This window comes from Lissotriton helveticus, chromosome 3_1, assembly GCF_964261635.1.
Source record: "Lissotriton helveticus chromosome 3_1, aLisHel1.1, whole genome shotgun sequence".
NCBI classification, from domain to species: Eukaryota; Metazoa; Chordata; class Amphibia; order Caudata; family Salamandridae; genus Lissotriton; species Lissotriton helveticus.
Genome location: NC_136061.1, coordinates 1,984,174,258 through 1,984,750,973, shown reverse-complemented (window position 1 = coordinate 1,984,750,973; position 576,716 = coordinate 1,984,174,258). Strand labels below are relative to the sequence as shown.

Sequence of the window (576,716 nt, the reverse complement as noted above, 5' to 3'; positions counted from 1 at the left end):
GACCATATATATTTTTTTTTTTTGTGGAAAACCTTTATTGTTACACCAAAAGAATACAGATATGGGCCTACAACCCTCCGGGCCGGCCGCTAGTTAGATGCAGAGCAATTCAAATCAAGTATGACGAAACCCATCCGCCCGCATTCCGGAACCATAGCAAAAGTCAGAATATGATATTATCGTTGAGCATGCCCAGTGAAAACCGGGATTCGAAAGGATTCCATTTTATGATATAGAATTAAGGATCAGACAACCAACAGTCGAACGAAGTCATACGTAAGGTTAGCCATGGAGCAGGATATCCAAAGTTCGAGCCAATTAATCAAAAGGATGACATAAAACGATATAAATCAGGATAAACAAGCGAATACTCCTGCAGCGCCACCCCACCTCCCTCCCACAGAATCGAAGAATACTATTGGCATATATAGGCGTACAATACAGAAAAAACCCCTCCTAACAGCACAGAATGTGACCCACTATATACTTCAGAGAGAGAAGAAGTTAAGAAAGCTACGAAAAGAAAGAAAGAAAGAAAAAAAGAGGCCATAGAAACAAGGAGATACAATAAGAAAATCCCCCAAACCCCCACCCCGCACACTTGAGAAGGCTATGGCCTACCCCCCCCCCAATTAGCGTGCCTGTCGCCCCATTAACAACTAAAACCCCAACAGATAGGAAAGTATCGAGGAGGACCTTCGAGACGGCCCCCGGCCCCCCCCCACCCCGTGCACGACAAACGGCCCCAGGTCCGATTCCAGTGAAACCCGGGGAACATCAGTAGCCAATGGCGCCTTTTGTGACAATATATCAGAATGCAATCGTCGCTATCACTGGCCGAGCGTCCATCCCTTGAAATCTAAACAGATTCACCCCTGACCTGCTCTATCCCACCTACCAACACATGTACGTTGAGCAAGCACCGCACTCTTCAATATAGCGCTCACTAACGATCCAAATAAACAAAGCAAAAGTCTCTCCTCGTGGGACCGGGGCAGCCAAAAGCCATACGAACACAGAGTCTGAAAATCAAATCCTCTTAGTACAGCCCAAACAGACAAATTCCAGTCAGGATACAGCCGAGCCAGCATGGGAGAGCGAGTCTCACCACCGAGCCGCAAAAGAGATGGCGGCTGGGTAGTCAAAAGCACTGTTCGGCAGCGATGTTCCGTCCGCAGGGCCGACCTGAGTCCCGACAAGTCACGTGCACAACTGATTGAGCTAAGCATAGCTATCGTAAAAGCCAGGTCTTCCAGCGTCGCCACGGTCCCTGATGTAGCCAAAACCTTCTGCTCGGATATAGAGACGGGTGCAGCAGCACATACTCGAGGGCAGTCCAAGCTCATGGGTCCCGGTGCAACCAAGATGGCGTCCAGCTTCTTTCCCAGTTCTCGGGCTCCTACCTCCAAAGCATTGCGGAGGGAGCCGAAAGCGACAAGGACAGCACGGATCGAGGGCTCTGCCCCGAGTGTCTGAGCCGCTGCGTCCCCCCATACAGCAACTTCAGTGCAGGGCAGAGGACCACAAATCAGGATGTCACTCTCCAGACCAATCGATCCGGCCCCCTCCAGCACAGCGGTGCGACGAGTCCGAGCAGCACACAAAGGAGCACCGGGGTCCATGGTGCACCCCCGAAAGGTAGTAGAGCAAGGACAAGAAGCACCAGGAGAACAGCACAGACTGGGGCCAAGGTGCACTAGCAAAGTCTTCACCACTTCACCGGGAAGCACCCACAAATATCGGGAAGACGCGTGCAATGGCCGAGCTGCGCACGTACGAGGGACTCAGATATGGTGGGGTCCCTACAAGCACACAATGCTCGGTACACACATCGAATTGTACACAGGATGGGCTAGAAAACGGCCGCCGAAAATTAGCACAGCCGGGTTTCCAATGCCGACCGGTCAGCTCCTCCCAGTCCCCAGCGTCCGATGTTGCAGCAGTAATGGCCGGCCGTCCTCTCACGCCGCTCCCCGGCCCCTAGACCACGGAGGCCGCAGACTGCAGGGGGAAGGTTCTATGGTTCAAAAACTCGCTGGGACCACGGAAGCACACCGCCAGCGACAGCATCTCGTCGCATTCACGAATACACAGCGCCGGCTCAGGATAGAGGTCAGGATGTAGGCACAGGGCGTGGAGGTTCACGGAGCCGGGAGCCTAAGCGGCCATCGCGGTCGCTGGCTTGGCTCCTCCCCAGGACCATATTTGACAGATCCACAGCACAGCATTCTTAATGACTTTGCTTTATTTTATACAGAATCAGCATATTCAGAATACCCCACAGCATTAACAATTGGAAAAGAGTGGACTCCTGAGCCATCATGCGACTGGAGATTATTGAACGTTCACTGCTTTTGGTGAGATCAACAACCTCTGACAATGGAGGAAATCTGCAACTGAGTTTCCTTTCTTTTATCTTTTTTTAAAAGCCTCTATACACAAACTGATCTCAAACGTATATGTCAATTGACGCTCCAAAATTGCACATAGCACCTAATGCGCTCAACGCTGATATAAATATGAACAGTTTAATCAGTTGTTTGTTTCTTCTTGAAAACATATAATCTCTGCATTAAAATGTTGGGTTATGCTGAGAATTTGACTCTAAGTTTTGCAATCCCTTCTATACTCATTAGAATCTCCGGATTGTCCAGATGTGGCAGCAGCTGGAGGTACATTATCAAAAACTTGCTGCCCTTCATTTCTCAAATGACTAAAGAAAATCGCAGGCTTTCTTTTAAGTTCAAAGATCTTAACCACGCATTCCACTTAATCAAAGGCTTGCTAGGAAGTTGAAGAAATAATGAAATCTGAGCGAATTTATTAAAACTTATTGAAAACAATAGTTCAAGATTATACCATCAATGAATAGTGAATAGAGGTAATGACACAGTTCTGAGAAGTCAATATGTATTTCCATGTTCACTTGAGCCAATTCAAACAAAAGCTCCCCAGTTTTAAAGAAACATTGCTGTTAACTTGAAATATACAAATCAATCTAGCACTAGCATTGAAATATTAGCCTATTGGCACAATGTTGATAATTAAAGCAGAAACAGATCAGAAATGTGCAGTTAGTGCCAGGAGGACACATGCGCGTAGGGCAGCTATTTACTTGTAGGGCAGGCATGTAAACTGAAGAAATGATTTCAAGCGCAGAGAAGAGCATGTTCCTGGGCCAGCTTCCCCGTTGCTGAGGCCAGGTAGTGCTCTGAGCTCCGCTGCACTGAACCTTGTATTTTGATGTTTCCTCCCACTCTAACACTCAATTTCTCCCCCTAATCACCCATTTTTTTTATACTACCCACTTGTTTTCTTTCCCTTCTACCCACCCGTTTTTCCTTGTAACCACTTGTTTTTTATTTCTAACAACTCAGTTTTTCCTTATAATCACCCGTTTTTCGCTCTCAGCACCCATTTTTTCCCAACTCTTTTTTCCTTCTAACCTCTCCCTTTTTCCTTCTAATCGCCCATATTTCCTTAACCATTTGTTTTTCCTTCTATCCACTCACTTTTTCCTTCGAATTATGCATTTTCCTTCTAGTCACCTGTTTTCCCACTCGTGATTTCCTTTTAACCACTCACTTTTTCCATCTAATCACCGGTGTTTCATTTAACCACATTTGTTCCCTTCTAACTCCTTCTAATCAACTGGTTTTCCTTTAGCCACTTGTTTGTCCTTCGAACTACCAGTTTTTCCATCTAATCACCCGTTTTTTTCCATCTAAACATTTGTTTTTTCTATTTATCACTTGTTTTCTCCTCGGTGTTCGCCACCTTATTACTTGTTTTCACACTGTATTGTCGGCTTCATTTGCCTGCTCATTTTTCCCACCTCAAAGTCTGCTTCTTTCTCCTGTCTCGCACTAACCAGCCCAACGGCCGCCTCGCCCCAGGACCAACTTAATGGTGCGCCTAAGGTGGCCTGTCTGTGCCAATCCATGACTGAACCATGCACAGCACCAGGAACCTTGGCTCTCCTGCCACCCACACCTAACCAACAGAGAGATGATAGCACTGAACCCCAGACCTCGAAATACCAACTGCAGCATTGCTTCTCCATGCCTAATGGAAGGATCATTCTCCTGTTGCCACAGTCTCATCTACTGTAAAACCGAAACACCCACATATGTACCCACCACACCTGCCACGACCAGCCTAGGACAACACCACTGCTTCCTTCTCAATGCCCTATCCTCCATAAACATGCCACCGAGATCTGAGACACCATCACCTCCCTCACCCCTGATGTTGTCTTCCTCACCGAGACCTGGCTCAACCAGACATCCATGCCTGATATCGCCACAGCCATGCCCAATGGCTAAAATATAGCTCACTGTGACAGCGTTTACAGACACGGAGGTGGAATAGTTATAATCCACAAAGACTCCAACCACTGCACCACCGCCACTGATGGCACCATCATGCCACATCGCAACTTCCACATCCAAACAAATGGCAAAACAACCATCAGAGGCACCCTCGCCTACAAACCTCCAGGACCACACCCCAGCTTCAGTGATGTCATCCCAACTTCATCGCCCCCCTTGCCATCAACACCGAAAACGTCCTCTTCCTCGGCTACCTCAACTTTCACTTCCTCGAGCTAACAACGCAAACCCAGCCAACTCCCTTGAAAGCATGAGCAACTTCGGACTCACCAACCCCACTCACAATGCCGGACAAACGATCAACCCCATTTTAACAGCCAGCAATAGCATCAGGTATAGCCATGCCACTGAGCTCAGCTGGAGAGACCACTCAATCACCCCCTTCACCATCACAGCAGTACCTGCCACCAAGCTGCCCAACACAACACACACAAACTGGACCAAAATATCGAAAAGCCAATGGACTGATGCCCTCAATACCTCCCATCTTGACACCACTACCGACCTCAAAGAGGCAGTCAAAGACTGCAATACTTGGATCACCAGCTGCGCTGACACAATTGCCCCATCAAGCCTACCAAATTCAGGAGACCCACCAACCATACCAGGTGATATACCGCAAACTGGGAACCACTAAACACAACTGCAAGTGACTAGTAAAGGCCTGGCACACAAGCAAGGAGACAACTGACAAGACAGCACTCAACTACTACCACCAACTCCTGAACAAGACCAAAAAGAACACTATGGCTGAATGACTTGATGCCAGCTCTGACCATACCAGAGAACTCTTCAACATTGTCAAGGAGTTCTCCAACCCCTCAGCTACCGAGAACATCATCACCCACTCACAAGACCTCTGTGACACCCTGGCGGATTTCTTCCATGACAAGATTTCCACCATCTACAAAGTCTTCTTACCCTAACCCTTCGCCAAATGCACCCTCAGCCACCTCTGCCCCCGCCCTGATGCTTACACCAACCACCGGAAAACCGCATGGAACCAGCTCCCAGCACAGAGCACCTCAGCCATCAATCACTCTGTCCACTCAGGAGCACCCACAGACCCCTGTCCTCATCAACTGTAAACCTCCAGGAATGGCCATCTGAAATGAATAAAATGTTATATCGTACATAGAGCCTACCTGATACAGGAGAAAATAAATGCCTTCTTTCCAGGAGTCAACACCTCCTGCCCCCGCTGCCATCACATAAGCTCTGAACTACAACACAAGATCTGGTCATGCCCAAATCTTGGACATTATTAGTCTGGGGTCACTAGTAAAACTCCAGACATAACTGGGAAGTTTATATAAATAGGGAGTTTGTGCCTTGGACCTTTTCACATGCCCCAAGACTCACAGGACACTCTCTTGTTTCCTTGCCCTAGAGCTTGTGCTTTTGCTACGCTCTGTGATGCACCTGTCTTGTGGGCGGAACCTGAAAGCATCCTACTCTGCCGCGAAGAGGCCATTGGGCTCTGGAAGTTCCCACTGAGCTTGGGAGAGCATTTCGTGATGCTGAATGAGCACCAGTTGATGGTATCCACGAATGCCAGTCTGAAACTAATGTAATTTTATGTTTCATAGAGCCTATCTGATCTCTGAGAAATTAGATGCCTTCTTTCCAGGAATTGACTGCTCTTGCATGCGCCCATCACATAGGCGCTGTCTACAACAGATGATCTGATCATGCTCAAATCTTGGACATTATTGGTCTGGGGCCAACTCCAAGAAGTGTCTGGACAGACTGACTTACATAAATGTAAAGTTTATGCCTTGGACCTTTTCACACACCCCAAGACTCACAGGGCCTTCTCTTGTTTCCTCGCTCTAGAGTTCATGCTTTCACTTCACTCCTCTGTGACGCGCCTCTGGAAAACTATGACACCTACTATCATTGGCGCTTGGCAATGGGGAGTTGTCTTGTGGGCAGAACCTGAAAGCGCTCTATTCTGCCACAAAGAGACCCTCGGCTCTGGAGGTTCCCACTGTCCATGAGCTAGAATGTCCTCCTTGAGACTTGCCGTGCCTAATACAATGACAAGACTCCACTGTAAACACCATTTTTCGATCTATTGCCCTCAAGGATGGTAGCTACTAACATTGCTCCACTGCTAGCTTTTGCCTCCTTGCATTGCTTACCATAAAGAGGTACAAACACCAGCAGGCATGTGGGACACTTGTAGGTGGTCCACCCATACTTTTCCTTGAACCCTGCTTCTCTCCCTGTCCCGCTGTTCCCACCGCACCCATTGCAAATTATCATGATATGCCTCCTTCGTTGCCACACCATCTTCCCTTAGTAGTCTTAGTTCTTATTTTTTATTTTTTTATTTTTTTATTTAGTCCTCATTTGTGCAACATTTAAGTAGGGAGATATCAGGGTCCCACTTTCCCCTTGGTGGAATCCGAGAGTTTCCCATCTGGGAAATTGTGGGGCCCCTTACTTCCAATTACTATTTTTGAAGGTTACTCTTCGGGGTTAGTTGAGCTAGCCATATTGGCTACTCTATTTGGCCTTCACCCAGTTGGGTTGTTGCTTGCACTAATCATCGGACTTAAGGAGAAAGAAGGAAAAAAAACAACAACAAAAAAAACACCAGGCCCCACACAACTGAATCAGAGAGGACAACCCCACTTCCCTTAGAGCTTTAGCCGCCAGAATGATGATTTTCCCATAACTCCCAAAATCTATATTTTTTAGGAAAGGGTTTCTTCTTTTTATCTAGACTATAGATTTTTAGAATTGTCGTTAGCCACTCACCCCTATTCGGTGGAAATGAGGTGATCCATTTTAAGCAAATCTCTCTCATAGCCACGAGAATCAAAATAAACACCAGATTTTCTTCCTGTTTTGTTAACTTAACTACTGGGGGGGAGCCAAATACCCCAAATAGAACTAGATCAATACTCACAGTTAGCTGCTTTCCCAGTACCTCTTCAATAGTCTTACCCACTTCCTTCCAGAAGCCATCGAGATGGGGGCACTGCCAGAACACATGCAGGTCGTTGGCCTTCATTAAACCACATTTTGGACAGGACTTCACCGTAGATCCGCTGAATTTAGATAATTTTTCCGGCGTCCAATAAGCTTTGTGAGTGGTATACAAATGGTTTCTTTTTAATGCCGCAGATGTTACTATTGACCAGCATTTGTTCATTGATACTTGCCATAGGTTGGTCGTATCCAGCGTTGGCAGAACTTTCCCCCAAATTCTCTCCGGTATCCGGAATTCCTCCTCCCCTGCAGTTATGAGAGCCCAGTACCAGAATGATATTTCCTTCTTGAAGGGTTTTTCCAACATTTTCTTTTCCAGGAGTATATTACCAGTCTTGGTTTCTTTTACGGACTTTGACCAGCTCAAAAGTTGGTAATACTTAAATTTGGATAGTGCGAAGTTCATGGTCTGATTCAGGATCTCCCACTCCATGATTTTGTTCTGATATAACAGTTGTCCCCATGTTGTTATTCCTGCTGTTTCTAAAGGAGTTGAGAGGGAGTCCTTGAGGCATTCAGGTGTAGAAGGTGAGTTCCAAATTGGGGCTTTATCACTGTGGAGTGGGATATTCACTGTAGATCTAATACAGTACGACGATTTAGCGGCTGCCCTCAGAGTCTTCAATGTAATTTTTTTGAAGAATTTCGGGTGACCGAATTTAAAAAGAAAGTGGCTGGTGTTCTTTGTTAGCTTCTGTAAATATATTGGGTAATCTTCATAAGGGCCTAGCATAATTCTTATGTTTCCATTGGGGGAAGATGGCGGCCGGGCGTTAACGCCGGTCGTGAGCTCCTTACCTTTCCCTCGGGAAAAAGAAAAGAAAATCATGGGAAGTACCCGCTACGAACATTAGGACGGAGCTAATGACTGACTGACTGACAAACAAAACTAAATCTTATCTTTTCGATGCGACTAATTAGGAATACAGTATAGTGTATATCGCAAGGGAACTTTGCGATCATCAACCGGCAGGGAAGAGAAAGAAACGGACCTCGCTGCGTCCCTCACCGCATCCCTCCGGATCGGATCGGAGCGCGCCCCTTCCACCGTTACAGCCCTCACCTGTGGCGGCCTCACAGCGGTTCCTGGACGGAGGTGGAGTCGTGCTCTCAACTCGCCGGATCTTGCTGAAGCGTGCCGGGAGGTGGGATGGTGGGCAGGAAGCTACCTGAAAACTCGGCATGGGCAGACACCGAGTCTGAAGATAACGCGGCACTCGGCGCGGTGCACCCTGTAAGAGTGGAATCGGTGAAGCAAGGTTGCCGCGGAATTGATGCCTCGCCTCACTCACCCCCTCTCAGTTGTGAACTGGTGGGAGGTGGCTTCAGAAGCTCACCGGTGCTGTCGGAGGGCTGCGAGCCGAATTGCTGTTTACCTGCGAGGAAAGGCTGGGGGATCTACAAGAGGCTACTCTGCTTCACACTTAGTGGATGGAAGTGAAGGTATTGGTTCAGATACAGGAAAGAGAGCAGGTTTGGGAAAAACAACAGTACTGCCTGACATATCACATAGGGGCTTAAATTTTGAACCAATTAAGGGCTTAAACGGGTTTACCCTAGATAACAACACAAAAGATTTGCTAATAGCCCAGTTTTCCTTACACTCATTTTTATATCAGAAAAAAGAAAGTAAAGTGATTGTTCCCTCAGCAAAAGTGGAGGGGTTAAGCCTGAATTTGGATGAGGCAGTTTTCCCTTTACCAGTAACCAGCGACTGTTTTGTGGCACCAGAAAGGGGGGCCCTAACTCAGAAGAAAGGGGTAAGGTCTGGTTTGACTCCTCCTGGGGGTGTGGAGAAAAAAGCTAAGGGGTCTCAGAAAAAGGCTATAAGTAAAAAAGACTTAGGTTTGGCCCCAATCCCAGACAATTCAGACGATAAGGGTAGGTCTGCTTATTGCCTCAGAAACAGACAATTCCTTAAGACAAGTCTCCCGTTGGCTACCAAACAACCGGTGGTTCCTAAAATCACCAGGAGAATCACTCGTAAAACCCTGAAGCTTCAAGTAAATAAATCTAACAATAAAAAAGGACAAGTGAGGGATAACAAAGAGGCAGGCATAGAGTGTATAGCTCCCAAGGTGAAAGTTACCCCATCACTGAGGTCTTACTTTAAGCTCCAAAAGAGTAGCTGGGAGGAAAACTGCGAAAGAAGCAACTACACATCTGTTGCATCTGAAGGCGAAATAGGAGAGGATATGGAAGCGGAAAATAACCTAGATACCGACTCAGTAAAGAACCTAGTGAGCCCGGAAGGGGTGACAACTGAACAGGACAATTGTTTAATCCAAGAGCCAGTCCCGGATCACTCTCCGAGTCAGGTATCTTTGCCCAGCCCAGATACTCCTAGCCCTGGGTATAATAAAGGCACTAGTTCAAAAACTAATTTGGGCTTTAGCCCAACTTCAAGTCCATCCCAAAGTCCGTCACAAAGTCCAGGTGTCAACTCTTCTAAAAACCTGCTTAAATCTGCTTCCTGGAACCAGGCAACAGATTGAGAATGTGCACAGGCATCGGCACAGGCTATTCCAAGTAACAGCACAGAGATCCTCTTAGAAAAAATGATGGAAGAGATGAGAGCAAGATTTGAGATTTCGGAAAGTAATCAAAACAAGATGCATGACAAGTTTGAGAGGCTGGATGATAAGCTCACTGCCCTGGGAGAGAGAGTAACTACAGTAGAAGCAGTAGTGGAGGGTCTGAACAAAAAGATGGAAACTACTGAGAAGGAAATTAGGTCCCTGAAAGCCAAGGACAGGAATATTGAAGAGAAGCTTGAGGCTTTAGAAAATCAATCCCGAAGATGCAACCTCAGACTTCTCAATGTTCCGGAAAGCCAAGAGGGCTCAGATGTCAAAAAATTTGTGGTTGCACTGTTGGAAGATCATTTTCCATGGAGTAAATCACTTGGGTTAGGAGACGATATCCAGCGGGTACATCGAGACCCCTTTGGCAAAACAAAAGAGAGAAAGAACCCGAGGAAAATTCTAGTGAATTTTAAGACATATACTCTTAAAGAAAGGTTCCTGAGTGAGGCACTGAAACGAGGAGATATCAGCAACGAAAATTGGTCATTTAAAATTCGATCTGACATCGCAAAAGTCACTCAGGATAGGCAGTGGGAATTAGGACAGTTGATGCCAGAACTAAAATCATTAGGTGCAACCGTCCAGATGAAATTTCCTGCCTCTCTCAGAATAATGTGGAGGAACAAAATGCATAATATCAAAGACCCCAAGGAAGTGGGAGCACTCGTGGAGCTTATGCGTGACCAGATAAAGATTCAGTCTTTAACACAAATCTGAATATAGAACAGTCAGTTACATCCGTAATCCAAAGAGTAGTGGTATACTTCAAAAAATATGAATTAAGGTAAGGAGCTCAAAAGGGGCCAGGAATAGAGCCCAAAAGAGGAAAGGGAGGCTTCCCCAGGGAGGGTGAGTGTGTCTCCCCACTTTTGTTGTTTCTTTTCTTTCACTATTACTTAAATTTTAACACTCACATGCTAAAAAAGAAGAAGGGGAGGGGGGAACAAAAGGGGGTGGAAACACACAGGGGTGGGGAGCAAGATAGGGTAAAAATTAAAAAAAATGTCCTCATAAAATCTTTAGAAAAAAAAAGAAGGAGAAATCCGGGGGGTGGCAATACAGAAAAGAAAAAAAAATGATTCAGAAGATGAAAAAAATTAAGATAACCTCCTGGAACGTAAATGGGCTACGTACAAAGAGTAGACGGAGAAAGATCTTCGAATATTTAAAATCAATAGATAGTGAGATAATAATACTTCAGGAAACACACCTTATGAAGGAAGAGTGGGAGGAGATAGCGAAAAATCTGAGGTGGGTGGACTCATATGTATGTACAAATCAAGATTGTGTCACAAAGGGAGTTGCTCTTTTATTCAAGAATTCCTTGAAAGTCAGGTTAGAATCCGTAAAAACAGACCCTAAGGGAAGGTGGGCGATAGCTAACATCAGATTGCTCAATTATTCTCTGTCGGTGGTGGGTTACTATGGTCCGAACCTAGATGACCCTGATCCATTGCAGACCCTGTTCAACCATCTAATCTCTCTACCAGGTTCGCTTATCATGGGAGGGGATTTTAATATTATCCCAGACCCAAAAGCTGATAGGTATCCAAGGGGGAAACAAGCAAACCTGTCAAAAATGAGAGAATGGCTGAAAATTTATAAAAGGGATCTAAATCTGATCGACATTTGGAAAAAAAAGGGAGATAAGATAGAGTCCTTTACTTTTAAGAACAAAAAATTAGGGATACAATCTAGAATTGATTTTTTTCTAATAGACCAAGGCCTGTTGGAAAAGACCAAACAAGTGGTCCATCTACCAGCACATCTCTCAGATCACTCTGCGGTCCAATTGACACTATCATTAAATGAGGTAAGGAAAACCCCAAGGTGGACATTGGATCGCACGACTCTCCTAAACCCTGATATTGTTGCAAAACTTGGGCAAGAAACCAAAAGCTTCTTTGAGATAAATAATGAGAGTGCCCCACCCCATATAGTTTGGGACTCATATAAAGCGATGATCAGAGGAGCGATTTTGGGTCTGGCTTCATATAAATCAAAAGAGCTTAACAAAGAGATCCAAAAGATAGAAGATAAGATTATTGCAATAGACCAACAGATCTTAAAAGACTCTGGGGGGAGAGAATTAGAATTAGAAAGAAGTAAGCTAAAAGATAAACTCTCTGAGACCCTGGAAGATAAAATCAGAGAAAGATGGGATTGCAGTAAGTTGGCCCATTATGAATACGGGGAAGGCTGCGGAAAACTACTGGCGTGGAAGACAAGAACAGAAAGGTCCAGAAATAAAATTGCCTATATAGACCCTAGCAACCCACAGCTTAATGGAGCAGAAGAAGAAATAATAAGGCACGAATTTACAGCTTTCTTCGGGGAACTCTACTCTGAGGATTGTAATCCAACAGTGGAAGAGATAAAAACATTTTTAGACTCACAAAATCTTCCTAACTTATCACAAGTAATGAAAGATGAATTAAATACTAAAATCACAACGGAAGAAGTAAAGGGAATCATAAAAAATCTAAAAAGAGGCAAGGCTGCAGGTCCAGACGCCCTTCCAAATGAGCTATATATCAAACTAAAGGACATCTTAGTGACACCTCTTACTTCATTCTTTAATAAAATCTTTCATGAAAACTGCTGCCTCCCAGAGTCATGGAAGGGCGCAAATATTACAGTCCTCCTAAAACCAGGCAAAAATCCCAAGAAATGCGAGTCATATCGCCCTATCTCGATTTTAAATTGCGATTACAAAATTTTCACCCAATTAATGGCAAAGAGATTTGGACGAGTAGTGGGCACTCTGATTAACTCTAATCAAAAAGGGTTTGTGGCAGGAAGGAGTTTACAAGAACTAACTCATGAGCTCATTGGAGCAGTGGACATAGCCACAAGTGAGAAAATACATTTGTCGATAATTGCTGTCGACGCAGCAAAAGCGTTCGACAGAGTTAATTGGATCTATCTAAGTGAGGTGTTGAAAAAATTTGATGTAGGAACTAATTTCTCAAAGATGGTAGAAAATATCTATAATGCACCTAAGGCCAGAATATTAATAAATGGGGATTTGACCGACCAAATATCGATTAAGAGAGGAACACGCCAGGGGTGTCCCTTATCCCCATTACTATTTAACCTATATATCGAGCCTGCAGCGGAATGTCTTAGGAACCATCCAGATATTGTTCCATTTTCATATCAAGATTGGCATAAAAAAGTGTCTCTTTATGCCGATGACCTCATGATATTCACTTCTGACCTTAAGGAGGCCCTCAAAGCTACTGAGGACACATTAACGAAGTTTGGGAAAATCTCGGGCTACCTAATAAACAAGTCCAAGACTGAAACCATGACTTGGAACGAGAACTATCAAAGTCCTTATAATAAGGAAAAAATAAGATACTTGGGTATCGACCTTATTAAAGATCTAGATAAGGTAGCACAGGCTAATCTCCAGAGGGTACATGTGGAAGTTAAGAGATTATTGAATGTATGGAAAGCCCTACCCTTGACGATTTTGGGGAAATCGAACATCTTAAAAATGTCAATCTTGCCTAAGTTTACTTTTATTTTTGGTGCGATTCCGTTGGAATTCAATAGGGAGCACATAAAGAAAATCCAGGGAGAGTTATCAAGCTTTATATGGTCATCTAAAAAAACCAGAATTGCTTGGACTAAAATAAGGAGAAGGAAAAACCAGGGAGGGCTAGCTACTCCAGATATCCTAGAATATTGCAGAGCATTTCAATTTAAAAACAGTCTTAGTTCTTATTGTTTACTCTTTAAATTGCAGTTGTCTCTCCCTTGGTCAAGGCATGCACCATGCTAATTTTATTACTATATGTAATTATTTATTCATTGTTTATCTATTGTACTGTGGCTTATGCCTGACTGTGCAATGTATTGTAGATCTTTTTGAAAATCTTAAACCAATTGACTAAAATATGTGGTAAGTGTGGGGCAGACAGGCAGACCAGCTTCAATTAAGTTGTTGGACAATTTGAAAATATTCTTCCTAACTAGATCTAAAAGCTTCTTCCTTTCTTCTGAAAAACTTATGCTGACAAAATACATTTTTATTCTCTCCACACTCAATTTCCACATTAGTGCTTGTGATCATGGGGACCCTAGTAATAAGAATGGCCTATAAAGGAACATCTTTGGCTGTTTAGGTTTTTATGTACAATATCTGGTGAAAAATGTGTGGATGAGGCGGTGAAAGAGTGTCCCTGTGGTGGCTCTTGGACTGCCGAATCAACCCTTTTTCTGAAAGTTCTGTGGACTTGTTGTGTGTCATCTGTGATGAAAAGATGAAGCGTTGTAGAGTTCAGAGAGGCATTGGCTGGTGCCAGCCACTTCCATCGGCGACTGCGCATGCTGTTCTCAATGTGTACGAGTTGATGCAAATTATTTTCCTCTCGCTCAAGATCAAAAGCTATTAGCTTTGTGGTTTGAATCTCACGTTTTCTACCATTCATTTTGCTGGTTTTATTTGCTTTAGGCTCGTCAGCTTGAGTTCGTACCTCCCCACACTAAAGCCATGTTTACAGTATTCTTCCACTACCTCGTTTTCTATAATAAACATAGGCCTTTAAATCTTGTTATTGTCTCTTCACATTTGCTGGCCATTCAAAGACGGAAGTCAAATGTCAAGCTTTGTTTTCGTGGGAGTCTGGTATTTGTTTTGCTTTTGGGTGACTTCAAAGTAAGAGCATTTATAGAAAAGAGGAATGCAGTGTACTTTCTCCATGGAGCTTGCTTGTGCTCTTTTTTTTATTTTAGACATAGCCATCTCCTAAGGTATTTCGTTCTTCCACTGCACAAAACATTTGCACGTTTTCTGCAAAATTCCTCTTCTTTGGTGAGTCCATTTAATTAATGAAAGTGCCTTTTTAGGAACAAAGTACAAACCTGCATGTGAAATTAAATGAAATGAATGAGAACTTATATAGCGCTACTTAGCCCGGAGGCATCAAGGCGCCTATCAAGAAAAAAAACACAAAAAAGGCAGATCCCAAAACTAAGGGTAGGCTTTGGCAAAGAGCCATGTCTTCAGAGCCCTTCTAAAGGCTTGCAATGATGGCAGGGATTTGATTTCACAGGGCAGAGTGTTCCACAATTTCGGAGCAAGGCTAGAGAAAGCCCTGCCTCCCCACTAGCTCTTCGAATGCGGGGGACTGATAACAAGAACTTTTTGGAGGAACGAAGGTTTCTGGAGGGGGCATACGGAACCAGCAGGTCTCTTATTCCTCCCGTCCCATTCCTGTTCAGGGCCCCATAGATCAAACAGAAAATCTTAAAGGAAATCCTGGCTTCAATCGGAGGCCAATGCAGGGATTTCCTAGCGGCAGTGGCTGACGAACGCCTGGGCACGTCCAGCACAAACTTAGCCGCAGCATTCTGCACAATTTGTAGTCGCTGTAACAGGCCCTTGTTTATTCCTGCATATAAGGCATTACAGTAATCAAGCTGGGAAGCTATTAATGCGACCACAATTTGCTTGCGGGTTTGCAGGGACAGATAATGTTTGATCTTCCGCAGGATCTTGATAATACCCCAACAAGTGGATATTGTCCTGTTCATTTGTTGACCCATCGCAAGGGCCGGATCGATCAAGACTCCCAGGTTCCGAGCCAGGGCCGTGGGTACAGGGCAAGCTCCCAGGGATGAAGGCCACCATTCCGCGGACCAGATGTCCTCCTTCCCACCGAACACTAGGATCTCTGTCTTCTCGCCGTTCAGCCTCAATGAATTGTCAATCATCCATTGAGCAACTGCTTCCATACAGTGTCTAAAATTGGAGGCAGAGGAGCTGACGTACTGGGCGAGAGACACCAAGATCTGAGTGTCATCAGCGTAGGAGACTACCTCCATCCCAAACGATCTAATGAGCCTGGCAAGTGGGGTCACATAGATGTTGAAAAGGGTCGGGCTTAATGCCGACCCCTGTGGGACCCCACACTGCACAGGATTGGATGGAGATAGGAACTCCCCCAACTTGACTCTCTGTTCCCTCTGGTCAAGGAAGGAGGCCAGCAAACTAAGTGCTGGCCCCTCCACCCCTATCTCCCTCAGACGAGATAGTAACACCGAGGGGGACAGGGTATCGAAAGCAGCCGTATGATCTAACAGAATGAGGAGGGAAGTCTGGCCCTTATCAGCTCTGGTGCGGATGTTATCAAGCACTATGGTAAGGGCCGACTCCGTGCTATGACCCCTCCGAAATCCATGCTGCGAATGATCCAAAAGACCAGAGGTTTCCAGAAATGTTGCAAGATGCTGGTTGAGATGGGTTTCCAGCATCTTTGCAGGAGCTGGGAGCAGCGAAATTGGGCGAAAGTTTTTAAGAACCTCCGGGTCTAGGGTAGGCTTTTTCAAAAGGGTTTTAACCGCCGCCCTCTTCCACTGAGAGGGAAAAATGCCATCCCGCATTGCCCTGTTTATAATGTCCAGTAATGGGGGCAAGAGAGTTTTCTTACACTGTTTAAGAAGTTTAAGTGGGCAGGGATCAAGGGGAGACCCAGACCTGGTCTTACTCAAGAGAACATCCAGTTCCTGAAGGGAAAGAGGTGGAAAACTGGACAAACACACCAGGGAAGAAACCCCGGCAGATACTGAGGGGGGGATGGATGGAGAAGGGGAGAAAGATATTGACGCCCTTTGTAATTCTAAGGCCAAATAAATTTCGACAATTTTTGAATGGAAATATTGGGCAATATCGTCACAGAGCTGCTGTGTGCTAGCGACTGGGTCCGGGGTCTGCAGGGTAGACAGTGAGTCCGCGATCTTAAAGAACTCTTTTGGCGATGTAAGCCAGGTAGTAAGATTTGTAAAATACTCCTGCTTTGCTCTCATAACCTCAGCCTTATATCCCCTCAAAAGGGATTTGTGGATTTCCCTGTCCTGCGTAGCCCAGCTGGCCCGCCAGAGTCGTTCCTGCTTCCTACAACCCTGTCTGAGTAGTCTTAATGACTCCGAGAACCAAGGGGCCGACGGCCTTTTTCTGGCAGAGTAGCGTAGGGAGGCTGGAGCCAATTCATCCATAGCTACTATGATGGAATTTTCTAACTTAAGTACAGCCGAACCCACATCCTCCTCTGTAGAAATAGCCATAATGGGAATCAGGGAAGCAAGTGAGTCATTAGTTATACTCTTAAGAGTTCGCCTGGATTCCATTTTACTAGGTCCATTCCGCTTGCTGTTTGCAGGAGTAGCAATCAATTCCAAGGGGACCGCAAAGTGGTCCGACCAGGTGAGCGGGATAGGGACATCGATAGTCAGCCGACTGTCATTCAAGAAGACCCCATCCAACATATGGCCCGCCTGGTGGGTAGACCCCTTGACTAGCTGCTGCAGCCCACAAGCGGATAGAGCATCTAGGAGAGAGAGGGTTTCACTGGCCTCTAGATTTTCTAGATGGAAGTTCATATCTCCCAGTATCGTTAAGTGCTCACAACCAAAATAAGGTTCTAAAATGCTGAGCAGATGCTGACCAAAATCTGCTCTAGGCCCAGGGGGGCGGTAAATGAGAATGCCCATAAATGGAGCAGCATATGCTGCATTGATAGAGAAATAGAGGGCCTGAAAGGCATCCTGAGGGACTAATAATGGGGTAATACGGCAGGAGTGAGAATCCTTATAAAGGATGCCCAACCCTCCACCTGTACGTCCCACTCTATCCTGCCTAACCATCGTATAACCCTCCGGTACCGCCTCCACCAGGTCCGGTCCCGAGGAGTCTTTAGCCCACGTTTCCGTAACGGAGACCCAAGAGGGTCTTCTATCCCAGACAAAGTCCTTAAAGGCAATATTGTTCTTTATCAAAGATCTCGCATTAATAAGGAATCCATTTTCCCTCCTCGTGCTAAGCGCAGGTTTACCACTAGTGCCTGCTTTTGTGGGTCCAGATGGTGAAACAAATCCCGTGCAGCTTGTCCGAAAACACCTGCAACAGGGGGATAGCTTTTGAATAGCCTCCGGGGGGTTCATATAGTGACACGGTAACCAAGATGGTTTACGGTTGATCAGATCATGATGAGAATACCTGATATGAACGTGTCCACCCCCGGTAGGGTCAGTGGCCCACTCGTCCAGCCCGTCCTTAGCGCGGACGGGCGCAGACGGGCTGGACTCTGGCATGACTCCGGCGTTACTGCGGCACACACGCCGCGCGCTTGCATACTGAGGTTAAATAGGGCTCTAGCCAGTCAGCCTGACTGCTAGAGCGCTGACCACAATGGCGTCCGGCCGACGTCCCCTTCAGACCCCCAAGATGGCGAGGAGACTCCCAGGCTGGAGAGCCGCTGAAGCCGCGGTGTGGGGCACAATTATAGTGCAGGTATGCGGAGTGGATTAAAAGCAAGGGAAAACGATTACATTATTTTTAAACTAAAAATAGACAGAACGGGGAGTTAAAAATGCAGACAGCGCACAGATGCCAGAACGTGACGCGCAGTAATAGGTTGCCTTATCAAGGCTGACCCACCTTTCCCTCTGCCTTAAATATGCCTCTCAATTGCCTCAAGCCAGTCAGCCTGACTGCTAGAGCACTGACCACAATGGCGTCCAGCCGACGTCCCCTTCAGACCCCCAAGATGGTGAGGAGACTCCCAGGGAGCACGCTGGAGAGCCGCTAAAGGCAGTCTCAGCATCGGCCTAACATATGGTGATCTTTGGCAAATTGCACTGCTTATGGTCCATTCACTGTCAAGCACAAGATAAGAGGTTTTCACTGGAAAAAGCCAGCAACATTTTAACACAATTTAACAATTTTATTTGCTTGGTTTTCACTTTGATGTGTAAAGCATATGCTTTATTTATGACATCTCTGCACCTAATTTTGGAGAGTTGGATAAGTTTAAAGGCTCTTTCTACCAAATCTTTTATGTTTCTGTTTAGCTACACAATAATTATGTATTCCATCTGCAACTGTGCCTTTTTCGGGACACATATATTACTAGATATAAATAATTTCCTCATGTGTGCTTCCAGGCACTAGGGTCATGATTTGAATGGTGCAGCAGGTACAGGGGCACAGGGGCCAAAAGTTTTAGGAAACTCACTGACCACTGAATATTGCGATATTTTATTACTAAACAAGCAGTCACAAATGCAATTACTTTGCAGGCACGAGGGTCATCATTTGAATGGTGCAGCAGGTGCAGTGGCACAGGGGCCAAAAGTTCTCAGAAACCCACTGAACACCGATTATTGCTATATTTTACTGCTAAAGAAGCAGTCACAAGTACAGTTACCTTGTAGGCACTAGAGCCATGATTTGAATGGTGCTGCGGGTGCAGTGGCACAAGGGCCAAAATTTCTTGGAATCCCACTGAACACTGATTATTAATATATTTGACTGCTAAACAAGCAGCCACAAGTGCAATTACCTTGCAAGTACTAGGGTCATGATTTGAATGGTGCAGCAGGGGCAGAGGCACAAGGGCCAAAAGCTCTAGGAAACCCACTGAACACCAGTTATTGCTATATTGTACTACTTAACCAGTACTCAAGAGTGCTTTTTTGGTTCTTTTGTAACCGTTACACCCAAAGTAACACATAGCCTAAAGTATCACTATAATAAAAGCTGTAACCTATTGGACTTTTCTATCTACCTACAACTTATGTTACATTCGGCACCTTTATATAGCACATCTTCACACTTTTGTATGGTCCTAAAATGCTTCTGAATCTGGACAAACGAACACCTTGGCAAGGGCATTCTCCATTCTATAACATTAGCACTTCAGCTTCCGTAAATACTATATAAATACTAATAACTTACCATACAGCATTCCATACCAAGCATTGGCAAAGTCAATCCGTCTCATCTCTGCAAGATCTATTGACTTTGTCAATTTTTTTTGCCATATTACACAGCAGCGCTACCTTCAGTGCAGATTAGTTGAAAATAAAAAGCGCTATAACGCGGACAACTCTGGCTGTGCCATACAGATGTTTTACATTACTTTCCACCATTTGCAACATTGCTAAAAAACATTAACAAAGCTAATAAATCTCACATAGCCAAGACCTATATGCTTGTTATGAAAAGGCAACTGTCCCGGGAAAGTAAATTGTGAGAGTTGAAATCCTTAAGTTGAAATGTAAGGCACGGAATCGCCTGTGCTGTGAAACTGATGAGGGACAGACAACTAAGCAAACCATCATGCCAGGGTGCCTGCTTGCCTGAATGAAATGTAAATGTGCGAAACACGTTAATCTGCTATTTCAAGGGGTGCCTGGAAGCCGTATAGGACTTAATCAGGGCCACTGGAATTATGCGGCATGAGAGAGTCAAATTATGCAGCAGGTTCGAGTAAATTATGTGTCAAGAAAAGCCATTTTATGCGGCACATTTTGTGATAGTATTACCTCATTATGTAGTGATTTTTAAACTTGTTAACACTGTCTGGCCATTAGTTGTACCTCATTAGTACCAGTTTAACACAAAAATATAGCAATGAGCTACAGAAAGGTGGCCACTCAAACTTTGCAAATGTCCTTAGACTGCGCAGCAACAAGTTTCACTGCGTTTTTACTAGTTTTTGAACCATTTGAGCTAGAAATTTTAAAAAATTATTAAATTCTGCAGATTTTGTGGCAGATGACAGGTTATGTGGCAAATGCAGAAAATCTACAATTATGCGAAACTCACCGCAGCTGCACAATCGCATAATTCCAGTGACCCTGGCTTTAACTGATGGAATCACTTGAAGCTTCCTGGTAACACAGATGCATTCTTTTTGAGTCCTATTGCAAGGGAGTTACTAGCTGAGCTGTGAAGTATGTGGTTTTAAAGAACAGTTATAAAAATAATTGCACTATCCACAGTCTGGGTATTTTTAAATCTATAATATGGAAGCCCTCTTTTATCTTAAACCTTTTTGCGCAGCTTACAACAGCCTAGCTTCTGCTGTGTGTAATACAAGTTTAAAATATGTTATAGACTGGAACCTCGTAGCACAAAACATACATTAGTCACTGTTCTCCACTGCACCAACCAGCATTCAATTCTGCGACTTCCTGGTTATAGACACAGATCTCTACAGTGCACTAATAGCGGTTGCATAATGTTTGATAGTGCATTTCCCATTGCTTAACTTAACTTGCAACTATTTTTCCGCTGTGCATTAATATATGCATAGTTACCTGAAGGTGAAAGACCGAAAAAAGTTACAGAATATTTAGTTTTTTTTAGCCATGCCTTGCCTTTAACCTCACCTTAAGCTCACTCACCCAACTCTGATTTGCGCGCAGCCTCATAGTTCGCATACTGTTGCTGCACAAATAGCCAACTATCTAACACTTGGGGGGATGCATATTGGGTCTGTTAAAGGGACAAAAACACAGAGCCACGACTCGCTGTCTCGATCTGGGGCTTGTGGTAGGCAAACGAATAAAAAAGAGGCGCTGGAAATCAAATGATCCACCACCCTTAAAGGCTTGGCTTTGCTCAAGAAGCTAACACAGTGATATGCAGGCCGCCCAAAACGGCGCCGCAGGTGACCCTCATAAGAGGGCGGGCACCGTAGTGCCACAGGAGGGCCGGCGCACCAGCCTTCAGGGGACCAGCGGCCGGAGGCCGCTGCCATGGCCATGACGTCATCGCGCTTTATTGGGGGGCGTGGGGGTCAAAGTATTTATGTCTCCCCCACGCCTCCGAGCAGTCTCTTTTGTTCTCACTGCCCTCGATGTTGCTCTTTGTGCCCAGGACTTAAGGTGAGTGACCTCCCTCTTCCCTCCCCTCCCTTTCCTTTTTTCTCGGCATGCCCGGTCCATGCCTCGGGTGGTTGTGGTTCGGCCTGCGGGGGGGATGCTGCTGCGGGGCTTGCTTCAGGATTTGGGCACGCTTGCCCTGAGGGTTCCCGGGGTGGGGGCTGGGCACGGGGCTGGGGGGATTTGTATGTCGGCCAATTTTCGCATGTTCTGGGGTATGTTGGTGGACTTTTTGTGCCTCTTTTCCAGGGGGGCTTCACAGCAATTTTCATCTTTTGTGGTTGTTTTATGTGTGGCTTATCCTCTCAGTCGCCTCATATTCGGGGGGGGGGGGGGGGCTGCAGGGCTGCAGAGAGCAACGGCGTACTTGGGCTAATTCTCCGGGAGTCTCCTCCCGTTCTGGTTTGCGGGGGTGTGGTCATACATTGCGGGGTGGCGGGTTGGAGGAGATGATAGGACATTGTTGTGCTATGTTCTGGTTTTATGTTTCTTTTCTTTTTAGGATGTGTTAGTGGCGCAGAGAGTAAAGGGGCCGGTGATATATAGCTTCCGCACTGAGAGACAAGGGTTCGATCCCTAGTGGGGCAGACAAATGTATTTGCCGAATTTCACCACAGTTTATTCTGCGAGGCGGGTTCTAAGGGGATTGCCGATTGTCGGGGGCCCTGGGGCTTTATTGAGACAACTCTCTGCTGCTGTAGTCCTTTCCAAGGCCTGGAACGGTAGGCCACCGGGGGTTTCGGCAGGGTTGGGGGGGTTTTTGCTGCTGGCTAGCAGGCAGGCCGGGCTCCCGAGGTCAAGGAACTGTCTTCTGCACAGTGGGTACTCCGGTAGTTTGCTCGCACAGCGGCAGCCCTCCCGTGTCCTGCTCAGTCCCCTCTCGGAGGGCGCTATCCAGGTAGGTTCCAGGCCTGGTCCATCAAGCAGGGCGGGTGGCCCTCTCGAGTCGGGGGGTCCCGGCTTCCTTATCTCCGTTTCCCGGGTACGGCCGTTTGTCCAGCACAGGTGTCGCCTGCCAGGCGTACATGCTAGGGGGGTCCGATGTCGGACAGTGGCCGTCTTGTTAGGGCCGCCATCGCTGGCCACGAGGGCCCCTCGAACGGGCGGCCATCTTTTAGGGTCGCGGGTCGCCTGGCATAGGGGGAGGAGAGGGGGGGGGCGGCCATCTTGGTCGCATCTGCCCCAGGCCTTCACAATAGCGAAGGGACCGGCGTGTTGGGGAAGTTTGCTTTTGTGCACCGGGATTGGCTTTTGTCTTCTTAGTTGAGTATAGTTCTAGGCTGCATTATTGACCCGGGATTGCCCGTTCTCGTGTCCCGAGGTTCTCCCTCCTGAGGTGTTGCAATTCACGTAGCGAGACACCTAACTCCCCGGCTCGGTCCCTGCTGCGCAGCCACAGGCTTAGGTTAGCAAGGACAAGCGGGATTAGACAATTTTGTCCATTTCTCCGGGGAAACCTCCCCGCGAGTGTTGCTGCTGATGCTTTCTTCACCCTCCGTTGCGTCAGCCCCGACGGGCCCTTGCGCGGGCGCCGCACTGCTCCTGCCCGAGATTCGACGACGGGCTCTGTGGTACAGTGATGAGGCGTAGGACTTCGGGACAGTGGGACGTAGGGTTCGAGGCCCGGAAATAACATTAGGTTAATCATCTATGATGGGGGCATCTTTTAAGCAGCAACTCTACCGGCGGTGCAATCAGGCGGTGGGTATTGAAGGTTGTATTTGCCCTGCCGTACTGTCTCTCGCCTGGCCCGTCAGGTCGGTGGGTCCTAGGTCATGTGGCAGCAGTTGCGGCCATCCGTCGTTGGGAGCCGCGGGTCAACTCCTGCTCTGGCCCTCGCGGATTCAGGAAAATTTCACCACCTGGTTTCTGTCATCGGGGGGAATTGGCCCTTCCATTTGGGCGTGGTCGGGTTGTCATGTACATTTATCTGTTCGGCACGTGTATTTAGCGTGGGTTTTACCCATAGGCGGCATAGCGCTTCACATTAGGAACGGTTTTAGAACGTTATGCGAAACGTTTCCAAGGACCAGTCTGAGCACACGTTGGGTCATTGGGCGATAGTGACCTGTTGAGAGCATCGAATTTCACGAGGTACTATTAGTCACTAGTAGAAGAAGTGAATAATGTGCGGTTACAAGTGCTACTGGTTTATGGCGTGGGAGAGTACTACGATAGGGGCTGTCTCTCAGGTACATTACAAACGGTACGTTAACAAAGTTGGTTGCGCGGCGGCCGAGGTGTTAGCCGTTCGTCCCGGGCCGGATTCGGAACGGAGCAAGGGTTTCCCCCGTGCTGAGCTTAACAGATCACGCACGCACGCACACAATTTTAGGATGGAACGGGCTGGGGTTTATTCAGTGAGGCTCGGTCCCATGCCCTGTCCAGCTCGACACCTCTCAATATCCTTGGGGGGGTCCAACTGTCCGGGAGGGGCCTTCCTCCGCAGCTTCGGCCCCTGTGCATCATGCACTGGGAACAAGTTTCTCCTGAGTCGCTGAGCCATGGAATAGCAATGTTGGTATAGCTTTTGAGGAATACTTGGGAACTTACAAGGGCTGATATTGAGTTCTTTTAAGGTGACACTAACATTCGTATCTTGCAGGACTGAGTTACATACGGCTATTGAAGTGGGGAAGGCCAGGAGCAGAAATACAGCGGCAGGACGCTTAAAACCAGAGGGAGCACAACAGACGAAGGAGAACAATTCAAGGAGGGGGAAGGAACGTTGTGACACTGTGCTTTATTTTTCAGATTGCAAAGTAAAATTCATCAGCGGAAGATCAACGAAGCGGGACAGGTGGATTTCTGGTGGTCCAGTGACAGGTATACTGGTAGAGCCAGTTTCTGGGGGTTGACATGGAGGGAGAACTTAGGCACGCAGTAGGGGAAATGAGAACAAGCCAGTTGTGGTCTATGGAAATTGTCCCCTACAAGTACTCCTGCTAACGTTCGCCTTTTCCCTCCGTAGCCCCTTCTCACTCTCAACCTCGGAGTCCTCCGTATCGCTCGAAACTTTTGTCCGCTTGTTGCATCACTGGGATGTAATTATGGAGGGGTGTGGGATACGCGCCTGTTGATTTTCTCGAAAGCCAGGCTCTTTTTTCGTTTGTGTACTGTGGCTGATCCCAATATTTTTATCCCCAGATTACGTGCAAGCGTTGCGAAGTCAGAATGGACAGCCAGAATTCCCCCCCCTCTTCCAGGAAAATACCCAGGTGGAGGACTCGTTGCCAGGCACCTCCCAGGACGCAGTGTGGGCTGACTTTATGGAGCTGGCCAAGCTGAAAGGCCTGGCATGGGCACAGAGTATGTTGAATACGCCAGAGCCGGAGGATTCTGGTTGCCCTGCTGAATCCCCTTCGTCTGACAACTCGACGAATATCGATGCCGCTCCTTCCAGGCCCAAGCGGAGCAGAAAGCCCACTGTGAGGGATTTCCCCATGGAAACTTTGCCGCTGACTCGTAGCAAGTCGGTGGCGACCCCCAAGGAGGTCCCGGCTGGGGAAGCAAGTGCTATGCTACCGCCTCCTCCCCCCCCCATGGACACGCAGGTGGCACAAGGTAATTTTGCTACCAAAGACGATCTGGCCAAAGTTTTGGACTCATTGAACAATTTCATGGAACGCTTTCAAAGGGGGGTTGCCTGTCTCTAGAGCCATTCCAGCTGGGGGTAGTAGCATGGCGCATGTGAGTACTGTTCCGGCAGCATCCACTGTTTGGTCTTCAGTGCAGGCTGCAAAACAGGGGGATTCAGTTATGGCTGCCTCTCTACCTAAGCAAGGGGAGGCAGCGATTATTGCCTCACCACCGGCGGCTCCCTCGAGCTCGAGTGGGGCGGCTACCGGGGCAGCGCCGGTTAAGTCTGCCGCCACCACTCCGGCGCCGACCACTATGGGGGCTAACTCTCCCGCTGTTCCCGCTAGCGCTCCCTCCGTGTTGCCCCCAGTCAGCAGCACTCTGACTGCTCCCGTCCCTACTCCTGTCCCCGCGATCACCACTGCTCCGCTCCTCTCGGGGCGATGCTCTCTGGCGTGGCAGGTACCCCAGGCCGCCAAAGAGGCAATATGGAGACGGGAGTTCATCGACACTTTCACCCTTCTCATGTTAGGGCAGGAAGGCTTGGATGCTAGGAAGTTTGGCGTTAAGGAAGAGGATAAAAAGGTCAAGTACCAGCCCTGGCCGGAGAAAAACATTGGTAACTGGCTAGAGGCTTTCTCAATATTAGCGGCTGTCACAATGGAACGATTTCCCGAACAGGGCCCGGGCCTTGTTCAATACTCCAGGATCATACACAATAAGGCATTGAAATGGGGTGGAAACGGGTGGATCAACTACGACAGGGAGTTCCGTAGAAAAATGTCTCAGTGCACAGAGATGAACTGGGATCAGAAGGAAGTGCAGCTCTGGATGGAGCACATGGGAGCTCGGGGCCAACTGCCAGTGGTGCCAGCTAGCAGCACTACTAGGGGCAGGCTTCTTCGGGGGTACTTCCTTTTTTCGGGGCAAGGGAAAGCATTCCTTTCGGGGGGGACACAGGGGAGGGGGTGCCAGAGGTGGCTTCAAGCGTGCTCCCCCCGGCACCTGCCGCTTGTTCAATAATGGGTCTTGCTCCTGGGGGAAAACATGTAAGTTTGTCCATGCATGTAACACCTACGGGGGGCCACACCCCGCAACCTCAGCATCTTGCCAATCCAAGCAGAGCTCCCAGCCAGCGACCAAAGGGGGGCAGTAGGTTAGAGTCAGGCGTCAGCTCCCCAGGTTTGGTTTCTCCCCTCACGCCCTCTGTGTCTCAGCAGTTTCATGTCAGCGAGCTTTCTGGGCACCCTGTTCCCCCAGTCGCTTCCTCTCCCTCACCAAGTCCACACCGGCAGGTGGCCCTGGGAGGGTCTCCTGTGATACTTGAAAACATTACTCCTTTACTAAGGCGTTACCCCTTAGAGACGGACAGCCGCTTGCTGTTAGCGGGTTTCCACGAAGGTTTTAGGATTCCTTACTCGGGTTCGCTGGGAAGCAGGGATGCTGATAACCTGAAATCTGCCAAGGAACAACCAGAGGTAGTAAGGACAAAGGTTCAGAAAGAGAGGGCGCTGGACAGAGTAGGGGGTCCTTTTCTGCACCCACCTTTAGAGAACTTTGTTGTATCTCCCTTGGGGGTCGTGCCCAAGAAGGAACCAGGTGCGTTTAGGCTGATTCACCACCTCTCCTACCCTAAAGGGACTTCGGTCAACGACCGGCTGGATGTGGAAGCATGCTCTGTGTCTTATGCCACGCTGGATGTAGCATTGGACCTGGTCAGGAGAGCGGGCAGAGGGGCCTGGTTAGCCAAAACTGACATCGAATCAGCATTCAGGTTACTACCAGTCCACCCGAGCAGCTATCACCTGCTAGGTTTTAAGCTCGACGGCATGTTCTACTATAACAAATGCATGCCCATGGGCTGCGCGGTGTCCTGTGCATACTTTGAAACTTTCAGTTGTTTCTTGCAATGGGCACTCCAAGACACATACGGTGTAGAAGGGGTGACTCATTACTTGGATGACTTTCTGTTCATCGGGAGTGACGGGACACAGCGGTGCTCACGGGCCCAAGAAAATTTTGTCCGGCTTACAGAACATTTGGGGATACCCCTGGCCCCCGGTAAGACAGTCGGGCCAGCTCAAATCCTGCCCTTTCTGGGCATTGAGATTGACACCATTGCAGGGGAATCCAGATTACCGGAGGAGAAGGTGCGCGACCTGTCTTGCAGGATTCGGGTGCTGGTAGGGCTTGACAAAGCTTCCCTGGGCAGTATCCAGTGCATCCTAGGCCTGCTCAACTTTGCTGCTAGAATAATTCCAGCAGGTAGGGTCTTTGCCAGAAGACTTGCTAGGGCCACTTCTAACATCTCCAACAAACACCACATGGTCAAGCTCAGTAAAGGTATTCGACATGATTTGGCAATATGGGCAGAGTTCCTGCGAGATTTCAATGGGGCAGTGATATGGAGGGCTCCTTGGGCGGGCAGCCCTGACCTTGCTCTGTTCACGGACGCTTCCGGCAGGCACGGATTTGGGGCCATTCTAGACAGGGTCTGGTGCACAGAGAAGTGGCCCAATGCGTGGATCAAGAAAAAAGTGACTGCTAAGATTACAGTCTTGGAGCTCTTCCCCATCGTGGTGGCCTTCCACCTTTGGCCCACCATCCTGTCTGCCAAAAGGGTTCTGCTGTGGTCGGATAATCTAGCTGTGGTTCAGGCCATCAACTCCCACTCTGCCTCTTGCCCCTTGGTTCTGTGTTTGTTGCGCGAGCTGGTGCGCGCTTGCTTGTATAACAATGTGGAATGCAGGGCGCGTCACATTCAGGGCATCAAGAACATCGCCGCTGACGCTCTCTCTCGTTTTCAGTGGCAACGGTTCCGAGAAGCCTGGCCGAGAGCGAGAGAGGAAGCCCCCCTTTCCCTGCGCACCTCTGGTACCTGCTGAAGTGGTGAACAGGATGAGGGCTCTGGGGGAGATGTCCCTGGCACAGACCACGATTAACAGATACAAGGCTTGTGTTAAAAGATTTTGTGCCACCGTGGGAACCTGGGAAGTGGCAGGGGATGCGGCAGAATTGAAAGTGCAGGCCTTCATCCTGTGGGCTAAAGACAACAACAAGAGTCATTCGTGGATCTCTGGACACATAGCAGCTATCAGTCACAAGGCCAAGTTGTTAGGACAGGCGGACCCCACCAGGGCATTTGTCACCAGGTCAGCATTGAAAGGATGGGCCAGGGGAGAACATAAGGTGCCTGATAGCAGATCGCCCATTGACTTTGCTACTCTACAGAGTATGATCCTGTGCTTGCCCAAGGTCACTTCGTCAGCTCATGAGTCTGCCTTGTTTGCTTCTGCTTTTAGCCTGGCCTTCTTTGGCGCATTTAGAATCTCTGAGCTGGTTGCCAAGTCCAAACATGACGTGTCAGGGGTAGCATTGTCTCTGGCGGATGTGCGGGTTTTGGGAGACACACTCAAGATTACTCTGCGCCAATCCAAGACTGATCAGAGGGGCAGGGGGATTGAACTGTGGCTACAAAGCCTTGGCGTGCCAAAATTTTGCCCCGTAAGCCTCCTGTCGGATTACCTGGCCATTCGGCCTCAAGGGTTGGGTTACCTCCTCTTACATGCAGATGGCACGCCCTTGACCAAATTCCAGGTAGAACAGGTAATGCACGCATGCTTGTTTGCAGCAGGTGTCTCAACGGTGGGCAAAAAGTACAGTTCCCATTCCTTCCGCATAGGCGCAGCCACGACTGCAGCCTCAGAAGGGGTACAGGTGGAAGGCATCAAACAGTTGGGGAGATGGTCTTCTGACTGTTACAAGAGATACATAAGACCAGACAGTAACAGATAATGCGCTGGATCACAGGCGATGTTAGATATGTTGGCATTGGGTCTTGAAACAGAATTGGTATAAGGAGGCACCCGGGGCCATGCACCTGTATTTTGTTTTGCTGTGTTGTTCAAAGTGTGGTAATTTGACCAGTGTGATTTGGTGTGTGTTTAATAAATAGTTACATACAAAACTTCTCTTTATTTACCAGGAACAACGGTCTGGGTGCTGGGACACGAGGGGGTTTCCAGGTTGGCCCAGTGGGCAGAAAAGAGAAAGTGGAAGCATGGGTTTAGCAGAACTCGGTTTCTTTGGCATGGAGTCACTGGCTTACGATGGAGCGGGGTGCTTGGTTTGCTAACACGTGAATTACAAGGGAACGCTCAGCCCCCAGACGTGCTCATCCTGCACGTGGGAGGGAACGACCTACCTTGCCTGGGGAAAAGATTTCTCTTAAGGGACATGAAAGTAAACATCATCAAAATCAGCAATCTATTGGGTCCTTGTGATATTTGGTGGTCAGAAATCACACCACGCCGGTGTTGGTTAGGTGCTCGCTCTGGGCAAGCAGTGGAAGGGGCGCGAAGAAAAGTAAATTGCGCTATGCGTAAATTCGCGGAGCTGATGGGCTTCGGTTTTATTCGGCATGGGGAACTCCATGCCAAAGCCCCTGGTTGCCTTGACGAAGAAGGCGTCCACCTGTCCAATCTAGGCATGGACTTATTTCTTCTGGACATTCAGGAGGCACTAAGCTCTTCAGGCTGCATATAGGAGGTAGATATGGTGGGGGGCCCTGCCTGTGACGGTCGCCACATACAGGGCTGTGGAGGAGTTACATGATGATCCAGAGGCGAAAGGTACTTAGGAGTACCCTATGCAGAAGCACAAAGGGTGCTGAGGCCTATTATCCCTGGGAGATCCGTGCGGTGGACCCTGGGGGTGCGACGGCGCCCCGTTATCCTACGGGCGGTTGGTTACCTGGACAACCGGGGGTTGCTTGAACGCTCCGCCCCTCGTGGGGGGGGTGAGCTAGAGGGTGGACCAATGGTTCACCGGACAGGTGAGGGGCTACCCTCTCACCACAACCGCTAAGCACCGAATGGCCAAGGCCGCGGGCTACTTGGCCTATCAGGTGGCAAGCTGCGAGGGGCGGCTTGCCTTGGATCATCTGTAAGTTAACCCACTATGTTTTAGCAATGAGATGCTAATAAACCTGCGACTACTTTTTCCCAACAACAAGTTGTCTTGTCCAATTATTTTGATGGGGTTCTTGTAGTTTGGGGGGATGGTGTGCGCGCCGATATTGGCACTATGCAGGCCGCCCGACACGGCGCCGCAGGTGACCCTCATAAGAGGGCGGGCACCGTAGTGCCACAGGAGGGCCGGCCCACCAGCCTTCAGGGGTCCAGCGGCCAGAGGCCGCTGCCATGGCCATGACGTCATCGCGCTTTATTGGGGGGCGTGGGGGACAAGGTATTTATGTCTCCCCCACGCCTCCGAGCAGTCTCTTTTGTTCTCACTGCACTCGATGTTGTCCTCCCTGCCGCTTGCCCTACATCTCGAGTGGCGCTATGACTTAATAAATTGTTATTTGTGTTGCAGGAGGAGTTACATGATGATCCAGAGGCGAAAGGTACTTAGGAGTACCCTATGCAGAAGCACAAAGGGTGCTGAGGCCTATTATCCCTGGGAGATCCATGCGGTGGACCCTGGGGGTGCGACGGCGCCCCGTTATCCTACGGGCGGTTGGTTACCTGGACAACCGGGGGTTGCTTGAACGCTCCGCCCCTCGTAGGGGGGGGACGTGAGCTAGAGGGTGGACCAATGGTTCACCGGACAGGTGAGGGGCTACCCTCTCACCACAACCGCTAAGCACCGTATGGCCAAGGCCGCGGGCTACTTGGCCTATCAGGTGGCAAGCTGCGAGGGGCGGCTTGCCTTGGATCATCTGTAAGTTAACCCACCATGTTTTAGCAATGAGATGCTAATAAACCTGCGACTACTTTTTCCCAACAACAAGTTGTCTTGTCCAATTATTTTGATGGGGTTCTTGTAGTTTGGGGGGATGGTGTGCGCGCCGATATTGGCACTATGATGCAGCACAGGCTTCAGAATGAGAGAATGTAAGATCAAGAACTGCTTGTTATCTAGTTGGTCTGACACAATCATCATATGTCTTGGGAAGGGCGGTTGGGGTAGTGAATGCCTGAAGTTTGTTGGTTTAAATGTCTGAGCATGTTGCGATCTAATGAAACTCAAATGCTATCAGCCTGATATAATGTTAGCCTGTTACATAAGGGGGGTGGGAGTGGACGTTATTTGTACCTTGGTACACATGTCTATATGCCCTTATGCTTTTATATCAAGCCAGGATATAATTTTCTTTTTTGGCATATATGCTGTAACTAAGCATGTTTATCTGTTTGTGCAAAAAACGATACGTAGATCAAACAAACAAAAATCACAGTTCGCATACTTTTTTTTAATGCACTCCGGCCACTGCCTGAAGCAGACCGCGTGTCGTGCTTGCTTCCTCTTTGACGCGGTTGAAAACGTAATCTGAATGTGTGTGCCAACCCACGCAGCACAAAGCTCATACGAGCTCTGCTAATTGTTTCTGTTTTTATTTCAAAGATGGCTTCCTGCGCCTGCCTTTGGCTTGTGAGTTGTGACCCTTAACCCCCAGCCTCTCCTAGTCGATTCTCCTTCAATCACAGAGAAAGAGGACGGAAGTGGGGGGCGGGGCACGCATACTCCCACGAAGCTAATGGGAAGGATGTTGTCCTTTTCTAGGTGCATAGATTTGATTGTAATCTGAACATCACAGAGCTAAATCTCAGTAAAGGAGTTCAATGAGTTAATTTGCGGAGGTATGCTTTATAATACAAGTCACAGGATGCAATCCGAGTAGGACAGCTCATGGGATAAATATATACCATGTAATCTAGCTCATTTATGTCATGGTTACTTAAGTGGCCGCGTGACTCACGCCTTCTAATAGCACTTGCTAGCCAGGACCCTTTCCTCACGGCAAGGCGATGCACGTAGTCACTTACGGGCGGGGACCTCCTCTTTTATTTGTATTCCCAAAAAATGGTTTCTATTAACACCCCAGGCTCTGCCTAAAAATGACACCGCCAAGGCAACACAAAGCTTATTCATGTTATTCATGGCATCATGTAATGCAGTTTAAAAGAACAGTCTGGTGCTACGCAGAAGGCAAGCTACACAGTGGATAGGATGACATTTCAGATTTTCCAATCATGAAATTGCAATACTTGTGAGACACCACTATTAGTCCTTGTGAATCCATGAGACCCTTGCTGCTCTCTGTACCCCAAAATATTACATCTAGGCTGCATCAGGGAAACGGGCACACAGGAGACTCCAGGCACTTGTCATGTAAAGATCCCAGCAAGCAAAGGTGCCAGCAGGGAGGGCCGTGCCGCTGCTCTGCCAGCTTCGATGGCGCAAGCAAGGGCCGCTTACACTTTATTTGGGCATCTGGAGTCATTGGTTGATGTCATTTATGAAAAGTGCCTGGCACATCCATCTAAAGAAATGTTCTGTTTTTCTTTTTGGCTGTCAGTGCTGGCACTGAAGACACTGGCAAACGGCGGGCCTGTTGCGATTTAACGGAGAGAAGACAACACAGTATGCGGTAAAACATCTGCTCAAGCATCTACTTTGTCAAAACCCGTAATATTTTCGTTTTCGATATTGGCAATGTCGGTTAGAATACTATAATAAAGTGAGAAAAAAATGACAAGGCCAGGTAAAATCTGCATTCTGCTGATGGTTCCCTGGCCTCCCCTGCGGAGGTCATCCAGGATAAGCAAGGTGGGTACTTATGATTGGTTTACAGATCTGGAAGTCCCGGACTAGAAATAGGAAAACAACAAGCATTGGCCATGCCAATAGCTCTCAATCAATCAATCAATCAATCAGGGGTTTATAAAGCGCACTACTCACCCGTGAGGGTCTCAAGGCGCTGGGGGGTGGCCAGCTAAGGATCAGTCGTAGCTACGGATTAGATGAAGAGCCAGATCTTTAGGTCCTTCCTGAAGGTGTGCAGTGTTGAGGAGCGTCTGATGTTCACAGGGAGCTCGTTCCAGTTCTTGGCTAAGATGTAGGAGAAGGCTCTCCCGCCTGTTCTGCTTCTGCGGATGCGGGGGACCTCTACCAGGGCAGGCCGGTGATGCGGAGGTTCCTCTTGGTTATGTGGAAGGATACTCTCTCGTTGAGGTATTTGGGTCCGATGTTGTTGAGGGATTTTTAGGCGTGGGTGAGGAGCTTGAAGGTGACCCTCTTCTCGACGGGGAGCCAGTGGAGGTCTCGCAGGTGTTGGGTTATGTGTCCGTGAGGCAGAGTCCCGAGGACGAGTCTGGCAGCGGTGTTCCGGATGGTCTGGAGTCTGTGTGGTAGAGTTCTGTTGATACCGGCGTATAGGGCGTTGCCGTAGTCCAGTTTTCTTGTTATGAGCTCGTGGTGATGGTTTTTCTGCAGTCGGGGGGGGGGATCCATTTGAAGGTCTGGCGGAGGATGCGCAGGCAGTTGAAGCTGGTGTAAGCGATGGCGTTGATCTGGCGGTTCATGGAGAGGGAGGAGTTGAGGATGATGCTGAGGTTTCAAGCGTGGTCTGTGGGAGTGGTTGGATTCCCGAGGATGGAGGGCCACCAGGTGTTGTCCCAGGCAGAGGTGCAGGGTCCGAGGATGAAGACCTCGGTTTTCTCTGAGTTGAGCTTCAAGTAGCTGTCTTTCATCCAGTCTGCCACATTCTTCATTCCTTCCTGGAAGCAGAGTCTGGTATCTTCGGGATTCCTGGTGAGTGAGAGGATGAGCTGGGTGTCGGTGTAGGATACAATGCTGAGCGCATGCTGTCTCACGATGGCGGCGAGGGGGGCCATGTAAATGTTGAAGAGCGTGGGGCTGAGCGATGATCCCTGGGGTACTCCGCAGTGGATGTCGGTGGGTTTGGAAATGAAGGCAGGGAGTCTGATCCTCTGGGTTCTACCGGCTAGAAAGTATCGGATGTGGCTCCTTGTATCAACGCGTCGTGAAGTCTGGCTGCGAGAGTGCGGTGAGACATGGTGTTGAAGGCTGCAGAGAGGTCTAGAAGGATGAGGGCCTCGGTGTGACCCTGGTCGAGTAGCATGCGGATGTCGTCAATGGCGGCGAGGAGGGCAGTCTCGGTGCTGTGGTTGCTGCGGAATCCAGACTGGGAGGCATCTAGGATGGGGAACTCTTCGATGAAGGTGGTCAGCTGGGCTTTCACGAGTCTCTCTGTGACTTTGGCCACGAAAGGGAGGAGAGAGATGGGCCAGTAGTTTTTCATGTCAGTTGGGACGGCCGTGAGTTTCTTGAGGAGGGGTTTAACTTCCGCCTGCTTCCAGTCATCTGGGAAAATGCCGGACATGAAGGAGGCGTTGATGGTCAGACCAAGTTTGGGTGCAATGGCGGCGGCGGCCCTGTGGAATATTTGCGGTGGGCAGGGGTCCGTTGGGGCTCCTGAATGGGTTTTCATCATGGTAGCGGTCATGTGTTCAACGGTGGTGGGATTCCAGGTCATGATAGTTTATCGGTGGCGTGGGGGGGGGAGGAGTCCTGCCTCTGTTCGTTGAAATTATCATAGAGTGCCTTGATCTTCAGATGGAAGTATGAGCTGAGCTTGTCGCAGAGTTCCTGGGAAGGTGTGACGTCCGTGGCTTCGCTGGGGGTTTTGTGAACTGTTGTATGACGTTGAACAGTTCCTTGACATTGGTCGCGTTGGTCTGGACTTTGTCTCTTATGAAGGTCCGTTTGGTGTCTCTTATGCGCTGTTGGTATTCCTTCAGGGCGCTCCTGTGGTTGTTCCGTGCTTCCGTGGATTTCTGGTTTCGCCAGATTTTCTCTAGGCATCTGGCTCCATGTAGTCCTGGGCGGTGGGTGCGGTCCTTTCTCTGGATCTTGTTGCCATCGGGAATGGCAGTGGCGATGTCGGGCCAGAGGTGGCGTTGGTTCAGGTTTCCGTGTAGAAGGCGATGTCGGGTGAGAGGGTGTCAATCAGGTCCCAGATCTCTACGGCGTGTCAGTGCAGGGAGCGCACGTTGTGGAAGATGCATGTCAGGGGAATGGTGGTGCATGCGTCAGGAGGGCCTCTTGTGGTAGTGGGGGTGTTGTCCATGGTGAAGGATCTGCTGCAGGTTCTGCAAGAGAACTGTCCATGTATGGTGTTCGGCGAGGATCTTACACAGTCGGTCTGTCTTCCAGGCTCTTGCCTTTGGGAGCTTATGAGTGTTTAGCCATGCAGAATATTATCCCGAGTGCTGTGCCACCAGAGATTGAATAGCTATACAAGTACTACACACTGGGTCACGCAGTCTGATTCAGGAATATATATATTTCCTCTGCTGTGCGCTTGTTCTTTTTAGGAGAGTGCATGTAACTTCTATATTTTTAAGTTTCTAAACAGACAATATAGTGCTCTGTAAACACAACATTTAGGTTGTACAATGTTAGCATCATTACTTACAACATTAATGCATAGGAACCCATAATACTGTTGTGAGGGTAGTATATTTCATATATGTCGCCACAAAAACTTACTGACATCTTCCCTTACGGTTTTTAGTGTCTGAAATGTGCTCTGTCCAACTAATAAATGCAGGCGGAGGCAGAGAAGTACAAATGCACAAAGTCTTCTTTATTCTTTTGAGAGAGGTTCCCAACCCCAACCGCAAGAGTTAGAGCTGGCAACCAAGGAGACGGAACACAGAACCTGGAGCACACTACAACTATACATAGTGCATGCATGCTTTGCTTGGAAACAGCCATCAAGAATGCAGCAGAATTAAAGGAACATACATATGCTGTCACTACATCATCTCCCCTCTTTACAAAACAGAAAATTACAAGAAGGAGTTAAGATCAAGCCACGCAATAATCTTTGAATCTAATAGGTAAAGATACCTTGTGTGTAGCTCTAGACTCATGAGTTGACACATCACATGTGTAGGTAACAGGGATGCCAGAATCATGTGACACCCCTGTGCAATTGGTTGTATCAGTCAACTCCCTTTTGAAAAGACCCACCGTGAACATTTTCTGTCACCAGTCAGTAGACACTTGACTAGTATCATTCTCCTGTGGCAGACTCTCTAGACTAGAATGAGCACCAGATAAATACTCAGACACATTGGTAAACCAAACATCATCAATACTCTGGCTAAAGCCATGCGTCTCCCAACATTTGCTTATAGTAATGGCTTGTTCCAGAGTATGTTTCACTACTGCTCTTTTACTCCACCACCCTCTTCCATCCTTTAGCAACCTTTATTATCCTGAGAGGAACAGAACATTTTGTTTCTCCCTTCTTCACTTTATGAGGGGTTTTGATCATCAAAAAATCACCCTCACAAAAATCAACACATTTAACACCATGCTTGCCATCATAGTACTTCATTTCACTATGTTGTGCCTATGAAACTTTTGAGTTGAGTATATCATTGTCCTCACACCAACAGGTTGTCTTGTCTTTCAGGAGCATGTCTCTAACCCAATCAGGACAAGTATTACTCTTAAGTGACCTTCTCCTTAAAAGGCAGAGGGGTGCCAAGCCAGTAGTGCTGTGTGGTGTAATTGAATATGCCCAAATGTTTCCCTCAAGAAATCTTCCACAGGTATTTTGTTTGCTATTGCAGTTTGAACAACCTTCTTGAAAAACCGATTCACTCTCTCAACCAAACCATTGCATGTAGTGTATAACATAATGTTTAGATAGGAATTATTTTTTGGGAATGGAAGAAAAATGGGTTGCATTGTCTGTGACTATCTCTCTGGGTGGCCCTTCTATAGCAAAAATATCTTGCAATAACTTGATGACATTAGCTGTAGAGGGAACCGTAAAGAAGTAAAAATAGACTCACTTAGAAAAATAGTCTACCAAAACAATAAGATATTTTTGGGACAAAGGTAGACTATTAAATCACCGGCAAAGTCTATAGCTACTTTAGACCAAACGTCATCTGGGAGCATTACTGAATGGAGCGGTGTCATACGAGTTGTCCAATGTTTATCAGACAACAGGCAAGAAGTACATTTTGAAACCTAATGTGCTACCTGTATGTCTAAGAATGGCCACCAAAAGAACTGCTTGATATTTTTGCATGTACTTACCACCCCAAAATGACCAGAATGTGCTGCTGCAATAATGGTTCCACTTACAGAAGTTGGGGGAACACACAAATCATTCCTTACAAGAACCTCATCTACTATTGAAAGTTCACCTTGAACTTGTACAAAAGGTTTCAAAGGTGCTGGCAAAGACCTTTCTTTGGGCCAACACTTGATCACAAAGTCTTCAACCACCGAAAGTACCTCATATTTGTCCTAAGCCCCCATCCACTGATGCTTTGAAATGGTACCTGAAGAGGATCGAAGGACAACATCAAGATTAGCCACCATGCATTAAACATCATTTTTACTGTCACCAGGCTCGATGTCCGACAACGGCATTCTTGAAAGGCAGTCAGCTCCAACATTTCTCTCCACCCCGGCACAAGTTAAAATAGTGAAATTATATTCCTGGAGTCTTGATAATAGTCTAACCAGCATGAAGGAGCTTTATCCAACCCATTTGCATTCAACATGTGGAGCAATGTGTACCCCAGAAAAAACTTTTGAATTTTTCAATTGCCCCTGAACAAGCCAATCCCTCTCTCTCAATAGTACTGTATGCCCTCTCAGATTGTAACAATAGGCGAGAAGCAAATGCAATGGTGCATTCACTATCTTGCACCATTTCAGAGAGAAGAGCACCTAGGCCCATTTGACTAGCATCAAGCATTAAGGTACACTCACATCCAGATTTATATGAGAGGAGGGCAGGAGCTTGAATGGTCATTCATTTGATGGACTCAAAAGCTTAAGTGCTGAATTGCACAACACAAATTTCTCACCCTTCTTTAAAAGCATACAGAGAGGTTGGGCTACGAAGGCAATACCCTTGGATAAAGCATGAGTAGTATTCGCTCATACCAAGAAATTATTTTAATTCTTCCTTGTCCTTGGTGGGTGGTACATCTGAAATAGCCTTCACTAGAGAACATTTTGCTTTGATGCCACCTACAGAAACATGATAACCAAAATAATTAGGTTCTTGTACAAGAAAGCGACATTTGTTTTGCTTCAAAGTGATACCGTATTTTAAAAAAACATCCAAATCCTTATATAAGGTATCATTATGCTCCTGGATAGATCTCCCAAAAATCAACTCATCTTGTTGGTATTGTTGAGTACCTAAAATGCCCTCCAATATTGTATCCATGAGCTTTTGGAAAACACTTGCTGCAGATGCTAACCCAAATGGAAGCCTAAGGAATTCGTAAGTTCCAAATAGGGTCACAAAGGTTGTTAAGTCTTGCGAATCTGCAGGGAGTGGTACCTGGTGATAAGTCAAACGTAAGTCCAGAATTGAAAAATACTTTGCCTCAGAAAGATTGGCCAATAAATCCTGAATTTTAGGGATAGGATGGCAATCAACTAGTGTGCAAATCTGGTCATAGACGGATATTGCCATCCTTTTTCCATGCTATCTTGATGGGACAGACCCATTAAGAGGAGTCAGTAGGGGTGATTATTGCTTCTGCAACTAATTTGTTTACTAAATCTTGTAACTCTGCCCTTACTGATAATGGTACAGGCCTGGGTTTATGAGAAACAGGCACCGTATATGCCTTCAATTTGATTTTTGTTCTCAAAATCAGAAATGATTCCAATTTTAGACTCAAACACATCTAGATAAGCACTTGTAATACTTTTACTCTCTTCAATCTCTTCTGATGACTTGCACACAGTAGCAACACATTCAGGAGTAACTACCATTGAAACTCTTGAACCAGGATTACGCATAAGGCCTAATTTTGCTAGATCTGGCCATCCAATAATACATTTACCTTTTAGTGCAACATAGATTTTTGTGGTAATTTTCCTACCTTAACATTCTAGTTTATGAAGAAAAAATCCAAGCATAGTGATATCCTGATTCCAATAGGCCTTAGGGTTAACGTCCTTTGGTGACAAAACCCTAGAATCAGCCCAACATTCGTAGTACAAGGTGTCAGAAATTATGGTGATGAGAGTCGCTGTGTCTGCCATGATTTGAAACACAATCCCCTCCGCCCACCATTGTTTCACACAGGGGTCCCTTGACATATGTGCTCTTACCATCAACTGTATCCAAAGTAAGAACTACTCTGAAAAGATCTTGTGAAATACAGGAAAATGTTGGTTCGACATCAGTAGCACACACTTAAGTATTACCTTGCACAAGAACAAATGCGAGTCTGTGAAAGATTTGTTGCTTTCTTTGGATTTGTTCTGAGCAAAGGAGTGAGCGCTGGCCTGCAGAAATTTAAGGACATAAAAATAGTCAGTGCATCTCATAACATTGCAAAGTGTGTACGTTTCCTGGGCATGGCCATATACTGTGGCAGATTTATCCAGAAGTGATTTCAAAGTAACTATGGATCACAAACCACTAATCCTCTTTTTCAGCAGCATCTCTGCACTTTACTGAGGATAGATAAATGAGCCCTCCAGTACTAGCAATATCTTTTTGTGATCCAGTACTTCCCAGCAGTTATTAATCCTACCATAACTTGTCCATACATATGAGACCTTTGACAACATCATAGTTTCAGCAAGCATCCAACATATACCCCTTCTCTTTCAAAACTGGCATGTTCCTCTGTCTGAAAGTAATGAGTCTCAAAGAAATATAATTGGTGCTGTAAGTGTTAAATACCTCCAGGCTGTGGTATGCGCTACCAGGAGCGACTCGTGAATGAATTTATGGAAAACCTTTTCAGAAAGGCATGGCCATAAAGACAACAAAGCACAGCTGGTGCTCTATGCATTCCGGGGAACTTTCTATGAAATAGGTGAGATTAACTGACACTGCCCTTTGAGGTAACACACTCAACTTATCCAGAATACAGATCAATCATATACCACGTGCCCAGCTAGGGTACCAAAAAAATGGGTAAGATCAAGCCCGACTGCAAAAGAACATCTTGTGTCCAGGACTTGATGAGGAAGTAAGAACCTTATTAGCAGCTGCCTACAAGACCAAGGCAATAGAAATGCAGACCACTGTACGCCAATATCTCCAGAGGAAGAATGCCCCAAACCACTGTCCAGCATCAAGGCAGGCTATTGCATAGGCTGGAAGTCAATATGTCTTAGTATTCAGGCTAGTTTACCAGCTACTCCGTCATCCAGATAAAGTAAAGTAAAGTCCACATTTGTAAAGCGCACAATCACCCGTAAGGGTCTCTAGGGGGCTTCGGGAAGATTAAGCGAGCTATTGCCCAGAGTCACATGGTGCTGGGCTAACCTGCCGCCGGAGCCGGGGATCGAACCGTGGTCCCCAGATTCCAGCGTCAGTCGCCCTGGCCGCGGCGCCACACCTCTTCCTCTTCCACAGATAGCATCTTCCACGGAATCTGAAATGGTCAAACGTAAACCAGAGAAAATTTTGTCAGTCTAACAAATACAATGAGAAGGGGACCCAGTTCCATTTATTTATTTATTTATTATGTTTTATAGAGAGCGAACTTGACCTGTGAGGGTATCAGAGCGCTTTACATGGTATACAGTGTGACAAATAATAAAAGGTTAATGCAGAAATATACAAGATCAACATGTAAGGTTACAATCACGAAGAAAGTTTGTAATTGTGCAGGACCTCTAAGTTCTCGGTGTAAGGAGTTGGTGATCTGGGAAAGGTGTTAGTCTTGGATTAGTCCGGCAAAGCAGTGGTTGCGCGTATGCCTTAGACAAGAAATTTACCCATGAGAAAGGTTGTGTCCTCGCTTTTGAAACGTGCTAGAGAAGGGATTCTTCTGATGGAAGGTGGGAGAGAGTTCCAATTTCTTGGTGCTGCTCCGGTGAACGCCCTGTTGTAGGTTCTATTTTTCTGAAAGGAGGCAGGTTGGAGTAGGAGGTTTCTAGCGGACCGGGAGTTCCTGCTTCCTCCAGATAGCACTAGTTTCTGTGCCAGATAGGCGGGGGAGTTTGTGTATAGGGCCTTGTGTGTAATGCATGCAAGTTTCAGCTGAATTCTGGCCTCTAGAGGGAGCCAGTTCAGTGCTTTCATGTGTTGCGAGATGTGGTCGAACTTCCTGGTGCCTGTAAGTAGCCTGGCGGCCACGTTGAGGCAGGCTTTTAAAGGCGCTAGGGATATCTTGGGCAGTCCAGTGAGGGTGGAACAGCCATATTCCAGTTCGGAGATGACTAGTGCTTGAACTGCAATTTTTAGGTCAGGAGCATCGATTAAAGGTTTCAGCTTCCAGAGGTAGCTCAAGTGGAATCTGGCTGCTTTAGCCATTGAGTCAATGTGGTCTCGCATGTTTAGGTTGCAGTCGAGGATTATGCCCAGGGATTTGGCCGAGTCCACAATGGTTGGTGTGCAGTTCAGGGCTGTGATGGTCTTGATCCAATTATGAATCTCCGGTTTGGTTTTTGAAGGGGAGAGTAGGAGAAATTCAGTTTTCTTTGCATTAAGTTTGAGTTGGTTGTTGGCTAGCCATTGAACGGTAATTTCCAGGGTCTCGTTCAGGCGGAGGATCTCCTTGAGCGAAGATATATTGATGTAAATTTGGGTATCGTCTGCATACATATGATAGGAGATGTTGGCAGTATGGAGAACTTCGGTGAGTGTCTCTAGGTAAAGATTGAAGAGGGTGGGGGACAGGGTTGAGCCTTGGGGGACTCCAACCGTGACCGGGATGGGAACTGATAGGTTGCCGTTAATGAGAAATCTCTGAGAACGGTTGTGGAGAAAGGACCTGAACCATTCCAGTACCACGCCATCCAAACCCATCCTGAATTTGAGGCGTTCAATTAGTTTTTCATGGTTGACCGTATCGAAGGCAGAGGATAGGTCAAGCAGGATTAGAAGGCAGGTTTGCCTTGGTCTAGGGCTTGGAGGGCATCATCCACGATGTGGAGCATAGCAGTTTCAGTGCTGTGCCCTGGTCTGAAGCCAGATTGTAAGTCGTCAAGTAGGTGGAAGTTGTTAATGTGCTGGCTTAGTTGTTGTTGTACGCACTTCTCCAAAACTTTGGCTAAAAGCGGGATATTGGAGATAGGTCTAAAATTGTCAGTGGAGGCTGGGTTCAGTGTGGGCTTTTTCAAAATGGGGAGGACTTGGCCGGCTTTCAAGGGGTCCGGGATCAGGCCTTGTTGAAGAGAGGCGTTTATAACTGTAGTCCAGCAAAGGACGATGGATTGGGAGACAGCAGCGAGGCAGTTGGAGGGTAGCGGGTCGTTGAAGTGGTTATTGAGCTTTAATGTAGAGAGGTTTTTTGAGATAGTATCTTCGGTACAGAATTCGAAGTCAGTCCAGTGGGCTTTGTTCTTTGGTGGGGCTAGGACGGTTGGTGCAGAAGAATGGGGCAGGACGGGAAGCGGTTGGGAGTAGGTGGTGGTACTGAGTTCAATTCCTAGTGCCGATATTTTTTTCAGCGAAGAAAGAGGAGAATTCATCTGAGGAAATAAGCGATTTGGGGGATACTTTTGGTGATTTTGCCAGTTTATTAGATTGGAGTTTGACCAGTTCGAAGAGCTTTTGGGGTCTATTCTTGGCGTTCCCCAGTTTTGATCCAAAATATTCTTTTTTGCAATTGAGGATGTGCTTATTATAGGCCTTTCGTTGCAGAGGGGTGTTGTCTCCAGATTCTTTCAGATTGTCGTAGGGATCTCCTCTCCATATTGAGGGAGCCAGTGAACCACGGATTTCTGTCTTTGATTTGAGTTCTTTTTAGTTTAAGGGGGGCAGGGTCGGCCAGAATGTTTGAGATGGATGATGAGTAATGCTCATTGAGGTCACTGACCATGGTTATGTGCGAAGGGGGGGGTCGGATTTGCAACGGGACTCTAGTCTCATCAGGTCAAGATTCTTAGTATCTCTGGTCCAGCGTTTGGGAATCACCGGTTGAGAAGACTGTCTTGCGGGCCCCCGGTAAAATGAAAGAGATGGAGTGATGGTCAGACCAGTCACAAGGGTCTATGGAGATGAGCTTGACAGCGGAGTCCTTAGAGATGATCCAGTCGAGGATGGCCCCTTTTGAGTGGGTTGGCCGTGAGCAGGCTTGAGTCAGGGCTAGGCCACTTAAAAGGGCTTTGATGGCGTTGACGTGGGGATCTTTAGTGTCGTTCCAGTGCAGGTTGAAATCACCCAGGAAAATCGCTGTGGAATTGGATGAAATCTTTGTTGTCATGATTTCCAAGAGGTGATCAGTGAAAGAGTCGTTGGAGCCTGGGGGTTGGTAGAAAATGTGCAGGTTACAAAGGTGTAATGAGTTGCTGCTGATGGAGAGTGCGCGGTATTCGCAGGAGTCAGTGGAGATTGTTGTTAGTTCTGTGACAAGCAGGGAGGATCGGAAGATACAGACAATGCCTCCTCCTTTCTTGTTGGAGTGTCTGTCCAGTCTGGCAATGTAGTAATTAGGCAGGATTAATAGGTCCGGACAGGGGGAAGAGTACTCGTTTAGCCAAGATTCAGTTAGTATGGCTAGGTCTAGGTTTTTGTCCAGGACAAGTTCAGCAATATCAGCGGCATGTTTGCCTGCTGACCGACAGTTGATTAATAGACCAGATAGGGGGGTGTCTGGAGGAGTGTCAGGGGTCTGGGCGGATATAGATACAGGCGCGAGGTTGCTTTTTACCACACTTCTGTTATGGAGAGTGGCTCGCCTGTTGGGGTTGATGGTAACTGTGCTGATGGGGTGTTCAGGACTCATATGTAGCAGGCGGGGGATGGTTGGGACAGAGTTGTGGTCTTGGAGAATGGCTAGAATGTCGCTTTCTGTGAGGTCTAGGGGATTGAAGGAGACGTAGGAGCGTTATAGGAGAGTGCGAGAGCGCGGGATTCCTCCTCAGAGAGGAGGCAGGGCAGTTTACGTGGGTGAAGATGTCTCAGAGATAGCGGGAGTGGGAGCTTGGGGGGCTCAGTGTTCGGTGAGGGGGAAGTAAGCGGTGGTTTGAGGTTAGCAAGTGAGATCTCAGCGAGGTGGAGGAGGTTCAAGAGGTCCAGAATGGAGCTATGAATGCTCTGGGTGAGTTTAGCCGCTCTGGAGTGCAGAGTTTCAAGGTCCTTATAAAGGGGGCAGCTAGAGGGCTGGGGTTTAAAGTTTCAGGAGCTGTCCCGGGGGCATGTAAAGGTGGGAGGGGGAAGGGATTGGCTAGAGCGGGCTCTGGGGGAGGAGTATCTAGCTCACGATGTTGATGGATGGATGGCGGGGACGAGCTAGGAGGTCTTGGGGTGGTACTGTTATGGGTCCCGGGGGACGAATTATTGTGGAAGGGGACAACGGTAATGGGAGGGTTAGCTCTCTCAGGGACAGGGGATAATGGGAGTGTATCAGTCTCCCCATCAATGGGGGGAACTAGGTGGGAGGGGATCACAGATGTAGGGGAGATTCTGTAGTCGGGGACAGGGGACATGTTGGTGTGAGTACCAGGAGAATCATTGTCCGCAGCAACAAGCACCTCAAACTCATTCTCATCCGTGGTGAGCACAAACCTAATAGCTTCATGCATAGGTTGAAAATGGATTTCAGCATTAATTGTGGAACGGGGAGAAACTGAAGGGGCAATCCGTAACTCTCTTAGTATGTAACAAATGGATACCTACCACAATCACATTTGCACTCAATAAAGGAAGGTGGCAGCTGACAAATGTCCATGTTAGATTCAATCAGAATGCCTGACTCACAGCTCGAAGTTGACGATTATGTCTTTGTTCAAGACTGTCGCTCAGGTGGGAAGGTTCCCACAGTATTCGAATGTGTACCCTGGAAAACGGTTAACAATAGAAATATGGAAAAAACCAACCATGCAAAACAAGAACGTTTCAATATTTAACTCCTGATTAACCCTGAGTTCATACTCTTAACTGCTGAAGGCAGAACATCAACACGAATAAGTTGTGGGGAATATGTCTGTGTTAATGAGGGTGCATAAGCCAGCAAGAATGTATTTAATACGTTCTTTCGGTAACAACAACTGCCTTTCACAGAAGAAATACAAATATAATATTAAATACAAATAATAAATATGAAGATGCAAACATTAGAGGGTTCCACGTCATTACTCTTACCGCATCAGTAATTGAATTCTTAGGATAGCTTGAGAGGAGTGCGAGCCTGCATATCTCACATTAGATTGGGCAGTGCTTGCTTGCTCTGATCAGGCTTTAGCGACCACAGCTGATTTGGAGGAAGGGGGTATGCTTGGCTCAGTTACAGTCAGGAGATAGCCTCGTTTGCCGCAAAGCTCACAGTGATAGATGTGGGCAGCAAAATGGTTGAGTTTTTTCCCTCTTTTTTCCCCCTTATATTTTGTTAAGTCCTGAGATGTTGCTGAGTATAAAAAAAGATGCTTTCTTCATCACTGGCCAGATGTTCATGTTCCAGTATAAATAAATAAACGGTGTAACATTGGAACCTGTTGTAAATTGAACAGTTTAACATAAAGTGGGTCAGGTCTTCGCTTGGTTTCTTATCATTAACCCCTTCACTGCGGGGCTGTTTCCCATGCTGTGCTAGGGGGCGGGGGGCACGCACAGAGCCCCGGTGCTCATGATGAGGTCAGCTCGTCATGAGCCACAGCGCTCCGGTGCTCATGACGAGCTGTGCTCGTCATGACCACGCCCGTTCCAATGGAATGCTCAGCAAAGCAGGGGAATCAGCCCAGCATGCAAGCGTTCCATGTAACGGGCGTGGTCATGACGAGCTCAGCTCGTCATGAGCACCGGAGCGCCGTGGCTCATGACGAGCTGACCTCGTCATGAGCACAGGAGGGGTTAAAGGAGCTCTCAGTAGAAGTGAAACAGGAAAAAATAAGTTTCGCAATTCTTACTCCGCAAAGACCTTCTTTCCCTGATGCTGGTTACTTTTTCCTGATAGGACAGGATCGAAGAGGTCAACTTGGTACAATTTGGGGATATTCTATATAACTTTAAGTTTCTTTTTCATTTGTATTTTCGTTTGCTGATACCAGTGATAATTGATGGCTCACCTGGCTTCATCAACACTACGCTGAGATCATAATTTGAAGGGGCAAAGTGGCAGATTGAAACACTGCTAACAAATCTAACAGGCGTCAGATTTCCCCAATAGAAATTTCTACTCAAGAGGTCAGCCCAAATCTGTATCAGTCAGCAGATCCCTAAAAAAATTAATATAGGCCAGTATGGCCTCAATCCTAACCTGCTGCCTTCACAGGGGTCCATGGACTATGACTACCATTAGCTGTTTACAGACGGAAGGGACTGTGTATTATCAGACACCATTTGATAAGACAGTTGTTACTAATGAGCTCACAATATATTTTTTTGAGGGTTTAACTGTACCATACATCAGCCACAAAGATCATGACGTTATTGAACCTATCCCTGAAGCTGGGCATAGCAGCGGCCATTAATAATTCGGAAGATAGGTGCACATGCCCAACTCGCAGCCCAGAGCCAGGGTGTGTGTACATTATAAATGGGATGAGTCAGCACACTACCAGTGCCCAGCAGACCCTGACACAGGACAACACAATGCAGTGCAAAAATTTTGATTTTAGACAGTTTTTGATACTGCTATTGTTCTTTAACTTCCACCTTGAAAATCTTATGAAAGTAAGTATTAAACAAAATACTTGTTTTAAGCTTCCACAGACATCTTACTGCTGAAGAAGAGAATTATCTTAAAACATATTGAGGTCAAACAAGGCAATCAATGTATGGAGCATTCTCTGCTTAATAACATAGTGCCTATTGTGAGGCTCATCCGGTGTTTCCGCAGGGGCGAGGTGGACAAACAGATGCTGGATCCCAACATTTCTCACCCACCACTTCAGCCCAACAGAGTCAAACCAAAGAGGTGAAGGTGGGGAAGAGGAGGAACAAAACAAGGAAAGGGAGAAGGAGTAGAACCCAATGGCACATGTGCTATGATGTTCTTATTGGTTGAATTGCATATGTTTCCTAATGGGTAAAAAAAATTACAGAAGGTAAGTAATTTCAATAACAATGATGATTTTAATATTATTAAGGACGTGTTTTTAAATGTAGGAGGAATACCTGCTGGACATCCCTCTTCTATTTGAATTGAAGATATGGACGTGTCGGACTTAATGCTAAAACTGTTGTGTCTATAAAAAGTAGAAGTATTACATATTAACATTAGGACCGCAGAATTAGGCCTTCAATCATGATAAGACTGAACAGTACTAACCTTAACAGAGACTACCATCTGGATGCACTAGACTCAAAGAAATAAATACTATCCTGAACTACTTGGAAAAAGAATCATTGCCATAATATCGAAAGTCACAAAATCGAAATGCAAATATTTCGATGCAAATATATCGACATCTAAAATATCGATATTGTATACTTATTTACAGAAATACACTAATATCGAAAAACCATTATCGTAATGAAAATATATCAACAACACAGATATCGCACACATTAATATAATACAAAATATCGACGATTGTAAATAATTATAGAACATGTTCAAAATATCAACAACTTAAATGTAGACAACAATATTATCGTTTTTGACAAAATATTGACAACTCTAATATACATTAACCGCCACCACCACATATAAATTAAAAACATAAAATAAAATCTGCTTTACCTTCATTTCATAGAGCATTTAAAAAAACAGCATTCATTGAACAAGAAAACGTCTCCATTCAACTACAACTAAATAACAGTTGGTAAGTATATAATGAAAATGCATTTGGTACTATTCATACAAAATGTATAATATTCTTTTACAAATACTTTCCTGTACATTTTTTATAGATTTTGCCACCTCATTATGACTGAAGATGCCCAATTTATAACATCTCAGAAAGGGAATTTTTTATTCTGTTATATGGAGTACGTCTACACCCAAGAGAAGCAAACAGGCCTTAAAGTTAACTGGAAATGTTTCAAATATCACTCAAACAAATGTTATGGGCGTGCTACCATCAGGGAGACAACTGTATTACATACAAGTGAGCATAACCATCCGCCGAACATCTCTGAAATTGAAGTTAGATCGACCCTTGAAAATATTAAACAATTAAGTAGCACCTCAACTTCCTACAAGTGTTATACTTAAATAACTATTACCTAAAGTACCTAGTGAAGCAAGAGGTCAATTACCAACAATAGCTTATATTAAAAGAACAATAAGATAAAAAAGAAATACCTACACCTAAAACTTTTCAGGATGTTATAATTCCCCCTGAACTTAGTATAACACATAGGGGCTGATTCCGATTTGGGTCGGAAGGGCTCCGAACCACATACGATGCATCCGGATGCTTCCAGACACGATTTGGTTGGACTTCCATTGACTTCAATGGGAGCATATGTTCCTAACCGCATCATAATTGGGTCCTGGGTCAGGAAGACACGTTCCAGATACGATTTGAAGGAGCAAATGCCATTAGGAGGCCTTCCTAACCGCATCAGAATCAGGCCCTAGGTGGGAATGCTTTCCTAACCGCATCAGAATCTGGCCCTAAATTGGAGTAGGTGCTGGACACTGAGCCTAACTAATTTACTATTCCCACTCCAGTCTAACTCTAATTGGGGTAGGTGCTGGACACTGAACTTAATTAATTTACTATTCCAACTCCACTCTAAATTAAATTGGGGTAGGTGCTGGACACTGAACCTAATTAATTTACTATTCCCAGTCCAGTTTAAATTTAATTGGGGTAGGTGCTGGACACTGACTTAAATGAAGTTACTATTCCCACTCCAGTCTCAATTTAATTGGGGTAGGTGCTGGACAGCAAGCCTAATTATTTATTATTCCAACTCCAGTATAAATTAAATTGGGGTAGGTGCTGGACACTGAGCCTAATTAATTTAATATTCCAACTCCAGTCTAAATTAAATTGGGGTAGGTGCTGGACACTGAGCCTAATTAATTTACTATTCCCACTCCAGTCTAAATTAAATTGGGGTAGGTGCTGGACACTGAACCTAATTAATTTACTATTCCAACTCCAGTCTAAATTAAATTGGGGTAGGTGCTGGACACTGAACCTAATTAATTTACTATTCCAACTCCAGTCTAAATTAAATTGTGGTAGGTGCTGGACACTGAACCTAATGAATTTACTATTCCCACTCCAGTCTAAATTTAATTGGGGTAGATGCTGGACACTGACTTAAATTAATGTACTATTCCCACTCCCGTCTAAATTTAATTGGGGTAGGTGCTGGACACTAAGCCTAATAATTTATTTTCCCACTCTAATCTAAATTTCATTGGGGTAGGTGCTGGACACTAAGGGCCCCATTAGTATGTCGGGCGTACCCCTGGGAATTGGGACCGCCCGCTAAGGGTGCGGCGGTCCCTAGCCCTCAATTAGGATGCACCCGCCAAACTGGCAGGTGCATGGCACATCTGTTACATGCGGCAGGCGGTGCTAAAAGCAAGGCAAGTTGTACCTTTCAATGCACAACGTGACAGGCACCGCGCGGTGCCTTCCACATTGTACATTGAAATGCAGGGGTACTATAGGTACCCCCATGTGCACCCCTCACTCCCCAGAGTCCCTGGGGGCCCGCAACGGGCCCCAGCATGCAAACTCCTGCAGCCACAGAAAGGCATGTTTCCGCCCCCATTGTAATATGGCTGGCGGTGCTTAACAGACACCACCACCATATTGAACCCCAAGTCGACCGGGCGGAAAAGCGGAGGACGGTCTTTCTGTCCACCGCGGACCCTCCAGCCATCATAATATGGTGAGCGTCTTTGCTGCAGGATGGCGGGCGGATCGGCCACACTGGCCCGGCGGGGGCGATTAGCGCGCTATCCTAATGGACCCCTAAGCCTAATTAATTTACTATTCCCACTCCAATCTAAATTTAATTGGGGTATGTGCTGGACACTATACCTTATTGATTAAAATAATTAATTAATTTAAAAAAAAGGTCCTTTAAAGAAAATATCTAAATATTTTTTAATACACTCCACACCCTTATCCCCTATAAACCCAAAATCCCATTCATAAAATTAAATTAGAAATTAAAAAATTCAAAAATTAATTTCATACTTAAATTTAAATATATTTTTAGATTAATTTAAATTTGTTAAAACACTCCCCACCCTTATCCCCTATAATCACAACATCCCACTCCTAACATTATATTTGAAATTCGAAATTAAAATTAATAATTTCATACTTAAATTAAAAAATGTTTTTAATTTAATTGAACTTTTTTAAAACACTCCCCACCCTTATCCCCTATGAACCCAACATCCCACTCCAGAAATGTAATTTGAAATTCGAAATCTTAAAAATGAATTTCATACTTACATTAAAACGTTTTTTTAATTTTATTAAACTTTTTTAAAACACTCCCCACTCTTACCCCTTACAAACCCAACATCCCACTCCTAAAATTTAATTTGAAATTCAAAATGTAAAAAATTAATTTCATACCTAAATTAAAAATGTTATAAATTTAATTGAACTTTTTTAAAACACTCCCCACCCTTATCCCCTATAAACCCAACATCCCGATCCTAAAACAATATTTTAAAAAAACATTATTATACACATTTTAAACACAATTTAATACTTAACACTATGAAATATTTTTCAAAACATACAAAAATGATATTTTGACATGTCGATATTTTTCCTTTCGATATTACTAACATTGATGTTTCACTAAAGACATAAAATCGATATTTTTTACATCGATATACAGAACATCGATATTTGACACTGTCGATATTATCAACCCGATATTTCTGTATATCGAAATAAAAAACTCGATATTTTGACTGTGCACCTAGGAAAAAAACATAAAAACGTATTTTCCCAGACAAGATCAAAAGTAAAGAAAAATGTTGCCCAAAAAAGTGCTGGGTCAGTATAGGATAGGTTATCCATATAATTCAGGAATAAGTAACTAATACCACTCTCTCATTTAACAGCATAAGAGAAGAAGTCAATCATGGCAGAGGCATAAGCTCTACACTACTGGAAATGTATTATTTCATAATGCTCAGGTATACATAATCCTATCGTTAAGTTGGAGGCTAGTTTTTTTTTTTTAATAAACTCTCTCTGTCTCTCCCTTGCAGGAACAGGAAAGACAGCACAAGGAGAAAGCTGACCACGAGCTGCTGAAGTGGAAAGACGCAGCCGGCGAGGGAACATCAACACTGTTACGTGCCCCGGAAGAAGAGCTGAGACCCAGAAGACAAGAACACAAGATGTCATCAAAAGAATATGCCGGAGACGTTCTTGCTACCCGACGCTTCGCTGAAGGAACTACAGATAAGGGCTGGGAGTTATGGGTAAACAAGAGGGGTAGGTGGGGATCCGTGATGGAATGCAAAGCGCGTTCCAGGCACAGACCACCCCCTTTTATATGCCCAGGCGCCGTCCTTGCCTGCTGACATTTGTCGGTGAGCGGGGCTGCGAGCGGGGCTGCCATGACACATATATTTGCATATTCAACAAAGTGATTTAAACACGTTTTTAAAATTTATTTATTTATGCATTTTTATATAGCGCGGACTTTACCCGAAGGTGTCAGAGCGCTTCACAAAAGGAACAGAAATGAAACATAATGAGAAACATTACAAAAGAGCAGATTACAAAAGCATACATTACGTTACATAAGGTAATAGAGACATTTGTGAGCAAACAAAATACATGAGGTAGTAAAAATTGTGAGCAACCAAAAATACATGAGGTAGTAAAGGTAATAGTGACAATTGTGAGCAAACAAAATACATGAGGTAGTAAAAATTGTGAGCAGCCAAAAATACATGAGGTAGTAAAAAGTGCACAGGAGGAAAAAGTGACAAGTGTGCAGTTATAAGAGAAAACAAAGTATCATTTGAGGTATAATACTGCAAAAGGTGCTAGACACTCAGGCACAAGAACAAGCGTTATGTAGGCAAAGGAGGCACTTGTGCCAGTATCAAAGGTAAAAACATGTGAGAGGTAGCAAACCGTGTGTTACAAGGGCAAAGTGGTGTGTGCATGTTACACAAGGGCACCAAACACAAGTACATGGAAAATACTCCAAAGAGGCAGACACTCCAACCCCAGGAATACCCTGGGAAGGCACTTCCATGGTCGTGGAAATTATCAGTAGTGGGAAGTCTTCCTCCAAATAACAAGAGGACGTGAATTACTTTTGGAGGTGTCTCTGGAGGAGGAGAACTTTGAGGTCCCTTTTGAAGGCCTGGGAGGAGGCGGTGGTCCGGAGCAGAGGCGGAAGGGAGTTCCAGATTCTCACTGCGTTGCCTGAAAAGGATTGGGCCATTGTTCTCTCCTTCTTGAAAGTGGGAGGTTCAAGTAGAAGATTCTCCGCATTGCGTGAGGGTCTAGAGCCTCCAGAGAGTTTCAGTTTGTTCGCCAGGTAGCGAGGAGAGGAGGAGTGCAAGGCTTTGTGGGTGATACAAGCGGTCTTGTAGATAGCTCTAGCCTCGAAGGGAAGCCAGCGGAGGGTGGATAACATCGGTGTAATGTGATCGCTTCTTTTGGCCCCATAAATGAAGCGAGCTGCTGAATGGAAAACAGACTTAAGTGGGGACAGGTGAGATTTGGGGAGGCCAGTAAGAAGAGAATTGCAGTTGTCTAGTCTGGAGAGGACCAGCGATTGCACCAGGGTTATAAGGTCCTGCTCCGGGAAGAAGCGTCGGATTCCCCAAAGAAGGCGCAGTTGGTAACGAGCAGATTTTGCAATAGAATTGATGTGGGGAGTTAGATTGAGTTTTTTGTCTAGAATGACTCCAAGGGATTTTGCGCTGTCGACAATGATGGGTTTATTGTTTAGTAGATTCATCTGATCCATCCATGATTGAACCGGGGGGGGGAGACAGTGAGGAGGAGAAGAGGAGGAATTCAGTTTAGGAGGGATTCAGAATCAGTTGATGAGTTGACATTCAGTTTTGGATGGAGTCCAGAGTAGAGCTTAGGAAGGAGAGATCATGAGTGGAGGCAACCTTGAGGTAGAGTTGAGTGTCGTCTGCATAGAGATGATAGTGAATCCCGGATTTGCTTAGGAGGTTTCACAGTGGTTCTAAGTAGAGATTGAACAATGTGGGTGCAAGTATAGAGCCTTGAGGAACACCCTGACCTACCGCCACCGGAGAAGAAAGACTGTTCGCTATTTTGATCATTTGGGATCTGTCAGAGAGGAAGGATGCAAACCATTTTTAAAAAGCACACTTGTTGGATGTATTCACACATGGGTTAGAATTGATGATTCTGAGAATTTTAGAAAGTCAATATGATTACAATACAGTGAACAAATAGACTAATCACACATTTACACAATCTAGTGAGTATAGTGAATGTGCTAAGGGTGGCTTAGTGCCTCGAATTTTCTGCTTTTGCCTGGTGTGTCCCTCTGTCTACAATGAGCTGCTGCAGTACACCACATACTCTTCTCAGGACAAGCAAAGAAGAGGATTGGCACTGCCTGGTGGGACACCTGATAGGCCTTTAATGGTAACCAACTAACCATGTCATCCCTATCAAGTGTAAAACAGGTGCAGTGTTGGCTGGGAGGGATAAGCAGGGTCTGGTATTGGTATCATTCCTCGAGTGTTTATTGCTTACATGTAGGTGGTTTATAAGTACATTAGGTCAAACAACTGTTAAATTACAAGCCACAAGACTGCAAAAGATTACAACTATCTCCAAAGCCTATACATTTACCATTGTATTGCATGTACAGTGGCAAAATGCACCTCCTACTCCAGCTAATATTAATTCGTCTTTTTAACCACACACTTCACTACAGCTTTAAGATTTGTTGCAAACGCTCTCAATCTTTCCATAGACGTGAGCTCAGGAATAAATTCAAAAAGTGACTGCCCAACAATACAGCATTTTAAGGTGTTAGGATTAAAAAATATGTCTGCTGATTCCAAAGATGCCAACTAGTCCACTAGACCACCACTAGGTTTGTAGCAATTCTGATGGCAAGGTCAAGATTCTACATTTATGAGGGAAATGTCAATGTGTTGTTGGCCCTGTCTGGATTTAAAATAAAGTGCTTAAATAAAGTGGTAAAGAGAAGAACAGATGAGGCATATGACTTAGTTACATAGATAAACTGATACAGCTCTAGTTCTGTTGTCTGCACACTATGTTAGCGCCCTGTCATATTTATTTATACCACTCATTACCCGAATAGACATTATTTTTACCTATACTTGGAAAAAGTAAATAGTGAGACATTTTCTTTGGGTCATACGATAGTGGGTGGTTACTAGGCAGCATCAGTGGTGGATACTGATATTTACAATTGGTGTGTCAGGGCTTAAGACTATTTCGTTCCATTTTGATAATAGAGTTATTCATTTTGTGAACCTGTCTCTCAAAAGTGGCAAAACAAAATTGTCAAACTTACAGAGATTTCAACCCAAATAAAGCATAACATACTAATAACGCATAATAATATAAATAGCCGGTCACGTAATATCTTCGGGCATAGCTTAGTCATTGAGATTCGGGAGGGAGTGAATCTCAAAGTTCTCCAAACAAAAAGCAGTAAGCTGCAAAGTGGAGGGCAGGGATTACCAAGGTTCTAGATGGGCTGTCTCCATGAGGAAGAGGGCAAGTACTGATTTGCATCAGATGGGCCTTTGCCTAGTGTGGCACAGTTAGCAAAACAAATGGGTTAGAATGCTGCTCTGTGCAATTTCCCCTGGTTAGGCTATTTGCAGGCATTCATCGCATCACCTTTTTGCCAGTAGTATGCCTGTAAAATTGAAAGTGGTGCAGGTTTCCAAACCTACTTTTGCCAATTTTTGTAAATTCCAAAAAGTATTACATTTGCACTCAATCAAGTAGTATTTCTATAATTGCAGATTTACTACTTTTTTGGTAAACTGGTCACTATATATATTTATATATATTTAAGATTCCAATCTAAAAAATGAACAAGTTAAAACATCGTAGTGGAACGAAAACAATGAGAAAACTGACACATACATAGCACATCCGACTCCGGGTACCCAGACTCAACTACCAAACCAAAAATGCATTCGATGGGTGTCACACCCAAACACCCTTGCTGAATCTATGCCACTGCCTGTCCCACCAGGGCCTCACATGCAACAATACGGCCTGCAGTCCCTGCCCTGGGATCACATATTTTAAATGTTGTTCACTGTATACAATCTTTACCTCTGCTTCAAGAAGCTTTGATGTTAGAGTTGTGAAATCAATGCATGTGGACAGGGCTCTATGTTTTTAGCTCTCGCCTTTTACATATCATTATATCAGGGGACTGATGACCACATGTACTGGCCTGAGTCTCAAATAGTGGAGGGATAGCAGGCCAATTAATAGGGCCGACTGAAACAGAGCCGAGCCATGGGTCTGGCTTGATTATATGAGTCTGTACATGAGCCAAGCCATGACAACTTTTGGCATGTATATTGTGCAATAAACATAATGTAGAAATGTGATACAATCTTTTCAGAATACAAGAACATGTATTTCTTTCACATACAGAAGCGTTTCACCTTAGTACATCAGATTATATCACAGAATAGACAGACATTTATTAAAAGTGACAGTTTTTAGAAACATTCATCGCAATGCCATTAGTGAACTATGAGTCAAGTCATTAGTCCTGTAACCCAAAAGTGGCCTAGATTCTGATGATAGATTTGCCAACATTTAAGTCTACTAAAACAAACATATAAGGTGCTTGTACAGCGGACCTCCTGAACCCAAGTATTTACTATAGGGCTCACATGTGATAATAAGGAATGAGGAGGATCATTGAAATAAAATGTTTGCCAACAATCACACAAGTTGAACAAGCAGAGAAGCTGGTATTGATTCCGGGTTATCTGGTTTTGCATTTTGAAATTCCACCACCAGATGGGTATTTCTATCTCTCTTGCTTTCTTTCTCCCACTTACATGAAAGGTCAATGTCGGAACCCTTTCCAGAGGGCCATGGGGCATGCAGGGGCTACTGGGCCCAACTGTGGTGATTAAGGCCTTTTACTTCAGGTGTCCCGGGACCCGACCTACTATGGGTTCTGAGCAACTGGGTCAAGTACCCCCTCTGCACTTGACTCTCAGTGGCAGCTGTGGACGGGCAGTCAAAAGCTCCCTCGCGGGGGAGGGTGGAGTGTAGTTACAGTTACAGTAGTTACAGTTAAGTGAACACAACTCATAACTCAAAGTGTAAACTGTATGAAAAAGATATCAATGTTAAGTCAGGTACTTGCTTTATCAAGAAAATGAAGTATTTTATTTCGAAATGTATACATGCAAAGGAATAACGATACAAGCAATAAAACAGTCCCCATGAGTTTGGTGTTCTAGTAGTTGTCAGGCAAATCCCTGCCCCTGCCTCTTCCTTGTAACATGTTCGGGCTATTCCCCATTCACTGGCGGCTGCATCCAGGGAATGCCTACTAAGAGACCGTACTCAAGAGTTTCCCTTTGACTCTTCAGGGATTAGTAAAATGTATCCATAGTGCCATAGAAGCTTTAGCAGTGAGTCCCCTGGGGCCCAACAGTCCTGTTCACATCTTACCCGCTCTAGCAGAAGGGAATGTTCAGCGTTACAGCGGGTGTCCTTAGTGTGGGCACCAACGAGGGTATTGGCATCTATGTTTACCTGTCTCTAGCAGCAATTGCAGCCAAAGGGCATAGAGGCAGGGGCAGGAGAAACACAGTAGGCAGTCATGAAAATCTATGCATGCTTTATGGGATAATCAAGTATTAACTTGCCTGTCTCTGTCTGCCCTTGTTTTATTACATCTGCAACTGAAAGTGGGAGGCTGAGCAGAGAAGTAAGTCTATTTATTTGTCACACTTTTGTATGATTCCTATAACCCCGTTCTGCAGCAAAAAAGGAAACATACAATGACCAAATCCACCCAAAAAGTTTATTTCATTGGTACCCAAAGTTCTCGTTTATTAAAGACAATAAGTCAATGTTTTTATGCATCAAATTATATTTGACATTTTAATTCATTAATGGACAAAAGAAAGAAAATTAATTTTCAAGGAGCATGGCTAATTTCTTTTAATGGTCAACACTGATTATATACATAACACATTTTTTTTTCTTTTTTTGCAGAGTTTTATATAGCACGAACTAAACCCGAACCGAATCTGGTATCAGAGCGCTTTACATAGCACCAGTTACGTTACATGAGGACGGACACACATTCATTTTAGGCACGGGGAGTGATTTGCCCATAATCACAGGAGGTTTTGGCGTCGTTACCGAGACTCGAACCCAGGTCCGAGGTCGAGCGCCCTAGCCGTTAGGCCAACTCCTCTCCCCTCAATTAGTATAAACAGTCTGATACAAGAAGAACCAGAATAGATACAAGTTCTGGGCAAATTTAATCAGCTGTTAGTCAAGGTTTTTCTTACCAGCAAACTAAAACTCCATTTCTAGACAGGTCGCATGTAATTGCTCTATTTCATTAATGTCGAAATTTGAAGAAGAAATCATTTCATTCGCAGACTGAGAAAAACAAAAAAAAAAAGTCTCAATGATATTTGAATCAATAGGCTACAATGCTGCCACAAACTGAATTGTCTCTTGGCGCACCCATGGCACAAACACTTGTGGGGCTATTAATTCACATTAAATTCAAAAGCCTTTTCTGACAGTTTTTTACTAGTACCATATTCAATACTGACTTCCCAGACTGACCAAATTGTGTGACCCTGGGCAATCAACATGATTTGTTTTCCAGAATAATTACACCTTGAAATAAATTCCATTCAGGTAGCCCCTGAGCAGAAAAAACGAATCTTTCTTATAACCAACTCTGCAAAATCCATTGTCTTCTTCCTGTACAACAACATGCCAATGAAAATAGCACATCAAGAATACAGCAAAAGGTACGCTGTACACACTCAAAAACATCAAGAAACTTAAACCATTTATTCCCGCTGATGATTTCAAGATTGTGGTGCAATCTTTGGTTCTCTCTGAACTAGTCTATGGTAAGGTCATTCTCACTGGGAAGACACAAACTCACCTCGCGCTCCTGAGTTCAGTTCTTAACATGGCAGCCCCGCTCATTGAATACATCACTCCTGCATGCAAGAGACTCAACAGTCTTCCCATTGAAGGAAGATGCACTTACAAGACTGCATGTATCATCCACAAAGCCGTTCACTCTCATAGACCAAACTACTTAGAAAACAAGCTGTCAAAAGCAGGAACTACTAGATCATTGAGAAGCTCAAATGCACTTCTGCTCTTACCTCCCATTCTAAAAAAGACAGCAACAAGTCACACTCGTTTTCCGGAAGTGCTCCAAGCTTATGGAACTCCCTATCATGTGACCTTCGATGCAACCCTTCCTTACCTTGCTTCAAGAGAAACCTGAAACTCCTCCTCCTCAACAAATACTTTAACTCCTACTTTATGGAACTTAGTAAATTATCGCTTGATCAGATCTAGACCCTCTGTCTGAAGCGGCTGTTTATTTGCTTATTCTGACTATTAGAGCCTCTAGAATTGTGTCTCTAGTGTTGGTTACTCTACTAGCTCCTCTGATGGGTACCCTTATCTATTGAACTCTCGTCTTATATTTTCATTGCATGACTGCTTTACTGAATTCTATCACGATCATGTGAAGCGCTCTGACACCTACGGGTCTAGCTAGCGCTGTATAAAACGTATATAAATAAAGGTGCACTGACAGGCAATAATGATGTGCCATCTATAATTTGTAGCACTTTAAAAAAAATATTGAACAAGAAACTAGACAAAAGGCTCAATCATTTGACATACCTAAATGTCAAACTACAGATCTGTTCTTATCAAGAAAATATTTTCAGTGTTATATAAGTTGTCAGTCAAAACATTTGAAAAAAACAGTACAGTACCTGTGCATGCATTAGAGGTAAACTCAACAAAGGTACCACCTAAATTTTGGACTTGAGCTATAAAAAAAATTTCCTATCGTGGATCAGTTAGGAAGTGTTTGAGAAATCTTTAGGTCTTGCCTAGGCAGCGCATGCAGTCTGTTCGAGGCATGCTTTGTCTACTCTGAGGGCTTATAGGCCACAGATCGCTTTTAATTTGTCGCTTTGCATGTTCTTCACAAAAGCTTGCTCCTCCGTGTTCAATGTTGGTTATATGTCCCTCCTTTTTGTGTGCCAACCACTCCCATGGAGTATGCCCCCATTTCATGTAGGCTTGTCCTTTTGTGCATGTAGGTTTGTTTAAAAGCACTATTTTTAGGTCTCGCCTAGGCAGCGCATGCGCTGACTTCAAGACATGTGGTGTTCAGTCTATGGGCTTTAAACACTCCCAGCACTTTCCATTGGTTCTTCTGTCTGCCTTTACAAATTCCTTTGTTTTTGTTGGTCAATTGCATCAGTGTTTCCCACCTTTGGGATGTTTTGTTCCGTCCTGGAGACTGCCCCCGCTACATGGATCATTTCACTATGGGACATATGTTTTGCTTCGGTGCACTACTTTAGCTTTAAGCTCTCTCCTTGCTGCTGCTCCCAGTTCACTTAATCTCCTGTGCAATTCCCACAACACCTCCCGCCCCTCGCAGCTTTTCTGCAGCCTGCATGGCGCTGCTCACCCCCCTCCCCTTGTTTAGAAACAAGCAAGATAGCCTGGTATATTTAGTAGAGGCTTGTTTTATCTTATTGGAAACCCCTGTCCTGAAACACTGGAAACAGTGCAGCAAAAACATAAAAAAATAATGTTCACATGTTACAACAGTTAAGTTATACATTGGCCCTTTTTTAATTTCTTATCTTACGAATAGCTTCTAGAATGTGTATATTCAGGAGCAATTACAGCTTCTAGAGCGCGAGAGGATGAATTGTTTGACAAGACATTTTAGTGTGCTTTCCTCCATTTGGATAACCCACCGATAGACGTATGCTGGAGACAGATCAGTCTTTATTTAGTTTACTATGTTGCATGTTTTGCACATTTTACTATATATATATATATATATATATATATATATATATATATATATATATATATATATATATATATATATATACATATATATACATACATACACTTAATTTTCTTTATGATATCTAAAAGCTTGAACACCTTTTTTCCAGAAATGATTAATAGTCTCTTTCTTGACTCTGATCAGAACCTTCTCATAAATAACTGGAGACAAACTCTCTTTGACTAAGGCGAAAGAAGAGTAAGGTGTTTACTCACTAAGTGGTCTTTCTGTAAGCTGCGCTCTCCAAACCTCAAAGGATAACTATTCTGAAATTTCTTGAAAACTGAGAAATTGTCAGGCGAAGGGTACTGAAGAAAGCACTACTCCCCTGAAGGATTTTTAGTCACGAAGCAAGTGCAACACGAAGACTCTGCTTCTCCTCAAAATAGAACAGTTGTAGTTCGCTTAGCGTGTAGAGCGCGACCACGATTACAGCAACACTTCACGGGAAGGCAAAACACTAGACGGGCAACAGTTAAGACTTTTAACCTGAGCCGCCATCTTGGACTTCCCACGCTGCAAATCGTGAATCAATTTAAACATCACCATCAAGAGTTTCTGCGAAATGGAAATGGAGCGATGACGCTTGCCCCACGGGTAAATAGACAATCTCTTGCTTCTAAGCCTTGCAAGAAGACTATATTGTAACGATTGTGCTAAAATTGGGCCAGTCCTGACAGTACCCCCCACTAAATCGCATCTCCTCCCTCCTTGGACTTATTTGGATGGGTCTTGTGAAACTCTCTAACCAATCTGGGGGCATTTCATCGAGGCAATGGAGTGAAGAACAAATTCCAACAGTGGCCACACAGTGGTTTCAGAAGTGAGCCACTGCTAAACGTTACGGCTATTCGCGAAGTAAGAAGCGAAAGAGTCATCCGCTCCGAAGGAAACAAAGAGCGGGACGTATGTTTGAAATCGCGATCGGCGGTGCTGGGTTGAAAATTACTAGAAGAGCAGAGTTAGGAATTTCAGTTGGAACTTCTGAAACCACTGTGTGGCCACTGTTGGAATTCGTTCTTCACTCTATCGCCTCAATGAAATATAAGATATTTTGAGAGTATGGTGCATGGATCGGCTGATCTGGCGGCATTATAAATCAAGCTTTCTGGTCCTGAAGAGAACCCTGTAGTTGGAGGGGTTCGAAACGCGTTGACATTTTGTTCGTGTCCAATTGTTTGTGCATATTATGTAAAGAATCAAAAAGTTTGGACTCGTTGTAATTTGCTTTGTCTTTGGCCCATTTTGGATTTGATATATAAAGTTTGACTGAAAAGAAAAATTTTGAAAAGTGGGCTGGGTGTGGGTTGTTGGAATGGATGAGAAGTGTGAGCTTGAGCTGAGTTTGGAAAGTGTGGTGAAAACGTAGGTGTGAATGGGTGTTGGAAGTGAAATGAATGTGAGCGAAATATTGTGATGCAAGATGAATAGTGTGTTGTTGGCGATATGAGGAGGATGAAGATATGTAAAAGGTGTATATGATATGAAATTGTGGTAGTTGAATCGAATTTTGTCTATGTTTTGAAATAAATGTTGATTAACTCAGATAGAAATTGAATTTCTGTGGTGATGTTATTGTTCAATGTTCCAGTTTGGAAAGGTAAATAATGGACCAGTACTGGCATGTGTTTATTTATTGCTGAATTAAGGCTCAGCCTTACTGATTAGAGTCCAACCCCTGTATTGTTGTATGTCTATTCTTGAAAAGCATCATTTACTGCCAACTACTTCGTGTCTGTGATTGAATAGTTGATTTCAGTGACTGTCAACTTTCGGGGTCAATACGCTACTGGCTGAAGTAGACCAGTTCTCTTATGTGTTTGCGACAGAATTCCACCAATGGCCAAGTTTGAGGCACCTGCTTCTACTTAGAAGGGCTTGTCTGGATTCGGATGTATAAGAATCAGAGCTGCGGTAAAAATGTTTTTCAATTAATTGAAAGCCCGATCGGTTTCTGTACTCCAAACAAATTTCTCTTTCTTCTTCAGTAAACGGGTGAAGGGACTGACCTTTTCTGAAAATAAAATGTATATAAAAATTGGCAAATCCAATAAAATGTTGTATTCCTTTACATTTCCTGAAGGAGGCCATACCTTGATTGCTCTCACCTTTGTGTCATCCATGGAAACTCCATTGGGTGATAGGACAATACCCAAAAACTCCACTTGATTAGTGTGTAAGACGCATTTTTCCAGTTTAACAAAAAGCTGATTATCAAGCAATTTTTTTAGAATTGCACGTACTTGCTGGATATGTTCCTCCAGATTTGCTGAGAAGATTAGAATATCATCGATGTATACAACAGCAAAATGATCCAAAAACTCTCTTACAATGTCATTAACAAAATGTTGAAATGCTGCAGGAGCATTGCAGAGGCCGAAGGGCATGACTTGATACTCGAACAATCCAAATCGAGTTCGGAACACTGTCTTCCATTCAATACCTTCCGGAAACCGCACTAGGTGACAAGCCCCTCTTATGTCCAATATCATATATATTTGGTCCTCCTTGACCTGATCTAACAACTCCGAGATTAAAGGCAGAGAATAACGATTCTTTATAGTGACTTGATTAAGGCTCGATAATCAGTACAAATTCTGAGTTTCCCATCCTTCTTGGGAATGAAAAACAACGGAGATTATACTGGAGACTGAGAATCCATTGGCCAAATATTGGTCCAGATATTCTTTTAGGTGGAGGTTCTCAGCTTCTGTGAGAGCGTAAATTCTGCTACATGGTAGAGATGCGTCTGGTTCCAAATTGATCTTACAATCATAGTCCAAATGCGGGGTAATCTTTTGGCCTCCAGTTCATCAAAGACTGGTGCTAGATCAGGATATTTCTGTAGAAGCTCTTGAAATTCCAGAGTACAAATCATAAGAGGCTGGCTAGCTAACATTTATAGTGGTGATGGCTGCTGCTTCGTAGTGCACACATTGTAACATTGTTCTCTGCAATATTCAGAATTCAATTCCACAGATCCTTTTGCCCAATAAATCTTTAGATTGTGTTCGGTGAGCCAAGGTAATCCTAAAATAAGTTGAAATTGAGGGGCATTGATAAGACTGAACCTCAGTATGCTTAGATGTTGGCCCGGACCCATCAAAGAAATTTCCTCAGTATCATAGATAATGGGTCCTGAAGAAAGGTTAGTTCCATCTAAAGCCTGAACAGGTTCTGACTTTTCCTTTTTGAGAAATTGAATTCCTTTTTTAAAAAAAATGTTTTTATTGTTTTTTAACATATAAATATATTCCCCCCCTCCTCCCCCGGACAGGTAAACATTCTACACATTAACATCATGTGCTTTACATTGTTCTTGTCATACATACATGGTCATTATAGAAAATTTACAAAATATATTCCCGGCATCACGGAAAACAACAAAAGCAATAACATACATTCATAACAACATAGATAATGATTAGTTTTGTGCAACTCGCCATTGTGTAAGAGGAGTCCAGATTTTCGTACCCCTTTGCGTCGCGATCTGCCTTTCCGCTTATATATAGCTATCTCAGTGTTATACATAACAGCATTGATAATAAAAATGATTAGTTTTGTGCGTCTCGCCATTGTGTAAGAGGAGTCCATATCTTCATACCCCTTTTGCGTCGCGATCTGCATTTCCGCTTATATATAGCTATCTCAATACTATACACAGCTAAAAGTCTGGCTAGCCACTGTTGAAAGGAGGGTGGTAGCGGGTCAAGTCGAGGCTAGGCATAGCCGCAGGACTGCCATAGCAACAAATATAAAATCGTGGCCACTCTAAAAGGTTATCTGGGTCTTCCGCCCCAAGTACCATTGCTTCATGTGACAGAGAGACATTTCTGCAGAGAACTGAGGTTAAGAACCTCTCTATATCTTGTGTCAAAGGTATTAACACTGTACAAGAGGCAAATATATGAACGGAGTTTGCTTTAAATAAATTGCATCTCGGGCAGCAAGTCCCCTTGCGGGTTCCCCATTTTGCGATCTTATCGGGTGTATAGTAGAGAAAGAAGCAGGGTTTGTAAAATTGTGCCTGGAGTTTGGTGGAAATAAGAATGGTTTGGGCTAGCTGATAGGAATATAAAAATCCTTCCTTTGAGATTTCGAGTTTACTTTGCCACTTCATTGCCGTTTTATCTAAATCGTCCGGGAACATGTCCAGCAATGAACCATAAACCCCACCTATTGAGTGTTTCTTAGAGTGTATAATTGTCTCTACTACCGTGCATTTTTCCCCGAGTATCCTTGCCCCAAGTTTATGAATTAAGAAATCCCTTATTTGGAGGTACTTAAAAAAATCCCGCCAATCTAGGTCAAATTCTTCCTTCAGAGCGTTAAAAGATTAATCCCCTGAGTAGTGTAAAAATCCCCTAATTGTGTTATTCCTAAATTATACCATTTGTTTACACAGTTATCTTTATTATTATTTGAGGAAGAATAGGATTATTCAATATCGGAGTACAATGTGAAATTGGTCCTATTCCTAATATTTTCTTTACTACCTTCCATACCTTAAAACAGCTATAGAGAGTCTTAAATTTGACCTTTTTGTGGTAGCTTTCATGTATGTGCCTCCAAAAGTAGCCATAGCTGGAATTCCCCCACCAGAAGCTGAAAGATTGAAGCGGTCTGTTCCTCTGCGTTTTCCCCCCCTTGCAGTAGTTCCTTACTGTAGAGTTACACACATGACCAATAATATCTCCTTAAGTTGGGAAGAGCTAACCAGCCTCTGTTCTTAGGAAGGGTAAGGTATTTATATGCCCGGCGGGGTTGTGCATATGACCACATAAAGCTAGAAAAGATATGTTTTATTACTGTAAACCACTGACTCGAAAATTCTAGACAGACTGCCCTGAATAAATATAGTATTTTGGGAAAATACACCATTTTAATTGCATTTGCCCTCCCAATAATGGACAAGTGGAGATTATCTAAACGTCGTAGATCCTTTTGTATTGTGTTCAACATTAGCTTAAGGTTTATATCCACGACTTCCTCCAGCTTTGAGGAAATTGTGACTTCCAAGTATGTCGCTCCCTTCACCACCCTTGGATCATCCATCGCAATTTTTGGGTTTAGAATGATTTGTGTCTTCCCTTGGTTTAGCGCGTAGCCAGAAACCAGCCCAAATTTCCTGGCCTCGGCGGTCAGCATTGCTACTATGGGGTCTGCGGTGACTATGGCAATATCATCAGCATATGCTAATGTTTTTGTAGCATACCCCTGTGATATAATGGGTGTTATGTTGTTGTTTTTCTCCAAATAGCAAATAAAGGAATCTATATATATTGCGAAGAGCAATGGCGAGCATGGGCATCCCTGGCGGGTTCCCCTGGAAATGATAGTTTCCTTGGTTAGACTTCCATTAACAGATACAACAGCCCTAGGATTAATATGCATTTTTTGTATCGCCTGAATAAACTTGATTCGAAATCCCATTGTCGCCATTGCTTTCCAGAGAAACTGCCAGGAGACCCTATCAAAGGCCTTCTCTGCATCCAACAGAACTAGGGCCATAGGGTCTCCTGTAATTTCTGTTCCGTCAAATAGCGTGATCACTCTCTGAATATGATTTATCGTTGACCTTCCGGGAACGAAACCGTGCTGACTTTTGGCAATTACCTTGTGTATTATAGGTGCAATTCGGTTTGCCAAGATTTTGGAATATATTTTGGAATCAGCATTTATAAGGGTTATGGGGCGATATGAACCTAGATCTTCTGGGGGTTTCCGTTTTTTAGCGCAAATTTACAATTTTGGCCCTGGACCAGGAGCTGGGCGGTTCCCCCCCGGAAAAAATATGGATAATTAGATCCCTTAAGATATATTTAATTTCGTCTATGAATGTAGCATAGAACTCCGAAGGGATGCTATCCAGACCTGTTGCCTTCCCTTTAGGGAGGCTCTTGACTGCGGTCAATACCTCTTCCATGTTAGGAGCTTCCTCTAGTGTCTGCTGCGTATTTACCTCGAGGCTTACACCTTCACAATTCTCTAGGTACCTTTCAATTTCGATCATGTCCCCTTTGCCATTCTCCGTATATAGTTCTTTATGAAACCTCCAAAATGCTTGCCTAATCAGTTCTGGGTCTTTTAACTGCCCTGCCACTGGATCTATAATCTCCCTAATCAAGTTTGCATTGACCTGTTGTCGCAATCGTACCGCCAGTTGATGGCCCACTTGCTCATTAACTTCATAAATTAGTTCTTTTCGTGCCGTGGCTTTCCGGATTGCCTTATCTATAAATATGTTAGTGATCGCTGCCTTGGCAATTGCTACTTTGGCTAAGGTGCTAGAGATATCCCCAGTAGTGTCCCTATTACCGGTGGCATTTACAAGTCCTACTTCTGCTAACATAAGCTCATCCTGCAACCTCCGTATCTCCTCTTTCTCCCACCTGTTTGACCTAAGTGAATATGATATCGTCTCGCCCCCGACCCCAGCTTTCAAAGTATCCCAAACAATCTCTATTGACATGCTACCAATGTTTTCAACTAGGAACTTGGGAATCCAATCTTTCATATGGCGAAGACGATACTGAGGGTCATTCAGTAATCCTTTTTCGAATGTCCAGTTAATAAGCTCTGATTTAGTTGGTCTAATAGTCAGTGTACAGAAAAGGGGATTGTGGTCAGATAATACCCTGGGCAATTTAACTGTATGGCAATTCTTACTTAGTGAATTTGAGAGTAATATATAATAAATTCTGGCATGCGTGCGGTGTGGATTTGAATAAAAGGTGTTGCCAGGGTCATCAATATTAGTATTAGAAGTCTGCCAGCTATCCACCAGTCCGTGTACAAGACACAGATCCTTGATAGAACGAAATACTTTGGGTTTAGGTCCTTTATACACCCAGTCATCGTTCAAGGACCAGTTTGTCGTGAGGTTTATATTGAAGTCCCCACCGACCATCACCGGAAGAGGCCAGTATTACAATTCGTTAGAGACCTCGTTGAAAACCCCAGGGTCGTCTGTATTGCTCCCATAAATAGCACAAATTGTCAATTTCTGTCCTGTTTGGTAGCTGCATTCGGTGATAGCCCAACGGCCAAACTTATCAGTTTTGGATTTATTAAACACCAGTCCACTCCCTTTAGCCAGAATAGCAACCCCCCGAATTTTCGCACCTTGTGAGGTAGCACACACCAATTTATACCCTAATGTATTTAACAGCTGACTCTGGGACCCTTCAATATGCGTCTCCTGCATACATATAATATTAGCTCCCCAATTTTGTAGGCCAATTGCAACTGATTGCCTTTTTTTAAGATCGTTCAGACCACAAATATTCAGAGATAGTATTTTTATCCCAGCCATGCTACTAATTGAAAAGTGCCATACATTTTATCCCAGGCTTTCTGGTTTCCTGTGATCCCTATATGTATTTCCTTATAAGTTTTGCTACCCTGTGTGTCTAACCTGTCCTGCCTTCCCCCCTCTTCCCCACCCCCCACCCACCACCACCTTTGAAGGTTACCTGGGCCTATCTGGACCAGGGGTGTGACCTCCGCGCAAGCGGGCCCTGCGGACTGGGCTAGATTGTTAATATAAGTGATATACTTATCTACTACCAGTTGAGCCAAAATCCTAAATACTCTGATAATGTCTCAGCCTTAATGTCCTTAGGCTGTCCAACCATTCCCCTTACAGTCCACATTTCCCAATGTAAGTTGAAATAGTTAATTCAACCTATCCGCTCCTTCTATCACGTTACATTAATATAATTAAGATTGTTTCCCTATGTTCCGAGAACCGGACTCGGAAATTTCACGTAGATAGTCCTCCGCCTGTATTTCGCTGTTAAAGCTTCTTGTTGTGCCTTTGAATATTATTTTCAAGCGTGCCGGATTTTGCAAAAATACTTTTGCTCCAAATTTTTCAAAAGGTCCAAATAGCTGACACATTTTCCATCTTCGCTCCACGGTAGCGTGAGTGAAGTCCGGTCTGGCAAAAAATTTGAACCCCTTGTAGTCTCTTTGGGCAGTGGGTCTTGCTAGATCATACATTGTTTCACGAAGAAGGAAATTACCAAAGCAGACCAGCATTGCCCTGGGATATTGATTTTGCTTGTTGGAATGCTTTGATAGCATTAAGGGTAAACGATGGACCCGCTGTACTTCCCTTTCCATATCCCAGGCTTCCAACTCCGGAAATGACGTTTTAAGAATGTCAATCATTGCCCCTCTAGCGTCGCTTCCCTCAAAGTTCTCCGGAATTTCAAGAAACCTCAAATTGTTCCTTCTGGATCTGTTTTCCTTGTCCTCCATTTTAAACATGAGATCCCTTATTACTCCATCTTGTTCTTTTCCTTTTTTTCTGGAGCATCACAACATCGGTTTCAAGGTTCTCGGTACGAGTTTCCACCATGACCATTCTCTCAGAAATCTCAGAACAAATACTGCCTACTTTTTTCACTGCGCCTTGTAGTTTTTCGATGGCCAAGCGATTCTTTTGGCTATCTTTCTTCACATCCGCGTGAAAGTTTTTAATTGAGCTAAGCACCTGGCTCAGTGAGGGCTCCGTTGTTTTTTGGTATCTGTCTTTGTTCTCTTGTGAGTTCAAAGTTTGACGTGGTGTTTCTCCTGGTGATTTATTCCTTGGACTCCTTCGGGGAAAATTGGGTCTGCTTTTGACATAGTCCGTATTATTACCAGGGTCTGTAGTTTCCTCATTCAGCAAGTTTTGTTCTCTTTTGTGTTTTGACTTTTTTTTCCCCCACTCCTTTTTTTTTCCTGACATTGATTTCGCTGGGTAGTCTTGAGTCATTGGAGCCAGAGATCTCCAGTGGTGCTGTGCCCATGTGTGCGCTTGGGATAGATTCGCTTGAATTGCTCAATTTGCTAGAACCACTAGAATCACTTGAGTCGCTTGAGATAGACATCCCTGTCTCGTATAGATCTGATTCGGAGTCTTCATCTGAAAGAGAGTGATTTGCTGAAAGCGGCTCTTTCCCAGCTGGAGATTCGACCTGATATGGAGAAGGGTTTAGGTCCCCCCATTCCTCGGGTGTATTTTTTTGATCAGATTGTTCAGTTTGCTCTTTCTGGTTAGATAACATTACGTCTATTTCTATGAGTGCCCTTGTCTCTTTACTCCTCATATTTGGTTCAGCATTTGGGTCAGCATTCCAAGTTCCTTCGCTGGGCCCTGTAGTTTGACTTTCCTCCGAGTTGGTTGAGGGCATGCATTTACTGCTTCCACTCCACTCTTTAGAGGTCTTGTTCTGGATTGCAATCTGTATTTTCCCATTAGTTATTGCATCATTCTGGTAATCCTTATGTAGAGGGCTGAATATATTAGAAATTCTTGGTTGGGATGACGCAAGTATGCCAGTATTCTTTGCTGATGCTTTTACATTTTTTATAGTCTGTAATCTCTGTGCTTTTTTGGCCATTAGTTCCAGTTTGGCATTTTCTTCTGTTTCACCCCCAGTCTCTTCCCTGTGTTTGACTGCTTTCTCCTTTCCTTTCTCCTTCTCTTTCTCTCTCTCTTTCTCTTTCTCCTTTCGCTTATTTTTTTCTCTTTCCTTTTCCATTGTTTTCCCAATATTTTTTATCTTTAATTTTGCCTTTTTCTTTTTCTTTTTCTTGAAGCTCAATTCGTGCCAGGTCTTTTACCAGGTCTTTCTCCTTTGCTCTGGTTCCTCTAGTTTCCGGGCCTTTATGTCTGTTAGTTATGTGTTGGACAGGTGTCGTCTCAGTTTCTGCGTTCTCCAGATATTATAGGGTTGGTATCGGTGTCTCTTCCTGTGAGAGCTCGCCTACTTCACCCCCCTTTTCATTGTTTGCTGCACCTGTTTGAATTTTCTGCCCTTTCTGTTCCTTCTGTGAGGTAGCCCCTTCCCCTTCGTCCTCTCTAGTGCTCCTTTCCATGTCTGTACTTTGGGAGGGCGTCACAATACAAATCAGATAGTTTACTGGCATCTGTAAGCACCGCTGAGTTACACCTTGAGACTTACTCTTGTGCCTATAGTAAAACTCTTTCAGAACAGCATTATGTCTCCTCTGGGCTCTCGTGTCTTTAATTTTCTTTAAGCAGGTAATTTTTTTTACACAGGTAATTAATTCGCCTTGTGAGAGGCCAATGGTGCGAGGGTGACGCTTAGCTAGCTTAGCTACTTGAAGGTTTGCTCGAGGTTTTGCTGGTATATCAGAGATAAATACAAATTGTGAAATAACAATCCCTGATCCGGATAAAGCAGATAAAGCAGATAGACCAGCCCCAGTTCTTGTTCCAATTTCGCTTCCAAAGAGCAAATGACAAGTAAGCCCTTTTTCCCCTGCTTTAAGTCTGTTTCTGAGCACCATTCGCTCTTCCAGTTTTTTCTCTCTCCCCCCACTCTTCTGTGCCGACGTCTCCCTGGCAACGGGACACGTGGTATACGCTGAGACACGCTACGCGCGTGAGGCTAAAGGCCCGTAATCCCGTGTCTGCAGATGACGTCCAGAAGCCAAAGCGAGCAGCCGAGGGAGCGGGACTCCGGTCATGTAGGGGAGAGAGGGGTGATCAACAGCGCGGCAAGAACAAGTTTGCGGCTTTCGTAGGTGAGTTTAAAGTTTAAAGTTTGAAGATCTTGTTACTGAACGATCTTCGAGGTCTGCCAGGAGAGTAGCGGGTAATGTACCGAATAGTGCCGTAGGCGCGGGCAGACAGCCAGCAAGTTTAAGAGCGCTTAGTAAGGTATTTGGACAAGGAAATTTTTAGCAAGCAATGTCAAATATTCATATGAAGCACAGAGCGCTAAGTGACTGAACGGGTGAACAAGTGTACCAGATAGTAGAGGATAATGCAGTCGATACGGGCAGCCTGCAAGCTAAAAAGCAAAGGGCAGTATGTAAAAAAAAAAAAAAAAGACAGTCAAAGGCAGATAGTACACAGCGCACGGCCAACGGACCTGACGATAGCTGCCGATTGCTGCCGATTACAGACGTTGTTTTACCCAGTGCCACGACAAAGAGATAAAGCGATGCAATTCGATGTGGTTAGCGCGTAGCAATGCCAATGTCAATGTCAAATATTTCAAATATCAAATGTAAAAAAAAATCACTTGCGGCCAAGGCTTATTCGTCAAATCCATCGGATTGAATTTCATCTGAAGTGCGATATCGTGCGTTATCGTGCATTATCATGACGTGGCGCTGCTCAGCATCTTCTTCGCCTTTCTTCCCCCAGCTGCACCCTTAGCACTCTGATATCTTGAAAGGTCGCAGATTGATACAGCAGTTAACACAGCAGTTGATAAGGCCAGGCTGATATTAATCAGACACAAAGCGGGTCCAGAGCGGGTCCAAAGGGTGGGGAATGTGGAGTCTTAATCACTCGTTTAACGTACATAAGCATTTTCTTAGTAGAATACAGCCCATCGCCACAGAGCACCGCCACTGCGACCGCTCATGCTGACGCCATCTTGCCTTCTTGAAATCGAATTCCAAGCGACTTAGCAAATTTGATGACGCAGAAATGTCCAGTCGCCCCAGAATCTATCATAACTGAAACCTCATCCAGTTCTGTAACTCTAAATTTGATCAAACTAGAAATTATTAGATGAGGAGCTGACGACTGTAACGTGTTAGCGACTTGTTGGGAATCTGGAGTTGTCTTATCAGAAGCACCCACCAGATCAACTCCTCTTACTGATGGGGCCTGTCTTTTACCAAAGGATAATTCTTGGGTTTGACAAAATGTCCAGAATTTCCACAGTACATGCACAGTTTTCCAATTCTTAGTTCCTCTCTTTCTTCCTTAGTCAAAGGGCCTCGAACTAAGCCAATCTGCAGGGGTTCTTCTCCGGAAGATGTTTCACTGAATTTTGAGGAGTCTGGCTTAATCCTGTCAAATCGAGGAGGGAAATGACTGACGTCTTTTCTACGTGCACACTTCCTCTCATTTTGTCGTTGATCAATTTGTAATGCCAAATCTATTGATTCGGAAACATCCGTGGGTTTCTTTGGAATTTGTGCCAAGCCGTCCTTTAACTCATCTTTTAGCCCTCTATAGAATATTGCTGCCCTCTTAACTCCTGGCTAATTTGTTTCGACAATCAATTTATTAAATTGAGGTAAATATGCGGTCAATTCATGATTTCCCTGCTTCAACCCAAGAAGTTCATTATCAGTGGCTTGTGATACGGTTCGCCTATCGAAAATGCATAAGAACTCCAATTTGAATCTCTCAAAATCATATAAAATGGAATCATTGCAATTAACAAAATGGAATCATTGCAATTAACCAGTGGCATCGACCAGGCTGCTGCATCTCCGCTCAAGTAAGATAATATGAAGGCCACCTTGGATTGATCCTCCTTAAATATAATAGGCCTACACAGAAAATGCAGAGAGCACTGAGTGAGAAAAATGTGTGCCTTGTGGGGTCATTAAATCTCTCTGGGGCTGCTAATGGAATAGTTGGAGAAATAGCGTGAATTACTTATGTAGTCAATTCAGCTGCTGAAGGGGACGGAGCAAATTGTTGGGTCTTTACTTCCTTGGTCAAGGGGTTGGTTCCGACTACAAACTCATCAAATCTCTGATGGACGTAATTGGCTTCCTGACTTCACTTCATAACCTCATTTCTAAGGACCTTGTTTTCTTTCATGGCTTCACTTAGCTGCTTCTGTAACCCCTTCAAAACTGTTGCTAAAGCCTTGACATCTATCCCCTATGCCCAGGTGGAATTTTGGTTAATGGCACTTCAATCTGTCAGTACCACGCGCCTGAAACTCGGCTTCCACAGGAGCAGAAGAACTTTTCCTCAAATCCCAAACTTCACTGCAAGTCAATTAGTACAAATTCACTTGCAGTAAAGAGGGGGATAGGGGATTGAGAAGACAAGAAAGACTGCCACTGGTCTGTGCCTCTTCCACTCTGGTTCCTAACAGCTGACATCGAGGGCACCTTTACATTTGAACACAATTTTACAACCTTTCTTTTTTTATAGGAAAACTAAGAAAATCATTTTAAGTCACTCCCATTACCTGTCATTTACAGTGGACTAGCTGCTCTCTGTTTAATAATAAGTTATTCGTTTAATGGTTTGACTAGAAATATAAAACTGCTGTATCAGTCTGAGGAATTATTTTCTTCTGTATAGGATTAATTTGTGGTAAGTACAAATATATATCTATATTTGTTTTTATCTACTTAGCTTTCTTTATGATATCTAAAAGCTTGAACTTTTTTTCCAAAAAGGATTAATAGTATTTTTCTTGACTCTGTTCAGAACCTTCTTATAAATAACTGGAGACAAACTCTTGATAGAAATAATAGTCTTTTGCAGAAAGCGAATTCATCTCTAGTAACAGAAAGTTTCCAATAGATGAAGCGCTAATACTGCTCACATAGTCTCTTCCTATAAATCTGGAGTCTTGACTTACTTGAAAACTCTTCTCTCTCTCTTCGACTAAGGTGGAAGAAGAGTAAGCTGTTTACTCACAAATTGGTCTTTCAGTAAGCTGCGCTCTCCAAACCTCAAAGGATAAGTATTCCGAAATGTCTTGAAGACTGAGCCGTCGAGTATTCACTAGAAATTGTTAGGCGGAGAGTAATGAAGAAAATATTACTTCCCTGAAGGATGTTTAGTCACGAGGCAAGCGCAACACAAAGATGCTGCTTCTCCAAAAATAGATCAGTTGAAGTGCTCTTATCGCGTACAGCTCGAGCATGAATACAGCAACACTTCACGAGAAGGTAAAACACTAGACCGGCATCAGTTAAAACTTGGAATTCCGGTGCTGCCAATTGTGAATCAGTTTAAACATCACCATCAAGAGCTTCTGCTAAATGGAACAATGGCGCTTGCCCCAAGGGGTTGTAGGCAAGCTCTTGCTTCTAAGCCTTGCAAGGAGCCGACATTGTGAGGATTGTGCTAAAATTGGGCCAGTCCTGACAGTAGCATTGAAAGAATAGGGTATAGATACCTTTGATAATGTGGTTGTGAAGGTGAAATTCCACACTGTGGGCCTCATTATGTGGCGGTCATACAAATATCCGACCACCATCGAATCGGGATGAAGGCCGCTCACCATAGTAGGCGGCTCCACCTGCCTTATTACAATCTGACCGCCATGAAGGCAGTCAGAAACATGGCTTTTTTAATTACGTCTTGGGCTGTGACCCGATAAGGGTGGATGTTTGGGGGGCACCACATGTGTCCCCCTGGCCCCACAGCAGAGGGGGCCAGGGCCCTGCAAGGGGCCCCCAAAGTCTCATTCCATCTACCTTTACATGGCAGTTGGATCACCATGTACCTTGAGCCTGTCGGAGACGTTGGTCGGTCCCTCCTCAAGCTGCAGTCCAACGGCTGCATCGTAACGCAGCAGTCAGACAGCTATGCTGGATGTCGGTGGGAGATCAGAGTGAGGCCATGTGTTTTGCCCCAATACCAGACCACATTTTAGGTGTCTGTTGGTGATAGTCTCTTGAGAAATTGCCAAAACGTACAATCAGCTTGGAGCCCACCCATTGCTTAGCATTGTTTAGTTCTGTTGTCACTCTAATTTTCGCGTTTCCTATTCAATGGCTTGCCTTCCTTTTCATGCATTTGTCCTTCCTTGCAGTTAAAAGGAAATTGATTTAAATGGTGCAGCAGATGCAGAAGCATCAAGGCCAAATGTTGTCATAACTCCACTCATCACCAAGTATTGCTTTATTTGACTAATAAACAGTCAGTCATAAGTGCAGTTATCTAACAGGTACTAGGGCCATGATTGCAATAGTGCAGTGGCACTGGGACCAAAACCTCTAAGTACTCCACTAAACACCGACTAAGGCTATATTTTACAGAGGGCGTGGCTAGACCGCCAACGAGAATGGACGCCTGAGCCGTGAGCTCCGGGCCGATCTCGTTTTTATCCTGCTGATCGGACTCCTCCGGTGGTGTCCCCGACCCTGTGTGGGCACCCTGTCCCAGCGCGACACCTGAGCATTCTTTCTGGGGGCCAGCGGATGGCTTGGGCGGCCACTGGACGGACGGTGGGAGAGGCTCCGCCTGGGGACCCCGGCCATCTTGATTGGGTCTACAGCCAGTGGCGAATCCCCGGCCGCGAGTGCGCCTGAGGCCGACGTGCGCAACCCGCACCCGGAGGGCACCTGGAGGTCTCGCCGCCTGGAGCGACCTGACGGAGGAGGCGCTGGCAGCTGCCGGGCGAGTTGGTGGGGCATCTTACAGTGGCCCTGACCGTCCCTGCGCCGCCTGGGGGTTAACTGTGGCTTCCCCAGCCTGGAGTGGTGGAGCGGCCTTGGGCGGGAGCGGACGCCCGGACCCCGACTTGGAGCGGAGCCGCTTGTGGCGCGAGAGCCCCCACGCATCCGGCGGACGTGTTGCAGAGAGCTGGGGAGGCGCTGCGACTGGCCTCCGCCACGGGTGGACCCCTGCGGATTCTCCTATCTAGCACAGCAGGAGACGCCAGTCTGAAAGCGGCAGACCTAGGGGCGGCAGACCCGGCGGAGGGGCGCTAGCAGAGCAGCATGGCGCTATGAGCGCTGATGTTGGTTGGAACCCTGTGGGGGACCAGGTAAGATTGGCAGTGCTTAATGGTGGAGTCCTGGTGGGCCCTGGTGGTACAGCTGCGGCGGAACCTGAGGGGTGGGTGCTTTGCTACGCAGGACGGGCGCTCCTGCAGCTTGGATCGGGCCACCTGCCGCAGAGAAGGTCCTGAATTTGTGGAGGGCGGGCATCAACTGTGGTACAATCCCGCTGCGGCCTGGAACTGGGGCCCGGTGCCCGGACTCGTGTAAGCAGGAAGAGAGGCCTGAGGGAGGTGGATAGGCCCGCCTGCGCAGCGGCGACAAGAGATTCTCACACCTGGCGGACCGGCAAGAGGGGACCGTACCCGGCCAGGGGCTGACGTGGGACCCTGCTGTGTTGGCTTCTGTGTATCAGGCGTGGACTACTCTGGAAGGGGGTAGACTTTACGGGCGTGGTTCCCCCGCTAGTAACGGTCGCAGACTCTGGAGACTCGCCACCATAGGAGGTTGCCACTTCCCGGGCCATTCTATATAGGAGGCAGGCGGGGTGGTCTTCCTGCTCGTTCGTCCTACAAACACACCGGGGGTGACGTGCGCGCAGTGTCTGCTCCAGCGTGCGGTGCCTGAAGGTGCTGGGACATTGGTGTTGGCGCTGGCAGCCAGCCCTAGAGCTGAGGAATGGGGAAGCCGTGCAAGGTGCCGGAGGCCGCGCCGATCGTCCAGGTGGAGGATTCCTAGGAGGCACGGGACCAGGGCTTACCAGGAAGCCAAACTGCAGGGCTACAACAGCAGCAGATGGACCAGATCCTCAAAGCCATAAAAGATACGCGGACTGCGCTCCATCAGGACATTGCGCAGGTGTCGACCAGCCTGGGACTGTTGAAGGCGGATCATGACAAACTATCCGAGCGGGTCAAAAGCGCCGAGCTGGTGTTGGACCGGCTGAAACCGGCGCAGAAGGTGACGGACGCTGCGATGGACGACCTACTGCGCAGAGTGCAACAGCTGGAGAGGAGGGCTGAGGACGCGGAAGGGCGCAATAGGCGCAACAACATTCGGGTGGTCGGTCTGCCAGAAAAAGTCGAGGGGAGTGACATGGTCGCCTATCTGGAAGCGTAGCTGAGGGATGTGGTCGCGCCTGAGGGCCTCACACACTTTTATACTCTGAAACGGGCGCATCGAGTACCGGCCCGGCCGCCGGTCGCCGGCCCGCCCCCCTCGCCCTGTGGTCGCGCGACTGCTGCACTTTAAAGATCGAGAGATCATCTTGCGTCTGGCCCATACAAGGTGGACAATGTGTCGGTCTCCCTCTACCCTGACTATTCCCAGGAGGTTCAGCGGAACCGATTCTCCTTCCTGACGGTCAAGAGGGCCCTCCGGGAGGAGGGAGTGCAATACTCACTACTGGTCCCGGCACGCCTGAAGGTGATGGTGGATGGGGTGGCGACTCTCTGTGACACGCCAGAGGATGCCTGGCAATGGTTGGAAAGGTGCCGTGCGGGCACGGACGGCGCTGGCAAATGGGATGAGACAACTGATCTGCGCCCGAAACCCCGCAGGAGCCGGCGCACCCGGAAATGCACGTTGACCAAACGATCCCCGCCTGCATCACAAACAGAGTTAGAGCGATTGGCAGCCCTGCAGGCGGTCTCTGCCATATCCGGAGCGGCTGAGGCGGCCTCCCTGGCGGACACTGGTTCGCAGCAGGGGTCGGAGGAGGGGGACTCCGGGGGCATGGAAGAGGCTTCTGGTGGCCTGCCTCAGGTCACACCCCGGACTGCTGATGACCTGCTAGACGAGTGACTCACTGAGATACCAAGTACTGTACAGTAAGGGGGCAAGATGGCCCTATGGCTGGGAGGCGCCTGTAGCAACTGTGGGGATGTTTATGGGATCTGGCAGGGGATTGCTCTCCTCCTTGGATGGGGGGGCTGGACGGTGAGGGGGGCCACCTGGGGGGGCGCGCATGGGGCGGGGCACTGCTGGAGTGAGGAGGTTGATGTATTTGAGATTGGCCTGTAGCATTGGGGTACACTGTTCGCTGCATAGCTAGGTTGGTGTAAGGTCACCCCCTCTACCTCGCATACTTTGCGAGTCTCTGGTCGTTGCCGGAGTACCTCTGCTAGCGGGGGTTTGGGTTTGGATGGGTAACAGCGGTTTGGCACCTGTTCTGGGGGAGGGTGGCCTGAGGGTTTGTTGGGGTTGTTCTGTGCTAGGGGGGTCTATTGCACTGCCCACTTGGTAATGTGGGGGTGGGTTGAGCTGGGAACTCAGGGTCAATGACAGTGCGCCGGGGATTTTCCCAACGGTTAGTGATGTACATGTATTTTTGAATGGGGACCCAACCTGAACTGAAATGTGTGACTTGGAATGTACGGGGACTGAATTCCATGCTGAAACGTCATAAAGTGCATGCCTATCTTGTCCGCAGGGGGATCCAAGTGGCTTTCCTACAGGAAACGCATATTGACCAACCCGAGGGGCGGGCTTTGCAGCGCAGATGGCGGGGCCAACTGTTTTATACTACTTATTCGGCCTTTGCGAGGGGAGTTTTAATATGGGTGAGGGCAGGGGTCCCATTCCAGCCTCTGGTGGCGTTAGTAGACCCGGATGGGAGGTATGCAGCTGTGCAGGGTAGGCTTGACGGGAGGGATTTAACACTGTGCAGCGTCTACGCTCCGAATGTAGAACAGGCGGCTTTCTTTGCGCGACTCTCAGGGAAATTGCCGACGGTCTTAGCAGGCGCGGTCCTTCTCGGAGGGGATTTCAATTCAGTGATGGATGTAGAGCTGGACAGGTCACACCCACCGCTTGCGCAATCGGCTGTCCATAGAATGGCGAAGGGGAGGCGAGAGTGGCAATCTATGTGGGGATTGGTTGATGCCTGCCGGACGCAACACCCCGCTGAGAGGGATTATTCCTTCTATTCCTCCCCGCACGCTCTGCACGTCCGGCTTGATAGTATCCTTTGCTCACCGGATATCCAGGGACTGGTCTGCCATAGTGAGTATCTGGCGAGGACTATCTCGGACCATAACCCTTGCCTAGTGGTGGTCCGGTGGACCCGGCTGCGCCAAGCTATCCCCACGTGGCCGTTGAACCCGCTGGCGTTGGAAGACTCGACATTTAAGGCCTCGGTGTGAGACAGCGTGGAGGGCTACTTTGCCGTGAATGAGGGTACAGCCTCCAGCAGGGCCCTTGAATGGAACGCCTTTAAGGCAGTGATCAGAGGCGTTTGTATCTCTACAACAGCCGGGGCCCGCAGGACCCTCCTGCAGGACCTCGCGCATAGTGAGGATCGATTGCGTTCTGCGGAACGGGCCACCCACGGAGATCCCTAGGCTCAAGAGGCAGTTTCGACCGCTCGGGAAGAGGTTGCGGTGCAGATGGAAAGACTCCGCTGCTTTGATCATAAAGAATATCTTGTTAGGGCGCACACTGAGCCCGATAAGGTGGGCTCCCTGCTGGATTGGTTGGCCAATCCTGCAGCCCGTGGCACCCCGATTTTGGCCTTAACTGTCGCGTGGGGGCACTTGGTCTACATCCAGAATGACATCAATTCTCAGTTCTGTGGTTACTATGCGCATCTGTACCGGAGCACGATACCTCACGCGCCTGCAGAACTGGACGACTCGAACCGGACCAAGGGGACAGACTTGGCAGTGAGATCTCTGTGGGGGAAATACGCGCGGCCATCAAGCACATGGCTCGCCGCAAGACCCCTGGCGCGGATGGCTTGCCAATTGAGTTTTAGGCGGCTTTTATTGATGTTTTGGCCCCGCAGCTGCACGCCGTCTACCAGGAGGCCTAGGACACTGGTATTCTCCCTGCCACATCCCGGGAGGCCATCATAATACCCCTCTTGAAACGGGGGGGATGCTGGCTCTTGCTCTTCCTACCGCCCCCTCTCTATGCTCACGACTGATTATAAAATCCTGAGCAGGGTCCTCGCAACGCGACTTCTTGCCCATATGCGCTCACTAGTTCATCCGGACAAGGCGGGCTTTATTCCCCAACGCACCACGGCCACCTGTGTGCGCCGTTTGCTGCGGGTCATGGGAGGCGACTTCGAAGGGCTTCCGGAGGCCACAGTGCTTTTGATTGATATTGAGAAGGCCTTCGACAGCGTGGAATGGCCATACATGTTCCGGGTCCTGGAGGCGTTTGGATTTGTAGAACGATTTGTTAAATGGGCGGCTTTGTTGTACAATGCGGCCACGGCTAGAGTGAAGACAGGAGCCACAATCTCTGTAGCGTACCCAGTTAGCCGAGGCACGCGCCAGGGCTACTCCCTGTCCCCCTTGCTGTTCGCGCTGGCCATTGAGCCGTTGGTGGCGCATGCTCGGATGGGGCAGAACTATGAGGGCCTGGCACTGAGGGGTGAACTTCACTACATCTCTCTGTATGCAGACGATCTGTTGTTGTTTCTGGCTGATACCAGTGGATCCCTGCGTGGGGCCAAACACCTTCTTCGATGCTTTGACGACTTCTCGGGACTGCGGGTCAACTGGGGGAAGTCCTGCCTTTTCCCGGTGGCCCCGAGGGGCTGTGAATCCCAGATGGAGGGTAACCTTCGCTGGGAACACCGTTGCCTCCTTTACCTGGGCACTCAGATTTATCACACCCAAATGGATTTGTTAGAAGGCAACATCCACAGGGCGCTCAGGAATCTGCAGGGATCCATGGGGTTCTGGCGAGCCTTACCACTCTCGGCAGCGGGCCGGGTGGCGTTGCTGAAAATGATTGTACTTCCTCGCCTACTATACCTGTTTCGCACCCTGCCGGTGTGGGTACCAGCGTCGTTCTTTCGTAAACTTAGATCCCTAACCACGGGGATTATATGAGGAACGGGCAGGCGTCGTGTCGCACTGGCAACTCTGATGCGCCCTAGGGCTGATGGGGGATTGGCGGTCCCAGTTTTTGAGTGGTATTACCTGGCGGCGCAACTTCAATGGCTCACCCAGGCGATGGCACGTGAGTTTCGCGGGCCGGAGGGACCACAGAGCAGGCTGATCCCCAGGCATGTCCTCTCTTTCATAATTATGGGCCAGAAGTTAGAGCTCGGCCATCTCACTCTCGAAGAACACACCCTCCGTCGGTGTTGGCTCCGGAGCCACAGGCGCAGGGCTCCCCCCGCCCCTATGCCCCGGAGATTCCCCTGGGGATGTGCACGGCCCTCCCACACGGAGGGGATTGGTCGGCGTTGGCAGCCTGGGAAGACCTTGGCCTGCACATGCTTGGAGACCTCTATCACGATGGGGCGTTGCTGACCTTTCAGGAGTTGCATGACGCTTACGGCCTCCCACGGGGGGACTATCTGTTGCACGCTGCCCTGGTGACCAGTATCCGGAAACACTGGGGCGGGGGGCTTACCGAACCGGCGACCTTCCTGGGGTGCCAATATGTGGTCATGGCGGCTGGCACTTTTAAGGCCGTTACCTGTCTCTACCGGAGGCTATCGACGGAGGCCATGGTGCCCCTAGATGGGTTGCGTGCCAAATGGGAACTAGATCTTGGGAGGCCCATCCCTGAGACGACGTGGCCTCAGCTAGTGCGGCGCGCATGGAAGGGCACGCGGAACGCTCGGTTCCAATTGGTCCAGTTTTTCACCCTTCACAGAGCGTACTTGACGCCTGTCAAGATTTCGCACTATTTTGGGGGCACCTGATCCAGCGCTCTCACCAAAATATTGCACAAAATGACACTATTTACTACCACAAAACTTACACTACAACACTAGGCCCATAACAACAATAGAGCGCTTGAATCATGAGGCGATAAGATCTAAATATAGTTGTTTAAACCATCTGCAATAATCAAGACCAGCTTGTCATTTTAGAAAGTTTATTTTAACACATCTAGAAAAACTTAGGTTTTGGTATTTTATTAAACAAGCATTAGAAAAAGTCATAAAGAAAGATTTATTCAGTATTAATAAAAAGAGCATAAATCAAGAATTATTATTCATTAGCAGGAATAAGTAAAATTAAGCATTTCCAAAATCCTAACTATATCTCTGTCTCTACCCTCATCACCTAGTAATAAAGTAATTAATAAAAACTCCTGTCCTCACGTGTAAAGTCCATCAGCATAACATCGTCCTCCAGAATTCTCGAGCGTAAGCCAACTATGTGTTCTCTGAACCTATTCTTATACCCTAAATTGAGCTGAGCTAACTATTTTTCACATTCCAGCAGACAAATTCTAGTTCTCCATTGGCTGAGCCACCTCGTACCACAGTAAACTGTGACACCTCCTTCTTACATGCCCGGGCAAATTCACTAGTCCATTGTTCATTTAGAAGTCTTGGCAGTTCTTCCTTAGTTTGCTACATTTTGTAGCGACAGCTTCCTTTTTAACCTTGAGCTAGTCAGCTCTGAACTCCCGTGGCACGTTAGCAAACGTTAGCAAATTTCTCCAAAAAGTCATCTTTTTAGCAGTTCATTCCAAAACCTTTCAAAATAAAAGCTCAGAGGCCTTTTCCATCCTTCTTGGAATTATTTTCACTTGAGCCATTTTCATCATTAGGCCATCTTTCAGAAAGCGTCAATTTTCTGCGCCACTGTCCCTGCGCCACTTTTAAAAGGGTACTAATTTTCTGCAGCCATCTCTAAGCTTCATTTGTAAAACTATTATATAAACAAACACAAAGAATAATTAATGAAAGAAATACAGTTTGTTCTGTTGCCTCCCATCATTGCTAATAATTAACCCATTAGTCTAAATTACCTAGCAGTAAAGCACAAATAAAGCAGCATTTTATATCTACCTGTCTTCATTAATCCATAAAACCTTATGTGCACCTAGAATAGTAGAAATGACATCACATAGACAAGGGAAGCAAAATAAGCACATGCCATTATTTTAAAACAGCTGCTATTAGTTATGACATGACAATAGACAAGATTAATTTATTATTTTCCACATACATAAGAATGCAACATAATGCACATTTATGAGCACACATGTTAGTTTCCCACGTGATCTGTAATGTAATGTAACTTTAAACTAGGTTGAATTAGCACACACAGCACAAATTGTTAGCATTATTAATTTATTTATGGAAGTGTGACTTCACGGGTTTAAACAGATTTCTGTTTTCTATCCCGCTCCATCAACTCCCTCATCTGGTGATTAACAAATCACCACACCACCACCCAATATTTTAGCAAAGATTTTATCTAAAATGAACATGATTCAATTTCACCTGTGTTAGTATTTCTAAAGACTTATCTCATCAGTTTATCTACAATTCTTATATTGAGTTTTAAGAAACCCCTCTAGTTCTATTTCATTCTCTTGTGTAACATACAACTAAGCTTCAATAAATGTGTTGTAAAAACTATAACTAATAAAATGTCAGTATCTTGCTTGTCATATTAACCTTAAACTTCTCCTTGTTAATTTCTAAAAGAACAATAACCTAAATTAACCAAAGCAGAATTATATTTTCATTAAGCTTGCAAAGAAAAATAAAACAAAAATGTTAAAAATTTTACCAAAATTTTCTAAAAATTTCTAACACCCCCCTTTTTCAAATTTTTTTTTTTTTTTTTTTTTTTTTTAAACCTTCTAACAGTTTTTCTTCGACCTAATGTCACAAATTAATTTTTCAGCTAACAGTATTTCTTCGACCTTGTGTCATCTAACACATTTTCTTCAGCCTTATGCCAAAAACAGAAAACCTAAAATTTAACAGGTATGTACTTCAATCATTGTCACTATTCTTTTCAATCTCTTTTTGACTGTGACTATTTACCTCCATTACAGGTATCACTTCTATTTTCTTTCCTGCCTCACTTTTCTTTACAGAATCTTTTTGACTTGATATCTCATCAATCTGCTCCTTTGATCTGTATCTCAATTTGAATTTTAGGCCTTCAATTTCTTCTTGCCAGTTATCACTTTTTCTTAGTAATTTCTTCTTTTGCTTGGTCACTTTACATTCTGTTCTCCAAGCTCCTTTTCTGAATTTTCTTATCTGAGAATCTTCATCACTCTCATCAGTTTCAGTGTCAGACATTTTCATTCTGGACTCAGGTACTTCTTTACTCGGCAGCTTCACTCCGTTAGGAACGTCATCTTTGTAGCTGGTACTTGGCAATTCATTTTCTTCTTCAATTACCTTCAACTTCCCAGTTTCAGAATTCCTGTTCCTGCTTTCAGAGCTACTTTTCTGCTTTTCAATACTCTCCTGGTCTTGAATCACAATCTGATCACATTCTTCTTTTGCTTCTTTTTCTGGCAGATTTCCATCATTTTCTGAGTCTTCAGTCACAACGTTCAAGTCTTCTTCAATCAAGGCTTGTTTTCTTTTCATGTTCTCCAGATGTCGACCAACTTGTCGATCTTCAAGATCTGGATTCTTTTCAGGCTCTTCTTCAGAATCTGAATCATCAATTGTGACACTATTCTCATCAGGATTTTCAGGTGTAGATACACAAAAAGTATGGCCAGTGTCAATCCACCTCTTCAGTCCTTTGCACTTCTCTGCATTTGCTGTGACAAGACTGACTAGCCTCCTTTTCTGCCACCTTGGCGCTAGATAATTTCTTTTTAGACGAACCTTTTTCCTGATTCTTTTTCCTGGTAACAAATCAAGTGCTTGCTCTTTTTCTCTTGTTTGCACTTCAGTTTCATCTTCATCAAACACAGAAATCATTTCATCTGATAAATTCCTGCAGTTCTCCAAATTGATGCTATCATTGATAGTCATCATTTTCTTCTCTGGTATAAATGTCTGTCTCATGACCTTGTCCATCATAATCTCACGTGGACTGAAATCTGTCTTTTTATCAGTAGTGTTTCTCAGAAACATCAAAACAAGTGGAAGAATATCTGTCCACTTTGTACCTGCAGCTAGGCACATTTTTGCATCTCTGACTTTTATAGTAACATTCTCATGCTCCTCAACATCTGAAATTTCTATTCTATCTGTACAATGGAGCAATCTGTTTTCAATATGTTTTCTGTTATCTGATAACTTTGTAATCGTAATTTCATCATCATGTCGCATCTGAAATGTTTCAATCCATTTTGTAATAAAACAGTACATCACAAAAATGTAGCACAGTTTATAATGCAGTGACATCTCACAGAAATCCATTTGTAATCTGGTCAATGAACCACTCTCCTGTAATTCCGTTCCCATTCTCACAATTATTCTCTTAATTGTGTTCACTTGCTGATAAGTCAGACACCTCTGGTAAAGAAATTCTGCAATTTTATGGTACATTCTGTCCATATCAGTAATCATGCTATTTAGCAAAACTACTCTGTCATCTTTGTATATCCAAATCTCATCCTCATCTCGCTGTCTAAAATTTGCTCTTAACCATGTGTTTCTCAACCATGTGTTTTTCTCCTCATGAGTTGCATCATCTCGTAAGTCTTTGATTACCTGCCATGTTTCAACTACAGATGTTAGTATTAGTGAACTCAAAGCATGTTCATCATTCATTTTGTATGCTGCACATATCATGACAGGAAACCTTTCTGCCAATTGAATATCATCAATCAATCTTTTAATTAAATTTGCATTTCTGAAAAGTGAACCTGTAGAAGTCAATGTTTTAATCTGTTTATCAATTGTGTCCTTTACTTTGATGTCTTCATTCAAAAGAACATTAATTTTATTCCAACATTCTGGAAGTGCATTTATTCTTTTGTGACTGTTTTCTTGTTCTTTATTTAATCCTGTATCTGTATTCTCTATCTGTTTATTAACAAAAATGTGTAATGGCAGTGAAGCCATGTCAATCTGCTGAACCATTACCTGTCGCTGTATTTGTAGCTGTTCATTCAGCTCATTTATCTCAATCTCCTTTTTCTTTGAGCATAATTCTGACTCGTCTGACTGTGTCAATTTCATTAGGTCAATGTCAGACTTCTCACTTACCAGAACTGAAGTCATCTCTGTTCCTTGCTCGGTTACAATCCCTACTAATTCAATTTCAAGTACAATAGAATAAACCTTTTCAGTTAATGGGACCTTTAAAACTGCGGAATTAATTTCATCTTTTCCCAGCACATGGACTATCTCTGTTTCCATAATTTTCATGGACTCCTTTAAATCATTTGGTGAATTCACATGATCAGGAATATTAATTCCAGAAGTACCAAGCATCTCATCATGCTTTTCTGTTGCATCATTTTTAGTAGAAGTCAGAGCTGGCACTTTATCAGTTTGATCTGACACTTTTGGCGTTACATTAATCTGCTCTGGGGGTCTTCTTGTATTCCTGTTCTGATCCATATTTACAACATCAATTGTACACTGATCTCTATTTTCTACTCTGACACCTTTATTATTTATTTTCGCTAATTTGGGAATCTTTAATTTACTCTCACATTTGGCAACAACCTTTTTCATTTTCTTGTATAAGGAAGACATTTTCTTTAATTAATTTGGTAAATGTACTCTCTAAATTTGCCTTGCAGCGTTTGTTGATCAATTAATTAATTAATTTAAAACTATCAGGTATAGAAAACCTTATAATTTGGTCAATTTAATATATCTCCTAATTTAATTATATCACTAATTTTTATAAACCTGTAAAGGAAACATGAATTTGGAAAAACAGTAGCAACGTAATATATTTATTTATAACAATAATATCAACATATAATCACATGTGTTTTAATTGTACTTAATTTTTACTTACACACCTTCTGCAACGTATACCTGTGGAAAAAGAAAAACCTAACCTGTTTGCTTTTAAATTTGGGCAGTAAAATGTAAATTAACTAAAACATTATTGGTAATAATCTAATCAATAAATCAAAATTAAGGACAAAATTTGATAAATTTTAAATAATTCTCCTTCATGCGCAATCACCTTAGACACAGGTAATCTCTCTAAAACACTCTGTCTAATTTATTAATGGATAGTTCCTACTCTATTGTAATCAAATTAGTTTGATATAATAATCACACCAGTAATACAGTAGTCGGCACCACTAAAGCACTTTTAATCTAAATTCAAAACACTGATGTTCTTTTCCTTAAAAATTTTACACTCAAATGCTTGCCTCACACTTCTTTTTATTTTTAACAGTGTTATTAACAGGAATAAAAAACAGGACATTTACAGCAAAATTTTTGTATTGTTTTAAACAATCACCGCATCATAAATGCCTCGGCCAAATCAGAACTCTGGGTGGTCGTGTTGCTCCGGACACTTTGGCCAATCAGTGCACGGCAACCACAACCCTCATTAACACACTCTGCCACTATAGTGTCCTAATAACACTCCAACCAAACTAAGAAATACTCCTATAATGCTCAACTAGCTATAACCCAGCTTTTGCTATTATCTGTACTGCTATTGCTGCAGTCTTCCTCTCTCGCGCTCAACCCCTTCTATTATTGCTCTTCACTCGTTAGTGGCTACATACAAGTCAGCTTTTCTTTTTGTAAATGAGATTTGAATACAGCGCGTAGTCACTTTAATCAAAGCAAGCCGTAGCTATTTTCATACATGGGAGAGCCTCGCCCAATTAGAACAGGGCTCACGGAGCCTCGCCCAATCGGAGCGCGGCTCTGCTTATGACGCTCTGGTCACTTTCTACTAATCAGAGCAAAGCGGCTCTAACACACCCTCTCGCTGTAGCTCCAAGCTCTCTCCCCTCGCGCTCCAATCAGTAGCCTCTCTTGTAAATTTAATTCAGCCCTCAAAGTTCGTCACACTAATCAGCTGTGACATACTTCAATTCCAACAACAGGACCACTAAACTTTTATTTAATAGCGAGGAAACAGCGCAGCTCCGCTGTAACACACACTATGGCCCTTCAACCAATCAGGGAGCGGCCCTGCTATGATGTAGCGGCACCTGGGCCAATGGGAGCGCGGCGGCTGACGTAGGGAGCCGCTGCAGACAGCTCTCTCTCGTACTCGCGTTCAATCCTTTTCTTTGGACACAGCGCGCATTTGCTTTTATTTTATTCATGCAATTTTGAATTGTGTGCATTCGCTCGTCCACATCAGCCAGTACACACCTCTTCCCCGAAAACAACTGCGGGACCGCAGTAGTTGAAACCAAAGCGAAGATTTACTTATTTATTTAAGTACTCTGCCGCTGTAGCTTCAAGTTTTCTCCTCTCGTCGTTCAAATAATCTCCTTCCAAAACACCTAGGGACTGAATTACAATATGCAGCGCTCTCCACACGCAACTCGCTTTTCCTTTAAAAACAATAACGTTATTAAGATAGAAACAAAACGAGAATTTATTTTTATATTTAAATAGGTCAACTAACAATTATTATTTATTGTCTTTTAATTTAATTTAAACTTTGGGACAAATATAATTTAACGGGCAATCGCTTTTAACAATAAAACGCTGTTAGCCAATTACAGCGCTGTTCTGTTATGACGCGACGGCATCCTAACCAATCAGGACACCGTCTTGTCTTGAAGCTACAATATTTTGACCAATAGGAGCGCGGCTTTGGTTATGACGCGACGGCGTCTTAACGAATGGGAGCGCGGCGGCTGACGCAAGCAGCCGCTGCAGCTCGCAGCTCTCCCCTTCGCCTCTCGCTCGGCAAACAGCCCCTCCCTCACAAAATGTATTTCAACAGAGTCGCAATGCTCTTCATTTCCAATAATAGCGTCTCATAGAAGTATTTTAAAACTAAAAATGGGCATTCATTTCAAGAATAATTTTCAAGACCAAAATTTCTCGGTAAATAGCAGTCAATTACGCGCAACCACTTATTCAATTAACACAGTAGCTCCGATGTTTACAGCTCGTCATACCCCTCTTTAAGAAATGGAATTTTATTACAGCGTGTACTCGTTTTATTTTATTTAGGTAATTTTATATGATGTGTACTTGCTCTCTCACATCAGCCATAGTGACATGCATTAGTTATTTTAAACACATCACCTTTTAACATAGAAACGCTGTTAGCCAATCACAGCGTTACTTTATAAAGCTTCTTAGCCAATCAGAGCACACCTTTGTTGTGACGCTCCGAATACATTAACCAATAAGAGCGCGGCAAGCTCTGACGTATGCAGAAGCTGCGGCTGCAGGCTCTCTCCTCACACGTTCCCACTCCTAAAACCAGCCCCTCCCTTACAATTTTTGATCGGGGCACAATTTAATGGTTTTAAACTACGGAGAACTATTTATTATTACAATTTAAAGTATGGAATGTTTATAAAATGAATACTGATCGCTTTTTACTTATTTTAAAAAGTTTAATAACGTGGAATATCTTAATTAAAGCCTAATTAACACAGAATATTCTAAAATGCTCCTGAATGTTTTAAATTAGCACAGTTCACCTTTTTATACTTTTCAACTATGCTGAACACTTTTGAATTGAATTTTATTAGCGTGCAGAGCCTTTATATGTATTTAAACACTGCACAATATCATAAAAGTCTTAGAATGGTACAGACTTTATCCTGAATTTTCTTAAGTACCTTAGAATTACTTTTGGTAAATTTTAGTGAATACATAAAACGAAACTCATCTGTCTGCTTCTCTAATTAGGATAGTTTACATACATTCAAGTATCCACACTTCGGAATAGTCGGCGCTATTCACACTAAGGATAATTTCCATTTGTCAGTAGAGCAACTCTTACCCTACCCTTCTAACACGTAAGAATATGAACTCATTTTCCTCTGAACGCACCGCGAAGTGACAGTATCTAAGAGTTCCACTTGAACATACCTTACAAAACAATCACGCACTTTCACACTGAAAATTCCCTAACTTCAGACACACATGAAATCCGTACAGGACTCTCACCTGTTTATAGAAATCATGCACCGTTAGCAAAATAACACCGTTATCCGTACAGGGCTCTCACCTGTTTATAGATATAAAACATGTACCCGTACAGGACTCTAACCTGTTTATAGATAATCATGCACCGACATTACCCTACCCTTCACTCAAGCTTGAATATAACTAATACTCTTATCACAGTGAGTTTTATGGAAGGCGCTTTGTCCCTATTCTCATGCTGCTCTAATTTCTTAGAAAACCCTCACTATACAAGATTCATACCTAGCCCTAAAACTGTGTTGCACGGCGACAACACTGTATTGCACGGCGACAATACTTCTGGTACACGGCGATACCAACAGTGATACTCGGCGATATCACAGAAACAGATCAGATATTCTGCATGACTACCTTCTCATCACACAGTTTTTGTACCGGTACACACATAGCACAAAATAAACAAACTCAACATGTGTTAAAACTTAATCCTATGATTTTACCAACATATATGTATCATGCATGTAACATGTATGTCAAAAACAACATATATAAACCGTCCGATGGCTACCAGAAATTGATCCAGCGCTCTCACCAAAATATTGCACAAAATGACACTATTTACTACCACAAAACTTACACTACAACACTAGGCCCATAACAACAATAGAGCGCTTGAATCATGAGGCGATAAGATCTAAATATAGTTGTTTAAACCATCTGCAATAATCAAGACCAGCTTGTCATTTTAGAAAGTTTATTTTAACACATCTAGAAAAACTTAGGTTTTGGTATTTTATTAAACAAGCATTAGAAAAAGTCATAAAGAAAGATTTATTCAGTATTAATAAAAAGAGCATAAATCAAGAATTATTATTCATTAGCAGGAATAAGTAAAATTAAGCATTTCCAAAATCCTAACTATATCTCTGTCTCTACCCTCATCACCTAGTAATAAAGTAATTAATAAAAACTCCTGTCCTCACGTGTAAAGTCCATCAGCATAACATCGTCCTCCAGAATTCTCGAGCGTAAGCCAACTATGTGTTCTCTGAACCTATTCTTATACCCTAAATTGAGCTGAGCTAACTATTTTTCACATTCCAGCAGACAAATTCTAGTTCTCCATTGGCTGAGCCACCTCGTACCACAGTAAACTGTGACACCTCCTTCTTACATGCCCGGGCAAATTCACTAGTCCATTGTTCATTTAGAAGTCTTGGCAGTTCTTCCTTAGTTTGCTACATTTTGTAGCGACAGCTTCCTTTTTAACCTTGAGCTAGTCAGCTCTGAACTCCCGTGGCACGTTAGCAAACGTTAGCAAATTTCTCCAAAAAGTCATCTTTTTAGCAGTTCATTCCAAAACCTTTCAAAATAAAAGCTCAGAGGCCTTTTCCATCCTTCTTGGAATTATTTTCACTTGAGCCATTTTCATCATTAGGCCATCTTTCAGAAAGCGTCAATTTTCTGCGCCACTGTCCCTGCGCCACTTTTAAAAGGGTACTAATTTTCTGCAGCCATCTCTAAGCTTCATTTGTAAAACTATTATATAAACAAACACAAAGAATAATTAATGAAAGAAATACAGTTTGTTCTGTTGCCTCCCATCATTGCTAATAATTAACCCATTAGTCTAAATTACCTAGCAGTAAAGCACAAATAAAGCAGCATTTTATATCTACCTGTCTTCATTAATCCATAAAACCGTATGTGCACCTAGAATAGTAGAAATGACATCACATAGACAAGGGAAGCAAAATAAGCACATGCCATTATTTTAAAACAGCTGCTATTAGTTATGACATGACAATAGACAAGATTAATTTATTATTTTCCACATACATAAGAATGCAACATAATGCACATTTATGAGCACACATGTTAGTTTCCCACGTGATCTGTAATGTAATGTAACTTTAAACTAGGTTGAATTAGCACACACAGCACAAATTGTTAGCATTATTAATTTATTTATGGAAGTGTGACTTCACGGGTTTAAACAGATTTCTGTTTTCTATCCCGCTCCATCACACCACCTCCCCCTGCCCACGTTGCGGCACGGAGGGAGCTGACTTTGCCCACATGTTTTGGTCTTGCGCAATACTGACGGCTTATTGGACTGCGGTGGTTGATTGTCTGAACGTTGTTACGAACCGGCAGATAGAAGTAGACATGGGTGTTTGCTTGTTGCTCTGGTTTCCGCACACCCCCGTACGAAAGTCACTAGTAAATTTTACGACCTGGGACTAATCCTAGCCAAATGGGAACTTACCATGCATTGGAAGTCGCGCACCGGTCCTAGCTACGTGCGGTGGAAGGCGTGCCTCCTACGCTGGGCACGGGCTAAGAGCTCTCTCCGGTTGCAGCAGGCGAGACAACAAGATAACGACAGGGCATTGGAAGTGGCTAGGGCGTGGGAGGCACTGGTGACAGATCTGCAGCGCCCGGTGGATGGCTCGAGTGACGAAGAGGAGGATGTGCTATAGGGCTGAGGAGGATGTGCTATAGGGCTGGAGGCTGGATGGGTGACCCGACCTTGCTGTGGATAGGTTCTAGCGCAAGATTGGAAAGTGCATGTAGAAGCTGTCCCCCTTGTACCGGCTGATATGTCAACACACACGACTGGAAGGAGGGTATTCCTGTTTATTGCTCTAATATAGGTTGAGCGAGGCGCACTGACAGGGGTGGGGAGGGTTGTTGGGGGAGGGTGGAAGGGGGTTCAGTTCATAAAAGGCATGAATATTACGGATTGCGTTGTATTTCGGAAATGCAGAGTGTTACTATACAATGATACGAGATGTTCCGCTTTGATAAGAATGCCAATGAAAATTATATTTACAAAAAAAAGGCTATATTTTACAACTAAAAAGGCAGTTATCTTGCAAGCAACAGGGTCATTATTTAAATAGTGCAGCAGGTGTAGTGGCACCTAGGCCACAGGTTGTCAAAACTCCTCCAAACATCTAATACTGCTATATCTTACAACGAGAAAGGGAGTCATAAGTGCAGTTCCCTTGCAGACAACAGGCATGATTTAAATGGTGCAGCAGGTCCGTGTCTGTGGCTTGATGGTCCCTTCATTCTCTCTTTCTCACACTATCTTTATAATCCTCAATCTGAAGTTCATTCGCCGCTTGGTGCACAAACAACCTAATCCTCGCTATCTTCCTTTCAATCTATTCTGTGCAGCACTCACCCCTATCAATTCACCATACCACATCATTACACAACACAAATACACTAGACAACACATAATTCTACCCCACACAATTCCACAAGTAACAATTCCAACCACATTATTCCATTCCAAACCACATACATCAACTACACTCAAAAACACAACAAATGGGTAAAAGACATTATCATTTACAAAGCATCACACAATTACACAACTAACAAGACAAATAAAACCCATCTGTACATTGCGCTTCAATAAACACTATCATCTCTCCAACACACATAATTGCCATTCTCATCTCTAACTCTTACATCTACTACCCATCTCATCTCACAATTACACTGCCCCCTCACATCCCTCTCTCACACTTGCTATAACTGCCTACTAACACATGTGTTTCTGCGTCTGTTTTTGAAATGTCAGATTTTCGTCCGGTAGGCATTCCCCCGTTGGGAGTTCAGCAACGATTGTCATAGCGCGAAGTTTCTGTTCCGTATTTTGTTTCCAAACACTAATTTTATTGGGTTTCACCATTGTTATATTTTTTACGAACATCATGTCTCTGCATTGTGTTTTTTTGTAGGCATGGGGAAAGCCGATGACGAGACTCGAACCCGGTTTCCCAATTCCAAAACCAGCTGCTCTGGATGTTATGCCACAGCCTCTCTCCAAATCAATCTGCATTTTATCGATCACCATTTCTGTGAAGCTGCCTGCAACCCTTCCCCAATCACTGTTTCATCCCCCAACCTGTCCCTGTTCCACCCACCTTTGTGTCTGTTTTTCTCCCCCCATCTGCTTGTGCCCTTTTCTTGTTATCATTTCTGTTGGAGTTTTTATATGGCGCCTATACCTCTTTCCAGCTGCACCCTAGTGCCTAGTGCTATACTTTCAATTTAGTTAATACAGTGTGGAATTAAAAATCGCATATGCGGAGGGAGGAGCTTCGCGCGCAACCAAGATGGCCGCGTGAGTTTAGGGCTCCCGAGACCCTCGTAGCCTCCCGAATATATCCTGTCATTTATCCTAACTACTTTGGAGTGCTTATTGCAAAGGAACCGAAGGAGACTAGAAAGCTGAAAACCGCGTTTCGATCGCTACCCGGAAACTGGAGTTATACGACTATGGAGTTTTGAGGCCTGTTCCCCTCGGATGACCGGTGATTTCGTTGGCACTGTGCCAGAGTGGTAATGCAACAACATCGGACTTGGGTGCCGGAAGTGACTGGCTTGGCTCCACTTCTCCTGTTGGTTTCACTTTCGATTTTACCTGGGATTCTCTTGGGTCCACACTAGAGCACCACAGACCCTTCTCGGCGACAGATCTGCCTTGTTCTGTCGTAGATGCAAGATTGAACAACGAAAGACGTGTTACTGGCCGGACTACTGGGTGTTTCGCTCACTGTCTCCCCTGAACCGGATGGTTAACGTTGATTTGTCACGCGATGGCGACCAAGCCGGAGGGAGATAAGCGGCAGGCGAGAACCGTTAGAGGGAGTAGATACACCCAATCTAATAACATGGACCGCTATGCACAGTCGAAGGGGTCGCCGAGTGGACTGAGCAAATCTCAGGAAGGACTTAAAGACGCCTCTGTCCTAGAACCAGAGCTGACATTGCAGGATGTTATGGCCGCCATTGAGGGTGTCAAATCCACTCTTGGACTAAAGATGGAGACTCTTGCGCATAAGTTGGACACAGTATCGATTGAAGTGAATTTGATTCGGGCAGACCTCACGAAAACTAGTGAGAGAGTGAAATCTCTGGACATAAAGACTGCTAGTCTCACAACAGATGTCACTGAACTGCAAACGGAAGTCCGAAATTTGATGGCCTCAAATCATCTGGCTCATAGCAAACTGGAGGATTTTGAAGGACGGGCCCGGAGAAATAATGAACGCATTATTGGCGTACCGGAAGAAGCAGAGGGACAGTCCGCGGACCTCTTTGTTGAGGAGTTGGTACTAAAACATCTTCTGCCCAGGGGTCTCGGAAACTTTTTTAATGTCGAAAGAGCGCACAGGATTCCTGGTGGCAGGCCTCGTGTTGGTGGGCCACCTCGACCTTTGATTGCGAGGATATTTAACTTCAGAGACAGAGACGCAATCCTTCAAGCCTCTAGATCTAAAGGCCCCTTGCAATACGAAAACTCATCCATCAGTTTCTTTCCGGAATTCACACAAGCAGTCCAGAAGCAGAGAATGAGCTTCATGGGGATCAAACGGAAGCTTCGCGACAAAGGACTCAAATACGCGATGATGTACCCTGCCAAGTTGAGGATCGAACATGGCGAGAAGGTCTATTTCTTTGATAAGCCGGAATTCGCGGCAGACTGGTTGGACACTCTAGTCACGCAAGAAGAACATGACAGACAGAGTGCCGCTGACGGAGGGGATGTACAGGAACAAGAATAAATACTGTTGCAGTGTGAATTCTGAACTTGGGGAACAAACTATGGTTCTACTTTTTTTTTGTTTGTTTTTTAACATCATGTTCTACCACAGTAACTTAGGGGGGTTAACGGGCTGTCTGTGGGTCACTTTTGTCCTTGTATTTAGTCTTTTTGTAGTGTAGTTTAGCTGTTGGGGCGACAGGCACACTGCGAGTTGGGGTGGCTGGATAGTCGTGAGCAGGGGTGCAGGGTGGGGGGTGGTGTAACTGTTCGTTCGGTAGGGGAGTGGGGGGGGACTGTTGTTTCTTTGTTTTGTTTATGTGTTTTTTTGTATTTTTCCAAGGCACTATATATCAGATTTGTTAGTGTGGTCGTCCAATTCCTCAAAAGGCAATCTCTGGATGTGGTTCTACTTCAGGAGACTCATCTGGTGGGAAATGCCTGTAATGCGATGCATAGAAAGGGCTACCGTCTTGGGGCACACGCTGGATTTACTTCAGGGTCGAGGGGAGTTTGGATCTTCCTTAGCAAATCCCTTCCGTTTGTGGTTGACTCAGTCGCGACAGATGATAGGGGTCGGTATGTCGCAGTATCGGGGCGGTGGGAGGGATATACTCTTTCCCTTGTGTCGGTTTATGTCACCCGGGCCTACAAAACACGACCTATACAGAGCTGGGTAAGCGCGTTCTGGATCTCCCACGAGGGTTGTTGATTCTGGGTGGAGATTTCAATGCTGTAGTCTCAGGCACCATAGACAGATCCCCGCCCGAGACACGGGACGGACACATAGATGGCTTCCTGATTTTCTAGAGGCATTGGGCTTAATAGATAGCTGGAGATTGTTCCATCCAACTCAGCGACAGTATACTTTTCACTCCGGCACGCATGGTAGTCTCTCGCGCATAGATTATAGTTTAGTGCCGGCTGCCCAGGTGTCGTATATTGTTGAGGTTAAACATCTGGCTAGAGGAATTTCGGATCACTCGTCGCTTTGGATTAGATTTGAAATGACACCGGGTACTGGTGGTAGGATCGCCCCTATAAATCCCTGGTACTTGCGTAATCCTAAGGTTCGCAAGGAACTTTTGAAAGCGTTGGAAAATTATTTTCAGGATAATGAGGGTTCGGTCTCTTCGTCGGTCTCGTTGTGGGAAGGCTTCAAAACAGTGATTCGAGGTCAAGCCCTGTCCCTGATTTCGGGGGTTAAAAAACAGACGGGGGAAGAGGTGGTTGGGATTGAATCCGACATTGCCAATATTGAATTGGAACTGGAGCAGGGAACTACCTGTGCTAGACTACATGCCTTGCAACTTAAACAGCTTGAATATAGGACGTTGGTCACTGATAGTGCGAAGGCTCTGAGTCGAGAACAACAGGGGCGCTTGTATGATGTAGGGGATAAGGCAGGTAAATTGATTGCTTGGCTGGATAGGAGAGAGGGTGCAGATCGGGTAGTTCTGGAGATTGAGAATGAGGAGGGTGATCGTATAACCGATCCGCAAGGTATAGTTGATGGTTTTGCGAATTATTTCCGTAAGGTATATACCTCTGTCTCGGATAGGCCGGAGGCAGACTCGTGCCACCTACTTAGGTACATCCAACTTCCCTGTTTGACTGAGGAGGACCGCGATTTTCTAGACAGTAAGCTTACGGAGGATGAGATTGCTTTAGCGGTGCGCTCCCTGAACTCTGGGAAGGCGATGGGTCCCAATGGTCTACCGATTGAGCTGTATAAGCTTCGACCGGACATGAATACCCCGTATCTGAGGGATGTTTCTGGAGGCTCTGGAACATGGAGTCCTACCCCACGATCAGAGAGTAGCCTCTATAGTGGTTATACCCAAGGAAGGGAAGCCTAAATCTTGTTGTGCCTCGTACAGGCCGATATCGTTGCTGAATTCGGAACCTAAGATATTAGCTAAAGTGTTGTCCAACAGGTTCATTAAGGTTATTAGTGAACTGGTGCATCCCGATCAGTCTGGATTTATTCCCCATAGCAACACGGCATTGAATCTGCGCAGATTACACGGAGTCCTTGCTAGGGCGCATACTTTAAGAGAACAGGCCATATTAGCGTCACTTGATGCTACGATGGCTTTCGACACGTTGGAGTGGCCATATTTGTGGGCTGTCTTAGCTAAGTTCGGTTTTGGTACTGGGTTCATTGGCTGGGTTCGACTCCTGTATACCGAGCCTTTGGCTCAAGTTGTTGTAAACAATCGGGCCTCGGCGCCATTTTGCTTTGGGCGTGGCACTAGACAGGGATGTCCGCTATCCCCCCTCCTGTTTTCACTGGCTTTAGAGCCCCTGGCGGCTTGGATCCGTTGGAAGCCCTCGATAAAGGGTATCCGTTGGCCCCCGCAGTTCGAAGATCGAATTTCTCTATATGCCAATGACATATTACTTTATTTGACCTCGCCCAAGAAATCCCTCAACGTAGTCTGCGACGTTTTACTCTCGTATGGTCGGAACTCGGGATTGAAGATAAACTGGACAAAATCCTATTTGTACGTATTGTGCGGCGAAGTCCCCGTCCTCCCTCGTAACTGTCCTATACAGAGAGCTAGGGACGGATTTAAATATCTTGGGATCTATGTCTCACTTGACCCCGTAGTTTGATATGATAAGAACCTTCTTTCTCCACTGGCCCGATTGAAAAGCGAGGTGGCGAGTTGGAAGAAGCTCCCGCTGTCGCTGTTGGGACGAGCGGCCCTGTTTAAAATGATGTCTTTGCCCCGGTTCTTATATGCCCTTCAAAACACTCTGGATGTAGTACCAGCTAGTTACTTTCGTGAGGTGGAGGGATTGCAGCGTACTCTGCTTTGAGAGGGTCGCTCACGTATATCACTTGCCAAGCTGACGCTCCCGTGGTACGACGGAGGAATTGCCCTCCCCGATATTAAAAGATACTAGTGGGCGTCTGAGTTGGGGGCTATAAATCATGGAACATATGGGCCCACTACGGATCCGGGCTATGCAATGGATAGATGGCTCCTCCCTGGTGGCAATTACAATAGAGCGCTGTATGCTAGATCTGTGGAGAAAAATGTAACAGGCCCTACTAGAGTGGCGGTTCGTATATGGCATGACGTTACATGTTCGTTGGGATGGAAGGACCGTTTGACGATGGCCACCCCTTTATTTGGCTCGGATAGATTGGGCAGGTTGTGGAACACGAAAGGATTCGACAGGTGGGACTTGATAGGGATTTCTACTGTGAGAGATGTTTGGGTGAAGGGGAAAATGAAGTCGTTTATGGAACTACAGACTGAATATGAGTTGAATGACACAGAATATTTTCGCTATGCACAGGTGCGGCATGCTCTGAAATCGATAACCCCCAAGGGGGAAATTATACCAAAGTCATCCCCATTGGAAGATCGAATAATGGATGGGCATTTACCAGAAAGGACCATCTCACTTATTTACAAAAAATAGATAAATGTCAGAACTGATCTATTAGGGGAACTACGAAATAAATGGACACAGGAGGGTATTGAAATAGATGATGAAGACTGGCAATCTGCGGTTTCTTCCCCTAAAGAAGTCGCAATTCCGGCGAGATTGAGACTTGTCCAGTTAAAGATTTTACATAGGATTTATGTTACCGGTCCTCGTCTCATTATGATGAGGTTCTCGGACGGCTTGTGTAAACGTGGGTGTGGCCAGGTGGGAACGCTTTTCCATATCCTGTGGGAATGTCGCCATATGGTGGATTATTGGAATGGGGTCCACGCTGTTATGCAAGAAGTGACAGGGGTACAGCTCTTGTGAACAACAGGAGGGGACTTAAAAAAGGACAATATTTATTGGGGTCCAGTGTACCTGTCCTAAGAGCATGTAACCAAAAAGTTGTACAAAGTTCCCCTGAGAGTAATACTAATTTTGCAACAGAGTCTCTCTCTCTGAATTGACATGTGAAATCGACAGTCAGGGAACCAGGCGGGTCCCTTGTTGGAACTAGGAAACCTCTCACAACTAATAAGCTGGATGACTTGTTTCATTCAGCCCTATGGTTGTCTTGTCTCATCATCGGCTTCCTGCTCCAACGTCAAGCTGGCGCTGCAATGCCTGATGGGTAACACAGAGTGTTACACTTTTGTGGAGATCTTTTGTTCCTTGCCGTAGTTGATAGCGTGTGAGGGACCTAGAAAAGTGAAGTAGTGAGCAAGGTGTATTAAAAAAGGTTGGTTAATCCACTAAGTATCCTTTATTCGCGTGGTTAACCGCCTTATTAAAAAGTGAAGTGAGGGGTACCGAGAACCAAAGTTAAATTAATATGGCCTCATTCCACCCTCATGTGTGGTCAACATGTTTCATGCCCTATAGGCAATTCTTCAGGACCGGATTGTGCTCATAAACTAGTCAGGGGCCCAGGGTGGGCTAAAGTGTATATAGTATACAACCTGGTGGGTCAATAACCAAATTGAGTCTCCCTCTCTCTCCTTCTCACGGTTGCACTTCTAGACCTTCTAGCACTTGGATGAGCACTGCTGCCCGGGTGATGTGTCTAGGTTTTGGAAGGCTATGACATGCAAGAAATGAGCGTGTACTATGTTGTATATAATACCTTCTTTATTACCCCTAGGTCTGACTTCGACGCAGGATCACCAGCCTGCTCTGGTTATTGACCCACCAGGTTGTATACTATATACACTTTAGCCCACCACACATGAGGGTTGAATGAGGCCATATTAATTTAACTTTGGTTCTCGGTACCCCTCACTTCACTTTTTAATAAGGCGGTTAACCACGCGATTAAAGGATACTTAGTGGATTAACCAACCTTTTTTAATACACCTTGCTCACTACTTCACTTTTCTAGGTCCCTCACACGCTACCAACTACGGCAAGGAACAAAAGATCTCCACAAAAGTGTAACACTCTGTGTTACCCGTCAGGCATTGCAGCGCCAGCTTGACGTTGGAGCAGGAAGCCGATGATGAGACAAGACAACCATAGGGCTGAATGAAACAAGTCATCCGGTTTATTAGCCGTGTGAGGTTTCCTAGTTCCGACAAGGGACCCGCCTGGTTCCCTGACTGTCGATTTCACATGTCAATTCAGAGAGAGAGACTCCGTTGCAAAATTAGTATTACTCTCAGGGGAACTTTGTACAACTTTTTGGTTACAGGGGTACAGCTCTTGCCAGAAGCTAGGAGAAGTTTATTAAATAATTGGGAGCCTACAGACCTAAACGCTGCGCAAATTAGATGGGTCACGCTTGGGATCATGATTGCAAAGCGAAATATTGCGCAGTTGTGGGGTTCTACGATGGACGGATGGAAAGAGAGTATGGATTGGTATATGATCCGTGAGAAAACTGTCTACCTGGCTAGGGGTCGCTGTGCCAAATGTTAAGAGCCAAGGAGTTTGTTGTGCAATATAGCTGTTGTACAACAATATGCATGTATATATCTTTCTCAGTTTTGCTGCACACTGCGTGGTGTTCTTGCAGCTATCCTTTGACACTGATGTGTGTATTTTTTTATTTATGTGTATTTTTTTATTTATCTTTTTTAAAGTATGATTCCTCTGAATCAGTTTTAAATTAGGAAAAAATTTCCCACACTGGCAGTAGCGCGCATTTTATTCTGTCTGGGTTGTTTCTGCTTCGACGCAACTTCACGCATTGCAACGTGGCCTTTCACATGCGGGCGAAAGATTAATGTGAGATTTAATGCAACAAATTGCCCCTCCCCCCCAATAAAATTGCATTATGTCTCACAATGCAGTAGCTTCTGAAAGGGTGAAATTTGAATACTAACGTTATCAGCACAGATTGATGCAGTAAGATGTGATTTGAACAGCCCGTTGGTGACTTGTCTGTGGGTGACGTCTGGGTGGAGGTATGGCTGTGAAGTATACCAGGGTGAAAGGGACACGCTTTATTTATATGCTATGAGCATTTGTATATCAATTACTATGCTTGGCGAGGCGCTAAAGCACTTTACGGATGGGCAGTATGTTACTCTATGTTGTCTGATCTTCTTCCTCATTTCCCCTCACAAACGGTGGCTTTGTTTTGTTGTTGCCAAGGGTAATACTAAGTTGTGCTGTTTCTCTGCCTTGGAACACAGAATGTTATCCCCTACCAGTTTCAGAATTAATATATTTCTTTTTTTGAGTGATGTAAGAATTCCTAGAAAACATGCTTCTATTTGTATTTCTATACATCAACGATTTCTTAAAGCTTCCGGAACATTGTATATTATATCTGGAAAAAGTGTTCGATTGTTTCCACAGTACCATGCTGTTTACAGGAAGTGCTAACTTCCCAGCAACTTTCCAAAGCTGTTGATGCTGTTAACCCCAAGCATCATCTGCAACACCATTACCTTTATAAAAATTGTTTATTGGCTATTGCTTTGCGAGTTTTTGCAGGCAACAACCAATTGTATGCGCAGAAATGGCAAACTGATATTTTAAAGTTGCCTGGTTAAATTCTGAACGTAAAAAAATCTTGCCATTTACGATTTCCATGCTGGCAGCAATGTAACAACCAAGACATTTTTTTACAAATGAAATTCACCTGGAATAACATACAAAATGGGTGTGATGATATCAAACTGTGAAACCCGATTCATTTTAAATAACCCTGTGCAGCATTCTATTTATTTGCTCTTAGACACAGAGATCTCTTAAAGTTTGCTAGTTCTGATAAAAAGTACACTTTCAAAAACTAAAACTAAAACTAGTAGTGCTGTTTATTTATTTATTATTTAGTTTAATTTTTTATATGGTGTGAACTTGGCTCCTTTGGGTATCAGTGCGATTAACAGTAAAGCCGTACATACTTAATTTCTATAGTACATTTCACTTCACAGCATTTAACAACTTATAACCCACTGATACCTCTGAACTCGAAGTCCAACAACAGGAACATTGATGGCTTGGTGTCTAATTGTGAAATGTTCCTGATTTTGGCTGTCAAATGTTGCTAAGTGTCTATATGTTTGCAATTTTTTTTATTTGTTGAATAAGTCGAGCTACAAACACATTTTTACTACTGCTCTGTAACATACAAACCTATTAGCATGTGTCTGGAGTCCAGGGAAATGAACTTAGTTTGTGCACTGCAATAAAACCACATTTCACTCTGCATGCAATTAATTGTTCACATTCTCCTCCCCTGCAATTATCATATTGAGCAGCAACTTTTCAAAGCTGTTGATGCTGTTAAACCCAACCATCTTCTGAAATTCCATTACCTTTACAAAAAATACAGTTTATTGGCTACTGCTTTGCAAGTTGTTGCCGGCAACAACCAATTGTATGCGCAGAAATGGCAAACTGATATTTTAAAGTTGCCTGGTTAAATTCCGAACGTAAAAAAATCATGCCATTTATGATTTCCATGCTGGCCACAATGTTGCAACCAAGAAATTGTTTTACAAATTAAATTCACCTGGACTAAACCCACAAAATGGGTGTGATCTCAAACTGTGAAACCAGAACTTCAGATCCTGATTCATTTGAAATAACCCTGTGCAGCATTCCATTTATTTGCTCTTGGACACAGAGAACTCTTTAAGTTTGCTTGCTCTGATAAAAAGTACATTTAAAAAAAGTAAAACTAAAACTAGAAGTGTTGTTTATTTATTTTAATGTTTTATATAGTACAAACTTGACCCCTTTGGGTATCAGTGCGATTCACAGTAAAGCCGTACATACTTAATTTCTATAGTACATTTCACTTGACAGCATGTAACAACTTATAACCCATTGATACCTCTGAACTCGAAGTCCAACAACAGGAACATTGATGGCCTGGTGTCTAATTGTGAAATGTTCCTAATTTTGGCCGTCAAATGTTGCTAAGTGTCTATATGTTTGCAATGTTTTTATTCATTGAATAAGGTGAGCTACAAATGAATGTTTACTAATGCTTTGTAACATACAAACCTAGGAACAAGTCGTTTAGACGTGTACTTGGCTGACATCTATTTTAAAATTAAGGCTCCCTTGTTTCTTTTTTTACTGATTATTACAGATAAATACAGACCGAAAAACATTTATTTTCCTGTCTGTATTTATTTTTAACTGTGGATAAAAATGGAAAGTACGTTGGTTTTTTTAAAATTCATTTTTCATTCATGATTGCCAGGCGAATAGTCTAGCCAATAAGGAGGATTGACAGGTAAAGGGGTTACAAAAATTAAATGTAGTAATGAGGCTTAAAGGGCAGTAGATATGCACAAGGTTGATGCTAAAATGAGCATATTTTCATATAAGCGTATTGATTTATCATCTGTGGGTGTTCATATCATTGAAACTTGTCAGGAATTAAAGTAATGTAAAGTAGTGTTCCTTTAGTGGTTAAACAAATGTGGATATATTCTAGTTTCAGCTTCAATTTTTCACAAAGCCTAAAATAAATATAGTAATATACAGATAACATTAGTAAAATATAAATAAGGATAAATATTCATGGAAAAGTCCAAAAACAAATACCATTAAACCAGGAGCCCTACTTATAATTACATGGCATGTCAGATGTGTCCCTAAAATTTACTTTTTTCCTGAACCATGACCCTTTCTTCTGAATTTCTATAGTCACTGCCAGTTTGCTAGCTTGCCAAGCAATCACCATACCTACATGCCAGACTTCTTGTTTCGGATTGACAGCCCTGCCAAGTATCACGCATCATGCGTTAGACTGACACATTTCAATGTGGTGGTCCGCATCACTGCTCTGAAATGGAAAGTCACGCATTTATTATAGTGCCTACTGGGCTGTCAACAAGCCGGAGCGCTACTAAATTACTATCACAGTGACAGAAACATGGCAGCATGATCGGCCCTGCTGGCAGGTGGTTTGGGGGATGGCTTAGCTAGCTCTGGGCTCAGGCAGGTTAGAGTGTTGCTAATTCACCCAAGGGCCGCCCTCCACACGAAGCGGCTGCGCAGACAGTTCCTGCTCCCACTGCGCTGCGGTGATTGTGCCCTCAATTACTGCAGTGATCTGACGACCCCATCGCCCACGACCCGCCTGCCGCCAAACTGATGGTGCCTCAACAGGCACTGAAGCTTGTAGCGCTGCAGTGAGTGCTGCAGAACTAAGGCCATGATAAAAATGCAGGGCCTGCGCCAGTCCTTGACTCGAGGACGCCTGGACTGTGCCCTCTGCTCACGGTGCAGGTGGAAGTTGTCACGGGTCAGGCTGGCTGGCACGTACTGTGCCAGCACTGCAGTGTTCGCCACAAGTAAGTGTGTCACACTGGCTACCTTTTGTGGCGTCAATTCCGATCCGTTAAAAAGCGCTCCGAATTTCCGTTCGGAGCGTTTTTCCCCGTACGAATCGTACCCGTAGGCGTCCCGGGTACGAATCTGCAAGTACGATCACAATCTAAAGCGTCACTCCGTACGGCTCGTAAAAAACGCCCTCCGAATCGAAAGTCCATACGAATTGCTGTCGGCTGACGTTCCACGCTACGTCCGGACGTAAAAAGACCGCGTCTCCCGAACCAGGAAGTACGATCCGTGTAGAACACACTCCGTACGGCTCTTTTTCAACGAGAGCTCAAAACTACCGTAAAACCACACTCCGGCACGAACCGCACCCTGGTACGCGACAAGCAGGACATGAACGCCATCGTCCGTCTCATCCCTATCCTGTACGGCCACCACCTCGTACTTAGAAACCGACGACGGCGCAGAAGGTGAGTACAACGAACTTCAACATACCTGTACGTGTTGCCACACGCGCACATCTCCATTGCACGACTGTCAAGTCTGGGTACGTTGCACCACACACTCCCGCACTTCACCAGTGGAATACGGAGACGTACCGCACCTACGTCATCGACCTCGGGGTACGGTACGTCACCGCCCAACACCAGTGGAATTCGGAGACGTACCACACCTACGTCATCGACCTCGGGGTACGGTACGTCACCGCACAACACCAGTGGAATTCGGAGACGTACCGCACCTACGTCATCGACCTCGGGGTACGGTACGTCACCGCACAACACCAGTGGAAGACGGAGACGTGCCGCACCTACGTCATCTACCTCGGGGTACGGTACGTCACCGCACAACACCAGTGGAATTCGGAGACGTACCGCACCTACGTCATCGACCTCGGGGTACGGTACGTCACCGCACAACACCAGTGGAATTCGGAGACGTACCGCACCTACGTCATCGACCTCGGGGTACGGTACGTCACCGCACAACACCAGTGGAATTCGGAGACGTGCCGCACCTACGTCATCGACCTCGGGATACGGTACGTCACCGCACAACACTAGTGGAATTCGGAGATGTGCCGCACCTACGTCATCGACCTCGGGGTACGGTACGTCACCGCACAACACCAGTGGAATTCGGAGACGTGCCGCACCTACGTCATCGACCTCGGGGTACGGTACGTCACCGCACAACACCAGTGGAATTCGGAGACGTACCGCACCTACGTCATCGACCTCGGGGTACGGTACGTCACCGCACAACACCAGTGGAATACGGAGACGTACCGCACCTACGTCATCGACCTCGGGGTACGGTACGTCACCGCACAACACCAGTGGAATTCGGAGACGTACCGCACCTACGTCATCGACCTCGGGGTACGGTACGTCACCGCACAACACCAGTGGAATTCGGAGACGTGCCGCACCTACGTCATCGACCTCGGGGTACGGTACGTCACCGCACAACACCAGTGGAATACGTGCCGCATGTACGTCATCGAAGTACGTCACCGTACTTCACCAGTGTAATAGACGTGTGGGACATACGTATGCTAAGTAATTGTAAGTGTAAGTATCAGAGTGTGTGTGTGTATAACACCGCCCCCCTGCCACCAGTGCCCAGCATCAGAGTGTGTGTATGGCTAACACCCCCCCCACTGCCCACCAATGCCCAGCATCAGAGTGTGTGTATGGCTAACACCCCCCCCCTGCCCACCAGTGCCCAGCATCAGAGTGGGTGGCTGAGACCCCCCCCCACTGCCCACCAGTGCCCAGCATCAGAGTGTGTGTATGGCTAACACCCCCCCCCCCCACTGCCCACCAGTGCCCAGCATCAGAGTGTGTGTATGGCTAACACCCCCCCCCCACTGCCCACCAGTGCCCAGCATCAGAGTGTGTGTATGGCTAACACCCCCCCCCACTGCCCACCAGTGCCCAGCATCAGAGTGGGTGGCTGAGACCCCCCCACTGCCCACCAGTGCCCAGCATCAGAGTGTGTGTATGGCTAACACCCCCCCCCCACTGCCCACCAGTGCCCAGCATCAGAGTGTGTGTATGGCTAACACCCCCCCCCCACTGCCCACCAGTGCCCAGCATCAGAGGGGGTGGCTGAGACCCCCCCTGCCCACCAGTGCCCAGCATCAGAGTGTGTGTATGGCTAACACCCCCCATGCCCACCAGTGCCCAGCATCAGAGTGTGTGTATGGCTAACACCCCCCCCTGCCCACCAGTGCCCAGCATCAGAGTGTGTGTATGGCTAACACCCCCCCCACTGCCCACCAGTGCCCAGCATCAGAGTGTGTGTATGGCTAACACCCCCCCCTGCCCACCAGTGCCCAGCATCAGAGTGGGTGGCTGAGACCCCCCCCACTGCCCACCAGTGCCCAGCATCAGAGTGTGTGTATGGCTAACACCCCCCCCCCACTACCCACCAGTGCCCAGCATAAGAGTGTGTGTATGGCTAACACCCCCCCACTGCCCACCAGTGCCCAGCATCAGAGTGGGTGGCTGAGACCCCCCCCACTGCCCACCAGTGCCCAGCATCAGAGTGGGTGGCTGAGACCCCCCCCCACTGCCCACCAGTGCCCAGCATCAGAGTGTGTGTATGGCTAACACCCCCCCACTGCCCACCAGTGCCCAGCATCAGAGTGTGTGTATGGCTAACACCCCCCCCACTGCCCACCAGTGCCCAGCATCAGAGTGGGTGGCTGAGACCCCCCCACTGCCCACCAGTGCCCAGCATCAGAGTGTGTGTATGGCTAACACCCCCCCCCCCACTGCCCACCAGTGCCCAGCATCAGAGTGGGTGGCTGAGACCCCCCCCCCACTGCCCAACAGTGGCCAACCTTTACATCAAAAACCTACCATTGCTAACCACATTACCATCAGGAGAGTGACACATGTCATCATACCTATATTCTAACATCACACCAGCTCCCAGGCACACAGCAGTCACAGACATTTTCACACAAACAAAAGTTCAGAAAAGGAAAAAAATAGCTTTATTCAGCTGGTTCTAAATAGAAAAGCAAATAAGAGTCCTCGCTCATTAAAGGCCAATGGGCAGTCCAAAGATGTCTCTGCAACAGTCTGTGCCTCCATGGGTGTGCTCACACCAAAACTTGCCTGCACATGGCGTTTAATCCGCTGTGGGAACTATGGGGGCACCATCTGTGGAATCCTCCGGCACCGCATGGACAGGAGAGGGAAGGACAGGTGGAGTGGGTGCAGGTGTAGTGGATTCATCCACACTGGCTGGGGCATCGCCGACAGTAGCTTCAAAAACCTGGCTGCACACTTCAGCCAGTGCGGAAAAACTACCACCTGAACCCGGGGACACATTGGGGGTGGAGGTACAGGGCTGTGAGTCAGTTCTACTGGGTGTGTGGATGTGTGTGTGAGGTGTCTCCCCTCTCCCTGTGGGTGTGCCTACTTCCCCTTGAGAATGGGTGCGTGGAGCTTTGAGCTTCTTATGCTGTGTGTGTGCGCTGGGTGTGTCTGACCTGTGGCGTCTGCGTGTATGCTGTGTAGGTATGTGAGAGGCAGAGGTGGATGGGTCTGAAGGATGGGGGGGGACAGATGCTGCTGGGTGTACAGAGCTGCCGTCAGTGTTGACTCCATGGCAGCCACACTCCGACATAGATCAGACATGGCTGATGACATGCTCTCCATGAACGACACCACCTGTGTAAGCAGTTGTGTATGTCCATGGAGGACAGTCAGCATGGATGTCTGACCTACTGCAATCTGCCGGAGTAGGTCCACAGTCTCAGCACTGAGGGCAGCAGGGGACACAGGGGCAGGGGCTGCGGTGCCGGGAACAAAGGAGACACGGGGTCTAGCACGGACCCTAGGGACACTAACGACTGGGAGGGTGGAGATGGTACTGGAGATGGGGAGGGCAGCCGAAGAAGATGTGACCATTGCTGCATATTCCCCCTCCTCCTGAGAGTCTGACGCGGAGTTGTCGGCATGGTAAGATGTGTCAGTCACATGTCGTCCGGCCTGCAGACTCTCCTCACCCTTCCGTGCCACTGCCTCCCTCTGACTCCTCATAGCAGGTGGCACTGTCGCTGGGTCCCTCTGCCTGGTCCGCGCCTGTGTCTCCTCCAGATTCAGATGATGATGCTGTGGGCAAGGAGAACAGCAAAAACATATCAGTCACCTGTACACATCAGACATATCAGGTACAATACATTATGCCTCATTTCTAAACATGGCATGCATCATGAGGCACATTACACAGAACTCTGCACAATGCAAAGTCTACTTGTGGCCAATTGGGAGAGACACAACGCTCAATGTACAGTAGGATACAAGCAAAAGGCAAGCAAAAAAATAGTATGAGATACACAATGATGATCCACTGCCTGACAACAGGATAGCTGATTATGCATCCCTGCTCATTTTCCCTCCCTGCCACCCAAACCCAGAACAGGACATGTTTGAATTGCTTAGACCTTGTGCCACATGGGAAAAGTCCTGCCTGTACTGTAATGTGATGCCATCCTGGGACCTGAACCAAGTGTAACATCACCTCACACTGGCATCACAGCTGTTGACACCCAAAGTCTCATTGTGTGGCTGACCATCATTATTAGTTAGAAACAACATTCTACATATTTGGCGCATATGCACACACGCACTGCCCAGTGTGAGTATGCATAAGGCCAAAATATTGCACATGTACATTGTGCCCCTGTATCCAACACATTACAATTTGAAAGAGTACCATGGTCCAAGGCCACTGAGGCAGACTCGTGCAGAAAACACATGTTTAGACTCAAGATCAGTGCAAAAATATGAAGAATGGCAGACACAGTGAACATGTGGTGCTACATGTAATGTACCAACAGGTGTCACAGACCCACCTCAAACATGATGATGTGCAAAGTAAGATGCATACTGAGACATTGCACCATAGGAGTACATGTGAAAAATAAACATCAGCCAAAGCGCAGGGCAAATGTGGAGTAGGGCAAGGCATGTAAAGAAGCAGCTGCAGAAACTGGAACATTCTAATGCCAAAGCATGGAGTGCCTGTCTGACCACACCACTCAAACTATGGGAGTGTTACCATGCCTTGGAGCACTGCAGGGAGCATGTGACACACATGACAACAAACAGACATGTACCTACCCCCTACTTGCTGCTGTCCCTCCTGCAACTGCCTATGGAGGTCTGGGAACACCACTTCCAGGACCCGGAGCATGTTGGGGGTGAGGTGGCGGGTGCCACCATGCCGGCGTGGAGCTTCCAGATGCAGCTGGACTCTGGCGATGCGGCGTGTCCAGCACCGGATGTCCTGCCACCTCTTCTTGATGTTCCTGAGTCTCCTGCGAGGCCCCCCCTCACTCCTGACAGCCCTGGCGATGTCCAGCCAGATTTCACCCTTCTCCTAGGCAGATACCTGTCACAAATGTAAAGTAAAAGAGCATCAGTACACCTGGTCCATGTTCAAAAGACACACATATGTGCACTAAATACTTGATGACAACAGGGCATCGTAGGCTCCACACATTTGCATCATTGTCCGTGAGTATGTGGCCTGTGAGCAAACACTGCTGCATTACATGCCATTGAAAGGCTACAGATGACATGACGTGGGCTAAACACTCTTAGAGCATGGCACTCACAGAGCAATGTATGCTACATCTGGGTGCACTGCAGCCCGTGACACCCTGTCGCACACCCCACTACAAGAAATAACCCTCTTTACACAAGACTGTACACCCTGGCATTCACTCCCAACAACATTGCATCTATACACCATACATACACAGTGGGCATTATGTCACCCACACAACAGGTGCACACTCCAAGGTATTGCACCAATCACTCACCTGATCCTCTGGTCTCCCATACAGCTTGCTGTAGTTGGGCAGGAGGGCATCCAGCAGGGCCTTGTTCTCAGCATCAGTGAATGCAGGTGCCCTCTCCATGCTCAGCTAATCAGGGTCCAGAGGATTCAGAGACAGCAGCTGTGGTTACCACACCAATGTTGTGCAGGCAAGTGCCCTCCCACAGCCACATGCTGCCTTATATCTGTGCTGCAGAGGGTCTGTGAGTCCAAGGAGTAGTGTGTGATAGGCCACCATAGTTAGCATCCTATGTTCCATCCAATCACATCACACATAAGCCCATTACACACATATGCATGGTTTGAAAATTGAGCCTGAGCTGAACAACAACTTTTGCAACATTGTCTACTTTTGGCAAACTGAATTTTCTAGAACACCTGTAGGAGCCTCAGAAAACTCTGTATCCATGACAACCTGTTTGCATTTTGATCAGTACACTGTTCCCCTAATTGTTCACTATTATTTTTCTAAAATGCCCACACAAAAGTACGGTGACATTGCGTTGCTAATGCAACCCAGTCAATGGTGGAACGATGCGTACACACGCATGTACCTTGGGGTACGCTTTGCTCGCGCATGGCCGAAATGCAATAGGGAAACGAGGCGTACACACACACGTACCTTGGGGTACGCTTTGCTCGCGCATGGCCGAAATGCAATAGGGAAACGAGGCGTACACACGCACGTACCATTGGGGTACAGTGTGTCAGACATGGTCAAGTGAAGGATTGTGTAGCCTGCGTCCCTGTCCACCTTCATGTCACCATTGGGAGAGTCACACCAGGAAATCACATAGCAGGGATGTAGTCTACACTCATGTCGACGATGTGGTGCATACATCAGCATGGCATACATACATCAGGATGCCCCTGGTGTGGCAGACATTGAAGAAGCACAGGGATTGTGACCTTGTGCCTCAGTTGATGTGTGAAGAGCTTGCGAGACATGTCATCAATCATATTGCACATGTGCATCACATGCAGTCAACACTTTGCACCGGAGTAACGTCAGCAACCTGTTGCAAGGAACATCAACACTGGAATGGCTCACCATTCAGTACAGGGAACTGGCACATGATGACAGCAACATGCCCACTGTCACAGAGGTGTAATAGCCGCACAGCATGACCCTGTGTGACCACGTCATGTGAGTGCCATGAGCGACATTGTGCATGCTGTTTGCATATGAAATTAACAGGTCAGTATTGTATAACTCTCCTTAGAATATCCCCACATATCATCCTGGATATGTCAATTTCCGTTCTGTAGTACACATGTGTGTCGGTAGGCATGTCCTGCGGCTCTGCATGTGTTGTTGGCGTCATGTGGGCCGTGATGACGTTGTCAGAGTACTCATACGTCACCTCTGCGTGCACACGTCAGGTCCTCTTTTTTAACAACACCAGCGCTGGTCCCGTATAAGTGTAACCGTACACACTTTTGTTGCCACATTCATAGTACATTCACTTCAGACCTTTTAGCTTGGATTCTCTGACTCAGGACGGTGCCAATAGGGATGTCATTTTCAAAGCCTGTGAGGAATACAAACTAGTCATGTTGGTGACTGACCCTCACCGTCTGTGTCTCCACTCTTATCACGTCAAGCACAACAACAAGAGCTGCTCCCACTGCCGGGACCAGCCATATGAATCCAGGTGTGATTGGTCCCACAAGCCACTCAGACTCCAGCAGTTGGCACTGCACCACAATAGCTCATGGGCTGGACGTAGGACGAGTGCATGGGCGTTGTAGTTGAGACATCACAGCCCCTTAATTTGACATCAGTGCTCCAGGGCAAAGTTGTCAGGTAAACCAAATAAGTCAGATATATCTGATAGCAAATCAAAATCACCACAATGCACGTGCAATGCTGCATGGGATTCGGGTGACACCGACCACGCGGCTCTGTCAGAATTGCAGCCGTCGTAGCCAGCACCACGACCTCCGGTCCCTGCCCTGCATGTGACGCAGGAGGAGTTAGTGCACTTCCTCATGTCCATGATGTCCCTCACCCCACCAATGGCCTACGCGTCGGCTTCTGGCACAGCGGACCCGTCTGGGGGCACTAGCGTGTCTGTTGAATAGCCCCTGACGCCATCACTCGCTTACTCCTGGACGCAGGCGGCGCATATGTCCCAAAACCGCTGGGACAGACAGGATCTGAATGTTCATCCTGGTCCCCGCTGGTTCAACTCCCAACCTCACTGGCAACTATCCCCCAGGTGTCAGCCGTGGCGCCGTTCTCGGGTGGTGATGTCCCCGATACCACACACTGTACGGCTCCGGCGTGGGAAATGTGCTGCAGAACACCGCTATTGATGCTGCATGGGGAGTTGAACTTCAATGAGCCGGACACTGCTCATTACAATGGTTGTCAATGAGTATTGGGAGGGTCATGAAGAACCACTGCCACGTGAGTGTCAGTCCCAAGACAACAGGACAGGTGGACTGGGGGATGCAAGTGGTCTGGACACCTAGCCAGACACTGGTGATGTCTCTACTCCTAACGTGTCTTAGGATGAGCGGGCAACGTACAGTGTTGTGTTAACGTGGGCGGCCGGAGCCTTGGCCCTTCATCTCCCCGTTGCTGCCATGAGGACCAACTCCTCACTGAGGTCCTTAAACTCCACTCCGGCTCCGCTGAGCCTCTGCAGGCCTATCTTGAGGAATGTACTGTATCTATATTGGGCAGCATGTACAGCCACGCATCATGTTTGGCTGTAGATCGGCACGTTGTCAGACGCCAACACCCCGCCCTAGACTGACCATGTTCCCTGTCCTCCCACCACACCCCAGAGAGCATGGGCATCCAGGCCTCCAAATCACAGTCCACATTCCCGTTAGCTCTGCTGTAGAGGGTATCCAGGAGGTATGAGCACTACGGAAAGACGTCATCATCCTCCCTGAGTCTGGGACTGAGGTCTTCCAACATTACATGCATCTTAGTCCGCTACCCACACTCTCGGTGGGACATGGCTGTGTAACTGCTGGCAGAGTGTGCGTTGTAGGTACGGGCAATACTTGGGCACGCCCTTGTAGGATGCCAATCAGCGGCACTGTCATTTTTCCGGTGTGGCCTGGATACCCCCGACTCACTGGGCAGAGCGATGGCATCCAGGGAGGCAAATAGGTCAAAAGCCTAGTATGTATTGAAAGTCGGGAATATGCTACTAACTACTGTTGCTTACTGATATTTTGTTACAAAAGGTAAGTAATCCGTCCTTACTGTTCAGTACATCTGCTGTAGGAGCATCTATGTAGTGTCCTTGCCGTGATGACAGGGTTACTAATGTACGCACACCATGCCACGTGTGTTAATGACCAGTTCATATGTGTGATGGCATCACAGACCATTTGTGAGAATAAAACATTTATGCTGTATGATGATGGATATGTAATAGTTAGGGAGCTACACACCGCAACATGACTAAGGCAGAACTGTGCAAATGATGGCACATGTGGTGTGTGTGTGTGTTTATTGCTGTCAGATGTCTGGTTGTGCAGACAACCTGCTACAGACATTCACATGACGTTTGTCACTGACATGATACATTGTCATGCTCACTAAGACCTTTCCATCAGATCGTTTGTATGCATGTCATATCCATTCCACACACCACAGGTCTTTAATTATTCACGGAGGAGTGGCTGGGAGCTGGCACGCGTTACATCAGTGTGTATGCCACGCCACACTCCAAATTGTCTAGATCATTTGAAGCAGTCTTGCTTGTGCCATGTACATTGTTACAGTCTTAGTCAGACAGTTGAAGACATTTCCAATAAATTGTGTATTGCAGGGCACCCCCTCTGGAAAGGCCGTTGCCTGACTTGGAAGCCATGAGGGAGCGCAATTGTATTCGTCGGTATCGCTTCAACAGACAGTTGATCAAGGACCTGACGAACAGGCTTGAGGCTCACCTACAACCACGCCACAGGTATCCAACTGCACTGACACCCAAGGTAAAGGTGATGGCAGCCCTCCATTTCTTTGCCACAGGTACGTTCCAATTTACCATAGCTGATGTGGGAGGGATGTCTCAGACAATGATAAGCCGGGTGTTGAGTGATGTTTTGGCAGCTATGTTGCTCCACCTAGATGAATTCATTAGATTCCCTACTCCAGAAGAGTTGACAGATGTCAAGGGGGAATTCTATGCCCTGGGCCGCATGCCACATGTAATTGGTGCAATTGATGGTACACATGTTACTCTGGTGCCACCACAGGCTCAGGAGCAAGCGTATCGCAACAGGAAACACTACCACTCGATAAATGCCCTGGTGGTGTGTCTTGCCAACATGATTATCTCACATGTTTGTGCACGTTTTCCAGGATCGTGCCACGATGCTTTCATCATGAGGCGTAGCAGGGTACCACAGATGATGCTGCAGCTGCACAACCACCGGGCATGTCTAGTTGGTGAGTATACACTGTCAGCTCTGTATGTCAGTATGTCACAACTTCATGATCTGCATCATATTAATCACTCTTGTACATGATGTCAATTTGCAGGAGACGCTGGATATCCTAACATGCCGTGGTTAATGACTCCACTACGCAACCCCAGGACAGCTGCAGACCAGCGGTACAACAATGCCCATGGGAAGACCAGGCGGGTGATTGAGCGAACATTTGGACTCCTGAAGAGCCGGTTCAGGTGCCTGGACAAGACAGGCGGAGCCCTCCAATACAGCCCACGCAAGGTGTGTGACATCTTCACCGTGTGCTGCATGCTACACAACATGGCAGTGGAGAAGGCCGTGCCACTCTACCTTGATCCTGATGAGCTGGAACATCCGCCCGTTGAGGATGAAGGCCTTGCCCAGGATGCCAGTGACGAGGAGGATGAAGATGATATCCGGAGTCACCTCATCCGCAACTTCTTTTCATAATGGTGAGTCATAGCAGCTTTTCTGTAACAGATGGACTCTAGAGTAGCATGGGTAGCATGCTGTGTATGCAACAGACTGTATGCAAAGTCACTTGGATGTGTGTTGTGCAGTGTCACACATGTGCATTTCTAATGCAACACACATATGTGCTATGTGTGCACTTGGAATGTACAGGTGTTCTACAACATCTGGCTATTCAACAGGACATTGTGATAATGACATTATACAGAACTTGACCCCTTGTGTGCCACTCTCATCCATAGCTCGCCCTGCCTGTTGTCCGTTGGGGTCATCGTGGTCATCCTGCTATTGCTCATTATGATTGCAACGTCAGCCAAATCAACGGAGCATGCATGGACATGTGTAGAAGTCAATTTGGGTAAGGACGCATATGAGGCTGTTTAGCGTTGGTATGTTTTGAAACGTGTGGTGCATGTTCATGTGCATGTAGTGAGACCATGCATACATGCAACTCCATTATGTTACTTATTACATGTATGCCCACTCCCATGACAGGACATTCACCCCATCTGACTGTCATCTGTTGTAGTTTGAGAGTCTGGTGAATGCATCAATGTGTGTAGACATTGCCACTGCAACATTGCAAATACCTTGGGTTGACATTGTGTCAGAGGTCACAACCACGGACTCTGTGGGGGATTACAGCCTCACTGTGTGCATTAGATTGTGACTGGATCCTCACCTCCAGCTTGTGGCCCAGTCCAGTTTGATTACCATGAAACTATGTGGTGTGGGTGTGGGCCAGTGTATGTTCCACATGTTAAGACAACTGTCCTGTGAATCAGTTTACATAGATGCATTGCCCCTTGTAGCAGTATATCATGTCACTGTCATGTCGTTACCTCAGTGCAGGTTGAGAATACTGCGACGCCAGCCTTCACAGTGAGTAGCAGTGCTGTATAGATTCACATGATGCCAAGTATGTTTTGCATGTAAAGTGAAAATGTTGGGATGATGCATATGTGATTTATTGTGTTGCACCAGTGGAGTGCAGTCATTCACATGAATCTCTGGTCCCGTGCTGCATTCCTGTGTAATGGTAGGGTCTTATTATGTGGCTCGGATCAACATCACTAGCACTTTATAGTTCTTCTACCTGCATGTAATGTTTTGCATAGTAATGCAAACTTGACAGATCAAAAGACTGGCTACAGAGTGCCTCCATTGCATGTTGGTCATTAGCTTCCTCAACATATGTGATGGTTACAGCTGTTGTGGCTGAAGTCAAGTTTGCCTACATGGCCCTTATGGGTAACCAATATCAGATACAGACATTACAGTTAGCGTAAGTAGCATTTCCATATGTTTCCATTTGTTTGTAAGGTCCACCTCATCTGAGCCAGTGAATGAGTTTTTTACAACATAGATCTAATTGCATGGTAGCTCAGTTGTGAGCGGTACACATGACTCTAATGGATGACAGACTGTCCTAGGTTTTATGTGTCCGTGTCATAGCATCGGATCTCATGTGATGGCATGATTAATCATCTAAACTTGTCTCCAGTTAGTACACTTCACAGGTGTGAGTGGTACAGTGTATCAAATGAGGTATTTGAAATGTCAGTGACATGAGAATGTAATCCTAATGGTTATTTGCCTCTGTTTCAGGTCTCCCTCCCAGCAGTTCCCATCCTCTCCTTCCCTCGCCTGATCACCCTTTTGTGTCTGTCGTTTGTACTCAGACCAAGGGGCTATTTGGAGGTGGAACCCTTTGAGCATTACACCACTCTGAAGAAGAAAGGTATGGCCAGTCCTTGACAGGCTTGTAGGTAATAGTACTGCTGCATTACAGGTGACATCAATAATAGTGTAATTTGGACTTCTTGCCAATGCACATGTATGTTTCATGTTGCTCCATGGGCTCACAATGTAAATAATCATGTTGTGCATGACGTCTGACTTCTACAGAATATTGTGCCGCCTTGATGCCAATGCACATGTCCTTCTAATGTGCATCTATACTATTTGTCATTAACTTAGCTTATGGTTGTTATGTGTTTACCTGTAAAGTGACCATACGCATGGGGTTGGGGAAGGCTAGTATACTATGTTGTGTGTGAGGTAGATGGCTTTGTAGCTGCTGTTTAGCTTTGAAAACACTAGCTGTAGTCTACACCTGATGATGCGGTGTGTCCTGTGCACCACTTGTCCATAATGGCCCTGATCCAGTGACTGTGATCTTGGTGATTACTGTGCCATTTAATTGTCAGTGACCCTGAGTGAGGCTGACACTCCTGCCTTCACATACACATGTCACTTTGTGGCTTGCCAATGGCGTTGTGGTATGTGCTTGTTTTGCAAGTTGTCACACCCCTCCTGCCGTCATGTCTTCACTCATTGCTGCTGCTGCATACACAGCCACCATGCAGCGCACACCATCCAGGAACACTGACACCTACAGGATGACCCTCCTTCCATCCATTTATGGAGCATGCTCCTGCCACCCTACACACAGACAAAACCAGACAATCAGCATCCTGGTATCACAATGCTTCGGACTCAGCTATTGCTGCTGCTATGCCTGTGTGTGCGACACATACTGGCACGACTATGCAGATTCACATGACATCGGGTCTACGTACCACCAGGTCATGTGCCGTGTCCAGCACACACCCCCTTCCACGGCACAATATTGTACACTGTTACCTTGTCAACACCACTATAGCACTAAACTGCTTGCTTACAGTCACGTGGCTGTACACAACCTGCTCACACCACTGCAACATAGCCGTCACAGTCAGTCAAGTTGCCACATGGAACACACACCATGACCATGTCTCTTGGGTGTGGTGTGATTTCCCCGTTGTGGTGTAGGTATTTGTCAGACGTGTGTAGTTGTTCTGTATGCGTAGCTACCATTACAGTAGTATAGTACTTGTAGCTACATAGAGGTAGGTCACCTATTCAGGTGTGCTTGTGTAGAGTGCTACAGCCCATTGCCCACAGTCTGTCCTGCCAGCCTTGTCCTGTGCGCCACACATCACATCCACAGTACTGCATCATGCTGATGATAGCTCACATACCTGAGGACACAGTTGTAGGTACTCCCTACGTGGACCACAACTTTTGTGCCACTGATATGTACACCTCAAAGTGACTCTCCTGGGCCAGCCTGTGATAGAATTTTTGGGATCCATACCCCCCTCCAGCATTTACTGTCCCATGCAGGTGTGTCTTTCCATCCATGTAAGTAGTTGATAGGAATTTCTGACCAATGTGTGTACTCACTCAGATTCTGATCGAAGTGTGAGGCTCACTGCAGTTTGTTGTATACCCTTGCATTTTATACATTTGCACACACATATCATTTTATGCTGTTTCAAAGATAACTCACCAAATGCGTATGAGGTTTAGAATATTTATTGGGTGATATTGTGCAGGAAACGTGAAAAGATGCTGTACAGAAAGGGGTGGAATCCAAAGTTCACTGCTGGAGATCAGATGCCTTACAGTTTGAGCCACCAGAGTCCAGGCCACAGTGCTTGGCATCATTGGGCAGACTGTGACCAGCAGGTCCATGTGGGAGAGTCTCATAGGGGATGCTGTTGCACCCAGGGGCAATATGCCAGGTCCAGTGTCCTGGGAGATGTCCATGGCCCACTGCCCCTCAACGTCTTCGCCGTGGACGACCCACCTTCCTTGGGGGACCCTCATGTGCAGGCATGGACGGTGCACGGGACGCTACGTCAGAGAGTTCCTCCTCCTCCTCCTCCCTCCCTGTGGCTGGTGTTGCACTTTGCCGTGATGTTGCTGGCCTTGTGACACAGGGAGGGGACCGCATGTTAGCAGCCATCTGACGTAGCATATGGCAAATGTCCCGATGCACCATCAAGAGCTGAGCCTGGTGTGCCTCCACCCGTCCATAATGCTGGTCTTGCCTGGCTATTTGCTCTGCCTGCTGTTGTCTTACCTGGTTGAGGGCCTCCGCAAGCTGGCTTACCTCCCTGGTGTCCCGCCGGTATGCCTCCAGGATGTTAGCGAGTTCAGGCATACCGGGTGCTGCAGCTGACTGTCCAGATTCTCGCCTCCGCCTTCCGCCACTCCCACCACCCTGACCCACATGAGCACGGCCTGCGCTAGTGGGCACATCCGCTCGACGGGCCCCCCCGATTGCTGGCAGGGTGGAGGTCGTCACCAATCTCAGGGGCGCCCGACAGAGGGTGTCCCTCATTTTCAGACTGGCTCTCTTGTGGATCATGGGCAGGGCTCTGACCTGTCTGCTGGGATGTGGTGGGAATGGGTCCGGTGGTTGGCTGAGATGTAGCTGGTTCAGTTGCTGCAGGGGTTTGGGATCCAGAGGAGCCAGGTTGGTTGGGGTCATCACAGTGCGTTGAGGGACGGCGCTGTTGGTGGGGTCTAGGTCCTGCTGAGCCTGGGATCCTTCTCTCCCCTGGTTGGGGGGGAGCTCCGCACGTTCCCCTGTGTGTGGGAGAGACAGACACTGTTAGGGCACTATCAAGTGACATCTTGTTTACTTATCCATTATCAGCATCACAGTTCCACAAGCTTTACATAGTTGACATTGTTAAGTTGTGTATGTAGTGGTACAAAAATAAAATGTACTCTGGGGTATTTACATTCTTCCTTTGTCTTGACAATGACTGACACAGCCATTGCTGTGTCTTGTGTTACCGGCACCACACGTGTTAAGCATTGCTCAGTTTCACGCAACATCCAGGATACGGTGTAAATCTTTATGTCTGCGTCATGCATGCACAGAGTTCATATGCAGCGTGTTGATGTAAGAGACAGAGCATCATTATTTGGCATGTCATCTACTACTTTGGATGTCTTTTGCTGTCCCGTGCTGGCCAAACAATGCCAACACCCCTGGACCTGTAGACACACAGTTATAGATCATGGCTTTTGAACTTGGCACTTCTCAAACACGCATCACCTTGTCGATACCCATGTCCATGTCAGTTCTTACGTGCATACACAAAGTTCATGAGATGGGACACGTGCATTGTTTTAGAGGCACAATGGACTAGAGCATCTGCTATGTGCATGTATGAGTTGTACGCATATTCATATGAGTGAGTGTTTTGTTGTGGTACATGACAATTGGGACAGTGTTGCACTCCATTGCCTGTCCCTAGGGGATGACTTTCTGTATGGGGGTGTATGACAAGGCATGCTATTACTTTGCTTGGGAATTGGAAGCGTCCATCGTTCATGATTTGGCTGTCCCCTGATGTAGCATGCTGGCATGATCGTGTTTTTGTGTTGGTGCACAGGATGTGTGACCTTGTCCTGGTGTTTGTGTTTGCAGTGATCACAGGAGGGACTTGTGCTGCCTACACCTGTGCCCATTGTGTACTACAGAGCATTCCGAGATGTGTGTCCTGACACAGTACAGTGTGGACTGCAAATGGTGGGTGTGTTGCAGGCACATAGCAGATGACTGCTGGTACTTGTGAGACATCCCTTAACATTCTGCTCTATGGTGTTTGTAAGGCCTGTGCAGTGCTTAGGTGCAACTGTGTGTGTGCCCAGGGCGCTGCGGTGAGGTGACAGAGGGAGGAACACTGAGGGATGGATACAGAGGGAGGGAGGGCAACAGAGGGAGAGGGCAACGGTGGGAGAGGGCGACAGGGCGACAGAGGGAGAGGGCAACAGAGGGAGAGGGCAACAGAGGGAGAGGGCGACAGTGGGAGAGGGCGACAGTGGGAGAGGGCAACAGAGGGAGAGGGCAACAGAGGGAGAGGGCGACAGTGGGAGAGGGCGACAGTGGGGGAGGGCAACAGAGGGAGAGGGCAACAGAGGGAGAGGGCGACAGTGGGAGAGGGCGACAGTGTGAGAGGGCGACAGAGGGAGAGGGAGACAGGGATGGAGACAGGTTGTTTGTGCTTGCTTGCTTGCTACACTGCCTTACTGTGTCACAAAATATTGCATCTCTGGAAGGTGTGTCCGCAACATGAAATTGATTAGGAGCTGTGGTCTACTATCTTGTGTGATATTTCCCTATCCCTGTACATTGGGGATGGTGCTTGAGTGAGGCCCTGGGACATATGGGATGAGAGCAGCCTCCTACCCTCCACCTTCCACCCTTTGTGGCTCCCACTTGCAACAAATCACTTTTAGTTGTGTCCTGCTAGGACTCATGGCCACCCACCCCATGCTGCTGGGCACTGTTGTAAGTCCACCCATGTGACATGTATTTTTTTGTACACTCACCAGACTCAACGGCTCCTTCTATTCCATGTACTCCCACCGGTGGCAGCAGGGCCATGACTCTCTCCTCCCAGGGATGGTATACAGGAGGTCTGCGGGGACCGCCGCCTCCTGTGTGGTGTGCAGAGGTGTAGTCCTGGTCCATTTTCTTCTGGACCATCCTCCGCAGCTCATACCACCTGGACTGGCATTCCGCCCTGGTGCGCCGGATGGGTGCAACAGCATTGACCCGGTCTACAATCCTCTCCCACAGGCGTGTTTTTTCTGCCAGGCTGGTCTGTCTAACCAATGCGCCAAACAGCTGTGGCTCGACTCTGATGACTTCATCTGTAAGTATCTCATTCTCCGGGTTAGTGAACTTTGGATTCTTGGGTGTGGTCATGGTGTGGGGTGTATGTGATTGAGGGTGTGATGGTGTGTATGGATGAGGGTGTGTGGTTGTGATTGTGAAGGGGGTGGTGTGGGTGTAGATGTGATGGTGTATGTGTGAAGGTATGTGGCTGCAATTGTTGGTGTGCTCTCAGTTTCCTCGCAAGAATGGGTATGTTGCAAAGGATGATGGGTTGTATGTGTGGACCCTTTTATTGGTCAAATAGTGGGTGTGGCTTAATTTGAATTGGGTGTGTGTGTGTTATTTGGGGTGGGTGTTGGTGTTGACCTCTGTTTGGCTGTGACCAGGACAGTGATTCTCAATGGAGTGTACACAGGAGACATGTTCAGTGTTGTTGTGCGACCTGTTTGGTAAGTCCTTGTGCTGCTTTGGGTGTTGGCGTTATGTGTGCGTGTCGTACTTGTGCGTGCGATCGACTTGTACGGGCCGTTGGCGGGTGGGGGTGTTCGCGTAGGGGGGTGTGCATGTCGTACTTGTGCGTGCGATCGACTTGTACGGGCCGTTGCCGGGTGGGGGTGTTCGCGTATGGGGGTGTGCGTGTCATACTTGTGCGTGCGATCGACTTGTACGGGCCGTTGGCGGTTGGGGCTGTTCACGTGGGCTGGTTGGGGGTGTGTGCGTGTCGTACTTGTGCATGCGATCGACTTGTACGGACCGTTGGCGGGTGGGGGTGTTCACGTATGGGGGTGTGCGTGTCGTACTTGTGCGTGCGATCGACTTGTACGGGCCGTTGGCGGGTGGGGGTGTTCGCGTATGGGGGTGTGCGTGTCGTACTTGTGCGTGCGATCGACTTGTACGGGCCGTTGGCGGGTGGGGCTGTTCGCGTAGGGGGGTGTGCGTGTCTAACTTGTGCGTGCGATCGACTTGTACGGGCCGTTGGCGGTTGGGGCTGTTCGCGTGGACTGGTTGGGGGGGTGTGCGTGCCGTACTTGTGCGTGCGATCGACTTGTACGGGCCGTTGGCGGTTGGGGCTGTTCGCGTGGACTGGTTGGGGGGGTGTGCGTGTCGTACTTGTGCGTGCGATCGACTTGTACGGGCCGTTGGCGGGTGGGGGTGTTCGCGTATGGGGGTGTGCGTGTCGTACTTGTGCGTGCGATCGACTTGTACGGGCCGTTGGCGGTGTTCGCGTGGACTGGTTGGGGGGGTGTGCGTGTCGTACTTGTGCATGCGATCGACTTGTACGGGCCGTTGGCGGGTGGGGGTGTTCGCGTATGGGGGTGTGCGTGTCGTACTTGTGCGTGCGTGCGATCGACTTGTACGGGCCGTTGGCGGGTGGGGCTGTTCGCGTAGGGGGGTGTGCGTGTCTAACTTGTGCGTGCGATCGACTTGTACGGGCCGTTGGCGGGTGGGGCTGTTCGCGTGGGCTGGTTGGGGGGTATGCGTGTCGTACTTGTACATGCGATCGACTTGTACGGGCCGTTGGCGGTTGGGGCTGTTCGCGTGGACTGGTTGGGGGGGTGTGCGTGCCGTACTTGTGCGTGCGATCGACTTGTACGGGCCGTTGGCGGTTGGGGCTGTTCGCGTGGACTGGTTGGGGGGTGTGCGTGTCGTACTTGTGCGTGCGATCGACTTGTACGGGCCGTTGGCGGGTGGGGGTGTTCGCGTATGGGGGTGTGCGTGTCGTACTTGTGCGTGCGATCGACTTGTACGGGCCGTTGGCGGTGTTCGCGTGGGCTGGTTGGGGGGTGTGCGTGTCGTACTTGTGCGTGCGGTTTACTGGTATGAGCCGTTGGCGGGTGGGGCTGTTCGTGTAGGGGGGTGTGCGTGTCGTACTTGTGCGTGCGATCGACTTGTATGGGTTGTTGGCGTTTGGGGCTCTTCGCGTGGGCTGGTTGGGGGGTGTGCGTGGCGTACTTGTGCTTGTGCGAGGGGTACACGTGTGGTATGGTTTGACGCTGCTTGATGCGACCCGATATTTGCCGTACGATTCATTGTTTATGTCCGAATACTTTGTTCTGTCCGAATCGCTGTCAGGCTTCTCGTACAGGATCGTACTTGTGTGTTTGTACGGGCTGGTTACGAATCATACGGTAGGATTCCCGATGCATGGTCGTTAGGATCATCGACTGTGATTCGGACGGTTCGATGATATTCGTACGGAAATAGACGGGAACGGTTCGGAATTCGCAGGTCGGACGTAAAGTTCCCATTCGTACGGATTCGGATACGAATGCGATTCGTACGGCGGATTATTTTACCGGATCGGAATCGGCCCCCGTGTAGGAGTCCGTTGTTGCTTGTATTACAGTCTTACTCACCACTTGGCATTGAAAGATCCCAGCCCCTCTTCATCAGGTGCGTGCCCCTCACAAATATCAGTAGCTCACTGTTGTACTAAGCGATTGTTTCACTAATGTTTTTTTTCTAGCATTCTAACTGTTTATAACCATCCTAAAAATGACATAAATGGGCGCGCTATATAAAAATACACATAAATACATAAAACATGTATTCCCTCCTTCTTCCCCCACCCCCGTACCTAGGCCTCCGTTTCAGTGACGTCAGCCCATCTCCAGTATTAGATGCGCTATCTCTCCTGGAGGGCGGCTACAGTAACGCAGGGGAAGCCTGAAGCCTTTCACCATCTCAGTCGTGTTCTGTCTGCAGAGCAGAGGGGGATTTTCGGACATTTACACCTGAGTCATGGCACAGGCAGCCAGGGCCTCTAGGAACTGCTGGAGCTAAGTAAGGGCACAGGCAGCGAGGGCTTCCAGGCAGGCACAATGTTAGAACCGAGTTTGGGAACAAGAATGATAGGAAATAAACAGAAAAAGCTAAGGCTGGCAGGGCTGTATCTGCAGCCTGTCTAATTCTCGCCTGTAGAGTGGCTGACATTCCTTAAGGTATAAGAGCACTTTAACTTTTTTCATTTGTTTAAACGTGCATTGACACTTGACATCAGGGGTTTTTCCTGGGATGAAAAAAGTGGTGGGGTCTCTAAAATGGGCATGCCTGACCTATGGAATTAAGTGTATGGCTTAAATACAAACTACATTTCTTTACTGGCAGCACTTTGCTGGAAGAATTACGTTTAAAACTATTTTATTGCCAGCTTATATCACACTTCAGAACCGGGGCAGAAATGTACATAGTGCAATCCCGTGGTAAAATATTCCCCCTTAACTACTAGGGCCTGACACTCTTCCTATGAAAATGAGAAAATGATTTAATATGTCATGTTCACTGGGCTTTAAAGACACTCCTATTTATCATTTAACTCAGCTTGGACATGTAGAGATGCCACTAGCTGGAAACGACAGTGCTCTAACAAATCCCCTTTGACATAAAAGAACAATTTACAGGCAAGACCAAAAAACAGGGGAGGCCAATAACATGAAAAAAACTTACTTAAAAAAAAAATTTCTAAAACCTAATAGGGCTCAGCCAATTAAAGTACTAGCCAACAACAAGCATTTGCAATGCAATAGGTCTCACATTACGGAAGTTTGAGCTATTGGTATTGTAAATGACAATTTTTGTATTTATGTCTTGGTTTTGAAAATAGCGAAATTAATAGCTTTGTCATTTACAATGCCAATAGTTTTAACTTTCGCAAATGTGACACCTATAGCATTTGTACTGCAATATGTGTTGTATTTACGTGACTTAGATGTATTGATATTACAAATGACAATGGCTTTTATTTTTTTTTAAATAACTAATACTTAAATGAAAGTTATTGTAATTTATAATGGCAATAGCTTAAACTTTTGTAAATGACTTTTGTGAAGATTATGTTCAGTGTATTTTATTGTGACGAAAATCCAAGATCAGAAGTGAAATATTAACATCTTTTTGTGACATTTGTAATAAAGCTTGAAACATTGAGAGAACATATTTGAACCAGTTGTTGTTGAATGGTTGCACAGATTGATGCTGTGGTGGTGCTGAGTGATGCTGTGGTGATGCGATAGAGGGAGGGCGATAGATAGATAGAGGGAGGCCGATAGATAGATAGAGTGAGGGCGATAGATAGAGTGAGGGCGATAGATAGATAGAGTGAGGGCGATAGATAGATAGAGTGAGGGCGATAGATAGATAGATTGAGGGTGATAGATAGATAGAGTGAGGGCGATAGATAGATAGAGTGAGGGCGTTAGATATATAGATAGAGTGAGGGAGATAGATATATAGATAGAGTGAGGGCGATAGATAGACATAGGCAGAGACAGATATACAGACAGACAGATAAGACAGATAAGATAGATAGATAGAGTGAGGGCGATAGATAGAGAGAGGGCGATAGATAAATAGAGTGAGGGCGATAAATAGTGAGGGCGATAGATAGATAGAGTGAGGGCGATAGATATATAGAGTGAGGGCGATAGATAGATAGAGTGAGGGCGATAGATAGAGTGAGGGCGATAGATAGATAGAGTGAGGGCGATATATAGATAGAGTGAGGGCGATAGATAGATAGAGTGAGGGCGATAGATAGAGTGAGGGCAATAGATAGACATGGGCAGAGACAGATATACAGACAGACAGATAAAACAGATAAGACAGATAAGATAGATAGAGTGAGGGCGATAGAGTGAGGGCGATAGATAGAGTGAGGGCGATAGATAAATAGAGTGAAGGCGATAGATAAATAGTGAGGGCGATAAATAGATAGAGTGAGGGCGATAGATAGATAGAGTGAGGGCGATAGATAGATAGAGTGAGGGCGACAGATAGAGTGAGGGCGATAGATAGAGTGAGGGCGATAGATAGAGTGAGGGCGATAGATAGATGGTTGTGTGTGGAGGGTGTTGTGTTTGTGGGGGGCTGTGTGTGTGGGGGGTTGCGTGTGTGGGGGGTTGCATGTGTGGGGATTGCGTGTGTGTGTGGGGGGTAGTTGTGTTTGTGGGGGGGGTAGTTGTGTGTGGGGGGCTGTTGTGTGTGGGGGGTTGTGTGTCGGGCTGTGTGTGTGGGGGCTGTGTGTGTGGGGGTATGTGTGTGGGGGGATTGTGTGTCAAGGAGGGTGTGGGGTTGTGTGTGTGTGGGGGGAGTTGTGTGTGTGGGTGTGTGTGTGGGGGGTGGGGGGGTGTGTGCATGTGGGGTTGTGTGTGCGTGTGGGGGGTTGTATGTATGTGTGTGAGGTTGTGTGTGTGGGGGTGTAGGGTTGTGTGGGGGGAGGGGTGTGTGTGTGTGTGAGGGGTCTGGGTGTGTGTGGTGTTGTGTGGTTGTGTGTGTGTTGGGGGTTGTGTGTGGGGTTGTGAGTGGGATGGGATTGGTCAACCAATTCCTGCTAACAAACATCTATTTTATTTATTGCTTTGCAGTATTATGTAGGGCTTCATGTATTGTTTTGCACTTTTATGTAGCACTTTGAAATCTGCAGGTGTTTTACAGAGGTCGGTTTCTAGCTACATGCAGGAAGTTTACACTCGATCACGGACACTGACTTTTGGCAGCAGCTGCTACTGGTATCTCGCACTTCTACCAACACACTCTACAGTGGGCTGGAACCTACAGATTGTTATTGTGTGCCATATTGTAATAGTTGTCACTCGAACGACACTGTCTTTCTAATAGGTTGAGCAACATTTTAAAAACTTTAATAGAAAGAGTTTAATAAATAAAAAAACGAACACCACACCACCAGGCTACAGTATCCAAAAAGTGCACAATCTCCAAACAACGTGTGGCTGAAACGATAAGGTTGAGACAGAGGCAGAGTGAAGTGAAGTTAAGTGGAAAGAGATACAAACAGAGAGGTGGGCCAAAGAGAGATGAGTTTGAGAGTGAGGTGAGGCAGATGGGGCGAGATACGGCAAGCTGTAATGGAAACTGCAGATGCTGAATTACAGAGAACTGTTACAGGGGTAGAGAGAAGCCTAGAAAGTGGTAAAGAGACAGGTGGAAGACTGATAAAGATTCAAAAGGCAAGTAGACAGAGGTGGCATTGATAAGTGTATTGTGAGTGTTGAGGTAGACAGAGGTGAGTTAAAGCAGGGCTGGTTTTGTAGGTGAGGTGCATAGATGTAGAAAGAGGGTAAACGGGAGGTAAAGAGGAGTGAGGTAGAAGAGATGAGATGAAATAAGGAGAGATGGAATAGAAAGATATGTGAGTGAGACCGAGAGAGACAGGCAGGATGTAGTAGAGAGGTGAGACAGAGATAGAGAGAAAGGGAAACGGAGAAGCGAGGTAAAGAGATGAGCATGAATGTTGTGATTGGTGAGGTAGAGAGAAAAGATAAATGAAGACAGATTGGGAGGTACGGGCGTGAATAAAGATTGTGGGAATGACTGCAGGGGGTGCACTAATGGGGCATAAGCACTCACACATCCGCTCACCCACCAATGTAGCCATTCACACCTACACTTACTCTCCAGTACAGCCACTGGTTCCAACAGTAGTTGAGTGCAAGTCCGGTGAATCCTGAGTGCCAGTCCGGCAGAGGCTTAAGGCGAGCCCCACAGATCATTAGTGCGTGTGCCCCAGATCAAGAGTGCCAGCACCACAGAAGATAAGTGATATCCCGCATGGGGGAAGTCCTACAGGGGCCGAGTGCGAGCTCCACAAACCCTTTTCTGCAAGGCGCAAAAAGTGACTGTTGTATTTGGAATCAGAACTGCCAGTCACTGCCATCTTCCGACCTGCAACCCCCGCGTGCTCTTCAAGGGGACATTTAAAAACGCCAGCCCTTGGCAGCCTGAGCCGACAGGCTTTGCCTCAAAGGCCGTGTGAATGGCTTCCCGCAGCAGGTTTGACATCGCATCGCACGTTGCGGAACCTTCTGACAGAAGCGAACTTTACAAGAAAGGGTTTGAAGGAATGTATTAGAAGCTGCACTGCTTCTAGTTTCAATCAGGAAAAGGTTCTATTGAGAGACTCGCAAATAGATGAAATAGTTATCTTTATTTTAGATAAAGAACGAGAAATCTAGTGTTGTATACAGCTCCCCATATCGCTTCATAGCGGTGTAAATAGCAGCCGCTAGTGTACTTATCTTTCTGGTTTATTCGGTATTTCTTCTAAATTGAATGACAGAAACGATGATAAAATGCTAACGCGCGGATGGTATGCATGGGTGAAGGTGGGTTGATAAATGGATGAGGAGAGATGGAGGAAACGTGATTCTGTAGTCTGGATTGTGCAGAGTAGGGCATTTAAAGGGAGGAGAGGGGAGGGGAACCATGCCAACTCTCCGTCCAACAGTATTCCACAGCGAATGAACTACAGGTGGATGGAGAGTCGAAATGCACCAGTACAATAAGGGGAGAGGAGGTGGTCCGTCGGCTTAAACTGCCGACTCTGGTGCTGGAAACCAGGGGTTGAGCCTCGAGGTCGCGTCCGCATCCTGTGATTCTGGGCAAATCACTTAATCTCCCCGTGCCTGAATGTGTAATGTAAATACGGTGCTCAGCTCATGTAAAGCGCTCCAATACCTTCGGGTCGAGTTCGCGCTATATAAAATATGCAAAAAAATAAATTAAAACTCTCTGAATACAGGTGACCCTGTTGCATTGTTCTTTCTCTTATCGATATATTTACCTATTTTTTGTGTGCAGCTGCTAAAATGGCTCCGAGGCCACACGATAAGGAACAGACCACGTTGTGCTCTCACTTCATTTACGTTAAATGTGGTTCACGTCAGTGGAGATGAAGCTGGTAAGAGAAGCAGGTGCGGAGATATTAACAAGGCGCCGGAAGGAGGCTTGTGTGCGATGTGTTAAAACATTGGCCGTGAACCCTCTGAGCAGGCTGTGAAGTCGTCGTTCACGAATACAATCACACAGCGCTCCGCCGAGGTCCCGCTCTGTGGTGTAAAGCCCTGGTGAGCAAGGTTTGAAGTGCAGCGAGGCACAGTGAACATTCTGTGGTGCGCAAGCCTGGTGGACAAGGCTTAAAGTGCAGGGAACACTCTCTGTGGTGCACAACCCTGGTGAGCAAAGCTTGAAGTGCAGGGCTGTGCCGGGATCCCGATCTATGGTGCACCACCCTTGTGAGCAACGCTTAAAGTGCAGCGCTGCACAGTGAATACACTGTGGTGCACAACCCTGGTGAGCAAGGCTTAATGTGCCGCGCTGCGCCTTTCACTCTCCACAGCGTTAAAGTGCAGCAACCGTGGCACTGTGCTGGGGAAGGTGTGTGTGTGTGGGGGGGTGCATTTCCAAGATGATAAGGAGCCCGTAAACATTGAACATGATGTTCATATTCGTTTCTCCTCTTCTTAACTACAGGATGGATGAATGAAACTAAAGTGAAATTAAAAAAAATGGGGAAAGACAGGCATTTTACAGCAAAGGATTTTAGTTCCAAGCTTGCTTGTTGCTGTATTTTTTCCCATCGATATGATGGGTTTTAACTGTGTACAACTTCATGATATGACTATGTACACAGCGAGGGGGTTGCGTGTCATAATTCTGGTATCAAATTAAGCAGACTGCTGTCTGAAGTATCACAACTTAAGGGGTTTCTTTTTTCAGAAAACAAATCCCAACTGTTTAAATTACAAATTGCAAAAGTTTAATACAGTAAACGGGATAAACAAGAAACTTTAGCTACATCAAGAAAAAAAATAAAAGTACACTGGGAGGCCGTGGGCAGCAACAGCAGGGGTGAATACTTAGGGGGGGGGGAGAAATGCGAGACATGGCCTGGCGGCCGTGAAAGTGAAAGTACGGCCGGCCGTGGGAAGCAACAGGTGAATAATTAGGGGGGAGGAGAAATGCCTGAGGCCGAGGCCGAGCGTACGCTGGGGGAAGCTTCAGATGCCTGTGGGAGGGAGGCTGATGGCTTTGATGTGGACGCGCGTTCTGCCCCAGTGCCCCACACGAACTGTAGGAAATCCGTGCAGACCTTGGTTTGGCCTCTATACTCTCGTCCTATTATCGCTTGCGCGATTGATAGGACGAGACCTAAAAAGTTACCAATCACAGGGGTCAAGTGGCATTTATCTCACTTGCTCGAGGTGTTCAGTAATCCACTTATCACCAACTTAAGATTTGATCTTAACCAGCGGGTAACAACATTACCTCAAGAAAACCACAAGGGTTGCGGCAGAGGCGAGCGCGTGTCTGTTATGTTGGCGGAAGATAGGCTGAGTGTTAAAGCAGTTCTGGCGCCTAAAAAATGCTTTAATTTCTCAAACCACGTTATAAATAGCAGATTGTGACGCTTTTATTTTCTAAATACCAGAGTCTTTTCCGAAAACAGAGAGGTTCACAGGCTGGGGTGCCGATATGCTCCAAAAGTAAAATGCAGCTTTTCGAGCATTATGTCTAAAAATAGAACCATGGTTAGTATTTCCTACTATGATAGCGCTGGAACAAAACACCTTCGGTCGAATTTGCGCTACCTATAAAACTGTTCAAGACGTAGCAGGCCAACACTGCGCAGCAGTATATTAACCCAAGGCCGGAGAAATAAAGGCACCGCCGGCGCCCTAGGGTCAAACTGCCTGCCGTTCCAGAACTGTAAGAAGACCTTAAAGGTTACGCTCACTCAGAGAGGCTGGTCGGCTTGATAATTAAGCATTTAGGGCTGCTGACTTCAAATTTGTACAGACTGACTGCATGCAGAGGTGCTCTCTGTAACTTTAGGCTGGCTGAATGACACGCTTCAAAAGGAAAGTACATTAGGAAGCTGATAAACAAGTCACACTTCACTTACTCTGTTATCAGCTGCTGCAAGCACCATTGATACAGATTTCCCTGGCGGAACAGCTACAGAATAAGCTGCGGTTGCTGAGGTCGAGCCCGATGGGCTGGGATCGGGCCTTCCCGCTATCCGACATGCTGCCAGTGACTCTGGGAGTGGAAACGGGGAGAGGGCGAACTCACCCAGCTGGTCCTGCTCTTTATCTTGATGTTTCTGTGTACAGCAGCCATTTGCGTTGTGCCGTTCGGTAACGGCCGGGGAAAGCAGGGCTCATTGGTCCTGCTTAGAGGAGAGCTCGCGGCCAGACAGCTGAGGTATGAAGAAAAGTATCCACGACTGCCGATTGCCTGTACCCCCCACTGCAATCGGTGATACTCTGTGATGTGACGTCAGTCACTGGCTGCAGCACTCTAACTCGCTCTCGGCTTGGAAATAAGTATTCTGCCCCATTATCCTGGCTCCACCCGCTAACCATTAATGAGCAGCAGGCCTCCACATCCAATTTAACTCCCGGCGCGCACCCTGTCAGCAGGACGTGACGTCGCGTCCCCACAAGGCGCCACGGCCGAATTGCCACACACAATTTAACTGCGGCAGCCAGGCGACGGGCAGGCCCCGCCCGGGTCTCCAGGCAGCAGGGCAGCGCAAAAATGTAACATTGTAGCAATGAGAGTAGTGCACGTCGGATCTTTAACTGTTAGATACGGAGCTTGCTGGCAAATGAAGTGTTGCAGCCCGGGCTGGGTGCACGGTACCCAGGTGTCAGAGGCGCCAGCGCGCGCTAGCATCTGGCAGAGGTTAAGGCAGCCAGTTTCAGAGCTGTCAGGTCAGTGGCAAAAATGCGTGACAATGCATTTCAGTGCGGTGATGCGGTAACACCACACTGAAATACGTTAGCGTCACACCTGATGTGTGATACTTGGCAGGACTGTACTCTGAAGTTCTATATCTGTGAAGGGAGATCATTCTGAACATATGCTATTTTAAGAGCACAAACCAAGACAAGTGGAGTGCTGTACAGGGTTAGATGCACGAGTACAGTCATGGAGTGATGGGAGCGGTACCTGAGTTCTGTGAGGAGATAAGTAATTGTGGTGAATTGAAAGTCCATGAGACAGGTATACAAAATAGGTTAGATTTATTTAAGCTTAGTTCCAGGTTAGGTTCATTATAAGAAGGTATATAGATGGAATAGAAACCCCACCAGGAGCAGCATCCCTGCCGCTCAGCCTGCCATCAACTGCCACTCCACACACAAGCCAGGCACCAAACATTCCATGATGTCAGCAGGCATTCTACCACTCACCCTAGCTGAGCAACAGGGAAGCCACAGTAAGGAAAGACACAAGTCAATTATAACATATCACCCTTCCTTAGGGAAACAATAATACAGGAGTGAAGGAAGAAATACAAACATCAATATATAGAGTAAAAAAAGACACAAGTCAATTATAACAGTAATATTACTGCATTGTGCGGTCATGCTCTTTAAAAAGGTGCATCTACAACTCTTTCCTCAGGTGTTTCCCTCGTCTTCATTGCTTGATTTTGCGCACGAGTAAGTGTCACTCATAGTCGGTGAAATGTCACTCTAATGACACTGAAATTATGAATGTTCCGGGACACGAGCCATACCCCTTCGGTCCCTAAACAACATTAATATGTGAAAACGAAGGCAAATTATTGGAAAGTGCATTCCAGTAGGTTGTATAGGATATTGTCTGAAGTTGTTCTTCTGAGTAAACCCCGCTATTGCCTAAAAACAATGACCTGCCCAAAAAATAGACAACTCCCCATTCACCAAGACAGCGATAGCCCCCACTTCTGCACCGGAAGAAAGCTCCAGAAGGCATGGGCCAGCCGCACTCGAGCCGGCAGTGCTGGCCGGTTGCGTTAAAGTCCTTGCATGTTGAGGTCGGTGCCGACTTTGGCGAGGAAGGGGTTGTACGGGCAGATTGACCCCCGAGATCCCCAGACTCTGGTATGTGTGAGAAGTTTAGCCTACTGGAGAAAGGGAGAGAGCAGCAAACAGGAGCGCGACGCGCCCTGACAGCGGGTTAGTGCCAAGAGAGGGGCCCAATTATTGTGAAATGTGGTGCATACTAGTTTCCAAATTGATAGTTTACTTCAAAGTGTGACATTTTGCATTTCTAATGTGTGTCTCTGTCTCTTATCTATACTACCGCAGTTTTTCATCATTATTATTATTATTATGAAGGAATGGCTGTAACAAACCAAAAATACTTTAACTTTGAACGGTGCACACTGAGGGTCATCTTACCAAAACATATGGGCTGAGCAATTGTGTGTGCAACATGCTGAACTGTGAGCACTTTGAACACAAGTAGGTTAGAGTACGTTATTTTAAATGATTGAAACAATTACTTCTAACATGACAGCTCACTAGTTTAACTGATCCTCCTACCTCCCTCTTAACTTGCAGACTTTGGAGTGTTTCTCGTGTAAGTCCTTGAGATCATTTCTTCACATACCCTAGCTGGTTACGACTTAACATCAACAGTGTTATTTACGTTATGCTTCTTAACGTGCTGTGGGCCATCAATCTGGACTCTCCTTTTTAGGTCGAGCCTACCTAGGACAAACTGTGGGCTTACGAAGAACATACAGGGGCTAAGTTTGGTCATTCAGATGGGGGAAGAGGGGTGAGCTTCAGATTTTCCGACAATCAGGATGGCAAATAATGATTAAATACAGTGACAAATAGGTTGCATAAGAGAGGCCTGAAGAATGAAAACACAATATTTTGTAAAATGTACAAGATTTTTGAGGACTTTCAAAACAGTGAGGGTCCCATGTCAAAAAGGAAGATCATCCTGGAGCCATTCTGGACTCATCTGAAGATTACAGTCAGGCTATTCCTGCAATTATCTGGGGAAGTCATCCCAAGCCATCCTGAAGTATGCCTGTAGGACGAAAAATGTAAATGTGATGACGAACCTAGACTCATCACAAAAACTACAGTAGGATGGTGTTCTGATGACTTCTACTGGCAGGGAGTGATTACCTTTTACAACTCCACGAATACTAATTGACAACTTCAGGATGAGTGAGAATTACTCCAGGATGGGTTCTAGCTAATTTAAGGATGACTGTCAATTATTCCAGGATGATCCTATAACCGCTCCAGCATGTAAGTGGATTACTCTGGAATGATCCCATGACAAAATCTGGATGAGTGTGGATTATTCCTGGATGATCCTATGACAGCTTCAGGATGGCTATCGATTACATCAGAATGGCCCCGTTATATTTTCAGAATGAGTGTTGATTACTCTAGGATGACATGGTGAAAGGGAGGCATGTTTTTGTCCTTGATATTTGGATTTAAGCGGGGACTCCAAGACAAGTTCATTTTTACGGTCTGATGCGTCATTTTTAGTTGTGGATTTTTGATGAAGGACACTAGCCATCCCTGCTAAAAGGGCCAGGTTTTCAAGTTTCTGCAAACTCTTCCGCGAACTTGCATCACCAGGCTGAGAAGTTGTGCTTTCAGCATGAGCTTTGTTATCAACTCTTATATAATCCAGTCCACTCTGCTTGGCTTTTTTGTCCTTGCATCTTTTCTCTGCAATTTCTTCCTCTTGTAGTTCGCGTAACCCCCCTCTTAAGTCTACCATCGCTTCCCCGATTGCCACAGTCCATTAACCTCTGCTTTTCCTCCAGTGCCCTTTGAAGTAACACCTGTTTTAGACCCTCTGTTGTGCCAGAATAGCTTGCAATTATCTCTTGAAAAATATCCTGAATCATTAGACACTGTTTCTTCACTAAAAAAAGCAAGAGAAAAAAAATATATTTACATATAAACTTCAAAACAGATAAGAACACATTGACCACTTGCAATATATCTTCACGCTCTAGCCATAATATATAAATAATAAGTGGAGAAGTGTGGCTCAGGGGTTAGAGGCAGCAGACCCGGAAGCTGAGATCGGTCCTGGACCAGGGTTCAATTCCCCGCCTCGGCGGGGTCTTGGGCTAAAAATTCCACGGACTCGATAATTCTCGCCCCGGTGCCTCCTCAACTCACGGGTTCACACTCTGCGACTCTGGGCAATAGCTTGCTTAATCTCCACAACGGCCCCTCGCGGCGGGATGCCTGACTTTCACCTTGTGGATACCCTGCTATCTCACAGGGGAATACCAGGAAGGGTTCCCTAAGCAAGCGCCGGGAAACCCACTGCGGGTAGCTGTGCGCTATATAAGCTCAACTACATTTACATAAAGAGGTATTGATAATAAAGGACAAATGTACAATCTATCCATAACCAAGTAAGTTTTCCTTAATAGACAGTACACATTGTAAGCCTGAACTTGAACCTCCTGAAAAAAGTTGCCTAAATAAAATAGTTTATCCAAACGAGAAGAGGACATGGGGAAACCTCTTACAAGATCTCAATCAATGGGGAAGGCACGCGTTACTGCAACTTGTGCGTGCTTTCACCGTATAAATATTTAACACATGATCCGAGGCAGTTGAATGCTAGAAGCGAGAGAGCGCGAAAGAGAGAAGGAGAGAGCGCACGAAGGAGAGAGAGAGCGCGTGCGGAGAGAGCGAAGGTGAGAGAGAGAAGGAGAGAGAGAAAAGGAGAGAGAGAGAGCTGACCTCATTATAACTAATGAACCTGACCTTATCATCCTGACGGAAACTTGGCTAAACGAATCATCCTCACCCATCTTAGACATTTTAGTTCCCCCAAACTATTACATCACAAGACTTGATCGACCTGATAAGCTAGGGGGTGGCATTGCCTGCATTCATAGGAACAACCTCTCTGTGAACCACTCCAACACCCCGGTATTCTCTTCATGTGAATACCTCTGCCTAGTCATCGAGCAATAACAAACCAATATGCTCACTCCACTCTTTCTACCACCCTCCCGGTAACAACCGGACCTTCATCGAGCACATCATGGATATTTTAGCAACAAATGTCGGTCATCAGATTACCCAGATCTTCCTGGGGGACTTCAACCTCCATTGGAACGATATAAACGACCCAGAGGTCAATAGCTTCAAAGCTTTTCTGTCAGACCTCACCCTGCCCCAAATTTGTGATGGTCCCACCCACGATAAGGGCTCAACCCTCGATCTAGTGATCTCCAAAGCAGACTTTATTCAGCTTGAATCGATTCTTCCTTGCGACTGGTCTGACCACCACATAATCACTTTCCATATCAAGGAAGTAGTGAAATTACTCTCTATCCAACCTACGAGAACAAAAAATCGGGAGGAACCTAGATAACCTCAATCCTTCCACACTCGCAACCACCAGCCACATCTTCAAGCCACCACTGGACGGATTAGATAATGTACAGGACTGGACCGATCACTACTTCAACTCTATGAACATGGTACTCGACAACATAGCACCCCTACAATTGAAAAGAGTCAGCACAAAAGACTCAAACCCTTGGTATGACGGTAGGCAAAATGAAGACAGAAGATCACTGAGAGCAATTAAAAGACAATGGAGATCCGCTCCATCCGCTGCCCACCTCAAACTACTAAGGAGCACCAGAAACTCCTATTACAGAAAGATTAGACGCTCAAAAGCTGACTTCATATGTAAACAATTAGACCAAGCTAAGAATCGCTCCAGAAAACTATTTGAAATAATCAAAACTCAATCAAAGGGTGTCTCCCACGCCCCCCAAGCTAGTCCGGAAACACTCCTCAATTGCGAGGAGCTTGCCGCCTTTTTCACTACAAAGACCGAGAATTTAAAGACAGACCTACGTAATGACCCACTAACCCACACACACACCCTATTACCACGCTGACTACACCAGTGACCCCGCCTAACTGTTCTTCAAAGCTCGACCTCAAGAACAACGCTTCCTGGACCACCTTCAACTTCTACAGCGAAGAAGTGATCTTAAATACGCTCATGGCTTTGAATCCCTCTAACCATTTCACAGATCCACTCCCAGCAACCCACTTAAAAACCTTCATGCCACAGCTAGTTCCTCTATGGACTAGGATTATAAATACCTCTCTTTTGCAAGGGACCATCCCAGACATCCTCAAAGCGGGTCAGGTAACCCCCATTCTAAAGAAAGTTTCAGCTGACCCGTCAGACCTGAACAATTATCGCCCTATATCCAACATTTCGACCCTGGCGAAACTGATCGAAAAGAGTGTCCACATGCAGCTTAGTAATCATATCGACCACTTCAATCTGCTGGATCAATTCTAATCAGGCTTTCGATCTGGGAATAGTACCGAATCAGCCATGACCCACATCATAGATGACGCCCTATAAATACTGGATCAAAATAAAGCCTGTTTGTTAATCCTCCTTGACTTATCCTCAGCCTTCGACACAGTCAAACACAGCAACCTACTAAAACTCCTAAAACATAGAATGGGTTTATCTGGAACAGTGTTAAACGGGTTCACTTCCTTCCTCCAAGACAGAACGCAAAGATTCAAGATCAACCAATCTTTATCTAACCCAACCCCAGTCACCTTGGGAGTACCCCAGGGATCTTCCCTCTCCCCGACACTCTTTAATCTGTTTATGGAACCACTCACTGAGCTTCTCAGCTCCTCAAACATCCAATATCACATGTACGCTGACGACACACAGCTCTACATTAAGGTCGACTCTCTTGAAGACATCAAGTCCCTTAACTCAATGCTACAAAAAACACAGATCTGGCTGGCAAACAACCATCTAAAACTTAACACACTAAAAACAGAATTCCTCCTCATCGCTCCCCCCCCAAACAAACAGACACGATCCGTGAATGGATGCAGCACCTAACTGCACTCCATGGTCAACCTCGCATTATTGATTCTTGCGAAATCCCTAGGAATAACTCTGGACAATAATCTAAACATGCAGAAACACATCAGCGCTGCAACTAAAGGAGCCAATCTTCAGATGAACACCCTGAGAAGACTGAAACCATTCTTACCAGCGAAGGACCTTAAACAGGCAGTCCAAGCCCTAGTAATTCCCAGAGTGGATTATGGGAGTGTCGCTCTCTGCGGCCTTCCCAGATCAACAACCGCTCCGCTAAGAGCCTCAATCAATACAGCCGCCAGCCTCATCACAGGCTCCAGAAGGAACTGCCACATTTCCCCCGACCTTCGTGCCCTCAACTGGTTACCTTTTGAGGCCAGAATCCATTTGAAAATCGCCTGTATGACTCATAAGGCATTGCACTAAAAAACACTGAGCTACCTTGCGGAGAAACTAGTACTATCGGGTGGTAGCAGAACAACTAGGAGTTCTGACAATCTTCTTCTTAAACTACAACGTTTCTCGAAGAAAAAAACGTATAATCGTACATTCTCAGGAATGGCCCCCAGAATTTGGAACGCCTTACCCACAGAAACAAGACTGAATCTGTCTGCTGCTCTCTTCAAAAAAGAAGTGAAAGCGATCCTCTTATGTAGATTCACCTGAACTTTCTTATATATACTTGTGGATATGTACTATTTGCTAACGTTTACCAGGAATGCATTTGCTTAATTCTTTATATTCTTATGTATTTTTCAATCACCTTTATGTGCCTGTAAAGCGCTCTGATTCCCGCAAGGCTCTTGTTCGCGTTATACAAAACTGTCAAAATAAAAAATAAATAAATAAGGGGAGAGAGAGAGAGAGAAGGGGAGAGAGAGAGAGAGAGAGAGAAAAGGAGAGAGAGAGAGAAAAGGAGAGAGAGAGAAAAGGAGAGAGAGAGAGAGGAGAGAGAGAAGCAGAGAGAGAAGCATTGGGCCAGGATACTTGGTTGGAAATAAGAAGAGAGAGAGAAGGAGAGAGAGAAGCAGAGAGAGAAGCATTGGGCCAGGATGCTCGGTTGGAAATGCTGCCTGCACAGCTCCTGTCGAGACCCCAGCTCGAGGTAATACATAATCCTCCATTAAGGCAGGTAGATGATTTACCGCGTCTCAGCCGCTGTGTAAACACCGCCACCAGGACACGCAGGCTCCTGGGGCCGAGTGCCGCTTGGCCATGATTGAAACCCAATGGGCTGGAATTAATAGGAAATATTAATGTGATTTATCTCAGGGCTCGATCCCTCTGCCTCAATACTTTAGCAGTAGGTCAGGTTGTAACTGGATAATATATGGCTGGGATCAGTAGTGGCAGATGTAACAAGACCGGCTTCATTTTTACAGAGATCTTAGCGGTCAAGGTAAATTAGCGCAAACAGGGAATACGTAATTGGCCCTGTCTCAATAATATATACAAACGAGTTAAAAACATTGCATGCACATGGAACGAAACCAGAATGATAGCCAGTTTTGCGAAAGTAGATATTGCAAGATGTTGGAATGCGTCGGACTACGTTTCCTAAATAGGGCGTAAACCTCAATCGCCACAGGCAACCAGCCCTTTGAATTACACAAATAGCAAACAAAATAAGGAACCATCATTACAACTGCTAAGTTATTTGAAGCATTTATCTATATGCTTTGAAACGCAACCATGAAAACTGCCAGTGTTTTAGAAGATGTGCTGCTCTGCACACTACACAGCTTGGGGAACGTGACCAGGATTCAACAATATAGCACACATTCATTTAGTAATGAAAGCTCACTACAAGTTGCAAGGACACAAGTAATGCTCAACAATATACAGTATTCACATAAATAAATGTGTTTAGCCTTCTTTGATTGACAACTTTTCAGTAGATCGAAAACTGTTCCATTTGGTCGAGAATCTTGAATACACGCAGGTGCACTTGGAACCAACATGGGACCTACAATACACGGGCAGTAATTTTTTTTTCCTTACGGCGAAGAACTTGCTGTAAAACACATTTTTTAGGCTTTTTGCAATTTTCCACAACTTACACAGGCACGCACTACGTCACACATACACAAAAATACACATGCTCAAACACAAAAGGTGCATATTAAACAAGCAGGCAGGCTGATACAGACAAACATCAAACACACATAATGCACACACATTGCAACGCAGGCATTCATTATAACACGTACGAAGCACACACATGCAGGGAGCTGCGTCTGAATTTGGCCCCTTAATGAAAACTCGTGCTTTCCGAAAAATGAGGAAGCTGGTCTGGGACGTAAATTGAGCAGCTGGGACCGAGAGCGGAGTATCGATGCTGCTCTTCATTAAGAAAGGCAGCGGTATGAATGGGGGCTCTGACCCAGGATGGGCGCGTGCAGATATCCATCTGTCCCTTTTATGGCCATTGCACTCGCGCCGGTAGGGTCTTCGTTCTTGCCGCAGAACAATGACGTCACTTCCGGCACTCCCGGATGTGCGTAGGCTTTTGCAAGAGGAATCCTCCGGCTTCAGGTAAATGCTAAGGTGAGAGAGCTGCTCTCCATTGAGGACCTGCGGTTCGAGTCCCAGCCAGCCGGCAGACTGATAGTTTACAGTAGGTGATTTTGGCATTGTGTTCGAGGCAGCTGTGCTTTTTAAAAATGTATTTTAGTATTGTGATGGAGTGAATTCGGCAGTCACCATGACGACAAAGCTTGTTTTCCTTTGCAAGACCTATTCCTCGGGCCATGAGCAGGTCTGTCTGCAGTTGTTTAATGAGTCTAACAATCGGATTCCACTGACTAAACTATGTGTTTATGAAATACTCTATGAAGGAAGTGCAGCCTGGGGGTATAGAACGTATAATTTGCAATCACAGCAGCGCCTCCCGGCATTCCGCATTCATAAACAGTTTGGGGGGTTTGTAGGGCTTTTGGATTTTAGGGCGTACATGGTCATTTTAGGGTTGAGGGTGGGTTTGTGTTTTGGGGGGCCAGGTGTAATTTAAGGCTTTAGAGCATGTTTGGGTTTGGGGTGCGAGGGTTAATTGTAGGGTTTAGGGTGTGTTTGGGTTTTAGGGTACAAGGGTTAATATTAGGGTTTAGGGTGTGTTTGTGTTTGGTGTGCAAGGGTTAATTTGGGGGTTCAGGGTGTGTTTGGGTTTTGGGGTGCAAGGGTTAATTTGGGGGTTCAGGGTGTGTTTGGGTTTTGGGGTGCCAGGGTTAGTTTTAGGGTTTAGGGTGTGTTTGGGTTTTAGGGTACATGTGTTAATATTAGGGTTTAGGGTGTGTTTGGGTTTGGTGTGCAAGGATTAATTTGGGGGTTCAGGGTGTGTTTGGGTTTTGGGGTGCCAGGGTTAATTTTAGGGTTTAGGGTGTGTTTGGGTTTGGGGTACAAGGGTTAATTTGGGGGTTCAGGGTGTGTTTGGGTTTTGTGGTGCCAGGGTTAATTTTATATTAGGGATCAGGGTGTGTTTGGGTTTTGGGGTGCAAGGGTTAATTTGGGGGTTCAGGGTGTATTTGGGTTTTGGGGTGCCAGGGTTAATTTTAGGGTTTAGGGTGTCTTTGGGTTTTGGGGTGCAAGAGTTAATATTGGGGTTCAGGGTGTGTTTGGGTTTTGGGGTGCAAGGGTTAATTTGGGGGTTCAGGGTGTGTTTGAGTTTTGGGGTCTTGCATGGGTCCTATTCCCGTCGCTCAGTGCACATTGTTTTTACCTCTCCATGAGGTGCGTCCTTACACATGGTGCACGGCTTACATTTTCACAACTGTTCGCATTATCATATGGGTTCCTACCCATGTATGTTTTAATCATATGGGTTCCTACCCATATCTGGTTTTTGACATCACTTAACCTCTCTTTGTTTTCACGATGTCAACTTTACAAGGACTATGGTTCCCATGGGTCTTAGTCCCATCTGTTACTGCTGTATTGCTTTATCTTTCAAGGGCTTGTTATCGGGTTATAGTCCTCCCCAACCTCTCATAAAGTTATGAATTATTTATATGCACTTTTGTCTTTACATTATATTTTTAATGTTGTATTGATGATAGTGATTCTCTTGGGTGAGGATGATCTTTTACTTTTCCTCATCTTTCTTGTTTTCTTTCTTCTTTTCTGTTCCTTTTGTGCTATTTTCTTCCTGGTGTCTTGTGTGGATTCTGAGCTTTTCTCTACTTTTCTGTCATGTTTTCTTGCTCTGTTGGTTTTTCATTTTTCAGCCTCCTTACATTCCTTTTCTAGCCAGTTGGTGTGTTCTGGGGCAGTCATTCGTGCTTCCTCTTTTCCTCCTCTCTGACTATGTTTTTTCTTGCCTTTGCTTTTGTGTATAGAAGGGAGGATGGTTCTTATGTTCTTGTTTTCCTTTCTTCTTTGCTTCTCTCATTCTTTTCGGTTACTCTCTTCTTTCATTGGTTCGTGGTTCTTATTTCCTCTCCTAATCTTTGTTCTTCTCTCATTGTTGTTCTTTTGTATGTTATATCTTGAGTTCAATGCTATTCATGCTGTGATGACATGTTCTAGAATGTTATGAGTCAAATGCTCACAGTTGACTGGGCCGAGCTACCTGCAGGCTGCTCCTGGTGGTGTCTTGATATGGACTAGATCTGGTCTATTGTACCATCTTGAATAAAGCTACATGAAACTCCTCATTTGTACCTGACTCAATCACTACAAAGTGTTCAACAGAGGTGTAAACAAGGAAAGCGCAAAATGTGAGCTATACTGGTAACAGTGAGAAGGGGATAAAGAGATAAGTGGTGGACATTTGCTCCGCATATGGGGTCAGTGTCGATAGAAACTTAAGGCATGTCTCACAGAGGAGGGATGACGCGTAATAAAGATGACTGTTGGAACAGTGGGTTAACACCTGAAACAGGGCGGAAAAAGGTCGGATGCTGACCTTCTGTGAATTTGGTGGCATTAGGAGCGGGGGAGCTCGTATTAAGCCTGAAGCAAACCGAGACGGTGGTTCCTTCTATAACCTTATGAGTGACCCCATCTGTAGGGAAACTAATCGATACCCTAGGCTGCACATCAATGGGCGAGGGTAAGCCTACTGGTGGTTATGGGATGGCCCAGTGCGATACACGGTTACCCATTGTGGCCAAATACGCTCCAGCCTCTAAGGTTCAAGGTCGGTGGCAGTGCATATGCAGGAGTGCCTGAGTAGGAGTGGGGCTGGTGAAGGACCCGCGCTAAAAAGGCGTGAAGTCCCGGTAGGGTCGGAAGCTGGGAATTGTAGTCCAGCGGGACTCAGTTCCCAATCGTTAAGGCGTGAGGTGAATGGAGGTGCTAAAACGCCTATAGCGGAGGGGTAGGCTAGATACCTAGGACTAATTAAGAATTTAAACAATGGGCGGCCTAAACTAAAGCGCTTCCTCGGTGCACTGATAGCTAGCCCTGCAGCGGAAAGCCGCAAAATCTGATTGCTGCGTGGTTTAAACCTGGAGATTAAAGCATAAAGACACTTACCCCTGCTGGCTAGCAGAGTGCTCCACCGTGTACATCCTTGGACAGGGGGGGAGGCAGTGTGAAACACGGTTGGTTAAGTATGTGCTCCCGTAATGTCATTTCCGTTGAAGAAGCTGGGGATGCGAGACTCGATTCCCAAGGAAGAGCAAGATACTAGGGAAACATTGTCCAATGGGACGGCTGGGGGAATTAAAACAATAAAACAGGGCAAAGTCATGCTGACCCGACTGGGTCTGGGATTGAGCATGAGAAAGGAAAGGAAATGAATTGAAAGGAAGAAAGAGAAAAATAGTGACAGTACACGGGCACCGTCCGAGCCTGAAGGTGTCAGAGGAAAAGGACATTGGCCACAGGTGGTGTCTGAAGTAAGATCAGAGTTAAGCCCAAGGGCCTCGACAAATTACTTGGCACTCATTTGCGACAGAAAAGAGAAGCAAGTATGCAGTACTCGTAAGAAATGATGAAGACTCTTTCTCAAAGTGCATTTTCTCTGGATGGAGTAGAGTGACAGTGTGGGGATAAGGCACTGGATATGAGGATGGTACAAGAGGCAGTGTGGTTGTATCTACGATGGGGCGCATTGTGTGTCTGTGTATTAAATAGAGTTGAATGGTGTTAAGTCAGGGCCAGCCAGGGGATATCATCGTTTAGCCCAAGGTTCGATGTGTTCAAGTGAAACACCCCTCTTTGCTCAATGCGCAATAGTTTAAGTGTGAGGTTGAGCGTCACGCCGCTGAAATTGGGTTTGTCTAGCATTGTCCAAGTAAGGGAATCTGCTGTGTGATGCATCTCTAGAAAATGTTTGTTTGGCGCATCTGATCGTGCTTTTATGTTCTAGTATGCGTATGCGTTCTTTGCGTGTCGTCATCCCCACATATCTAAGCCCGCAAGGGCATGTAATGAGATAGATGACCCTCTCACTGTTGCAGTTTGTGTGGTGTCTTAGCTCCCATGGTCTACCTGTGCCAATGTCAATAGCTTTGGTATGGTTGTTTGGGCACAGGCAGTGCACAAACCACAGGGAAAGTGTCCTTGTACGGGTGGGAGCTGTCATAGAGTGTTGGATCTCTGGACTGGCTCTGGAGGGGGTCTGGTAGGGATCAGGCTGTCTCTTAGATTACATCCCCTCTTGAAAGCAAATAAGGGTTTCTGTAGTATGAGTTGGCCCTTGTTGAGGATATTCCAATTCCTTATAATGGATTTTTTGACTGTGCTCGAGAGGGAGCTTAAGGTGTTAGCACACACTAGTCTTGTTTGTGTTGGTCTGTGAGTTAGATGATCCAAGAGGGCATCTCTGTTATTATTCAACGCCGGTTTTGCTCACCTCTTGACAAGGGCGGCTGAGTAATGTCTGTCTAGGAAATTGGCTCGTAAGGACGATGCATGCTCATAGTATTTGTCGATGCTTGGGCGGTTCCGCCTGAGCCTTAAAAATTGTCCGGCGGGCAAATTCTCTCATAGCGACCGGGGATGGTGACTATCAAATTGGAGCAAGGAATTGCGCGACATGGGCCTTTGGTGTAGTTCAGTTTCCAGAAAGCCTCCAGCATGGTAGATAAGGAGATTCAAGAAAGCAAGTTTCTCTCTGCTGTACTCGCATGTAAACCAGAGGTGCTCATTGCGGGTGCATTTACATACTTGCCCTCAGTAGAGCAGAAACGGCACAAAAGGCAATAACTGTTGTGCACAGCTTTGAGTGGCAGCTCTCGTGTGGTTGAACCGTTGATTCTGGAGCTGTTTCTTCTGGGTTGGGTGGGTAATTTTCCCCAGGGAGGACCCTTTAGTTTTGACCGATTACTGTATTTTGTGAGGAAATACGGCTGTCAAGGTACTCCTTGTATGGAGCGCATTACTAGGGTGGGCAAGATATGTGACCCATGGCCTCCCAGCGCATTGCTGTTCTTTACCTGGCCTACCAGCGCCTTGTTTAAATTGCGGGTTTACCTACGTGCCCGACATAGCGCCAACTTGTAAATGTATAGATTTTTCAGAGCGCTTCGAACCAATATTCTTCAAGCACGCTGAAACAGAGTGCACCTTCGAGAAATTGTAAACAAACGCCAAATTCAACGTTTATCAACCACAATATTATCGTGCATAACAAGTAATACGATGCGCATCTGAAACCAAATCATGCCTTTGAGTTGAAAGTAAACAATAGATGTTAGTTACCATTAGCTTGTTTACCATGGGGCCACATCACTCGAAATACATGGGTGCCATGCTTTCTTTCAGCCTGGCACTCGCTTTAATGCAATCTTTTTCCCTGCATGCTTCTTGATTCAATACTCCCCGCCACGGAGCGCGTTACTAGGGTGGGCAAGATATGTGACCCATGGCCTCCCAGCGCATTGCTGTTCTTTACCTGGCCTACCAGCGCCTTGTTTAAATTGCGGGTTTACCTACGTGCCCGACATAGCGCCAACATGTAAATGTATAGATTTTTCAGAGCGCTTCGAACCAATATTCTTCAAGCACGCTGAAACAGAGTGCACCTTCGAGAAATTGTAAACAAACGCCAAATTCAACGTTTATCAACCACAATATTATCGTGCATAATAAGTAATACGATGCGCATCTGAAACCAAATCATGCCTTTGAGTTGAAAGTAAACAATAGATGTTAGTTACCATTTGCTACTTAACGGGAATAGTTTTAACATGCTCTGAAGATAAGAGGTGCAGCCTGACTGCATAGATTCCACACGCAAAATCTGCAGCATACGTAGAACCTACTCAGACATTTCAGCAGAGGATAAGGCGAATAATACATTTTTCAATTTCTTGCAAACAATTGATTAGGAACCGATTTCCGAATAGCGTTTAGTAAAGGTTATCCGAAAATGTGCGTACATAGAAAGAGCCCAGGCAACTATCTTTTCACTACAGCACTCGATGGTTCTCTCTCTCTATGTCACACTCTCTCTCTCTCTCATTCCCATACACACACGTTCACTTTCTATCGCACCCTCCACCTGTGACGTCGCTCTCTGCCTCTTGCTGCCGCTCTCACCCTGTCTCCTTATCCTGTGTCTTTCTATCTGCCTGTCACCCCTCTCACAGTCCCACCATCTCACTGTCTCTAGCCCCTGATCTCTTTCTTCCTCCACCCCTCGCGCTTTCCCTTTCTTTTTCTCTGTCCCCTCCATTTTCTCTCTACCCCGCTGTACTGTCCCCTCTTTTTCCTTCCCCCTCGCACGCGCTTGCCAGAGCCTCCTGCCTGCCTCCTGCCTTTGAAGTGAAGCATAGCTTCACTTCAAAGGGATCCCTTCCCCCGCCCACTGCTTCACACTTTTCACGGCCGCCAGGCCGTGCCTCGCATTTCTTCTCCCTCCCTCCCCCACAGCAATGCCAAGAGCTTGTCGAACAGTGTGTGTGCCTCTTATTTTTGCTCTGGCAGTGCTAAAGACTCGCCTTAAGCAACATCGCGCTACAATATCAGCCATTTGAAGTGCTACATCGTGAAAGGGGAGTTCAATCCTCATTCAAGTACTCCGATTAAAGTGTCATGCCGCCACAAAAACACAAGGGAAATTGTGATCCTCAGAGTTGTAATGATATAGAATTTCTTTCAAAGCTCAATAAATCTCGCTTGTACCGAGTCCGACGCTAGGAGGTTGAAGAGCGGAGCTATCACAGGAACTCAGGAACACCACCACATCACTCGGGAACACCACCACATCACTCGGGGACACCACCACATCACTCTGGGACACCACCACATCACTCTGGGACACCACCACATCACTCAGGGACACCACCACATCACTCAGGGACACCACCACATCACTCAGGGACACCACCACATCACTCGGGGACACCACCACTTCACTCTGGGGGACACCACCACATCACTCAGCCCAACCACATCATCACTCGGCACCACAACAGCACTGTCCTTTCTTGCTACCAACAAGTGTTGCCATAGCCAATAGGACTCACGTTAGGAAAGTGTAAGCTATTGGCTTTGTGAACAACAATGCTATTAATTTATATATTTTCAAAGCCAACACATATTAAAAAAACGTGTCATTTACAATACCAATAGCTCACAATTTCCTAATGCGAGACCTATTGCATTGTAAATGCTTGTTTAAATGATTCTTATGCTGCGTGTGTCAGACTGGCCTGTAGGGAAACCCGCAGATAGAGAGACAGAACTGTGCTCTTAGTTGTTGAATGTCACTCCTAATTACAGACTTGATGCTTCTCACCGCGATCGTGTATTTTCTTCATGATAAACCCACGTGTAAATGTGCAATAATGATCATTAACTAATTTTCTGTGGGCACGTTTAGTATCGCTCCCGGGTACTGCACCGGGGACACTTGGGAGATGTCACGCTTTCCCACGTGTGGTGTGAGCATCTTGTTCCACAGGCTTGCTCCCATCCTATTACTGACTGTTGCACTTATTAAAGAGAGAGAAGGTATGTAAAGCGCTCTGATACCTACGGGTAAAGCTAGCGATATATAACACTTTTAAAATTAAAATAAAATTAGGGCACAGGGAAGTCCCCACCACAACGTTTACGAAAGTGCTATTCTTAACCACTGACTCTAACTCTCAGCTGGATCAAACTGAGGAATGTGAAGAAAGTGGTTGTCTGTGGAAACTGCTACAGCGCATCGATCCTGAAGCTATGAAATCCTAGGCCTTCGTTATATTAATTTATAGTCAAGTGTGCAGTGCAGCAGATGAAAATACAAGAAGTAAAGGGGAAGGGTCATCAGTAAAGAAGATTGTACCTGGAAATATACAGTCACTACTGGGTATGGTTTAAGAAGCTTTTGCAGTCAGCGAAAGGAAAGGAAAAGATTAAAATGCATGAATCATTTTAACTTCAGGGCAGTTGTGACAAGCGCACTTATTTACAAATATATTAACTCATCTGGTATGCTGTAGTCTGAGTGGATACGTCACAGATTTTGGACTGCTTTCAAATATACCCACACAAACACGCACACACAAACACGCACACACAAATTAAACACTTACATGCAGTTCCAGCCTCCAATGCTCTTCTATCTCGCCACACAGCGGCTTTTAGGGCAAATTGGGAGAGATAGCAAAATGCCCTGGGCCTGGTCACAAACAGAACAGGAAACACAATAAGGGCAATCACCCTTCAGCTTGCACCTATAGCTGAAGGGTGATTGGCCAGATTTCACTGCTGTCTTGCTGCCCAGGCCCCAGGCGCCAGCAACATTCACACCTCTCTACTGTACTGTGCGCCTGGGGGCCAGATTGTATTGCAGTCTTGCTACCCAGCGCTAAGTACATTCACACCTCATAAGCCTTTTGTTTTTTTTACCGACGTTAGGCACTCAAGTCCTGCGGACCCCCTGGGAATGTGTCACGGACCCCTGGGGGTCCGCGGACCACACTTTGGGAAACGCTGGTTTAGGTCATCCCTAACCGAGAGATCCTTCTGTGTGTCGGACCCTCCGTTCCTTTCGCAATCCTATCCAATCGGTCAGGGGGTCCCACAGGGCTCAGCATTGAGCCCCTCTCTATTTAATCTGTATGTACGACCTTTGGCTGCTGTTGCTAAAAAATGGGATCTAACGATGGTGTCCTATGCTGATGATACCCAGCTAGTTATCACCTTAGCTGAGGGACCATCGGTAGCAGCCGTCAGATTCAGAGAGGGGATGACTGCAGTGGCACAATGGATGACAGATAACTGTCGCATAAAACAAAAGAGGGACCCTGAATACTAAACTAGATAAAGAGGGAACAACCCGCCAGGGCGAGAAAATAGTCAAACAACATGGAAAGGGAGTTCCCAATGATAGACAGGAGGAGATTACTCTACCAATCCAAGAAATGCCCACAGAACAACTAAGTGATATCAAATATTTCTTTTTATTCACATAACGACATTGTTTATATCAAAAATAGTTAGTGCACAATATATTTCTTTCTCATATTTTTATTTAGATTTTTCTCAAGAACACATACATAAAAAATATAATAAATATAACATCAGCCAAAGGACACAAACATCAATAAAAGATTGACACACGATTCACTCACTCAAACAGTCAGACCAAAATCATTCCCATACCTCAACACACAATCACATTCAAACATAGACATCCACAGAAAGCGCCGACGCGCATTTCGGAAAAGTGCCAATACAAGCTTCCTTCATCAGGGCTCAACAACACAGGTAATGAAGTTTAGCACAGTTTTTCAAAATAGGAAAACCCCAAAATTGGGTGGGTGTCCTAGTAACAGTTGTGGCTGGCAGGGCAAATCTGTGGGCGGAAAGGAATAAGATAAGGACATTTATAATACAATAAAAAAGGACATGGCATAATAACAAGTAAGGCAGAATTCATGCGTACATATAGGACGTAAGCAGTGTTATGTGCTGGCACAAGTACGCACTCATTGAATAGATATAAAGATAACTCCGTAGAGACCATGTGAGAACCAAATAACACAAAAAGGTGTAGAGAACCATCACCAAAGAAGAAATAAGTAGGTAGGTTCCCATGTGTTGAAAATAAATGGTGAAAATATGTTTAGGCAGAAGAGAAAACACATTACACCAGTAGATTAAATATTCCTGGAAAGGCCATACCATATAGCCGGCCTAGAGAAAGGCCCTCAGCGATATCCTAGCTGGAGTAGATGGGGGTAGGCTAAGCCTTCCAGGGATCCAGGGTATAAGGGTAGAACCCAAATAGAGATTTAATACGATATGATACGCTGAAAAATATATAATAGAGACGTAAAATCAGCGTGGAAAATAGGCCACTTTAGTCACAAGTAAAAAATTACAGCACTCAATGTAAATCTAGTAAGAAAGACTAACTATCTCTACAGTTCTCTAAAGACAGGGGGTCTCTCAGCGCCCTGGGGTCCTCTCATGTCCCAAGAATAAGAGAATACAGAGTTCTTACCTCAGCTTAATTAAAGATGACAAAATACGAATGGGGTCCAGAACATAAGTAGGTGTAGATGTATTTAAAGAGAACAACTTTAGGCAGGACGGACGGTCCTACTGCCAGTCAGAAAAGTATCACTGGCTCCAATCCCATTTTTGGTAGCCATAGATGTGGCGGATGCCACGCCTGTGAGAATGTCCTTACTATTTCCGAGCTAAACTGGGGCAAAAGAAAAATTCCACTCAAAGAGATGACTAATTGTAGGAAGAGCAAGGTCATCTACCTTCTCCTTTGTCCATGCTCCAAGGGCTATGTAGGAGAGACTGGTAGAGAGTTCAGGACTAGGTTTTCTGAGCATAAATCATGTATTAGAAATCTACGGTTGGGAGCCCCTTTGGTTGCCCATTGGAAAGCCCTTAAACATTCTGTAGAAGATTTGAAGTGGCTCATACTCCACTGTCCGAAAGATGGGAACATCGATGCCCTTAGAGGTAAAAGGGAAGTGTTCTGGATTTTTTTATTAGAGACGGCTGTCTCTGGATTAAACAAACAGATTCCCTGGGAAAATGCTATTCTTTAAAGACTCATGAGTCCATGCTCTGAACTCTCCTTGTGCCATGGTGTGCAGGGACGTTTTCACTCTACTGTGGTTCTTCAAATTTTCTTTTCTTTCTATGACGTTGTAAGGTTTCTTGTACATACTTCTGTTTTATCTCTTCACTCTATGGAGTAACGAGAATTATCCATTGTAAATACAGTTCCATTCTCTCCCCGGTCGGGAGATTAAATTTACAATTATAGTGTCCGGATATATTTTCTGCATTCCATTCTCGACCCTATTAGTATTTTTTCTATTTCTATGAAAGCATTAACCTACACATTGTGAGGTTGTTTTTTATTTAGGTTGTTTCTGTTTTTTTGCCACTTGTAATATCTATCTGGATTATTGCAATCCAGCTAGCAGGACACCCGGTTCACGACGTCTTTGAAGAGTATTTTTTAGCCTTTCATCGCGCGGCTGCCATTTTTCCTTCATAGGACATTTCGGTTCTCGGTCTAGTGTCTTAATTATCCCGCACGCCCAGGTGTTCCGGATTGCCTTAATGGTATTTGGTATTTTAATTCCCCCCCCCCCCCTCGGCCTCGCTTTCACTACATCCGGCCGCTGCCCTGGAAGGAAGGATCCGTCATCGTTTTTCACCATTTGAGAAGGATTTTTTGTCCAATGTAAGGTAAGAACTGGGACCTGGAGTTTCGATCTTTGTTCTAGATGTCCGTGGCTCTTCCACTGTTCAAGCAGCATGCTTTTTTGCTCTTAGATCGTTTGGCAAATTGCTTTTTAATCACCCGGCAATTTCCTTATACTTAGGAGCCTGTCATTTCTTTCTTAGACTGCTTACAGCGTCTTGCGGCATCAGCTTTTGAATTAATTCTTCGTCACTTCTTATGTGAATATGGCAGCCGCCCAATGGGTCGTCAGGTAACTTCTTTTATTCTGTATATTTATTTTTTGGTTGTGGATCCACCCGAGCGAATTAAGTTTAGTTTCTTCTTCCCTCCTATGCTCACCTCATACCGAGAATAGTGCACACTTTACGGTTTTGTAGTGTCGAGATAGCTCTGGGAAACCTTTGTCCTCCTTGATTTTTGGATTATACCGGACACTATTCAGACTGTTTGTTTGTCCCCAGGTTCTTCACTTCATGAGCCTCATCTACCTTTCCTGCCTGAAGTTGTTCTCTTTAAATACATCTACACCTACTTACGTTCTGGACCCCATTCGTATTTTGTCATCTTTAATTAAGCTGAGGTAAGAACTCTGTATTCTCTTATTCTTGGGACATGAGAGGAGCCCGGGGCGCTGAGAGACCCCCTGTCTTTAGAGAACTGTAGAGATAGTTAGTCTTTCATACTAGATTTACATTGAGTGCTGTAATTTTTTACTTGTGACTAAAGTGGTCTATTTTCCACGCTGATTTTGCGTCTCTATATATATTTTTTCAGCGTATCATATCGTATTTAATCTCTATTTGGGTTCTACCCTTATACCCTGGATCCCTGGAAGGCTTAGCCTACCCCCATCTACTCCAGCTAGGATATCGCTGAGGGCCTTTCTCTAGGCCGGCTATATGGTATGGCCTTTCCAGGAATATATAATCTACTGGTGTAATATGTTTTCTCTTCTGCCTAAACATATTTTCACCAATTATTTTCAACACATGGGAACCTACCTACTTATTTCTTCTTTGGTGATGGTTCTCTACACCTTTTTGTGTTATTTGGTTCTCACATGGTCTCTAAGGAGTTATCTTTATATCTATTCTATGAGTGCGTACTTGTGCCAGCACATAAGATAACACTGCTTAAGTCCTATATGTACGCATGAATTCTGCCTTACTTGTTATTATTCAAAATCAACATAGAAAGGATCACTGGTCCTGCATAACCAAGGTCTGCAGGTAGGTAAATAGGTGTCTCCCAAATAAAAGACCCTCATACACGTGTTTTTAAAAGTTTCGTAGCGGTATATGATGTGTCCCCGCTCTTTGTTACGCGTGATTGTGCGTAATCCTTGGGTCAGTTTTTTGTTTGCACCCTCCGCCAGGAGGTTTTACCTTTGGTTAAAACAGTAGTGATAGTGGATAGTGAATTAAGTGAAGGAGGACGTTGACAATACCCGGACAGCCAGGAATTCAACTTTAATAAATCTGGATTCGGGCAAAATAGTAATAGTTGTGCAGCTATGGAATTATCTAAGAATTCTAGCGCACTGGTTAAGTGAGGTTAAAAGTGGTCGACATGTTTCAGCCTTGGTTGCCAAATGGTCAGTAGGCTTTCTTCAGGACCATAAAGTGATTAGGTGGATGTGAAAGAATAGGTAAATTTATAACCTGATTCGTCTGACAGTAGGAGGTCACATTGTACCTGTAATGAGAAAGAGGGGAGGGGGGAAGCATACAACATATAGAGGAAGGGAAGACACACAAATAATGCACATTGGCATAATTTCAAAATTAGTCGGTTATAGAAAAGAAACTAAAAACTTGCAATACTTTACACAGAGTCACGTTCATATCACGCGTCAACTTTCTCATTCTCAAGCTTCAGTAAGAAAATCATTTGGAGGATTATTACAGTGCTGTGTTCATGATGGTACTGTTCCTAGTGTTTACTGGTACATCATAGGTACTAGAGTAAATGACATCTTGTAATTGTACAATACTAATGGTGATCATCATACGTACAAGACGACTGTCGTGTTGTTAATATTGTTCGTATTTTCAAAAAAGTGTTTTGAATACGCATATATTGCTGGAGCGGTAGCCCTTCGTGTTCCAAAGTTCAGTGATTAATTCATGCACGCGCTGGCGTGATGGTATTATCAAATCCGTGCTCGGAATAGGTGTTTGGTATTGTGTGGTAGCCCTTCGTGTTTCGAAGATCTTATCGTTTAAATTGCGAAATTTGTTCAAGGCTGAATGCATGCAAGCGCTATGTGATTCCACATTAATTTGGCGCAAGCGGTGCTTAGCGTGTTAATCAATTTATTCATACCTCTACATTACATAAGCATTGCTTCTTCGGGGACTATGGCAGGTAGGGGGGAGGCTTCACTGTTAGGAGTGAAGGGAACAGTTTAGTATAGGGGGATATAATACTTGCGGTTCTCTCCAAGTAATTAAGGACGATAATCCTCGGTACCTCTAGCCTTCTTGCAGCATGTGCTGTCTCTGCCCGTGGTGACCCGGAATAAGTCGCGAGTCTGGTTCTGGGCTTGTTAAGTTCAAAGCAATAGAAATAGAAGAGTTACTAGATCGTATTTACATGCCTCCAGGTATAATTGTTGACAGTGTTTATTTAATGCGATCGATTTGCACCGTGAGGCCAGTCATTGATAATGAACAACGGATCGCACTTTTAAAACTTTTAAAAGGTCACTGTTGTGTGGTACGATGTGTAAGGTCATATTACTCAAAGATCGTCCAAAATAGTTTGTTCGGAGGGATCAGTTGAAATTTATCATGTCACGAAGGTATCTTGTTGTAGAAGTGTTTTTTCTGGATTATTTATTGAGGGATAGCCATGGAACAGCATCATTCAGGCCACCACTGTCTGTCTTAAGCCTGTGCACCCAACGTTGCTCTTTATCTAACAACATTTTTGCTGCGTTCCTGTCTACTGTTTCAAGTGTCTCCAAAATGACCCACTGTAGGTCATTCACAGTATGGCCTAATTCCTTAAAATGGGTTGACATCTTTGTGGTGGTTCTTTTGCAATTTACATTACTGCGGTGTTCGCAAAGCTTTTGTTTTGCCTTTCGGCAAGTCATGCCAATATATCTCATTTGTCATGGGCAAGTAACCATGTAAATGACATGGCTTGTATTGCAGTTGGTATGTCTTTTTAATTTCCAATTGAAATCCGGGAGTAGCTGTAATTCTTTTGTGGGTTTTGTAGTATCACAGACTGAGCAGGTTCCGCATGGGTAGTGGCCCGTTACTGGACTGTTGTTCCACAATCCTGGTTGTTCCTTCTTTTTCTTTGGTGGTGGTCTTGTGTGCACCAATAAATCCTTAAGGTTTCGGCTTCTCCTATTTGAAAACCTTGGTGTAGGCCAGTTCAGGCTGTTAGATGTAACTATTCTCCAATTTTTGTTGATTATTTTCTTCACCTGATTCGTGACTGGGCTATAGGTGGTTACACATGTAATTCTTTCTTCCTTCGGTCTTGGACACGTCTCTAGTAGGGCTTCTCTTGGTTGAGTGCGAGCGCGTTTTTTACATGTATTGATCACTTTTTTAGGATATTGACGGACCAATAGTTTATCGCACAGATCACTCGCTTGGCTCTTATAGTCAGAGACTGTGCTGCAATTCCTCCTCAGACGGAGGAATTGGCTGTACGGGAGGTTTTCCCGTAAGGGTCTAGGATGGAAGCTTTGGAAGGATAACAAACTATTCTTGGCCGTTGGTTTAAAAAAGGTACGGGTTTGCAAAGTGTTGTCTTTTGCAAAAATGGTGATGTCTAGAAAGTCCAGGGTACTTTCATTAGCGGTATATGTAAATTTCAGGCACTCATCTTGGATATTGAGCCAACGGTGGAAATTATTCAAGGTTTTCTTGTCTCCCTTCCATATTAATAGAATATCATCTATATATCTCTTCCAAAAGAGAATATGATGAAGGAAGGGGTTGCTCTCATTGTGGACAAAGGTGCGTTCAAAAGTGCTGACGTACAGTCCCGCCACACTTGGGGCAAATGTACTGCCCATAGATGTTGCATGGCGCTGGAGAAAGAGGGTATCTTTGTACTGGAAAAATTTTTCTGTTAGAGCTATTCTACAACATTCCAGTATGAAGTGTCTAGGGGTTTTGTTGGGCCAGTCGATGTCAAAAAGTATTGTCTCTAGAGTGTCTAGAGTTTTTTTCTGTGGCAAACTCGTATACAGACTTTCTACGTCTAGACCATGGGTACTCACAAACTTTCTCTCGGGGGCCAAATTTACAGTGTGGTTTGTGGCCGAGGGCCGCACCAGTGGGGGCGGGGTCAGAGGGGAGGGGGCGGGGCTAAAACAAAAAGAAAACTTGTGACCATGAGGTTGCACACAGGTCCCTGCAGCAGATGCCTTCATCCACTGAGCCACCAGACCCAGCATACACACATCTCTCTCTCCCTCCTGCCCTCCCTCTCCATCTCTCTCTCTCTCCCTCCTGTCCTCCCTCTCCCTCCTGCCCTCCCTCTCCCTCCTGCCCTCCCTCCTGCCCTCTCTCTCCCTCCTGCCCTCTCTCTCCCTCCTGCCCTCCCTCTCCCTCCTGCCCTCCCTCTCCCTCCTGCCCTCTCTCTCCCTCCCTCTCCCTCCTGCCCTCCCTCCTGCCTCCCTCTCCCGCCCTCCTGCTCTCTCTCTCCCTCTCTCTCTCCCTCCTGCCCTCCATCCTGCCCTCTCTCTCCCTCCTGCCCTCCCTCCTGCCCTATCTCTCCCTTCCTCCCCCTCCTGCCCTCCCTCTCCCTCCTGCCCTCCCTCTCCCTCTTGCCCTCTCTCTCCCTCCTGCCCTCTCTCGCCCTCTCTCTCCCTCCTGCCCTCCCTCTCCCTCCTGCCCTCTCTCTCCCTCCTGCCCTCCCTCTCCCTCCTGTCCTCCCTCTCCCTCCTGTCCTCCCTCTCCCTCCTGTCCTCTCTCTCCCTCCTGCCCTCCCTCTCCCTCCTGCCCTCCCTCCTGCCCTCTCTCTCCCTCTTGCCCTCCATCCTGCCCTCTCTCTCCCTCCTGCCCTCCCTCTCCCGCCCTCCCTCCCTCCCTCCTGCCCTCCTCTCCCTCTCTCTCTCCCTCCTGCCCTCCCTCCTGCCCTCTCTCTCCCTCTCTCTCCCTCTCCCTCCTGCCCTCTCTCTCCCTCCTGTCCTCCCTCTCTCTCTCCTGCCCTCCATCCTGCCCTCCCTCTCTCTCCCTCCTGCCCTCCCTCTCCCTCCTGCCCTCCCTGTCCCTCCTGCCCTCCCTGTCCCTCCTGCCCTCCATCTCCCTCCCGCCCTCCCTCTCTCCCTCCTGCCCTCCCTCTCCCGCCCTCCCTCCCTCCTGCCCTCTCTCTCCCTCTCTCTCTCCCTCCTGCCCTCCCTCCTGCCCTCTCTCTCCCTCTCCCTCTCTCCCTCCTGTCCTCCCTCTCTCTCTCCTGCCCTCCATCCTGCCCTCCCTCTCTCTCCCTCCTGCCCTCCCTCTCCCTCCTGCCCTACCTGTCCCTCCTGCCCTCCTATCCCTCCTGCCCTCCATCTCCCTCCCTCCTGCCCTCCCTCTCTCCCTCCTGCCCTCCCTCTCCATCTCTCTTTCCATCCAGCTCTCCCTCTCCCTCCCCCTCTGTCATCTCACTGTGTGTGTCTGTCTGTGTCAGTGTCAGCCTCAGCCCGGGCTGATACAGCTTCCTCAGCGCACACACAGAAAGATCCCTATCTGGCAAGAAGTTTCTCAGACTAAAATGCAGTTTGCGCGAGCCCTTCTGATAATTACAGGAGTGTCCACACGACTGTGAGTGAATGGACACCGCATCAGGGTGATTAAGGGGGGGGGGGGGTGGGGGGCAAAGAGACAGCCGTCCATCAGTCGCGCCAAAGTACTTAGCAGGTCGTTAAAAGACCATTTACATATTATTGAGGCTTTGTTGTAGTGCCCCTGCATCTCCACTCTGACAAACATCTCGCCCGGCTCCACAGAGCAGAGGCGCTAAGGGGTGAAATACAACAAAGCCTCTGCTCTGTGGGGGCCGGGGGAGCGGTGATTATCAAGGTCTCCGAGCCCAGCACTGCTGCGGGGTGTTTGCCAACACTAATAAATTATTTTTTTAAGCACAGGTACGATTGTCTCGAAGGTCCGCGGGCCGCCAAGGAAGGCTTGCCGGGCCGCATCCGGCCCGCGGGCCGTACTATGAGTACCCCTGGTCTAGACCTACTAGGAGCATGGTCTCTTCTGAGTATTCAAAATTTTGTAACATACTCAGAAGGTCTCTTGTGTCTTTCAAGTAGGTAGGTGTTTTTTGGACCAGTGGTCTTAAATACTGGTCTGCAAACTCTGAGAGTGGCTCTAAAATCGAATTGATACCGGAGACGATAGGTCTCCCTGGGGGTGGCATTTTCCCCTTATGTGTTTTTGGTAAGGAGTAGAAGTATGGTGTTGTAGGTGCTTTTACTTCCAGATATTCTGCCTCCTTCTTAGACACCCAATTATTAGCTTCCGCTTCCTCGACCATCATGGATATCATTCTTTGTAAACGAGCAGTTGGGTCTATTGTTAGAACCTCGTAGAATTTTGTGTCTGCAAGGAGATCCATACACTGTTTGTCATATCCGGCTGATGATAATAGGACTATTCCTTCCCCTTTGTCCCCCGGTTTTATTACGATCTCATTGTCGGTTTTGAGTTTGGTAAGGGCCAGTTGTTCCGCCTTTGTGATGTTTTGAAAAGGTTTATGAGGTTGATTGTTCAGTTGGTCTACCTCTTTCATTGTTGCCTGTTCAAGCGTACATATTTCGATTGGGACCTGTGAATTAAGTGGACAGAATGTCGACTTGTTCCTCAGGGTAGTGTCACCTTCTTGTGTTTGTTGCTGTTCGTCTTTGAAAAAAGCTTTCAATTTTAAGGTGTGGCAAAAAGCTGCTAGTTCGCACTTCGTTTTGAAAATGTCAGTTTTCGGGGTGGGGACATACCCGAGGCCTTTGTTCAGGACACTGATCTGGTCCTTTGTTAGGATTCTGTCGGTCAAGTTGATGATAAGGTCGTTGGGCCCGATCCCGTCTTGGCCTTGGTTATGCTCCTGGTTTCGACCTGTCTCGTTTGGTCGGACCAGGTTACTCCTTTTTGTCTGGACCGGCGATTGGACTGGCCATTCCCTAAAAAAGGACGCCCTTGTTGATAATTGTGGCCTCCTTGTTGCTGCATCTGGTGATTCATTGGTACCTCAAAGTAAGGATTAGGCCATCCTTGGAATTGTGGGTTGAAAGGGAGGAACGGCATGTTTGGGCCCCCATTCTGGAAGTAAGGAGGTCGCCAAAAGTTATTGTGTCCCCTTCTTTTACCCCTCCTGTTGCGATAGTTTCCTCTCCCACGGTTTGTGGACTCGTCACCACTCTGGTCCGAGCTATCATTGGAGGATATGCTGTTAGAATCATTATTAGACGAATTGTCATTTGGTTTGTAGTCCTTACTACTGTATGGATGTATGCGCTCCAGCGAGAACCTTTTTAGCTCTTTAGCTAGTTTCTTTCATCTTTGTTGATTTCTTCCAGCCGCTTCTTATAGATGGTTATATTAACAGTGTTGTTCAATTTAGTTTCCAGGATTTCTATTCTTACCATGAGTTCCTCCGTGTGTCTTGTAGCAGTTTTTATTATTAGCACCAGGTAGTCCCTGGTACATTTCCAGGAAATGGACGACCAGTCTTTCCGGAATACTAGATATTTCAGGAATATCCAAGGGGCATTTGTCACCCATAGTCCTCTTGGAGCTGCATTGACCCGAAGGTACTCAGTCATTATTATCCCATGTACAGCCGTTCTTACTTGTTCCTTCTTTACTTCGCTCAACTCACCCCATTCTGCTGTAGAAGATAGTTTGGGAAAGGTCACCATCTATGAGTAGTGGTGTTCTGGCAAGTATTGCTTCAATTTCTTCGGTGGTATAGCTGAGTCCAAAACTCCCCGCCCCCGCCATGGTAAAATACCACAGTGGGCTTATCTTAAGTGAACTCACGTTTTTTTCGTCCTTTGTCAGGAATCTCCCACAGCTGCACGCTGCTTAACACGTATGATCAATTGGTGGAGGGAGGAAGAGTGAAGATCCTTTCAATCTCCTTTCAGTAACTCAAAATCAATATAGAAAGGATCACTGGTCCTGCATAACCAAGGTCTGCAGGTAGGTAAATAGGTGTCTCCCAAATAAAAGACTCTCATACACGTGTTTTTAAAAGTTTTGTAGCGGTATATGATGTGTCCCCGCTCGTTGTTACACGTGATTGTGCGTAATCCTTGGGTCCGTTTTTTGTTTGCACCCTCCGCCAGGAGGTTTTACCTTTGGTTAAAACAGTAGTGATAGTGGATAGTGAAATAAGTGAAGGAGGAAGTTAAAAATACCCGGACAGCCAGGAATTCAACTTTAATAAATCTGGATTCGGGCAAAATAGTAATAGTTGTGCAGCTATGGAATTATCTAAGAATTCTAGCGCACTGGTTAAGTGAGGTTAAAAGTGGTCGACATGTTTCAGCCTTGGTTGCCAAATGGTCAGTAGGATTTCTTCAGGACCATAAAGTGATTAGGTGGATGTGAAAGAATAGGTAAATTTATAACCTGATTCGTCTGACAGTAGGAGGTCACATTGTACCTGTAATGAGAAAGAGGGGAGGGGGTCACCACGGGCAGAGACAGCACATGCTGCAAGAAGGGTGTAGAAGGCTAGAGGTACCGAGGATTATCGTCCTTAATTACTTGGAGAGAACCACAAGTATTATATCCCCCTATACTAAACTGTTCCCTTCACTCCTAACAGTGAAGCCTCCCCCTACCTGCCGTAGTCCCCGAAGAAGCAATGCTTATGTAATGTAGAGGTATGAATATATTGATTAACATTCTAAGCATCGCTTGCGCCAAATTAATGTGGAATAACATAGTGCTTGCATGCATTCAGCCTTGAACAAATTTAGCAATTTAAACGATAAGATCTTCGAAACACGAAGGGCTACCGCACAATACCAATCACCTATTCCGAGCACGGATTTGATAATACCATCCCGCCAGCGCGTACATGAATTAATCACTGAACTTTGGAACACGAAGGGCTACCGCTCCAGCAATATATGCGTATTCCAAACACTTTTTTGAAAATACGAACAATATTAACAACACGACAGTCGACTTGTACGTATGATGATCACCATTAGTACTAACGAGCATGCCAAGTATTGTACAATTACAAGATGTCATTTACTCTAGTACCTATGATGTACCAGTAAACATTAGGAACAGTACCATCATGAACACAGCACTGTAATAATCCTCCAAATGATATTCTTACTGAAGCGTGAGAATGAGAAAGTTGACGCGTGATATGAACGTGACTCTGTGTAAAGTATTGCAAGTTTTTAGTTTCTTTTCTATAACCGACTAATTTTGAAATTATGCCAATGTGCATTATTTGTGTGTCTTCCCTTCCTCTATATGTTGTATGCTTCCCCCCTCCCCTCTTTCTCATTACAGGTACAATGTGACCTCCTACTGTCAGACGAATCAGGTTATAAATTTACCTATTCTTTCACAGCCACCTAATCACTTTATGGTCCTGAAGAAAGCCTACTGACCATTTGGCAACCAAGGCTGAAACATGTCGACCACTTTTAACCTCACTTAACCAGTGCGCTAGAATTCTTAGATAATTCCATAGCTGCACAACTATTACTATTTTGCCCGAATCCAGATTTATTAAAGTTGAATTCCTGGCTGTCCGGGTATTTTTAACGTCCTCCTTCACTTATTTCACTATTCACTATCCACTATCACTACTGTTTTAACCAAAGGTAAAACCTCCTGGCGGAGGGTGCAAACAAAAAACTGACCCAAGAATTACGCACAATCACGTGTAACAAAGAGCGGGGACACATCATATACCTCTACGAAACTTTTAAAAACACGTGTATGAGGGTCTTTTATTTGGGAGACACCAATTTACCTACCTGCAGACCTTGGTTATGCAGGACCGGTGATCCTTTCTATATTGATTTTGAGTTACTGAAAGGAGATTAAAATGATCTTCACTCTTCCTCCCTCCACCAATTGATCATACGTTACTTGTTATTATGCCATGTCCTTTTTTATTGTATTATACATTTCCTTATCTTATTCCTTTCAGCCCACAGATTTGCCCTGCCAGCCACGACTGTTACTAGGACACCCACCCAATTTTGGGGTTTTCCTATTTTGAGAGACTGTGCTAAACTTCATTACCTGTGTTGTTGCACCCTGATGAAGGAAGCTTGTATTGGCACTTTTCCGAAACGCGCGTCGGCGCTTTCTGTGGATGTCTATGTTTGAATGTGATTGTGTGTTGAGGTATGGGAATGATTTTGGTCTGACTGTTTGAGTGAGTGAATCGTGTGCCAATCTTTTATTGATGTTTGTGTCCTTTGGCTGATGTTATATTTATTATATTTTTTATGTATGTGTTCTTGAGAAAAATCTATATAAAAATATGAGAAAGAAATATATTGTGAACTAACTATTTTTTATATAATTGATGTCGTTATGTGAATAAAAAGAACTATTTGATATCACTTAGTTGTTCTGTGGGCATTTCTTGGATTGATGGAGTAATCTCCTCCTCTCTATCATTGGGAACTCCCTTTCCATGTTGTTTGACAGATAACTGTATACAGCTCAATGCGAGTAAAACCGAGGTTCTTTTAGTAGGAAAGAAGGCAGCTCTTGGGAACGAGCATTGGTGGCCAGCACCCCTTGGTCCTATGCCATTGCCTAAATCGGTGGTAAAAAATCTTGGGGTCTGGATGGATTCCACACTTAGCTTCCAGACCCATACTAAGAAAGTTGCTGCCACGTGCGTTGGACTATTAAGGGGCCTCAAACCTTGTCTGAAATTTTTTGATTCTGCAGTGCGTCAACTTATTGTGCAGTGCACGATACTGTCTCGTTTAGATTATGCCAGCTCTCTGCTTCTAGGGGCTAATAAAGCAGAGATACAGCGATTACAACGAGTGCAGAACTCCGCAGCCAGAGCACTGGTGGGTCTTCCCCGACACTGCTCGGTAGGGGCTACTATTCAAGGGCTACACTGGCTTCGGATCGATAAAGTTCTTTGCTTATCGTTTAAGATCTTAAAGTTTAATAGCCCAACGCTCCTGTGCGGTTTGCTGAGCTCGTATGTCCCATATCGACAGCTGCGCTCTAGCGGACAGCACATGGCGAATGTCCCACGGTTTACACGATCCCGGGCCGGAGGGTCATCCTTTTGGTATTTACCGGCCAAGCTGTGGAACTCCCTGCCGCTACACATCCGGGCCATGGAGGACCTGTTGGTGTTTCGGAAATCTATCAAAACCTTCCTGTTCTCCTCAGTATAGGATTTGGACTAGATTCCCTGTGCTGTAATTTCTCTGGTTCTCCCTGTTCAGGTCTGACAGCGCCGGGACGCCCCTTTTCTGGGGCAGCTGTGCGCTCTAGAAATCTTTTTAACATAACATAACCCAGGGGCTAGAGCATTGATTTCCCCATATTGATTTTAAAGCCTGAAACGTTCCCGAATTCCTTCAACTCCCGCAGAAAACCTGATACCGATCGTTTGGGTGTGTTGAGTGTCGCTAAGATGTCGTCCGCATACAAGCTAATAGTGTGTTGTTTCCCACCAAAGGGGATATCTGAAATATCAGGGTTGTCCCCTATCTTTTGCGCTAGGGGCTCGATGTAATTTCGCAAAGAGGAAGGGTGATTGAGGGCACCCCTGTCGCGTGCCTCGTCTGATGTCGAACGGCCGTGAGCTGATCCGGTTAAAGCGTATCGTAGCTCTGGGTTGGTCGTAACAGCTTGCGACCCAGGCCCGGAAGCGGTCCCCTATGCCAAAGTGTGCTAGCGTTTTGTCCAGAAACCCCCAGTCCACTCTGTCGAAAGCTTTTTCAGCGTCGACTGAGAGTAGTAGGGCATCCAATCCCATATAATGGGCCTTGTCTATTAAGTGCATTAGCCGTTTGGTGTTGTCACTGCTTTGCCTGTTGGGTATAAAACCCGATTGATCGGGTTCGATAATGCCAGGTAGACGCGGGCCCAGTCTAGCTGCTTGGACACCTGTAAAAAGTTTCAGGTCTAGATTGAGTAGGGAAATTGGCCGATATGCAGCGCTCTGAGTGTTATCTTTCCTGGGTTTGGGGATGACAACCATGTCTGCCTCTAGCATATCAGCGGGGATGGAGCCTGGGCCCTGAACGGAGTTGAACAGGCGAGTTCAGATCAGAGCTAGGAGTTGGCAAAAGGTTTTTATAAAAACCGTCTGAGAAGCTGTCTGGTGCTGGTGATTTCAGAAGTTTGCGATGGGAAATCACACTGATTACCTCCTCCACTCTGATAGGCACATCTAGCGCTGTCGTCGCCGCCTGGCTGAGGTAGGCCTCTCCAACGCTGTCAATTTGCGGGTCTTTGCTATATAGTGATGCGTAGAAGTCTTGCAGGACCTCTGCTATCCGCTCGTCGCTTTCGACCTTCTCTCTAGCTGAGGTGTGGAGAGCTGCAATTTTGGAGCGTTGAGTCCGGGCCCGGAGCTTGCTCGCTAGGAGACTCCCTCTTTTGTCCCCTCCTTTGTAGTACAAGTGTTTAAGCCGCAGGACGGCATATTCCACCCTGGCTAGGTCGAGGCGGGCTAGCTGCGCCCTGGCTGCTTTCAATTGTCGCCACGTTCTAGGGGCCCCAGTCCGGCTGTGTACTCTCTCCAACTCTCCAACTTTGGCCGCCAGCGATTCCCGTTTCTCTTTGCAGGTTCTGTTGGCTGTGGAGATAGCTATCAATTCGCCTCTCACCACTGCTTTAAGGGCTCCCCACACTGCCGTCAAAGGTGTGTCAGCGTTATCGTTGATCGTGAGGTAGTCAGTGATGCGTTTATGTATCTGTTGAGATATGTTGGGTCGTTGTAATAGGGACTCGCGAAGTCGCCACCTCCCTTTTAGTCTATGCAGGGGATGTATTTCGAAAGTCACTGTCACAGCATCATGATCAGATAAGGCTGCTGGAATGATGTCGGTGGCCTGGACTCAGACATTGATTTTGGATGACCCAATTAAGTGATCGAGTCGGGCATATGTGTGGTGCACATGTGAATAGGAAGAATATTGCGTGCCCTGAGGGTGAGCCGCCCGCCAGATATCAAACAGCCCCGTGGTCTGTAGCCATTCTCTCCCTGCCCTCAATAGTGCCCCAGTGGAACCATAGCGGTGACCTGATCTGTCCTTTCCTGGATCCATGACCAGGTTAAGGTCGCCGCCTATTAAAATGTGTTTGTCCTGTTGGCTAAGGACTTCTGACAGGGAGTCTTTAAGGAAGGACTCCTGTCCAGAGTTAGGGGCATAGAGGGATCCTATTATGACGGGGGAGTCACCCAACCATAGCCTGTACGCCAGCAGTAGGCCCTTTATCTCTTTATTTTGTCACCGATTATGCCATGAAAGTGCTGTGCCAGAATGCTCGGTATCTCATTCTGTGCCAATATTTGGATAGTAGATGTTTTTCCTGTAAAAGGCATATCGAGGCCCCAGAGTTCTCCAAATAGTTCAATATCGTACGTCTCTTAATGGGATTGATTAACCCTTTCACATTAAGGGTGATCACTTGGGTTGTAGGGGTAGACATAGGATCTGTATGAGTATAGGTCAACTTGGCAGCGGGGAATCCTGCCAACAAGATGCCTGTCAAAGCCCCAGCGCCGTGCTAGCCCCTCGTCGTGGACGTGACCTCTCGCCATGCCCTTCCCGTGGCAGAACACCGGTTCCACCCCCTTCCCTCCCCCAAAGCCCCCAAACCCTTCTTCTCCCCCTCCCCCCACCGAAACATTCCCCCCTAACCAACAATGTACCCACCCCCAGCGCTCCCCCTTTCCCCCACCATAACCCCAACGGAACAATCCCAACAAGCTACCATTGGCCAATGCTCGCTTTCCAAGTAGGGACCTCGTGCAGCCCAGTCGACCCCGACCCATCACCCTGTGCGCCCCGTCAGCCATAGTTCAGTGCGTTGGGATCCCCATGTGCTTCTTTAAGTTTACTCTGGAGTCGAGGTGTCCCGCAACACCGCTTCTAGGGACGATGCCTCCTCCTGGGACATAGCTACTTGGTCTGGTTTCGATTCAATGACAGGTGAGCGACGACGACCCACTCTCTGCCATCCGTTCCCCGTCGACTGCTGTGAAGGAGTAGGGGAGGACGCCGGGCTAAGGCGTGCTAGACCCAGAAGTTCGCAAGTTTCTTGGAGCGAGCGCATCTGCTGTATCTTGCCGTTCCATTTGAAAATTAGGCGAAAGGGATGGCCCCAGGAATACGGCATTCCCTTGTCTTTCAAGTAGGCTGTCACTTCCTTTAATGCTTTCCTTTTCTGCAGAGTGATGGAGGCCAGATCTTGGTAGAGGGCTACAGGGTGACCCTGGTATTTAGGAGGTTGTTTCAGCCTTGCCTCCCGCAAAATGCATTATTTCAACGGGAAGTCCGGCAGGAAGGTCAGAATGTCCGGCGGCGGAGCCGACGCTCGCCTCCCGGCTCCCACTCTGTGCGCCCGATCAATGCGGATCTCAAAGTCCGAAGGCTCTCCTAGGAGATCCCTGAAGAGGCAGTGGAGATATCTGGCTACGTCTACCCCTCCTCTCGCAGTGGAAGCCCCCTTACGCGCATGTTATTAAGTCATGACCGATTCTCCAAATCTTCAGTGTGCGTCTGTAGATCTACCTGCTGATCCTTTAGGCGGGTGATTTCTTGCTGTAGGAGCTCTACCTCTTTGTTTTTGGACTGTTAAATTCTCAATGGCAGCTCCCCGAGTTCATCCACATTTCGGCGTATTTCTCTTACTTCGCCTGCCACCCTCTGTTTCAGCACCTGAAAATAGTCCCGTAGCTTGTTGAAGAGCATTTCCAGAAACTCCCTAGTGATGGGCAAGTCCTTTTGCTCCCGTTCAGTGTGGAGTTGGGACGACGGTGAAGCAGGTCCCCCTCTAGCCCCTGTTGTGGGGGCTTTGGCGAGCATTTCTCTGAGCGATCTCTCCCCCTTTTCCTCATATTAGCCATCGTGCGGCACCCCACCAGCCCTTTTGATCTTCAGTTGCACACCTGCGCAGGAGTTGCTAGGGGATCCAACTGTCAAAGGAGCGAGGTGAGATCGCCTTACCACCACCAATTCCTGTCTTGTAGGCGCCCTCCTGCATCATGCTCACCCACTGCCTGCCTCCTTGACCGGGCCCCCTCGTACTGGATTACCCTGACAGTCACACTGAGTTGTAGAGAAAGACCAAGGGGCGCTCCTCCTCCTCCCAGGGGCTCTAGTGGCAGTTCAGGGTGGGGATTGTCAATGTGTGTGAACTCTCCGGTCTGGATCACCCACCAGGCCACTCCTCGTTCCCGACTGCCTCACCTGCTGCCCCTCGTTCGCAGCGACGTTGCTGAGGTCTGCATAGGTATCTTGGTAGGCCCCAGATGGGTAGCCTGGCTACATATTTGACGCTCTCTTGCTGCTGGGTATGTAGCGTGCACCCTGTCCGGGACCCTGATGTGTTCTCCATCTCTATGGCCAACCTCAGGTATGGGGGCCCAGCCGTTGAGTGCCCGTCGTTGTCAGCCGACTCTCACTGCCGAGGCAGGCCCTGTTCATCCGGATGCGGGAATGTAATTAGGTCCTCCTTGCACAGCCCTGCCCCAGGCCGCTGCCTTGCTCCTCGCTAGGGCCTGTCAGTGAGGCCTGCCGCTCACGTGTGCTGCGCTCTGTCCGCTGCGTTCTGGCTGCGTTCAGGCTGGGTCCTCTTGCAGTCAACTCTTATTATCGGCCCTGACCCTCGAGGTCTGGGGGCAATGAGCCTGGTGGCGGGCACTGCGTAGCTCGGCTGCCGTCTACCTCATGCCTCCTAGGTGGGCACTTTGATGGGCTGAGGTTGATCTCCAGCCTGTGGAGGCCCTCCCGCCACTCTCCAATGCTTCGCGCCTTTTCCTAGGTGGGGGCCCGTAGGTTCGCGCTCACTGCTTCTCCCGGTAGGGTGACGTAGAACGGGATTATGCCGCGATTTACCTCTTGGCTCAGTCGTTCCACTGGCCATTGCCCTGATGCACCGCCATCAGCCGCAACTGCTGGCGCCCAGCACTCGCCTGTGTAGGCCCTTCAGCCCCGGGCTCGATTTCGGCGTCACCAGGCCCTCCGTCTCCTGCTCGCTTCCTTCCCGAAAGCCGGACCCTGATCCGAATGGAAGGTACCACAGGCAAAAATCCCTACAAAGACACGCAAATCTCTAATGACAGTTCGTGAATCAGCGCTGCGATGGGGCCAGACCCATACAAAGCGTGTGCATGAATCCACTGCTACTAAGATGTACTTATACGCAGTATCAGAGGAAAAAGGACCGCAGTGATCTAAATAAACACAACCTAGCGGTTTATTAGAAATGTACAACTGTGTCTGTGGCGGACGCGCAGCAGTCGAAGGTTTAATCTGCTGGCAAATGTCACATTGAAGGACATAATCTCGCGTCTGTTTGTACAGCCCCCAGCACCAGAAACGTTGTTGTAATTGAGCTACAGTGGCCGAGACGCCCGCATGCGCAGACGCCACACCTTCATGCGCCGCTGTAATCAAGCTAGCCCTGCGATCCGAGTTGGGAATCAAACGTTCTCCAACTTCAGGAATTTTCACAAAAGGAACCTTTTCGGGACTTAAGTGGTATGTGTACTTCGAAGGGAATCCCGTAGGATGTTTACCTCCCTTCTCAGTGGCAGCAACAGCTGCCAAGATGTCATCATCAATCTTACTTTTGGACCGAGTAACTGCTGCAACTAAGTATGTAGACACCGCTAATTTCGCTGCTTCATCAGCAAGCGAGTTACCGACAGCGTGGACTCCCACACGCTGATGGCCAAGAGTATGAATTACAAAAACGAGTGGCAACGTAGCCTTAAGCTCAGCCACTCGAACCCAGATCATCTTGTGTTTTATTGTGCTACCCTTGGAATCACGAAAATCATTCTGAATCCAAAAGAACAAGTTTTCATTGTAAGACTGTACACAGTAGTATGAATCGCTTACAATAAGAGTAGTTACACTAGGATCAGCGTACTCCAACGCTAGTAGGAGAGCACGGAGCTCTGCCAATTGTGCGGTGCAGTCCCCTAGAGGCTGCGTGTGTACTGCCTTGGACTGGAACTCATCGTTCACCATGGCACCGACCACAATGGCGCATGCGGAAACGTAGGCGTGTTTAGAGCCATGCGCAACCTGCGCCGAACCATCAGTGTAAATGATGCAATGGAAGTCCTCCAAAGGTCGCATAGCTAGAGGAGCAGGATGAACGAATTCATACTGCAAGTACTCTTGCGACCGTAATGAGGCGTCAAAAATAAATGTGACATCCATGGACATCAAGGACGCAGCCCATTGAATCCACCGAGGTTGCACAGCTTTTGAATTTGGTACACTGGCCTTCGTAACTGCCTCCAAATAAGGACAGGGTGTAACAACCAACATGCGTTTCCCCTGTGACGGAGCTCGTTCCTTAAGAATCGCCATCTGCACAGCTGTTAAAACCTTTTCCACAGTGGGAAACCGCATTTCAGCCGAAGTGTACAAGTGTGACTTGTAAGCAATAGGTACTGTGTCTCCTTCATTAAAAGTGAGGTACATGAAACCCACTGTCCCAGGAATTATTCTGATCACCAGGTTGGTGTGGTTATCACGAGTCAGTAAGAATTTAGAAGCGAGCAGATCAGCCTGCAAGGATTGCAAGATGGCTGAGTGCTCTGGCAGCCAGCATGATTTGGAAAAAGTTGGTTCTATCAAAGCATACAAAGGCTTGATACGCTGGGCATATTCCGGAATGTATGTCCTCCCGAAATTCAAAAAGCCCAGTAAAGACTGTAATTTTTTCAGTGTGGTAGGAGCGCGCAACTGTGCGCATTTCTCCAAGAAGTGAGGAGCCAAACCTCTACCTTCATTGTTGAGCTCATAGCCCAGGAACAACACTGTGTACTCAGCAATGTGCGATTTTGCAAAGTTAAATTTGTAACCCATGTCTGCAAAGTTACAAATAATCGAATTTACACGACACAGATGCTCCCAAATTTCGTCGTCTGTGAGATATATGTCATCCACATACGAGCAAGCATCTGGGTCGATCCTCTCCAAAAGAGAGACAATGCGGGCGGTAAATATACCAGAACTATTCTTATAGCCCATTGGAAGACGCCGGAATTGTTTTTGGACCCCAGCGCATGTAAAACTGGTCCATTGGGAGCTAAAGCTATCCAATCTGTGGGCATAGAAACCGTTGGAAATGTCAAGCGTTGTTTTAAAACGCTTACGCACTAGACTATCCACTAGGGCAGAGCCGTGAGTATTCTGTACTGCACAGTTACGGCAATGCGAGTTTAAATGTCGGTAATCCAATACCAAACGATACGATCCGTCGGGCTTGGTCACAGTAAAAAGAGGGTTATTCATCGGTGACACACATGTTTCAATAACTCCCTGATATTCCAATTGTTCAAGGATTGCTGCGACGGATGCCTTGGCTTCACGCCGTATGGAATATTGAGGTTGAGGCTGCGGCTGAGACCGCAAAGGAATCTCGTGGCATGGGGACAATTTATCCCAACCACACTGGTTGCGGTACAGAGCCGGCGCTAGAACTCTAGCCCAGGCTTCTGCAAAATGCTGCGCATGCTCTTTCGAGACAGTGTTCGCGAAACTCGGGAGGATTACCTCCTCCCCTCGCGGCGCCACGAGCACAAAAGGTGGGGGCCAGTCAGCCTCCGAAAGCAAAATGTCATACGTAGATGAAAGATTTTCCCAAAACACCCCTCTGATGGTGCGTTGTATGTCACCTTCTATTAACAGGACAATTTCATAACGTCTATCAGGGGGAGCAACTCTTGTATCGGCTGTTTCTATCACAACGTAGACATCAGTCGCTGTCACCCTTAGTAGTGGACGCAGGGCCTCTCTCACAATGGTAATCTCCGCCGCGCTGTCCAGCAAGGTCAGAGCCCACGTCCGATTCCGAAGCCGCGTTCTCACTATCTGTGGCATATCGATCCGCTGTTAAAGCTGCGACTTTCTTTTTGGCAAACTGCGGTCTCTTCGGCCTTGAGCCGTCCTGCTGACCCGTGCCGTCTGTCTTGCGGGGCAGGTCACGTCCTTGCTGACCACCCCGTCCCCTTCCGCCTCCTCCACCACCGGTCTTCGGAGCTGATGAGTCCTGAAAGGAACGAGGAGAGCGTTGATCAGAAACCTGAAATCGATCAGGCGATTTAATCGTCGTGCAATCGCGCAAGTCATAAACTCTCTCAGTCGGCGCAGGCACTTGAGCCGCAGGATAAGATTCTTGAGTCTGCTGTTTCTGCTTCCCCTGATTCTGTTTCTTAGCCCAATTTTGTTTTTTGGACTTGGGCTGGACATCTGCCTGAGCAGACTGCCCCTGCTGTTGTTTTTTCTCTTTGTCAGAAAAATACTTTAGACCCTTACTTGTGCGACCCACTGTTTTATAAGCAGCCACTACAATCTTCGCTAACTGGCGGGGTTTTTCGGCATCGGGAATAGCTGCCAACGCGTTAAACACCTGAAAGTTCACAGCGTCCCCCTTGACATTAGCAAGTACGAGATCGCAAACTATTTCAAAGGAGCCACACAGTCGCATACCCAATTCAACCGCTGCTTCCGGTCTGTGATCGTCCTGAACACGTTTAATGATCGTAGGCAGTACAGCCATAGACGGGGTGCCGAAACACCTCGCATAAACAGCCGCAAAAGTCCTCCCCCAGCTCTCACAGTCAACGAGTTCGGGAGCTAAATCTTTAGGTAAACTTATCGTCAAGATTCTATGTTTTTCACCAGGAGTCATGTTAGGAACTACTGCTTCCAGTTGGTCAAATTTCTCGGCAAGCCAAAAAGGAAAGTCATCCTTATCATCTGGTCGCTTACCAAACACTGCATTGACCATAACCGGATTGAGCTTCAATCCACCATGTTCCGCTGGAAGAGCCGGACCCCCCGGGGGTCCACCCGGGAGATGACAACCTATGTATTGCACTAATGCACGAATCACGGCAATGGAGACAACATGTAGCCTACGTACCTCCGCTAGGGTACAATTGCCGTGTTGAGGATGAGGAGTAAATCCAGCCAAAACAGGCCAATTTGCGCCTGGAATGGACAAAGGACCTAACCTCGGAGCGGTCAACGAATGGGGTAGGGCGCCACCAAACCAAACGCGATGCTGCCAATGATCAATAGGTATTTCCAGTGCCCTGTACGGAGTATATTCATTCGGTACAGGTGAGGCAGTGTAGTTGTGGAACACACCAGAATTAGCGTCCACAGCCGGAAACGTCACCGACGAATAAAACAGTTCGTATGGGTAAGCTGCATCCGCACTCACTACCAAAATCACAGCCAAGCCTTCCAATGGGACTTGGAAAGTCTGTAAATGGTTGCGCACCGCAATGCGACTATGCTGCGGAATGTCCACAGGCTGGGCCATGACAACACAGGAACGTAGAAAAACAAAGTAAACTTTGTAGCACAACTGGGTAGTAATTCAAGGAAACCGTTTTAGAAAGATTCAAGCTTGAAAAGACCTATTTCAAAAATAGGTAGGTTTGTCCGACACCACCGTTGTCCGGAAACGACTGTGAAGGGGTTACGGTTTGAACGATATACTACTCGACAGAAGGCAGGTGGAGCGAGGTTCGCTGTCCTGGCTCCAGCATTCTGGAATTCTCTTCCTGTTGGCCTTCGCACAACGCCCTCCTACACTCAGTTTCGGAGGGAACTCAAAACCCTCTTGTTTGCGCAAGCCTATCCCGTCTAAACCCCCTCTAACTGCTGCCGTCCATCGCAACCTAAATAGCGCCATGAAACCGCTGGGTAAAAGTGCGCTGTATAAATGCTTTTAAATTCAAATTCAAATTCAAATTCGAGTGTCATGATATAAGACCACCAACGGTTGGGCGCCATGTCGCAGGGTTTCCGTTCTCCCACAGAACTGTGCATAGAGATTTGGAACCTCGGTGAATTAGGGTGACCCAAAACTCACCTCAGTACCCAAAACCCCTTACCAGGCTAGCTACAGTGTCTCATTGGTCATAACAAACTCCCAATGTTTAGACAAACCAGAACATGAACTTACAATACCTCAGGTTACGTGGAACACATGAACACTCTTTCGTTATACAATAATTTCAAACCAGAACGTGGAGTAAATGAGGACACGTGCACATTTGAAATATTTATTTACTAATGCCGTTTTCTCAAACGCAGTATCTTAGATAATACAAGGGAACATATTATCAGAAGCAAAGTTATCAGCATAGTTACTAGTCCATAGAAAGCAAAAGGTGACAGCATACTAAGATGCTGTAATGAATAAGGGTTAACAACACCTATTTCTCACCCTCCCTAACTAGCATATTATATTAATATCTAAGAAGGTCTCTTTGGGTTTTAGCAGGGCGGGCCCATACCTCAAGATCCTAGTATGAAGAGATCACATCTGCTTCCACCAGCTCTCTCTGCATGCGAACCACATCAAGTGTGTATGTGTGCTCTAAGCAAAGCAATATAAAACCCGCCTAAAGCCTAAATTTGGCAGAAGCTGCACTTATGTTATGTCTATGAAGGTGCGGAGATCGGACCTCATAACGATTCTGTATCGTGTTATCCTTGAAGCTTCAGCACTCTCTGTACAGACATAGTTTATTAAGCAAAGCTGATATCAGAGCAATAACATATTATTCTCATGTAAATCACAACGGACTTCTAGGTTGAAAGCTAAATCAACAATTAAGTGTCGTGTGCAGAAATACAAAGGTAAATCTGTTTAATTAAACAGATCTAGTAGCATTTATTGTTCGTCATGAAATAATTGAAATAAATAATTTGTAGTAACGCCAGCTAGTAACAAATTGTGTATGCCCAAGGAACCACGAATATTTAATTTACAAAATGCAAAGAATAAATTAATCCTAGTCAAAGATGTTATAATATTCCTGGGTGCAGAGGTCAAGGGACCATCGGCATGGTACGAAGGCATGGACCTACTTGTTCTATATCTCTGGTAGCTTTAGACAATCTTGAACAATAGGAGATTTTGGATTCCCATGCCAAGATATTGAGAGGCGAACTAGGTTGTGGTAAATGTTTTATCAACACAGTTTTATTGAAAGCATCTGCTGTCCTCTTCATACATGAGATTAGTTTGTGTGTTGCTCTCGGGTCTCTTAACAAAAATATTTTTATTGAATGCCATTCCATACCAAGATTTTAGAAAATGTTGCCTTGTTGGATAATGCTCACTTTTTCTCTGTGACTGACCTGTGCTCTGCATATCCTCAGATTAAGTTAGCTGAGGAGTCTAGTTCCTTGACCACCTTTATTACGCCTTTTTGGCTCATACACATACCTTGAATGCCCTTTGTGCTACCCTCCACCTCCTCAGTATTTTAATTTTTTCTTAAATTTGTTTCAAAGGGTTCATGGTTTTACGTCTTTGAGGACTGCATCTTAATAAATGCTAATACTATTGAAGAGCACCACATTGTAATGAATAAGGTGGTAAATATTCATGGCGGGGAAAAATGAAATGGTGTGAATTGAACAAATGGTGTTTTTTTTTTTTGGAACACAGAAAATATAAGCAATTATTTAACAACTGAAGGGCTAAAACTGAAGAATGGCCTAGCTAAGGCAATTTCAGATGTTAACCATCCTTCTAATGTGGAACAAGTTAAGTCTTTCGTAGGTTTATGTGAATACTACTTACAATTTGTAGATGGATTTCCTTCAATCACTGAACCTTTGTAGCAACTTTCACGTTAAAGGGTATCTTTTCTTTGGTCAGAAAATGAAGATCAGTGCTTTAACTGTATAAAAATGGTGATTATTGGGGTTTCAGCGTTAAAACCGGTCGCTGTCAAAGCGAGCGCAGGAGGCATTGTTTCTGTTCTGAGACCAATGATAAATAATTGAGAATACGCCTTTGTTGGAGCGGATATCAGTTTACAATTTTAAAGTATCTTGGTTTACCATCAAACTGGTTAATTCCTGCTCTATTATTTAGTCTCTGGTCATATGGATCTTTGTTGTTGTTTTAGAGAAGAAGAAAGCAATGCACCGGATAAAGCATCATCACAATTAATAGTTTCATTTTTAGTCAATAAAGAGAGCTAGTATGAGCTTAAAGGATTTTATTGATCAATATCTTATAGTCATCATCTTTATTGCAAATCACAAATTCAATTCAGATTAATCTCAATTGTCCATATCTGACAGAATTATAAAATCAATATTGGTTAATCAAATCATACAATAAATGTATTAAAGCGCATTTCCTAAGGGAAAGAATCCCTATTCTAAGAAATGTGGAAAATAGTTAGTCAGAATCCTTAAAGAGTTCCAGTCCAAGAGAGTGACAAAAGCATGAAGCGTTAGCATTTAAGTCATCTAAAAAAGATCAAAATATCAAAGCAGAACTTCACATAAAGAGAGGTTCGAGAAACTCAGTAGAATATCAAGGTAAAATAGCATAAGGTCTGGGCAAATGGGTCTAGAACGTGGGCAAAAAGATGTGGACACAAACTGTGTGGTGGACTCCTACCCTACTCTAGGAACGCGCACTGTTAAAGACATCACATTTCACAGATCTTTGCAATGTGTTGCTATTCTCGTCACCCAGTCCGCGTCCAATGCTCTCCTGGGAACAGGATCCCTCCTCATCTTCTCACATGAATACAATAGTTCATAGGTAGTAATCTTACGTTTGCAACTAAATTATAACAGACTCACCATTGATGTGGGGTAGGGGGGCAAGTAGGTTAGAAAGTCAAGTTCACATTATGAACTCTTTATTATCCCATTAAATGTAAAAATGAATTATGTGTTAACAGTGGTCTTTGTGTTTATTAGAAACATTCTGCGGAAATACATGAAACCATATAAGTAACTTTTTATTTATTAATAAGCTAATAGAATGGCTTACAGCTTTATGCATTTTGAACGCGTCATTTTTATCAAAGCTTGCACGTTAATTCTGAACATTTTAATATAACTGTTATTCTTTTGTTAATTGAAAATTTCTTTCTCACCATCGCCTCAAGATGTCTTTGTAATGTAGAAAACATCACCATTCGACTATTCAAAATAAAGCCTTCAATTATTCAGTTAGGATTTGTATAGTGCGGCTGCTTCAACCGTGAGGGTTTTGAGGCGCTGTGGGGTCATGCTGCGGTGTCACACTGCCTGTTGCTATTGGTTGAACATCCAGGTTGTGAGGTCCTTCCTTAACTGTTGTAGCAATGTCGAGGCTCTGATGTGCATGGGGAGGTAGTTCCAGCACTTAGCCGCCAGGTGGGAGAAGGAGCGCCCATCGCTATTTACCCGGAGGTTGTTCTGTGTAAGCTAGTAGGGAGAGAGAGTTCTTGTTGCGGGCACTAGACCTACACACACAAGTGAGGTACCATTTTTATCGGAAGACTTTGGGGAATGCGTGGTGAGTGGAATTTTGGGGATCCACGCAGATCCCAGAACTTTCCATCACAGAAATGTGAGGAAAATGTTTTTTTTGTAACTAAGTTTGAGGTTTGCAAGGGATTCTGGGTAACAGCCTGGTGAGAGGCACACAAGTCACTCCATCCTGCATTCCCCTTGGTGTCTAGTTTTTAAAAATGCACAGGTTTGCTAGGTTTCCCTATGTGGCAGCTGCGCTAGGGCCCAAAATCCACGGGTAGGCACATTGCTAAAAAGAAGTCCGTGCCTAGTGGGCCTATGCGGGGAGCAAAGGCCCTTGCCTAAGGGACCGCTCCCCCCTCCCTGGTGCTAGTGGGTGGATCCCTGCTTGGGGATCACCCTGCTGGGGTGATCCCCAAGCCAGGGATTCACTAGGGTGGGGTATCATTGGAAAGGGGAGATTTTCCCCTTTCCAACTACACCTCTCTCATGTGTTTCGGTGTTCAGGTGCTGCGATAGCCCCACAAACACTGAAACTGAAACTAAGTTTCAGTTTCGTTGTAATGACGACAGCGCTCCATGCGTGCAATCGTCATTACAAGGAAAACCACAAACAGGCCTCGGGAGGATGGAGAAGCTCTTCCCCACCTCCCAAGGCAAAAAAATTCTGCGCATGTACTCATGACGGAATGGTTCAGTCATGAGCACAGGAGGACTGGTGCTCATGACGGAACCATTCCGTCATGAGAACCTAGAGGGTTAAGAGTTGAGTTGCATCTTCACCCTACAGCTATGTTATTAAGATTAGGTTGGTTTGCTTTGCACTTATTTTGTTTACTGTAACCGAAAGGGAAATATATTATGTAATGCTTTGGCAATAGTTTAACCCCATGACTGCTGAGTCTAGTTCCCCACCGCCAGTGCTGAACTCTTTAACCCCTTCCGTGCGGCGCATGTTCAGCGGACGTCACGTGCACTACCTCGGTAGTGCTGTGCACGTCCGCTAAACGTTCCGGCCCCGCCCGCGCAATAGAACGTTCCGCACCAGTGCGGAACATTCGGCGCAGCGGAGGGGTTAATGCTCATTTGGATAGTTTGTGCTTATTTTCCAACATCCTGGGGATTCAAAATGTATCCAGGCTTTATTGATTCCCCTAGAGTTTACGTAGATATTAGGGAAAATATTGCAAAATTTGTTTTTTGGGTGGGAAAAAAGTGCTCTGGATAAAAGTCTGTACCACCCCTGCCGCCCACTTAACAATGAAAACAATGAATGGTTCGCTGTGCTAAATTGACCATCTTCCCAGCTTACAAGAACATACAGAACTGAATTAAAAACAACAATTTTTTTTTTGCCACAGTTATGCATTTTTCAAAGAATTGGCCCATTTTAAGGTCGAAGCCTACCAGACAGCAGAGTTGTGTCTGGTTTGCTAAAGACGTCTTGGGGAAGATTCAGAAAGCCTCCTTGGGAATGCATTCCGCCTGTTGCTTACCATTTGCTTTGTGGTTTGTAGCCCATATTTGGCTCCCAATTTGCTGGCTTTATTTGTTTTAGGCTGTCCAGAGTGAGTTTGTTCCTCCCAAGGAGCAAACGTTTTTTCACATTGCCTCTCCCTGTATTCTTCCACAAGAGCTCCTTTCTGCAAACAAGCCTGTTAATCTTCTTCCTATCTTGTCACATTTGCTGTGCATTCAAAGACCGCGGTCAAATGTCAGGCTTGGTGTTTACTTTTCTTTCTCTAACTTCAAAGTGAGAGGACTTACGTAACAATCTTGCTGGATATTGGGGGTAGGAAAAAACATTTTTCTATCGCACAGCATTGAACTGATCTGTGGAAGTATTTGTAAACTGTATAGTTTTATTAGTAAACCTGTATGTCTGTGCAAATGTAATGGTCATTTCATTTGAAAATGTGTTTTCTGTAATGGCAGTGTGCTACCACACCATGCATACTCTCCACTGTACTCTGCACCACTCCACTCAACTTCACTCTACACCACTATACTTTACACCACTCAATTGCACTCTGCGCCACTGCACTCTGCGCCACTGCACTCTGCGCCACTGCACTCCACTCTGCGCCACTGCACTCCACTCTGCGCCACTGCAGTCTAGGCCACTGCCCTCCACTCTGCGCCACTGCAGTCTAGGCCACTGCACTCTGCACCACTGCAGTCTAGGCCACTGCACTCTGCACCACTGCAGTCTAGGCCATTGCACTCTGTGCCACTGCAGTCAAGGCCACTGCACTCTTTCCCACTCTACTTTGCAGTACTCAACTCTGTACCAGTGCACTCTACAGCACTCCGCACCACTGCACTCTGCGACACTCCAGTCTAGGCCACTCTACTCTACAGAACTCCATTCCACTGTGCAACAGTGCACTCTACGCCACTGCCCTCCACTCTGCGCCACTGCAGTCTAGGCCACTGCACTCTGCACCACTGCAGTCTAGGCCACTGCACTCTGCACCACTGCAGTCTAGACCATTGCACTCTGTGCCACTGCAGTCAAGGCCACTGCACTCTTTCCCACTCTACTTTGCAGTACTCAACTCTGTACCAGTGCACTCTACAGCACTCCGCACCACTGCACTCTGCGACACTCCAGTGTAGGCCACTCTACTCTACAGAACTCCATTCCACTGTGCAACAGTGCACTTTACGCCACTGCACTCTACTCTGTACCACTCAACTCTATGCCCCTGCTCCCTAAGCCTATCCACTGTATGTCACCCTAATCTACTCGGCACCACTGCACTCTACACCATTTTATGCCAGTACAAACTATGCCTCTGCACCACTCCTCTCTGATCTGAAACAATCTACTCTACACCACTGCACTCTACTGCACTCTGACACTCTATACCACTGCACTTTACGACACTCTACTCTGCAATACTGCACTCTGTGCCAATGGACTATACACTACTCTACTCTATACTGCTGCATATTATGCCACTGCATTCTATGCCACTGCATTCTATGCCACTCTACTCCACTGCACTGTGCAGTTCTTGCCTCTATGCCGCAGCACTCTCTGCCACTGCACTCTGCACCAATCTATACCAATGCACTCTTTGCCACTCTACCCCACTTCACCCCTGCGATCTACGCCACTTCACCCCTGCGCTCTACTCCACTCTACATCAACCCCACCATCCCACTGACCTCGGGTTGATCTGTTCCTGTTGCAGGCAGTAGGTCCAGCCACACAAGTTGTGCAGTGTTCTTATCAACACAAATGGAGTAACACTAGATGGTAATAATTTTGTGGAGTCCTGCGGATGACAGAAGTTTCCATTACAGAAATATAAAGAAAATGCGTGATTTCAGACAAAGTTTAAAGTTTGCTGTACAGTGTGGGTAAGAAAACCTTGTGGGATCCACGCAAGGCTCACCACCCTGGAATTTGCTGGTTGTCTAGTTTGGTTCGAACTTGTGCATGGGTGGTGCAACAGCACGGCCGCAAGTTCTGCAGCATACACCAATGGCTTATCTCTCAATGTAGCGTTATTGGGCCTTTTGTGTTGAGGTCTCTTGGCCTACTTGAGGACTCCCGCAGATTCAGAACTTGCCGTCACAGAAATGTTAGGAAAATGTTTTTTTTATTTTTTATAAACCAATGGTAACATTTGCTCAATGGCTTCTGAGTAAAATTACCTAGTGAGAATCACATAAGTCATTCATGCACCCCTGGTCTCTCCTGCTTGTCTAGTCTCCGGAAATGTGTGGGTTTTGTAGGTTTATCTGGGTGGAGGCACAGACAAGCCCCCAAACGCACAGCTACCCACATTGCAAAAACAGGGTTGTTTTCAGTGGAACATTGTAATGTGTCTATGTTGTATTTTTAGCACTTTCAAATCATGGGCGCTAGAACCATCCACCAAACTTGGGTTCCTTTTTGATGTGGAGACATGTGGAAATGCTGGGTGTTTGCACAATTTGTCGACTGCAACAGATTTCAGCAATACCCATCACAACATTTAAATAAAGGAGTAATCTTAGCTATTTATGCAAACTTTCAAGTTTTGCAGGACATTATGGGAAAGTGAGTGGAATCAATACAAGTTATACTACCCTGAACACCTGCGGTTGTTCGGTTGTCCCAAAAAATGAGAGGTTGTTACTGAACTTTCAAAGTAAAACCAACTCTCATATAGGTAGGTTTTGCTACCTCCAGAACTACTAGCTCCAAAGAACAATTACTAATCACAATCTCAGAATATTGAAATCAAGCCCAGTGACGGTGAGCGATCAAGCCGCAACAAGGCATCAACTGCTTTAATAAGCCATTCGCACGCCTTTTATGCACCACACACAAGACTTTCATATTGCCAACCATGGGCCCAATCCAGCACATCAGTGGACTTGCATCAACATACCTCTGCAATTCAAGGGCCAATTTCACACTCATATGCCACAGGATGGACTCCTCCCACCCCCCATCAAAACAACTCTCACACAGTCATCAACCAGCTTGCATACAAGCACACCACAAGCAAAGCTTTACACATATATGGCCAGATATGTTTACGGTTGTTGAGTCAACAACCTTTACAAATGGAAAAAAAAGCATTACTACGTTTTTGCTACCTCCGTCGACATTGTGAGGATTATTAAACATATGCCTAGTGAACCTTCATTCCTGGCTACCATGACAGCCATATGATGTTCTGGAAGACTAGTCTTTCATGCACCTTTAGCGCACTCACTGTGCTAAATCCAACTCCTTGCAGTTTGTGGATGCAAGTTGGGGGGTGTCAAAAATGCCATGCAAGGCCACAGTCCTCTAACTGAGTGAGCAGTGCTAGCTTTGAAACTAAGGCACATGTGCTGGGGAAGACGGCCTACGTGCCCTAAAGAGCACTTAAAAACTAGTCAAATCTTTAAGTTTTTGCCACCCAGGGTACTCTGTGACGGGGTGGCTTATGATCTGTCCGCCATTGTGTGCAGTGTGAGGACCATAATGCAATAATGCACTTGTCATTCGGCGAACCGAACACCTTCCATGTTCTGATGGCAGATAAAGGTGCTGAGCAAGCCATAAGCAAGCCCATGATTTTCTCAAGTAGAGGAGACACATTTTTACAACTGCTTACCTAGTGAAGCACTGGCCCCTTTTGTATAGTGCAACAAAAAAAGTAGGTAGGAAAACACAGGGCTGACTGAGATGGGCAATGGGGACACTAAACATGACTCTCCTTCCTCTTTCCTTGCTTTGAGCAGACTCTACAATGACATGGTCGAGTCTTTTTAACCATTGCAGGAATACTGTAGGCAAAGTGACGATCCTGCAGCCTTGCCACGACCTCCAGAGTATATGTAGTGGAGGCTGCAGCTTCTGTAGCAGGAAGACTTTCAACATGGTCAACTGAAAGTCAAGGAAAAACGTGAGTCTTCTTGTGGTTGTCTGTCAATAAACAACATACATATTGTATGTTGCCACCTGGATCAGGTGGGTAAACAGCTTCTTATAACAAGTGCAAGTTTTACAGCTCGCATTGTATGTCTGAAGAATCTGGTCGTTCTTATCCACTTTGCACATGTACTTGTTGTAATCCAGTATACAGGTGGGCTTGTGAACTTCTGCCATCTGGCCCAAACGGATGGGTTAAGTGCTCTCATCATGAGTTGAAGTGAGCACATACCCATCACACCTAACAGAGAACTTAACTGCAAACAATTTAGTAGAATGCAAAGCAATGCTCTGGGATTTCTGGAGCTTTTTACAAACAAGCTCTTGCGGAATTCTTTGCTGCAACAACAAACTGTACTGCATGCCACTAAAGAAGTTGTCCACATAAAGGTTATTCGCTTTGTGAAGGAATGGCTGGAAAAGCTCCCATACAAACTTTCCTGTGACTCCTAGCATAGGAGGGCATCCTACAGGGTTTAAGGTGGAGTACTTAGCTGTACACATGCTCAAGCTGTATGCATAGCCAATAGAGCTGTTACACAGCATATACAACTTGATGTCATAACAAGCTCTTTTGCTCGCAATGTACTGCCTGATTAGCAGACGCCCTTTGTACAGGATCAAGAACTCATCAATGGCTATATTTTTTCCAAGAGTATAAAGCTCTGGAAACCTGCCAGACAAATTCTATACAACAGGCTGAATTTTGAACAACCGGTCATGGTTTGGATGATCGTGGGGCAATGCTTCAGAATTGTAATTGAAATTCAGTGTACGGAGCAGTACCTAAAAACTGGTCTTTGCTCCTATATGGTGCGAAGATGGGTGTTACTCTAACCATGTGAGCATACCTGGACTAGAGACTTGGTTTGTGCACTAACCACGTTTTAAGTGCAAGACCCAAAAATATAGTCGTCTCCAAGTGAAATGGAAGTCCACTGGCACTGGTGTGCTCTAGAATGAGACCCTTGACTGCTTCCATGCTCCCTCAGAAATTGTTCTGCATGCAAGTTTATTTGCTGCACAATTTGCTCAATGAAGTCAACATCCAAAAAGAGATGGACGTAGTCGATCGGCAAAAAAATGGTCGGTATCGACTTTACATCCAGTGTCGCCACCAGTGAACGGTGGAATCTAGGGCTGAACTAAATTGGTGGACTGCCAATAGATCACTCCGTCTGTGCTTGCCGCTGTACGTCCCTGCTCTGTGGCTTGATATACCCAGCTATGATCGCTCCACTGCACAGACTTGTGAAGGGACAGTGCAACTACCATCATCATGTCTCTCAGAATCGCTGGAAGATGAGTTGTTGGTTGGAACTCCATAGACTAAAAAAACACTTCCATACTCTATTTTCCTCTCCCTTGGATGCTATCTGAGAATCTGATCTCCATACACAGAGTTAGGGACTGGGCAGCAGTCATCCATTGAGTGCCGTATCTGCTGACTGGCTAAAACCTTCCTTCTAAAACACTGTCCTATGTAGAAGGCAGAAGTATTGTTCTAAATCCGTCTGAGTGTGTGCTTGTGTGAGATGTGTACAACAGTAAATAAACACAAGATTACTTATATAGTTAGCTGCATCTGCAGCTTCTACAAAAACACTGAAGATAATATGACTGCGCCTTGCCACATACCCAGTTCCACAGCATACTTTGTCATCGCTTATGGAAAACTTTATGATTGGGGGATATAATGGACCGGTGCCAGTATAAATAATTTCTCAGAGCTACAAATCTACCCTTGATCTCAAGAAGCACACACTTACATAACATCCCCAGCATCTTTGTGTGCAGGCGTGCTCCTTGAGAAAACTCAGTGCTATGAACTGGGGTCACTGGAATTATGCGGCAGCAGAGCACCAAATTATGCAACAGAGTTGACTAAATTATGCTATGAGTAAAGGCAAATTGTGCAGTAGTTTTTTAACATTGTTACAATATTTATGATTTGAAAACACAATAATACTGCCTGGCCAAAGATTTCACATCAGTAGCAATAGTATAGCAACCAAATACATTTATACATATAGAAGCAACTAAATAATGACTAGTCAAACTTTGTTCAGGGCCTTCCACTATGTGCAAACACATGTTGCCACATTTTTAGTCTGATCTGTTTCAGGTACAAACTGTAAATATATATATATATATACCGCCAACCGCCAGTAGGATGGATGGATATGGAGATATATATCTCCATATCCATATCCATCCATCCTACTGGCGGTTGCCAGTAGGTAGTTATAGTTGGGACCTAGTTTCCATAGGAAATCCGCAACATTCTATTTGGAATAACTTTGGCGCCGGTTGACGAATCTTCCCAAAATTCTCCAAGAAGATGGGGTGTGTTTTCCCCATGCAATTTTCCATAGGGACCTTTAGACACGGCTACAGCCCGAACTGCTCAACGGAATTACACCAAACTTGGCAAAAAGGTAGAGTTTGGTTCACAAATCACGCTTTTTGTTAAAGGGTGTAAATCCGTGCAGTAGTTCCTGAGAAAATCAAAAGTAAAATCATAGATATATCTATGGACGAAGTAGGGTACTCGTACCCTCCGAGGATCATATGCGTACCCTTACGAGCACGAGCTGCATGCTAATTGGCTGTCAACTGTCTGTCAACACTCCAAACCAGGAAGTGCTGTCAGCCAGTAGAACTGAGGCACAAGAAACCTAAAATAAAACCTCGCAAAACGCGAGAAGGGGGCAGTGTAGAAACACCTTGACCCCCCTTAGGCCTGCTCAGGGGGTCCCACAAGGACCCCCAAGGCCCCAAAAAATTTATTTATTTTTTAAATCGCAAAATGCGCGTAGGATGCGCGCAACCTGCTGATTAAAAAAAATAAGTACTTTTTGTTGTTGTTGTTTTTACGCTCCCGGGGGCAATGAATAAATGATATTGGGGGCCCAAAGGGGCCCCCCAACCCTGGGGACCGCCACCCCCCGGGGCTTTGCATAATTATGTGCAGCTCCAGGGACCGCCACCCCCCGGGGCTTAATGAAATCGGGTAGGGGGTTCTCATGCCCCCCCAACCCCGGGGACCGCCACCCCCTGGGGCTACTCAAACTTGGGTTGGGGGGGCTCTGTAGGCCGTGGGGACTGCCACCCCCAAGGGCCGGCTCCTCCAGTGTTCCGGGGTGCCCACCCCCGGGTCACTGCCGTTTGCAATGACAGGGCGGGTGCCTCGCGGCTCCCGTCATATCATTGCGAACTGCTTTTCTATTTGCAAAAGAGAGCAGGAAACCTGCTCTCTCTTCTAAATAGGAAAGAAGATTGCTTTTCCACATGGGGAGCAGCATGTTAGCTGCTCCCCCATATGGAAAAGCAATGCCGGCTCCCGCAGGAGATGGGGAGCCGGCTGGGACCGTGGGGGATTGGGGACTCCCCCCACGGCCCCCAACGAGGAGGGCCAGCCCCGAGGATGGGGTCCCCGGGGCTAGTAGTGGCTCGGGAGGGGGGCCACGCGGCCCCCCCTCGACAAAAAAAAAAAAGAAATAAAAAACGGCCCCGGGGGATGGGGTTCCCGGGGCCATAAGAGGCCACAGGAGAGGGGCAAGGCAACCTTCCTGGCGCATACTGGAGGTACCTGGTGGGCTAGTTGGCCCACAGGGGACCTCTGGATTGAAGAGGAATTTATTCCCCAACTTAAAACGTGCCACAGGGCGTGTTTGCACACATATCACCTCAGGCCCCACCCCCGTCCTTCACTATTGAGCAAAATATTCCTCTAAAATCCACCGAACTATGAATTCCGATTTACTCACCTGTTATCAGGAGAGACCTCAGTGCTGCATCTTTCAGCCCAGTACTGATCCTGAAAAGTAATTTTAAACGTACTTACCAGTAACTTGAATTTCCTTCCATAGGATATCATTGCCTGCTATATAAAATATATATAAATTAAAAATATATATAAAGTAAAAAAAACATATTACAATTTCAATCTTTTTAAAAACATTTTTTTTCAATTTCTAATTAAAATATGTAATGTAATTTAAAAAATAAAATATCTAAAAATAAATAGTTTAAAACAATGTAGTAAATCAGTATAAAAAAATAACAATTAATGCATTTAATTTACAAAACCTTTGAAATTCACTGAAATAAACCATAGGTTTCAGCCATGTTATAGTTAGGAATTAGCATTTAAAAAACCTTAGAAATTCACTGAAAAAAAACATAGGTTTCAGCCACGTTATAGTTAGGATTTAGCATTTAATAAAACCATAGAAACTCACAGAAAAAACCATAGGTTCCACACATGTTGTAGTTAGCTGGACATTTAACTTATACAAAACCAGTGAAATTCCCCCGTTATAGTTAGTTCAGCTAACTGTAACTCGCGCGCCCGCAATGCACTGCTGATGACGTCACATATTACATCACTCATGACATGGTCAGTGACATCACTCATGACATCACTGATGACATCTCAAATGACATCACTGATGACATCACTGAAGATATCATCCTTGTGAAAGAGTGGCAGACCTCCTCTCACCGTAATATAACCTTTGATACACACATTCATAAATATAAAATAACATTTTCAAAAAAATGGAGATACCAATACCAGTTACAGCAACATATTCAGTAATTCCAAAATCTACATACACATCCACTCATTCACCAATAGTTCTATATAGTCACTCATACATGTACTCACTCATCATATGTACTCCTACACCTATACATCCTGTTACACACCGACACTCATCCATAGACTTACGCACACACATACTCACACATGCAAATAAACTATCAAACAACCATTTACTTGCATATACAACTATACACACACTACACTTACTTCTACAGAAACGTACACATAATTACTCTCTTAAACAATCACTTTTAGAAACACATACTTATTTATACAGGAACTTTTTCAATCTCTCACTCTCACATATACTCACTTATATACATCAATACTCACATATACTAGTTTAAAACATATGTAGTTACTCATAAATATACTATTGAAACAGTCATTCACTCACTAACACACCCATACACACACTAATCCACCCATACAGCCCAGTCAAAACACATACAAACAGTGAGTCACTCATTCATGCATCTATGCGCTAAGTAATACCCCCCACCAAACCATACAGACACTCTTACTGATACTCAAAAAAACAACTAATAACCCATATAGACACTCGTGTAGCCACTCACCAACCCATGCAGCCACTTATACACAAAGTGAGACACTGATACAGATATTTACATATTTAAACATTACTCGCTAATACATGTATTTGTTACAGTCAGTGTGAAATCCCGGTATTGTATAGAATGCCTAGGTAATGTATAGAATGCCTGATAGTTTTCGGCAAACTATGAAATATAAGTTTTTTGTGAAAATGTTACATACTTTTCCTAGGCATTCTATACAATTCCTAGGCATTATACAGAATGACCAGTACCATTTATGCAAAGTGTTAAAAGTGCACAAGATGAGAAGCATTTATTAATTAATACACATTTGAAACTGAAAAAACAAAACTACGAAATAAAGCACAGGATATTCTTACCGGAAAACAATGAAAGCAGAACTGAAATTGAAGTACTTGTTACACTAAGAAAGGCCAGAGTAACACGTGGAATTGTACTCACTTTTATTCTTCACACAAAAATACCTTATATTTTGGCACTTTGTTCTTGTACATACATTTCAAGACTTAAATTAGAATTCGAACAGAATATTGTTACCGGTAAAACACAAAGCAGAACTGGCATGACCTACATAATGCGAAGAGAATATTCTTACCGGTAAAACGCAAAGCAGAACTAGGATGACCTACTTGTTGCAGCACAAAAACACCTTCTATTTTGGCACTTTGATCTTGTACATACATTTCACGACGTAAAGAAGAATGCAAACAGAATATTGTTAACGGTAAAAAACAAAGCAGAACTGGCATGACCTACTTGTTGCAGCAGGGAAGGCTAGAGTGACATTTTGAATAGCACTTAATTTTCTTTTTCACACACAGGCACCTCATATTTTGGCATTTCGTCTTGCCCATACACCTGACGAATCCTTGGCTGCTTCCTGTGGACTGAGAAGTAGCTGCAGATCGGAGAGGTATTTCGTGGTCAGGAACGTCTTCAATTCTCATTAAGTTCTTTGGTCATACAGTGAATTGTGATCTGGCGTAGAGTTGCTTCAAGATTCCTTGTGCAGTTCCAAGTGGGTAAAAGCCATCTTCAGTCACGTTCATAACAACTGCCAAGAGATTGCGTGAGTCACCCCGCCCTTTGTCGACGTCGGGAATCGGAACTCGCACAGTGGCACCCAACGGCACAGGAGGAATTTTTTTGTCAGAATCCCTTTTCATTTTTTTGGCCTGAATCTCAAGGTTCGATTTCGATTCCATTTTACTTTGGATAGCTTTCTCAATATTGAAGCAAACATTGCACAAATGCTAACCCCATAACCTTCTACTTCGTCGCCGTCATCGACTTTAGGAGAATGTCCACAGATGGCATGAACGTTTCGGCCACACTTTCGACATGTATGAACACCGCTGGTTTCTTTTAAGCAGACGCAACAGATAGCGGAATAAGAAGGATTTTTCGGTCACCACGGAAATGGAAGGCTCTTCGATAACCATGGCTTCATCACTGTTTTGGTTTCCTCCATCATGGATTGCATTCTCAGCTATGTCTTCTGCAGGGAGCTGTGCCTCTTGCATTGATTCATCTTGTCTTTCTTCCTGCTGTTGTGTTGTTTGTACGCTCTCTATTATTTTTTCAAGCTTTTCCTCAGTCTCTATGTCTTGTAAAACGTCGTCAGGCAGGGACGACGTCGAGAGACCTACTCTAGCTTTGCAGCCGAACAGAGCTTCGTATGGTGACCTCTTAATCCCAGAATGAAAAGCTCTGTTCTTCATAAGTTGGACAAACCGCAATCCCTCACTCCAATAGCTAGTTTTTTCATCTTGTATCCAAGCACACAGCATATTTTCAATGTCCTGATTAGCTCTTTCGATGCTCCCCTGACTTTGTGAGTGGTGCGGCTTACCATGGACGATCTTCAAGGTGGGCCAATACTCCTTTAGGCTGCTTACCACATTGTTTGCAAATTCCCTGCCATTATCGGACAGTAGAATCGTTGGAGCACCAAGCAACGTAAATATGTCGACAAGCTTGTAGGCTACTCCTTCCACTCTCTTTGATTTCAGAGCCCTGAGAGCTACAAACTTAGTGAGATGATCTTGGTACACCATTATAAACTTGTACTCTCTGTCAGGATGGGACTGAAAATCGATGAGCTCGACCTGACAACAGGAGTTGAATTCTGAAAAAACCATTGGCTTGACCACAACACCTTTTTAACACCTTTTTGCTTCTTCTGGCAAGGCTTACAAAGGTGAATGTACAGCTCAATATCATGACGGGTAATGTTCTTATACTTGGGTGAAAGTTCTTTCAACATCCTGACCCGTCCTCCATGACCAATAGCCAAATGGGCCTTATGGAGTACGTCAAATAACTCTGAGTCCGCGACGTAAAACTAAATAGCACTCGTACCTTCTTTAACGGGATAGATCAACTTGATTCCTTTCACTATTGGCAGCAGAAGCCTGGTAACACCCTACACGCTGTCTTTGACTACTAACTACAGCGCTTCTCTTTCTTAAACACCTGAGGCGGAAGCCGGGTGTCAGCTCACTTTCTGATTTTAATTATACCACTGCTTAAATTGTTTATATTTTGCGGCGTATTTTGTGTTTTAAATCCAGTCATTGCTGAAACTCTCACCGCATTATCTGCTCGCGTTCTCCGTGCTCGCAGACGATTAAGCTCTGTGGCAGGAGACACATCAGTAGCCCCCGCTCGCTCTTCAGGTCTACAGACCACAAGTCCCAGCGCCCTTGCGCGATCGGAGGGACTACAAAGGGAGGGGTCGCGCTATGCTAGCGAGATTCCTTTCACTATTGGCAGCAGAAGCCTGGTAACACCCTACACGCTGTCTTTGACTACTAACTACAGCGCTTCTCTTTCTTAAACACCTGAGGCGGAAGCCGGGTGTCAGCTCACTTTCTGATTTTAATTATACCACTGCTTAAATTGTTTATATTTTGCGGCGTATTTTGTGTTTTAAATCCAGTCATTGCTGAAACTCTCACCGTATTATCTGCTCGCGTTCTCCGTGCTCGTAGACGATTAAGCTCTGTGGCAGGAGAAGCGTCAGTAGCCCCCGCTCGCTCTTCAGGTCTACAGACCACAAGTCCCAGCGCCCTTGCGCGATCGGAGGGACTACAAAGGAAGATGGCTACATCTTCGCGAACGCGATCAGCGAACGCGCCAATGCCGCGCCGGAGTCGCGCCAGAGTCTAGCCCGTCTGCGCTCGTCCGCATCTCGGAGGCGGACGGCGCGGCGGGAGGGGCTGGATCCAGGCTGTGTTATACGTCCTTCGATCTTCATCTGTTAAGACGCAGTAAGGATGCATGTCATGTGGTCTTTCCCGGTCGCTGTCGAGGAAAAAGACGCTGTCAGGGATGTGGGTGGCTTCCAGGCAACCGCTCGGGACCTGGGTCCCCCTGCACTAAGACCAATGAGAACTATCGATGTCTCCTACTCAATACTCGTTCTCTAAGCAAGCATGCTCTCGATTTCTTCGAGCTGCTAACGTTCGAAAAACCTGCCTGCACTGAAACATGGTTAGGAGATCTCTCTAACCCTGATATTTCGACTGCTATCCCTCCTGAATATGCGATTTTTAGATATGATAGACAAATTGGGAGGGGCAGAGGGGTGGCGATCGTGGTACGAAGATCTGCCACTTGTGTGGTTATCCCTATGGAGCCCATTTCTGGCTGTGAATCCTTGGCTTTCTCAATAGCTCTATCTCCTCATCATTCTTTCTCCGGGCTCTTGGTCTATAGACCACCGGGTTAGCTGGGGTCTTTTTTTGAGGAGCTGCAGGCATTAATTTCATCACTATGTCTAAAGATAGAGCATTGTATTGTGCTAGGGGATTTCAACATCCATATGGATGTCGGGTTGGATGGGGATACAATTAAAATCAATGACGTTACCACCCCTTTGGGCCTTATTCCCCACCTATCTGTACCAACACACAATAAGGGCCACACCCTGGACTAGGTGTTTTCCACCATTCCACTGGATATGGCTAGTCCCGTACCTGTGCTTTGGTCGGACCACTTTCTGATTAGTTTTCAGATCTTGGGTATCAGTACACCCTCGGGTGTCAAACCATGCCACCCTTGGCAGACCAGCCGAGCATATCACGAGTCACTTCTGAGCTTTTGGCCCAGGCCTGTGTGGATCACCCCTGCTCTCTTTCAGGTGATCTTGAGCGTGATCTTGATTCATTACAGAAGTGGCTGGTAGAGCGATTAGATGAATTAGCCCCGCTGACCGCTCCCCGGGTAACTGCCAGGCGGGCCTCGGCCCCCTGGTTTACGGAGGCCCTGGCGCTATCTCGACGCAACTGCAAGGCGGCAGAGAGGCGCTGGCGCCAGAAATATGATCCCGAGGATAAAACTACCTATAGAGCCATGATCAAGGTCTATCAGGCGAACATCATGACTGAAAAGAGGAATTATTTCTCTGCACGAATTGAGACTGCCTCAAGTTCCTGCAGGGAAATTTTCACTATTGTAAAGGAGTTTATTGCTCCTAAGGCCAATGCATCGCAACATGAGTTCTCTGAGCCTTGGGTGATCTCGATGGCAAGTTTTTTTTGCCACTAAGATCAAGTTGATTCAAGACTCTTTTTCTCCCCCTGGCCCGAGATGTGTCACCACCTCAAGGGATCTGTTGAATAGGACTTCCGATTTTGGACCCTCTCTCTCGGAGTTTCCATCTATTTCTATCTCTGCCTCCCAGAACTTCCTAGCTAAACTCAAGTCAGATTCACCTTCTGACCCTTGCCCGGCTAAATTTTTGGCAAGGGTATCGGAGTCTATCAATCCTCTGATAAATCCTATTCTTTATATGTCTCTGGCTAGGGGCGTGGTCCCGGCGGTGTGGAAACAAGCGATGGTGGTACCACTCCTTAAAAAAACTGGCCTTGACCCCGATATCCATGCCAACTATACGCCAATTTCCCTTTTGCCCGCCCTCGCTAAAATTGCAGAAAAACATGTACACACTGTGCTTTCCACCTATCTCGAAACCCATAGTCTGCTGCATTCCACTCAGTCGGGTTTCCGATCCAATCTTAGCACCGAGACAGCACTCCTGGAGGTTAATGAGGCCATAAAAGAAGTGTTGGATACAGGAGGAAGGGCTATGTTGGTTATGTTGGACCTGTCGAAGGCTTTCGACACCGTCCCTCATGAGGCTCTTCTCAGCAGACTTTACGAAATCGGTCTGAGAGGGACGGTGTTGAACTGGTTTCAATCTTATCTAGCAGGTCGCCGACAGGTGGTCTGGGCCCCCCCTTACTCAGCCGCAGTGCCGCCTCTGGAGGTCGGAGTCCCTCAGGGCTCGGTGTTGAGCCTGACTCTTTTTAATATCTTCATGACCCCTCTGGCGGTACTGGCGGAGTCTTTTGGGGCTCAGATCATATCCTACGCCGATGATACCCAGCTCCTTTTTTCTTGTCATAAGGGGGCAGAGTTTGACGGAGAGAACATTCGGAGCTGCCTTGGGGCTGTCTTCGAATGGTTTCAACGAAATAGCCTTAAATGCAATCCTGACAAGTCAGAAGTGCTTTTCTTTGGATGTCAGGCTGACCCGAACTGGCAGGACTGGTGGCCTATAAACATGAACATGTTTCCTCCTGCATCTTCCTCCTTAGTTGCTAAGAATCTGGGGGTCAAAGTTGATAATGGCCTTTCGTTTAAGTCCCAGATTCTGGGTCTGACAGGCACTTGTTATGGTATGCTCAAAATGCTTCGCAAGTTTCTTCCCTTGCTCTCAATAGAGCATAGGAAAACAACTGTCCAGTCTCTGATCTGTTCTAGGTTGGACTACTCCAATGTTCTTTATTTGGGCCTTCCGGACTATTTACTTCAAAAACTTCAGGTGGTCCAAAACTCGGCGGCACGGGCGATTTTTTGCCTTCCCCGCCGAGCAAGAGCATCGGCCCTGTTAAACTCCTTACATTGGTTGCCTATCCGCAAGCGGATTGTTTTTAAAGCACTGACGCTGGCACACAAGGCACTAAATGCTATGGGAGCAGAGTACATCCAGAAACGTCTAGCTTTTTACAAACCTATTAGATCTCTTAGGTCAGAATCCCTTGGCCTTGCCATTGTCCCCACTGTCAGGAAGGCTAGGATTGGGGGACGCTCCTTCAAACGTCTGGCTCCCCAGCTATGGAACAGCCTCCCTCTGTCACTCCGATGTACTTCAAGTCTGCTGGTCTTCAGAAAGGACTTGAAGACATGGTTGTATGGACAGTAATCTGTGTTTTCCCTCTTTGTATGGACAGTAACCTGTTTCTTCCCTCTTCCTTTTTGCCATTTTTCTGTAGCTCGTTGTGGGTTGGAAAAGCGCCGGGACACTCCATGGAGTAGCCGAGCGCTATATAAGACACCCATAACATTAACATTAACATTAACTTAGTCGTATTCTCGACCATCATTACGTCATAGTGTTTCACCAGCCAATAGTCCCATGGTTCCTTCTTAATGGTTGTCTTAGCCTTTTTCACATCGTCCACTAACTTTTGGTAACTGGTTTCGGTTAGGAAAACACAGTTTTTAGCAGCATTGGCTCAGCATTGGCTCTTACTTGAGATAGTATATTTATTTATTTTACCTACTGGCGGTTGCTAGTAGGTAGTTATAGTTAGGACCAATTTTGCATAGGAAATCCGCAACATTCTATTCCAAATAACTTTAGCACCGGTTGATGAATCTTCACGAAATTTTCAAAACTCGTGGGGGGCTCCGGTCCGCTCCTATCCTGAAAGTCTCAGGGTGATTCATGAAGTGGGGCAGAGAAAAAAGGGGGTCCCAAAACGCGTTTTCCCCATGCAATTTCCCATAGGAACCTTTAGCCGCAGCTACAGCCCGAACTGCTGAACGGAATTACACCAAATTTGGCAAAAAGGTAGCCCTTGGTTCAGAGTTGTGCCTTTTAAATGGTGTAAATCCGTTCAGTGGTTCCTGAGAAAATCAAAGTAAAGTCACTTATTTATCTATGGCCGCAGAGGATCTGCGCACTCTGCCGAGCACGAGCAGTATGCTAATTGGCTGTCAACACTCTAAACCAGGAAGTGTTGGCAGCCATCTTGTGCCTCGGTAGAACTGAGGCACAAGAAAACAGAAGAAAAAACTTGCAAAACGCAAAAAGGGGGCAGGGTAGAAACACCCTGACCCCCTAGGCCTGCTCAGGAGGTCCCACAAGGATGCCCAAGGCCCCCAATAATTAAAAAAAAATTTAAACGGCAAGATTCGCGCAGATTGCGCTTTGTTGGTAATTAACCCCCGGGGGGAGGGCAAGTCCCGGGGCAATGTTAATATTGGGTGGGGGGCCCCCATACAGTCCTGCACACATGCTGTCTTCAACACATACAAACAGTGAGTCACTCGTTCATGTATCTATGCACTAAGTAATTCCCCCCACCGAAGCATACAGACACGCAGACACTCATACTGATACTAAAAAAAACAACTAATAACCCATGTCTACACTCATGTAGCTACTCACCAACCCATGCAGCCACTTATACACAAAGTGAGAGACTGATACAGTTATTTACATATTTAAACATTACTCGCTAACCCATGTATTCACTAAGATACACTTAAACAGTCAGTTATACAATCAATTTTACAAAAAAACATCCATTTAGACACTTATTTACCCATTTATTATTACATCAACCTTGAGATATACATATATAAAAAATATTTAATTTTCAGAAGGACACACATTCACTGGACGATGTCATCAGTGATGTCATGAGTGATGTCACTGACCATGTCATGAGTGATGTAATATTTGACGTCATCAGCAGTGCATTGCGGGCGCGCGAGTTAAAGTTGGCTGAACTAACTATAAGCGGGGAATTTCTATGGTTTTGTACGAGTGAAATGCCCAGATTACTATAACGCCCCTGAAACCTATGTTTTTTTCAGTGAATATATATATATATATAAATATATATATATATATAATATAATAAATGTGTTTTTTCCCTGGGAGAGGGGGGCAATGGCTCCACCAAGGGAAAACACATTTATAAAATTAAATCCACATCTTTAATTTCTGAAGAATCTACAGATTTATATTGAAAAAAAATCCCTCAAAGTGTCTAAAGCGACTCCTGACTTTTTTTTTCTTTAATTCTTTATAAGAAATGTGTGGTTCCCAATACGGCCCTAATTGGCTCCTAGGGAAAACAAATTTCCTAATTTATTTATTTTTTAAATTAGGGTTCACACTCTGTCAGTCCGTATGCCAGGAGGGCCAACCCCCCCTCACAATTTCATTATCCTCTTATTTGTTTATTCTTAAGCATTTTTACACTTCCCCTGGGGGCGCAATTGCAATCCAAGGGAAAGAACAGTTTGTTTGAAAATAAAAACTTCACCCCTGGGTGGCAGTAGAGACTTATGCCCCCTCCCCCATACCCCCCCCCCGCAAAAAAAAATACAGTCCCTGGTGGCCTAGTGGTTTTCCGGGGTGTGAAATTCGATGCGACCACAATCCACAGCCAGGAAAACACTTCAGGAGGGCTCTGTTGGAAAGGGAAGAGGCTATGCTTCCCTGAAACCTGGCGAGGCATTCTCCCTTAACCCAACTAGACAGTGGAGGAAGAACTCACCTGTTGCTTTAGTGCCGTCTGTAGTAATCTGTGACGTGCGCTGACTTCAAAGATGTACTGGAGGGGGGAAGGGGCTGACTGAGAAATGATCCTGCATTGCTCCCACCCTTTGCTTCACAAAAAAAACAAGCATTGGCATTGCCAATAGGTCTCGCTTGTGGGACCTTATAAGTATTTAGTTTTGCAGCACAATATCCGATTATGCAACAAGGATATTGTGCTGCAAAACTAAATAAATACTTATAAGGTCCCACAAGCGAGACCTATTGGCAATGCCAATGCTTGTTTGCTTTTGCAAATCATGTGACAACAGCGTCATGGGACACTGGGTTTTCAAAAGTTAAGACAATTATGTTTTTAGGAAAGGTAGTTGCCGTGAGCAATTGTTTAGATTTTTTATGAAGTAAATATATTGGGAGATTTTCAAAGCAGACTAAACTGCAGAGTATCACTGAAGCAAAGTATTAATTTATGTGAACTACCAACTGACGCTTTTCCCCAAATTGGTTTCAAAATAAGAAAGCTTTAAAATAACGGACAAACGTTCACACCCGACCTGTGCAATGTGGCGTTAACACAATGCTTTGGCACAAACAGTAACGTGGGCGCAGTTCAGAGAGGCCACCTGTGAGGCGGTGGTGAGAGACACAACTCACAGTAACTTTCAACCAAGCAATACAGCATGCTAACCGGGCTACAAAGTGTTCCAGCGCCTCGTATGCAGCGCTATTTAAATGCCAATCCAGTACATATTCGTGACCTGATGAAGCACTATGGGTCTATGTCACACCTCTACTTTCGATGAGTTTATTAAAAATAGCCCCTGTGAGCCTGAATTGATGTGACACGGATGCATCACAAAAAATCGGGTACAGACATGGACGAGATCGAAGGCAAGCAGGCGAGGGATAAGAAACAAGCGGTATAGGCAAAAAATGCAAGTTATGAATGGAACCAAAAAAAAAGACCGCCAGTGAGAGAGACGGGACGTGATCTACGAATAAAAATGCAATAAAACATTAATAGGCGAAACATTCTCCATGTAAGAGAACCGTCGAGGAGAAAGACGAATGAGTGAAAATGATTTACAAGATAACGAGGGCTGAGGCTAAAGAGGTACGGACAGTGAAAACAGTGAAAAGGGGATGAGGAGGTATTAAATGTGCACGAAAAAAGCAAAAGGGAATCTAGACATGGACTGTTGAACGAGTGAAAGGGAACAAGAAGTCAAATGACTGGGTAAAGAAATAAAATATTTAACAAGCAAAAGCAAATGGAAGCAAATGGTGGGGGCCTAAAGGAGGAGGGGGTGCGAGGGATGAGGGAACACGGCCTGGGGGAAGCTGGCTGGGGAGGGGGAGGAGAAATGCAAGGAAGAATAATTAGGGGAGGAGAAGCCGAGAAGCCGCAGAGCGCACGCTGGGCGAAGCCCTTTGATGTGCTCTGCGGCAAGATGCAATTAGGAGGGAGGGAGGGAGGGAGGCTGATGCGCGTTCATGTTGATCACGTGGTTCACGTGAACTTCGTGAAAACGCCAGGCAAAAAGCTGGTGGTTTCACGAGCAGTTTGCCTACTTGAATTCTCGCTCCGCTCGATGCGCTTGCGCGTATCGATAGGTCGCGAGACCTAACAACGAATCACCTGGTACGAGCACTGAAGGATCCTTTGTAGCCCTCCCAGTGTCGCTAGGGGCTGAAAGACATGCTGGGGGCGGCAGGGTGGGGAAGGGAAAGGTGTCCGCCATTGGATGACACCCGCACTGAAGGGTCAACACACACACATATGTCTGCTAATCTGACTCATAATAGAATCTGGAGTTCTGTCATGCTGAAAACATGGCTGCTCATGAGGACAGCAATGGTTGAGAGCAGGCGCCATACTCCGAGGGTCATGTCTGCCAGTTGATAGTAAAAGAGATACATATACATATCCATTTTCACGGTAATATACTCCTTTTAAACATACTCGTGCACATCTGGTCATAACACCCCTTTGGTTTTACGATAACACCCGTTACCTGGGATTGGGAATTCTGCATGGTATCGCAAAAACTGAAGTACACAGTTCCTGTTAGCCACACCTGAAATGTTACTAGCAGACAATATCAGAATGTGTCACCCTTCCTGTGCCTCTACTCTAACCAGTCTATGGAACATTGGTGAGTTGGTCACCTTCACAGCCTATTTATTGCTCACGTTACTTTTTAATGCACTGAGATAGGCTAACTGCATGCTGTAAAGCTGTTACTAAAGATGCCTTTGAGCAGCCTGATGTCTAACATTTGTCATGTTCTCTTTCTCCAGCTGGGACTCACGGTTGACCGGTGGTGCCAAAGGAAATCTGCAAAGAGGCAGATGGGACTATCTCAGTCATGGCATCTGACCTTTGCCAGGCCATCTTGGTGGCAAAGCTGGAAAAACACAAGAACCTCTTCTTGAACTACAGGAACCTCAACCATTTTCCTCTGGAATTGTTGAAAGATGAAGGGTTGCAGTACCTGGAACGGCTTTATATGAAAAGGAATTCGCTGACGTCGCTGGTAAGCACAGCTTATTCTTGCAAATGGCTAGCGACTCTTGTGCTTCTCCTTTGTGAGACATCTTCGGTTTAAGCAGGTGCTTAGTCGCCATGGTAGGGTCTTATAGTGCCAGTAGGAGGCGTTCTGGTCAAATGCTGTGGTAATTGACCATTTGTAAGCACTTTAGCCACCAGCACCGGTCAGAACTTGGGCAAATGTGAAGACTGCAATGGATGGGTAGGGAGGCACTAAAAAGAGCTGTCTGCAGTGTGATTCAGTTTGGGTGCCACGGAGATACCCGAGAGTGTGTGCTGGGCGGTACTGGCAGGGGATTTTTGCTTGTTCCATAAGAAGCGAGCAGAGCAGTCTGTGTACGATTTCTGCCATTTTTGTATTACGGTCCATGTTCCAGATCAGAGGATGAATTTTAATGTTGGGTCCTAATACGCACTCCCGCGTGGCAGGACTCTTTCCAAACTGAAAGCACAGGGGCCACACTGGAGCAGCCAACTAACTGCCCAGATCTGCAGCACTGTAATCTCAGAAGAGGGCACCATCAGAGCATCCTAAAATGTAAAGATGGCTGCCTTTGTAGTCCAGACACCCGGCTATGTAAAGTGACCCTGTAAACATTTATTGCGAGGCAGACTGCTTCACTTTCAGGCGGAAAGTCAAATCTGGACTTTTCAGTTTCACAAGTGTCCACATTTTGAAGACAGAAATCGTCCAGCGTCACTGTACTTGTTTGTTAGGGTTTTTAAAGCGTTCGCCTGTTCACATCAGTTTGTTGTTTTATCGTCGAATGCCGATTAATTCATGAAATTGGAATAAGTGGAATCAAAATGTACTAATACAAAAAAGATGCGAAAACAAGCGCGGAGTGTCTGAACTGTAATGACCCTTTATCCCACACTTCAAGTTTATCTTTTAAAACTTCTAAAACTTGTAAGAACGACTTTAAAGTTACCATATGGCATGTTGTCCCGGTATTGCTTTGAGAATTGGTGATTAATGTGTTCTTACAGTTGGTGAAAAATAACAGTAATCATGACAGCTTTTTTTTTCAGCCCGAAAACCTTGCACAGAAGCTCCCAAACCTGGTTGAATTGTAAGTGATAATTAATTCTTCACACCTTTTTAATTCTGCTGTCGTATTCAAATGTACCTTCAGTGAATTAATTTAGCAAGAACATCTAGCGTGTATCTCTAATTGAGGATATTGCTTCGCCTATAATATGGAAATGATAATTTGCTAAGTTTCCTTAGTTTACAAGAGTACTCGGCATAGACACACATCGGCTTCTGAAATTGCTCTGATCTTTCAGATGAAGTAAACACATGGGTGAACTCAGACTGCCCTAGTTTTCAACAGAGATGCCTTTTCCCTTGCTTACACCGTGGACGTGTTTTTCGCAACTTAGAATTGAGAACTAGAACATATTAACACATGCCATTCTGAAGTTTGTATGTGCTCAGTAGGGCAGTCAAAGAGACGCACCCTCGTGTCCCTTAGTGAGTGACAGGAAGTCTAATACTGAATCCTTCATTAAAGGGTCTATCCAACAAGTGTTACTGTGCATATGTAAGCTCTCCCTGGGTTTCTTCCCTGGACCACATTATATACTCTTGCTGCTATCGTCAATCTTTTCTGCCAATAAATGGCATCTTTCGAACCTTGCCGGTTAATTGGTTACTCGCAATTTAGGATTTATGGATTCTTTTTTCTGACTTGGTCCCAATACTAAGGTGTTGTACGCTACTTTGCATTTATGGTGGCCTTTCTTTTACATTTGAATGTGTATGACAATATTCTTTCAGAAGGGACACTGGAGAAGGAAGAAGTAAAGTAAATTTGGTCTTCATTAGGTCAGATGTTAATGCAATAAATTCGAAGTATTAAACATTATGTCAAAAAAAGATTTTTAAAAATAGGGAAAGAGATGATCTGGTGTATGCAAGTGAAAGGGGCAAGAACAGGCAACGGTAACTAAAGACAAATAAAGCCCACGGAAACAAACTATGAAGAAAAAGAAAAAATGGTTGAATGGCTAAGGCAACAGTATGTTAATTCTTACAAGGAAACTATGGGAATTGGAAAGACAAGAGGTAAGGAGAAGAAGACTGTGTCCAAACGTGAATTAATAATAAAGAAGTAAGGACAAAACATGGTAAATAATGAGGTAAAACAAAAGTCGAAGTGAATAAATATGAAGTACATCTATGTTTTTTAGCACAGCAGTGCTTGTTTGAGTCTTCCCGGGCATTGAGCAGTAGACTGGTGAGTGCTGAACAGCGTCTTCTGTGTGAGGGTGGATGTTGTGATTTCCAAATTGCTTCTTTTAGACTGCCTAGAAGGGGAGGGTTATAAGCAGTAATTACGTTGTACCATTTCTTCCTATTGTTTTCATGAACTGCATCAAGAAGGATCAGATTGCCCCTCCCAACTCCCACTGTCACCTCCCTTTCTCCACGCTTCTAGTCTTAAACATTCCATTCCCTAAGTCTATCATTCGCTTTACTGTATTGTATCCTTTCAGTCAGAAATATTCTGTTGCTCCAAATGGTCTGTACAGTCAGAGTTCTTTAGAATGCATGAGGACACAGGACTGATGGGAAGCTAGAACTGGTGGTCATAGTGACTTGGTTTGGCGAATTTATTTGCTTTATATTTGTTACTGATTGGGACTGTGGTAGTCCAGAGGTTGCTGGTACAGAGAGCATCGGTCCTGAAAGTGCTGTTGATGGTCCCGTTGCTGACATAAGGAAGAGAGGCATTGATGGTGATTAGCAAATGGGCAAAAAATGTTGGGGCTGGCAGTAATGAAATGTATCTCTATGGTTATGGAGGGACGGGGTTCAAAACAAAAAGCAGCCCTTTGTCAAATATAATCTTAAATTTGGCTTTAGTATACCCTTATTGTTTTCAGTTCACCTTGCTGTCTTTTTTGGAATCCACCTTGTTAAAACACTTTCCCACCTCGTGTTTCATGATTTTTAGGTCTCGCCTAGCAACGCAGCGTATTCGCTGCTCGCTCTGCGAGATCTATTGTCAGGTTGCTTTCAGAAGTGGAGTAGATGCTCCGCCCATGCTTTTCATTGGTGCGCGTCACACTTTGTTAAACGCTCGCTTTTGATTTGGAGTGCGGCTTGTTTGTTCCCTCCCTGTCTCCTTTACGGCTCGCCCACCCGGACTGGATATTTTGCTTGCGCACGGTGTCTATTCCGCCTTGGTGTGCGGTCCTAGTGGCCTTGCCAGTGCTTGTTTGGAATTATGCAAAAGACATTAGATGAATATTGATTGCATGTAGTTGTGTTGTAATAGCTCCACATCTGCTAAAAATATGGCCTCTTGGCGCTGTATGGCGTGGTTTGGCGTGGAATAGGTTCATTGGGCATTTTTCTTTCAGGCCCTTGTCCATGTGCTGCTGTGTTTGATATAAAGTGCATCACCTTGCATGTCCTATACACCTTCACAATCTAATCCATGTTCATACATGTTATTGTTGTTATGCATTGGTATTGCGTACAAGGCAAATCGAGTTTGTCCTGGGACGTCTTGCATTCTAGCGAATGGTGTGCGTTGTAAGTGAAAGAAAGTAAAACTATTATGAGTAACGTCAAGATCGCTGGCTAAAAAGGTGCCTCAGCCACACAAGTCTGCATGTGTAATGTAGCGCGTCCCAGGGCTTTTCAACGCTCCCTCGAGTCCTTTTAAGACGGGCATGCTTCGCCCATTCCTCGGTGCCAGCCCGAGAGCCCTGCCCGCACACTGTGCTCAAGGACACACTGGCTTCAAAGCGGGACCGCCCGCTTATTGTGCGTGCCTAGAGCGCCGCTCTCCGAACCCGTATTAAGGTCACCGCTCCCCCCTTGGTATTGCGCACACGTGTTCCGTCGTACAAGGCGAATCGAGTTTGTCCTGGGACATCCTGCATTCTAGCGAGGGGTGTGTGTTATAAGTGAAACAAAGTAACACTATTGTGAGAAATGTCAAGATCGCTGGCTAAAAAGGTGCCTCAGCCACACAAGTCTGCAGGTGTAATGTAGCGCGTCCCCGGGCTTTTCAGAGCTCTCTCGCGTCCTTTTAAGACGTTCATACTTCGCCCATTCCTCTGTGCCAGCCCGAGAGCCCTGCCCGCCCCGCCCCCTGTGCTCCAGCACACACTGGCGTCAAAGCATGGCCGCCCGATTTATTGTGCGTTCCTAGAGCGCCACTCTCCGAGCCCATATTAAGGGCACCGCTCCCCCCCTCCGAGCTCTCCGAGACGGTGGCAGTCGGGGACCAGTGCACATTAGCGCCAGGAAGTAGAGTGCAGTATGAGGTGAGTCTACATGTTTCCTGGTTAATGTGTTCTGTAACGTGCTCTTCTGAGAGAGAACTTGGAGAATAAACCATCTCCACCACTCATCCTTCTGTGGTAGATACAGCATGTAGAGTGGGCAATAATTACATTCCTCTGAGTCTATTCTTTCTCGTTACAATTGTGGCTGGAAGAATGGAACGAGGAAGTGAAGTAAGGTGCACCAGACATCCACCGCAAAGTCTTAGCCGCTTCAACGTGGCTGGAATTCCGCCGCGGTGTGGTAGACTTCCACATGTGCGCGGACGGATGGCCCCCGGCCGTCCTCCGCACACGCCCACTGTGACGTCGGACGACCGGGGGCCGTCCGACGCATCGTAGAGCTCAAATTAGTAATTTAGCGATGCAAGTCTATCTATACTGCATACAGCTCGAAGCCCAGACATGAATCTGTATAGGAGAGGTTAACAAATGACATTGTCATTTACAATGCCAATAGCTCTAACTGAAACAATTGTGAGACCTATTGCATTTTTAATGCTTGTTTTTTCTGATGTCACTTTGCATAGCAGACACAATTGATATTCTCTTATGTATTAGCAACAGAAAATCTCTTGTGCTGTATGTAGGCTGGAAAATGAATGATGCAAGACGTTGTTTGTGTTCCCTGTCCGAGTTAGAATGGTATTTCTATATTACACTTTTACTTAATTCCATTCCTGTGTTCTGTTTTCATCATAGAAATATGTTATCAATGGCAAGATGGCTGCTGACAGAGCTCACGGCTAGTCAGCGCTGAGCACCCTTCACCCGGATGCCCCGTCGGATTGTTGAAACCCTGCTGCAACCTGAAAACCTGATGGATGATAGCCCTCTTATGATCATTGCGAAATATTTGTCGAAATCTCCCAGCGCTCAGCTTGTCTTTACATACATGGGTCGCCTGCATCTCCTGCTGCACTTTTCTGTCTGTGGGAGCTGGTCGGCGGCAGTGGCTGTGGTTCGGGGTAAAACCGCTGTGTGCGCTACGGGCTCCTGGCGGCTCGGGATGGCGCCGAAAATCCTAAAAGACAGAAAGGATCCAGCTGCGGGGAAGGAACCCGGGAAAATTGCTGAAGTTGACGAGTCTGTCGCTGCCGCTGATTCTACCGGGAAAGCGCGTCGTGTGGGGCCAAAGAAGAAAACAGAGGAGCAAAGAACCCATGAAGGCTCCATAGCTTCTGCGACAAGGCAGCACACAGCTAATTTGGGTGAAAACGCTATGCGCCAGCCCACGGTATTGGAGGCGTTTGGGGGCTCAACTACGGCTAAGTCTTGTGGGTGGGGGCTCAGGGTGCTCCGAAGACATATACTGATCCATTACCCACGATAAACTTGGAAAACGAAAATGAGAAGGAGAATGGTTTGCAGGAGGACGCTACCGGGAATGCATTGTTTTGTGAAAGCCTGGGGAATTCTGAGACTTGTAGTTTTTGCGCAAGTGTAAGCACAAGTGCTGGAGCGGATGGAAATGCTGTACTCCGTAGCACGATTCGGCCAGTTACCGTTGTTGACGACGCACTTCTACCTCCTCCTGGCATGATAAACGGTGAAGTATTGGAAGGGGGGAGAACGGGGAGCAAAGTAAGCGGAGACCCTATAACCCCAATGAGTCCAGTGATCCCTTTAACCCTTCCTAGTAACCCCACTGAGAGTGCTAAATCTGGCTTGTTGGAGGATGGCTGTGAGGTCTTAGCATCGTTAAATCCGGCTGCAGGACTTAACCTCGCACAGGTCCAGGAGGATGTGATATGCAATCCTATACAGATCGGAGAGGGGGCAATGTCGCTCTCCCCTGATGGGGATACGTTTTTTTCTGTAAATGAAGACACAGATGTTGATGACGATAACGATACTTCACAGGTCAGTGGGCAGGAGACTACACAAGAGAGTGAGACAGATGAGGAGTCTCCCAGCACACTCTTAAAGCGACAAAGCAAATCCAGGAGTACTAGTACTAAAGCAAGAATGAAGGGCCGCTCCCCTGAATCGACAGCGCAGCAGCTGGAATGGGATCACTCGGCATCCAGTTTGACGGAATGGAATGGCAATACTTCAATGGCGATCAGTGAAGGGGGTCGAGGAGAGGGGAATAATACTAGACCCACACCTACATTAGAATTGCTATATACGACTCAGAAAACAATGCAGGGGGAGGCTAGGCAGGAGAGCAAAAGGGCACAGTTGGCTACCAAGAAGCTCCAGGGGGCAATTAGGAAGACAAATAAACTATGTTTTGATATGGCAGACCGAATTACTCAGGTGGAAAATCGTACGGCTGCAGTTGAGGAGGAAGTGGAAAAAATTCAGATTTTCAAATCTCTTCAAGAGAAACAGGCCCGTGATATTGACTGGGAGCTGGAAGATTTCGAAAATCGGCAACGCCGTAATAATAATCGCCTTCTTGGGTTACAGGAAGGGATTGAAGGAGAAAATGCTCTGGCTTTTACAGTGAATCTTCTCCGGGGTGCCTTCCCAGAGCTTGTGCATTGGAACTGGGAGGCTGAGATACAACGTGCGCATCGGCATCCTATGTTTAAAAGGGCCCACTCGGAGAAACAAAATGCTCAGCCCAGAGCCATGTTGATTTTCGTAGGAAATTTTTCATTAAGACAGGCAATTATGGATCGGGCCAAACCAGACTCTAAAAGAACATTTGATGGGCATACTTTCTTCGCTCGACCGGATTTTTGTCACACTACGGTCGAGCGGAGATGGAGACTGCGCAAATTGATTACCCCCTTCCAGACTGTGGGATGTGAAGCTTTCCTTCTGTTTCCGGCGAGGCTGAAGGTCATATATAAGGGAAAAATCAGAATGTTTTTTTCGGAAATTAAGGCCCAGGATTTCCTTACTGAAATTACAGAATCTGGAGCTGGAAAATCCTGTGAAAGGGAGCGCTTGGGAAGGACTGAGACTAGGTGAATTTGGAGATGATTGATAAGTTTGGACCTTATTGGTTAATTGTTTATTTTTCTGCTAATTTGGTTAATTTAAATATTCGGCATTTCTCAAGAGGGTATAAAAAACGGTGAGGGGTATGCACAGGGTAGGGATGGTTGGGTAGCGAGGGCATTTGCGGGGAGGTGGCAGGTGCGGAGGGTGCTGGGGCCTCAGTAGTCATACCTAGGTCATGCTTGACCTAGTTGCCTATATGGGAGGTTGGAAGGGGTGGGGGCGGGCGGTGGGTTTGGGGGGGTCTTTGAGTTGGAGATTTGCAAGCAATCAGCACCACAAGGGATGTCTTCCATTGGTAAATTTGTTGAGGCAGGGGACAGTTGTACACAAAGGAGTTATAGAAGGATAACTAATTTTAATTTTGAAGTTATCACCAAGATGAAAAGGCAATCGAAGAGCACAAATTCTCTATTTTTTGTTTTTATTGATGTAGGATTTTTGAGAACAGTCTTTAGGTAATTACAACATGGCTTTACGATTTTTGACTGTGAATGTGTGTGGTCTTAATGACCAGCGCAAGAGGAATAAAGTTGCAATATGGTTAAAAACTCTACATGCGGATTTTCTGTGTATTCAGGAAACGCACATTGAGGGTTGTAGAGCAACTGTTCTAGAACAGCTGGGTTATAAATTATTGGTCTTTACAATGCAAGGTTCACGTACCAGGGGGGGTGCAATCTTAACCCGGAGGAGGGGTGTTACTGTGGTTAGAAAATCTGCTGATAAATGGGGGCGGTGGGTATTGGTGGAGTGCTCTTTGAATCAATTTAAGTTTACACTTGGCTCAGTATATGGATCCACATGTGATAATGCAGATATTTTGGGATATTTAGACACAAATTTAGCTACATGGCCGGTCCCGATAATTATTAGTGGGGACTTTAACATTAATGGTCTTGGAATAAGGTGGGATGACCAGTTTTGTAAATTTAAAGGGAAAAAAGGAAAGTGGGTTTCGCCCTCTCTAACTTAGTTTGCAATAATGGGTTAGTTGATGTGTGGCCCTATATCACTCCGATGGATTCAGGCAGTACCTTTTTTCCGCACCTCATAAGGCTGTCTCCCGCTTGGATTATTTTTTTGTATCTAAGCAGTGTATTTCCCAGGTAAAGATTGAGAAACTTCCCCGTATTATTTCAGACCATAACCCTTTAGTTTTGAGTCTTAATTTTTCTTCTCTGGAAAGAAAGAAGGTCGGGTGGACCTTTGAAAGAAGCTTATTATACGACCCCGATTATATTTCATATATGAAATGGTGGATTAGAGAATTTTGGGCAAACAATCGTGGCTCTACTAGTGTAGGAATTGTCTGGGACACGTTCAATGCTGCAGTAAGAGGAGAAACAATGAGCTTTAGTTTACACCGTCCGAAACGGGAGCGGTTAAGAGATCTTGAAATCAGGCAGGAGTTGGTTAAACTTGAGGAAGCACTGGGTTCGGCGATTGTGTTAGGCGAAGCACTGGATGAAATACCTCTGAAATTAGCCATGAAAAAGGCGGAAGCAGGTAATCATTACGCCAATAAAGCAGCTGAGATATATATGGCTAAAAAAGAACAGAGCTATGAGTTCAATGAGCTTGTGGGGCATACTCTGGCTGTTAGAACTAGGCAGAAAGCTGCCGCTGGCGAGGTTATTGAAATCTTTGATAGCAATAGGAAGGTTATTACTGATCCGGTAGGTATTCGGGAGGCGTTTTGGTTATTTTATCATCGGCTGCACTCGAGTAGTACAGGGGTCGCACTGGAGGACATCCGGGACTATCTAGATGGAATCCCTAATCAAAAGGTAGATCGTAAAGCTAGGGATGATCTGGAAGGACCATTTTCTCAGGATGAAATAATGGGGGCTTTACAAGACTTGCCATCAGGTAAAGCTGCTGGCCCAGATCAAATCCCGCTCGAATTCGATAAAATCTTTAAGGATGATATAGGGCCTGATTTAATAGATGTGATGATATTGGCACAAAAGGGGGAGTCTGTTCCAGAATCATGGGCTGGAGCAGATGTTGTGATATTTTTGAAGAAAGATAAGCCTGCCAGGGAGCCAGGCTCTTATCGTCCCATCTCGCTCTTGAACAGTGACGTCAAGATTTTTTCTAAAATTTTGGCTAAACGCCTGAATGGGATATTACACAGAACTATTCATCCTGCTCAACATGGGTTTATCATGGGATGTGGGACAACACAACATATAAGTCGGGTGATCACCCTTTTCGATGCAATGGAGATCTCAGGAGACCCTATGGCCGTTCTGCTTTTGGATGCGGAAAAGGCATTTGATAAGGTCTCCTGGGATTTCCTTTGGGAAGCTATGAGATGGTTTGGCCTTGACGAGGGGTTTATCGATTTGGTTCAAGTATTATATGGGGCACCTACGGCTAGAATAAGGATAAATGGTAACTATACTACTCCATTTGACATTCAACGTGGGACCTGGCAGGAATGTCCCCCGTCCCCTCTTCTTTTTGCCATATATATGGATCCCCTTATACGTTTGTTTTTAGCTTACGGCAGAACTCGACCGGTTATCAATCAAGGGATTGAAACAAAAGTGCTCGCATACGCGGACGATGTGGCCATTGTTTCTTCAGACCCTGAGGAGGCGATGGATGCGGTTGTCTCACTAGCCTCTGAGTTTGGTATGCTCTCTGGGTATGCTCTTAATGAAGCAAAGACTCAAATTATCGTGAACCACTTGATTAATTTTGAGGATCCTCGGGTGACTAAATCAGCTGTATATCTCGGGATAAGGATTTCAGCAGAGCTCGAAACATTAGTGGCTAAAAATATAGAACCAGTTATAAGAAAGACTCGGCTGGACTTAGACAGGTTGAATAACCTTCATTTATCATTGGTGGGGCGTGGCAATGTTATTAAAATGATTTTTTTGGCCGCGGTTTTTATATTTATTTAGAGCAATTCCTTTAGAATTTCAGAACTTTTGGTTTAAAACATTAGAAGGGTTGTTTAATTAGTTTCTTTGGGCACATGGAAAAACTAGGCAGGCGTTACGCTTTATGTCTTTCCCACGGGAGAGTTTTTTTTTTCGATTCCCGATTTGAAAATTTACTATTGGGCCTCGGCTCTACAGTATATGGCGGTGCTTATTGGGGGAGGCCCCCAGACACTGAAGGGGGAAATGAACTGCCTGATGTGTATAAATTGTTATTGGGAAATAATGCTGAGAGGTGTTTTTGTAAGTTCACTGAGCCCAGTTACTATAAAAGAACTAAGTTTAAGACTTTGATTGCTGCATTTAAAAACTGGGGGACCCTAAAGAAAAAGACTGGCTTGGGAAGGGTTAACTACTACACAGTGATATATAAAAATCCTACATTTCCAGAAATTTTTTCAGATGAAATTATGGCAGAATGGGAAGCCAAGGGTGTTACTAAGGTTGGGGATCTATTTGGGACATATGGTTTTCGCCAATTTTCTGACATACAGCTAGAGTTCTCTTTGTCAAAGTACAATTTTTTTAAATATTTACAAATCCGCTGTTTTTTTTGTAAAAAAATAGGCGGGGGCTGTGGGTTTGATAGCAATGCTGTGGTTGATATAATACTTGCTGGTAGCAAAGGGGGTATTAAATTGATCTATGCAGAATGAACAAAGCTAAAGCAAGATGATCTTATTAAGCAGGAGGCTAAGTGGGCTGAGCGCGTGGGAGCCGCCCCGGGTGTATTTTCGAGATCTTTGGAGTTCGGACGGACACTTCTGTGCTCTGCTGGGTTACAAGCGCAACACTAAAGAACTGTGTTTTCGCTGTATTATACTCCAGCTAAAATTGCACAGTGGGGGGGGACATCCGGGATTACTTGTCCAAGATGTGGGGGTTCTGATGCTGACTTAGTCCACATGTTTGCGTCTTGCCCTCGTTTACAAGGGTTATTAAACAGGATTGAGGAATATCTAGATCGGTCTCTTGCGGTAAAAACTAAGCTAACTCACGAATTGATCTTGCTTGGAGTTAGCAGTGTGTCCCACGAGAGAAATTTATTTTGGTTCTGATTTGTGGCTATGTCTGTGTTAAGAAATAAAATTGCTTCTGCTTGGTTAGATCCTCTACCCCCAAGTTTTCAAGAATGGCTGGCTCGCCTACTCTCTTTATACACAATTGAGAGAGCAACATATGATAGAAAGGGTAGGAAATTAAAAATTCTGGGACAAAGTATCTGGGCTCCGGTAATAAATGGAATGAAAAATTATTAATTTACATAGCTTGGGGATGTAGTTAGGATAAGATTCCCGTAAAAAATGCTTCTATTTTTTTTTTCAGGACTCTTCTTAATATTCTCTGTTTTTTCATATGCTTTATATGAAATGTAATTTGGGGCATTTTGTTTATTGTAAATATGATTGCTGATTGCTTGCAGGTGGGGAGAAAATTTAAACCTCAATAAAAATGTTTAAAAAGAAATATGTTATCAATCGGATTCAGCCCTTTCCGAATCTCTCTGATTTTGTCAGTAGGCGTGATAGCCTCAGTACGTTAAAGAAAACACTTTTGTTCAGATAATATTTAATAAAATACCAAAGTGTTTCTACTTGTAATTTTTCATTTAAATTTAGAAGTGTCTGGGTTAGTGGTACTCCCAGCCAGCCATAACTAGTTTACAGCTACTTAAGTAAAGTTATTGGGGGTGTTTATATTTAGTAGCTGACAGGCACTGGGTACCCGCTCTCCCTCAGTAACCGGGTACTGATGCAGCATGGTGGCAAATTACTACTCTGAGGACATTGATATTAATGGGTTATTCGTATTTGAGACACTGGCACTCTGTCAGTTTATTGCAGTTAAATAAAGCAATTTATGTCGGGTAAAACCAAACTATTTTCCCAAATATTTTTTTTTTACTCATGTCATCTCTGAGTCTGAGGTATTTAGATCCTCGCATAACATTCTGATCCTAGTTGTCACAACAAAATGTGCTCAAAAAGCATGGATATATTTTCTCTTTTGGTATGTTATGCTTTTTGTATATATCACAGCCAGGTTTATTGGTTCTTTAGTTTCTCTGGGGCAGAGAAATGTATTTGGGGCAGTTACTTACGGGAGATGCCTTCTGCCCACCCAGCCTCCCCCATCCGGGGCAAGCAGCTCGTCGGATGGCTTGCTTGCATTTCGAACTGTTTTTTATGGCAAGCAGGGCACAAGTCGGGATACACGCAGGTTCACACCCTCCACCCACTATTTTCAGGGGGTGAATGCAGTCCACCCTGCCAAGAGGTTGTGCCCCACAGAAGTATGTTGAACTTGTCCCGGTGTAATTTTCAGACACCGGGACACGTTCAGCAGCTCCTGTACGTTGTCTGCTTTCCATTCTCAGCAGCAACGTGCAGATGGTGAGGGTTTATTTCCCCCCTCCAACTTGGCCCAAGATAAAGGCCGAAGTTAAGGGGCCATCAGGCCTCCTTTTGTTTGAATATCCTGACTGGAGCCGGCCTGGAACCTCACACTTAAAAGTAAATGCAACCGAGGGGAAACAAAGGCCCACAGCTTGTTATCTCTTCACAGGTACTTAAGAGAGGGATGCTTTTGACTTTGTTCAGTCCCTGCATACAAGTACATGCACTGTAAGAATGTCATATGTGCTGGTCTGTCCCAGTATTTACACAAATAATTTCAATAGCACTGTTTTTTTTCTTTTATAGCACTACGGATCCCAATGCTGGGTGTCAGAGCTCTTTACAAAACATACACATTATACGTTGACAATAAATCATGTAAGTGTGTAAATCAGTGTACAAGAGGAGTGTTACAAGGTGTAGGAGTCACATGTCCATATCTCACTGTGCTATATTAGAAGGATTACAATTTATGAACTTCCGGTAACAAAAGGATCTGTCTGTAAAAAGTAGTAACCCACTTACCTATCTCCATAAAATAAATATCTGTCATCTTCATGTTACATGATGTGCTTAGCAGGAGACATATTAAGCCGCTATGCTACTTTGAATCAAATCTGGGAATTCACAAAACACAGATCTCTCCCACAAATGAGTTAACCTTGAGAGTTATCTCACCATTACTACTATTCCCTGAGATTCACTGGACACCTGTACAGAAGATACCTTAACCCAAGGAAATATTTTAAAATGCAGACTTTGCAACCAATTAAGTAGAACAGATCTACTGCCATGCTTCTCCTTGTTGCCAATATCTTTGTAGCAGGGCTTTAAAAAAAAAGTATTAGTTAAGGCCCAGATTTTGCATCAGGATTGCGCCACTTTTTTTGCACAACCCCAACGCAAAATTTAATTTGTTATATCTCAAATGCTTTAAAATGTACTCATGATATACCTGATAAACATGTGAGGTCTTAATATCTGATATCACTTGTTATGTCCCTTCCTGTGATGTCATGTGCAACGTCACAGGTTGTGACATCATGTGCTATGATGGCGCGCGTCATGCTTTCACTTGCATACTACCGAACTTGGTCAGTCCCTCCCTTCATTTTTTAGGACTTGTGCCCTGATGGCAAAAGACATGTGAGGCACAAGCTGCTACCGTTTTGAGTGGGAAGCTTGCACCGCCGCTGGCGGTCCTGTCTAGTTATGTGTGCAGCAAAACACACAAGATGATGGACGGAATGTTGCACAATGGCAAAACATTCACCCCCAGTCACAGATCTGGGTTTAATCCATCGTTATTTTGCTCACCAAGCCACCCAGTTCAGACATGGCCATATGCAAATCAGTCTTGACCCTGTGCCTCATGGGAACAGTCCAGCCCGAACTGCCAAGCCATGTCTTCCCTGGACCGGAATCAAGCATCCTAGGACCGGTTTCTGGCTATCAGCCATCTTCAGCCAGGATAGCTTGACTCCAGTGGCTTTGTGAGCACGGGACCCACGTCTGGGCATACCCTTCCCACATAGGGTGACAGCAAAACACACAAGATGATGGACGGAATGTTGCACAATGGCAAAACATTCACCCCCAGTCACAGATCTGGGTTTAATCCAGTTCGGGCTGGGCTGTTCCCATGAGGCACAGGATCAGACTGATTTGCATATGACCATGTCGGAACTGGGGTGGCAGAGTGGGCTAAAGAATGGTGATGAATTAAACCCAGATCAGTTGACTGGGGGTGAGTGCTTGTATTGTCAACGCTCCGTCCATCATTTCCTTTGGTTTTGCTTAGTTATGTGTGCACCCAGGGCTCGAGTCGGGGTACCACGCGGGTGGAATGCGTTAGTTGGCATTGCTATTACTTGTGCACTCTGAACTGCAAACGTCTTGTTAACCGTTATTCATCTTTGTCCTTAGTCTGCAGTAAAATGCCAAGAGTCCAAAGCATTTTAAATGGAAGATTAGAATGTAGCAGCCGAGCACATCAAGCTTCCTCCTGGCAAACACGTCGTATACATGGTTTCCATCTCTAACCCTGCTCTTCGCTGCAGTTGTTGCACAATTTCTGCCCCAGCCTGTTTGGGCTTCAACAGTCTGTGGATGAAGTATCTGCGAACCGCATCCTACAAGGTCGCGACGCTTTGAAGAGGAATTTCAAAGCCTTTAAGAATGAGGGATTCTCCAGTTCAGGGAATGTAAGGCATGCATAACATTACTTGGGTATCCGTGTTAATATTGACCGCCTTTGCAATTAAGCACTTTCGCCACCAGAGGGTGCCAAGGCACTGTAATTGAATGTTTCATTTGAGGGGTAGATTTCATTTACTTGTATAGGTTTGGTCAAGTATTGTAAATCGATTATCCCGTAAAAACTAGCTCCGTTGCTTTAACTTGTTAAACCCAGTAACAAAAAATATTCTGTTGCTTTAAGTTTTTAAACCACAGCCCCTAGCAATTTCAACTCGGAGAGAAGAGTCAGTTATGCCTTCAGGGGGGTGTCTGTAGTACGGACAATTAGTGCAAAGAGCTCTCGATGCTAGTAGTCCTTCAGATCTACAGGCATCCACACCACTTAGGGTCACAACACTTACTGAAACGTCTTTCTTAAAGTTCTCAACATTTTGTAAAAGTGTACATCAGATTTCCAGAATTTTGTGGCACTATATAACTTCCGAAATGAAAAGCATCCTATATTTCATTCCTACGTGGCTGTGCAGGCATCAGACCTCAATTAGTAGTAATCAGAGAGCTGGCCACTCATTCTACGCCGATTATTTCGAGGCTTCTTTTTCCGTCGAACCGGATTTTGGGCAGGTGGCCGCTATGAATCAAGTGCATTAAAGACGCTACTCCAAAAATCACCAAACACGTTCCAAGTGCCAGCTATATTTTACAACGATCGGGGCGGTGTTATCTACTGCTGGGAGCATTTTATTTAAAGAACGAGTTCGTTGTAATGTATATGTACTAAAGTCTTTGATGCACCTGATGCAATCCTTCCGCCCCGCACACATCTCTGCATCATCAGCGGGATCGAACCTGTTGAAGGTGGTGCAAACTCCAGGAAGAGACGGCTACTTTCTATTAAAAAAATAAATCCAATCCTGCACTTGAATATTCAGCCTGAACCATATTTTAATGGAAAGCTGTCGGCTGTACATTTCTGAAGATGAGGTGCCTCTGGCAGCCCTACTGTTCTGGGAGGAGGTAGAGTAGCTTTTCTTAAGCTCCTTCCTATTTCGTCTCTCTGCCCTCAATGTAACAATACGCATTAGCGTCTTGGAATAAATTGGGTAGAAAGCTTGTATTGTTCATAAGAGGTCGTTTCCATAGTTCCAGGGAACAACCGAGTACCCGGTTCGTTGTGTTGTTTACAATTTAGTTTATTGGGGATGTGAATTCGGGCTGTTCTTTTAAAAATTCCCTTTGTCCCTCATACTCACTCTTGCGTTATGGTAACAACCGAGTATTGACTGAGCTAGGTCTTTCCTAGATCTAAGATGCTGGGCCTTCATTTTTTATCATTTTTCTAGTGAGTGTTGCAATTTGAAAGGAAGTCTACTAGGAGTGTTTGGTGCCGCTGTTTTCCATAGAATTGGATAGTTGTCGTTCTTTGCTAACGGGCAGGGGTCATGTTCATCAGTCGAGGACTGCATTATAATAGCTTGTTTTTCTTGAGTGCCTCTTGCTGCAATCCCACCGTTTCCGAGTGCTGTAAATAACCGGTACTACTGTAAGTGTATTCGATAGTACTCCAGCCCTGACCAGGGAAGGTTGGACGGCTGAGTTGGTCTCGCCAGATTTTAAACACATGACCTGCAGATCGCGCTAGATGTCAGCAGCGAGCGTTAATCCACTGGGCCAGGATCCTTCCATGTCCGGGAGAGCCAAGCATAACCTTTAGCCTCGAGCATCGCCATGTCCTGCTGATGCCAGTCGCGTTTTCTTAGCAGACCATGGCAGAAATTCTTCGATTTACATGATTAAAATAATGTTTATTTAAAACGCACGAAGCAACCTGTAAAAATAGGTACTTGAGAAGAGCTGTTCATGTTTATTCTTCCAATGCAGCCGTGTGGGCCTCCTTGGCGTGCTGCAGATCATTGGGTTAATGTGTGGGTTTCTTCCCGATAGATACAATCTTCCTTCTAGTGAGCATTCTTCGACAGGTTCACTGTGCTGGTGAATATAGGCTTCATTTGCAGGGTTAATAAGTACATGAATCAGAAATTCAAGAAAAACACTAGAGTTCGTCACAAAGCAATTACATGATGTACTTTTGGAGCAGCTCTGGATGTAATAAGCTTGTATGGTTATCAGGTGTACTAAATCCAGTGTCCCGTAAAACTCCCTAAATTGGAGCTGGTGCACAAAACCCAAAATGTAATCCACAAATCTATGAGTACAGCTGGGCTATACAAGACCATTGTCTTAGCCCAACAAGGTCTTCGGGGACCTCTGATCCTAACGTGCTTCAGTCTAGTGGCCACGGGCGCAGCTTGCAGTCCCAGGATCCCATCCCTGCTCTCTGTGGCTCTGGGAGTGCAGCTCCTGCCCCTCAACCATTCTCGGCTGCTGCAGCACAGCCTGAGAGATGGGGAACCCTGGGCAGCCTCGGCACTAAGAGAGGCGGCGATGCTCAGCTCAAGGAGGGCTGGAGCTTCACTTGTATTGGCAGTGCTGGTCTGAAAACCATAATTAGCCCAGGCAAAAATGTTCAAACCTGCTCCAGACTGCAGGAGGCGGTGACTATAATGGAGCCGTGGGCATGGTTGGGTAATGAAGCCCGATCTGCTCTAAAAGCAACAGCCCATTGGGGGAATGCTAGAGTTGTAGGAGGCCAGTCCAGCCCAGAGTTCTAGAAACTCGATTATATGTATCAATAGGGATCTTTCAAAGACCTAACTTCCCTTTGCCAAAGGTGGAGACACCAAGCAGAAATATTTAGTTAGGAAACGGCCTCTACAACACGGGTTGAGCCACCCGTGCTGTTTCCCCGCAAGCGAAACCACCTTGCCTTAACCACTCATATGCCTTAACCACGCATATGCGCTGTTAAGGCAGTGCATGGTCTAGATGCGTGTATGGACGGGCACAGGAAGATTCAGGATCGGGAGACGTGGACATGGTCTGGTAAGGTTTTATTTTTTGGGGCCTTTGGGTTTTATAGTTTTTTGGGGCGGGAGTAGTTTTCAGGGCTCTGGGGGGTTGGGGTTGTATTAGGGCTTGGGGAGTGTTGGGGTTTTTCTTTTTTTTGCTCAGGTGGGGGGAGGTGTAGGTGGGCGAGGTTCTGGGTTTCTTTTTATGGCTGAGTGGGTCGGGTTATTTTTAGGGCTGGGGTGGAGTTGTTTTCGCTGGGGGTTGGGTTATTTTTAGGGCTTAGGAAGGGGGTCAGGTTGTTTTTAGGGATCAAGTTGGTTTTAGGGCTCAGGTGGGGGGGGGTGCTGGGTTGTGATCTTTACCACACGTATCCCTTTACCAATCAAGCTATTACCACAAAATTGCATGGTAAAGGCATGTGTGTTAAAGGAATACGTTGTTACGATGCATTCGTTGTTCGGGCAGCGTTGTAGAGGCACACGTGGTTTAGCCATGTGTGTCTCTGTCATACAACATATTTGGTAATTATAAGGGAAAGGTGGAGCCAAACTAGAGCGTGAGAATGGCTTACAGAAAGGATATGTGGACTTGCATGATCACTGTGAGATAAGTGCCTGTTTCATGTCCTAGTTTCAAAGCACAGTTAGCAAACAACCTATTGCTAACAATATGCATAGAGTGGGCTTTGGGTCTACCCCTTTCAGTCATTCATTCAACCTCTTTGAGCCATGGGCTTGCAGCTGTGTCGATCACGTCTTAGACCATTGCATGGAGTATTCATCTCCCCCCAATGCTTTTTGCATGTATCCTTCCGCCTCCACTCGAGTACTAGCATTTGCTTTCATGAAGGCCTACTTTACAATCATAGCCCTCTAAAGCCACTTCTGCTGGCTCCTTGCTTTGATGCGTTAATGCTGCCTGTGGTCTACTTTCTATACGCCATGGTGCGGTTAGGGAGGTCTGCAGGTAGTGATAGTGAAAGGTGGATGCACTCTGCAAGGCAAAAGAACCCAGCGGCTGTTTAATGGCACAGAGAGTGAGACTAAATCCAGGAATGGACACACCGAAAACTCATGTCTCAGAATCCAAAGAATTACTGCACGAGGCGGCCTCCACTCCTTTTGGCATTAGCAGAAGGGACCTTTGGGATGTGGGTCTCATAATCCTGGGACTTGTTCCTGCCACAAGCCCTGTTGTATAAACATCATCCAGCTGCATGCAGTGACAGATACCATGTTGTGGAACAATAGGACCTCTGGCCGCAGGATATGACTTTTTGCCTCTCTCCAATCTGCTTTTCGAGATAGGAAGAGGAAAGCCCCAGGGAAGAGACTAATGCTAGGAAATCAGCCCTAATGCTCAGTTGTCTCATTTCTGGCCAGTCTTCAGCCTTCCCCCTTCTCTGCATTCTGTCGTAGTTTGGTCACCTTTATTTTCTTGTTGATTACTAAAAATAATTAAGTGTAAGCCTATTTGCTTTTCAGTAAAGGTTGTGCATCTTTTATCCATCTTACTATCGCATCGTTTATGTATTGTCTTGTGAGTGCAAGTTTCATACCGTTTTAAGTTTGCTTTTGTGTAAGACTTGTCTTAAAATGATGTTTTGGAAGCACTGCTGGCCGTAACGTCGGTACTATCCCAAAAACCGCTTAGAGCAGTTTGACACTTCACTTCGCTTTGTTTTGCTTGCGTTTAGCTGCTCCCTTGCTGAAAAATGTTCATTTGCTGCATAGAAAAGCTGTTTTTAGGCTGCACTGTTATAAACTTCCACTCCATAAAAGCATGGTTATACAAGAGTGGCCAGACTCCACCAATTTATTAAACACAATATATGTATATTAGGCGCCATGTCTCGCATAAAATAATAGAATTTCGCCCTATTTTTGCTTTCTTTCGAGTGTCCAAGTGAAGCACTGTCCGCCCGATTCACACAACCACGTGCGCACCAAATTGCTCCTTGGTGCCCATTCACGCTCCTAAACCTCCATAGTGTATTACATGGGAGTATAACTACTCCCAGGGCTAGGGATTTGGATGCTGCAAGACAGGATGCTTTAAAAAACAGATGAACGCAAATGAACCTGTGAATTTGTGGATATTTGGATACTTTAGCAAGGCACATTCCAAGCACGTTTAAGGTAGTATTTGTTCCTATCGAGTGCGGGAGTAAATCTGTATTCGCTGGTGGGGAGAGCAGCCCTCAAGTTGGTGATGCTGTAGCACAGCAGGTTTCTTGATGTGGAAGAACTCACCGTGTGTATTAACTGAGCCAAGGACCGATGCACTTTTGCCATCATTCGTTTACTAATCAAAATAGTGTTGAAGCTCTGCAGATGTCCCAGGGCCCACCTGGTAAACCCTGTCTGTTTCCCTGAGGGAGGGGGCTGCGGGTGGGGGTTGGAGGGGAGTGTGCTATAACTTGTAAACGTCACTTTTATAACATCCAGTGTTTACTATTGACATCCGGTGCTCTAACCGGTACTTCATCCCAGTGTACAAAGTATTAAGATTAAAATGTATTAAATCATTAAGGTGCACAAGTCTCCATGAGTAACAGCCGCTGCTTTTATACTTCTCTTTTCCCAGGTACCTTCATTCAAACAACATCGTTTATGTGCCCGAAGGTAAGCACTTTCGTTTTTTCTGTACAATAAGCTGCGCTGTCAAAGGCTTTTACCGTCACCGGTTCTATTTAGAATGTCCTTCCTGACTTGAAAGAGTGCTTAATGCAGTAACTAGATCTCCAGATGATGAATCTTCTTCACTTCTGCTTGTCAGTGAATTAAAGAAATGAGGAAACGTTTTGCCTTTTTTGTTGGCTGGCCTAAATCCAATTTCTGATTTTTAACTAAACCTGGTGAACAGGTTGAGAAGCATAAATGTGGCTCTTATTGAGACAACCCAGAGCACTGGAAGGAAGAGTGCTATTGAAGAAGGGAAGCTGCAGTCCAGAAGTCGATCACTGGGAGCCATTCAGTGCATGTGATGTGATGTGCGTGGTAGACGTGGCTGTGAGATCGGTGTTAGAAGGTGATCTGGGAGTTTGAGCACTGCAGAAGCTTGTGTGGCTCCAGTGGGGTACTGGAGGAAGAAGGCGGTTCAGTCTAGTGATGATGGGATTAATTGGGCCCAGAGAGAGCTCAACAGAAGTTCATGATTCCTTGTGGACGTGATCGGGATGGAGAGTTGCTTATGGATGTTGGAGATTTGTTGTACCGTATCACTGCAGCCTTTAAGAAATCCACTAGATTTCCACAGAGGAGGATTAGACCACTCTTTTCTTCTCCTCAGCAGTCTGCGTTGGGCTTTTGTGATTTCTCTTTTTCACGCATAGATCAAATATACACAAACCACATACCGATCTGGGTACCTTCTGCAGAGTACTTCACCGCAGAAGTGTCGGTGTGTGTACATGCAGAAGCTCCCAGCAGAGGAAACCCCTTTGTTTTTCTGAAGGAGGGAGGCCATTAACACTGCCGAAGTGTCAGTATTGGCTTTCTTTAAGGCACCGAATTTCCCCAGCCTCCTTTGAGGCTTTGCAGTCTGGTTCTGCTGTTGGTTGCTCTTACGCTCTACCATAGACTTCCAGTAAATGTGATCTGTCAGATACTGCAGCATAGCAGCAGGATGGCTTCAATTGCCTGGAGGACTTTATCATACATTTTGCGATCCAAGTGGCCACATACATGCAAGTAGGCTGATGTTGCATATGAGAGGCAGAGGTATTTGAGTGTTGACCGATTTTCTTCCAAGCATGGTTGTACCAGTCAATGTGCACACACCGATCCATTCGGTTTCCAGACTCAGTTCTGTTTTGATTTGTAGCGAGTCGAGGTGAGGTGAATAAGCATTTCCCAAGCAACAGGGTAGTGGCAAAGTTCAATATCTATAGTTTGCAATTAATATTAATGAATCTAATTTGACACTGATTAACCCATGTTGGATCCTGAGAGGCAGGAACTTCTTGATGTGGTAAGTATAATTTTTGGACACATTAACTTGAGGTTCTTCAGAGCCAGGTATTTTACTTAGACCATGCATATCTTGCATTCCTTCCCTCCATGTGTGCTAAGTTTCATCTGGGAATGCTTCACTTGGCAAATGGTCACAGCACTTGGAGTAAATCATATCGCAACATTTGAGTAATAAGCCAAAGGTGACCTCTTTCCCCCCCCCCCCATTTTATTCAAGTTAATGGAATACAGGGTTTCTCCAGGGGCGACCTTAGGCATGTGCAAGCTGTGCACCTGCACAGGCCCGCCAAACCCAAGGGGCCGCCACGCCAATATATATCCTTAATATAATAATCCTCTGAGAATGGATACATATTTGCGTGGCGGCCCCTGGCAGGGATTTGGCGGCCTCCGACTCTTTTCCACTTCCAAACACCCTGACCACCCCCTCTTCCGGGCCCCCTTACCTACGCTCCCTCCCCAGGGCTGCCATGAGCCTAGAGCCGCCCCTGGTTTCTCTCTTTCTTCGGAAATCCTATAAAAGTGTAGGGGGTGAAGACATGCAGAAGTGTACATCTAACCATCTATCCCTGTACAGTTTGCAGCTTACTGCAGCTGACAGTTCTTAATTTGAACTAATGGTTTTCGGTGCTTGGCACCAGCACTTAATTGTCTACACTGCCACTTCTGTCTGTCTGCCACATGGTGGTGCTGTTTGTCTAATTTAGAGAGAAGCACACAACAGTTGTTTATTAATTATTGAGTAAAAGTGACTAACACCTCACACTCATGCCAATCTTATAGCTTTTGGGGTCCGAAATAGTCTGAATTCTCACACTTGTAGGATTGTGAGGGTTAATCGTTGAGTTGGTGCGGCTGTTGTCAGCGGTGGCAGAGGCAATGGATGGGGCAAACCGCAGTGGCCAGCTGACGAGGACCCTGGCACTTACTGTTTTACCAATTATGCACTGAAACATGTAGACACTATGCCTGGAAACAATAATTGCGAATGTAGTACTTTTTAGGACATTTTTAGTGATTTGGAAATTATACCACATTTCAAATAATCCTAGTTAAGGCGGTTCAATATATTTTGAACATATTATTAGCCTTTTGAAAAGATGAACTTTGCCCTCTCCCTGGGTTAATGTCATTTTAAAAATAATACTTGCGATTAATTGTATTACGTAAAAATTGCCTCTGGGTCAGCCTTCTTTATTGGCTTGATCAAGTGTCCGTGAAGTGTCGGGTCAGCATCAAGAAGGCATACATATAGAGTGGGAATGAGTCAGCCCTCTAGGCACTTGTTTGCTTGGGATTGTCAATCGTATGTCGGATCATCTCACACAACATGCACTTGGTTATTATATTGTCAAATATGTTGAGTGATGGCATTGTACACTGAGGTATAGGATTTGATTGAGCAGCATGGGTGTGCGAATGCCGCGGCAGGAATGAATGTTTTATATTTTGTTAATCTTTTAACGTGTTGGAGTTGGAAAAAGTTATTGTGGAAGCATTGCCAAGCATTGGTAAAGCCAATAGGTCACACCTTTGGTTCCTGTTGGCTTTGCCAATATTTTAACCATGCTTTACAGCATCCTTGATGAACTGCAATATGACTAAACAAGGTAAAACAGACTATGACGTGACCGGCTACATCATTTTGAAAGTGTGTGCACCAAGCATGCATGTGCCTACAAAATGACAGTCACTTTTAACATTTTTTATTTAATTTATTTACTGGACCGAAATGGATGAGTAAATAAAAAGAAAAAGTGCAAAAGAGATATACATTGTGTAAAAGCGGGTGAGGGATCACTAGTAGAGTGTGAGCCTAAGAATTATATTAATTCATTCATTCATTTAGATGATGTCTATTATAGGGGTTCATTGAGGACAAACCTTTTTTTTCTCTGCTGAACTTAATTGAACTGAGAGCGGTATCTTCTTTATACCTTTTCTGAGTCGGGGATATCGCTCGGATACATATATGTGGTGGTATTATTTACATAACTAGTCACAGCATTTTGCGCTCTACCTTAAAATTAATAATTTTGCAAAGTTATCTTGCGTTGATGCATATGTGTTACCAGAACAGAAAGTTTAACACTATAAACTCTTATGAGACTTTTTGTAGTGTCTATGTGGATGGAGCTATCGGCTTTAGCACAGTTATGTTATGCAGGGGTTTTGTATAGCGTACGGCTACTCGGAAGAGTGTCCCGACGCTTTGGATTGCACACTAATCTCATAACACAACAGGGAACATAAAAAACAGAGATAGAAGAAACCTAATAGAGACCGAAACTAAGAGGAGAAGAGCCAAGTTTTAAGCCCTTTCCGAAAGGCCAACAAATTAGGAATGCTGCGCAGGAACACAGGCAGTTTATTCCATAACTGAGGCGCTAGTAGTTTAAAAGAGCGGCCTCCGATGCGGGCTCTCTTCACACGAGGAACCGCCACAAGAAACAAGGCTTCAGACCTGAGCGACCTGGCAGGCAAATAAAAGGCCAGCCTCTTCTGCAGGTATTTTGCTCCGGAGGCGTGCAAGGCTTTGTGCGCCAGAGTAAGAGTTTTAAAAATTATCCGCTTCCGGACAGGGAGCCAGTGCAGAGCCTCCAGAAGACCCGAGGCTCTGGCACGGCGAGATAGTCCAAAGATGGCCCGTGCTGCCGAATTCTGGACAACCTGTAACCGTTGGAGCAGATACTCTGGCAAGCCGAGATAGAGGACGTTGGAGTAGTCAATTCTCGAGCCTATAATCGCCTGCACCGTGATCTTCCTATGTTCCTCCGATAACAGGGGAAGGAACTTACGTAGCATCCGGAGTAGGCCAAAGCAGGTCCCAGTGAGCCCGATTACCTGAGAACGTAGTGTGAGGCCATTGTCGATCTTAATCCCGAGGTTTTTAGCCACCTGGGACGAACTTGCTGGTGGGAACATGTTCTCAGGCCACCACACTTTCCAGTCCGGATCCGAACTGCACCCAAAGAAGAGGACCTCAGATTTATCCGAGTTGCACTTGAGGCTGTTATGATGGAACCATTGAAACACAGCCTCAAGGCAACCCTGGATCCTACCTCCATCGAAGTCCGCACCCTTCTCACAGGTGAAGAGGAGCTGGGTGTCATCAGCATAAGAAACGATCTGGGCCCCGAAAGACTCCGCCAATGCCGCCAGAGGGGTCATAAAGATGTTGAATAGAGTTGGACTCAGGACAGAGCCCTGAGGAACTCCGACCCCCAATGGCGACATCTCGGCGGAGCAGGCAGAAGCCCAGACCGTTTGTCGACGGCCTGCCAGGAAAGATCGAAACCACTGGAGCACCGTCCCTCGGAGACCAACCTCTGAGAGTCTTGCAAGAAGACCCTCATGAGGGACGGTGTCGAAGGCCGCCGACAGATCTAGCATCACCAGCATCGCTCTCCCGCCCGAATCCAGGACCTCCTTAATCGCCTCCGAGACTTCCAGGAGGGCTGTTTCGGTGCTAAGATTGGCGCGGAAACCCGACTGGGTAGGGTGCAGTAGGTCGTGGGACTCCAGGTAATCGGCAAGCACCTTATGGACGTGCTTTTCAATGACCTTCGCAAAAGCCGGCAGGAGCGAAATAGGTCTATAATTCGCCAACACCTCCGCATCCAGGCCAGGCTTTTTAAGCAGGGGAATGATCATGGCCTGCTTCCAGGCCTGGGGAACCACACCCTGTGCAAGAGAACAATTCAACAGGGGGTTCACGAGGGGATTAACGACAGCTGCCATTTTAGCCAAAAATTTTGCCGGACAGGCATCCCGAGGGGAACCTGATTTAAGCCCAGCCATCAGGTCAAATGAGGCGGTCAGCGAGAGAGGAGGGAAGGCTGCCAAGGCCACACCTGCGTTAAGTCGAGAAGCAGCGGTATTCTCCACCCAACCCGGTATCTCAGGCTCCAGCACATGGAAGGAGTCCTGGATCCGCTGGATCTTAGAGGTGAAAAAGTCCGCAATCGCCCTGACCCAAGGCGCAGGAGGGGGAGTCTGGGTTGGAACTGCGCGCGACGTAGTAAACTCCCGCACAACGGCGAAAAGCTCCCTACAGGAATTAGAGGCAGCTTCAATTTTTCTCGCGAAATAAGCCTTCTTCTCCGCGAGGATGTTCCGATGGTAAGCTTTCGCCACAGACCTGTAGGCGAGTTTCGCCGTCGCATCGTAGTTTGCGCGCCATGCTCTTTCCGCTACCTTGCATTGGCGCCGAGAGGCCGCCAATGCTTCCGTAAACCAAGGGGCAGAAGCACCTTTTTCAGGTTTGCGGAGGGGTCTCAGAGGAGCCAGATCATTAAGTCTCTCTGAGAACCAGGCCTGCAGTCGCTCCACATCCTCCTCTAAGTTCCCTGCTGACACGAAGGGGTGGTCCGCACAAGCCTGTGCCAGCAGTTCCGGAGTAATCCGGTGAAGTGCCCTGAATCCCACGGAAGACTGCCGGGGGGCACCGGAAGGCTTCCTAACTTCCGAGAGGTAAAATTTCACCAGCCTATGGTCGGACCAGAGAACCTGGCTAGGAGCCAGCATCTCTATAGGGGTCGTAGAGAAGGTCAGATCTAAAGTATGCCCCTTCTCATGGGTCGGTCCGATATGATATGGAACCAGGCCCAGAGGGGCTGTGACCTCCAACATTTTTATCGCATCCGCGTCCGTTTCCACGTCCATGTGGACGTTAAAGTCCCCGGCCACAATACAATGCTCTGCCGTAAGTAACAGAGAAGAAGTCACCGACTGGAACTCTTCAAAAAAAGAGCCCATGGGCCCTGGCGGCCGATAAACTAGGAGACCCTTCATCGATTGGTGCGGTGAAAGACAAATAGCAAAGGCAAGGGATTCGCAATCCTTGATCGCGTCCGAGGGGATGATAGTACAGGTGGCTATTTTATTTACTATTAGTGCAACCCCCCCTCCACGCCCCTTCGTCCTATCCTGCCTGAAGATGTTATACTCGGGCGGGAGAGCAGTAGCAATGTCTGGGTTGGACGCCTCCCCGAGCCATGTCTCGGTGAGCATCAGAAACAAGGGTTTCTCTGAGTCCAACAGATCAAATATGTCCAGAGCATGCCGGCCCAGAGACCTAGTATTGAGCAATAAGCCCAGATGCTTAGCGCTAACCGCCACCTTCTGCGGCGCCCCGCCAAGATGTTTCTGCGGGCGCCAGCCACACTCAGGGCAACAACACTTGCCCTTGTGGCGAGCAGGAAACAACGTACGGCAGGAGCCATTGATGTGTTGCAAAGACCGAAGTTCCGAGCCCGAGTAGTGAGGCATAATGCTCACATGCACAGGCTACATGCGAAATACAGTTGCCCAGGACTGTCCGTCGCCTCGTACGCCTCCGGGACGCTGACGGGCGCAGACGGGCAGGACTCTGGCACGACTCCGGCTAAGAGACGGCGTCCCGCTGCGCGGGAGAGGACGACTTTAAATAGGCGTCTCCCACATCCCCTCGAGCGTCGAGACACTCCAAGATGGCGCCCGCGCACACACACACTCAGCCCAACCAAAGATGGCGCCCACAAATGAAAACAGCCCCGGAACCCGGACCCGCCAAATGGCGGTGTATTTTCCACAAATTAAGTGCAGGTAAGGGGACAGAAGCCCAGTGGAGCGGCAATAAAATCAGGGGTTAAAAGAACCTAGGTGAACAAAGATAGGCAAAGGGAGTTTTAAAATCACCAGTTGTCCGAGCTAGGTGTCAGCGCGACCTGCGCTCGTGTAGCAATCAATCAGAATGCCTGAAAGTTGAGTCCGCCTTAAATAGGCGTCTCCCACATCCCCTCGAGCGTCGAGACACTCCAAGATGGCGCCCGCGCACACACACACTCAGCCCAACCAAAGATGGCGCCCACAAATGAAAACAGCCCCGGAACCCGGACCCGCCAAATGGCGGTGTATTTTCCACAAATTAAGTGCAGGTAAGGGGACAGAAGCCCAGTGGAGCGGCAATAAAATCAGGGGTTAAAAGAACCTAGGTGAACAAAGATAGGCAAAGGGAGTTTTAAAATCACCAGTTGTCCGAGCTAGGTGTCAGCGCGACCTGCGCTCGTGTAGCAATCAATCAGCTGATGATGATCACATACCTCTATTCCAAACACTTGTTACTGAGGATGCTACGCTGTTGCATGTCGTCTATGTTGTGCTTATTCCTTTCTAGAGAGTTGGTTCATTGGATCCTACGATTGGTTAACAAGTATTAACCAAGTATTTACAAGAGGATTCTATTTCATTGCCAGATAAATCGACGACTCAAAGTTTTAAAACGTTTGGTTAAATGTTCATACCTCACGTTTGTGGAAAAAGCACGTCGGTCCATGCTCTGGGCCGCTCTGTCGAGGGGTTTTGACTAGCGTTGATATGTAAGATATTCAAAAATAGTTTCAAAGCTTGCAGATAGGTTTCCAGTGCCCTATTGGTACAAATTCTTACGGTTCCAAACGTCCCATTATTGCAATTTAAGTAATATATGGAAATATTATTAATCACACCATTGGATCTAATCGGCCCAGGTAGGAGAAGAAAGAGGAGAATTTTTTGAAGAAATCCTATATACGATTCTAAATACCAGACAGAGAAAAGTTGATGACTGAAAATTCCCGCTATTGTGAATGGATTATTCCAGAAATCCCTATATATATATATATATATATATATATATATATATATATATATTCACTGAAAAAACCATAGGTTATAGACCATATATAGTTAGGAATTAGCATTTACAAAACCTTGAAAATTCACTGAAAAAACCATAGGTTATAGACCATATATAGTTAGGAATTAGCATTTAAAAAACCTTATTTTACTCACACAAAACCATTGAAATTCCATATATAGTTAGTTGTACTAACTATATATCGCGCACCCGCAATCCACTGCTGATGATGTCACATATTACATCATTCATGACATGGTCAGTGACATCACTGATGACATCACTGATGACATCTCAAATGACATCACTGATGACATCACTGATGACATCTCAAATAACATCACTGATGACATCACTGATGACTACATCCAGTGACTGTATAATTCTGTAAAGTTAAAATATGTCTTACATATTGAAGAATGAGTGGATGTATAAGTGTCTTGATGAAGGATTTAGTAGGGGCATGACTGACTGTATGAGTGACTGATTAAATGTGTCTCACTGAGTGCATGGGTTAGTGACTAAACTGTCTTAATTTGTGCATCATTATGTCTGTTGTTCTGTAAACTGCTGCATGTGTTGATCAGTAGCTATATGATTAACTGTATGGGTTATTGATTGGTTGCCCAAGCATTTGTATGGGAGACTGACTGAGTGTGTGTGTGGGTGGCTGGGAGGTGTATGACTCTCTGCATAGATGTGTGAGCAGTTGATTGACTAGATGTATGGGTTCAAAAGTGCATGTGGAAACAGCTGTATGGGCAGTTGACTGTGTGCATGAGTGTATTGGTGAGTGAATGGATATCTCAGTGCTACATGTTAAAGTAAGTACATATGTAAAATACAGTACATGTGAGAGTTGACATATATAAATAACTGTGCATAAGAGCCAGTGAATGTGTGAGTGGCTGTATGGATCATTGTGAACTTGTATCCAGGATTGTATTATTGAGTAAATATGTTTTAGTATATGTTTGAATAAGTAAGGTGTGTATAACTGTATAGTTGAGGAAATGGAGGTGTGATTGATTCTTTGCATGACTGACTAAGTGTCTGAGTAACTCCATGGATGAGTGACAGTCTATGAGTGTCTGTTTACACTGAGTGTATCTAAGGTTATATTAGAGTCTGAAGAGGTTCATCGTATTATCACATGAATGATGTCATCAGTGATGTGATCAGTAATGTCAAATGAGATGTCATCAGTGATGTCATCAGTGATGTCATTTGAGATGTCATCAGTGATGTCATCAGTGATGTCATTCGAGATGTCATCAGTGATGTCATCAGTGATGTCATTTGAGATGTCATCAGTGATGTCACTGACCATGTCATGAATGATGTAATATGTGACATCATCAGCAGTGGATTGCGGGTGCGCGATATATAGTTAGTACAACTAACTATATATGGAATTTCAATGGTTTTGTGTGAGTAAAATAAGGTTTTTTAAATGCTAATTCCTAACTATATATGGTCTATAACCTATGGTTTTTTCAGTGAATTTTCAAGGTTTTGTAAATGCTAATTCCTAACTATATATGGTCTATAACCTATGGTTTTTTCAGTGAATTTCATAGGTTTTTTAATAGCAAATCTTTATAAAAATAATACATTTTAAATCGAATTTTATATTTTATAATTTTTTTATTTTTTTTTATATTATATTTGGTGCGCTCCCGTACTGATGCGCGTCCCGGAAGCGCTATTGCCGCGAACGAAAACAACATCGTGACGTATCGCGTAGCCGCCACGCCTTGCGTCATAAGACACGTATCGCGTAGCCGCGAGATGCGTCTTATGACGCACCGCATAAGCGCACCCGGAAGCGCATACGATCGCGCAACGTAAGCGCCCCGATGCGCTTACGATACACGCCCGGGACGCGCCCCGGGGCGCGTAGCGTAAGCGCGTCAAACCATGTGACTTTAAAATAACACTTTTCATTGGTTCAGAACTTTTTTTTTTCCAAATTGTGTGAAACCCACCCATTTCTCTCACTATTGCTTTGTACTTGGAGAGAGCAAGAGCTGTTCTGTCTACTCTATCTCCTACTTTTCTGATCTCCAGCAATGGCTGCAAGAGAGTCATCCAGCAGTGATTCAGATGGATTTTTAGATGAGGACCCTCCTCAGCAAAAGAAAAAAACCCATTTCATCTGGAAATTTTACGACATCCCTGAAGGACAGAAAAAAGTCAACGCTCCCAAAGTAACCTGCAAAATATGTGGGAGTAGTTTATCCAGAGGCAATCCTCTGAAAAAATATAGTTTTGGGAATGCTAATTTGATCAGGCATGTGAAAAGAAGACACCCTAACAACTTTGCCAGGGAGAGTGTCAGAGAGCTGGCACGGAATGTACCCACAGATGGCGGCAGCACCTCCACTGGTGGAGCAACACCTTCGGGACCACCCCGTGGAAGAATGGTCCCTAACATTCAGCCGGTGTTTGCAGGCATCACATTTTTGTGCACGGAGTGTGACGAACTGCTCTGCTATGGGGAGCAGAGTGTTGAACTCATTGCCCTAAAGAAACAGCAACACCGCTGCTCTTCCAGTCCCTAAATTTTCAATTTTTTTTGCTCCTGTTGAGCAGTTTTGGAATCCTTGTTTTTGTTTTTCCCTTGACAAAAATCCCAAAAAAATATAAAATTGTTTTAAAAAGTCTAAAAAATATATAAAACAACAAAAACAAAAAAAATATATAAAACAACAAAAACAAAAAAAAAGTTATTTTCAGAACTACCTCCAATTTATAAAAAGAAGCTTTTTTTTTTTTTTTTTTTTAAAGTCTGTCATTTTTAATCTCCATGGTACTCTCCCCGTACGCTCCCCGGTGCGCGTACCGGGCGCTCACCCCCGCGAAAATCGTTTTTTTTTTTTTTTGTTTTTTTTTCACCCGCGGGAGCCTTTTATGGCCCCCACATCAAAAGTAGGGGGTCAGGGGGGTGTACCCTGCCCCCTTTTGCTCATTTCCCCCCTTTGATTCTTGCCACCTCTTGTGTCTCAATCCTACCGAGACACAAGATGGCGGCCGCTGCGGACTGTTTCGAATGTTTACAGACACCCGAGAACCAATCAGCTTGCCGTGCGCAAGTCGCGTGGCGCGCCTGGAGCGTTCCCCGGTACGCGTACCGGGCGCGGCTCTAGATATATATTTTTTTTAAACCTAATTTACTCAAAATTCACAGGACCACATATCTTGAGACCTAGCAAAGGCACATCGGGCAAACAATATCTACAATTTTGCCAAGTTTCGTGGAAATCCATTCAGCCGTTCGAGCTAAAAGTGAGGCCAACCGCCCTATGGAAAATTGCATGGCAAAAACACGTTTTGGGACCCCCCTTTTTTCTCTGCCCCCCCCCTTGACGACCCCCCCCCCAAATTTTCAGGGGCTGCTCAGAAACAAAATGTTCCATTTTCCTGAAAATTTCAGCCAATTCCGTCCACAAACGCCAAAGTTATTAGACATAGAATTTTCAAAAATCCCATAGAGAAAAAATCCTAACTATATATACCTACTGGCGACCGCCAGTAGGTAATATATATATATATATATATATATATATATATATATATATATATATATATATATATATATATATATATATATATATATATATATATATATATATATAGTTTACATAACAGACAGAGAAAAGTCAGTGACTGTGAATTCCAGCTGTTATGATTGAGTATATTACAAAACTTAGTTCACAGGCACCTCAGAAGACAAGCAGTGTAAATCGCTATGTCTATCCAGTGTACTATAGCAACAAACGGCAAAGATATAATTAATGCTGTAGTGTAGCTAGATATTTAAAATGTGCCAGAAACAACACTGTAATAAGTGCTAATCTGTCGGGTAAAAAGTAAGCCTGGCCGCGGAGAGGGCACCATCGCTTGCCGCTGTGAAACGAGGAGCGGCAGGATGAAGCTTCACAACCAAACTACTTGGAAGTAAAGAAGCGCAGGACTCGTCATGGTATATCAGCGCGCCAAAGCACGAAAAGCAAGCCTACTTAAGGTTCTCAATTGACATGTTATTGATCCAAGACAAACGAGGTGTATCCCTCACTATGGACTACAAATCCCACAACTCTATCTGGCGACATGCGTGCCTAGGGATTTGCTTGCAATAAAAACGCCCATAAATTAAGTGAAGCACACCGAGGATTACTTGGTAACAGCCCCTGATGACGGGGGTGGAGTCCCCCAGAAACGCGTCGGGCAAATTACTCATTGCACGTGGGGAAGCGCGCGGAGACGATGCAGCCCGGAGAGGAGAGCCCTGCAGTGTGCCTCTCATGCCACAGGCAAACTTGTATAAACATTTTCTCGCGGCTGCCTGGCCGCGGAGAGGGCACCATCGCTTGCCGCTGTGAAACGAGGAGCGGCAGGATGAAGCTTCACAACCAAACTACTTGGAAGTAAAGAAGCGCAGGACTCGTCATGGTATATCAGCGCGCCAAAGCACGAAAAGCAAGCCTACTTAAGGTTCTCAATTGACATGTTATTGATCCAAGACAAACGAGGTGTATCCCTCACTATGGACTACAAATCCCACAACTCTATCTGGCGACATGCGTGCCTAGGGATTTGCTTGCAATAAAAACGCCCATAAATTAAGTGAAGCACACCGAGGATTACTTGGTAACAGCCCCTGATGACGGGGGTGGAGTCCCCCAGAAACGCGTCGGGCAAATTACTCATTGCACGTGGGGAAGCGCGCTGAGACGATGCAGCCCGGAGAGGAGAGCCCTGCAGTGTGCCTCTCATGCCACAGGCAAACTTGTATAAACATATATATATATATATATATATATATATATATATATATATATATATATATATATATATATATATATATATATATAGTTTACATAACAGACAGAGAAAAGTCAGTGACTGTGAATTCCAGCTGTTATGATTGAGTATATTACAAAACTTAGTTCACAGGCACCTCAGAAGACAAGCAGTGTAAATCGCTATGTCTATCCAGTGTACTATAGCAACAAACGGCAAAGATATAATTAATGCTGTAGTGTAGCTAGATATTTAAAATGTGCCAGAAACAACACTATAATAAGTGCTAATCTGTCGGGTAAAAAGTAAGCAGAGTTCAAAGTTGTGAGGGAATGATAACACAATCAGGAACATTTAGAATGGATCATTGGAAAATTCGAACAGACGTAAATTGCATCTCCAGACATGTCAGCGAAACATGGTAGGTGAGGGCTAAACCACTGCCTCCATCACCGTTTCTGTCCTTAGTAATTGGGAATTAGCCTTGGCATGCAGGATGCAATACCCCTCTCTGAGAAACCGATCCCTGGTTGTCCAGTAGTGCTTTCAACACTCGTGGGGGAGGCTTACTAGCTGTAAATCCAACAATCTTTCCAGCCAAAGACAGAAAGATTTACATTTTGTCTCTTGGCCCTTTGGTGAGAAGTGGGCAGTAGAGAAGCACCACATATGGATTCTTCACCCAAGGAGACCTTCGTTCTCATTTGCCTATTCTTAGGAGGTTTAGTGGAGAAATCTCTACAGATGCCTCATTTCTGAGGTATAGGTGTGTTCGAGGCATGTGGGCTGCTAAATTTATATCTATGCATAGATCGCCGCCTAGTGTTGGGTCCGGATGATTGCACATTGTTGTCCTGGAAGAGTCTTCGAAGTATCACGAGATAGGTGGCTCCTCCCCTGGACTACAGTGCGCATGGGCATCCCCTCCATGCCATGATTGTTTTTTTCTGCCATTGGGTTCGGATGTACTTCTTAACTCAAGTTCGGAATATATACTAATTATTCTTTCTCGAGGCCAAAAGGCCTTAGGGGCGTCGGTATTGTCTTTCGTTCTGTGCCTTTTACCATTCCAGTTCTTTGAACTAGACTTCGGAAGACTTTTTTGCCTTTCGACACCAAAGGCCCCTCGACGATCGACGATGGAACGGAGTCCGTTCAAGCACTGCCCCGTCTGCAACTCTAAATATCCACACATCGACGTGCACCCGGTGTGCAACAAATGTCTCTCACCGGACCACGACGAAGACAGCTGCATGGCCTGTTCGAAATTCAGGTCAAAGAAAACTCTCCGTCTTCGACGCACTGCACGACAGTCGGCGCGAGAATCAGCACCAGACCCGGAGAACATCTTCGGTGGTGACGACGAAGAACATGTACAAGAAGAGGATCCGGAGCACTCGGATCCTGCGTCGGAGCCAGACTCCACCTACAACGAGGACGAGGAAGAACTCTACGTCCATGATGAAGACATCGTCGAGGTAGGAGACGACGTACAACCTATCGGAGCCGTCGATGACGACTCAAGCGAGGAGCTAGGCCCAACCGCAGTAGCGGGGCCTCATAAAGACTCTTCCACGGCTCAGGTCGAGGCATCGCCGGAAGGCCTTAGCCAAGATCTTCAACACCGTTCTCTAGTCCCGCTTCAAGGCCCGACTAAGAACATTTCCAAAGAGCCATCGGTCGATCGACCACGCTCAGTGGAGAAACCGAAACCAAAAGACACCAAATCGAATCCGACACTGGTTAAACCAACCATCGGCTCGACGACTTCGGAACATTCCAAGTCGAAACGTGCGTTCGACCCCTCGGGATCGAAAGGGGGCGTCGAACTGAAGATTGGATCGACTGCGCCTGTGTCTGCAGTAAAACACGTCACGCTCCCGTCGACGTCGACTTCCGATTCCAAAGATGGCGGCTCTTCCGAAGGACTCCAGGCCCAGAAGACCATCGATCCGAAAACAAAAAAGCCACTGTTGGTCAAGGCCTTCGACCCGAAGCCGAAAGTTGGATCGAAAGACACTACTGCGTCGAAGCCCAAGGGCGTTCCTGCTGCGCAGCAATGGCTCGAATCGACTCACAGCCTCAAACGCACTGAACCGTCGAAGTCGGTCGAATTAAAGACACCGACTCCATCGAAGAAGATCAGTCCGGCGCCGATGCTACGGCGCCGATAAAGTTCGGACTACTCCCAACAGCACGGCCTAAACCTATTCAACATACACAGGCTACCGACTCTTCCAAGTCGACGTCGGTTGCCGCAACCACTCAGCCTTGGTCGGAAGACGTTGTTATCCAGCCACCGTCCCACGACGACCAGTCGAAACTCTACATCGACTCCAAATCGGGTCGACTCACCATTTACAAGCATAAGATCAGGCCTGAAGCGCCTATGAAACATTATAGGATACCACTGAAGAAAAAGAGAGACTCTACCACCTCTCCTGTTCTTTATGAGCCCATGCAATCATATGCTCAGGACTATACCTACTCTCCCACAAATGTCACTGAGGATGTGGAGGAAGGGGACAATGAGGACCAGTTTAACTATCCCATTGATACTGATCAAGATGAGTCCCAGCCGTGGGCTGACATTGTGGACCCTGCTGAGCCACACACCACCCCTGATACTCTTTCATATGCTATCAAGCCTTCGCCTACTGAAGATACTGCTGCGTTCAACGCACTGATTGAGAGGGCGGCACATAACCATGACGTAGATATGCACACTGACCCAGTGGAGGAAGACTTTCTTTTTGATACGTTCTCCACATCAGAAAGGTCTATAAAAACTCTGCCTATGCTCAAAGGTGTGCTCAAACATGCAAGTGACATTTTTAAAGAGCCCACTAAAGCAAGGGTGGTGAACCCAAGAATTGAGAGGAAGTACCGGCCTTCGCCCGTGGATCCTACCTACATCAAGGGCCAACTCCCACTGGACTCCTCAGTGGTGGCTAATGCTCGCAAAAGAGCGAACTCTCAGACAACGGGTGATGCTCCTCCTCCGGACAAAGAGTCCAAGATCTTGGAGGCCTCTGGAAAACGTGTGGCAGCTCAAGCTGCTAATATTTGGAGAATCTCCAATACCCAAGCCCTGTTAGCACGATATGACAGGGCACACTATGACACGTTAGAGCAGTTACTGCAACACCTGCCAGATGCTTATAAGGAGGGGGCAGAAATGCTTATACAAGAAGGGAAGTTAATCTCCAATGCGTCCATTAAGTGCGCGTTGGATGCAGCCGACACAGCAGCTAGGGCCATAAACACTAGCGTTATGCTCAGAAGGCATGCCTGGCTCCGCATCTCTGGATTTAAGTCGGAGATCCAAACTACCCTGCTCAATCAGCCAGTAAACCCTGACTTCCTGTTTGGTCCGGAGGTGGACACCACTCTTGAAAAGATTAAGAAGGACACTGAAACTGCGAAATCCATGGGAGGTCTGCAGTCTCAGCAGTTCAGGGGCGGTTCCTTTCGCCGCTCCGGTAACAGGGGAGCCTCAAGAGGACAAGCGTCGCAACAAGCCCAATACACCAAGGGGGGCACACAAACCACCTATAACAAGAACAATATGGGTGGATACCGTGGGAACAGCAGCAAGGGCAGAGGACGTGGAAATAATAATACCAGATCCTCCACCACTTACAAGCAGTGACGTCTTGTCACTGCCCCCGACCATATAACACCGGTCGGGGGGAGACTCCAGCAGTTCCTGCCAGTCTGGGAAAGCATTACCACGGACAGGTGGGTGAGACAACTTATACAACACGGTATTGTCTAGAACTGACCTCCACTCCACCCAACATACCCCCAAGGCACCGTCCTATGTCCGCCGAGCACATGCACTTATTGCAGCAGGAGGTCATATCCATGCTGCAAAAAGGCGCCATAGAACTCGTGCCTTTAGAACAGCAGGGTACAGGGGTGTACTCACTGTACTTCTTAATCCCAAAGAAAGACGGGTCTCTACGGCCCATTCTAGACCTCAGACCTCTAAACCAATACATCCTGTCAGAACACTTTCACATGCTAACGTTACAGCAAGTTCTGCCGTTGCTCAGTCAAGGAGATTTCCTAGCAACATTAGATCTAAAGGATGCCTACTTCCACATTCCCATTCACCCCAGTCACAGGAAATATCTCCGGTTCACCATCGACAACCAGCATTACCAGTTCAAAGTCCTGCCTTTCGGGGTCACTACAGCCCCCAGAGTGTTTACGAAGTGCTTAGCGACAGTAGCCACGCATCTTCGGCGGCAGCAATCAATCAATCAATCAATCAGTGCATTTGTAGAGCGCGCTACTCACCCGGGAGGGTCTCAAGGCGCTGGGGGGGGGGTAAGTTACTGCTCGAACAGCCAGGTCTTGAGCTGCTTCCTGAAGGAGAGATGGTCCTGGGTTCGCCGAAGGTGGGTGGGGAGGGAGTTCCAGGTCTTGGCCGCCAGGTAGGAGAAGGATCTTCCTCCGGCGGTGGTTCTGCGGATGCGCGGTACAGTGGCGAGGGCGTGGCTGGTTGATCGAAGCTGGCGGGCGGGCGTGTAGAAGGTCATGCGGTCGTTGAGGTACTTGGGGCCCAGGTCGTGGAGAGCCTTGTATGCGTGGGTCAGGAGTCTGAACGTGATTCTCTTGCTGACGGGGAGCTAGTGCAGGTCTCTCAGGTGTCCGGTGATGTGGCGGTGTCGGGGGATGTTCAGGATGAGTCGTGCGGAGGCGTTCTGGATGCGCTGGAGTCTTTTTTGAAGTTTGGCTGTGGTTCCGGCGTAGAGGGTGTTCTCGTAGTCCAGTCGGCTGGTGACGAGTGCCTGGGTGACGGTCTTCCTGGTTTCGGTCGGGATCCATCTGAAGATCTTGCGGAGCATGCGCAGGGTGTTGAAGCACGAGGATGAGACGGTGTTGACTTGTCTGGTCATCGATAGGGAGGAGTCCAGGATGAAGCCCAGGTTGCGTGCGTGGTCCGTTGGTTTGGGAGCGGTGCCCAGGGCCGGGGGCCACCAGGAGTCGTCCCAGGCGGAGGGTGATGATCCCAGGATGACTACTTCCGTCTTGTCTGAGTTCAGTTTGAGGCGGCTGCTCCTCATCCAGTCGGCGACGTTTTTCATCCTTTCGTGTAGGTTGGCCTTGGCGGTGGTGGGGTCGTTGGTGAGGGAGAGGATCAGCTGGGTGTCGTCGGCGTAGGAGATGATGTTGAGGTTGTGTTGGCGTGCGATGGCTGCGAGGGGGCTCATGTAGACGTTGAAGAGGGTTGGACTGAGTGAAGATCCTTGAGGAACACCGCAGATGACTTCGGTGGCCTCGGATCTGAATGGGGGGAGGCGGGCCCTCTGGGTTCTTCCGGCGAGGAACGATATGATCCATTCCAGTGCTTTCTCTCGGATTCCGATGTTGCTGAGGCGCTTCACTAGGGTGCGGTGGCAGACAGTGTCGAACGCCTTAGAGAGGTCCAGGAGGATGAGGGCCGCTGTTTCCCCGTTGTCGATCTGGGTTCTGATGTCGTCGGTGGCTGCGATTAGGGCGGTCTCGTTGCTGTGGTTGGCCCGGAACCCGGACTGAGAGGGGTCGAGGGAGCCATTCGTCTCGAGGAAGGCGGCCAGTTGGCTGTTGACGGTCTTCTCGATGACTTTGGCCGGAAAGGGAAGGAGCGAGATGGGGCGGTAGTTCTTGAGGTCCGTGGGGTCCGCTGTAGGTTTCTTCAGGAGGGCGGTGAGCTCGGCGTGCTTCCAGCTCTCCGGGAAGATGGCGGTGTTGAAGGAGGAGTTGATGACGTCCCGGAGATGGGGTGCGATGATGGTGTCGGCTTTGTTGAACACGTGGTGTGGGCAGGGGTCGGTTGGTGATCCGGAGTGGATGGAGTTCATCGTGCGGGTGGTGTCTTCGGTGTTGATCGGGGTCCAGTTGCAGAGGGTGGTGGTGGCGGGCGTTGGTTCGGCGGTAGGGTGCGTGGTCTGTTCGTCGAAGCTGTTATGTATGTCGGCGATCTTGCGGTGGAAGAATGTGGCGAGTGAGTTGCAGAGGTCTTGCGAGGGAGTGATGTCGTTGTTTTCGGGGCTGGGGTTGGAGAACTCTTTGACGATGCTGAAAAGTTCCTTGCTGTCGTGGGCATTGTTGTCCAGTCGTTCTTTGAGTGCCGACTTCTTGGTGGCGCGGATCAGCTGGTGGTGTTTGCGGGTGGCGTGCTTGAGGGCGGTCCTGTTGTCTGTGGTCTGGTCGAGCCGCCAGGTTTTCTCGAGGGTGCGGCAGTTCTTCTTGGATTCCTTGAGTTCGTTGGTGAACCAGGGGGTTTTCTTGCTGCCGGGTCTGCTGGGAGGGTTCTTTAGTGGTGCGAGGTCGTCGGCGCAGGCGGTCAGCCACTTGGTGAGGTTGCTGGCTGCTTTGTTTGGGTTCGTTGTGTTGGTGGGTGTGTTCTGGCTGAGGGAGGTGGTGAGCTGCTCGGTGGTGATCTTGCTCCACCTGTTGCGGGTGGTGGTGGGTCGCAGTCTTTCTGAAGCTGAAGTGGACGCAGCTGTGGGCGGTCCAGTGGAGTCCGGTGGCGTGGCTGAAGGAGATGTGCTTGCTGGATGAGAAGACGGGGTCAAGCGCGTGGCCGGCGTAGTGGGTGGGAGTGTTCACCAGTTGCTTGAGTCCGAGGTTGGCGAGGTTGTCCAGCAGGGTGGTGGTGTTTCTGTCGTTGTTGTTTTCCAGGTGGAAGTTGAGGTCCCCTAGGAGGATGTAGTCGGCGGAGGGCAGGGCGTGTGGGCTGATGAAGTCCGCGATGTCTTCGCTGAATTGTGTGCGTGGTCCTGGTGGTCTGTAGATGAGGGTGCCTCGTAGGGTGGTCTTGAGGTCGGTGTGTATCTGGAAGTGAAGGTGTTCAGCGGCGGTGAAGGTTTCGTCGGAGTTAGTCGAGATGTGGATGGTGTTCTTGTGTATGATGGCGATGCCTCCTCCCGTCTGGTTGACGCGATCCCTCCGGGTGGTCTTGTATCCGCCCAACACATCCATGTCTATCCGTATCTGGGCGACTGGCTTGTACAGGCAAAGTCAGCCCAGCAGTGTGCCGACCACATGTCCTGCACAATTCACCTCCTACACAGTCTGGGATTTTCGCTCAATTACCAAAAGTCCCATCTTCACCCCGCACATGTGCAGCAGTACCTAGGCGCGGAAATAAACACGCTCGCTGCCACAGCGCAACCAAACTCAGCGAGAGTCAACAGCATGCGAGTGCTCATTCAAAAATTCAGGCCACAACACTCACTCCCGGCGCAGGTGTTCTTTCAACTGATAGGCATGATGGCCTCCTGCATCTTTATAGTCCCCCACGCGAGGCTACACATGCGTCCGCTTCAGGAATGCTTAGCACGCCAGTGGAACCAGGCTCAAGGACAGCTGAAAGACCTAGTGTTGGTGACCGGTCGTGCATACAACTCTCTGCATTGGTGGAACACACAAAACCTTTGCAGGGGACGACCGTTCCAAGAGCCTGTGCCACAGATAGTACTGACGACGGACGTATCTCTCCAGGGCTGGGGAGCGCATGTCCTCCACTATACAGTGCAGGGACTCGGACACCGCAACAGCAGAAAATGCACATCAACCTACTAGAACTGATGGCAATCTTCATGGCAATGAAGGCATTCAAGTTGCATCTCTGCAACAAAGTCGTGTTGATCCGGACAGACAACATGACTGTGATGTATTACATCCAGAAGCAGGGAGGGACACACTCCCCACAATTGTCACACCTAGCACAGTGCATATCGAAGTGGGCCATTCAGAGGAACATGTTCCTCATGGCGGAACACCTCCCAGGCAAAGACAACCAGATGGCGGATCTGCCCAGCAGACACAGCCATCAAATGCACGAGTGGGAGATGCATCCCTCGGTGCTCCAGCCATATTTCCAGCAGTGGGGTCATCCACAGATAGACCTCTTCGCCACACACGAAAACGCAAAATGCCGCGCCTTCGCGCCAGGTTCCCACACCCGCAGTCTCAGGGCAATGCGATATGGATGAACTGGTCGAACAAATTTGCGTATGCCTTTCCTCCAGCACCACTCATACCGCTGGTGGCACGCAAACTGAGGCAACACTCCATGACGCTCATCCTGGTTGCTCCAACGTGGGAACGACAGGCATGGTACACCACGTTCCTAGAACTTTCCGTGGTGCCCCACCAGCGCCTAAGACTCACACCCAGTCTCCTCACTCAGAGCCATGGAGACATTCAGCACCCAGATCCGCAGCAGTTGAGCCTTGCAATATGGCTCCTGAGGTCATAGAGTTTGGCTACCTACATCTGCCTCCTGACTGTATGGACATCATAAAGGAGGCTAGGCGACCTACCACCAGGGCCTGCTACGTGGCGAAATGGAAGCGTTTTGTTATCTATTGCTCCAATAATAACATAAATCCACTTGATGCTTCCACGCAAAACATCATATGTTATTTGCTGCACCTGTACAGGTGTAACCTAGCGTATAGTTCCATCAGGATACATTTAGCAGCAATAGCGGCTTATCTTCAAAATAGACATCACCTATCCCTTTTCAGAGTGCCAGCCATTAAAGCATTTATGGAGGGACTGAAAAGGGTCATTCCTCCAAGACACCCGCCTTCGCCGGTCTGTAACCTCAACATAGTCCTCACCAGGCTCATGGGCCCACCATTTGAACCTCTCCACTCTTGTGAGATACAATTTCTCACATGGAAAGTGGCTTTACTGGTCGCAATTACGTCACTACGACGAGTTAGCGAGATGCAAGCCCTCACTATTCAGGAACCTTTCATTCAAATTCATGCTAATAGGGTTGTGCTACGCACCAACCCCAAGTTTATGCCCAAGGTAGTTTCACAGTTCCACATTAACCAACCTATCGAACTACCTGTATTCTTCCCAAATCCTGATTCAGTGGCAGACAGAGCACTACACACACTTGATGTTAAAAGGGCTCTCCTGTATTACATAGACAGAACTAAAGACTTCAGGAAAACTAAACAACTGTTCGTTGCCTTCTCTCCACAACACAAAGGCAACCCAATTTCTAAATTAGGTATAGCCAGATGGATTGTTAAGTGCATCCAGATCTGTTACCAAAAGGCTAAATGCACGTTAACAGTTCCCCCAAGAGCGCATTCCACACGCAAATTAGGGGCATCCATGGCTTTCCTAGGTAACATTCCTCTAGAGGACATATGTAGAGCAGCTACGTGGACCACCATACACACATTCACCAAACACTACTGCGTGGATGTACACTCAAAACAGCAAGCTGCTGTAGGTCAGGCTGTTCTCAGAACTCTAGACTGCTGCAGCTGGCACAGGCAACCGCCAATAAGGAGGGTACTACTATTTATTCTATGCATAGATATAAATTCAGCAGCCCACATGCCTCGAACAGAATATGCTACTTACCAGTATGCATCTGTTCTTGGCATGTAGGGCTGCTGACATTTATATCGCCCGCCCTCCTCCCCGGTGCCTGTCGCAGCTGTAGCATTCACACGCATGGTCATCACTTACTTTATCACACTCCATCTCTGCCACAATGGCGAAAAACAATCTGAGCATGCAGGGGATGCCCATGCGCACTATAGTCCAGGGGAGGAGCCACCTATCTCGTGATACTTCAAATACTCTTCCAGGACAATGTGCAATCATCCGGACCCAACACTAGGCGGCGATCTATGCATAGATATAAATGTCAGCAGCCCTACATGCCAAGAACAGATGCATACTGGTAAGTAGCATTTTCCATTTGTTGTAAAAGGAGATAGGGGGTGTAGTTTGTACACTGGGTATGTCTGGTTGAATGTCTGACAGTTTGCCCTGCTGTCTAGTTAAAATAGTGTGATGTGTACCATGGTCCACGAGATAGGAATGCTAAATACAGACAACTGCAAGGTGAGACTGAGCAGTTTTGCTCCTTTTAGGCAGTATCTACTATGAAGCAATTAATTGAATGAAGGAGCTAAGAATGTAGGAGGCTGCCTATTATCACCTACAAGAACCTGTGCACTGATCTATTCCTCTACTGTGCCCAAGAGAGCCATGAGGGAGCGAACTAGTATCATGTTCAAAAAACGTTTTGTTAGGTTTGTTCAACAGTGGTGACCCTCATCCACCACTTCTAACAGTAAGTCAATCTGTTTGTAAGTTTTCAAATATTCTTCTTCATTCCTATGACTTTTCCTATTGTTCCTTCTTCTGTGTTTCCAGGTCTTGCTCTGCATGTATTGCGTTTTACTCTTTTCATTTTTAGTGGAACTGAGTACACAATAAAGTATTGTTCGTGGAGGTGTAGGCCTAAATAATAAAACGGCAATGTAAAAACAGATATTTGACTGGCCCCTGCTGCAGCAACTCTAGAAGGAAAGCTGAGGGAAAATATAATTTCAGTTCAAACAAATGGGAAGGTTGTCTGCTGTGACCACGATCTTGGTTCAAGGGCATCTTGGTGCTAGGACTAAGGTCAGATAAAGGCTCAGACAACTCTGGTCTTCAGCCAGCCTACAAAACTAACAAAAAAGATGTTTTTTGAGGGATTTCTAGAATCTAGCAGTTAGCGATTTGATGCAGGGAGAGGGGTGACTGCATTTCAATGAGTGGGGGATGGCCTACGTAAAATAACCGTTCCTCCTGCCACAATGATGACGCCAAAATCGAGGGACCGCCTATAGAAAGTGAGACTCAAAGCAAAGAGACTGTGTTGCGGGACATATGGAAGGAGACGACTCATCATTTTCCATAAAAAGCCTGGTCTGTTGAGCGCAAGGTTTTACAAAGGGTTGCGACTTAAAAGGCAGGCAATTTTTTTCTTTGTTACTCAGATGTGATCATATTTTTGAAATTCAAATACTAATTGTGAAGTTCTGCATTAGCAAGATTCTGTATCAGATTCCGTCTTCTGATGATACAAGAAACAAGACCCAGATAACAAACATTTCTGTAGTCCAGCTTGGACGAGCTACACACCTTTGTCTCTGCAGCACAAGACTCTTAGGACATGAATATGAATGGTAGTATCTTCCTGAGGAGCCAGAGATGCAAAAGGTGCACTTTATTAGTAGGTTATAAGGCTGCATTTAAGGACTTTATTTTCTTGTGATTAATGCCTCTATCTTGCTTGTATTCATATTCAAACGGTTGATAATCATCCAGGACTGGATGTCAGAAAAGTAGAGGAGTAAAATGCCCGAGTAAGACCAGCGGTCGAATGTTGTCTTTCAGCATGGACATTCGATGACAGGTCTTCTAACAACTGCAAAGTGTTGTCTTGAAGGGCTATCTGCTTGCATTGTTTGGTTAGTAAAGCTAATTTAGCTCATTGCAAGCAGGACTTAAATCTTCACAGTTGGTCTCTATAGATATGCTGCACATCTCTGAGTAAGACTTGCGATAGGTGGGCTCAACTTGACTCTTGGCCAGTTGGGCTGCCTTTTCAGTGAGGGTAAAGCAGCACTTCTGCTGTGTGGAGCGAGTATTAGCTAACATTTTCACAAGTGTTTAGCAAGCACATCAATTGTATGAGTATTTAAAAGCAATCGTAAACATTTGGTTTTAGGTAGGACTTAAGTCAAAGATTATCATGACACTAAAAAGAGAACTTATTTAAGGAGTCATTGTTTTCATTATTGTTTGATAATCAAATTTTTTCAAGCTATCGTAATGGAAAGTTTCAATTCTATTAAAGAGATGGAGGCGAGGTTTACGCAGTTTTTTCTTCACTTTATTAATGACAGCAGCTATATTGGGAATATAATAACAAACTTATTTTCCCATGAACCATTGAGAAAAGAAAAAAAAAAAACACTGAGCCCAGCCAACCATCCATCAGAATCTCCCTTTAACTTCCTGTGAAGACTCTCCTGCCAACTCTTTCTTCCTGCGCCAAAGCCGACAATCCTGGTCTTTATTCCTGTTTAGATGAATCTGCTTCTACAGAAAACAGATGTACAGTTACCATCCAGGAGCCCAGAGCTGAATAGATACCAGTAAAGAGTTGAACCTCATGCACTTGGCAATAGCATTCAAATCAGGGTATCATTAACACTATTGACACATGCATATGCAGAAGACACGTTTTCATACTTGCATGTAACAATCATAAATCCATCCTTCTGGCCGGGTGGAAGAAATTACCATGAAGTTTGCTGTGGTTTAATCTTGGCATTCATATCCTTAATAGAATTGAAACTTTGCGTTACAATATGTAGGATATTTTTCATTCTGTGTCTGGACCGGAAGCAAGGATTACGCTAGTTCAAAGCTTATCCACCACCAGTGCTGCAATGCGAAGGACTAGCGTAAAGTAGAATCCTTCAAACATGTAATCCGACGACCAGTCTGTCGCATTGAGGATCTCTTCCAAGCGTGTTCCCAAAGTAAACGTCTTGAACGCCATTGCACCTGTAACAGATTGTGCACCAGACATCTTGGTGTCAATGCCAGCTTCCTGTATAGCCCATCTGACCCATTTAATGATGGTAGTGGAGGAGACTGCCTTGTGGGGCTTCCCTGTGGCACTGAGCAATTGGCTTTACCCCGGGGGCAAGGAGGGGGGGAAGGAAGAAGTGAACGTCCTCCGTCAGTCTCGCAGGCCTTAATACTACGAACCACGCAAAGTTTTGGCGAGTCTGGGAAAACATGGCATGACACAATACAGGAATTGCATTTTGTTCTTCTGGATGCATGGAAAGTAACCCCCTCTGGGGTGAATGCTTTACCTGTTTTGTCCAGAGCTCTGACGTTAGACATTTTCCTACTGGACAGTAGGCACAGCAGTGTAGCCAGTTTCGCTGGCATCTCCTTCCAGGAGAGATTTTTATTGGAGGGCCTGAAGAGCAAGAGATTGAGGACTTTATTAACATCCCAAAGAGCGGAATACCTCCGGAGGAATTTTTGGACCAGAGGGTGTTTGTCCCCTGGCTGATCCCTGATGTGGGAATGTCCTGCCGAGATCACTGACTGGAAGGTGTTGATGTACCTATATGCCATGCTGTCCGAGGCAAGGGAGGCCAGGAAATTCAGGATTTGGTCTACATCTGCCGCCAGGGCATCCAGGAGTCTGTGGTGACACCAACCCAACCATCTAGACCATGGCAAGCTGTAATGTATGATTTTGCTGTCCGCCTAGGCTTTGGAGAGGAGTGACACAGCCAGTCGCTAAAGGCCTGGGACTTTCCAGCATTCCCTGTAATCCTCCACGCCATAAGATGTAGCATGCCTTCCAGATCCAGACAGTGAGGGTTTCCTGGGGGATCCTAGAAGAGACTTGGAAACTTGGAAACTGTGGTAGACTGGTTGGAGAATCCCAAGAACTGTATACCACACTTGAGATCTCCACATTGGGGTCACTGCCACCAGGTCTGCTTGCTGTCACCACAGTTGCACGTATAACAGTATTATCATTGCAAACAGAGGAAAAGCATAAACCTTTTCCATCCGCTAATCCTGTAGGAAGACGTCCGTGGAGAGATGAAATGAAAAATTAAATGGAAAAAGAAATTTGTAAAGCGCGGCTACTGTTCGAGGGCATCTAAGCACCTTCTTAGAGGGCATCTAAGCACCTGTCTAAAATAGGTAAAATGGAGATTGAGATTAAATACTGAGTAGCCATGTTTTAAGTGCCTTCCTGAAAACTAGCAGATTGATACTCCCTTTCAGATTGTGAGGGAGTGTGTTGCACAGTCTGGTGGTGCCCACCACAAAGCCACTTCCGACCCAGTTGGCTTCCCTGAATTTTGGCACTATAAGATTGTGTTCTGATGTGGACCGAAGCAAACTTAATGGAACGTACCATTGGAAGAAATTCCTAAGGTATTCAGGGCCATTACCATGAAGAAATTAAAAATTTAAAAGCAACTCACAATGCTTTAAAATCTATACGCTTCTTCACTGGAAGCCAGTGTAGATATTGGAGTGCAGAAGATTTGTATTTTGGGGTACGTAAGAGAAGGCGTGCAGCCACATTCTGCAAAATTTGAATTTTGATCAAGGGTTTCTTCCTGATGTTGACAAAGCATTGCAGTAGTCAACCCTTGAAAGTACCAAGGCTGACATCACAGTTTTTTTTAAGCTAGGGAGAGATAAAAGGAAATATTTTGCTAAGAAGTTTTAATGTGAAAAAAGAGGCCGATGTGACAGCATTAACAAGTCCCTGGAAAACCGGCTTATTATAAAAAACGACTCAAAGATTCCTTACTTTGTCAACTGGAATGCGTAAGGATCCTAGTTCCTGTGGCCACTAGGTAGGGGACCATAAGGTGGTGTTTCTCCCAAAGAGTATGACCTCAGTTTTGCTGGAATTAATCTTTTACCAGTTTGAAGCCATCCACGTTCCCACCTGAAGCATGCAATCCTGAAAGCGAAAGGCAGTTTCATCAGAGTTGCTGGCTACCGATATTGCAATTTAGGTGTCATCGGCAAGAGGAGGAAAGAGGTTTACCGTGAACGGGCCCCACCTGACCATGAGTTCTTGGAAAACTGGAGGGTTCAATCTCCATAGACTCTCATCCTGCCGGTGCCTGGATTGCCAGTCCCCTACCTGATTGTCCTTCCCTGGGAAGTGTTCCGGCGCCACCAAAATGTGGTTCTCGAGGCAGTGGTCCCAGAAACTCTGCACCAGGTCCGCGAGCGATCGGGATCTCATGCCTCCCAGGTGATTGATATATTGGACCACTGCCACAGTGTTTGTCTTCAGAAGGATTCAGCAATGAATCTTTTCCTTCATCCAGCTGTTTAACATGAATGAGCCTGCCATCAGTTCGAGGCAGATCCGGTTGTGAGCCGAAGATGAGCCACCCATTCCATGCTTCTGTGTGGAAAATTCACCACCTCATATCCTCTCTGGCTTTGTCTGCTAAGCGGACTGTCTGAGAGCAGGTGAGTCCCTGTCAAAGGTGAAAAGCCTTCAGAAGTTGTAGTGCCCAGTAGTGTAGTGGTCCCAGAAAGATGGCTTGTATGGAGGACGAGAAGAGCTCCACTATCCACGCAATGTGTCTGAGGGAGGTGGACAGTTTTTCCACTGTTTGGCTCAATTCGTGTTTGATCTTGGTCAATTTTTGAGGGGGAAGACCCAGGGTGGCCTTGACGAAGTCCACTACAAACCCCAGGAAGACGATGGATTGAGCCGGCGACATTAATGACTTGTTCCTGTTGATGATGAAACCCAGAAATTCCAATAGGGTGACAGCTATGTGCAACTGTTCCAACAGTGTCCTCAGGCATTGGTACAAGAGTTGAATATCATCCGGGTGTATTTTGAAGCGCATGCCACTGAGATGTTCCACCATTGGCTTCATGATCTTGGTAAAGCACCACAGTGCCAATGTGAACCTGAAAGGATGAGTCATAAATTCAAAGGTCTTGAGTTGTCACTGAAACTGCATGAAACAACGTTGTGGAGGGTGGACCGGGATTGTAAGTTACGCGTCCTTTAGGTCCAGGCGCCTCATCCAGTCCCTGGGTCTTAGAGGGTCCCGAAGGAGGTGGATACCCTTCATTTTGAAGTGGCAAAAGACCAGTCACTCGTGAACTCCCTGGGGTTAATTTTGGGGCGTTGTCCTCGTCCCTCTTTTCCAGTAGGACGAGATTGCTGAGGAATCTGATGCGGTCAGGGAAAATCCGGGATATGACCCCTTTTGAGAGAAGATCTTCGGCATTCACGAGGGCAGCATCTGATTCTGAGAAGGAAAGGGGCTAGGGGAAGGTTGGTTGGGTAATCTGTAGAGTTCTTTTCAGAAACCCTGAAAGGTTTGAAGGGCCTAGAAGTACGATGTAATGGTCTCCCAGTTGTGAGAAAAATCCGCCAGTTTGCTTACCAGCTATACTTGTGAGAAGGGTTGTACACCAAGTTGAGGAGTTGTGGCTGCTCCCACACCTGGAGATCCCTCTGGAACCTTGTTGGTGGGGTTGGCCTTTAGTGGGGTAGAAGCTTCTTAATCTGGCAGGGTCCTGCCACTGCCTGCGTTTGGCAAAGTGACCTCTGGAAGGTGTTTGATACTGGGATCGGCTGGCCGAGCGTGCCCTGCCAAGACCAGCCATGTTGAAAACCCGGGGTGGGAAGAAAAGCTCATAGATGCCTGAGCCTTGTCTAGGGAGTTGAATGTGGCAACAAATTTCTCTAGCTTCGTTATAAAGGGATCCCCGAAAAGTCTGCCTCTGAGATTGCCAAGTCCCCCAGTTTCGAGTCTATCTTGATTAGCAGGGAACTGCGCCTCTCAGTGAAGATGGCGCAGTTGGCATTCCCCCAGGATTATAATGGCCCGCTGGGCATAACCTGATAGAGCTTCTGAGGAGATGAGGGAGGAGCACATCCCTTGGCGTCTTCGGCCATATCTAACATTTTGGAAAGGGTTCCACAGAGGTTGAGGAGTTTATCCAGGCAGGAATGCCTGGAGTGGTCTTTCCCCTTCTTTGGGCCCCGTATGAACTTGGTCAGGAAAGTGGCTATCCGGGCATCAATTTTGGGAGTTAGCGCCACTTTGCTGTCTAGGGACGGAAGGAGGCATTCTTCCCGAAGGTGGTTGTGGATCTCTTTGTCAATGGGGGTTCCGGAGTCCCCCTGCTACATAAGCAGCCACTTTCACCGCCAGGGCCTAATCCGCCAAGCCGGGGAGCATAAGGTGCTTGGGGTCTTGCTGGTGAAGTGAAGGAAGAGAAGGCGGAAGCGTCTTCACAGGAGTGTAAAGGGAGATCCTGATGTCTGATTGACTGGACTTGATGTTCTTTTCCCAATGGTTCATTGGAAATGTAGTTTGTTTATATTCCTAATATGGCTGCTGTCAGTAATACAATATTCAAACACTGGCCATTTTTAACCAACAACAGTTAACACAAAGACTTCATCTCCCATGAAGCCTGAGGGAAAAAAACATCAAGTTCATAACACAGTCTCCTATCCAATCAGGCGCCTCCTGGCTCAATAACTGTTATGACCCCTGCTGGACTGTCTTTCTTCCTGTGACAAAGCCGACTGTGGAAGTTTCTTAATCCTGTATCGAGGACAGAAAAAGAAGTCATATTATCTTGCGTGCGGTGAAGTTATCTTGCACAGCATTACGGTAACACATGAAACCAGGAAAGCGCTTTACTTACATTTCGACGTATGGCTCATAACCCGAGGGGGTCCAGGTTCATCCTGAGGGTGGGCTAATCCTCGCCTCCATGTCCTTAATAGAATTGAAACTTTCCATTAAGAAAGCTAGGAAATGTTACATTCTATGTCAGTCTTCGGAGGCGAGGATTAGGCTAGTTCAAAGCTTATCTACCACAAGGGTCCCCATGAAGGAGACTGGTTTAAAGAAAAACCTCTTGAAGATTGAGTCTGATGACCACTCTGCTACATTCAAAATGTCCTCCAAGCGAGCTCCTAGCACAAAGGCCTTCGATGCCATGGCGCCGCTCACTGAATGCGCACCGAAGACCCTCATATCGATGCCTGCCTCTAGCATCACCCAGCGAACCCATCTTGCAATGGTTGGGCTGAGACTACCCAAAATGGTTTCCTCAAAGCAGTGAGTAGTTGTCTCTCTCCATGTAGAAGCACGTCCGCTGTCATGGCCTCCTAGGCCTTGATACATCTTACTATACAAAGTTTGGGTACTCCTGGGAAGGCCGGGTATGAAATCACCCGTGACTGGCATTTGGTACAACGAGACACGTGGGAGGTGACAGTCTGGAGTGAACAATTTTCTGGAGATATCAAGGGCCCTGACATCTCCGACTCGTCTACAGGACACCAACCAGAGCAACATGGGCAGCTTAGACGATAGTTGCTTGTGCGACAAATACCTGTTGCTAAGCCATCCGGATAGCAGAGGCAAGACCTTGTTGACATCCCAGAGGACTGAATATCTCCGTTCAGGAGGAAGGGAAAGCCGGATGGCAGGCAGCAGCTTCTTCACCAATGGGTGGTCTCCCACTGGATGATCTGCTATGGCAGCATGACTGGCCGAGATTGCGGACCGGAAGGTATTAATTGTCCTGTATGCCTGGCCTTCAGAAGCCAAATGGGCCAGAAAGTTAATTTTGTGGGCAACGTCTGCCCCCACTGGATCCCAACTCTGTTGCAGACACCAACCCATCCATCGAGATCAGGCCGTCCGGTACCGCTTAACCGTGCTGTCTGCCCAGGCTCGGAAGAGGAGTTCTGCAGCATTTCTTGAAAGTCCCGGGACCTTCCATCGAATCCGGAAATCCCCCATGTCATGAGAGGCAGGGAGTGACTCACTATCAGAGAGTGCGGATTGCCAGCTGGATCGCTTGGGAGATGAGGGAGCTGGAGTAGACTGATTGGAGAAGCCCAGGAAAGTTCCATCGGAAACCATGCTTGTGCTCTACAAAAGGGGGTGATCATCACCAGTTCTGCCGTCTGCCAGTGGATTTGGGTCATCAACCGCATTATCATGGCGAAGGGGGGAAAGCCATAACCCCGTTTCGGGGCATCTGTGGTTGTTGCCCCTGGGTCTGGTCTCCAGCTGAAGTACCTGGGAAGCTGGTGGTCGAGGCGGGACGCAAACCGGTTGATGGAGAAAGGTCCCCACCGATCCTAAAGGGCCTGGAACATTGGAGGAAATAGCCTCCATAAACTTGAGTCCCGAAGATTGCGAGCACTCCCAGGAGATGTTCCACCATCACTGAAACCTGATGTGACCAGCAATATTCCCAGAACTTCTTGGCGAGGCCTTCCAGGAGTTCCAGCACTTCTTGCTGTATGAGGACTGATTCCCTGCTGGAAAACCGGATTGGTGTCAGGGGAGGGGGTAGCGGTGGGGAGAGGGGGAAACTTGAACAGGAGAGCCATAAAACTCCACATGGAATCCCTGCACCATTTGGAGCATCCAAGCGTCAGTCGTGAGGGCCCGCCAGTTGTCTAGGAATTGTACTATTCTGCCCCTCATGCAGCGATATGAGATAATAAAAGAACTCCCTGTGGAAAGGGAGAGCCGCAGGCTCCGTTGCGCTGACCACTGTGACGAGACCAACCCCTGGTGGGGTAGAAGCCTCCAAAGCGCGAGGAATCCTGATACTCTCCTCCCTGTGACTGTTGGCTTCTGCCGGAGGCTGTCTGTGAGGAGTGGCCAGCCGAGCGCCCCCTACCACAGCCGGCCCCGCCGAAAACCCGTGCATTGAATATTGGTTTGACTGTAGACTGGACCTTGTACAAGGAGTTGAAAGTGGAGACAAATTAGCTAAGCTACTTCACGAACGGGTCACCAAAGAGCCCGCTGTGAGTCACTTGGCCTGCTTCTGAGGTGGCTAGCTCGCCTAGTTTGGGGTCCAGTTTGATGAGTAGCGACCTGCGCTTCTCTGTGGATACTGTGCTATTCACGTTACCTAAGAAAATTATGGATCTTTGAGCTCAACTAGAGAGGACATCTGACAGGATCAGGGCCCCTGATGCCTTGGCGTCCTCCGCCATATCAAAGATCTTTATCAAGGGGCCCGGGACATCCAACCGTTTGTCCTGGAATGCCCGCCAGGACCTGTCAAGGCCCTTCTTCAGATCCTTAACCTCTTCTACGCTGATGACGGCTCCCGGCCGTCATGAGTCATGGTGGGCGTGTGCTGATGACGGCCGGGAGCCGTCATGACCACGTCCACGATCTGAATGTTCAGCACTGCGGCGGAATTCGCGCCACAGTGATGAGGTTAATATATTTGGTCAGGAAAGTTGCCATCTTGGCGTCAATTTCCGGGGGTAACAACCACTTTACCGTCGAGTGATGGGCGAGGGCATTCCACTCTAAGAGTGGACCTCCGGATCTAGGGTTTTCAGTAGCCGACTCGCCACATACCTGGCTACCTTCACACAAGGGACCCACTCCAAAGAACAGGGGTGTAGGAGCTCCTCCGGGTCCAGGAGTCCGACTGGGCTTTGCTCGAGGGTTGGTGGCCTGGTGGGGGTCCGGGAGCAGAGAGGGAGAGGCACGCCATGACCTGCCGTGGTCTGAATAACTGTCTGATCGGACCTCAGACTGGTCGAACGGTTGCGGGGAGGTAGCTAATCCCTGACCGCATGAGGATGGGGGGGGGGTCTGGTGGGGCTAAGCCCGTTGGCACAGAAGGGGTTTTGTTGTCCCAAGAATGCCTATTTTAGTCTGTCAAAAGCATCTAGCTCCACCCCCTCAGGGTGTGGGCGTTTGTGCGGCTTCTCAGAGGGGGGAGCAGTAGCCTGCTCTGGAGGTTTAGCGTATGAGGGACTGAGAATCTCTTCCCTCGCGGAGAGGGGTTGCAGGCACTTCTGTGCCATGTCCATCAATCTCTTCTCCAAAGGAGCAAACCACCTCTGAGACTGCACTGACAATGGAGGCATCCCCTGTGTCACAAAAGTCATCGGTGAGCGGGAAGTCATCAAACTCCTCCATCTTCCAGGTATCCGGAGGAGCTGAGGGCTAGAGGTAGGTATCAGGTAGGTAAGGTAAGTAAGATGGTGGTCACCCACCAGGTAAGAAGGCTAATGTGGTACGGCTGGAACCCAAGGTCACGATTCCTAAAGAGGAAGCCTACAACAAACAAGGGGGAGAGGGGTGTGTGGTTGTGGCAGGGAGCCCCCACGCATTTGCCCCTAGAGGTAGAGAATCCCCACACTGCACCTGCTTCTAAGGTAGACAAAAAACCCCCACGCACTTGCACTGGTCCTCGAGGTTAGGGGGGTTGGGAGGGCCAAGACCCTGCCAATAGCAGTGGTCTATGCCACCTCGCAGACAAACTCCCTTCTAATGCACGGGCGAGTAACAGAATGGAGCCTGGGCTGGTCTGCTACACATTTTGGCTGCGGAAGCCTGTAATCCTATCCCAGAGGGGTGTTCTGCTCCAGGCTAACCGTTTGAATCAGCGCTGATTGGCAAATTCGGATGGAGGTGCTCGGTGATGCCCGTAACTGACATGACCTCAGTCCCGTGTTGGTGGAAAGAGAAGTGTCCGAGAAGACAAAGGGAGGCGTGCCCACTGGCGGCCGGCGGACAGCCGCGCACTCCTAACCTGGCACTGAAGTATCGATAGCGGCCGCCTGGGAGAGACAAAGTGTTCCCACCGGCAGTACAAGCAAAGCGAAAGCTTTGTAAAAGCATACAACAAGCAAGCAATTAAAGTACAACACACTACAGAGTCAGAGAAATGCGGGGGAAAAACAATCCCAACAGCCGCACTGAGGGAAAGTGTCGACAGTTATCTGACACAGGCTTCAGCAGCGAAGAAAGAGGAAGTCCAGCAGTTATTGAGCCAGGAGGTGCCTGATTGGATAGGAGACTGTGTTATTACCATGATGTTTTTTTCCTCAGGCTTCATGGGAGATGAAGTCTTTGTGTTGATTGCAGTTGGTTAAAAATGGCTAGTGTTTGAAAATTAAAAAAGAAAGAATAGCCTCATCCTCGCATCCGTGTCCTGACATAGAATCCTCGCCTTCAGTCCAGACATAGAATTAAAATGCTCATGTTGCTCAAATTGTAATCTATTAGTGTCTCACTATAGCATCAATTTTACAGACTTTACTGCTGTCTCTTCTAAAATGACAGTCAAAATACAGTTGGCATTATTATATTTTACCCTGTAGATTTAATGTTGCATTTTACCTGCTGTTTCTCTATCCACCAGCCATTGGCTCTTTGGTTAAGCTGCAGTCACTGGACCTGAGCGATAATGCCCTGGAAATTGTGTGCCCAGAGATTGGTCGGCTTAAATCATTGCGTCACCTTTTACTGGGAAACAACCAACTAAAATTCCTTCCTCCAGGTATGTAACATGATGCAGATTTGATTTTTGTGCTTCTAGCTTCTAAGCTATATAATCACATAGTTCTGACTTAATATATAATGTAATCGAAAAGAAGTACGTTTTTGTTAAGCACAACCTTGCTGTTTTCAAAGAGTCATATGTGTAACAAAAAGGAAGTGGTGAATTGTTGAAGTTTTTGTGTGGTAACAAGTCAAGCTTGTGTGGCAATTTCTGAAGGCAACTGGATGGTTTCAGGCAATATACATCACACGTACATCATTTCAAACAGCCTCATATTCAAGTCATCTGACACAGGGTGCCAGACTGACCTTACAATGGGAAGAGGTCAGAGATGCTATTGTGTCTTTGGCTGTGGGTAAATCTTCCGGGGCAAATGGGGTTCTAGGTGACATATTTAAGACTTGGGTGGATCTGTGGGCCCCACTTCTCACACAATATGGTAACGCTGCTATTAGTAGTTTCCTTCCAGAGTCATGGTTTTCTCGGTCATTATACCTGTGTTTAAGAAGAGGACTAAGTCTGACCCTGCCTGCTACAGGCCCATTTTCTTAATTGAGATAGAGGTCAAAATTATAGGTAGGGTCATACTGGAAACACTTAACCCAGTGGGCTGAGGAGCAGAACATACTGCCAGACATTCATTATGGGTTTTTTGCGGGTAGGGGCACTGTGGAGCAGAATCTCAGTCTTTATCTTTTAACCATTAAATATTTGCTGGCGAAAAGTGGATCCCTTCATTTAGCATTTATGGACCTCGGCCCTGCCTTTGTCTTGGTCAACATAGAGATGCTTTGGGCAGAGCTGGGGTTCGTGTGGGTGGATGTGACTATGGTAAGCTTTTTGGGGATCTCCGTTGTGGGCTGACTGCTTTGGTCCGCTATGGTAGCAAAGACGAATGCACAAAGCCCGGGGTCCGGCCAGGTTATATCTTGGCCCCCTTTCTTTTTACCCTGTATGTGAAGCTTTTAGAGAAGCACTGCTTGTCTCGGGCATTGACATGCCCAGAGCTGGGGTCAGATTGCTTCTGGCCCCTTTGTTGGACCCGGCCTCATGGCGTGGTCCTACCCCTCCCGCATGGCGGGCCCAGGACGACATCGGCCCTCCACCCAGCATCGGGCAGCCCCTTTGCCCGACACTGCACGCCCCAACATTGTTGGTCCGGTCACCATCCCGGACCCCCACTGGCTCCATCGTGGGCCCCTCACGACCTAAGCACGAGGCCGCGCCCGACTCCATCTTGGGCCCACCACGTCACGACCACGTGGCCTCGGCCCCGGCCCAGGCCCCAGCGAAGCCCAGACATCGAGGCACCAAGATCTACCCAGGTGGTCGAGTGGCCACTCGACAGATCCCAGAGAAAAGGGAGTTTCGATGGCCCTCCAGCCGTCCCCGGACGCCTGGTTTCGATCGCCCTCCGGCCTCCCTGGGCGCTGGCTCCACCCCCCTGCTGGGTGTCTGGACACCATCATCCCGGCCCCTCTGACCCCCAGGCGCGAGGGTCCGGACATCAAAGGACTCCAGTCCTATATCTAGGCCAGCCCCGGAGTAGGACGTCAGTTGTATCCTGGACTGGAAGCCCTGCTGACGCTGTCACGGCCGACACCAGAAGAACTCATTGCCTGTAACCTGAAGAGACCCTGAGAGCCTGCTGGCGCTGCCGCGGCCCACCTTTGCTGTACCATCCTAGGAGCCTGCTGGCGCTGCCGCGGCTGAACCACCTGAGAGCCTGCTGGCGCTGCCGCGGCTGAACCATCTTGAGAGCCTGCTGGCGCTGCCACGGCTGAACCATCTTGAGAGCCTGCTGGCGCTGCCGCGGCTGAACCATCTTGAGAGCCTGCTGGCGCTGCCGCGGCCTCCTCTCCGTTAAGACCACCTGTCGAGTCCTGCTGGCGCTGCCGCGGCTCGACCTCTCGGAACCCCCGGCTCGAGGATTGAGAGCTGTGTGCAGGGTATCCCTTCCTGTATCCATACGAGACTGTCCCGCTACCCTGTCCCCTTTACGAGACTCTACAGATCCCTCGATCTGCCTGTATATACCGCTGAGACCCAGCAACCTTTATTCTTGATAAAGCCTAAGAACTTAACCTCTTGTGTGGTGTCCGTTTGTAGTGTTGTGGTTACCCTGCTGTACGATCCTAGGAGAGGACCCTCACCCAGGAGGCCTCTCGATAACGCTCGGCTACTTCTCGACGGAGGGGTGGACCTAGGGGTGGTCAGTCAGACATCTTCTGCCTCCCCCGGGATCGCCTTTCTAACATTGGTGGCAGCGGTGGGATCCGAGCCGACGCAGATCGTACAGAGGGTGATTCACTCACTACCGAGAAAAACACACTACGACCATGACTACGCAAGAGACAAGACCGACTACGGAATTCCAGAAAGAAAAAATGGAAGATTACAGTCACAAAGAATTAAAACAATTCTGCAAAGATCTGGGCATCGCTACCACTGGGCTAAGCACCAAGGAAGACTTTAAATCAGCCCTACAAGCATGGGTGGACGCCGATGATACACCACCCCGGAATGAAGACAACCCGGGCCCGAGCGGACGCCCGGAGACCGACACGACCCCAGCGGGGGAGAGACCCGCCAATCCTGGCACGAGCCCCCACGAAGACGCCCGAGAGCGAGAGAGGAACCGGCTCCACGAGTTGGAGCTCGCCCGACTCCGGTTGGATGGAGAACTACAGCTGGCGGAAAGGAAAATCGCACTTGAGCAACTACGGCTAGAAGGAGACCTGGAAGAGAAGCGAAGACAAAGAGACCTCGAAGAAAAGAGACTCATGCTCGAGCATGAGCGCTGCCTAAAAGAACTAGAACTCAAGGCCAAAACGAATGATGCCAACGCCTCTGGGGGCAAGACCTCGCCCCCGCCCTTGGACACAAAGGTGCACATACCCAAGGAGGTCGTCAAGGAATATTACAAGAACGACGACATCCAACAGTGGTTCAAAGCCTACGAGGTCGCCATGACCGCACATCGAGTACCCCTCAAGGACTGGGGCGCCGGCCTGTGGGGGAAGTTCGTCAATGAGGGGAGAGACGCCCTGCTAGAGCTCCCCGACGCCGAGATGACCTCGTACGAGCACATGAAAACCGCTCTCCTCACTCGCTATGGACTCACCCCCGAGATGTACCGGCAGCGATTCCGAGACTGTAAAAAAATCCCCGGTACCACTTGGGTGGAATACGTGAACTTTTACAGCAGAGCCTTCGAGGGGTGGATCAAAGGCAGCAAGGTCACCACCTACCAGCAGTTGGTCGACCTCATTATATGGGAACATCTGTCCAACAACTGCTTCATCGAACTCTGGCAGCACCTCCTCGACAGCAAACTGACTGAGCCCCGAAAACTCGCTGTCGAGGCGAATAGATGGGTGAGCACCCGAGTCCCCCGGAGTCCGATGGGAGACTACGGCCGGGGATCCCCGGGGAACCACCGACCACGAGGCGGCGGAGGAGGCCAGAGCAGGGGACGAGACACCCCCACGGGGTCCTCCCCTACCTCCACTTCACCAGCCCTGGGCCGAAGGGGGGTTCCCCTAGCCCGACCCGGGCCCCGCCCGAATGTGACGTGCCACAGATGCCAGCGACAGGGTCACTACGCGAATGACCCCCTCTGCCCGATGAACCAGCGACCCGGCACCACCGGTCCTCCCAACCGTCAGATCGCGGCCGCCGCCCTGGGGGAAGAAAGAGGCGAGGAAGATGACAACGACCCCGAACAGGCCGAAGGGGAGCCCGCCGTCATGATCTTGGCATGCCTGGGTGATCGAGACCTGGTCCCCCGAGACCCGATCCCAGGCAACACCCAGAAATATCGCCAATGGGTCACCATCAACGGCCGCCGGGCCGAAGCCCTCCGAGACACTGGAGCCAGCGTAACAGCGGTCCGACGCCACTTGGTGACCCCAGAGCAAATTCTCCCCAATATCATGTGCCCGGTGCGGACGGCGGACAACTCCGAGAGTTTGTGCCAGATGGCCCGCATCCCCTTCGAATGGGGAGGGGTGTCGGGTATGCTGAAGGTGACCGTCCGGGACGATGCCCCCGTGGACTGCCTCCTCGGGAACGACCTGGAAAGTTCCCCCTGGGCCAGCGTCGAGTGGAGAGAGCATCTGGGGATGCTAGGCCTTCCAGAGGGGGTCTGTGCGACCACCCGCTCCATGTTCGCCCGAGCCTTCGCCCCACCGGAGGATGCTCCGACAGAGGAACCAGAGTGGCCCGCACCGCCACCGCCCGCCGTCCCCGAGGATGCCGACCCTGAACCTGGCCCCCAGGGGCCCAACCATGAAGACCTCACCGAGCTCGGCCACCTTCCAGAACTAGCTCAATGGCGCCAAGAAGGTGGCCCCACCCGCGAACAATTCCGGCAGGAACAGAAAACCTGTCCCTCCCTCGAGGGAATCCGACAACAAGCCGCCACTCAAGCCGCTGGAGGCCCCTCGGGGTCCCACTGGGTCTATTGGGACCACGACCTTCTCTACAGCGAGCAGAAAGTTGCCGAACTAGGGGCCAGCCGAGTACTGGTCGTTCCCCTCCGTTTCAGAGACTTCCTCTTGAACTTGGCACTTGCCGTGCCCCTCGCCGGGCACCTGGGGCAGGATAAAACTTACAGCCGCCTGGTGACCCATTTCTACTGGCCGAAGATGCGCAACGATGTGCACAACCACTGCCGATCCTGTCCGACGTGTCAAGCCAGCGGGAAGAGCGGGGGAAAAGTCAAGGCCCCACTCCAGCCCTTTCCTGTGGTCACCACCCCCTTCGAGAGAGTGGGGGTCGACATTGTGGGACCCTTGGACCCCCGCACCTCTCAGGGGCACCGCATCATCCTCGTTCTGGTGGACCATGCCACCCGCTATCCTGAGGCCATCCCCCTCCGAACCATCACGGCCCCAGTAGTAGGCCGAGCCCTGATGGGGATCTTCTCCAGAGTCTGCTTCCCCCGAGAAGTCGTGAGTGATCGGGGTACAAACTTTATCACCAAGCAAATGCGATCCCTGTGGCAACAGTGCGGGGTCACATATAAGTTCACCACCCCGTATCACCCCCAAGGAAATGGACTTGTGGAACGGTTTAACCGAACACTGAAGGGGATGATCAACGGCTTAGACGAGCCACTACGACGCAGATGGGACGTCCTGCTGCCCTGCCTCCTGTTTGCGTATCGAGAGGTACCCCAGAAGTCCCTGGGGTTCAGCCCCTTCGAACTATTGTATGGGCACCCGGTCCGAGGCCCCCTCAGCCTGGTCAAAGAAGGCTGGGAGACGGCTGTCCGAGGTGCCCCTCCAGATGTCTACCAGTACCTCCTGACACTCCGCAACCAGACTCGGAAGTTCCGGGAACTTGCCGAGGCCAACCTCGAGGCCAGTCAGGAGGAGATGAAACGCTGGTATGACCAGAACGCCTCATCCATCGAATTCGAGCCGGGCCAGCAAGTCTGGGTCATGTCCCCGGTTGAACCTTGCGCCCTCCAGGACAAATGGACGGGGCCCTTCAAAGTGGTGGAGCGCAAGACCCCCGTCACTTACCTGGTGGACCTGGAATCCCCCCGGAACCCCCTCCGGGTTCTGCACGCTAACCGGCTCAAGCCACACTTCGCCCGCACTGAACTAAGTCTGCTGCTAGCGACCGATGACGGAGCTGAAGACGACTCCGAACCCGTACCAGATCTCATGAGCATCACCGAGAAAGACGGCTCCATCGAAGGGGTCACACTCTCCTCTACCCTGACCCCAGAACAGCACCAAGACTGCCGGGAGCTGCTGGGGCAATTTGCAGACCTATTTTCCCTCACCCCTGGAGTCACCCGGTGGTGTGTCCACGATGTGGACACCGGAGACAAACCCGCCTGTAAGACGCCGAGCTTTCCGAGTGCCCGACCGAGTTCGGGCCTGCATTCAATCCGAAGTGGCCAAGATGCTAGCTCTGGGGGTAGTCGAACCCTCCGACAGTCCCTGGGCCAGTCCTGTTGTCCTGGTCCCTAAAGCCACCGTCCCTGGCACACCCCCGGAGCTCCGGTTCTGTGTTGACTACTGGGGGCTGAATGCAGTCACCCGGACCGACGGCCATCCCATCCCCCGGGCGGATGAACTGATCGATCGCCTGGGGGCCGCCAAATATCTCAACATCTTCGACCTCACGGCGGGGTATTGGCAGATCGGCCTCACCCCTGGAGCACAAGAGCGATCGGCCTTCTCGACCCCTGATGGCCACTACCACTTCAAAGTGATGCCCTTCGGCATGAAAAACGCCCCGGCCACCTTCCAGAGACTCGTGAACCGGGTACTGGCCGGACTAGAAGAATTCAGTGCCGCCTATCTAGACGACATTGCGGTGTACAGCCGCCACTGGGGTGAGCACCTGACCCACCTCCGGGAGGTCCTGTCGGCCCTCCGACGGGCCGGACTAACTATAAAGGCCAGCAAGTGCCAGATCGGCCAAGGGTCCGTGACGTTTCTGGGACACCAAGTGGGGAGCGGCCTGGTGGCTCCCCTCCAGCCAAAGATTGACGCCATCCGGGCCTGGGAGCCCCCGATCACCCAAACAGCCGTCCGAGCCTTCCTGGGGCTCACAGGATACTATCGGCGCTTCATAAAAGACTATGGAAGCATTGTGGGGCCCCTCACAGTACTGACCTCCAAGAGGCTACCCCAGAAGGTGCGCTGGACCCCAGAGTGCCAAGCAGCCTTCGAGGCTCTAAAGACTGCCATGTGCACCGCCCCTGTGCTCCAGACCCCCGACTACAGCCGAGAGTTTGTGGTCCAAACCGACTCCTCGGAGCACGGCATTGGGGCGGTCCTCTCACAAGTGAACCCTGAGGGAATCGACCTTCCCGTTGCCTTCATCAGCCGGCGGCTGCTGGCCAGAGAACAGCACTGGAGCACCATCGAGAGGGAAGCCTTCGCCGTCGTGTGGGCACTAAAGAAGCTCCGGCCCTACCTCTTCGGCACCCACTTCCGGGTCCAGACCGACCACCGGCCCCTGCGGTGGTTGATGCAGATGCGGGGAGAAAACCCGAAACTGTTGCGATGGTCCATCTCCCTGCAAGGGATGGACTTCACTGTGGAGCATCGCCCCGGCAACGACCACGCCAATGCTGACGGCCTGTCCCGATTCTTCCGCCTCGGCGAGGAGAATCCCCAAGAAGATGGGTGACTCTCCCCTGCCTTCAGCTGGGGGGGACGCGTGTTGGACCCGGCCTCATGGCGTGGTCCTACCCCTCCCGCATGGCGGGCCCAGGACGACATCGGCCCTCCACCCAGCATCGGGCAGCCCTTTTGCCCGACACTGCACGCCCCAACATTGTTGGTCCGGTCACCATCCCGGACCCCCACTACCGGCCTGGCTCCATCGTGGGCCCCTCACGACCTAAGCACGAGGCCGCGCCCGACTCCATCTTGGGCCCACCACGTCACGACCACGTGGCCTCGGCCCCGGCCCAGGCCCCAGCGAAGCCCAGACATCGAGGCACCAAGATCCACCCAGGTGGTCGAGTGGCCACTCGACAGATCCCGGAGAAAAGGGAGTTTCGATGGCCCTCCAGCCGTCCCCGGACGCCTGGTTTCGATCGCCCTCCGGCCTCCCTGGGCGCTGGCTCCACCCCCCTGCTGGGTGTCTGGACACCATCATCCCGGGCCCTCTGACCCCCAGGCGCGAGGGTCCGGACATCAAAGGACTCCAGTCCTATATCTGGGCCAGCCCCGGAGTAGGACGTCAGTTGTATCCTGGACTGGAAGCCCTGCTGACGCTGTCACGGCCGACACCAGAAGAACTCATTGCCTGTAACCTGAAGAGACCCTGAGAGCCTGCTGGCGCTACCGCGGCCCACCTTTGCTGTACCATCCTAGGAGCCTGCTGGCGCTGCCGCGGCTGAACCACCTGAGAGCCTGCTGGCGCTGCCGCGGCTGAACCATCTTGAGAGCCTGCTGGCGCTGCCGCGGCTGAACCATCTTGAGAGCCTGCTGGCGCTGCCGCGGCTGAACCATCTTGAGAGCCTGCTGGCGCTGCCGCGGCCTCCTCTCCGTTAAGACCACCTGTCGAGTCCTGCTGGCGCTGCCGCGGCTCGACCTCTCGGAACCCCCGGCTCGAGGATTGAGAGCTGTGCGCAGGGTATCCCTTCCTGTATCCATACCGAGACTGTCCCGCTACCCTGTCCCCTTTACGAGACTCTACAGATCCCTCGATCTGCCTGTATATACCGCTGAGACCCAGCAACCTTTATTCTTGATAAAGCCTAAGAACTTAACCTCTTGTGTGGTGTCCGTTTGTAGTGTTGTGGTTACCCTGCTGTACGATCCTAGGAGAGGACCCTCACCCAGGAGGCCTCTCGATAACGCTCGGCTACTTCTCGACGGAGGGGTGGACCTAGGGGTGGTCAGTCAGACATCTTCTGCCTCCCCCGGGATCGCCTTTCTAACACTTTGTTTGCTAACGTTGTTGTTTTAATTGCCCGCACTGCTAGAAGCCTGCAGCGGCTTTTATATGCTTTGAATGATTTCCTGATTAGCATGGATTTGTGTACTATTTTTTTTTTAAACATCTTTTTATTAAACAAAAAGGACATTACACAACTCAAAAACTGACCAGAGCGCATTGAGTACTTTTAAATATACATATCGAGAGTATAGACTTCCAAAGGCAGACCATTAAAGCAAAATATAAAGAATAGGTTTAAGTGTCCTCCAAATCCATACTGGCAGGGTCCATCTCAGGTGGAGCACAAATATCCCCACGATAGGCATTTCAGACACCCCAGATCATACCCCGCGTGCGAGGCCGCCCCCTAGATACATACACAGACCTCTCCCGGAACATACACCAGTCGAGGTCCTCCATCCACTTCCCAACCCGAGGAGCCCGAACCGCACCCCAGAGTTGAGCAATATTGCGCTTGGCAACTGCGCAAGCGAGAGTGACCCAGATCTTGCCACGGATCGAAAGGTTGGTGGGCTCCCAGACATTCAGCAGACAGCGACGCGCTTCCAACTCGATCCGCACACCCCACACTTCACTCATCTTCAGGTGTACCCTCGTCCAAAAATCACAGACCTTCTCACACTCCCACAGAATATGTAGGAACGTTTCCGGCCCTCCACACCCTCTGCGGCAGTCCGCAGACACAGCCAACCCCATCCTCAACAATCCAGGACCCGTGGTATAGGAGCGGTGCAGAATTCTAAGCTGGACCAATCGAAGTCGCATTGGAACCGCCACTATTCTGGGGGATGACACCGCCTCCCTCCAGTCTTCCTCATCCAAAACAAAGCCATCTGCGACCCACTGGTCCCTAAGCTTCACCAGGGGATCCTCAGTATGGTTAATCAGCTTATTGTATGTCAATGATATGGCTCTGGTTGGCATGTGGCCATCCAGCAATCGATCCTCAAGCGGAGAGGCCACCGGAGGTTTCACACCATGGGGGATTACTGCACATAACGCATGACGAATATGAAGGTACCAAAACCATTCAGAATCATGCAGCTGGAACTTGGCCTGCAGCTCCTCAAACATCAACATTCCGTCTTTACCCCACACATCACGCACCTGCGAAATTCCAATCAGATCCCAACGGTCAAACCCTTTCGTTTTCCACAGCATCCCCAACTTCTCCGAGCTCCACAAGGGAGTAGCCAGTGTTATACGCCCTGCCCAATTAAGGGCCCTTGTAGCCTTGTGCCATATCTTTGTCGCCGTTAATGGGGGACCCACCAAGGGGAAACGACCACATTTCGCTTATAACACCCTAGTATACTCTCCCCCTGGCACTTGGCCACGGTCCATAGCGAAACCCGGATCCATCGGCGAGCCATAAATTGCTTGATTAATAGACGCCAACTGGGATGCCCAATAATATTTCCTGATGTTAGGCAGACCGATACCTCCGTCGTACCAAGGCAACATCAGTTTCGACAATGTGATACGAGGCCTCCCCTCCCACAAGAGGCCCCGCTGCAGCGATTCTATCTCACTAAAATACGACGGGGGCACCGGGTCACAGGAGTTCTGAAAAGCATATAAGAAGCGCGGGAGGGCCATCATCTTAAAGAGGACCGCACGGCCCAACAAGGAAAGCGGGAGTGCTGTCCACCTGGCAGCGTCACCACGCAGTCTGGCCAACGGGGGCAACAAATTCAGTCTGAAGCGGACCCTGGGGTCCCTCGATATCTGGATACCCAAATACCGAAAACTAACCAATTCCAGCTTAACAGGGCAATTTGCTGGCACCCTAGGAGGCTCACCACTCAACACAAAAAGGACTGATTTCGCCCAATTAATAGCGAAGCCCAAGTACCTCCCGAAAATCGCAAGAATAATCATAAAACTATCAGGGAACTGCGTGGAGAGGTCAAATACAACAGGATGTCATCAGCGTATAACTAGATCTTATCCTCCCGTTCCGAAGTCCAACGCAATCCCCTGATCGAACGGTCCCATCGTACCCAAGCCGCCAGCGGCTCGAGGGCCAGGGCGAAGAGAAGTGGTGAGAGAGGACAACCCTGTCGAGTGCCTCTCCCAAGTGAAAAGTCACTGGATTTATGATTGTTCACGACTACACGGGACAGCGGGGCCGAGTAGAGAAGGCGGACCCAGCCGATCAACTCGGGGCCAAACCCCATCTTCTCCAGGACCGCAAAAAGATACAGCCACTCCACTCGGTCAAAAGCCATAGTGGCATCGAGGGACAACAACACCGCCGGCTCATGGATGTGGGACGCACTTGCCACCACCCCATGGAGCCGACGGAGATTAAGGGCGGTGTTCTGACGCGGCATAAAACCGGACTGGTCCGGATGCACCAGCGTCGTGATGACTTTCACCAGGCGGGCGGCAAGCAATTTGGCCAACAACTTAGGCTCCACGTTCAGAAGGGAGATCGGGCGATATGACGAACAATCCAGGCATGGCTCTCAAGGTACATGTCTTTTAAGTACGGGGCCAAGCGATCAGCGTGTAATTCAAACAATTCAATGGGGAGACCGTTCGGGCCAGAAGCTCTACCAGAACGGACCCCTCTAATGGCCATTGCCACCTCATCATTAGTGAGGGCGGAATCCAAAAACTCCCTATGTTCAATTGACAAGACTGGCATCGGGATGTCTCGAATCATGTCAGCATTCTCCTCTTCAGTGAAACCCCCCGCGGAATTATAGACCTCCTCAAAATACCGGGCAAATTCATCCACAATCGCCTGAGGATCCGATGACACAGTGCCCACAACACGCAATTCTGGTACTAACCGAGAACCCCACTCGCCCTTTTCCAACCAAGCTATTAACTTCCCGGCCTTATCACCATGTTCATATATTCTACTCTGTGTGTTAGCGTGTTGTGTCTTTGCTCTGTCATGTGTTAGTTCCCTGTACTCATCCCGGAGTAACCCGAGACGGTGACCCGCCCCAGGGTCGATCCCAGAGGAGACAGCGGTTTCTAAGACCAATAACTCCGCCTCCACTCTATCTATTTCCGCCCTGCTCTTCTTCTTCTGCCCGGATATTAGGGAGAGTGCCTCCCCATGCGACAGTTTTGTAGGCCTCCCACAGGGAGCATTTCGACATAACCGAACCCTCATTCTCCTGAAAGTAACGATCAGTGACACGCACAAGTTCCTTCCTGAAAGCTGGGTCTTTCAGGCGCCATGCATTAATAGGTGCAACCCTACCTACATCACCCTGTCCCATACGCAATCGAAGCCAAATCGGCGAGTGATCAGACACTCCCTGTGCCAAATGAGTCACCTCCTGGATAGAGGCCGCCTGAGACGCCGGCAATAGAACATGATCTATCCGAGACAGAGAGTAGTGCGCTGCGGAGGCGCGTGTATAACCCATATCACTTGGGTGCCGAAGTCGCCACCCATCCACCAAACCCGACGCGGCAACGAAATCTGCCAGCCATCTGCGGGAAGGCAATAGTACACGGGGGGGAGTCCTGTCTAACTCACGACCCATCACAGCATTGAAGTCCCCACCCAGCACCAACATTCCAGCAGGCAGAGTAAGAAACACTCGGCCCAAATCCAGAAAAGTATCCGCCTGTAGCGCTGGGGGGACATAAATAGATAAAAACGTGACAGTCCTACCCTCCCAAAGCCCCGATATGCCGACATATCGGCCTCTATTGTCAGACCACGTCGACTGAATAGTGAGAGGAAAGGAGTTTTTTACCAAGATCCCCACTCCTCTAGATCCAGAAGTAAAGCCAACATGCGCCACTAATTTGTAGCCCTTGCGGTGGAGCGCCATACATCGTTTACCCATAAGATGGGTTTCCTGCAGCAATGCCACGTCTGGCGAGTGCCTTCTAATCAGCTGATTCACCATAGTGCGCTTAATCTTATCGCCCAAGCCATTCACATTCCAGCAGAGGACGGAAAACCCCAAACCCAACCTAGCGGAAGCCATTCATATCTCCAAAAAAGAACAGGATATCCACAGGCACCCTTAGCGGATTCTGGCCACAAAAAACAAATAAACCAACAACAAACAAAAGCCCCTCAATCCCAAACCCCCATTCCCCCTCCCTGCACCCCTGCATGCAGCATACACTTATCCCCAACTCGCAGTGTGCCTGTCACCCCCAACTAGCTACAAGTATCTAAAAGTAGAAAAACGGGGGAGAACCTTACAACAGGTCGCCAGCCCCCACCACCCCACCCCAAACCAACCGCAGTCCCCCCCCACCCGGCAAAGTGCAAAAAGAGTCACGGATAAAAAATAGTCCTGGGGGGGGAAGGACGACCCCAACCAGTCCCACGATGTCACCAGTCACATTTGTTCAGCTCAGAAACGACGACAAGTCATTGATCTTCTCCATCAGTCCGGGTCTGATCTCCAACATCTGGACCCTCGACCCTGTCCAGCCAGTCCGCGGCGACCTCTGGGTTATCAAAGAACCACGTTTTCCCGGCATGTTCAATCCAAAGATGAGCTGGAAACATCATCGAAAACTTCATTTCCCGGTCCCTCAACCGCCGTTTGATGGACATAAAGCTCTGCCGTTGTTTCTGCACCATCTGGGTGAAGTCCGGAAAGAACAGCAACGAAGCGTTCTCATAGGCCAGTGGGCCCGAGGACCGTGCCGTTTGCAGGATGGCATCCCGGTCCCGGTAATTCAGGACCCGAGCTATGATAGGACGAGGAGGCGCCCCTGTCTTCGGGCGACCTCCGGGAACTCTATGGGCTCTCTCCACCATAAAAAAGTTACTGAGGCCCTTAGGCTTTAGATGTTGCAAGATAAGTTCCTTGACAAAAAGGTACGGGGTCATCCCCTCCGACCTCTCCGGTGCTCCCAGTATTCGGACGTTATTACGGCGTGCCCGTCCCTCGTAGTCATCGAGCTTCCGATCGAATTGAGTCCGGGCCGCCCTTAGATCCCGAACCTCCTTTTGAAGTTCCGACACATCCTCAATGAGACTCTTCGTCTTGACCTCCAAGTCTTTAACTTTCTCGGTTGTTTTAGTGAGGTCAACTCTTATAAGACCCATTTCTATCGACACCGAGTCGAGTTTAGTGTCCATGTTACCCTTGGAAGCTTGGATTCCAGTGATCGCCGCCATCAATTCTTTCAGAGTGGGATCCTCCATGACTGAATCGCCATCTCTGCTCTCCGTCGGTTGACGCTTAGTATCAATCGGGGACCCCTTAGAAATGGCATACTTGTCCATTTTGTTCGACTGGACTGGACCTGTCTTCACTTTCGTCTGGGGCTTCTCAGAGTCTCCTTTCGACGCCATTTCCACCACCCGATCAGGAGAGACCCACCACTGCGGAGCGGGTCTGGGTGGTTTCCTCAGCAATTTGGTCTCAGGCCAGGATAGGTGGACCAGGGCACTCCAACTGTGACCTCCCCGCAATAAGCCAAGTTCCGACCGGCGACTTCCGGTCCCGAAGGCCGATGTTGTTGCACTCCCCTGCGGCCAGTGTCACACTCGGGGTCCCGGCTTCCACACTCGTAGGCCCCAAAGTTTCAGACGACGATAGTCTGGTGCCGGATCACTCAATCGAATCAGAATTTCACCTAGCGACTCAGGTGCTGGTCCCTCACCAGATGGTAGGGGCGGGGTTCCGGATAATGTGCCAAATGGCTGGTCAGGATGTGGCGGCCGGCGGAGCCGATGCTCAAGCGGCCATCTTGGTCGCTGGCGCGGCTCCTCCCCCCTTGTGTACTAATTTTAATAAATCACATGTGTTGGCCTTGGTGCCTAAAAACACAAACAGTGCTATGCTCTCTGTTCAGGGACATGTTATAAGCAAGGTTGATAATTTTACATATTTAGGTATTTTAATTGATTCAAAATTTAGCTGGCAAGTCGAACCCTTAATAAAAAAAGAACACCTGTAAACTCATAAGAGCTTGTGCTGAAGTTAATGCCTTTTCTACTCGATTGAGTCATAAGCCATAAAAATCATGTTGGAGGTTCATAAAGCCAAATTTATTCCCCCAACTCTACCTTTGGGTGTGAAAATTGGGGATATACAAATCTAGAGCAGAGAATAAATACTTTCAGAGTCTTTTAGGGGAGGATCAATATACCCCAAGTGAAATAATACATGAAGAGCTAGGTAGGAGTTACATTGTGGATTACATCCAGTTGCATCCCCTGGTGTTATGGTGTGCTGTTCGACTAAAGGTTGCTTTAAGTTTGAATAGGGTAATCATTTTAAATTGTATGACATTGGATAACATTTGTTATATTCCCTGGCTAGTGTATATTGGAGAGAATTTCAAAATTTTAGGGAGGCCAGAGTTCTATTATAATCCTTTAAGCAGTGCCAAAAAAGACGTTGTATGGCTAAAAGAGTCCTTTTATCAGAGAAAGACAGCGAAAAGGGAATCTCTAGTGCTAGCCAAGTCCCTCTACCGAAAATTTGTTTTGGTTAAAACAGTACCCGGGGTAGAGAATTATCATCTTTTTGAAATGCCTACTCATCAGCGCAGTCTCTGCACTATTTGTAGAATAGGTCTGTTTTATCAGCTCCTCTATTCCGATGGTACCTGGTATTAGTACTCTGATCCACCTACATGTACTTGTGATCTTTTCTCTAAATGTGATACCTTGCACATTGTACTGATATGCCCTTTTTGATAAATCTCTTTGGTACACGTTTTTAAATCCTCTATTTTTATCCCTAGATTTTTATCAGGCTAGGCCTGCTTTTTTATATCTACAACTTGTAGCTTCTCATGAAATCTGTTGTGTCAATGTTTCTTATGGGGGTTTAAAGATCAGTTTGATAGGGGTAGCCATTTTTGATCTGACTTTTGACATTTTTATGCAATTGTATGTTAATATTTATGTTTTTGTGTTGGTCTATTTTTTGCTACACTAGTATTATATTTGTTTTGAAAATCGAATAAAGAACTGTAAAAAAAAAAAGTCACCTGAACAGGGTTTCAGAAATGGTTATTTTCCGTTTCTCTCCTGTACTTTCTTTTACCAAGCACTTTCAATTGGATGCTCTGCAGGATGTGTGCTACAGGAAGCATAGACACCACATGCATTCTCAAATATGTTGTTCTATTGTGCATGGCTTTGGAGGACTCTTGCCACAGCTGGAGCGCAAACTTGTGCACATCATGCTTTTTGGTGATGTTTGACTGGCTCTGCAGACAAATACAATTCACCTAAGAATATAAACCACTTAACAGATAAACGTAAAGGTAGCAAAAACAATTTTACCTTCGCACTGCAGAAAAGGGCCTGCATTTGTGCTATGTCTGAACATAGCAGTGACGTTTTTAATATTATTTGAAGGGGGTGCTTAGGGGCGCAATTTCTGTGTCCAAAATTGTGTTTTTTTAATAGACTAACAGCCTGATTCATCAAGCTGATTTGCGCTCGCAAAGGGCCAGATTCTGAGAATCTGGCCCTTTGCGAGTGCGATTTTTGCATTTGGTATTCATCATCCCAAATGCAAAAATCACTATTAGCGAAATCGCATATTTGCGAGGAATTGGATTTGAGGAATCTCTAATAGAGATTCCTTAAATGCAATTCATCAACCAAATAGAAATAGCGAAATCGCAATATTTGGTCTCAATTTACCACCAGGTCTGACTTGGTGGTAAATTGCGTAAATAGTGTAAAAAGCACTTTAGTGCATTTTTTTCTTTTGCATGTTACACACACACATGTCCTTTGGACATGTGTGTGCGCAACACCTGTTCAAATATGCATTTTAGGGGTGCTACAGGGTGTCCTTTGGACACCCCTGGCACCCTTAAAATCGCTATCTGATTTGCGAGTAGCAAATTGCTACTCGCAAATAAGGGATAATCCCCATTCATTCCTATGGGCCTTTTGGCCCATAGGAATGAATGGGGAGTTATTCCTTTTTTTGCGAGTAGCAAATTGCTACTCGCAAATAGAGAACATGTAGGAATCGCTATTTATTTAGCAATTCCTACATGAATACCGTTTTGCGTGTCCTCAATAGCGAGTCGCTATGATTCGCTATTAGGGCCACGCAAAACGGCCCGTTGATGAATCAGGCTGTAAATGTGAAACAGTAGTTCTTTTGTAAGGATAAATTGTTTCTCTTGGACAAGGGTTTCTGATATGAGACTAACACATCAAATGCAGGAGGCATTTAAGTACTTCACATGGTAAAGCTGCGAGAGCATAGTTCATAGACGCCACGCAGCTGACGCAAAGCAGGTTCTTAGTGATGTGGACGTAAAGCAGAGGTATATGATGTAACTTAGTTGAAACGTGTGCACATTAGATGATGGGTTAGATGGAAAAACGCTGCAGTCTGATTTGATTTGTGCATACTCTCCGTCCTGGGATCTTCTTTCAATGTTAGAAATTGATTTGTGCAGTTCTCCATCGCCAGATCCTCCTTGGCAATAATGGACTTTAGAATGTGATTTCTAAGTGCTCAAGATTGCGATCTATATTTTTGATCTGAATAAAGTGACCTTTAATTGTGCAGCACATTTAACTATAATTGTCACTGGAGGAATATTTTCTAGTATCTTAAGTGTTGGAGATGGACTGTGTGTGCTTAGCACTTCCATCTCACATAACCTGCTGCACCATTTTATAAGTGCTTTGTATGTGAAGTGGTATTGCTGCTTGAATGCGTGGTCTGGGTGGTATAGTAAGGCTGCTTCCAGCGTGCCTGTCAGCATATCAGTGAAAAAAGCAGCAGTACTTGGTAGATTGACACACTATCCCAGCTGCCTTTGTAAATGATTCTTCAGCCGTCTTACATTGTAATCCTCAAGTTGGGAAGGGCGTGGGGGAGACCGAAAGGCCATGGTTATGTGACCTTTAACGTAAAGACCAATGTGATACACATGGACATAGTGCTTTAGTTACACAGCAATGTGAAAAGGTGTGCATTTCCACCTTGACCAGTATGTCAAACCCTATAAACCGGAATGTGGAAATATACACACTGTGGTGCATTATATGCAAGTGAGCATTAAAATAATAAGGACAATAGTTGCTATCATATATGTGACTAGAAGACGTGCAGGGCAGTGCTGTTTAACACACGGAGCAATGTGGCAAAGTTTATGACGGGTACCTTACACACTGGGCAATATGAAAATACATTGCAGTAGTGCTATACATATAGAGCAATCTGGAAAGTTGCATAGCAGTTGTACTTTACGCAAAGGACCATGTTGGGAAAGTGTATGGCAAGTGGATTTTACATACTGGATAGTGTGGAAATGCCCGTTATAATACGGCTCCACAAACAAGAAAATGTGGAAACGTGCACTGCAGTGCACAACAAAAAGGTGTGCCTGGGTACTAAAAAAGGCCCTAAAATGTTTTCAAATTGTGCTGTGTAAGGCTTAATAATAGTCATTTTTCCTACAAAATCTTGGGGCGTTGTAGCCCAAACTTTATTAGAGAAGAATATTTTTGAATCCTAATACAGATGTTCTATTCTTTTACAAAAAAAATTGAGAACATGAACTAGGTGATTACTTAAACGTATATGTGCGAAGGTCCCCTATACGTTGCACTTAACTACAGCAGCAAGATAGGTAATTGGGCCCGAATGTCTGAATGAGTTTTCCCTCCGCTGACTGCTGACTGAGTGTCCCCTTTTGTGTGACTCTAATGTAATACGATTGCTTGCGTTTAGCACCTGCTTTTGCATATATCTCATTGCTATGGAGTTCTTCTGTTAAATTGTATGTTACATTTCTAAAATACTCTTTCTAATATTATGTAAAGTGATTTAATGCATCGTGTGGCGGGTATAGTGTGTGCTCTGTCGCGTAAAAAAAAATACATAAGTGTAGTGCTCCCATGTCCTTAGGGTAAGACTTTGTAACAAATTAAACTTTGGTATCACGTGGTTTGTGGCAGGATGTTGCGCAGAAATGAATGATCATTTGATTCAGATCAAGTTCTCAAGCTGTTACCATTGCTTGGAAGATGTAGAAACGTGGAAACACAGCACAAGTTGAACGCCACCATAGTAAGACAAAGCCTCCTTTCTGTATTATATATGTAGGTGGCCTCCCCATACAAAAGAAATGGAGATGAACAGATGCACAGCTTCTACTCAGCCGTCCACTTGCATTGCTGTAGTATAATGTCCAGATTAGCAGCCTCAGCGTTGGTATGCTTCAAGAGCGCACACTATTGTTGTAGCTGTTGGAGGGGTAAAGAGGGTAGTTATGATGAATGTGCTTTATTTCTTCGACCTTCACTTTCCAGTAAAACATGAAATCAACTCACTAGATTAAAGAAATATATTATTCATTTTTGCTTGCTTAAAAATTATGCCTCAGCTCTCTTATGCAGATAGTGAAAATCCTCTACACCTACGTTTGCTCATGATGCACTGAAAAGTGTCGGGGGTTTGGCTAAGCTAGGGTACAAACTTAAAATCAACTGCCTCGTCTCCACACCTTCATAACCAAGACTGCCCATTAAGCTAGCGACCTTACTTCCTGCATCTTGTAAAAAATAATAAACATGTGAAAAAACCACTGCACGTTTCTTATTGCACACGAACTTCCTAGTCCCTAATGCATCCTATCACCCAGGCAGACTGAGCCATCTTTTGCCACTTCTACAGCACTCGTCCCTATATTTTGCCCTCCCACCCTCTCCTATGCTCTCTGTGGCTAAGATAAAGTTATTAAGCTACTAACTTCATTGGTAAGTGTTAATTTCCTTCTTATCCTTTAGTTTCTGGCATCTACCTGAAATGTTTAAATTCAGTATTTGTTCTGCCTCTGCTGAAAAAGTGTAGTGCTGCATCCACCTCCTCCTGCAACTGCCCCTTATTCCTACTTTTTGCTCCGTAACCCTTTGACGTCTAATGTTCAACTGGTTCACTTGGATATTTTCGTTTGGCTTTCTGTTACACTCTACCAGAAACTTCCATCCTCTATTTTTATTCTCCTTGATATCTTTACAGCATTCATCACAGACTGCCTTCCACTCCACCGTGGCCGTTGAGGATGACAAGCATTTGCAATGCAATAGGTCTCGCATTTATGCGAGTTTGAGCTTTTGGCATTGTAAATGACAATGTCTTTTATTTATGTTTTGGTTTTGTTATGTTATGTTGTGTTAAAAGCACTTCTAAAGCGCCGTACACCAAACGGTTTCATGGTGCTGAGGGCGGAGAGGAGGGCAACAGGAAACTAGATTGTCACCATACGCTTGAGTAAACAGTCGAGTCTTAAGCAGTTTTCTGAACTGTGCATAGGAGGTCACCAACCTCATCTCCACGGGGAGGGAGTTCCAAAATTGTGGAGCCAAGACGGCGAATCTTGAGCCTCCATGTTTATTGTGTTTGAAAGAGGGAGTCACTAACAGGTTCAAGTTGGTGGACCGCAGGTCTCGAGAGGGGATGCAGCATTGGATCATGGAAGAAATGAAGGTTGGGCTGTTGCCATGAAGGGCTTTGAAGATAATGCATCCCGGCTTAAAAACTCACCTTTTGGCCACCGGTAGCCAATGTAGATTTTTCAGAAGAGGTCTAACGTGTTGCCTCTTAGGTAAGTGGAAGATAAGTCTGGCAGCTTGATTTTGACACAACTGAAGACGTCTCAGTTGGTATGCTGGTATGCCAACATACAATGAATTGGCATAGTCCAATCGGGAGATAACCAGGGCTAAAATAACCAGGGTCAGAGCTTCCCTGGACAAGAATCTGCTGATCTTCTTTATTCTCCTCAGTTGAAAAAAACAGGCTGAAACCACTGTGCCGATCTGAGCGTTCAATGACAGGTCGTTGGCGATCTCTGTGCCCAAACTTTTGGCAGAACTTACTGGCCCGGGTACTTGCCCAAAGATGAAAGCCAAAAGTTGGAGTGCCAGGGGTTGGCAAAGCCACCGGTAAGAATCAGCTCAGTTTTATCAGTGTTCACTTAAGTTGGTTGTTATTCATCCAATCACTTATAAAGATCATGGTGGCTTGAAAGTTGAATGCTGAGGATGTTGAAGAGTTGATGTCGAACACCAATTGAACATCATCAGCATAATTGAATGTTCTTATTTTTCTTTCTCTCCAGGAACGGATTAGGGGGAGAAGGTACAAATTAAAAAAGAGCCGCGAAAGAGAAGAGCCCTGGGGAACCCCACAAGTCAATTCCCTTTTGTTGGAGGAAAAGTTGGCAAGCTACACCGCTTGTAGCCGGTTACCAAGAAAAGAACAGAGCCGCTTCAACGCCAGACCCTGGATCCCTGCATTTCTGACACGGTTGATCAGAATGTCATGATCGACCATGTCAAATGCAGCTGACAAGTCCAGAAGGATCAGAAGGTTTTAAAACATAAATAAAATACATTGTCATTTACAATGCCAATAGCTTAAACTATTGCAAATGCGAGACCTATTGCCTTGAAAATGCTTGTTTTAAATGATTTGACATGTGCTCTGTCTGGCCTGCAGCTGCTCTGCGCCCCAATAACATGCCTTCATACAGCACATGAAGTACTTCTAAGGGCTGTATTCATCTGGACTCTGGGCATATGTGCCGTAGATAGGCTGCTGTCTCAGTAGGGCACCCCCAGAGTCGTCCCACGCCTGGTGTGTGTTGTGGGTGAGCATGGCACATGCTCTGTGTCCCTGAATATGGCACGGTCTCTGAGCACACGTGCCGTGGACAGGCTGTTGTCTCAGCAGGGTACCCTAGAGTCGGCCCACGCCCAGTGTGTGCTGTGGGTGAGCGTTGAATGCTCTGTGTCTCTAGGTAAAGAAGGGACTAGGCTCACGTGCCGTGGACCAAGCTGCTGTCTCAGTAGTAGCCTTATGCCCACTCCTGCTCCGTGAGATCGGATGGCAGAGGCCCATGTTCGCCACTTAAGGAGGTTAATCCCGGGTTAATTAGGGCACACTCTGCTCGCCGTCACTTGTACACAGAGAAGCAGGTCCGCTGCCGTTCACCCCGACGTGCCAGGTGCAGCACCAGTAGACCCATCTGTACTAGGAGGGCATAGACGGGTATGCGCGTTCCCTATGTGCAACAGGAAGGCACCGGCAGATACGTTGTATGTGCCACATACCGGCAGGTGCACGGTGCCACGTCTGTACTAGGAGCTACCAGCAGATGTGTGCATGCGCGGCTGCACCCCGATGACACCGGCAAATGTGTGCGTCGTTTCCCGTACCGGAGGATGTGTGTGTGCTATGTCTCCACTACGAGGGCCCTGGCCTGTACCACATGTGCCCCATACCGACAGATGCGTGCGTGCCCCGTGTACACCGGCAGACCTTTCCAGCATCTCGGTGTGCCACCGTCCAAATGCTGCACCAGATCTTTGTGACACAGTCAGATGTCCACACCAGATGTGTGCCACTGTCCGATCTCTGCACCAGCCCTGTGGGTCACCGGCTACTCCCCGAGGGCATTGGCAGGTGTGCGCATGTCACTCACTACCACGAATATGTTGTAAATAGAGAAGCCGTGCCCCCGGGATCCATGTCTGCATTCTTCCTGGCATCAATGCCCAGAGCAGTCCAGCAGCAGCGCTTTCTTTGGGGCAGACTCAAAGATATTGATACGAGGTGCAGGACCTATTCTTGGTGAATCAGTGTGCACTTTTGTCCTGCGCAGTCTAGAATTGGTGCACAGAATAGGGATGCGATCAGTTACTTGTTAGGGGCCGGGTGTAAGCCTGGCGAGTTCTGTGCATGTAAACAACAAGCTGTTGCCATTGCACGAATGAAGAAAAAAAGTGCTTACCGACTAATTGAAGGAGACAGTCTAACGCTGCAATTAACAGATCCGGTCCTGATGGCCAGTCCCAAAAGGAGATCGGGCGGTAACAAGAAGGGACTAAGAAGCCTCATTATCAATTGGAAGCCAGCGTATACCATGAACGATGACGCCGCCCAATGAAAAAGATGGGCGGGGTTTCCACTCCACTTCTAAAACATACTTACTACAATATGCCTCGCAGAGCAAGCAGCGCATGCGCGCTGCAACGAAAGGCGATACCTAAAAAACAAGGCTGCTTCCTTGCTTGCATTTAGAGTTGCTCTTTCTCAGTGTCCTGGGGCTCATCTTTCTCATCACGGATCTTCCTACCAGTTGCTGTAAACCAAGGCACAGTACCGACATATTGCCTTTGACACCACCTCCACTGGCAATCTCTCTTATGGCTTCACCTATCATCTGTATGCCGATGATATATCTTTTTTTCCTATTTCCAATCCTTGTTTGTTTTCTTAAACCTTTTCACTGCCAGGCCTCCCTCTATCCCCTGTGCCACGCCCTTTTTGACTATTTGAGATAGTTCGTGCCTAGACCCCCCCGCCCCCATAACGTTTTGTTACTAAAGGTCTCCCCGCTCAATTTGCGTACTTTTCTACCAACATACTGAGGATTCTAAAAGTGCTGCTGAAGAAAACTTCTGGTTTTTTTGCTACAAATGGTATCATTGAAGGGTTTGTGGTGCCAAAATCTCCAGCTTCCAGGAACAGGCAGACTTTTGTCAGAAAACTAAATTTTTCTACACAGTTTTGGCTTTTTACTGGGACATAGCCTATTTTTCCTATTTTTTTGTGCTTTCAACCGCCTTCTAATTAGTGGTAAAAATGGGTGTGAAACCAGTAATGGATCCCGGAAAGCTATACATTTCTGAAAAGTAGACAGAATTTTGAATTCAGCAAGAAGTCATTTGTGTAGATCCCTAAAAGTTTTCCTATGGAAAGTAACAGTTGAAATAAAAGAATATTGACATTTAGTTGAAAAATCAGCCATTTGTACCTACATTTTTACCTGTAACTTCTTCTAACTATGGTAGATTTTTTAAAGCTATATACCGTTATGTCTGCTGGACCTTTCTGGTTGCGGGGTTACATGAGGCTTGTAGGTTTACCAAGAACCCACGGTATCTAAAGCCAATAACTGAGTTCCACCTTTCAATGTTTTTTATTGTGCACCAGGTATACAGTAATTCATTTGGTAAAATAGTGTAAATTCTATATCAAGGAAACCTATGCATTTCTGAAATTTGAACAAGATGTGGAGTTTAGAAGCAGTGGTTATTTGTGCATCTCTGAATTTGTGGGCACCCATATTAGCATGTGAATTAGAGGGTATTGTTCAAAATGACTTCTTCTTTACACTTTGTCTTACATTTGGAAGGTAGAAAAGCATTGAAAAGCAAATAGTAATAACACTTGTTCTACTATTCTCTGTTTTCCTAAGTCTCTCAATAAAAATGTTGCCTCACTTGCGTGGGTAGGCCTAGTATCTGCGACAGAAAACTACCCAAAACACAACATGGAAACTTCACATTATTCCAATGAAAACGGACTCTTTTTTAACAATGTGCCTAACTGTGGATTTTGAAACCTAGCGCAGCCAGCACTTACGGAAACCTAACAACCCTATACATTTTTTAAAACTAGACACCCAGAGGAATCTAAGATGGGGTGACTTGTGTGCCTCTCACCAGGTTCTGTTACCAAGAATCCCTTGCAAACATAAAAATTTGTAGAAAAAAAAGACATGTTCCTCACATTTCTGTGATGGAAAGTTCTGGTATCCCCATGGATCCACAAACTTCCACCCACCCAGCCTTCCCCCAAGTCTGCTGATTAAAAATGGTACCTCACTTGTGTGGGTGGGCTTTGTGTACGTGACAAAAAACAGTCCAGAACACAACAGGGACCCATCACATTTTTCCAGTGAAAACTGGCCGTTTCTTTTTACAATGTTCATGTCTGTGGATTTTGGGCCCTAGCTCTGTTGGCACCTAGAGAAACCTAGCAAACCTCTACTTATTTGAAAACTAGACACCCAGAGGAATGCAGGATGGGGTGACTTGTGTGGATCTCTCCAGGTTCTGTTACTCAGAATTCCTTGCAAACCTCAAAATTTATAAAAATAAAAAAACACATTATCCTCACATTTCTGTGATGAAATGTTCTGGAATTTGTGGGGAGCCCCAAACTTCCACCCCTTCACCACTCCCTCAAGTCTCCCGATAAAAATGGTACCTCACTTGTGTAGGTAGGCTTAGCGCCCGTGACCGGAAACGGCCCAAAACGCAACGTTGACACATCAAATTGTTCCAGTGAAAACTGCCCCTGTTTTGCAATGCGCCTTGTTGTGGATTGTGGGCCCTAGCTCAGCCGGCACCTTGGGGAACCTAGCAAACCTGTAAATTTTTGAAAACTAGACACCCATGGGAATCTAAGATTGGGTGACTTGTGTGGCTCTCACCAGGTTCTGTTACCCAGAATCCCTTGCAAACCTCAAACTTTGTACAAAAAACACATTTTCCTCACATTTCTGTGATGGAAGGTTCTGGAATCTGCGGGGAGCCACAAATTTCCACCTCACTTGTGTGGGTAGGCCTAGTGCCTGCTACAGGAAATGGCCCAAAACATATTGCGGAAACATCAAAATTATTTATCACGAAACAACCTGGTTTTGCAAGTGAGTCACCCATGTTTTTGGTTCCTGGCTGGACCGCCATCTAGGGAAACCTACCAAACCCAGACATTTCTGACATCTGGGGTAGTCCAGAGAGGGGTAGTTTGTGTGTATCTCCCAATGTTTTCTTACCTAGTATCCCTTGCAAATCTAAAATTTAACTTTAAAAAAATCTAATTTTCCTCACATTTTTGTGTATTAAAGTTGTGGGATACCCAGGCCGACTCAAACATACTACCACCTAGCATTCCCCCAGATCTCCCAATAAAAATGGTACCTCACTTGTGTGGGTTGGCAAAGTACTCGTGACAGGTAGAGGCCCAAAACATATTGTGGAGACATCAAAATTATATATCACAAAACGACCTGGTTTTGCTAGGGGGCTAGGGGTACACCTGCATTTTTGATCCCAGATTAGGTGGCCATCTAGGGAAACCTACCCAGACAATTCTGAAAACTAGAAATTCAGTTCCAGTCCACGGAGATGTGACTTGTGTGGATCCCCATCACTTTTCTTCCCAAAATTCTCTGCAAACCTCAAATTTAGCTGAAAAAAAATCGAATTTTCCTTACATTTATGTCTGGGATCACCGCACCAGCACAAAATTTCTCACCACCCAACGTTCCCCTTGGTCTCCCAATAAAAATGATACCTCACTTGTTTGGGTGTCCAATGCAGAAACACCTAAAAACATATCTAAAAGAAAATATAGCGCTTCGAGTTCACTGTGCTATCCCCACAATATCTAGGTTTTTGGCCTTTCCCAGTTGCAGGCCTTTGCCCACCCACACAGGTGAAGTATCAGTTTGCTCAGGAGACCAAGGGAAATAGTGGAGGGTAGAAAAGTTGTGCAGGTGTGGTGGCGGGGGCAGAAAGAATGTGCCAAGTTTTTGAGTGGTGGGGGCATTATAATGGCCATTCAGGGCAGCTCCCACCCCTAAATTAATACAAATAATTAAGAATCCCTAGCATCTAGTGTGCTTTCTGCCTAACCCCCTCCCCAGGGTCGAGATTGGGGGTGATAACCCCCATTTGCCTCCAGGGGTGGGGGTGCAGAAAGTGGTAGTGAGTAGTAGTTAGTAGAGAGTGAGTAGTAGACTAATAGAGAGTAGAGTAGTAGAGAGTAGAGTAGTAGTGAGTTGTTGGCAGCAATAGAGAGTGAGTAGTATAGAGTAGTAGAGTTTATTATACAGTGAGTAGGAGATAGTGAGTAGCAGAGAGTGAGTAGTAGAGATTAATGAAAAGTACTAGATAGTAGCAGAGGGTAGTAGAGAGTGAGTATTAGTAGACGGAGTAGTAGATATTAGATTTAGTAGAGCGAGTAGTAGAGAATGAGTAGTATAGATTGAGTAGAGACTAGAGAGCAGTAGTTAGTGAGTACTAGAGGGTACTAGAGTGTTGTGTTGGGTGGTGTGGGCATTGGCATGCCAATCGCTTTTGTATAAAATAAAATAAATCATCCCTGGTGGCTAGTGGGATTTCAGCCCCCATCTGCGCCCCAGGGAGGCAGAAAGACTGTGCCAATATATGAGGGGTGGGCACATTATAATGCTCATTTAGGGCAGCCCCCACCCCTAAGTTAAAATAAATAAGGGGGAGAAAGACTGAATAGACCCAAAATGATAAGGGGGGAGAAAATGCCCTTGCCTAATGGGCTGTTCCCCCCCCTCCCTAGTGTCCAGTAGGTGAAGCCCTACTGCAGCGATCCCCAAGCAGGGAACCACTAGGGAAAAGTACCATTGATTGGAAAGGAGAGATTCTCCCCTTTCCAGTGATACCTCTCCTGTTAGCCTATGTACTTGGGGGCTGAGAGGCAGTGAAAGTGAAATGAGCCGACTGGCTTATTTCACTTTCACTTTCACTTTTAGTGCAATGACGTAAGTGCACCTCAAGCAACTGGGGAAGCTCTTCCCCATCTCCTTTGGCTGAAAGAAAAACAAGCATTTACAATGCAACGGTCTCGCCTTTGCAAAAGTTAGAGCTATTGGCATTGTAAATCACAAAATTTGTATTTATGTGTTGGTTTTGAAAACAGATAAATAAATGGCATTGTCATTTACAATGCCAATAGCTTAATCTCTCTCAAATGCGAGACCTATTACATTTGCAATGCAACAGGTTGCGTATTTACGCAAGTTTGAGCTATTGACATTGCTAATAACAATGCGCACACACAGAGAGCCACACACACAAACACCCTGAGCCACACACACAGAGCCACAAACACACATATTGGAAAATACAATAGGTCTCGTCTTTAGTAAATTTAAGCAATTCTGTTTGTAATTAGGTGGGTTTTTAGTTTTGCTTTTATTAGTGTTTTTTAAAGTTCCATGTACATAACATGCATATGTGTGCATCTATATATATGTAAGCATGCATTAATATTGTTATTCATATAGATATGCAGATGTTTACATGTTTATATATACATATATACACATACATATATACAACGCGTCGTAATCTGTTTGCCTGAATAAACCCGTGGAACTTTTAGCTGCAGACCTGGTGTGGCTCGTTTTTCTGCCCAGAAATTGGCGAAATCTCCGTGGAATGTAACAGCGGCAGCGTCCGCTTCACGAGCCCCGGCTCACCTGGATGGGAAGTGCCTTTCTCCGCCAAACCTAAACGTCTGGAACATACATATATATATACGCATATATCTACGCATATATATATATATATTCACTGAAAAAACCATAGGTTATAGACCATATATAGTTAGGAATTAGCATTTACAAAACCTTGAAAATTCACTGAAAAAACCATAGGTTATAGACCATATATCGTTAGGAATTAGCATTTAAAAAACCTTATTTTACTCACACAAAACCATTGAAATTCCATATATAGTTAGTTGCACTAACTATATATCGCGCACCCGCAATCCACTGCTGATGATGTCACATATTACATCATTCATGACATGGTCAGTGACATCACTGCTGACATCACTGATGACATCTCAAATGACATCACTGATGACATCACTGATGACATAATCCATTGACTGTGTGTTTCTGTAAAGTTTAAATATGTTTTACATATTGAAGAATGAGTAGATGTATGAGTGTCTGGATGAAGGATTTAGGTGCGTGACTGACTGTATGAGTGAGTGATTAAATGTGTCTCACTGAGTGCATGGGTTAGTGACTAAACTGTCTTAATTTGTGCATCATTATGTCTGTTGTTCTGTAAACTGCTGCATGTGTTGATCAGTAGCTATATGAGTAACTATATGGGTTATTGATTGATTGTCCAAGTATTTGTATGGGAGACTGAGTGTGTGTGTGGCTGGCTGGGAGATGTGTGACTCTGTGCAGATCAATGTGTACTTGTATCAATGATTGTATAAGAGAGTAAGTATGTGTTAGTATATGTTTGAAAATGTAAGGTACTCTATGTTTAAATGGAAAATGGAAAAAATAGAAAATGGAAGTGTGATTGATTCTTTACAGGACTGACTAGGTGTGTGAGTAACTCCATGGATGAGTGGCAGAGTGTGAGTGTCTGTATAGGTGTATGAGTGCATATGATAGTGTTGTAAAGATGAGTGATTGTATGGGTGAATGAGTGAATGTGTGTATAGACGTAGGAATCAGTGAGTGCGTATGTAGTAACTAGTATTGGTGTGTCAATGGTTTAAAAAATTATACTCTGTATTTAACACTGGGTGTAACAGAGGTTATATTAAAGTGTGAGGAGATGCATTGTATTGTCACATGAATGATATCATCAGTGATGTGGTCATTGATGTCAAATGAGATGTCATCAGTGATGTCATCAGTGATGTCATTTGGGATGTCATCAGTGATGTCATCAGTGATGTCACTGACCATGTCATGAATGATGTAATATGTGACATCATCAGCAGTGGATTGCGGGTGCGCGATATATAGTTAGTGCAACTAACTATATATGGAATTTCAATGGTTTTGTGTGAGTAAAATAAGGTTTTTTAAATGCTAATTCCTAACGATATATGGTCTATAACCTATGGTTTTTTCAGTGAATTTTCAAGGTTTTGTAAATGCTAATTCCTAACTATATATGGTCTATAACCTATGGTTTTTTCAGTGAATTTCAATGTTTTTTTAATAGCAAATATCATAAGCTGTCGAATGTCAAGTACGTGGTAAGTAAAAACATTTTCGTGTTTATGCACACTGATCTGCTTTGAATGCTGGCCCCCCCCCCCTCATTTCTATTAGGAGTACTCTCTCTTTGCAGATAGTGAAGGGTAGTTAACGCAGGCCTTTGCCCCCGTTGTAATCCGTCGTGCCTGCTTTCTCTCTCCATTTGATTGATTGTTCTCTTTGGTTCATTCTCTATTTACAAACAAGCACAGAGTCGCAATACTCTGTTTAGTCTTTGCAGATAGCGAAAAATCGTGTAAAAAAACAAAAGGAATCGAGCAAAATCAGTAGGCCACTAATGGGATCTCTTTTTGACCTCGCTAAAATAGAAACATTAAGAACAACCCCTCATGACAAATACGAAACTAGTGAGATGAACTGAACTCCACACCATGATGGCTGCAATACAGCTCGGCTCCGCCACCCACCCCGCCCAAAATAACGATAAAGAGCGGCTGCCATGATTGCTCGCGGAATGGCCACGACGGAGCTACGAAATGGTGGTGCTCTCATGCTAACGCCAGCTTCAGTCTGAAACATCCAGAAACACTGTAGACTACCAATTCGATCAGTTCCGGTAGCGCCCCAATGTAACCCGGTAGAGAAGAACTAGCCCTCCCCTCTTTGACTGATGGTTCTTGTTGCCTGTCCCTTCTGTTGTCATTTAACAGAACTATTTAGCCTGCTGAAAGGGGTTGTGTTCCGACCGCTGGTTGGTGGAGACATTTTGACTATATTCTGGACCTGCGTTGTCGCGTAATGCGTCATATGACGCGCCGCGTTAGCGCATCCGGAAGTCATCCGGGGCGCGACGCGCAGCGCGTAACGTAAGCATAACAGGTCATGTGACTTGTTAATAAAACTTTTCATTGGTTCATTTTACTTTTCTTATTTTAATGATGAAAGGCTTGGTCATATGACCTAAAAATTACGCTTTTTATTACTTCCGAACATTATTTTTTCTTAAATATATGTTATAATGTTCCAGGCTAATGTACTTTCCCGGAAAATTTACAACTGTCCTGCAAGTAAAATATATTCTTTTTTCGAGAAAAAGGGCGTTTCTTCGTCCCATGACGGAGCCGTTGAGCAAAAGAGGGTCGACCTGCTGTCTTAGTCGCCGATACGCCTGAATATGAGATTCTTATCGATCACTTTATGTTGCAGGAGTAGAAAACACAACAGCCCTTGACCATTTATCTTTACTGCGTTCCTGCGTATTATACCTTTTACCCTTCATGTAATTGGTCTGCTTTATTTCACTTGCCTTTTAATGATTCTAAAACAGTGACTATTATTAAAAACTTTACCAATGTATATACTACTACCATGTTTTCTTTTAAAAACCTTTATTGTGAAAATTTCATTATACAAATACGAGCCTATAACCACGTGGGCCGGCCACGGAGCAAACTGTAATCGTATATGATGAGTAGACATTTACACTGTAGAGGAACGTAACGGGCGGGTCATTAGGTTGCAAGAACTAAGGTGTCTAACAGTTGCGGAATCGGTGGACGTACATTTTATAATTAAAATACGACAGGGCCAGTTACAATAAAATTATCTAGATATACATTTGCGGGCAAGTACCATGCGCGACGTTAATTCGAACTTTCAATAGTACAGTAATCAATAACACATCAGAACTTAATATCAATAGGGATGTCGAAATACTCAATCAATTCTCGTCCCCGCCCGCAATGTGCTTCAAAACTGCATACGTATCTCGTGATTTCAAGGTTCTGCAACCAGTACACAACAAGGAGTTACGAGTCCCATTTATTCCGGCGCCATTTTGGGCGAGGACGGGCAGGTCCAGGATATAGTCAAAATGTCTGTACCAACCATCGACTATGATGATGTTCATATGCTGTATTTATAGAGTAACACTCATCTGTCCACATGAAATTAATTTGCCACAATCTAAACATGTCATTTTAATCTTTCCAAAGTTCTTCTAAATATTTGGGACCGTTTCCCTTGCCTCTGATGCTGTCAGTGCCACTTCTTTGATGAATGTACTGGCAGGTCGGGGTTCTCCTCCAAATCTCTCTTTTATACAGCACTATAATTAATTGGTGCCACCTCTCCATATGACGATGCATGGTATAGTTACCATAACTATATTTTTTTTCGGTTCCTCTGGAGAGTACATCGTGGCAGATGAAGCGTATAACGTACCGGGCATTTACCTTTTTTTGCATGTAGAGGAAAGGAAAAAAAAATCGAGCGTCCGAGTTCTAAGGTGTCCCAGGGCCATTTTAGTGGACCAGGCCCAAATCCAAAGAACAGGCCGCCATTTTGAGAGTCCTGTTGCAGCCGCCTGTCGCTGTAGCATCAAGAGCAGCCGAAACTCAGCTGAATGGCAACTGAAACGGTAAAGGGGCGCCCCACTACAGCAGACGAGCCTCCACCTAGGAAGGCCCGTTCACGCCGCCTCCCCCCCCCCCTTCGGGCACCCCACGCCGTTATTCGGAGCAGTATTGTAGGATGGCCGCACCAGTGCAGCAACTTGCTAGACACCACCTCGGTGGTAACCGAATCTCAGCGCCTTGTGGTGTCTTCTATTCAGAAAACATTGTTGTGCTGCCTTCGACCTATTCGCCGCAAGTGCGCACGCAACTCAGCTGCATAGCTTGCTAGACACCACCTCGGTGCTAACCGAATCTCAGCGCCTTGTGGTGTCTTCTATTCCAAAAATATTGTTGCGCTGCCTTTGGCCCCATTCGCACATCGGTCCGCTACTGCCGCCATCTCACAGGCCAACGGGGCGCCCCACGCCGACTTTCAGCATTGTAGGATAGCCACACCAGTGCACCTTACTAGACACCACCTCGGTGCCATCCGGATCTTGGAATCTCAGCGCCTTGTGGTGTCTTCTATTCAGAAAATATTGTTGCGCTGCCTTTGGCCCCATTCGCACATCGGTCCGCTACTGACGCCATCTCACAGGCTAATGGGGCGCCCCACGCCGAGTTTCAGCATTGTAGGATGGCCACACCAGTACAGCAACTTGCTAGACATCACCTCGGTGCCATCCGGATCTTGGCATCTCAGCGCCTTGTGGTGTCTTCTAGTCAGAAAATATTGTTGCGCTGCCTTTGGCCCCATTCGCACATCGGTCCGCTACTGACACCATCTCACAGGCCAACAGGGCGCCCCACGCCGACTTTCAGCATTGTAGGATAGCCACACCAGTGCACCTTACTAGACACCACCTCGGTGCCATCCGGATCTTGGAATCTCAGCGCCTTGTGGTGTCTTCTATTCAGAAAATATTGTTGCGCTGCCTTTGGCCCCATTCGCACATCGGTCCGCTACTGACGCCATCTCACAGGCTAATGGGGCGCCCCACGCCGAGTTTCAGCATTGTAGGATGGCCACACCAGTACAGCAACTTGCTAGACATCACCTCGGTGCCATCCGGATCTTCGCATCTCAGCGCCTTGTGGTGTCTTCTAGTCAGAAAATATTGTTGCGCTGCCTTTGGCCCCATTCGCACATCGGTCCGCTACTGACACCATCTCACAGGCCAACAGGGCGCCCCACGCCGACTTTTACCATTGTAGGATTGTGGTATATAAATAAATAATACCGGATCTATTTTTGACTGGACATAGTAATAACAGATAGCTCAATAAATAAGTCAAGATTCGAGGTAGTAGGAGTTTGCAGGTTTAATACAGCATAAGGACAGGAACAGGACAACCTGCACAGGAACAGGATGGCAGCGCTGCCGGGGGCAGGATCGGAATCGGGGACGACGGCGTAACATTTAATAACAGTGCACAAGCATATATACTAAAACAATTGCATTACAGTACATACAATAGGCGGAGCAGTGGGTGGGGTGCATAGCAGTCGCGAAAGATAAGGGTGAAAGTAGGTGTAACAAGAGGCGTGAACATAGACATGTGATGTAAACGTAACAGAATATGTCATAAAATGGGGCGGAAACATGGGGGGGGCTACCTGAGGAGCCGGGACCTCTAACCTAGTGGTGCGCGTAAACTGACAATGACGTGTTACTAGGAGAAGCTGGGGGCTATGACTTCTGCGCTAGGAGCAGAGACTGAAGTCTGGAGAGTCAGGGCGACATGTACCTAAACACTATCTAGTATCTGATGTTTAGAGAACATGTTGATAGAATCCAAAAGTTATCGGGGTAAAGGCTAACAGACACTAAGACTGGTGCATGCATTATTCTACATGTAGTGCGTGTTGAGGAATATTAAATGACCATAAATACAGTATTTCTCTTGCATGGAGACGTAAAGGCTAGACGATGACGGAAACTATTGATGCGATTCAGTAGCTTTAGGAATGCAGAGAAGGAGGGCTGGACTGATAACTAGAATCATAACATACTCTTAACAGACTGGCAGGCAGAGCCAGGCCGAGCCGGGCACTGTGAGGCAGGAAGTAAGTGAAGGGTCAGGGATACAGGTGGGGGCTGTATCGCTCCTCAGCGAGGGCTCAGGAGACAGGAGCTGAATCTGGTGTCCGGGCCCTTTTGAGGCCTAGAAACGGGGACTTTACAATTAAATAACGTGCACACTGAGAAACGTGGCAACGTAACTTTACATAGGCCTAATACTCGTAGCTTTCACGAGAACTGGAAACTGGCATACTAGAGATGGACACAACTGTAATTGCGTCTTTAATCGATCACGGAGAATACATATGCATATTAATCATGCACATACAACACAGGATGGGGAACACGTAGGGACACAGAACATGGCAAAATTTACTTTTCCACATTCCCTCCTTGTCACTACGTTTCCATCAGGAAACATCAATATTCATGATACCATCTATCATTTCATATAGTATCATTTGCTCGTCTCGAATTTTCTTGGAACTGGATTTAGAACGGGACTTGGGACTAGGAATACAAGAGGTAGCACAAATGCCGCAAATCGCAGGGCCACATTGTATACAGAGGCAGCAACTGAATGTGATCGCTACTGCAATACCTAGAAAGGACAATACTTTCCATCCCCAGGCGGAAATTATATTCCAGAACCAACCGGACCATGTCCAGGTGCCTGGATTTTGGTGTAACAGATGGGCAATTTTATGCAGTCTGGTTATAGCTGAATAAACGGACGGCGCGTTATTAGGAATGAAAATGCAGCAACTAGATCCGATGACTCTACATGCCCCGCCCCTATCGGCCAGTATGACGTCAAGGACGAGACGATTCTGGAGCACGACAATTCTCATAAAAGATTGCTCTTCGGTTAAGTTACCTAAAGCAGAGGTAGTCTCAATCACTACTGCTTCAAGTGTTCTGGTCAATCTACGTATCAATTTACTATTCACGACAGTACCTAAGTAGGGAAAGACACCTTTATTGATATCTATGTATTGTTCTAGAGCAGTTTCAGTATAATCGACAGTCGGGAGGTCTCTCTTGTGTCTAGTATGTACTAGGTGGGAATTCCTATGATAGTCAGGTGGGGCTAGAAAAACTGGTGGCAGAAGGAATGCAATGTAACAGGTTCCCTCCCAATCGAGGGGCAGACGAACATATGCGGTCTGACCACAAACAAAATAAGAATGACGTGAAGCTTTGAAAATAGATTTCCTGCTGTCACTATACTTGACAATAGTAGTACAATCACTATGTCCTACATGTACGGAACCATTATTCCTGACACATAATTCGCCTTTGACTGGTAATACTGACATAGCAGGTAAGACTGGAGTAGAATCAGACTGAACATTCAGGACCATAAAATTCGAAGAATAATTACCCAAATTATAAACTTAATTTTCTAGATCTAACCCTGTTCTGTGGGGAAGACCTTGCTTGCCTGGAAAACATGTACTGTTAAGAAAAGACATATCATTTGAGGATAATGTTAACGTGGACCATGCTCCACACGAACCAGTATGTGAAAATGGATAAGGAAATAGTGGCAGAACTCCCTTCGGTGTCTGGAAAGGGGGGAGTCGACCACACACCCAACAATTAGTGGCATTGCTGGTGTGGTGTGAATAATGTAACATGCGGATAAAGGAATTATTTCGCATAGCAAGACGATAAGAGAGTTCATGAGGAGGCAGATCACTAAACGTGTGTTCTACTGTAGCATTAGAAGTCTTATTTACATGAGAAAGTGGAAAACATAAATAAAATGCATAACTCGTGCAGGCAATCATAAGGCTGAGATATAGCAGGAAACATAAAATAATAATGCAATTTTTAGAGTTCTCACTAACTCTCTCTCTATGGGGGTCTATTTTATACATGTCAGAAACCGGTCTAACCGTTTCACCTAGGGGAGGACTTAGACAATCAAACTGGCTGACTTATTTTACTAGACCTTAATTTCTTCTTATACTCCTGTTGCGGAGTTTTCTCTAACAGGGAGGGTTTTGTATCATTGTCTTTTGCGGGACAGTCCTTGAGAATAGTACTTTGGCAGTCTTTAAAATCCTCGGAAATGTTCTTGGAAACAGTCTTTAGTCCATAAAATTTCTTTACGTGAGACAGATGGACCCACCCCTTCCTGCCTTCCAGCTTGACGGCAGTACGGGTGGCCAGGAGGACCTGCTTTGGCTCCTTCCAGCGAGGCTCCAGCGGACTTGAACGATCAAAGTTCCTTACAAGAACCAGACTTCCGGGAACGATTTCATGCGGTGCCACCTCGGTATTGTCTGGAAATGCGGCGGCAACCTGTGAACGACAAGAGTGTAGGGCAGACATCAAGGAAGCTAGGTAATCTGTCAGCATATTACTTGAAACATCTGTAATACTTCGGGGTCTAGGTGTACCCCACATATTAGGGGGGCGGCCAAAAACGACCTCGTACGGGGACAGACCTGATCTGGAATGTGCGACCATGCGCATATAAAACAGAGCGACTGGCAGAGCTACTAGCCAGTCCACACCTTTCTCTTTACAGACTTTGGCAATGCGGATTTTCAGGGTCTGGTTATGTCTCTCTACCAGACCAGCTGCTTCAGGATGGCGTACACAATGGAACTTCCACTGGTATCCTAACAACAGGGAAACGTGTTTCATCAGCTCAGATGAGAATGGCTGGCCGTTATCAGAATATACGACCCTAGGGAGTCCATAGCGGGGGAAGAATTCACGAACCAACTGCTTGGGACTGGATATGCTTCTGTCCACCTGGACAAAGCGCATACAACTACAAGGACATACTTGAAACCTCGACATCGCTCCATCTGAATATAATCCATCTGGAGGACTTCAAAAGGGTGGTCAGGGGGCTGGAATCCACCTTGTTCCACCGGAACACTTTTACCTGGATTAAACTGGCAACATATCATACAGGTACGGACTTTCTGCTTGGCTGCAGCTCGTAAATGCTTGTTGAACCAAATGTTCTGGATACTGTCTAACATAGCTTTTTCTCCTAAGTGTGCTGGACTATGTGCGGTATTGATAATGACTTGAACCATAGAGTCGGGGAGAAACCATGTGGCTTTTCCCTTCATTACCCATCCCTGATCTGTCTGGACCCCTCCTTGTTCGGACCATTTCTTGATTTCATCGGGAGTAGCATGTAACTGGATATCTATGACATCTTGAGTGGGGTCCTTAACTGTCATACAAGTAGTCTGTTCTAGAATGGATGTCGGTGTCTTGTTAACTGGTATATCTGGTGTCTGTGCTGTAAGCTTGGCTGTGCGATCTGCTAGATCATTACCCTGGGAAATAATGTCTGTAACCTTCGTGTGTGCTTTGCATTTCATGATGGCAATGGATGTCGGTAAATGTATGGCATCTAACAGAGCTTGAATAAGGAGACCATGCTGAATCTTGGTTCCATGAGAAGTCATGAAACCTCTCTCCTGCCAGAGCACTCCAAAGTCGTGTACGACTCCAAATGCGTAGCGTGAATCTGTATAAACATTGACTTTCAGGTTCTTGGCGTGTATGCAGGCTTGGGTCAGAGCAACTAGCTCTGCTGCTTGAGCAGACAGGGTGTCAATACGGTGTGTTTCTATAACTTCAGTGTCAGTAGTCACTGCATACGCGGCTACTAGTTCTCCTGTACTTGTTCTCATACATGAACCATCCACATAAAGTGTCAGGTCAGGATCTGGTAATGGAATATCTGTCAGATCTTGTCTTGGCTTAGTCATTGTGTTAACTACTTCCACACAGTCGTGTGTGGCAGGATTCGAATTAACTGACGGTAACAGTGTAGCAGGATTTAGAACGTTGCAGCGTCTGATTTCTATGTGTGGCTGGAACAGTGTCAGTTCATAACCTGTCAAACGTGCAATTGTCAAGTGCTGAGTCTGTGTTCGGTTTAAAAGAACTTCCACGGAGTGTGGAACTTGTACTGTCAGAGAGTGTCCTAATATTATGGAATCACTTTGTCTGATAGCTAGTGCTGTGGCTGCAACTGACTTGAGGCACGCAGGCAAAGCCTGGGCTACAGGATCTAATGTGCTCGAAAAATAAGCACAGGGCTTGTATTGTCCTGCTTGATCTTGTGTGAGAACAGATAATGCTGTACCATCACGTTCTGTAACAAAAAGTGTAAAAGGCTTACTGTAGTTCGGTGTAGCTAGAACAGGAGCTTGGCATAGAGCCTTCTTTAGCTCATTGAAACTAAGAATATGTTCAGATGTCCAAGGGAGGACAGTCGATACGGCTGCCTCCTGTGTCGTTAACTGTATCAGTGGCTTAGCTAGAAATGCATACTGAGGAATCCATTGTCTGCAATAAGAAGTAAGGCCGATAAAAGCACGTACCTCCTTCTGTGTCTTGGGCTGAGGAAGACTCGCTATTAACTGGATACGGTCTGGTGTCAACTGCCTACCCCACTTGGACAGTAAGTGGCCTAAGTAGATCACTTGCTGGACACAGAATTGAAGCTTTGAAGGAGACACCTTGTGCCCCATCTCGGCTAGGAAATACAAGACTGTAAGTGATGCTCGCTCGCAAGCACGTTCAGAACGGGCTGTAATCAGCGTCTGATTTCTATGTGTGGCTGGAACAGTGTCAGTTCATAACCTGTCAAACGTGCAATTGTCAAGTGCTGAGTCTGTGTTCGGTTTAAAAGAACTTCCACGGAGTGTGGAACTTGTACTGTCAGAGAGTGTCCTAATATTATGGAATCACTTTGTCTGATAGCTAGTGCTGTGGCTGCAACTGACTTGAGGCACGCAGGCAAAGCCTGGGCTACAGGATCTAATGTGCTCGAAAAATAAGCACAGGGCTTGTATTGTCCTGCTTGATCTTGTGTGAGAACAGATAATGCTGTACCATCACGTTCTGTAACAAAAAGTGTAAAAGGCTTACTGTAGTTCGGTGTAGCTAGAACAGGAGCTTGGCATAGAGCCTTCTTTAGCTCATTGAAACTAAGAGTATGTTCAGATGTCCAAGGGAGGACAGTCGATACGGCTGCCTCCTGTGTCGTTAACTGTATCAGTGGCTTAGCTAGAAATGCATACTGAGGAATCCATTGTCTGCAATGAGAAGTAAGGCCGATAAAAGCACGTACCTCCTTCTGTGTCTTGGGCTGAGGAAGACTCGCTATTAACTGGATACGGTCTGGTGTCAACTGCCTACCCCACTTGGACAGTAAGTGGCCTAAGTAGATCACTTGCTGGACACAGAATTGAAGCTTTGAAGGAGACACCTTGTGCCCCATCTCGGCTAGGAAATACAAGACTGTAAGTGATGCTCGCTCGCAAGCACGTTCAGAACGGGCTGTAATCAGTAGATCATCGACATACTGGAGCAGGGCAGTGTCAGCTGGCATGTGAATGTTGTCTAGTTGTCTCTTAAGTGCTTGACTATAAATACTAGGACTTTCTGTAAAACCTTGAGGAGCTCGTGTGAATTTATAGCTCCTTCCATTTAAGCAAAAACCGAAAAGGTACTGACTGTCTGGATGAATGGGGACACTGAAAAACGCGTTCTTGAGGTCTATGACTGTGAAAAATGTGGCTTCGGAATCAATGGCTGTCAATAGGGAAGAGATATCTGGGACAACTGGGTACTGGGGAATAATACATTTATTGAGTTCTCGAAGGTCAATCACTAATCGATATACTGGGGGTGCATTTGGATCAGTACGTTTCATGACTGGAATGATCGGAGAATTACATACATTGGAGTCAGTCTCTACAACTACTCCTTGAGCAATGAGCTCGTCAATTATTTTGGATAAGGCTGCTACAGCCTCAGGTGGCAATCTGTACTGTCTGATTCGTGGTAACACTACACCTGGTTTGAGAGTCACACGATGGGGTGTGATTTGCATGAAACCAACATCAGTTGGACCTTGCGCCCATAGATGCTGCGGAACATTTGACAATCTTGGATCAAAATCTCGTAATACATAGTGACCCTTGAAGTCACGTAAAAACAAACGTATTCCCTCTGGGGAACAGCAAATAACTGCACCTAGTTCTTTCAGTGTCTTAATGCCTAACAGATTTTCTGGACATGACTTCGTAAGTAATAGATCAGTAGTACGGGACAATGGACCTACGTCTAGAGTAACTGGCTTAGATATCTCGTTTACAATAGGCTTTCCTGAAAATCCAAGGGAAACATTTCTAGAGCCTGAGAGCGGAGCCCCTGGAACTTCGGCGTGACTTATAGTGGTCCTACTTGCCCCTGTATCAATCAGAAACTTTCTGTCTTTCCCTAATACTTGACTATGAATATAGGGACCTTCTTGATCTACAGGAATCTCGATGAGAGGCAAGCCTACCTCCCTCTCTAGGCTGTTTCATGAATACTGTTGGTACTCTGGATACTCTGCCTGAGCATACTGGTACATCTGCTGTGTAACATGCTGTGTTGCAGCAATAGGCTGCGGTGCTGGAACCGTCTGTTGTGCATTCTGTGGCTGAGAAGTCTGTGAAACTTGTTCTTGTCTAGGCGGACGTGGTCTTTCTTTAGTCTTACCAGTGGCTATATTATGTTTCAGAACTGCACACTCGTTTATGAAATGACCTGGCTGTTTACAATAATTACATGTCCCTTTAACGGGAGCTGCAGGATGACTGGCTTGATTCGGACCCCTCTTCTGACTGTCTTGTGGAACAGATTGTGCAACTAGTACTTTCATTTTCGTGTCTTTCATACGTTTTCTTTCGTGATCTTGCTCTTCTCTGATTCTATTCTGGTGGTACTGGAGCATCTGTAACATCTGGGACGGGGTACTAGCTTGCCATGTACTTTCGACTTTTAAAACTCGATTCTTAACTTGTGGACTTGAATTCTCGACTAATTTAGTAACAAAAAGATGAGGGTATGACTCGCTACTCGTCTTCAAGCCACTGTTTATAATGAAACATTTTTCAAATCTAGAATAAAAATCACTAGTGTCTTCGTCTTGTTTCTGTTTACAGGCTGAGATTGCATCCCAGTCTTCCTTTTTAGTGGCTAACAATCTGGGCAAAACTTGTATTAACAGTTCTGGTAATTCCTTACATTTGTCTCCAAGACCGGTACCTGGTACTCGTATCTTATCTTCAGCTTCTAGAACTGCCCAATCGATCTTTTTCTCTCCCACCTCCCATTCTTTTTCCTTGAATTTTTCGTATACCCCTGCGGGCAACAGGACCTTTAGCATTTTAATAATATCTGGATACGTATATTCTCCCATACGGAGCATGTCCTTTAACTCTCGGTGGAACCCTGCTGGATCTTTGTCGTGACAGGGAATTAATTTCTTCATCTCTAAGAGTTCCATCTTTGTAATCGGGGTGTAAACAAATACTCGTTGCATTTCACCATCTGCTGTCCTGACTGGGTGTACTTCTCGTAACGGATTCTGTCTATCTATGTAAAACGGTTTACTTTCTGGAGGTGAGACGTGAACAAAATGCGGGTTCAAAAACATACTATATTTATGACGCTGTTCTAGAATGACACTAATTAAATCGGTACCTAAACCTTTCCACCTATACTGGAGTAACTCGTTCAGGACATCATGTAACGGACCTGGATCAGAATGTTGACCCTCATACAATGTGATGAGGTGCTGAATCATATACATACCCACCAGTCGCTGCTCGGCTGGGGGCAGTTTCAGAAACATTTGTGCCACTATTTCGTCTGGAAAAGTGGTAGAATCAGTAGTCCATCGGACTGCTGATCGGGCTAGTTCTTGTTCATGCATAGTACTTAACTCACTATAACCAATTCGTGATTTCAAAATGTGATCGGTAGCTTGAAATACTTGTTCTAGAGAACCTTGTTCTGGTGCTGGATGATGAAAGATTCTCTTGTGTTCCAAACGTAAATGGCGGTCTGGAAATCTAGATCTACCTACATACGCTATTCTGGCGGTATTCTCGTCCTCTACCTCTTCCGTAAGAGAGTCATTCTCTTTCTCGCTTACTTGTGCTGTTTTACGTTGTTCGTGTAACCTTATTATTTCCTTACGAATTTTCTTGTACATACTCTCTATACTACTGATGGTTCTGTGCTTACCCTCGGCTATATTATCACTCCACCTTGTCAGGGTTCTCATTTCTGTCGGATCTTTGGACGGGTAATCTTGTTCCCTTATTAAACAATTAATCAGAAACTTTAATATCATGAGCTGGATCTCAGCTTTCCTTTGGGACATGGTTTCGCCAATACTTTCTGGATCATCCCCTGTACGGATGAAACGATATATTCTGTCTAGATCCTCTTTCATATCCGGTAGGGTGTCCAAATACCCGGTCACCCGTCTCACACGTATGGAATATATAACCGTACTATCATCGCCTGTGACTGGATCATAGCGGCATTCAGTAAGAGCTCGTCGGATTTCTGCAACGGACTTATATTTGGGCGTACGCTGCAACGCACGTTCATGTAACTCGACTAACGTTACACGTTGGTGTGGCGGCGGGGTACCAGGAGGACCTCCTCCTGCGGCCCCTAAACTGGAATCGTCGACTGATACTCTTCGTGCTGGCGCGGCGGGAAATTGTAATGTGGGCTGGACCGGGGGTACCATAGCAGGTACCCCGGTGTCTGGAGGAGGATTTACAGGAGCTGGTGGAACTGGTGGAACAGGATTTGCGTATTCTGGGACTGTGTCGTCCAAATAGGACGAGAGAAAAATATCAGCTGCGGTCGGTTTGTGACGTAGCTTGGTCGGAACTAATGGTGGCGGAAAATTGCTGGATGCATCCGGGGTTGCTTTTGGCAAGCCCTCGGCAAGAAGAGGATACATACCCTTAATGAGGGCATTCCTCTGTCTGTCTGACTGTTCGGTTTTAACTCGTTCACCTATTTCGATTAATTCCCTTTCTTGGGCTCTTTCTATGGATTCTCTACTTAATTCTGACTTTCTGATTTCTTTTTCGGTTCTTTTATGAGATTCTTTGCGCCATAACTCGATGGCATCTTTCTGTGACTGTCTGGCTTTCTTTTTCCATAATGCTTCTTCTACTCGCATGATGCACTCGGCATCCCACGTACCTGATACGGGCCATTTATACTTTTCTTCTAACTCTTTGGTGTACTCCACCCATAAATCTAGATACAATATGGCACTTATGCCATGCTTTTGATACATAAAATGACCTGGACTGTCCCTATGCGGGACAGGAACTGCTTCTTCTAACAGACCTTTTCTAGTTTTTAACTGACGTAATTTGGAAAACAAAGGCATGACTGGACTGTAATCTAGACACAATACAATACACAATGAACACGATAATTACACCACTTTCATTCCACGACATTAAAATACATGAATGACATTTTAAAATAACAGTCTTGACAAAATACTACCTGGAATACTGAAAACAGGATACATGAATTTTCTCGAGAACAGAACTGACTAGAACAGAAACTAGATGTACTGCTAAAACAGTACGAACTTACCGGTCTCATAAAGAGACACGTCAGGACCCGCATCCACCTAAGTGGACACTTCGTGTTGGATCTGTGTACCACCAAACCCCACGGACCAGAGTCAATTAGATTGACCCTGTCTAGATACTACCCCAGCAACGGTACTCACCGGGCAGCAAGAACGGAAGGCCTCGGACTGGACTGGACTGCTTCGACGCCGGACGGACGAACTTCGGACTTCAGTTACGGGTGGGCCTCCGGATACCTCGGACCTTGGACTCTCGGCTTGGGCTCTGGTCGGGACTCGCCGCGTTCCTCCACCGCCTCGTCTGGATGCTGGACCGCAACCTCCGTCTCCTCCGTGGGCCTGAGGGATACTTGAAGCAGAAATATCTGCCGGTGCGCAGAAGAGTTCCGTCACGGCTGCAGAGGGTCAGGGGGCATACGTGGCTTCACCGGCGCGTGGGGAAAGGGCAAGTCCCTATTCGGGCGCCATTATGTGGTATATAAATAAATAATACCGGATCTATTTTTGACTGGACATAGTAATAACAGATAGCTCAATAAATAAGAGTCAAGATTCGAGGTAGTAGGAGTTTGCAGGTTTAATACAGCATAAGGACAGGAACAGGACAACCTGCACAGGAACAGGATGGCAGCGCTGCCGGGGGCAGGATCGGAATCGGGGACGACGGCGTAACATTTAATAACAGTGCACAAGCATATATACTAAAACAATTGCATTACAGTACATACAATAGGCGGAGCAGTGGGTGGGGTGCATAGCAGTCGCGAAAGATAAGGGTGAAAGTAGGTGTAACAAGAGGCGTGAACATAGACATGTGATGTAAACGTAACAGAATATGTCATAAAATGGGGCGGAAACATGGGGGGGGCTACCTGAGGAGCCGGGACCTCTAACCTAGTGGTGCGCGTAAACTGACAATGACGTGTTACTAGGAGAAGCTGGGGGCTATGACTTCTGCGCTAGGAGCAGAGACTGAAGTCTGGAGAGTCAGGGCGACATGTACCTAAACACTATCTAGTATCTGATGTTTAGAGAACATGTTGATAGAATCCAAAAGTTATCGGGGTAAAGGCTAACAGACACTAAGACTGGTGCATGCATTATTCTACATGTAGTGCGTGTTGAGGAATATTAAATGACCATAAATACAGTATTTCTCTTGCATGGAGACGTAAAGGCTAGACGATGACGGAAACTATTGATGCGATTCAGTAGCTTTAGGAATGCAGAGAAGGAGGGCTGGACTGATAACTAGAATCATAACATACTCTTGACAGACTGGCAGGCAGAGCCAGGCCGAGCCGGGCACTGTGAGGCAGGAAGTAAGTGAAGGGTCAGGGATACAGGTGGGGGCTGTATCGCTCCTCAGCGAGGGCTCAGGAGACAGGAGCTGAATCTGGTGTCCGGGCCCTTTTGAGGCCTAGAAACGGGGACTTTACAATTAAATAACGTGCACACTGAGAAACGTGGCAACGTAACTTTACATAGGCCTTATACTCGTAGCTTTCACGAGAACTGGAAACTGGCATACTAGAAATGGACACAACTGTAATTGCGTCTTTAATCGATCACGGAGAATACATATGCATATTAATCATGCACATACTACATAGGATGGGGAACACGTAGGGACACAGAACATGGCAAAATTTACTTTTCCACAGGATGGCCACACCAGTGCCACAACTTGCTAGACACCACCTCGGTGCCATCCGGATCTTGGCATCTCAGCGCCTTGTGGTGTCTTCTATTCCGAAAATATTGTTGCGCTGCCTTTGGCCCCATTCGCACATCGGTCCGCTACTGACGCCATCTCACAGGCCAACGGGGCGCCCCACGCCGACTTTCAACATTGTAGGATGGCCACACCAGTGCGGCAACTTACTAGACACCACCTCGGTGCCATCCGGATCTTGGCGCGTTGTGCTGCCTTCGGCCTATTCGCACATCGGTCCGCTACTGACGCGAACTCACAGGCCAACGGGGCGCCCCACGCCGACTTTCAGCATTGTAGGATGGCCACACCAGTGCTGCAACTTGCTGGACACCACCTCGGTGCCATCCGGATCTTGGCGCGTTGTGTTGCCTTCGGCCTATTCGCACATCGGTCCGCTACTGACGCCGCCTCACGTGCCAACGGATTTTCTACGCTTTTTATACCCTATGCCGCATAACAGGTCATGTGACTTGTTTATAAAACTTTTCATTGGTTCATTTTACTTTTGGTTTCCTAATGATGGAAGGCTTGATCATATGACCTAAAAATAACACTTTTCATTGGATGAAAACTTTTTTTTTTCCCAAACGATGAAAGCCCCACCTTGTTTCTGGATGTTTCACACTGAAGCTGGCGTCACCATGAAAGCACCACCATCTCGTGGCTCCGTCGTGGTCATTCCGCGAGCAATCATGGCAGCCGCTCCCCACCAGAAGCCTGCAGGAGTCGGGGGCCCCCAAAACTTTTGTTGAATCCTCAAGGCGGAGGGGACGCTTTCGAGAATGGGGTCCAAGACCTAGCAGACAAGCGTCCGATTTGCAAGGTGTCCCAGGGCCATTTCAGTGGACCAGGCCGAAAAAGAAAAGAGCCTGCCGCCATTTTGAGAGTCCTGTGGCAGCCGCCTATCGCTGCACCGCAAGAGTGGGCGCAACTCAGCTGAATTGCGGCTTTTGACACAGTGGACCAAAAGCGGACGGAATGGCAACTGAAACGGTAAAGGGGCGCCCCACTACAACAGACGAGACTCCACCTGGAGAGGCCCGTACACGCCGCCTCCCCCCCCCCCCGGGGCGCCCCACGCCGTTCTTCGGAGCAGCATTGTAGGATACCAAAACCAGTGCGGCAACTTACTGGACATCACCTTGGTGCCATCGTTCTGCTGCCTTGGAACTATTCGCACAACAGTTTGCTACTGATGACCCACCCCCCACGACGCCCCACGCCGGATGCCGAAATCAGTGCGGCACCCAGGCAACATCACCTGGGTGCCGTCCAGAAATCGGGACGTTGTGCTGCGTTGGGACTATTCGCACAGCCGACCGCTACTTCGTTGTTTTTCCCTAAACATGTTTATATGTTTTTACTGTTTTTGTTTTGTTGTATATATTTATAAGTTATTAAAGTTTTATAATCTTACTACTGTGTTGGAGTGCTATATATTTTTAATGTGACACATAATTGTAAAAACTTTGATGTACAAAGAGTCATCCCTGGAATCTTCCGCTTCAGGCTCGGTCCCCTCCCCAATCACAATACAGGATGGTTTTCAGATAGTAGGAACGCGTGTGCTGTGACGGATCTCATCGAGTGTGGGCCTTGATCTACTATAACTCCTTTTGAAGAGGGGTGATTCTTTACAGCTGGGGCCATAAACTACATCTGCAGGGCTAGCTGATAGCCTAGGACCGGCCTGGACAATTGGACACAGAGGAAAAGGAGTGTCAGAGGGTGCGGTAGTGAATAGGGCGAAAGGGAGGTGTCGGGCGGGCACAGGGTGTGATTCTCAGGGAAGAACAGCGCAGATGGGGGGAGGTTTATTACCCATGCATAAGACAGAGAACGAGGGTGACCAATGCCTGGGGGAGATGCTTGCGAGGGTGGGGAGCCATGCTAAGGATCGACAGCGTGCAGAGAGTGGGTCTGGTCAAGTCATCTAAAATGGCTGCCGTGCACAACAAAAGTGTGGCATTTGAAAAAAGGCAAGATGGCGCAGACAATGTTTTTCAACACTTCCTGATTTCCTTCGAATCGAACGTTAACAGACGTTGGGGCATATTACCAAAGTTAAGCGATATTTATCCCTAACGATGCTTAGCAACGATTTTTTTACCGCTAAGCATCGTCAGAAATTATCGCAGATAAACCTTGCTATTATCAAGGTTTATCGCAAATGCCATAAAAAACGACCGCAATGCATTAATATCGCTGAAAACTCACCGATATTCATGCATTACCGAGCTAATGCTCTTAGCCATGTTATCCACCTCCCATTGGATAACATGGCTAAGAACTGCTCAGGGCAGGTGGTAGCTTTTGGAGATATTCGCGCTTAGCGCGAATATCTCCAAAAGTTGGTAATAGGAGATAGCGATGTTAGCGACTGTTTCCAGTCGCTAACATCTTGGCATGCCCACTTTGCATGTCATTAGTGATAAATATCACTGACATGCAAAGTGGGGCCCAAGATGGTCACTATCTCCTACTAGCGGTCGCTAACTGGTGTTAGCAACAGCTAGGTAATACAGAGATAATTTTATCTCCGCGAAGCGGAGCGCTGTTACAGATATATATCTTTTTTTGAACGTTAATTTCTCAAAATCCACTGAAGCACATATATTGAGACCTAGCAAAGGCACATGGAGCTACCAGTCCCTACAATTTTGCCAAGTTTCGTGCAAATCCATTCAGCCGTTCGATTATTATTATTATTTATATTTTTTGCCCCGCGGGGCCCTTTTAAAACCTCCACATGAAACCTAGGGGGTCAGGGAGGATCTACTATGCCCCCTTATGGTCATTTGCCCCTTCGCTTTGGCCTCCTCTTGTCTCTCGATCCTACCGAGAGACAAGATGGCGGCCGCTACGGACTGTTTGGAATGTTTACAGACGCCGGAGAACCAATCAGCTTCGCAAAGCTCCGTTACGCGAAAAGTACGCGAAGCGGAGCGCTGTTACAGATATATATCTTTTTTTTAACGTTAATTTCTCAAAATCCACTGGAGCACATATATTGAGACCTAGCAAAGGCACATCGGGCTACCAGTCCCTACAATTTTGCCAAGTTTCGTGCAAATCCATTCAGCCGTTCGATTATTATTATTTTTATTTTTTTTGCCCCGCGGGGCCCTTTTAAAACCTCCACATCAAACCTAGAGGGTCAGGGAGGATCTACTATGCCCCCTTATGGTCATTTGCCCCTTCGCTTTGGCCTCCGCTTGTCTCTCGATCCTACCGAGAGACAAGATGGCGGCCGCTACAGACTGTTTGGAATGTTCACAGACGCCAGAGAACCAATCAGCTTCGCTTCACAAAGCTCCGTAACGCGTAAAGTCCGCGAACCGGAGCGCTGCCCGGTCCGCTGTTACAGATATATATCTTTTTTTGAACGTTAATTTCTCAAAATCCACTGAAGCACATATATTGAGACCTAGCAAAGGCACATCGGGCTACCAGTCCCTACAATTTTGCCAAGTTTCGTGCAAATCCATTCAGCCGTTCGGGCTAAAAGTGAGGCCAACCGCCCTATGGAAAACTCAATGTTAAAAACACGTTTTGGGACCCCCCTTTTTTCTCGGCCCCCCCTTGACGAACCCCCCCCCAAATTTTCAAGGGCTGCTCAGAAACAAAATGTGCCATTTTCCTGAAAATTTCACCCAATTCCGTCCACAAACGCCAAAGTTATTAGACATAGAATTTTCAAAAATCCCATAGAGAAAAAATCCTAACTATATATACCTACTGGCGACCGCCAGTAGGTAATATATATGCATGTTATATCCATGAAAGTTTGAAAAACACTAATAAAGCTAAAGCTAAAAAGCCACCTGATTACAAATAGAATTGCTTAATGTGTAATAAAGATGAGACCTATGGCATTTTGTTCACTAGTGTCTTTAGGCAAAGAGTAAAGGGTTGGAGTAAGGTCAGGCTGTTTTTGCAGATTCAGTAGTAGAGAGTGAGTAGTAGAGAGTGAGTAGTAGAGAGTGAGTAGTACAGAGTGATTAGAGAGTACTAGAGAGTAATAGAGCATGAGTACTGGAGAGTTAGTAGTGTGATTAGTACAGTGAGTAGTAGAGAGTGAGCAGTAGAGAGTAGTAGTAGTGCGTAGTAGTTAGTAGAGAGTGAGTAGTAGACTAATAGAGAGTAGAGTAGTAGAGAGTAGAGTAGTAGTGAGTTGTTGGCAGTAATAGAGAGTGAGTAGTATAGAGTAGTAGAGAGTATTATACAGTGAGTAAGAGATAGTGTGTAGGAGATAGTGAGTAGCAGATAGTGAGTAGTAGAGATTAATGAAAAGATAGTATCAGAGGGTAGTAGAGAGTGAGTATTAGTAGACGGAGTAGTAGATATTAGATTTAGTAGAGCGAGTAGTAGAGAATGAGTAGTATAGATTGAGTAGAGACTAGAGAGCAGTAGTTAGTGAGTACTAGAGGGTACTAGAGTGTAGTAGATAGTAGAGTAGTAGAGAGTGAGTAGTAGATAGTAGTAGAGTAGTAGAGAGTGAGTAGTAGATAGTGGAGAGAGTAATAGAGTTGTGAGTAGAGGGAGTAGTAGATAGAGTGTAGTTAGAATGTGTAGTAGAGAGTGAATAGTACAAGAGAGGAGTAGAGATGAGTAGAGAGTGAGTAGCAGAGAGTAGTAGTAGTGGTGAGTGAGTAGTAAAGAGTTAGTAAAGTGTACTAGAGAGTAGTAAAGAGTGAGTAATAGAGAGTATTAGAGTGAGTAGTAATGAGTGAGTAGTATAGAGTGAGTAGTAAAGAGTTATAGTAGAGTTAGTAGTAGATAGAGAGTGAGTAGTACAGTTATTTGAGAGTAGAGTGAATAGTAGAGTAGTAGAGTGGTAGAGTAGTAGAGAGTAGTAGTGAGTAGAGTAGTAGAGAGTAGTAGAGCAAGTATTATAGAGTTATTAGAGTTGTAACAAGTGAGTAGTAGATAGTAGAGAGTGATTAGTAGAGTGTTATTAGAGTAGAGAGTAGTAGAAAGTGAGTAGTAGAGAGAGAGTAGCAGAGAGTGAGTAGTAGAGTGAGTAATAGTGAGTAGTAGAGAGTGAGTAGTAGAGAGTGCGTAGTAGAGTAGTAGAGAGTGTGTAGTAGAGTGAGTACTAGAGTAATACAGTGATTAATAGAGTGAGTAGTAGAGTTGTAGAGAGTACTAGAGTGAGTAGTAGAGAGTGAGTAGGGAGTATTAGAGTTGTAGAGTACGTGGTAGAGTAGTAGAGTGAGTAGTAGAGTGAGTAGTGAGAGTATTATAGAGTGAGTAGTAAATAGTGAGTAGTAAAGAGTGAGTAGTGGAGAAGTAGAGTGTTAGTTGAGTGTGAGTAGTAGAGTGAGTAGTAGTGAGTAGTAGAGAGTTGTAGAGAGTACTAGAGTGAGTAGTAGTGAGTATAGTGAGTAGTAGAGAGTCAGACCCTCATGCCGCTCCGGCGCCTCGGTCCTCGCTTCTCCTCCAAGCCACTGAACAAAATGCCACTACACTCTATTCTGCTGCACGTCACTCTAGTCTGTCTATCCCACGCCACTCTGTTGTGCAACATGCACAAAAGACATTGTTATAGATGGATTTCGAGAATCAAATCTTCATAATTAGTGATTCGTAAGTTAATAATGAGAACGTGTAAACCGGTGTTACCATCTCTTAAATGACAATCTATGCCTGGAATGCAAATAAATGTTACTCAATTTGAACTGCAGTATAGTTCGCCGAGTGCCCGAAGGGATCGTGTTTAGCACCCATTACAGGGCAAAGAACAGTGTTGGCACAGCAAGTGATGAGTTAGCTTCTATCACCGAAACCCTGCTGCTGAGGAATGCATGAGGTGTGACCGTCTGCAGCCAAAGGGGAGGGGGGAAGGGAGTGAAACCGGAGCAGCCACTACACGAGTGCACTAACGCCCACCGTGCATCCCTTTCAAGGAGCACAAGAGCCCATGATTTCACATAACTAACTGATCTACATACCAATTCAACCAATGTTTTGTGTAGTTTTATATAGCTCGAACATGACCCGAAGGTATTGGAGCGTTCTCCATGAGCAATGGTCATCAAATAAGGTCACTTTCTTTTCTTCTTTTGAGGGTGGGGGTATAGTTGGGGGATGCACAGTTTTAAGTGAGTTGCCCGAAACCAGAGGACGCCAAGACTCTAACCTGGCTAGGCATTTCCAGAGTTGGTGGGGGGATGGGAGGATATATTGCTTCATAGTTAAAAATGTTTTTTTGCAGTTCTATATAGTGCAAACTTGACCCGAAGGTATCGGAGTGCCTTTACATGAGCACCAGTTACATTACGGGGAGATTAAGTAATTTGCACAGAAACACAAGATGTTGGGCCGTTGCCGAGACTCGAACCCGATTCCTCAGTTTCAAAGTCGGCAGCTCTGGTTACGCCACATCCTTAATTTAAATGTATTTATATTGTGCCCGTACACCGCACACCAGTGCTAGACTGGGCCATGTGCAATTAATTAATGGTAAAAATTACTGCGTTGTTTCTACGAGGCATTTGGTTATCACTTTGGGGAATGTCAAAAAGGAGCATGCTGTTTAGAAGCATTTTATAAAAGGGAAGGGAGGGCTTAGTTGGCACACAACGTCAGCAGCACGCACGGAGAGCGCCCCAACACGAGGGTCCGGTGGGCTGTTGAGGTGCACGCTTTATTTATTTATTATCAGCACTCTCCCCAGGGGTTACAGCAGTATCCTTTCTAGGTGAACTAGGCATGTCCTCCCCGAACCGCATCGTGCTGCTTCACAGATAACAGGCTCTTGGCCCCTATGATCACACCGCAGCCAGCGCGCCCTCCAGAAGCACCAGTATCCCTGGAGCATGAGCTGGGCCCCAACCACCAGCATGACAGCAACAACCAAGCCAGATAGATGTCTGTATAAAACTAGAATCACCACCACCTCGGAATATGTTAAAATATGTCAGAACATTGGGAATTAAGGCAAACTAGTTAGGACAGTCTTGCACAAAGCCACGTGCCTTAAGATGCCTTTATGGTCATGCTGATGTGTGTTCGCAAACTTGGAGTTTGTATAACTTTGGAGTGTTTTGCAGAGGAGGGGGTAGTTTTCAGCACACTAGCAGCTTTACAGACAGCTAAGTGATTTAGGGTTTAGAAAACCTATGTAGACACCAAAGCGTTCAGAGACCTACATCTATAGGCTGGGTGCAGCTTTTAGTGCAGTAGAAACGGGTTGGCGGGTCCCAACAAGTAGAACTGCCTTACTACCCAACCTGGAAGCAGGGGTACCAATTGAATGCGCTTGCACGGGGTTCATTATACCCAACCCATCAGTGTATATATTTAGGGGGAAGCAGAGTCCTACATGGTTATCATAATAAATATGTTCTATTGGCGTTACCAAGGCCGGGGGAGTAGCAAAAAATGCATGTAGGAGACAAAGTAATCTGGCAAACAACGTGACAATTGGTTATACTGTAAAAAGTAATTGTCCCTTGCCCAATCCAAGATAAAGCACAGGAAGTGGGATTTAGAATATCCCTGTGTATAGTTAACCCCCTACATTATATATAATGATCGGTAACATGTTTTGCAGACAGCGCAACTGTCAATCAAGATGGGGTAAAAAAGTAAACTGCATCCCTTCAGCTGTCCAGGGTTGATTAAAGTTCTCCTGTGGCAGCTGGATTAACCCCCATGGGTCAACAGCCACACTGCAGGTAGACAGATTAGCACTTCAGGTGCTGTTTAACACAGGAAGCCGGGTGGGGGGGCTGGAGGGGGGGGGTGCTGGATGGTGGGGGGGGCTGGGCTCGAACAAAAAAGATTACAAAATGCAGCTTACCTGCTCGCAAATCGATAAATCCCTCCGGCAACAGAAATCGCGCAGCCCATCCCTGCAACAGACACGTTACCAATGACAAAAACATGCCTTGGAAAAAAACAAAAAAAAACAAACGCCCACCGCTGCACGGCGGAAAAGGGGCGGAGCTTAAAGAAGACAGAAACACACACGAATCTGCTCCCACAATGATTGACACATCTCTCTTCCAATGGCTAGCCTCCATTTATGGAGCTAGCCAATGGAAGGAGAGGCGGGTTAAAGCCCCAGTACTGGAGATCAAAAAATGTCGCCTGCGCGACACCGCTGTGCAGTAAACGCCAGGCGAAACCTAAAAAGAAATCCCTCTGATATTTACAGCAGAGGGATTTCTGGCTGCTGTGCCAAAGACGTAATGGTTATGTCCTTGGCGCAGCAGCACCGCAGCCGAGGATGTAACCATTTTGTCCTCGGCACAGAAGGGGTTAAAAGAATATCTCTGACTAACAGAGCTAAAGCACTCTGTTCTCTAATGTTGAACATCCCACTGTCTGTATCCTAGGAGATCTCAACACTTGTTCAAACACGCTGGCACTTCATGAGACCTCATGCCTATTTACTAACCTTCAAGCACTTAGTTTTTGTCAATTCATCGTTGGGCCCAACTAAGTCAGGCTACACCATTGATGCTATATTCACCCCAAGAGGACAAATCTCAGTCACAGGGAACAACACCCCTGCATTGATGCACTAGCTCATCATTCATTTCAGTCTCAACCTCCACATAGAAACTTACAGATCTACAGATCCTCGTGCAACACAAAAAAAAAAGTATCATTTAACAGAATTATTGGAGAGTTGGCCAATTTTAGCTATGTATAACAATTACACCATAGCAATGAATAAAAGAAAATGTCACATCCAGTATTGGGTAGCATGGACCAAAATACTGTGAGGATATAGTTCATAATATTCACTTACTCCCTTCTTGTATTCTTCTCCGATAGCATGATCAGATATTCCCATTTCATTATGTTTAGCTGCCTCAAAGGGAAAAGCCCCAGGGCTTTATAGTCCCGACATCATAAGTATCTTGGCCTAGTGTTGATCTGCTAATTAATGCATACAGCTGTATGTTGTATAACCTTGAAACCCATTTCCTGTCACTGTCAGAGTCATTGAGCTGGGTGAATGTTTCAAAAGCGGATGGGTTTGCTGAAAATGGTGTTAACTCTGCCTTCATACCTTGTTTTAATCTAAAATATGTAAGTGTGTTTTAGTGATTCTCTTTGAAATGGTCTAGTGTTATGTACATGTTTCCTTTAAAGGCAAAACAGAGGTTATGGTAGTTGTAAATCAACCAAACATCTGTTCCTCAGCTTGTTGGCCAGACTCTTTAGTTGCTCTTCCTCATCCAAAATCTAAGGTGAAAAATCTTGGTTTCTGGCTTGACCAAAATGTAAGCACCAAGTCAAAAATCTATCTGCCAGTTGCTTCGGGATATTAAGGTGCTAAGGAAGCTGATTTGGTTCTTAGTTGGTAAGCTCATAACTGGATTACAGTAGCGTACTTTACCTTACTTTTTGATTGAGGGAGTTGAAGATCCTTCTCAAGCAACAACCACAATCCCTGTCAAGGTAAGTGACATAAGTTACTAAATAACCTGTGCTTAACCCTTGGTAGCTTTGCACAAAAGCTGTCAGGCTTAACTTATAATAATAATAATCCACATTTGTAAAGCGCACAATCACCCGTAAGGGTCTCTAGGCGCTGGGGGCCGTCGGGAAGATTAAGCAAGCTATTGCCCAGAGTCACATGGTGCTGGGCTAACCTGCCGCCGGAGCCGGGGATCGAACCCTGACTTCCAGATTCCAGCGTCAGTCGCCCTGGCCGCGGCGCCACACCTCTCCTTAAAGTTAATGTGTTAAGTATTTATGCAGCACTCAAACAGTAATACAAAACACAAGAAAAAGCTTATACTAATTTAAAAATACAGAAAATTCTAATAAAATGACACCAAAACAAATTCAATTCAGTCAGTAGCAACGCACTTATGAAATTTTTAAGTTTAAAGTGAAAAACAGCCCCATAAAAATCAAAGCACCATCAGCTGACATCTAGTTGCATGAGAACAGCACAGAGTTGAAAGTCATGGTTGACCGCAATGGCAGGTGGTTCGGATACTTGAAGTGGATTGTCCCGGTTTGGGCTTACCTTCGGAGGTAAAACTTTTTTTTTAAGAAAAGTGTCTTAGAACGTAAAGTTCAGTAGGGTAAGGCAGTCTGCGGTGTCTGAAGAGGAGGCGGTGTTGCCTGAAAGCCCGTGGAATAAGTTGCGTGAAGATTTCCATGTTCGGAGTTTTTTGGAACTTGAAAATCTTCAGCTGGGATGAATCGCAGGTTGTAACCTATGAGGGCTCCACAAGGCCGAATATCCTTCCGAAGAGGATTTGCTGCTACAGAGAAGAACATAGCGGAAGCTACCGTGAAGTCAGGCCAACCAGCAATGCACCTTGGGTAGATCAGTAAGCAGGTAGGTCCCGGTCTCCAGTCATGTCACTTACCACGTTTTTAAATAATAGTTCTGTTCATGATTGGTACGTGTAGCGAATCGATTCAAGCCCATCACCTTCCTGAGCTAGACTGATCAGTTGTATTCTTGATAGAAAATCATAAAATAAAGTTGTTTTTTGCTTGCTTATATGATTTATGGACCATATTCTGGGATGAATGTTAGGATGCTCAACACACCCAATTTTCTTGAGTGGGTGTTGCTAATATATTGTTGGGACCTTCTATTTTAAAGACTGTTGCTCCCTGACGAAACTTATTGGGAGAGCTAATAGAAATGGGCAAGTTACTAGTTGATTTTTCCTTTTAAGAAAATCATTTACGTTTCATGTCCAGCATGTTTAATTTTTTAGCTTCGTCCTCCATAAGTTTTGGGGAGTTCTTGTGAAAGACTCCGGCTTTGGATCCTATGGTCTCCGGTCATTCTCCTTATTGGTAGTTTAAGAGAAGAGGCAACTTCTAAAAAAAGTAGAACTTCTATTCTTAAGGGATTTCTCTGATCCCTCTCTCTACATACTTTTTAACTCTAGTCACTTGCTGTTCCAGTATCCCATTTTCCTCCTGTGCTCAGGCTATCATACAGAGGGCCATGGCTACGGAGAGTGAATTTCTGTGGCACAATTTTTATTTTTATTTAATCGCTTCCAAATGTTCTATGTGCTAACAAATTTGTGTTCCTCTTCTGGTGCAGGCGGAAAGGATGATTTCACAGTCATTAAGGTATCCAGAAGCATCTGAAAGGATAGGTGAATGAAGTTAAGAAGGCAGAACAGTATTGTCAGTTATCGACATACGCTAGAAGCGCTGCTGGCAAGGGCTGAGCTACTGATTTATTCTCGTAACAGTTCTGCAGAGTGGCACCTGCATGGTGAGACTTTGTTTGGAAGCTGTCTACACTGTGCTACTTAATCATGATATAAAGAATACATTTCCCATAGAAATAAAGAATACTCCACCCAAAAGAGACCGAACCCCTAAGATGTAGATACGAAGAGGCTGAGCAGATGCCTGGGAGGGAGCAAATTCCTTAAAGTCAGATTACTAACTTTCATAACCTTCAGAATTGTAGAAACTAAATACTGCAAGTGCAACTTAATGTAGTTTGAGTATGTTAGACATTTAGCTTTTAAATATTAATTGTCAATTCCAACTTCCAGAGATTTTAAGGTTATCATTGCATATTTAAAATCCCTGAAATGTGATACATATTGTAGCAAAGATTTAATTGTGACTGCCCAGGCTGTAAACAATTTGAGTTTAGTTTGTATTCAGTCTAGAAAGCTACTATATTTGTTGTAAGTTTTTTTATCATGTACCGTTCTATACTTTTTTGGGGGAATATTTTTTCTTAAGGAATTCTGGACCTCATCATTTCCATGTTGTACAATAACCAATAATCAGAAAATGGAAAGAAAGAAAAGGAAATAGGATCGGGCTAACCTGGAAGTGTCACAAAAACTTGCAAGGTTCAATGTAAACAAGAGGTAAGGAAAAGAAAAGAGAAAGCGAGAGAGAGAGAGATCACTGACTGTATGAAGGGAAAGCACATGCCACCATCTAGTTAGATTGGAGTGCACTAGCTCATACAATTGTACAGGAACTAAGGAAACTGAAGTCCTAAGAGAATAAAATAGTGTTCTGTTTTATGGGGGTATAAACTCAGCCAAATAATTTATCATTCCATGTTTTATTCAGTGCCTGGAATGAGGAATTCTTATTTTTGCAGGGCATTTTTCCTGCATTCCTCCCTTTTTAGGTTTTGCCTGGCGAAAGCTGCGCTCTGCGCAGCTTTTTCGCGCAGGCGAAAACCTGATGAGAACTGTAGTGGGGTTTGGGTCGGCCCTCGTCATTTATTGGCTGGCTCCATAAATGGAGCCTAGCCATTGGGCGAGGGGCCTGTCCGTCAATGCCGGACCAGATTCGGGGGCGTTCCCGACATTCTTTGGCTTTTGCCGACGTCACGCGACGTCAGCCGAAAGCCGGGAACGCCCCCGAATCTGTTCCGGCATTGCCGGCACCCGCCTTCCTGCTCCGGCCGTCTTCTGTGTCTCTCCTTCCCCTTTCCCGCCCCCTCCCAGCAGTGAGTGATGACACAGCTCCTCCCCTCAGTCACGCGTGTAAACAAACGCCTGCATCACTGTGAGGCTGCCGGTGCTTATTATTAGAGTTTCGAAACTAGACAGCCGCTGCATCCCGCTGAACTGCTTGTAGCGTCTCCGCCCGGGAACCACGCACAGGGAGCAACAGACAGCACGGGGGCGGCATTTCAATGAAACTTGACAGAAACAGGATTACTTACAAACCATAATATCGATTGCAGGTAGCTGCGAGGAGTAGGGCATTGTTACATGCTGCAATCCGACACCCAGCTAACCGATTCACTCCAATTAAGCTGCACAAATACAACATGCAATAGTTGAAGTTCTTCCCCTACCTTCTCCTGTGCGTGCACCCTTTCGTAGGAGAAGCGGTCCCTTCCGAACACAGCGTTCAGCATCTCTGCACTCCCAAACTCGTTCCCAAAAGACAGAAAACTGGAGCGGTCCCAGGACGCAGAGTCCGCTCACAAGCGACTGGGCAGGGAGCGGGGCCTCGTGACATCTGGGAGGGGAACCGGTTCTTGGCAGCTAGATCAAAACCAGTGGCTACCCTCTGTGTTCAGGTGTCACAGTGCTGCTTCCTAGTGCCGCTGTCACCTGGTTTGTCCCGCCCCTTCGCCCGCCTCACGCCCATGCATGACAGGCAGCAGATTAACCCAACCACATGGCTGCCGGCCACTCCATGCGTTGTGCAATTTTTAAAAACCCATGGCAGTGTGTACAGTCCTGCACTGTGGCCGTCTTCAGAAAGCATTCGCCTCCTTACACATGCAGACAGAAGCAGCAGAATTCCGAGCTGAACTTGTTTTACCCAGACCCAGTGTTTATTTAAAGCGTTTACATTGCAGCACACGGAAGTCTGTCAGCGCTGTCTTTTTCCCACTGCTGCTCACGTTATATATTTCTAACCGTTATTACAAGTGTTGTAGTAGGTGCACCTTTTTTGTGCAGTTATTCGTTCAACTTGAACCGTGCATTAACGTGAAGTAGATTATGTAACCATCGACATGGTTCTCATCAGGAAACGTGTCATTTTCATTTACAGCGATATGCCTGCAAGTCGAATTTTCAAACGATAAATTCTAGCGACCTCTGATTCCGTTGTAAGTGTTGTGGGTCTCACTTGGATACTGCACAAGTGAGGGGGATCATTTTGGGGTTGGGGGTTGACAACAAATGCTGCAGGCAGAGGGAATGTGTCTTAAATTGGTACGGTGGACATGGGGCTAAGTTCTGCAATTGTACTACTGAAAATGGCTGTGACGTCACTTGGTGCAGCAAGAGGGCTAAACACTTAAACGAGTTGTCAACCTGGATAGGTTTTTACATCGAGTCTGTGACTGGCGTTTTAAGTGTAATGGAGATGGCGTTAAGAAGGATGGTGTCTGAACGTGATGGTGGTTTCAGTAATTGCCACCATGGTTTCAAAGGCCAGCGGCAGCAGGGCTCTGGAGAGGGGCAGGAGGCGGGCTTACGGACTGCGCAGCTAGTACTTGTTAAAAGCTGGAGGAGTCTCTGGAGAGAACAAGGACACCATTCAGAGCGTGGCAGGCAGGGACCCGAGCGAGGGAGGAGACCCGAGGGCGGAGCATCGCGGGAGCTGAGCAGAGGGAGGGAGCGCAGGCACAGAGCAAGGTGCAGGATCCCGACCGGCGCTGACTGAACGACCCCCAGCCATGGCTGCCGCTAGCAGGGCGATGCTCTTCCACCTGACCCTGCACCTCCTGTCCCTGTGCGCCTGGGTGTGCGCTTTCAACCTGGACACGGACGACGCCATCCGCAAGACAGGCGACCCCGGCAGCTACTTCGGATTTTCTCTGGCCATGCACCGGCAGTTGAAGCCGCAGGACCGACGAATGTAAGTCCGCCGGCGTGGTCTATTATGCTGCTAAGTTGCTTGCATTTTTTGCTAAGTTTTAAGGACAGCTGGTGCTGAATATTCTTTTCCGGAGGCGCCGTGTGTGCCAACACGGGGCAAACCTTTCTGGTAGTTTGTGCTAGTTTTCAAAAGTCCCTTGCCCCGTTGCCCCCCTTGCAGGGCTCCCCCCAGCGGGGCGAATGAGCGCAGATGTTGGTGATGCCAGCGCACAGGTTGTAAAAGAAATGGACCCTGATTTGAGTTTTGTATTCCTTCTTCTCGAGCGGGTTGAGTGAGGGTAGCGAGAAGTCCGCTGTCTGCTTCTTAAGTGCATTCCGATTAATACTTGGTTGCGGACGGTGTATCTGCGCCCCCCATAGTTGTAAGCGCTATATAAATGTTACAGTGCGCAGGCATGCCGGCTGCTGTAGATGGCACGGGTCCTCGTTGTACAGGTTGTTGTTGTGGGGGGTCGGATTGGGGTATGCGAAACCCTGCACAAGGCGGGGGCGGGGCGATGGCAGCCAACAGACCCCCACCAGGCGAGATATGCATGACAACAAAAGGCCGCGGGCTCCCTTCACCCCCGAGCAAGGCTGCATTGTCTTCGCACCAGGAAAGGCCCAGCCTTTCCGAAACGAAACTCCATGCAAGGCCCTTCCACAGGGAGTTCATCGTGAGCAAAAGAGAAGCGTCTGAGAGGCTCCGAGCATGTGCCACCGGTGAGCCCTGCTCACAGTGCGTGAAAGCATCCACGGCTTAAAGTGTCTCTTCCGGGTGAGGACAAGTTTACTAGCACACCAAACCTCCAATCATCATGTGCAGGCTGTAGTACAAATGTCCTAACTGTAGGAGGCAGCGTGCACAACCCCCAACCAGTGAAAAGCAAAATGATGTTGAGTCTTTTCCGAAATTCTTGTCAACAACTTAACCTTAAGCGTGCCAAAACCTCCTCTCGTACTGTTTAGTTGTCAGTCAGCAACTTCTGTCCAACTGCAGGCTCCTCTATTCTGACGGAGTCGCTCACTCACCCCTGTTGCCTGCTTGTGCCTCCGTTTTCGTGCCCCTGTTGCCTGCTTGTGCCTCTGTTTTCGTGCCCCTGTTGCCTGCTTGTGCCTCTGTGTGCCCCTGTTGCCTGCTTGTGCCTCTGTGTGCCCCTGTTGCCTGCTTGTGCCTCCGTGTGCCCCTGTTGCCTGCTTGTGCCTCCGTGTGCCCCTGTTGCCTGCTTGTGCCTCCGTGTGCCCCTGTTGCCTGCTTGTGCCTCCGTGTGCCCCTGTTGCCTGCTTGTGCCTCCGTGTGCCCCTGTTGCCCGCTTGTGCTGTGTGGGTGTGTGTGGAGGGCTCTGGTGTGGCGCCGCGGCCAGGGTGACTGACGCTGGAATCTGGGGACCACGGTTCGATCCCCGGCTCCGGCGGCAGGTTAGCCCAGCACCATGTGACTCTGGGCAATAGCTCGCTTAATCTTCCCGACGGCCCCCAGCGCCTAGAGACCCTTACGGGTGATTGTGCGCTTTACAAATGTGGACTTCTTCTGTGTGGCTGTGTGTGTAGGAAGCTTTGTGTGGCTGTGTGTGTGGGGGGCTTTGTGTGGCTGTGTGTGTGGGGGCTCTGTGTGGCTGTGTGTGTGGGGGGCTCTGTGTGGCTGTGTGTGTGGGGGGCTCTGTGTGGGTGTGTGTGTGGGGGGCTCTGTGTGTGTTTGTGTGTGTCATTTGCGAGATATAAAGCTAGTGGCATTGTAAATGACAATGCCATTTATTTATGTTAAAAAAAACATAAATAAAAATAATGTCAAGAGCAATGCCAATAGCTCTAACTTTAACAAAGGCAAAACCATTGCATTGTAAATGCTTGTTAGGTTTTGCCTGGCGAAAGCTGCGCTCTGCGCAGCTTTTTCGCGCAGGCGAAAACCTGATGAGAACTGTAGTGGGGTTTGGGTCGGCCCTCGTCATTTATTGGCTGGCTCCATAAATGGAGCCTAGCCATTGGACGAGGGGCCTGTCCGTCAATGCCGGACCAGATTCGGGGGCGTTCCCGACATTCTTTGGCTTTTGCCGACGTCACGCGACGTCAGCCGAAAGCCGGGAACGCCCCCGAATCTGTTCCGGCATTGCCGGCACCCGCCTTCCTGCTCCGGCCGTCTTCTGTGTCTCTCCTTCCCCTTTCCCGCCCCCTCCCAGCAGTGAGTGATGACACAGCTCCTCCCCTCAGTCACGCGTGTAAACAAACGCCTGCATCACTGTGAGGCTGCCGGTGCTTATTATTAGAGTTTCGAAACTAGACAGCCGCTGCATCCCGCTGAACTGCTTGTAGCGTCTCCGCCCGGGAACCACGCACAGGGAGCAACAGACAGCACGGGGGCGGCATTTCAATGAAACTTGACAGAAACAGGATTACTTACAAACCATAATATCGATTGCAGGTAGCTGCGAGGAGTAGGGCATTGTTACATGCTGCAATCCGACACCCAGCTAACCGATTCACTCCAAGAAAGCTGCACAAATACAACATGCAATAGTTGAAGTTCTTCCCCTACCTTCTCCTGTGCGTGCACCCTTTCGTAGGAGAAGCGGTCCCTTCCGAACACAGCGTTCAACATCTCTGCACTCCCAAACTCGTTCCCAAAAGACAGAAAACTGGAGCGGTCCCAGGACGCAGAGTCCGCTCACAAGCGACTGGGCAGGGAGCGGGGCCTCGTGACATCTGGGAGGGGAACCGGTTCTTGGCAGCTAGATCAAAACCAGTGGCTACCCTCTGTGTTCAGGTGTCACAGTGCTGCTTCCTAGTGCCGCTGTCACCTGGTTTGTCCCGCCCCTTCGCCCGCCTCACGCCCATGCATGACAGGCAGCAGATTAACCCAACCACATGGCTGCCGGCCACTCCATGCGTTGTGCAATTTTTAAAAACCCATGGCAGTGTGTACAGTCCTGCACTGTGGCCGTCTTCAGAAAGCATTCGCCTCCTTACACATGCAGACAGAAGCAGCAGAATTCCGAGCTGAACTTGTTTTACCCAGACAGTGTTTATTTAAAGCGTTTACATTGCAGCACACGGAAGTCTGTCAGCGCTGTCTTTTTCCCACTGCTGCTCACGTTATATATTTCTAACCGTTATTACAAGTGTTGTAGTAGGTGCACCTTTTTTGTGCAGTTATTCGTTCAACTTGAACCGTGCATTAACGTGAAGTAGATTATGTAACCATCGACATGGTTCTCATCAGGAAACATGTCATTTTCATTTACAGCGATATGCCTGCAAGTCGAATTTTCAAACGATAAATTCTAGCGACCTCTGATTCCGTTGTAAGTGTTGTGGGTCTCACTTGGATACTGCACAAGTGAGGGGGATCATTTTGGGGTTGGGGGTTGACAACAAATGCTGCAGGCAGAGGGAATGTGTCTTAAATTGGTACGGTGGACATGGGGCTAAGTTCTGCAATTGTACTACTGAAAATGGCTGTGACGTCACTTGGTGCAGCAAGAGGGCTAAATACTTAAACGAGTTGTCAACCTGGATAGGTTTTTACATCGAGTCTGTGACTGGCGTTTTAAGTGTAATGGAGATGGCGTTAAGAAGGATGGTGTCTGAACGTGATGGTGGTTTCAGTAATTGCCGCCATGGTTTCAAAGGCCAGCGGCAGCAGGGCTCTGGAGAGGGGCAGGAGGCGGGCTTACGGACTGCGCAGCTAGTACTTGTTAAAAGCTGGAGGAGTCTCTGGAGAGAACAAGGACACCATTCAGAGCGTGGCAGGCAGGGACCCGAGCGAGGGAGGAGACCCGAGGGCGGAGCATCGCGGGAGCTGAGCAGAGGGAGGGAGCGCAGGCACAGAGCAAGGTGCAGGATCCCGACCGGCGCTGACTGAACGACCCCCAGCCATGGCTGCCGCTAGCAGGGCGATGCTCTTCCACCTGACCCTGCACCTCCTGTCCCTGTGCGCCTGGGTGTGCGCTTTCAACCTGGACACGGACGACGCCATCCGCAAGACAGGCGACCCCGGCAGCTACTTCGGATTTTCTCTGGCCATGCACCGGCAGTTGAAGCCGCAGGACCGACGAATGTAAGTCCGCCGGCGTGGTCTATTATGCTGCTAAGTTGCTTGCATTTTTTGCTAAGTTTTAAGGACAGCTGGTGCTGAATATTCTTTTCCGGAGGCGCCGTGTGTGCCAACACGGGGCAAACCTTTCTGGTAGTTTGTGCTAGTTTTCAAAAGTCCCTTGCCCCGTTGCCCCCCTTGCAGGGCTCCCCCCAGCGGGGCGAATGAGCGCAGATGTTGGTGATGCCAGCGCACAGGTTGTAAAAGAAATGGACCCTGATTTGAGTTTTGTATTCCTTCTTCTCGAGCGGGTTGAGTGAGGGTAGCGAGAAGTCAGCTGTCTGCTTCTTAAGTGCATTCCGATTAATACTTCGTTGCGGACGGTGTATCTGCGCCCCCCATAGTTGTAAGCGCTATATAAATGTTACAGTGCGCAGGCATGCCGGCTGCTGTAGATGGCACGGGTCCTCGTTGTACAGGTTGTTGTTGTGGGGGGTCGGATTGGGGTATGCGAAACCCTGCACAAGGCGGGGGCGGGGCGATGGCAGCCAACAGACCCCCACCAGGCGAGATATGCATGACAACAAAAGGCCGCGGGCTCCCTTCACCCCCGAGCAAGGCTGCATTGTCTTCGCACCAGGAAAGGCCCAGCCTTTCCGAAACGAAACTCCATGCAAGGCCCTTCCACAGGGAGTTCATCGTGAGCAAAAGAGAAGCGTCTGAGAGGCTCCGAGCATGTGCCACCGGTGAGCCCTGCTCACAGTGCGTGAAAGCATCCACGGCTTAAAGTGTCTCTTCCGGGTGAGGACAAGTTTACTAGCACACCAAACCTCCAATCATCATGTGCAGGCTGTAGTACAAATGTCCTAACTGTAGGAGGCAGCGTGCACAACCCCCAACCAGTGAAAAGCAAAATGATGTTGAGTCTTTTCCGAAATTCTTGTCAACAACTTAACCTTAAGCGTGCCAAAACCTCCTCTCGTACTGTTTAGTTGTCAGTCAGCAACTTCTGTCCAACTGCAGGCTCCTCTATTCTGACGGAGTCGCTCACTCACCCCTGTTGCCTGCTTGTGCCTCCGTTTTCGTGCCCCTGTTGCCTGCTTGTGCCTCTGTTTTCGTGCCCTTGTTGCCTGCTTGTGCCTCCGTGTGCCCCTGTTGCCTGCTTGTGCCTCCGTGTGCCCCTGTTGCCTGCTTGTGCCTCCGTGTGCCCCTGTTGCCTGCTTGTGCCTCCGTGTGCCCCTGTTGCCTGCTTGTGCCTCCGTGTGCCCCTGTTGCCCGCTTGTGCTGTGTGGGTGTGTGTGGAGGGCTCTGGTGTGGCGCCGCGGCCAGGGTGACTGACGCTGGAATCTGGGGACCACGGTTCGATCCCCGGCTCCGGCGGCAGGTTAGCCCAGCACCATGTGACTCTGGGCAATAGCTCGCTTAATCTTCCCGACGGCCCCCAGCGCCTAGAGACCCTTACGGGTGATTGTGCGCTTTACAAATGTGGACTTCTTCTGTGTGGCTGTGTGTGTAGGAAGCTTTGTGTGGCTGTGTGTGTGGGGGGCTTTGTGTGGCTGTGTGTGTGGGGGCTCTGTGTGGCTGTGTGTGTGGGGGGCTCTGTGTGGCTGTGTGTGTGGGGGGCTCTGTGTGGGTGTGTGTGTGGGGGGCTCTGTGTGTGTTTGTGTGTGTCATTTGCGAGATATAAAGCTAGTGGCATTGTAAATGACAATGCCATTTATTTATGTTAAAAAAAACATAAATAAAAATAATGTCAAGAGCAATGCCAATAGCTCTAACTTTAACAAAGGCAAAACCATTGCATTGTAAATGCTTGTTAGTTCTTGTTCATGCGCTGCTCTTGGAGGGGGCCTCTTGTAATCACTGCAGACATTTACAAAGCTTTCTGAAAGCTCGTGCGTCTGCTTGTCAAATTCTATTGGCCTTTCAAAAATTGAAAGCCCGCAATTGGCCAAAGGCTTGTGCCTGTCCCGCCTTCCCTCTAAACGTTAACTCCCCTGGCCTAAGGAGTGCGGGAGCGAGCAGTAGAGTGGCCGGGTGCACGCTGCATTCCTGACATTCTTTATATAATTAACGTGGTCGCTTTAATTTCGCAGCCACGTTTTTGATCGGCGTCACTGACTTGGAATTCAAACAGTAAGCTGTAAACGCAGAAAAAGTCATAGGACCATCTCTAGCAAGCAAACCAAATTATTCTACAATACGGGCAATCCCAAAACCTTTAATCCGGTTGAATTCCTACGTAAATCGTTTTCGTTACAAAATGTGTGCTGTGATATCGTTAGACCAATGTGCTTAATGGACAAACATATCTACAATCCTCCCACGCAGTACAAACATGAATTATGACTAAAAATGGCACGTTGCCTTTGTGCAGAGCATTTTCTTGCAGTTTCTGAGAGGCCGAGAATACATCTTCAAGCTGCACCCAATATAGAAGGCGTGTGCCTGTACTTGTAAATAAACAAGCTCCTGCTGGCAGAGGCGTAGTCAGGATGAAACACACTTCACCGCTTGAATATTTGGTGACGACCCAACTAAATACAGTTTCAATGTTCAGAAGCAGGGGGAAGCTCTGTCCCATCACCATTTACCATGAAGTCAGATGTATTTGCAAAGCATTTCGAATGTATACAGTGTAGATGGGCGAAACCAGAGACTTGAGAATAAGCGGCGGAAGGTAACAAATGTGCACTGGTCAAGTGGTCATCCATCCCTAACAGCATGCGCAGGGCACACAAATTCTAGCGGTAATCAGCATGGCATCCTCTCCCTGTCACACCACAAAATGCCAGGCAAGCAGTGAGGTCTAGAGGTCCCCTTCAGAAACTGCTGCATCGTCGCCCTGCCCTGAGACGGCTGTTGCACAGCACGTGTCCCTTCCTCACCGGGGCACGCGAGGTAACACTCCCCTCCTCTTCCAGACAGGCTCGTCGGGGAAAAAGGGCAAGAAATATAGACAAGCATTGGTATAACCAATAGGTCTCGCTTTGGGACCCTATACGTGTTTACCCATGCAACAGTTGATGTTGTTGCTGAATAACTAAACACTTATAAGGTCCCAAAGGCGAAACCTATTGATTATGCCAATGCTTGCTCTAATCCCTGCCACAGATTGATGCGGAAACAGTGAATTTGGCAGCAGTTTCTCATTCACTTACCGTGAACGGACCAAAAGAAATTTCACTTAGCTTAGAGGCTGAGAATACATCTGCAAGCTGCACCCAATATAGAAGGCGTGTGCCTGTACTTATAAATAAACAAGCTCCTGCTGTCAGAGACGTAGTCAGGATGAACCACACTTCACCGCATTAATATTTGCAGTTTCAATTTTAAGGAGCAGAGGGAAGCGCTGTCCCATCATCATTTACCATAAAGTCAGATGTATTTGCAAAGCATTTCGAATGTATAAGGTGTAGACGGGCGAAACCAGAGACTTGAGAATAAGCGGCGGAAGGTAACAAATATGCGGAAACAGTGAATTTGGCAGCAGTTTTAAGGTAACAAATATGCGGAAACAGTGAATTTGGCAGCAGTTTCTCATTCACTTACCGTGAAAGGACCAAAAGAAATTTCACCTAGCATTGTTTCTCCTAATCATCACCATTGTTTAAGGTTTTTTTTGTCATTTAGATGAGCTCTTTGCTATCAATAGTTTTCACGCACTTGACGTTGTGTCCTTCCACTTACCACAGTCTTACATCTTTATGGTTTCTGCTAGTGTGTTGTCTTCTTTTCCCCAGCTGTTGTTTCAAAGTTCTTCCCATTTGACTTCCTGACAAATTGTCTGCCAAAAATTTCAGGAAACTAGCACTTTTGTCAAAGTCATCTAACTATTTCTGGACCACAGTAAACTGTTCTCATTTAGGAGATTTTCACGTCTTAAGTTGTTTAGTCCTGATTTCTATGAGACAGGGGAACAGTTGTCCCATTAAATAGGAAGTTTATGAAATCTACATAAAGAGTTGTGAAATGGTTTAGGAATGCGCTACTCCCTCATCAAAGAAAAACATGCTTTTACCAACGTCGAACCTAAACAGAGGGGTGGGCGAAGAACCCATGATATATGCTAGTCTATATTTTTTTGCATGCAAAAATCCCATAGCCCCTGTGTGGTAAAACATTTATGATGAAATAAAACAAAATGGAGCATTTGAAAACATTTTTATGGATTCCATATACTAATTTATATTAGTCTCCAAAGATATTTGTGACCCCGGGCATTCCTTATATTGCAGAGTAAGTGTTTTGTATAAAAAGTCAGAACTTCATTATTATATTGAATTATGGTATAATTTGAGTAGTGAAGGGTTCTGTATAAATGCAATGTGTGTTAATACAGTGTATATTTAAATGTTTAGAGTTTTTCTTTTTTTAGAATAACTTAAATTGTGTATTTTTGCTCGACATTCTTGTTGTATATCAGCAGGCAAACACAGGTTTGCAGTAAATCTGAACCACTCCTGTGGTGTACATAAACGGAACAATCACTGGCAACTCCTGCTAGAGATGATCCTCTGCCAGCCCAGGAACTTTGTGTTACAGTTTTGCTTCCTGGACCTGGATCATCATTTAAAATACAGATTGCATAATATCTGGTTTATTGCTAAGCAGGTAAATTGTTGAGGTTCATATTTCATGGGCTGGGAAATTAAAATGACCTTGTGCCTTTTCCTGAATGTGCAGGGTCTGCCAGTTCTCTATTACGACATATCAGGTAGTGAGAAAGGATTATGAAGGAACAGCTGTTTGAATATGACAGACAAGCCAGCTTTGGTACTGTGCTGGAAAGGCTGTTCATTTGTGATTCCTACAAACAAATGAGCTTTTAGCGTTTTTCTATTATTTTTCGTATCCAAGAAGCACAATTCAGAAGCTACCCAAACCTAATTAAGGTTCCTATATTTATATATATGCTTAGAGGTTCACTTCAGACACAAGTAAAGTTCCGGAGTCTTTTATAAAGAGAAGTAAGTAAGTGAAGGCTAAATCGTAGTCCACTGTTTTAGTTGCTAACCCCTGTTTATTGGAGTTCAGCTGTAGCTGAGACAGAGCTGTCCAGGTTCAACACCTTACCTGAAAAACATGTAGTTTGGGTTTTCCAACAGATTTCGAATCCTCAAGTTGCACACTTTGGGAATAGGTTAAGGTCCCACTGCTGCTTGATATGTTTGGAGGCAAGTTGGGTTTTTATCTGTGCCCTTGTGTAGTGTAGGGTACGAGCGAGGCACAAATTTTTATAGGTATCCTTGCCTTTTTGCTATATTAGTCCTTGTTTACAGTGCAAGAACTTTGACGTGGTCCTCATGTCCAATAGCAGTCAACTGAGTGCTTTCAAAGCTGGTTTTAGGTGGTCCCCTCCTCCACAGGTTTACACTTCATGACTTTGAAACCTTTGCAGCTTAACAATAGCATTCTTTTGAAGCACAATATTGCAGGAGTCTTCTCATGCCATTACATGGACTCTCATAAACTGCACTCAGCATTGTAAATATTGTCCAGAAGTGGAAAAACCTTAAGTTCATGCCCTTGACGGCTTCATTGACCTGTCATCCGAGTCGAGTAGCTCTACCAGTTTTGTTACTTTCAGGGCAGTGGCTCAGACACTCTTAGAATGGATGACCACTAGAACAGTGTTGAGTTCGCCTATTTGACCTGCCTGCTTCCCACAGAAAGTGTGCTGCATGACACTTATTTCTATTGAATACCAAGTAGGACAGGGTTAACCAATGTGGCACTCCACATAACTGCTAACTTGGTGAGGGTTTTGTTGACCCAGTCCAAACTTGTTGCCTGATGAGAGGAAGGAAAAGATTCATTCAAGAACCTATCTTCTGAACTTCTGTACTTTTCCAGAATTTTCTTTGCAGTGTTTAGTGTTCTATTATATCACCACATGACAAGTGGGTGAGGAGTATGAGACCTGATATATTGTTTTTATAACAGCACAGAAAATGTTCTTGCCTAATACTAGCTGTGGTGTCCTCACTGTATGTTCTCGCAACTTTTCAGTGTGTAACACACAGCAAAGCAGTATTGTGAGAGCTGTGATTAGTTGGTCCTGAGGTGGCCCTGTATTAGTTATTGCCAGTTATTTATGACTGCAAGAAAGTCCTCTGCCATTTGCAGTCTTGAACTCAACAGTAGTGATGACCTGGATTCAGTTTGTTTTATTTTGCAAAGGAACTCAAATTACAAATATTAGTTTGATAAATATATCCCCTATTAAAAAAAGAAAAGTAATATATTTGGTTGGTTAAAGGGGTCATTCAGATGGCATGTGTGTTGTGTCAGAGTTTTGAAGGGGCTGTCGATTATATGGTGTGGACGTACTGTACCACCAAACATGAAGGCACTAAAAAATCTATGTTTGAAGCGATGACAGATTGGTACCATCATAGTTGAAGGACTGCATGTTGAAAAATGGTAGTGTGGAAGAAGTGTTTTTTCCAGGTGAGCGTCTGAAGCTGGCGATTGGGTGAAAATCTAGATGGGTAGAGTGACAAGAGTGTTTGCCAAATTTGGAGGTCCGTTCAGGGTAAAGCATGTCTATGACTTTCATGTATCTTAGGAGAATGGCAAACATTCGAACCAGTGCAGAGTAGCCTTATACCAAAAAGGTGTTATGTGTGTTTGGAAAGGAAAAATGAAGTGGAGAATGGATATATGTTGATGGGAGATGGAGATTTCAGATGCAATGGGGGTCCTTCATTCAATCAGGATGAGGGAGGATGAAAGATTACTCAGAAGGTGGTTACTGACCCCATGGTTGTCGAAAGAGAGAGAATGACAGTGACTGAGTTTGGTGCTAAAGGTAAGTCTAGAGAACGTAGGCCACCTGGGTACTTGAAAGATTATGTTTGATCTGTCGCATACTTATGCGAATTGTATTATTTTTTTTCCTTTTATTTGTTTAATCTTTTGTGCCACATTGGGTGTTTCCTTGTGAAACATTCCTCTTCCCATGTTCTTGGTCTTCCTATTTCCTCTTACTGTATCTTTTCTTGCTTCTCTTGGATTTATTTGATGTTGTTCATTAGAAGGAAAGGGGAAGCATTGTAAACTTTCAATGCTTGTTTGCTCTGTCTTGTGGTGGAATCTCGCAGCAGTGAGATTCCACAGCAGTGTTTGAATGCGGAACGTTCCTGAGAGGTCAGTTGGTGACTGGCCAGCAGGCATATGGTCCGCTCTCAGTTGCTGTCTTAGAATAAAGTAACTTACCTGCTTTCCCCTCGTTGTCCTGAGAGTCTCCTTTATGACACGTATGCCTTCTCTCTGCCCGTCTGCATATAGACATTTATAATGACTATACCAATGTGCTGTGGATCGGAATCCCAACAGAAACACTGCAGGCCACCACCCATTTACATTTGACTTCCAGGGGGACTACCTTCATAGCCATTTTTGAGGATATCCGGGTTATTTGATCATAATCTCATTACTGTTAATTAATCCTTTAAAACTTTCCAATTTCGGCATTCTACAATAACCATTAGTATTACAGGAAAGTATAGCCAGGCTGTGCGACAACCCTGCCTCCTAATCAGTCTCACTTAACCAGCCGCTTTCCTCATTTTCCGGAGATGCAATGGCCTTCTATCTATTTACTAAAGATAAATCTTCCCAATATCCATCAGTGTCATGCCATCTTATGCTGATTTCTAGTTCTTCCTTGACATCATAACCCTGATCCATCAGCCTGACCTGCCTTGGTCCCAGCCCTGCAAGGTTCATAAGAAGAGGTTTATCGTAGTCTTTCCATTCTAACAATTCCGTCCCTTTGACCAATCTGATTCCTTCTTTAAGTAGTTCATGCTCTGCCTTTCCATGTGCTGACTTCACCAACCATGAGCACAGCAACATTTTTGTTACTTCATTCCCTAATCTGTTTTCAGCAAATCCCACTTGATCGAGGTCTTCGATCCCTATATCGCTTGAACTTGCACATTTAGATAAAAAGAACAGTAGTTGTGACTGGTTTAGTGGGTTTCATTTTCTAGCTTTTTTACCACCTTTGCCTTGGCGTGTTGGTTCAAAGAATATCCACAGATAATTGTCAGGTATATTGTCATATTGTCAGGTTGTGCTTTCTATTTCTAATGGGCTCCTCCAAGCTTCCTCCCTCCTCCTACCTGTTGGTTCCATTTCCTTCCCCCTCCCCATTTTATCTTTACATGCTCTTTTTCCCGTTTTCCCACCCACCTGATTGCTCATACCATCATCACCCTTAGTCTTGCTCCTAGGGTGTTTTTTAGAGTTCATTTTTCTACCTTGGGGTCCTCCGCATTCTCTTTCCTTCCTCACCACTTTTTAGGATTGTAAAATTTTATTGATTTCAAAAGAGGATAGGATAAAGAACATCAGCTGTCGCCTACATTCATTGGCCGGTGAGGAATAGGCAGTAAGACATAAATGCATTTACATCATCCTGCACCTACATCCATTGGCCGGTGCGGTAGTCATGAGTCCAAACAGAAATTGGGGAGGTGGGCGGGGGAGACGGGGGGGTAGGGGTAGAAAGGGAGGCTGAAACAGAATCCAAATTCACATCAAACCTTGAACAGGAAACAACATGTGCTCACGTTGATAAGATATAGACTTCACTATTTCTGTTCCCATGGATCCACTGGGGATGTGGGTGGTGTGATCTGCATTATGCACAAGTATATCGTGTATGTTAATTGTTGAAATTCTCCCGAAAGGTGTGTAATGTCTGAGCCCCACCTTTTCTCGAATTTGGGTTATGTGTGGTTAACAGTGGCTGTCAACTTCTCCATCCCTAATAGATCCCAAAGTTTGTGGATCTAATCTGTGTGGGTCAGAACCACATCTGTGCCCCACTTTGATTGCAGGACCTGCTTTGGAGCACATAACGCAAAGGTAATAGATTTACCCGATTCGGAATGTAATGGATAGGTTAAGGCATTGGGCAACCCCAACAGTACGTAGGCTGGAAAGCGGGGTATTTCGGGGTTGAACATTGTGGCGATATAAGTCAGAACTTCCTTCCAATACCTATGAAGTTTGGGACAGTGCCACAGTATGTGGGTGAGTGTGCCCGAGTGGGTGCAATGTCTCCAACAGTCGTCCGGCCTCCCCCTCTGCCACTGAGCCAAGCAGGCTGGGGGTAATAACAGTAGTTTGCTAGTTTTAGTAGAGTTTTTTTGCCCGAGGCACTCGTGGCGGAGGTGCGTGCTCGGTACAATATATCTAACCACTCCTTATCCGTGAAGCTGTGTTCGCATTCCCGCTCGCATCTCTTCCTAGCTGGAGATTGTAGTGGCGTAGGCAGGGTGTTTAAACCGGAGTATATGTTAAACAAAATACGAGAATCGTCCTTCTGAGATAAAAGCCAGCGTTCAAGCAATGTTAGTCTTTTACTAGCATGCAGCTTAATCTTAGGAAGAGACACCCAGTGTCTGACTGCTAATTAATGCCAATATTCTGAGTCCGGGAGCCCAAAGTCCTGTCGGAGAGCCTTAAAATCCAGCAGGCCCTGTACATCAAACATGTCGCCAATCCTCTTACATTGTGCTTCCTGCCAAGGTGCAAATGCTTTCCCTGACATTGCCTGAGGGAAATCAGGGTTTCCTATGATTGGCGTGAGTAGCGAGAGGCACGTGAATAGCTGGTGGGCATAATATACCTTGTCCCAGTACCCGACAGTTGCTCTGACCACTAGCGAGATATATACCCCTGGCCGACGATATTTATGCTGTAACCACGGGATCTTCCAAATATGGATGCCCGAGACCGCCTGGTCCAGGAAGCACCTGTGTTTTTCTGTCATCAAACGCTGCCATTCAACTATATATCGTAGCTGAGCGGCCTGGTAATATTTCGTCAGGTTTGGTATTCCAAGTCCCCCTTTGGCCAGCAGCAGATATGTTCGCTCTTTCGTCATCCGAGCCCACATACCCGCCCTTATGAAGGCTTCCAGTAAATCCTGCAATTTCCTTCAGACGGAGGTGGCAACGGCATCACCTGCATAAGGTAGAGAATTTTTGGCAACAAGGTCATTTTCACTGCCGTGATGCGGCCCACCCAAGAGAGGGGACTCCCCGCCATTATTGAATGAGTGATCTCACGGTATCACACAGGGCCCCATAGTTATGGGTGATCGAACTTTCTGTTGTGGGGAGTATTTGAATGCCCAGGTACTGCATATCCTGCTGTGACGAATGAAAGGGAAATATGGACTCTAAGTGGGTTTGTTCCTCTCGAGGGATGGTGAGGTTCAGGGCTTTGGCTATGTTCACTTTAAAGCCAGAGACCTCCTCACACCGAGCCAGCTCTTCTAGGAGGGGAGGAAAGGAGCCACGTGGATTGGTGATAGTCAATAAGACATCGTCCACGAACAGGGCTATTTTGTGAGATTGGCCCCCCATCCCGACACCTTCTATCTGCGGATAAAGACGGATGCACTCCGCCAGGGGCTCCACGTAGAGCGCAAATAGAAGTGGCGAAGGAGGGCAGCCCTGGCGCGTCCCCCTTGCAACTGGAAAGATCAGGGATTGAGTGTTCTTTACCAGTACCTGCGATTTGGGATTTGCATACCCTCCCCCCTCAACCCAACGCTGGAACCTGTGTCCGAAGCCCACCGCTTCCAGCACTCCATGCAGGAAGGGCCAATGTGTGCGATCAAAGGCCTTTTCTGCTTCGAAGGACAGGAATAACGTCGGGAACTGAGAGGCCAAGTCTTGTCCAATAAATGGAAAAGCCACTTAGTATTGTCGCTGCCGCTTCGTCCCAGTATAAAGCCAGACTGGTCGAACTCTATGAAGCCCAGCATGTGCCTGCCCAGTCGCCCTGCCAAGATCCCAGTGAATATCTTGGCATCGACGTTCAAGAGGGAAATGGGCCAGTAGGAGGCACAAAGTTGGGGGTCTTTCCCTGGCTTTGGTAACACTGTGATGACCGCCAATGCGCATTGATTCTGAGAGTTCCCCCGATTCACTAAAAGAATTGCAGAGGAGTGTGAAAATGGGGGCTAGAAGGCACGCTTATTGCTTATAAAAGCCAACTATTAACCCATCTTGCACCCGGCGCTTTAGCTACATGCAAGCGACCTATCGTATCTAACACCTCCCGCTCAGTTATATCCTTTTCCAATTGTTCAGCGTGAAAGGGCAGCAGTTTGTGGTGGGAGCCTGTTCGATGTATAATGGGCAAATGTCTGAGGAAGTTTTTTCCGCTGTGTACAATTGCACATAAAAGCGGCCTAATTCCGCCACTATATCTGCATCTCTCGTGAGATGGCGTCGCTACTATCTATGACAGTCTGTACACATCTAGAGTGCGCCTGTGCCCTCAGCCTATTTGCCAATAGTTTCCCTGCCTTGTTGCCCCCGCACAGTATTTCTGCTGTGTGCGTAGCAAGGCGTATGCAGCCATGTCCATATCTAGCGCTCTAAGCTGTATCCGCACTACATTTAAATGCTGTCTAGTTTTGTGTGTGGCTACACGTTGATGCTGTTTCACACTGGCTTCAAGTGCAGCTTGCTTCGAAGCCCGTCCCCTGTTAAGCCTGGCCACTATCGCAATGTATGTCCCTCTAACAACTGCCTTAAGGGCTTCCCAAAGCGTTGTAATCGCAGTATCTGTCCTGTCGTTGATTAAAATATAATCTACTATGGCCTTCGCTACCTCCTTTACCCGTAGCATTGTAAGTTAACAGTTTAGGATTAAGACGCCACGTTTTGTTGGTCTAATGAGCAGTCGTAAGGCAAATGTATAGCTGGATCGGAGCATGGTCAGATATGGGCCCGACGTCAATCGTGGCCCCAACTACGCTAGGGCAGAAAGGGGCCGAGACCAAGAAGTAATAGATTCTAGTGTGAGATTGGTGGGCCGCGGAGAAGGAGGAGTAGGATCGCGACTGTGGATTCAATAACCGCAAAATATCAATAAGCCCTGCCTCTGCAATTCAGCCCACCTCTTGAGAGGGCAACATCCCCGTAGGCCCTGGACATGAAGGGGACCGATCTAGAGCAGCGTCCATAACCAGATTAAAATCGCCCCCTATTACCAAGTTGGAGTCTGGAGACACCAGTACTTCCTGGCGAATAAAGGACTCCTGTCTTTCATTGAGGGAATAGAAGGTAGCTATAGTGAATGTATGGTAAATCAAAGACACCCTCAAGGACAACAGCCGCCCCGGAATCTCAGATTGTACCCCTTCAACCCTCCGTTGAAAGTGCGTGGCCATGAGTATTGCAACCCCAGCCTTCTTTCCCTGACCCGGAGACCAGTACCGGCGATCAAACCATCTCGACCGCATTCTGTAGCAATCCTTTTTCAACAGGTGTGTCTCTTGTAGGAGACAGAGATCGCATTGGGCCGCCCTAAGCTGGTTGAGGATTATTACTCTTTTGGCCGGAGAATTGAGACCTCGTACATTCAAACTAAGCACCTTCACCATGATACAATGAGGAAAGGGCCACTGTACAAGCTCCCGACCACCCCTGCATAATCCCTACCCTCAACCCAAATACACAGTGAACCTGTCTGAAGAAGAATGGAGCACAAACACATTGAGGAAACATAACAAGAAGAACAAGAAATAGAACAAAAGCACCTATTGGTGCACAACTTGCGATTGTGTAGAGAGGGTCCATGTTGCTGGTCGTCCGCGGGAGAGGGGTGAAAGAGTGAAAAATCACCACCCCGCCGAACCGGTCAAGTAGGAAAGGCACAATTATGCTGGGGGGGGGGGCGCCCATCCATTGAGGCTAAGTGGCTTGCCGCTAGTCGGCATCGCGTTCTGGGGACTGGTGGTGTTCAGAAAGCTGCTGCAGCAAGTCCGAGCGCTCCTTGATGCTTTTGGTTTTCGTTTGCCACGTATGCTGTGACAGGGGAGAGTTCCTGATACGGCATTGCCTCCGGGTGTCCGCAGTTAAGTATGAGCTAGTGCATTGCGTAGAAGAGTCCTGATCCAGAGCTAGGCCTAGAATGTCGGCCGCCTCATTGGGTGTGCACGTCACTTGTGTCTCCCCTTGCCATACGAATATTAGACGGAATGGGTGGGCCCATCTGTACCTCACTCCTTTGTCCCTCAGGAACGCCGTCACACGTCTCGTATCCCTACGCCGCTGGAGTGTAATGACTGACAAGACCTGGTACAAGTGGACTTTGAAAGAGAACATGTGGTTGGTCCCGCACTGCTGCCATAATTAGCTCCTTTTGAGTATAGTTATGTAGGCACGTCAGAATATCCTGTGGCCCACCTGGTGAGTTAGAGGGGCGCCCCGCCCTATGCGTCCTATCCAGAAGAAGGTCTTTCCCCTCCAAGACCGGCACGATGTGTCGGAAGAGGCGCATAACGTAGTCTGCCAGGCATCCCGCGTCCGCCTGAAAAGACACCCCTTTAATCCTGATATTGGACCTATGAAACCTGTTTTCCAAGTCCTCCAGGTGCAAGTTGAGGTCCGCGCTGCGATCCCTAAGTTCCAAGATCTCCCTGCGGCATTCCTCCAGGTCCTATTCTCTGGAGTCCGCGGTGTGCTCCACCGAGTCCACCCTCTGCTCTAGTTCCCCCAGATCATGGCGTCGGTCTTTAATTTCAGTGGCCATATCCGTTCGGAGAGCTGCGATATGGCTCCATAGCGTGCCAGTAAGTGCTTCCATGAAGAACATGGTGAGTGGGGCCTCCTCGTCTGCCTCTGGGCGCGCTGGTGAGCTTGCTCCACATACATCTTTGGGGACGCAGTGGTCCCCATTTTCTAGTTAGAGCCCTTACTCAGCAGATCCTTGATAGTAGCAGTGTCCTTCTTTGACCGTGATGAGGCCATGGTGGGTCGGGAGGCACCGCAGATGTCTCACTTTGGGCGATCCCAGTGCAGGAGAGGGCCACCAAGAGGGCAGTGGCCAGCAGTCTCCCAAGTAAGAAGGTGCAGTCCCTCTGCGTCTATCCCACGCGGAAGATCCTGAAGTATGAACCATAGCCGCTGGTGTTTGCGGTCGCTTTGACTGCGGCTACCAGGCAGCGACCAGCCGAGCCCTTATGTCAAACCTCAAATGGGCCCTCGACAGTTCAGCACCTGCGGCCCTGCTACTCCCCCCACTACAGCCAGTGGCTGCCCAGCTGCGTGGTCTCACTGCCGCAGGCCCAATGTATCGATTGTCGCAGGTAGGGGCCGCCACGTGGCAGATGCAGGCAGTAGATTCATAAAATCGACCGCAGCTGGCTTGCTGGTCGCTGTCCACCCACCGCGTTCCCATGCCCTAAGCCGTCTAAGCACGTCTTTGCTGGAGCCCTCTGTCTGCACCCTGCCGGCCCCCCCCTGTGCCTGGGAAGCGGTCTTGTGGCGCTCCTAATTAGTGCTGCTGTGCCAAGCAAGGGTCTGCCTTCCTAGAGATCCCTTCCTGGGCCGTTCACCATCGCCCACATCGACAGGGGGCATGATCGCAGTTTCCGCTCAGGGTGGCCCGGTCTCACTGCCGGGGGCCCTCATACACGTGGGCTAGCTCCGCTCACAGTCGGCCCGCTGTGTCTGTATTTGTGAGAGATATGCCGATCAAAGCCCCGAGGCCCCCGGGTGCCCAAAGTGCCATCGCTCACCTGGTGTCTCCACCCACGACACTCAGTGCACTGTTGGAGGGGGGGAGACTGCTCACCGCTCTCTGGTGTGGAAGTCCATATGCCTCAGGCGCTCGAAAGTGCAGCCACTTGCTCTATGCAGTCCCCCGCGCAGAATCCCCAATATCAAAGCCTGGCCCGGAGTAGAATTGCCATCCGGTCCCCAGCCAGGAGAACGGCACGCACACACAACTCCTGCCACTTTCTCCACTCCCCGATCTCCACGGGCTTGGAGCTTACTCAGCTGCCACTTTGTATCCACCTCTCTGGCGGTGTGGTGGCGGGTTCTGCTCAGCAGCGGCCTCAGCCTCCACCGCCGGGGTTGCTGAGTACGTGGGCCTGCTCCACCGACCTTCAGCCCGCTTTGCTGTGAATTGGGGGTAGATATACCCCGGGAACCACTAAGGGGCAATCCGGTGCGGCAGAGCTCCGTGACTCTGCTACTGCACGAGCACCATCTTGGACACTCCTCCCCCTCACCACTTTTTTATAGTTACTAGTATCTGTTCCTCCTACCTGGATGCATTTTTCCATATCTTTTACCACAGCTTTTGCTGAGCTCTTATACCTTCTTTCTGTGGTTATCTACTCATTTTTTCTGCAGTTTTATACTTACCCCCTCCTAATACCTCTCCTCAGTCTCCTCATCCACAGTATATATTGCTTGTATCTCAATGCTCCTTGCTGTCTTTTTTATAAGCATGGGATATCGAGATACAAATACACTTTGTTCCTCATTCCGCAAGAGGGTGCCATTCTCCTCCCCCTCCTGCTGGGGTATACCTTCCAGTGGTTATTTTTCCCCACCAAACAGCCTAATTATAGAGGGCATAAGGTCCTTAATTTGTTTCAATTCCCCCACCATAATTTGAAGCTAGTCTTTTTGAGTTCTTTAAATATTGTTATTCATTACCGATGCCTCCAGCAGGCCTTCCAGAATCTTTTGCAGGATCAACATTACTTCCAACATTGAGGCACTTTGAGTTGCTGTGACTTCAAGATTGGGTATAGATTGTTCTGATGAGTCGTTTGCTATTACGGGAGGCAATTCCATTCTGTCATTCACCTCGAGTTCTTCTACGGGATTGCTGTGCTCCCTACTGCAATTTCATAATCTACACCCCTCTCCACACCCCCTCTCCTTCTGATCCTCTGTCTACGAAGGGGGAGAAGAGCCAGGGTGATGATGATAACCTTGGGTCCAAGAGTTTCTCAGATATATCTGGATGATTTAGGTAGGGTGACTACAAATCCAGGGATACCAGGCTGGCAGATGTTTGTTGTTTTTCCCCGCACAGCTGGGAATCTGATAAAAGTTGATTCCTTTTAAAATGTTTTCCCACAAAGTCTTTGATCGACTTTGTGACGGATGTCCCCCCTTTGACCCTACTGACTCGCTTTGCTAGGGGATGTTTTAGTAGGAGGCAGTTTTTTCCGGTTTGTGCCTCTTTTTCGTGGAGCTACTTCTCTTAGGGGACCTTTATTTCTTCCCTTCTCTTTCTGGTTATCTTCCCTTTCTTCTGCCCCCACTTCAATATTGTCTGGCTTGATGTTGCTGTCCAGTCCTTTACTTGATTGTGTTCTCCCTGGTGCCATCTCGTTACTATTTTATAAATACTCTTTGTGGGGGTCTACTGGGTGTTCACTTTTTACTTGTGCTCACTACTTTCAGACACGTTTTTTCCAGACCATTTCAACTCCGCTTTTCTTAGATGGGCTAGGGATGCTTTCCTTTTATCACCAATAAATGATCTGCCACGCGCACTCTTTGTACTTACCTCTGTTCACCCACTACGAGCTGAAGCTGAGCTGAGCTGTAGCTGTGCTTCTGGGAACTGACACTCTCATGGACCATCAATCCATTTTGTTCCTCGTTTATAGCTCCAAATCCCAGATAACTCCGTATTTTTTCATGGTGTTTTTGCAGCGTCGAGGCATTCCCTGCCATGCGCCGAACCCCACAGCTCCCCGGTCGAGATAGTCGCACGCTCAGATGATAGCGCTTCCCACCAGTTCCAGGGGAGCTCACTGGCTTTTCTGGGAGCTGTCTCCCAGCCTTCCGTGACCAAACTGAGAGGTCCTCTCACAGGGTGCCCATACAGAAGCTCAAAGATACTAAACTCTAAAGACTTCTGTGGTACCTCCCTGTATGCTAAGAGAAGGCATGGTAAGAGGACTACCCACTTACTCCTCATGGGTTCTGTTAGATCCTTGATCATGCCTTTTAGGGTTCGGTTGAACCTCTCTACCAACCCATTACCTCTGGGTGGTAAGGAGTAGTGAAGTTGTAAGTTGCACTGCACTCCTCCCACAGGGATGTCATCTACTTCGATCTGAAATTGGGTCCCCTGTCAGATACCACCTCTCTGGGGCTCCCCACGTGGGGAAAGATCCTCATTAACGCCCAGCACACCACTGGTACCGTCGTTGTCCTGAGAGGGATATCCTTCTGGTACCATGTGGCATGGTCCATCAAGACCAGGATATACCTGTTGCACATGGCTGTCTTCGGGTCTACTCGTCCCAAAATGCCCATCCCTACCCTTTCAAAAGTGGTGCCAACAACCAGAACAGGTTACAGAGGACACTTCCTACCACTTGCCTGGCAAGTCTGGCCAGACCTACAATGTTCATCTGACTGCCTTCACATTTGGGGCCAAAAGAAGTGGGTGACAATACTGTCAAAGGTCTTGTCCTGCCAAAGGCACGTCATGAGCCAGACCCGGTAGGAAGTTCCTGATGTACTGGGGTACCACCAGCACCCGGGCTGACCCAGGCTCAGCGACCTGAGGCTCGCTGAACAGGAGACCATTCTCTCAGTAGATTCAGTGTCATCCAGACTAATCACCAGCTGCCTGGTTTGCAGCCTGCTGCCACAAACCCTCTAGAGAAGGGCATTCCTTCTGCTCCCTGCAGAATTCTTCCCTGGTGGGACCACCTTTTTGCTGCCAATGGGTCCGCTCAGATAAGTCCCCGAGTTCAGCCACTTGCTCCCCTGTAGGTACCGGGGCATCCACCTCAAGGTCAGCCTCCTCCCGGACAGTGGGAACTTCAGGGGCGGTTTTCCCGCGCCCCCTGCCCTTTCTCTTAACAGGCACCTGCGCCACAGTTTCAGGCTCCAGTTCCTTCTGATCACCCTTACCGGCCGCCATGCACCGAGTGGTCACGCATGCCGTCTCTGGCAATCCGAGCATCTCCAAGTAAGGCCAGAGCTTCACATGCTTCCACAAGGACTGCTCCAGGTTGTTACCTAGGAGACAATGTACAGGCATAATAGGGCTTAAAACTACCCTCAAGGGACCTGAGATCCCCCAACCCCACATTCAAAGGGGAACCTGCACCGCCATACACTGCCGCTCTGAGTTCATTAATGGTCACCAAGGCCCTATACTTCTTAGAGTTTTTAGGAACTGGTTTCCTGGGATCATCTCACTGTACCCTAGTGAGACAAGGGTAATTTCTGCGGGATCCCCACCCTTCACTGTGTACCCCTCTTCCCCAAGTGCTACACTAGTCAACACCTTGGACTGCCCAGCAGTGGGTGGTTGCACCCTTTTGGGGCACTTGGGATCCCCCTTCAAGTGACCCACCTGCTCACAGCCATAGCACATAGGGACTATTCTCTGCAGGCTTCCCTGAAGAGACCCCTGGTTTCTTATCTCCTGGGTGATGGGAACCATTACCCTGGGTGTTAGTTTGGGGCCCTTTAGAGAACTCCTATGCTTTACCCTTGTCCCCCCACTCTTCTGATGGGGACCCTGCTCACCTTTGGCAGAGTCTGCTCATACACCTTCTTGTGGATTTTGGTACTCACCCAGCGGTCCACCTCTATAGCAAGCTTCCTGGGTTCAGTCAGCTTACTAACAGTCAAGTTCTGGTGCAGCTCTGCAAAACATAGACTAGACAAGTGCTCCCACGCAATCAAAGTGTAGAGCCCCTGAAAATTTGTCACATTACTGCCCTACAACCAACCGTCCAGTGACCTACAAAAAGAATCTACACATTCCAACCAATTGTATGCATCAGTTTTCCTACTGGCCCTAAAATGATCCCTGTACTTGTCAAGAGTGATAGCATAATTGGTGAGAAGGGCCTCCTTCATGTCAGCGTAGGTGAGGTTCTGCCCCTTACCCAAAGCCACTAAAGTGTCCCTTCCCTCTTCTGGGAAAATAGGCCACAATCCTGCTCCCCAATTCTTTTCAGGGACCCCATTCCCCACCCGTGTGTATAGTTGCCTCATAACCCTGAAACGATCTTTGTATGTCATCCACCTTTTTTTGAATTTCTTGCCTACATTCTTGGGGATGTGTAAAATTCTATCTGAGTGCACTGAGGAATTGCTGCCACCGAGGAATTGCTGCCATCATCTTTGCTAGACGTACTCTGGTTATCAAGCTGCTTTACACTAAGCTTGTGGTCTAGCAAAATTCTTTTCTCCTGCAGTGCAAATGTGAGCCTCTCCAGCTCCATTACATCTCTCCTTGTTTCCCGCTTGTCCTCCAGCTCCTCTGGGGTCCAGCCACTGCTGCCTGATCTAGGGGTGCCCCCCTCCCAAAAACACATCATGCCTTGGAATAGGTTCCTCTGCCTCTATACCAAGATCTCCAGATTGCTCACTAGGATGTCTGGCTGCTACCCACGACCTCAGCGCCTTTTATAGCTCCTCTTTTCTGGTGAGGCCTCTGATTTGGAGTTTACAGATTTTGCAACTAGCCTTCAGATCCTTTACATTGTAGGTTGTTAACCTTTCCTCTTCAAAGGCTATGTCCAGGGAAACCACGGATTATGCTATTGACTCAGGCATGATGCAATAGAAAGTTCAAGTTTCCAACAAATGGCAAGATAAAAACGAGACCAAAAAAGAAACAGTATGTGGTACGTAGTGGTCTGCGATATGGTAGTAGTGTACACCAGTCACTGTAGGTCAAGTCAAAAGTAAGTCCTATCCTCACCGCCGACAACCAATGTTAGAAATGGGGGTCTCTAGTTTGCAGGTTGTTGCCCTGTCCAAGTAGGGACCATTCTTCCTAGTCCGGATGAGGGGGATATACTATTAAAATAACCTCTGCTCACCCCCTTGGTAGCTTGGCACGAGCGGTCAGGCTAATCTTAGAGGCAGTGCGTAAAGCATTTGCACATAGCCAACAGTAATACAGTGGTAACACTACAAAAGAACACCATGCCAGTTTTAGAAAAATAACCAATATTTTATCTTTGCAAACAATACCAAAAACAATCAAAATCCATGATACAGTTCTCAGGAATCTCAAAAAATAAAGATAAACTTAAAATACAGTTCCTTGAAGTCATAGCTGTGTCCGAGGCTATCGCGGAATCGTGAACATCAAATCCAAATAGTTCTGGCTGACCGTGGCTTCCTGGGCCAGCTACAGCGTCGGGAAAACCCTTAAAACAGTACCTTTAGAAATGCATGACATTGGCGACCATTCGTTGGAAGGCTTCTGTTCCTGAGGTCAGTGCAGGAGTCATCAGACCCTTGAAGTCACATGTTTTGCAGATCGAACCACCTTGCGGTGGAAGTCGGGAGCACTGGTATCTGCAGGCGTTGGGCTGCTGTGTAAAGTGCAGCGCTGCGGGGTGTGGTGCCCTCAGGTCGCGTAGAGGCAGCGTCTAGGTAACGGTCGTCCAGTGTCATTGGTGAGACCAGGGCTGAGGTGGGAAGTGATGCAATGCTTGTGGCAATGCTGGCAGGTCACGGTGCAAGCAGCAGAGTTGTCCTTGCAAGAGCGATGTCATCAGCTGACGAACCAGAGTCAATGGCGTCGGTAGACCAAGGCTGCGGTGTGGGATGAGGGCGGTGCGTCATGTAACTTACAAGCAGTGGCCTCGAACCACGGTGCAAGCAGCGGCGTTGATATCGTCGTGGAGCGTCGTCATTGGGGATACCAGGACAGCGGCATAAAACGAGGTGGTGTGAAGTGCAGTGCCCCCAGGTCATGGTGCAAGCAGCGGCTCAGTGGCGGCATCAAACGCATAGTCGTGAGACCAGGGTTACGGTGGGAAGTGCAACGTTGCACTCTGCGGTGCCTTCAGGACACGGAGCCAGCGACAGTGATGGTGTCTGGTTGCTTTTTCTTCTGTTGCAGCACAAGACACACAGTTAACAGTGCTGATGGCAGATGAACTTAAAGTCTTCACTGTTTATGAGACGTCTTACACAGGGAGCAAACTCTATCTCAAGCCCTTGGAGAAACTCACAAAGAAGTTGCAGAAAGTTTATAGAGTCCTTTCTCTGCCCAGTACAAAAGCAGCTGCTGCAGGCCAACACAGCAAAGCACACAGCAAAGTGGTAGTTCCTCCTCACAGCTTCTCCAGCTCTTCTTCTCGGCAGGTTTCTGAGTCTAAAAGAGTTCTAAAGTTCTGAGGTCTGGAACCCAATATTTATATAGTCTTTTCCTCTGTTCTCTTGTGGCAGAGAGTCTATGTAATTAGTCCTAACCAGCTCTGTCCCCTCTGGGTCACCTCCCTGGCAGGAGGTGGAGACAGCATTGTTTGAGGCTTTCCAGGCCTATTTAGGTGCAAGAAAATCTCCTCCCATTACTCTAAATGCTGCCCAAGTCTATTCAGTCCAGCCCTGACTCATCCAGGAAAGCTAGGACACACCTCAACCCCCCAGTGGCTGTGTACAGTGAATGTACATCCCCAATCCCTGGCACTCCAAAGTTAGACAGTCAATCCACAACCCAGCGGAGGCATGCGACTGGTTAAGCAAGAAAATGCTTACTTTCTAAAAGTGGCATTTTTAACCACACTTTCGAAAAATCATCTTTACTAAAAGATGATTTTTTACATTCTGAGTTCATGCATACTAAACTCCATTTCTCTATCTTGTCCCAATGGGAACTTGTACTTGTAAGATGTTACAAAGTATCTCCCATTCTACCCTATGGGACAGATAGCCTATCCATAGTGAAAAACTGCGTACTTTGTTTTTCTCTATCAGGACATGACACACACAGCAGGGCTTTACAACCTTTCACCTACACTGCACCCACCCATAGGGGGTACCTTGGGCCTACCCTAGGGGTGACTTACATGTAATTAAAGGGAAGGGTAGGGCTTGGCAAGTGGGTGCACTTGCCAAGTCAACATTGCAATAAAAACTGCATGCAGACACTGCAGTTGCAGGTCTGAGATAGCTTTACTGGGCTACTTCTGTGGGTGGCACAACCAGTGCTGAAGGCCCACTGGTAACATTTAAATTACAGGCCCTGGGCACTCCCAGTGCACCTTACTAGGGACTTACCAGTAAATCAAACATGTCACTCATGAAAACACCAATCCATAACATAATTTACAGTAGGAGCACTTGCACGTTAACACAGCAGTGAGATAAGAGCGCAGAGAAACGAAACCAGCAAAAACAGAGTCAAAACATGCCAAAAGATGCCAGGTCTAACAGTGTGTAACGCAGGGTTCAAATAGTGACGTACATGTTCACAGTGCTTCCCATCACAGATTAGGACCTTGCAACACAACATACACAAGTGACTAATCTGCACCAACCAAGATTCCATTATTCTGTGGCCAGAGGCATACCTTGCTCAGTGAGTCTGAGGGTGTGAACTTCCGATTTCCCAATACCAACGCTGGCATACCTTTTAAAAATACATGATATGAGAAGCAGAGCATAAGGCTGGGTTATGGAGCAGTGCTTATTGTTAGGAGTACCTCAAACACAATATTTTTCAAACTAAGCAACACTTCCTTTACGATTCAAATGCGTGACAAGAGAGAGAGTGTGTGTGTGTGTGTGTGTGTGTGTGTTCTAATATTTGTATGAAAAAAAACAGGTGACCTCCATTTCAAACCTCACCATACCGGACTGAAAGCACCTGTACCCAACTATTTACTACACAATCTTCTTTTTTTGGGGGTGGTTAACACTCCAGCCCCTCCCCTTCCGCCCCCTAAAAGCTATCTGATGCAGTGCATTAACTAATAGATGTTTCATAATGACTGTACAATAGTGCATTTCCCATTCATTAACATAACTTTGATTTAATTTTCATTTAAGCTGTGCGTTATTTTTATACGTAGTTACCTGAAGGTGAAAGACCGAGAACACTTACAGAATGTTTTATTTTTTTTAGCCACGTCTCCACATTAACTCACTCGGCCCCCGCTGCAGGCAGCATCACAGTTCCCATACTTTTTTAGGTCGAGACCTGCGTAGGCTGCGCTTGCGCAGTCTCGCAGGGGAGATCTTATGTTTAGAGTGTGGGGGCTTGAACCCGCCCCTCTTCTCCATTGACTGGCTTCCTAAACGGAGGCCAGCCGTTGGAGGAGAGGGGCGTCACTCCGTTCAAGCCGGATTCGGGGGGGTGTTTTTTTGTTTCTTTCACTTTTCTTTCTCTCCTCTTCCCATTGGCTGGAATTTTACCTTCCAGGCAATTGGAAGAGGAGAGAACGAAAAACACGCCCCCGAATCCCAAAATGACCGTGTATTTCTCCGAGGCATTTCTGCCTCGCAAAAATGTGGTGGTGTCATGGTGGTGCCCGCTTGTTTGACTCGCTGCAACCCGACCCCAGCACCTCTCCCCGAGTTTCTAAAGTTAACACTTGAAGCGTCAGGGTTACATGTAACCATACACGGGTGCCTACCCCGTATTTTGCCGAGTTTTGAAACACGGGTGCCCACCCCGTTTGATATCTTAAATTACAACGGGTGCCCACCCCGCTGTTCATCTTCATCCTCGAGGGAGCCTACCCCTCATTCTCCGCTGTTTGAAAATCACCGCCGCGACCCAGAAGTGTCACTGCCCGGGGCAGAGCTACACACCCTCCGAGCCGGCCGTCGCCGCGAGAAAGGAAGTTGCCGGCGAGAGGGAGTACGGGAGCCTACCCCGCCTCCCAGGACGTCCCAGTGCCGAAGGAGAGGTGCAGCCGCCAGCAAGGCTCCGGTGAAGGACAGCCCCGCCCGCGGCACCCGTGAAGCTGCCGAGGCTCCCGCAAGAAGTCGAGAGCTCCGGCAGACCGAGGAGACAGCCAGCGTCCCCCGCCGCCTCCAGGAAGCAGTCCGGTGAGTGGAGCTGCCAGGGTGAAGGGGGGGCGCGAGAGCGAGGCACAGCATCGGAGTCCCTTTCTGGAGCGGGACTCCCATGCGCATTGTTCTGTTTTTCTGCTTCTTTTGTGTCTATCCCTTTAGCTCCTGTTGTTTATCCTGTCTTTCAGTTTGTTCAGTCTTTTAACTACCGGTCTTTTCATGTACCTGTCTGTCGTTTATTTGTTTGTTGTTTTTCTTTTTCCTCTCAAGTGTCTGTTTACATGCCGGGTATCTCACCGTTTGCATTCTTATCTGTATGGGTGTTTACTTGTCTGACTTTTTACTATGTTATCCGTCTAATTGTTTGCCTGCCCGTCATCCAACTGTCCGTCGGTCTGTCCGTTCCTCTACCCAGTTATGTTTGTCATTCCATGTATACTTGTCTGCCTTTCCAGTGAATTTTACTGTCTACACGTGTAACTGCTTGTCTAACGTGCATTAATCAGTGTGACAGTCCATTTATCTGCATTCACGTGTTACCTAATATTTCTGCATATGAGTCCGATAACGCTTCATCTGCCTGTTCGCTGTGCACGGACCTGTGCCATTTCTCTCATGTAATTTTATTGTGCCGCTATAGCTCTACTTTGTCACCGTCTATCTATTTGCAAACATTCAAAATTATAGATAGATAAAATGATAGAGACAAAAAGAAAGCTGTGTTTTATGTATTGATCCTGTACTTATATGTGCATTTGTTTGTGTAGTCCATTTCTTCTTGGACTGAGTTGGTGGTATCGGAGTGAATCTTAAACCACCATACACCGAGCGATGTGCCTGTCACTGTTTACTATTTCACTTAGACAAGTTGAAACTCTGTGGTCCTGGGACCTGACCGGCATTCGTTTAATCTTCGGAAGGCAGCTCCGTGACAGGGGAGGGCTCCACTCCACCGTGTACCTCGTCCTTCCTCAGTTGAAAAAAAGACAGAATGTGTTGCGTTCTGGTCAGAAAGAAAGTAAGCGTGTCAGTTTTCTTGTCATGAAATGACTACACGTGACGAATACCGTGTGTGCAAAATCCAATTTAAAATTTCGAGCGCATTGTCCAGAAATCAGGCACAGTAAATTCGCGGACAAGAGTTTCGGGGAGAGTCCGCAGTCTGTATGAAAACGTAGACCCCCTCACTTGTGTCCTGGGGTCTCAAACTGCCGCTTGCAGATGAAGTCATCGAGTCAGGATTGGTACAGGACTTCGATGCCAGCCTCTCCCGGATTGGCCAAGAGTTGGGAGCTGGAGCCTACAGCTTGAGTTATGAGTTTGCAAAATGTGCAAATTTTCTTTGGTATCCGTAGCACTTTTGCGTACATAACTGCTAACGTAAAAACATCTTCCCATGCCATTATCTCAACTGTGTCTGTGGTGAAATATTATATAGCGCGCAGATGCCTGTTTTGTGCCATTCAATTATATAATTCTCTTTTCTGATTGAGGATCATTATTGTAAAGTTGGCAGTAAGAGCAATGAGGAAGGGAGAGACTGGCAAATCGATGGTTACAATGGGGTTAATTTACAAAGCTTTTATCTTGTTTAAGTTGCTTTTACGCCCAGAGCAAGTGATTGTGATTCATTAAGGTGCCATGTACTTGCACAAGTTCGTTTTATGTATTATTTTGTAACTGTATTTATATAGTGCTTACTACCCCTGACATGGTGTGGTTGGGTGGATGGAGTCAGTGGATGAATGGAGTTGAGTGGTGGCTGGGTGGATGAACTTAGTGGGTGGATGAAGTGTGTGCGTGCGTGTGTGTGTGTGTGTGTGTGTGTGTGTGTGTGTGGCTGTGTATGTCTGTGGCTGTGTGTGTGTGGCTGTGTGTGTGGCTCTGTAGGTGTGTGTGTGTGTGTGTGTGTGTGTGGGGCTCTGTCTGTGTCTGTGTGTGGCATTTGCGAGAGATTAAGCTATTGGTATTGTAAATGACAATGCCATTTATTTATCTGTTTTCAAAACCAACACATAAATAAAAATGTTGTCATTTACAATGCCAATAACTCTAGCTTTTGCAAAGGCAAGACCGTTGCATTGTAAATGCTTGTTAACCCCCTCCGACCACTGAATGTAACTACGTAAACATGTAACTACGTAAACTGTACTATCCGATACTCTTCCCAGCCTTCTCTCCGTCTCTCCATCAAATCTTAATTTCTATAATGTAGTCTCAGACCCCATAAATTACACTGTTCTGTGTACAATCAGCAGCTCCATTTGTAGTAAAGTGTTCTCTGTGCAGCACTTAGCTCCTCTTTGAAACCTAGTTGGTGCATACAAATGCCTTGTTCTAAAGATCCCAACAGTACACAGTGGCATGAACGTAATATTGTTTCTGCATTAACACGAGAGCTTGCATATGGACAGTGACACCACTGTACTGACTAAGGGTGCCAGATGAAGTGACGACAAGTGAAGGTGATGACTGTCCGCCTACAGTGCAAACCAATAATCATAAATTAAATGCATGCAAAAATGCACATTCACAGGACATAAATCCCACCATCTCAAGGAAAAAAAGCTTTTACTTGGTGTTTCCGCCTACAGGGATGCTTGACTATACCTACAGCTAATGCTCTAGAGATGTTATTACGAAGGTTCTCCTGATGGTCCCAATCTCGTTACTGCTTAGTTTACCGTGAAGAAACAAAAGGTATTGTTTAGTCAAAGCTCTTAATGGAATCGGTTCTCCTGTCCGCAGGCTTCTTGGTGCTCAGTGTTACTGAAAGAGGCCTGGATATCATAAACATCTTTCTGCCAGTAGTGTTTTACTTCCCTTCCGCATCTGGAAATTCTCTTGGGCTGATAGTTTTTTGTGTGCAGGTTGAAGTTAACATATTTTTTTATTCTGTTAAAGGATGGGAGTGCTCCTAAGTTAGGCCTATATTTGCTATTGGCCTTGTTATGCATAGTTGCGATACATATTCACATTACCACTCAGACGTAGGTGAAAGTCAAGGGTCTGCCTACAGCAGACCATTGACCTTGAAACACACCTGTTGACACCCAGTTAGGTGCCACAGGCCCGGGATGACGTAACAGCCCTCATCACCTAAATCTTGACATTTTAGTATTATTTCTTACATTCATTTTGCACATTCCAATCACTGTGTTGCTGTCTTGTAGTATATACATTATGTGTTGTACAAATAGTTTAAAAAGGCACACTTACCTTTGACTTTTTGTCTAGCCACATTAGTATGTCTTCCCGCTGTAACTGAGCACGCTGTGCTTGAAATTACTAGAAAAAGTGGGTGTTTAGTCAGTTTTTTGTTTGATTCTTTTCTTTCAGAGATTGGAAACCTCAAGGACCTACAAACGCTTGACCTTTCTATAAATCGTTTGGTAACCCTACCCGAGAAGCTGCACCTGTGCCACTCCCTGCAATATCTGACTGTGGACCGTAATCACCTGTGGTGTGTTCCTCGGCATCTCTGCCAGCTCCCAAGCCTCAATGAACTCTCCATGGCTGGAAACCGTCTTGCCTTTTTGCCACTGGGTTTGTGACTTTATCTTATTAAAATTGTAGCATAGCAAATGTGGAAACACGAAACGTGTTGTAGCAATGCACCATATGAAAGTTGATTGTTCCAGGGACCTGTTCATTAATGGTTAACAATGTTCAAACTTTACATTTACACACTACTGACCTTTGTTTATTCCAGTCTTCATACCTCTCAAAAAGGGGAACAACCGGTTCCTTATACTTTGCTATGTTTCTGTGCCTGTGATCTCTTTGCCGTTTTCATGATATGTGACTTAAGACTTGTGTAAAAGGTTGGTTTTGTTTTTTCCTCTCGTGTGGTGTTTATCTCAAGGGAGCAAATTATTTTGTACTTCTGGTCTGGTAGGAAATACATTAAAATACTCCCAGGAGCTGGGTAAAGCTGTTTCAGAATATCTTGGTTGTTTGACATGTAAGTTGGGGCACAGCAGTTCTATCCTTATGAGTTAGGAGCGTTAGGACAGAAATGTTCCTCAGTCAACTGAAGACTACTTATGGACCAGTCAGAAAGTAGTATTAGTGCCATCACCCATTGGTTGCTCTTACTCTAAACGTATCTGCTTTTGTGTCATGAGGGCTGATGTTGGAGTAAAAAGCTGATGTTAGACATTTGCGTTGCTCAGCCTTGGGTGCTGCCTTTTTCTGGTCTTTCTGCCTTTGATATGTAGCCACAATTAAGAAGTAATTATTTTAATGTATAATCTGTCTCCTCAATAATAGCAAAATATTGCCTCCTAATACTAATTCTAGTTCTCGCCTAGGCAGCGCTTCTGCTGTCTCTTAGAGTCATGCTGTATTAGTGAAATAGGCAGAAAGCACCGCCCGCTGTCCACCCATCTTTTCAATTGGCTCCTATCACTCTCTTTTGAAAATGGTATAAGATTGGTCAATAGGCTTAGTAGTCCCTCCTTAGTACCACCTTTTCTCTTCATGTAACCTCCCATGAGGACACCCCTGTTACATGTGTTGTTACTCCTTGTGTTTTAAAGATCGCCTCGGGGCACTATTTTCTTAAATAGCTTTGTCCTGCCTGCTGTGGCAGGCAGGACATGCTCTCCCGCAAAGCTTTTTAATTTTTTTTATCCAGCACAGCACATCTTGGCTTGAAAAATGGCGGCCATGCCTTTAGTTTGGTTGCGATTGGCGAAGGACCACATGCCCTTTTTTCTCTCTTAATTTTCTTTTGCTACAATGGTGGCACCCACGCTTTAGCTGTAAACATCTTAAGCTAAAGGGCAGGTGCTGCGTTGCTTAAAAAGTAAAAAAAATTGAATTTTTTTTCTATTTCTTTACTTTTGAACAAATTGCAGCATCTGCGCTTTAGCTTAAGATGTTTACAGCTAAAGTGCAGGTGCCGCCATGGTAACAAAATCACACCTGACTCCCTCTCAAAATCTCCCTTTCATTGGAGCTGTTCTGGACATGGTGCAGTTTCGGGTCTATCCTCCCAAATAACAGGTCCAGGATATTTGTGCTATGATACTAATGTTCCAGTCTCTATCCTGGATTTGAGTGAGACTCACCCTGAGGCTGCTGGGCCTCATGACCTCCTGCATCCTGCTTGTGAAACATACATGCTGGCATATGCAGGCTCTGCAGTGGGACCTGAAGTTCCAGTGGACGCAGCATCAGGGAAATTTCTCAGACATTGTCTACATCTTAAAGGAAACTGCGCAAGATCTACAGTGGTGGTTAACAAACCAAGATTGAGTCATCGACAGACCCCTCACCCTTTCCCAACCAGAGCTGACTATAGTGACAGAGGTGTTACTCCTGGGATGGGGCTGCCATCTGGGAGAGGTGGAGATCAGAGGCCTCTTGCATCAACCTTCTGCAGTTCCGGGCAGTCCACCTGGCATTCAAAGCCTGTCTTCCCTCCAGCAAGGGAAGGCTGGTGGAAGTGTTCATGGACAACACCACCGCCATGTGGTACTTCAACAAACCAGGTGCGGGGATGTCATGGAACATTTGTCAAGAGGTCCTGCATCACTGGACAAGGCTGGAACAGCAGGGCATATCCCTGGTGGTTTAACACCTGACGGGCTACCTCAACACCAGAGCGGACTAACTCAGCCGAAGATGCCTAGCGGATCACAAGTTTATGCTAACCGTTCACATTCTCTCGTCCGAGACCTTTTTTTGTTTTTCTGAAAATTACACTTATTTTTTCTTGCTTAACCAAATACCCCTTCTCGATTAATATCTCTCTAATTTATATTAAGTGTTTCCTTAATGGAACACTTGTTGGAAATTCTGTATTCTTTTTGTAGTCCTTTTGTTTCTACTTTATCTTGAAACATCGATTTCTGAACCATTAAAATTTTTAACAATTATGCTAAAATCTGAATACTGAATGAAATAATGACTTTGATCCAACTAATTTGTTAAATTAATTTTTAAATGTTCTACAATTCTTTGTTGCTTCCCTGCTGAGCACCGTTGGTCTTCACTGTTTATGGAAATTAATGTAAATGATTGCTCCTTGCATTCTCACCACATCAACTAAGAAAGGGCCATACGACCAGTGGCGGGTTTGTACTAAGATTACACCTGACGTTTTTAGATTTAAGAAACCCTGCTCCGTCAAGTTGTAGCATCGGATGGTTTTGTCACGGGAGAGGAGAAGCTATGAAAGGTCCAGAAAATCCAGACTTGATTGGACCTCCCCCCATAATTCCACGGGCCGATTTTGCAGAACAATGGTTTTGGTGGTACAAAGGTGTTTGCAGGGGTGGAGGAGTGAGTATTAATAGAGCTGTGCGTTGCAATTGTTTATGTTGAGCTTACAGTGTTGTGCCGAAGTTGTGTGTTTGGGTTGTGATGATTCCTATGGCTGAGTTGTGTAAATGTGCACAGCACTTGATGCTGAGCAGTTAATGTTATTATTGTGGTCGATGCAGTCCTAGATCCCGAAATAGATAAGAGTATATGGTGGTTTAACATGTCTGCTAGATTTGTGGTGTTGGTTCATGAGGTGCCATCGACCGCACAATTGACATAGGGACCTGTAACTGATTGTTGTGAGTGTACTAGTAGTGACTGGTGCCAGTAGACCCTGTTGCACAGAGGGGATGCTGCATTAGTCAGGGAGATTTCCCGCTGGTCGAGGTTTCATTTGTGTGTGTACGGAAGTTGGAAAGGGCTAATTCCGGCTGTTTCTTGTGTGAGTGATTACTCTTAATTCTCTAGTGGAGCAGATAAGAGTTATTCATGCCTGCTTTAAAGTTTGTGGAAGTTGAGATATGAGAAAATTCTAAAGGATGGTGAACTGCTGTGGGAAGTGAAGTTTGCGTCAAAGTGCCACTCTGGAATAGGTCAATTAGAGCAAAATGTTGCACTAGAATTGGCTGTTTGTGTCACCAAGGGTTGCTCTGTGACAGGTCCTCGGAGAATGGACTGCACTGGGATTGGACTTAAGTGTTGATCATAGTTGAATTTGTAGTGTTTTCCCCTTTGGGCGCACTTTGGATCTCCCTTAGTTACACATATTAACTGCTTTAGGCTGCCTCTGCTTTGCATAGCCACACATAATACATTTTCTTTTTGTGATATGATGTTATTGTAGAAATACACTGCCAATATTAGTTTTTCCGTGACTGTTCTTGGGATTAAGTCTGAACATTTTGTACGTGGTCGAACACCATGGTGTACTGTTTTCTTGTACCCGGTCGCAACGTCGCCTAACGTTTTTAGACACACACAGTAGCACAGCTGCAGTTTTCCAACGTAGTAGTTCTTATCCTATAAACTGTGTCTCGCCACCTCGGGGGCAGAGAGGAGAGTTACAGCCGAGAGACCGGTCCTTGAACAGAGGCATTAGCCTTGCGTAAACTGAGTTTACACCTAAGATGCGTACCACTGAACTACGCATACCAGGTATGGGGTCCCCTGCTAATCCCAGAGATCACTTGTATATCCCTGTGCTCACAAAGTGAGGGTAGACCTAGATAGATTAGTTGCCATGGTTGGGTTGCTCATTGTTCACAGCCCTTTAGTAATGTTGATTACGATGCTCAGTTGTATCTGTCTGACATCCTGTTCTCCCAAGGCACAGTTCTACTTCGAAGCAGAATCCCTGCAACAAATTGTGATTCAAACTAAATTCTGCATATTTGAATTAAGATTTGCTCATTTCATTGCTGAATCTTTATAACCATGAAATGTTTCAGAACCCTTGGAGATTTGATGAGGAGTCATGTACAAGTTCCTGTGAGGGTGAGGAAGCTCCAGCAGAATGTATGCCATGTCATTACATGGCAACAAGTGTAGTGCTTCACACTTGTTTGTGGCTTCATCAGTGGCATAAGATTACTGAGAAAAAGGCACCCATAAGGTTTCCACAATATGGTACATTTAATTTGAGGGAAATATTGTACGACATGAAACCTCCCCTTAAGCTAGCACAATATGAGGCTTTGAAAGCTTGGGAGCGTGCTGCACATGTAAAGGAGAAAGAGATACCAGAATAGGGTTAAGTAAGCAGTACATAATTATGCAGGTGCTAAGTGGGATAAAGAACAGCACAGGTGGAGGAGATGCATAGTCGAGTGAACTCTAACATACCCCGCATTGACGACTGAAAAGTCTAAAAAGAAAAGGAAAACGGGGTGATGAAGATGCGGCAGAAAAGTCTAGCACTGATTGTGACTCTAGCGATGATCTCTTAAATGGCTTGTCCTCACGTCCAGCGCCTCACGCTACTTAGTCCATAGATCAAACAAGTGCTACTGCTAGTAGCAGTACTGTTGCCACAGACAGCCCCTGTTGACTCGAACGTGACACAGATAGGAGGACCACCTCCAACTCCTCCTGTTACAGTTACACCTACAGAGACAGCTACTACTGTAGTTGCCCAGATTATTCATGCTCCTGTTGTGCCTGTTTCTGCACCAATGCCTGAAGTCATACCTGCTCAGACTTTAACTGTTCCTGTTGTACCTGCCCCAGTAACCATTGCCCCTTTCCTGCAGTTCCAGTAGCTGTAGGTGGAGTGGCCACAAGAGGGTTTACCCTGATGTCACAGAAATCAGACATTGTTGCGGAAGTCTACCACTAAATGTACGAGCTTTGAGAAGAAGAGTGAGACATGTCTTCACAACACCAATTACCGAAGATGCGATAGGACAATTTGATAATAAAATGTTTCCCTCTTGGTTTAATGAATCTTGCAAGGGTGGAGGGGCAGAAAAGTCTGAGTTGCCATATACGAGTCAAGGTAAAATTAGACCCTTGGGTGTACCAAAATTGAAGGTAGAATTGGAGGAGATTATCAGGGGATGTTTAGACCTTTCACCTTTGAATCAGTACCAGGAACACCAGCTGATGTGTCTGAGTAAAGAGATCACTAGGTGTTCAGCTATGACAAATTATAAACTAGCAGAATTAGCAGGAAAATATGAAGTAGACGTTTCCAGAAGTCTTCCCTTGCAGAAAAGTCTCTGAGCACAACTTGCTGATACGAATAGCACTATGCGATCTTCAGGGATAATCTTACATAATACGGAATTGGTTAAATGCATTTGGGGGTGAAGTAATTTTAACAGGATGGAGAGTAAGTGGGCAAAGAAACAGGACGCAGTTTAGAGCTGAATGGGAAACTGCCTCCAGCACCCCAGACAAAGATAAGTTTCAGGCATTCCCTAAGAAAAATATACTAGGTGGGAGGGTAGGTTCTTGTGCCATAGAGTTGAAATGGTCTTGCAACATTCACAAATAATTTGCCCAAATTGAGTGAGAATCCTCATCAATGGCACACCCAGGATGACAGGTTTGTTAAGATTTTGAATGTTTTGTGGACAGATTTGAATGCCTTTTTTGAAATTGTGGTACCAACTAAGTTATGGGCTTAGTGTAAAATATCCATACAGTGGCATCGTACAGAGCCCTCAAGGGATCCATGGATTCATACACCATCTCCTACGGCGATGGCAAAATATGATGCGATTTTTGAAGAAAAAGATCCTGGCAAGAATTGCCTTAAGATTAACGGAACAACCCAGGAAACTAAAGAATCAGTGCATGCCTATTAATAACGAATGTTACAGGTGTTTAAAAAGCACAGTGATAGGGAAACTTTTGTTTCACAGTTTGCTCTTGGATTGCGCCTGGAGATGAGCATGCATATTCAGCAGAATGGGATTTCTTGGCAGACTAAGGGCCTGATTACGATCTTGGTGGACTAGTTACTCTGTGACAATGGAGACAGATATCCCTCCCGCTGAAACATAAATCCCATTGTGACGGAGTAACCCATCCGCCAAGATCTAAATCGGGCCCTAAGCCATTGGATGATATCTGCTATATATTGCAGTGATAAGCAAGAGGTGAATCAGAAGAGACTTAAACAAAAGTTAATTTTAGCTTAGACGAAGTTAGCACTGAAAGGATTTCAAAATCTGCTACATGTGGGAAATGTTGGTGGAATGAAAGTTGTTGGTTATCAGAGTGGAGGTCAAATGCTACAAGGTGTGGGAATGGTGTTCCACTAGGTAGAGGTTGTGGTGTTATGGTCGCTTTGAAGTCTGGCCTAGACATTGTGACGTTGAAGAGATCGACTCCTTGTCATTATTGTTTAAAAATGTGGGCTTGGAAAAGGAAGTGTCATCAGAACCCAAATAGAGTAGTTGATGATAGGCAAAAGCAGGATCTTAATCCGACCCAAATGCAGAATCTCCTGCTAAAGAATATAAAATCCAAACCACTCCCAAGCCCCAGTGATGCAAGTCCCACAGGCGCCGATGAACATACCTCTTAGAACATGATCCCAGGTTCAATGAGCCTGAAGTGCAAACCAGAATCCTTTTTAAAATCTGAATCCATTGCAACAATACCCAATGTTCGAGAATTTCTATTAGGACCTATCGCAAAGAAGGTGCCAGGGAGAGAATTCTTGTTGGTCTTGGAAGTAGGCCAGAGTGGTCCATTCATAGAAAGTTAGGTGAATGGCCACCAAGTTTCACTTTAAATAGACACTGGTGCTACCTTTTCCACTGTAAGAACTGTGGAAGATCCTGCCTACCCCTCTCTGGGAAGAAGATCAAAGTTGTAGGTGTTATGAATAAACAAATCACTAACCCATTGTCAAAGAAAATCCCTGTTAAAATAGGTTAATTTGAAAAAGATTACCAATTCATTAGATGTGATTCAAGTCCAGTATACCTGTTAGGGAAGGATCTTTTGTGCAAGTTAAACTGCACTATGTACTGTACACCAAATGGTGTTGAGTTTCAAACACATGGTGTTGAATTCAAAATGGCCAGACAAGGGACATCAGTTGGGCTGTTCCCTCTGAAAGTGGTAGTGGACTTACCTCCAGATTCAAGAGATACTGTGAAAACTGAAGTGTTAGATTTTTCAGGGAAATGAATCAGACTTATTAAAGGTTTACAACCTGTCCGAATAACAGTTAAAATAAATGCTGAGTATCTGAGAATGATTTTTAATCAGATCTTGAAGAAGAATCTCAAGCAATTTGCCCTGTAAAAGCCAAAGCGGAAGGTGCACTCAAATCAAAGTCAATAGAGCAAAAGATGTTTGGATGATTATTTCTTCTTTATTCAGTTCAAAAGAGTGTTTTCATTGAGCACAGGTACAGCCAACGCGTTTTGTTCCCTACGTGCCGTGGGAACTTCGTCAGGGCATCAATAGAAATTGTGACAACTAAGATGGCTGGAATAGCACTTAGCGACGTTATCGGAGTTTCTTAAAGGATATGTTAAGAAAAACGTCCCAAGTTCCATGGGATGTAGGTCCGTCGTGAAGTATCATGTGAACCCAAAATTTAGGCAGAGATAATCAAAAAGCCAAATTAGTGAAGAGGAAGTAGAATTCAGAGACTGCGTGCCCCAAAAAACATTATTATGAGCCAGATTATATATACAATCGAAAAAAGATGTAATAGAAGTTTTTATTCATGGATCACCATCTCAGGTCGATCCGCATAAAAGTAAATAGTGCGTAATAAGTAACATCAAGGTATGTCAAGAATTATACATCAAGCATCAAGGGTCCAAATGCGACCAGTTCCATATGTGAGCCAAAAGTACGGCACCTAATTTCGGGCACCACGTACAAAAATAACAGCAAGTCGGAGCTGGAGCAGGATCATTGAGTTTAAACATCAAAACATCTCTTGTGCATAGGGATCATTGAAATAACTCAACATATGCATAAGTGGTACAGCAGAAACATCTACAGTGTTTCCTGAACAGGGGCACGCTGAAAGGAACAGTTCTCTGGCAAGGGGTTAATGCAAGCACAGTACAACAATGATCAGAGCAGTTCTTGGGCCTAGTTCAGGAGGCGCTCTACAACATCTCCCTCTTACTTTAGGCCTCCAGGGCCCACAGGGTTAACTAGGACCTACAGGGCCCAGCTGCAGTCTCATGCGGGGAAGGGCGGACACGAGGCTGCCTCTCTGATGTCCCGAGGCTCCTCGACAGCCCTGCTATCCCCCGCAGAATCTCGCCCTCCCTCGGGGGGGGGGGTTACCTTTGTTGTTGGCCTCCCTGAGGCCCTTGCTGCTTGGTGCTGGTCTGGGGCAGGTCGGGGGCTCTCACTCCCCTGGGAGTCCCCTTGCCGGTGTTCAGGGACGGTCCCGGGCCTCCTGATGTCTCCGCCGGCCCGGGGACCAATCAGGGCGCAGTATGACAGAGGCGCGCCTGCAGCTGCCAATCCCAGCGCGGCATGGGGGGCGCGGGAGCCTCAGCCAATGGCTGCGCGGCGGAGAAGGGGGCGGGTCCGATGACACGGCCGGCGCCACCGTCACGTGACGGTGGCTGGGTTAACTTTTCAGGCCCTGCGTGGCCTTCCCCGCTACCGCGGCGACCCTCCTATGCATCAGGGGCCGCAGCGGAGATCTCGAGCGGCGCCTCTCCTCTCACGCTCCTGGGACACACATAGCGCTCCTGGCCTACAGCGCTCCCGGGGTCGTGGTGGCGATGTCCACAGATAGCGCTCTTCAAATCCCGGCGCTAGATGGCAGGTACTGGGCTGCGGCGGTGATTTGAGGCAGATAGCGCGTTTCCTGGCACAGCGCTATATGGCAAATACTGGGGCTAGTAGGACGCTACCTCAGCGCTTAGCGAGACCCAGCAGGCAGGGCCCAGCAGCAGTGCAACCAAGCCCCGGGCTGCAGCGGTGACTAGGTGAGATAGCGCTTGAATAACACATCGCTTCCGGAGCACAGCGCAGGGGGGGGCACAGTTCTGGCAGCAACAGTTCTTCACAGTTCTGGACAAAATAGTGCTTAGAGATGTCGCAGTGTTCCAGGGGCTCAACACTTTAGGAGCACAGCGCAGGGGGGACACAGTTCTGGCAGCAACAGTTCTCTCAGTAAAGCGCTTAGTTGTCACACCGCCGTTTACCTGGTTGATCCCCCAGAAGTGCTCACAGCAGGCAGCCCACCTCTTCCTTACAGTGCTTGATGGGCACAGGGCCTTTCTTGTGGGGATGGATGGCAGGTCTCAGTGCAGGTTCTTGGGGGAAGAAGGGGGGTTGAGTCGGCAGGTTTCAAAGGCAGGATGGTTTCCTGCAGCACTCTGGAGATAGTTCCCTGGGTTCCCCCTCACTGGGCTAGATCAGCAGGCTGGCAGATTCCCTCATCTAACTTGGGTACAGCAGAGCTTAAGCTCAGTCAGTCCCAGTAGTGTAGGTTCCTCCCCTAGGCCCAACTGCCTATACTCCGGCAGAGGTTCCCCCAGGTCCAGTGGTGCCCCAACTGACAGTCAGGTTTCCCTCCTTTACTCCTATACCCCTAGGTCAGGTGACCCTCCGGTAAAGGCGGCAAAGCATACCCCTCCCAGTGCTGGAAGGTTCCAGGAGCTTCCACATATTGGGCTATGGAACAAAAAGGAGTGTTGGCAGAGATACTGTATCAGGATGTCCCAGCCGTCTCCTAACTACTAGTGTGTGTATTCCATGGCCACTCCACAGTAGATGGGGCCTGTGGCAGCCATGTTGTTGGGAGAGAGCACATGCACCTCAGCACTGTTTGGCTGTTTGGCAGTGGTCAAGCGACCAGAGACCTAGGTCCAACAAACGACGGTGTCAAAAATAAGGCGAAAAGGACTAAAATAAACAAGCATTTGCAATGCAACAGGTCTCGCATTTACGCGAGTTTGAGCTATTGCCATTGTAAATGACAATGCCTTTTATTTATGTTTTGGTTTTTGAAACCTAAATAAACCGCAGTGTTATTTACAATGGCAGTAGCTTAAACTTGCGTGAATGTGAGACCTATTGCTTTGCAAATGCGTGTTACACCCACTCTCCATCACTCTATCTGTTCCCTTCGTCTCCTCTGTCAACGCTTGACTTTTCTCTCGCTTGCTTCCATCCTACCTCCTTTCTCTCCACATTCGTCTCCACAACATTTGCCCTCTCTGCCACTCATCGGTTTCTCTCAATGCACACGCATATCCAGTGAGTGCGTGGGGCACAGAGCTAGTGAGTGAGTGAATGAACGCACGCAGGGCGCATTCGGTGAGTGCATTCAGTGAGGCACATAGCGCACACCCAGTGTGTGCATCCGGAGACACACTGACACATAATGGACAGTTTGCACTAACTGCACCAACTGCCTGTTTGTTCAGTGCACATGCGCATGTAGTGACTGCATACAGCCTACGAGCAGTCAGGAAGCGGACCATTTGCACCAACTGCACTGACTGCCTGATAAGTGCTCATGCAGTGTGAGTGCTTATAGTGCACACACCTTCAGGTAAAGGACTGTTTGCACTAACTGCACCAATTGCCAGTTTGTTCGGTGCACACGTGAGTGCACACAGCCAGGGAGCGAACTCTTTGCGCTGACTGCCCCGACTGCATGTTTCTTAAGTGCACACACGAGTTCATGCACTAGCCAGGGAGCGGACCCTTTGCACAGACTGCCTGTTTGGTGCACTCGCGCATGCAGTGAGTGCAGGCAGTGCACTCGCAGACATGGAGCAGTCATGCACAGCACTGCACAGAAAGCACTCTTCAGTCATTTTCGCAGCGCACGCACGGCCGGCCGCGGTGCTAGCAGACTCAGGCAGACGAGGAGGGCTTCGGACGGAGCTCGGGGAGATCGGCAGCAGGTGAGCGCAGATCCTGGGCGGGCAGCTGTGAGTTCCCCTGTTAGACCGCAGCGCGGCGCCCACTCCCCAGCTGAGTCCTCCAGGAGACGGGCTGAACGGCTGCTGCGGATTCAGGCCAGCAGAAGTGGTGCATCCGACCCCGGACAGGGTCCCGGACTGGCAGCGAAACGGATCCGGTGAAGTCCGTGGCTAGGCGGCGGGTGGACAGCTCGGCAGGACCCTGCCTGGTCCTTGTTCGATGGCGGCGCAGCTCCATCCGACCCGGGTCATGAACCCCCCTGAATCCTTGGAGCGGCAGAACTGGATGTACCTGAGTAAGGAAGCGGCAATGACAAAATAGCGTAACATACCATAAAAATCCCCCGCACACCTCCCAGCTCTGGCGATGAGACACACTCGCTGAACAGGAATCCAGCGAGCGCTAACGAAACTGAAACTTACGGCGCATGGCAGAGTCGGATTCCGACGCGCGCGACACAATCCCAAGGCGCGCGTCGGAATCCGACTCTGCCATAGACAATGCTGAGCGCATGGCCAGCTCTTGTCTCCCCTCGTTGTCGGCTGAGCCGACAGCTATAGTTCTCTCAGCGAGAGATTGCTTTCGCGCTCTTTTCACAGCGAGACCTAAAAAGGGGGTAAGATCATCCTAGGACTGACAGGTCTAACATCTTGAATGACCAAATGAAAGGAGAACCACACAAGGTATATATAAAATATATGTATTTATTACTAAACACTCTCTACTAACATCTTTATGAGATTAGAGAACAAGATACACAATATCAACACACTAGAATGTAAGTAAATAGCACAATATACAATGGGCCCCAGGGGGAGACCAAACCATATATTAAGAAAGTGGTATAAGAACTACGACTTAACTAGACACAGTGCCTAGAGCACGTAGAATCGCTGGGACCCCAAGGAACAACCCAAGGTAGTGACACAGGGGACCCATGGGGGACGCGTGCAGTGTGAGAACACAGCCGCGAGCTCCTTACAATCCTATGGGAAAGTCAAAGTTAGAATTTTAAAGATTAGGGACACTTTGGAGAGGACTTGGAGAAAACCCTTTGAAGCAACTAACTATATCACAATTCTTGATGTAATACTATGAAGGCAAAGTCTACACAAAAGATAAAAAATATTTATTTTAGGTAAATACCTATGAATAAAATGATATTCAATGTTCTGTAATGATTCATGACTAATTGAAAACACAGTAAATCACAGCAGAACATTCCTCTCGTAAATACATGCAGTCAGTCGTCTGATATAGGATTTGTAAATCTAAAGGTAGGAATACTAAGTAGATTCACTGCATAGATTTAATTCAAATTGAACAAATAGTGAAACCTCTATCTTCAGGGTTCACATCTAGATACTGATATTCATCATTATTTACAAACAATTCTGCAAGAGGAGCCTGTCTCTATTGGTGACACAGCGATTCGGGGAGCCGATCTGCGGTGCAGGAAGTCAATGGTGCAGAGGGATTTGTTACAGATGTGGTGGGAGCGGAGGTGATGCATAAGATATGGTGCAATAACAGTGCATGGGGGGTTCTTGTTGCGTATTATGTTCTTTCGCAAATTATATATATTAAAAGTGAACACAATTTTTGTATTGTACAATATAGCAATTGACTTCTGAGTTACAGAGCTCTGCATGATATTTGTCGGTTGACGCAATAAAAATTGTTTTCAAAATAAAAAAAACAATTCCGCAAGAAATCTGATAATAAGAATCTGACAAATAATCTTGTCAGTTTGAGAGGAAATATGGTGACTTGAATTATCGATGAATTTTCATGGAATTAACAGCCTGATTCATCAAGCTAAATTGCACTTGCAAAGGGCAAGATTCTCAGAATCTTGCCTTTTGCGAGTGCAATTTTTGCATTTGGGATTCATCATCCCAAATGCAAAATTCGCTATTAAAGAATTCGCACATTTGTGAAAAATTGCATTTAAGGAATCTCTATTTGAGATTCCTTAAATGCAATTCATGAATCATTTTAAAATTGCGAAATTGCAATTTTGGGCCGCTATTTACCGAGAGGTCAGACCTCGTGGTAAATAGCAAAAACTTAGCAAAATGCATTTAAATGCATTTTTCTAAGTTGCGTGTTACACACACACATGTCGTTTGGACATGTGTGCGCGCAACACCAATGTAGATTACATTTCAGGGGTGCTACAGGGTGTCCTTTGGACACCCCTGCACCCTTGAAATCGCATCCTTATTTGCGATTAGCTAATTGCTAATCGCAATAAGGAATAACTCCCCATTCATTCCTATGGGCCTGTAGGCCCATAGGAATGCATGGGGAGTTATTCCTTATTCCTTATCAGCTTCTTCTCCCCACGATCTTCGCAGATAAAGACACGGCACAGCAACAGATAGCTTTTTCACTGAATTTATTTACACACCATGTGCAAACAAAAGGTGCATCAAAATACGGACGGTCTACGCGTTTCGGCTCCTGCCTTCAACTGGACCATAGAGTCCTGGGGTCTAGACCTGGTTAAATGTAGTGCTATGTGTAAGTGCCCTCTTCCCTTTCCATGGTCATCTAGACCTTCAACCCTGCACAAGTCATTTTTGGCTGGCTCATATTCGGGGCCATTTTGTGGTCTTGATTACCGTAAAGTATTCTTGTTCAAACATACCTATTACAAACCATATTAGAATATTTACAATGTTATGATTATCTAATCATTGTTATTCATTCACCACCCCTTAATATGTACAGTGCACATCCTATAATACAGTTCTAAGCTAAAACTCATTGCATTGCATTATTTCCTGTAAAGTACCCACTTATATTTGATACAGTTCTAAACTAGAACTCATTGCTTTGCACTCTTTCCTGTAAAGTACCCATAAATGTTCAGGTTCAGTCAATTTTAACAAAATAGTTCCACAAGTGTTTCAAAATTATTATACAAATTCATTGGCCTTTTAAATTTCTCGTAAACATGTGTGCACATATTCAATTTGTAACTGGTATGAAGATTTTCTAGCTACAGTTATGTGCATATTCAAGTGATTTTAAAATATACGGCCAAGTGTATTAGATTATCGGGATTGGTTATTTATGCAGTCCTGCAACACCATCTAATAAAGAAGGGAACAATATATATATATATATATATATATATATATAGTGGCGGTGGTGCGGGCTAAATAAACAGCTTGAAGCACACTATCCTGGGTCTGCATCTGTTCTTGTTGGCAGTGAACATTGGAAACGGAGTGCTGGAGATATATATATATACATATATATATATCTTCACATGCACACCACAACAAACACACATCCCATGCAGACTCATACTGAGCAAAACATGCCGCTCCTGTTACCACATCAAACCACACCAGCTGGCCAGACTCGCATGAGATGAGGAATAACACAGAAAACCATTAAGAGGCATGGCACACCAATCCGCAGTGACACATCAAACACCAACAAAGGACTCTCGATTGCAATTACACATCACAAACCTCTCCTACTCACACACTGAAACAAAAACACTAAACCTCACACAGAACCAATGGGTAACTTCCACCCCACACAGTCATCCCTCAAAAAAGGGCATCAGGTGTTAAAAACAATCAATCGTGGACTTCACCCCACAAGTCATCCCTCAAGCAAGGGCATCTACTGTAAAAGCAATAAATGGGCATACTCCACCTTACAAAATTCATCCCTCAAGCTAGGGCATCTAGTGTTAAAGCAATCACTGGGTGACCTCCAACTCACACAGTCATTCCTCAAGCAGGAGCATCTAGTGTAAAACCAATCAATGGGTGACCTCCACCCCACAGTCCTCCCTTAAGCAAGGGCATCTAGTGTAAAAGCAATCAATGGGTGGCTTTACCCCGCATGTCATCCCTCATGCAAGGGCATCTACTGTAAAAGCAATAAATGGGTAACCTCCACCCCACACAGTCATCCCACAAGCATGGACATCTAGTGTTAAAACAATCAATGGGTGACTACCACCCCACACGTCATACCTCAAGAAAGGGCATCTAGCGTAAAATCAAGTAATGGTTGACTTCCACCCAAAACATCATCCCTCAAGCAAGGACATTTAGTGTAAAACCAATCAGTGGGTGACGTCCACCCCACACGTCAAACCTCAAGCAAAGGCATCTGGTTTAATAGTAAGCAATGGTTGACTTCCAGCCCACACGTCATCCCTCAAGCAAGGGTAGCTAGTATAAAAGCAAAATAAAATGGATAACAGAAGAATCAAACTAACATGACAGTAATGTCAGTGACAATTCTACACACAGGAAACTTGCACACCGATAGGAATTCACACTGTCACAGGAAATCCATATATCATAACAGAATCGTAGTAAAAATTCCCACATATAGGAAACTTGCTCATCAGTAACCCCACACGTCATACCTCAAGCAAAGGCAGATACAATGACATGGAATATCTGCAAACCTCAAACTTTCACAGTGGGTATCTCCAACTCCTAGCTCATCGTATGCTTAAAGAGCTAGACTGAGAACTCTATTACCATTTACATAATCACCGTTCGCATACCCAAAGCAATCAGCCAAACACAAACTGAATTTCTGGGGAGTACTAAGGTATTGCACCTGCAGCCAATCAATACTTAAATACAACAAAATACACTTAGGCTGATAACATACATAAAGTATGGCAAAATACACATCTTCTATATAAATACAAATGTAAATGTTCATTTGTTCAAAATCGTAAATCTCCGAAAGTTCTTCACCGATTGCTTTGAAATTTTGACACAAAGTTAAATTCGAATATGCGCTGGTTTTTATATACACAACGTTGGATTCGCATACACGTGTGTCTAATACGCGCATTTTTCATCGAAAGCCCGAACACACATAAAAATGTCAATGTTCGTTTGTTCAAAATCCTAAATCTCTGAAAGTTATTCACCGATTGCTTTGAAATTTTGACACAGCGTTGGATTCGATTAAGCGCTTGTTTATATATACACAACGTTGGATTCGAAAACGCGCGTGTCAAATACGCGTGTGTTGTTAATCGAAAGGCCGTACAGACCCTATTAATTTGGTTGCTGAGCAACAACTACAAGGGGCGCATAGAGACAACAGTCTACATGTATTAGGATGGACAGTTGGTGTCAGGATGGCAGACCGGGAAGTGGGTGGAGGGAGAGGGGAGGAGTTGGTTCACTTTGCAAAATTAGCGTGTGTGTATGTATATATATATATATATACAACGTTGGATTCGAATACGCGCATGTACAATACGTGCATGTTTTTAATCAAAAGGCCGAACAGACCCTATCGATTTGCTTGATGCGCAGCAACAACTGCAAGGGACGCATACAGACAATAGTCACAAAAACATATTGTATACCCACAAGCATTGTGAAATTAAACATATTAGAAACGTGCACTTACTCTTTTCTTGCTCTTCCATTTAACCAGACTGAGCCACAGCAACGTGTGGCCGGGTACAGCTAGTAGGCTATTAATTTGTACAATAACTTTAATATATCCTAATATCAGATATAACTCAGAAAGAATATGGCAAAACGTGACAGCAGAATAGGGCCTACACAGCAAATCATTAAGTAGCAAATACACCATGAATCATTAGTGCGTACACACATCATGACGCGAAAAAAACACTATAAGAGCAACATGTTCAGAAACAATATCCATATAGGACTCTCAAAGTTTCCAGTGAGTGATATCTCACACAAATCGGTACTAAACTTGACTGGTCTGGTCTTACCAGCATCCACAGGTAGAAAAATGTTCCCGCAGTAGTGAGCATGTATCCATCCGAACACAAGGAATGAAAAGGTGATTATACCCTCATCACATCCAGGTTACAAACCAAGAAGCGTGATTGTTTCAACAACGCTGCCAGAAAGATTCCAGTGTGTGTCCACCAATCAAATCAAGAAGGTTTTCCAGCCTTTGGTAAGGACGTAACAACAGCCAGTGAGAGTAGAGGCAATTCATCTGCACATGCTCCAATCCCACTGATGTCACTAAGTATGCTACAACTGCCTTGCGGCTGCACTGAGAACCACTACCTCATGGCCACTCACATACAGCAGCAGTTCGTGCAGCAGACCACCCGGAAGTTCCAAACTTCACAACATTACTGTTAGTGGACACTCGCTCCACAGCGTTCCGCAGCGGTCCGAGGTAGCAGGCCATTCAAATGCCACACAACAGTCATTACATTAATTGGACACGCGCTCCACAACAGTAATGGCACAGGGCCTTGCACACTCCTCCGCACAGATTGGGTAAGACACCAACATGTAGCTTAACAGCTTGGCTTAATCCCACTGAAGAAGTGGAACACAAGAATGTCGCTGGTTCTGCAGTCGATTATCAAAGTCCCCGGAAACTGGCAGTTCCCCTTAAATGGTACACAACATCTTTAACTGTTTATGCTGCCTTTTCCTCTCATGTAAAGACTGCCATCAGATGAACAGTGGATGGGTTGTAGTTTACAAACTGCCTTACATTGCAAGTTAACTTGTTTCTCAAGAATGGTACCAGTTTATGTAAAACCAATGCCCAGGTTGTGAGCTATCCGGAGGAAAGGCACTCGTGGGGCTGCAGGGCGTTTTTAAGCTTGAGTCTCTTGATGCTTTCCTTTAGTAGTTCCATCCGAGTAGTTTCTTGAATAGTTACTTAACCCTGCTTCTCACACGTAGTTTCTGTACATTCTTTCTCCAAATCGTCGCCACAATGTTATGATGAAAAAGTCCAGTACCTGAAGTGTAGGTCACAGAAGATGGTTTATTGGTCTTGATTGCAGATAAGAATATTCATAGGATCTTAGCTAAGATCTTAGTATAGCCGTATAGTAAACTTCATGATAAACTCAATAGTAAGCCCTACAGTAAAGCCCCATCAGGAGCAGTTTCCCTGCTGCTTTGCACATACTCAAACTGACACTATCAACCTCACAGCTATCCAAGCATTCCATTGCATAACCATGCACTCCAACGTTCCACACAGCACATTCATACTGGCCGAGCCGCAAAGCTCGGGGAACCAGGGAAGATGCATAAAACAATATACCAGATATAACACATTTCAACGAATGCAGCTGTTTATAAAAGCATTAATTGCACTTTGTTAATATATCTCTGCTCTTCTGATATAATCGTAATGCTCAGTGTAAGACCTATGTTTTAAGGACCAAAAGGACATTTATACTACACCGTCTTACAATAATCAGGTTCCGGACTTCATAGGTTTGGTTTTAAGACTCATTCCGAGATCAGTCATCCTAGAAGAGCCAGAATGGCTTCCACCTGCCTTCCTTTAGAAGAACTAGACTAATGAAATTTTGGGGCATATCTTGCACAGGCTCTACAAATACAATGCTTTCTCTTGTTTGCGTGTTACGTGCTGCTTCCATCGATTAATTGAAGGCGAGTTCGTGGTTGCTTGAAAATTATGTGGTCTAGCATTGGGCTCCTGGACTACTTTTTGTGGTTTTATCTTCCATGCTTCCATTCTTCTAACCTACAAAAATACAGAACACAACATTTTGGCATCTTAGCCCATTTCCATGACAACTGCTTTGATGTTCTAAACAGGCAAGCTTGCTTCCACGTCACAATAACATTTCATGAGCCAAGAGGGTTGGAAGTACAGGAAAAGTAAATAAATGTAATCTGGAAATCTCTACCCCAACTGCCAAGAACTGCAGGAAAGACCTGTCCGAATAATTGTTTTCTAAAAATATTGCTTTTATTATACCCTCTGTACTCCATGTAGCAGTCACCCACGAAACTATTTTTAAATTGCAACTGGCTCTTGTTGCATAATTCATGTCATTTCATCTAAATTAACCATCTGATGGCAGAAAACTAATCAAAGCAAATAGCTGCAGTGAGTAAGCCAGGAGCTATCGCTGGACCAGTTTATGTGTTCTGAAATTAAACATTGATTCTACATCAGTCTTGGGAGATTTATTTATTCCACCTGGACTTGCTCATGATTCATTGCATGATGCGAATGTAGGCTGCTACAGTGGAACGTACCAATAGTATTGACCGGACTCAGGGTATTGGGAATTTCAAATAAAGTATGATTGCACGCCACATCAAACAGAATGATAATAAAACTGTGCTACTGGTGTTTTTCAAGCCATGCTCGTGTACCTGACGCTGTCTCTGGCCTTGTGCCTTTCCTTGTTTGCAAAAGGAAAGAACCTTTCTGTCTCTTAGTAGACTTGCAATGCCAAAGGACGTGTTCTGCTGGCAAATATAGAATAAAGTTTAAGGACGTGAAATATTTACAAATCCAACAAGTAATCAGCATTCAGTACCGAATGGAAGAACGTTCTACAAGATAGACCCATGATAAAAGTCAAATCAAAAACGTAAACTTACTCCCAGTACTCCGATTTAATAAGACTTGAGGAGGAAGTTACTTTACTTACTCCCAGAACACCGATTTAAGAAAGGCTTGTGGAGGAAGTTACTTTAGCATACTCTGACCAGTACTTATTCACTTTATGGCAAGAAAAAGGGTTCCAATAAAAAGCTCAACACTGCTGAGAAAGAAGGCTCTATCACTGCTGTCTGTACCGAGTGATATTAGAACATCGAAAAGGAAATACACTGAAGTGGTGCAACTTATACGTGTGTGAAACATAAGTGTCCGGTTTGCTCTGCTTTTATGGGCAGATATGTGGGAAAGGGAATACGTTGCTTCCTCTGGAACTGGGAAACTTATGTTCTAATCCCTTCTTTCCTACGTAGTTTGATCCTCCACAATGCACTTTGTGCTTTTGTCGCTGTAAAAATTGGAAGTGCTTAGAAAGTGGTTATCAGCAGTAAAGGACATGACATGTACATCATTTTAGGCTCCAAGTACAATGGAAAGTGCCAAGTTTGTTCAATTGGACAAAAAAAGAAGGCTGGTGAAAATGAAAAATTTATATTTATGCTTCAGCTGACCAATCTGTCAACCTGTTTTTTCCAGGGAGATTTATTTGTCGCAAAGCACTGTGGAACATTGTACTTAGGAAGAGGCTAGATTTTTGGGGCAGCCTTTGAATGGGTCCCTTCTTACCAACCTAAACCAACAAGTAAGAATTGACTGTGAAACTGATGTCAGATATAATGCAGTATACACTGTGTTGCGTGGACCATCCCTATTGCCCATGGCTTAATAATTGCCACTGATGTTATTGCACTTTAAAATGTACATTGGTAATCCCTACTTTCATGTTCAACTGGAAATTTACCAGAGCACACCGGCAGATGTCTGTAAATGTCTAGAACACATCTATGACTTATTGAGAAAACCTCCTGTATTTGAATGCAACCTAAACTGATGTCCTGGTGCTGGGAGGCAAAATGCAAGAAACAGTCTTCCTATTCAGATGGCATGCTAGTCTTTTTAACTCCTTTATGCTGCAGATCAACCAAAGCCTTGGTCCGTGCCTTTAACGCCCAGCTGCAAAATATAAATAGGCTCTCCCAGTCCTTCAAACTCTATCAAGCAAAGCTAATTGGGTCCTGTTGGAAAAAACAGGCTGTATTTTGGAGTTCACAGGTCAGTAATGATGCAATTCCAAGTACTGCACACCATTCCCAAGCCTTTCTGTGCAAAAGGCCTGGTCTACTTACAAGAAATAAAACACAGCTGCATCTCAGCCAGGAATCTACAATACAAAAGCTGCAAAAACAAGGTGACTGATCCCTTGGAGTTCTGAGCCCCAGGCTATGGAGTGCTTGGAAAGCTGTTTGAAAAAAAGAGAGAGGGACGCAAAAAACCACAGGGGTAGGGTACCAGAAGACTAACGTCAAGAAAAGCTCCCCTTGGAAACCGTTGTCACAACTGAATCATACAACCTCACTCAGCAACCTTCTATGCATATTTAACTCACTCGCAAGTACCCATACTGTGAACCAAGGAAACAAATCAGTGCAAAATGAATTATAAAAAAGTTGCTTACAATTTATTACAAATATTATACACTTCGCAACTATACAGCTTAGAAATACATTGTACAATATAACAAAAAAGTTAAAATACCATAAAAACAATTCTTAGTACATCTTCTAAAAAATGTGGGACAAAAACACAGCAAGAAAAATAATTTCAGATCCGGAAACTCCACGGTAATTAGACATATAAATAGACAGTTTATATGCAGCAAGCTTTAGGTAAAACAGGTTCTTGCGAGATAGTCAAAAAGCAATTATTTGCATTTGTCATTTATCCGTGATAGTTCCCAAACAACTAGAGCATCGATGCGTTTCGCGGGTCCAATGAAAATAGCTGCCCACCTTCATCAGGAAAAACGACTTCTTCCCATTTTATATATCAAAGTTCTCATGTGTTCACGTTTAATCCATTGGATATTCTTAGATAAAAACGGTATCGTAAAAAATATAAGTAACCTGCCGCCACTCACAGCTTTCAGTGTTTCTGAAGCTAATGTAGTGGCGAACGAGTTTCTTCTTCGTAATTAAAATAAGCCGCAATTCCTTCCTCGTACCGCTCAATACAGCAAGGGAGACGATGCAACCAATCTTAAAGGGGCGGAAAAATTGAAAACCCACAGGAGATTTCTTTCTCACCGTTTAAAGTAGTGAATTCTGTCTCCTGAAGCGTTACAAGGGAGTCGCTCACCGAGATATCGTATAGTAGATTCTACGCAGGGAGTCTGACACAGGGTGGAATTCCTCCGTAAGCTTGGAAAGCTGACCATCAGCTCAGGACTCTCCTGTCTTTGATTGCATATGTCCTTGTTATTTGAATTGTTCAGACTGGTCGTGTGAGAGCCAGTAATGAAGCTAATACTGTCTAATAATTATCAAATGTAGAACCCACCTCTTTCTGGTACAACATAACTACCCTTAAAGAATGTTCCCAAACATCTTAAGTTAAACCTCCATAGTGACTTAAGGTGATGTGTAGTGTACAAAGTGTCGCCTCAGTAAATAGTCCAGCAGTAAGTGTGCCACTGCTTCAGATCTTTAACTATCATTGTGTCATGAAAACTCTACTTCCAGGGTAGTAGACCAGTGGCCTATTTCGTTGATCGTGTTGGATTGACCGATGTCATGTTTATTTAACAAGAGTAAAGCAGTGCCATATTCCTGAGTACCCGCAAACTTCGACAAATTACTGATTAATCAGCTGTGCACCACCGGTTTCCTTTTTTCGTGTCAAGACAATATTCCTGAGTACCACTTTCTATATTAGTGACTTTCTTTGTTCATTGTATGTAAATTTATCTCACATGATACCTGGAAATCTGGCATGCCACTGGCAGTAATAGATCTACATTGGACAACCCTGACCTATATGAATGAAACAAAAATCCTGTAGCCCTCGGCAATGCATATGGCTTTAAGATACCACTCAATATCAGTACTAATTCAAGCCTGTTAGATAAATCATTTTTTTGAATTTGGTAACGAGAGCCACACGATGTAACAATTACTAAACTACTAAAAATGTAATTAGTTGTTTAATACATTTGATTGTGTTGATTGCAGGAATCGCTAACCTTATGAATTGATAACACCAATTTTTATACACCTCAGTGCACCAGAAAACTCGAATACTTCACCTCAAAAAGAAGCATAATTATTAGCACCAAATAGGAAAATTCAGACATAAGCTTTTGACAGCATTATTTCAGTGATTGTGGTATAATTACATGAACATCCTTACACATAAAGGCAAAGTAATATCGAAAAAGTGTATTTCTTTGAACAAAGGTGTACTTTTCACTTTCTTCCGTCGTCTGCCTTTAAAAACAGTTTATATGTATATCCTTAGCTTTTATGTTACATGAACACCCCCTTACCAAAGTGTATCTAAGATGTTTGCTAGAAATAATTTAAACCAATGATATACTGGCTGTTTCTTTGTGTAATCGCCATCCTTCATTTTGTGTGGGATGAAAATACTCATTTTGTGCAAAAGGAAGAAATACATTTAGAAAATGAGACAGAATTTATAAGTCTGGGATAAACTGCCTGCTCCCTTAATGTTGTGAATCCCAAACAAGGTAGTATGGTAGTTTGTGGGAAATCTATACTGATATGTCTGAATTTAGTGATGAAAATGAAGGTCATACCCAGGGTTCTACGTGGGCTTGGACCCTCCGTGTCTCAGGCCTGGTAGTAATTAAACATTGAAGTGTGTCCCTATCAGGCCCTATATCCGTGTCCTTGACATCCAAAAACAGTGATTGATTTCCGAACAATGAATGTTAAAAACTTTAAGATAATCCATGTATGCAATTTAGTTCTTGTTTATTTCCCCATGGCTTACTTAATTGTGCATTCTCTAAAAGTGTTAGGTATTTCCAGGATGTTCTTTTTTGGCATTATTATCAGTGTAGCAGTATACCCTTGTATGGTGCATACTTTGAACTAATCCCGTCTCCAGGTGTTTATAACTGGTCAACAATGAGAGGTCTGGAGTTGAGGCTGTTGGCAGTGCGAATTTCTCTTTCGGACTATCGGTAAATCTGCGCAATTGTGTATGTAGGAGGTTCTAAGGTTGCCAAAATACTGCTAAGATGAAAGTAGAAGAAAATGCAATGTTTAACTAAGTCTCACAATTTCAGAATTGCAATAGTTTCAATGTTAATCCTTTACAGGAAAATCATTGATGTTACTGATTTATCTTAAACAGATAACTTTCCTTGGTAAAGCCACTAGTCCTGGTTGGGTTAAGGTGTAAGTCAACTCTATAGCTGGGAACAATAACAGAAAGCGCAGAGAATCCCCACAATACCGCTTGAGTGGCACACTGTGGGAATCGCAGAAATATGCTCTGTGATTCCCACACAGAAATGTCCATTGTCATTAAACAGTCAATGAATATATGCCGGTTCTGTTTTTCAGTTATCAAATGTAGTTATAGCAATTAGAATTTAAAATTCGAAGATGGCAAGGTCTTCTGGGCTGAAGGGGAGATTCGCTTACTACTTACTACTTAACTGAGCGTTCATACTCAGTCGGAAACGTTTATTTTTCCATGCTTTTTAGAAATTTGATTATTTTTTTTTGTACCAATGGAGTGCTTTCAAATTGTCAGTTATTTAGCTGTTTTGTGGGTGGTTATGTGCGTTGTCCTATGACATTTTGTTTCTACCTTTTTTTCTGCAAGCTTGTAGAGTTTATTTCAAATAAAGTGGTGTGCCTGTATTAGTGTTCTATCTTGTGCTATGGCTGAGCCCCTCTCACTTGTAATGTATGTTGGGAAGGCTGGTTTTGGAAGTAGCTTTCTGCATACTTTCTGAAAAGGCTGTGCTGGCTGGAGATTAAGTGATTCCTTATGGACAAAGGACATTTTGTAGGACTATTGAGAAGTTGTTGTGTCAATGTTTGTAATGCTCTTTAGAGTTTTAGAAATAAAGGAAAGGTTCTACAAAAAGGGAATCCTGTGCAGGGATTTTTCTGTACTGTATTTTTGCGGAATCATTTTATATTATACATATCAGGGCTGTATGATTTAAACACGGTGGAGCACAATATGGATACACTATGATGTCTTCAATAACATGGTAAATCAAAAACTCCTTCGCTGTAGTGGTAAACGGAACTTGCAAACTAAATGTAGAACATAGTTGAATTTTTACAGGTAGAAACATTTTAAATTGTATTGATTCTGACTGCAGTTTGCTTGCAGCAGCATAGATACAAGGAACAGTAGATAGGGTTGTTCATTGGTGAGGCAAGTCCACATTTCGAAGTATTTTTTTCCCAAAGATTAGTATAATCCTAGGGGCATATGTATCATCATGCAGTTTTGCGATTCTCAAATAGTGATTTTTAAGAAATCGCTATTTGAGAATCGCAAATATGTATGTATGTACAAAATCGCATTTTTTTGGCGATTTCTTAAAATTCCTTAATTGCGATTAGCAAATTGCGAATCGCAATTAAGGAATACTTTCCCATTCATTTCTATGGGCCAGGAGGCCCATAGGAATGAAGTTATTCTCAATTTGCGATTCGCAATTTGCTAATCGCAAATTGAGAATAATTTCAATAGTGCAGGGGTGTCCAAAGGACACCCCTGCACCCCTGAAATATGCATGGGTGCACATGTGGTGCACAGACATTCCCTAAGGGCATGTATGTGCGTCACATGGCACTTTGAAAAATGCAAAAATGTGCAATTTTCAAGGAATTCGCAACTTACCACCAACTAGAAGTTGGTAGTAATTTGCGATTCCTTAAGGCCATTTAGCAAATTTTTTGGGCTTCTTACATTGCATTTAAGGAATTTCAAAATTTGCGATTCCTTAAATGCAATCGCAAAATAAGGAATCGCAAATTTTGCGATTCCTTATTTTGCATGCAGATTTGTGTGATACATACCATTTTGCGAAAATGCGTTCGCAAACGCCGAAATGAACGCATTTGGGCATGATACATGTGACCCTTAGTGTCTTACCGGTTTTATGCACATCCCCAGAGTAGCATAGAGATACAGTCATAAAAGATACCATAATACAATAATAGCAGTAAATGAGATATGGAAACACAAAGGGTACCTGCCATTAACGTATGTAGGTGTAAAGGACATGGTCTGTGTTGTGTGGTGTAGGTGTAAAGGACATGGTCATTGTTGTGTGGTCGAGATGGGATGGAAAATAGTACAATTTGTGGTTGATTATGTGATGATCAATTTCCCAAAAATAATACATATTTTTGAAAAATGTTATGTTGAGTCTCATCCAGTTTGAGTTTGAAGTGGATGAATGTTTTGAAGATAGTGTGATGGTAGGAGCTAATTAATTGTAGGTAAAAATATAGCGGTAAGAAATTGTTTCTCGGCTAAGACTGGACAAGTCAATAGGATGTAGCCTTGCGGTTAGAGCTGTCGACCTCGAACCTGGGGAAACGGGTTCGAATCTCGGCAACGACGCTCAACATCCTGTGATTCTGGGCAATTCACTTAATCTTCCCGTGCCTAACAAAAATGAATGTGTCTTTCTGTAACGAAACTGGTGCTCATGTAAAGCGCTCTGATACCTGATGCCTCGGGTCTAGTTCGCGCTATATAACTCTTTCGACGCTATTGACGGAACCGTTCCGTCACGCCCCTCTGGTGGGCTGTGCTCATGACTGAACGGTTCCGTCACGGCCTGCTCGCCGCGCCTGCGCGGTGCGTTTATTAAGGGAGCGGGGCCGTGACTAAACTGTTCCGTCACAAGCACAGTTCACCCGCGAGCCGTGACGGAACGGTTCTGTCACCCGCGCAGGTGAGCCACGCCCCCCTCCCCCCCCCCCGCGACCGTTAGCGCTGCGGCGGAATAGCCGCCGCAGCAAAGGTGTTAAAACTCTAAAAAAGAAAGACTTCCACATTGCCCCAGGTGGAATTGTCGTAGTAGGTTTCACGTTTGGAAGTGGTGGTCAAAGTTGCAGTAAATGGTGGATAGTGACCTTAAATTTGGTGAGAGTTGTGGGGAAGGTAGCATAGAGTGCTAGGGGATATTGTGAATGAATACACTTTCTTGAGGAAAAAAAATCATAGTTTGCAAAGATGGAAAACCAGTAAGTGGGTTCAGAAAAGAGGACTATTGCTCTGTGGTTGTCAGAGGTCCCAAAGTGGGTGGCTCGGTGGCAACAGCAAAGGGCAGGAGAGTATGGTGATTGTGTTGGTCAAATCAGAAATAAAGATTGTCGTTGAGGGTTTATATTTATGCTCTGCTTCTGTTATTTTTGGCTTTTGACTTGTTTTCATATATTATAGTGTGTCAGGGATATGTTTTGGACTACAATGAGACAGATAGGGTGAACACAAATTTTTTATTTCGTTCATTAAAAAATTTAAATAATAGTCTTAGTGCTTTAAGGTACACCAACACCGTAACTAATTCATTATATCAAACATTGGACAGACGTGCAGTGTTGCAAAATGGTAACACATCCTATCAACAGCGAAAATGCGGTCTGTCCATTGTCGCCAGCCAGATTGCTTAGTTGTTTTGGTTTAGTTCACTAAGGTATGGATCGTTAGAAGATGGGTGCTAAATTCAAGCACTAGCCTGCAAGAAAGCTATATACACTCGCAGTTCCCAGGTGCCCACGGGGGCCCTAGCTTTACTTTACTAGAAGACAGTATGTGCATTCTGTTTCGATTTACTTTAAGAAAGTTACATTGAGAGTGTAAATTGAGGACATTCAGACTGTGGTTGAGTCCAACTTGCGTTTTATTACATATTACTTAATTGCCTCCCTAATAATTGCATGAATTAAGGGGTTATATTGTATTGTTTTCAAGACCACTCGTGTAAATAGAAAAAGAAAATAGGAGCAGCAGCATCTCTGCCAAACTACTTTCTTTTGCTTACTCTGTAGGAATACTTATTGTTCTAAGTTGACCAATTCTTTCCCAATTTCCGTTTGGAGAATGGGAATGTGGAACAACCATATGGTGGCTCCCTACTTAACCATTTTTTAACCGAATCGAGATTACTTAGTGATATCTAAAGGTTTCACCAAGTATCAATTACTGATAGAAATTGTCTGCTACATAGGTGCAGGCCCATAGTGATCCTTTAACAGCCTTTAATGCAATCTATCTGTTATTTCATACCTTGTGTGAACAGATCCTTTTTATGAGGATTTTCAAAAAGCCATATTATATTTGTAGCAGCACATACGTTGGTGACTAGTAACTAGTCCTTTGAGTGCAAGGAGGGGGCAGAGGACTACAGGCCCCAGGGACTCTTGCGGCTGACGCCACCTATGCCAAACACAACGCGCCCTGGAGCACCTACTTCTACTGGTTTGGGATCCCGCTGCACGAGAAGCGCGCAGGTTGCACCCAGGCGCGTGCCAAGACCAAGACCGGGGCCAGTCTGCGCCCGTCCATGGCTGGGCTAGGCCCACTCTCTGAGCCCTCGGCCATACCACCACCATTTCCAATGAGCATCTTAGGAAGCTGAAGCTGGGTAACTTGAGCCTGCCTCCCTAGAACCAGATCTACTCCTCAGAGGTACTGTTTATGTCTCGTAGTGTACAGTTTCAAAGAGTAGATCCACCTCCACTCTGGGTTTGCAGTTGAGTAGATATTGCCTACATTTGGGGTCTGGCTACTAAGAGTTTCGACGATTGATTATGAGGAGGAAGATGGTGGCTCTGTCTCAACCCCCTTAGCAAAACCAACTACAATAGACTGGGTGTTGGAACAATCCGTCAATGTCATCATTAGTGAAATCGCCCGTACAGAGCAGAGATTTTTTTTGAATCAATGAGGCAATAGTGCGGACCTATTTAGCCCTCCCCCTTCAATTCTGGACACTTCCGCTCCCCCTTCAAATTGCCCCGTATCTTCGCATGGTCATGGTCAAAGCGTAACTTTGCAACAACTAAAAGGGCCGCTCATCAGAAACTGCCAAAGAAGAAAAAAAACGAGGCAAGGGTATTAAACAATCTGTCAGTCCACACCCAACTACATCTGGTACTCCACAAGGACTTGAGAATACATCAACTGCAATGACTAGCCCAAGACTCTTACTGACATCATCACAACATGAAAAGTCTTGGCTCCATAATTGTATTAAAGATCTCTTGGTTACTCACTTGGAGTCTTTCTCAGAAAAGTTGTAAATAATGTTTAGCCGAGCATTTTCTCCCTTGTCCTCACATTTGGGTAACATAGAATCTAAACTAGCCTCCTTTATACCTAGTTGTGGTAATTCTTCATCCAAGCCAGGAAGCACTAATTGTATATCCAATGGGCAGGACGCCATATCTAAAACACTTGTTTTTCACCTGGTGGAATCATGCCCTCCCAACAATGCTCCTTCTGCCTCTTGTATTTCGTTAGCTGGACCAGTCCAATTGAATAACAATCTCCTATCAGTTAGGCAAAACGTAGATCACCCGTTTACCTCAGTCCCTGGCAATCTTCCTGCTGCGAAGGGAGCTGATGGTAAAACCTCTCCAGAGCAGCCGCTTAACCAACTTCTGATTATTTACCTTCCCCCGGATGCCTGCCCGTATGTGGCTTTTTTGTTGGGTGTTCCCCCGTTAAGACATGACCTGCATGAATCTTACGAAGAACTCTTTAATAAAACCCTAGAAGCATGTCTCTCGCCCATGCAGGAGACATCCTACACTTAAGATGTGCTTGGATTGTGCCAAACCCTCAGACCAAAAAGGAGTTTGCATTTCGGTAAATTTTAGAACCCAAAACTTGGTACACTATTTGCTTTTTAACATTAGGCGCATCATTCTACCCTGTAGCTCTATTACCCTGGTCCCATTTGGCCACTTTTATAGACCGCCGCCTTTTTTATGGTGCCAGTCATGCAATCTTTCAGGCGCCAAGCGACATTGTGCACCAGATATGTGTACTTCTATTTATTGGGGGCTTGACAAACCGTGTTCATTTAATTTGAATCCCCCATGTTTAGTTAATGCCTCCTCCATTAATGTTTCAGCCAATGCAGTGGCCACACGACATATAGTGAGTGTGATGTGTGATATACCCTTATTTAACAGGTTTGACGCACTTTCTGACTTGGACTGACCTGCCGATAATACAACTGCTGTCATCCTTACTAAAGGTCAGGCTGACATATCACCAGTAATTTCAGCTCTCACCTGTCCCACAGCCCGCAACAGTCACCTCTTTAATTGTGTCCACCCAGTACAGATCTCTTTCTATATTGAGTTGGAATGTGGCAGGCTTTAATGGGAAAATTAATAACAATGATTGGCGGGCGTCTGTGTCAAAATTCAACATTATCGCATTACAAGAAACATGGCTTACCTCCACACAGCACATTGAGGGTTAAGCCTATTATTCCTGTGATGCCATCTCCAACTCGGGCCGGTCTATGGGTTGGCTGGCCATCTGGGTGAGTTTGAGTCAGGGTCCAGGTGTTGCAGGTCAATTCTGGGTTACCTGGTTTTTTAGCAATATCAATTCGTATTCCAAAGACAAACATAGTTTTTTATTTGATACATTTTTATAACAATGATTGTGTTAACGCCATTTGCACACACACTTTATTAGTTTGTTCAATTTTCTATCAGATATACAAGCTAAGACTGAAAATAGATACGCTCAATCATACATTTGTATTTGTGGTGATTTTAGAACAAAACTTAGTGGAGGTTCATGGTCCCTGGATACTTGCATAGATGGTATGTAACCTCTCAGGATGCAAGGGGGGCCGAACTCCATAGGTACCTTAATGCCTTCAGATTGGTTAATTTAATTGAGACTTTAGGAGACGCAAACCACACAGCCCTGAGTTTTAAAGGGCAGGTGAGGGCTTCAATAATCAACTATATAAGTTTGTAAGTTCCAACTTTACGCCCTGGTTTTATAAAGGGGAGATCCTAGGACAGAGTGGGGAGATCACAACGCCCTATGCTCTGAACAATTAAGAGACTCTGTCACAATGGTAATTTAATATCCATAACACAACACTCTTCGGATGGCTTAAGACTAGTCTAGCACCTGAAAAAGCACTTAGAAGCCCTATCAATGCTTCTCAAAACTGATTTAAGAGTATTTCTTTACTGTTTAGCTGAGACCGGACAAGAGATGGTGGTTATGCATTATCGTAGCCTACCAGATATCATTAAAGAGTCTATGCTCAAGCCTATCCACCCAAGCAATAGAGACTTCAGATGGTTTGATAAGACCTGCTCAAAGGCAAACCGAAAGTTGAGGAAGACCTTAAACGCGTGGCCTATGGACAGGAGCGATACCTCCTTGGCACCGAGAGAATATAAATTTGCGCTTTCTAACAGGAAGTGGGAACTTCACAAACGGTACTGGGAGCTGGTAGAAAATGCTACTTTAAAGAAGGGCAGTTAGTCTGTTGGGGATTTAGTGAAATCAATTAAATCTAGAAACTCCCCTGCAAAAAAAACATTTTTGGCTCAGATTGGGTCACTCGTTTCTTTTCCATTTACTCTATTGCAGAATGCTATTTGATCTACATAATAGATTACACAGCTCACCACCTCTGTTAATAATGCTACATAAAGTAGAATTGGCCATCCAACTTAGTAAGGGACGGAAAGCACCAGGCCCAGGCAGGACACCCATGGATTTGGTGAAATCCATGCCTAAGATTTGGGGCCTCCTCATTACTAATACATTGAATTCTTGTTTAAATACAAATATCCCCCCTTATTGGGCTACTGATACGGTCGTACCGATATTCAAAAAGGGTGATCGCTTGTCCCCAATGTGGTACTGCCCCATATCACTTATTGAAAGTACGATCAAAATTAACGGCAGAGTCCTATATGACCGTTTAGTAAACTGGGCGGCGGAAAAGGATATTTTTTCCCCTTTTCAATTTGGCTTCTACTCAAACTTAGGCACAAATTAACAGTTTTTGAACCTGGCCTTAACAATTTCTAAGTACACCAATTCCAGGCGATCCACCATCTACCTTGTCTTTATAGATCTGTCCACTGCTTTTGATTCAGTGAACAGAACCAAGCTGTGGACAGTGTTGCTGCATCAAGGGGTGGAACCCTCACTGATTCATTTTTTGTATTCTCATTACACTTAGATCTATCGGCTAGAATGTGCTTAAATTCCCACAGCAAGCTTTCTGCTGCTTTCTCCCTGAACAATGGAGTGCCTCAGGGGTGCATATTGGCGCCTCTATTATTCATTCTATGTGTAAATGGACTAGCAGCCCATTTAACTCACCCCCTCCCCTCAGATATTCCTAGAAGAGCAGGCTCTCCAATCCGTGTTCATCTGTACGCTGATGATACGGTGCCGTTTGCCCTTACTTCGAATGCACTGAGGCAGCAGGTAGAGCTCTTCGCCTCTTTTATGTCAAACCTGAATCAGAAAAACAATTACACAAAGTCAAACATCATGTCCTGTGGACCAGGGAAATTAAGGCTGAATAAAATCAGCCTCAACGGGCAAGATCTAATGGCCGTGGACAACATCTGCTACCAAGTTTCAACTTTTAGCTCATTAAAGAAGTCTTGGAACCCCCACCTGGCGCAGGCCCGCCTAAAGCTTTATAGAACTGCAGGGAATGTCTGCAGTCTGTCAAGAGCAGACTCTAGAAGGACTGTTCTTCCTCCTTTGAAAGTATATAATTCTCAGGTGCATTAGTGCAGCCACTTATGGCACCTGTGTCTGGGGTTTTAACAAATGCGCTGGCCTTCAGTCGAGGAAAATAGCTTTCTTCGGCGGTTGCTGAGTTTACAACCTACTTCTTCCAGCTTTATTATACACTCTGAACAAAATCAGGCCTATATGTCGGACAAAGTACGTGTGGCGTCACTCCTACTGTGGGTCACCAGCGGCAAAACTAGGTAGGGGTATATACTTGACTGCCTTGCGCCCGAAAAGGCCCTCTATCCCATGGCTAAGTTACATTCGGAACACCTTAGGAACTCTGGGTCTATCTGCCTGGTTCCCTGAACCTATCAATATTCCTAAAACTGCAAAAGCTGAGGTGGAAGCAGCATACATTGAGCATAGTGAAGACCTAAGAATAAAAACTGAGTTGGTAAAATCTTCAGTTTCGACTTATTACAGATGCATATTACCAGGCTTACCTCCTGTGTATCTCTCTTAGATCTCAAAAGATGGGAGAGATCTCGTCTTCTTCGTTTCAGAGCAAGATCCATTTATTGGTTACTGTTTTTTAAAAGTCGCCCTTATTCCGCTGATAACACAGACTGGATCTGCCCCAGTAATAATCAATCTGCACAATCACTTTTGCTCTTTGTTTTCTGTAAATTGTACAGTCTAGCACGTAAGCACTTTATCCAGCCTTTGTTTCGTAAGCTGGCTTCCAACAGTGTAGAGTAGCACTGTTCCACTTACATTTTTTTAAGCTCATACAAAATTTCATACTTCGTGTGTGCTTTTCTGAAAGCAGCCATTCAGGCCAGAAAAACTATGGATGGCTAACGTTCTTGCACTGAACACCCCATTTGTTAAACGCTGTTAGGTTGAAGTGTTTTCTGTTCTATTTTTAGTATTAGCCATGAGCACATGGCGGATACTGTTTGAGGTTTTTGTCCTCCTTTCTTGCTTGATAATTGTGTGTTTGTGTCCCTGTTTGTGTTTTAACATGGTTATATGATGAATTCGGAGACCTAAAGTGCACTGAGGTACTCACTTTTTTAACAATTTTTAAATGAATGTAAACTTGGATTTATACCATTGTTATATTGTGGATTTGCATTTGATACTATGTGCTTTTATGGTCTTTTTTTATTGGGTGAATAAAGAATTTGAAATTGACTAGTAACTAAAATAAAGAGTACATTTCCTAATATTTGTACCTTTTATGGTGGGGGATAATGCTGGCGAACAATTTGAACATCAATATTCTCACTTTATCAGACCAGCACTATTTTTGTGGCGCATGTTATATCACTTTAAGCATGGATTAAGATTCGCCAAAATGGTGACGGTAGCTGAAGTTACATCACACATCGTTTACCTCAGTGGCATCACAGTTAGTGATATCATATGACCTTTGACCCTGAATTCCCAGTAATTGATGTAATTTGAGGCCTATTGTATAGCAAAATGAGCAGATGTATTGATAGATCACTATAAGATTCACGAAAAAAGAGATGTAAATCAGTTGTAGTCATGCCCTCTGGTATTATTCCATATGGGGATACCAAATGGGATGATGGACGGAGCGCTTGAGCAAGTCAAACACTCACCCCCAGTCAACTGATCTGGGTTTTAATCCATCATCATTCCTTAGCTCAATCCACCACCCCAGTTCAGACATGGCCATATGCAAATCAGTCTGACCCTCTGCCTCATGGGAACAGTCCAGCCCGATCTGCCAAGCCATGTCTTCCCTGGACCGGAAACAAACATCTTGGGACCGGTTTTGGGTTCATAAACCTCATCAGCCAGGCTATTTTGAATCCAGTGGCAAAGTGAGCAAAGGACCCACGTCTGAGCATACCCTGCCAACTTAGGGCAAACAAAGCGATACCAAAGGGGATGATGGACGGAGCGCTTGAGCAAATCAAACACTCACCCCCAGTAAACTGATCTGGGTTTAAGCCATCATCATTCTTTAGCTCACTCTACCACCCCAGTGCAGACATGGTCATATACAAATCAGTCTGAACCTGTGCTTCACGGGAACAGTCCAGCCCGAACTGCCAATGGACCATACATTAAATATGAGCTATGTTATTGACATGATTTACTCATCTTTTACACATTTTGATTTTTGATTCACATTTATGATCACTTCTAAATAACTATTATTATTGCAAAGCATAGAGGTGACTATTATCTTTAAACACATCATTAGGTGTGGCCTAGGTACAGATTTAGCTGTTCTACCACTCTAATGAAATGGGAAAATACTCTTCTTTCTCTCTGTAATGTGCCCATATGGCCAAAGTTCCCAAATGAACAAGGAAATCAAAGGCTCTACTTTATCCCAGGACTGACTAAAGCTTCAATATCTAATAGAGTCAATCAACACACACTGCTGGCTGGAGCAGTATTCAGAGGTGCCGAATCAGGAGTTGTCCAGGACAGGAAATGACACCTTTTGGTTACTATGGTTTTAGGTCATAGGCTTCTAGCTAGAGTTGAGAGTAAAATTGATTGGCTTGTGAGCAATAGAGTGGAAATAGACCAGACACAGGAGCTTGAAAGGTAACTTGTATGCAGAGGCATATATAAAAAGTGACTTTACACAGGCTCACAGGTCAGAGAAGAGCTGGGCGAAGAGCGAGCTGATAAATAACTACCAAATCATTGCCATACCGCTGTCCTAGCTGAAATAATGGATGCCTTTCACTACATTTAGTTTTTTTTAGTAAGTGTCATTCACTTCTGATAATGAAAGTGGAATTTGTTCTGGAAGGAAATTATAGAAGTTCAGGATAGTGCCTCATTATGTAATCTAGAAAGAATAAGGGTCTCTGGAATCCACAAAGAAGTATTGGGTGTGCATGTAGGATTGAGGGCATGAGGCGAACACATAGCAAGCTTATTCGCTCTTGTGCTGTCAAGGCAGCAACTTACCAGGTGTCTTGTCTCTCACCTACACATGTGTAGGGAGCAACTCTACCTAGGGTCAGGGCTGCCACCGGCCTAGGGCACACCATACTGGTGCTCGTCTGCGAGCCTAATAGGGGCTTTGAGCATGAACTCCTACTCAGATTTTGACTTCCTTCCACCTACTAGGTGTAGATAGAATCTGGGTCTGCTAAAGTTTGTGTGTTTTCTGCTCAGTTTGCCAGCCTTGATTGCTCATCCACAACCCTCCTCCTTCATGGGGTGTATTTCTTCAGCAGCAGATATTATAAAATAAATACATAAAAAACAATAGTGCATGGATACTGCTTTTCTTGCCAATTGTCATTCTTGTCATTTTGGTGTCCCTTAACTTGTTCGATAACCTCGCTCCCTGGCTCATGTAGCTGGATGAATTACTGGGCCTTCTCTGATTTCATCCCCCCTTTCTGGTGTATGGGCATGTCATTCCGGACTCTCACGCACAGCATTATATATAATGGTGTGAGTGAGTGGATGTGCAAATGTATATATCTATATTGTGGTGCTTGCCAGTAGGTACTTATAGTTGGGACCTAGTTTCCATAGGAAATGCTTTTTTTGGTTTGCTAATAATTTTGGTTCCGTTTGACAAATCTTCACAATATTTTCAAAACTAGTCTGCCCCTCAGTTTATCTGCTGTCTGGAACATTTCGAGGTAATTCGTCAAGCGGGCCGAGAAAAGGGGTGGGGGTGTCTCAAAACGCATTTGCATGCAGTTTCCCATAGGGATTTTAGACACACCTACATCCTGACAACTTAATGGAAATACACCACATTTGGCAGAAAGCTAGATCCTGGTCCAGAAAGAGTTCTTTTTTTGTGATTTGGTGTAAATCCATTCAGTAGTTTGAGATATTAAAGGAAAAACTAATTTATATATATAGAGGTGTGGACCCTCCACAAATCCAACAGATCTCATGGCGAGATCTGATTAGCTGCCAACACCTCAACCGTCAGTGTTAACAGCCATTTGGGGACATGTATTTAGTCAAGTCCCCAAACAAAAGTTAAAAATAAAGAAAAGAGGACAGGGTAGGAATGCCCTGACCCCCCTACCGCTGGAGTCGCCGAGGGGCCCAGCCTGGCCCAAAAAGCATTGTTTGTTTTTCAATTTTGTCACGATTTTGCAGTGGATTCATTAATTCACTGCAAAATTGAAAGAAAAAAAAGTGTGGTCTTCTGCGCTTGTTTCGTTTTCAGCCCTTGGGTTGCCAGTCACAGGGGCATATGTTAATATATATCTTATAGGGAGGGGGTCCCTGTGGTCCACCTCCACATGGCTGATATAGGCCCCGGAGACTGCCACCTCCCTGGGGTCAGACCAATTTATAAATATAAGAGGGAGCCATATGGCCCCCTCTGTAGGCATTTTACGGCCACGGGGACTGCTACCTCCCAGGGGCCAAGCCGAATGAATACAAACTGGGAGGGGGGCTTCCCACCCAGTTCCCCATCCAGGCCATTTAGGGCTATATTATGATTGGGAGGGTGGCCTCTTTTGCCCTGGGGAACCCCACCTCTCAGGGCTGGCCCTAGATTAAGAAATGAGGGGGGCCATGTGGCTCCCCACAATACCATTCATGGCCCTGAGGACCGCCACCTTCCAGGTCTGGCTCCCGATGTCCCAGGGTACCCACCCTCCTACACACACAGAGCACCATTGTTGCTGATCCCTGCGCACAGGAGCAGTGCCGGCTCCCGCTAGAGGCAGGGAGCCGTCAGGGATCGTTAGGGCATTGGGGCTCGCCTGTGGCCGCATTGTGTGCAAAACTGTGCACTGTTGTTGGACAAATGGGCAGATGAGTTTCCATTCTGATCATGATGCTTATTTCACAGAAATTAAACCTCAAAGCCAGGCACTTACAAATATAAACATAGCAGGTGCCCCAGTTGAAGTTTCACCTCTGTAAAGGACAAATTATCCTAACTTCGTGGGCTTTATGAAGGCAAAGCAAGTGTGAATTCCAGATTCAAAAATGATCTCAAATCCTTGGTAAAGGTGAATGCGTTGTTGATCTATGGGAGGCAATTTGTAGTGACAGTGACGAGTGGGTTTGTTCGTGTCCTCTACTGGTGAGAGCATAGTCCATAGTTTTCCCTTTAAATTACTATGAGTATCCATATGTGCAAAATCACAAGGAAGCATCGCCCATTTTGCCCCACCCCCTTAGTAGTATGCAAAGATATTTCCGCCTTTTGCCAGTATGATGAGCAGCTTACCATAAGGTTCCCCGCGCATTTCCAGCACATTTTGATGACGCCTTCTTGATGCGATGAATATGAGGACATCTCCACCAAAGAAAGATGCACTTACTTCATATATTTATGAGGAAGTACCCTTGTTTGGTGGAGATTCACCTCTTTGTAGCCTCATAGTATTCTCAATTGGAGAATTCATGTTATCACAGATGTCTGGAAGAACACGCTTGAGGAACAATCACATTGCCAAAATTAAACGCACAGAATGACTCTGGAGACATTTCCTCGTGGCCTATTACGCAGCTGTATTGTAGACTATGCACTAGATAGGTACTTAACGAGTTAGCACTTACTAATTAACCAGTAGAATATACTCTAGTTGGGTAGATATTTTTTGTTCCTAATGGTGGACTTGTGTTGGATAAAGGGGCAGGTGAGGCTCCATTCTGGCCTAAACACTCACACAGCTACTGACACACCCACACAGATACTCAGACACCCTGTCACACACCCATTCTGCAACTCGTATCCACTCACAAACCCACTCACAAACCCATAGTCACTCACTCACACACTCACGAAGCCACTAATAGACCCATGCAGCAACTCACACACACATATAACCACCCACACACAGACTAATACAACCACTCTCACCCACTTACAGACCCATACAGCCACTCACACACCCAGCCATAGGCCATACAGCCATTCACACACATATAGAGCCACTCACAAGCCCACTCACGCACCTACACAACCACTCACAAACCAACTCACACACCCACTCACCACTCCACCCACACACCCTCAAAACTTCTCACACCCACTCATACACTCATAGTCACACACCGACTCACATACCCGTTCAGCAACTCAAACACTCACCCACTCACCGACCTATACAGCCACTCACAGACACACTCACAAAGGTTACAGATTGGAAATAAAAATGTTAAAACCTTTGAAATTCACAAAAAAAATGGTTAAAGGAACTTAAGTTAAAAAATAACATTAATAAACTGTAGAAATTTGCTGACAAAAACAAAGGTTACAGGGACGTTATAGTTAGATTCAGATTTCACTAGTAGAAAACAATTGGAATTCAGCAGTTATAGTTACCTGATCTAGCTATAACTTACGCCCTGGCATTGCAATGCTTATGACCTCATATATTACATCACTCATGACCTGGTCAGTGACAACACTGGTGACATCATCCACAGAACCACTCACACACCCACCACACCCACACAAATCTCTCATGCACCCACTCATAGACCCATACAACCACTCACCCATACACATACTCACACAGCCACTGATTCACCCATACAGTCACACACCCACCCACTCACTAATACAGCTACTCACACACCCAGTCACTCACCCATACAACCTCTCAACAGAGCCACTCACACACCCACACAACCACTTACATACCCATTCACACATCAATACAAGCACAAGTGTGTCTATTCACTCACCCATATAGGCACTTACACACAATCTCTCCAATACAGCCACTCACAAACCCACTCACCCAACAATACAGTCACTCACACAGCCACTCACTCACCAATACAGCAAAAAACAACCACTCACTTAACCATACAGCTACTTACACACCCACGTATTCACCCATACAGCCACTCACAAACGAATGCACACAGTCACACACCCACTCACATAAAATGTTAGAAATAGTACCACCCATTAGTACTACACTACTTTAACTTTTGTGGTAGCTTAGTATAAATGTTTAACACTCAGAAACTTGTACAAAATACTCACACTCACTGGATGATGTCATTTGAGATATCATCAGTGTTGTCACTGGCCATGGCGTGAGTGATGTATTGTGTGTGCTCATAAGTAGTGCATTGTGGGGGCATAAATTATAGTTAGCTCAGGTAAATATAACTGCTGAATTTCAATGGTTTTGTAAGAGTGAAATCTGAGCCTAACTAGAACGTTCTTGTAACCATTGGTTTTAGGGCTTTGGATGCACTTTCTTCATTAATTAGTCTATTCAACAGTCATTCACAGTTTTCTTCCACCACTGCAGTGAACATTACACTGATCAGACATACGCATTCCCCCTAAAATTAATTGCACTTCATTGCCAGGAATGGCGGGCCAATACTTTACTTAAAATTTCTAATGCCTTTTTCCTTTCCAATCTTAATCCTCCTTTTTTATTTTTTAGACGTCCTTGGGTTTTTAAGCAGGTTACAGTCATCAGAGCCAATAGTACATTTTCTTTGCCCCAAAAAGAGCCATATTTTTTTCTTACTTGCGTGAGAACTAAACAAAAAAGATGTTTACTTCTCTTCTTCTAAATACACCTGCCTTCTAGGAAGAACCATACAGTTTTAGTAAAATTGTATTCGATTTGTTTTTTCAAATATAAAATGGTAATTGCAAGCATATGACATCACATTTAGGTAACATATTCTCTTTTCTTTTGATTTCTGTGGCATATATTTTGCAAAAATATAAATGTAAACAACCCACCAGCTTGCCAAGGCCAGACCTAATGTATCTATCAATACATGTTTTTCATGCATTCTCAATAATAAAGCATTGCAACATGTTTAAAAAAAGGTAATTCTTAATTTGTTTCTTTGTGATGTATTGTTATGTACCTGTGGGAGCTACAGAATGTAAACTTTTCTCACCAGGGCATTGTTTCCCTTCTGTTCTTCACACTGCTGTTGTCACCTTTGAGACCAGTGGTTGCAAAGGCACTGTTAGTGCCCTAGTAACCTCTACATGACTTTGTGTCTAAAAATAATTTTATCTTAAGAAAATTAGTTTAACAAATTGTATATTTCTATTTACTTAAAAATACTTTTTTGTATTGTTTTATGACTGGTTTCTGAAAGCATTTTGTATGCTGCATTTTACCCTCATCTACAAATGAAGTATGCTCACTTTGTGTATTTATTTTCATAAGATTTAGGGCGGTCACGGGAACTGCAGTTTGTGTTTGTGGATAACAACATTCACCTGAAAGGACTTCCATCATTTCTTTACAACAAAGTGATCGGTTGTAGTGGGTAAGAACAAGTCTTTTCAATGTTATGTGAATTCCTTGTACAGGAGCCCCAACCCTCTATAGTACACAGATACAGCTCGAAAGGCTACAGTTGACTGTATTCCTATTTCTGAGGTTTAGAATGGTTAAAAGACATTTAAAATCTTTGATATTCCTTAATAGTTATTAGCATTTAAAATCGGATTATGGAGATTTATCCGAGTAACCATTATACGCATTAGCAATATACAATAGTTTCATTTGCTGTTTGTGTTTGTATCAGCTATTCAGAAACAATGTTTTCTTAGCACAGACTCTCTACTGCTAATACCCAGTGTGTAACTTAATCCAAGATGACAAGCAACAAATGTTGTATTTCGTTCAGCAGCCAGAAATCCAACTATGTGTTAATGTTGAACAGGCTATTGTATTCTTTCATCTCCTAGAGTGGCTAGAATTTGGAACACATTTGCAGTCATAATGAATAGACAGTTTCCAATCACTAGTAGAGTAACCTTTGCGGGACCAGACAGCCTAGCCTATATCAGTTATTACTTTTTATTAAGGCCTCATTTTCATCATAGATTTTTCCAAAATGTGACCCCTCTGTTTTTTTACTCAGTGAGGCTATGTTTAGCGGAATACATTTTAAAAGGGATGAACTCCTCGTGATCAATGATTAGTGTTTCATCATTTTACCAGTGGCGGCTGACAGGGAACGAGTGTGGTGAGGCGGGCAGTTTGAAAAAACAAATGCAACCAAAAGAAAACACTTAACTTTCAGCGGCCGCTGTCTCTCCATCGTTCCCTCTCTTCCTGGCAAGTCCAGAACCAGGAAGCACCCGGGCTCCCCTAAGCCATCACAATGCTGCAATACAGCTTTGATTGGTTCCCCTAAGCCAATCACAGCGTTGTGATTCGTCTGAGCACCGTGGTTCGGCGCTCAGATGAGGACTGGGGGCCTGGGCATATTCCCCACCAGGCTGTGTAATGCAGCCTGGTGGAGAACATGCTAAGTGTGCATGACGCTATGGCCGGGCCACGAAGGCCAGTCAAGCAGTCCTACGCACTTTGAGAGTGTGCACTCACCTCTCCTCCCAGGCTCCGACCCCAGCTCCACCCTAATCCAACCCCATAGCAAAGAAAAAAAAAATGATAATAACAAAGTTGTTATAATTTTATTTTTATTTGTTTCTGCTCTCAGAGCAGTGGGGCGACACTCCTCCGTCTTAGCCGATAACCCGCCCCTGCATCCGACTTTTAGTGTAAGGTTGTTGGCAGTTGAAAGAAACATGCCCATAACATTTTTCTCCTACCAACAATGACCTCTGTATCAAAGGCGGTCATTTGTTTGGCTATGGACAGCCATTCAAATAGTGTAGGAACGTTATCCTTCTTACAGTGTTTACAGATTGCCAGGTGTATAAAGACTCCTGCCCTTGACAGTAGTATAAGATGAAATAACATATCACAATTTTGTCTTGCTTAATCCAATGTTCTTATGTTGAATCTCAAACTTAATTACAAAATGATCTACCTCAGTTACAGGTAAGTAATCTGCGGTTAGCAGTCTGTATCGGAAAAAGAAGTTACTTGCCATTTCTGGTGGAGAGTCTAACCATAGATTCCTCACTAACCCACCCTCCTTTCTAATTTTTTGTAATGGACTTCTACAGTACATTAATAAGATTCCAATCTAGAGACATGCACACAGGAGTATTATGATTTCTATGGACTACACTTCGGTGGCACGAACCGAGATCGGAAAGAAACTGACGTCAGCCGCACAGAGGTGGTGCATAACAGTGGCCCTGACATCACATCCGGGGCGAGATGGACCTGGCATGGAGCCACATGCCACCACTTGCTGACCTAGGAGAGAATTGCTGTCAAAATTCTCCAGACGCAGTCTAGTGCCTTGAGAAATTCACAAGGTGAGAAATGTGCATTAGAAAGTAAGTACCTTGTTCATTTTTCACATCCTTTAGTAAATAGTATAGTTGTGTCAAGGCTGCAAGGTACAGGTGTTAATGCCCTTGTAGGCAATTCTAAACCACCCTGTTTTGGCTGCTGTCCGTGATTGTAGTAGGCTTTATTATATATTACTTCGAATATCGGGCTTTCAGAGCATTAAATGGGGAGCAAGTGTGATTGTAATTTAGATATTTTAAAGTTGAAAATTAAAGAGCTCTGCGTAGTTACCCCAGTACATTACGTACATATGATTTTGGTAACAATAATGGGTACAAATGTCATTTTTGGTAATAAAATTAAATACAAAATAAAAAAACATCTATTTATCCATATTCGTTATTTTCCCCACCCCATCAAGTCAGCTTTTCCCTACCATTTGAACGTACAGGGAACTAATGTGTTTTCCATGTTTTAATATTTTGAAACCTATTGAATTACATTGCGTTTGTCACGGAACACATCCCTTACCTCAAGACAGGCTGTGTGCTCTGCCAAGGTACAATAAATCAAGCAGATGGTTGACTTTAAGACATCTTCTTGGCTCAGGATGATCTGAGCCTGACTTTCAGTCCTGCCTTGAGGAGACTGCAAAGTTCCTTGCAGATCTGATGTTTATGTAGATTTTTTAATTCCTGCAAACATAAGGGGGGTGATGATGTCAGTGGTGGGGTGAAGTTGTTATAACCTGTACATCGATGATCGTTCTAATCCTAAATAAACCTTGCGCACTCCTCGAAATGTAATAAACATTTCTACTTCTGCACTTATGTGGAGCAGTTATCATGAAGGATTTTGATTTAGCCTCTTTGCTGCTTTATTGATATTTATGTATATCATGAGAGGGTGTCTCGATGATGTGCTTATGACCAGGGCATAAGTCCTAAAAAAGGAAGTGGGGGGCCTAGCCTAGTTAGGCATTATGCAAGTGACATCACAGCGTGCGACATCACAGTGTGCAACATAACCACGCGCAACATCACGGCGCATGAGATCACGGCGCACATGACATCACACATGGCATCACAGGAATTGACATCATAGAAAGTGGCACCACAAGCCACTACTTTACAGGAGGTGGCATCACAAGAAGTGACATCAGATCTAAAGCCCCGACATATATGTTTAGCAGGTATATCATGTGTATGTTTGAGCGCATTGTGAAGATAATAGCAAAGTGAGCTATGGAAGATGATATGTGACCTCTACACCTTGTAATCACCCAGTTTTATGTAACACATCCTGTACTTTCATTTACAAACTCATATAGTTTATTGTAAATATAATATGCATGTGTTGATGTAAAGTGCTCTGACACCCTGCATTGGGATGAGTAGGGCTATACAAGAAAAAATAGTGGTACTTAAATTATTTCAACTCCTCCTCGGAGGAAGTAAGCTCAATATAAATGCAATTTGCCTTGTGTAAATACTGGGAAAGATCAACACATCTGATATTCTTACAGTGCATGCATATCTCCTAAACAGTGACTGAACAAAGTGAAAAGTTGCCTCTATTAAGTATGTGTGAAGTGCTAACAAGGGGTGAGCCTGTTTCTCCTCTGCTTCATTTGCATCAGGTGGGAGGCTCCTGACTGCTCCCAGCCAAGAGACTCTAACAAAAGGAGGCCTGATGACCCCTCAAATTCGGCCTCTCTTATGGGCCCAGCAGGAGTCTGAATTAAGAAAGCACAGCCCCCGCCTGTACGTTGTTGCCTGTTGCAAATGGAAAGCAGACAACGTGCAGGTTCTGCTGAAAGTGTCCAGGTGTTTGCAAGTTACACCAGGACGAGTTCAGCACATTATTCAGTGGGGGCCAAATTCTTGGCAGGGTGGACGGCGTTCACCCTGTGAAAAAAGTGAGTGGACGTCGTCCACCTCTGGCTCATGACCTGCTTATGACCTCTATATTTCAACAAATATACCCTTCCCCGGCGGCACTTTTGTGTCTCTTGTTCCCCTAATAACAGGCAACTTCCAATTAGAGGTGGGGGTGTTGGGAGGGAGTTTGCCAGTGCCCAGAAGATATTGGTCCCAACTTCCAGGCTGACTCATTGATATGGCTAGGGCATCACGCTGGTATCGGAAAGATGGGGACGTATTCCATAGGGCCATGTCCCTGCTCTGGATATAGATGTTGTGCGGGGCTCGGGGAGGGGCTAAATGTGGCTGTAAATGCCTTTGGTGCTTTCTCAGCCACTCCCATAGGCCTAAGCCAGTGTTTCTGAAGATTGGGAGCGATGATAGTAAGATGCCGGGCTATAAGTGGGCCGGGTCTCACCGGGTCTGAGCACCGGCAGTTTTTTAAAGGGGTCTTGAAACGGGTCTCTATCGGGCGCTGTTTTGTGCACTGGCACAGGCGGTCCATTTTTTTCCAGACTGCAGTGACAGCAGGCACATCGATGTGTGCGTGCTCACACTGCTCACTTCTTACTGGTGGAGAAGCTACGGCATGACCTGTTATGTTATGTTAAAACAATTTTTATAGCGCTACTAACACCTGAAGGTTTCTTGGCGCTTGTGCTGAAGAGACAGAGAGAAAGTGAGGGACAGAGCTAATTGTAAGCCTCAGTAAACAAAAAAGTTTTAAGGAGGGATCTAAACCTAGGATAGGAGGAAGACATCCTTAAAGGGAGGGGACGGGCATTCCAGAAAAAAGGAGCTAAAAAAGAAAACCTAAGTCCGCCATGTTTCTTCCTCTTGAATCTCGGGACTGATAGCAAAGCCAGTTGGGAAGACCTGGCATGACGTCATGCTAGATGAGCGTTGTAGGGGAAGGGAAATCTTTAAAGACAGTCATTTTCTCTCTGGATTTCCCTTCTCTTTTTGAAACTCAAGAGCAGCAACATTGTCGTGGTGTCACCAGGGCTTTAAGTGGAAGCTTTTTCAATATTATATACAAGCCATAGTTGCTGCTTATTTGTCTTAAGCAACTAACAATCATTGATAAAGCCAATAGTCCTGACAAGGTATGATGTTACTTGTTGTATCATATATCTGGATGCAATGACAGAAACAGCAAAATACAAGTCGGGCGGCACACTATGCTAAGCACAGATTTTCAGTTTAAGTGTATTAAAGCCACGCCCTTAATTGCACTGGCCATGCTGTAAAAACAGTTTCAATCGGGTCGGGGACAATCGATATTTGCCCGGCGGTATTGCCTCTGTGACCCTCTAGTTATTTAAATCAATGAAGAGGCAGGCGCTGGAGACTGGAAAGCAGGAAACAAGGTTTTTTATTCTCTCCGGAGGAGAACACAACGAAACGGACAGAAGGTATTGTTCTGAGGTGCTCTAACTGCATCCCGGAGGCCTGGCCTCTTATATCCACATTTATGACTTTATTGCAGATTACACATACATGTTTAAAGCTTTGATGTGCGGAAAAGACATTCTCGGAACTCCCCTTTGGGCCCGTTCCCACACACATTTACAGTTAAAGTCCCCACCCTAGTCACAACAGGTGATGAGCATCGCGCAGCTGGATAATCCGCCGATTCACGGAATGTGGGGAGTCTGATCGGATCTCATGGGGTGGGGGGGGCTTTGATCAACCCGGGGATTCTTTGATGGGGGAAGCTTTCTACTGTACGGGGAGGGGCAAGGATGGTATCGGCAGAGCTGGGTGTCGGCTTGGGAACGGGGAGGACAAAACGGGCTCACGGGGAAAAAGGGGGTTTGCATCTAAGGGCCGGAGATCATGAAAGGAAAGCAGGGAGGTGTCGCGCTGGGAACAGGATGAGGGCCGGGGGCAGAGCAGCGCCGAAGAGGGGTTTATGACTCAAGGCAGGTGCAAGCAGGGGGTGGTCAGCGTGCAGGCTTAGTGAAGGCAAAGGGCTATGTCAGGGGCCAGCGGCATGCAAAAGGGTTTGTTCTGATCGGGACATCTTAAAATGGCGGGCGCGTACGACAAAGTGTGGCATCAGGGGAAGTGGCAAGATGGCGCAGATAATGTTCACCAAAACGCACTAATTTTCCACAGTCCTCCCTTTAACATATTCAAGACATCTTGCTGGTTCATTTTCTACTCGGGTCTATTGTGGTGGGCATGAGAAAGAAGACCGGTAGGAACCCTAGAAAAAGAGTTGTAAACAATACATTTTGAGGTTTCTAGTTTTTAGGAGGTGCACCTATTTGATAAACTTTGATAAATTTGTTCAGCAGGAAAGTCATAGGAATGAAATACAAAAAACGGCGAGCAGCAAGTACATATCATAACGTGAACTGGCAGGTTAATACATATTTCAGATTCGGTTTGGAGCAGGATCAATACAATGGCGGCTGGGAGAGAAATGAGGCAAAAAACGGTGATTGAGGATGTCAAATGTTCGAAGTTTACGAGTTCTCATTGTTCTTTGTGGTCTTTCGTTGGCGCTGCTGAGCACCGGCGGTGGAGCTACAAGTCCAGCTCTGTTCTAAGTTCTGCGTTGCAGGGCACGACCCCTTTCCTCGCGTTTCTGGTCGGAAAGGTCCTTTTCGCCCTGTGTCCTTTGAGGTGATTGTCAGAAAGTTCAGATGGGAGAAGAGCGTTCAAAACAGTCCATAGGGTAGGTCAGAGGAAAAAAAAAGGGGGATGGAGCAAGGCCAAATTAGGAACAAACCAGGGGAACGAGAGACTTCAAATAGGCGGGCGTGTGACGGAATTCAGAGAGCGGGGACTTGTCGACAGGCACTGGACGTCGAGCAGGGGCATCAGGTCGACCCTTTCTTTTCATGCCGTCGAAAACAGTGCCTCGTCCTGCAGCTCTTTTCAGTCGTGGTCTCGCCTTGGCTAATGTCGCAGGTGTCCCTTAGTCTGCAGTCAGGCCTCGTGCTCCCACATCCGGTCCTTCTCTCCTCCAACGGCAGTACCCTTAAACAAGTTTGAAAAGACAGTCTTTTAGAAAAATTTGCGGATGAAGATAATCAAAAAAGTCTATTTCTCTCCCAGCTCCAGGCAAAGAATGAAAATGTCCGTTATTTTTAACGTTCACAACTGGCATATGAATGACCGGTGGCGGACCTGCTGGATTTACTATGACTTTCCTTCATAATCATTTATTACAGGCATGACAGTTCATCTGATGGTAACCCACCTTCGGGAGACAAATCTGGCAAAGATATGCCGTTCTCTAGAGTTTCACATTTAAAAAAGGGTACAGTGAGTCGTCAACATGGTACTACACGGGTATTTTGCTGAGAGACGAACATGGCTAAACATTTCCTTTCTATCGGTGCATCCTGTTTTTCAACTACTGCGGGGTTCATTTTGACGATTTCTTTACCTTGGTCTAGTCTGTTAACCTTGTAAAACATCATTCTGGGTCCTACGTAACCTTTTACAGCCCGGTTACTTAACTAGGAAGGACAGGGGTTTTATGGGAAACAACCAGGGACATAGACAGGGGAGGTAACGGGGGTGATCGTTTTTCTGGTTTGGGTATTGCGGCGTTTCGGGGAGGGAAGGGTCGCGTATTCTGAGGTCCTTGTTTTATACTATAGGAGCCGTTGACATGTAGTTCCCTCATTTCGGGCCAGATTAGGGAACCTCTGTCGTCTTACCTGTCCTTTCCCTTACGGCCCAACCTGGGTTCATTGACTTCTATCGGAAAAGGAGAGGTAATGACGCGGCCTCAGGGTGATTGTATTAAAGACAAGCGTTTGTGCAAATACTGACGGTATTTGAAGCCAATTAGGTGGTGTGCTAGGGGTGGCAATCTGCCAATTTCGGGGCTAACCACTCGGAAGAGTGGTAGTGCAAAAATAGAGAGAGAGAGAGAGAGAGAGAGAGAGAGGGAGAGAGAGAGAGAGAGAGAGAGTGCAACGGCAGGCTAAATAGTACACGTGCAACGGAGAGGGCGGCAGTGCATTCAAGAAAGGCTATTTAGTGCATTACACAGTAAAGGGTATTCACGAGTCCACGGTAGAATCTTGTAATCATGCAGTTTGAGCATTAGGCAGGGTAGAGGGGACGTGCTTTGAGAAAAGGAAAGAAGAAAAAGGAGGTACCATTTTGTCGCACTTTCTCGCATTCTCGGTCCTTTGACCAGTTGGGTCAATGCCTCAGTCACACACACACACATTCCCTCACAGTTTCGCATCATACATAACGTGGGTTCATTCGTCCGGTCTGGTTTAAGGGTGATCACTTTTTATCAGGTTGTGCAAATTTTTCGGGTTTGTTCGATACGTGAGTAGTTTGCAGGCGTGCTTAGACACCACCCTGCGGCGCTAGTCCGTTTCGTGTATTTAGACATGGCTAGGTCTCAGATCTTCGCCACACCTTGGCCGTAATCTCTGATGTAACCTGCAGAGGGAGGAAAAAAAGGGGGGGGGGTGGGGGAGACAGCATTCGCGCGCATTCAAATACATGGATTCATAAGTCTTTTATTTACCTCTTACTCGTCTTTCCTCCTTGGGGCAGGGTCCCCGGGGATATAGTTTTCGGAGTCGGGGGGCGGTAGTGTGTTCATGTAGGGCGTGTGCGGGGAAACATAAGAAGGAAACCAGAGGTGCCTAGTGCGAGGTATCTAGTCAAAGGATATATCTCACTATCGGGATCCTTAAACCTCTTTCAACGCTGTGGCGTTCTAAAGTTCTTCGGTTCTTGGGTCCCTGCTACTTCGGAACGTTGTACTTTACAATATTTACATTATTTCATTTCACCCTCCTTTTACAGTCCCTCATTTACACCATCCGTTTTACCCATCCTTGGAAGTCACGGTCTTCCTCTACGCGAGAGTTCATGAGTCAGTCGCGTACTTTTAAGTCGGAGTGTCGTGTTGTCGATCCGATCCGTCCTCCAGGGCTGGGCAACCATCTTCCTTTAACCTTAAAGAGAGAGCAGAGTAGGGTGCACAGAAAAAGAACTTTCCTACCCATCCCATATTGTTTTAAAATAAAGCATGCAATACCCGTCCATAGTTTCAAAGACTTTATTTTGCAAATTCATTTCAGCATATGGATTAGGAGGGTGTGGTCGTATTTGGTCGGTCGTGGCAATGGCTAAAGTGCGTACAGTGGGGGGGGGTGTCGTTTGCAACAGTAAAAACATCGGAAAGTTTTACTCATTCATTTGTAAGAGACTAAAACGTCTATTAATTGGCTGGGGGTTCGGGGGCATATATATTTTCATAATTTAGAAACATAATCATAACAGTTGTAATCAGATTTCCTATATGCATACCGTACGTATGCATCGTAAATGAGGTTTACATTAGTTATAAAAATATAATACATTGTATATTCGTAATCAACATTTGTAACGGGGATCTTTTCATACTGTTCGTCGAGTGAGCTCTCCTTGTCTTTTCTAGCCAAGTGTACAAAGGATCACAAAAATCTCAGAACATCAAGTTTATATTAGTGCGAAGGAACACCACGAGGTGTTCGTAAGTTCCGATTGATACCAGCGCCATTTTGGGCGGGGCCGGCACAGTCCGGAAGCAGCATCAGGGGGAAATGTTTCCATTACTGGCAGTTTGGACCAGAGTCCTTTTCGGCAGTTCTAGAATTCACGCTAACAGAAGGTGTGGCAATGTCATGTTTGTTTCGTTGGCGATCGAAGCAGCCGTCCCTTACCGGAAACCTGCAAAGGCCGAAGGCTCCGCCGGGGACCTTTGTATGATCTCCAAGGCTGCGGAGATGCTGTCGGAGATGGGGGCTCGTGCTCCATGGGACAAATGTTCGAGTTGTATGGCTGGCCAAAGTTACTCTAGTGGCCGGGGCCCGCCTTCCAGCGGATCCAGACGCCATTTTGAGGCCCTACAGGGGCCACTCTCGTCGAGTTTGCAAGAATGAAAGAGACCCTTCGGAGTGAAAGGAAGAGGTCCCTGTTTTGTGAGAGCGGGACGTTCAGCTGGGGTGCAGCTGTGATGCCCCCACCTGGGGGGCGAGGGAGACTCGTTCACATCGTCTCCTTCTCCCAGTGCACTCCATGCCGCTCCTTTTCATCGCCCCGCATGAAGGCCTCTCCACATCCGGTGTTCCCCAAGTGCCACCATTGTACGTTCGGTGCTGCGCAAATACTGGGGTGCCACCATTGTGTGTTCGGTGCTGCGCAAGTACTGGGGTGCCACCATTGTGTGTTCGGTGCTGCGCAAGTACTGGGGTGCCACCATGGTGTGTCCGGTGCTGTGGAAGTATGGGCACCATCGCCTGACTGGGGGTGTTCGGCGCCGGGCTGGGGGCTGGGAAACCTCCTACCGGTGGAGGTGGGGGAGGCTCGTCCGCGTCGCCTCTCCCTCCCAGCCCAACTTGGACAAATTGTTGTGGAGGTACGTGCAGGACATCCCGCCGTCCAGGACTGCTGCGGCTGTGACGGAAGAGAAAAGGAAGAGGCGCCTCGCTCTCCTCTGGACATGTGGCGGGACTACCTTAGTCTTTCCAGGCCCGTTGCGGCCGGCCAAGGAGACATGTGGCGGGACTACCTGCAAATGCCCAGGCTGCGGGCTCCTGCCTCTCCTCCGGCTCCCCCATACGTTAAGATTTCCTGACCAAGAGTTGGCGGCGGGGCTCGCCTTATATGGGTTGCCGTTGGTTGGGCGTAGCCGTAACCCTGCCCTACTTTGGAAGGTTCCAGAATGGGGGGGGGCGAATGTTCTGTTTGACTTCCATTTTCTACAGTTTATCGTTATTATTCCTTGTTTGTTGTGTTAAATTAAAAGTTCAAGTTTATTAATGTTCTACGGATTTTGTTTTATCATTTCTTTCTTTCCAGGTTGCTTTTATGCTAAGTTTCTGCTAACAGGGGTCGAGTAACACGGAAACACGTGTAGAGGGGTGACGCAGATTTGTACATTACATATACACGAACTCAGACGGGGGACAGTACAAGTACGACATACAAAGACCCAAGACAAATATAAAAACAGTTATTGGTCATAATTATCTCTTTCCGTCTCTGAATTTTAAACGAGGCTGGGTTCCCGTCTTGACATTGGCCGACCTAGGAGAACTTGATCATGCCGCTGAGATTTTCCTGGCGAAATCTGTGCCATCGGGCATAATCAAACGTGGTAGTTCTGTCTGGTCTGTCTATGTAAGTCGGGTTCTTCTCTGTCTCGCGCCTTTTCTCGTACTGTCGGTCTGTCGTTCTTGTCGGCCCTTTGCCTTTACTCACGCTCAGTAGAGTCGGGCATTGGGCTTTCCAGTGTCCGACATACCTACAAAAAGCGCATTGGTCTGACCCTAAGTCTGGTCGTCCTTTGTATAGTGTCGGGGGATAAGTTGTGGGTAGCGGTGTCCTGGGGTTGTCCTGTCGGTATATTTCCCTACTTGGTTTATCCTCGTCTTTTCTCTGTCGTCTCGTAGCCTCTCTGCGCCACATACCGAGACTGTCGAGCATAATTGGCGTCGTCTTATTATTTCGAAGGGCTATTTCTAACGTTTCTATTTTATCAAGGTCAAAGGATCCTGCCAGTGGCCACTGTTTGTCTTGGCTATCTTCGGTATACCTGTGCCATAATTTATTATAAGCTATGGTGACTAACCCATAGTTTATGAACATGTCCTTATTAGGGGTGCCTTCTAGTGGAGCCATATGGTCCACCTCTAACACCCGGTCCGGGCTAAACAGGCTATTTATCAATGGGGAGAAGACAGACATGACGGCTCGTAACGAGGGACTAAAAAGTCAGCACTGCCTATCTTATCACTAGGTGCAAAGACTAGACAGAATATTTCTATTCTACGTTGTTTGCAGGTAGTGAATACCTCATGGATCCAAAAAAAACAAAAGACCAACAAAATAACAATGGGGAGAATGAGTAGGAGCGCAAAGATCTGCGTTACCTACCCTTTTCACTATCTGCAAAAAGGATGGTCTCTTCCCTGCTTGCAGACAGAGAATCTCCAGGAAACAATAGTTTGTGAACAACAGTTCAGTTTCAAGCAATTATTGAGTGGGGGAGAAAAAGAACAAGCACGGCTGCTACCCTACTTATCCTCCACTGCTTGCAAAGGGAGAGAGAGCCTGTTGCTTCTCCGTTTGCAGACAGTGAATCTCTAAATAAAAATAAACAAGGCAATACTAGTATTTTGAACAATCAAGCAATCAAAACAAATTCTTTCGCAACTTGTCGTGGCAACACGACCTTACCCGGACCATGTGGACAGTTTCCTGTCTTCCGAATCCAGCGCCCGATCGTCCTCTTTTTTTCTCGTCTTTCTCACGGCACTCCTGATGGTTCCCAGTCAGGACCGTAGATCACTCGAGAGAGGTCTGTTCGGAACTAGTGAAGTTCGGATGATCGGCTGCCAGACGAGGGTCTATTGGGCAAGAGCTCTCCCGATCGTTGCAGTCGTTCACTCTGTCGTCGGGACCTCTCCCACTGGATCCACGAGTCGCTGATGGGCCCCACGCTTGGGACGCCAATTGTAAAAACAGTTTCAATCGGGTCGGGGACAATCGATATTTGCCCGGCGGTATTGCCTCTGTGACCCTCTAGTTATTTAAATCAATGAAGAGGCAGGCGCTGGAGACTGGAAAGCAGGAAACAAGGTTTTTTATTCTCTCCGGAGGAGAACACAACGAAAAGGACAGAAGGTATCGTTCTGAGGTGCTCTAACTGCATCCCGGAGGCCTGGCCTCTTATATCCACATTTATGACTTTATTGCAGATTACACATACATGTTTAAAGCTTTGATGTGCGGAAAAGACATTCTCGGAACTCCCCTTTGGGCCCGTTCCCACACACATTTACAGTTAAAGTCCCCACCCTAGTCACAACAGGTGATGAGCATCGCGCAGCTGGATAATCCGCCGATTCACGGAATGTGGGGAGTCTGATCGGATCTCATGGGGTGGGGGGGGCTTTGATCAACCCGGGGATTCTTTGATGGGGGAAGCTTTCTACTGTACGGGGAGGGGCAAGGATGGTATCGGCAGAGCTGGGTGTCGGCTTGGGAACGGGGAGGACAAAACGGGCTCACGGGGAAAAAGGGGGTTTGCATCTAAGGGCCGGAGATCATGAAAGGAAAGCAGGGAGGTGTCGCGCTGGGAACAGGATGAGGGCCGGGGGCAGAGCAGCGCCGAAGAGGGGTTTATGACTCAAGGCAGGTGCAAGCAGGGGGTGGTCAGCGTGCAGGCTTAGTGAAGGCAAAGGGCTATGTCAGGGGCCAGCGGCATGCAAAAGGGTTTGTTCTGATCGGGACATCTTAAAATGGCGGGCGCGTACGACAAAGTGTGGCATCAGGGGAAGTGGCAAGATGGCGCAGATAATGTTCACCAAAACGCACTAATTTTCCACAATGCCCCTTTGAGTGCCCCCCTCCCGTTTTTTAATCCCACTTAAAGCTCTGCTAGGATGTTAAATCCAGCTCCTACCTTCTTTCCACCCAACATTCCACCCACATGACCAAACGAAAAACTAACCATGTGTTTGGGATTGTAATGGAAGGAACTAGGGTTGTTCTTAGGCCCACCCTTTCCAATCTGCACTTCCGGTTTCATTTCACACCGCTGCTTCCTCTCACTTTGCTTCTCTTCACCAGAAGCGCCGTGAAAGGAAGGACCCGTGTCTCTACATTTGAACCGATAGGGAGGGGCTCGCTGTCTTTGATTGTTATATTGTTCAATCGGTACTTGGCTAACGGTTTTGTGGATGTCTCTTTCACCCCTCTTCCCAGCTGCGGCGCTCCTACTCGGGTTTCCGAAATGAAGCTGCTGTGTTTCTCCTCGGGACAGCTGTCGGTGTTCCTCCCGGCAGAGGTTAAATCCATCGGAGCCAGCACGGATTATGTGCTGCCTTTGCAGGAGCTGGCAATGAGAACGGTGTATAATGCATTTTACGTGTTTTTAAAAGGTAACTTCAGGCCAACTCTCTTCTGAAACTGAAGTGATATGCTATAAAAGTTCAGATTTTTACATATGTCATAGCAATGTACCTTAGCCAGGACATATCTCCGACACTAAAGCCTAATGATCCATTGAATGTAAATGTCCAGAGTCCAGTGGCCTCGCTGAATGTCTTCTTCGAGTCTGATTGACAGGGTGGAGGCCTTTCACGTGCTGCGATAGAAAGTAGAATTTGTAAGGACAAAGAAAACGAAGAAAATGATTTGCGAGTACCCGACCAATCTGTAGTGCTATTCTTTGTCCAATGCAGGCAATCTTCATGCTTCCTCCCGAGCAGGCGCTGATGAAGCCATGGCCTAGTTGGTGCACCGCAGGAGACTTCGTGTGGCCATGGAGCATCTGCACACAGTGTCAATAGTTCAATTGCAACCCAACCTCTTTTGTATCAGTTATAATTGATCCCACCCCAGGAATGATTAATCTTAAGGTGTGATGCAGGCCTGGAAAGATCGTGAGAAGTAACTGTCCATTGCTTGTTCTTTCAATTTGTCAGTTTATGCCCACCTGTAGTGCATGTCACGATTTTCAGCACACATTTTTGTGCAAAAGAATAACTTGTGTACACTGCTAAATACTGCATTTGTGCATTTCTAAGTGCTGTAAAGAGCAGATGTTATGATCACCCAATCTCTGAAGGATAAGAGGCTGAGTCTGCCCTGCCGGCATTCAAACTTGCCACCTTAAATGTCCTAAATGCTTGGTGAACCTCAGGGCATTGCCAGTAAGTGTTGGGCAATAGAGGGGCCAAGTTGGATTTAGAAGCTTGCTGCGGAAAGTGTTCCGTTGCAGATACTAGGGTATCCATCCCAAACACATGGCTTGCATTTGATAACATTTTGTGAAAAATGCTGGCGTCCACAGCTTCATCGGCTGCCATGTTGACATGTCTCTGCCTCAATAGGACGTCCCACCTCTATGAAGGAATGGGTGCTAATGGACTACAAGTTTAAAAAAAATTACACCCACAATGTTTCTTTTGATATTTGCCCAGTTGCCATGTTGAAATAAAATATGTAGTGACCTGAAGATCATTTTCTGGCAAATGGGAACAAAGGTATGCTGCAATATATTGAGACACTGAGGGCCAACCTTTCCTACTTTGAAAGGTACCATGGCCTTAGCTGATTTTTCCACAAATCTATGAGCAAAAGGAGCTGTTCCCAACAAATGCACATATAACATTTCTGTTCTGTTGCCTACCTTTGTGTGTAGGTGTGAGTTTTGAAATGCAGGGCTGCTGATCCTTCCCCCTTTTGATGTCGAAGACCACCATCTCTTCCAGGTCCAGCACCATTTCCTGAAGATTTGAGAAAAACATTCCATGGAATGGAAAAGATGAGGGGTCCAATATTTTCTAGTTATTGAGCCGGAACCCACTAGTCGTGTCTTCTCTTAAGTCTCCGGCTTTTGTTGATTTTATTCACCTGTTCCCCAGTTGCCTCCTCTGCAGCCGAATCTCCTGCAGTGCTTCTTATTGTATGCCTAATTAATTTTATTTTAACTTTTTTGTAGTCAAACCTAGGTGCATCTTTTTTAGAGCTTGGTTTCTGACACCTGGTCACGGTCTTAGGTGTAGTTACTGGGGCTGCAATCAGTGGAAGCATTTCAGGGCCTTTCCAAAGATGGAATACGGTCTGATACTGGGTTAACTGGTATTCTAGAGGCCATTAAAGCAATTGTTTCTGCAGCTAACTGTATATGGATGCGGGTGTGGTTAATCTTTGAAGGCTGCCTTATCCAAGGAATCTGTTAGGTACACATGCAGAGTTTTTTTTTGCAGAGGCTAGACATAGGCAGTTTTAGAGGTGCATTTCCAAGTAAATCGTATGGTTTTGACTTCCATTCTCCTCTGCCAGATACCAGTGGAGCTTTGTAAGATGGGAACACAGATTGCCCTTGCTAGAAGTTTATACGTTTCATTTACTAATGTACAGATAGGCTTGCATACAGGGCACTGGTATAAACCAGATTTATGTTCAGGTTATTATTGTGAATTTATTCTCAATTATCTGTAGGAAGCCGTTTTTATCAATAAAAAAATCTTCCTTGTAATTGGCGTAGCAACCTCTTGATCTATTTCTTTAAAATAGTTAGCTACCTTGTACTGAATTATTTTTCTGCTTTTTTCAGACTTGGACTTCCTTTCGCCAATTTCCTTACCCAGAAGCCTCCTGGAGCTGTTGCATTACCCCCTGGGGCACTGTCACCGCTGCAGCCAGCCCATGTTCACCATAGTCTACCCAAAGCTCTTTCCCCTGCGGGAGACTCCAATGGCTGGCCTTCACCAAGGGTAATTGCTGAGAAAATTAAACTGGGATTTGTAATCGTGCGCTCCGAGCTTTGCTTTTGAGTTTGATGATCTTAAAGGCCAGAGCCTTGTCTTTTGCATGTGCCTCCCATGTGCCTTCTGGAGACATGCATGACTAGGTTGCCTTAATTGAGGAGGTGGGTACATAGTGGGGTGCCAATGGCAACAGGACTTCAAAGCGCATAGCCGGTTTACCTTAATTGTGAAGCTTACTGATTAATTATTGGAAACTGTCATTTATGCTGTTGGGTTCCATATGGCCTGCCTTTCTTCGCTGCACAGCGATAAACACTGTGGTTATAGGTTGTATATCCAGTATCTGAAAGAGACACGTTAGTGATAGATTCCTTACCTTAGAATATCCCCAGGCGTCAGACTGGATCCGGAAATTTTTGCGTAGCAGTACCCTTGCGCGTCGGTAGGCGTCGTCTGCGGCTCCGCGTCCGTCGTCGGCGTCGTGGGCGCCGTGATGATGTTGTCGCAGTGCTTAGACGCCGCCTCCGCGTGCTGATGTCAGTTCTTCTTTTTTCCGCGCCAGCAGCGCAGATCTGGAAAAAGTGGTACCTTAGTCTTTTTTGACTAAACTTTTTTGATCTCTTTTGATCATTCTTTTTCGAGTCTTCGACTCCGAAACAGTGCCGGTAGGGATGCCAGGTTTTAAACCCTGTGAGGACTGGGACCGACTGATGTCGGTCACCGACCCTCACCGTCGGCGTCTCCACTGTCTCGGCGTCGACCACGACGACAAGACCTGTTCCGACTGCCGGGCCCTGACTTCGAAAGCTAGGCGGGAGTGGTCCCGCAAGCGACTCGAGCTCCGGTAGTCGGCCCCGTGCCAGGAGAGGTCCCGGTCCGGACGGAGGTCGAGGGACCGGAGCCATCGGAGCTCCGGGAGTCGACATCACTCCTCCGGGTCGAAGTCGTCAGGTAAGCATAAGAAGTCGAAGAGACGTCATCGCTCTTCTGACTCCCCCCGACGCTCGCACGACGCGGCCGGGGGTTCTGGTGGCACCGCCCACGCGGCTTCGTCGGAGTCGCAGGCGTCGCGTCCGGCCCCATACCCTCCAGTCCCTGGGCCGCGCGCGACGCAGGAGGAGATCGCCATGACCATGAGGTCCCTCTCTTCTCCGACGGGCTCCGCGGCGCCTTCGGGCCAAGCACACCCGTCTGGGGGCCCTAGGGGGTCGGGTGCTTCGGCTCCGACGCCGCCGGGTGCTTCGGCTCCGGCACCGCCGGCGACTATGGTCCCGGCGCCGCAGGCCCCAACCGGATCCGTGTCGTCGCCGGTGGACCTCACGACCTCCCCGGCGCCGACCCCTCAGGTGTCACCCCCGGCGCCGTCTTCGGGCGGCGCCGTCCCCGAGGCCTCCCTCGAGCCAGCTCCGGCACCGGAACGGCGCCGCTGGGCGCCGCTTCAGACGCCGTTCGGAGAGTTTAACTTTCTTGAGCCGGCCCCATCATTTGACACCCCTGAGTACCAGGAGATGGGTGATGAGGAGGATTGGGAGGGGTCTGAGGACCCTCTGACACGGGAGTCAGTCCCAGAAGGACTGGACAGGTGGACTTGGGGATGCCAGTGGTCTGGACACATCTCCAGACACTGGCTTTGTCTCCCCCTACCGTGGCTACGGAGGAGGGGGCTACCTACAGTGTGGTGCTGACGCGGGCGGCCAGGGCCTTGGGCCTTGAACTCCCCGTCGCGGCCGTGAGGACTAACCTCCTCACTGAGGTCCTTAAACCGCAGTCAAGCTCGGCTGAGCCTCTGCTGCCGTTTAATGAGGCCTTGACCGACGTTCTTTTGGGCACTTGGTCCCGGCCCGCTACAGGTTCGCCTGTAGATAGGAACGTGGACAGACGCCACCGCCCGGCCCCGGGCGACCCTTGTTTCCTGTCCACCCACCCCTTACCTGAGTGCCTGGTGATCCAGGCCTCCAATTCCCAGACCGCATTCCCGTCGGCTCCGCCTGACAGGGAATCCAAGAGGTACGAGCAATACGGCAAGAAGGTATTCTCATCCCTGAGTCTGGGACTGCGGTCTTCCAACACCGCGTGCCTCTTGGGCCGTTACACCCACTCTCTGTGGGACATGGTCGCGGACGGGCTGCCAGAATGCCCGTTGGAGGTACGGGCTAAACACGGCCAAGCCCTTGTGGAAGGCCGAGATGCGGCACGTTACTCTATCCGGTGTGGATTGGACACCACCGACTCTCTGGGCAGAGCGATGGCAACGACGGTGGCGATTCATCGCCACGCCTGGTTGAGGTCCGCCAACTTTTCGGCCGATGTCCAGAATACACTCATGGACATGCCGTTCGATGGCAGTCGCCTCTTTGGCAACAAGGCAGACCATGCGCTTGAGCGCTTTAAGGACTCCAGGGCTACGGCCAGGTCCTTGGGCCTCTCGGCCCGCGCCAGCAAACGGGTGCCTTTCGCTCCTTTCGTGGCCAAGGTAGGGGCGCCCCCACACGTGCCGCCAGCCATGCACCAGGCTACCATCCAACGCGGTGGCGGCCGTGGAAACCGCCGTGGAGGCGGTTGGGGGCAACGGCGAGGTCAATCCACACCTTCCCCCGCAGCATCCACCTCAAAACCCTCCTAGTCCGTGCTTTCAGGCCCATGTGACGCCAGTGGGGGGCAGGGTTCGCCATCACTTCCTCCACTGGCGCACTGTCACGTCGGACAGGTGGGTGCTGCAAATCGTCCAAAGGGGCTACTCCCTCCCATTCGAGGGGACCCCTCCAGCCATGCCACCGCAGAACCACCGCGTATCGGGGGATCATTTGCGACTTCTGCAGGAGGAAGTTATGGACCTCTTGGCCAAGGGGGCCATCGAGCGCGTTCCTGGGCCAGAAGTAGGGTGTGGTTGCTACTCCCACTACTTTCTGGTACCCAAGAAGGGCAAAGGGGGCCTACGCCCTATCTTGGACCTAAGGAACGTCAACGGCTTCCTCCGGAAGGAGAAGTTCAAAATGCTGACACGGCTCAGGTCTTAGCTGCCCTGGACCCAGGAGACTGTATGGTAGCATTGAACTTGCAGGACGCTTATTTTCACATCCCCGTCCTGCCGGCCCACCGGCGCTACCTGCGGTTCACGGTTGGCCGCGAGCACTTTCAGTTTACCGTGCTCCCCTTCGGCCTTACCAGCGCCCCACGTGTGTTCACAAAGGTGATGGCGGTGGTCGCAGCTCATCTGCGCAGGTTAGGGGTTTCAGTCTTTCCCTACCTCGACGACTGATTGTTGAAAGTGGGCTCGCCCCAGACAGTCGTCAACCACCTCCAGACGACGGCAGACCTCCTGCACCAGCTGGGGTTTTCCATCAATGTGCCGAAGTCTCACCTGTGTCCCTCTCAGAAGCTCCTCTTCATCGGAGCGGTTCTCGACTCGGCGCAGTTTCGGGTTTATCCTCCCGAACTGCGGGTCCGGGATATTCAGGCTCTGATTCCACTCTTTCAGCCTTTATCCCGGGTCTCGGTCAGGTTGGCGCTGCGGCTTCTGCGGCTGATGGCCTCCTGCATCCTTCTGGTGCATCACGCCAGGTGGCGGATGCGGGCTCTGCAGTGGGACCTGAAGTTTCAGTGGGCCCAGCATCAAGACAACCTGTCCGACCATGTCCTGATCTCGGAGGGCACTGCGAGACAGCTGCAGTGGTGGCTCACGGACCGCGATTGGGTCAGCGGCAGATCCCTCTCCCTTCCCCAACCGGAGCACGTAGTTGTGATGGACGCGTCCCTCCAGGGCTTTGGAGGCCACATGGGAGAGGCGGAGATCAGAGGCTTCTGGTCTCTGGCGGAGTCCCAGCTCCATATCAACCTTCTGGAGGTGCGGGCGATTCGTCTAGCACTGAAGGCATTCCTCCCCTCTGTCCTGGGGAGTGTAGTGCAGGTGTTCATGGACAACACCATCGCCATGCGGTACTGCAACAAACAGGACGGGGTGGGGTCGTGGACCCTTTGCCAGGAGGCTCTGCGCCTCTGGCAGTGGCTGGAACGTCAAGGCGTGACCCTGGTGGCTCAACACCTGGCAGGTTCTCTGAACGCCAGGGCGGACGAGCTCAGCCGTCGGTGCATGATGGATCACGAATGGCGTCTGAACTCGGCGCAAGGCCTCTTTCAGCAGTGGGAAGAGCCTTGGTTAGATCTATTTGCCACCGAAGAGAACGTAAATGTCATCTGTTCTGCGCGTTGGAATTTCCAAGGCGGCACTCGCTCGGAGACGCTTGTCGTCGCGAGTGGAGTTGCGGTCTATTGTACACCTTTCCGCCTATACCACTTCTGCCCAGAGTGCTGAAGAAGATGAAGCGCGACCGGGCCCAAGTCATCCTTGTGGCTCCGATCTGGGCACGAAGGTACTGGTATCCATAGCTACTCAGTATGTCAGTCGATCCCCCGGTTCGTCTGCCTCTTCAGGAGGACATTCTGTCGCAGCAGTAGGGGACGGTCCTCCACCCGAACCTGTCCAGTCTCCACCTCCATGCTTGGAGATTGAGCGGTGACAGTTGAGGCCATTTGACTTGCCTCCTGAAGTCTGTAATGTCATTCTGGCAGCCAGGCGTCCCTCCACGAAGTCGGTATACGCCTGCAGGTGGAACAGATTTGTGGCAAGGTGTACAGCAAAGGCTGTGGATCCTCTTGCTGCCCCTCTTTCTGAGGTTCTTCTCTTCCTTCTTTCTCTTGCCCAGCAGGGCTGTGCTCTGGGCACTATCAAGGGTTGCCTCTCTGCTCTTTCAGCCTTTCTAAGGCTGCCTGATCAACCTTCTTTGTTCAAGTCCCCTATTGTAAATCGTTTTCTGAAGGGCATCACCCACACATTCCTTCCTGTTCCGTTTGTGATGCCTCAGTGGTACTTGAACCTTGTTCTTACATTTCTGATGTGCGCTCCCTTTGAGCTACTTCACAACTGTCCTCTCCGTCTTCTCACTTTGAAGACTGCTTTCCTGGTTGCCATCACCTCCGCCAGGAGAGTGAGTGAGCTCCAGGCTCTTTCATGTACTCCTCCTTTCCTTTCTGTCCATCCGGACAAGGTTGTGTTGCGTACTAAGCCATCTTTCCTGCCCAAGGATGTCACGGCCTTCCACATCGGGCAGTCTATCACCTTGCCCACCTTCTTTCCGCCACCGCATCCCTCTAAAGAAGAAGAGCGGCTCCACTGTCTGGACCCAAAACGTGCGCTTTCATTCTATTTGGATCGCACACGCCAGTTCCCGGGTGGATGACCAACTCTTTGTTGGTTACGTGGGCGCTAAGAAGGGAAAAGCGGTGCACAAGCGGACCATCTCTCGTGGATCATCTTGTGTATCCAGGCATGTTACTCCTTGGCTAGAAAGGAGCCCCCTGTTGGATTGCTGGCTCATTCTACCCGGGCCACGGCGACAACAACTGCCCTGGGCCGGGGAGTGCCCTTGCAGGACATTTGCCAGGCAGCTAAGTGGACCTCGCTGCACACGTTTGCAAGGCACTACTGCCTGGACAGTCAAGTCCGGAGGGATGGCTTTTTTTGCCGTTCTGTCCTCCAGGACTTTCTGGTGTGATTATTGGTTCGCAGACCCACCACCGGGGTTGGTATTGCAGGGGTCTCTATTCTAAGGTAAGGAATCTATCACTAACGTGTCTCTTTCAGATGCACAAGTTACTACTTGTGTAACGATATATCTGTAAGAGACATTAGTTAGTGATAGATTCCTTACCGACCCACCCATCCTCCCCGTTCTGCGAACCGATATCTAGGGTTAAGGTCATCCCCTTTCAGGGTGGTCCTAGTTTCAATGGAACCAGTGTTGGTTTTTAACATGGCTCAGCGCTTCTGGCGCGGAAAAACTGAGTCTAAGAACTGACGTCAGCACGCGGAGGCGGCGTCTAAGTACTCCGACGACATCATCACGACGCCGACGACGGACGTGGAGCCGCAGACGACGCCTACCGATGCGCAAGGGTACTGCTACGCAAAAATTTCCGGATCCAGTCTGACGCCTGGGGATATTCTAAGGTAAGGAATCTATCACTAACTAATGTCTCTTACAGATATATCGTTACACAAGTAGTAACTTGTGCTTCTGGTTAGTGAGATGTGAAAATGCAGAGGATCACCAGGTGACCATTGTAGTAGCAAGGGTAGAATGCTCTGCCCGTGAGTAGCCTGTTTGTCAGTGCGTGCTCTTCTTCGCCCTATCCCATCGTTCATCTCTCTCTAGCACACTGACTGTGTCCTGACTACTCTGCAAGTACTTGCTACACTTTATAGCACTTAATTACCAACTAAAGTGTAACTGGATAAAGGGATTGTACTGTACCACAGTCATTTTTCCGTGCATTCCTTCAAGCAGATTGATGTATGACCTGACGAGAGCCACATCGACACTGCAGAGAAAATTCCAGTCTAAACCATCCATAGGCACATGTTCTTTCTCATGTTTTTATGGCTTCATGCCAGTTCACCAATGTAATTTCCTTAATGTGCTTTTGATCTAGGTTATCATGACTGTCTGCTTTCAGTTCAATTAAAAACTCAATGAGTTGGATGAGTTTTAAATGCAGGGAAAGCTAAAATGGGACAGAGTGTCCAATGGAAAGGACCCTGCGGGCAGCACCTCCCTGCCGCAACTCCCTCTTGCCAGCGGGCTGTCAATGCACCAGGTAGGGATGAGGGACACTCCAAGGCTGCCTTTGAGGCATGATCAGTCTGCCATAGCTTGGATTGTCCAGTGGCTGGGTGAAGGGGGCCGCAGGGTCTGCCAACAATTTTCCTCCCACCATGGGCAGTCCTGATCTGCCTCCTTCCCTCCTGGGAGCTGGTGAGAGCTCTCCAAAGAACTCAAAAAAAGCAGCAGGACCAGGAAATCATGAAATTTGCCACCTCTTCCGTCTACCGTGAAATTTACGGACTTGGCATAACCACTTTTTTCCGACCCTGTCATTTCTTAGTATGTTTTGTGGGGGCAATGGTGTCTCGTGTCAGTCTCATGAACAATTTGGGATGGAGGAGCCAGAGAGGGTGAGGATTGTAAATTGGCACTGTTATCTCACCCAACCCCGTCCTTCTGAGACCATTAACATGGGGAGAGTACATTTTATTTAAATGAGCACTGGAATGGTAGGAGCACCGCTGTAGACAGTTGACTGGAAGAGGGGCAATAATGGATGGTACAGACCTTTTGCTGCAGCATTCCAGTACTGGTCTTTCTGTTTCTCCATGCTAAATTTAGAACATATTATCCTCAGTGGGTTTATCTCCTAAATGCATAGCCCATCTGTGTCGACCTATCCTAGTTGATTGAGGCTTTGTCCCTCATATTCCTTCACCAAGGCTTTTAACACTGATATAGCCATTTGGGCTAGATTGAAATAGTTGTGCACCTCAGTGATAATGCAACGTAGTTGGGAATGCTAGTATAGAGCAACATACAGCACTATGACATTTCTTTGATAAATTTGCCTGACTGCTGTAAATACGGAGATGGAAAGCACTTTAACAAAACAGACTTGAAAGCGGTGTCCATCAGTCGAGGACATGGAAGGAGAACCCTCCCCTGGGGTTTCTCACTATCTGAAAGACATGGGACTCAAGTGCACTTTATCTCAATTTCTGATGGATACTCCTAATAGCAGATCCCACACCTTTAGAATATTCTGCCGATTCCATACTGTATCTGTACCTTTTTAATGGCAGTGCACCTGCATGACTAGGTGAGGCCATGTGGCTCCACTTAGGCTGCAAATGCAGCAGAGCCACAGATAAGCGCTAGCCATACGCGCCGATGTCCGTTCCTTTTTTCCATGCCTTTGAACATAGATCCGGTGCTCTGCTCCCTCTTTCGGTAGTATTGACAGTTTTTCCCAATCTAATCCAGTGTGCAAGGAAACAATGTCACAACCTAAAATCACAGGGTTCAGTCCATGCTGTGATTGTTGAAAAAATATGTCAGTAACGGATTTGCCCATGATGTGCCTTTTGATGTTTGGGCTTGATGACTCCCAAGTCGTGAGACCGTGTACCTTCATGCACCCAAAGGCGATCTGGGGTTGTGAAGCAAAGCTCTACATCACTGAACATTGAAAGAAATCACAGATCTCATGTAAATCCTACTCCAATTTCAGTGCGTGGACCCAATTCCGCTCTTGAAGCCAATCCTATGGCAGGGCTTCTTCATAGTCAAAGTCATCTTGTAAGTCGAAGTCGAAGTCCAAATCAAAGAGAAAATATATGGTAGCAAAGTGATATTCAACCCCATGCCTCTATCTAAACAGAAGTTGTGAGGGTGTCAAGGTACCACTTAATCTCTCTCCCGATTCCTGATACCCCAGTTGGTCCCATGCATACGAGACCATCTGAGATGCTACAGCAGGTTGAGACCTCCAACGTTGCATAGTTGTATCACTCTACCAGCTCCCTCTGGCACCAACGGGGCCCTAGAATCCGCAGGGTCCTCCAGTCAGGTCACATCTGAGCCTCTAGAACCCACCGCAACTTTGCATTCTGGCTGCAAGACCCCTGCCAGCCCCTCCTTCATTGATGCCTGTCCCGGCCGCAAAGGAGGGGGAGAGGTGGGGGGGGGGTGTCAGTTGCCAACTCTGACGTCTGACCCCGAACCGAGTCCGTCTTGACCCCAACTGAGGTCTTGCTGCGAGCTCCATTCTAGCGCTCTTGGTTCCCGTTCAGACTGCTCCAGACAATACTCATGTTACTGCCAAGCAGTACTAAGAGGCTTCATCATATTTTTAGTTAGGATTCTGACCAGAGTTTACTTCCAACCAAAAATAACAGTGGTGATGATGGGGATGATTTACCCCCCCACATTATGATGATGACAGTTTATACATGGATTCATGGAGGTCAGTGGTGTTGATACAGGGTTGCTTCCTCCCTGGGCCACCAATGGAGGAGAGTGCCCTCTTTGCTGTAGTAATTAGACATGCTGCTGAGGTCCTGGACCTAGAGCTGCCTACTGTTGACTTTCAAACAAAGTGCTACCACCTTGGCCGGCTTCCTTTGAGCCTTTACTCCCATTCAAGGAGGCTCTAACTGACACGCTGATGGATAAGCATTTGGTCTAAGCCTTACTTTTGTCTGCCGGTGAACAGACAGGTAGCCAGGCACCAGAGACAGGCACCTTTAGACCTTGATGTATTGACACAGCAACCTGCTCATGAGTGTTTTGATGGTTCAAGCTTCCACCATCCAGTTGAATCCTTGTTTATTCTCCATGACCCCCCTTTCTAGACAGGTAGTCAAAAGAACTGAGTCATTCTGGAAAAGCATTTTCGCTTCAGCCAGCCTAGCCTTGAGGTCGGTCACCACAGTTTGCCTGCTAGGCCATTATAGACACACTGTCTAAGACATGGCCAGCGAGATCTTGCCAGCGGTCCCGTTCAAAATGGTCTAGCTGCAGCTAACATGTGAATCATGCTGGCATAGATACCACTGATTGCTTTGGGGTTGAGCAGTTGGTTCTAGTTTGGTGCTCTGTCGCCAAGCATGGCTGCAATCCATAGATGTGCAGGCATCCCTCATGGATATGCCCTTCGGTAGATCCTGCCTAATTGGCAAATAAGTGGACCCTGCTATAGAACGATTTAAGCAACGTCAGACCAGAGCAAATTTTTTGGGCCTTTCAACCCCTGCCAGGTTTGTCATCAGCTCTCGCCTTTCGGAAGTTACTCCAGGGGTTTTGTGTATGGCCAATGCCTGGCCCCGACCTCAGCTGCAGGTACCCCAGTCCTTTTGTGGCTGGAGATGAGAAACCGGCAGGCAACACCCAGATCATCAGGGCCACATATCTTCCCAGTCCCCCTCCCCTGCGGCTCTAGTACCTAAGTTACTTTAGTTTGCCTTTAGAAGTTTACAACCTTCTAGTGGAAGGCAGGGTTCAACATTTTCTTCCCGGGCGGAAATCCATCACATCCGACAGATGGGTCTTCAGATCATCCAGCTGGGCTATGCTCTACCTTTCCTTTCTGACCCACCGTAGCTCGTTCCCACATAAGAGCCGCTGTCAGAGGAATACCTCTCCATCTTATTTCAAGAGGGTCGAGCTCTATTGTCCAAAAGTGCCATTGAGAGGGTTCTGGACTTTGACATAGTTATTACTCCTGCTCTTCACTCCTTCTGAAGATGGATAGAGGATGTTTTGTCTTCAGTCCTGGATCTCTGGATCCTGGATCTCTCTGAGAGCAGAACTGTGGTTTATTGGCCTGTTAGACCCATGCATCCCGCTGGTCTACTTTGCCATGTGGCATATGCATATATGCAGGGGGATCTGAAGTATCATTAGGCTAGCACCAAGGACACCTGTTGGATAGGATCCAGTTTTCGGAGAACACTGCACAAGATCTGCGGTGGTGGCTGCATAACTGCCACCTGACCAGCGGCGGAACCCTCTCTCGCTCCACAGCTGACGGGTGATGGACGCATTGTTGCTGGGATGGGGTAGTCATCTGCGAGAGGTGGAGATCAAAGGTCTCTGGTTCATGCCAGAAACCAGGCTTCATTTCACTTGGTGCTGAAGGCCTTCCTTTCATCCGTCAAGAGGAGGCTGATACAGGTTCTCAACCGGTAACACCACCACCATGTAGTACTGCAACAAGCCGGGTGAAGTTGGGTCCTATGTCAGGGGGTTTTGCACCTTTATAAGTGGTTGGAACATCAGGACGTTTCCCTTATTGTGAGCCACCTGGCAGGATCATTGAACACCAGGGCAGACAAGCTCAGCGGGTAGTACTTGGTGGATCATGAATGGCCCCTGCACCCCAAGATGGCATAAGACATCTCCAGACAATAGCGAAAACCCTGGCTAGATCTATTCTCCATACAGAGAACGCAAAGTGTCCAAACATTTGCGTGTAGGAGTTCCAGCAAATGAGTGATGCATTTCAACAGTGGGGGAACACTGGACTCCTCTGTGCTTTCACACATCTTCCTCTCCTGCCCAGAGCTCTGAAGAAAATCAAGTACTATTTGGCCCCAGCCATCCTACTGGCCCAGATTACCTTCTAATCAGTTTACCACTTCAGGAGAATCTTCTGTTGCAGCAGCAGGGCAGAGTTTCCCTCCCAAACCTATGCAGTGTCCATCTCCGTGCATGGAGATTGAACAGTTGCAGTTGATGGCATTTTAGTTTGCCAACTGAAGTTGTAGATGTCCTCCTGGATGACAGACACTCTTCCACTAAGTCTATTTATGCCGGGCACTGGGATACATATGTGACTTAATGTTTAGTCCGCAGGAAAGACTCTTTGCAATCCAAACTGTTGCATATTTTTGATTTGTTTCCTTTTTTGTCCCAGCAAGCTCTTCCGTTTGGTACAATGAAAGGTTATTTAGCAGCCATTTCAGCCTTTCTGATTTTACTAGATCAATTTGTCCTTGGTTAAATCACCTGTTGTGATGAGGTTTATGAAATAACATACATGCCCCCATCCCAAAGTGTTTGTGATGCTGCAGTAGGACCGTTAGTCTTATAATTTCTTATGTGTACTCCCTTTGAGCCAATGCACAGCTTCTTGTTGCGTCTTCTAACACTAATGACTGTCTTCCTTATTGCAATCACAATAGGTCATCACATGAGTGCATTCCAGGATCTCTGTGCAACCGCCCTACAACACCTTGTTTCAAGACAAGCTGGTGCTGAAAAACAGGCAACCTTCTTGCTAAAACTTGCAACTCTTATTCATGTTAGCCAATCCATCACCCTCCCAGTGTTCGCTGCCCCACCTCACTCCTCAAAAGAGGGAGTGAGACTCAATGAGCCAGACCTTAAAAGAACTTTAAGCTTTCAGATCAGTTGCACAAATGACCATCAGGTAGGCTATCAGATTGTTGTGGGGTTTTCTGGGACACACACAGGTAAGGCAGTGTAGAAAATGACTCTCTCTAGGTGGATATTTCTTTGCATTAAAATCTGCTGTGCATTGACCAAAAGCCAGATTCCCAAACGACTGAGGCCCTGTTCCATCAGGGCCAAGGCTTCTGCCACTGCATTTGCACATGGAACACCTGTTCTTGGTATCTGTTAGGTTACAACATGGGTATCCTTGCACACTTTCATGAAGTACTACTCCCTTGACAGGTCAGACGGAAATGGCATATTACCCATTTGGTCCTGCAGGACTTATTGGTCTGAGACCACTCAACAGACTCTCTACCTTTGGGAGAGGATTGCTTTAGTATCTCTTCTAAGAGTGAGGGATCTGCAGTTAGAAGTTTCCATCTGAATAACAAGTAACCTACATATGGTAATGCTCTTTCTGATGGGTATAACGGTCATCCCGCCCTGAAAATTAGTGACGAGCCACATACAGCCGTCACCCCTGCACACTGATGTCAGTTGCTGTCTTTCTGTGCAGGGTCACTGGCTCATTTTCTGTTTTTTGACCGCATTTGTGTGTGTGAAACTTTTTACAGTGTGCAAAGAACACGTCTCCCCCTGAAACTACAGGCTACAATAGATGTATAAACCTAATGTTCTCACATGATTCCTGCAGTAGGGGCAGATTTCTTCAGAGCTTCAGAGCCGCTCCATCCATTAAACCAGGCGCTAACAGATACCTTAATGGGCAGTTGTGCCAAACCCGGATCCGGACCCATCTGTAAATTGACAGCACAGACCTGTTCTGGTGGACCCATCTTTCCTCCTCCAGAACCCTACTCCTGAAAGTCTTTTGGTGCCCACTTCCACGAATAGATTGAAACCTAACTCTTTCCCTAATATGCCCCCAGATAGGAAGTTCAAATGCCTGGTGTTCTTTGGGAAGAGAATGTTCTCATCTGACACACTAGCCTTCAGAGTAATCTATTCCAGTTGCCGCTTAGCACACATTATGAGGCATTTGGAGCGAAATCTTACTTGCCGTCCCTTATGAGTTTTGTACCAATATAGCGCAGATCATACAGGATGGACAAGATGTTGCAAAGTACTTCATCAGATCAGACCTGGACACCACCAACTAGGGCAGTCTGTTCTATCATGATGTTTTACCGCAACGTCTGGATAAGATCCATGGGTTTCTCTAATGATGACCAGGGGTCACTAATGGACATGCCATTTGATGGCACCCCTCTCTTGGGAGACAAAGCTTATTTGGCCCAGAAATACTTTAGCGAAAGCAGAGGCACAGCGTGCTGCTTTGGCATTTCAGCACCTGTGTGGCAGTTCCAAACAGTACCGCCCTTTTCGAAGCTTCGAAAGGGGCATCCAGAAGAGGCAGCCTTAAGGCCTGCCTATTAAACAAAAGATCTCTCAATCCTTTTGAGAAAGAGGTCCGGAATCTGGCTGACAGCCTCCAGGCCCTCCGGGACAACACATTACCCAGACTCCCCACCCAGCACTATAATTATTATAATAAGGAATCTTATAAAGCGCATAGTGACTCTACCAGGAGTGTCCCAGCGCTAGAGGATCAGGCTCCTAGCAAGAACACAGAGAGCAGAGCGGCAAGTGCGTTATTTAAAAAGCCAAGTTTTTACTTGCCTTAGCTGCAGAGGGAGTGAGTTCCATAAATTGGATGCAAGGAAACCAAAAGAGCTTCCACCCATCCGAACTCTCTTCACCCGAGGGACATCAGCCAACAGCATCTCAGAAGACCTAAGATAGCTTAAAAGGTAGTAGGGGAAAATAATAGAATGCAGATAAGCTGCACCAGTTTTCTGAAAGATTTTGTGACAGTAACAGAGCGCTTTAAACACACCACGCTTCTTTACCGGAAGCCAATAGAGTTTCTAGAGTGCTAAGAATCCGGCCGCAAGATAACTAGGGCATGGATCACTGTCTTTCGCACCGAAACTGGAAGAAGGTTGATCACATTTTTCAGAGATTTGAGGATCCCGAAGCACTTGCCCGCCAGGGCTGTGATTTGGTCATCAAATATAAGGTCTTGGTCAAACCAGATGCCTACGTTTTTGACCTTTGGCTAATGAGATGAAAAAGAACCAAACGTTGATGGGCAGCAGTTAGGGAACCAGATGGAAGGCTGTTTGCCCAAGATGAGGACCTCCATCTTGCTTGCATTTAACTTCAGGCAGTTGAGGTCCATCCATTGGGCAGCTTCAGACAGGCAAGCACTCAGTTGCACTGGTGGAGTTATGAGATAAGGTGACAATCAGTTGAGTGTCATCGGCATATGATAGAATATCAAATCCATGACGCACAATAACATCCACCAGGGGGCGTATGTAGAGATTGAACAAAATCTGGCTCAGGGAGGAGCCCCGAGGCACCCCCTGAACCAGAGGAATCACCTGAAAACTAAAAGGCTTCTGATAAACCTGAAAAGAGCGGCCCTGCAGAAAGGACGCCAACCACTTAAGTGCCAAGTGGCCGACCACGCAACCCCACAGCCATTCCGATAGACGGCTGTGTAATACGGTGTTAAAGGCCGCGCTCAGGTCCAGTAATAGTAGGGCAGCCATGTCTTCCCTGTCCGTATCCTGGCGCATAGACTCGGAAGGGCAGACTCAGTACTATACTATGGGCGAAAACCTGACTGAGTTCTGTGCAAAAGGTTCCTTTGCTTAACAGACCCAGAGAGCTGCTAATTAACATACTTTTCTGCCACTTTAGATACGAAAGGAAGCAGCGGGATGGGCCAATAGTTCTCGGATTTCAGAGGATCTATTGAAGGTTTTTTTAAGAGAAGGATCACTGAAGTCTGCTTCCAGTTTTGAGGCATCTGGCCCAATATGAAAGATTTGTTAAGAAGAGCCCTGAAGACCTGGAGATGCTCGTCCATTCCTAGCTCCAGAATTTTAGGAGAGGCGTGATCAGAGGGAGAAACGGACTTAAATGATGATATTCAGGACTGTAACTCCAAGAACTCTATAGGTTTAAACTGAATTAACCTATATGGTTCAGCGGAAGGTTGAAACCAAAGATCGATACAAAGAATGTTTTTAGCAGCCTCCAGTAAGGAGGACTAGATAGCAGTTACTTTGTCAGCAAAGTATTCCACAAGAGTTTTACAACTCTCCAAAGAAGGGGCGATGGTAGCAGAGACCTGATCAAAGGAGATTAGGCTTTTAACAATCCAGGAAATTTCCCTGGAGGGGTTTTGTGTTAGCTCAATCTTATTGGCGGAAAATTTTCCGCCTTGCCTGCCTTGTGCGATTATGATTAGTTTTCAGGGCAAAGCGGTAAGTCTCCTTTCTGACCCTGATCAACGTTTTTATGCCAGATGCGTTCTTAGCGTTTACATTTCATACTTAGCAGAGCTTGTTCCTCATTGAACCACTTGGCTGATAGTTTGGTTCTGCCTGCTACCTTCTCTCCTATAGTTGCAATAAAATCAAGGGCCTCAGAGCTCCAGTCCTCGACTTGCACAGTTGCAGTGGTGACACAATCATCCAGTATAGTACGAGTGTCCGCCAAGGCATTAGTGAAATTAATAATAGTAACCTTGGTCCATTTCTTCGACCTGACCTTCTGGCCAAAGAATGGATTATGGGGAGATACAAAGAACCCTAAAAGGAAATGGTTAGGTGGTCAGGCCATAACAGTGGTAAAGAAGAAGTAACCACTAGCATACTCAGATTAGAGAAAATGGGATCAAGCCTGTGTCCTCCTTTATGGGTGGGCCAAGAAACACGTTGTAGCAGCTGAAGCCCTGCTAAATCCACACTTAGTACAGTAGCTGCGGAGCACAATAGATCCTTAAAATTGAGAACAGTAAAGTAAGAGTAATGCAATACCAGAGAAGGGAGAACGTTTATTAAAGAAGAAATACATTTAGAAACATGGCCAGGCAGCCGATAAATAAAAACTCCCTAAAGAGCCAAGTTAGTAGAGCAGGCTAGGGTAAAAAGAGCAAAAAAGCAGCCTCGTAGCCGATCACAGTCAGTTCAGTAAAAGTGCATGTCAAAGATTGCTTATAAATAATAGCAATTCCCCCACCCTGTTGGGCTTACCTGTCTAGTCTAACTATTGCCTAGCTTGCAGGAACGGCAAACAGACTATCGTAGTTTGCATTTCCAGAGAGCCAGGTTTCCGTCAGGAAAGTGGCATAAGGAGCACAGTCAGAAATAAAATCATACAATTCAAATTTATGCTTCACCAAAGAGCGACAGTTTAAAGAATAAAAAAGAGCTATAGCAAGGGCCCAAACAGGATCACTCTCCTTTGAGCTGTGGGAAAAACCCAGCAAAGAAGCTGCACTTACTTCAAAGGATTTTTATTTATTTATTCATTTTGAAAGTTTTATATAGCGCGAACAAGATCTTTGCAGATATCAGAGCGCTTTACAAAGCCGGGAATACCAACAAGCGAGTGAATTTAAACATAATAAGTGGGAGGGGTAGGTACGTGAGGGAGCAAATTAGTACAGCAAATCAATAATAAAAATATAACAGTTAAAAGTGTGCATAGCTGGTCAGTAGCGTCAATTATACAGGTGAAATACATAGTCATAGAGTTCGAACATAATAAGACAGGTCGGTGTAGAGTCTTTATAGATCCATGCTCATAGGTCAGGTGTATTTGGCCATAAAAATAGCTTTCACTTCTTTCTTAAAAAGTGTAGTGGAGGAGATGAGCCTAGTTTCAGGAGGGAGTGAGTTCCAGATCCTGGGTGCCATTCCTGAGAAAGAGCGTTTATAAGTTTTTTCCTTCCGGAATCTTCGAGGTTTTAGCAGAAGATTGTTTGTGCCTCTGGTGTTTCTAGAGCCGCCAGAGATTGACAGCTTCTGAGTGAGGTATCCGGGAGAGCTCAGGTGTAGAGCCTTGTGTGTCATGCAGGCGATTTTCAGATGTATTCTGGCTTCAAAAGGCAGCCAGTCTAGTGATTTCAGGTCAGGGGAGATATGAGAGTGCTTTTTTGATCCAGTGATGAGTCTCGCTGCAGCGTTTAGAGAGGCTCTTAGGGGTGCAGTAGTGGTTAACGGGAGACCGCAGAGGGCGGTGCTGCCGTATTCAATTCGCGGGATGACCAGTGCTTGTACTGCAGTTTGGAAGTCTTTGGCTGGTAGGAAGGGTTTAAGTTTCCTTAGGGTATTGATTTGGAAGTTCGCTCCCTTAGTAACCTTGCTGATATGTGGCTGCATGTTGAGATTGGAGTCAAGAGTTATGCCTAGGGATTTCGCTGAATCCACTATGGTGGGTTGGACATTGAGTGCAGTTAGCTGTTTAAGCCAGGTTTGAGTGGTAGAGATCTTAGCTGGAGGTGAGATCAGCAGGAATTCTGTTTTCAGAGCATTGAGTTTGAGATGATTATCAGCAAGCCAGGATTGGGTGCTTCTGATCGTAGAGTTCAGGAGTACGATGTCATTGAGGGATTGTAATTTGAGATATAGTTGAGTGTCATCTGCGTACATGTGAAAAAGTACATTGGATGCTTGAAGCAAGGTGGTGAGAGGTTCCATATCTAAGTTGAACAATGTTGGTGAAAGGGAGGATCCTTGGGGGACACCTAACGAAATAGGTATTGGAGAGGACATCAGGTTGTTGCTCTTGAATTTCTGTGACCTGTTGTGTAGAAAGGAGGTGAACCACTTGAGAACAGTCCCGGAAAGACCCATTCTTGTGTTCAACAGATCGAGTAATTTCTCATGTTTAACAGTGTCGAACGCTGAAGAGAGATCAAGAAGGATGAGGAGGCAGGTATCCCCTTGATCTAGGATTTGAAGGGCGTCGTCGATTATGTGAGTCATAGCAGTTTCGGTGCTGTGACCTGCTCGGAAGCCTGATTGATGAAGGTTAAGGAGATCAAACAGATCAATGTGTTTAGTCAGTTGTAGTTGAGCGCATTTTTCCAATAATTTGGCGAGAGTGGGAATATTGGTAATGGGACGGTAGTTGTTTAGGTCGGATGGGTCGGCAGTAGGTTTCTTTAGCAGAGGTGTGACTTGTCCAACTTTAAGGGAGTCAGGGATGGTTCCTTCTTGGAGCGAGCTGTTGATAATCTTAGTCCAGAGTGGAAGTAGTAGTGGGATGAAATCTTTGACAGCGTTAGCAGGGAGGGGATCCGTGAGGTGATTGGAAGGTTTCAGGGTGCTGAGCAGTTTGCCTATTTCTTCTTCGGAGTAGGTTTCAAAGGTTGACCATGTAGCATTGTTTTTAGGTCCGGTGGGTGTTATGCAGTTGAGTGTGGTGTGGAGTCTTGCGTCAGCGCGGAGATCACTCTTTATGTTGTCAGTTTTTTGGGTAAAGAAAGCGGCGAAGTCTTCAGAGGAGGGTGCTTCGTGCAATGTACTGAGAGGTTGGGGTTGTTCCTTGGTTTGTGTTCTGATTAACTCAAACAGTTTTCTTGGGCGGTTTTTTGCTTGGTCGAGCTGGAGGCTGAAGAAGTTTGCTTTTGAGCGCTTTATTTTCCTGAAGTAGGCGTTTCTCTTTTTCTTCAGGGTTTTCAGGTGCAGTGCAGAGGGAGCTGCCCTCCAGGTGCGCTCTGCCATTCGCATGGCTCGTCTATCTTCATTGAGACTCCCGTCGTACCATGGATTGGAGATTTTAGCGGAGACTCTTTTTAGCTGCATAGGAGCAGCCTCATTGATTATTGAGGTCATGGCGTTGAGATAGTGGTCAGTCAGGGATTGTACATCTGTAGCTCCCGTGGGCGGGAGTAGGATGTCGCGACTGTTCGGGGGTAGGGAGACTGGGTTGAGTTTTTTCAGGTCTCTTTTCCAGACTTTAGTTCTGGAGGGTTGAACCGGGTTGAGTTTGACTTTTTCATTGATGAAGAATGTGACAGTATGATGGTCTGACCAGTCACAGGGTTGGATAGACTCAAGTTGAGCAGCGTCCTCTCTGGCGATGATAAGGTCGAGGATAGAACCTTTCTCGTGGGTCGGGCTGTTGGATAATTGTGTGAGATCGAGGGCGCTGAGGAAGCTTTTGAAACTATTAACCACCGCATCATTGGGATCGTGCCAATGGAGGTTGAAGTCACCAAGGTATATTTGGGTGAGCTGTCGTCCGGCATTGGTTGAAATCAAGTCCATCATTTGTTGGGCGAAGAGGAGGTTGTCTCTAGGTGGGTGGTAAATGCCATGAAGAGAGCATATCGGTTTGCCATCACTGATGATATCGAGGCAAATGTATTCATAGCAAGTTGGAGAGGGTAGGGAAGGCTCGGAGACTTTCAGCACAGAAAGGCTGTTCCTGTATATGCATGCGATTCCGCCGCCTATCTTGCCAGACCTGTCAAGCCTAATAATGTGGTAGTTGGGGGGAACCAGAATGTCCATTATAGGTGTAGAAGATTCGGTTATCCAGGTTTCAGTCAGGAAGATTAGGTCAAGGTCCAATGATAAGATGAGGTCAGCGATGGCGGAGGAGTGTCTAGAAGCCGACCTACAGTTTAGGAGAGAGCATTTGAGAGGGGGGGTGTCAGGGGAGGAGGAGGGAACTAGAGAGAGGGGGACTTTTCTAAGGTTATTCGGGACGGATATTCTGTTGTTTAGAGTGGAGGGTCTATGGGGATTTGAGAGTAATGTGGGAATGGGGTGGTGCGAGGTCGAGGTGGTTGTGAGGTTTAGGGGTGCAGGGTCGGAGGAGGGAGAGAGTGTCGAGATCTGAAAGAGGGTTGCATGTGCGACGGGGGCGGTTGTTGCGATTGTGGGCAGGGATCGCGGTCCAGTGAGAACGGCGGGTGCGGTTGTTGCGATTGTGGGCATGGATCGCGGTCCTGTGTGAGGGACGTAGCTTAGGCTCGTCATCGGGACGGGAGGAGAGCAAATTGAGAGGGGGGGTGGTGGTGAGTGAGGTGAGTCCAGGGGGTGTGGTGAGTAGCTCTTTTATGGTGTGCATGTCTTCTTTGATGGTGTGAATTTCTTCTTTGAGTTGTAGGAGGGAGGCCATAATTTTGTCCAGCGTGGGATAAGTGTAAGGATGGGATTAGAATGCCCAATTTCACAAAACCGCAGTGTTCTCATGCCAAGATCCAGAACCTGATGACTGCCATGGGCAGATGAAGGAGCTAACTGCAGGAGCTCCAGATCTGAATACTGTCTGCGGGACACAGCCGCACAACCAAAGGTCCTGGTTCCATCTGAGTGGACGGGCGCAGACAGGTTTGCTTTAGGCATGCCTTTGGCGCATCCGCTGCATGAGCATGCACCCGCCATTCTTAAAAGTCCGCGAGGGGGCATGACTAAAGGCATGACAACGTCAAACAGGGGGTGGGGGTAATGAAACCAAAATCGGAGCATAGCAGCTGCCCTCCCACCTAGCAGACCTCCCTGCCAGTGGAGAGTACTGGCAAACGTACATTAATTAAAAGAATGGTAAGAAATTAAAATAAGAGTCACTCAGTGGGCAACCCAGACCTTTAAAATGGCTTCCGCTGTGCCTGGAGACAGGCAATTCCAGAGCTAGAACGTGCTGGAACTATGACCCCACCCCTGCCACTCCCAAACCTCTTTAGCTTGTCCTCAGGGGCAGCCTGTCACTATGTTGGAGGCAGGATAAGGTATTACCTCCGTGGGTGGGATAGCGTCACATGAGACAGATGGTTGCTTCAAATTGTCCAGGACTTTCCTGTCCACCCCATCTCCTAGTCCACCTCCAGCACAGACATTTCTGGGGGACTAATTGTCCAAACTTCAAAGGGAAGTCCAGGCTCTTTTGTGGTAGGGAGCCATCGAGAGGGTACCGGCACAAGAAATAGGGACTTGGACGGAAGACTTCGTTCTATTCTAGACCTTCGTCCTCTGAACAAGTTCGGTCTGTCTTGGATCTAGGCGACTGGATGATGGTGTTGGATTTGCAGTATGCCTATTTCCACATCTTTGTTCTGCAATCCCACAGACGTTACCTGCAGTTCCAAGTGAGGCATGAGCATTTTCAGTTTTTTGTCCTCCAATTCAGCCTCTCTAGTGCCCCTTGGGTGTTCGAGAAAGTGGTGGTAGTGGCCAGGGCACATCTTTAGAGATTGGTAATACTAGTGTTCTCATACTTTGATGACTGACTGTTTAAGGCAGGCTCGCCTCAGTCAGTTCTTGGACCACCTCCAGACAGCGTCAAACCTCCTGACCTTTTTAGGTCTCGGCTAGTAACGCGCTGAAAGCGCGTTCTCGCCAGAGAACTATAGTCGGCGTCTCAGCAGTCTGAGAACGCCGAAGGGAGACAAGACCTGGCCGCGCGCAGCGTTTCCCATAGGATAACGTTGTGCTCGCGGCCAGGTCTTGTCTCAAAAGCATTGCAGGGCAGACCGGATCGCGTCGCGCGCCTCTCTGGAATGCAGGGGGAGTCTGCAGAGGGGTGCGCGGCGCTGATAAACAGCCAGGCGCAGGCTTTTTTTTTGGTTTTTTTTTGTCGTCCATCTGAGTGTCAAATGGCACCCCTCTTGCGCGGCACCCGCTACCTGTCTGACGTCACTGCACGCGCACAGATACCACTCTCTGCGCTCCTCAAGCGCAGCTGGATCCGGACAACTTGTTAATAGTGCTGTGGGGAATTTTAAGGCTAAACACTACGTGCACGTGCTATACCGCAAAACTCTTGTGTATGGGTTGTTTGGTAAACAACAGCACAACAGTATATTCTATGCTCCAAAACTCTGTGTGTGACCCTTCACCGGTCCAACGTGGCTGGAAATAGTAACATTTATTGGCACAGCAGCGCCTCGATACTCCGGTGTTTAGCCGCTATGTAAAACGCGTCCTGGCTGTTCTTCGCCCACCTGAGCTCTCCCTAATTGTTGTCTTTTGGCTGATGAGATGTGTTCAGCTCGCCCCCGTCTTCCCTGGAGGGGCTTTTACTTTCCCGCCTTGCCGTCTGCTTTTATGGGGAGTTCTCGTGATTAAAGCGGGCCTCATTAGGAAAGCGGCGGCGCAGTCGCACTGCACACCGCTCCCCACGCGCATCCATCATCCTGACACTCACACATGTCAGGCTGCACCCGGCCTCGCCGATTCCACAGCGCGCTCAACTTTTAATGGCCAGGTTGGGGCGGCGGAGCCCATTAAAATCCCTCTTCCTCGATGCTGCAGTAACAGACTCATTCACAGCTTTACAGCCCCGGGTCTGTGTGCGGGCAGCACTGCCAAATGTGCCTGCAAACGGCTGGAGCTAGCAAACTTGTACGGCAAGAACATGCCATTCACCGGAGGCGTGTTTAAGAAAGTGAATTTTGCCTCCGTTAACACACATTCAAATAGCTGGGCGAGTTAGCTTTCACTACAGATATCTCTATCTGTCCCTCTCTGCCTGTGTTTGTGGTGTGTATGCTTGTAGGAAGTAGTAAGGGGTTGTATGATCGTACACTTTTGCCTTTCATCCTTCTCTGCCTTTCATCCTTCTCATGACGGTCAATAGGTTCATGCCCATACGGGAGAGAGCTAAGCATGCAGTCTGATGCTCAGGGGCTGCTACTCAGCTGGGCTGCCTGAAACTGAATTCCTTTAGCAGCTGGTAACGTATATCAGTGGGTTAATGCACATGCTGCATAGCTCAGCTTGCAACCTTAAAGGAAGGGACCTGCTGAGCCTTTCATCCTTCCTTATCCTTTCTTAGAGCCACTAAGCTGGACAAATCCCTGCGCCTAATAATCATCGAGGTAGTACAGCTTCTTCTCTGCACTAGTAACTTACGAAATGTTATTGTTAAATTATTTATTTGGGATATTTGTTTAGCACAACGTTCACTCTCATGGGGTGTCTTGGCGCTGTGTAGATTCTTGCTGTCTCATGTTATGCGCACACTGTTGTACTGTCTGGCACAGGGCTGAAGTAGCGAGGTTTCTGTTCTGAAAGTATGACACAGGCGTTAAGTTGTGCCTGCACTCATATTACAGGAAGGTTTCAAATGGCGTTACGAATCCAGTGCGTCACCACGCACACTTAAATAGCCGCAGAATAAACCACAGAAATCGGTCTGTTTGTCTGACTGCTTAAGCTTTGTGACCTGTACAGTCAAGGGTTTCTAAACTGTGAAGTCTGACTTTGGTGGCTGCCAGTGCTGGGCTCGGGAGAAAGAAACTGCAATGGCGAATTATTTAAAGTCTCTCCGAGTATTTAGTTTCAGCCCCGCGCCGTGACAGGCAGTCACGTGATGGTTATTTGAATACTAAATAGAGGCAAGAAGTGGTAGGGGATGGTGCGCCAAGGCCTGCTTGGATGTGTGTGACACTGATGGTAAGATGTTTATTTCCTTTTATTGAGGAGCGCACGCTTTCACCAAATACACACCACCAGGCACACACACCACCAGCTGTCAGTGCACGCGTTCACCAGGCATGCACACCACCAGCCGCCAGTGCACGATTTCACCAGGCACACACACCACCAACCGCCTGTGCCCGCTTTTACCAGGCACACACACCACCAGCCATCTGTGCACACTTTCACCAGGCACACACACCACCAGCTGTCAATGCACGCTTTCACTAGGCACACACACCACCAGCCGTCAGTGCACGCTTTCACCAGGCACACACACCACCAGCCGTCTGTGCACGCTTTTACCAGGCACACACACCACCAGCAGTCAGTGCACGCTTCCACCAGGCACACACACCTCCAGCCGGCAATGCACGCTTCCACCAGGCACACACACCACCAGCCATCAGTGCACAATTTCTACAGGCACACACACCACCAGCCATCAGTGTACACATCAATTGGTAACGCATCCACAATTAACTATTGTAGCAATCGCAGTATGGTGCACTTTACTTTTAAACATATTCATCTAAAGCTCAGCATGTCACCATTGCTACAATTCCAATCCAACCCACATAATTCCACTACACACCACATGCATACACTCCATAACACATGGCTAAAAGACATTGCCATTTCCAATGACATTAGCTCTAACTCAAATAAATCCGAGATCTATTGCAGTTCCAATGCTTGTTCGGGTTTTCGATCAACCTCTTTTTATTTTTCCCCCTCAATTGAGTCCAGGGCATTTGGGCTATAATGCTGATGTTTCATCCTTTGACCTGGCGGTCAGTGAAAGAGGCTATGAAACTGTTCTGCCTCCTGCATCCTACTAGTGGTCCACCCATGCAGGGTCTGCAATGAGATCTGAATCCTCAGTGGGCTCTGCACCAAGAGAACCTGTTGGATTCCATCCAGATGTCAGAGCAGCCTGTAAAAAGTTTGCGGTGGTGGTTGCTAGTCTGCAACTGGACCATTAGCACACACCTCCCTGCCTCACCTAGACCAGACGGTCATGAAAGATACATCGTTCCTGGGTTAGTGAGGCTATCTGAGAGAGGTGAGATCGGAGTACTCTGGTATCCTGCGTAGACCTCGCTTCACATCAGTCTGCTCTAGTTGCCGGCCGCCATATGGTACTGCATCAAGCAAGGGGGGTGGGGTCGTGGACCGTCTAACAGGAGGCTTTACAACTCTCAAACTGGCAGAGTCATCAGGGCATATCCCTGGTAGTACACCACCTGGCAGAATCTTTAAATGCCAGGGCAGACTAAGTCAGTCGGCGTAGTCTAGTAGATCGTGACTGGCAATTACATTCAGCAGTGTTGGAAGGTGTCTTCCAGGAATGGGGAGAACTCTGGCTCTATCTTTTCGCCACCACAGTGTATGCACAGTGTCCAAGCTTTTGCACGTTGGAGTTGCTTGGATGCCTCACCCTCCAACTGGAATGGCGCTTGGGACTTCTGTAAGCCTTCCTGCCTCTACATCTTATACCCAAAGTTCTAAAGAAGAGCAGGAAGAACAGGGTCCAATTATCTTAGTGGCCCTGTACTGGACCAAGAGGTTGTATTACCTGGAACTTCCAGCCATGAGCATCTTTCTTCCAATCTGGTTGCCAGGAGGATATTCTGTTGCAGCAATAGAGCAAAGTCCTGCATTCGGCCATGCACAACCAACACATCCATGCGTGTAGATTGAGTGGTGACAGTTGACTGCTTTTGATCTTTCTCCAGATATAAAAGATGTCTGTTGGAAATTGGGTTTCTGGTTGAACAGGGTGAAACACCATCTCTGTCAGGGTGAAACACAAGCGTACTCCAAATTAACCAGTTCTTAACACTCTTTAGTTTGGCACAAAAATTGTTACGCTTAACTTAGAGGCAATTTGTAAAGTATTTATCAGCACTTCAAACACTTATAAAGTGAAAACACAACACAAGAAATATCTCACACCAATTTAGAAAAACCGTAAAATGTAATAAATTGAGACCAAAATACAAAAATCCAATCAGTAGAACCAGAGTTATGCAATTACAATTTTTAAATAAAAATAGAGCCTTTAAGCACAAAGCGGCCACTGTTGTTATCTGGTCACGTCAGACCGTGAAAAAGTCACAAGCTCAGGCCAACCATGATGGAACGCAGGCCAAACTGAACAAAGTACCTTAAATCCTGGTTGCAGAGCGTTGCAAGATCCTGCGTTTTAGATGGGTCGCTCAGCAGCAGTTCCAAGGAAGCTGCGGGGCAGAGATGTGGAGTCCTGTGTCATCGTTGAGGATGCTGTGGACGTGGGACTTGGGATGTAAAGTCCTACATCAAAGATGCGGCATGCACCGGTGGTACCGAAAAAGAGGTGGGGCTGTGATATGGGGATCCAGTGACATTGTTGAGGATGCCATCGATTAGGGGCTTGCAATGCGATGGCCAGCGTCGAGGATACATCACACAGCAGTGGTTGCGAAGACTATGGACTGCTATTCAAAATCTGGCATCAAGGTTGCATTGTACTGCAGTGGTTCCACAGTGGAGATGCGTCATGCTGCGTTGCTTCTGACCACTGTGGGCTGGCAGAGAACCTTCAGGCCCACTTCCAAGGGCCCATGACTGGGGTGGCACTACTTGGTGGGTGGGGGGGGCAGTACTCACAGCAGACTGAGTCCAGGTGCTGCGTTCAAAATGGTTGGAGTGCTTTCTCTCCCTGAGACTCAGATCAGGAGGCCAGCCAACTACCCCTTGGAGTCACTTTGTTGGTCCTGGGATCAAGTTGCTGGTTCAGTTCTTTCACCCCCTTTTGTACCGCTTTGTTCGTCATAAGTTGGCAGGGTATGCTCAGACGTGAGTCCCTTGCTCACTTTGCCACTGGAGTCAAGCAAGTCGGGCTGAAGACGGCTGAAATGCCAGAAACCGGTCCTCGGAAGCTTGTTTCCGGTCCAGGGAAGGCATGGCTTGGCAGTTCGGGCTGGACTGTTCCCATGAGGCACAGGGTCAGACTTATTTGCATATGGCCATGTCTGAACTGGGGTGGTAGAGTGGGCTAAAGAACGGTGATGGATTACCCAGATCTGTTGACTGGGTGTGAGTGTTTGATTGGTTCAGATGCTCCGTCCATCACCACCCCCTTTTGTACCGCTTTGTTCGCCATAAGTTGGCAGGGTATGCTCAGACGTGAGTCCCTTGCTCACTTTGCCACTGGATTCAAGCAAGCCAGGCTGAAGACGGCTGAAATGCCAGAAAACGGTCCTCGGAAGCTTGTTTCCGGTCCAGGGAAGGCATGGCTTGGCAGTTCGGGCTGGACTGTTCCCATGAGGCACAGGGTCAGACTGATTTGCATATGGCCATGTCTGAACTGGGGTGGCAGAGTGGGCTAAAGAACGGTGATGGATTACCCAGATCTGTTGACTGGGTGTGAGTGTTTGATTGGTTCAGGTGCTCCGTCCATCACCACCCCCTTTTGTACCGCTTTGTTCGCCATAAGTTGGCAGGGTATGCTCAGATGTGAGTCCCTTGCTCACTTTGCCACTGGATTCAAGCAAGCCGGGCTGAAGACGGGTGAAATGCCAGAAACCGGTCCTCGGAAGCTTGTTTCCGGTCCAGGGAAGGCATAGCTTGGCAGTTCGGGCACCACCCCCTTTTGTACCGCTTTCACTCAGACAGCAGAACAACAGAGTAGCAGTCCTTCTTGCAGAGCAGCCCAGCAGTCCACAGACTTCCACAGATCCAGAGGTGTACTGAAGAGCTGGGTCTGAGGGTCCAGTATTTATTGTCGTGAGAGAAGTGTGTAAGCACTAGACACAGAGAAGAAATCTCCCTGAAGAAGTCACAGTGGAAATCAGCGGGGTTTTTTTTTTAGGAAGCCCTCACTCACCACCCTGGGTGGTGACATGCTTCATCATCATCATGTGTGGGAACGCTAGGTGCAAAACGGGTGGCAGGCGTTGCGGGCGGTGTGCCATTGTCGCTTTCCCCCCCCTCCCGAGACCCATGGGGTGTGGATCTTGTGCATTACAAACAGTACAGGGACCTCAAATTGAAGGTTTCCCATCACTTTTGTTTGGTTTTTGCACTTTATTTTACACACTTGTTTTTAACTTTCACGTCCTCTGGTAAGGGTGGGCCTTAGCACGCCCATACCGCCGAGGTACACCACCTGACGGTCCTGATGAAAGCCCAGTAAATGACGCATAGACGGGCAGAAACATGTTGACCCCACTTTAAGTGGAAACAACCGAGTCATTAACTGATAAGTTTCCCACACATATTTTACTTATGTCAAACTGACCATTGAATAAAAAAAAATCCGTATGGAACAGTTTCTGCGATTTTTAATTCACATTTCTTTTTGACACTTTTGCCACAAAGAACCTGCTCCGCAGTCATCTGGCGTTGTAGCACACCAGGGAGGCATTCGGCTTCTCCTGGTGGGCCCGATGATGAAGCATGTCACCACCCAGGGTGGTGAGTGAGGGCTTCCTAAAAAAAAAACGCTGATTTCCACTGTGACTTCTTCAGGGAGATTTCTTCTCTGTGTCTAGTGCTTACACACTTCTCTCACGACACTCTTTTGTTGTTTTACAAGATTTAACAGGGGGACCAAGAGTGTCCTTTTCCCTCTCTCTCAATTTGTTATTACTGGTCCAGTATTTATGCCTGGTGCCCACTTTGAAGTAAGAGAAGGTTCTGGAGGTTTCCACCCTCAGAGGTGCATGAAATTATCTGCCTCCCTGCCCTGGCCCCAGCTTGTTTGGGGTCAGGAAAATACTAATGTTCATCGCTTTGTGAGTTTTCTCAGGCAGGGTTTTTTTTAATGTGCAAGTGTGGTAGGTGACTGCTCCTCCCCTCTCATCAAGTCAGAGATGGTCCATTCTCCCAACACCTATGTACCCTTTATCTCAGTGTCTAGGAGCAATACACAAAGACCAATTGCCTGCTACACCTAGTTATGTGACCCAGGATACAGGCTGCAGGCACCAAATGGTTAGGACAAGAAAATACCAACTTTCTAAAGTGCCATTTTCAGAATTGTGACTTAAGTTCTAACTTTACCATTAAAGAGGGTTTTAGATGACAGTCAAAAGGTTTATTTTGTCAGGTCGAAATGGCAGCTTAAAACTGCACACACAGGCTGCAGTGGCAGGCCTGAGTCATGTTTAAAAAAGCTCCTTAAATAGGTGGCACAATCAGTGGTGTAGGTTCACTAGTAGCATTTAATTTCCCAGCCCTGCGTACATATAGTACAACTTTAATAGGGTCTTATAAGTAGATGGGGGTAAGTACATTTCACCATGTTTAAAGGAGAGATCACATGCACTTTAGCACTGGTGATAAAGTGTGCAAAGTCCTGAGGCCAACAAAAACGAGATCAGCTAAAGCGGAGCAGTAAGGCAAAAGTTTTGGGGGAAAACAACTCTTTAGGCTGACAGGTCTAACAATGCCATTTTGGCAGCTAGGTTGCCATCCACCTAAACCATCTATGCTGGACGCCGAGAAACGTTTGTTGCTTGATAAACTTCTCGGAACATCCCACCTTTAAAAGCCCAATTAGCTGATGTGTTGCTGTTTGTTCTGTCTCTAGCACAGCAAAGACTTTCCGTGACTACTGTTAAGGATTATTTGTTGGCCGTTAAGGATTTTTTGTTTACTTGATCAGCCATTGTTATTCTACTCATTTGTTGTGATGCATTTCTTGAAGGTGCTAACCCAAATTCCACCCATACTCTTTGTGATTCCACAGTGGGGGCTTAATTTGGTGTTACCGTTCTTGATGTGAACCCCATTTGAGCTAATGCATAGCTGCTTTAAGCGTCTTTTATCCATGAAGGCAGTTTTCCTCATAACATCAGCGCATTGTTCCAGTGAGGTTCAAGCTGTGCTTGTTCACCAACCATACACCACTACTTTCCCCAGACAAACTGGTGCTTAGGACAAGGGCGACATTCCTACCAAAAGTCGTTACACTGTTCCATGTCAGGCACCTATCCGACATTCTTTGCTGTGCCTCATCCATCCTAGGAGGACAAGAGGCTGCATTGCATCTTTCAGGCTGCTATGTGGACATCAGTGCACACATTCACAAAGCACTACTTCCTTGATAGCCAGGTCTGACAGAAGGGACACTTTGCTTATTCGGTCCAGGAAGACTTTTTGGTCTGAGTCCACCCACAGAACCACCACCTGGGAGAGCACTGCTTTGGAATCATTTACAAGGTAAGGAATTTGTACGATGGCGAGTTGGAAATTCCGGGTCGGTCGGTGGACGTGTAGGTGATAGTTCATGTATGCAGGTCCTTGGTTGCGGAGGGCTTTGTAGGCGGCGGTCAGAAGCTTGAATTGGCATCTCTTCTGAATGGGGAGGTAGTGGAGGCCCTTCAGGTGCTGGATGATGTCTCCTCTTAGGCAGGTTGAGGATCCGTCTTTCAGCTGTGTTCTTGATCATCTGGAGTCTTTGCATGAGTTTGACGGTGGTGCCTGCATATAGTGCGTTGGCATAGTCTAGTCTGCTGGTGATGAGGGCCTGTGTCACCGTTTTCCTGGTGCTGATGGAGAGCCATCTGTAGTATTTGTAGACTATGCAGAGCGTGTGGAGGCAGACTAAGGAAGCGGCTTTCACCTGACGTTTCATGGAGAGTTCGCTGTCCAGGATGATGCTGAGGTCGCAGCGTGGTCTGTCAGCGTGGGGGTATATCAAAGCTCTGCCGGCCACCAGGAGTTGTACCAGAGAGCGATGTGACTGCCAAAGATCAGAACTTCAGATTTGTCATTGTTGAGATTCAAGCAGTTGTCCTTCATCCATATGGTGATGTTCTTCATACAGTTGTGGAAATTGGTCTTTGTCGAGGTGGAATCCGGTGAGAGGATGAGCTGTGTATCGTCAGCCTAGGAGATGATGTTGATGGCATGCAATCTGGCGATGTCTGCGAGGTGTATCATGTAAATGTTGAAGGGGGTTGAACTGATGGATGTTCCTTGGGGTACGCCTCAGATGGTGTGCTTGGGTTGCAAGGTGAAGGGGGGTAAGGGGAAGGCAGACTTTCTGGGTATGTCCAGTGATAAAGGATGCCATCCATCTGAGTGCATCGTCTGTGATTCCTATCTGACATAGTCGATTGATGAGTGTGTGGTAAGAGATGGTGTCGAAGGCTGCAGAGAGGTCCAGGAGTAAAAGGGCAGCTGATTCTCCTCTGTCTAGTAGGATGTGGATGTCCTCTGTTGCAGCGATCAGGGCTGTCTCAGTGCTGTAGTTGATTCTGAAGCCTGACTGGGATGGGTACAGTAGGTTGGTTCTCTCCAGGTGTTCGGTGAGTTGGAGGTTGATGGCTCTCTGCAGGACTTAGGCGGGGAACGGGAGCAGAGAGATGGGAAGGTAGTTCTGGAGCTTGCTGGGGGCCTGCCAAAGGTTTCTTGAGGAGGAACTCTGATCCCCGTGTGTTTCCATGTGCTGGGAAGGTGGCTGTGGTTATGAAGTCGTTGAGGACAGTGGTGAGCTGGTGGCTGATCACGTCTCTTCCGAGGTTGAAGAGTTGGTGGGGGCACGGATCATTGGGTGCTCCTTGTGGATGGATTTCATAAGAGTGGTTGTGTTCGGTGTGATGAGTTGTTGCCATGCGGTGAGCATATGGTTGGTGGTGGTGGTTGATAGGTTGCTTAAGAGGTTCCAGATCAAAGCTTCTGTAAATGGTTGCTATGTTGCGTAAAAGGTCAGTAAAGGCATCGCAGAGTTTTTGTGAAGAGGGGAGCAAGTTCTCGCGGTGGCTAATGGGCAGGTGAACTCTCTGGCAATTCTGAAGCGTTCCTTGGTTCTGTTGGCACTGGATTCGATCCGGTGGATGGTGATGGCCTGGAGCTGCGTGGAGAGGCTGTTCCAGGTCTTTTATGCAATGTAGAAGAACGAGCATCCTTCATGTCTGCTTTAGTAGATGCAGGGAGTGTGAGCAAGTGATCTGAAGGCAGAGCAGCATCTTTTTGACGGTTGGTGGGGGTTCAGGCGGTGCTTAATGAAAGCGGGTCCTTGGTTGTGTACAGCCTTGTGTGCATGGGTCAGAAGCTTGAATTGGCATCTCTTCTGTACGGGGAGCGAGTAGAGTTGCCTTAGGGGATGGTGTGATGTGGCTCACAAGAGAATTGCTAAAAAAGTCTCAAGATGCAGTGTGACACCTGGGGGTATTCAGCAGGTGAGAAATCTGCAGTTAGAATATCTACTAGAAAGCGCATTACCAAAGGAAAAAACCTTGTTCTTTTGGTGTGGATACTCTAACTGCAAAATCCTCACTGCTCTCCGACCTCCATGTTCTGGTCAGACCCTCCAGGATTTCGTGATTTTGCGGTTTGCCGCAAAATTGGCACTTTTGTTAAAATGCTGTGATTTTTACAAAAGTGCCCGCGAAATCGGCACTTTTGTAAATATGCCGCGATTTTTACAAAAGTGCCCACGAAATTGAAGGAATGCAGGGAAAAGGTAACAACTTCCTCATTGTCCCAGATCTTGTCCTGAAGGTGGCCCCTTTCAAATTCCACTTTCTGGGCCGAAATGCCTACAATTTGGACTGTAACTCTGCGGTTGATCCTGGGAGATTCTTCAACTACTACTAGTTTTTATAGTACAAGACCTTAAAAAAATAGGATTAGGCACGGCTTACTCATTATGCTTTGCGTGGATATTAAGTCATTATTGATGCAGTTTTTTAGTGAGTCAGCGCTGCCTGCCATGCACTTTATGTAATACCCTCATATTTGATGTTGTTTGTGTAATTTTTAATATTGAATATACTAATACTTTGTTTTCAAACCCTCTTGTATGTCCCGGGCTTACTCCTCCAAATTGTTTAATATGTTTGTGCACTATATGCGAAACAAGCACATATATTGTGGTCATGAATAGGTTAATTGATTTTCCCTCTTACCTTGAAGTGAACATATCTTTAAAAAAAAAAGGAACACACATTTTATGCCTGCTGCAATTAATTAAATTTCTAAGGGTTTGTGGCAGGTGGCAGAGAGATCTGGGTATAGGACTATTGCGGATCCATTAAAACGGAAGGCTTCCCAATGCCTGGCTGCTAACAAGATTATTTCATTAAGCTGGAAATGGCACATCATGGTAAGGATGTCCTAGCCTTGTCCTCCTGAATGGCCCTGCCCAGCTTTATCTGTTTTAATCTGCTTGCTCCAAGTATCCCCCAAAACAGTTGTTGATCATATTGCTGTCTTCTGCACCCTGAGGAACGTATCTAATGTGAACACTGTTCTCCCGGGAGCAGTTTTAAGTCTTCCTTATAGGTTTCAATTCGGCAGCTTTTTTATAACCTCCTCTTGCCTTAAAAAAACTCTGTTCCGTTGCCATATTATCGTAGACTCTTCAAGATCAGACTCTTTCACCTAAGTGGTGGATGTCTTTCTTCACCTCGCTGAGTGTCTTGACGGAGCTCAGTCCAGAGTGAGGAAAAATCTTCTTTCAAATCCTAGTGCAACTTCACCATAAACTCCCTCGTAACCGAAGACGTGCCCCCAGCGGTGCAGGCCCAACTTTATCATTTGGAGGGGTATCCCACTGAGCTTGGGCTGCCTTGGTATTCAGCTGCTGATTTAGGAGGTGGTGTAGAGCATAACAGTTCACTCACTCATGCTTTCTTCTTCCATCTATTGCTGTTGTCACCTGTTAAGCTTCAGCCACTGGGGTGCAGTAATGGTAAGTGTGGGCTGTGCTACCGTCATTTGCTGGTTTCTGCTATAAATACGCTGGGGAACAATGGTAGTCAATGGCATTACATCTAGCTTGGTTACCGCAGTGCCCTTCAACCATCTTCTTGGAGCTTTCTTCAGCAAAGGGCTCAGTAATGATATTCAAAGCCATTCACTGGGTGCCTAGGTTTTCCTCTTCCAACTAAATGGCATCCATCAACTTAGTCTCTCCCAAAGTCACCACATCCAGATGGCAATTACCACGGTCTACCTTATTCTTTTGAGAGTCATGCCCGCCAGAGTGGGCCCTTATTGTGTTTCTCTGGGCCCCCATGGTTCCTTTCACCGCTGCAGAGTCCTCCACTGGTGCACTCGATTCACCCTGGGATCAAGGTAAGCCAACACTACTTCTTCGGCTGCCTCTTTCTTATTTCCCTATTGTCGTGAGTAGAAGTGGATGGGGCCCAACAGCAGGTCCTTTGGATGAGAAGTAGCTATATGATTATAGACTATCAGTAGCTTTTTCTCCACAGTGAGAGTATTCGGAGGAAGGAGGCCTTTTTTCAATCTTGCGAAGGGATCTTAGTGATTGTTTTCTCCAGGCTTCGGCAACCCCCAACTCTAGGCTGCACACAAGAGAGAATCCTATACAAATGTTTGATGGATTGAGCAATTATGGGGATGACCACTGTCCACCAGACACATGAATCACTCAGAACCCAAGAGTATCGAGGACCTCGTGTCTGGCTTCAGCCTTCCCTTCCTACCAGGACCAGAAAAGTGAAATCCTACCTTTTCACCTTAAGACCTCAGCTATTTGTCTGATGGGCTCCAGGACCATGCCCATGGGGTGGTGACTGCTGCAGCAGTTCACAGTACTAGACTTCTAGTCAAAGGTGTGTGTCAGTGGAGCGCAAAGCATGCGATTGTGGTGCCGCTTTGACATTGATTCTGGCCAGTCCTTGTGGCCCCTAAACTCACTTGGCTATGCCTGTCCCTAGCAGTGCCCCGCCACAGCTCCAGCAGTCGCCCAACCACACAGCAGGCCTATTGCCAGTCAGTAAACCCTGACTTTCCCACCACCCAAGACCTGTTTCACCCATTCCCCTCACACTAATGCTCCAGATGCTTAAAACTGCACAATTAGACAGTCTGCTTCACATCCACCTAAAGAAATTAAAGATGTCTGTAGACCATCTTCTAATTCTTATGAAACATCACGTTCCTTCATGAATCCCGGGCCCCTCCTTCCCTGGTTTCATGCCCACCCTTACCATCTGGGCCCATCCCAGCCGTTCATCAACCTTGTCCGTGTTAGAACATTGTTCATTCATTTACAAACGGGCAGTATTTATTTACAAATAGGGACACCATTATCGAAGAGTATTCTTAAATGCTTTAAAAAATGTTATTCTCTCGGGTTTTGTTGCTTACCGTTGAATGTAATGCTTTTACCCATATTTGAATTAAATTAGAACAATTTTCAAATTCTGCAGTTATCCTGAGATGGATATATTTTTTTTATAAATGTTTTTGTGTTCTTATTGTAAGTTTGAAAACGCCTCATTTGTTTTAACAGCAGTCGAAATTAAATGTGATTTTATGTTTACTTAAGCAGTTTTATCAAGATTTGGAGCATTATCCCTGCTGATAAAATGAAGTTCACAGCTTTAGAATCCTTAAATTAACCTGCAACGCTTCACACGTTGTTATGCAATGCCAGCTTGTGATTTGGTGGCAACGTGCAGGAGGCGATGTGCATTTAATCTGCTTTTACTGTGTAATCAGGAGAAAACAAACCCATTAACTCATTAAACACCTGCTGTCTCAGGAGATCACATGGATGCCGAATTCAAGAAATGCTCAGCAGTTGTTTAATAAGAAGCCCAGCTTTTTCTTTGTTTGCTTTTTTTTTAGATGTTAAGTGTTTTCCTTTTGGGGCTGGTAGCCACAATGTTCAAAGCGGTCTGTGGGTAGCTATATTTTTTTAGGAAATAACCATTTAATTATTTAATTTTGAGGTTGAGAATGCTATATTTTAGAATCCTAGTCCGATGCTCAGGGCTCTGTTACTAACGGCCCTCTACCGAGTCATAAAAAAGAAAGATCCACAGTCAAGGAAAGACAGCGAGGGAGAGGGTGACTTTTAGGGACAGGGATGGCCTCGCCCCGGAAGCCTACAAAACTGTTATTACATTTATGGAAGGTAAAAAAAACGTATTTATAAAGCGCGAACTACTCACCCTTATGGGTCTCAGGGTGCTGGGGATCGGCGTGGACATTAAGTGAGCCATTGCCCAGAGTCACATGGTGCTGAGCTGAGATGCCGCCTGAACTGGGGATCGAACCGTGAACCTTGTGCTCCGAAGTCAGCTGCCCTGGCCGCTGCATCACACCTCTCCAGGGTGGAGTGCTCTAAATGAAATGGGTAGACACAGAAAGGCAAGCTGTGGGATGTCGGGTCTACGCCTATTCCAGCCCCCTGCTACTACTCTGATGTCTTCAGTAGAGTTCCCAGCGCTCCAATGTTCTAATGTAGCTTAGACACGTTATGAATCCCTACATATTTCATTTCTAACAAAATTACTAGAAATCATTCATAACTTGATTCACTGTGTATTAGTCAACTAGTTTGGACATATTCCATACATTGCGTTCTGAATTAGAAACATCCTCTATATTCGTGTCTGCAAGGTGTTATGGTTTGTGTACACACACAATGACTTGAATTGCATTTCTGAGTCGGGGATGCTATGGTAGCCTAGTGCTGTGCAAGCTGCAGCATTTCAGTTGTCCATATGTTTATTGCCCTTATGTTTATGGCTATTCTACAACTTCCAGGTCTGCTACTTATAAGACTTGATTAAGTTTTTCTACGGCTGCTGTAAATGGACCTTCCCACTTGTATTTCCGTTTGCGTTGGAGGAGGTTAGTGTACATTATTAAGGGATGGCATTGTTGCAACAACTTTAATTTCTACACTAGGCCATTTGTAGCGGCCACCATTTTTTATTGCATGTCCCGTGTCTCTGAATTTCTAAATTTGGTTAAAAACGCATTGGTAGGATTTATTTTCTGGCCAACTTAACAGGCAACTTGAAAGCTCTAGTCTTATTTAGTCCTTTCCGCCACACAGGCTTCTCTAGAGGTACCATGATGTTTTTGGGTCTGGCTTCACAGCAGTGCTTCTGTCAGACCTTATGTGATCAACAGAAAAAAATGCTTCTAGAAGTACTAATGAAAGGGGCTAGGACTTTACCCACCTGATAGTTGACTTGAGTACAGTGTGGGCTTCCACTGAAAGAGTGCTGCATAGCACCTTTTGCCTCGTGGGAGTGCCTGTGCTCACCACAGCCGAACTGAGTTGGTTATTGTTGCACAACAATGAGCAAGGCTGTGGGCCTATCTCTTGATTATGCAGAGTTACTATGATGCTGTAGGCCTGACCTCTTTATTGTGAAAAGCATCTATTAAAGCCCACAGGCCTTTAACAGTGGATTGTTATTACTCTGTATCAGAGCTTACAGAGAGGTGTTTTGTTACATTTAATCTCATGGATTGCAGTGATAGGCCAGGGTTTGGGTTTTGGTTGGCCCCTCTGACAAACCATGGAAATAGATTTGCACTGTTATAATCCTTGTTAGCACCTTCCAGGAGAGAGATTATTTTGTTTTGCTAACTGTCATTTTAAATACATTTGTAATGTTATGGCTGTATGCCTGATGATTGCCTTGTGCGAAAGCTTATTTTCTTTACAGTAGGCCTTAGTTATGGTGGCAAACAAGTGATAAAGATTTGTTCACTGGGAAAAGGTATTTCCAATGCCAGAGGTCTGATCTGTTTATTATAGAAAGTAATAAAAACTGTTGGCCATGTTTATTTATCGTGAAATGCATTTGCTTAAGCCAACATATTGTGTTTGCTGCTATAGACGGGTATTTTGTTACATGGGCTATTACAGGTTACCAAAGTAGGTAAAGGTTTTGGTGTTAGTCATCTCTTCTGACAAACCCTGGACATAAAAGATTGTTCCTGTGAATAATCCATGTTGGGTCCTTTTGAGGGGGCTGGATATTGTTTGCGGATAGATTTGCACTATGGCAGTACTTATTATATAAGGATTTAATATTGTTATGAGAACAGAAGGTATTAATTTATTTGTAATTTTATTACAGTGTGTATGGTGATTGCCTCGTTTGAAAACTTGAGCTCAAAACAGTGCACCTGAGTTGCTTATGGTGACAGGTCAATGATAAAGGTTATACATTGATTGGTTCATTGGGAACACTTACTTCAGGCACCACAGACTCATCTGTTTATTAACAAAAGTTAGAACAAAGGAAATATGCTTGATTTATTTATAATGAAACACATAAGTTAACACCAATATGCCTTAAAGGCCAGGTTTTTGTTGCACTGTGTTAAAGCATGCGGAAATGTATTTTGTTACATGAAATCTGACAAATGACCTTAATATGCAAGAATTGTGGTGCTGACTAACCCCTTTGATAAACCCTAAGATCTGCACTTTAATCATTCATGCTAAAATCTCTTTTAGAGGCCTGACGAGTAGTTGTTGGCCAGGATCTTGTAATAAAACAAGTATTTAAAAATGCCTACATATATACACAGAGGGTCTTTGGGTTAGCCCTCTACTGCCATTGATATGCAATGAGTGTCATCTACACTCTGCTTCCATCCATTACAACATGTGGCAGTGGGTCAGGCCAGTTTAGCCATTGACTAATTTGTCCTCTGAATGCCCATCTTCCTGAAAACGAGACTGCTTTAGTGTCAGGGCTATTGGGCCAGTTCTTTAGTTTTCCACTTTCATTTTTATAGGTTCCTTTTTATTTATTTCCTTCTCTTTTTATGTTCCTTGTTTGAGCATACTAAAGCTCACTAGGCAGTGCTAACAGACCCCTTACTTGCTGCTCAGTTCATCTGCAGTGCACCTTTTTGCCTAGCGAGCACTGGCTCTAAACCGTGTAGCCATCAAGGAATGGTACTGTCCACAGTGCATCATTGTTAGCCATTCTCAAACTTTAAAATAACAGTACACAACGTAAATAGCACTGCAAGATGGCTGCCTGCTGCCATGTTTAAGTTTATTTGTTATTGTAACAGTATGCCTGCCATGCGTATGTTGTTGAGTGTGTGTGTTTTTATTGTGGTTGTGTAACTGGGTGAATGCAAAAAGGAATCAGTAGGTGGAAGCATGAGCACAAGTCTGAGTGACAGACCGCATGTATCATATTGTATTGTAATTGTATTTGTATGATGACCTATTGAGTGTCTATACCCATCAATGACTAAGGAGGCACTTTCATTCATAAGCCAGACCTACTAGCATTGCTTTTTTTTACTATTTGTTATTGAATTTTTAATAGGCTACAGTAAACAAGATAAATGCCATAGCAGTGAAGCAAAAGGATGTACGACATTACAACGCATGCTTTTACATCGCATGCTTTTACAACGCGAGTTTTACAACGCATACCATTACAACGCATAGTGCTTTGGGGCGCTGGATAGTGAATTATTTAATTTACTATTCCATCTCCAGTCCCCGTGGATAGTAGGGAAGGTGTTGGATAGTAAATTAAATATATTCCCTATCCTAGAGCGCCCCCCCCCAGCGCAATGCGTTGTAATGGTTTGCGTTGTAAAAGCTGCGATGTAAAAGCATTGCGTGGTAAAAGTTGCGTTGTAAGTGATGTTTCCCAAGCAAAACCATCAGTTCATATCCAAGCAGGCCTCTCCAGTCATATGACCATCATATGCTCGTCAGAGCAAAAGACGTCCATCCAACAGCATCTACACTGTATACAAGCATACACGCCACATAAACATTGCTATCACAATCTTCTAAAGCATGCCAAAGAAAACATAGAATGAACTAACCAAGAAAAAACAGCGAAAACCCCAGGTCCCATCTCATCCTTGCTAAAAGTGCACAAAAACACCTTGACACTATTCCAATCTCATGAAATCTCATGAAATTGTTCTCAGTGTGTGCCGGGAAGCCAAACAGAATTCCTGTGATGTCTGTGTGTACATGGTGAAGTAAGGCTGGGATACCTGTAGCAGGAAAACTTGTGTGGCCCACACCTTTACATTGGACGCACCACCAAAAAACTTCCCCAGCTGTGATCAAGTTTATCTAGTTGATTGTTTAGCCTTTAAATAACCAGTTTATAGGCAGCTACTTTGTGCATTTTCTTAATCCATGCTTTTGGTCTGGGCTATGTGGGGTTCTTCAAAGTCGATGTATGCAAAGCTTAGCTGTTGCCAGAGCAGTTGCAAACCATATAGTCATGTGCTTTGTGATCTCTGGGTAATCCACCATATCATGTAAGAGTGCCACCCTGCTTGTGAGCAGGCCAAGAGGACCCCAGGTGTAGGTCATGTGCCACCAGACCGCTCTCCAGTAAGGTGCTAAAAAGTAAGCATTCCCATAGTATGTGTATAATGTCACACCCCAGATGGATCCATCTCCACCCTTCTAGTAGCCCTGCGGCAGCTAGCCATTTAGGGGTCCAGTGCCACCTTTGAAGTATTCTGGAGTTATTACATTTAAAGCGTGCTTCCCTCAAGGCTTTGTCATGAGTGGTCAATAGTTCAACCCAATCATCATCAGGATAGTAGAGTTGTAGACGATTGGTCCATCAGTGTTTGAGACTACACACTGTAAGGTTGGAGAATACCTAGTACGTGAATGTTTTGTAGACGCCCGACAACATTCCCTTAAACGTTTCCCATCTGGAGAGGTATGACAGAATCATAAGAGTTGTTTAGCACTTCAGGTAATAGCAGGTGTAGCAAGTCAATACAATGTTGTAGTCTTTGAAAGTCCCAAAAATAACTCCCTGGGAGGTGGAATTATTCCTGAGCCTCCGCAGAGGCTGACTCGAGTGTCACTATTTGCATGCATAAAAGGTGTTTTGCACAGTGGATTATGAGACAGTTGTGGACGTTTGTGACAGTTTATACATGACGACAATCAATTCAAAGCTAGCTCAGTGAATTAATCGTTTGATTTGAATTGATTGTCGTCATGTTTAAGTATTTGAATTGTTCAGTTTTTTATGTGTTTATTAACATTTATTCATGAGGAATGTATAAATGAATGAAATGTGTATTCTTGCCATGCTCTAAAAAAATGAAAGGATGTTTGAAATCAAGTTGAATCAATACAACTGTGAAAGTAAAATGCAATGACGTGATGCGTTGTATTTCCAAATCTGCATGAGTAATTAGCAGTTCCAAAACTGGTGGCCAGGTAACCCTTTTTTGTTAAATGGGACGGCATTTATGACCTGCCATATTTCGTCCTCTGTTATATCTTTCTCTAGGGTGTGCCATTGATTAGTTGTGGTATAGGGAAGGTGGAGAGAAAATCGTGTCAGGCTAGTCTATAGTGCGTCTCCCTCTGTATATAGCCTTTTATAATAATCCTTGAATGAATCTATTATGTCAGTGGCATGGGCCACTAGCTGTCTCAGCCCTAGTTATCATGGGTATTGTCTGTTGGGCTTCCTGATTTCTATGATGGGAAGCCAGGAGCCTCCCAGCCTTCTCCCCTCTCCCATAGTTTTGTTGCCTAAGACAGAACAAGGCTTTCTTAGCCTGGGATGTGAACAACTGGTTCAGGTCTTGTTTTGCTCGTATCAGGTTGTGTATTATGGCAGGTCATGGGCTATGTGGAACCTTTCCACCGTTTCTTTTCACCTGAGCTTCTAGTCGAGCTAAGGTTTCCCTCGTTTTGCTTTTATGGATGGCAGATTCCCGCATAATTTCACCTCTTACTCAAACCTTCCCCGCCTCCCACACCAGCTGTGCTGACTCTACCATATGCTTGCTTTCTTCCAAGTATGTGTGCAGCATGGCTATGACCTTGCATTTGTCCGAGGGTTGCTAATAGTGGGTCTTATTTAACCACGTCGGACCCAATGAGGGTTTTGTGAGCCCACGATTTAACAAGATCGAAATTCGAGTTATTATCAGTCACCCTATTTGGAATAAGGCCAGTATCTAATGTTATGTCAATCAAACATTTCGACCGCAGTATTCAACATGGGAGCTCGTCCCATGGGGGAGAGTCTTAAATATACCTTCAGAGATCATGGAGAACGAAATCCAGCCAGAGATTTTGGAGTAAGCTGCTACCAGGTGTGCGGTGTAAGGCAAGCTATAATTTATCTAGATGTGGGTCTGGGGACATATTCCAGTCCCCGCCTAGCAGGATGTTCACATGTGGGTATTGCAGAAGTATGTAGGAGATATCTTTTAAGCATGTTTGTCTTATGTGTCATAGGGCCATATGTGGATCTGTAGTAAATTACTTCTCTACTGTTCTCCACTGAATAGAATGTACCATGACATCATGAAATGCCTGGGTGCCTCTCTGTGCTCACAGTGTCAGTTGGTACAAAAGAGGGTGGTGATGGACGGAGCATCTGAACCAATCAAACACTCACACCCAGTCAAACGATCTGGGTTTGATCCATCACCGTTCTTTATCCCACTCTGCCACCCCAGTTCAGACATGGCTATATGCAAATCAGTCTGACCCTGTGCCTCATGGGAACAGTCCAGCCCGAACTGCCAAGCCATGCCTTCCCTGGACCGGAAACAAGCTTCCGAGGACCGGTTTCTGGCATTCCAGCCGTCTTCAGCCCGGCTTGCTTGAATCCAGTGGCAAAGTGAGCAAGGGACTCACGTCTGAGCATACCCTGCCACACTTATGGCGGCCAACGCGGTACACAAGGGGGTGGTGATGGACGGAGCATCTGAACCAATCAAACACTCACACCCAGTCAAAAGATCTAGGTTTGATCCATCACCGTTCTTTAGCCCACTCTGCCACCCCAGTTCAGACATGGCTATATGCAAATCAGTCTGACGCTGTGCCTCATGGGAACAGTCCAGCCCGAACTGCCAAGCCATGCCTTCCCTGGACCGGAAACAAGCTTCCGAGGACCGGTTTCTGGCATTCCAGCCGTCTTCAGCCCGGCTTGCTTGAAACCATTGGCAAAGTGAGCAAGGGACTCATGTCTGAGCATACTCTGCCACACTTATGGCACACTTATGGTGGCCAAAGCGGTACAAAAGGGGGTGGTGATGGACGGTGTCAGTTGGTCAACTCAGGCTGAGCTGCTTGGAGCCTGCTCCTGGTGGGGCTTTATCTATACTTCCTATCTTCTCCTACTTAGCTATAGTTCTTCAGTACTTTCCCAGAGCATCTGGCTAAGTGTTTTGCTACTTGAGGAGCGGTATCCTAAGTGAGCATATTCGAGGAGCAATATCCTAAGAGAGCGTATTTCCATGTGCGTGAACAATGACCGGCTGTTGTGCAGCGAATGGGGACAAGTGGAACATTTTATTTTTGAGGAACATTCTCCCTGGCGAATCGATGCACATATTTAGAAAGGCAGTAACTTATCTGTGTGACTTTGGGTGAGTACTATCACCATAGTTTCTCTGTTTGTGGACTCGGGCAGTCATTTCTGCTTCATGGCAGTGTGACCGTTTCAATTCAAACAATTCACGAGCTACACATCGCGTGCATGCTTGGTCAGCATGCGCAGACTCACCGCTTCTGTTTCGTTGTCCCACCATCCGCTGTGACGTCTTCAGCTTCACTGCCTTTCTTGTTGCGGTAGATGTTGTGGTGCACGCCCTTGCCGCTAGCCACCCAGCTTGGCGTCTAGAAGCATGCCGCCGTCTTGTGCCTACTGTGAACGCGCGACTTGCAAAATTCCGTGTCGGAGACGCCCGCCATAGAGATGATCAACGATATGGTACTGGCAAGAACATTCCTTGACCAGCACCACAAGCCAAAGGATGAAATCGATGCCCCTCATGAAGAGTTTCCAGGAGTTGCCTTTTTGAGCAGGTGCAAAATCAATGTTCCTGGAGCTGTCCTGGCTGCGCCGACAGCAGAACGGGCGATACATGGACCCGCAGCTCTTTTGCCGGGACACAGAGCAAGTTGACATAATGTATGTCCTGTTTGCTATATGATTTATCCTGGTAGGGGCAAATATTACGCTGCAGTAGATGTAGTCACTGCACAGACAACAATTTGAAATATGCATTAACGTGTGGAGGTTTTAATGGCACTCAGTTCCTTTTATTTTTCTGTTGTTAGCGCAATGTGTACTCTTTTTCTTTGGGAAAGTTGTGGGTGCGTAGACTCCTCCCATTCAGTTTTTAATTCAAGTGTGTTGTGTGACAGTAAGCGTTCTGTACAGCTCATAAGTGTAGTGTACCATTGAATGGTGTGTGTTCAGATTTAGTCTTCGTATGTAGAGTGTACCCATTTCTTTGGGGAGGTTGTGGTGGCAGTCAGTGCTTCTAATTTTAGTCTTCAGTTTTCCAGGATGAGCACCCTGTAGTCTACCCTTATTAGGGGAGGTTGTGTCTATTTAGAGGAGTTTGTGCAGTTTTTCCCAGGGCATTTTACCCTGCAGTGTAACCTATTTAGGGGAGGTTGAGTTATTTTCCAAGGTTAGTACCCTGTGCTGGTCCCTATTTCTGGAGGTTAGGTTTTCCAGGGTGAGTACCCTGCAGTGTACCCTATTTAGGGGAGGTTGTAGTTTTGTTTTCCAGGGTGAGTACCGTGTGGTGTACCCTATTATGGGGAAGTTGTGTTATTTTATAGGGTTAGCACCCTGCGCTGTTCCCTATTTTTGGTGGTTCAGTTTTACAGGGTGAGTGCCCTGCGGTGTACCCTATTTAGGGGAGGTTGTGTTATTTTACAGGGTTAGTACCCTGCGTTGTTCCCTATTTTTGGTGGAGATTGTTTTGGCACTTCTTTGGGTTACTTCCCATGTGGCACCTTTTCATTTTGACACTATGCTCCGGTCGAAGTCTACCTGCTTGGAACTCGTGGCCAAGGGTTTCATGTTGGTAGGACTTTGAGTGAGAAGCTTTATTCTAGTCTTCAGTGTCAGCATGCCTTCTATCCTGATCAGGGAACTTTTGGTTTCTTTCCAGAGTGTTTTTCTCTGGTGTATTTCTGTTGTGGGGGTTACTCTCTTCCGGTTATCTAGAGTGAATCTTACCCCTGTTGTACCTTTTTATTTGGGATGTTGTGTTTCTCCCAAGGGTCTGTGTCTATAAACACCTTTGTTTACCAGGGTGCCTACCCTGTGGTGTACCCATGTTTGGGGAGGTTGTGGGGTTGACCACCCTTTGTTGCATTGGTTTTTATTCATCTAAGCCATGCCTTGTTTTTCCTAAGGGAGGGGGATGGGACGTGTAGTAGTAATGTTAGCATCTTATTGTATTTCTGCTCATGCTAATGTTATTTCTGATACCTCATGTAGTACATAATTAGATTTGTGTATCTCATTATTGAACTTTCATGTAAATGTTATATTTGAGGTATCTTACTTATCTTTCTCTCTATTTCTGCTGTCATTCCCTAAGGAAGGAGGATGTGTAGTAAATTACTTCTCTACTGTTCTCCACTGAATAGAATGTACCATGACATGATGGAATGCCTGGGTGTCTCTCTGTGCTCACAGTGTCAGTTGGTCAACTCAGGCTAAGCTGCTTGGAGCCTGCTCCTGGTGGGGCTTTATCTATACTTCCTATCTTCTCCTACTTACCTATCCTAGAACCAAGCTACAATAAAGGATTATCTACTTATACAGTTGGACTGTGCATCTTCCTTTACAACAGGATCCCACTAAAAGGGTATAGTTCTGCTGGGGCAATTTAATTATAAAGTTAGTGGCCAGCCTTGTTAGTCCAACGTTTAGGCCATTTGACTGGTAGGCCCTTGCGTATCAGAATAGCCACTCCCCCTTTGCTGTATGGTCTGGAGGGGACTAGTCATTAGTCTATTTAGAGGCAAGGTATTCCAGACCTACCCTGTCTCTAATTTCTGGCTTTCTACATCCAACAGATGTGTCTCTTGTATGAGTGCCACATCTGGGACCAGCGTTTGTATATATGTCTGAATTTTCTTCCGTTTAAGGAAATGGGTCATTTAATTCACATTTAGGGAGGTGATTTAAAGGCTATGCATGCTGTGAGGCACTAGTTCAGAAGGTGCCTAAGGAAATCAAACAAGGCAAGTAGTGAAGAAATGAACTGCCTAAATAACCGTACATGAGGGGAACCTAAGGTTCACTTACGAGCCTCCCAGCAAACCTTGCTATGTGACAGTGAACTGCCCATGATGACAACCCGCAGCCCTGGTCAATTGCCATGCAAATAGCGACCATGTCGAAGAGCTTTCTATCAGTAACTAAGGAAAAGGGAAATTATCCCCAAGGGTAGATGTGTACTACTCTGGACTGTGGCAATGTCTAGCAGTGGACAATCTGTGCAACTCTCCAGTTACTTCATGCAGGCGTAGCAAACACTAGCAGTCTGGCCTCGTCCAGCTGTGAGATCATAAAATCGTCCCTCGGTTGAGAGTCCAGGGTTACAAGCGAGTTATTTGGTGGAACAATGTCCAAAAAGTTTGTCCATCCTTCCAACTGCCCTGGATCCATGAGACCGTATTGAACATCCAATTTCTTGATTTGAGGGCAAAGTGAAAGAAATCTCTTCCTGCGTTGGAGTGTTTCCTGTGAAAATCCTTTGTGATAATAACTTTCAACTCTCCGTGCTCAAACAGCCATGTTTCTTGGATTTCTGCATAATCTGTTATACTTGTTGATGTGTCCAGAAGCAGGCTATAATCTGATGGGATCTATAATTATTCATCAGCCTCCTTGATCTAAGTCTGTGAGCTCTCTGTAACGTCATGGGCGGAGAGGTTATCTCCACAATTCTTGGCTTGCATTACAGTTATCTTATATTGGAGAAACCAGTAACGCTATTCCTATTTAATGGAGGCAGTTGGTTTTTGCTCCATCTGTTGTAGCCTGTCCTCCATCTGCTGCATGAGGGTGTTGAAGGTGGTGAGATCAGAATGGATTGACAGGATATCCATTGCAGTTAGGACTGTAGTGGTCTCTGCAGTGGTCATGGAGGGCCTGAGTGCGATGAGTTCTTTAAGGATTGCATCAAGCCCCGAGTCTGCCGGAGATATTGGCGAGTCACTGTCTATTTAAGAAGCCCTCCCTACTTGCCACAGCCTCTTCGAATAGTAATTTGCTGCTTATCTTAGACATTGTAGCACATGTAACAGAAGCAGGTCTTGGAGGCAAGGGCAACAGGAGGCTTTTCAAGGGTGGCAGTCTGCATTCAATACTGCCTCCGAATTACAATCGAAGAGCAGTATCTTTCAGAGCAGAGAGTGACAGCTCTTGTAATAAATTGATTGTAAAAGGAATCTGGGACGGTCATCCAGATATTTGCACTCATCGAAAAGAGCTCTGCGTAAAAGGAAATGTGATGCCACAGGAAACATGCAGGGGAGAATCGTACAACCAGTAGAGTAGGTACCTCCTCTCTAGAAAGATGGAGGTTGTCTCCACCAGATATGCTGCCATTTCAGGTGTATGATGCTCAGACACCTGTTATTCCATTACGGAGCTGTAATGCAGGTTTGCTGTATTAGTGTGCCAGAGTGTATGCTGCTTTGTGGTAGTCCAGTGCGCCTGTGTTCTAGTGGCCCGTCAAAGAGGGTCGGCTTCAGAGCGGTGCCTCCATCCGTGCAGTGATCGCAAGAAACAACATTCAAGATGGCAGCCTTTGCAGTCTTCTTTCTACCACCATGGATAATCTGGTCACAGTACAGCTGTGTAAGAAGGGACCACCGTTGCACACAGGTATCACTGACCTGCCAACTTAATGAAACATTTCACCCTGTGAAAAAAGATGGGGCCATGAAAGGGGGGAGCCTGGTGCTGAGAACTGCTCCTGTAAGAGCCACTTCAGCCTCCTCCACCCTGGATTGTCTCCTACTTCAAAAACAAACATTTACAATGCAATGGTCTCGGCATTGTTAAAGTTAGAGCTATTGGCATTGCTCATGACATTATTTTTATTTATGTTTTGGTTTTTTCAAACATAAATAAATGGCATTGCCATTTACAATGCCAATAGCTTAATCGCTCGCAAATGCGAAACCTATTGCATTTGCACCCACACAGAGCCACACACACAAAGCCACCCACACACACATACAGAGCCACCCTCACACAGACAGAGCCAGCCAAACATAGAGCCACCTACAAAAAAAGCTACCCACACAGAGCCCCACACACACAGAGACAGATCCACACACACACACACACAGAGCCACACGCACACACACAGCCACACACAGAGCCACACACACACACACAGAGCCACACACACAAACAGAGCCACACACACACACACACAGACAGAGCCACAAACACACAGAGCCACACACACACACACAGACAGAGACACACACACACACACACACACAGAGACACACACACAGACAGACAGACACACACACACAGACAGAGACACAGACAGAGACACACACACACACAGACAGAGCCAGACACACACACACACACACAGAGCCACACACACACAGACAGAGCCACACACACACAGACAGAGCCACACACACACAGACAGACCGAGACACACACACAGACAGAGCCACACACACACACAGAGCCACACACACAGACAGAGCCACACACAGACAGACATAGCCCCACACACAGACAGAGCCCCACACACAGAGAGATTATTCACATACTGTTACAACTTTAGCTCAACCTGTTGATTGTGGCTTTTGAATGTGTGCCTTCCTCAGGTATACCACAACACACAACCACACTTCACTTCTTATGACCTGGAACAAACAAACATAATCCCTGCTGAGCTGCACATCTGAATATGGATTACCCTATTGTCAGGCACCCAGGTACAGTAAACGACCTCCAAAGTTTGTGTGCCCTTCACCTTTTAAAAGACCATCACCAAACGAGCTGGAAAGGATCCTCCTAATATCTCCTGATTGACACCAAACCTCACAACCCAAACATTCATTCTAGACTGTGTCCCATGTGATACTGCTCTTTATCTTTATATATATTCCTCGGGATATGCGCACCTACCACCCAAGTTAGCTCATAAGTAAGTTTATAAGAAACTCATCTGTGTACTCCACAGAAAACCCCAGGGAGGAGGACCCATTTGGGGCTTAGCTGTACAAACTGACACCAAGCTCATTAAAATGCTACTCTCCTCAAAATGGCAAGAGCATGGGTAAAGAGTATGGGAGTAACGCTTGTACTATGCATTTGCTACAATGCGGGTGAATAAGGCACTCTCAGAATTTTCCTAATTATAGAATGAACAGGCTACAGGACTCATGAAAAATCCAGACGTCTTACTTTCCATTATCTCGTAAAAATAGTGGCAAAACATATTATACACATATCAAAATTCTTGGAGGCGCACCTGCCTGGTCCATGTGATATAATCAAATGAAACATGTTGAACTCACTTTCCACTCATGCTCTATATCTAGCGCATTCTACTAGATCCTTACCTGTCTGCACATGGAATTTACTAATTTACGGATTATACGTAAATATGTTAGGTTATCTATCTGTACCTCAGCGGGTCACTTCTACGGTAGCCAGTCACCGATATCCAAACGTGGTGAGGTTTCTCCTACATCTGAGCTACATTACCTTGCCGAGACTCCTACTGTCCATGATTCAGCTACTGGCGACGACTCTCCGCCGTGACATTTTACTTCCGCCAAATCTAGTGCTAAATGCCTCCAAAGTGCATCCGGTCTCCGTGATATGTTCAACCCCTAGTGCCTACCACTATTCCCTGTACAGGCTCATCGTTTTACCCTGTTTTCGTCCCGCAATGCCGCCAAACCGCTAGTCCGCTAAATCCAATTTCTGCCATCTTGGAAAGGGCCCAAACTATCATCATCCAGGGCTGCCAGCACCGGAGGACCAAAGAGTACTCCAGATAATCTACAGCATTTGAAGATTCTCAAGAGAACTCAATGGCAAATTTACATATACAAACTTTCCACCAGGTAGAGAATTCGCACATCCAAGTGATACAAAAACACTTGAAAATGTACTTTCTGCAGTGGATTAACTTTACCCTGAAGTGAAAGCAATTTGTTAAAATACAAAATATATAGAGAGGTTTTCCCTACTAAATTCCTACCCCACCAGCCCCTCTGAAAAAAACTGCTACTACCTTTTACAGGAGTAAATCAGCATGGATTTACGGTGGCTAACTAAACTACCACTAAAATGTTGTCAGTATCCACAAATCTGAGACCATGTAGCTTTTCATTGCATTTTGCAGGACAACCACCCTGCACCTGCCACAATCCATAAACCAAAATATGTGAATGTTACTATTCAAACATACCAATATAATCCTTGATTTTTTTATTTTTAGTTGTTTCACAGTATTTTTCTCCTGAAGTGAACTAATGCGGAATTGGCCCTTACAAATTGCTACTTTTTCGTGCGGGAAACTGTGACTCCGCCTTTTGATGGCATCTGTTTATGAATTAGAGCAATGCATTTACCAAGAGCCGCACTAACAAATGTCCGGCGTGTAAAAGTAAGTGCTTATTTGTAAAAGGCATAAGTCCCTTTCATTAAGAATCAAACCTTTTTGCACCTAAGGGCAGCTGTCCAAGTCTATTTTCAAAGCATTACCAGTCACTTGGCATGCACTGAAAACAGTAATAGCTTTGCATTACGGCACCTGAGACTTTAACCCTTTTCCCACGCCTCACACGCTGGACCTCCGGGATCTTGCACCACATGCATCATTTTCTTGTAGCTTTTGCTAGATCGACGAAGGTTACCTTGAATACAGATCACAACAAACTTGAAGAACACGTGCATTACCTCACATACCAACAACCACAGTGCAGGGGCGTAACACGCCTAAATCTGCAGCTCCAATTTAAAATAGTTGCTAAAAACCCACGGGGACATTCACAAAAGTTCCACAATAACACATGGGTCTTAAAAACTCGTTTCATGAAGTAATCACTGCCACATATGCTATCAAAGGCAACATGCGTACTTCAACTACAAGTTGATACTTCGAAACACGTGCAACCTACTAAGCATTTGTACAAATAAATCATCCACGAACCGATTGATTTTCTGGCTCATCGTACCACTAGGCACGCACACAACACACCCTTACCTGCTGCCCTAATGCAGAAATACTCAAACAGACGGCGGTCCATTAGGAGGTAAAAGGCTGTTTGGGTTCGTCCACCAAAATAAAGTTCTTAAATACAGAAGCGGCGAAGAGGGCAGCTACTAAGTATAGCTGGACTCATCGTGTGACAGCCAATCTCGTGTGGGCTGTAATGAGAAGCCGGCAGAGGCGCATTTAACACAGGGACCCCCAGAGCCAATGCATTTACCTTATGCCTTGCCAGAAGGACGAAAAATGCAGCGAATTTCCTGAAGGAGAAATTACACCCAAAATCCGAGTCTGTAGGTGTCCCGTCGGACGTAAACACTACCATTCCCGGGGCGATGAGTTCTGGGCAGCTCCTCAGCACATCAAACGCCCATGCCACCGGGCTCTCAAAACTGCGCGCGCTTTGGGTTGTCTAATAATGACGCACAACTCCACAGAAAGCGACACCTTTCGTTGACTAACCAAAGCACCTGCAACTAAAGCACGGCCCGCCCGGTCCCCGACCGGTGAGCTTTGTGCTCGCTGGAATGTCAGCCAATGACGAGAGGCGAGGCCTGCCTCCTGGAGGCCTCCCTGCGCGTCCGCAGTACACGGTACAGGTTTACCTTCACCCTCAGAGGCGCGCCAGTCCGACTGAAGCAAGGCATCAAAATGCACTTCCCGTGTTTATTCGCATACTACTGCTTTCTACTTAAAACTGTGGCTGCAGTTCTTGATCAGTGTCCCAAAAAAGCAATTATCTTGTAAATTTAGGGGGAGAAATGTCGCCTAAAATTCACACGGTTCTCTTAATTTTAAGCACAATTTGAACGGAATGAACAAGAAAAGCGAGGCAGAGGCCTGCCTCCTGGAGGCCTCCCTGCGCGTCCGCAGTACACGGTACAGGTTTACCTTCACCCTCAGAGGCGCGCCAGTCCGACTGAAGCAAGGCATCAAAATGCACTTCCCGTGTTTATTCGCATACTACTGCTTTCTACTTAAAACTGTGGCTGCAGTTCTTGATCAGTGTCCCAAAAAAGCAATTATCTTGTAAATTTAGGGGGAGAAATGTCGCCTAAAATTCACACGGTTCTCTTAATTTTAAGCACAATTTGAACGGAATGAACAAGAAAAGCGAGGCAGAGTCTGCTCACGCTGCCTGCACGCGCCAGTCGGCCCTCTGATTGGTTATTAAGGAACACCAATCAGAGAGCTGACTTGAGTGTGCAGGCAGCGTGATGAGGGGCGTGCCCTCTCCCAATGACGTCAGGGAGAGAAAGAACAGCAAAAACACACCCCTCTATCCCAAAAAGACGGGAGTGATGCCCCTCTCCTCCAATGGCTGGCCTCCGTTTAGGAAGCCAGCCAATGGAGAAGAGGGGCGGGTTCAAGCCCCCCATTCTGTAAACATAAAATCTCGGCTGCGCGACACTGCTGCGCAGTGTACGCTAGGCCGAGACCTAACAAACCAAAAACAAGCATTTGCAATGCAACAGGTTTCGCATTTTCGAAACTTTGACCTATTGGGATTGTAAAATTCCTCGAGCGCATGGAGGCCCGTGCTGCATTTTTAAGCACTTTATACGTGTGCTGTAATGACCGCTGGTCTAATTGACCTTATCAGTGGAAAGATGATTTCACTGTGCAGCCCTAAGGGGGTTTGCTGTGCAAACCAGTCCAGTCGAGGGAAGGAGCAAACGCTGCTTCTTCATTTCTCTTTAAATTCGATAACACATGGAGCTGAGGGGTGCTGACCATGGAGGTGGTGAGTGGTGGTGACAGACAGTTTCCCAGCACCCTGCACAGCACGTCCTTGGGACATGTGTGTGCGTAACACCAGCGTCCAATATCATTTCAGGGGTGCAACAGGGTGTCCTTTGGAATCCCCTGCCCCCTTGAAATCGCAAACTCAAAATGCAAATCGCTAATAGCGATTCACACATTGATATGCTGATGATGAATCTAGGTGTAAGTGTTGATTTTTCAAAGTGAAAAGTATTTTTAATTTTAAAAAAGTACCTTTATTACGAAGACCTTGGTATAAAATAAAAAGTATATTTTTCTAAAATTGCTCTGGATCTCCTTCTTGAGTATTGTGCCTTTATTGATCACTTTGTTGTAATATATGTCTTACGCTCCTCTGTGTTAGGCCTTAGGCTGCTCGCCCACACTACCACTAATATAGAGCACTTTGGGTTTCACATTGAGCTCTGTGCACTTTTGGGGTACACCTGGACTCTGTGCACCTAGTGTCAATATCCTATATAGAGCCAGCTCCCTACAATCAGGGCATTGAGAAGTATTATTTTTAAAGTGATAGGTTTCAAACTTGAATTTATAAACATTAATTTTTCCCTCCACTCTGACAATAATGCGGATTGTGAACCAAAGAGGCAAATCAGTTGTTACGTGCACTCTTTGGGGGACCTGGGTTCCTATTATAAATTAACAACATTATAGTTTATTACATCAAACACAGGAGAAGGTTTTGTACAACACACAGCCAGATGTCTATTATTTTGAGGTCCTCTTATTTGTGATAGTGAAGAAAAAGGTGGGAAACTAAAATAAAACAAGTGCCTAGCATCACAGAATTTGATAAAGTGGGGAAGCTGGTTTCACATTGTGCAATTATGCTTTGTTTCCAATACACCCCCCTTACTGTCTACTCCCCCACCGATCAACCGCCACCCTGCTGGCATCAATGTGGAGCTCTGTGACATCACAGACCAAACTTATTGGCCCCTTGAAAAATGTTTGAGTAGCTATGCTCTAGAATATGGGTACTCGCAAATATTTTCACATGGTCTGGTTCACATGGTCCGCAAATGTTGGTGTGTAGTATGCCCAAAGGCTGCACTGTTGCTAGAAGGGTTGGAGAAGAGCACAGAGGGGTGGGTGGGGTCGTTATGGTGAGTGCAAGGGAAGCTAAGCATGTACATGGTGGTCAGAGGAGTTTCATTTCATACTACCCTCTAAATTAAGCCCCTGGTCTCTAGAAGAGTCATAGATTTGACAAAACTGTATTATACTGTATTTGGGAGAGTGAAAAAAAATAACTTCATTGTTGAATTTAAATGAAATAGAATTGCACAATGTGAAACAATAACACCTACAATTAGGCTGTCCGGAATTCGGTTAAAACCGACTGTACCCGACAGTACCCTACCGGATGAAAATCAGCTGACCCGGTTTAAACCGAGTGTCACTGGTTTTCATAGTTGGCGTGGGGGGAGAGGAGCTGTTGTCGTCTGTGGTCTGCGGTCTGCTGTCTGTCTTACTTCTTCCGCACCCGAGTACTTCACTGGTCTTTAAAAAGACCATTTGCTTAACAAGGCTTTGTTGTTCTTTCACCCCTTCTCAGAGCCCCTGGGGGCGAAGCTGAGTACAGAAACAGTCTTCGTTGCTTGCGGTTTTCGCACATGTCTGGGTACAAGACAACAGCAAAACACGACGGGCCTAACCCTGTAGAATCTATACTTATTTCAACTTCCCATCTCTCTTCAGGAACGTCATTGTGTGTACATTAAGAGTATTGATGTGCTTTGTACCATGAAAATCAAATAATAGAAATATATTTTAATGGAAAAGGGTGCCTCCTGCACACATTGTAAGATATTTTTCAGGACCTTGGTCGAAAACAAAAATCTTCAAATGGTTGAAAATAATGACAAACCTCACTTCAGAAGTTGGCGTTGCGTTTGATTTGTAGCGACATTGGGGCATAATATCTCCAACACACGATAGCCAATAACCAAGAAATATAAGATTAACAGGCATAATTAGTAAAATTACAGTAGCAAGAAGATATACGCCTTTCACTTGCATGCTGTATTTACGTCCTAATGCCCTACGTATTAGATTTTAAAATACTCTCTTCCGGGCAAGGGTAAGATATCTTTATAAATATTTGAACCGATTATCTTATCACTTTTACATCAGCGTGGTCCTGAGACGGCTTATCTAAAGCCAATATAACACTGAGTAAAGGTGTTTGTATGTCCATTTGTATGTCTTCTGAGAGTGTGGGTGGATGTTTGTGCATCCCCTGTATGTGAGAGGGTGTTCATGGTGAATATTCCTAATGTCAGTTTTGTGCGTTTATGTGTCTGTCTGGTGTGTAGTGTTTTTATGAGTGCTCCAGGGGGGTTGTGGTGTGTGTGCATATGTCTGCATTCTGTACGCTTATCTGTGTTGGGTACATGTGTTTGTGTTACATGCTTGTTGATTATTTTTATTGTGTGGGTGTGTGAAAAATTATGGAGTTGTTGCCCGTGCATAGTGCGTGCTTATATTCTATGCCTGTGGTTTATGCAGGGGTTCCTGGTGTATGTGTATATTTCCAGTTTGTGTGTGTACTTATCTTCCGTGTGTGTGATGTAAGTGTGAGTAGGTGTGTTGGAGACCAGGTTTTGCGTAGGCGTATGGTTGCATGCCATGTGCTTACCATAGGCGAGTGGGGTGTGTGCGTTTGTTTAAGTGTGGGGGTACTGTTTGTATATTGTCTGCTGGTCCTCCGTGTATGATATGCATGTGTTGTTTGAATGATGGGATGGTGCATCTTCAAGTGTATCTCTGCCTGGTGTGTGTTTACATTTCGTGCATGGTGCGTACGCGCCTCTTTTGTGTGTGAAGGGTATGTTTTTTGTTTGTGTGTGTGCCTGGTCTGTGCTTTTCTTCTGTTCCTGGTGCGCACTTGTATGTGCGTGAAGGACACCGTTTGTTCCTGTGTATGTCTGCCTGACGTATGTGTAGTCACCAGCATCTGTACATGTTTCACTTGGTGTGCGGAACGGTCTGCAGCAGTCCTGCCTGCTGCTGCCACCATCGTACATGCTTCGAATACCCCTGCCTCGCCCCAGTGCACAGCACACGCACATGTAGCCGGTCTCTCTAACCACCCAAGACATCTCTCCCTACACACATGTAATACCTTTCCCCACACGTAAGTCCCTTAGCCCACACGGGTAACACACACTATCGTTTCTGCACTCTGACATACTATGGAAGCACGGCTGTACGCTCGCACACTGTTGAAGCAGGTACTACATAACATGAATGGCTGCTGTGTTTATAAAGAGGACTTGGAGTTTATCTAGGAGATTGGGTGGCTGGGTGATTTCTTGCAAGTCCCTGAGATAGCTGGGAGCCTCTGGCCCTTGAAGGCGGAGGGCCTTGCCACTCAATAGTTGGAGACATTTGATAAAAGACATGCAAACACCCCCATCCCGCATTCTGTCCCATCACAAGACAAAGGCCGGCTGCAAAGTGCTCCCATTACAAACAACGCCACTTTGATATTTTATTTGCAGGTGGCGCCAGGGTCTGGGGTGGTGAAGCAAAGAGGAAACGCCAACACAAGCCGCTCACACCTTGACCCGTCTGCGGGATCCTTATCTCAGGCCTCAACTCCTTCTGAGCTCAGGAAACAGAGACCGAGGGAGGGAACAACAGGCTGAGAATGTTTCTTTAAAAATCAAAATAAAAAAATGGGCAAAGAACCTGCAAGAAATTAACCAGCGTATCCTCAGATTGCAGACCGATAGCTTGTTGGACCAGGTATGCAGGGAAACTGTTGACAATAGAAATGACTCTGAATTCATACCAACCAGCACTTGCACCAAACTACCACACCACCCCCCACCTACTCTCATACCCGCAGCATTCCCGCACTCCAACACAAACCACCACAATCGCACACACACAAGCTCCCCACACTCCCACATCCAACTCCACGCACACACTGACCTACAACGTTCTTACATTTTCATCCATGCACACACCTACTCCTACACTACCTCCCTAAACTTACTCCCCTTTTCAATGCCACATCCAGCTTGCACACCATCCTTGCATACCACCACCATCCCACAATTACACAAATACAGCTAGGACAGTGCCTCTCAGGTGCAGTCAATGCGAGGTGCCCATCTCTGATAGCATTGCAAGGAGAGGTGCTACTTACAGACACCGCCCAGAGCACAAGATGTGCAACTTATGGACACTGCACTCACAACAAGAGATGCCTATCGCTGACACAACATAGACTGAGAGGTATCTCAGAATGGGACTGGACTGAGAAGCCATCTACAGCCCCAGTTGTACGCAACCACAGTCAAGTTTCGAAACTCAAACCACATCCACCTTTTCACGAGCACCTTTGTGGCAGTCATTTATTTATACGTGTCTGTGGGAGGAACGTGCTGCAGCGTAGTAGTCATCAGACCAATGCTTTTACCTTTAGAATTGGTAGTTAAGCATCTTCTGTAGGACCTCTGTTGAGGGATTCTTTGACTTCTTGTAGCATAGATGGTTGCACATAATGTCTTCCAGAAACAAGCAATAATAAAAGCAGTGCGTTCCATAAACACCAGTAAAACACTGTTTCAGTTGTTTTTTATGGCGCGAAAATGAGTAACCACTGAAAAGCACTGTTTATTTGAGGTATTAAAATCACTGGAAAACACTGAAAAAACACCACCAGAATTTACCAAAAATAGAAACTGAAAATCGGGAAGCCTACCTACAATCAATCCTGGCTTTCCCACTTGACAAAATTGTGTGATCCTGGGCAGTTGTTTTATTTCACTTTGCCTTCTTTTTCTTCATTATCCCATGTATGAGCACCTTATTTGTTCAAGATATGCACTGTACACAATCTTTGCTTGTGATTGATTTACTAAACTATAAGTTGTCCTTTTTTAATAGCAACCCAAGCCACCCAGAGGGTTCAACATAACAGCTACACTATTGGCATTGTAGTCAACATGGGAAGAGGTATGAATGTATCTACATTCATTTTTGAAAATTATTACTTTAAAAAGAAATACTTCTCAATGCACTGATATCATTTGGTGTACAGAGATGAAATGCTTCTGCATGTTAATTAGATACCTTTTTTTTAATTTTGAAGATAATTTGGCATATTTTGTACACGTCTGTTGCAAGATGTCTTAAACACCGAACGTGTTCAGGATACCTTATTTGCGTCTTTTCTTTTACTTCAGCTGTGTGAATAAACACTTGCCCTTGTATTTAATATATTTCTGAATGCTGGTGCTCTCTCGTATTGTATTGTAATTGCATTTATATAGCACTTACTACCCCTGATTAGGCGTTAAAGCGCTTTGTCGGCGAGTAGCACGCTACTCTGGGGCCCACAAAGGATTAGTGTTGAATTAGTATAGTGAAATATGAAAGTAATTAGAGTGGTGGATAGGTTAATAAGTTATTTGGATTCGGAAGGAAAAAAGGTTTGTATTTATATAGCGCTTGTTACCCCTGATGGGGTGTTGAAGCGCCTTTTTTGTGGGGCAGTAGCATGCTACTCCGGAAACCCATAAAGGATTAGTGGTGAATTAGTATGGTGAAATATGAAAGTAATTTGAGTGGTGGATATTAGTCAATTATTTGGAGTGAGAAGGATAGCGGAGGGATAGAAGGGTTTTCATTCATCTAGTGCTTGTTACCCCTGAAGGGTTGTTGAAGCGCTTTTCTGGCGAGTAACACGCTACTCCAGAACCCATAAAAGGATTAGTGTTAAAAATTAGTACAGAGAAATATGAAGTAATTTGATTGGTGGATATGTTATTCAGTTATTTGGATAGAGATGGGCAGCGGCAAGATGGAAGAGGGAAAGAGGTTTGTATTTATATAGCGCTTGCTACCCCTGATGGGGTTTGAAGCACTTCTTTTGGTGAGTAGCACGCTACTCTGGAACCCATAAGGATTAGTGTTGAATAAGTATAGTGAAATATGAAAGTAATTTGAGCGATGGCTATGTTAGTCAGTTATTTGTATTGAGAAGGGTTGGGGAGGGGTAGAAAAAGGAAACGGTTTGCATATATATCGCGCTTATAACCCTGATGGGATGTTAAAGCGATTTATTGGCGAGTAGCACGCTACTCTGGAACCCATAAAGGATTAGTGTTGAAAATTAGTATAGTGAAATATCAAAGTAGTTTGAGTGGTGGATGTGTTATTCAGTTGAATAGAGAAAGGTAGTGGAGGGATAGACGAGGGAAAAAGTTTTGCATTTATATAATGCTTGCTTACCTCTGATGAGGTGTTGAAGCGCTTTTTTGGCAAGTAGCACGCTACTCTGGGACCCATAAAGGATTAGTGGTGAATTAGTATATTGGAATATGACATTTGAGAAGTGACCAAGTTAATCTGTTATTTTGATTGACACGGATAGGGGAGTGAAGGATTTTTTTTTTGGGGGGGGGCGTTCATAGCAGTAGGAGGAGGCTTTTGGATGAGTAAAAAGGGGTTGTGGAGGCGAAGAGTCAGAGGGAAGAGTTTAGAAAGGTTGGTTTTGGAGATTGGTATAGTAAAAGAGGTGTCCGATGATGCAAGGAGGAGTAGAGTAAGGGAGAGTCTAGAAAGGGTTGTTTTGGGAATCGTAGTAGTGGTATGGGGTTTGGGATAAATGAGAGAGTGGGTGTAGAGGATATATTGATAGATGTATAGAGTGAGAAATAGGGTAATGTATTGGAAAGAGTAGTAATGTACACAGCAGTCCTATGCAGTCGATCATCAGGGGGGTGTATTTGGAGGTCATGAGGGCAGCAAGCAATCCCCAGGCCGTACTCAGAGTATCACTGCCCTAGAGCTTTGCTGTCCAGCAGGAGGCTCCCAAAATGTTGCACTAAAAGACAATCTTAATAAGATAAGTGTATCCAACAATTCTAAAATCTGCGGGACACGGTGACGCGCTTCTTCAATGTTTTGCCTGCTGCTCAGTGCATTTATTCGCCAGTGTAGTATTACACTTTAAAGGGATCTTCTCTCAAGTAACAAATCCATATCCTAATCATTGGCATTCCGCATACAGACATATGACAAATGTGCTTTTGCTTTTCTTCCATCCCCTTGAAGCTGCCCTCTGGCACCTCTGTGCATGCTTCAGTGTGTTTGGTACCTAGAAATGAGCCAGTTACATCAGATCCTCTATTTTGCTGAACCCCGCTGTGCATGTGTAGTTGTTGGAGGCATGCCAGGGTGGGGCATCAATCTGTTTTGATGTGTGCACTTGTTAAATCTCCATAATCGATCTTAATAACCATCTCCTTGCTGCAGACTGAGGGTGGCTTCTTTCAGCACTGCAATATATGCAGGGCACAAGTCCTAAAAAAAGAAGTGGGGGGATGACCAAGTTAGGTGGTGTCATAGAAGTGACGTCACGAAAGGTAGTCACCTTTTATTACAGGGAGTGCCGCTTCGATTGGCACCCGATATAACCTGGCGGCTAGCAACTTCGCATCGCAATATGGTGGCAGACATCAAGTCAAGTGCAAAATGTAAATGGAACACTTGGTTGTTATTGCCGTACCCTGAAAATAAAAGCGCTCTGTACTTCTTGAATACTTCATTGCACTTTTGGACAGGGGGAACGGCGTCCACCCAGTAAAATAAGTGGGGGGACGCCATCCACCCGCGTGGTACCCCGACTCAAGCCCTGAATATATGGATGGAACTTGGAGATATTGGTTCTCTAAGACTCCTTTTGCTTTGTGATTGCAAACATGTAGTGCGATGGGGCACAGCTACTCCATTTTCGGTACTCAGAAGCAATGTAATTCACTGTGTGTTTGAAGCACCTGAGAACTTTGCATCCCTCTCAGTACCATGGGATAATGCTTCTACCTTAGACTCCCACAGCGCCTTGATTGACTCCTAAAGAATGCAGCAGCGCGGGAGGTTTTAACTTGAGTTATAAGCGTCTATTTTTAGTCACCATCTGTTTCTTCAGTAGCTGTAGAAACTTTTAAAGAAAATACCACAGAACTAATAAACATTGGAGGCCTAAGATGTGAGTAATTCAGCTTGGTTTCATTGACGCCTCTTCCAGGTGGGTCTAGTAGAGTGCGTTGTGACTTCATGAAAAGAAAACTTAATGCAGCTTTAAACTGGACAGCAGCCAAAAGGTGCCCAGTACATTTGGAAGGAACCCTCTGATTTTATATTCTGATGGAAAAACGAAACCAATAAAAACTTTATTTTGTTGACAACTTAATGCTTTTTATTTATTTTTTGTCGGCCTTTCTGGTCGCACCCTTTTCGCTTGGAGTCTTGTACTTTTACTGGACCTTCTACTAGAAAAACAAATATTCACAATATGGACGCTTGTTACTAAATGAAACATAATAGTACACTCTAGAAGCTACAGCCATTTCAGTAGTTTTTATTACCAATGTATTTCAAGAAATTATGCCAGGCTCAAATGAGTGCAATAACCAGATAACTCACTTTCATTACCTTCATTTTACAAAGAAGAATGTAACCAAGCAGCCTGTAGCCATCCTGCCTTTCCGCTGTTCAGCGTGCAAGGAGGCAATACATTACCAGCAGAATTCATGTTAATACTAAATAGGTTTGCCTCATATGTTTTTGAGAAATTTGGAACTACAAGGAACTCTGAACTTTTTATAAATAAAATATTTCTTCATCCTTTTGGTACCTATAATTGTCTTTTTTTATTATGGCGATTTGACCTCCCCGGCTTAACACAATATTCTAGGTGTTCTTTGCTAATTGTGTGCCATGGCGACATTACTTCCTCACGTCTTGTGGGTTAGTCCTCATCTTATGTACCCTGTTATGTCGTTGCTGTTTTGTTCTTTGATGTTTGAATGCTCTTGCGGTGTTTTTTAATCTGCTCAGAGTCTCCCTATGTGCATTCATTCCTTCTTCTTTTTAGTCGTAGAATTCCTGCCAAATTGTATTTTTGTTTGGCTATTTTTTCTTCCCTTTAGGCTTTAGCTCTTCTAAATGCCTTCCTATTCCCTTTGCTTTTCTTAAAAATGTGACTGCCTCATTCTGACTTAAAAAAAAAAAAATTGCATGTGAGATACTTTTTTTCTTATTAACTACTTTGTTGTTTGTCGTGTTCTTTGATCACTAAATATGGAGCTAGGCCCTTTTGTTGTCCTCTGTGTTCGTACATGTTTTAGGATTTCCATCATGATCATGTCATAATAGGGCCTGCTTGATATATTCACTCCTCTCACAAACCTGGATTTCCCAAAGTGCCCTAAATCCATAAGTATTTAGTATTTAGTATCTCAGGTATTTTCGTGTACTGTCTAAAAAAGATGTCCTCAATTTGTAGCTGCTGGCTAAGAGATAACATTCTATGTCAAATGTAATGTCTGTTTTGCACAGGCTGTGATAACATAGCTGTAAAAAAAAGATAAAGTGCTAGATGCTGGCATGCACAGCCCCTTACCATTTTGGGTGCCAATCTAATGGATGAGCGACATCCATTAAATACTTTAGGTTGATATAAATATATATCACTGAAAAAAACAAAGGTTACAGGGACATTATAGTTAGGAAATGGAATAAAAAAGCCTCAGAAATTCACTGAAAAAAAACAAAGGTTTCAGAGACGTTATAGGTAGGCTCAGGTTTCACTCATACAAAACCAGAGAAATTCAACAGTCATAGCTGAGCTAACTATAACTTGCCCCCTCGCAATGCACCGCTTATGTCCTCACATATTACATCACTAATGACATGGTCAGTGACATCACTGATGACCTCATCCAGTGACTGTGTGTTTTAAAACAATTTGAGTGTTAAATATATATACACCAAGGTGTATTGTTGAATCAGTTGGTGTATGAATGCCTGTATGGATGTTTAAGTGGCTTTGTGACTGACTGTATAAGTTAGGGATTAGGTGTCTCAGTGAATGTATGGGTCAGTGACTAGGTTGAGTGAATGTCTGCAATATTCTGTCTGTTGGTGTCGAAGTGACGCTATTGGTTCGTGAGTGGGTACGTGAGTGGCTGTACCTGTATGGATGTATGAGTGTCTTTGTGGGTGGTCAGTGGCTATATGGGTTAGTGAGTGCAGGATTCCAGATTGTTGACATAATTGGTTATGCTTGGCCAAGGACCAGGAAATGGGTGATTTCCCTCATATCAAGCTATAAGGCCAACTTTCACCAGAGGAAACTACAATAGCCATTTTGATGATACCTTATTGGATATAAGAATATGGCAGGAGGTATCTGACCTTGCTGCCTGTGCACGTCAGGATAGTGACCATTATCTAATTCTATTACTCTGGTATGGTGAAGAACCGGGCCTAGAAGGGCCTGGCGGCGCAGGGCACACCTGAAATCTCTGAGTTCACCTGCCTTGTTGTACAGAGACACGGAATACTCTGTTAGCGAGAAAACCAAATTTATTAGCTGCAGCTATACACAGTTGTCCCAGAAGTACACCAATAGTAGGTTCTCAGGAGACTGCCCCTTCACTTCGTGGCTCACAGTCTTTTATAACCATATAAACCCACAGAAAAATACTCCCCATGCACCAAATATTAGCCAATAGGAAAACATTCAAAACAAGACACCATGTGACCAGAACGTCCCCCTTGAGTCGTGTTCTTGCCCAACCCCATAAGTCAATCAATGACAGCACCTATAGGTCAATCAGTAATGGCAGGACGTGTTTGTGTGCTTCAAAGGACAACTTGAGAAATAGGATAATGCAGGGAAAGAATACCGAATGCCAACAGATAAGATAGGGCAGGGAAAGAATACTGAAGGCCAACAGATAGTTGGGACAAAGATTAGTCAGTCTAGACAAGGATTAGTTAGTTTGGCTAGTTCCTGGAATTGGCTTCACAACAAGTTTTTTGACACGTAGCAGTACAAAGGGCAAAAACACTTGGTTTGCCAAGCTGCCTGAGTGAGGGCAACACAAAATGGTGACGGAATACAAAATGGAGTACAAACTGAATTACCTCAGACCCTCCTTTTGCCATTATGCAGGCAAAACACAGACTCACGTTAATCTGAGTCAATGTTAATAGCCATGAGGTCGTCAAGCTGTTGCTGCAACATCATTTTCATATTTTCTGCTTTCTGTGAGACAGGTCTTGGGACACACAGGGTGGCACAAAGGCCGCAGATAGCGGGACCACATTGTAGACAGAGGCAACATGAAAAGATAATAGCCAAAGTTACTCCAATAAAGGTCAGTACCTTCCATCCCCATGTGGACAATAATCCCCAGAACCATCCTGTCAAAGACCAGTTTCCTTCGTCATGGTGAATGGACTCAGCGATCAGGTGCAATTTAGAGATGGCCTGGTATACTGTAGGGGCATTGTCAGGTATGTAAATGCAACAGCTGGATCCAATCAATTTACATACCCCACCACGGTCCGCAAGAATGATATCTAAAACCATTCTGTTCTGTAATGTCATAAGGCGGTCCGCCTGAAGCTCGGCTGTGAGGTTTTTCAGTGCCCCTACAGTTTCATCTATCGTTGCCTCAACAACTTGAATGAGGTGCCTTATGTTTCTGCTATTGGCCATAGAACCCCAGAATGGGAGAAATCCTTTGAAAAAGTCGCCTCCCTCTTGTCCTGCTATATCTTCTGAATCAATGGCGCCTCTACTGTACCTATTTCTGTGATGTCCTGAAGGGGCGGTATATGTCGGAGGGAGGAGAAAAGCCACGTAACATGACCCTGAGAAATTAGTTGGTAACCATGTATAGGCCCTGTCATGGCAAACTAAATATGTTCCCTGAGATGCCACTAACGGTGGAGAAGTCTTGGATGCATAGGTATATGTATGTGCACAAGAGCTCTTTCCCAATTGGGCCTTAGCATTCTGACCATTTCCTTGGAGACACAGGTGGCCTCGGTGGGGTACAGTCCATATGGGTGGGGATCTTTTTCGCCTGGCCCTATCTGTAAGGCTAGTAACGTAACAGGTCACGTTCCAGCCAATGTATGCCCATCGTTCGTCGGCGGGGAACTCATTAATTTTACTGTAATATTTAGACATAGCCGATATTCCCTTCACCAGAGGGTCATGACTAACGTCAACCCCACCCCCATATGGACCAACAGGGTGCCGGGGTTGGTTCTCGTAAGCATTAGAGAACATAGATGTACAAGCCCAAGCGGACCCCTTCAGGGAAAAAGGGAAAACTAAATATGGCATCCCTTTATCTATAGTATGGGGCAAGAGTCCACAAACCCATCAATCGTTGGTGTTGACTACCAATTTATGTTGGTGCAACAATTGAATGAATGAATTATTAAAATATTCCATTCACCTACTTTGCTCATGTTCTGGTAATGTATGTAACTTGTGCGGGGAGGCAGTGGTGCGAAAAGGCACGGGATGGGAGGTAGGTGTAGGCGTCTGCTGCATAGTATAAGTAACCCAACCCACACAGGCTAATATAATACATAAAAAGACACAATGTTATACCACATCTATTATGCAATAATTTGCAATATTTCTTCTTCATTTTATCCTTCTTATCATTTCTCTTTAGAATAGCAGAATCCATCCTCTAAATGTTGCTCGTGGCAGTCTTCCTTCTTCACTCAGCTGTGATTATCAGCTGTCCTATGACACTGCAAGTCCCACACGCCTATTGCCACTACTCGGGTCACAAACTAAGACCCTTACCACGACCCTGCAACCTAATTGGATGGTCAGTGTCACTGAAAAGTGCAATCAAAAGAAAAAAACTCTGGATTGGTTGTGTTCAACCTGAGATGTAGTGGTACAGCTTCCTGTAAAAGGTCTTCATTTCTTTCTCAGATCGAGTCCAATCTAGGCGTGCGTTGCTAAAAGGTACGAATCCGGGGACCCTTTCACCTTCAAAATCGCCAATACCTTCACGGACCGACTGGTCATAAGGCAAAGGCAAGGGTACCTTCTTACAATGCACACCGTGGATCCAATTTTTCTTTCCGACCACCTTCACAGCTGTGCGTGTTGTCAACAATACTTGACAAGGCTCTCTCCAGCGAGGTTCCAAACTTTTTGATCTCTGGAAATTCTTGATGCAAACCCAATCACCGGGTTGTACGGTATGGCCAAGATCAGTGGAAGCCTGAGGCAAGGCGTCTTGTACCTGTTGATGAAGGACACGCAATTTAGTGGTGAGGTCATGCAAATAATCAATCAACAATGGATGCTCTATCTCTGAATACTTCTTTGGCCTTGGGACTCCCCAGACATTTGCTGGGCGTCCAAACACAACCTCGTAGGGACTGAGTCCCATACGGGAATGAACAGTTGTTCGAGTAGACAATAGAGCCAAGGGTAAAGCATCGGGCCAGGCAAGACCCGTGCTGGCCTGTATCTTCGCGAGCTTGAGCTTAAGAGTACCATTATAACATTCCACCAAACCTGCTGACTGAGGGTGGTTTGCCGCATGAAATTTCTGTCTGATACCAAGACCTGCACACACTTTCTGCATTATCTGACCCACGAATTCACTTCCGTTGTCACTCAAAACAATTCGAGGTGAACCAAACCTCTGGAAAAACTCCTTCAAAAGGACTTTAGCCGTAGACAGAGCAGTATTATCCTTTAGGGGGTAGGCCTCTATCCATCTAGAAAAGGCACAAACCACCACAAGGACATACTTCAGACCATTACATCGTTCCATGTGAATATAGTCTATTTGCAACACCTCAAAAGGATACGTTGGGGGAGCAAAATGGCCTGCTGGGGTTGGTGTTCCCTTCCCTGGATTGTGCATCAAGCAGACAATACAGTGCTTAACCAAATTATCTGCGCATTTAGGGATCCCCACATTCTGCCATACAGGGGCCAGAAGTTTGCATATCCCTTTAGCACTAATGTGGGCTGGACCATGTGCCATGGTAACTACTGGAAGCACATAGGCGTCTGGTAACAGCCAGCGCTGATGTTCCGACAATTCTTTCCAACACCCTGTCGCGTCCAATATTCCTGTACCCTCTCTCCACTTACTCAGTTCTTTCTCTGTAGCCTCTCCCTGGATCATTTTTACACTTTCTACTGTGTCCTCACACATCCCTCCTTGTCTGACCCATCTAGCAGGGCCCGCAACATACATGCGGCTTGTAACGTCTCTGGCTGTCTCTTTCGCTATCTAATCCGCAAAAGCATTTCCTCGACTCACATCACCAGTAATCCTCTTATGCGCACTACATTTAACAATTGCTATCTGAGTAAGTGATTTGAGAAGGTCATTTACCAACTGGGCGTGCTGTATCTTAGTGCCGTGGGAGGTGAAAAACCCTCTTTCCTTCCACAGATGGCCAAAACTGTGGGCCACTCCAAATGCATACTGGCTATCAGTGTACACATTAATTCTTTTTGCTTCAACCAATACACAAACTCTAGTCAGAGCTATCAATTCAGCTGCCTGGGCTGAATTGTGCCTAATGCGTGCTGTTTCCACAATTGTGTACAAAGTAGTGACTGCATAGGCCGAAGTCGTCTCACCATTTGGGAGCTTGAAACAGGAACCATCCACCCATAGGATCCCATCCGAGTCCAGGAGGGAGTGTCCTTTAGATCGACTCTACCTTTTGTCTCCTCCTCTGTACGGAGGAAACAATCATGCTGTTCCTGAGTACCTGTTTCTACTGGGATCGGTAACAGCGTGGCTGGGTTTAGGGTATTGCATCGTTTGATATGTACGTGGCTGGCCAAGAGCATCAGCTCGTACCCTGACATGCGGGCCCTCGTAAGGTGCTGAGTCTTTGTTCTATTTAGGAGGGTATCTACTGCATGTGGTACCATGACAATAAGAGTATTATCCAATACCAATCCAGCAGACTGGCGAATGGAAACTGCTGCTGCTGCTGTGGCTTTCAGACAACTAGGTAACGCCTTGGCCACTGGGTCTAATGTGGCCGAAAAATAGGCACATGGGCGCTGCTTGTCTCCAAATTGTTGTGTTAAAACTGACAATGCGCAACCTTCTCTCTCGTGAACGTTATTATTAACTGAGCTTGTAAAGCGCCTGGTTACACTAGTCAGTGTGTCCCCGTGCTAAAAGTGGTCAAAGAGATCCCTAATACAGCCAGGAAAAAGAAGTTCAATATTTAGGGAACAGATATGTTTTAAGTTCCTTGCGGAATATTTTTTCGGACGGCTCCATCCGGAGTCTCAGAGGAAGAGTGTTCCAACTCCGTGCTGCCAGAAGACGGAAGGATCTGCCGCCCATCCTGGCCCTGCAGGTCTTCGGGATACACATTAGCCCAGTACCCTCCGACCGGAGGGGCCTAGTTGGGTTGTACAATGTTAGCAAGTTCCTAAGGAAACTTGGGCCCTTACCATGGTCAATCCGATGGCCTATACACAGGATTTTAAACTGGACACGCTCTTTAATTGGAAGCCAGTGGAGCGTCCCCAATGCCTTTTTGGTGGAAGATCTTTTGGGCAATGATAACACTAGGCGTGCAGCAGCATTTTGGATACCTTGCAGGCATTGAATACATCTCACGTTAGCTCCCAGATATAAGGCATTCCCGTAGTCCAGCCTGGAAGTCACCAGGGCATGGACCAGGGCCCTTCTTGCTGACACTGGGAGCAGGTCGAGTGTCTTTCTCAGACAACGGAGAATGCCGAAGCAAGTACCAGCTACACGTCTAGTGTGATGCTCAAAAGATAGTTTTGAGTCCATCCAAATACCCAGATTCTTAACTTGTTCTTTGGGTTGAGGTAGGGGGCCCAAGGACTGGGGCCACCATGCGGACGTCCAAACAGACGGAGACTTGCCTACGATCAGCACCTCCGTCTTGTCTCCATTTAATCTGAGACAATTGTTTGACATCCAATTAGCCAGGTCTTGCAGGCAGGATGTGAACTGACTGGCTGCCTGCTCAGCTGGCTGAGAGAGAGCTACAACCAGCTGAGTATCATCCGCGTAAGTCACCACAACAACCCCATGTTTCTCCGCAATAGATGCCACTGGGGCAACATAGAGGTTGAATAAAGTGGGACTTAGGCTCGAGCCTTGGGGAACTCCTTGGCTCAGGGCAATAGCTCTGGACCTATGGGGCCCCTGCTCCACACAAAAGCTGCGACCATGGAGAAAGGACTTCAGCCAGTGCCACGCTTTGCCAACAACTCCTCCCTCTCTCAGGCGCTGAAGCAGAGTGTGATGGGCCACGGTGTCAAACGCGGCACTGAGATCTAGGAGAATCAGTGCCGCAGTTTGACCTTCATCCGCATACTTCCTGAGCATCTCCGTGGAGTAGAGGAGAGCAGACTCCGTGGAATGGAGAGCACGGAAGCCAGCCTGGGTGGGGTGGTAGAGTTGTTGGGTTTCAATGTGAGCCGTAAGTTGTTGATTCGCCAATTTTTCCGCTATTTTGGCGATGTAAGGGAGAAGTGAGATAGGCCGTAAGTTGCTCATTTGAGCGATGTTAATCTGTGGTTTCTTCTTAAGAGGAATTACCACAGCCTGTTTCCATGTCGTTGGAACCGTGCCAGAGTCAAATGACAGTGTCAGGAGATGCTTGACATACGGCGCTAGGGTCTCCATATTGCTTCTCAGAATTTTGGCGGGTGCCGGGTCTCTAGGAGAGCCTGATTTTATACTTCCAGCCACCTTTTTTAGTTCAGCAATATCAGGGGTCAGAAAGGCACATAGCTTATCTGTGGCTGAAGGTCCCTCATCCATCAGGGTTTGGTCACAAGAACCGGCCCTAGCTGTGTTGGGGAAGGCGGCATATATATCCTGCACCTTTTTATGAAAGTAGTCGGCTATCTGATTGCAAGATTGCACCGAGGTAGCTGCTCTTTCTTCCAGGCAGGCCAGAGAGGATAATTCCTTATACACTGTGAAGAGTTCTTTGGCGGAGCAGTCGGCCTTAGTAATCCTTTCAGTGTAATAATCTGCCCGTGTTTTCCTTATCAGAGCATGGTACTTTTTACTTTTAACGTAGAGTGTGAAAGGCTTGCTGTAATCAGGAGTACCTAACACAGGAGCAGAGCATAAAGAAGTACGTAAGTCAGTGAAACTTTTCTGACATTCCGCAATCCAAGGGAGAGGTTGGGGTGTATCTTTGAGAGTGAGTGCCAACAGAGGTTTCGCTAGAAAAGAAAAATTTGGAATCCACTGCCTACAATAAGAGGTAATGCCCAAAAAGGCACGCACCTCCCTTTGTGTACATGGTACAGACATTTGAGCAATTGCTTGGATACTTTCTGGGGTCAATCGCCGTCTCTCCTTTGACAAGAGATTACCTAAGTAGGTAACCTCTTGGCGACAATATTGCAATTTAGAGGGTGAAACCTTGTGATGAAGGTCAGACAAGTGACGTAACAGTGAAATAGTAACCTGTTTACAAATGTCCTCAGAATCAGCAGCAAGCAACAGATCATCTACGTATTGAATAAGGGTGGCACCTGGGGGCAAAGTGAAAGCATTGAGCTGAGTTTTCAAAGCTTGATTATAAATAGAGGGACTCTCACAATAGCCTTGAGGAGTTCGCTTGAACCGGAAGCTTCGGCCTCCGAAAGAGAAGCCGAAAATATCCCTACTTTCCTCAGCAATGGGAATGCTGAAGAAAGCATTCTTGAGGTCAATAACAGAAAACCAAGCAGCCGAAGCAGGTATCATTGTCAATAGGGCAGTGATATCTGGGACAACAGGGAATTGGGGTACAACAATCTTGTTGACCTCCCGGAGGTCAATCACAAAACGCTAAACGGGTGGCTGAGAAGAGTCCGTTTGTTTAAGAACAGGTAAAACAGGACTATTGCATACATTTCCCCTTGTCTCCTCAACCACGTCTTTCTGAACCAAATCATAAATAATAGCCAAGAGAGCTCTTTCACCATCACTCGAAATCTTATACTGGGGAATGCGAAGTAACTTAACATTGGATTTGAGAGTGACGATGTCGGGCGGAATCTGCAGGAGACCTACATCATTGGGGCCTGTAGCCCAGAGGGTGGCAGGAAGAGAGCGCAATTCAGCTGGGAGGTGGTCTGTAGACAAATACGCTGGGGAAATCAATTTCTTACCTAAAGTGAGGTGTACACCAGAAGGGGAACAATGCAATGTTGCGTACAGTCTTTTTAATAAGTCCAAACCTAACACATTTTCACCACAACCAGTTGTTAAAATAAGCGGAGCCTTCAAATCATAAGGACCTATTGAGATGGGCAAAGGACAAGAAACTGGGTTATGAACTGGGACGCCAGAAAATCCTTCAGAAACATTTGTAAAGCCAGACAAAGGTGCCCCAGGCAGTTTAGAGTGGATGATATGTAAATTGATACTTGTATAGCACACTACTCACCCGCAAGGGGGGAGCTTGTACGAATACCGCGGTGGAACCCATCCTGGCTTTCCCTGTGAGGTGTCCACTCCTGGGCACCCCCAAGGTGGAGGCCAGGCATAGAACTCTTCGTTGCACCAGTGTCCAATAGAAACGGCTCTGAAACACCTAGTGCAATGACTTCAATATATGTCCCATTTTGGTCCACTGGAACTGATATGACTCCCTCACTTTGTCTATGGCTGTCCTAGCTAGTATGAAAACCTTGACTCTCATCCTCAGTATAATAATCATTATTGTAATAATGGGCAGACTGAGCATTCTGCTGATCAAAATATTTCATGGAGTTTTGAGGGGGAAAGGAACGCTGGTCTTGAGATGATGTACCTCACCCCCTACCCCTGGGTGTTGACTGGTAGCCACCTCGGCCTCGCGGGCAAGGCATACCACCAGCACGCTGCAACGAAACCGGGCAACTATTCTTGATGTGACCTTCCTCCTTACAATAAGCGCATTGATTTGGACCCAGTGGGGGCCGGGGAACAAAGAGCTCAGGTTTTTGTAACAGCTTCTGGAATTGGGGAAGCGGCTGAAACTGGCGCTGAGCAGGACGAGGGGGATAAGCCTGTTGCAAAAGAACTTTCGTTTTTAATTCCTTCGTTTTTTTATCAAGTTTGTCCTTTTCCTCTTTATCCCTATTTTCATAATACTGAGCAGTAGCCAATATCTGAGCAGAAGAAGAAACGGCCCATGAACTTTCGGAATCCTTCAGGCTATTAGAAAGTTCGGGGAGCAAATTAAACACAAATGTATCTACAAACAATCGTTGGCCACCTTCCGTGCTCATATCCTGGCCACTGTGATCAAGAAACGTCTCCTCAAATCGAGTAAAGAAGTCGGAAACGCTTTCATCTTTCTTTTGGTTACAGGCAGCTAACTTATCCCAATTAACTCGCAGAGGGGGCATCATAGTTTTCATCAAGGCAATGATCCTAGCGGGAAGGTCTGCAATTAAAGCATCAGGTTTAGCACCACCCACTTGGAGTCGATCTGCGGCAAGGATAGCAGCCCAATCATCCCCCAATTCTTGAGCATGGTCTTCTTTCCGAATCCTAGCCCATAATGGTTGTGAGACCACATTTCCCATCAACATGTCTATATCGCCTAAATTCATAATGCATGCATCAACAGTCTGGGACCGCTCTTTGTAATAACCAGCAGGATTTTTACGGGGGTCTGGTAAGGATTGTTTGAGGGCCAGAACCTCAGATCTTTTTCAAGGAACATGTACCCATACATGTTGAAAGTGAGCGGGTATACCAGGATTATTGCTCTGGGGTGCAACCGCTTCTCTCCACACCGGGCGAACCTCTCTCATAGGATAGTGTTTCAGTTTCCTTTTAACAGAAAGATCGGGTTCAGACAGAGACCGGTAGGTAAACATTGTTCTGAAGGTGACAAGTGTCCTTACAGCATCCTCAACCTCAGCACCCACAATTATCCCTTTGTTAAAGTCAGCCTGAACATCTAGCAGACCCTGGGGAGCTAATCCTAATCCCATGTCCTCCCACTCTTGTCCAAGAATGACACACATAATATCAAAAACATGTATTTGCGTTGGCGCATCCCACTGCTGGAAAGTGTCCATGATATCTTGTATACCATACTGGAGACCATTCATGATCCATTTGGGAACAAGGAGATCTAACGCATCTCGCTCTTCGGGACCTGGGAGCTGACTACGGGTCTGCCTACGAGGAAGAACAGGATTCATGTTGAACGACCCAAAGAAAGGGGACAAAAAGCCAGAAACGGTGTCAACCATCCACTTACGAACTGAGGGGGAATTCGACATCAGGACAGGGGACAAGGTATTAGGCGGGGCAGAAGAGGGGGTAGAAGAGGGGGTGACAGGAATAAAGGGAGTCTGAGGCATAGGAGTCTGAGGCAAAGGAGTCTGAGGCAAAGGAGGTGGCGGGATTGGCATTACCGGAAGGGGCAGTGGCAGTGGCAGAGGTGCAGAGACCGGCTGGGGAACAACAAGTGGCTGAGCGGGTGGCAATAGTAGGGGTGCATTAGCACCCTGTGCATAGGGCGGGGGTAATCTCAACAAGTGGGACATTAAAGGATCCTTTTCGGGGTCAACATCTTTGTCTGCAGGGGAAGTTGGCAACACCGGATAACACTTATCTATTGCCATACGATGTTGTCTATCTGAGACCTCAATCGCATAATCGGTCTCAATGTCTTTGAACTGCTGGGCAGCCTGTATAACAGTCATGCCCTTTTCCTTCCTATCTCTTTTCATTTGTTTAATTTCTTTCTGTTTGGCTTCCTTGCGCCAAAGGCCGGGCTTTTCTCTTAAACAATGTAGCTTCCAAATTATCTAATATATCAGGCTCAAAACAACCATTCTATGGCCACTGCAAAACACCATCTTTTCTCGTATAACGGACCCACACTTCATTAAAGGTGATGGGGCCTACACCATGTTTAGAATAAAGCTCATAGGTGGGAGTTCCAGCCGGAGGAATTGGACTAGAGTCCTCCAGTCGGGAATCCCTATCACAACAAAAACAACACCATCTTCTAAACTTACTGAAACCAGGCATTGTTATTTCACTGGCTCCTTTACAAACATCAAGGGGTTAATCAATCAACACAGCACAAATGTACTCACCCCTCGGCTTTGGCTTTTGCAAGAGCCGAATCAAAAATCAAAACAAAGAAGTGGGAGCTACCCACTATTACTTAACCAAATGTTCTCTTACGCCAACAGAGGTCTGTCTAACGTCTCGCAATACCAGTCATCACCAAAGGGACCAAGGCAGGGCGGCAGTCAGGGCAGCAGTCACCTGCAGCCGTTGGAAAGGAGAAGCCGCGCTGCAAAGACCTTCGGTCCACTTTCGACATGCAGGGGTCAATCATGTGGTGCGCTTCCTCCAGAATTTCCTTGCGGGGCTCCTCACGACCCTCGGGCTCGACCGCTACCTCTGAAGCCGCCCCACGTTGGGCTGCCAGTTGAAGAACCGGGCCTAGAAGGGCCTGGCGGCGCAGGGCACACCTGAAATCTCCGAGTTCACCTGCCTTGTTGTACAGAGACACGGAATACTCTGTTAGCGTAGAAAACCAAATTTATTAGCTGCAGCTATGCACAGTTGTACCAGAAGTACACCAATAGTAGGTTCTCAGGAGACTGCCCCTTCACTTCGTGGCTCACAGTTTTTTATAACCATATACACCCACAGAAAAATACTCCCCAAGCACCAAATATTAGCCAATAGGAAAACATTCAAAACAAGACACCATGTGACCAGAACGTCCCCCTTGAGTCGTGTTCTTGCCCAACCCCATAAGTCAATCAATGACAGCACCTATAGGTCAATCAGAAATGGCAGGACGTGTTTGTGTGCTTCAAAGGACAACTTGAGAAATAGATAATGCAGGTAAAGAATACCGAAGGCCAACATATAAGATAGGGCAGGGAAAGAATACTGAAGGCCAACAGATAGTTGGGACAAGGATTAGTCAGTCTAGACAAGGATTAGTTAGTTTGGCTAGTTCCTGGAATTGGCTTCACAACAAGGAAGGGGGGGTTCTTTGACACGTAGCAGTACAAAGGGCAAAAACACTTGGTTTGCCAAGCTGCCTGAGGGCAACACAAAATGGCGACGGAATACAAAATGGAGTCAAAACTGAATTACCTCAATGGAAGGGCTTGAAGAAGCGAGGAGTTTCAGAAGAGTTGGTCACCACAAATTCAATTCAGCTCACTAGTAACAAACGAACAGCCAAATGGGAATCCGTGCTCAACTCAGAGGATTTGTTAGCCAAGTTACACCAACATTATACTGAATGAATTTATAGTATTATCCCAAAAGGATCTCACTCCGAGCCAAATAGTGACAGCCCATCAAGCTTTCTTTATTAGACTTGGATAACTCTTTGTAAAACTCTCTAAGGGGAAAATGTAAAGGAGTTGGCCTAACGGCTAGGGCGGTCGACCTTGAATCTGGGGAATTGGGTTTGAGTCTCTGCAATGACTCCTGTGATTCTGGACAAATCACTTACTCTCCCCTTACGTAACAAAAATGAATGTGTCCACATGTAATGCAACTGGTGCTATGTAAAGCCCTCTGATACCCGATTTGGGTCACGTTCGCGCTATATAAAGCTCTATAAAATAAATAAAATAAAATAAAAATTTGGAAAGGTCTAACAAATGGTTTGACCATATGTGCAGACTTGCTAGGGGTGCTCCCTCTAAGGCCTTGAGAAGTAAGAATGGACCACACATTGTCATGACCAGGAGGGAGTATGCTAGTACTATCAAGATAACGAAAGCTGTGTGGGAAGAGGAAGTCTGGGATTATCTATTGGCTGCGGCAAGGGCCTAGGACAGTAACCTTTATTGGCAGTTGGTATCCAAAAAGTGGCAATGAGATTTTTCCAGGCCAGACTGTCGCATTCCCCCAGAGGAATGGGTTAGCTACTTTGAGAGTCTTTACCCGACAAGTACCCCAGTAGTCCATAGTGTTGTGGATGTATCACTTGCCCCTGTAAACAGTAGGGGGAAATATTGAGAGGAATTCACACTTGTAGAAACCACTGTAGCTATATTGGCGCAGAAGCCTTGTAAAGCGCAAGAACGTGACGAAATTACGGTTGACCTATATTGAAGTGAACCACAGATTTGGGCCCCATATGTAAATTCAGTGTCAAATGCCTGGATGGCCGGGGGAGGGGCCAGATCCCTGACAGTTGGAACTTAGCCATTATAGTGCAGATTCACAAAAACGGAGAGCAGGATTCGGCAAATAATTACAGACCCATAAGCTAATTGATAACATCCAGAAAAAATTTAGTTCCCAGATACTTAATAGGTTATGGGATTGGATTGGGCAAGCTATGGCACATTCCCACCTACAGGCAGGGTTTAGGCGTAAAGTTAGCATAACAGATCAAATCATATGCTATTTAGCCACAAAGTGGAGGCGTGTAGATCTGGAAAGGGCAGGTTATTTGTGGCCTTTGCGGATCTTTGATCCACTTTTGGTCTGGTTTCAAGGACGAAATTATGGGAAACCTTGAGTAGGATAGGGGTACCAATAGGCCTATTGACCATACTTCAGGCATTATATACAGGCAATTTTGTGAGGGTTAGGTGGGGACCCGCAGGCGAACTGACAGACGAGATAGCAGTACGGAGAGGAGTGCGCCCAGGGTGCATATTGGCTCCTACACTCGTTCTACTATACATCAATGAGTGCCTCCCATATCTTTTTAATTGTGAGAACGATTCACCTAGGATCAAAGACATCATGCTTGTTATTTGCCAATTAAACTGTGTTATTGTCAAAGTCCATGGGGCCTTTCTACGCTGCTTGAGAGATTCTCCTTATATTGTAGGGAGTAGGAGCTAGAAATCAACAACAACAAAACCAAGTATCTGGTTCTTGGCAATCGTAAGTGTAAAATGATAAGACCTATATCAGTGGATGAGATAGCCTTAGCCTACAAGCGGGTGTCTGAGTTTGATTACTTGGGTGCTCGCTTGGAAGTACCCAGCTCAATTGAGGAAGAGGACCCTGTTAAAGCAATCTGCAGGGTCAATTGAAAGGTTTTCATATAGCGCATCATCTTTTCCCATTTCCCTCCCTTTGGAAATGTACAGTAGCCAAGCGTGTGAGGCAGCCCTATACGTGGCTGATTTCTGGGGTCACTGCTATTTGGAGATGCTGGAGACGGCAACAAACAGCTTCATGAAATAGATGTTAAAAATTCTGCCTAGCACCCCCACATTACATATCCGAATGGATCTAAATTTGAGATCTATTTAGGATATTGCAACAATGAGACTGATCCAGTATTGGCTAGGGGTTTGGGCGACAAGAGAATTGGAGCCCAATAGGGAGTGGCTCCAAGGTTTCCTTGAGGGGTCATGTGCTGATAGTATCCCTTGGTGTGCCTGAATGAAGTCATGGCTATACAAGCTGGGCTTAGGGGACTTTTGGTCAAACCCCAATGATAGATCAGGTGATGCCATCGGAAAACTTAAAATGGTCAATTGGGCTCACGTTTTGGGATAAAATATTACCAGGACCACTTCGGGCAGCCTGACCGATGATTTTCTGTTATTTAAATGTGGTTTTGTGTTTAAACTATATTTAAATATGGTTACAAACCAGTTTGCACAAGCTCTCTTCATCAAGCTTAGAGTAGGCACATTACCGATAGCTCCCTTCACCTATTGCTGGAAGAAGGGGGCTGGTACAACAAATTATGTGCCCTATGGGATGTGAGGCCATTGAGTCCACTGACCATGTTTTATTTTTTTGTGTGGCATATTAAAAGCAACAAAAGCGCTGGAGCATATCATTATGCAGAATGATGGGCCTCAATGACCGTATTATCGCACTAAGAATATATATTACAGATACGACTGGATCAGTTGCCTTTCAATTGGGCAAATTTCTCACAGCCATATAGTATTTGAAGAACAAGAAAATCAATAAGGGATGAAGGTTTCTATGGACATTTAAAATGTTCTATCTGTTTATTTTTTTCGCCAAAAGAGCTGTAACCTTTAGTATTTTTAGATCTACATATGTGTATTTGGTATTTTAAATTGTTACTTTTTATGTTTTTTTAATAAACTGAAATAAAGGAATGAGTGCATTAGTGCGTCTGTGAGGGGCTGTATGGGTGACTGGGTGTGTGTATTGCTGTGTCGATGAGTGAACTGATCTGTCGGTGTATGGGTGAATAACTGCATATGTGAAAGGCAGTATAGGTGAGTGTTGGAGTATATAAGTGACTGTGAGAGTGGCTGCATGGGTGAGTGTGTGTTTGTGTCGGTGACTATAGGTAAGTGAGTATGTGTTAGTATCTGTATTAATAAATGTAAGTGTAAAACTGTCTAGGTGAGTAAGTGGCTGTGAGATTGACTCTAAGGGTGAGTGAGTAGGTGTGTGAGTAACTCTGTGAGTGACTGACAGTGTGTATGAGTGACTATATGGTGCATGAGGGGATTTATCTTTGGCTGTATTAGTGAATGAGTTGGTGTATGAGTGGCTGTATGGGTGACTGAGTGGATGTGTGTATAGACCAATGAATCAGTGAGTGGGTGTATAAGTACAGGTATGGGTGTGTCAATGGTTTTGAGAATGCTACTGTGGAAGTTAGAGTGGGTGTATGAAAGTTTATATTGAGGTGTGAGTGGGTGCATCTGAGATTATGTGGATGTCATCAGTGATGTCCCTGATCATGTCGTGAGTGATGTAATATGGGAGGTTATATGCGTGCATTGCAGGGGCACAAGCTATAGTTAGCTAAGCTAACTATAACCGCTGAATTCTCTGGTTTTGTACGAGTAAAACATGAGCCTAACTATAACGTCTCTGTAACCTTTCTTTTTTTCAGTGAACGTCTAAGGTTTTTTAACTAATAGTCGCGTTTGTACAGTGTTGGAGAAAATGGTCTGGGCCTACGACCAGCTCTCAAGAATCCCACTGCGTAGGACTTACAGGAGGTACAAGGATGGTTTCTTGTCCCCCAAGGTCCCTCAGGAGTAAAGTGAACTTCATCCCCCAAAGAGTAGTGCACCACGAGTCACGTTTGCAGAGTGGTGGAGAAAGGGGGCGTGGCCCCCAAAGACCTCTTAGCAATCTGGCTGTGTTGAACGTATTGGAGATAACAGGAGGGGTAGTTGGCCCCATGGAGATTCTTGGGGGCCAACTGCCCCTTCTGTTACCTCCCGTAAGTCCCACACAGCAAGATTGCTGAGACCTTGTAGGAGGCCATGCCCCCTTTCTCAACAACTGTGCAAACGTGCCTCCTGGCTTACTACTAGTAAGAGGCTAAAGTCCCCTTAACTATTGAGGGCCATCTACTCCTCCTGTTACCTCCAAGTCCCACACAGTAGGGTTGCTGAGAGGTTTTCAGTGGCCACGCCCCCTTTCTCCACCACTCTACTAGCACGCCTCCTCGTGCACTACTAGTTGGAGGATGAAGTCCCCTTGGCTCTAGAAGGGTCCTTGGGGGGCCAACAATCCCTCCTGTTACTTCCAGTTACACCCACACAGCTGAATTGCTGAGAGGTTGTCAGAGGCCATGCCCCTTTTCTCCACCACTGCTGCTTGGAGGAGGAAGTCCACTTTAGACCTGAGGCCCTCAGGAGGCATGGGGTCCTCAACCCCCCCACCGCCCACTAGCAGTGCACCCAGAGGCGTGTTTGCTGAAGTGGTGGAGAAAGAGGGCATGGTCTCCCACCATCTCTCAGCAATTCTGCAGTGTGGGGCTCATTAGAGGTGACTGGAGGTCTTGTTGGCCCCTAAGGACCCTCAGCCGCCACAGGCACTTTATCTCTCTGCCAGCAGTGTGCCTGGGGGTGCGTTTGCTGAGTAGTGTAGAAAGGGAGCAGGGCCTCCAGCTGCTTTTTTTTACTTTTTATTTTTCTATTGCTTTTTTAGGAAGGGGGCCACATGGACCACCCCGCCCCCCTCCCATGGAACATTTTAGGCCCTGGGGACCCCACCCCCAGGGCCTGCCCCTTTAAAAGAAAAGGAATTAAAAAAAGTCGGAGGGGGTGTGCAGCCCCCCTCCCAGGCTGATTTCAGCCTTGGGGACACCATCCCCCGGGGCCAAGCAGGTATATATATTTTTTGTTAATGGGGAGGGGGGCCTCGCAGGCCCCCACCACGAGCCGATATCACCCCAGGAGCCCTGGGTCTGACCACTGCATTGGGGACTGCGGGGGGAGGCTAAAGCCCACGCAGACCCTGCTGGCTCCCCTCCTCCTGCAGGAGTCTGCATTGCTTTAAGACCCAGGAAGCTGCTAACATGCATCTCCCTGGATCCCAAAGCAATGTCTGTTTCCGTACTAACTTGACAGCGAGCAGGGAAACAGACATTGATCTGCTTTCAGCAAGCAAGAGCATATTTGTTCTCGCTTGCTGACATCAGAGCGTTTGCTATGGCTAGATGGGAGCACTGCCTAATAAACTGCCATGTCCCTGGGGTGAGCACCCTGGGACATTGCTGGAGCCGGCCCTGGGGTTTATCTGTCCCCAGGACCATGTAGTACTCCATGAGGGGACGCCTGGCCCCCTGCTTTAAGTAAGCCATGGGGAGGTGGTGGTCCCTGGGCCCGGGGATTCCGTAATGGACCCCTTCATTATTTTATGATCACATTTATGCCCCTGAGAGATGGCGGTCCCCAGGGCTTTGAATAGCCAGAGGATGGGGGGTTCTTTGTGCCCTCCACCTTTATTTTTACCATGCCCCCAGGATTTGGCCCACCCAGAGGCTTTAGATAAAAGACGTGCAGGAGCAGGTGTGTCTTATTTTTTTTTTTTTTTTTTTTTATTTTGCTGCGGATTTGCGGTTCCACCTGTGAGTTTGCGGTAAAATTTAAAAAAGCGTATAAACCATGGCGGGGTCCCTGGGGGACCTGCCCCCCCCCATCATATCTGGGGGTCAGGCTATTCCTACCCTGCCCAGTTTTCTTTGAGTCCCAAGATGGCTGCCAACACTTCCTGGTTGAAGTGTTGGCAGACAATCCAATTTTAGTAGGATACGCGGGTCCACTACAAGGACTTGCATCACCAGACATCTATATTTTTTAAGTTGGATATCTGAAAAACTACTGAACGGATTTACACCAAATCACAAAAAGGATGCTTTCTGGACCAACATCTAGTTTTCTGCCACATTTGGTGTAATTCCGTTCAGCAGTTCGGGCTGTAGTCTTGTTCAAACAATGAGAAATCTCCATTCCCATCTCCATGGGATAAATGCGTTTTGGGCCCCCACTTACTTCTCGGCTCCCGCTTGAAGCATCACCCGTAAACTTTCAACACAGCAGCTGAACCAAAAAGGGGAAGTTTTGAGAAAAGTTTGTGTCAATTCGTCAAGCGGCGCCAAATCTATTGGCAAAACAAAAACCACTTTTCCTATGGAAACTTTGGTCCTAACTATAACTACCTACTGGTAACCGCCAGTAGGAAGGAAGGTAAGAAAGAAGGAAGGATGGATGGATGGATGGATGGATGGATGGATATAGAGAGCGGACGTGTTGCTGTTGGCTGTGGTGAGACTTTCCGCCCCAGAATCCATTGCTGCCCTGAGCTGAGAGAAGGGCTGCCAATGTTCTCTTAAGCTCCAGCACTCCCGCTGAGTGGTAGACCGGGCCTGTTGTTATTAGCCCTGGTGGGATTTTGTCCCCCAGAATCTATTGCTGCCCTGACGGAGGGGCCGCCACCGCGCTCTCAAGCGCCAGCACTCTCCTGCTGTGCAGTACGTGCGCACACCAAGGTTGGGTCCATCCTGGCCCATCACTGCCAGGAAGAAGCAGGGCAGGGCTTGCGTCTAATTTTTAGGAGGCCCCTGGCACACAGCTGCAGTCTTATAAGATACTGTGGTCTTACATTTGTTTTGCTTGGGTTCGGAAGTAAGGAGTGTCTAAGACCTAGTCCGATTTGCTACATTGCCAAATTGGATTTAAGTGACATGCTAACCTTAGTGAAGTGAGGACTCCCGAGTATCTGTTAGTTTAGGCTTGTAGCTTCTAACATCTCCCTACCCATAAGCACTGGAAGCTATCTAGGCCAAAGTGGATCAACCCTTGTGCCCCCTCACTTGTGCTCTTGGAGGTCCAGCGAGTCGAGAGCTGTGGGGTAGCCTCGCAGCACAGACTAGTACCTGAGACCAATAGTGTGCGCCTATAAAAAGACTTGCTCCCTCACCCCTAAATTGGACCGCTTAGGCATTTAGGCAATGGGAAAAAGAAAAGCGGTGGAGGACACAGGAGGAGGGGTGGCGGGGAAGGGGGGAAAAAGCTAGGCAATCGGCTAAACACACAGGTAATAACTATGTGTTAGATCATAATGATTGCCTGTTAGAAGATTGTGAAGGCATTCTAGGTACCCAACTAACAACTTCTCAAACTACCTTGGCCAGCCAGACTCCCTTTAGCAACATCAGTTCTAGTAGCTTGCCAGTTGTCCTGGATATGTTCAGAAGAACGAATAGTAAGAACTTCACTCTCAGGGAACAGGAAACTGAAACCCACATTGCGAATGTCCATCTACCCCTTACTGACACCCACTCTTTGAGACAGCCCGACCCAGCGATTGAGTGTAGCAATAGATATACTCCCCTCTTAGATTTAATAATGACCCGGAGGATGGCAACACCCAACTGACTCCAGAGACGAAGCATGTATTAGCATCACATTTTTATTGTTGTGATCATAACACCCATCAGCTTAGTAGTGATCTTAGGCCAGAAGAGGGGGTTATGAGATCCACGATTGAAGCCCTTATTGGTGAGTTTCCCACAACCTCTCCCCTTTACCGAGCTTGTCTCAAGACTAACTAGACAACCTATTTATGTTCCTCCTATCCCAGCTTTGCCCTGTATTTAAAAAAAAGGGTTCCGGCCTCACATAGGCACCCCCAGTCCCAGCTACCCGCTAATTTTCGTACCTGTAGGACATTCAAAACAAATGTCCCTAAAGCTGACTGTCTCACAAACATATTGGCAGGGAGTGGCCACCCTACTCACCTTAAGGAAACATATAATACCACACATTGGGGGCAACCCGACAAGGCAGGATTCTGTTACCGTCACTTTCTCTCACACCATTATCGCCTGCCCAGAAAATCTATATGCTAAATGTCCCCAAACTTGGAGTAAGGAAGGGGTTTGAGGGGGAAGACTTTGTGATAAACAAAACGACCCACTGGATCCGTCACGTCAGAGGATGTCACTCTGTCATCCGAGATGATATTGTAAGGGTGAGAAGATGTACAGTCCCTGACTAGCCTACTGACTGTATAGAATTATCCTTAAAAGGGGATGAACTAGTCGAAAACCTACTAGCCTTAGAATTTCGAAGCTGTCCCCCCAAATGATTGCATATCCAAATCAAATATCACATTCCCCCAGCCTAGCCAAAAACAGATCCCTCTGCTGCCACTGACAGAGCATGTTGTAGTTCAACCCTTGGGACCATTGATTGACTCCAGGGGAATATCCATCAGCAGGACAGGCATCCCCCATCAACCGCTCAAAAATATCCCTTGCACCATTCTAGATGGTAGTCCGCAACCAATCCACAAAAGGGAATCTTATAGGATCCAATAAACTGAAGGGTCCAGGGCCGGCCTAAGGCATGTGCAAGCTGTGCACCTGCACAGGGCCGCCATACCCCAGGGGCCGCCACGGCAATATATATCCTTAGATACATATTTGCGAGGCGGCCCCTGGCAGGGATTTGGCGGCCTCGGGCCCCCTACCTACACTCCCTGCTCAGGGCCTCCGTGAGCCTAGAGCCGGCCCTGAAGGGTCTGGAATAGTGAATGAAAATAGGGGGTAGGCTTAGGCAGGAACCTTGGCTCCTTTATTCAAGCCAGGGAACATCTGCTATTGCTCCCCAGCAATTAATAAGGGGATAGGACGACCGGCAGGTGGACTGATAATATGAGTCAAGATTGCTCTGGACTGTCAAATCACCTCTTTTTCTACTGGCAGCCCAGACATTCGGGGAATTTGTATTGAGGGCACCCCAATAATCCCATTAAGTTATACATTATCTACTCGAGTGAAAGCGGGGTTGGTAGACCTTCTACTACACTCTGTCTTCTGGAGGAGCTACTGGATAAAAGCCCAGCACAATCAAGATTAATAATAGCAGGAGACTTCAACTAGCCTAAATAAAATTATGAACGCAACTCCCATAATGCAGTAGGTTTTTAAACAGAAGCTTAGGGTTGTAAACATGATGCTGACAGTGGCATGGAATGTACCACTACACTTGCGGGGTAGCCCTTTGTTGCGAGGTATCAACTCAAACCCCCACAACAGAAACTAACCCTTCCAATGAAAAACAAGCATTGGCATAGCCAATAGGTCTCGCCCCCAAACTCTCCCTTATATGTTTACTTTTCTTGTGGTGTTTGTCAGCTGATCTATTTATGTTGTTGACTTTTTACTGTATACACGACTTAAATGTTCTCTGCTTTAACTTGGATCTGTTTAGTTTTCAACGTGCATTGTGGTGCACAGTTTTCATGGAGCACATTGAAAAGCAATTGAGCAGCTGAATGTGGATTCTCAGTTGTAGTTTAAATTGTAGTTTTATGGCGAGGGAAAGAGAGGTGAGTAAAACCAATTCAGTGAAGTGTCCAACTGCAAGAAAACAATCTTGCTAGCTGGTAATCCGCCACGCATAGCCTCAGTCACCCTGGCTACCAGAGACTCTAGAATTCTGGGTTGTTGTGTTTCTCGGAGTTTTCTTTGTACCGAAGCAGTAGAATATGACGTATGATGTATGAGCAGTAGGCAGCTTGGCTGCCATTAGCTTCAAGAGAGTGTGCGATCACATTAAGTCGGAAATAAAGAAATGTCCAAACACTGTCAGTACCCACTAGTGCCCTGATTTGTGTTGTTGTCCTCTAAGATAACAAGCCTCGAAGTGCCTTGAATGAGCTATAGGTAGCATAAAAGAGTGGTGTCTGCACTAACTCACTCCCCTCACCTGTGTCAACGGATAGGAAGTGCTCCGCCTTACTTCTGTGCCTTGTGATTTCCAAGTTTAAGCTGCTAGTTTGTAGTTGGCCGTGAATATTGGTTGCATCGGATTTTAGAACCAATGACACTCTTCACAACTCCCCACCTTATCTTTCCAATAGCTTCGTGTCAACTAAAAAGAGCCCTGCATCACCAGGTGGTAACTCAGAACAACTCTTAAAAATAATCTTTCTTAAAACTCAAGCCTTCCCGCTACATGTCCTACAGCTCTCCATCAAAACACTACATTAGAATCAGAAGTACTTTATTTCCAATAAATATATTCTTATAGAAATATTACACACAGTTCTCTTTAATAACAAGAAAAAACAAAAATAAGAACAGATAATTTCAGTAAACTTAAACAATTCCTAGTCACGACTACTTGTAGAGTATGCAATTTCTACTATATAAACATTAAAATTTCATCTACCCAGACCTGATACAATCGACAGCCCAAAATCTCATATATATTTAAAACCGTTCATTAAAAATAGTAGAAAATTGATCAATCTAAGAACCGTTCATTCAGCCCCAATCGCATTTTAAAATGCATTTAACCAACAACAAACAGTATATTTTACCTCAATCAGGATTCTAAAGTGCAATATGCATAGCAGCATTTCACAACCTTCCTATTAGGGGAATACACTAATTTACTTGACGTCACCTTACTGAGTATAGTTACATCCATACAGACCTGGATCTTGAACCTTTTGGGGAAGATAATGCCAGCTGAGTCTTTGCGATTTTACACAAATATTGACCAACGGTGATGACTACATCTCGAAAGTTAAGAATTTAAATCATCTCTAGCCCCATTTCTCTTGTTTGAGTCACGCATTTTTTAAGCACAGGCCGAAGTATCTTTTTCCTTGCCTCAGTGAAGAATACACAATCCAACAATAAATGGCTCACTGAATATTTCCTACCTCTCTTACTGGGGCACTGGCTATTGTTCTTAACAACCTCTGTTTTTAATCCCTCAATACGCCACCCCGGCGAACCTGACATCTGGGCCCTAACCACTATTAAGACTGTTTAGTCAAATTGGCCTATTATCTTTCTGGCACATTTGTTCTTCCGAAATCTAGTGCCATCCGCTGTTGTTATTGCCCTCTGAGCGTTTTGTAGCATCATTGTTCAGTCAGGGTCTTCGAGCTGTAATTCCCGCATGTGTTGAGACTAATAATCAGACTATGTACCAGAGCGCAGCTGCTGTTTTTGGTTCTCTTCCAGGACGTAATGGAGTCAAGGTGTGAGACTCGCCAACCGAAACCCAACTCTCAGAGCCACAAATCCCATGTGCCCGGCCCACATGGCGTTAAAACAACAACAAGGCAACCTGTTCTTGTCTAGCAAAGCTAAAAGTAAAAATGTGATTCGACGCCAACCTTGGCTAATCCTCCTCCTGTTTTCATTGTCCTGAACATTCGTTCTGCGGTGGGCGAAGGCCTTTCAGTTTAATCGTGCACTGACAACTGTGATTTTCTTTCCCTTTTTTCTAGGCGAACAACTGTTAGTTTTGTGGCCTACTGCTGTTCCACCCTGTGTCTGCAGACGTTTGACTTACTGAGTTGATAACAGGCATCAAAGCCACCGAGGGAACCCGCCTGCTTCGAGCTGTCAAGGTCTGCCTGCACTGCATTTGTCTGTTTGGGGATTGTCTTCTAGGTGCCATGCTGGAGTGGCCCCAAAGACATGGATCACGCACCTGCGTTTGTAAGGACTAAATGAACAAACTGAAGAATAATTGAGAACAGCAGCGTTCCTGCTTCGTGAATATGATGCGCAGTAGTTTGATTTTTCGCCCATATGTCTCCTTTCTTAATCTATTTTATATTGGATAATCGGTTGCAGCAGCTCTACAGCAGATCCAACCCTGCAGTGCAACTGTGATATTTTTGGGACATTTTCAGATTAACCCATTACTTTTCCCCTATGATACTTCATGCTGATTGGCCAATTCTTTTCTTGTAAAAAGTAGAGGGAGTTAAAGGCATCTCAACCAAAGTCGAGGTCCATGGAGCTGTTACTATGTGGGAGCTGGATGCTTGTGGGTGATCAGAAATGGACGCTCAACAGAATTGCTGTCATCCAATGTTCTTCTATAAGGTTTGTTGCAAAGTACAGTATTGCACGAGTGCGGACGGTCTTCCCAAGACCTGATTTCTGAAGTTTTGCGCACTCAGCTATACCAAAACAGAAAGCCTAAGGAAAGAATAACTTTATGCTCAGTTGCAAATAGTTTCAGCTATATCGTGTGCAGTTTGGAAGAGCGTAGTCTTTTTTTTCTCCTAGAAGAGAAATCTTCTGCTCATGATACATATACATATAATAATAAAAAACAGGTAATCTCTCAAACTGTTTAAGTGGGGTCTCTTGACCCTACCTTAAAGTGTGGAAGTGCAATAGCAGGATGTTTGAAAGTGAAATGTGTTCATGTATTGAAAATAAAAGACAAAAACCGGATAAATGTTTTGATGCTGTGTCCATCATTACTGAGGCGCAGGCCACTGCACTGGAAAGAACTTGGGGAAGTTCCATCACACCTCCATGGTTCGCGCTGCGCTTTGTGGAAAGAGACCATACAGGGAAGTTTTGTTCTGTTTCTAATAGGCAACTGGCTGTTTATTATCAAACAAAATGATTATATTTCCAATTGTTCAATAGAGTACAGTAGATCAAATGTAGTAAGGTGTGCTTAGAGGTGCTTTGTTCAAGCACTTTGTCACAAGCAAAAACCTCCTTAGACATTAGCAAATCTCAACACCCTTACCATCCCCTCTAGCCACCCTTATATCCCGTGGTAACTGATGATTGTTTTTTTACAGAATGTTCTTTTTGCTTTCGAGGTAGCAAAGTTAATAAAAAGACAAAAAAATTATATCAGCACGAATTGGCTCCAGTAACAGGTGAATTATGAATGTATTCAGCAAGCTGACTGTGAACGTCCCTGGGATTACCTATGTAACCCAATCATTACCAAGCGCCTTCTCGATTTTAAAATGTGTACTGTTATACTATAAAATATGTAAACCTCATACACTTAATGTACATTCGAGAATATAGCCCCCTCCACGTGTTTGTGTCCTCCTCGCCGTTTTTGTTTTCCTCTCACCCAGACCTGACAACTACAACATTTCCCCAGTTGGCAACAGGTTGCTCTGCATGCTGCAGCCAGGGCACTACAGACCTCCCTCTGACCGGTGTGCACTTGTAAATCGTTCAACCTTTCTTGGGCTTCTTTTGCAAGTCTGAAATACAACGAGTCTCTCATGCTTCGCTATATGACCTACTATTTTCCACAACATCTACTTCTGTCCAATAGCTCTTAATCATGTAATTCCTTCAAATCACGTTTATGAAATGTGCCTTCCATTCGATGTCTCGGACATACGTGTGCCCCGGTGGGCTAAATCTGAAGCGACCATTGGTGAGTGGTACTCGATACGATGAATTCGTAAGTTGAGTTCACATTACTTCACAGGTGCACACTCTCATATGTAGTTAAAATCACAATGAGGAGGCGTCATTTAATGCATATTTCTCTTGTCCACAATGCCACAACATCAACCCATTTCTACAGAAATTAAGATTTTTTGAGCCCCTTGAACGTTTTAAGATAGGTGATGACGGATTAAGACTTCAAAAGTTATAGGGTGGTGGGCGAGATCATAAACGTATGGCTTGTTTTTGCTACCTATATCTAAGGAAAGCTGAATGAAACGTATAATTTACCCTGCAAAATAAGAAGGATGTTTTAATTTAGTTAAAATCAAGTTCATCTATGAAAATTAAGACCGGCTGCTCTGTCTGCAATATACATCCGATGCCAGGTTGAATAAGAACAAATGTTAAGAACAAATGTTGCTGACAAAGAAACATTTGCTGTCCAGGTTAATTTTCATATATAGAGTTTCCATACACAATTGACAAAAATATGAACTTCGAAAGAAAACTTTCCTTGCAAGAAAATGACTGTGAGGGATGGTGTATTGAGTCATGTTGTTGTGTCCGTCCTGGCTTATATGTACCACACTTTGTCATCAGAATCTCTCCTATTTCCGTGTGGGAATATCACCCGCAGCATTCTTTCCATGTTCCCGTACTTGCCTCACTTCCAGTTAATCTTTGTTCCCTGACTGGTGGAGATTGTAATAAGTGCAGCTCAGGTTTCAGTGCATCACGAATAGCTCGATATTTAGTTCTCCGTTTTCTTGTATCCGCAAGCGCAGTTTAATTGTACTGGGTGTGTTTTTAGTTTTTACCTTTCATATTGCTCTATTTTGTTTTATTTAACAGATTTTATTCTATTAAAGTGTTATGGGTAGCAGCTGCTGTCTGGTACTTACCCCCATGCAACCTGCATCGTTTTTGGGTCTCGCTGGCAATGCATCCGCAAGGATGCATTTGTCCAGCTGGAGACCAATAGCGATCAGTGTGGGGGGAAGGAGGACAAGAGGGTGTACGAGCTTGGATTGCTTGGATTCATGTGCGCGAACGCGCACGTCGCGTCCCGTGCCATACACATGCGCGCGCAGACAGACACTCGCTCACACACACACACCCCCTCCCCCACAGTCACACACACGCACTCCAAGACACATACACACACGCACACCCACATACACAGCCCGCGGCCCCCCCCACCCGCGCACACACACATGCTCTCTCTCCCTCTCCCCCCCCCCCCGCAGCTCAGCAACCCACTCACCGGCTTCCTTCGTGCGGCGGCTCTCCTCAGCTGCAGGGCCCGGCAGCAGGACTCTTCTTCCCTCCTTCGGCACCGGGGTGCAGGGTAGGCTCCTGCCTGCTCCGGTGCTCCAAACGCGGCTCCAATCGCGGCTCTTCCGTGGGAGGCGGGGTAGGCTCCCGCCCTCCTACTTCCTGTTTCCGGTTGTCGCGCCGGCCTGCCTGACTTCCTGGTCGCAGGCCGGCAGAGTGACGGCGGTGATTTGCGGTATTTATTTATTTAGTTATTTATGCATTTTTATATAGCGCGGACTTTACCCGAAGGCGGTATTTATTTATTTATGTATTTATGCATTTTTATATAGCGCGGACTTTACCCGAAGGCGGTATTTATGTATTCATGTATTTATGCATTTTTATATAGCGCGGACTTTACCCGAAGGCGTCAGAGCGCTTCACATTAGGAACAGAAATGAAACATATTGAGAAACATTACAAAAGAACAGGTTGCAAAAACATACGTTACTTACATAAGGTAATAGTGACAATTGTGAGCAAACAAAATACATGAGGTAGTAAAAACTATGAGCAACCAAAAGGATGCATTTGTCCAGCTGGAGACCAATAGCGATCAGTGTGGGGGGAAGGAGGACAAGAGGGTGTACGAGCTTGGATTGCTTGGATTCGTGTGCGCGAACGCGCACGTCGCGTCCCGCGCCATACACATGCGCGCGCAGACAGACACTCGCTCACACACACACACCCCCTCCCCCACAGTCACACACACGCACTCCAAGACACATACACACACGCACGCACACACACATACACAGCCCGCGGCCCCCACGAGCGCGCGCACACACACATGCTCTTTCTCCCTCTCCCCCCCCCTCCCGCAGCTCAGCAACCCACTCACCGGCTTCCTTCGTGCGGCGGCTCTCCTCAGCTGCAGGGCCCGGCAGCAGGACTCTTCTTCCCTCCTTCGGCACCGGGGCGCAGGGTAGGCTCCTGCCTGCTCCGGTGCTTCAAACGCGGCTCCAATCGCGGCTCTTCCGTGGGAGGCGGGGTAGGCTCCCGCCCTCCTACTTCCTGTTTCCGGTTGTCGCGCCGGCCTGCCTGACTTCCTGGTCGCAGGCCGGCAGAGTGACGGCGGTGATTTGCGGTATTTATTTATTTAGTTATTTATGCATTTTTATATAGCGCGGACTTTACCCGAAGGCGGTATTTATTTATTTATGTATTTATGCATTTTTATATAGCGCGGACTTTACCCGAAGGCGGTATTTATGTATTCATGTATTTATGCATTTTTATATAGCGCGGACTTTACCCGAAGGCGTCAGAGCGCTTCACATTAGGAACAGAAATGAAACATAATGAGAAACATTACAAAAGAACAGGTTGCAAAAACATACGTTACTTACATAAGGTAATAGTGACAATTGTGAGCAAACAAAATACATGAGGTAGTAAAAACTATGAGCAACCAAAAATACATGAGGTAGTAAAGGTAATAGTGACAATAGTGAGCAAACAAAATACTTGAGTAAAAATTGTGAGCAACCAAAATACATGAGGTAGTAAAGGTAATAGTGACAATCGTGAGCAAACAAAATACTTGAGTAAAAATTGTGAGCAACCAAAATACATGAGGTAGTCAAAAGTGCACAAGAGGAAAAATTGTGAGCAACCAAAATACATGAGGTAGTAAAGGTAATAGTGACAATCGTGAGCAAACAAAATACTTGAGTAAAAATTGTGAGCAACCAAAATACATGAGGTAGTCAAAAGTGCACAAGAGGAAAAATTGTGAGCAACCAAAATACATGAGGTAGTAAAGGTAATAGTGACAATCGTGAGCAAACAAAATACTTGAGTAAAAATTGTGAGCAACCAAAATACATGAGGTAGTCAAAAGTGACCAAGAGGAAATGAAAGTGACAAGTGTGCAGTTATAAGAGAAAACAGAGTATAATTAGAGGTATAGTCCTGCAATAAGTGCTAGACACTCAGGCTCAGGAACAAGCGTTACATGGGCAAGGTGGCACTTGTGCAAGTATCAAAGGTAAAGACATGTGAGAAGTAGCAGCCGTGTGTTGCAAGGGCAGAGTGGTGTGTGCATGTTACAAAAGGGCACCGAACACCAGTACATGGAAAATACTGCAAAAAGGCAGACCCTCCAATCACAGGCATACACTGGGAAGGCACTTCCATGGTCATGGAAAGTAGAAATTATCAGTAGTGGGAAGTCTTCCTCACAAATAGCAAGAGGACGTGAATTACTTTTGGAGGTGTCTCTGGAGGAGGAGAACTTTGAGGTCCCTTTTGAAGGCCTGGGAGGAGGCGGTGGTCTGGAGCTTTTTTTTTGTCCTCTCGCGGTTTGTAAATACAAAACATATTGCATTACAAATGCTATAGGTATCACATTTGCGAAAGTTATAACTATTGGCATTGTAAATGACGAAGCTATTAATTTAGCTATTTAAAAAAAAAGAAACATAAATAAAAACGTTGCCATTTACAATACCAATAGCTCAAACTTTCCTAATGCGAGACCTATTGCATTGCAAATGCTTGTTCATCGGGGAGCCTTGTACTAGACACTGCAGTCTCACATTATAACGTAAAAGTCTTCCTCCTTTGATTCAAGTCCAAACGTAAGCCTTTTGGGATAACACACACGTATTTCTTCTATTTGCAGAACCATTCCATAATACTGGACGGCACAGTCATTCCCGCTCTAGTTATGAGGTGTCTAGCTCCCTTCAGGTGTAAACACACCTTTTAGCTGGCCTCAGCTAGATACGAGGTTCATTATCTGAAGAAGGCTGAACGGTGTACTATCAAATTTCTCTTTAAATTGCTATTCCTGTGGAAATTAGAGTGCAATCTATTATGCAATCTGCTTTTTCATCAGAGTCCTGGTACTCCACCTCATCCTTGTACCAGTTGTTACCGGTCCTGGTGAAGCAGATTTCACTTTCATAAGAGACAATTAGCACCTCCCCAGTTGTTCCTGCAATATCTTGCCTCTTTTTCAGTCGCCACACTAGAGAATGAAGAAGGAAAGTTTCAGGGTCTGCACTATCTACTGCTTTTGCCATGACGAGGCCAGATATCTCTCTGACATCCTAGTTATTGTCTGCTGCACCATTATTGATTCATGTTTCTCTACATCGACTCATAAATTAGGCAATGACACCATAATTGGCGCATCTGGCATAACAGAGATGGTCTTGCACTGTCTGTGACTTGCACTTTTTTTTCCACAAACCAAGGTCTTCCCTGCTTCACTCTGAGTATTGACTTTATTAGGGTGGTCTTTTTCTATAATGATGTTTTTTGAGTTTTCAATTTATTTGAAACAGAAAGCTCTACACAAACTACTGATATCTCAGTGTTATTAGAATGGTTAAACTTCATATTCTTAATGTAAAAATATTCATCATATCAAGTATAATCACAATAGACACTTATTTCGGATTTCTTTTGCCATTTAGTAATAATCTTAAGGCATTTCCCTATGTGCTGAAGCAATTCCTATATCCTTTAAGTTAGGGTAGAAATGACAACTCAAATAAAGTCTTTTGCAAGTTTAATTACTTAGTGTAATCCACCTAAACATTATAAGTTTCCTTTTTTATATCACTCTATGCAGATGGTGTACCAGTACATCAGAAGATGTAATTGCAAAAAAATATATAAGACTTCTTAAACACCAATCAGGATATTGCTTTCCACCAGTAAAGATCTAAGGCAAAAAACAAATCAAGTCTTGCTTCCATGCTTGCATGTCTTTAACGGAAGGTTTCAGCGAGTCATGGATTCTTATAACCAAGTCATTCCATAAGCCATAAACACCTGGGAAGGTGTGGCCGCGATCATGAGCTGTGACCCGCACTGCCTTTGGTGGAGTTGGGAGCTCGGTGGCAGCGCAAGGAGGATGGCAGCCTGTTTGCCCTGCCTGTGGCCTGTACCTTTTCGCTATATAGCTGGGTTCCTGGGGCCTGAGCATCTGCTTTTTTCACAGGCATTGGTGAGCACAGCTATGGCCTCATGGGGCCGAGTCATTGCTGAAGTTGGCACCTGCTGAGGAGGATGACCCGGGTGCTGCTAGTGGGGTATTTGTTTGCACCATTCGAGCTGCTCTTTTTGGAGCCTGAGTCCCGGTGGATGACTAGCTCTGCATCTAAGGACCAATGGGCCTCCAGTCGTTGACTTGGCCGTCTCACAGTGCTTCTATGTGGGGAGTGGTGGCTGGGCATAGTTGTTGGAGGCCTGCACTTTTTGAATCGTCACAGTCAGTGCGGATTTTAGCTGTTGTGTGGCCCAAAAAAGAAAAACACTTATTTTCTTTTTTTTTAATTTAATTTTCCCTCTTCTGTCGACTCCCTCCTCAACACGCCCCAATGTAGGACCTGCACAGACTGCTCCTGACACCCCTTGGAAACACTACATGCATTACTCCTATCCACATAGTTCCTCAACTCAACTGGATTATTGCCTTTCTACCCCTGGCTTGAGGGCATGGCCTGTAGAGGTATCCCACCTACTGCTCTTGGACCACTGTCCAGTCAAATTGCAGCTGTCCTTTCCAAGCTCTTCCTCATTCTAACCACAAAGCGGTTTCCTCACAGACTCTCTCTCTTAGGCCAGGTCTTCTGCGATGAATTGCATAGGGCCATACTGGAATACTTTCAGTTGAACAAAGGAGCAGTTGAAAAACATGCCACACAGAGAGGCCTTTAAAGCCTTTATATGGGGGATAGTGATAGCTAAACATGCCGACATTCTCCGTGATATACGGAACCAACTTACATCAATCATTAGAGCAGAGGCTCAGAGATATGGAGAATCCAGCTATTCTCATTCAGTCCCCGGAACCAATGCATAACTCCCACCAATTGCTTCAAGAATTCAGAGATTTAACAGACCGTGAGAAACGCTACTTCAGGCAATATGCTCAAGCACATTGATGCGGCGAAGGATAGCAGCCAGGTATGACCATGTCTTGGCACCTGTGCCACGACAGGCAGCAAGGGAACTTATATACTATTACATCTCAAACTGGTGCCCCACTGGTTGACAGTGATGATATCCTGGCGGAGTTTGTGACATATTAAACACTTCTCTGAAACGGGACTTGCAGACTCTGCTGCTCATATAGACAATGAGGTGGCCTTGGTTTGGCTGGACCAGGATCATCAACCGTTCCTGAGATACCATATTTCGGTGGAGGAAATAGTCACTGCCATATTTGCCCTAGCCGGGGGCAGAGCACCAGCGTCTGATGGCCCATCCATCGAACTTTACAAAGTATTCAAGAATATCTTAGCACCTCAACTTTGGGAGGTTTATGTGGAAGCGCTTGCTGATGATGAACTTCCTTCAGCTGTGAGTGAGTCAGGAATTTCTGTACTATCTAAATCAGGCAGGAATGCCGGATACTGTACCTCCTATAGACACCTCTTATTAAACTGCAATAATAAAATCCTAGCTAAACTTATTGCGACTCAGTTGTCCCTAATGCTGGACAAAATAGTTACCCGATGCAAGCCGGCTTTGTACTACATTGGTCCACTTCCATTAAGCTCCATATAGAGTTTACTGTTTTACATCAACTCAACCCAGAGATTCAGGCGGCAGCGGTACTGTTGGGTGCTGAGAATGTATTTAACTCCCTGGAGTGGCCATTCCTCATGGAAGTGCTCGGGCGATTTCGGATCCCAAAAGGTTACCTGGCCCCAATTATTCTGTTGTACAATCGCCCTACTGCCAGGGTTACAGTGCATGGTCTTGTATCTGCACCATTCCAAATACAGATGGGCCTCTGACAGTGCTGTGCCCTATCAGCCCCTACTCTTTATATTCGCTATGGACCCCCTAGCCCATCACCTCCAGGAGCAACTCTTATATAGAGGGCTGTGTTTCCTTCCTGGAGACTATTATTGTCAATGTATGCAGGTGATATTATACTTTTCGTTAGATGTCCTCACTGATTCAAGAAATTATCAGATTCGGTAGGCATTCTGGTATTATCATCAACTGAGATAAAACGGATATATTTTTACTCACTGACCATACATAGCCATGGCTGCTGGAATACCCGGTTCGGTGGGTTTCGGATTCGGTTAAATTCTTAGGATTCGTCCTACTGAGAGAGGTGGACTTATTATTTGATAAACTACAAGCCGGCCATAAATACCCTACAAAGCCAACTCGGGCTTCCATTGTCTCTAGCAAGCAGAGTGGCAATGTTGAAGATGATTTTGCCCAAATTTCTATATGTTTTACAAAATGTCCTAGTCCCTCTTAATAAGCAGTTTTTCCATACCTTCATGTCCTTACTGATTACTTTTTTCTGGGCCTGCAGAACTTCCCGGATAAGCTGAGACAGATCGACCTTCCTGTACAAATGTGGGGGCTTTGAGGTCCCTGACTTCAAACTATATTATTACGTGACTCAGTGCCACTATTTGACTTACAGAGACCATTCTGACTCCTCTCCTACTTGAAATTCGAACATGAGCTGGTCGAGGATGCACCGCTGATGATCATCCTTACCCTGTGGCAGCTAAGGCCTCAGAGAGGTGAGAACAGTTGTTAGGATAAGTTGGACATTGTACATGCAGAACGATGACCCCCTTCTTTTACGCTGCTGTCATTTCTCTCTTGAACAACCGTCTCCTGCCACTCTCATTGGAAAGTACTGTTCAGACAAACCTGCATAAGATGGAGTTATATGAGTTAGGCCACCTATACATGGAGGGAAATTCATTACTCTAAAATCAATTTCAACCCCGGGTCAACACTATGGCATTTTGACATTTGCGAGACTCCGTAGTACGGTCCAGGATCACATCGCTGAACCAATGGCCTTCCCTCCGTTGACACGATTAACTCCACAGATACGACAAGATGGGTATCTCCACTATATGTCAATGTGTTGCAACATCGAATGATTGGGGCCCTGCAAGCTAGACAGGCATGGGAAAATGACTTAGGCCCTCCGTTATCTGATTTGCAATGGCAATACTGCTGTGCCCAAACTGGCCACATATCTCTAAACTATTGCCATAAACTTTTAAATTTCAAATACTTACGCAAGGCCTATAGTTTGCCGGCTCGCCAGCACCGTATAGAGTCATCACGTCCTGATAACTCTACCTGTTGCTGTGCTGAACATGCAGGTTTTCTCCATATGGTACAGAAATGCCCTTCACTTTAATCCTAGTGGGGGGGAGGTCTTGCCTAGCTGGCCCAAATGCTAGACTATTACCTCACCCTATTATAACACTGCTGGGATATATCAAAGACTTACCCAAAGGAATCAGCTTTGCTCTTGGCCAAACGTAGGGTTACAATGTACTGGGGAAGCCAGAGCTAGAGCAACTGCTGGATTCCTTGACTGACAGTCTGCAATGATTTTATAAAAATGTATACATTGATGCTTCCAATAACTTCTCGAACAAAAGATATATGGGGTCCCCTCCAAATTTTTTTATCTGTGCAGGCCTTTAACAGGCACCAGTTCCGCCAAGGACGGACAGATACCTACACATCAGCTGATAATGTACCTTTGGATAGCCACGTCTATGCTTTCATTCAGCGGAGCAGGGAGTGGGGGGTTTGGATTTGAGGAGCCTTGGTGGGACTCTGGTTTATCCTTCACTTTGCATTGTGCGCCAATGTCAATGGATGGTATTACATCTGGATGTTCCATATTATCTGGGATTTCTGCAACTGTGGATCACTGTGGCTTAAATTTGTGGTATCACTACAGCTGTTTTTTTGGAGCATACTAAATGGACTGTATTGTTTGCCTTTAAATTCAATAAAATATTAATCACTCATTTTTTTAGCACCATGGGTCTCCCTTAAGGTGATCTGCTTTGTCACCAGTCAACTTGCTTGATGAACCTTGAACAAACATTGTTTCCTGCAGAACACTTTACTCTCCAGTTAGCTGTAGAATTTCTAGTCTCTATTTATGCCGATTGACTGATATGCAATTTAAATTAGTAATTTGGTGTCTGTTTTCTGGTAGCCTTCTCTTAATCTAGGCTCTGACATTTGGTTCCTTCTCAGCTTCAGAGCTCCTCGTTTTCTGTGACATCTTACTCTCCTGTTGTAAGAACAGAAACATTTTTTCATGCCTGTCTGTGTCTTAATCGGATAGTTAGACTCATTTACAACTAAGCAGGCGGTTTCACAAAAGAGTCTCATGCAAATTTCTGTAGAGTTGAAGGCAGCCAGGAAAATACTACTATGTCATAATTCAACAGTGTCTTAGATGTCTACTGTGCTTTGCTTAAAATTAAGCATTTTTAGATTCTTAATTAATGATGTCTTATTTTTTATTTTGCAACAACTTGATAAATGTGCAGACCCGAGGAAACCCACAGGAATCTGTGAGTGTTATTGCTTGCTTCTTTGGCTCACACCATTACTCATATTAAGTCTTTATCTCTTCATTCGTCCTAATGTTCCCTCAGCAAGTTAGTCCCATCTTTAATGAGTTATATTGTTTTAGCCATTTGTAACATATCATTTCTTTCAGCGGTTTGGGAACCCAACTCCTTGGAATTGTGCACCCTGTGGTAGGACGAACACTTACACCTCAACAGTTTGATATTTCAGGTCAAGGAATACACAACACGCCCTGTCAGCATGTCCTAAGTGTTCCCCTTTATACCACTTGTTCCTTACCCCTCAATTCTTCCTTTGCTTTTCTCAATGAGCACTGAATTGTGTACAAGAGGCCATAATTTAACTAGCAATACAAGGGTGTGCCTTTTCTTTTCATTGACAATGGGATTTGTTGCTCAGAGTATTTTTGCAGCTATGTTACAGAGCGGTGTATGTTTCAAAAACGCATTTGAAAAGAAGCTGCTTTATGTAAATGTGCAAACCTTTGCTGAGAGGTAATTCCCTGACCAGAACAGCCCGCTCTTGTATCTGTCTTTAAAGATATGATTGTGGGCCCTAATTTCCTTCTCTGTTGTACTCCAAATAACAAGCACTTTGACCAATAGAGGCATCAGACAACATAATTCCCACTCATATGGCATCTGATTAACAGTTCCTACTGAACAGCACTTGGGAGCTTCTTATAGATTTACTTGCATGACGCCATACAGCACTGCAGAGGTCTATTACGTGCAGTCTGGACAAGCGGGGACCAGAGCACACATTTGGCCACCTTACTGCTTAGAAATGTCCTGTACTTGTATCCTCTTCTTCCAAAGATAGACAAAGCGGCTCAGATGTCCAGCCTCCACAAAGACTTGCAGTTCCCATAGCCACTGCCTCGACTCAATGTGCTGCCTTCTGCCAGTCAGAATATCATGCCTTTCTCAAGCATCCTTGTTTTCTGTCTCAAAGTGGAAAGAAGTTACGCCTCTGTCTTCTGTTGCTGATTGCATAGTCTTGGTACTTGAACTATGTGTCTTCTAACTTAACCTCTCCTTGTAAGCATTACTTGTCAGTCAGTAGGGATTTAATAAAATATCTTGATTAGTTTCTTTTTAAGTACAATCAACGGAAATACTTTGTATTTGACTTCAAGGAAAATGAGATTTTCATTCCATTAAGACCCTAGCGAGGAGAAACGACTTAAAAAATATTGCAAACTATGTGCAGTCCTGTTCTGACTTAGAATGTTCCGGATATACCAAATAGAATGTCCATCCAGACCTTACCCATCAATTGAAAGGACATATTAAATCATCCGCCTCCAGGAGCTTGTCTCTGCTCATAGTTACTTTGTAGCTACAGGGTCTCCCTTCCTCAGCAACCAGAGCATTTGCATGACTTCTACCCATCATTTTTCCACGAAACTATCCATGCTTACATTCTAGAGTGTCCGGGCTTAATTACTGTATTTCTCTATTGTTAGAATCTCCTTTTATATACAGGTTTGCCACACACAGTGGAATTTCATCAGAATTGGCTTTATGATACTTGCTGTGGTGGCATTTCATATTCAGGGTACACTGATCAGCCAGATAAATCTATACTGAAAGACCATCCTACTTTGTTTTCCATGTCTCACTAATTGGAAAACAAGCAATTCCTTCCAGAAATGACAGCCATCTTCGATACAAATCTCGGTGTATTGAAGGACCTCAGCCTACACCCTGCATCCAACACAATCAAGACATTTGGCAGTTCTCTCTCCTGCTGCATGTGAGACGTGCACATCAAACGGTTTAAGAGATAAGTCAAAAACCGCAAACAAACAGTTTTTGGGATGCAATGGGCTTTAGAATGGCTAAAAGATCATTCTTTAGATGACATTGGGCCTTATTAAGAGTTCAGCATGCAGGATATTCCTCCAAAACTTGGTGAATATCCCATCCGCTGGAATTCTAAGTGCCAGAGGCTGTAATGCACTTGTAATAAAGCAGATTGTATATCAAGTTTGCGATGGAGGATCCCGTCCGCCAAAGTCTCTTGGTCTTTAAATGAGCCTTAGACATCATTTAAAGTCCCATTAATTGTTCTTAGGTACTTATTTAGTCAGAACAGCATTCTGCAAAAATATAATGGGAGACTTTCTTAAGCTGACTGTTGTACATTTATCCTACCTTTATTTCTATGTTTTACTCTGTGTCTTACCTGTGTCATACATTCCAGAATGTGGATGGCTCTGACTCTTCCTAGTGTTCTAGGTAGAGGCAGTTTGTGCCTGGCCAGCTTGTATTGAAGATGCCTGCTGTATCTCTCTTGCAATAAACCTGCTCTACTATACATGAAGTCTCCCAGCAATTTACTACAATTTTGGCGACGTTGTGAAGCTGGTCAGTGATCATTCTGAAGACTAGAAACGATCCCTGAAGACTCGTTCTGGACATCGTTTTGTGAGTAAAGCAGTGCACAGCATAGGATCTTCAAAAGAAAAGAACCCATCGTGTGCAGATTTCGTCATCTTTTGTATCCTGCGAGTGTTTGGTAAACTCTGCCAAAAGATGCCCGTTTAAGCGAAAACGTGAGTACTTTTGCTCTAGCACGAGCGCATTACGATAGCATTGGTAACGGTAATCGTTGCTAAGCTCCTGCGCTAGCTCCGACGTCACTCTCTCCATTCTTGAGATCACCTAGTAGACTGACGCTTTGTTTGCTAGCGTTGCATGCGTTTCGAGCCTCAATTGGATGAGGTTCAAGCCTCGTTTTGGGTTTTCCATTGTGGCGGCCATCTTAGCTCTCAATTCTATGTGTTCCAAGCCTCGTTTCCAATAAAAATTTCTGTGGCGGCCATTTTAAATACATTGAACGCGAAGAAAACAGCAAACCGACTGCAATACCTCTTTCTTCATCCTGTCACACTTCTAAAATATCGGAAAGACAGAATTTCCTCGAATTTAAATAGACAAGAGGTATGTTCATACTATAATTGCAATCTCTCCTGGTTGTGCTAATTTATATCGTTTTCAATTGTTTTACACTTTTTAATTAAATTATCAACTTTAAACATGGCACAACAGATTATAGTTACCTTGCCTCCACAATTCTTGCCTGAACCCGGCATCCCAGAAATTCCTTGGGAAGATTGGTACATAATGTTTGACAACTATCTCGAGGCACTAGACGGACAGGAATTTTCTGCTAAAAGGAAAAAAGCCATTCTTTTAAGTACCCTTGGAAAAGAAGGACAGAGGGTTTTCAGATTTTTGCCGATAGTTTTGAGAGCTAATGGTCAGGAAATGCCTGATGAGTTTAAAGAAGCAGTTGCACGGCTCGAGGTTAGATTCTCAAAGGAAGAGAATTTGGTTATGAACCGGTATAAGTTTTATACCCAACACCAAAAAGATTCAGAAACCATTGATGACTTTGTGGCTCGACTCAGAGGATTATCTGTAAAGTGTACGTTCGGTGCTATGAATGACGAACTTATAAGAGATCAACTAATTGTCCAATGCTCAAATAAAAAGATCCAGGAGAGGTTATGGGCTGCCAAGAACCCTTCTTTAAAAGATGCCATCGACCTGGCCAAGGTTATTGAAGAATCTAACAAATGCATGAAGGTTCTAGATTCACATAAGTCTTGTCCTCAACAAGAAGTCTCTGTTGTCTCTGATAAGAGAAATTTGGCGGAGTGTGAACATTGCAGTGGAGATAATATCGCTGTGGTTAAAAATAGACCCAGACCTCCAGTAAAAAAATCCTTCGCAATGAACAAATTCTGCAATAGGTGTGGGAGTAATAGCCATTCATCGGATGCAAGGTTTTGCTTTGCTGCCAACAAGGAGTGACTGAAGTGTGGCAAAGTTGGACACTTCTCTAAAATGTGTAAAGCAAAATCCAAACAAAGAATAGCTACTGTGGATGACTATAGCGATGACATCGTGACTGAAGCTGAAAGACTTTTAGTCGTAGATGAAGTTGATGTTATCAGTGATGATCCCAGACAAAACAGACCAAGAGCTATTTTCAAGATTGACTCTCATGAAGTGTCCTTGATGGTAGACACAGGATCACGTCACACCATTATTCCAAAGTCTATATTTGACACGTTCTGGGAGGGTTTAAACTTAGAAGAGAGTGATATTTCTCCCAAGGGTTTTAACGGTCAGAAGATAGAAATCCTTGGTTTCTTTGAATCTGAGATTACCTTTGAGAAGAGATCTACATTTGGTAAAGTGTATGTTTCCATTGATGGCCCTCCCATCCTAGGTTGGGTACATCAATAGGATCTCTATATAGTCATCAATCCTAGGGCAAAGAATCAGATTATCGTTGTAGAAGATGATTCAATTGAATGCATTCTAAATGAATTTGGGTCTGTATTTAAAGAGGAACTGGGTGAACTGCGAGGTTATGCTCACCTCATTAAACTGAAAAAAAAATAGTTTACCTGTACAGCATCGTGTAAGGAGAATCCCCATTTCTATTCGAAATGAAGTAAAACTCCTGATTGATGAAATGCTTCAATCTGGAGTGATAGAACCAACAGAAGCATCAGCTTGGGTTTCCCCTGTGGTCATTTCTAAGAAGGCGGACGGAAAGTTAAGATTCTGCGTTGACCTCAGGGCATTAAATAAGTGTGTTGTTGCGGACACATTTCCCTTACCCAATATTGCAGAGATGGTGTCCACTCTTCAGGGAGCCATATACTTCTCTAAGCTTGACCTGAAGAGTGCGTACCATCAGGTCAAACTCCACGAGTCCTCAAAACACCTCACTGCCTTTATCACTCCGGAGGGAATCTTCCAATTTACTCGCCTTCCCTTTGGTTTGATATTGGCAGCGAGTGTGTTCCAAAGATTAGTCAGTGAAATCTTTAAGGGGTTAAAGAACGTAGTGTTCTTTCAAGATGACATCTTGGTTTTTGGAGATTCGGTGGCTGATCACAATCATGTTCTTAAGAATGTGCTGCATAGAATTTGGGACACTGGTCTTACTTTGCGTAAGGAGAAGTGTTCTTTTCTTGTCCAAGACATTGAATACTTGGGACATGAAATTTCAATTAATGGGGTTAAGCCAAAGAAAGATCTCCTTTACGCAATACGTTCTGCCCCTTGTCCGAGTGATAAGGACCAATTGAGGTCATTCATGGGGTTGATTGAATATTACTCCAAATTTGTGGAGAAATTTTCTGAGAAGACCTTGCCTTTGAGAGCTTTGTTAAAAAAAGGTTGCAAGTTTTCTTGGGGGCCTGAACTTGAAATGTGTTTTAATAATATCAAAGAAGCCATTTGTAGGGCAAAAGTTCTTGCACCTTTTGATACTAACAAGGTTTCCACTCTGTTGGTGGATGCTAGTGCACGTGGTCTTGGTGCTGTCCTGTTACAAACCCATAAAGATGGTGAGAGGCCAGTTGTGTTTGCTTCGCGCACTCTTTCTCAGTGTGAACAGAACTACTCTGTCATTGAGAAAGAGGCCTTGGCGGCTGCATGGGGTGCTCACCATTTTCGTCCTTATTTGTGGGGTACACGTTTTAACTTAAAGACTGATCACAAGCCTCTTATCCGAATTCTTTCCCCAGGTCGTGCAGCCTGTAGTTCTCCAAGGTTGGCGAGATTAGCTTCCAAGCTTCAAGAGTACCATTTTGACATATCTCACATTTCTGGATGGAGGAACTTTCAGGCAGATTTCTTGTCCAGACTGGCTGTTCCGTCTAGTGTGAATGTTGGTTTCAGTGTTGAGGGTATAGAGGAAAATATTGCTTGGATTGATGATGTACTTTCTCTTGGCGAGAGTTATTTTTCTCGTGCTGACTGGCTTGAGGCTATGTCCAAAGACAGTGTTATGCAAGAAGTTATCCAGTTGATCAAACTGGGTTCGCGTAGGGAGAGTTGTGTGCATGTTTCTGTTCGCCCTTTCTTAAAAGTTATTGATGATTTGTCTGTCTGTGAAGACAATGTGGTGATGCGGGGAGATAAATTTGTGCCTCCTGCTGATTTGAGACCAAAACTTATTTCCATAGCGCATGAGGGTCACCTTGGTCAGACCTTAACGCAACAAAGGCTCAAGTTGAACTTCTGGTGGCCCGGGTTGGATTCTATGGTTTCTTCCTGGGTTGAGGATTGCCATACGTGTAAAATAGGTGAAAAAAGATTGAAGATTTCAGTTGGGTCTGGGATGGGTGCGTTGCATTTTTCCTGAAGTTCCGTGGCATACCATCTGTCTGGATTTCATTGGCCCTATGGTGGAACTACCTCTGTCTCAGAGGTTTGCTGTTGTCATTGTAGATTGTTATTCTAAATGGTTGTCTGTGGAGTTTCTGAAGGATATCACCACTGATACTACCATTAGGCATTTAAAAACTTTATTTTTCTTGGAGGGTTTTCCTAATGTCATCAATACTGACAATGGCACGCAGTTGGTTTCACATGATATGCAAACCTTTTTGGCTGATTGTGGAGTTTCCCATCACAGGACCTCTCTCTACAATCCCCAAGGGAATGGTTTGTGTGAGCGTTTAAATAGGTTGGTGAAAGGTACCATTCAGATGGCCCTTTCCAATGGCTCTTCTGTTGCTTCTCTCGTTCGTGAAATGGTCTATGCGTAATGTACTACTCTTCATGGTACCCAGCTTAAGTCTCCCTTTGAGCTCATGAGGGGTAGAGTCCCTAGCACTAAGCTAATTCCCTCTTGGCTTAGAGGAATGGTCCTTCAATCTGATCTGGCAAAGAGTGTTGTGCCTGTTTCTGCTCCTAGCTCTTCTAATAAGGGTTCTGTGGGGCAGGTGTCAAAAATGGTCTCTAACAAGCTTGCTAAGGGTGACCTGGTGAAAGTGAAGTCTGGTAGAGTTTCTGGTGGCTTGTCAAAATTCCGTGGTCCATTTACTGTAAAAATGGTCTATCCTCACTACGTTGTTCTGTCCAATGGGGAGAAATGGAACTTAAGGAGGGTGGCTCTTTATCAGAAAGCTGGTTCTATATCTGGCTCCCCGCCAGCTTCTTCTTCTGTTTCCATCCAGGATCACAGTACTTGTGGGAATGGTTGTTCAGGCTACATGTTTATTTCTTCTCAAACTCCTACTGCACCTGTTCCTGTGCATACTTTAAGTAGGAGTGATGGTGGAGGAGATGCTCCTGATTCCCGGCTTGCCTGCAGACTTTCTGATCAGTCTGGTTGTCTTCCTGGTACCAGTTCTTCCTTGTCTGTTTCCAGGCCTCAAAGATGCCATAGACCTCCTGTGTACCTAAACGATTAGTTTTTTTTAGAGGGGTGACGTGTGTCCCTCTCATTACTTCATTATTTTCTTTGCTTTAACATGTCCTTAGATCTATTTTTGTTTTAGTTCTATTTTAATGACAAGCATATTCTAGATCTTTTCTGTTTTAAGTTTCATTTCAATGATAAGTTTTCTTTTTGGCTCTTAAGTTGTTTTGTTTCAACGAGAGGAGATGTGTTGTACATTTATCCTACCTTTATTTCTATGTTTTACTTTGTGTCTTACCTGTGTCATACATTCCAGAATGTGGATGGCTCTGACTCTTCCTAGTGTTCTAGGTAGAGGCAGTTTGTGCCTGGCCAGCTTATATTGAAGATACCTGCTGTATCTCTCTTGCAATAAACCTGCTCTACTATACATGAAGTCTCCCAGCAATTTACTACACTGACACTGCTTTTGCAAGGTTATCTACACTCCCTTGCTTCATAGCAGCTGCGGCGCATCAGAATGGGTCTGGAATAGCCCAGAGGCTTACTAGCCCACAAACCTGTAAAGGTTTATTGTCGGATGAGGGTCAGGAAAAGGGTGCTCAGTGTAGATAGTAAATGGAATTGAATCTCATTTGAGAAATCACAACTGCTACAAATGTTTCCGTACTTGAATGAATGAACCATTAGAACAGCACACAGCTGCTTGAAAGGTGCCCGGCGCTAAATAGCACAGAGGTGGAATTTATTGAAACTTTTAGTTGTAATGAATTTACCAAGTTTAAAATGCTTTTTTTTTCTTTTAAAGTCTTGTTCAGTCAAACAGATATGCATGAAGTATAGGAGTTCATTCTACATTTTAGGGTCCATGAACGAAAAGAAGCGTCTACCCAACAGGGCACTTTGCACTTGCCTTACTCCAACAACAACAGGTTAGATGATCTCAAAGGTCAAATGGGGAAGTTCTTTCTCTCAGGTACTTGGGACCCCTATTGTGGTAAGCTCAGAACTTCAGCAGCAAGCATTCCAACTGAATAGGTTTACGCACCGGAAGGCAGTGTTAGTTATTCAGATGGGAGGTGATGGGTTTCCATGTAGACAAATTGAGAAATAGTGTGTCAGCTTTGTTCTGCACAGCCTGTCGATGATGGAGCAAATAATCCGGAAGAACAAGGTAAAAATATTTGCATAGTCCAGTCATGAAGTATTCATGGCATGGACAATACTCTCACTGGTGTGCTCTGGAGCTATTTTAAAATCTTTTTCAAACTTTGTAAGAGAGCAAAACAGGAACTGGTCACTGCCCTCATCTGGGGAAATGCCTTCAAATGTTATATGCTGTTTCTTGAACTTCATTGACCGGACCAAGCCACTAGTACCAGCTTCTTCGCTTCTCATAGCCCTACCTCTTGTTTCAATAAGTCTCTGCCTGTAAGCAGGCTGGATGTCTGAACAGATCCGCAGTCTCTATTTTTCAGACTGTTTTTGCTGAATTAGTGTTTCAAAATGTTTACTTTGCCTCGGATCATGTTGACTATGCAGACCGGGAACTTACTTCATGTTTCAGCCTTTTAGAAATCTAGCTGCTGCATTAGTGTCTGAAGCTCTCAGCAGAAATACCTGGGCTTTGTGGCTTAAGCTGTTCATAAACAATACTAAAATGTTTCTCTTTGGAGCCCCAGTATGTTTTCAAGAGTTTGGGTGCTCACTATGCGTTGGTACTTCTTTCTGTTCAGAATTTCTTGAGTGTTGATTTATGCCAGAGTAACAATAATCTCTCCCTCCAGGACACATTTCAGCAATCTTATCATTGTGATGTGTTGATTCCTGAGGGAGTCATCTATTCAGTTGACTCCACTAGACATGTATCAAAGGATTTCCTAGAGAGAGGAGGTGGGGGACTAGGTGCCCTTGGTTTATGTCACAAACAAAAATTAGGTTTACTGTTCCTAAAGAGAAAGAGGAGATGTCGACAGGTTGTGCAAAACTCTGGAATATGCATGGTGGCAGTCAGCAGGACTGTTTCATGTTGTCCTAAACACATCCCAACGGTATGTCATGCTTCATCATAGGGCTATTGCTCCTTCTTGGGCCGGTGCTGCAATGCCCAACGGGTCCCCGAAGGGTCACTTTGGCAGAGATCTTTTATTGGTGTGCCGTATGATGAATGCAAGGTCGGGTCTAGCTGGGATGGTATCTTGTGTGATGATGTGGGTTAAAAGTGGTCAGGGATGCCACCAACTATTTTTAATGACCTAACCGGGATGTCAGATTAAAAATCTTTATAGGTAAATGCTACCAATGGGGTCATAAAGTACCCTGGTCGTCTGATGTGAGTTCCCTCTTTAAGGTCCAACTCTAGTCAGTCAACATTGTTCACGCCCCTAGTGGTCTGGGGGATACATGGCGCTTTGTGCCTGTGTTGTGAGTATTCAAGCCTGGAGACGAGGGCCTTCTTTGAAGAGCATCACTCTAAACAAAGGCTGAGTCTGAGAGACAGCCTGAGAAGGATGCATTAAAGGAGAACCAGTTCTAAAAGTGTAAGCCGAGAATGCACATCCCCTGTCTGCCATCCATGTATATCTGGCAGCTGTTCACCTACCTTATTGTTGCAGTTCCAAGTTATTTGTGACCAATGAGGGGTGCTCTTCAGACTACCAAGTGGACTACTGCTCACTCTGAGCTGGGGTCTCCTGGACAGCCATCTTTCCAGAGGTGAGGAAATATCTACTGGCGTCAGACCAGGAGGTGCCTGACTGTCCCTGAAACTCCTGAGAAGGCCTGCAAGAGGAAAAAGAAACCTGCTCTGCAGGTGGTGCTGATTGCCGGTGTAGACAAACGTGGTTGACCATGATGCTGTGGTCTCACCACCAGAGACTCACAAGCTCCTAATCAGGAGCTAACTGAACCAGAAGAGGAAACCCAACACTTCTGAAGCTTGCTCATGCTGTCATCCCCCATCATCACAGCCATGGCACTTGCCCGGTTGGCATGCATAGAAGATGTAGAAGACGTGACCATGGGAATTAATGATCCTGCTTTTCTGCCACTGACGATGTAGTATCCTATGAACTAGTGGTGCCCGCCCTACGCTCCTCCACTGACCTGAATAAGCATCTAGTCCGGCACTGACCTAATGTGTTGGGATAAATAAGCCACTCAGGTGACTAGTTGCTTCACTGCTATGCCCCCAAAGTGCTTTGAAGCTGACATTTCGCCACCACAGACCTGCACTTGAAAGGAGCACTACATCACCATCACATCCCATGGAGGTTTAGCACGACTGCCACCAAGATTTACCAGATTGGAAGATGACGACCGGCTGTAACTGCACTGTCCTCCTGCTGCAGACAACATTGAAACCAGGAAGAAGAAGCTAGACACCCACAAGTGCTTTCAGGACACTGCAGAGCACCTTACACTTGCCCAAGCTAGACTGCTGCAGACTCAATGGCATCTCAGCATTTCTCTGATGGGCACAGACAGAGCAGCATCTGCACTTATTAAAGCCCTAGACCCTTGAGTACAAGTAAGGGGAAGGGTAGAGTTAGAGGGGGAACAACCTTCTAACATACTAGGCTTGCACCCGTATATCGAGTGCCTGATACATTGTGTGCTGCGTATTGAGCGTTGAATAAATGAAAAAAATAGACGCAGAAAGCAAACTGATATCCATTGGTGTCTTGGTGCTAGAAAGCCTTCCAAGGTAGAAACTAGCTGACCGAAAGCTCCAAGGACTATCTTGCGAAAAGCCAGGTTTTATTGAGTTTTTTCAATAAGAGATGGTTCTCGATTTTTTTAATCTCAAGTGTCCGGGATTACAGAGTTTAGCTGTGAAATGGGAGAATGATCTGCCTCTCAGTGTGCAGCACTTAAATTTGAGGACCTAGGTATCCTTCAAGATGGCCTAATCTAACAATACGTGTAGGAACATGCCAATCTAATTTGCCTGAAATAAAACCAGGCCCTGCATTATGAAGGGCTTTATGAGCCATGCATCAGGCCGTAAACATCACTTATCTGCTAACTTGTAGCCAGTGCAAAAAGTTCAAAGAATCAGTAATTAACCTATTTTTGGGTATAGCCAGGATAATACAAGCTGCTGCGTTTTGAACCACCTGCAATCTTGAATAAAGTGATAAATCGTTTTGTGGATTTAAAGAATTACAGTAATCCACATGATAAACGATAACTACCTGAGCTACTGTTTTTCACAAAGAGACATGGATAAGAACAAAAGGTTTTCTCAAAGTACACAAGATAAAAAAACAGGTGTCAGATATTTGAATATACGTAGTGAACTAAATAGACTTATTCAACATTATCTCGAGAATTCTGGCAGCTTTAACTAGAAAAGCAAGGCACCAAGTTCTACTGGGCACAAGGAAGTGAACCATACCGAGGGGGGTCCTTGCCAAATAGTAGTACTTTAGTTTTCGCCCTGATTAATTTGAGACAGTTGGAGTTCATCCAACTGCTCTCATACACCGTTGAAAGTTACTAGATAACATATGGATGTCATCAATGATAGAGACGATAATCTAGGTTCCTGCACAGGAAAGGATCAAGAACCAAAACAATCTTAATTGGGCCAATGGAGACATAGAACCAGTGTAGGACTGAGAGAGGAGACTTTTGGTACTCCGCACAGACTGGAAACATTTTTAGAGATGAAAGGATGACAGAACACTGCTTGGGTACTGGTCAGTAGACAAGAATGTAGTATACTTTATTCTATATGCCCAAGTCGGTAAAATGGGCTTCGATTGGAATACTGTGGTGAATGTTGCCAAGAGATCTTGCAAATTTAGGAAAGCAGGGCCACCGTCTCTCGACTAAGTCTACTATTATTGGCAATTGTCACTAAGACTGAGTCAATACTATGGCTGCATCTAATCTCTGACTGAGATATGTTGCTATAAAAATGCTGATAATTGCAGGTTAATTGTCTTCTCCAAAAAAGTTTAAGGAAGAGGCAATAAACATTGACATAGGTTCTAAAGTTCCTTCGGGACCACTCGGGGCTTTTTAAGGAGAGGATCAGTCATTGTTTTTGACCATGCCAAGGAAATTGAGACTGATTCAATCATAAAATTACATAGATTGATGAGATGTCAGACTACTATCTCAGAAGTAAGATGTATGTGCAGCGGGCCGGGCTCAAGGAGGATTCCCCATTTTGTAAGCCATCAGAAGCTCTCTAACTTGAGATTACACAAGGAGGGAAAACGTCAGAAACGTGGGTCCTTGGTAATCTATCTGAGGGTTTTTTATAAGCTTTTATGACCAGGAACAGTATTTAGAGATAACTTTAGATATATATATATATATATTCTTTATTAATTTCACGAAGAATGACTAATTGGTCACACAAACATTGTGACAAAGCACAAGCAGAGTTCTCCCATTTGACATCTTCTGAACAACGGCAAAGAATAACTTTGCCATATTTTAAGTTTTATGCCTTCAATTTTGGAAGCATAATAGGCAGCCTTAGCAGCTGTGATAAAATATTTCTATAAAAAAATTGCACCTGGTTTTATCTTTGATCTTATAGTTTTTTCACCATTTTTGGTCTAACCTTCTACAGTTTTGTTTAAATCCTGTAAGTTCACTGAAAGACCACAGGGCTGTAGGGGTAGCTCTACTGTGTGTCACCGTGTGTATTGGGCAATAGAGTCCATTGCAGCGCTGATCCAGTTTCTCAAAGTAGTTACAGCAGATCCTACACTGCCATCAAGTGCTGGCTGGGTCTTCCTGAGGGCCATACTAAGGTTATCATCCTGCAATTTAAGCCAGGTATGTGATTTTTGGGACAGATAAGTATTAGTTAACGGGTTAAACGGGACTGGTGCATTAAGATTGGAAGCCACTGCTACATAGTCAGACAAGGTCAGCGTAAGGGTTCCTCCTCTCTGTAATAGGTTATGATTGACAGAAATAGTATATAACGTGACTTGTAAATTGGTTGAAGCCAAAGCCGATGGAGTGCACATTTGTTTTAACAGCAAAATGAGAATTATGATCTCCAAGGTCTGAGAAAATGGCTTATGAATAAAGGTTTCAAGAAGAGTAACTATAGTGCAAAAAATGACTTCTGGGCCTGCAGGGAACTATATGCACAAGAGCACCAGAGAAAGTGGTCATAGCATTAATCTCAAAAATAAATGTGAGTGTTTCACAACTGTGTGACTCAATTTTTAAATTGAAGCATTGTAAAAAAATAATGGCGAGGACAGCACCTGCGTTATAAATTCTGTCCTGGCGCAATATCGAATAGGTGGTAGGGATGGTATCCAATAAATTAGAGTTGGAGGAATCACGTGGCCGTGTTTTCTTTACAAACGTGATTACATGTTTTTAACACTGAATTAACACACAAAGCTCAATTTAAAAATAAATTGTTACCATTGATCTAGCATTTATGAGAAAACAAGAGACTGATTTCGTGTCGATGTAAAATCTAGAACCTTCAATGGCTTTAGGACTGTTCGCTTTGGTGCTAAAGAAGAATGTGTAACACATCCCGTAAGGCAATATTGGTATGGAATCCACATGTTTTTTCATCAGAACAATTTTATTGATTTTCAGTACATCAAGTTTTGTTCTCACCAAACCAACACATCAGTTACAAAACGTTTCCGATGGGCCTGCCTCCCCAAATGGTACCCCAGGTGCCATACCTGGAGTGAGTACTGCAACTCCACTCAGCCATGTCCTTCCAGACCGTAGTTGGCACACCACTTGCCCCAGATTTGCTGGGACATCAACATTCAGTATAAATTGTCTCCGCCAGCTTTGTGCACCAGTCCATGTTGTTTCTCAAGTCTGCCAGAGGGGAAGTGTTAAGGGACCTCCAGTATTTGGCCAGCATTGTCTCCACCAATATCTGCCCCCTTCTCCCCCTCCCCCGCCCCCCGGGGTCCTTCCATGGCCTCGAGGATGCCCAGTAATGCAAGCTTAGGGTTTGTCCCAATTTGCTGTCCCACCACCCTAGACAGTATGCAGAGGATACGTGACTAGTATTGCTGTATATCAAGGCAGGCCTATTCAATATGGTCTTTGACCCACAAATCTCCCAAATGCAGAATGCCATCCCGGTCCACCCATTAAACCCTTCGAGACTCTCCACTCATGCCAGCCATCGGCCTCCCCACAAGGAAGTCTCCAGTGCAAGTCTGTGGTTGCAGCCCATTCAGCGCCGCTCCAAACCCAGAAGACTACCCTGGTTGGTTTGGATATTTGTGCAGGGATTGGCGTTCCATATAGAATATGCATTATGTTCTCTTGCCCAGTTAGAAAGCCACAGGTTTTACAGGTCAAAACCTGACAGCGGAAGAGATTAAGGGCGGGGAAAAGAGCAGTCAGTTTACCTGTCGCTAATATCCAGCAATTCTTGTCTGGTATAGACAGTGCTAGGTAGGCAGGCTGGCTGCAAAGAGTCAGGGGTAGTGGCAGACTTTTGGTGTGCTAGTTGCACTTGTCCACTGCTATTTTAACTCAAAAAGCCGGACATCTGGGGGGTGGTGGTGGCTTCAGCAGTGATGCAGTGTGCCAGGCAGGAAACGGGATTAAGAACTGGAAGTCAGCCTCTCCTAAGCATATTTGAAAAATAAAACGAGCTAAAATAAATGTTAGAAGCCACAAAACATAAAATGATTCAAAATGGGGCGCAGACCTCCAATTTGTTGATTTTTTTTTTTTTTTAGGTCTAGCCTGGGCAGCACATGCGCTGCTCCGCGAGCCATTCTGTATTGAGGTATAGCATAGAAGCTCCATCCAATTACCGCCCATCTTTTCAATTTGCTCATGTTACTGTACTTTCAAAATCGTTGCTTTTTATTCGTGAATAGGTTAGTAGCCCCTCCTTGGTACCGCCTTATCTGTATTTGTAATCTCCCATAATGACTCAACTTTTTACTTGTGTTGCTACACAGTCTGCTTTATGCAGCAGGTGAGTGCTATTTTCTATATTGATCTTCCCTATTCCACCCACGATGTTGCACTTATTTATTTAATTAATTAATTTACAGTGTGGTCCGTTTTCTCTTTAGCGGCTGCGCTCATTTATATATTTAATTTACAGTGCGAACGCTTTCACTTTAGCGGCCGCACTACAAAAGCTGTCTTTCTTTTTTTCTTTTTACATTTTGTGTAAAAGCGCCCCATACACGCTTTCCCTTTAATGTTGGCTGTGCCTCTTTCTTTGGGAACTGCTCACTGTAACCTGAATACGGTGAGCAGCGTCTAAAGAAAGGGACGTGGTCACAATTAAAGTGGTCTCACATTTGCAAGAGTTTGCGATAATAGCATTAGAAATGACAATGCCTTTATATGTGTTGCTTAGAAAAACACACAAATAAAAGGTATTATCATTTACAATGCCAACAGCTCAAAATCTCGCAGTTGCGAGATCTATTGCGTTGAAAATGCTTGTTTTTTATTGTGCCATGTATCTCCTTCAACCAGCGAGATGCTGTACAGTGATAAACAAAAAGGGTTGTGATTCAGTTAGGAGAGCTAAGAATTCTGCAGAGCCAATCCTCCACTAGGCCAAAAGCGTGCATGGACGTGCTCCTATTGTACTTAAAAAGCCCGCCATCCAAGGGGGCGGGGAGTGACTTCAGCCTGGGCCGGCGCTAGGCATGTGCAGTATGGGCAGCTGCCCAGGGCCCCGCGACCTTCTAACTTAGACGGGGGCCCCCCACGAGTCCATCCTTCTTTTAAAAATGAGCCATTGTACGAATTTACGAAATGAGCCATTGTACGAATTTACGAAATGAGCCATTGTACGAATTTCCAGAATTTCCTGGCCGTCCTTTGCTGGCACCTCTTTCTCTTTTCCTAATCGCCGCATCTGCATGATAACGGCGAATGCTTAGCTTGAGGTGTGAAGTGAGCCCTGCTCTGCATGAATATAAAGCAGAGAGCATCCTGGAGGGCTCACAACACAAAAACAAGTGACCTCACGTCACGATGGGCGCCGCTTACTTCCAAGGAAGGGAAAGGGAGAAGAGCAGAGCACGGAGAAAAAGGTTATTATTTAACTTTTTTTAACAATTCCGTTTTAATGTTTTTTTTTCTCCAAACAAGCATGTACATTCAAAAGTAACATAAAAACAGTTAAACATAAGTACTAACTCCAGTTGAGTAGAAGCGCTTGTTGATTTTTACTTTCATGTAATTTCCATGAAACGAAGTAAGAATGAACTATTGGGTGTGTAAAAGAATAGAGGAATAGAGATGATTAGAGATGATAACATTCAGATGGGGGAGGGACAGAGGGGTGACCCCACATCCATCCTTACAACCTGGAGTGAATAAACCCTCCAAGACACACCCACGTTATGTAACCCCTCAAGCCACCCACACACCATGCCTTGTTTTATACATCTGAAAAGGTTGCATTACTCCCTGGCATCATGTTCGTTCGCATCTGAAATTCCTAATTCTTATGTTCCTGGGTGCATCTTTAGGTCTGGTGTTCTCTTTTACTTTTGATAGAAGTATCGAAGGAGAGGCACATCTAAAAGAAGTAAGATAAATAAAAGAAGGGAAGAGGTGGAGGAGATGATAGAATACAGTAGGGAGGGGAGAGCTGAACATAAGGGGCAAAACAGCTATAAAGAACAAGACGCTTAAGGAAAGGGAGATGGGAAAGGAGTGATGTGTATGTAATGGCAGAATCAATGGGAGAAGGGAAGAGTCTTGCTTAGGTACAAGGAATAGCATACAAAAATGAAAGGTAAGATGCTTTGGGAGAGTGGGAGCATGGCAGGGGAGAGAATGATGTAAAGTAACACAAGTAGTGGTGTAACACAAAACAATGGGGTCCTGCTCTGCAGAATGTGATAATGGGACAATGAGACTCCCATATCTCACAGATATTCATTTGGCCCTGGGCTGTATGGGAGCCCCCTGATGGGTTGGGGCCCCCTGAAGTGTTGTGGGCCCATCTGTGCTGCAGGAACCTGTACTGTGTCCTAGCACAAGAGGTGAAGCAAGGTAAGCAGCAGGTGAATAGCAGCGAATGTAGGGGGGAAGTGGAAGCTACAGGGGCCGAAACAGAGAATGGAGGGTAGAGGTGAGAGAGAGAGAGAACATGAAAAGTAGAGCAAGGCGACTAGCAAGGTGGTGGCAGCTCCTTGTGTGTTTTGCTATTAAGAGCTCGTGCAGATTGCGAGGGGATCCTCCTCTGCATGCTGTAAAGCCCAGTGTAAAACGCTTTATTTTAAAACGCCTTATGTACTAAATGCACTTTAGAATCTGATGCAATTGAAATACTAATTGTATTTTTAAAAGATTTTAACTCACTAGTACTATTGTTTTCTCTGCACCCTTAGCCCCGTTCCATCGCGGCTCTGTGCCGTTTGTGTGGAGGGCAGGGTGAGCTCCATTGTGCCTCAGAGCCGGCTCCCCGACCAGAACGGAGTTAGCGTTCCAGCTGGGGGCGGGGCTTAGACCATAAAAATGGCTACCCAGAAGCGCAGCGGTCGAGCGCAGCGGGAGCGCCGTCACCGCGCCGAAGCCGTGCCAAAGGGGTGCCAGTCTGCGCCAGTCCGCGCTGGGTCTGCGCTGTGCGCCAGATTCCCTGGCTCCGGCAGAACCCATCATACAACGAGAGTAATTACTTATTCCAGAGCATTGTTTCTGAGTATAGGAAACACAGTAAATTATAAGAGCTGCACTCATTTTCATTTGGATTCCTTTTGTAACCTACCTACCAACGTTTGCCCGATTTGCGCATTTAAGATCACGTCACCTTACTCACAACAAGTACCCTTCTTGGTCTCTGGAAATGAAGATAAATACATAAATTGCGTACTTATAAATGCACGCTCTCTTATAAAACACAGGGATGACGTGGCCGAACTCATAGCTAACCAAAACACAGACATTATGTTTATAACTGAGACCTGGGCAGATCCAGCTTCTGGCCCAGATTTCAGTATAGCCACCCCGGATGGCTATCACGTGATTAGACTAGACAGATCCTCTGGAAAAAGGGGGGGCGGTCTAGCTATTATACACCGAGCAAAGTTAGCTATAAAAACTGAACCATTAGACCACGACTCTGCGGAAGCTTTAGGTTTCACTATTACTCTTTCTCCTGCACAGACCTTTAAGGGAACTCTGGTGTATCGACCACCTATTTCACGAACACCCTTTTTGAAATCTCTTAATTTTTTACTAGAACCAGTAGCCGCTAACGAGGATTACACAATATTGGGAGATTTTAATTTTCACTTAGAAAACCTTGCAGATAAAGATTCATACACGCTTATCTCCGATTTCTTGGCTGCTGGCTTAGAACAGCGGGTCTCCTCAGCCACTCATCAAGCGGGTCACACCCTAGACGGTTTATTTACTAATAATTCTTATATAACTCACCCTACAGTGGTCCCGCTTATATGGACGGATCACTCGGCAGTTAAATTTTCTATCTTAGTCAGGACCTATAAAAATTCTTCGCCTATCATACGCCCTCAGATTAAATGTCGCGACTGGAAAAACATTGATCCTACCGTTTTAAATAATATCCTGGAATCTACGAAACCAGAAGACATGGCTGATCCACATGAAGCATCTAATAATTATGGACATTGGCTGAATAATGCCCTTGACCGCGTAGCACCTAATAAAAAAATGCAACCAAATCGCAACAAACCATCTGCTCCGTGGTTCTCAGAACCATTAAGGCTCGAGAGACAACGATGCCGAAATTTGGAGAGGCGCTGGCGTAGGAACTACGATAATAATGACAAAGATACATATAAGAAAGCTATGTCGAGCTATAAAAAACTCATAATCACAGAAAAATTTAATTTTTATAGCACACAAATAGAATCAGCTCAAAATTCGAGCAAACAGCTATATCAGGTGGTCAAAAAATTAGCTAATTCACCGGCACCTGTCACCACAGAGCCATCTAAAATTTTCTGCAATGAGGTTGCGGAATTTTTCAAAGCAAAGGTCAAAGACATCTTTAACAACTTTACCAAAAGAACTATTACCGACTCAGTTCATTTGGAGATCCCTCTTATATCACCAAAGCCATCCTTGGAGGTCTTCTCCCCACTATCCCAGCTATCCATGGAAGAGCTTATGAATACTGTTAAGTCTAGATCACCATTGGATCAATGTCCTCCACTTATTCTTAAACCAGTATCCAATCTGATAGCCCCGGTGCTCACTAACATCTATAATGCCATGTTTCGGACAGGTGACTACCCTTCAATCTGGAAAAAGGCCACTGTAAAACCTCTTTTGAAAAAACCAACACTAAATCCGTTAGAGCCCAAAAGCTATCGCCCTATTGCCTCGCTCCCCTATCCATCAAAAATTTTCGAAAAGGCAATGAACCTACAACTGTCGAACTATATTGACCAGAATGAGCTGCTGGATGATACCCAGTTTGGGTTCAGGAAGGGCCACGGGACTGAGACTGCTCAGATAAAGGCAGCAGAGGAGATCAGGATTATTATGGACCAGGGTGGTGCAGCGGTCTTAATACTCTTGGATTTGTCTGCAGCTTTCGACACGGTCGATCATACCATCTTGATCGACCGTGTCGCTGCAATTGGCATTCAGGGCAAAGCCAGGTTATTCCTGGCATCCTTTTTAGCTGACAGAGAGCAGTCTGTGAAAATGGGGAGTTATTACTCTCCTGGGTTCACCCTGCCTTGTGGAGTTCCTCAGGGCTCCTCGCTAAGTCCGACACTTTTTAACATCTATGTGTCGGACTTGGCGAGGGTGATCAAGTCATTTGGCATTGGATTAACCTCATATGCCGATGACACCCAGCTGGTCCTGGCGATCCACAAAAATGGAGCAGCAGTGGCCGCTAACTTCCAGGAGGGCATGAGAGCCATCAGCATGGATCAGAATTGTTTAAAACTAAATTCTGACAAGACGGAGGTTATGTTATTTGGTGAGTTGACCCCGTCTTGGTCCCCATTCTGGTGGCCTTCGGAACTAGGAACCCCCCCCCTTTACCAGTATTTAAATTTAGAAATTTGGGAGTTCTATTCGACAACAAGCTAGCTTTTGTTAGCCATGCTAACGCAGTGGTCTCCGCGTCCTTCTTTACCCTGAGAATGGTAAAGAAACTACTCCCATTTCTTCCCTCAAATGCAGGTAAAACCCTAATGTCCACTTTGGTATTATCTAAGGTGGACTACTGCAACGGTCTATTGTTGAACGCGCAGGAGCAAGTTCTGAACAAACTACAGCTTGTTCAAAATGCTGCCGCAAGGATCCTAACAGGCACACCTAAATATTCATCCATCTCTCCCATTATTCGTCAACTACATTGGTTGCCGTTTAGAAGCCGTACAAAGTTCAAGGCCTTTTGTATTATATATAAGGCATTGAACAACACTGAACCAGGTTTTTAAAAAAAATCCATTAGTGTTTACAAACCTAGTCGATCCTTACGTTCATCTGCAGCTCAACAACTCCAAATTCCACGTACAAAGAAAGCAACATGGGGAGACAAACACTTTGTGGTTGCTGCTTCGAAATTGTGGAACCTGCTCCCTCCCCATATTAAATTTAGCCCATCTTTACTAATATTCCGAAAGTATCTTAAAATCTGGCTTTTTAATCAGTAAACTTTAAATAGGAACCCCCTGCAATCTGTTAACTCCAGCGCCGAGACACCGGAAGGTATTTGCGCGCTATAGAAATTTTATAAATAAATAAAATAAATAAATAAGGAGGGGAGACGTGGACATAAAGGGGACAGAACCAGTTAACACAGTTGAGGATGGAGAAAAAGATGAAAGGTGAAAAGGCAGTGCTTGGATAGGAGAGGTAGATATAAGAGAAGCAGACCACCAGGAGAACTTAAGTGTCATGGAGAGGGAATGGTGAGTGATGGATATAAGAGGGTAGGGCAACAAAGAGCAAGTAAGAGGGTGTGGGAGAGAGGCAGGGGAGAGGTATATTACAGAGAGGTAGAACCAGTGAGAGAAGGTTAGAGGCTGTGAATAGATGAAGGGTTCCGCAGGTAGATAAGACATGGGTGTAATAGAGGCAGAGTTAGTGAGAAAGGTAAGAGACCGTACCACAGATAAAGTGAAGTGTAGAGTATGGAAGGGAGATGCGAATGTAAGCGAGGAAGAAACAGTGAGACAATGTAAAAGGCAGGGGGTTGAAAGCGGAGAGGTGGGTGTTAAGGGGACAGACCAGCAAAAAAGCATTAGGAGGGTGGAGGAAGAAATGTGAGGTGAAGGGCAGTACATGGATGGGGCAGGTAGATATAAGAAAGACGGAACAATCAAGACACCTCACACAGAGAAGAGAGAGGGAATGGTGAGAGATGGGGGTAGAATGCCAGAATCAATGAGAATAGTAGGAGGCAGGGGGAGAGATGAGGCATACAGCATGGAGGAAAAAGGTGGATATAAGAGGGACATAACGAGAAAGAGAAGCGACAAAGCTGGGGATTGCAGAGAGATTGATTTAAGAGGGGCAAAATCCACAAAATATGGTTTGAAGAAGCGACGAGAATAAGAGTAGAGCATGAATAGAAAAAGGTGGTGTAGAAGGCGCAAAATCAGTTGCGAAAAGATTAGTGTTCAGAAGGATGAAAGTGGAGAGAAGATGTAAATGGGGCAGAACCAGTGAAAAAAAGTTATGAGGCTAGGGAGAGATGAGCAGTGAAGGTAGCATGTAAAGCTTTGTGTTGATGCCCATACCTGTTAAAACCAAATGCCTTAACGATGAACTTCACTGGTGCAACTGGAGTACAGGGGAGTCACCTGAAGACCAACTGAATCTCTATGAGGCAATTTTATTCATGCACTAATCTGGAAACATCAGTTTTGGAAAGACATAGGCTTAGCTTTTCAACCCAGTTTGATGTGTTGTATTACCACATATTAGCGCTTTAAAATATTCTCACTTATTGTATTAGGGCTAATATTTGTATTTGTAGCCATTTCAGTGATTTCCACATTAGAGAAGTAGCTTCTTGCAAAGCTGCTTTAACAGTGCCAGAAAATGAATGGTCAGTTGTCACTTCCTATGACGTCACTTCCTGTGACATTACATCTTATGCAAATTAGAGGGGCCTCGCATGTTCCTACTCTGCCCGGGGCCCCACAAATCCTAGGACCGGCCCTGACTTCAGCTGTGACGCAGCAAGCATGGCAGGAATCGGGGGGGGGGGGCAAGGGGGGTGTTAAACATAAGCATTCTGGAAAGCCTATCCTCCACTTGGCCAAAAACTCAGTTAAAAGTTTAATACAATATTTGTCATATTGCTCACCCTAACCTCCCTGAGATGCCATTGATTGCTTGTCATCACTACCACTGACCGATCCGAACCTTTGTACTTGGGCCAGTTTTGCACAGCTCTAGTAGGATGGACTCCGGGACAGTAGAGGCAAATGACCTCAGCCCCCACCTCTGTGGTCCAGTGGCCCTTGTCTTGCCTGTGGCTCACAGACTGGGGTCTGACATCATTGCACCAGCTTACGAAAGCCAGGTCTATTGCCTTTGCAAATGCTTGTTTTTGATTATGGGTTTCAGCACATTGGACACACAGGCAGATTTTCTTTTAGTTTCTTAATGCAGGGTATTACATTAATGTTTTTTAATAATGCAATATTAGGCCATAAAACATGCATTTGCTGTTCGAGGAAATGCATATTACAAAAAACTAACACATTAACTGACCAAGCAAATGGAAATCGTAAATTGAGATCTGGGAGCAGAGGTTAAAAGGAACAAATTGCCTTAAAACTAATTTCAGAGCATAATCTGGCATCCCACATTTTCCAGTGCTCACTGCAACGAATGGAGCAGGTGCATACTGTCTGTGCACTTGTTCCTAGGTGGCACAGACTGTGCACTTCCCCGTGCAACCAAGTCAGTGATATAGTGGGGAAACAAGGAAGAGGTTATTCACCTATTTGCATTCCAAGCCTCCTTTTAGTAACAAAATGTATAATATTACAGAAGGGGCTGCACAAGCGTCTCTGGTCATTTCTGTAATATGGAAGTGCAACAGTTGTGCAATAAATATGTGCGAATGGCACATATTATTGAAACGGTACAGAGGAAAAGCATCCCCGCTGCCATCCTTTCCCTGAACACAGAGAAGGCCTTTGATCATGTAGATTGGGCCTTCCTTGTTAGACCCATGAAACGATTCAGCTTTTGCGAGGCGTTTATAGATATGGTGCAGGCCTATTACTACTCCCACTTCTAGAGTTCTTGTGAATGGAGCAGTGTCTGATGCTTTCACGCTCACGAGGGGGACGAGACAGGGTTGCCCTCTTTCTCTCTTGTTGTTCACGATCAGTATTGAGCCACTGGCTGAGAGGATAAGGGCTAACCAGGACATCAAGGGGGTGCCCTTCGCCCCGATACACACAAGATTTCTCTCTTTGCCAATGAAGTGCTCCTACCCATAACCGATCCACAGACCTTCTAGTGGAGGTTGAAGGCTTCAAGAGTGTTGCGGGATTTCGGTGAACAGCTCCAAATCATTCCTCTTAAACCTGACTCTCCCGGCGGAGGATTGGGAGCGTTTAAAGGAGACCGTGCCTTTCAGTTGCACTAACAAAAAACTTCCTTACCTAGGGGTCTAGCTTACTCCCAAACTTGCAAACCTACACTTCCTCGATTGGTTCGGATAAACACAGAAAAAATGAATATTCTCCCTTTTTGTTGACCTCAAAAAAGCAGTCACCAAATGTATCTGGCAGGATCAAAGAGCCCGACTCTCACACCGGATTCTGGCTAGGCCCAGATCAGAAGGGGGCCTGCCTCCCCTGGATTTTAGGAGTTATTATCGAGCGGCCCAGCTCCAGGTCATCACTGAATGGCCACTTAGGGAGTCTGAAAAGCACTGGTTGCATATGGATCACCAGATAATGGGAAGGACCATTTGGGATCTTTTGTGGTTAAAAACACAGCTCAGATCACTAAACGCCTATATCAGTACCCCCACTGCCACTACCCTGAGAGTTTGGGATCTGCTTACTAAAACACTATCCCTATCGACCTTTCCCTCGCCCTTCACCCCCATCCATTTTAATCCCGACTTCCCTCCGGCCATGCAGGAGAGGCCTTTTACGCAGTGGAAACGGGGGGCTGTCTAAAGATCTCCCACTATATAAGAAGGGGGAACTAATGACGTTTGTGGAATGCGCCAAAGAGTTCCAGTTAGAGGCAAATGAGGGTTTCCACTACATTCAACTCAAACACTGGGTGCAGCAACCACAGGAGCGGCTGGCCGCTACCAGGGACCTGCTCCCAATTTTTGCACAGTCAGGACCCTCCACCAAGGGCCATATATCTTTTTTGTATGCCCTTATCCGATCGTTGGGCCCTTGGGAGAGACCGAAACACAGAGCTTTCTGGGACGCCACCTTGTTTAACCCAGTAGAGGAGAAGCAGTGGACCCGCCTATACAAAGACATAACAAAACATAATCGCTCAATGTACCTCCGTGAAGCTCATTACAAAACAATGTATGATTGGTACATGTACCCGCAGAAACTACATAAAATATTCCCTAACACTTCTGATAGATGTTGGAGGGGTTGTGGTTTGTTGGGAGATTTTAGACACATTCGGTGGGTCTGTCCATCCATTAAGCCATTTGGAAGGAAAGTCTGTCTCAAATAAAACTGATCCTAGGGTATCCCATACCGGAGACCATTGAACACACCCTCCTGGCCATAAGAGATCCTCTACGGAAGAGACAAACAAACAGTGACCAAGCCATCATGTGGTTATGCCTCAAAGTAGCTAAGATGGTGGTCGCAGCAGCTTGGAAAAAGACAGAGGCCCCATCCATCACACAGTGGCATGTGAGATTTTGTGGGCCGCTGGCGCTCGAACGACTGACGGACATCATGGAGGACACTAGGAAAGGCTTTGACTACATTTGGGCCCCATTAGTGACATACCTCTCTGAGGGTCTACCCTTATTTGCACGTAGCCCCAGACTGAGGGTTCTTCGCCTCTTTCACATCTGACCAAGTAGGGAGTCCCTCAGGGAGGAATTCTTCCCACCTTGAGATCCATCTGGACTCGGCCCACCGCCCACCGCCCACCCCACACTGCATATCACTCTACCCCAGTTATACCATGACAACTGGTTTACATTGTTTTTCTTTCTCTTTTCTTTATCTTTACTAGTTCATATTTTTCAATGGAGAGCATAGTTTCGACAGTATGCATTCACATTTTCACTTATCACCCCTTCAACTGGGTCGCTACCCAGAAAATCTGCTAATGAAAGCGAAAGGAGCAAGAAGGGGCGTAGAATCATATGTGTGTACTGGGTCGATTCCTCGTTCACAAGCTGTGTATATTTGGGAGATTTCTATTGCATTTGACCTGATTACTGAATGATTGTACTTGCTATGTTTTTTATTACTGTGATGCTCCAAATAACTTCAATAAAAAGATTTTGAAACAAAAAATATGTGCCAAATGCCCTTTGTACCCCCATAATATGGTGTTTGGCGTTGTCACTGAAGAACTCTGCAGCATTGATTTGTTATGGGCCAAACTCTAATTGCTATGGCTAAGAGATGACCATGCTTGTTCTGGCCCCTAAAGTAGAGATGGTGTAGCCTTCGGGGGAGTTGGCCATCTGAGAGGCTGTCTGCCTGTGCACTTGAAGGTGGGAGGCCAAACTGAGGGGCATTAGGAGGTGTGTCTCAGGCTCCTGTTTCAGCACCAAGGGCTGCGTTGTGCAAGGGTAACATCCACTGCGAGCAAGTAGCAACTGCTCAGATCACAGGTTATTGGAGAGAAAGAAAGACATAATGAGGTGCACAAATGTTTACAGTGGCTACTCCCTGTCACGCCCTAGCACATAACAGGCATTGTCACAGCCCCTATGAAAGAGCTATAGGCTTTGCAAATATGTTTTAGCCATGTTGTATACCAGCGTGGTTGCTGCTCAGCATGGTAAAAGTTAGCGGGGTAAAGTGTAGTGGACTGTCGTAAAGTGGAGATGAGTGGAGTGTTATGGAGTGGCGTTGAGAGCCGTAGAGTTTAGTATAGTGTCATGGAGTGGTAAATAGCGTTGTGGAGTGTCATGGAGGAAGTAGAGTGTCACACAGAGTGGAAAGGCATAGGGTTAAGTGGCATAGAGTGAAGCTGGGAGCTATAGAGGGTTATGGTGTAGAGAAGAGTCAAGTGGAGTGGCTTCGAGGGTGTTGAGTAGAGTCGAGTGGCGTAGAGTAGGGTAGAATAGAGTGGAGTACAGTGGCATGGAGTGGCGAAGAGGGAGTTGCGTAGAGTATTGTAGAGTGGAGTAGTATTTAATGGAGTAGAGCATCAGAATGGAGTATCATGGAGTGTAATGTGGCAGAGAGCTCTATAGTGACGTGATCTAAAGTACAGTGGTGTGGAGTAGGTTGGCATAGAGTGCATTGGCTTAGAATAAAGTGGTGTAGAGTCCATTGGCATAGAGTGCAGTAACAGAGCAGAGTAGTGCAGAGTAGATTTCAGTGGCATAGAGTTGAGTGATGCAGAGTGGAGTAGTGGCGTAGACCAGATTGTTTCAGAGTAGAGTTGAATGATGCAAGGTAGAGTGCAGTGGCATAGAATAGAGTGTTGTAGAGTGCAGTGGCATTGAGTCCAGTGGTACAGAATAGAATTAGAGTGGTGTACAGTGGAGTGGTGCAGGGTAGAGTGGAGTGGTATAGAGTAATGGTATGCAGTACAGTGTTGTGAAGTGGCAGTAGAGAGCAATGTTGCAGAGTATATTGATGTAGAGTGATATGGCATAGAGTGCAGTAGTTTAGAGTAGAGTGGCGCAGCATAGATTGCAGCAGAATGGAGTGGTGCAGGGTAGAATATAGTGGTGCCGCGTAGAGTGCAGTGGCATAGAGTAGTAGCGTAGTGCACAGTGGAGTAGAGTGGCATTGCGCAGTGGCGTAAAGTAGATTGTGCAGTGCATTTGTGTAGCATGCAGTGTTTCAGTGTGGAGTGGAGTAGCCTAGACTGGACTGGAGTCGTGTAGAGTGTAGTGGTGCGTAGTAGAGTGGGGTAGACACTGACATAGAGTAGAGTGTTGCAGAGTAGAGAGGCGTAGAATGCAGACACATATTGCAGTGGTGCACAGTAGATTAGAGTGCAGAGTAGAGTGGCATAAAGTAAGGTAGCATAGAGTTCAGTGGCAGAGAGTGCAGTGGTGTACGGTAGAGTAGCGTAGAGGGCACTGGTGTAGAGTGCATTGGCACACAGTGGTGCAGAGTAAAGTGATGTAGTGTTCAATGGTGTAGAATGCAGTGGCATACAGTAGAGTGGCATCCAGTTGTGCAGAGTAAGTTGGCATACAGTGGAGTGGCATACAATGTATTGGTTTTGAGTAAAATGGTGTAGAGTGCAGTGGCATAGAATGCAGTGCAGTGGAATAGAGTGGCATAGCCTGCAGTGGCATAGAGTAGATTGTTTCAGAGTAGAGTGAAGTGGTGCAAAGTGCAGTGGTATAGAGTGTCGTAGAGTGCAGTGGTGCAGAGTAGATGAGAGTGGCTTGGAGTGGGTTGGCGTAGAGTGGAGTGATCAGGGCCAGCTTTAGAAAGGTGCGGCCATACTGGGTGCTGACCTGGGGGGAGGGAGGTGGATAGGGCACTGACCTCAGAGGGGGCGCCCTGGTTAGCAATAACTGAAGATTTAAAAACACCTGCTGCTTAGTTCCTTCTGCTTCCAGTTTTCAGGCAGCAATAAAAATGTCAAGATAACTCTTATGATTAATGTTCTTGCTAGAGTGAAAGGTCAGAGTTTTGTCTAAAGGTAATTTTGACTCGCCATAAAGTTGCGCAGAGGGTTAAGATGCCTGATACAAAGAACAGATCTGTATTGTATGTGGATAACTGAGTGGATTGGTAAGGCCAGTCTTTACCAGTGTGCGAGAGGAGCTATGACAAGATGAGGGGCACTTTTGCCAGGTGGTAGTGAGGGAATTTGAGGCTTAGGTGCTGTGTTTGTTTGTGCGTGTGGGGCGGCAAAATAGACTGTTGCACCAGGTGGCCCCAATGCTAAAACTGGCCCAGGGAGTGATGCAGAGTTTAGGGTGTAGAGTGGCAGAGAGTGCAGAGTATACTGTCAAAGAGTGCTGTGGTGTATAGTAGAGTGCCATGGAGTTCATTCGCATAGAGTGATCTAGAGTGCAGTGACAGACACAATGGCGTAGAGTATAGTGGTGTAGAATGCATAGGTTTTGAGTAAAGTGGCATAGAGTGCATTGGTGTAGAGTGGTGCAGAGTGGAATGTTGTTATGTTATATTGAGTTTGTATAGCGCACGGCTACTCTAAAAGAGTGTCCCGGCGCTTTCCACAGGCAGCTCGGTGTAGAATAACACAACAAGGAACAACAGATACTAAGAAAAAAGAAAAAAAAAAACACCAGAAAAAAGCCTAAAGGTTAAAAAGCCAAGTCTTCAGGCTCTTCCTGAACTGAAGCAGATTGGAGGTGCTGCGTAGCGCCAGCGGAAGCGAGTTGAAGCTGAAGGAGCGCCCCCCAGTGCGGGCCTTCCTCAAAAGCGGGACCACAGCGTTAAAGAGGGATTCGGACCGCAGTGAGCGGGCTGGGCAATATAAGGCCAGTCTTCGCTGCAGGTATCCAGCACCTAAACCAAACAATGCTTTGTGCATCAGCGTCAGGGATTTAAACATGATCCGCTTTCGGATAGGCAGCCAGTGGAGCGTATGCAGCAACCCAGATGCTCGTGCTCGCCTATGCAGGCCAAAAATGGCACGGGCAGCAGAGTTTTGTGCCACCTGCAGGCGCTGGACCAAATAATCAGGAAGGCCAAGGAAAAGGGCGTTGGCGTAATCCAACCTGGATCCAATGAGCGCTTGCACAGTAATCCGCCTATGCTCCACAGACAGCAATGGTAGGAACTTGCGGAGCATCTTCAGAATGCCGAAACAGGTGCCGGCCAGCACAAGGACATGAGCTCTCAATGAAAGCTTGTTGTCCAGCTTGACACCAAGGTTTTTGGCAACCTGTGATGACTGTGCAGGAGGACACATGTCAGACGGCCACCAATGCCGACATTCAGGGTCGGTGGCACAGCCAAAGAATAAGACCTCCGACTTACTGGAGTTGGCCTTCAAACTGTTCCGCTGGAACCAGTCGAAGACCATGCCCAGACAGCCCCGAATACTCTCTCCATCAAATGCCTGGTCTTTATCCCATGTGAAGAGGAGTTGCGTGTCGTGGGCGTAGGACACGATCTGGGCCCCATAGGCCTCCACCGCAGCCGCCAAAGGGGACATAAAGATGTTAAACAACGACGCGCTCAACACAGAACCCTGTGGAACCCCGACTCCCAATGGCGGCATCTCGGCGGAGCTCTGGGAAACCCAGATCGTCTGGCGGCGGCCTTCAAGAAAAGATGTAAACCATTTGAACACCGTCCCCCTAATGCCGATATCATAAAGCCTGGCGAGGAGCGCCTCATAGGGGACGGTGTCAAAGGCCGCCGACAGGTCCAACATGACTAACATGGCCTTGCCGCCCTTATCCAAGGTCTCCCTGATGATCTCCGAGACCTCCAACAACGCCGTTTCCGTGCTGAAATTAGGACGGAATCCGGATTGGGATGGATGGAGCAGATTGTTGGCTTCTAAAAAGCTCGACAAGACGCCATGGACATGTTTCTCTGTGATCTTGGCCAGAGCCGGGAGAAGTGAAATTGGCCTATAATTGGCCAGAACCTCGGCATCAAGGCCAGGCTTTTTCAGGAGGGGGATTACCATCGCCCTTTTCCAGGTGCGTGGGACACTCCCCTCCCTCAGGGAGGCATTGAGGATAGGGTTGACCAGGGGGTTCACCACCGCCACCATCCCGGCCAGAAATTTGGCAGGGCAGGGGTCAAGTGGCGAGCCTGATTTAAGACTGGCCAACAGCACCCGGGACGCATCGCTGGAAACGGCTGGAAAGTCTGACAACACAGCGACAGGCATGGACGGTAACCCATGTCCCGCCCCGGGGCCGCAGCAACCCTCCTCCGAGCTCTCCAAGAAGGAGGCCTGGATCGCCTTGATCTTGTTGGTGAAAAAACTGGCGAGATCGCACGCCCACGCATCCGATGATACTAGCGGGAGTGAGTGGGAGCTAGGGATCGTGAACTCCTTCACTATGGCAAAGATCTCCTTACAGGAGTTCGCCGACGCCCCAATCCTCCTAGCAAGATATTCTTTCTTAGCACCTAGGATGTCCCGGTGATATGCCTTCACAACCGCCCTATAGGCAATTTTAGCCTCCCCGTCGTACTGAAGGCGCCAGGCCCGCTCAGCAACCTTACATTGGCTGCGAGCCACACGCAGCGCCTCCGTGAACCACGGCGCAGATTGCCGTATTCCCGTGGACCAGGGGGCTGCCTTAGGGGCGAGATCCTCCAACCTTTCAGTCAACCACAGCTGGAAAGACTCTGTGTCTCTTTCCAGATCCCCCGAGAGGTGGCAAGGATGTTCCGTGAGCGCCTGCTCCAACATATCAGGCGTCACTCTGTGCACCGCTCTCGAGGCTGGTCTAGGCAACGTGGGGGCGCTGTTGTCCGGCCGCCCATTCTCCAGCACGGAGAACCTAATCAGCCTATGGTCCGTCCAGAGCACCGGCAAGGTTTCGATATCAGCAATCGGGACTGACGAAAACACTTGATCAAGGGTGTGCCCCTTCTCATGTGTAGGACCCGACACAAACGGTGCGAGGCCCAGCGGGGATGTAATGTCCAGCAGTTTAATAGCATCCGGGTCATCTATCACGTCAAGATGGAGATTGAAGTCGCCTGCTACCACACAATGCTGTGTAGATAGCACCAACTGCTCAGTGTAGTAACACTGCGTGCAGTGACAGAACAGATTGTTTAATTGTAGAGTAGATTAAAGTGGCTTAGAGGGGACTGGCATTGAGTGCAGTGGAGTGGTACAGAGTAGAGTGCAGTGTTGCAGAGTGATGGCATACAGTGGAGGGACTGTGGAGTGATGTAGAGTGCAGTGGTGCATAGTAGAGTAGTGTGGGGGTAGAGTAGAGAGGTGTAGTGTGAAGTGGTGATGAGAAGAGTGATCTTGCGGAGTGTAGTGGAGTGGCATAGTGTGTAGTGGTGCAGAGTAGAGTATAGTGGTGTGGCATGGTGTAATATGGAGTGGGATAATGTGTAGTATGCATGGTATAGTTAACGTACTGCCATTACAGACAACACATCTTCAATTGAAATCACCATTACATTTGCACTCACATGCAGTTTTACTGATAAAAAGTATACAGGGCACAAACGATAATGTATGGAAATGTCATCACCCAATGTATTGATTTGATCAGCACAGTTTATTTACAGACATTTACATTTTTTTTGCCTCCTAGAAAAACAAAATAACATTGTACAGCCTTCCTCAAGCAGACTCCTAGCAGTCAGCATGATTGTCACATACATCCTCACTTTGAAGTCAGAGAAAGAACAGTATACACCCTGGAAGACACAGTCTGACAATTGATCTCTATCTTTGAATGCACAGCAAATGTGACAAGATAAGAACAAGATTTAAAGGCCTGTTTACAGAAAGTGAGTTAGTGAAAGAATACAGTAAACAGTGTTTGGGCGAAGGGAGGGATGAATACGAGCTGAACAGTCAAAAGCAAATAGAAAGCCAGAAAATGAGTTGCAAACCCAATGATAACCAATGGGCGGAATACATTCCTAGGTCAACATTCTGAATGGCCCCAAGATGTCTTTAGCAAACCAGTCAGCTGCGCTGTCTAGTAATCTGCAACCTAAAAAATTACTTTATACCTTTTTTTAATGTATTTTGGATTTATATATACTTTCTGAAAAATTTCTGCTGTGACGTTTCTGAGATGCTGACTTGGCGTGCTTCACTACTTTACCAATACTAACACTAACTTTTGTGAACTAATAAACATTGAAGTTAGGCTTTGTGTGTGGCATTAGAATTGTACAAATACTCATTGAACTGTGCCCCATGATATATAATGAGAAAAAACTCTGACCTTCACTATAACCCCAATTTCACCTGCTGTTTCTCATCATGACTCGCCCTTCCACATATCTAACCTGCCTGTTATTTAGAAGGCCAGTGTGGGTGCCCAGTCCTTACTGGATGTAATGCACTGAGGCTGGTAGCACTCTTGCTGTACTGCACTGTAACTGAATGATCGCATGTGTGCTGATACCAGCTGTTTATTTTAAATACCCGTGTGCGTTTTTTTAACGTATTGCTTACAGCAGATAGTGTCCATGTTGCAATTTACAATAATAAGTAACAACACACACAGTGCTTGGTGCCTAAAAAAAGGGTATTACGCAGGGCTTTAAGTGGGCTGTGTCTTGCCGGTGCTCAGCACGGAAGTTCTTAAAAGCAGGTGCCGATACGGGTCCCTATCGGGCTCTTCCGTTTTGCACTCACAATGGAAAAAATACATCTTTCCTCTGCAGCAGTACCACCCTTCACTGGCTTTAATGTAACTTCAGAGACTCGTTATAGTTCACAGTCCCAACATTTCAGGACTGAAGCATTTTCAATATGCGCTATATATATTTATATATAGATGGTTCTGCACACATATATACATACTATGAAGGCATGGTTGTTGCTTTTTTATATTATGCAACTACCAACCAGTGACAAAGCCAATAGCACTGGCTTGTTGTAAGTGTAATGTTACTTGCTGTATTATATATCTGGATGTATGATAGAAGTAGCAAAATACCAATGGGGCACACGATGCTAAGCATCGATTTTCAGTTACACCCTTTTGAGTCACGCCCTTAATTACATTTGCCATGTCCCTTTCAGAGACCCTCCAGTTTTTTAATCCCACTTAAATAGGGTGACCTTGATCCAACGGCGTACCAGCACCAGATACTCCAATACCATATACTCACCTGGGGGCCCATAAACACACTTACAAAGTAAAGTAAAGTCCACATTTGTAAAGCGCACAATCACCCGTAAGGGTCTCTAGGCGCTGGGGGCCGTCGGGAAGATTAAGCAAGCTATTGCCCAGAGTCACATGGTGCTGGGCTAACCTGCCGCCGGAGCCGGGGATCGAACCGTGGTCCCCAGATTCCAGCGTCAGTCGCCCTGGCCGCGGCGCCACACCTCTCCCTAACACACAATCTAGTAAAACTGCTGGAGTCAAAGTTTAGTTTTTCTGAATTTAAGATTAGTTTCCTTTAATTCCTAACTAATCTTTTCACTGATCAAAAAGTTCATTCCTCTGGTCGATGGTCCATTAGTTGAACTATTTGATGGTGAAATTACATGAATATCTTCTTATTTAAATGAAATGACCACAGACTCGGGAATTTTTTTAAATCTTTATCTAAATTATTCTCATGTGAACCCCTTCAAAGTACAGTACAGTCTCCGTCACTCATAGGAGAGAAGACTCAATTAATCAGTCATCAGACACCTACTTTATACTTTTGCAATGACTTATGTTGAGAAAGGAGAGGACAGAGAGAAATAAAACATCTACACATTCACGGTAATTGTTACCTAGGATGATGTGAAAACCAACCCCCTGGCCAAAGGGCTGGTAAGGGTCCCCCGGTCTAGATCAGACGACAATGGCTACAGAACAGAACAGAGGACCTCTCTAATACCGATGCTTGCGTAGCACCCCTCTCTGACACTCTCTTCCTCCTCGAGATTCTTCCGCAATCTTCTTCTAAATCATTTATTTAAGATAGATGGTTCTGCATTCGATTCTTCATCAACATGTCTGACAGCATCCCGAGCTCTGCAGCATTCAGCAAATCTCCGTCTGACTAACTAACTAAAACTACCTCAATTATACCTTCTGATATTCATGTGCTACCCATTAATGTTTCAATATCGTGAAAATACTAATTCTGATTGGACAGGCAAGGGGGGGGAAGTTCATCACACCATGCTCATATGTCAATTTAGTCTATCAACCCATTGTTCATAGATCCAACCCCTTAATTTTTATTCAAAACTGTATTTCCCACCCGTATTCACATCTTATTAGAAACATTTGTTCAAAATTGTCGTGAAAATCCATTCATCCAGAGGTCTTCAGTGCTTGTTCCCAGGGTATGTAACTTTTGTGTCCTTGGATCGCATTCAAGAGTATCATAACTCTTCCGGCTCACTTTTAACAGGCATGCGCGGAGGTCACATGACTAACAAACTCAGGACTCATACGAGAGGCTCACATGCGCTCTAATAAGAAAGTCTGAAAGACAAATATTATTTTCAAGAATAAATGGTTTCACTGTATACCACCCATCTCTACTCTAATCACATTTATTTATTAATGCTTTCCGAACATTCGCATTAGTGAAATAGCTTTGTTTAATTTCAGCAAAACATATGCCATGCATGTGAGTTTTTAATCCGCCATCTTAGTATTTTTTGCTCATGTGCAAGAATTTCCCTCCAAGCGACAGCTCGTCATGCAGTTGACGCATGCACAATAAAGATTTCCCGTTAACAGCCATTTTAGAACTTTGCTCTAGTAACTTGCGTTAGTAAACACATAGGCAAGCTTCTCTAGCCCTCAGTTTGATGTAGTACGTAATAATTTTAGCCAATACATAATTAATAAAATGTTAAAAAGTTAAACGAGAAGATTGCTTACGAGCAAGTTTCTTTTCTACGAGACCTTGCTCCATCAATCCCCCTCTCTGATGGCATTTTGAGCCCTCACAAAAGCACCCATCTCAATCTGATGCCAACTTTAGCATATCTCAATTTCTTTTCCTCCCTTTGTGTCCTTGTTCTCATCTTGATTTATCAAATCTTTCATTCTTTTATATAATTTCCCTTTCATTTCTTCAAGCTGAATCTCTTCATATTTTCTTTCCCTTTCAATTCACTTCATATTTTCTTCCTTTCCCTTTGTTTCTGCAACATTTACTCCATATCATTATTGTTAAAACTATTATTGTTATACCAACTGATGAAAAGACTATTTGACCTATATTACCTTTCCCAAGATTAGTAAACCATGTCCCTATGGAAGAAATACTCTTTGTTAGTCTCTCCGAAACACTGTCAACCTCCAGTGGTTTCAAATCTTCTTGAAGTTTTGTAATATTCTTTATATATCCTCTGACTTCTTTGCTTTTATCAGGTATGTTAGTGCAACAATGTTGCACCTTCAACATGTTACATACGCCGCTTTCTTTTGCCAATATTATATCAAGCGTAAGTCAATTTTGTAAAACTATATACCTAATTGCAATCATTTCCATATTAATCATCAAGAAAACTCCAGCAGTATCAGTCGAAAGACGATCAACTACTGTTGACAATTGACAGATTATATGTGAATGTAAAATGACTCCCACTGAAGGTATCAATACACCAAATATGTCACCTATTATTTCTGAAAAACTAGCTCCCTTTCTTCTTGTTAGTTCATTAGTGTTTTCATTGCTTCAAGTGATTGTTTTGATGTGATACATTTTCGAAAATACAATCCCAAAATAGCAACTACCGTACCACCGTGCAGGCAGCTTATAGTAAGCATTACTCCCACACACGTAGTAAACCCCAGGAAATACTGGATCAGTTCCCCCTTTTAGTCCCCAACCTCCCAGAATCAGGACTTTATGTACGCATTCACTGGAACCAATAAATAGTTATTATAGTCTGTCTTTAATCTATGGCGGCATGTTTTCCCTGTCTTCACAAAGACTAGGGACATCACAGCATGAGCTTTGCCAGCTGTATAAATTCCCTCTTTCTCAGCCCATGGTGGAAATGGGTTTTCAGTTCAGCAGCTTTTCTTTGGAAATCCGGTCTCCTTTCTTCAACAAAATTAAAAAACACTTTCTCTTCTTCACGTAATGAGCATGTTAAATTATTTTTGTGTGCCTTCACTATATCTTTTGACTTCATTGTTAAGAAAAATTCACCCCTAAACTGCATCTGGACTGCTAAGCACTGGATTCATATTCTTTCGAATAGAAATTTCTGAAAATACTACATCTAAATTTAAGTAATAATATTTAAGTTTTTCTGTTCAATAGAATAAACTTGTCAGTACACTACATGAAATGCCATATGTTAAAGGTAAATGATGGTATGTGGCTCCCTCTGCTACTGAAGCTGGTAATTTCATACAAACATAACAATCACTAATCTCCATTGTGTCTACATACTGAAATAACATCTTTGTGAATATATTTAAAGACATATTTCAAAAAACAAGGGTCCCTAGTAGTTCAGGGATATTAGCAAAATGATAGACATACGCTCAGTAGTATGTATGACCTTTGTCCAGCCGGACAGCATTTTAATTAAAGTAATTTTCAAGAATACGAAGGGTTTTTTACAAAGTGGGTGCAGCCAGCAACCCACCGGGGACAAGACAAAACAAGGGGATAAGGGTTAGAGCGAACAAGGCGGTCTGTATACTAGTAGTTCAGTGAACAGACGAAAATACATTTGAAAGCATCATTGTATACAATTTTATACTTTTCTTTATACATATGACGCTAATATGTCGACGTTTCGATGCCCATTTTGAAATGATTGGCATCATCTTCAGGACAGAGAAATAATATGTTTGTCTTGAAAATCTTTAGGCAAATTATGGCCAGATTTTTTGGTCCAAACAATGTCTAATTCCGGGGGGCAGTGCCCAGTACCAAGGGACATGTGAAGAAATACTCAATTATCTGAGCATTTCGCTCGATATTTTCCAAGCCAGGGCAAGAAAGCCTCTTCATAGGAGACCGGACCGATCGTGTCTCATTCCTGGTTGGGTTGCTCAATGGCAATTCTGAATATTCATATGATACTGTGTGATGTAAATCTATCTCATTTGCTGCTTCTAATTCTACTCTATCTCATTTCATGGTGGCTCTCTTTTCATTGTATCTGTATCATTCTTCTTGTCTGTCATCATGAGGTAAGGAACTGTTATTGTTAGGAATAGCCATACTGTGACCACTAATAAAATGGCTTGGTAGTTCGGACTGGACTGTTCCCATGAGGCACAGGGTCAGAGATGATTTGCATATAGCCAGTGTCTAACCCAGGGTGGTGTGGAGTGCAAAAAAAACAATGGATATAGGCCCAGATCCTTGTCCTGGGGTGAATGTATGACATTGTTCTACATTCTGTCCATCAACTGTGTTTTTTGCAATTTTCACCCCGAGTGGGCTGGGTATGCTCAGACGTTAGTCCCAGGCTCTCCACACCACTGGAGTCAAGCTATCCAGGCTGATGAAGGCTGATAGCCAGAAACCAGTCCTGGATCTGGGAAAAACATGGATTGGTAGTTCGGACTGGACTGTTCCCATGAGGCACAGGGTCAGATCTGATTTGCATATGGTCAGTGTCTAACCCAGGGTGGTGTGGAGTGCAAAAAAAGATGGATTTAGGCCCAGATCCTTGTACTGGGGTGAATGTATGACATTGTTCTACATTCTGTCCATCAACTGTGTTTTTTGCAATTTTCACCCCGAGTGGGCTGGGTATGCTCAGACATGAGTCCCGGGCTCTCCACACCACTGGAGTCAAGCTATCCAGGCTGATGAAGGCTGATAGCCAGAAACCGGTCCTTGGATGCTTGATTCCGGTCTGGGAAAGACATGGCTTGGTAGTTCGGACTGGACTGTTCCCATGAGGCACAGGGTCAGAGCTGATTTGCATATAGCCAGTGTCTAACCCAGGGTGGTGTGGAGTGCAAAAAAACGATGGATTTAGTCCCAGATCCTTGTACTGGGGTGAATGTATGACATTGTTCTACATTCTGTCCATCAACTGTGTTTTTTGCAATTTTCATCCCGAGCGGGCTGGGTATGCTCAGACGTGAGTCACAGGCTCTCCACACCACTGGAGTCAAGCTATCCAGGCTGATGAAGGCTGATAGCAAGAAACCGGTCCTTGAATGCTTGATTCCGGTCTGGGAAAGACATGGCTTGGTAGTTCGGACTGGACTGTTCCCATGAGGCACAGGGTCAGAGCTGATTTGCATATAGCCAGTGTCTAACCCAGGGTGGTGTGGAGTGCAAAAAAACGATGGATTTAGGCCCAGATCCTTGTACTGGGGTGAATGTATGACATTGTTCTACATTCTGTCCATCAACTGTGTTTTTTGCAATTTTCACCCCGAGTGGGCTGGGTATGCTCAGACGTGAGTCTCAGGCTCTCCACACCACTGGAGTCAAGCTATCCAGGCTGATGAAGGCTGATAGCCAGAAACCGGTTCTTGGATACTTGATTCCGGTCTGGGAAAGACATGGCTTGGTAGTTCGGACTGGACTGTTCCCATGAGGCACAGGGTCAGAGCTGATTTGCATATAGCCAGTGTCTAACCCAGGGTGGTGTGGAGTGCAAAAAAACGATGGATTTAGTCCCAGATCCTTGTACTGGGGTGAATGTATGACATTGTTCTACATTCTGTCCATCAACTGTGTTTTTTGCAATTTTCATCCCGAGTGGGCTGGGTATGCTCAGACGTGAGTCACAGGCTCTCCACACCACTGGAGTCAAGCTATCCAGGCTGATGAAGGCTGATAGCCAGAAACCGGTCCTTGGATGCTTGATTCCGGTCTGGGAAAGACATGGCTTGGTAGTTCGGACTGGACTCTTCCCATGAGGCTCAGGGTCAGAGCTGATTTGCATATAGCCAGTGTCTAACCCAGGGTGGTGTGGAGTGCAAAAAAACGATGGATTGAGGCCCAGATCCTTGTACTGGGGTGAATGTATGACATTGTTCTACATTCTGTCCATCAACTGTGTTTTTTGCAATTTTCACCCCGAGTGGGCTGGGTATGCTCAGACGACAATCTCAGGCTCTCCACACCACTGGAGTCAAGCTATCCAGGCTGATGAAGGCTGATACCCAAAAACCGGTACTTGGATGCTTGATTCCGGTCTGGGAAAGACATGGCTTGGTAGTTCGGACTGGACTGTTCCCATGAGGCACAGGGTCAGAGCTGATTTGCATATAGCCAGTGTCTAACCCAGGGTGGTGTGGAGTGCAAAAAAACGATGGATTTAGGCCCAGATCCTTGTACTGGGGTGAATGTATGACATTGTTCTACATTCTGTCCATCAACTGTGTTTTTTGCAATTTTCACCCTGAGTGGGCTGGGTATGCTCAGACGTGAGTCCCAGGCTCTCCACACCACTGGAGTCAAGCTATCCAGGCTGATGAAGGCTGATAGCAAGAAACCGGTCCTTGAATGCTTGATTCCGGTCTGGGAAAGACATGGCTTGGTAGTTCGGACTGGACTGTTCCCATGAGGCACAGGGTCAGAGCTCATTTGCATATAGCCAGTGTTTAACCCAGGGTGATGTGGAGTGCAAAAAAACGATGGATTTAGGCCCAGATCCTTGTACTGGGGTGAATGTATGGCATTCTTCTACATTCTGTCCATCAACTGTGTTTTTTGCAATTTTCACCCCGAGTGGGCTGGGTATGCTCAGACGTGAGTCCCAGGCTCTCCACACCACTGGAGTCAAGCTATCCAGGCTGATGAAGGCTGATATCCAGAAACCGGTCCTGGATCTGGGAAAGACATGGCTTGGTAGTTCGGACTGGACTGTTCCCATGAGGCACAGGGTCAGAGCTCATTTGCATATAGTAAGTGTCTAATTCAGGGTGGTGTGGAGTGCAAACAAACGATGGATTTAGGCCCAGATCCTTGTACTGGGGTGAATGTATGACATTGTTCTACATTCTGTCCATCAACTGTGTTTTTTGCAATTTTCACCCCGAGTGGGCTGGGTATGCTCAGACGTGAGTCCCAGGCTCTCCACACCACTGGAGTCAAGCTATCCAGGCTGTGATGAAGGCTGATAGCCAAAAACCGGTCCTTGGATGCTTGATTCCGGTCTGGGAAAGACATGGCTTGGTAGCTCGGACTGGACTGTTCCCATGAGGCACAGGGTCAGAGCTGATTTGCATATAGCCAGTGTCTAACCCAGGGTGGTGTGGAGGGCAAAAAAACGATGGATTTAGGTCCAGATCCTTGTACTGGGCTGAATGTATGACATTGTTCTACATTCTGTCCATCAACTGTGTTTTTTGCAATTTTCACCCCGAGTGGGCTGGGTATGCTCAGACGTGAGTCCCAGGCTCTCCACACCACTGGAGTCAAGCTATCCAGGCTGATGAAGGCTGATAGCCAGAAACCGGTCCTTGAATGATTGATTCCGGTCTGGGAAAGACATGGCTTGGTAGTTCGGACTGGACTGTTCCCATGAGGCACAGGGTCAGAGCTGATTTGCATATAGCCAGTGTCTAACCCAGGGTGGTGTGGAGTGCAAAAAAACAATGGATTTAGTCCCAGATCCTTGTACTGGGGTGAATGTATGACATTGTTCTACATTCTGTCCATCAACTGTGTTTTTTGCAATTTTCATCCCGAGTGGGCTGGGTATGCTCAGACGTGAGTCACAGGCTCTCCACACCACTGGAGTCAAGCTATCCAGGCTGATGAAGGCTGATAGCCAGAAACCGGTTCTTGGATACTTGATTCCGGTCTGGGAAAGACATGGCTTGGTAGTTCGGACTGGACTGTTCCCATGAGGCACAGGGTCAGAGCTGATTTGCATATAGCCAGTGTCTAACCCAGGGTGGTGTGGAGTGCAAAAAAACGATGGATTTAGTCCCAGATCCTTGTACTGGGGTGAATGTATGACATTGTTCTACATTCTGTCCATCAACTGTGTTTTTTGCAATTTTCATCCCGAGTGGGCTGGGTATGCTCAGACGTGAGTAACAGGCTCTCCACACCACTGGAGTCAAGCTATCCAGGCTGATGAAGGCTGATAGCCAGAAACCGGTCCTTGGATGCTTGATTCCGGTCTGGGAAAGACATGGCTTGGTAGTTCGGACTGGACTCTTCCCATGAGGCTCAGGGTCAGAGCTGATTTGCATATAGCCAGTGTCTAACCCAGGGTGGTGTGGAGTGCAAAAAAACGATGGATTTAGGCCCAGATCCTTGTACTGGGGTGAATGTATGACATTCTTCTACATTCTGTCCATCAACTGTGTTTTTTGCAATTTTCACCCCGAGTGGGCTGGGTATGCTCAGACGTGAGTCCCAGGCTCTCCACACCACTGGAGTCAAGCTATCCAGGCTGATGAAGGCTGATAGCCAGAAACCGGTCCTGGATCTGGGAAAGACATGGCTTGGTAGTTCGGACTGGACTGTTCCCATGAGGCACAGGGTCAGAGCTCATTTGCATATAGTCAGTGTCTAACCCAGGGTGGTGTGGAGTGCAAACAAACGATGGATTTAGGCCCAGATCCTTGTACTGGGGTGAATGTATGACATTGTTCTACATTCTGTCCATCAACTGTGTTTTTTGCAATTTTCACCCCGAGTGGGCTGGGTATGCTCAGACGTGAGTCCCAGGCTCTCCACACCACTGGAGTCAAGCTATCCAGGCTGTGATGAAGGCTGATAGCCAAAAACCGGTCCTTGGATGCTTGATTCCGGTCTGGGAAAGACATGGCTTGGTAGCTCGGACTGGACTGTTCCCATGAGGCACAGGGTCATAGCTGATTTGCATATAGCCAGTGTCTAACCCAGGGTGGTGTGGAGGGCAAAAAAACGATGGATTTAGGCCCAGATCCTTGTACTGGGCTGAATGTATGACATTGTTCTACATTCTGTCCATCAACTGTGTTTTTTGCAATTTTCACCCCGAGTGGGCTGGGTATGCTCAGCTGTGAGTCCCAGGCTCTCCACACCACTGGAGTCAAGCTATCCAGGCTGATGAAGGCTGATAGCCAGAAACCGGTCCTTGGATGATTGATTCCGGTCTGGGAAAGACATGGCTTGGTAGTTCGGACTGGACTGTTCCCATGAGGCACAGGGTCAGAGCTGATTTGCATATAGCCAGTGTCTAACCCAGGGTGGTGTGGAGTGCAAAAAAACGATGGATTTAGTCCCAGATCCTTGTACTGGGGTGAATGTATGACATTGTTATACATTCTGTCCATCAACTGTGTTTTTTGCAATTTTCATCCCGAGTGGGCTGGGTATGCTCAGACGTGAGTCACAGGCTCTCCACACCACTGGAGTCAAGCTATCCAGGCTGATGAAGGCTGATAGCCAGAAACCGGTCCTTGGATGCTTGATTCCGGTCTGGGAAAGACATGGCTTGGTAGTTCGGACTGGACTGTTCCCATGAGGCACAGGGTCAGAGCTGATTTGCATATAGCCAGTGTCTAACCCAGGGTGGTGTGGAGTGCAAAAAAACGATGGATTTAGGCCCAGATCCTTGTACTGGGGTGAATGTATGACCTTGTTCTACATTCTGTCCATCAACTGTGTTTTTTGCAATTTTCACCCCGAGTGGGCTGGGTATGCTCAGACGTGAGTCTCATGCTCTCCACACCACTGGAGTCAAGCTATCCAGGCTGATGAAGGCTGATAGCCAGAAACCGGTTCTTGGATACTTGATTCCGGTCTGGGAAAGACATGGCTTGGTAGTTCGGACTGGACTGTTCCCATGAGGCACAGGGTCAGAGCTGATTTGCATATAGCCAGTGTCTAACCCAGGGTGGTGTGGAGTGCAAAAAAACGATGGATTTAGTCCCAGATCCTTGTACTGGGGTGAATGTATGACATTGTTCTACATTCTGTCCATCAACTGTGTTTTTTGCAATTTTCATCCCGAGTGGGCTGGGTATGCTCAGGCGTGAGTCACAGGCTCTCCACACCACTGGAGTCAAGCTATCCAGGCTGATGAAGGCTGATAGCCAGAAACCGGTCCTTGGATGCTTGATTCCGGTCTGGGAAAGACATGGCTTGGTAGTTCGGACTGGACTCTTCCCATGAGGCTCAGGGTCAGAGCTGATTTGCATATAGCCAGTGTCTAACCCAGGGTGGTGTGGAGTGCAAAAAAACGATGGATTTAGGCCCAGATCCTTGTACTGGGGTGAATGTATGACATTCTTCTACATTCTGTCCATCAACTGTGTTTTTTGCAATTTTCACCCCGAGTGGGCTGGGTATGCTCAGACGTGAGTCCCAGGCTCTCCACACCACTGGAGTCAAGCTATCCAGGCTGATTAAGGCTGATAGCCAGAAACCGGTCCTGGATCTGGGAAAGACATGGCTTGGTAGTTCGGACTGGACTGTTCCCATGAGGCACAGGGTCAGAGCTCATTTGCATATAGTCAGTGTCTAACCCAGGGTGGTGTGGAGTGCAAACAAACGATGGATTTAGGCCCAGATCCTTGTACTGGGGTGAATGTATGACATTGTTCTACATTCTGTCCATCAACTGTGTTTTTTTCAATTTTCACCCCGAGTGGGCTGGGTATGCTCAGACGTGAGTCCCAGGCTCTCCACACCACTGGAGTCAAGCTATCCAGGCTGATGAAGGCTGATAGCCAGAAACCGGTCCTTGGATGCTTGATTCCGGTCTGGGAAAGACATGGCTTGGTAGTTCGGACTGGACTGTTCCCATGAGGCACAGGGTCAGAGCTGATTTGCATATAGCCAGTGTCTAAGCCAGGGTGGTGTGGAGGGCAAAAAAACAATGGATTTAGGCCCAGATCCTTGTACTGGGGTGAATGTATGACATTGTTATACATTCTGTCCATCAACTGTTTTTTTTGCAATTTTCACCCCGAGTGGGCTGGGTATGCTCAGACGTGAGTCCCATGCTCTCCACACCACTGGAGTCAAGCTATCCAGGCTGTTGAAGGCTGATAGACAGAAACCGGTCCTTGGATGCTTGATTCCGGTCTGGGAAAGATATGGCTTGGTAGTTCGGACTGAACTGTTCCCATGACGCACAGGGTCAGAGCTGATTTGCATATAGCCAGTGTCTAACCCAGGGTGTTGTGGAGGGCAAAAAAACGATGGATTTAGGCCCAGATCCTTGTAGTGGGGTGAATGTATGACATTGTTATATATTCTGTCCATCAACTGTTTTTTTTGCAATTTTTACCCCGAGTGGGCTGGGTATGCTCAGACGTGAGTCCCAGGCTCTCCACACCACTGGAGTCAAGCTATCCAGGCTGATGAAGGCTGATAGCCAGAAACCAGTCCTGGATCTGGGAAAGACATGGCTTGGTAGTTCGGACTGGACTGTTCCCATGATGCACAGGGTCAGAGCTGATTTGCATATAGTCAGTGTCTAACCCAGGGTGGTGTGGAGTACAAAAAAACGATGGATTTAGGCCCAGATCCTTGTACTGGGCTTAATGGATGACATTGTTCTACATTCTGTCCATCAACTGTTTTTTTTGCAATTTTCACCCCGAGTGGGCTGGGTATGCTCAGACGTGAGTCCCAGGTTCTCCACACCACTGGAGTCAAGCTATCTAGGCTGATGAAGGCTGATAGCCAGAAACCGGTCCTTGGATGCTTGATTCCGGTCTGGGAAAGACATGGCTTGGTAGCTCGGACTGGACTGTTCCCATGAGGCACAGGGTCAGAGCTGATTTGCATATAGCCAGTGTCTAACCCAGGGTGGTGTGGAGTGCAAAAAAATGATGGATTTAGGCCCAGATCCTTGTTCCGGGGTGCATGTATGACATTGTTCTACATTCTGTCCATCAACTGTGTTTTTTGCAATTTTCACCCCGAGTGGGCTGGGTATGCTCAGACGTGAGTCCCAGGCTCTCCACACCACTGGAGTCAAGCTATCCAGGCTGATGAAGGCTGATAGCCAGAAACCGGTCCTTGGATGCTTGTTTCCGGTCTGGGAAAGACATGGCTTGGTAGTTCGGACTGGACTGTTCCCATGAGGCACAGGGTCAGAGCTGATTTGCATATAGCCAGTGTCTAACCCAGGGTGGTGTGGAGTGCAAAAAACGATGGATTTGGTCCCAGATCCTTGTACTGGGGTGAATGTATGACATTGTTCTACATTCTGTCCATCAACTGTGTTTTTTGCAATTTTCATCCCGAGTGGGCTGGGTATGCTCAGACGTGAGTCACAGGCTCTCCACACCACTGGAGTCAAGCTATCCAGGCTGATGAAGGCTGATAGCCAGAAACCGGTCCTTGGATGCTTGATTCCGGTCTGGGAAAGACATGGCTTGATAGTTCGGACTGGACTGTTCCCATGAGGCACAGGGTCAGAGCTGATTTGCATATAGCCAGTGTCTAAGCCAGGGTGGTGTGGAGGGCAAAAAAACGATGGATTTAGGCCCAGTTCCTTGTACTGGGTTGAATGTATGACATTGTTCTACATTCTGTCCATCAACTGTGTTTTTAGCAATTTTCACCCCGAGTGGGCTGGGTATGCTCAGACGTGAGTCTCAGGCTCTCCACACCACTGGAGTCAAGCTATCCAGGCTGATGAAGGCTGATAGCCAGAAACCGGTTCTTGGATACTTGATTCCGGTCTGGGAAAGACATGGCTTGGTAGTTCGGACTGGACTGTTCCCATGAGGCACAGGGTCAGAGCTGATTTGCATATAGCCAGTGTCTAACCCAGGGTGGTGTGGAGTGCAAAAAAACGATGGATTTAGTCCCAGATCCTTGTACTGGGGTGAATGTATGACATTGTTCTACATTCTGTCCATCAACTGTGTTTTTTGCAATTTTCATCCCGAGTGGGCTGGGTATGCTCAGACGTGAGTCACAGGCTCTCCACACCACTGGAGTCAAGCTATCCAGGCTGATGAAGGCTGATAGCCAGAAACCGGTCCTTGGATGCTTGATTCCGGTCTGGGAAAGACATGGCTTGGTAGTTCGGACTGGACTCTTCCCATGAGGCTCAGGGTCAGAGCTGATTTGCATATAGCCAGTATCTAACCCAGGGTGGTGTGGAGTGCAAAAAAACGATGGATTTAGGCCCAGATCCTTGTACTGGGGTGAATGTATGACATTGTTCTACATTCTGTCCATCAACTGTGTTTTTTGCAATTTTCACCCCGAGTGGGCTGGGTATGCTCAGACGTGAGTCCCAGGCTCTCCACACCACTGGAGTCAAGCTATCCAGGCTGATGAAGGCTGATAGCCAGAAACCGGTCCTTGGATGCTTGATTCTGGTCTGGGAAAGACATGGCTTGGTAGTTCGGACTGGACTGTTCCCATGAGGCACGGGGTCAGAGCTGATTTGCATATAGCCAGTGTCTAACCCAGGGTGGTGTGGAGTCCAAAAAAACGATGGATTTAGGCCCAGATGCTTGTACTGGGGTGAATGTATGACATTGTTCTACATTCTGTCCATCAACTGTGTTTTTTGCAATTTTCACCCCGAGTGGGCTGGGTATGCTCAGACGTGAGTCTCAGGCTCTCCACACCACTGGAGTCAAGCTATCCAGGCTGATGAAGGCTGATAGCCAGAAACCGGTTCTTGGATACTTGATTCCGGTCTGGGAAAGACATGGCTTGGTAGTTCGGACTGGACTGTTCCCATGAGGCACAATGTCAGAGCTGATTTGCATATAGCCAGTGTCTAACCCAGGGTGGTGTGGAGTGCAAAAAACGATGGATTTAGTCCCAGATCCTTGTACTGGGGTGAATGTATGACATTGTTCTACATTCTGTCCATCAACTGTGTTTTTTGCAATTTTCATCCCGAGTGGGCTGGGTATGCTCAGACGTGAGTCACAGGCTCTCCACACCACTGGAGTCAAGCTATCCAGGCTGATGAAGGCTGATAGCCAGAAACCGGTCCTTGGATGCTTGATTCCGGTCTGGGAAAGACATGGCTTGGTAGTTCGGACTGGACTGTTCCCATGAGGCACAGGGTCAGAGCTGATTTGCATATAGCCAGTGTCTAACCCAGGGTGGTGTGGAGTGCCAAAAAACGATGGATTTAGACCCAGATCCTTGTACTGGGGTGAATGTATGACATTGTTCTACATTCTGTCCATCAACTGTGTTTTTTGCAATTTTCACCCCGAGTGGGCTGGGTATGCTCAGACGTGAGACTCAGGCTCTCCACACCACTGGAGTCAAGCTATCCAGGCTGATGAAGGCTGATAGCCAGAAACCGGTCCTTGGATGCTTGATTCTGGCCTGGGAAAGACATGGCTTGGTAGTTCAAACTGGACTGTTCCCATGAGGCACAGGGTCAGAGCTGATTTGCATATAGCCAGTGTCTAACCCAGGGTGGTGTGGAGTGCAAAAAAACAATGGATTTAGGCCCAGATCCCTGTACTGGGGTGAATGTATGACATTGTTCTACATTTTGTCCATCAACTGTCTTTTTTGCAATTTTCACCCCGAGTGGGCTGGGTATGCTCAGACGTGAGTCCCAGGCTCTCCACACCACTGGAGTCAAGCTATCCAGGCTGATGAAGGCTGATAGCCAGAAACCGGTCCTTGGATGCTTGATTCCGGTCTGGGAAAGACATGGCTTGGTAGTTCGGACTGGACTGTTCCCATGAGGCACAGGGTCAGAGCTGATTTCCATATAGCCAGTGTCTAACCCAGGGTGGTGTGGAGTGCAAAAAAACGATGGATTTAGGCCCAGATCCTTGTACTGGGGTGAATGTATGACATTGTTCTACATTCTGTCCATCAACTGTCTTTTTTGCAATTTTCACCCCGAGTGGGCTGGGTATGCTCAGACGTGAGTCCCAGGCTCTCCACACCACTGGAGGCAAGCTATCCAGGCTGATGAAGGCTGATAGCCAGAAACCGGTCCTTGGATGCTTGATTCCGATCTGGGAAAGACATGGCTTGGTAGTTCGGACTGGACTGTTCCCATGAGGCACAGGGTCAGAGCAGATTTGCATATAGCCAGTGTCTAACCCAGGGTGGTGTGGAATGCAAAAAAACGATAGATTTAGGCCCAGATCCTTGTACTGGGGTGAATGTATAACATTGTTCTACATTCTGTCCATCAACTGTGTTTTTTGCAATTTTCACCCCGAGTGGGCTGGGTATGCTAAGACGTGAGTCCCAGGCTCTCCACACCACTGGAGTCAAGCTATCCAGGCTGATGAAGGCTGATAGCCAGAAACCGGTCCTTGGATGCTTGATTCCGGCCTGGGAAAGACATTGCTTGGTAGTTCAAACTGGACTGTTCCCATGAGGCACAGGGTCAGAGCTGATTTGCATATAGCCAGTGTCTAACCCAGGGTGGTGTGGAGTGCAAAAAAACGATGGATTTAGGCCCAGATCCTTGTACTGGGGTGAATGTATGACATTGTTCTACATTCTGTCCATCAACTGTGTTTTTTGCAATTTTCACCCCGAGTGGGCTAGGTATGCTCAGACGTGAGTCCCAGGCTTTCCACACCACTGGAGTCAAGCTATCCAGGCTGATGAAGGCTGATAGCCAGAAACCGGTCCTTGGATGCTTGATTCTGGTCTGGGAAAGACATGGCTTGGTAGTTCGGACTGGACTGTTCCCATGAGGCACAGGGTCAGAGCTGATTTGCATATAGCCATTGTCTAACCCAGGGTGGTGTGGAGTGCAAAAAAACGATGGATTTAGGCCCAGATCCTTGTACTGGGGTGAATGTATGACATTGTTCTACATTCTGTCCATCAACTGTGTTTTTTGCAATTTTCACCCGAGTGGGCTGGGTATGCTCAGACGTGAATCCCATGCTCTCCACACCACTGGAGTCAAGCTTTCCAGGCTGATGAAGGCTGATAGCAGGAAACCGGTCCTTGGATGCTTGATTCCGGTCTGGGAAAGACATGGCTTGGTAGTTCGGACTGGACTGTTCCCATGAGGCACAGGGTCAGAGCTGATTTGCATATAGCCAGTGTCTAACCCAGGGTGGTGTGGAGTGCAAAAAAACGATTGATTTAGGCCCAGATCCTTGTACTGGGGTGAATGTATGACATTGTTCTACATTCTGTTCATCAACTGTGTTTTTTGCAATTTTCACCCCGAGTGGGCTGGGTATGCTCAGACGTAAGTCCCAGGCTCTCCACACCACTGGAGTCAAGCTATCCAGGCTGATGAAGGCTGATAGCAGGAAACTGGTCCTTGGATGCTTGATTCCGGTCTGGGAAAGACATGGCTTGGTAGTTCCGACTGGGCTTGTCCCATGAGGCACAGGGTCAGAGCTGATTTGCATATAGCCAGTGTCTAACCCAGGGTGGTGTGGAGTGCAAAAAACTATGGATTTAGGCGCAGATCCTTGTACTGGGGTGAATGTATGACATTGTTCTACATTCTGTCCATCAACTGTGTTTTTTGCAATTTTCACCCCGAGTGGGCTGGGTATGCTCAGACGTGAGTCCCAGGATCTCCACACCACTGGAGTCAAGCTATCCAGGCTGATGAAGGCTGATAGCCAGAAACCGGTCCTTGGATGCTTGATTCCGGTCTGGGAAAGACATGGCTTGGTAGTTCGGGCTGGACTGTTCCCATGAGGCACAGGGTCAGAGCTGATTTGCATATAGCCAGTGTCTAACCCAGGGTGGTGTGGAGTGCAAAAAAACAATGGATTTAGGCCCAGATCCCTGTACTGGGGTGAATGTATGACATTGTTCTACATTCTGTCCATCAACTGTGTTTTTTGCAATTTTCACCCCGAGTGGGCTGGGTATGCTCAGACGTGAGTCCCAGGCTCTCCACACCACTGGAGGCAAGCTATCCAGGCTGATGAAGGATGATAGCAGGAAACCGGTCCTTGGGTGCTTGATTCCGGTCTGGGAAAGACATGGCTTGGTAGTTCGGACTGGACTTGTCCCATGAGGCACAGGGTCAGAGCTGATTTGCATATAGCCAGTGTCTAACCAGGGTGGTGTGGAGTGCAAAAAACGATGGATTTAGGCCCAGATCCTTGTACTGGGGTGAATGTATGACATTGTTCTACATTCTGTCCATCAACTGTGTTTTTTGCAATTTTCACCCCGAGTGGGCTGGATATTCTCAGACGTGAGTCCCAGTCTCTCCACACCACTGGAGTCAAGCTCTCCAGGCTGATGAAGGCTGATAGCAGGAAACTGGTCCTTGGATGCTTGATTCCGGTCTGGGAAAGACATGGCTTGGTAGTTCGGACTGGGCTTGTCCCATGAGGCACAGGGTCAGAGCTGATTTGCATATAGCCAGTGTCTAACCCAGGGTGGTGTGGAGTGCAAAAAAACAATGGATTTAGGCCCAGATCCCTGTACTGGGGTGAATGTATGACATTGTTCTACATTCTGTCCATCAACTGTGTTTTTTGCAATTTTCACCCCGAGTGGGCTGGGTATGCTCAGACGTGAGTCCCAGGCTCTCCACACCACTGGAGTCAAGCTATCCAGGCTGATGAAGGCTGATAGCCAGAAACTGGTCCTTGGATGCTTGATTCCGGTCTGGGAAAGACATGGCTTGGTAGTTCGGGCTGGACTGTTCCCATGAGGCACAGGGTCAGAGCTGATTTGCATATAGCCAGTGTCTAACCCAGGGTGGTGTGGAGTGCACAAAAACGATGGATTTAGGCCCAGATCCTTGTACTGGGGTGAATGTATGACATTGTTCTACATTCTGTCCATCAACTGTGTTTTTTGCAATTTTCACCCAGAGTGGGCTGGGTATGCTCAGACGTAAGTCCCAGGCTCTCCACACCACTGGAGTCAAGCTATCCAGGCTGATGAAGGCTGATAGCAGGAAACTGGTCCTTGGATGCTTGATTCCGGTCTGGGAAAGACATGGCTTGGTAGTTCGGGCTGGACTGTTCCCATGAGGCACAGGGTCAGAGCTGATTTGCATATAGCCAGTGTCTAACCCAGGGTGGTGTGGAGTGCACAAAAACGATGGATTTAGGCCCAGATCCTTGTACTGGGGTGAATGTATGACATTGTTCTACATTCTGTCCATCAACTGTGTTTTTTGCAATTTTCACCCCGAGTGGGCTGGGTATGCTCAGACGTGAGTCCCAGGCTCTCCACACCACTGGAGTCAAGCTATCCAGGCTGTGATGAAGGCTGATAGCCAAAAACCGGTCCTTGGATGCTTGATTCCGGTCTGGGAAAGACATGGCTTGGTAGCTCGGACTGGACTGTTCCCATGAGGCACAGGGTCATAGCTGATTTGCATATAGCCAGTGTCTAACCCAGGGTGGTGTGGAGGGCAAAAAAACGATGGATTTAGGCCCAGATCCTTGTACTGGGCTGAATGTATGACATTGTTCTACATTCTGTCCATCAACTGTGTTTTTTGCAATTTTCACCCCGAGTGGGCTGGGTATGCTCAGACGTGAGTCCCAGGCTCTCCACACCACTGGAGTCAAGCTATCCAGGCTGATGAAGGCTGATAGCCAGAAACCGGTCCTTGGATGATTGATTCCGGTCTGGGAAAGACATGGCTTGGTAGTTCGGACTGGACTGTTCCCATGAGGCACAGGGTCAGAGCTGATTTGCATATAGCCAGTGTCTAACCCAGGGTGGTGTGGAGTGCAAAAAAACGATGGATTTAGTCCCAGATCCTTGTACTGGGGTGAATGTATGACATTGTTATACATTCTGTCCATCAACTGTGTTTTTTGCAATTTTCATCCCGAGTGGGCTGGGTATGCTCAGACGTGAGTCACAGGCTCTCCACACCACTGGAGTCAAGCTATCCAGGCTGATGAAGGCTGATAGCCAGAAACCGGTCCTTGGATGCTTGATTCCGGTCTGGGAAAGACATGGCTTGGTAGTTCGGACTGGACTGTTCCCATGAGGCACAGGGTCAGAGCTGATTTGCATATAGCCAGTGTCTAACCCAGGGTGGTGTGGAGTGCAAAAAAACGATGGATTTAGGCCCAGATCCTTGTACTGGGGTGAATGTATGACCTTGTTCTACATTCTGTCCATCAACTGTGTTTTTTGCAATTTTCACCCCGAGTGGGCTGGGTATGCTCAGACGTGAGTCTCATGCTCTCCACACCACTGGAGTCAAGCTATCCAGGCTGATGAAGGCTGATAGCCAGAAACCGGTTCTTGGATACTTGATTCCGGTCTGGGAAAGACATGGCTTGGTAGTTCGGACTGGACTGTTCCCATGAGGCACAGGGTCAGAGCTGATTTGCATATAGCCAGTGTCTAACCCAGGGTGGTGTGGAGTGCAAAAAAACGATGGATTTAGTCCCAGATCCTTGTACTGGGGTGAATGTATGACATTGTTCTACATTCTGTCCATCAACTGTGTTTTTTGCAATTTTCATCCCGAGTGGGCTGGGTATGCTCAGGCGTGAGTCACAGGCTCTCCACACCACTGGAGTCAAGCTATCCAGGCTGATGAAGGCTGATAGCCAGAAACCGGTCCTTGGATGCTTGATTCCGGTCTGGGAAAGACATGGCTTGGTAGTTCGGACTGGACTCTTCCCATGAGGCTCAGGGTCAGAGCTGATTTGCATATAGCCAGTGTCTAACCCAGGGTGGTGTGGAGTGCAAAAAAACGATGGATTTAGGCCCAGATCCTTGTACTGGGGTGAATGTATGACATTCTTCTACATTCTGTCCATCAACTGTGTTTTTTGCAATTTTCACCCCGAGTGGGCTGGGTATGCTCAGACGTGAGTCCCAGGCTCTCCACACCACTGGAGTCAAGCTATCCAGGCTGATGAAGGCTGATAGCCAGAAACCGGTCCTGGATCTGGGAAAGACATGGCTTGGTAGTTCGGACTGGACTGTTCCCATGAGGCACAGGGTCAGAGCTCATTTGCATATAGTCAGTGTCTAACCCAGGGTGGTGTGGAGTGCAAACAAACGATGGATTTAGGCCCAGATCCTTGTACTGGGGTGAATGTATGACATTGTTCTACATTCTGTCCATCAACTGTGTTTTTTTCAATTTTCACCCCGAGTGGGCTGGGTATGCTCAGACGTGAGTCCCAGGCTCTCCACACCACTGGAGTCAAGCTATCCAGGCTGATGAAGGCTGATAGCCAGAAACCGGTCCTTGGATGCTTGATTCCGGTCTGGGAAAGACATGGCTTGGTAGTTCGGACTGGACTGTTCCCATGAGGCACAGGGTCAGAGCTGATTTGCATATAGCCAGTGTCTAAGCCAGGGTGGTGTGGAGGGCAAAAAAACAATGGATTTAGGCCCAGATCCTTGTACTGGGGTGAATGTATGACATTGTTATACATTCTGTCCATCAACTGTTTTTTTTGCAATTTTCACCCCGAGTGGGCTGGGTATGCTCAGACGTGAGTCCCATGCTCTCCACACCACTGGAGTCAAGCTATCCAGGCTGTTGAAGGCTGATAGACAGAAACCGGTCCTTGGATGCTTGATTCCGGTCTGGGAAAGATATGGCTTGGTAGTTCGGACTGAACTGTTCCCATGACGCACAGGGTCAGAGCTGATTTGCATATAGCCAGTGTCTAACCCAGGGTGTTGTGGAGGGCAAAAAAACGATGGATTTAGGCCCAGATCCTTGTAGTGGGGTGAATGTATGACATTGTTATATATTCTGTCCATCAACTGTTTTTTTTGCAATTTTTACCCCGAGTGGGCTGGGTATGCTCAGACGTGAGTCCCAGGCTCGCCACACCACTGGAGTCAAGCTATCCAGGCTGATGAAGGCTGATAGCCAGAAACCAGTCCTGGATCTGGGAAAGACATGGCTTGGTAGTTCGGACTGGACTGTTCCCATGAGGCACAGGGTCAGAGCTGATTTGCATATAGTCAGTGTCTAACCCAGGGTGGTGTGGAGTACAAAAAAACGATGGATTTAGGCCCAGATCCTTGTACTGGGCTTAATGGATGACATTGTTCTACATTCTGTCCATCAACTGTTTTTTTTGCAATTTTCACCCCGAGTGGGCTGGGTATGCTCAGACGTGAGTCCCAGGTTCTCCACACCACTGGAGTCAAGCTATCTAGGCTGATGAAGGCTGATAGCCAGAAACCGGTCCTTGGATGCTTGATTCCGGTCTGGGAAAGACATGGCTTGGTAGCTCGGACTGGACTGTTCCCATGAGGCACAGGGTCAGAGCTGATTTGCATATAGCCAGTGTCTAACCCAGGGTGGTGTGGAGTGCAAAAAAATGATGGATTTAGGCCCAGATCCTTGTTCCGGGGTGCATGTATGACATTGTTCTACATTCTGTCCATCAACTGTGTTTTTTGCAATTTTCACCCCGAGTGGGCTGGGTATGCTCAGACGTGAGTCCCAGGCTCTCCACACCACTGGAGTCAAGCTATCCAGGCTGATGAAGGCTGATAGCCAGAAACCGGTCCTTGGATGCTTGTTTCCGGTCTGGGAAAGACATGGCTTGGTAGTTCGGACTGGACTTGTCCCATGAGGCACAGGGTCAGAGCTGATTTGCATATAGCCAGTGTCTAACCAGGGTGGTGTGGAGTGCAAAAAACGATGGATTTAGGCCCAGATCCTTGTACTGGGGTGAATGTATGACATTGTTCTACATTCTGTCCATCAACTGTGTTTTTTGCAATTTTCACCCCGAGTGGGCTGGATATTCTCAGACGTGAGTCCCAGTCTCTCCACACCACTGGAGTCAAGCTCTCCAGGCTGATGAAGGCTGATAGCAGGAAACTGGTCCTTGGATGCTTGATTCCGGTCTGGGAAAGACATGGCTTGGTAGTTCGGACTGGGCTTGTCCCATGAGGCACAGGGTCAGAGCTGATTTGCATATAGCCAGTGTCTAACCCAGGGTGGTGTGGAGTGCAAAAAAACAATGGATTTAGGCCCAGATCCCTGTACTGGGGTGAATGTATGACATTGTTCTACATTCTGTCCATCAACTGTGTTTTTTGCAATTTTCACCCCGAGTGGGCTGGGTATGCTCAGACGTGAGTCCCAGGCTCTCCACACCACTGGAGTCAAGCTATCCAGGCTGATGAAGGCTGATAGCCAGAAACTGGTCCTTGGATGCTTGATTCCGGTCTGGGAAAGACATGGCTTGGTAGTTCGGGCTGGACTGTTCCCATGAGGCACAGGGTCAGAGCTGATTTGCATATAGCCAGTGTCTAACCCAGGGTGGTGTGGAGTGCACAAAAACGATGGATTTAGGCCCAGATCCTTGTACTGGGGTGAATGTATGACATTGTTCTACATTCTGTCCATCAACTGTGTTTTTTGCAATTTTCACCCAGAGTGGGCTGGGTATGCTCAGACGTAAGTCCCAGGCTCTCCACACCACTGGAGTCAAGCTATCCAGGCTGATGAAGGCTGATAGCAGGAAACTGGTCCTTGGATGCTTGATTCCGGTCTGGGAAAGACATGGCTTGGTAGTTCGGGCTGGACTGTTCCCATGAGGCACAGGGTCAGAGCTGATTTGCATATAGCCAGTGTCTAACCCAGGGTGGTGTGGAGTGCAAAAAAACAATGGATTTAGGCCCAGATCCCTGTACTGGGGTGAATGTATGACATTGTTCTACATTCTGTCCATCAACTGTGTTTTTTGCAATTTTCACCCCGAGTGGGCTGGGTATGCTCAGACGTGAGTCCCAGGCTCTCCACACCACTGGAGGCAAGCTATCCAGGCTGATGAAGGATGATAGCAGGAAACCGGTCCTTGGGTGCTTGATTCCGGTCTGGGAAAGACATGGCTTGGTAGTTCGGACTGGACTTGTCCCATGAGGCACAGGGTCAGAGCTGATTTGCATATAGCCAGTGTCTAACCAGGGTGGTGTGGAGTGCAAAAAACGATGGATTTAGGCCCAGATCCTTGTACTGGGGTGAATGTATGACATTGTTCTACATTCTGTCCATCAACTGTGTTTTTTGCAATTTTCACCCCGAGTGGGCTGGATATGCTCAGACGTGAGTCCCAGTCTCTCCACACCACTGGAGTCAAGCTCTCCAGGCTGATGAAGGCTGATAGCAGGAAACTGGTCCTTGGATGCTTGATTCCGGTCTGGGAAAGACATGGCTTGGTAGTTCGGACTGGGCTTGTCCCATGAGGCACAGGGTCAGAGCTGATTTGCATATAGCCAGTGTCTAACCCAGGGTGGTGTGGAGTGCAAAAAAACAATGGATTTAGGCCCAGATCCCTGTACTGGGGTGAATGTATGACATTGTTCTACATTCTGTCCATCAACTGTGTTTTTTGCAATTTTCACCCCGAGTGGGCTGGGTATGCTCAGACGTGAGTCCCAGGCTCTCCACACCACTGGAGTCAAGCTATCCAGGCTGATGAAGGCTGATAGCCAGAAACCGGTCCTTGGATGCTTGATTCCGGTCTGGGAAAGACATGGCTTGGTAGTTCGGGCTGGACTGTTCCCATGAGGCACAGGGTCAGAGCTGATTTGCATATAGCCAGTGTCTAACCCAGGGTGGTGTGGAGTGCACAAAAACGATGGATTTAGGCCCAGATCCTTGTACTGGGGTGAATGTATGACATTGTTCTACATTCTGTCCATCAACTGTGTTTTTTGCAATTTTCACCCCGAGTGGGCTGGGTATGCTCAGACGTGAGTCCCAGGCTCTCCACACCACTGGAGTCAAGCTATCCAGGCTGTGATGAAGGCTGATAGCCAAAAACCGGTCCTTGGATGCTTGATTCCGGTCTGGGAAAGACATGGCTTGGTAGCTCGGACTGGACTGTTCCCATGAGGCACAGGGTCATAGCTGATTTGCATATAGCCAGTGTCTAACCCAGGGTGGTGTGGAGGGCAAAAAAACGATGGATTTAGGCCCAGATCCTTGTACTGGGCTGAATGTATGACATTGTTCTACATTCTGTCCATCAACTGTGTTTTTTGCAATTTTCACCCCGAGTGGGCTGGGTATGCTCAGACGTGAGTCCCAGGCTCTCCACACCACTGGAGTCAAGCTATCCAGGCTGATGAAGGCTGATAGCCAGAAACCGGTCCTTGGATGATTGATTCCGGTCTGGGAAAGACATGGCTTGGTAGTTCGGACTGGACTGTTCCCATGAGGCACAGGGTCAGAGCTGATTTGCATATAGCCAGTGTCTAACCCAGGGTGGTGTGGAGTGCAAAAAAACGATGGATTTAGTCCCAGATCCTTGTACTGGGGTGAATGTATGACATTGTTATACATTCTGTCCATCAACTGTGTTTTTTGCAATTTTCATCCCGAGTGGGCTGGGTATGCTCAGACGTGAGTCACAGGCTCTCCACACCACTGGAGTCAAGCTATCCAGGCTGATGAAGGCTGATAGCCAGAAACCGGTCCTTGGATGCTTGATTCCGGTCTGGGAAAGACATGGCTTGGTAGTTCGGACTGGACTGTTCCCATGAGGCACAGGGTCAGAGCTGATTTGCATATAGCCAGTGTCTAACCCAGGGTGGTGTGGAGTGCAAAAAAACGATGGATTTAGGCCCAGATCCTTGTACTGGGGTGAATGTATGACCTTGTTCTACATTCTGTCCATCAACTGTGTTTTTTGCAATTTTCACCCCGAGTGGGCTGGGTATGCTCAGACGTGAGTCTCATGCTCTCCACACCACTGGAGTCAAGCTATCCAGGCTGATGAAGGCTGATAGCCAGAAACCGGTTCTTGGATACTTGATTCCGGTCTGGGAAAGACATGGCTTGGTAGTTCGGACTGGACTGTTCCCATGAGGCACAGGGTCAGAGCTGATTTGCATATAGCCAGTGTCTAACCCAGGGTGGTGTGGAGTGCAAAAAAACGATGGATTTAGTCCCAGATCCTTGTACTGGGGTGAATGTATGACATTGTTCTACATTCTGTCCATCAACTGTGTTTTTTGCAATTTTCATCCCGAGTGGGCTGGGTATGCTCAGGCGTGAGTCACAGGCTCTCCACACCACTGGAGTCAAGCTATCCAGGCTGATGAAGGCTGATAGCCAGAAACCGGTCCTTGGATGCTTGATTCCGGTCTGGGAAAGACATGGCTTGGTAGTTCGGACTGGACTCTTCCCATGAGGCTCAGGGTCAGAGCTGATTTGCATATAGCCAGTGTCTAACCCAGGGTGGTGTGGAGTGCAAAAAAACGATGGATTTAGGCCCAGATCCTTGTACTGGGGTGAATGTATGACATTCTTCTACATTCTGTCCATCAACTGTGTTTTTTGCAATTTTCACCCCGAGTGGGCTGGGTATGCTCAGACGTGAGTCCCAGGCTCTCCACACCACTGGAGTCAAGCTATCCAGGCTGATGAAGGCTGATAGCCAGAAACCGGTCCTGGATCTGGGAAAGACATGGCTTGGTAGTTCGGACTGGACTGTTCCCATGAGGCACAGGGTCAGAGCTCATTTGCATATAGTCAGTGTCTAACCCAGGGTGGTGTGGAGTGCAAACAAACGATGGATTTAGGCCCAGATCCTTGTACTGGGGTGAATGTATGACATTGTTCTACATTCTGTCCATCAACTGTGTTTTTTTCAATTTTCACCCCGAGTGGGCTGGGTATGCTCAGACGTGAGTCCCAGGCTCTCCACACCACTGGAGTCAAGCTATCCAGGCTGATGAAGGCTGATAGCCAGAAACCGGTCCTTGGATGCTTGATTCCGGTCTGGGAAAGACATGGCTTGGTAGTTCGGACTGGACTGTTCCCATGAGGCACAGGGTCAGAGCTGATTTGCATATAGCCAGTGTCTAAGCCAGGGTGGTGTGGAGGGCAAAAAAACAATGGATTTAGGCCCAGATCCTTGTACTGGGGTGAATGTATGACATTGTTATACATTCTGTCCATCAACTGTTTTTTTTGCAATTTTCACCCCGAGTGGGCTGGGTATGCTCAGACGTGAGTCCCATGCTCTCCACACCACTGGAGTCAAGCTATCCAGGCTGTTGAAGGCTGATAGACAGAAACCGGTCCTTGGATGCTTGATTCCGGTCTGGGAAAGATATGGCTTGGTAGTTCGGACTGAACTGTTCCCATGACGCACAGGGTCAGAGCTGATTTGCATATAGCCAGTGTCTAACCCAGGGTGTTGTGGAGGGCAAAAAAACGATGGATTTAGGCCCAGATCCTTGTAGTGGGGTGAATGTATGACATTGTTATATATTCTGTCCATCAACTGTTTTTTTTGCAATTTTTACCCCGAGTGGGCTGGGTATGCTCAGACGTGAGTCCCAGGCTCGCCACACCACTGGAGTCAAGCTATCCAGGCTGATGAAGGCTGATAGCCAGAAACCAGTCCTGGATCTGGGAAAGACATGGCTTGGTAGTTCGGACTGGACTGTTCCCATGAGGCACAGGGTCAGAGCTGATTTGCATATAGTCAGTGTCTAACCCAGGGTGGTGTGGAGTACAAAAAAACGATGGATTTAGGCCCAGATCCTTGTACTGGGCTTAATGGATGACATTGTTCTACATTCTGTCCATCAACTGTTTTTTTTGCAATTTTCACCCCGAGTGGGCTGGGTATGCTCAGACGTGAGTCCCAGGTTCTCCACACCACTGGAGTCAAGCTATCTAGGCTGATGAAGGCTGATAGCCAGAAACCGGTCCTTGGATGCTTGATTCCGGTCTGGGAAAGACATGGCTTGGTAGCTCGGACTGGACTGTTCCCATGAGGCACAGGGTCAGAGCTGATTTGCATATAGCCAGTGTCTAACCCAGGGTGGTGTGGAGTGCAAAAAAATGATGGATTTAGGCCCAGATCCTTGTTCCGGGGTGCATGTATGACATTGTTCTACATTCTGTCCATCAACTGTGTTTTTTGCAATTTTCACCCCGAGTGGGCTGGGTATGCTCAGACGTGAGTCCCAGGCTCTCCACACCACTGGAGTCAAGCTATCCAGGCTGATGAAGGCTGATAGCCAGAAACCGGTCCTTGGATGCTTGTTTCCGGTCTGGGAAAGACATGGCTTGGTAGTTCGGACTGGACTGTTCCCATGAGGCACAGGGTCAGAGCTGATTTGCATATAGCCAGTGTCTAACCCAGGGTGGTGTGGAGTGCAAAAAACGATGGATTTGGTCCCAGATCCTTGTACTGGGGTGAATGTATGACATTGTTCTACATTCTGTCCATCAACTGTGTTTTTTGCAATTTTCATCCCGAGTGGGCTGGGTATGCTCAGACGTGAGTCACAGGCTCTCCACACCACTGGAGTCAAGCTATCCAGGCTGATGAAGGCTGATAGCCAGAAACCGGTCCTTGGATGCTTGATTCCGGTCTGGGAAAGACATGGCTTGATAGTTCGGACTGGACTGTTCCCATGAGGCACAGGGTCAGAGCTGATTTGCATATAGCCAGTGTCTAAGCCAGGGTGGTGTGGAGGGCAAAAAAACGATGGATTTAGGCCCAGATCCTTGTACTGGGTTGAATGTATGACATTGTTCTACATTCTGTCCATCAACTGTGTTTTTAGCAATTTTCACCCCGAGTGGGCTGGGTATGCTCAGACGTGAGTCTCAGGCTCTCCACACCACTGGAGTCAAGCTATCCAGGCTGATGAAGGCTGATAGCCAGAAACCGGTTCTTGGATACTTGATTCCGGTCTGGGAAAGACATGGCTTGGTAGTTCGGACTGGACTGTTCCCATGAGGCACAGGGTCAGAGCTGATTTGCATATAGCCAGTGTCTAACCCAGGGTGGTGTGGAGTGCAAAAAAACGATGGATTTAGTCCCAGATCCTTGTACTGGGGTGAATGTATGACATTGTTCTACATTCTGTCCATCAACTGTGTTTTTTGCAATTTTCATCCCGAGTGGGCTGGGTATGCTCAGACGTGAGTCACAGGCTCTCCACACCACTGGAGTCAAGCTATCCAGGCTGATGAAGGCTGATAGCCAGAAACCGGTCCTTGGATGCTTGATTCCGGTCTGGGAAAGACATGGCTTGGTAGTTCGGACTGGACTCTTCCCATGAGGCTCAGGGTCAGAGCTGATTTGCATATAGCCAGTATCTAACCCAGGGTGGTGTGGAGTGCAAAAAAACGATGGATTTAGGCCCAGATCCTTGTACTGGGGTGAATGTATGACATTGTTCTACATTCTGTCCATCAACTGTGTTTTTTGCAATTTTCACCCCGAGTGGGCTGGGTATGCTCAGACGTGAGTCCCAGGCTCTCCACACCACTGGAGTCAAGCTATCCAGGCTGATGAAGGCTGATAGCCAGAAACCGGTCCTTGGATGCTTGATTCTGGTCTGGGAAAGACATGGCTTGGTAGTTCGGACTGGACTGTTCCCATGAGGCACGGGGTCAGAGCTGATTTGCATATAGCCAGTGTCTAACCCAGGGTGGTGTGGAGTCCAAAAAAACGATGGATTTAGGCCCAGATGCTTGTACTGGGGTGAATGTATGACATTGTTCTACATTCTGTCCATCAACTGTGTTTTTTGCAATTTTCACCCCGAGTGGGCTGGGTATGCTCAGACGTGAGTCTCAGGCTCTCCACACCACTGGAGTCAAGCTATCCAGGCTGATGAAGGCTGATAGCCAGAAACCGGTTCTTGGATACTTGATTCCGGTCTGGGAAAGACATGGCTTGGTAGTTCGGACTGGACTGTTCCCATGAGGCACAATGTCAGAGCTGATTTGCATATAGCCAGTGTCTAACCCAGGGTGGTGTGGAGTGCAAAAAACGATGGATTTAGTCCCAGATCCTTGTACTGGGGTGAATGTATGACATTGTTCTACATTCTGTCCATCAACTGTGTTTTTTGCAATTTTCATCCCGAGTGGGCTGGGTATGCTCAGACGTGAGTCACAGGCTCTCCACACCACTGGAGTCAAGCTATCCAGGCTGATGAAGGCTGATAGCCAGAAACCGGTCCTTGGATGCTTGATTCCGGTCTGGGAAAGACATGGCTTGGTAGTTCGGACTGGACTGTTCCCATGAGGCACAGGGTCAGAGCTGATTTGCATATAGCCAGTGTCTAACCCAGGGTGGTGTGGAGTGCAAAAAAACGATGGATTTAGACCCAGATCCTTGTACTGGGGTGAATGTATGACATTGTTCTACATTCTGTCCATCAACTGTGTTTTTTGCAATTTTCACCCCGAGTGGGCTGGGTATGCTCAGACGTGAGACTCAGGCTCTCCACACCACTGGAGTCAAGCTATCCAGGCTGATGAAGGCTGATAGCCAGAAACCGGTCCTTGGATGCTTGATTCTGGCCTGGGAAAGACATGGCTTGGTAGTTCAAACTGGACTGTTCCCATGAGGCACAGGGTCAGAGCTGATTTGCATAAAGCCAGTGTCTAACCCAGGGTGGTGTGGAGTGCAAAAAAACAATGGATTTAGGCCCAGATCCCTGTACTGGGGTGAATGTATGACATTGTTCTACATTTTGTCCATCAACTGTCTTTTTTGCAATTTTCACCCCGAGTGGGCTGGGTATGCTCAGACGTGAGTCCCAGGCTCTCCACACCACTGGAGTCAAGCTATCCAGGCTGATGAAGGCTGATAGCCAGAAACCGGTCCTTGGATGCTTGATTCCGGTCTGGGAAAGACATGGCTTGGTAGTTCGGACTGGACTGTTCCCATGAGGCACAGGGTCAGAGCTGATTTCCATATAGCCAGTGTCTAACCCAGGGTGGTGTGGAGTGCAAAAAAACGATGGATTTAGGCCCAGATCCTTGTACTGGGGTGAATGTATGACATTGTTCTACATTCTGTCCATCAACTGTCTTTTTTGCAATTTTCACCCCGAGTGGGCTGGGTATGCTCAGACGTGAGTCCCAGGCTCTCCACACCACTGGAGGCAAGCTATCCAGGCTGATGAAGGCTGATAGCCAGAAACCGGTCCTTGGATGCTTGATTCCGATCTGGGAAAGACATGGCTTGGTAGTTCGGACTGGACTGTTCCCATGAGGCACAGGGTCAGAGCAGATTTGCATATAGCCAGTGTCTAACCCAGGGTGGTGTGGAATGCAAAAAAACGATAGATTTAGGCCCAGATCCTTGTACTGGGGTGAATGTATAACATTGTTCTACATTCTGTCCATCAACTGTGTTTTTTGCAATTTTCACCCCGAGTGGGCTGGGTATGCTAAGACGTGAGTCCCAGGCTCTCCACACCACTGGAGTCAAGCTATCCAGGCTGATGAAGGCTGATAGCCAGAAACCGGTCCTTGGATGCTTGATTCCGGCCTGGGAAAGACATTGCTTGGTAGTTCAAACTGGACTGTTCCCATGAGGCACAGGGTCAGAGCTGATTTGCATATAGCCAGTGTCTAACCCAGGGTGGTGTGGAGTGCAAAAAAACGATGGATTTAGGCCCAGATCCTTGTACTGGGGTGAATGTATGACATTGTTCTACATTCTGTCCATCAACTGTGTTTTTTGCAATTTTCACCCCGAGTGGGCTAGGTATGCTCAGACGTGAGTCCCAGGCTTTCCACACCACTGGAGTCAAGCTATCCAGGCTGATGAAGGCTGATAGCCAGAAACCGGTCCTTGGATGCTTGATTCTGGTCTGGGAAAGACATGGCTTGGTAGTTCGGACTGGACTGTTCCCATGAGGCACAGGGTCAGAGCTGATTTGCATATAGCCATTGTCTAACCCAGGGTGGTGTGGAGTGCAAAAAAACGATGGATTTAGGCCCAGATCCTTGTACTGGGGTGAATGTATGACATTGTTCTACATTCTGTCCATCAACTGTGTTTTTTGCAATTTTCACCCGAGTGGGCTGGGTATGCTCAGACGTGAATCCCATGCTCTCCACACCACTGGAGTCAAGCTTTCCAGGCTGATGAAGGCTGATAGCAGGAAACCGGTCCTTGGATGCTTGATTCCGGTCTGGGAAAGACATGGCTTGGTAGTTCGGACTGGACTGTTCCCATGAGGCACAGGGTCAGAGCTGATTTGCATATAGCCAGTGTCTAACCCAGGGTGGTGTGGAGTGCAAAAAAACGATTGATTTAGGCCCAGATCCTTTACTGGGGTGAATGTATGACATTGTTCTACATTCTGTTCATCAACTGTGTTTTTTGCAATTTTCACCCCGAGTGGGCTGGGTATGCTCAGACGTGAGTCCCAGGATCTCCACACCACTGGAGTCAAGCTATCCAGGCTGATGAAGGCTGATAGCCAGAAACCGGTCCTTGGATGCTTGATTCCGGTCTGGGAAAGACATGGCTTGGTAGTTCGGGCTGGACTGTTCCCATGAGGCACAGGGTCAGAGCTGATTTGCATATAGCCAGTGTCTAACCCAGGGTGGTGTGGAGTGCAAAAAAACAATGGATTTAGGCCCAGATCCCTGTACTGGGGTGAATGTATGACATTGTTCTACATTCTGTCCATCAACTGTGTTTTTTGCAATTTTCACCCCGAGTGGGCTGGGTATGCTCAGACGTGAGTCCCAGGCTCTCCACACCACTGGAGGCAAGCTATCCAGGCTGATGAAGGATGATAGCAGGAAACCGGTCCTTGGGTGCTTGATTCCGGTCTGGGAAAGACATGGCTTGGTAGTTCGGACTGGACTTGTCCCATGAGGCACAGGGTCAGAGCTGATTTGCATATAGCCAGTGTCTAACCAGGGTGGTGTGGAGTGCAAAAAACCATGGATTTAGGCCCAGATCCTTGTACTGGGGTGAATGTATGACATTGTTCTACATTCTGTCCATCAACTGTGTTTTTTGCAATTTTCACCCCGAGTGGGCTGGATATTCTCAGACGTGAGTCCCAGTCTCTCCACACCACTGGAGTCAAGCTCTCCAGGCTGATGAAGGCTGATAGCAGGAAACTGGTCCTTGGATGCTTGATTCCGGTCTGGGAAAGACATGGCTTGGTAGTTCGGACTGGGCTTGTCCCATGAGGCACAGGGTCAGAGCTGATTTGCATATAGCCAGTGTCTAACCCAGGGTGGTGTGGAGTGCAAAAAAACAATGGATTTAGGCCCAGATCCCTGTACTGGGGTGAATGTATGACATTGTTCTACATTCTGTCCATCAACTGTGTTTTTTGCAATTTTCACCCCGAGTGGGCTGGGTATGCTCAGACGTGAGTCCCAGGCTCTCCACACCACTGGAGTCAAGCTATCCAGGCTGATGAAGGCTGATAGCCAGAAACCGGTCCTTGGATGCTTGATTCCGGTCTGGGAAAGACATGGCTTGGTAGTTCGGGCTGGACTGTTCCCATGAGGCACAGGGTCAGAGCTGATTTGCATATAGCCAGTGTCTAACCCAGGGTGGTGTGGAGTGCACAAAAACGATGGATTTAGGCCCAGATCCTTGTACTGGGGTGAATGTATGACATTGTTCTACATTCTGTCCATCAACTGTGTTTTTTGCAATTTTCACCCAGAGTGGGCTGGGTATGCTCAGACGTAAGTCCCAGGCTCTCCACACCACTGGAGTCAAGCTATCCAGGCTGATGAAGGCTGATAGCAGGAAACTGGTCCTTGGATGCTTGATTCCGGTCTGGGAAAGACATGGCTTGGTAGTTCGGGCTGGACTGTTCCCATGAGGCACAGGGTCAGAGCTGATTTGCATATAGCCAGTGTCTAACCCAGGGTGGTGTGGAGTGCAAAAAAACAATGGATTTAGGCCCAGATCCCTGTACTGGGGTGAATGTATGACATTGTTCTACATTCTGTCCATCAACTGTGTTTTTTGCAATTTTCACCCCGAGTGGGCTGGGTATGCTCAGACGTGAGTCCCAGGCTCTCCACACCACTGGAGGCAAGCTATCCAGGCTGATGAAGGATGATAGCAGGAAACCGGTCCTTGGGTGCTTGATTCCGGTCTGGGAAAGACATGGCTTGGTAGTTCGGACTGGACTTGTCCCATGAGGCACAGGGTCAGAGCTGATTTGCATATAGCCAGTGTCTAACCAGGGTGGTGTGGAGTGCAAAAAACGATGGATTTAGCCCCAGATCCTTGTACTGGGGTGAATGTATGACATTGTTCTACATTCTGTCCATCAACTGTGTTTTTTGCAATTTTCACCCCGAGTGGGCTGGATATGCTCAGACGTGAGTCCCAGTCTCTCCACACCACTGGAGTCAAGCTCTCCAGGCTGATGAAGGCTGATAGCAGGAAACTGGTCCTTGGATGCTTGATTCCGGTCTGGGAAAGACATGGCTTGGTAGTTCGGACTGGGCTTGTCCCATGAGGCACAGGGTCAGAGCTGATTTGCATATAGCCAGTGTCTAACCCAGGGTGGTGTGGAGTGCAAAAAAACAATGGATTTAGGCCCAGATCCCTGTACTGGGGTGAATGTATGACATTGTTCTACATTCTGTCCATCAACTGTGTTTTTTGCAATTTTCACCCCGAGTGGGCTGGGTATGCTCAGACGTGAGTCCCAGGCTCTCCACACCACTGGAGTCAAGCTATCCAGGCTGATGAAGGCTGATAGCCAGAAACCGGTCCTTGGATGCTTGATTCCGGTCTGGGAAAGACATGGCTTGGTAGTTCGGGCTGGACTGTTCCCATGAGGCACAGGGTCAGAGCTGATTTGCATATAGCCAGTGTCTAACCCAGGGTGGTGTGGAGTGCACAAAAACGATGGATTTAGGCCCAGATCCTTGTACTGGGGTGAATGTATGACATTGTTCTACATTCTGTCCATCAACTGTGTTTTTTGCAATTTTCACCCCGAGTGGGCTGGGTATGCTCAGACGTGAGTCCCAGGCTCTCCACACCACTGGAGTCAAGCTATCCAGGCTGATGAAGGCTGATAGCCAGAAACCGGTCCTTGGATGCTTGATTCCGGTCTGGGAAAGACATGGCTTGGTAGTTCGGACTGGACTGTTCCCATGAGGCACAGGGTCAGAGCTGATTTGCATATAGCCAGTGTCTAACCCAGGGTGGTGTGGAGTGCAAAAAAACGATGGATTTAGGCCCAGATCCTTGTACTGGGGTGAATGTATGACATTGTTCTACATTCTGTCCATCAACTGTGTTTTTTGCAATTTTCACCCCGAGTGGACTGGGTATGCTCAGACGTGAGTCCCAGGCTGTCCACACCACTGGAGTCAAGCTATCCAGGCTGATGAAGGCTGATAGCAAGAAACTGGTCCTTGGGTGCTTGATTCCGGTCTGGGAAAGACATGGCTTGGTAGTTCGGACTGGACTTGTCCCATGAGGCACAGGGTCAGAGCTGATTTGCATATAGCCAGTGTCTAACCAGGGTGGTGTGGAGTGCAAAAAACGATGGATTTAGGCCCAGATCCTTGTACTGGGGTGAATGTATGACATTGTTCTACATTCTGTCCATCAACTGTGTTTTTTGCAATTTTCACCCCGAGTGGGCTGGGTATGCTCAGACGTGAGTCCCAGGCTCTCCACACCACTGGAGTCAAGCTATCCAGGCTGATGAAGGCTGATAGCAGGAAACTGGTCCTTGGATGCTTGATTCCGGTCTGGGAAAGACATGGCTTGGTAGTTCGGACTGGGCTTGTCCCATGAGGCACAGGGTCAGAGCTGATTTGCATATAGCCAGTGTCTAACCCAGGGTGGTGTGGAGTGCAAAAAAACAATGGATTTAGGCCCAGATCCCTGTACTGGGGTGAATGTATGACATTGTTCTACATTCTGTCCATCAACTGTGTTTTTTGCAATTTTCACCCCGAGTGGGCTGGGTATGCTCAGACGTGAGTCCCAGGCTCTCCACACCACTGGAGGCAAGCTATCCAGGCTGATGAAGGATGATAGCAGGAAACCGGTCCTTGGGTGCTTGATTCCGGTCTGGGAAAGACATGGCTTGGTAGTTCGGACTGGACTTGTCCCATGAGGCACAGGGTCAGAGCTGATTTGCATATAGCCAGTGTCTAACCAGGGTGGTGTGGAGTGCAAAAAACGATGGATTTAGGCCCAGATCCTTGTACTGGGGTGAATGTATGACATTGTTCTACATTCTGTCCATCAACTGTGTTTTTTGCAATTTTCACCCCGAGTGGGCTGGATATGCTCAGACGTGAGTCCCAGTCTCTCCACACCACTGGAGTCAAGCTCTCCAGGCTGATGAAGGCTGATAGCAGGAAACTGGTCCTTGGATGCTTGATTCCGGTCTGGGAAAGACATGGCTTGGTAGTTCGGACTGGGCTTGTCCCATGAGGCACAGGGTCAGAGCTGATTTGCATATAGCCAGTGTCTAACCCAGGGTGGTGTGGAGTGCAAAAAAACAATGGATTTAGGCCCGGATCCCTGTACTGGGGTGAATGTATGACATTGTTCTACATTCTGTCCATCAACTGTGTTTTTTGCAATTTTCACCCCGAGTGGGCTGGGTATGCTCAGACGTGAGTCCCAGGCTCTCCACACCACTGGAGTCAAGCTATCCAGGCTGATGAAGGCTGATAGCCAGAAACCGGTCCTTGGATGCTTGATTCCGGTCTGGGAAAGACATGGCTTGGTAGTTCGGGCTGGACTGTTCCCATGAGGCACAGGGTCAGAGCTGATTTGCATATAGCCAGTGTCTAACCCAGGGTGGTGTGGAGTGCACAAAAACGATGGATTTAGGCCCAGATCCTTGTACTGGGGTGAATGTATGACATTGTTCTACATTCTGTCCATCAACTGTGTTTTTTGCAATTTTCACCCCGAGTGGGCTGGGTATGCTCAGACGTGAGTCCCAGGCTCTCCACACCACTGGAGTCAAGCTATCCAGGCTGATGAAGGCTGATAGCCAGAAACCGGTCCTTGGATGCTTGATTCCGGTCTGGGAAAGACATGGCTTGGTAGTTCGGACTGGACTGTTCCCATGAGGCACAGGGTCAGAGCTGATTTGCATATAGCCAGTGTCTAACCCAGGGTGGTGTGGAGTGCAAAAAAACGATGGATTTAGGCCCAGATCCTTGTACTGGGGTGAATGTATGACATTGTTCTACATTCTGTCCATCAACTGTGTTTTTTGCAATTTTCACCCCGAGTGGACTGGGTATGCTCAGACGTGAGTCCCAGGCTGTCCACACCACTGGAGTCAAGCTATCCAGGCTGATGAAGGCTGATAGCAAGAAACTGGTCCTTGGGTGCTTGATTCCGGTCTGGGAAAGACATGGCTTGGTAGTTCGGACTGGACTTGTCCCATGAGGCACAGGGTCAGAGCTGATTTGCATATAGCCAGTGTCTAACCAGGGTGGTGTGGAGTGCAAAAAACGATGGATTTAGGCCCAGATCCTTGTACTGGGGTGAATGTATGACATTGTTCTACATTCTGTCCATCAACTGTGTTTTTTGCAATTTTCACCCCGAGTGGGCTGGGTATGCTCAGACGTGAGTCCCAGGCTCTCCACACCACTGGAGTCAAGCTATCCAGGCTGATGAAGGCTGATAGCAGGAAACTGGTCCTTGGATGCTTGATTCCGGTCTGGGAAAGACATGGCTTGGTAGTTCGGACTGGGCTTGTCCCATGAGGCACAGGGTCAGAGCTGATTTGCATATAGCCAGTGTCTAACCCAGGGTGGTGTGGAGTGCAAAAAAACAATGGATTTAGGCCCAGATCCCTGTACTGGGGTGAATGTATGACATTGTTCTACATTCTGTCCATCAACTGTGTTTTTTGCAATTTTCACCCCGAGTGGGCTGGGTATGCTCAGACGTGAGTCCCAGGCTCTCCACACCACTGGAGTCAAGCTATCCAGGCTGATGAAGGCTGATAGCAGGAAACTGGTCCTTGGATGCTTGATTCCGGTCTGGGAAAGACATGGCTTGGTAGTTCGGACTGGGCTTGTCCCATGAGGCACAGGGTCAGAGCTGATTTGCATATAGCCAGTGTCTAACCCAGGGTGGTGTGGAGTGCAAAAAAACAATGGATTTAGGCCCAGATCCCTGTACTGGGGTGAATGTATGACATTGTTCTACATTCTGTCCATCAACTGTGTTTTTTGCAATTTTCACCCCGAGTGGGCTGGGTATGCTCAGACGTGAGTCCCAGGCTCTCCACACCACTGGAGGCAAGCTATCCAGGCTGATGAAGGATGATAGCAGGAAACCGGTCCTTGGGTGCTTGATTCCGGTCTGGGAAAGACATGGCTTGGTAGTTCGGACTGGACTTGTCCCATGAGGCACAGGGTCAGAGCTGATTTGCATATAGCCAGTGTCTAACCAGGGTGGTGTGGAGTGCAAAAAACGATGGATTTAGGCCCAGATCCTTGTACTGGGGTGAATGTATGACATTGTTCTACATTCTGTCCATCAACTGTGTTTTTTGCAATTTTCACCCCGAGTGGGCTGGATATGCTCAGACGTGAGTCCCAGTCTCTCCACACCACTGGAGTCAAGCTCTCCAGGCTGATGAAGGCTGATAGCAGGAAACTGGTCCTTGGATGCTTGATTCCGGTCTGGGAAAGACATGGCTTGGTAGTTCGGACTGGGCTTGTCCCATGAGGCACAGGGTCAGAGCTGATTTGCATATAGCCAGTGTCTAACCCAGGGTGGTGTGGAGTGCAAAAAAACAATGGATTTAGGCCCGGATCCCTGTACTGGGGTGAATGTATGACATTGTTCTACATTCTGTCCATCAACTGTGTTTTTTGCAATTTTCACCCCGAGTGGGCTGGGTATGCTCAGACGTGAGTCCCAGGCTCTCCACACCACTGGAGTCAAGCTATCCAGGCTGATGAAGGCTGATAGCCAGAAACCGGTCCTTGGATGCTTGATTCCGGTCTGGGAAAGACATGGCTTGGTAGTTCGGGCTGGACTGTTCCCATGAGGCACAGGGTCAGAGCTGATTTGCATATAGCCAGTGTCTAACCCAGGGTGGTGTGGAGTGCACAAAAACGATGGATTTAGGCCCAGATCCTTGTACTGGGGTGAATGTATGACATTGTTCTACATTCTGTCCATCAACTGTGTTTTTTGCAATTTTCACCCCGAGTGGGCTGGGTATGCTCAGACGTGAGTCCCAGGCTCTCCACACCACTGGAGTCAAGCTATCCAGGCTGATGAAGGCTGATAGCCAGAAACCGGTCCTTGGATGCTTGATTCCGGTCTGGGAAAGACATGGCTTGGTAGTTCGGACTGGACTGTTCCCATGAGGCACAGGGTCAGAGCTGATTTGCATATAGCCAGTGTCTAACCCAGGGTGGTGTGGAGTGCAAAAAAACGATGGATTTAGGCCCAGATCCTTGTACTGGGGTGAATGTATGACATTGTTCTACATTCTGTCCATCAACTGTGTTTTTTGCAATTTTCACCCCGAGTGGACTGGGTATGCTCAGACGTGAGTCCCAGGCTGTCCACACCACTGGAGTCAAGCTATCCAGGCTGATGAAGGCTGATAGCAAGAAACTGGTCCTTGGGTGCTTGATTCCGGTCTGGGAAAGACATGGCTTGGTAGTTCGGACTGGACTTGTCCCATGAGGCACAGGGTCAGAGCTGATTTGCATATAGCCAGTGTCTAACCAGGGTGGTGTGGAGTGCAAAAAACGATGGATTTAGGCCCAGATCCTTGTACTGGGGTGAATGTATGACATTGTTCTACATTCTGTCCATCAACTGTGTTTTTTGCAATTTTCACCCCGAGTGGGCTGGGTATGCTCAGACGTGAGTCCCAGGCTCTCCACACCACTGGAGTCAAGCTATCCAGGCTGATGAAGGCTGATAGCAGGAAACTGGTCCTTGGATGCTTGATTCCGGTCTGGGAAAGACATGGCTTGGTAGTTCGGACTGGGCTTGTCCCATGAGGCACAGGGTCAGAGCTGATTTGCATATAGCCAGTGTCTAACCCAGGGTGGTGTGGAGTGCAAAAAAACAATGGATTTAGGCCCAGATCCCTGTACTGGGGTGAATGTATGACATTGTTCTACATTCTGTCCATCAACTGTGTTTTTTGCAATTTTCACCCCGAGTGGGCTGGGTATGCTCAGACGTGAGTCCCAGGCTCTCCACACCACTGGAGTCAAGCTATCCAGGCTGATGAAGGCTGATAGCCAGAAACCGGTCCTTGGATGCTTGATTCCGGTCTGGGAAAGACATGGCTTGGTAGTTCGGGCTGGACTGTTCCCATGAGGCACAGGGTCAGAGCTGATTTGCATATAGCCAGTGTCTAACCCAGGGTGGTGTGGAGGGCAAAAAAACGATGGATTTAGGCCCAGATCCTTGTACTGGGCTGAATGTATGACATTGTTCTACATTCTGTCCATCAACTGTGTTTTTTGCAATTTTCACCCCGAGTGGGCTGGGTATGCTCAGACGTGAGTCCCAGGCTCTCCACACCACTGGAGTCAAGCTATCCAGGCTGATGAAGGCTGATAGCCAGAAACCGGTCCTTGGATGATTGATTCCGGTCTGGGAAAGACATGGCTTGGTAGTTCGGACTGGACTGTTCCCATGAGGCACAGGGTCAGAGCTGATTTGCATATAGCCAGTGTCTAACCCAGGGTGGTGTGGAGTGCAAAAAAACGATGGATTTAGTCCCAGATCCTTGTACTGGGGTGAATGTATGACATTGTTCTACATTCTGTCCATCAACTGTGTTTTTTGCAATTTTCACCCAGAGTGGGCTGGGTATGCTCAGACGTAAGTCCCAGGCTCTCCACACCACTGGAGTCAAGCTATCCAGGCTGATGAAGGCTGATAGCAGGAAACTGGTCCTTGGATGCTTGATTCCGGTCTGGGAAAGACATGGCTTGGTAGTTCGGGCTGGACTGTTCCCATGAGGCACAGGGTCAGAGCTGATTTGCATATAGCCAGTGTCTAACCCAGGGTGGTGTGGAGTGCAAAAAAACAATGGATTTAGGCCCAGATCCCTGTACTGGGGTGAATGTATGACATTGTTCTACATTCTGTCCATCAACTGTGTTTTTTGCAATTTTCACCCCGAGTGGGCTGGGTATGCTCAGACGTGAGTCCCAGGCTCTCCACACCACTGGAGGCAAGCTATCCAGGCTGATGAAGGATGATAGCAGGAAACCGGTCCTTGGGTGCTTGATTCCGGTCTGGGAAAGACATGGCTTGGTAGTTCGGACTGGACTTGTCCCATGAGGCACAGGGTCAGAGCTGATTTGCATATAGCCAGTGTCTAACCAGGGTGGTGTGGAGTGCAAAAAACGATGGATTTAGGCCCAGATCCTTGTACTGGGGTGAATGTATGACATTGTTCTACATTCTGTCCATCAACTGTGTTTTTTGCAATTTTCACCCCGAGTGGGCTGGATATGCTCAGACGTGAGTCCCAGTCTCTCCACACCACTGGAGTCAAGCTCTCCAGGCTGATGAAGGCTGATAGCAGGAAACTGGTCCTTGGATGCTTGATTCCGGTCTGGGAAAGACATGGCTTGGTAGTTCGGACTGGGCTTGTCCCATGAGGCACAGGGTCAGAGCTGATTTGCATATAGCCAGTGTCTAACCCAGGGTGGTGTGGAGTGCAAAAAAACAATGGATTTAGGCCCAGATCCCTGTACTGGGGTGAATGTATGACATTGTTCTACATTCTGTCCATCAACTGTGTTTTTTGCAATTTTCACCCCGAGTGGGCTGGGTATGCTCAGACGTGAGTCCCAGGCTCTCCACACCACTGGAGGCAAGCTATCCAGGCTGATGAAGGATGATAGCAGGAAACCGGTCCTTGGGTGCTTGATTCCGGTCTGGGAAAGACATGGCTTGGTAGTTCGGACTGGACTTGTCCCATGAGGCACAGGGTCAGAGCTGATTTGCATATAGCCAGTGTCTAACCAGGGTGGTGTGGAGTGCAAAAAACGATGGATTTAGGCCCAGATCCTTGTACTGGGGTGAATGTATGACATTGTTCTACATTCTGTCCATCAACTGTGTTTTTTGCAATTTTCACCCCGAGTGGGCTGGATATGCTCAGACGTGAGTCCCAGTCTCTCCACACCACTGGAGTCAAGCTCTCCAGGCTGATGAAGGCTGATAGCAGGAAACTGGTCCTTGGATGCTTGATTCCGGTCTGGGAAAGACATGGCTTGGTAGTTCGGACTGGGCTTGTCCCATGAGGCACAGGGTCAGAGCTGATTTGCATATAGCCAGTGTCTAACCCAGGGTGGTGTGGAGTGCAAAAAAACAATGGATTTAGGCCCGGATCCCTGTACTGGGGTGAATGTATGACATTGTTCTACATTCTGTCCATCAACTGTGTTTTTTGCAATTTTCACCCCGAGTGGGCTGGGTATGCTCAGACGTGAGTCCCAGGCTCTCCACACCACTGGAGTCAAGCTATCCAGGCTGATGAAGGCTGATAGCCAGAAACCGGTCCTTGGATGCTTGATTCCGGTCTGGGAAAGACATGGCTTGGTAGTTCGGGCTGGACTGTTCCCATGAGGCACAGGGTCAGAGCTGATTTGCATATAGCCAGTGTCTAACCCAGGGTGGTGTGGAGTGCACAAAAACGATGGATTTAGGCCCAGATCCTTGTACTGGGGTGAATGTATGACATTGTTCTACATTCTGTCCATCAACTGTGTTTTTTGCAATTTTCACCCCGAGTGGGCTGGGTATGCTCAGACGTGAGTCCCAGGCTCTCCACACCACTGGAGTCAAGCTATCCAGGCTGATGAAGGCTGATAGCCAGAAACCGGTCCTTGGATGCTTGATTCCGGTCTGGGAAAGACATGGCTTGGTAGTTCGGACTGGACTGTTCCCATGAGGCACAGGGTCAGAGCTGATTTGCATATAGCCAGTGTCTAACCCAGGGTGGTGTGGAGTGCAAAAAAACGATGGATTTAGGCCCAGATCCTTGTACTGGGGTGAATGTATGACATTGTTCTACATTCTGTCCATCAACTGTGTTTTTTGCAATTTTCACCCCGAGTGGACTGGGTATGCTCAGACGTGAGTCCCAGGCTGTCCACACCACTGGAGTCAAGCTATCCAGGCTGATGAAGGCTGATAGCAAGAAACTGGTCCTTGGGTGCTTGATTCCGGTCTGGGAAAGACATGGCTTGGTAGTTCGGACTGGACTTGTCCCATGAGGCACAGGGTCAGAGCTGATTTGCATATAGCCAGTGTCTAACCAGGGTGGTGTGGAGTGCAAAAAACGATGGATTTAGGCCCAGATCCTTGTACTGGGGTGAATGTATGACATTGTTCTACATTCTGTCCATCAACTGTGTTTTTTGCAATTTTCACCCCGAGTGGGCTGGGTATGCTCAGACGTGAGTCCCAGGCTCTCCACACCACTGGAGTCAAGCTATCCAGGCTGATGAAGGCTGATAGCAGGAAACTGGTCCTTGGATGCTTGATTCCGGTCTGGGAAAGACATGGCTTGGTAGTTCGGACTGGGCTTGTCCCATGAGGCACAGGGTCAGAGCTGATTTGCATATAGCCAGTGTCTAACCCAGGGTGGTGTGGAGTGCAAAAAAACAATGGATTTAGGCCCAGATCCCTGTACTGGGGTGAATGTATGACATTGTTCTACATTCTGTCCATCAACTGTGTTTTTTGCAATTTTCACCCCGAGTGGGCTGGGTATGCTCAGACGTGAGTCCCAGGCTCTCCACACCACTGGAGTCAAGCTATCCAGGCTGATGAAGGCTGATAGCCAGAAACCGGTCCTTGGATGCTTGATTCCGGTCTGGGAAAGACATGGCTTGGTAGTTCGGGCTGGACTGTTCCCATGAGGCACAGGGTCAGAGCTGATTTGCATATAGCCAGTGTCTAACCCAGGGTGGTGTGGAGGGCAAAAAAACGATGGATTTAGGCCCAGATCCTTGTACTGGGCTGAATGTATGACATTGTTCTACATTCTGTCCATCAACTGTGTTTTTTGCAATTTTCACCCCGAGTGGGCTGGGTATGCTCAGACGTGAGTCCCAGGCTCTCCACACCACTGGAGTCAAGCTATCCAGGCTGATGAAGGCTGATAGCCAGAAACCGGTCCTTGGATGATTGATTCCGGTCTGGGAAAGACATGGCTTGGTAGTTCGGACTGGACTGTTCCCATGAGGCACAGGGTCTGAGCTGATTTGCATATAGCCAGTGTCTAACCCAGGGTGGTGTGGAGTGCAAAAAAACGATGGATTTAGTCCCAGATCCTTGTACTGGGGTGAATGTATGACATTGTTCTACATTCTGTCCATCAACTGTGTTTTTTGCAATTTTCATCCCGAGTGGGCTGGGTATGCTCAGACGTGAGTCACAGGCTCTCCACACCACTGGAGTCAAGCTATCCAGGTTGATGAAGGCTGATAGCCAGAAACCGGTCCTTGGATGCTTGATTCCGGTCTGGGAAAGACATGGCTTGGTAGTTCGGACTGGACTGTTCCCATGAGGCACAGGGTCAGAACTGATTTGCATATAGCCAGTGTCTAACCCAGGGTGGTGTGGAGTGCAAAAAAACGATGGATTTAGGCCCAGATCCTTGTACTGGGGTGAATGTATGACATTGTTCTACATTCTGTCCATCAACTGTGTTTTTTGCAATTTTCACCCCGAGTGGGCTGGGTATGCTCAGACGTGAGTCTCATGCTCTCCACACCACTGGAGTCAAGCTATCCAGGCTGATGAAGGCTGATAGCCAGAAACCGGTTCTTGGATACTTGATTCCGGTCTGGGAAAGACATGGCTTGGTAGTTCGGACTGGACTGTTCCCATGAGGCACAGGGTCAGAGCTGATTTGCATATAGCCAGTGTCTAACCCAGGGTGGTGTGGAGTGCAAAAAAACGATGGATTTAGTCCCAGATCCTTGTACTGGGGTGAATGTATGACATTGTTCTACATTCTGTCCATCAACTGTGTTTTTTGCAATTTTCATCCCGAGTGGGCTGGGTATGCTCAGGCGTGAGTCACAGGCTCTCCACACCACTGGAGTCAAGCTATCCAGGCTGATGAAGGCTGATAGCCAGAAACCGGTCCTTGGATGCTTGATTCCGGTCTGGGAAAGACATGGCTTGGTAGTTCGGACTGGACTGTTCCCATGAGGCTCAGGGTCAGAGCTGATTTGCATATAGCCAGTGTCTAACCCAGGGTGGTGTGGAGTGCAAAAAAACGATGGATTTAGGCCCAGATCCTTGTACTGGGGTGAATGTATGACATTCTTCTACATTCTGTCCATCAACTGTGTTTTTTGCAATTTTCACCCCGAGTGGGCTGGGTATGCTCAGACGTGAGTCCCAGGCTCTCCACACCACTGGAGTCAAGCTATCCAGGCTGATGAAGGCTGATAGCCAGAAACCGTTCCTGGATCTGGGAAAGACATGGCTTGGTAGTTCGGACTGGACTGTTCCCATGAGGCACAGGGTCAGAGCTCATTTGCATATAGTCAGTGTCTAACCCAGGGTGGTGTGGAGTGCAAACAAACGATGGATTTAGGCCCAGATCCTTGTACTGGGGTGAATGTATGACATTGTTCTACATTCTGTCCATCAACTGTGTTTTTTGCAATTTTCACCCCGAGTGGGCTGGGTATGCTCAGACGTGAGTCCCAGGCTCTCCACACCACTGGAGTCAAGCTATCCAGGCTGATGAAGGCTGATAGCCAGAAACCGGTCCTTGGATGCTTGATTCCGGTCTGGGAAAGACATGGCTTGGTAGTTCGGACTGGACTGTTCCCATGAGGCACAGGGTCAGAGCTGATTTGCATATAGCCAGTGTCTAAGCCAGGGTGGTGTGGAGGGCAAAAAACAATGGATTTAGGCCCAGATCCTTGTACTGGGGTGAATGTATGACATTGTTATACATTCTGTCCATCAACTGTTTTTTTTGCAATTTTCACCCCGAGTGGGCTGGGTATGCTCAGACGTGAGTCCCAGGCTCTCCACACCACTGGAGTCAAGCTATCCAGGCTGTTGAAGGCTGATAGACAGAAACCGGTCCTTGGATGCTTGATTCCGGTCTGGGAAAGATATGGCTTGGTAGTTCGGACTGGACTGTTCCCATGACGCACAGGGTCAGAGCTGATTTGCATATAGCCAGTGTCTAACCCAGGGTGGTGTGGAGGGCAAAAAAACGATGGATTTAGGCCCAGATCCTTGTAGTGGGGTGAATGTATGACATTGTTATATATTCTGTCCATCAACTGTTTTTTTTGCAATTTTTACCCCGAGTGGGCTGGGTATGCTCAGACGTGAGTCCCAGGCTCTCCACACCACTGGAGTCAAGCTATCCAGGCTGATGAAGGCTGATAGCCAGAAACCAGTCCTGGATCTGGGAAAGACATGGCTTGGTAGTTCGGACTGGACTGTTCCCATGAGGCACAGGGTCAGAGCTGATTTGCATATAGTCAGTGTCTAACCCAGGGTGGTGTGGAGTACAAAAAAACGATGGATTTAGGCCCAGATCCTTGTACTGGGCTTAATGTATGACATTGTTCTACATTCTGTCCATCAACTGTTTTTTTTGCAATTTTCACCCCGAGTGGGCTGGGTATGCTCAGACGTGAGTCCCAGGTTCTCCACACCACTGGAGTCAAGCTATCTAGGCTGATGAAGGCTGATAGCCAGAAACCGGTCCTTGGATGCTTGATTCCAGTCTGGGAAAGACATGGCTTGGTAGCTCGGACTGGACTGTTCCCATGAGGCACAGGGTCAGAGCTGATTTGCATATAGCCAGTGTCTAACCCAGGGTGGTGTGGAGTGCAAAAAAATGATGGATTTAGGCCCAGATCCTTGTTCCGGGGTGCATGTATGACATTGTTCTACATTCTGTCCATCAACTGTGTTTTTTGCAATTTTCACCCCGAGTGGGCTGGGTATGCTCAGACGTGAGTCCCAGGCTCTCCACACCACTGGAGTCAAGCTATCCAGGCTGATGAAGGCTGATAGCCAGAAACCGGTCCTTGGATGCTTGTTTCCGGTCTGGGAAAGACATGGCTTGGTAGTTCGGACTGGACTGTTCCCATGAGGCACAGGGTCAGAGCTGATTTGCATATAGCCAGTGTCTAACCCAGGGTGGTGTGGAGTGCAAAAAAACGATGGATTTAGTCCCAGATCCTTGTACTGGGGTGAATGTATGACATTGTTCTACATTCTGTCCATCAACTGTGTTTTTTGCAATTTTCATCCCGAGTGGGCTGGGTATGCTCAGACGTGAGTCACAGGCTCTCCACACCACTGGAGTCAAGCTATCCAGACTGATGAAGGCTGATAGCCAGAAACCGGTCCTTGGATGCTTGATTCCGGTCTGGGAAAGACATGGCTTGATAGTTCGGACTGGACTGTTCCCATGAGGCACAGGGTCAGAGCTGATTTGCATATAGCCAGTGTCTAAGCCAGGGTGGTGTGGAGGGCAAAAAAACGATGGATTTAGGCCCAGATCCTTGTACTGGGTTGAATGTATGACATTGTTCTACATTCTGTCCATCAACTGTGTTTTTTGCAATTTTCACCCCGAGTGGGCTGGGTATGCTCAGACGTGAGTTTCAGGCTCTCCACACCACTGGAGTCAAGCTATCCAGGCTGATGAAGGCTGATAGCCAGAAACCGGTTCTTGGATACTTGATTCCGGTCTGGGAAAGACATGGCTTGGTAGTTCGGACTGGACTGTTCCCATGAGGCACAGGGTCAGAGCTGATTTGCATATAGCCAGTGTCTAACCCAGGGTGGTGTGGAGTGCAAAAAAACGATGGATTTAGGCCCAGATCCTTGTACTGGGGTGAATGTATGACATTGTTCTACATTCTGTCCATCAACTGTGTTTTTTGCAATTTTCACCCCGAGTGGGCTGGGTATGCTCAGACGTGAGTCCCAGGCTCTCCACACCACTGGAGTCAAGATATCCAGGCTGATGAAGGCTGATAGCCAGAAACCGGTCCTTGGATGCTTGATTCTGGTCTGGGAAAGACATGGCTTGGTAGTTCGGACTGGACTGTTCCCATGAGGCACAGGGTCAGAGCTGATTTGCATATAGCCAGTGTCTAACCCAGGGTGGTGTGGAGTCCAAAAAAACGATGGATTTAGGCCCAGATGCTTGTACTGGGGTGAATGTATGACATTGTTCGACATTCTGTCCATCAACTGTGTTTTTTGCAATTTTCACCCCGAGTGGGCTGGGTATGCTCAGACGTGAGTCTCAGGCTCTCCACACCACTGGAGTCAAGCTATCCAGGCTGATGAAGGCTGATAGCCAGAAACCGGTTCTTGGATACTTGATTCCGGTCTGGGAAAGACATGGCTTGGTAGTTCGGACTGGACTGTTCCCATGAGGCACAGGGTCAGAGCTGATTTGCATATAGCCAGTGTCTAACCCAGGGTGGTGTGGAGTGCAAAAAACGATGGATTTAGTCCCAGATCCTTGTACTGGGGTGAATGTATGACATTGTTCTACATTCTGTCCATCAACTGTGTTTTTTGCAATTTTCATCCCGAGTGGGCTGGGTATGCTCAGACGTGAGTCACAGGCTCTCCACACCACTGGAGTCAAGCTATCCAGGCTGATGAAGGCTGATAGCCAGAAACCGGTCCTTGGATGCTTGATTCCGGTCTGGGAAAGACATGGCTTGGTAGTTCGGACTGGACTGTTCCCATGAGGCACAGGGTCAGAGCTGATTTGCATATAGCCAGTGTCTAACCCAGGGTGGTGTGGAGTGCAAAAAAACGATGGATTTAGGCCCAGATCCTTGTACTGGGGTGAATGTATGACATTGTTCTACATTCTGTCCATCAACTGTGTTTTTTGCAATTTTCACCCAGAGTGGGCTGGGTATGCTCAGACGTAAGTCCCAGGCTCTCCACACCACTGGAGTCAAGCTATCCAGGCTGATGAAGGCTGATAGCAGGAAACTGGTCCTTGGATGCTTGATTCCGGTCTGGGAAAGACATGGCTTGGTAGTTCGGACTGGACTTGTCCCATGAGGCACAGGGTCAGAGCTGATTTGCATATAGCCAGTGTCTAACCAGGGTGGTGTGGAGTGCAAAAAACGATGGATTTAGGCCCAGATCCTTGTACTGGGGTGAATGTATGACATTGTTCTACATTCTGTCCATCAACTGTGTTTTTTGCAATTTTCACCCCGAGTGGGCTGGATATGCTCAGACGTGAGTCCCAGTCTCTCCACACCACTGGAGTCAAGCTCTCCAGGCTGATGAAGGCTGATAGCAGGAAACTGGTCCTTGGATGCTTGATTCCGGTCTGGGAAAGACATGGCTTGGTAGTTCGGACTGGGCTTGTCCCATGAGGCACAGGGTCAGAGCTGATTTGCATATAGCCAGTGTCTAACCCAGGGTGGTGTGGAGTGCAAAAAAACAATGGATTTAGGCCCAGATCCCTGTACTGGGGTGAATGTATGACATTGTTCTACATTCTGTCCATCAACTGTGTTTTTTGCAATTTTCACCCCGAGTGGGCTGGGTATGCTCAGACGTGAGTCCCAGGCTCTCCACACCACTGGAGGCAAGCTATCCAGGCTGATGAAGGATGATAGCAGGAAACCGGTCCTTGGGTGCTTGATTCCGGTCTGGGAAAGACATGGCTTGGTAGTTCGGACTGGACTTGTCCCATGAGGCACAGGGTCAGAGCTGAT

At 46.3% G+C, this 576,716-nt stretch overlaps 1 protein-coding gene across 3 annotated transcripts; it reads left to right on the top strand.

Moving 5' to 3' along the window:
- Window positions 1-140,158: 140,158 nt before the first annotated feature.
- LRRC28 (leucine rich repeat containing 28) lies at window positions 140,159-484,875 on the top strand. 3 transcript variants are annotated; one of them, XM_078683129.1, is made up of 10 exons: window positions 140,159-140,237; window positions 197,251-197,486; window positions 198,533-198,573; window positions 217,809-217,846; window positions 252,234-252,371; window positions 342,212-342,418; window positions 382,729-382,831; window positions 396,390-396,565; window positions 398,749-398,908; window positions 483,908-484,875. In XM_078683129.1, the coding sequence occupies exons 2-10, from the start codon at window positions 197,319-197,321 to the stop codon at window positions 483,978-483,980; spliced, it is 1,104 nt and encodes a 367-aa protein (XP_078539255.1). In that variant the 5' UTR covers window positions 140,159-140,237; window positions 197,251-197,318; the 3' UTR covers window positions 483,981-484,875. The 3 variants fall into 3 exon arrangements, with proteins under 3 accessions (XP_078539255.1, XP_078539253.1, XP_078539256.1); XM_078683127.1 differs by having other exon boundaries at window positions 140,169-140,307; XM_078683130.1 differs by lacking the exon at window positions 252,234-252,371 and having other exon boundaries at window positions 140,181-140,307.
- The last annotated feature ends 91,841 nt before the right edge of the window (window positions 484,876-576,716 follow it).

Bases quoted from the DNA above. Each gene is read 5' to 3' on its own strand.
- LRRC28 (XM_078683129.1), top strand. From the start codon at position 197,319: ATGGCATCTGACCTTTGCCAGGCCATCTTGGTGGCAAAGCTGGAAAAA. The intron at 198,574-217,808 runs GTAAGTGATAAT...CTCTTTTCCCAG, and splicing joins CTCCCAAACCTGGTTGAATT to GTACCTTCATTCAAACAACA. The intron at 382,832-396,389 runs GTAAGAACAAGT...CCCTCTTCCCAG, and splicing joins AAAGTGATCGGTTGTAGTGG to CTGCGGCGCTCCTACTCGGG.